This window comes from Anomalospiza imberbis, chromosome 4 (assembly GCF_031753505.1).
Source record: "Anomalospiza imberbis isolate Cuckoo-Finch-1a 21T00152 chromosome 4, ASM3175350v1, whole genome shotgun sequence".
Taxonomy (NCBI): domain Eukaryota; kingdom Metazoa; phylum Chordata; class Aves; order Passeriformes; family Viduidae; genus Anomalospiza; species Anomalospiza imberbis.
In genome coordinates this window covers 37,194,585-37,771,300 of record NC_089684.1, presented here as the reverse complement: position 1 = coordinate 37,771,300, position 576,716 = coordinate 37,194,585, and the positions used below count along the sequence as shown (strand labels likewise).

Below are 576,716 nucleotides of genomic sequence, written 5' to 3'. Positions count from 1 at the left end.
CCACTGAGCACCTGAATCACAGCTAACACCCAAGTTTCTAAAATGTCTGTACACCATGTAGACTAGAGGGGAATACTGTCAGTGTTTGGGCATATTTCATCCTGATTTGACAAAAGGCAGCAGCCTAAAATTTGGTTTTTGGGTTTTTTTTCCCCATGAAGAAACAAGAAAACACCCATCTTTCTGATTCAGAGTGGCCCAATACACTGCAGGCAACTGCTGCTTGGTTTTCATAACTGGATAATCTTTATCCCTTATTGTGATAGGAAAGTTTTAATGAAAAAGTTTTCATTGTGTGTCAGGTCAGTGACAGAACCAATCTATATTATTGTCACAGCCTCAAAAACAGGGCATATGGAAACAGAACTTACCACCGCACATCTGATGTGTTTGTTATCCAAAACCACAAAATCTACACAAGCAAATTTCAGTTTATTGGATTCAATCCAGAAATCCACAGGCAGACTAACTGCCCATTGATTCCACTTATGAGGAGATGCAGCTTTAGGTAGGACTGCTCCTCTTGATTAGTCAGACAGATTTAAGAGTTTAATTACTTGTGATTAATCAAGCACTGGAGTCTGGCTGCGGCTAATAAATCCTAATTAACAAGGATTATCTCCAAATATCTATTAAAGACTAACCTATCTTTCGGCCACAGAAGCTAATTTGTCAGTAAAAGCAGTTTTAAATAATAAGATCAGGAACTACTTGTAGGCAACATTTTTTAAGAAAATCTTCTTTAAAAATTAACTCTTTCACCTTCAATATCCACCAGGCACATGGTCCAACACTGTCTAAAAAACACTTGAAGATTCTAAACAAATTACTCATTACAGAAATATTGAACTGTCAAGCCTGCCACCAGTTTCAGTGAGACTAGGTTTAACAAGCATCTATGTGTCTTTTTAAAACTGCTGTCAAAAATATTTAAGAACTCAGAGCAGGTGAAAACCCTCAAGGTATATATTTTTAATTTATCATATATATTTTATATATGCATATATAAGAAGTATAAATTACTGGAATATTAATTTTATCTACACATTTATATACAATTATTCCATTCACAGTATCAGAGTGAGATATTTAGCTTAGCACAAAAGACTCCCATGTGTTTGTTCCCTTACATTTTCCATGCTAACAATTAAACTGCAGAGCTTTCTTCCATCTAGAAAAGAATGAACCTTCCTCTCTTGAAAACAGAAACATCTGTTTTCACAAGACATCTGCTAAAGAAGCAAGAGCAGGATGTAAACTGCTTAGTCAAATAGTTTAAAGATAATGAAGAAATAATTAATTACAAGGAAAAAAAACTCCAAGATTAAGATCTGCTTGTAATTAGCTGTACTCAAAAAGCCAAAACACTATGCTCAGAGAAATATAATTAATGAGTTCTTGAGAGCTCCTGATGATTCTCACCAATGCAGTGAGAAGAGGGTGCTGCAATCTGCTCCAAATGTTTACTGGGCAGGACCTGTGGAGCTGGGCTCCCTTCTAGCAGCCAGGCATATGCTGGAACAGTATGTTTTCATGCTGTGCCCAAGTCCCATTAGACTTGGCAGAGCTATAACCTATGGATTATGAGCCTTGCACGCAGCCAAAGGCAGCTTTACCAGCACAGCTTTACTTGGTCCAAGCACAACAGCATGAAAATATATTATGCTTTGGGGCACTTGTGGAGGTTTCATTGATGAAGGATACATTGGATCTGATCCTTCACAAGCCAGTAATTTATTATAAGGCTATGGAAGTCAAAGAAACATGCAATTTACATTTATTTAACAAAAAAGGGGAGAGTTTATGTCCAATTACTGTTCTTCCAGTGCTGGATGGTCTTAAACACAAATGGCCCAAACTTGAAAAATAAGATAAACTCAAAATACAAACATGTTTTTTTCTGAAAGATTTAATGGTAATCAAACTACTTCTATTCTTTCACTTTGCATTCCTATCGGTGATGGAGCTAAAAGTTTATTTTAACCTGTTGGTTTTAAAAATAGTCTCTTCTTCCCACCTTCATTTCTTCTAAGCTTAGAAATAAAAGCTTTTTTCTGTCTTATTAACTTTTACCTTCCAGCAGGAGAACAAAAGAGAGATCCATGCAGCACCACTAGTAGGATTAGGAAGCTACTGGATGGCTCAGTGTTTTTTATGGTGGGGCCAGTTCCAAGGCATCTCCATGAGCTAACAGCAGAAACGTGTATTTCCCAGCCCAGTCACACAACAGGACAGCACAAGGCAGGACTGAACTGCCACCTGCCCACTGTTAAACTGCCTGACTGGACACCAGGGAAAACACTCTACCCTAGGGCCAAAGAACTCTAAAAGGCAGAATTTTCCCTCCCCAGCAGCACTGGCTTTTTGCTGCATGCCACAAAGTTGTAGGGAACAGAAAATGGCACCAGGAACCATTTCCCCATTTCACACAGAAAACCATGCCAAGACCAATGCTCTACACAGCAGCTGGTGATCTGGGTGAGCAAGGAACTCAGTCTCCTTTTTCCACTCTTCCTCTTTTATCTCTTTTCCTACTGCAACATATCCTTCTACACCAGATGAGGGCAAGGAAGGCACTCACTCCAGTTACCTACCTTGGCAGCTTATTCAAAAGAAATCAGCCTGCGGGCAGCACTAGGCTTACAGCCTGCCAATTGGACCGTTCAGATACAGGCTATTTTACTCCATATTTAGAGGGCACTGTCAGGTGAGGTCATAAAATTCCTCAGTTTCCCTTCAATGTTTCTTTTCCATTAACTATAGTCAGAAATTCTAGATTTTTTAATTCCAATACAAAAATGGTGATATGTAGAAATAAACCTCTACAAGAACTGATACTGTCAAAAATCTTTCAATGAAAGCCAGATCCAAGCAACTAGCCAGCCCACCCACAGGCAAGCTCCCAAGGGGGCAGTCTTCTTGGCAGACATCCTGAGCTCAGTTTTGCAAAGCAAAATTAGTTGGAAACACTAAAATTCCACAGTGTGGATGTTCCAGTTCCCACACAGCTTCCATGTTACTTGGCTGGGTGAAAAAAAAAAAAAAAAAAAAAAACCAAACAAAAAAAAAAACACCAGAAAGAACTAAGTCCTTAAATTGTAGGCTCATCCTCTCAGGAAATCAAAACCAACAGTCAATAGCGGTCATCACCATTTATCAGGACACATTGTGCCATCAGCTAAATTAAATGCAGGAGGAAAGACTCCACCACCACAATCACAAAGAAAGAGCAGTAGAGAAGTGCTGATTCTTCAAGAGATGGGAGGGAAAAGGCTCATATCCACTCTTATCAGAGAGGAGAGACACTGCATGTAGTTTACGTGGTTCTCCTTCCTTTGAGCTCAAGACTTAAAGGGAGAAAGCTTTACAGCACCAGCTTACCCACCTCAACACACAAAATCAAAATTGTTAGAATTGCTTAATATTGGCATAAATCCTCTAGGCATGAATTATTCTCCCTGCAGTTTTCATACAGCCATTCTGAACACAATTGTTAAAACAGTCTCCCTTCAGCTAGCAGTGAAAACAAATACAACCTAGAAGAAAAGATCAAAGATTATTACTATATTCAAACAACAGCTGGCATAATGCAGGTATAAGCCACCCTTCTCTTTAAATTAAAAGCTGAAATGTTCATCTAATTAAACTTTGTGAGAGAATTTAGAATTTTTTTTCACACTGAGTAACACAGGATAGGGATGCTTCCAAACTCATAACAATTAAGCAAGTCCACTCCTGCTAACTCACCAAACTAGGTAAGAAAATTGAATTATTTTGTAACCTTTCCCCAAAAATCTGCTTAATGAAAGACCAAGACTGAGAATGCTGCTCACTACATTTCACTTTCTGCACTGGCAGTTACCACACATATCACATCCATATGTACATACAAGGTCCTGACATACACATATGCTTATCTCCCCTGGCAGCTGCAGAAGTGTTCATCTTGGCTAGGCAAGCCCCCTCCAGAGATCTGAGCACTGCTCTCCAGCCCAAAGAGATGAGATCCAAAACTAAGGGCATGCTGCTTTCAGGCAGAATAGTCATTAGGTGCTCCGACTAGCCATGTTGAGTATATTAATTTCAACCACCCCAGGATTTCCAGCTGAAAGCCTTTGACAAGGATTTGGCCAAGAGGAAGGAGAGAAGGTTGTTCCTCCATAGGAAGCTGGCTGGACTAAAAAGAGAAGTGAGGCAGGATAAGTCAGGAAGGCAGTTCTTTGAGAGGTAACACAGTAATGGGACCTGCTCATTTTTGATTCAAAGGTTAGTGACATTTTTTGTTCTTATTGGACTCTTTTGTTTTCCTTCTGTTTATTCAGACTACCCCCCTAGGATGACTTTTGTTTGCCCAATCTTGAAAGTCAAGACCTCGCTGCAGAGAGATTTTTAAATTTCCATCCCTCCTCAGTTTGGCCACAGACAATATAAATGTCTGTGCCTTCAAGATCCAGGTGAAACCTTAAGACCTACTCAAACCTACATGAGACAATAAAAGAAAATAAAGAGTTTTCTTAAATAGTAACAGCAGACAAATTAGTACAATTCTTTGATTTCTATACATTTTATGACTAGGACAAAATAGTCTCATAGTACAAATGTCACAGCATTCTGTCACTTGAAGACAAATCTGGGCTTGACAGGGTCTGAGCATACACTGCTTTTTAGGAGTTACCAAATTAAGAAATTCCAGCACTGAGGAAGAGACAGAAACCTCAGAAGTTTTCTTCTGAGATATTTAGTTATTGTAACAGTTTAATTTCTCTCTAATAATCTGGTGATCCAAAAAAGATTCATTCCACAATACATTACATGGTTCAGGACTGCCTTATGTATCTCCAGTGCATGTACATTTTCAAGTAGAAAACATTTGTGGAAGACAAAGAATATCAATCTTTTGTACTGTTTATTGAGCAAAGGCCAAAAGCACTTTTGTCATCCTAATAACAGCTTGAGGGATTTTTTTTTTAATTGTGTTTGTGATTTTCAGGATTTTGGTTTTGCTTTGGGTTTTTTTGGTTTTGTTATTGGTTGGTTTAGTGGGGTTTTCAAGGAAAAAAAACAACTGTTTCCTCTTAGTCAGCTCTTCAAAGTCAAGCCTCTGCACTTCCACACCCCTTAGTAAACATTTTTAATTGAGCAACTTGTTATGTGCTGACAGGTATAAGGCTCCAGAACAGGAATTTAATACTTTCTGATACTAACTTAATACTTTCTGGAATAAATATTTCTGATTATATGTGAATACAATGGCAGAGAGAAAGAGTGAGGATGGCCAAGAAAAAGACCTGACCAGAATTTGACTGAAGCATCTTGGCTACAGCCAGCATAATAAACAGCCATACTGCAAAATACACATTACCAAGCTTCTTGTTCCCCTATGCCTCATGACACTCACCCTTGCCAGAATCATTTTACTCCTCTAGCCTCCAAAACCACTCTAAACCTACATACTCTGCGTATTTGTAGCACCTCTGGATAATACCCCTAGTCTGCTGCCTCTGATTTGGCATCCAAAGAGCTCAATTTGTCTACATATACAAACCCAGAACTATTTGTTTCAAATGCTGCTCATGCTAAAGATAGTAAGTTACACAAAGAAAAACCCATTTTGTCAGCACTGTCACTTTCCAAAGCCATATGACAGCGTGTTGCCATCTTCTTCAAAGTAGGGAAATATTTTTTCCGCCATCAAGTGAGTGTTATTTGATGAAAGAAAAGCTTTACTAGCTCACAGATAATGAAGCATTTTTAGCAATGCCTCTCATCTACAGCCAAATGGAGGACAAGCAGAAGCAAATTGCTTCTTCAGCTTACAAAAAAAAAAAAAAAAAGAATCATTTATTTTCATATGTTCCACTTCTATTACCATCCCTGGTGTTTTCCACTCTCATGACAATGCGAGCAGATATAATATTGTAGCTTACCTGCCCTTACACAAAATCATTCCAGAAAAAAAAGTATCTTTTTCACTTTACATTAGTCCAAGAACCATCTGAATTTTTGGGCTCTGACAAAATAACACATCGGTCCCTCTGTACCACAACACTTCTCAAGTACTAACATCAATGGCTTTGGTGAAACAGCTTGACAGTTCTAATACTACTGCTTTTGATGAAAGTTGGGATGAAGTCTGCTACTAAACCCAAGACAGCAAGACTGAGCAAACATGACCTTTGAAACCATACCAAACTTTCCACCACTTCAAATATGAATTATACTGATCCAGCAGAGTGGGAGTTTCCTGTTCCAAACCTGTACCATACAAGATCAGGCAAGAAGTCAAGGACATTGATCTTCAGTAATAGATCAGAGAAACATTATGACTTACAGGCTTCTGACTTCTATATTATATTTATGGAAACTGTAATAAAGAGGAAAACAATTATGAAGAAATGTGATATATTCTGGGATATTTAAAATAAGATCTAGAGTTTTTCCAAGAACACTTGAATATATATGCAAGGATCACACAGATATATTTTTTAATTTCCAGAGTGGTTTTTTGGTTTGATTTATTTAACAAACATTACACCAAAGACAATTGAACAAGATAGAATCTACTCTTCCAGAATGGTTCTTGATAAAACACTGAGAATAAACAATAGGTATAAGTGGTCGGATTTCATAGCAAGTAAATTGTACAGCATCCTTGTGGGAGCAATTGGGATTTTAATTCATCAATATGGTAAGAACAAAGAGGAAAACAGTAAGGTTTGCATTATTAATATGCTTGTCTGTAATATGCAAAGTACTTTCTAGAACTAAAGCTAACTGAGAAGACTGACAAGAAAACCACAATCCTGAGTTGCATGGTAGAGAAGTACAAATTAATGCACATACCCTTAATAAAAGGCTCTAATTAAGCCATTCCTAACCACCAAGTAGAGTCTGGAGTCACTTTGGTTACTTCCTCTAGTCCAGAAAGCACAGAAAATTGTAGCCTCATGAATCAGAGATATGAAACATCTTTTCCAGTCAGAGGAGAGGCTATAAAAGGTAAGGACTCAATATGGAATACAGACAGCTCTTTACTGGATCATGTCACTAGTCTGTAAAAATCGTGTAGAGAAATTCAGAGAATGCAAATAACTCAATTTCTCCTCGTTAAATGAGAACTGGGGGGCATTTATGCAATTATCACATACCTGGTTCAAAGCAAAAAGAAGAAAACACTTTTCAGACAACATAAACTGTGGAACTCACTGCCACGGGATGGTGGGAAAAGCCAAATACATAAATAGATTCAAAGGGGAGACAAAAAAATCACAGAAAGTTGGTCTGTTTGTAGCTATGAAGTACAAAGAACCAGACAGGGTCTCTAAGTCATTAAACAGTTGCTAAGCAAAAATTGGTGGAAGCCAGGCAGGTGGGGACAGAAATGATTTTGTCATTCCTCAATTGCACAGAAAAGCCAGTCAGGAGCAGCACAGTAGATGGGTGAAGCCCTGGTCTGACCCTGTATCATCAGTCCCAAGCTGAGAGCCACCACCACTGAATTAGCAGAGCCAAGAGAGCTGTGCTCTGTTTCCACCACTGCCACAGGTAACAGATACTGTCTTAATTTGTGTCACTGTCTACAAGTCAGATGAAGTCCCGTAAAAATTTCAACTTGCTTTTAAGTTTACTAATTGGCTATAGAGACAAAATAGAAACTGCAGAAACACAGGTCTCACTTGCACACTATTCCCCTCTGGAGCTTAAAGATTGAGTCAATCTGCATGTTCCACAATCCAGACACTGACCCTGGGCTATTAATGGTTATGTAGGGGCATTACATAAATGAGAATAGATGTAACATGCAAGGAAGCAGAGGAATAATTTCTAGGTGTATGAAAGCAGGGCTGGCTCTTAGGACTCTCTCTTTTAATAGATTTATTTCAGGGTAACACTACCAGATCAGCATTAAAGCTACTAGACACAAGAGAAAAATCCATTTATAATAGACTATAGACATCCAAGAAGAGGCTACAGTCACAGCACTTTGACTAGAAGTGTTTAACATGCTGTGTCTTTAACTTTGTGTCTTGGGACTGTTTTAAGTCATTGAACTTGGCCAATTATTTCCCCTCTGTCTTACTTAAATAACATATAAGGAAAACCAAAGAATTGATATCATCAGTCAATTTCATTCAGGAATCCAATCTGTGTATTTTTCTTAATACTTCTTCATGACTAAAACAGAAATCTGAGGGTTATTCTCATCCAACTTTTTTTCTGACCAGTGTTCAAAAAAAAAAACAAAATCAGAAAAAAGACCTGGAATAAAATCACAGAATCACTAGGTTGTAAGAGACCTTCAAGATCATAGAGTCCAATCCATGCCTTAACCCCTCAGCTAAACTATGGCACCGAGTGCCACATCCAATCTTTTTCTAAACACAGAGGCATAAAACAGAGTGTACAAAGTTCATTCTGAAAAGCCTTTTATCAAAATACCCTTGGTCACCTGATGCTATAAACACAATTGTGTAGAAACCAGTGTCACAGCATACCAATTGTCACCACTATTTTGACATAATCAAAACACCTACTGTGTTCCATAGTGACTGTTTTTCAAACCAAATATGGCAATATGGCCAAGGCTCACAGTCCAAAAGCATGAGCCATATGGAAGCAGGACTATATGTAAGGAGCAAGGAAACAAGCCTGGCTCCTCCAGCACGGGGTGGGTGACTGCTTCTGCCACCAGACAGATTCTGTCAGACAGGACAGCACTTTCCATCTGCCACGAGGAGGAATTTCACCCTCGTTTCATCTGTATTGCTGTTTGAAAGGGCATCTGGAAAACAATCCACAATACTGGAATTGCTATATAGCCTTTAATCAGTTTCTGCTGCAACAACCAATTTCCTCTCACACAGCACCTCAAGACATCCTTCTTCATTGCTGTTTACTTTTTTTTTTAATACTGGTGGTGTCCTACACTGTTGCTAATAGTTTCTTTTCCTCCTCCTTCACCATGGAGTTTTGTTTGGCCAAGGCTATCTTATTTTTCATGGAAGTCCTAGTGGGAGGCAGGAATGGCAGAGCCACAGCAATTAATGATAAACAGACTCTATTTACAGACTAGTCTGAGTATTCCACTGATAGAAGAAAACACAGCTCCTTCTCAACCTCTGTAAAATCCAGCAATATCTTTCCAACTCTTCCATGATTCCTCTGCTAGCATCTAGTGTAGAGAAAGTGTTTTGGTTTTGTTGGTTGAGGTTTTTTTAAGTTTCCTTTTGTACACAAGAAATTTGAAAATCTGTGCCAGGTTTCTCTATTCCCTCACATTGATAAAATTCTCTTTTTGCTGTAAACATCTGAGAAATTTAAGGCTCTTTCTGCCTATTATAACATAGAAGAACTTATACCCATTTAGCCTCAAAACCACAGGGGAGATGAGAAAACTTCCTGCATTCTCAGGGGTTTTTTATCTTGTGATTTGAGAGACAAAACAAATCAAGTCTTTTTTTTAATCTACTGTGGCTGTACCAACAGCAGCAAGCAATCATCCCCACAAGATATAAAAGCGAGAAAGCAAATAGGACACTTCTTTACACCTGTGAAACACAGTGCACAGATAAAAAGTATATCAATTCAGAACAGAAGCATTTTACACAATTTTGAATGACAAAATTTTGAGTGCCCAGTGAAAGGCAAGAAGGGGCAAGGCCTACAGAGGAATCATGGTTTGCCCGAGGTTACACATCAAGTCAGTAGCAGAAGTGAGATGAGTTCCCTGCTCCTGACCTTACACAAACTGGCAGACCATGCTCCCTTGTGGCTTCCCCCTTCCAGAGCCTTCCTGAAGCTTTTCCCCTGCACAAATGAAAAGGGGAAAAAAAAAAAGGTAAGAAATCTGCTCTAAGAAACAGATGGAGGTATTTTTGTGATCATCAGCCCAGTACCTGGAGCCTTGTTTACACTGTAACTTTTCACTCCTCAATCAGAGGAAACAAAACAAGCATTTGTGTCCTTAGAAATACCTATTCACTTCCCGGTACATATGTTACACAGCACAGAAACTGAGAAACGCTTTTGATCATAACCTTGGGAGCTGCAAAGCAGAAAGTAGTGTAAGGCTTATGCTCCTGAGATTTGTTTCCTAACACAACAGCTACAAGAATTCAGCATGTACTCATTGGGAAAGCCATGAAGGATGTAAAGTGCATAAGCATATGATCCCTGTAACTTTTATTCCATGCATATACAGTGTCTAGTTTTCACTTAGCAGACGGTGCAACTAGAGAGAAAACTCATTTTCTAAATATCCCACCGTGAAAAGGTATTATACTTACAATTCAAAGACTTCAGTTAATCTAGGATAAAAGATCAAGTTAACAAGCATAACAGCCACTCCACAGTCTAGATACAAACCTTCCTAATCTGGTTATTTGTATTCCTAAACTGCTTAAAGATACAGGCAGAAACTTTTAAGAAGGGGCTGTTCTCAGTTTATTCATACCTCTCCTGTGCCATCTACTGCTCACAAGCTGTTACTGACACTGTAATACTTGAAAAATACTGATTATCTGGCTTCCCTGCTCATGACAAGATGGACAAGAGAAGATAAACTTTCAAATTCAAACTTCAGTGAGGTAAGGACTAAAACCAAGTAAAAACATACACAAATATATGGAAAATAAAATTTTAAAAAGTTTACATCCCAGTGTGGAAATCCAGCACATGGTTGTGGAAACACAATGCTAGAAAAAACCAACACTGTCTCCTAGCAGTCAGTGTAATTGGAGTACAAGTAGCACACAAATTCCTGTCACTGCAACTGGGTAGGGAAAGACAGGGGAGTCAAGCCAAATAATTTTTTCATACATAACTCTTCACATCTGCCCACTTTCTGGTCTGGCCCCTGTACAGTATCTTGTCAGAAGAGCCACTAATAACACAGCCTGCAGCAGCTACTTCCCACTTTTCCCAGCAGTTTCAATCTTTTTCCTGCTGTAGACTCCTCATCTTCTGAGCTGAAAGCACAGACTCTACACCTGGACAGTGCTCCCCTTCATCAGGGCAGATGTGGCTTTAGGCTTGATGCTGCAGAGATGGATGCTGCCAGTTTTGTGGTTGAAAGGGCTGAACCCAAAAAATGGACCTACAGCTGTGTCCTACATGCCAGACCTGCTGGCAAATCAAGCTCCTCTTTCTGGCAGGACTGGCATTGTTCAAGTACACCACAAAACCATTTGTCTGCAGGGTGATGAAAGGGGACTAGAAGGTTTTTTCAAAAAACTATAGAAGTGGGGAGGAAATACTTGGGAAGCTAACTGCCTCCTGAATAAAATCCAAAAACTTATTAATGTTCGAAAGCTATGGGTGAATTCTGGAAGAGAAAAGGAAGAATTCACCAGCTGGGAACAGAAACACAGGTCAAATCCTCAGTGTCCCTGTAAAAAGGGCACAGTTTGAATTCGCACTTGAGGGGAACTCTGTTTTGCCCTGGATAAGAAAACTGTAGTTGAAGGACTCCATGCCTGTATTCTTCTCTGTGGGCCCTAAACTTGAAGACAGAAATGGTGGATGCAGATTCCAAACTACAGCCCCACAAAGACATTGAATTTATGTACCAAATCAGGCAAACCAATAAATTTTTATTGGTTCAAACTCAATAGTTTCCTCTAATTCAAGTCTTAGCCCAAGAAAAAAATATTTATTTTCCAACTAGAAGTCCAAGGGGAAAATAAACCAACTTTTTAATAGAAAACTTTTAACTTTAAGGAATGTTTTTTTTTTTAACAAAGTAAATCTGTCTCATCCCTATAACTGGATTTATGTGCAAAAGTGTGCCATTTGAAAAGTTTTAAGGACAAATATGAAAGATAAGTCAGCAAAATAGATAGCATACAGGATTGGATCAAAATTTCTGTTGTACAGAACAACACAAAAGAACAGAAAATTTGTAAGAGAAGTAACAAAAAAGGAGTCACATGTCAAGATCACCTATGCCTATGATGGTGAGTATGTCAACAACTAGCAATCATTATGGCTCCAAATCGCCCAGCTCTGTCAGACTGGACTCAGAAACACAGAGGACATCAAGAAAATGGGAGGTAACAGCAGAATTACTACAAAAAACATTCACTAGATGATCCATTTTAGCCTATATAAGGAAGAAGTTATTTCTTTCAATATCCTACTGTCCTATTATAAGGGACTTCACACCTCTATTACATAGCCAACCCAGCTTTGCCCTTCGTGGTTGTGAAGGTCTTAAGTGAAACATCTCAAGAACATGAGAAATTTCATGAACCAATCATAGTGGCAGCAGCCCATTTTCCAAAGGTGTTTCTGAGATTAGCTACTGCTGAGCGACAAGCAAACCACAAAATGATCCAATGGTGGAACTCTCACCAGAGCAAAGCTCCTCAAGTTCAATTTGAACCATGGTTGTTGTCATCTTAGCTAGAGAACACACTTTTTCACAATGGAAATGCTAGACTTCCATGGCAGAAGTAATATTTCTAATAAAATCTGTGACTGTATTTCTCCAGTTTCCCAAAATGTAGAGGGTATTGGTGGGGGTTTTGCTTCAGGATACCCACACCCAACTCCAAACTGTTTCCCTCTGCCAACACCCTACAGAAACATGCCAATCTTCCCAAGAGAAAATGAGCTGTCTCACTTGGGCCAGTGTCCACTAAAATTCCCACTGACTGAGAACTGACCAAGAACTCTGTTTTGGGAAGTGGCATCACATTCATTCTACACTTGCCCCAGCATCTTCCAACCTATCAGAGAGGTCTAAAAAAAATATAAGTGACGAGATTCAAGGAAGAGCCAGAAGAAACACCTGTTCCAAATATATAGGGTACTGAACATATCCAGATCCAAACAACATTTAAATAATGGAGTATTTTCCTATGCATTAGGCAAGGAGAAATAGCATTGCCGACATCTTTACTGGGAGCAAGGGTTCCATGAAGAGTCTTGATCATACTACTGTTTTTCATAAAACATTGCTTAACAAATCTCACAGCAGAAACAAGAAAACCACAATCAAAAACTAACCAGCCCAAAAACCAACCAGTCTAGAATAATGTTATTTAAAACAAATACCAAATCAAACCAAGATATACATAAAAAAAATATTTCTCCCTCCAAAAAAAAAAGAAAATAAAAAGGAAGAATATAATCAGAGTTCAGTGTTAGGAACAAATAGAATGGGCTGATGTGAAATCAGCAATGCCAGTCACCTCACCACATAATTTTTTAAGTGAAGCCTGGCAAGTCAAGGAAAGATCAAGTTCAAATGTTTTAGCAGCTCTCTGAAACTCTACCAAAGGGATTAAAATGTGCATTCTGGAAAGCTTAAAAAAAATTTAAAAAACCTCTGCAAATCTTTCTTGGCAATAGAAGGGAAGCTTGGCTTTACCACAAGTAAAACACTACCCAAGCACCTCAGATGCACCTCACTGTAATTCCCAAAACATTCAAGTAGCCCATCTAGCCTGAGTGTTGTCTGTTTAGCTTCAATTCTATGGGGTTTTCTACATTAAGGTCAATGGGGAATACAGTGTGAAGAGATAATCTCCAGGGAGATATGTACAAAGCAAATTTCTCAAAATATATGGATTTAATTAAATAAAAATGTCACTTACTGAGATCCATCAATTATCTAGCAAAGGTCCAAGGCTGTCTCTCTTTTGTTTTGCTGAAATTACAACTCTCAAGCCAACACCAACCAGTAATATGATCCTGGTTTAAGTTTACCTGATTCCACTTCTGAGATAATTTTGTTTTCCCTAAGTGAATAGTATTGCTCCTATAAACTAAGATAGGATTAACCAAGCTGTTTTGGAAAAGATGATGTAATTTATTTACTGTACAAAATTCCCAGACAAGTTTTCCTTGATGCAAATGCCTCATGAAAGCAACCATTAACATAATTGCTATCCACACAAATATGTCAGCAGGATTAGACTACTTGCACTACAATTAGGCCTTAAAATGGGGTTTAGCTCTTCAGCTATAGACAACAAACCTTGGAATTTGTAAAAAAAGTTAACTTTTATCTGAGATCATTAACTTGTATCTCTAGGACTTAACAAAAGGTCCAATTTGTTTAAATTCACAGGTTGTGATGTTCAGAATTCCAGGTAGAAAGAGAAAAAGGCTGCATTGCCTCAGATTCTGGGTGAGAAGTTAAAAGCAGAAAAGATCAATCATTGCTCTGAGGATCTTACAGAAAAGATTTAAGACAAATGACAACATGCTGGAAGGTGCATGAAGGAGTGCAAGAGAACTAGATCAGCACAGCCAACATTATCTGGCAAAAGTTAAGACAATGAAGTATCCAAACACAGCAGAGTTATCACAGTTCTGGGACAGCAAAGAGCTGCCAGGGTTTCAGGTGAAATGCTGATTTGAGCCTCTTCACCAATTCACTGCCATTTTTTCCTTTTGCCTCCTCTTTAGTTCCGCTTTTCTTTCTACCCTTCTGTTAGGACCAGCTGCACAAAAGAACAGAGAGACAGTTTCCAATAATCTCAAGAAAAGTATTGCATTTAAATATGTTCACAGATCTAGGTCTTCTGACCAAAATGTGAGCCTTTCATTTGAGTGATGCCATAGCTATAACAATTCCTTGCCATTTGTAGTGGTTATACCAAGTTCCCCACCAAAAATTCTCAGTAGAGCAAACTACCACCTACCAAAAAAGTAATTAGAAATTAAGTTTTTTACTCAAACTAGCTAAATAAACAGCATTACTTCTCTATGTAAGTACTCAATCCTCAAGAGTGGAAAAATCAGTTGGGTAAGAGCAACCCTCAGCATCATGGCTGTAGCAACAATAATAAAAGACAGGAGGGAATCTCTTTTGCAAGAATGAATCATCTAATAATTCTCTGTCCAACTGTTTAAATATATTCTATGTGCCAGTATTACAATACATACAGCTTTAAATGTCCTATGTTCCACTTATGAGATAATGGTCAATTTTCTTCTGTAAGAAAAATTCATGCATCTTACATGCCCATTTTGCAATCTTTCAAACGATCAAATTACATAAATTGAAAATTGCGATGATGGCAGTATTCTCTCAATATGAGAATAAGGTTTTTACCAATAACCAATATTGGTAATAATTTGTAATGTGTATATATATACACAGAGAGCAGTAACTTTTGAACAGGCATGCACATGTCCTTCCATTCCCCATAAAAAGGATTTCCTTCCTTCTTCTGGTTTTCCCAATTCCCCCCTGCTAATTCAAACCAGAAGACTGTAACCTGTGCTTCCTCAGCAAGTTCCTATTTCCTCTTCCTTTTTAAAAGTATAGTTTTTTTTATAACTCTAAGAGCTAAGCAGACACACAGATACAAAAGTCTGCTGAGGATACGAAGGCTGACATCTAGTTATGTGTACAACATCAGCATAATACCACACATAGCACTTTTGTTCAAAAACATTTCAGCAACGGAAGCATGTGACATATTATGACAACATCTGGCACTTTCCTAAAAATAAAGGAGTTCATTTTCTTATTCCCTAAGCAGACTTGATGAAATGTAGCACTTCCTGGAGTATCAGTAACACACACGTTCCTAACCATAGTATCTCCAGTTCCTTCAGTACTGAGTATTTCCAAACCAACGGCCACACTCTCATGTGGCTCACACCGGAAGCATCCAAAATAAAAAAATCAATGGGATTCAACTGGGTGCAAGGCAAAGCAAATTAAGCCCAAAGGTTTTGACACGGAAAAATTATGTCAGGCTTCCAAGACTCACAGAAGCTTATTTTTCATGGCTTGCTCCCCTGCCCCTGTGGATACCTATCGTATTCTTTGGCTGGAAAAGATCTGAAAGTCTCGGGTCCTGTTTTGTTCCACTAAAACCACAAAAGTTTGGAGAATCACACATAAACAGACACATGAGAGCCTCTGGTAAAACTGCAGACAACAGTCCTAATTTTTTGTTACATTGAAAAAATAAGCTCCTCTTGTTTTCCTAACTGTTTCTTCTTCTCTTATAAACTCAGCCACCAAAGGTCTTTAAAAACAGGAGGGAGATTAATAGTTTAAAGCACGGGAATATATTTTGCCTATAGGGATGCTAGAGGGGAGCTCACAAACATTTGCCTGATGATAGAATTGTATCCCTGGGAACAGAATCTCTGAAGTCACTCCCAATATATTCCTCAGATTCTTTTTCTAAAGATTCATCAAGTTAAGATTGATGTTTAGTTAAGCTAATTACAACTTTCCCTAATGAATTCAGAAAGTGCTCTTCTGCATCACCATTACAAAAGCCAGCATCTTTCTTCTACAGAGATGTCATTTGAATTGTCATTATAACACAGCTAACATGATGATATACCCATGCAACAAGTACACAGAAAACCACAACTGAATTTATGGGAGGAAAAAAAAAACACATGTATTTTGGCATAATAAGATTAAAGGATTTAGGCTTTAAGCTCAGCAAGTGTTAATCCATTTATTTTCACTCTGGTACATAGCAGCAGTCTCTGATCCTCAAATTGCAGTAAATGACAAATGTTGCTTTTGCAGACAGTGCGCTTCATACTCACATGCTAGTCAGAAAACCTCTTACTAATTCTAGCGGAAATAAAATTTAGCTTCTGGGAAGTACAATCAAGCCATTCATTTTATTTTAATGAACAGAAAACTCTTCTGATAAGTAGACCTCTCTTGTTCTGCTCAGTTTCTTGGTGTTCTTACTTCATTTCTCCTTCTGCATATTTATTATCTTTTAGCTTCACTTAGTGAGATTAAAAAAGAAAACAAGCTGGAGAAAACCAGCATCCCATATGCTAAAAAACAAGCCAGATTATTTGTCTAAAGCTCTGGACACACCTAACTTAGACTGTGCACATTTCCCAGTCAGTACCAGGATTTCATACTGCAACAATCAGCAAAGTATGGATGAAGGGGAGTTACAAGCACACATTAATTCCTCTCCTCTCATTCCATATTCCCAGTTATCTTCCCACCTTTAGTCAGCTCCATGTCAGTGTCCATCCAGTGAGAATAACAACAAGCCTACCCAGCACAATGTACATAGAAAAACTTTATGGACTAAAACTTTTTCAAGAAGAGAGCATTTCCTGGTTTCTCCTGCAACTCTGTCCTCTTCCCACTTTATATTCCTCAGAGACTGTGATCCTCAACTTTTCCTAAGACTCTCCTAAAATTTCCTAGAACTCTCATACCTTTTTGACATTTCTCTATTCTTTTAGCCCTATTTTATTACCCCATTTTTCATCTACTTGAGCTTCTTCGCTATTCCCTGATGAGCTCCTTTTGAACTCAGCCAAACAGCACCATGCACAGACATGTGCAGCAGACAGGAGATCTCAGCTGCAAGACCACTCAGTTATTTAGGTGGGAGATTCCTGACCTCCAGTGTGCAGCTACATGTTTGCCTTGAAATGAAGTTATTTGAGGTATAAATCTTATCAGATAAAGTGTGGCTGCTAAAAACTTACACTTTAAAGTTAAATAAATCAAAGAAGGGGAAAAAAGTGAGTGGTTCTGAGCATTTGACTGTACCTTCTATCAACATATAGCTCAATTTTTCCATTTTTTCTGCCAACATGTTGACTATTCATTTTTTAACTCCATCCCACAAAACTGAACTGAAGTTTTCTTTACTTATCTAGATTTTTATATTCAAGAAAATACTGGTCACAAATGGACCTCGTAACAGGCTTTAAATCACCTAGGTACTCTTTATCTGGTAATTCCTTCCTTTCATCAAAGTATCTGAACATCTTCCAACAATTCTCTACACAGCATGGCAAGTACCTGCTACATTAAATTCCCTCCCTTTGATCAAAAACAATCCTTTTTGATCCTAACACATTGCTTTGTTTGTCTTAGGGCAAAGACCTAATCTAAGAGATGGATCAGCTGGAGAACTTCACAGGTCTCGCCCTGCCCCAGAGAAAGGGCTCTCTTTTTCTTGTGTTAAAAGCCTCTGCCCTTGTGTAATACAATTCCATTAAACTAAAGAAGTGGAGGTGAGAATACATGCAGTATCATGGTCATCATTAATTAATTCTGGATTAAATAAGACTAGATCTAACACCATAAAAATGCATAACCCTACATAGAAAAAAATATCACAACATTCCATACCACTCACTGGCCATAACTGTTAATGGATTTCATTTAGAGTGTAGTCTTATGCTCAGTAAATGTGAGCAAAATGCTGCAAAGAAAACAATATTGCAAGTTAGGATTTCATTTTCAAAGTGATGAGTGGAAAATCGGGACATAAATCTATAGCATTTGCTCCTGAAACTTCACAGCAGATTTTAAAATATACACCCTCTAGGTAAGTGATAAAGATTAAATAATTTAAAGTCCTTTCAGAAGCTCTGAAAGTTCAAACCAAACCCAATTTTGCTCAACCCCAACAAACCTTCTTTGTTAAAGTAGGTTTCAGAGACCACACACTGGAAGGACAAGAATTTATAGAGGACAGAGCTATCCAAGATGAAAGGACACGGCACTGGAAGGAACACTCTGCTCCCTGGGAGGTGCTGCTGGATCACAGGTGGTCTCCAGGCTTGACACTAAACAGTTTGGGCTTCCCAAACCAAAAGACCCACAAGGCAGGCAAGCACTCTGGCTCCTGACAGTCTTCTGTGGAAGAGTACCACCCCAGAGAACCTGGGGCTCTTGAGGGACAGCTTGTTGAAGACATTTAAAAAAAATAAATCTATCCCATATTTTATTTACTAAAGATGACTTACCAAAACCTAGCCTGGCACCATTTCACATCCTTCCCTGAAACTTTAGCCTGAAATAACAGCAAAGCATCTTCCCACACGCTTCCCTTTTAAGGCAAGGGCTGCTGAAGTGCAGTTGGTCACTCCACATGACGGATTAAGCAAACCTGATTTTTGTAGTGGGGCTTGGACTACAATAATTATTGCATGATGCACTGTGTATTGACAATGTCAAGCTGGCTTCAGTGCATATCTTTCTTTTCCACTGAAGGGAAGCAGCAACTCAGTTTACACAGTTCTCAGTATACCAATCTTGTTAGTGGTATGTGTGTCTAATGGGGGCTTGGACAGTAAAACAGTCTTGTTAATAGATGGTGATTTATTCCATTATCCACCATTTCCTTTAGGCTTTTTTATTTGAGAAAAAAATAGGTATTTTAGAGTCAAGTTGTATTTTCCTAGGCTCTCCACCAACATTAGTAGACTATACCTAGCCATCTTCAGTGACAACTGTAAATTATATAAGCAGTGGAAAAATCTGATGAGCCACACAAATCAAAATAATATTTGAGTGATGTAAGATAAACAAAATTTAAATAACAGCAAGAACAGGGTAGACAAGAAAAACCTAAATTTCTCAAGTGAGGATGGAAGTATTTATACAGGATGGTTCTTAATACAGCCAGTTCCACTTCCAACATCCCAGTTCCACACCCCATGCCACCTATTTTAAAGACTGTTTCTGTGCAGTTCGGATGTCAATTTTGTTACTTGTTCCAGAGAAGCTTATGAACCTTTCAGGGTTTTTTTGGTTTGGCTTGTTTTTTCCTTTCTTTGCAATCCATTTTTCCTCTCCTTCCATCCTCTTCATCCCCAAGGTCTGTTTCTTCCATCGCTCCCAAAATATCTGCCAAATCTCACCTTTCATTTCCTTTTTGTATTTTACTTTTTTATTCCTTTCTGATTCTTTATTACTTACCCCTACTCACACACACCTTGAACCATCAATCAAAATCTTCCCAGCTAAAGTATTCTCATCCTCTTAAGTTTAAAGCAATGGAGTCACTGGATCATCTTTAAAGGCACACTTTTTTACTGTAGCTCAGCTCCAATTTTATTAATGATTTTTTTTTTTCTGTATAAAGAAAATATTTTTTAGGGCAAAGAGAACTGCAGAAGTTCTATAGCAAAAACACCACTCTGGGCCCAATCCTTCCCAGCCTCAAGTGTGGGCAGCCTGCCTGCCTTGTGGAGAGCACATTCCAGCTCCCTGGCACTGCTGGGAATTTATAATAGCAAAAGCAGGACTAATCTCATATATCACTGTGTCACCCACCCACAAGATACAATCTCAGAGCTCCATTCTTTCTTCTTTTTTTTAATTTTTCTGCTCCAAAGGAAGTAACTGATTTCTAGAAAATAATTTGGAGCTTTTAACTGGGACTTCACATGGGTGAGGCGCACTGCCTGCTCCATTACATGGAACACAATTAGGACCTATGACTTCAAGCTCCTATATTTCAATTTTGAGCTGACTTTTTGCTATGTAAGGCTGGTAACAGACCTAGAAATTAAAAGCCCAGAGACTCTCACCTTCCTTTTACCCCCACACAGCAAATAGCTGTTTCAGCTTCCCACTACTGCAGCATTTTTGGGCATTTTTCTTCCTTCAACAGGTAATGGATGGACCAAGCTACTGGAGCTGCTGTTAGCTGACAACAGTGGTAATTATTTAATGGTATTTAAAACAATCCCTTAAAAATTAGTAGAAAATGGAAAAAAAAAATCTATTAATGCTTTTATAATTGACTGGGAAAATATTCTTATATAAGCTTGTCACATTTCATTATCTCTGGTTTTAAAACATAGTAATTTAAACCTGTAAATCTTTCAATCATCCTCATATTTTACAAATCCACAGAATTCAGAGTGAAAAACACATGCAGGAAATACCCTTCCCCAGATACAAGCAGAAAAGATGGAATATCACAAGATTTACTTGTATTTTTCTTGGTGTAAATGTTTGATTCTTGCACAGCAGAAAACTACCAGTGCAGTGGATAATTTTAAGAAAAATGCTGGAAGCTGTACAGACAGGCAGTTTCTATGACTCCTACACAACACACTCAAAAAACACAAAAGAGCTCTTGACACTAAATCTCCCCTCAAAACCACCTCTCTATTCCCTTTTATCACCAGCTAATTATTCCTTCTGCTCCACCAAGGTGGATTAAGGGATCTCACCTGTGTTGTCATCTCCCAGGTGACTGCAACTGAGCCCTGCCTCCTTCTAATCATTCAACCCCTCCTCCTCAGTGCAGCCTGCTGCTTCCACAGAACAACTTCCTCACTAAAGCCTGAAACCAAAGGGACTGAAAGTTTGAGTACTCCAAATAACATCACATTTTACAGGCCTTTTCCTTGACCCACCCCCCCCCCCCCCACCCCCATCCCCCCGAAATTTTGGTATTTTGCCCAGCACCAGCACAGTGATGGTAAGAGTACAACAGCAAATGATGACAGATGCATTGACTGGTTTTGAAACAGTTAACAGAGAACCTCTAGAAGAGCCTGATCTGAATTGCATTTTCCTGCTTATAATTGCTTCTAAACAGAGGTAATATTAAACAACTGCTCTTCTGCATGGCAAGCTCTCAGGATGCTGTCCAGGGCTGTAATACTATAATCTCCTCCTATCCTTGTTGCACACAAAGTTAGGGGGGAGCATGATGAACAAGGCAGGCAAAGCTGCTTGCTGCTATGAAGAAGACATTTAATTCCGCATTTGTGTTCAAATCTACATTAACACACACATACATATATACATCTTTATTTCCATAGTCCCAGAAAAACACTCAACTCTGGCCTCATCTACATCCTGAGTAGGAGCACAGCCCAGAAAGCAGATTATAGTATGAGATGCCCTCTGAGCCTCTCTCTGCATTCCCAGTCTTGAATTCCTGTTTGGATCCTAGAGGAGTTTGAGCTGGAGCACAAGCATGATATTATTCCTAGAACAAAGTGTAAACACAACCAGGTCTCTGTGATGACTTGATTTGGTGGCTTTTTTCAGTTCCAGGGCTGAATAAGAGGGGTAGGAAGCGAGTAGGAACATTCCCGCCCCAATCAAAACCAAAACTTCATCAGCAATTGCAGCCTGCTGCAAATGGCATTTGTGCACTTAAACAAAAGGAATCAGAGTACAGAAAGTTACGGAAAACAACAAAGAACTGGAAGTCATGACATGAAGATTACTCTTTTAAGAGGAACCATCCAAACAGCAAATATTTACATGGTGAGGCCACAGCTACTTCTTTTGAAGTCCACCTCATTAAGTACACTAGGAAATTTTTCCACATAAGGACAAACCACCATGAAGGCTTATTTCAGCCTTGCCATCAAGGAAGTGAAATACTTGTGAGTGATACAGGTGATTTGTCTCTATCCAAGTCATAACTTCTGTTCTGTATTTCCCCCTCACTGAATCTTTCCTGTGTACCAAAAGCTTCCTTTGGCTCATGGAAACCTGCATTTACATAATTCCTTAAATGTCTGAAAATCATGAAGACCTAGTGAAAGTTCTTCCTCTAAATTTTTTCAGGTTTTTGTTTTGTTTGGGTTTTTTCACTACTAAGTTTTCTTAAATGCTTTTTTCCTCAGGTAAACTTGTAAACATAATTCATACACGTCTTTTCTGTTTTCCTATAGTCAGAGAAGTCCTAATGCTCGTTATGTGTACATGTGCTTGGAAAATCAGGTTAAAGCCTTTTCTAAGAACTCTTTTCTGTTAGGAGTCCAACAGTAGAGTTGAGGGCACATCCTTGTTCTAATGTTAAGGCAGAAGAACTACATGAAGAAGGATCTGAGTAAAGACCAGTAAAGTATCAGGTTGGGGATAACCTGCCCTTTGAGATAACATTTTCTTCAAAATTATACTGTACCAGCTCAGATCTTCTCCCATGAACTAAAAGTTATCAAAGCAAAAAAGCTTTCCCTGTGCTCTCTGTAGACACTCTCGTACAGTTTCCAAGTGTGAGGAAGACAGGTTTTCTTTCCTTTATTTCTTAATGCAGTAAAAACACTCAACAGCTACTGGTAAGTTTTATATTGCACCAAGTTCTTTAGAATTACTTATCCAAAGATACAACTGGGTGGCATTCAGTTTCTTTTGATAAACTGCAAAAGTCAAAATTGGTTGGTGTTAATATTATCACTGACAAAATTCAGAGTAGAGACAAGTGAACATGCATTGAAATGAATAAAACTAAATTAGGACTAACATATCAAAGCGTTTAGGCATTACTGAATTCTTCAAGGAAAACATCTACTCAGCAGCAAAGCAGCTGTCAGAAAAATTAAAATTGACAATTAATACATAAATTAGCATAAGCCCATGCATGTATTGTTGATTCTAGCTTTGGTCTAATTAAAACTCAAAAGTTGGGGGGGTGACTGAGAGAAGTGCATGTAAATAAATTTGGGAAGGTGTAAAAACAGTCTGGAGAAAGATTCCTGAACTTACACAAAATACCACACAAAAAGTATTTTATAACTGAATTAACAGAAACAGCAGTTAATAAAAGTATTGTGCTATCATATAATTTAAAATGGTATTTTAACACAAAAAAAGGGCCAGGTTCACAAGTTTTCAATTTACTTCACATTGCAATCAAGCCTGAAAGGTGTTTCAGCAAGTTTTGGGGAATATTTTTATGATAAATTGTAAGAAATCATCCCTATTTACAAGAAATTCCACAGAGTAAGAACCCTAAAGAAACATCTACAGCAAATATAAGGTTATTCCTCATTGTACCCAAAACCATTTGTGCTTCAAAAAGGTTTTGGTCTCTGCCTCCATATATGGCTTGCACTGGAACTTCAGTTTTATCTCTGAAATTATATTTCATCACTAAACCTGGGATGTACACTGGACATGATCACCAACACAGGACATGAAAGGGCTCCTGTGGCTAATGGGGGCTACCAACCCTAAGACAGAAAAACACTTAGAAAATTTTGCTTCCAAAGAACCTTCCAAGATCACTTCCCACCTATCAAATTCTCAGTTACTCTCCCCCACCCACACACTGAGGATTGTGCTTTCCAAGTGGTTCTTCTCCCCAATAAAACCACTGTTCTTTTCCTTCATAAACCACTGTGCCACCTGAAAATTTCTTTTATGCTTGGAATTAGGAGTGGGTGACATTTTTCCAGATATCATGCATTAAAACATTTGTTCCTAGGCAGTGACTGTGTACACAAAGGATCAGCGCAAAACATTGTCAGAAGTTACACAAATAAAAGTCCCCAACAGTGGAAAAGATGAGAAAAATCAAGCTTTGTTTTGAATTTATTTCACTCCCTTGAGAAAGTAGGCTAATTTTCATTAACATGCAAGTGGTTCATATCCCTCTGCTTTCCAAGATCAAGCACTTGAGAAGGGGAAAAAAAAAAGGAAGAAAATTAGGAAATCGCATAAGGACCTGCCCATCTTAGGTCTCAATGATTAATGAAATGGAAATGTTCATGCAGCTCAGAAGTGGCCATATCACATGGAAGTTCAGAAAATAACTATCAAGTTGTTTCCAGAAAACTGTACCCATTAATAATCTCAAACCTCAGTTGGAACACAAGAGGCATAAGGGAAATATGTTGACCCTGATGGTATTGATTAAACTATGCTATTGAAAGTTTCACACACCAACCACAATCCATCTAGGAAAACCACCAAGAGCTGAATTCCAGTAAGGACAAAATAATTTTTAAATGGACATGTAATTTCTGCAAGGGTTCTAGCCAAAGTCAGTGTAGATAAAATGAAATCACAAGCTTTTCAGCTCCTCACACCATAAAAGATTTCTTCAACATCTGTACAATCTTTTTTGCTTGACATTCTTTGCATCTCAAGATTCCTCAAGTCTTATTAGTACTAATTCTTGTTCCTGGTATTTGTTGGGTTTATTCTGTACAACACAGTTCCCTTTATTATAGACTGCTGTATCAAAAGTATATTAAAACATTATATTGATAAAATATTTAATTATTCAAACTTATTCAATATATTTTCTGAGGCAATAGGAGGGTAAACTGAGATTGTAACAGTAATTATCTAAATTTCTGTTAGTGGAATATAGCACAAAATCTGCTGCTAAAGGCAAAATTGTCTCACAAACAGAAATAATACAGAATATGATAATCAGTGCTTAGTTCCCCACTGACCTGTACGGGAGATAAAATGTTATTAATGGTTAATTGTAATCTTTTATTTTTCCAAGTCATTTGCAAAGCACTGAGCAGCTCTCTGGGTGTGTGTGTCAGGGCTGGAGGGAGAACAGGGGAAGAAGGCTACTAGAGAGGCAAAGTCGGATCCAGATCCAGGATGCTCACACTCCATATGTGTTCCACCAATCATAACTGCTTTATTCAGTAAATTAGTGTAAGATTGCCTGCAAGACAGTAAATCAGAGAAACCATGTTTACATGGTTTTGTTTTCTTTGGCAGTTGTTGAAGGATAAAAACTTTATGACTTCATCCCAAGTTTGCTATCAGAAATTGTTTTTGTATAGCTACCTCAGAAGAGAACCTTAGGAGAAATTATTTTCTTCACAGGGATTTCACAAAACCACAAAACTTGCTTTCTATCTAAAGAAAAGCATGTAATAACTTGATTCATATGCTTATTGCAGGCTGCTTTCTGAATTCAACAGAGGGTGTACAAGCTATCCAGCTACAGGTCAATGCAAGAAAATCAAATGGAACAGAGAGTGTGTCTGGGAAGGATACCTATCCTCTTTGCTCCTGGGCAACACAGAGGGATATTCCATGGAAAAAGGTATTCAGATGATATCATTAGCCAGTAACAGAACACCCAAAGATGAATATTAGGAGACTGTAGCAGACACACCATGGGGATGATGGAATTATTTTCCTTGGGGTTGTCTTCTCCTTCATATTTCTTGGATGCTTTTACATCTGCCATAATTGTAAATGAGAATCAGAGCTTTGACATTAAAAATGCAAGCCCAGCAGTCAGACTATCACTGCGGTGTACTTGGATAAACTGATTTGAATACCAGGAAGAATTTTTTTTAATTGAAAACTGAGAGATAATTTAATTGAAAACTAAGATGGATATTTTTAGTTTGAAATGTATATTTCTCTTCTTTCTGGCATGCCTAAAATGCACTAGATTAATTTCAATCACAATTCTAGCTATGTACAGTTCAAATCCAGAGAAATGAACATGAAACTTTACACTTGCACAAAGCTGGATGTTTACATATTTAAATATTCAACAGCAAGTATAAGTTAAGGAAGGATGCTCTGTACTGAGATTCAGAAAAGTATCTACAAGGTGTGGGAGCTGATGAGAACTTCAGAGTCAAAACCTGAGGTGCAAAAGCAGCAGCTCTGTTGAATGGCAACAAGGCTGTACGAGGCAGGTATTTGTATTTAGCTGCATTTCCTTTTATTTAGAAAAAAGAAAAAGTACTGCATTAATCTTTTCCTTGCAGAAGACAAGTGTATTAATATGCCTCATTTGTGTTCTGATCTCAGCTGAGTTCCTGATTAGCTCATTTTTATTATCAGATTTCAACAAGCAGAAGGGGGTGCTTGTGTAAGAAATAAGAAATGCATGACAGCACTAGAAGTAGCTTTGCAAGTAATGAATCCAAGTTAGTTTATGCATTTGTCATCGCACTGTGTAGCCACAGTGGTGGCATTGCCACAAGTCAGAGGAACAACACAGAAGCAGGATTTGTGTGGAGATAACATCTTTGGTTAGACAAAACTGCAAGTAATAAGGAAGGCTGACAAGTTTTCTTGTTCCGAGATTTTCTTCAATTATATTAGTTGATTTAACATGATCCACTACCTTTCCCTTCACATACATGTGGTACTTCACACCCTGCACTATCAACTCCTCACTATTCCAGTCACAAACTCTGGGAGCAGACAATATTTCCATTTTACCCAAGGAAAGAAACAGTAGGAATATGTGAGGTTTTGTTGCCTCTGTTTCTGGATGGGCATGTTCACAAAAATTTCTTTTTTTTTCCTTACCTTTTAAAGTGTCTTCAAGTGAGAGACAAGTTAAAAGAGCTGGTATCAGTTGAATGATTCACACATGAACTACAGCAATGCTCAATAAAGCAAGCAAGTTACAGTTTCAGATGTAAAATAGTCTGTAGCATTATATGAACAAGCCAGGCCCCTTTGGAGCTGTTCTTTTATCATGCAACACATCAAAAGACACAACATCACTGTAATTATTCTCATAATTAAAATTAATAGAAAATACAGCCAATTACTGATTGATTTGAGACGCAGCAGACTCCAGGTACACACAAAGTTCTTCCCTAGGAAGGGCATAGATTTATTGTGTAACCATGTGGTTGAGGACACACCTCAAATGCTTTGTCCAGCTCTGGGCCCCTCAGTTCAGGAAAGACATTGAGGTGCTGGAGTGAGTCCAGAGAAGGACAACAAGGCTGGGAAGGGTCTGGAACACAAGTCCTGTGAGAAGCAGCTGAGGGAGCTGGGGGTGTTCAGCCTGAAGTAAAGGAGGCTCGGGGGGACCCCATCACTCTCTGCAGCTCCCTGAAATGAGGCTGTAGCCAGGTGGGGGCTGGTCTCTTCTCTAAAGTAACAAGAGGAAATGGTCTCAAGTTGCACCAGGAGAGGTTTAAATCAGGTATTGGGAAAGTTTTATTCACTGAAAGGGTTGTCAAACATTGGAATTACTGACCAAGGAGGTGGTGGAGTCACCAACCCTAAAGTTATTTCAAAGACATGCAGATATGGCACTTAGGGACATGGTTTAGTGACAGACTTGTGCTGGGTTAATTGCTGGACTCAGCAATCTTAAAGATCTTTCCCAAAATAAATTATTCTGTGAGTTCAGTGAGGATAACAGACAGATAATTCTGACCTATCTAGTAATAATGCATTTTCTTCCACTCTACACACTAAATATTAGGCGAATGAACTATAAAGGACTACATCAAGTTAATCTAACTAAAAAAAGACCATTCCCTTAAGGTAGCAAGTTCTTTTTCAAGGCCTTGTCTCCAGGAATACTAAAGTAATCACTCTAATTGAAACTTGTAAACATAAAGCAAATTGTTCCATGTTTTCTCCTCTCAGTCTGCAAATATCCCTTCTCTTCACTCGGATTCTACTCTATGGTAATAAAACCACAAGTAACCTTATGCTAGCAACCACAAGTTAAGAACAGCCTTTTCTGCTAGGTCTGGAGAATGAAGTAGCAAATACATGCATTTAGCTCTAGAATTATTTTGCACAAAGTACAAATGCTTGAGGAGTGTTATTTGGTAGGGTACTATAATGTTCTCGGTAGATCAAATTCCCCAAGACTGAAAATGTACCAAACTGATGCTAAGGAAATATTTAATGAGGGCAAAGGTCACTAATTTCTCTATTTTCAGAACACAAATCTGTCACTTCAGGTTCTTTCAGAAAATTAATGAGGCATCAATCTCTCAAAGAAGTCAGAAAAAACACTGAACCTTTTAAGCCTTTGTATTATACACTTGGTTTCATACACTGAAATTGTGTTTCATATTATTTGGCTACTATCTTTTCATTTGTCAAATTACAATGTGTTTTGCTGTGACAGAATCTGACCTAGGCGTATGACAGCACATCACTACAAGTTTTACTCAGAGGTTGCAATTTATCCAGACCTGCTGAAAGTAAGCAATACATGACACTGTATGATACTGGTACCATATAACTCAAAAACTCTGCTATTTTATCTCCTTCCTCCACCCAGAAACTGTAATATGTCACCAAGAAGGGATATGCTACACTAAAATAAGCAGAAATACACACTTAAGCTAGTCAGTAAAACAGAATATTCTAGGTCAGCATTAGAAGTGAAAGCTACCAGTGTTCACATTACTTTATATTCTGTTTCTGAATATGAAAATCATGGCTGTCAGATCAAACATCCTCAGAGGTAACTCAAAGAAATCTCCAGCAAGTCCTTCTAAGACAGGCAAGGTCAGAAATCTGCAGCTCAGAGGACTGGCATCTTCACAAGGACCACACTGCCCTGCAGATCTGACACTGAGACCCCTTAATATTTGACATTTCTCTCAGGGTAATTAAAGAAAAAATAGGGTCTTCTGTGCAATATTTTCTCATTCTTCAACTGACAAGATTCCTGTGAGTACTGACTGTCAACTGGGAATTAAAAATTATTTCCCTAAAGAGAAGTATTAGGAAGCAGCATTCTCAAGTCACACTGCATTGGTCAGTCTGTCAGGACAGCTGGTTTCAGGAAAATCAGCTCATTTCATCAAAATCAGCTCACTTTTTTTTTCCCTTAAATGCTGTGGCTCTCAAATCACTAACAGACATAATTTGAGTCTCTGCTTTCTTGTGTTACTCTGTTTTTTAGCCCTGTACACACAGGTGGTGGATTCACACTGTTTTCTACCTAAGGTAGAACATCCACTTTGACAGATCTCCAGGTACCCTGTGTATTGTGTTAATGAGCAGCAGGAGTTACACATCAAGGCATCAAAAGGACAATTATCTCAGAATATTATCCTGAAAGGTGTCTCAAAAGCAGCTTTCCCTCTGGGTTTCAATGATCTCAACTAAACAACATTTCTACAGTTTAGCTTGGTACAGAAGAAACATTGCTATTTTGGACAAGCCTTTCAGATAAAACCTCACACAACTCCAGACAAGGACTTTCCACTGACCAAGAGCTCTGTTCCATCACATCCAGTTTCCACAATCCTATCTAGAAAGATTTAGGGGGCATCCATGCCTTGGCTGTGACTTAACCCTCGAGTCTGACTCAGAAGCCAAGAATTTTTCTTCCCCATTTCCTGCTTAATTTTGGCAGACCAGTGTGGAGCCCCTATAGAGCAAGGCCCACATATATCATGTGCTTCCATCCTGACCACTTAAAACTTTTCCTTCAGGGGGTCTACTGCCCTCCCTTCAGAGTAAATTCTGTTCAAAAAAATATATCGTTCATGTAGAGAGAGTTTTTTAAAAAATGAAAAGCAGTTCTGGGCAAAGAGTAATTTCATACAGCTATGATCAGAGAGAGCTAGGAAGTCTTACAGAAAATTCTGGGGTTCACAAGCTGCACGGGCTGGTTCTTAGCAGTATAACCACTCAACAGCTGACTGCTCAGGGGAAAAAAAACTATATATAGTTACTCAATCATCTCAGAACAAAGATAAAACTTCCTCAACTTTGTGCCTATGCCTTTCTACATTTTAGCTTGGGACAGGAGAAACATTGCTATTTTGGACAAGCCTTTCAGGTAGCAATGGTGCACAACTTCTATCCCAAATTATGCCCAGAGAACGGGCATAGGAGCCTGGGATACTATTTTTACTTTACCCCAACTATTTTGCTTAAACAGACAAGTGTGTTCTTTCCTAATGTAAACTTGTGGTATCTCAAATGTTTGGGATTTTTTCATGTCAGCCTGTTCCTAGCCCTATGTACAGTTCACAAAGAGTCTTGGTTTAAGGTGAGAACTACAAACAGCTCTGTTTCTAATAAAACTTATTTTGCTGGGAGTGTTTTAATGCTGGGAACTCAAAGGGCTTTAACACTGGGTATTTTTTAAGTGTATAGGAAGTTTCCTAAAGTTTCTAATCCTGGTTCCCACAGGAGTTACTGAGACCAAACACATTATGAGGAGTATGAGGAGGTTTTTTATAAACAACCAAAAAAAAAGGCAAATTGTTTTGTAAACAGCAAAAAATTACTTCTTAATAATTTTTTCACTACTTCATTTGACTTTTCCATTCTAACAGCAAAGCCTGCTGATAGACTCTTGATTCAAATAGCACTGGATGAGGCCATGAGCATTACAAATGTGGCTCAAATCACTGAAAATCATATCTAACAAAGGTCAAACACACTTCAGTTATCTAGGTCTGCATCCTCCTTAATTTTCTGCCCTTCCAATGACTAAATATGCCTAGGCCACTACATAACTCTTCTAAACTAGGCATTCCCATTCTATCTCGCAACATTCCCAAACATACACATCTTCTGCAGGCTCTTCTTCTGAGTATGAATATCAGATGAAATTATTTTCTCTGTTTTCTGGGGGCAAAGGTGGTCACAGAGTAGTTGCTCAAGTTTTTTGCTTCATGTCTACAGCAACACTTGGTAATAAAAGACCTGACTTGCCAATCTCCCACTCACTGAATGACAACAGAAATAACCAGGAAATAATAGCAAGCTAAAGACTTAAGAATTATTTATTTCATCTGCTGACTTAGGGCATGATTGTTCTCCAATATAAACTAATGGTAAAGTCCCTTTGAATTTCAACAAGAGCAAGACTAAATCCCTGGTTTCTTGCCTCCCTATTGAAGCTGACAAATCACAAAAGTTAAATGACTATTTTTTATTTAGGAATAATGGTGAAAAAAATGCACACAACCGTTATTCCATATTTCCTCTCAAATTCTTACCAGACTCCTGATTTTTACTTTGAAAACTTAACAGAATAAACACACATACCCAAATACCAAAAAAAAAAAAAAAAAAAAAAAAAAAAAAAAAAAAAACCAAAAAAAACCTCACTCAAGATACAGTAATGGGCTGACCAATACAAAGTTTGTCTTTACAAAACAGACACATTTGCATTCATTTAGGATACTTTTAAAAATCACATTAACTGAATTGCAAACCATTCACCCCCCTCCACTGCCACTTCCCTCACCTCTCTTTGTCACATGCACATACTGTGGGGACTGCCAAGACAGAACATCCCACTGACCTTGGCAACTGGCAGCTGTGATCAATCACTTCATAAAATCCTATGTGTCAGCTAGAAACCACTTGTATTTCTTAAGCAAGTCAATCTGCTAAACAGCTTAAGTCAAGAAATCCATTCAAAAGGCTAGGAAGACAAACTCATTTGGATGAAATGTTTCTTTATGCCTGATTTTCTTTTTATTTTTTTTTTTTCTTAATGGTTAATATTAGAGTAGAAATTCCTCTGTCCCTGAAGTTGCTTGCACAGTCCAGTGGAGGTGCACTAGTTAATGGAGGGGATCTCATCACTTACTGGTGAAGCTCACTACAGGTATCCCTAGCCATGACAAAACTTCCCAACATTTTTCAGACAATTAATCTGATCTAATTATGAAGTGAGTTACCAAACAAAAGGAAAGCAAACATCTCTCCATAGAAACAGAGCATCAGACAGAATTGTTATTATCAAACACAAAAACACTAAACAAATGAGACAGTTTTTAACCCTAGGCTGAACTTTGGTGGAATGAGATCAGCATGGAAAGTCACTCTTTCCATAATTATTTTCTCTTTAAAAACAACATTTCAATGGATTTCTTTGGACAATTTGCTCATTATTGAGACTGTATATTCTGCTCTCTGCCCCTAGACAGTCCTATGAGCATAATGAAAGTGATTTGTTGACTGTTTGCATACTTCATCTGTCCCACAAAAATAACAGTTTTTCCACTCAACCCTTTGGATAAATCAAAACAAAAAATCTTAAAATATGCAGATCAAACATAAAACTTAAAGGAAAAAAGTAAGGGGAAGGATTAAGAAGTGAAGACAGTACACTGAAAAGACAAAGAAATAAAGAAGCCAACTGTGAAAAAGTGAAGATAACAAAGACATTACTCATTGGACTCATGAGTCTTGAATGAGTAAAGAGGCCTGTGCAGCTAATCTACAGTTAAACCTGATCACAAAAGGAATTTTACTACCTTGACTGCATTGTGATACCTCTTAGAAGTAGAATAATAAAGCAGAAGCTTGCCCCTTCAAACACCATTTACTCCTACAGCCATCCATGGGAATGAATAGCTCATTCTCCAAGAACATAACCATTACAAAGCACAGTAATAAAACATGTTTCCATTCACAACCTGAGGGAAAAAGTATATGGTGTTTTGCACATTTTTACTGTAAAATGAGAATACTGTGAAAGCTACCTTCTTAGGGTACAATGACACATTTCCTTTCTCACCTAGACCAATAAAAGCATGCAATGCAAGCAGGGTGTCACACCTCACAGGTGTCTGTCCACTTGAAAGTTACTCTGAGGCAGCATCAATTACACATATTACAATCAATTATAATTTGTCATTTGTCTTTACTAGATGGTGCATTCTGTTGGGCTTCTAAATTTGTCATCTAATTAGCATCTGCTCAAAGGTTTCTTTTTTGTTTTTTTTTTTTTTTCAGATTGGGCTTTGGCAAGGAAAGGATTTTAAATGCCAGATTCATTCCCAACTTACACCTGACAGAGAAATTTTGAGTTCTCCCGATATGAACATGAGAAAAAGGAACTGGCAATAGCTAAACACTAGTTTCAACAGCAAGGATGGGAACATCACTGTTTTCTCAGTGTATTCCTAAAGCAGAAGGCATCAGGTTCAGAATTGTTGTGGCTTGATGGCATTTCTTCACTTTGATAGTCTTTGAGGAAAATTTCCGAGCAAAAGCTTGAAATTCATCACCACTTAAACAAGACAGTTTCTCTTTCCCCTCATCACACTTTTTGCTATACTTTGGGATGGCTGCTTATCACTGATACATGAAAACTGCTTCTGGAAGGTGAAAATAATAGTTTTGAAATGCAACTAGGTCACAGATTTTCTTGATTGTTTTCATATATTTGTGTTAGGTTATAGGAGTTTGTCTCTGGTTTGTACAAGAAATCTGTGACAAAGCAGAAGGCAACAGAGGTTAAGATTTCTCACCTGCGCAATGCAAGTAACAGTCAATACAGTCTTCTCATAACTGGATGCTGAAATCAGTTTTAAATATCACAAATTCAAAAGCTGGGGGTGGGAGGCAGCTGCCTTGCTAAGAACTGCAGCTATTGCCTCCTTAAATGTTGTCACATCAGCTCAGGGCTGAAGCTCAAAGGTGACCTCAGCTCCAGAGGACATGAACAATGTACCTGAACACTGTTCACTACCTGATTCCAGTCTCACGTGCCTCAGACTCTGAAGTCTGCTTTAGACTTCTAATTGGAACTTGCCATCAATTAATTGGTGTACATTGTGTTCAGGCATTTGACTGGGGACAGGGGAATGAGAGGGGAAAACGAACAAACAAAGACATTGATTTTAATTCTAGTAGATTACCGAGTGAGCCATCAGCTCTAGCAGGAGAGCTCCTTGGAGCTTAGATGATTTACTACAATGACAAGTTAATTCCTACATCGGTAAGAAAGCCTGCCTTAAGGCACCTAGAATTCAGACGGTTTGCCTGTAAGACAGAAGTACAAGATTTTTTAATATATGTAAATGAGATCACTTTCAGATCATATACAGAATCCTGGAGGTACTGAATATACTTAACATTTTTACCTCAGTTAGGCTTTTACTGGACATTTCACTGCCCACTCCATTTCTGCATCTAATCATGACTCTGAAAACTGCTTCAAAAATTTATGCAACTGAATTCAGCTGAAAGAGGGTGAGTCTCACAGATTTGGGGTATAGCTACACCAATAAGGTGCTGTGTAACCTGCTCGGTGAAAACTGACCATAAGCATGTTCCTACCCTATGGAAAATGCAGAGTTATTTAAAGGAGCAAGTCTTTAAACTAAAACTTACACAGTTCACAGTCTAAAACAGCTCATGTTGCAGCTAACCAGACAGTAACTTGCTCACAGAGTTATTCCCTGAATTTAAACAGGATTCATCCAGCAGGTGAGATGCTAGGTAATAGTACCACAAGCACAGGCAGCATTTGTCAAGACAAAGATGCTAAGCCTCTACCAGAAAATCCAGCAATCTACATGCAAAGGCTGTAAGATCCTGCTCAAACAAAACATATGCTTTGAAATACATTCCAAAGGGTGTCTATTTTGACACTCTCCTGTGTGTAATTCACTGCTTACTGAAATCTGCACTTCATAGCTTGAAACCTTCTGGAAGTTAAGTATTGAGACTTCCACAGTGCACTGAATCACACACAGCACCAATCTCACATTCTGTTTAAAAAAGCTGAGAGAAGAAAGCTTCCCTGGTTCAAGGTCAAGCATAGTGAGCCACTAGCTACTTTTACTACAGAGCAGGGAGAAGCCCTCTCCACCAACAGGACCTGTGAAGCAACATCCAGGAAATATCTATGGAAAGTTTCACAGAACCACAGAAACCCCAAAGGTAAAGAAAATAAGTTATTTTTCTAAGTACACATGTTGATGTTAGTTCTATGTATCTAATAACCCACATAGCGCATGAGTGCATTATCCTAATTATATTCATCCAGCAATCACATTACATTACTCAGGTCATTATTTATGCTGTCTGTGGGTAATGAAATATACTTGTTCCAGAAAATGTTTTCTCAAGATAAAAGTTAGCCCTTAAAGGTAGTTGGAAAGGTAGAATTTTAGTACACTGATGCATTGTATCATGTGGCTTTTAAAAACAAAAATAAACAAGAAAACCTACACAAAGAAGATTGTCCTAGAAAGAAACTGACCATCTTGTGGAAGTGCAGCCTTCCAGACAGATCCTGGATTTCCAACTCAATTTCACTGATTCCACTGACAAACTCAAACAAGGCTCACTTCGGAGAAATCAAAACAGACTGATTTGACTGGCAGTCTCTGATGATAAGTACAGATATGAAGTTAATTTTTTTTTTAAAGCCTTTCTATGTCCACATAAGTTTAGCATCTAAGTCCAAGCTAAGCTTGACCATGTAAATTGAATTAGAAATTCCAGAGAAAACACACATCTCCCTGTTCTTTGCTTATCTTAGTGAAACAGAGGTTACTAACACTGTATAAAACCAAGAACACCAGAGGTCAAATCCAAGACAGACTGAAAATCTGAAATAAAGTGTTATTCATGTCATCTTGTGAGGAATGCTTTACAAATACCATGAACTGGCAGGAAGAATGACAAGACATGCACTCCTGGTTGTCTAGACTGAGTTTGAGACTAACCAGCCGCACAGAGTGTAAGAACAAAATTTCCCAAAAGAATTGGAAAAACACACTTAAATTAAACAAACTGATAATAAAAGCAAATAGGCTTCTTCCAAACTTTACTAGAGCTTAGAAGAACAGAACAATAATACAAATCCCCATGGTAGCTGGAGATGAGAAGACAGTGGGGACTGAGGGTCCTCTTCATTCTCTCCAGAGTCTTCAAGGCTACTAGGTCATAATATCACAGAATGAGTAGCTCAGAAACTCTTTGAAGTTCCTGTCCAATTTATAATCCGAAACTTTAGAAAAAATTCTGGGAAATAAAGTATACTTGCTTCAAACTCTCAAACTGCAACGGCATGAAGGTTTCACTTGCAAAAGACCAGAGTACCTTCTGTCTCAAAAGCCCTTCTGTGACAAAATTTACATTAGAGACCTGGCCCCCACCAGCTTGTTTCCATGATAGAAGAGAAAAAATAAAAGCAGAGTTTGGTTGATTCTTTTTGTGGGCATCAGCAACAGAGACCTAAAGAACAAACAAAACTATAAAGGCGAAAACTCACATTAGGTCCAAAGCAACACATCCAATTTATCTGCAGAATGATCATGAAAATGCCATGTTTACAGATTTGGAGTGGAGGGTTATTGCAAGGAAAATCAAATCTTTTTGGTTTTTTTCCTTTTAATAAAATTTGAATGGATGGATCCTTTTTCCAGAGGATTTTTGTCTTAGTCCCAGAATAAAATTTCCACATCTCTCAGCAACACAAAGGAAACATATCAGTATTTTTAAGGTATGCTGAAGTGATTGAGTTCAGACTCTTTAGTTACTTAATTCTACATTAAAATCAACAGAATTGTTTAATCAGATCCCCAAACCAAATTTACAGGCTCATTTACATTAATCATTAACACTGCCAAGAAGAAAGCTGCCATCAATCTGGCTTCATGAATGCCCATATGCCATAACCATCAATAAAACCCAGCCATTGATCACACACCTCCATCTAACATTTCCCAGGCTTCTCTTCTTTGGGAAAAATTATTTGATAGTGTCTTGGGCCTTTGCTGCCAAGTATAGGTAACAGCAATGCAGAAATGCTATCAGGAATCCCTTTTGATGGCTAAATCAGGGCTGGATTACTGAAATACACTGGCATGATGTTCTGTAAATCCCCTCTCCAGCCAGAGCTTTATTTTCTGCCATATAAAGCAATTCCCTGCACTTGCCATTGCACTTTTCTGTCCCGCTGCCACCGAGCCTATTGTGGAGTTTTATTCCTGAAGCCAAAAGAGCTTCATCGGGAGTTATAGGCTTGAAGCATATATATACACAAGATAGCAATCATCTACATTATTTTGTTGCTGATTAATTTGCCTTACTCCATATAAAATAAATACTACACATGACTTTTTTTCACTTGCTTCTGTATACATATCTACCTCAAATGACCATTTAAAGCTCTCTCTACTATGCACCGAGATCCTTCCTTGCTTTTCTCCCACATATGAATGAGGTGATCTTTATCTCCATTTTCCTTCTGAAGCAGCTCATGAAGGAACTCTCTCCCTTTTCCCCTTCCCACTTCAAATAACTACATGCAAGAGATTTTTCCAGCAGTCACAAGTACTCTCACCACTAAGGTGGTAGATCATGACCAGGCTTAAAATGTAAAGAGTTAAAAGTCAAAAATGTTAGGTCTCTATATTTGCCTGGAGAGCTCATGTGGAATGGAAAGCAGTAACAGTAGCAACTATTAGTATAGAAAAAAAAAAAGTATTAAGTTGCAATCCAAAAGGAAGATCCTATACCCTGTTCTAAAAAGGTAGCCCAAATGTAGTTAGGTACAAACCTCTGCTTCAAGGGTATTGCTCCCACACCCACAAAATCATAACTTGGCTCCAGCAGCATTTTCACCATGACAGAAATCAGCATCGCCATGAATGAAAGGAGTCCAATGTAATTTAGCCTGATTATTTTAAAACTGAAATTAGTTCTCTTCAGAAAGGCTAGCAATCACGTTCTTTAGAGAGGGGTGTGTATTGTACATGACCACTTAAACTCTGTGAATCTGGCAAGCTTTTCAGCTGTAGATAAAGTCTCTGACCTCTCGCACTTGGCTGCTTTTTCAAGTTTTTTCTAGTTTTATCACCCTGGCTATTACCTCCTCCTGCAAATTTGGCTTCTAGGTATACTTTACACATTTGTACACTGATAAATAACCAGGATTACATAAATTTTTCATGCAGCATTCTTTATCAATCTCTTTAATAAAACTTAAATCTTACAGTGAATATTTACACACATGCTTCAAGTAATATATATTTTGTGGAAATCAGTCTAATCACAGGTAGAAAACTAAGATGCAGAATGAGGCCTAAAAGGGTCAGGTGAATACACCTAAAAACAACAAAAACCTAGAAGAAACATCTTAAGAATTTGAGTACTGTAATATATCATATATTAAAAAAAAAAAAAAAACACTTTCCAGCTCATATAGAGCCCAAATCACAGGGAAAACTGGCACAGAATTTATTAAAATTTCTTATACAGAGCTGATTTGTGCACTGTACCAAAAATTTATTTGAACTGTTACAATGATGCTTTTGTTTCAAGTTTCAGCTGTTGCATTTCAGATTCGCATCTTTGGTTTTCCTTTAAGCCATCCCCGTATTCTTTACCAGAGATAATTTTATTAGCTAAAAAACAGAATTGCAATTTGAAAGCTTGATAGCAAATGCACCATTTCCTGGAATTGGAGGCATAGCTTAACCATGTCAAAATAATGTAAAAATAACTAAATCATGGGAATTTTGCACCATGAAAACAATAGCTCTCCTATTGGCTCCTCAGTTGCTTAACAACCTTCTTGTCAAATAAGTGCTGTTCAATTTGTTGAAATTAATTGTTCCCCAAAATGCAGTGACACTAAATATTTTACCTCACTGCTGGTGAGCACTGATGTTTAAATCTCAAATCAAATGCTACAGCAGACCTAGAAAGTTTATTGCCCCTACAAAATGGACAATACCTTGTCCAAACACCCGCAGTTAGATTATATTCACTATCTAACAGCCAAAACCTGCATGCAGTCCCACCACACCTTGTTTCCTTCTAGTGCTGATGGTACAGATTTGTTTTTAGTTCACATTTCCCAGAAACAGACACTGAGGTAAATATGAAGTCAAGATTTCTCAAGAGTACTGCAATTCTTTGCAGGATTTGAACAATCCCTGTACTGCCTGGAATCCTGTGCTCAGCAAACTGGGTAAGGACTGAGATGCTGAATAAAAATCAAGCAGCACAACCAGTGCCACCCTCAGCTAGCCATGGGTGCTGCTACAGAGGGAATTTTAGGAACAGTTACAGCAAAGTTGGTAACCCATTGCAAGTATTAGTGCATTATGAGCTAGCAGCCTATAAATCCCTTCCCAGTGGCACATCCCTATGGGAAAGGGCATGCAGGCTTCCATATGGTGGTGATATATCATGTGATTTTTTTAAAGGCATACTGTTGCTCAGACTTATTTACTGTTCTCTCTCCTCATATCTGTAAACAAGAGAAAGCTTAAAAGGTTACATGCCTTCCTACTCCTCTCTATGTTATTTAAACCAAACAGAGTTTAGCCATAGAAACATCTGTCATCTGAACTTAATTCTTGGTTCTTTTTTCTTCTTCAGAAAATAAAATAGGTATTCTGACTACATAAAAAGGAGCTGAACCATCTCATTTTTCTGCATAAGTATAAGAAATAATGATAGGTAAAAAATAAGGGGAAATTTTTAAAAAACACCAAAATAATTACAAACAATTAAGCATGCTGAACATCAACCATATCCTGAATAGTCTCCTTCTATCTGCCTCCACACATAACAAAGTACAAAATAAACTCAGATACCATTTACTTGTAGTTTAATTCATAAAAGAATTCAAACTACAACATCCAACTGGTGCAAATTGAACCTAGGAAAATGCATCAGAGCACATGGGAAGAAACAAAATTAAAACTTTCACATTTTCTTTTTAATTTTTCCCATACCTCTGTACTACACTCATGAAGATTCCATTAATAAGATAATCAAATAATAGGACATAATCTCTGCTTCTTGCCACTTGCTTTTTTTCAGAGTAAACCATTTGATTTTCATTTATTCTCTCCTAATTCAATATGGCGAGGTAAATTTAGCAGTCTCAGAATAACAGGAGACACAAGAACCACAGGAAAATTCAGGCTGGAAGGTACCTCAGGGGCGCTGTGATCCAACCTCCTGTTCAAAGCAGGGTCAGCTCTAAGTTACACCAGGATGATCCAGCCAATTTCTGAACACTCCCAAGGATGAAGACTGAACAGCCTCTCTGAGCAGCCGGTTCTGCTGCCTGCCCTCAGGATTAAAAAGTTGTTCCTTATACCTACTTTGAACCTTACGTCTCTTAAGTGGTATTTCTATACATTTTAACTTGTCATAGTTCTAATTGTATTAACCAAAACAGCTACATACCTCCTTTCATTTGCAACCAAGTTGTTCCAGAATAAACCTGGCATATATAAATATGTAGACGCAGGTCACTCGGTTCTTTTTCACTCTAATGCATTCCAAGGGATCTGTTAACTTCAGCTCAGGTGTGGATTCTAACACCAACCTGAAGCACAGCCTGGCCAGAGGGGTGCAAGGCTCCTCACAGGCACTGGACAGGGAGCAATCAAGTACCCATAGCTCAGCTTAAATAATAAAAAAGGGGGGAATAAAAGCAATGCAATTTTTTTATATTTAATGCATTATCACTGCTATGGGGTTGATTTGACTAAAGAGGGAAACAGAGCAGCAAAGGAGTGCTTTGATTTGGTGTCCATGCAGTGCCACCTCTGGAGAACCGTGGAACTCTAGAATGAATAGGGTTGGAAGGGACCTTAAAGACCATCTAGCTCCATCCCATCTCTGACAACTGGGGGATGGTGATAACAGGGAATATGAGGGGAAGACAGGAATGTAACAATGGTCCTTAATTAGGTGCAGATGAAGAACTTGCTTGGTTTTCACTTCCACCTCTGGAGGTACACAGCAGAAGACTTTAGCCAATAAAAATAAATTTATTTTTCCTGTGCTCAGGTAGGGTGGTTTGAGATGAGAATGGACTTTTTTACTTAGTGGTCTTGGACCATGAGATTGTGCAAGGAATGCTAATTTTGAAGAGGCTATAGAATTAATTTTTGGAAGAATGAAAGGGAAGCCAAGGACCCTGACTCTCATGCTCTGGCAGCTCATGGAGGAGAGGGAGGAGGATGCACAATTACCTAGTCCTTGACTTTGCCAGAGGCTGCAATCCCCACCACAGAAGCAGTAGAACAGGTGGTATATCTACTGCTCAGCTGAGGCAGCTCAGGCTGTCACATTAATGGAGTTGCCATCAGCTCCAGTTTACATTACTATGTGAGACTGAACTACAGCAGCAGAGAGCTCTGATTCCCATTCCCTGCTGGAGTTAAAGGGCTGAAGAGATGGCCTCCCCCACATCTCCTCAGCCAATGCAGCTTCATCTCGCAGGGATCATGAATCAGAGTCTGGCAGCAGGGAATAGATTCGCAAAAAGAAGTAAGACAGGAAATAGGGAAGAAGAGAGTAAAGGAGTGAGTGCAAGAAAGGAAAAAGTGTTAGCAGAAAGAAAAAGGATTATTAGTATGTTAAAGGGGGGAGAAAGGATAGGAATTTGTTAGGGTGTTTCTCAAGAGCCTAAATTTAGAGGAAGTAAGGAGACAAGGCACCTCACATCTATTAATACTACTGAGTTATTGACTACCTTCGGGCTTGATCTCAAAAAGAGCCAGTAACAAGTTGTTTGAATCAATTACAAATATTGTAGTCTATAAAATATGGTCATCAAATTAAGTGAAAAAGCTTCTGTCTGGGATTTGGATACTCTAAGCTCTAGGATGCATCAGGGAGCAGAGTTACACCTTAAAGAGTTAATAACATCAGTATGGAAAAGATTTTTACCTGGCTGGGCAATTAAGAAGTGTCCAAGTGATGTACAAGAGGAATTGGCACCTCCAAAGCATAAGGCAGTAAGCAATGGCTTGTTAGGAAGAAAGGCAAAAGCCTTCTTTCTTGAGCTAATGAATGATAAATTAGCAGGTATGGGGAAAATCTTTCCACTGAAGTGATTCAAAAGGTGTACAGGGACCAAACACGGAAAAGGAATCCGCCTGCTGCAGGCTCCACTCATGGAGTGTAACCTGAAGACTTAAAGACCTAGTGAAAACAGAGGCCTCAGTTATAAATGCTGCCAGGCATTTGCCAACTTGTCAGTTGAGTCATATGGAGTAAAGGAAACCACTGAATCAGAATTAAATGCTGCTTAGAGAATATGATGGGGTTTTCTCCATTCCCTTCTGTTCATACAAGTAGTGTGTGAGCCATCTGTTTAGGATTTGTAAACAAATACTTACTGACTTGTAGCCTAATTTTTGTTAGGAGTTATTCCAAGGAGGGTTGAGCCCTAAGGCACCATGGGAATAGCCACCTTGAAAATTTGTGCCTTAGATATTTGCAAGGTGACCACCAAGCCCTAGGTGTTCCCATATAGGCACAGTATTCTCTGTCTCTGCATGTGACAGACTCTGCTTGAGTCTTCTGACAAAAGGAGATTACAGGGAAAATGTGTTTTGGGGTGAACACTGGAGGCCAGGAGAGTTCTTGGGCATCAGGAAAGGCATCAACTCCATATTTCAAGGGTCCCATGGGACATAAAACACCAATAAAGATTGAAACAAAGTGGTTTAAAAGGAGAGAGACTCATTACACATGCTGCAGGATATAGTAAAACACTGTCCATGTCCTTGGTGGTGCCAGAAGTTGGTCTCAAAATGAAGTAGTCCAAATAAATTGAATTAGCCTGTTACCACAGATGAAATTAAAGGCCAGAAATGAGAAAATAAGAGGCAGCTAAAAATGAGGATAATAAAAAGGCCAAACTGGCATGACAAAAATCAGAACACAGGAGGTGAATGGGACTGACAACCACAGTCAGTTGGCTAAGATGAAAGAACATAACCAGCAGAACAGAAGCAACCTTCCAAGTCACACAGCCTGTAATTCACACAGCACAGGCAGATCCTTCTGACAGTTTGTGCAGCATCCACAAAGCAGCTAAAGACTCTCGGGTATCTGTTTTATGCTTCTAGCTGTCAGGACAAAACTTCATCCTTTGTCAAGAGTGTACACTAGGCAGTGTATCAAGTTACACTGTGGTCAAACATATTTTACTAAGATATTTTTTAATTATTCCAGCAATAGACAGCCAACAATTGACAGGGCTTCAAAGAGCAGAACGGTTTAAGTCTTCTACAGAAACATTTGCTACATGCCATACCTGTGCCAAGAGAATTGGGAACTTATGTGGTGGGAAATGAGGCAATTATTATTCTCATTAAATTACTTTAGGCCAAGGCATTTCAAATCCTCGGGAAACAGTTCATTTAAATGTGGGGATGATGACATGTTCACCACTAATCTCTCAGGAAGAGCATATGAGAAACCTCAGCATCAGCAGATGGGCAAGTGAGGGAGCAGTGAAATCAATCCCACATTCAGTCCCATCCCCAATCTCTCCATAGGAAATATCCACAGTAGTACCTTGCAGCAGTAACTCAGAATACAGCAAGAACATAAAATCACTGTGCCACACGTCCAGTTAGCAGAGCTTGTGCAGGGCAGGCAATGGGCTGCTGTGACCAGAGGTGAGAGGATAGCAAGGACTGTGTGGTATCAAGGGGTTGGGGAAATCAAATCCTGACTGTAAGAACAGTTCCACAGCTGGGAAGGTGAAGGCCGTAAGGGGCTGGTAAAGAATCGATGATATTTCCATGAAAAGAAAAGGAAAAGCCAAACAGAAAGAAGTCAGAGTAACATCTATGAATGTGGAACTAATACAGACTGGAGAATGGAGTCAGTGTGAACCAGTATATGGTTCCTAGCTTAGCAGGACCTAGAAAATCTGTCCTTGAAATATATTCCCTTTTTCCCAGCAATCCTAGCATGCTCATGCTCTCACAACAGCCACACTGGCTCTACTCAGTTGCTTCCAGGTGACCCCTGCAGTCATTGTCATTATCACTCTCCTTAAGCTAACCTGCCAGCCCCTCACTTTTGTGCCTCTGAGTCTTTCATGCAGTTTATCCACAAGATGGATAAGTCATCACCAAGAGCCAGCTGTAGCAAGAACTGAATGCTCACCTACCACCTCATGCATACATCTTTGGAGTATGAATGTTGGCAGGAAGTAGCTATTCTCTGTATTATACTATTCAGCAACTAACAGAAGAAAGTCTTGTTTCCCTTCCAGAAAGCATCCTTTGTTCTGACAGTGAATTTATATAGACCAAGCAGTGACACTTTTGTACAGGGGAGTCTTAACATTTGGGTAGCATGGCTGGGAAAATAAAATTTCTGCTCAGCAAGCATTAGCCTTTTTCCACATCTTTCCTTCCTAAAATTTACAGTTGCTTCTATCCACCTTTCATCTGCTCAAAGGAAAAAACAAAATCAGGAAAGAGCCTTTTCTTATGTTCTTCACTTAAACAAAACCAGGCTTTCACATCCAAAGAGATTCATACCCTACTACCAAGATAATAGGTGAGATGCAAGTCCAAAATACCCCTGCTGTGTGCTGAGCATTCATGGGTGGTCAAAGCTGTAACTGAGCTGCCTCACCATGGTGCAGCAAGAATTCAGATTTATTTTATGCAACTGGCATTCCATTAATACTTGTTGGTCCAATGTATCTCAGAGAGCATTAGAGAGCATTTAACCACAATATGTTGTACCTACAGCACAGTTCCACCAGAGTCATTTAGTACATGAAAGGGGACAGAAGGGGAGGAGATGGGAGGAAAAGAGGGGGGTTGATTTTGGAAAACTCAATTCATACTGTCTGGTAGTTAACCCTTGCTTTCTAATTCCCAAGTTGCTTACCCATGGCATAAATTCTGCACAAGTCTCACATTCTCATAACTGCCTAAATGCTTCATAACAGATGTCTCTTAATTTTAAACTGTGGCAACCAGGCCTGTCCAGTGAACAAACACACAGCCTTGGTACATAAAGAACTGTCCTCTCTTCCTTGATAACACCAAGTTAAAGGATTTTTAAAATATCCATGTTTGCTCCCTGTGCAATTTGTCTTAATATTTTGGTCTGTAACCTAAATTGCAGCTCTCCAGAGTAGGTAAAGCTTTCCTATCTATGCCTTCTGGCATGCCAAGTACATTGCCAGTACTTGACAAATAATTGCTGCCTCCACACATTATTCTTCCTAGCCAAGAGCAGAGCCCCAGGAATTCAGCCCAGCAACTCATGAGCAAAGTCCAGAAAAAGCAAATAAGCATTTTGAGGAAAGCTCATCTTTATCTCAGCTGGAACCAGAAGCAAAGACAAAAACAAAGGGAAACAAATCACAGTTAAAAAACTTGAACCAGCTTGAAACCTTCATTCCATCCATTCCTCATCCTGGCAAGTTACAAGTGCAGTACTTTGGCCTCCCTTCCAGTGAGCTTGGCCTCACTTCCTACCCATGGGTGTGGGCTCAAGGGTGAAGAAATATATAGGCTGGAAACCTGCAGTGGTGGTTTATTTAGCCCTGATGTGCTTCCATCAGGGCACTTCAGCTTTTCTCCCTTTTTTCCTATAGGACTTTTTCATTTCATAGTACCAAGCATAATGGCAAATGAAAGGTTTTTTGTGCCTGATCAGCCAATTAAAATCAAAGTCAGGAGAAAAAAAAAAAAAAAACAAGTATGAGAGTATGATTCCCATATAAGAGATCTAAGATCAAGAAACCAAGTCCATTTTTACTAATCACTTGATACACACATGCTTTTACAAGTGCAGAGAAAATTTCATTTATATATATGGGTATATTCCTCTTGCAGGGGAAAGATTTGTGCTTGCAGCACAGAAGAATAGTGTGCTGCCTTCTTTGTTTTGTGGCCTCTTAAGATTATTTTGAAAATATAAGGTTGCTCAGCCCACCTACTGTTTGGCCACACCATGGGCAGCTCAAATACATGTCATTAATGTCAAGAACACTGCAAATGTTGTTTCTCTCTTGCTTTCTTTTCTGCTTGACTTGATTGCTACTTAGAGCATGCAGCAACAGATTGAAGGAGAACCTCCTTACTGTCTATTCTCCATCACAATTGTGATCACCATTATTGTACTTGCGTTACCCACAAAGAAAAAGAAGTTTAGAAGTGTTTCTTGTTTACAAGGAGATGATCCCAATTCAGAAGAACCCTGATTTGGTTACTAACGCCAAGAAGGAGATGGCTATGGACTTAAAGGCACCAACTAGAAGTATCCCAAGTAAACCTAAGTTTACACCCCTCACCATAATTTCATCTTGTTTATCCCAAAGAGAAAATTCTATTATTTCTATCACAAAACCAGAGTTGGAAGGAACCCACAAAGACGAAAATCCAACTCCTGGCCCTGCACAGGACAATGCCACGTGCTTGAGAACACTATCCAAATACCTTTATCCCACCTTCATTTCATTGTCTAATAAACAGGAACTGATGCACTGACTACAAGCAGGAAAGAAGCAGCATGCAATATTTCACATGCAACGAAGCTTGAAAAGTTTTGTTTGGTGGAGATTGTTCCATACCCTGTGTGGCTGAATTTTCCAAACAGTAACAAATAGCCAGCAAAATGAGTTTGCATTCAGATACACTTGGCTCAGCAGGCTGTGGTTTAGCCCCATAGGTAAGCTCAGATTTGACATGGGTTAAAATAAAATAGTCCTTGGCGACCAGTCATGGTAACTGAAATCTTACTTTTGGTGGACTGGCTAAGAGCGTCCAGATCCAATTCTTCCACAGTCACTGCAGCTGGAACAGAGCTGGTCTGTCAGTGCCCAGCTCCATTAATCCTGCATGTCTGATCTGAGTTTCACTAAGAAAATAAAGCAAGGGAGCCCTGAGACGCGCAGACATAAATGAAAAAATACATTCCTGTTTCCAACTGTCCGCACGTTCTCAGGAAAGTTGCACCTCTGCTCCATTACTCAGCATGTGGTTCCAATTGTGACAACAATGCACGTTTGTTCAGCCGCGCACTGGCTGCAAACGGCAGTATTTAAATACCGCGAGCAGGGTTTAAATCCAGCCTGGCCTGGGACTGCCTCACAGGGTCAAGTGTCTGGCATCAGCCTGCAGGGTTCTGGTTGGTATAATCTTATAGATGGCCCAAGCAGCAGAACCAGACTCTATCAAAGAGGCAAGCTTATGAATGATATGCATACACTGAGTATTTTTAACAAGGGCAAAGAAAAAAGGATACAGGGGAGAAAAAAGCAAGGAAGGAAAAAAAGTATCTAGGTCTGTCCATTTCCTCTGCATTAGATTTGCTAAATTAAGTAAATAAGGATTCTACACTACTCTCTTAAAACAGAATTTAAGGGTTTTTTTTATTCATTTTTACAAACAACAGCTCATGAAAATTGCCTTGCCCTGCAGAACTTTTTGCACTGATTTTCACTTACTATGAGCAAGGAAGTTATTCAGAATGACTTTCTGTGGCCCAGTTTTCAGGGAAAAAAAGAAACCATTAACATTGGCGGTTTCCATTTTTTGGGTTCTCATGGATTTAGGATATTGTCAACATTTTCACTAATAGCTGCTGGGGAGTTAGAGTAGAAGTCAAGACACCTCTCTGAAAGGCATACCCAATGTACAAATTCAGTGTAGAATTTAGCAAGACAGGATGACTACATCACCAACCAGGCAGCAAAAGAGTTTAGCCCATGTTTTCCAGGTGTGCTCTACTCCTATCTAACACCTTTTCTAAGCTAGGTAATGCTTTCTCTTGAAGTTCCTTTAAATGCTCCATTGTAAACACCCACTTAATCTACACTGATTTTTTTGCAGTTTGTGTTTTAAATGAAATCTCACGGCAAGGCATTTAGCTCCAAAAATCTCTCAACCTCACATTTTGGAACAGGGACCTGAAATTAAACAATAAGATGACCAACATATGTGACAGTATAATTAAAAACAGCACTATAATGGTTGTGCAGAAACAAAAAAAATTAAATCTCTGCCATCTCTCAACTATGACACTTACTAATGTTTAAATACTCAAAATTGTTATGAGGTTATAATTTTATAATGTAAAAACCACATAATTTGACAGGGACAGGGAGGAAAGGGTTATTTACAAAGTAAAACAGTGGGAACTAGCAATTCAGGATATTTTTAACCCTTTCAGTCCCAAAAATAACTTCTGAATGTATCCTTCTCTGCTACATAATAAGTCAGCATGGAAAATGCTCCTAAAGCAATTAGAATTTCAATGAATGAAGCCATTAAGAGATTTTTAGTAAGGAAGAAAACAAGAACCAAAACCGAAGCTTATTTTAAAATATGTATGCTCATCTCTAGTCTAAAATATTCCATGCTGTTCTTTCTACCCCGCAGGCTTTCAAGTTTTGTGTGGCTGCCAAAACTTCACCACCACAGCCCTGGCTCTCCTGGTGCCAGTTAAGGAGCTGCACAGAGATGGTCACACCAGTGATGATATTTAGACTCAATGTTTCCAGTGAAAGCCCCACAGAAAGAGGATAGGTTTCAAGGTTTGCTTCTGAAGAATGTTCTCTTTGTTTAAAAAAAAAAAAAAAAAAAAAAAAAAGTTTGGGTTTTTTTCCAAGATCCTTGAATATAGAGGCCAAATAGAAGACGAGACCTTATTTTGCTAACACTCCTATACTCTTGAGATCTAAGAGTATAATCTTGAATCATGCTGAAGTGTAAACTGCACCAACATGAGATTTAAAAACCCCAAACAACAAAAACACACAGCAGGATTTCCTTACAGCTAGATTTCTGTCAGTTTTACTTCAGTTTTCTTTTCTACCTCAACCGATCACCTAGCAAGAACCCTTTCAGTCTCTGAAAGATTACAGATCTCCTGAAGGGTGGAGGGGTAGGAGAGGACAGGAAGAGAAAGTTCAAGATGAACTATCATTACTAATGCAAACATATCCACGGGTTGGGATTACACATTAGATAAATCCTCCCAGCAAAGGACAGTTTGCACCAGATATGATGGGTGTTGACATCTCAGATACTGAGGACACTTGGGTTACTCTTTCACTGGGTGAGGTGGCTGGTGCCAGGGTTAACATCCAGCCACAGTGAAAAGTTAATGTCTGGTGATCATACAAATCTAACTTAATCTGTTATTCCTATTGCTTTAACAGATGAGAAGAGTAGATATAAATTAAGAGGTCTTGGCATATCCAGCAATATTGTTGCTCAGCCAAGCAAAGAGTTTTAAATAACCCAAAGCTGTTTCGGTGGCTTTTTTCTTTCTAGGTGGCTTGCTACACACCAGAGCCAGGCCCTGCTGCATCTGAGTTTAAACAGGCACTGTAGCACACTCAGCATTTTTTGAAAGTCAGACTTAAGCATCCAAAATAGGAATTTAAGAGCTTTAGTTTGAGACTCTGTGTTTTCTGATCCTGACTTAAAAGAAGGAGGTCAGATAAGGGCTTCAGAGACTGTGAGATTACTCCTTTGGACAGCAGAATATTTTTTAGCTTGGTGTAAAAGCTGACCTTACCTTTAGAGGACTGAATTTCAGTTGGCAAAATTGAGGGAGCACATACTACAGAAAGACAGAAATTAGGTAACAGGGGCAGGGACTCTGAAAGAAGCTCAGTGAATTTTTAGTGGGGAGTCCCAGCCTCACAGAGGAAGCCCCGCTTATGGGGACAGGCACTGATGACAAATAATAACTGATGTTGGCTAATCTCAGAGGATCACACTGTTTGGGCCATCCAGCCAAGAGAGCTTTGATAGCACTTTGAAGAGCAGCCATGAGGACTCAGCAAGAGTGAGTCACAACCTCTGGAAGTAGCACTAACTGCACCTTCATGTCATGCAATCATCACAGTCCAGCCGGCAGGCAAAGAGATTCAGAAGAAGAGAAAGAAAAAGAGACACTGAGGGGAATAATAAAGATTAATAATAGAGGTATTATTAATAACCATACTAGAGAGATTATTAATAGTCATACTAGAGAGATTATCTCTGTAGCAGAGATTAATGATAGACCAGGTTAACACAAGCACATTTGTGTGGGTCTAGTTGTTGGCAGGGCCAATCCAAAGTCTGTTAAACTGGCAAAATTTTCCCCACTATAAGGGCTTTATATCCTCTTGCAAATCTAGCACTTTTGAAAATAAAACATTGTAACTGGCTTATTTACTACTGTGCTAGTCTGTGGGTGCTTCTTTTCTTGTGCATATCAGCACCACTAATAAAAAGTTTTTTTACCTCTTCAGTAGCAAAAACTGACCAGAAGAATCAAGGCCAGTGTGATGTGGCAAGAGCATACACAGTGACTCAGAGAGAGACAGGCTATGCAGGACTAGCAAGAGAACCTTTCACTTCTTCACTATACAGTGCAATTCCAGAAAATTTTATAGACAGATTTATCCCCTCCTAGGACCTCAACAACAAATTGACACCACAGTCAGCTGTGTCCATCTCAATGTAAATCCAAGACAGCCTAAGGAACAAGCAATAGCTCTTTATAACGCATACTTGTGTCCAAACTATAAAACCTTATTATACTTTTTTCACTTTACAATACATTATCTAAGCTGCTCCTGATAGAATTGGTTGATTAAGCTTGAACTGGGGTTTGTTATTCAACACGTTGAGTAATAGCTCTACATTTCATTGTCTAGGCAGTTACAGAGGTTTGTGTGGGTCTGGGTTTTGGCTTTTCACGTCCTGAGTAGTAAATTAAGAGTAATCATTTTCAACAGAAAGTATATGAAAATTAAATGTCTGCTTCTAACAAAATAAGAAATAGGAGAATGGATCCAACAGAATATTTTGTTTGCTAAAGAGCACCTATACCTAGCACTGGCACCTCTACAGTAAACTGTGATTCCGTTTGAATTGCCCTTCATTTCTGTTAGTGCAGTGTCTTCCTTTGACAAGAAAGAAAGAAAGAAAAATCTTCTCACTTTTAGGATGCCTGCTATTGAATCACAACTATTAAAATACCATTGCTAATTTAGAAATCACAAAGCAGGTTCACGATCTGCCTGTTCAGCATCTCCATTTCCCATCAGTAAATTAAGAATCATACCCTCACAAGAGGATTTGCAAAACACAAATTTAATTTTTACTGTGACCTTCACAGCAATATCCAACAATAGCCTTCCCTGCCCTTGGCATGTAAGCCTCTAGATTAGATCAAGAGCATTCTTGTTAATTTAATTATCTAAGTTACCTCTACCCTGATGGTGGACCACAACTATCCCTGTAACCCCTCACTGCTGTGACATCCATTTTATTTCATTAAAATAATCTGAATTAGCCCAGACATTTATTCACAGATCTGATAAACACAAAAAAAAAAAAAAAACCAAAACCAATATAACCAAAAGTTATATTTTTCATTAATGATCATTTGAAGCACAATTGATTTTACTCCTTGAAAAATAACAAGATGACAATTTCCTCTTAGTTTCTGAGAAAAAAATACTGCAATTTCAGAGTGTTTTAAGCTGAAAACCTACCAGAAGAGTTAGTAACTAATCACAGAATATCTGAGCATCCTTCCTCTGAAAGGAAATTATGACCATTTGTGAGAGAAAAAGTATTTTCTTTGAATGAAACTTATCACAGGTAATAAAACTTGCCATAACCTGCAATCTCAAAGAGAATGCCCAGTCAGGTTAAATACTGATGCATGTTCAGAGATGAAATTTGTTAGATTCCAGGCTAACCATGTAAAAAAACATCAACAGGCAATGCAATTGCTTGACATTAAACTGGCATTCTAGTAGGAGTATTTTCACTGACACGGGTTCAGTATACTTTTTAACTACTTTTAAGACTTATAATCTAATCCTTTAACCAGGATCAAACAGCTGTAGGGGAGAGTGACTTTGTGGAAGTGCTCTAATTCTACATGTCTCCATGTCTCTAAAAAGTTAGAAATAGTCACAAAATATGCATTGTTGCTCAGTCTTTTAGACAAATAAATAAAAGCCAGCATCATCTTATCATCAGTAGGAACAGGAAATTTTGGAGAATCATGGAATAGCCTGGGTTTGAAGGGACCTTAAAGATCATCTAGTTATGCCCTCCCTGCCATGGGCAGGGACACCTTCCACTAGACAGGTTACTCAAAGCTCAATACAACCCAGCCTTGAACACTGCCAGGGATGGGCCATCCCATCCCACAGCTTCTCTGGGAAACCTGTGGCAAGGCCTCACCACCCTCATAGTAAAGACCTTCTTTCTTTATCTAATCTAAACCTACCCTCTTCCAGCTGGGAGCCATTCCCTCTTGCCCTGTCACTAAAGTTTACATGTTGCTTTATAGTATCCTAGGTACATCACTGGAAGTTGACATTTTCCAGAGTTCCAATTCCTAAGTTTTGCATTATGACATTTTTAAGCACCTGCACATGAAGCTGCCTCATCTGCACAACCGAGAATCTTCTTATGCTCACAGACACAAGTTCTCAAAATAGACACATATCAACCAGGTTTTTTGAGGCAATATAGCAGAACAGATTATGAACTTCTCAAAAAGGATGTAGCGCCCAGGCAGTCTCTAGTGTACCATAAAATAGCAAGAAAGAGACAAGCTAGTTGGCCTTTGCAATGTATGGAAAATATAATGCTGACAAAACTGTTACTAGCAAAAATCTTTTTCTCCTTCAGCAGAAGTTATGGGTGGTCTTTGCAAGCATAAAAAGAAATTATTAGGAGAATCTTGGCTGCAGCTCACTCACTGGGAAAAGCAAAACCAAATATCTGGCATCAGGTGTGAAAGTAGTGAGGCACCCCAACCTCACGGTCATTAGAACCTTGCAAGATTTCCAACTCAAGTAAGATTTCCCAGCTCACACCTCCTTCATCAGCCCTCATCACGCTGGCTGAAATGATCTTGGCAGCATGAATAATTCTTCATCAGCTACAATAAGTGTTACAGATGTATCTGAATCAAATACAGCGCCCTGCCGGATACCCGGCTTCAAGAACTCCCACTGCGCCTGTTGAAAACTCTCCTCTGGGGACTGGGAACTGAGCCTGGAATCAGCAAAAGCCCAGCAAGAAAACCCCTTCCCCATGTTTATCTTGAACAAGGATGCTCACTGCAGCCAAGAGAGTGACTGTCAGGTTGAATTACCTCCTGATAACATAGCAAGGTGGCCTCATGCAAGTACTTCATTTAAACTCTTCATTTTCCTAAAAATAATCCAAACCACAGATCCATAAGGAGCACCTCATCAGTCCCCACCCAGAAGGTATGAGTTGGTCTCCAGATCCTATGTAACAATTTTTTTGCTTGTCCAGCAGGGCTTTTTCATTCCTGCTTGTATCAAATGTCACCTCAGCCCACCCCCTAGGTCCCTGTCCTTCATACAGATCGCACATTACTGGGAAATGTTTACTTTGCCAGGTGCTACCACCATCCTGGGATGAAGTGTCAAATTCCAGGCTTTCATCTGGTTATAATTTATTCATTATATCACTACTTCATATTAAATGAAAAAAGCACCAGTGTGAAAGTATGAACAAAAAAAAAAAAAACCTTTTTGGCAATTCAACAACCTGAAAAGTATTCAGGTTAAAAGCTCTTGAGTCAGACAGAGCAGAATCATATTATTAGAATAATATGTTAATGTTTCAGTCGTGCAATCTCTGTGGGTCCTTTGAAACACCTGTGGAAATAAGTTTTAAGCTATTACAATGCTAACAAAGACATCAGGCTAACTCAGTTTAATTGCTCAAATTATCCATATGACTGAATTTTATGAGATAATAAAACACATCCCGATATAATAAATACTTTGTATAACATACTACACTGAGTATACATTCAACAACTTCTTCCTAATTTCTTTGTCTCCTCTGTTTTCCAGTTCCTACGACTGCTTTCAGTACAGCTGCTACTCAGCAGACCCCTGAGCTGCTTGTGGTGGGATGGAAAGTGAGACCCCATCACCTACTCTACAATGGAGAGTCGATCTTTAAAAACAACAGATACTGCAGAATAGATTTAAGTCTTTCCAAGGAAACCACGTCAATGACTCCATCTCCCTCAGTCAGCACAAAGGAAGAGGCACCATTTCTTGCTATCTCCCTTTCCCTTTGTTAGGCCAGATCCATATTCTCAAATGTCATCACACCTCAACTTCACCTACTGGCTCTCTGCTTTTACTGCCTTCTCTGAGTGTTTTGTCATTGATAACAGAGTCTGGGAAACCATTTTCCTTACTAGCATTAAACACCTGCTTTTGCATTCATGATTGTGTCATAGAAGTAAGCGCATGACAGTAAAAGTTTCATGATATCTAAAGATGGGCCTGAGTGGCAAAACGTGCACATTAAGTGAAAATTTTCCCAACTTAGGAGGTGTAGGGTTTCAAGCTCAGCACAACTTGTTCTCTTTTCTAAATGATTACATGTTCTGCTGTTTTCTTTAAGAGGAAAGATTTTTGAATACAGGAAGGCATTTTCACTTTCAGTTTATGATCACAGTAAAGAAGCATAGCCATTAGAAGTAAGAATATTAAGATGCAATAGTTTAAACATTTGGTTCAGGAACATAAATGCTGGAAAACGGGTCAGTACATTATTGAATTCATTATTTATTTTTCATTTTTACTGAAGTAATTTTGAAAGCTGGTGGTCCACATCAGTAAAGGATAGCTAATTACCAAACAGAAGTGTATGAATTAAAATCATGCAGTATTCCTGAGACTGAAGAATTTATTACCAAATGGGTGACTGAGTAGATCTAAATGATGACAGGAGATAAGTCATTAAAAATAATATGTAAATAACAGCCTAATTTAATAACAAGCTCAGAAAGGATTTATGACACTCACAATATTTTAAAAACTATTTCCTTCACAACCTTAAAATCAAATTTACAGCTATATAAATCTTTGACTGTTGAAGTAGAAAAGTAGCATATATATGCAATATAAGTACCTGAAAAATATTTTTATTTTGTTTTCTCAAAATATAATCACACAGCCTCTTTAGCCTTTTGATTCTGTGTATTTCAACAATTCCACATTACCAAAGCCATTCAGAAACTACCTGCCCCCTACTCTGAGGCATTGAAATAGCCAAATCACCAGCTGATTATTTTATAAAATGAGGTACAAAGCAAAATTGGAGCATCCCAAATGAAGCTGTCCTACAAACTTTCTTGTCCTTGACATGAGGAGCTCCAGCCATTTGGCCCAACTCTCTGCCAGACATGACCACACCCACAGAAGAAAGAGCAGAACAGGACCATTCCTCAGCTACAGTAGCTCACAGCCAAAATTTGAGCTTCAAACTGCCAAGGAAAGTCGTGGCACATGACTGCCCCATTAGGTCTCCCCTGGTTGCGAGGAGCAGCAGCTGACAGTTCCCACTCCATGCAGGTAGGCACCTTGCAGCAGAGAAATGCAGCAGACACCTGGAGAGGGCCCTGGTTTAAAGCACTGCAGCTATCAGAGGTCCCCTGTCTGAGGGCTTAAAGTAGTAAAAAAATGGCAGCTTTTTACTGCTAACAACAATGCAAAATAAAATAATCACTTGATAAGGAACCTGAGCTATCTTCCTAAAGTTACAAATGCAGTATAAGACACCAAGAAAAAGCAATAAAATGAAGAGGGAAAAAAAACCCACAGCAGTATTGATTATATGATGGTCATGAATCTGAAAAACTGGCAAGCCTAGATTACAGGAAAAACATTTTCTGCTAAAAAACATAGTTCAACAACTAACATACCTATAGCTTTATGGTTATGCAGAAAAGTATAAACTAAGCTTTTAAACTGCTTTGCCTGCAGCTTAAACTCAGCCAGAAGTTAGAAAAAAGGGGAGGTACTTGTCCTAAAAAATCTGTTTTAAATTGTCACAATAGAATTTAAAGATAATCCTAAGAGAATTTAGACCTCACTGAGAAAGAAGCATTGTCAACACTGCACCTGAGTGCCCTCTGTTCCCTTTGGTGGTTGGTCAGTGCACCTGGGCACTCATTACCTTCAGTACTAGTCACCTGCTTCTCACAGCTGTGGCCAATTAAGGATAAGGCTCAGCTGCAGCCCCACTCCCAATTACCACAAACTGTGTGCCTACACTAAACAAACAATTTGGACAACCTTGGAAATTACGTAATTCCAATGAATTGCTGACCAGCATTTTTGAAGCCAGACAACTTTCACCTCTTTTAATGTGTTTTTACAATAATAAATCCTTGTGCAAATCATACCTGTGGTGACAATAACATTAGATCTCTTGAGCTCTGAATCATTTTCCACTCCTATTAAATCATTTTATTCCTCCTCCTTTGTTTACCTCATAGAAACTCGTAAGGACCTATGATCAACAAATCATGTTAATTAACATTATTATTATTATTACTACTATTATTATTACTAGTAGTATAAATAACTGGATCAAGATATACATATAGAGAGAGATATAAGGGGCATATATTTGTATATACAGATGCAAACAGATATGACGAAACTACTTCTGAGAGCTTCTTTTCCTGGTAAGGAAACCAGGCTACCCATACAGCAGACTCAGGAATAATGTTTATTGAAGAACACTATAAAATGGAAGTGATCTCACTTTGAAAATCTCCCTCCCCCTAACGCCACTATACTGTCTAATTAACAATTATATTCTTTTGAGCATCCTAAAACCATTAGAAAATTCAGCCACTTCTGCAGGAGGTTTAAATACAAACATGTCATCGATTTAACAGAAATTCCGCGCATTGGGATTTAAAGTGGCATTCTTTTTCCTGCCTTACACACACATGTTAAAATAATCATGTCAAAGGATTCTCAAACTGTGTCTTCAAGCCTTTCAGAGGGTGATTCACCCTATTCATTTTCACAAGGCACAGTGTTGCTTTACTTTAACTGAACATACCTTTTCTATATTTCATGTGGATCCAGACCAATCTGCAGAGACTGACTGACTCTTTGCTAACAATGTCAACAGACTGAAACAAAATACACGTGTAGGAAAGAAAGGATGGCTAAGAGGGAAGTGTTTGGCAGAAAGAAAGAAACTTTTGGTGATATGGTGGTATGTGAAAGAAACTGGGCAGCTTCCCACTGGATTACATCTTTCCACATGCCCTGTCCCCACTCATCAATGTATTGGGCCCATACACGCCTCTCTCGGGTAAATCCTTTGGAGAGCAGAAGGAAAAATGCAGTAGCTCAACAAGGACAACTGAAGGATTAGGGAGCAGCAAACTGGCTTGCCAAACTGATGCCATCTATAGAGAGAATACCTATATATATATATATATACATATATATATGCATATATATATATAGGAGGGATCTGCCTCACCAATGAGCAAATCTCTGCAAATAGGGCAGGATTTAAGCAGAACCTGCAGCAAGCTACCCCTAAGTATGACATGAAGGTGCAGTGACAAGGTTGGTGGAGGTACAGGTGAGTTATTCATTTAAAGCATACAAAACTGTCAGCTGCCAGCTCATATTTTTATAGCCTTTTCAAACATCAGCTTCCTGTTCCATGAAAATCATCCGATTGTTAATAGCACCCTATGCTAGTATCACTACAGCTGTATCAGAAATAATATTTCTTTTCATATAAAAACAACTTGGGGGGAAGGGGGAAAGGACAAATAAAAGCTAGACTAGTAGTGAGACAGACAATGATGGAATTGCCTCAGATCTCTGGATCTGAGTGCCTGGGGAGTGAGAACAAACCTCACTCCCCAGGTACACACTTTCTGTGGTCTGTAACCAGCCTAGCCCAGCCCTTGGCCATGGAATATAAGGAAGAGGGATTTGTTGTAGTGTGGTTTTTGCTTTAAGTTTGTAATTGCCCACTATTCTCCTCCCTAATCTCCTCCCATCCCTAGTTTGCAATCTCCCCAAGCCCTTCCCTAACTTCCTCCCTCCCAAGCTGTCAATCCTCCCTATTCCTACCCCTTTTTCCAGAGTGTTCCTTGTCTATCTTGTAGTATTCGATATCCCATTTGTTTCTTTGTATTATCCCCCTCCCCTGCTCTCCCTGATAGGTTTATAGAATGTTAGTCCTGCCCTAGACTCTTCCCCTGTCATGCCCTCATTGGTTGGTTGCCCTATACCACTCCCCCTGTAAAAACCTCTGCAGACCCCCTAAGTCTTGTCTTGGAGTTCAGGAATAAATCTATCCAGTTCTACTCCAAGTCCCGTGTTGTCATTGTCTGTTCCTGTGCCAGATCATGCGATAACTGGGAATAGCAGAGCTCACAGGGGGAAGGTCGCGCCCCTGCTGTTGCTGCCCAGCACACCACGACAACGCACTGCAACAGGTCCTCAGCTGGAGAGCTTCTTGTCAGTAAGGGTCCACATAACATTTTGGACTAAAGATCAAATTCAATGTGTTACAAAATCCTTTCTAGAAAACTCTCCTTCATAACCGGTGCTCTCATTAAAAATCTCACATCTAGAGAAACTCAGGGAGAGAAAGAGAGAATCTCTTCTGCTGAAGGTAAAATCTTACCTTTGCTTCTTTTATTTTCTAACAGTGAGACTCCAGGCACTGTTAAAGACTATAAAACAGAAAATGTATTTGCATAGTTATCTCTGTGGTCACAGCTAAGGAATCAAGGAGAGACTGGTTTGTCTCAGAAAGATGAAAGTATTTTCCTTTACTTTGTAGGATATACAAACAAACTGAATCTGGAAACAGAGAGAAAAGGAGGACCTTTGCTTCTGCTAGGTATGAAGTCAGAGACATCATGGATGAGAATGTCTCCAATTGCTCACTGATTTATTTTTGCAGGCTCTCCAAAGTGTCTTGACACCTTTATTTGGCATCCAGATATTTATATAACACTCTGGAATTTAGCAAAGACCAGTCTGAAATATTGTCACATGGCAGCCAAACTGTCTCAAGATGCCTCACTAGAATTCAAACATACACACTGCACAGGAACTTCTTCTAGCAAGCTTTACAGAAGGGACTGGATAAAGCTGCCAAAGAAAATGAAATTTAACAGCCAAAAGTATGTGAAAATAACCCCTAGAATTGAGCACTTTATCTCTATTGGGGAAGCATTTTCTTTTCCTTTCCTTCCTAATTCAATTTACATTTATTTCCATTGTACTTTGGAAAGTTATTTTGCACCACATCATTATTATTTCTATCAAGCTTTAGACAGACTTATTTTTATATCATTAAATCATGCAACTAAAGCACTAACTTTAATCAAGGGACCGTAACCATTTCATCTCTTGTACATACAAGCCAGTGTCTCAGCCCATATAAAACATTCCAGCATCTCTTGGTTTGCAGCTTTCTGACAGTTCTGTGATCACAGATGCAGTTAATACCATGAAGACCATGCAAGTACTAATGGACTCACAGTATTCTTTACCTGCAAGTACTTGCTTGTACGTTTTTTCCAGCATTTTCTATGAGCACCCATTGGAAGAACAAGATTGAATGAATAATTAGGGAAATCAAACACAATGGAAATAGGAATGCCACTGAAGGCACAGTGTTCTTTTTATGACTTGAGAAGAAAGCATGCAGCAAAGTTTCTGTGCTCCCCAGAATCTAATTATTTGTACAGGGCAAGTTTGGAGACAGGTATTTATAGCTGTGGTTACTGTTGTTGCTTCTATTCAACAGTAACAATTAGGAAATCCTAAATGCTATTCCACCTTTTCTTGTCTCCTCACTGAGCCTATACTAGGAATTACAACTGACAGCCACAAAGAGAATAATTGCCAGGCATGAATCCTCTATCCTCTCCTGCCATATAATTTTCACTCTGGTGTAGGAGGAATCTACTCTGTCTGCCATTTCAACAAAGAACAAGTCCAGTATCTCTCTTTACCTCCTCAGATTTGCATCAGTCATTCACCATATACACACTGTGGTATCATAATAGTTTTTGTGGTCAATCTCAGGTGACTAATAATCCTGAACTAGACTGTTCAAAGAACCTAAATATTTTCTGTGGTTAATTGTTTTCTTCTATTAGTGGTTAGCCTCTTAGCTGGAGTGCTAAAGGCTTTTGTACCTTTAGCACCTGGGGTTCTGAAGTATCCCCTCTTTGGCTACTAATACTTGCAAGATAAGCATTAAAATATAAGCATTAAAACCCCCCTTCATTTCAGTGGGGCTGTACTAAGTGCCTAGAGGACTTTTCAAAATCCCTCAGTACTTCAGACAACCATCTGTGCTTGTCACTGGCACTTAGGAACATTGTCCTTGAGGAGCTCCCAGGGCCCATGACAGAAGAGTCAAGCACTGGCTTGCTGATGCGCAGTCCTGACTCACCTCCTCTAATCAGTTCTCAGAGACATTATCAGAATTTATAGTGGAAATCACTGCACCAACCAGAGAGCCAAAGCTCTCTGGCAGCATTTTAAAAAGCCCCCCAAATGGCTGCCTCTGGCTCCTGATAATTAGCCACAGCTGTTGCTAAAAACAAGTGCAATTCCACAGGAAACCTGCAGAACTGGCAACTTTAAAACAGTAACAAGCTTCCCCAAGCAACTTTTAATCCTGAGCCCCCAAGAAGTGCAGAGCCAAAGCCGATGCATCATCCATTCTCTGAGCAAACTCTCTGCTGTCCTCTTCCACAGTGACTCCCTTGCAGGTCTCTCCAGCATGCAATAGTCAAAAAAGGAGTCACCAATACTTTCCAACGTGATTTTCAAGAAAAACACATTTTAATATATTTCAGGTACATGTGCCATGAACAAATGTACAGCAGCTTATACATAGTCACCACTTTCCCAGAAACTCAGGGCCAAATTCTGAAGTAATTGGAACCTTATGCAACTGTTGACTCTAGTGAGAGCAAACAGGTGTTATGTCAATTATCACAGATTATCTCGGTGGAATAGCCCCAATTTGGGGTTACATTATGACAATTTTGTAACTGCTTGACATAAAAGGTCTTACAGTCAATATAACCAGGCACAAGAGGCTCATCAGTGTTTTAGGGTGGAGTAGTGTACAATCAAAGAAAAGTACAAGTGGCCAAAGTTTCCTTCAATCCAGAAAATCCCAATGACTTCTTATCTCCAAGGAGTCTTTAACAACTTGCACAAGTTAGCACAGCATAAGACTGCTCTGACATAGGCCAAGTGAAGGGCTCAGTGCATGGCTATGATAAAAATTGCCTACTAAAACCTTTGCTATCCAAGATGTTTTTTTATTTTAGGAGAATTTGCTCATTCTTTGCAAAAATACCTCGTTGCTTCATGCCCACAAAAGCAAGTGAAACTACCTGCACTCTACAAAATTAGAGTGTGCCTTCCATTCAGCACTGAACAGGATTTCTGTCTAAATTCTACTCACCCACTCCATTTTCACAAGGAAAAAATTACCTGCAACAGCTGTTGCATTGTGCTTGGCCTTCAAGTAATGAAAATTCCTATTTTTTCAATAAGGAAAAAAATAGGAATTTTATCCCTTTGGTAGTTAAAAAAAAAAAAAAATTAAAAAAAAAAAAAAAAAAAAAGAAAAAAAGAAAAAACCAAGAAAACAGCTGAATTCATGTTTCTTTGTCCTGACTACAAAAGAAGGATCAAGGAATTACGGATTTTCTAAAATTTTAATGGTATTGTCTCTCAGTCGATTACTATTTGGGCTCTTAAAAAGAAGTTCAGGGATCATGACTGATGATATTTAAACTTCACCAGTTGTTTTGATTAAAGATGACGGAGCATAACAAGTAAAACTGTGGGACAGTATAGGTAAAAAATTTAATTTACATTCCTTGTGTGAGTTTAAGAGTGATTTCTACACCCTTTAGCTTTATAACATGAATCTTCAAAGGGCAGTGGTGGTGGGAATTCATCTTGATAGCCTGTTTCCTGAGCACATATAAAGATAAATCTGTAATATTGTTTTGCCCATTTATCAGCTTGCTGAAGACATTTTTAAAGCATTTCATTTACCCATAATTCAGAAAGAAAACCTCCCTATTTACAACTGAAACCACACCAAATTTGAAAATATTGAGGGAAATTTTCACAAGGGCAGCAATTCTGACATCAACTAGTTCTTATGGCCTCCAAAGCCCACAGGAGTTTAGCAAATGTAAAAATATCATGGCAGCACCTGTCTTGGCATTTAACAAATATGTGACTAGCCATGTCACACGGCTAGGTACGTGGATATCTGGCAAAAGATTCAGCACTGGTAGCTGCTCCATGTGCTTATAGTCACAGCAGTATAGATAGATACATATGACATAATCATTGTCTGGGACAATGTCTAAAACACAATTGTTACTTGTTCTTAAAACCAGCTGCTATAATATACAGCTATATTTGGAACCTTTGGATGCTGGCACATGTGCTGGATGGACTTCCTGCAAGCAGATGAGTGCTGGAAATCTTGCCTCATTAAGAGGAACTTTTCCCATAAGCTCTGGGACTATTTGGAATTCCAGTGCTCCAGAGATTACCTCATTGTTAGGCATCACCTAATTTGAAACACAATCATACCCAACAGCTTTCCATTATCATGTTAGGAAAGTTTGCCAGCTCTTTCTGGGATTAATAGACAATAAGGAGATAGCTGCATCATGCCTCCCAAAGCCAGAAATACTAATCCAGGAGTAGAAATCTCTGATGTCTTATACAGTGCTTGAGGTACTTGTGCAAATATTCTTTCATGGATGGACAGATGTATTTTGGAGCAAATTGTTAGCTACAAAGCTTGCAATCTTGGGTTTCTTTGTATTTAAAAACAAAGAATATTTAGTTTTATTTTTTTAAATGTATTTTTTTCACAACTCTCTTATTCTTTAAAGGTTTCAACTCAATATAAAATTCCCCAAAACCTGAAAATAAGATAAAGACCAAAAAACATCTCTCGTGTAACTACATTAAGCAGCCTGAAGAATAGCAGCCAGTTAAGCTCATTGAGTCAGGTTGGGAAGAAAAAAGCAAATTTAATTAATGTTTATATTGGGTAAGTGCATTTGAAGAATCAAAATCTACCCTTGCATCTTTTAAAAAATAGGAACAAATTCATCCTTCAAACAATACTGTTTAATGAAAAGGAACACTGCGTGAATGATATTCGTCCTCTGTTTTTACCAGGAGCTCCTAACTTTACAATTTATGTGGTTATGCAGTCATCCGCAGAACTTTTTCCAGGTAGCTTAAAATAAGTTGGGCTCGAATACAGCACATCAGATGTGACAATGAAGTCCGTTCCTTTGGGATTTCATCCATGAAATTCCTTCCATACAAGATGTTTATGATAAAAAGGAGGTACAAGGGAAAGAGTTACAGCACATTAAAACACTTCTTTGTAACCTTATGCTCTGCAGAGCGCCTAGACCAGCCAGGCCTTCTCCTGCCTCCTGCAGTTTGACATGCTGCTGATGCTGGCCCGTCCCTTTGACCCTTGCAGCAGTCCTGGGGAGGACATGGGAACCTTGGCTCTGCTACCCACTCTGCCATTCTGCCCCTTCCACCGAGATTCCTGTGTTTGGCCTTGCAGGAGAAGCGCCAGAGCCCCTCGGCCTGTGCAGGGCCATGCTGCTGCTGGGCAGATGGGCAAGGACAAGAGAGAGCAGATGCCAACAAGGCTTTCAAGCTGTGCCAAGGGACATTTGGGTTGGACATTAGGAAGAACTTTTGCCCAGAAAGGGGCATTAGATACTGGAATGGGCTGCCCAGGGAGCTGGTGGAGTGACCAGTGTAAGTGACCACTGTCAAGGCAAACCTGCATGTGGCACTCAGGGCTCTGTTCTGCTTGCCGTGGTGGCCATGGGTCACAGGTTGGACTTGATCTTGCAGGGCTCTTCCAAGCCAGTGCATTCTGTTATTCTGTGACATCACAGCCTCTGGGGACAGCAAGGTGGCTGGCAGCTGTCCCCAGCCATCATTGTGCCCAGAGCCCGGGCAGACCTCGGTGTGGAGTGACATCCAGAGCCTGTGTGGTGGTGGCAGCTCCTCATGCAGAGCACCATGGCCAGCCAGGGCTTCTCCTGCCTTCTGCAGTTTTACATGCTGCTGCTCCTGATCCACCCCCTCAACCCTGAGAGGGACATGGGCACCCCGGGTCTACTTCCCAAGGAGCTGGAGATGCAGGACATGGACCCTGAGCCAACCCCATGGGTGGGCGTGGTGCCAGCTTTGTGGACATGCTTGCTCATGGTGCTCCTGATCATGGGCATTGTCCTGGGATGCTGCCTTGGCAGAAGGCTCCGGAGATGCTGGAGAGAGATGAGGGAGGGGGTCGGGAGGGCAGGACAGTGCTGGGAGCTGAGACTCGCTGAGGCCTTGGGACAACGTGGTGTAAGGCGAGGTCCGAGAGCCCCCATGGAGGAGCAAGGCTGAGCAGGCCCCGAGGCTGCTGGGCCTCTCTGGCAGTCATTGGGCCAAGACCCCATGGCTGAGGGGGGCTGAGCTCCTGGGTGGGAATCAGGCCCAAGGCTGAGCCCAGGGACAGCACCAGGCAGAGGCGGCCGGAGCTCTGCTTGCTGCAGCCCCTGCCCGGGGCAGCCCAGCCAGGCCCAAGTTTCATGTGCAGAGGCCAAAGGCAGCCCCAGAGGCCTCAGCCCCACTCTGCCCCTCTGCCCCTTCCATCAGGATCCCTGTGCTTTGCCTTACAGAAGTGCCAGAGCCCCTTGGCCCATGCAGGGCCATGCTGCTGCCGGGGATGTGGCTGCCCCAGGAAGCTGATCCAGCTGCTGCGGCACAACCGTGCCATGCTGCGGCTGTGCCTGTGCCACTGCTTTCAGCAAAGGCACAGAGCCAAGAGAGCAGCACCAGGGGCCATCTGGAAGAGGAGGACACTCCAAGTCTCCCCTCAGTGCTGACTCTCCAGCTCCAGCATGGCACTCTGCATGCAGAGCACTGGGGGGATGTGTGACCACTGCCCAGCCTGGGCACTGCAACATCCCACATCTTAGGAGTTAGACACACCCCTATTCTTAGTCATAGGATTCCCTGCCACCCTTTCCAAGAAGGTCAAGTTCCCCTTAGTGTTCCAGTTCCAAAAGTTCAAGTTTTTTAGGCATAAGGTTCTCAACCTGTAGTCTTCTAGTTACCCTCTAGCTGTAGATTTTGAGAGCAGTCAAGTTAATAACATTCACATTTTCTACATTGCTATGTTGTGTTCTTGATATTCCATCTGAGAGGGGACACAGCAATTGATGGGTTTGCACGGGAGATCCGGATCCCCCAGAATGGACAGCCTGAGTGTACCCACAGGATTTGCAGGAATATGGAGGGCAGCTGGAAAGAAGATGGTGGGCAATATTCATCTGCCTCCACCTCCCAAGGAAGCTCACATTCAATCCCTGTCTGCACTGTGCCAGGGATCATCAAAGGCCTCAAGCCTTTGGATTGAGGCAGCCTCCAGCCCTCAAGCAGGGCTGCCCTGAATTGCGCACCATTCCTGCCTGTGGGCCAGGACTGTACTCCAACTCCCAAGATCCTTGCAAGTTGGGCCTCTTGGGTGCACTCCTGTATCAAGAATTCCTCGCCAGAGCCTACAGAGATTTTAGTCCATTCTGTGAGCTTCTGTCACTTACCTGACACAGTTCCTGTCTCAATTGACTGCCTGTGCTCCTTCTCTCTCTTCTCTTGTGCCACGCATCCAATCTTAGCCTTCCAAGTGAGACAAGTTCTGTCCCTTTGGAGTTCCATTCCCCTCTGCTAGGAGGGCTATGGCACTGGAGGGGGCCTGGAGATGCTCCTGCTGCCCCAGCAGCCCCAGCACAGAACTGCCTTTGTAATGCTGCTCCAACTCCATCTTAAAACTCAAGGCGCTGCTGATGGAAAACCTCTTCCTGAATCCTGTACATCAGACAGGAATCCTACCGGCACATAAACTGAATATGACTGGACCCTAAATTATGAGTCAGGACAATGCTCACCAAAATTTTCTCTTACATGCTAAATATTTCCACATTACTACCAACCTGACCCAATAAAAATATCAGACAAAGCAGACTTTGGTTTTTTAACAGCGTTGCGTCTGATCCATCACTCACAACTTCTGATACTCCTATCAAGAGATTAATAACAGTTCCATGTATACATGTATCAAAGACACAGACATCTACTGAAATGCTGGTTACATAAAACCAGATTTTTTTTTTACTGAATCTTAATGCAACAATAAAAATCCCACTTCTGAAGGAGGTTTAGAAACTGATCCACACACAGTAAAACAAAACAAGAGTCTTTCTATTCCTCTCAGTAGTCTTTGGATCAGGCCCTAATTTATTTATCAGCATCTATTTATGAAGATTCTTAGGGTGCCAACTTGTTAAATTAAATGTAGAACAACAAAAAATATCCTTGTGATTCTTATTTCCTCCATGTTGAGAAACAGATTACTTTGAGCAATGTAATTCTTTGGTGAGTATAACTATTGATTTCAGAAGAATAATGTCTGTTTTTGAACTTTTTTCTGCATCTCCTGCCAAGCTCCATGGAGATATTTTATATGAGATATTATTCAAAAACTGTAAGTCTGCTAAATTAAACAGGGGGCTCTGGGGTCTTTGAAAATTAAGTGTGGTGAAATCAGAGACTTTTACCTACACAACTTAGTGAAAATAAGCAGCTACAAAGCACACTGCACTTCATTGTTTTGAGTTCTTCAGCCCATTACTAAATTTAAATCCAGCATTTGAGTTTATTACTACTTTCCACAGATTTCACATTTCTCATCTTATTTTTGATGCTGGTCAGAACTGGAACCTCTTTCTGTCCTTTTTTTTAGATGAAGGCTAAGAATAGATTTCCTTCTGGCATGTTATTAGTACTCCTGCTTTGGTCCACGATAGTCTCTGTTTTTCTATGTCATTCTGAACTTAAGTTCTGTTCATTATTTTATGACAGTCACTTTGTTCTTCTGCTTTCACCTTGAAGAAAAAAGTGTTCAAGATAATGGTATTTAGGGGAATCATTTGTTCACTGTACTTGTGAGGTTTTAATACACACAGAGACTTCTGTGTTTGATTTGTTCAGATCATAGTTCAGTGGGGCAGTCCACTCTTCTTACTTCTGGAATAAGTTCAGCCAGGCTCTATCCTGATTTCATAGCAAGTATCTCAGTCACCCCATACCCAACTAGCTATATATTATATTACAATTTTTCTTGGAAGTTTTCTCTGGCTAAACTATTACATTTACTAATAGAGGTACTTTACAATCGTTATAAAAAGATATCAGCAGAGGGCATCTTCATTTTGACCTTTTCAAAGACATGGTATCCTCTGGGCATTTATAATAATTATAACACAATGCTTGTTTTGCTTTCTTCTTGTGCAGGAAATAGGAAAAAACCAAAAACCTTCCCTTCACTTCTCTAACATATTAGTTCAAGGATCAGACAACACTAAAATCCCACTTAAGACCTCAGGTCAAGGTAAATTTCACCCTTGAAGAACTACACAGAGGGAACCAGTTTCTTTTGTTCCCATTTTGGAAAAAGTCTGTCTGCTTTGTTGTATATCTGGACTTTTTCCTCAAATGTGGTCTTTAGAACACAGGTGTCCCCACATTATCTTTGGTTGAGAAGACATGGACTCAGCTATAAAATGATGCAAAAGAAAAGCTGAACCAAACAAAACCCAAACCAAACAAATTTAAGATTTATTAACTGAAGGAAAGAGTATTTGTTGGTACTTAGAATGTGATTCTGTGACACATGGGCTGCAAGCTTACCTTTACAGCAGTATTCTTTGGGATCATATTTATCATATCTTTTTTGTCTATCATAATTGTTACAAGCGTCTGTGAGTACTAATAGTTTTGGTCCAGGAAATGCTGCTTCTCTAGCCCCTGTCTCACCAGAGGGATTTCCATTTCACTGTATCCATGTCTGAAAGACAAAAATGAGTGTTTCAATATTGCTTTTTCTGGAAAAAGGAACAAGATAGATTTTTTTCATGCTCATATTTCACATAGATGAGGAAATTACAAATTCTGTCACTCACAGAACATTCAATGCCCTCTATTTTGCTGTTTTCGTGATTACTTTTTCCACTGGATGAATGCAAATCCAAACCATTATACATTTCCTAGGAAGAAGAGGAATCAAGAAGAACAAGGTTTTGAGCTTGTCTCTAAAAAGCTAATAAAATTATTTTACAGAGAAATTTTACAACATAAGTCATCACCTGTCCTCCAGTAATCTCCAGGGATCTTCATGTTACTCTCTGAATCTTGTAACTGGCATTGAATTGCTCAGTTAAATGAGAGAACTCAGGCTGCTGTGACACCCTTTCACTCCTTCTTGAAGAATGATGTCACAAATCTTACAACAAAGGGAAGTGTTGTTGTAATTCTTAATTTTCTTCTTACTTTAATTTTCTTCTAAATTTGCATTGAACAGTTACTTGAATTCCTTCTTATATATCAATAATACAAGAAGTGTTCATAATTAAAAGCTACTACTACTAATAACAATACTTCTATTATATACATCAGATAAAATCCTAAGTATTCATGTTCTGACAAGAACATACCTACCAGTGTCATGACAAGAAAAATACCTACCAGTGTAGCATAAGCTTATCCCAAAGTAAACAGACACAATTCCATTTAGATGGCTAGAGCCTACGAATCACCAGAAAAGGGGAGGCTAAAACATTAAGGACTGAACACCAATTGTTTAAAAAGCAAGCATTTAGACTAATGAAAAATGTTTCCCATTATTAGACTGCCTCATAAATACTTATTGGGCAACATCAACAGCAGCAGTAAAAGAGCTATGTGTAATATAACATATGCCATATATCATGCATTTGCCTCTGCTTAGATTAAGAATGTGTATGTTATTTATGAACAGTAAAGTTGTAAGTTTAAAGAGACATTCTGGGGAACAAAGTTAAATCAGGCACACACAGTGTAGGCCACATTGTTTGTCACTGAGTCTCATAACTTAGAATTAAAGGACAGTGACTCTTGTCACACACAGCCACATTTCAGCACTGTTTACTGCACTCTGTGGCCTCTCCTTGTCAAAGGTGAGCAACCTGGTACCAGATTTACATGGGCTTTCAACCAGCTTTCAGGCTCACATTTCAAAACACATGGGACTAATTCTGGAGCCAAAACCAACCTTTAAGTCAAGTGACAAGAAGAAATGGATCATTTTAAACAAGATATTTAACCATCACAACAGGAGAAGCCATCAAACAACCCAAGTTCAGTTACTGGAGTGCAGGTTAGGTGCATGGTGGCCAATAAAACCTGAAGTAACTTTAGTGGCAATTAAATATATCCTGGTTAAACATGTGATTTATTTAATTTCACTGACTTTTTTTTTCACTTATCCCTCCCCACACACAGACTCACCTCACTGAATTATGAGAAATAATATCTTGCAAATACCTGACTCAAGTAATCATAGAATCATGGAGTGGTTTGGGTTGAACAGGACCTTAAAGAGCCCCTCTTTTCAACCTTCCCTGGGCAGGGACACTTTCCACCAGACCCAATTGCTCAGGATGCACTCAGTCCCTCCCATTTACATCATTAATGAAGATACTAAAAGCATCCTGATTTGCACAAGGCTTACAGCAATGAAGACTCAGAAGATACATATATTCAAAATGCTCAGAGGTATAATACAATTGGTATCAAAAAGCAAGCTACTAAAATCCATTTAAGTACTGAAATGCTCCATTAGATGAAACCCTCAGACACCTAGAACTCCTGCTCCAGAGCTACTTACCACAAACAGAACATGCTACATTAATACATGCAAATTAATATATTGCAGGACACATGAACTGAAGGTTTCATTCTGCACACATCTTCAAACCTGCTTTATAGTGGCTAGATCAGGTAGCGCCACCTCAGAGCTAATTTATTCTGAGCTAGAGAGTCAACATAATAAAAAATAAAATAGATAATCTATTCAAGGAATTATAAGCAAAATGTGGTCACATTGTCAAAGCACATCACCAAAATGTGATAAATAAGAATTCTAAATATTTGTATTTTATTTATTCTATAGTAGGTTGGAGGGGTTTTTTGTATACGGGATGCAGAAACTTTATTAATGAGATGTAGCTAACAGCAATTTCTATAATTTTAGTTTGAACCATTAAGGATGAAAGTAAAAAAATACTAAAATCAACTCAATATATCAGCCTTTTAAAGAGTGTGTGTTAAAAAGTCAGTAAAAATAGACAGGAAATACTGTTGTAATGGCACTTCCCTTACTGTCTCCTTTTTTTCTCCTTAAAATTTTAAGGCTATGCTAATTCCACCACCTCTTCCCCATTTCATCTATAGCAGTTGCTCAGCAGCCAACCATCTTCATATGGAAAGTAATAGAAGGATAGGTTAATGGACTGTCATCATCCAGAACAAGTAGGGAAGAAAAACTGCAACAAGCAGGTGACTTCAAATAAGAAAATAGGAAAACAATTCTTTAAAACGTCAGGAAGGAAAAGGACAAAAGAAACAGGAAAACTGTGTGGTTTGACCATCAGTGCAGTGATTGCCTGTAGAATTTTTCATTTAAGAACTGTGTTGATATTAGTCTGGATTGAAACATGCCAGAACATGCATGTTCAAAGAACATTTTAAACAGATGCATAAAGTAAAAAGCAGAACCTTCATCACACTGAAGGATCATGATAAAATTTCACTCTTTCTAAATTCTGGTCTCTATAGGACAAAGCTTCTTCCATCATGCTGCACTACTGTGTAGGGCTCATTAGGGATATCTTCTTTTCCAAGCCATTCTCTGGCATAGATATACTGCAGAAACAGCTTTCATAAGTGAGAGCAGGGCTTAGTTTTATCCCAAATGCAGTTTTATCCCTAAAAACCTCTTACCAGAAATTAAATAAAGCCACATCCAAGCCATCCCTAGAAGAGCCAGCCACCAGCTAGTGCCTGCCTTTTGCCCCACAACATATTTTTTTCTCCTATGTGATATCTCTATTGATTACAAACCATCCTTTTCTGAATTATTAATTTTGTAGATATTCAGTAATGAGTTTTACAGTTTATGCACACGCTTCAAGTTACTTAGTGAAGCTGCAGATACTTGTTAACCATACTGGTCATTTTTTGCATGATAAACTGTATTAATTTTGTATTGCATCAAAAATGATGTCACTTTTTCATAGAATGACAGAATGGGTCAGGTTGGAGGGGACCACATCTGATCACATCTGGTCATCTGATCCAACCTCCCTGCTCAGTCAGGGTCATCCTAGAGCACATGGCACAGGATTGTGTCCAGACAGTTCTGGGATATCTCCAGTGAGGGACACTCCGCACCCTCTCTGGACAATCTGTTCCAGCACTCAGTCACTCGCATAAGAAAGTTCTTCCTGGTGTTCAGGTGGAATTTCTTGTGCATCAGTTTCTGCCCCTTGCCTCTTGTCCTATTGCCTGGCACCACCGAGCAGAGCCTGGTCCATCCCCTTGGCACCTCCCTGCAGATACTGACAGACATTGGTGAGGTTCCCTCTTGGTCATCTCTTCCCAAGGCTGAACAGCCCCAGTTTACTCAGCCCTTCCTCCTAAAAGAGATGCTCCAGTCCCTTCATCATCTTCTTTGCACTCCACTGGACCTGCTCTAGGAGCTCAATGTCTCTGCTGTACTAGGGAGCCCAGAATGGACACAGCATTCCAGATATGTGGCCTCACCAGGACTGAGCAGAGGGGCAGGATCACCTCCCTCTCCCTGCTAACAGTGCTCTTCCTAATACACCCCAGGAAAGAAGAAACACAGCTCAACTTTACCATAAGCAGGTGAACAGCAGGTTCAAGGAAACCAAATGTCAGAAGGATATTAAGAAACGTATCTTATACATCTACTGTAACTCTAAGTTATCAGGATACACTGAAGAAGTGACAAACTGTAAAAAATACTCTTCTCTATTAATTTATATATGCACAGGGCATTCCTGAAGTATCAGGAGGAATACATTAGGTAAGTGGGATCCTGCTTTGTGCAAATAATGCAAAATAAATCATTATTATGTTTTTTATCCTATGTATTGTTTTCACAGATAAATACAATGTTTATTGCAGGGAAATGGCCAAATGGCAGAGCTCTTGGGAAGCAAATCTGCATGCTCTTTACCAATCATTTCAAGTAAATTATAATTATTTTCTTTGGCACCTTGGGAAACATGACTGACTGTATATGAGAGTTGGTGTCCTCAGGATTGGTGCTGTCATGCCCTGCTCTTATAAAAAACACCCTCTGCCAAGACAAACAATGGCCTAGAATTTGGTGAATTTTTCTGAGCACAGATAATGAGGTGCAGTTGACTCCCATCAAGCTCAACTGAGCAAGTGCAACTGGGTTATTCCAGAGGCAGTTGAAAAGGGCTGGCTGGAAACCAAAACCCACTTTATTTGCTAAAGAGGGGGAAAGTTTTCTAAAAAAAGAGCCCTGAGAGATGTCGGAATGCCCTTTCCAGCCGGGAGTAAAGCAGAGAAGTCAGCAGCAACTCGCGAGTTTATGAACTGTCATGGTCTTCCAGAAGTCTTTTGGATCCCACTCATCCTTCTGCAAGCTCTCGGAGCGAACCACTGTTGATGCTGACATTTCTCATCGAGCTACCTGAATGCTCACAGAGGAAGTCTGGCACTTGAAAATCAATCTAATTTGATTGCCAGACATCTTCTTTTTTTCTTTCTTCCTTACTTCTCTAACCTGAAAACTTCTCCCTTTGCTGTTGATACCATGCTAGGTTTCTTATCCTCTTAGTGAAGACTCAAGCAAAACTTCATTAATTCTTCAGCCATCTTGGTGGCATCTATTTTTAGCTTCTCTTCTGTGAGCAGTGGACCAGCTCTGTCCTCCTCATAATGTGTTTGCAGAATGACTTCAATTGCGTAGCTTCTTTCTATATTTTATCATCCTTTCTAATTTTTGATTGCATTCTTACATGTTCATATGATCTCCTGTTAGACTCTTTCTGCTTTCTACTTCCATACTACTATTTTGACTGCCACCTCATTTCTGCTCTGCGGATAAAGGACTTTGGTGTCCTATTTGCTGATTCAGGTAACTTCATAAGGAAATTAGATCTGATATTCTGCAAAAAGAAGAGATTCCTTGCTCTTCATTACAACATCTTCTTTATTCCCACAATTGACAATATTAATACAAGGCTGTTGCTGTATCTTGATGTTTGCCTTTTATATGAGATATCCAACATGTACAGAAGTATTTCTAATATGGTCCACAATTTAGGAAGAGAAAAAGTTTGTACTCAGCAATCACTAAGTATGTTATATGGACTGGAAATAAAAGCAACTGAACTTTAACTTTGAGGGCTGTGTTCAGTTCCTTAGAGGAATATGAAATGTATCTTTGCACTGACGGTATTTTGTCTGCAGTCTGTCGTTTTGAATCAGCAGTAACAGATAATCTGTCTGTCCTCCTCCATTCAAAGTCCATATTCATTTAGCAAATGTTTTGGCAAACAAATGAATGATGCAAGCAAAAATTATGGAAAATTATGAATGAGAAAATAGCAATAATACATCGTTCATGTGACTATATTTATAAAAATACAATTCTAATTCGTAGTTTTGGAAAGTTTTTTTCAGGGCAGTTCCCTTTGGTCTGAGTCTGGAGAGATCTTTGCCAAGTATGACAAAACAGGATTCTGAAATCTTGTAAGTTACTAGATCACAATATAGTTTATAATGCTTTCTTTTCACCCAGGTAAAAAATTATGTCTGGGATTTTTTAAACCTCAGACTTGGCAGGTGACACTGTTTTCAATAAAAAACAAATTCATATTTAAAATCAGTTATTTGCACAATGTTGCCATTGACATTGAAACCCTAGCAGAAAGAATAAGGTCAAAATGGCTGCCAAATATTATATCAAAGAAGTCATGCACTTTTTGACTTTTACAAAAGTTTCTTTATGTAAGCGACAAGAATATTTCTTTTGCTCTTCAACTGCACATACAATTGTTAAGCACTGGAATTAACATGGTAACATAAGTGTGGAACTAAAAAATATATATTTGTACATATGAGATTGTTTACATCATTCAGAGGTCTTGCTTTTGCTTTTTTTTTTTTTTTTCAGGGTCAATATATTTGCCTGGGTTATCCATCTGGAAACAAAAAAGTACAGTTTACCTTAAGATGCAAAATACAAGCATATACATCATTTCGCTGTATTCTTCTCTAAATAATTGTTTCCATATTTTTGGCTTCCTTTGGAAGTTGTGTCAAAATGTTTTGATTATTAGCTGATGAAAATGAGGAGACTCTCTTTCCGTTACACTGCCATGCACATCTCACCTAATTCAAATTATTTCCTTTCATATCATGACTCACAAGTGCTGTTTAGCCACTTCATTCAAGAAATATATGTTGTTTCCTTCCTTTATTCTCTAGGTTCTCGGGGCTATAAAGGGCCTCAGAACTTCCAGACACGGCACTCAGATGTGCATCCAGAATCTTGCAGGCAGAGAAGCATGAAATTGTCTCAAGAGTCGGAAACATAAAGCAGCCGATACCCCTCAAGCTTCAGATCTTTTCAAATCTTTAGCTAAGTGTCTGTTCTATTCAGGGAACAACCATAGTAGATCACCTCCCTTCCCAGAAGCTGAGATGTCCCTCAGTTCATGTTTTTCTTTGGGTTTTGTCTAGGCAACTGGATCAAAGCTGTCACAAAGTTTTATAGCTTACTTATTATAATTTACGGGTTTTCTGACAAGAAAATTGAGCACAACAAACTTGCACACTACCGGCTTGCACTATGGAATTGCACACTTTCAATTCCTCCTGACCTCAAATACTTCACATTTATTGGATTGATTTTTGGTAAGCAAAGTGTGGACACCGGCTATGTAAGACTTGACTTCAAGAGCTGGATTACCTGAAGAAATTATTTGAGAGGTGATGAGATACAGAAAGGGTTTTTTCTCCATTTGGCACATCCATGTCCCAGTAAATGATTTGGAAAAAAATTTGGGTATTCAGATAGATCAGGCATAAAGTTTTAAGACAAGAGTGTTTTAAGATGAGTGTAAGAAAAGTTGTGCAACTACATACTCCTAAACTTCTAATTTTTGCAGGCTGAATGATTCAGAATGTAAGTGAAAATCCAAATGGCAAAGATTTAGAAGTATTTCAATCGCTGCTTGTAGTGAACTGTTAATTATCCAAATTTACAAAATTTTTCAATGCTAGAATCCAGCATATATACACATAATAAAGCATTAGATCCAGTTTTTCTCAGGCTCAAGTGTGAGCTGCATATACAGTGGCTTCCGTATAAAAATATCTATAGTTGACAACACACATTTGTTGTGCCAGTGGAAAGCAAATGGAGCTTGGACTGCAATTTCACTGGAGCACAGACAGAACCTGGCTCACAGGTACAACCTGATACTCAGCTTGGGAGATCAAACTTGAGAAGGACTGAGTTGAGGAGACTGTCTTGTCAACCAGCCCTTAGGAGTTGGAGTGAATCCCTGATTTAGACTGGTTCGACTGATAGTTGTCCAACAGGAACTTCTGTAGTGATTTCCTCCAATGTACAGATTTATGTGGATTCTTCTACAGCTGAGAAACAAATCCACATGTCAACTTGGGCAGATGAACTCAGAATCACCACCTCTAACTATTTTGGTCTCCTTTAGTGGTTTTGTAATCCACAAAACACCATAATAGCTCATACAAATCATTTCAAGAGACACATGGTTTACGGAGAGATCTACAGCCAAATCGAGGAGATGTTATTTTCATTTCATTATTCATTTTTCCTTCTCACATGTCGGCTAGAGTGGTTCAGATTCTGTCTTCCATTGACGTCAATTGGAGTTAGACACATTATACTCAAGAACAGAATTTATGATCCAGCAATATTACCTCTGATTTTAAAAGGCTATATACACTACAGTTAGGCCATGGTATGAATCAAGGAACATATGTTTAACCTGCTACTTCTAAGGTATTACATGCAATTTTCTTTATGAATTCTTCCAAGTTTATTTCTGTATCTAAGCAGGAAAAAGACTACCAAATTTCCAGCATTCTTCAAACTTGTCATCCAAAATTTTCTGCATTTAGGAGAAGCTAAAGTTGCAATTAAAACAGAAATTACAAACTATGAGCCATGAACACAAAAGATACAGCTCTGCTTTCTCTGATCCATGCCAGTCCATGACCTAGTCCCTTGGGGATTTCAGAATGTACCAAAAGAACATCCATAGCTGACTGCCATTAAATAAAGTATAATATAGCCTCCCAATCTGATTAGGACAATGCCATTTGGTTTCATGTAGTGTTCAAAGCAGTAACAGACTCCAGGCTTTGCCTGCTGTTTTTCCCTTTAGAAGATTTCTAATCTTCAGATTTGGCAACACTAAACCCCAGCCAATTCGAAGGCTTTTGACAAGAGAGAGAAGCAGACCAGTCATATTTTTCTGGCCAAACATACAAGACAGAGCTGCTATGTGAAAAACCTAACACAGGATTTTCTCTCCTGTACTGTTTTTACCTGCAAAAAGTCTGCCTTGCTGACTGACAAATGAGATCCATCCTACTGATACTATGAACAAATTTACCAGCAGCAGAATACTACAACTGGAGCCTATTTGGTTGCTGATGATTTCTTAGCAACTTCTTAAATTTCTTACCTGGACAATAGGATATTTTCATCACCAAAATAACCCATTCACCAGACTATATGGCTATGGGAGCTCCTTCAAATACTTCGGTTGGAACAAAAATGGAAAAAAGTACATTATTTCTGATTGATCTAGCCACAAAAGAGAATGATTTAAGGAGTCTTGAAAGAGTAAAGGAAACATCTAAAAAGGAAGCCCAGAGAGGCTTTTTACTTTCATCTTCAATTTTGGTAGCTTTTCCTCTCCCCAGTGCAACCCTTAGATCAGTTGAATCCCTTTGTATTTCCATAGGCTTCAGTGGTCTGACAGGAGGAATGAGTTTTGCCTTTTCATCTCTGTGTAAATGTTTATGTCTAAATAGATACACAGGCCCAAATTCTGGGCTCTGTTCCAGTGATTTCCTTCTGCAGAAATGAGATGGATGTCCCTAGTGGAAAATTAATTCCTTCATTGGGGTGGAAGCCCAGATGACAGAAGCTTAGCAGAATGCTTATAGTCTTCCCTCAGGTTTCTCTGGGGATGGTGAGGGAAGACTTTGATGAGGGTAAGACTTTTATGAGGGTATGATGAGTTCTATTTGATTCCACTGTCTGTTCAGTTGTCCCTAATACCACTGTAATGGTCACTGTCTTTGGTCACTTACTTTTGGAAATGGTCACTTACTTTAAGGAAAGTAAGTTCCCAAACAGTCATGCAGATGTTTGGAAAGGGGATAGCACAGAAAAAAATATTTGACGGATGCCCACTAAGAACTAGTATTGATTAAATACTAGTTTTAAATGGAAAATCGAAGGGTTTTTACTGTTTTCACATTTGATCCCTCTTTTTTGACACCTAAATTCTTGTCCGTTTCAGTGAGTTATCAAGCACTGAAACAGGCTTTCCAAGAAAGTGGTTGAGTCACCACCTCTCTAGATAGTTAAAACTGGAACTGGCAAGACAGATAGATGTGAAGAAGGACTGAAAATCTATATCATGTGCAACTGAAGAGTTAAGACTACCACCAGTCTCTGGAAACAGGCTACTACAAACCATTACCTACAGAGCAGGGTTAGTCCACTTCTCACTCTCTCTTCCCTCCCAGCACTCGTGCTGCTTGAAGAGATCAGGGATCACAAGCATTTCTCATAAAGGGCAAAGTCCTGAAAATTCACAGAAGAAGGAAAGGCTAAGGTATCATTGGCCATTCTAGGAAAACAGTGCATACTCAAAATGACAAATTTCAAATTCCTCTAAAAAACACAGCAGTTCAGTAAGACTGAAGAGAGGCCTTCTTGTGGAGTCCTTAAAAAAATCACCAAATCCCCCACTTCAGCACAGCCAAAGCACCAGGTTTGGAACTTGCTTTCAGCTCCAGAGCATCCCACCAAATATAGAAATTTGAAACAATAGACCATTATATGCTGAGAACTCAAAGAACTCCTTTCTAATCCCTCCATGTTTTAGCAGGAAACCTGGGAAGTGTCTGTGAGCTCAGAGGTTAACTGTCAGACTTGCAGCCACTATTCACAACAGCTTCTGCATTGTTTACATATTAAAAATGTTTTTAAGAAAAATAATGTGTTTCATATTTTCTCTTTATTGTGTTTTATAGCTTTTCCTTTTGTTTGTGTCTAAAACTGCCTTCAGTTCAGGGGAGGTAACTAAACTGTGCAATTTAACCTCCACAAAGAAAGCATTGACCTGGGTTGATTTTGAAGGAAGGGGAAAAGGGAGGTTGTGCTCCATCCAGAGGCTCTAAGCCAAATAGATCTGAAATGGAGAAGTGCCCAAATTTCTTACAGCATGCATTCACTAAACCATAGTAACTCTCTGTGTACTGCAATTCCCTGCAATTTATCATATGCCTGGAAAATGGTGGTGTCAGATTTTGAAGCCCTGTAACCCCCATATTCACAACCCTGGGCTGCAGAACAGGGGGTCAGTGTTCCCATGTCTGCACAGGTCAGATGAGCTGCCCTTGGTGCAGCTCCTGATCATCTGATTTACAGATACTTTTGATATGGTTTCATCAAAAACACAAACTAAGCTCACAGAAATACTTGGAGTCATTCCAAAGGCCCATCACAGGTTGCTCTGCATAAAATAAACTTTAAACTGATTAAAGAAACAGCTCTGTCATGGATCTGTTTGACTGATGAAGGTACAAAAGTGCCCTATGAGTTGACTTTCTTACCATTCCTGTATATGGGAATTTCACCATGCATGCCACGTGTCTTTTCTATTTCTGGTATTTCCTGCACTTCTGAACAGGACCTTCTGTCACTAAGCCAGCAATGAATAGATTCTTTATGGCTTGTTGCAAAATATTTGGAGGAGAAGAATCATATATTCATATATTCACACAGCATTATCCCACAGTTATCCCACAACCATATGGCAGATGTTCATATGATGAGCAGGCACCAGGCAAAACATATACCCTGCGTGGATTAATTCAAAATCAGTTCTTGATTTCAAATCTCAAATAATGTTGCCACCATACCAGAGAAGGTCTGTGATAACTTGTGTACATGGGGTTCAACATCCACAGTCTTTGATGCACTCCAGAATCTTCTGCTCTTAAAAAAAACCCTTAGAGGAACTTTTTCTACTCTGTAAAACCAGCCATTTTCTTGATGGACAGAATACTGCTATCTCTTTTACAAGGTCATTGGGGGAATTAATTAATGTGCAAAGTATTTTGATTGTGTGAAATAATGATACATAATAGCAATTTAACTACTAAACTAACATTGTTGTTTTAGCTATTAGTCAAATGAAGTAATGCTACCCAAGGTTTCAGTAACAGCACATTAATTAAGTCCAGTGCTATATTACAAGCAATTTTAACCAGTTGAGTATTTTAGAATAAAATCTAAAAAGAGGAATGCTAGTGTCTTTCTTCTAAATTTCCTGGCTTTATTTCACAAATATTCTCCTCTTTGGCATTGTCTCTAGCTTTTAATTTATATTTCATCAATATTAGAAGCAAATAATTAAATGATGTGCACATTGGCTATTCTCTGTTGTGGTGATGAATTAATCAATAAGGGGCAGGAAGATCATTTATCTTGGCATTCCAAACCATGTTTGACAGCTTATCTCATAGTATGAAGATAAACTGCCATAGAAAAAAACAGAGATACAGAAGAAACCTTTACCAAGAAAGGAAACTGTGTGATATAAAGGGAGAGAGGAGAAAAAAAAACCAAGAGAACATAGATGTTTTGTCATTGTCTGTTTTATAAAGCATTTCAGAGTTTTAATTTCACATTTAATTCCCTTTTGGAAATAAGCACACAAAGTCCTAAAAAACTTCACACGCCTACCTGTAAAACCTATAATGATTTTCCTCTGAGAACTAGAATCTGACATCCAAAAAATTAGGTAGATTTAACTTTTTAATGTCTTGGTAATCTTTGCATGGTGCCTCATTCTCTCTCTTCTTCTATTTCCTTACCAGACTTCAAGTTGTTCAGTAGCTAAAAATCCCCAAAGCACAAATTCCCTGTATTTTTTGAGGGACAAAAGCATTGGAGTGCTCAGACTTTAGTTATTAAATACTGTACAAATATTCCTGTGAAACTTGCAATCAAAATTTAGTGTTTTGCACATAGTCCTTTCTTCTGGAACTGAGAGCTTACATCAAAATCTTTCAGGATTTTTAAACTGACTTTTCAGACCTTGAAAAGCTTAAAAAATACTTAGAACTTCAGAAATCAGAAAGCCTTTAACATACAAAATTATTTTTCCTAGTTAGCAAATGAAATTACTCTGGAACTTTACTAATTTTTTTAAGTGTTAAAGAAGGGATAAATTACATAATAACCAGTGTCAGCTCTACAGCGGCAAGAGCACAATTGGGAAGTAGAATGTAGCACATGGAGTAGAATGTAAAAAAAAAAAGACTTAAACCACAAAGAAAACAGTTAGGTGAAAAAAAAAAATCAGACCCAAACTATGATTTTGAAAAGCTATTCATGTTTTTAGGAGTTCTAGTGTCCCTATTTTTTTTTCCCATGGTTTGGATTCCCCAGACAGCTCAGATCTCTCATCACACATTGCAGTCTGGGACACTCAGAATGAATTTATGTTGAGCAACGCAGATTTCCGATGATGTTACAGTTGTACAATAGTTATACAATTTCTGTCCTGCTAAAAACAAAACCTATATTAAGCAATAGTTGGAGAGGATGCATAATGTCAGGGGAACTGAGAAACAGTTACTTAAACACAACTGTTTGTGATACAGATAGCCATGGAAATGGGAGATTATCGTAGCCCACTCCTTTTGAGTGCCCAAACTCCTCTTTCTGTAAGTCTCTTCTTTCTTCAGGGCTCCCTATTTCCTGGCTCTCAAGCTTCTTTCCTTGTTCTTGTTTCACTGCTGCAAAGAGAGATTCCACATAATATTACATTTCCATAAGGCACTGTGCTGTCGTTTCTGCTCTGCACTGACTTCCCAACAACACAATTGCAGTCATATCCCACTATGTCCTGAGGTTTTCAACAAGAAAATGAATTATTGTAGCAGATTCAGGTAAACAACAGAATGATTTAGAACTATAAACATACCTAATTTCAAACTTGAAAAAGCCTGAAGGAATGTATACCAGGAACTGACAGAGACAAGACTGTCAGGAAGATGCAGCACTGGGTAATATTGTGGCCTCTATCAAGCAGAATTTTTCAGCAAAGTCTTAGAAGAAGAGAAGAAGGAATAATGATCAGGACATTTTAAAAATACTTGTTGAGAAACCCAGCAGTTTGCAGGACAATGGGAAGAGTTAAACTCACCAGATCAGTGAGTTTTTAAACTCCACTGTGACAACACTAACAGAGAAGTCTGGGAATTAGAAGACTCGGAACATCTAAAGAGGTTTCACTATGCAGAGTTTTGGGAATGGGAACCTTTCACAGGAGCTGAGGGATGAGAGGGAATTCCAGGGCATTCCTTCAGGAGTAAGAGCCACTAACCAGGCTGTGATGGCAGCGAGACAGTTTGGTCAGTGTCCCACCTAGACTAGCATGAATAGCTGATGGTCTGTGCTAAGCCAGCTTAATTTTCCACTAGCACCTCTCTTTTTCAACAGTAGGTTTAAAAATTAGGAAAACTTAACATTTTGTGAAGTCATTTAATAAAAATCCTAATTTATTAAACAGTGGCCCATTTAAAGTGTCAAAACTTGCTTTAAAGAAAAATAAGTATGAGCAGGGGTGAGAACCATGGGAGCCTTCCACTTGCTTAAGTGAATAAAAATTTTAAAAAAATTTAGTTCCAACAATTAAAAAGAGGTCTTATTTTTCTTAAAAGTGATTAATGCTCAGAGAATAACTCAGAGGCCTGAAAAGAAACTGTTCATGGACTTGGCTACTGGAAAACTTATGTTTTATAACTGACCCTCAGAACTGTTAAGCAGCTGGGAAATCAGCTACTTTTATATATTTTATTTCAAATACCATGGAACTTCCTTTTAAAAAACATGTATTTTACTTCTAAAACTAAAAAATGGTTTTGTTGTTTGAGGGGAAAATATAAATGCAAATATATAGAGGTTATTTTAATTTTCTTTCATAAGAAAAGTTCAAAGGCCACATAATATCCATAAGCTGATGTCCAGCATTAAAGTCAAGGTGGGAAGCATCCCAGGAAGTGTCCACTAGGTTAAGATTCATATACAACATCAGGCATCAGTTTGTAGCAGTATAACAAATAAAAAGTGAGACTAAAACCTGAAATATTCTTAAAGATAAATAATTTTCAGAGATTGTTATAAGTCTGAGACATCACTTTTCTATTAAGATTCAACTTAGAAAATAATTATGGAGTTCTAAAACAAATATTAAGATTTTAGATCCTGGTTCTGTTTTGCTCTCATAGGATGAGAAGTCTTTTAAAAGCAATTCCTTTGCTAATGCCAGAACCAGACAAGTACTGGCTTCAGAAAACCTCCACTGTTTTTGTAATACAGGCTCCCATTTAGTAAGAAATACATGTTTTTAAATTAAATTTCCTATGAAAAACAGTGGTTTAAATTGAGGGAAGCTGTGCCTCACAAAAACTCAGCAATATTATTGAAACCAAGATCTTATTTGAGAAGACAGGATTTTTCACAAAAATCCTAAACACACTCATTTTTCTTTTTCTGAAGGTAAACAAACCCTTCACTAATTCCTCCTCAGGTTTACCCATTTGAGTTTCTCTGGGTGAAGAGAACAAACAGTGCTTGGTAGCACCGGGGCACCCTGGAGAGGTGGCAGGGCTGGTCTGCTTGTCCATATTCCCAATCCCGCATGCCTCCCCCAGCCACTCAGACAGAGCCCAGGTTCTCTGTACCTCCTTCCTGTCCTGGGAAGCCAGACAGGAGGTGAGGAGAAGGGGATGCAATTCCCTATCTCATCCTAATCTGGAGAGAGGATTTGACCTGGCTGAGTACCTGCAGCCAGGAACTGTGGAGTTCTCACAGACCAACCTGGTCAAAGTTCAGGAAAAGCCAAAGAGAAGAGCAGCAGAGGAAAATGCTCCCTGCTCCACAGAGAGAACCACTGCATTTTATACCACAGTCTGTGCACTTTGGTAATGTCCTGCCATGAGCCCCAGGACAAGCACAGGCACCAAATCTCTAAGCATTGGCTTTGGAATTCCAGCTGTCCACAACTGTTCAGAGCAAATGTGTCCAGTGATGTCTCTGTCAGGAGAAAACAACTGCATCTGCCTCCAGCAGAAAACAATTGCTGTGTCTAACTCCTCACATTTCCTCCATACAGCTCCCCAAGTAGCTCACAAACCCACACCTTTACCTTCTCACTCACAGGAGCACAACCTCACTCATTCACATACAAACAGCAGTTCTATGTACTTCACTCCTTTTTAGTCAATAAATGCCTTTTTCTTTTAATTAGCATGTTCCAAATGCATTGGATGCCATGTCTTGAATAGGCAGTGTTGTTACCAATGATGAACAATCAATTTCCAAATTTCCTGCAGCAAAATTGGTACCTTAAATCAGCACAGGACCTCTATAATGTCTTAAACTATTTTGCTCATTTTGTTGCCCCTCAGCTCTGTACCCAATGTCTTTTATTTCTTATGGAAGCATGTCATACAGAAACACAGTGAACCTGAAGGCCTACAAAGCATTTTAAACCATCATAAATTGGACCTGACATGGAAGGCCACTTTGTCACCTCCTGCACTGCTCCATCCCTCAGGCCACCACAAGCCTTTGGGCTGCAGCTCAATTATTTGGATTAATCTCATTCTCTACCTGTGATCCAGGTTAAACATGTACAGCTTTTTGCTGGGTTAGGCTTAACCCAGATCATAATTACACCAGATCAAAGTTGGAGTAAAACTGCTGGGGTAAAGTGAAAGTCATCTGTTGACATGAAATCCAGATGTCCTTTGGTCTCTCAGCCATCACCATCTAAAAAGCAGCACAGACATCTTGGCAAGAGAGTGGATAGGTGTTGCAGCCCTAACTACCTTCTCAGGTTACCAGAGCTAGTAGAGTTCCAAGTTAATTCGGCTAATATTCTTCTAAATACAGGCATCTTCCTCCCCATTTTTGGGGATATTAGTTTTTAATGTGGACCTCTGCTGCATAAGACAAATATTTGTAGAGGGTTCAAAAGACAAGCATTAAGTTCTGAACACTGTTAGAACTTTTTATGCAAAATGAGGGGAAGATCTGTTTGTTTTCCAATTTGCTTTCTTTAATTTACACTGAGTTCTTTAAGTTATGATATCAACTTCAGAATCCACGTTTGGAAGTGCAGGGTGAGGAAATCAGGCTAACTACAGCAGGAAAATGCTTCTTGTTTCATTAGCCTCAATCCAGGAAAACCAACACAGAGCAGCAAGACCAAAACTGCCAACTCGTGTTCCAGAATAGTTAATGGTAAATCATCAGATATGGGAATGGTGAGGGTGGAAAGAGAAAAGAAGGGAATTGTTTACTCCCTTGTGGCTTTAATTGAATAACACACACACATACACCAAAAAAAAAAAAAATCCAGTTATAGCAAGACAAGAAAAAATCTTGGCTTATGTCTGCAGCAGCCCTAGGTTTTGGACAGAAGCAATGTTATAATGTATAATTATATAACTTGCTTGAACAGTTGCTTTCCATATGGGAAGTAACAGATTTGCCCAGCTGCATTTTGGCAAAGCCTGAATCTACCATTATTCAGGGTATAACAATTTTGCTGAAATTTGGAAGTCTTACAAAGATATCTACACTTTTCACTGATGGTCTTTGACAATACTTCTCTTCCTAAGAATAATATATGGCTTCAACCCATTTTCCAGAGGTCCTCAGCCATATTTATCTCCCAGGTTTGTCAGCCTAATTGTTTTCTGACTACAGATGACTCAGTCAGCACTCCTTTCCTCCCATGATGAAAGAAAGGATGGAGCTTCAGGACACATGGAAAAGGTACCTTTGAAAGTCTCATTTAAAGATTTGGATTTTGGATAATCCTCTAAAATACACAGATTTGGCTCAGCTGCTTTGTGATCTTCATCTCAGGTTATTTTGTGTCTCCCATATCAGTCAGGAACCGAAGCAGGGAAAAATCTTCAGTAGCCTCAAAGCAGCAGCCATATTTGCTGCTTATTTCAGAAGCTTAGCTATAACCCCAAAGTTGATTATACTTCTTAAAATTCTGCAGAATACCAGACTTTCAATATCTATGAACCTGAACTATGAGTGGCTAGGACTATTTTTTTGTCAAGAGTTCTCCAATAGTTAGAACACTAATTGATCTCACCAGGTTCTCAGCCACCCATTCTAATGTCAAGAACTGGGAGATTTTCAAAATAGCACAAAGGAAAGTAATAAGTGCAGATGTTTGGCATGTATAAGCAGGATATAAGTTGTTGAGTGTGAAACTCAGCAGAGAAGCCACAAAAACTGTCACAGTTTCACAAGACTGATGCCAAAGTGACCTAGTTACCAGAACATCTGAGTTCTCAAGTGTGAGTCAAATACATATCAATTGGAACTTCCCTCACAGCCAGCCTTTCAAATACTTGACAGGACATTACTCCTCCAAAAAAGTATTTTACAGGCTTATTTCACTTAGTGTTGGAGGAAAAAAGCAAAGGTGTCCAACTTCAAAAAAGAGAATGCAATGTGAATTAAGAGAGCACCAAGAAGTGGTTCCACAAGTGCCACTGCAGTCTCCTGGGGAGCACAGCAAGCCACATAGCCTGTAACATTTTCAGTATCCCAAAGGGAAATTACCTCAGATTTCCTGTGTTCTAGTTTGTCTGACACGTGTTTTTGTTATTTTATATCTTTAAGTATTTTATACTCCATGAAATCACTCCAAAAAGCAATTTATCACATTATATTACTTTCTGCTATCTTTATGTATCATCAACATTTTGAGAACTAAAACTACTGTGGTTTGGAGACTCTGTGGAAGGCATCTGGTACAATTAGCAGAACTAAAAAGAGAGTGTTTTTGTTGCCAGATGGTCCTCTGTATTTTGCACTAAACAGTTGTTGAATAATAGGCAGGAACAGGCCTGGGACATGGAAAAGAACTAAGGCATGTGGGTGAGAAGTTTGAATCCTCACAGGCAGACAAAGGAACTGCAGAAGTCTCCATACATCCTGGCCAGGTGCCACAAACCAGAAATGTACCAAGTCTCACCCCAAAGGCAGCAGTCCTGAGTGAAGGTCTCGAGTGGGTGGAAAACCTCCTTGAACCATATGACAGTCTAAATGTAGCATTCGCCATCTTTCTCTCTCCCCCATGCCAGTGGTGGGCAGCTCTGTGCTCAGACAGTAGCTACTTTGGATCTCCATGTCTTGCTCGGCGCTTTGGACACCAGTTTGGATACCAGCTACTACGTTGGGTCTGATCTTCAATTTGCAGCTGAGTTTTCAATCCAACCCTTGACCATGACTCCTGGCTGCCAGTGAATACTAGGGAGGGGAGGAAATTAGAGATGGAGGCAAGATTTCTCCCAAATGGTAAAGACAGTGAATTGTCCTGTGAAATAACAACCTTCCCCACAGTGTGTATGGCTCGGCCGTGACAATAAAGAGAAGCAGCTCAGGACACAGACACTTCCGTAAGGAAGAACCAGAAAGTGAGGAAGTGCACCACAATTCATGCTTCAAGGAGTACCATTAAAGCAACTAAACAGCTGAACACATTGTCTTATTGAGACGCAAAATACTTCCTCTGTAGGAGTCCTGCTGTACAATCATTTTCTGAAGTGCAGAATTTTGCTGACTTTACATTCCAGCTAGTGATCTGGAGTAGCTTACAAATGTTGCCATATTTATGCAGAGGGAATAACTTCAAACTGCCAGCCCTCCACAGGCCATGAAAACAAACCTTCCCCTCAACCCCACAGTTCCTACTCAGTGTTTTGTGAACTTGAGGCACTGACAATGTATTTTAACCAGTTCTTCAACAACTTCTATTCTAACTTTCTGACACTGTAAAAAATTGGGATCCTCTGTGTTTTCAAACCAGTTTAAGAAAACTTTCTGTAATTTAGCCATGTTGCTTCGATACATATGAAGACAGAGAGGCACACACTCCTAATCAGAAGGTTTGAAAGAAAATAAAGCAAGACGATAGAATATGCAAACCATCCTCTGGCCAGGGATGGGTTAATGCAGTGCTCTGGGCTCTGCCCCCCCTGTGCTAGTAATAGGAATCAGGCTTGTAGGGAAGGATTTCTTGGTGAGTGGCCAGGAAGAGAGCCTATAATTTGCAAAAGATGGGGTCTGGGGTTGAGTCAGGAACTGCCTGAGAGCCTTCTGCCTGTCAGAGCCTTGCTAAGAGCAGCTAAGTCTGCGTGCAACAACCAGGGGTTCTCACCGAGCCCATCCTTCGTCATGGAGGCAACGCTGTGCTGAAAGCCAGGAACAGCCAAACAAAACGTGCAATGCCCTACAGCCCTGCGACTTTTGGGGTTGAGACTGTGGAGATTGTTACAGCAATTGCTTCTGAAGTGACTGGGCAAAGGCACACTAAGTGGGGACGTTTTTGTATTGTTTGGTTAACTCCAAGCAAATGGCTGCCTTCGCTAAAATGACCGAGCGGCGCTGGAAACACAAAACGGTGAAAGAGAGTCAGAAGTTTTGTTACTGGGGAGTCTGGTGAGGTGTAACTCAAAGAAGGAAAGCATTTCGAACAGACTCTCTTCAGAAGGGTCCATACCAAGCCTAAAAACAGATGAAAGAATCTGGCGGAGTGAGAAGGGCTACAAAAGGTTCATTATCACCATATCCTTTCCACTAGGAGAAACTGTGATCAGTGTTCAGCAGCTCACTAGCTGAGTCAAAAATCACTCCCATTGACACAGAGGTAGAAAACCCCCAGCATGAGGATTTTGTGTGTTCATTTCAGATCTCTCAACTAGTACACTACTTCTGTTAAAATCATAATGGCCAAGTACACACAGAGGCAAATACTGAACTTCATTCAGGTAATCATGAGTGCTTGCCGGTAGATGTCTTAAAACAAAACAAAACCAAAACAAACAAACAAACAAACAAACAAAAAACCACCCCAACCTGTTGTTTCTGTATATTTTACTCAGGAGAATTATCAGACTGATAGTGTCAAGAAAAATACATAAACTGGAAAAATTCTTTTTCAAATCCAAAAAGTAATTGTCAGGAAAGATCCATGGTGCATCTTCCTATTTTACACATTTTACAAATGCATTCCAAAACCAGGGCTATCATCTTTGTGCACAATTAATACCAAGATTGTTGATAAGCTAGAAAATATATACCTGTTTGTAATTTCTTCTGTAAGAAATAAATCAGCATTTTTCTTCTGAAGGTTTTATTCTCTTTTGCAATCCTCAGTGGTAAAAATTTAGTAAGAAGCACTCAAAGAGCCAGAGTGCCCTCTCGTGGTCCTTTGTCGTCCCTGTGACTTCATTTTAGGAACAAAACAAAACAAAAAGTTATTAAAAAAAAAAAAGGCTGGGTTGTGACTATTCCACACAGAAATCTTACAGCCATCAAGCCAACATTCCTAAATATTCTCTTAACAAATATAATTTTAAGAGTTAGACAATTAAGTATTCAGATCCAGACTGCCAGATGTCAGCCATGTAAAATGAAGTCCAGAAAATAAAGTCCGTGCTTTATCTCCACCAATTCCAGACATCACAACAAACTGAAATGCAAACCACAGCTTAGATAAAGTTCTCAGTGGCTAACGTGGTTTGATAATATAAACACTACATTGGCATGACACAGAAGCTAAGAGAAGTAAAGACAGAAGTAAGGAAAGTGAAGAGAGACTTCCAAAATTAATTCTGCTGTAGCCAAGACAGAGGACTAATTCCTTCCAGGAGCTCCTGCTCCTGGAGTGCTACCTGCTGGGGGCTAGGTATGAGGCTGTGTTGTGCACAGACTTTCAGTCATTGTCACATATTTTGGGCCCCTATCGCTGTCACCTCAGCTGCCCCACAGCTAATACAGTCTGGGATGAGTCAGTTTCCAGGGTATTTTTGCCCTGTGTTGCAAGGAGAAGGAAAGGATTTAGTCCTTCAGTTTGTCCATCCCTCATCTGTTTCGTGGGTCTTCACAAGCAAACTGCAGTTTTCACTCAAGAGTGGCAGCTTCCTTACAGCAGCAAATGGAAAATTCAAAACTAAAAATGAGAGACTATTCCCCAGTTCAGAGGAAGAATATCCTACAAGCAATCAAAAGCAGATAGGTATTTTAATGCCTGGCTCCAGCAAGCTGCCAGTCATGGCTGGACCAACAGCTGCATTGGAAGTGATGCCACTGTGGGCAGAACAGTAAAATATTCTGATAAAGGATACAAGCTGAGCTGCAGAACACATGCTGCTAGGTCACCACTGGCACACTGCTGGTAAAAAAGAAAATCTAAACTTGCAGAACTTATTCAAGGATAAACAGATATCACCAACATCAAAGGCAACTAATTCAATATCTGCTCCCATGGACAGCCCAGCAGAAATGCTCACTGAGAACATGTCAGATTGCTTTCCATGCATCTCAAACTTTTCATACTAGAGGTCCAATAAACACTCCATTTTGTTTTTTCTAATGTGTCCAAAAGTAACAAAACTAACACTCATTCTTCAATGAGACTAATAAACTAGTTGTAAAGCAAAGCAGAACTGGAATTAAAAATACATATTTTCTAAATATCAGATCTTTCAGTTCCAATACAGTTTTACCCTTGGCCTATAAATCAATGATTTAATATACTACTGCCGAAGTTACCCAAAGAGAGGAAAAATACCCTCTCTGGGCAATCTGTGTGCAAATGGAACAGCTTATTAATGCTTACTTAATTGAGAACAAGTAAACAAGGGTCTTAGCCACATTGAACCAATTTCTTGAGGCAAACTTCATGGTCTGAGTTTCCAGAAACGCACTGGAAAATTAGCAAAAGGGAATGTCTTTCACTGCTTTGTTTAAAGCCACAGAAAACAATGTCAGGCCACACTCACAAAAAGGTCCATTTTACTCCCTCTGGCTGTAAGAATTGCCACAGCTTTCAGAGGAAAAAAAAAAAGAAAAAAAGAAAAGAAAAAAAAAAAAAAAAGGAAAAACAAAAAGGATCAGGTAACAAATCTCTGTTTAGCACATATTCCAGACCGTTATATGTCACAGAGAGATGTCAATACCATTTTGTATCCTGAAAGCCTCATGGTGGTTTCTACATTCTTTGCTGTTGTTGCCGATTATCAGCATCATAATTATCCAAAATTTCCTGTTCCTAGCTGAAAATCATCACCTTAATAGTGATTGACTAGCACAGCTTTGCCAATTAACCTGTCCCCATTTGCCAATGTCAGCTGAAGCAAAAAACATGCATTACTAACACAAATGGACAAGAAGAAATGTGTAGTTCCTCTCTGAAAGGTGGTTTTGTAAAATAAATAAATAATAATTATTTCTTGATTTGTACAAACTGATTTCTGCTGCTGAACTTGGATCTGCTCACACTACCAATATCAACACCTTTACTGCTAGAACAGATGCTATGATCTGGAAAATGGATGGGATGAGGTGCAGACAAAGTAACAATATGTCAGTTCTTGCTAATTTCAAAATATTCATTTTGGATTGTTAGGTCAATGGGGCATTAGGTATTGTATTCATAACTTTTATTTATCATGCCTCAAGGAAGGCCTTTTCTGATGGTACCACAAAGCAAAGTTTAGCACACTGCATCTAATTAAGCAAGTTTTGCAAAGGAATATTGAAAATTTAAAGGAATCGTCCAGTACTCTAAAAATGCCACATGCCAGGGAAGGGAAACCTCTCTTTAAATCTGAAGAATCACTGGAGAAAATATCAAGAGGTCATCCTGGTCGTTTATTGTAACAAAAATAGGTGTAAAACACCTTTTCTATGACATGAATGCCCTTGAGGTCTCCTAGCACTTTCACTGTACGAAATGGGTGGCTGATTTACAGAGAAATGTAGAAGAATGAAGGGAAATGGGTCCACCCCTAGAAAAGTCTTGTGTCATGACAGAAAACTATTAGCAGAAAATATTTTTTCTGTAATTGCTAATGCTTACTCAAAAGATCTTATTTTTCATTGGTTCCACTTAAATTGTTGCTGTTTGAGATCAGAAAAAAATTGAAGATTTTAATTATCATAACATGAAAACCACAGGCTGAAGTAGCCTTTGGATTAATTTTCTTATCAGTAAAAATAGGGACATCAAAGAGATTGATTCAGTTAGGAGAGCTACTTGGGTAAGTGGAGCTTTAAGTCTACTCTAAGTTGGCAATAGATCATTTCCTGAGTAAACAAGGATATAATTTTTCAGGTTTTTTTTCTGCCCACATACATCCTCTTTTCCCAAGGGTGAGCATTCTTAAAACTTCAATCTAAAACAAACACATGAAAGTGACTGAGTAAGATATTCTCTAGGACACAGAAGAATTTAGAAATGTATCTGCTCTAGAAGGTAGTATTTACCAATAAATCCAACACATACGTGTAAATCAAACCCAAATAACTCCTGTGTTTGGGGGTTAGGCACATGGCTATTCATTAGCACATGGCAGTGTCACAAAACTCAGTAGCAATGAAGATTCCTTTCCTTGCAGCAATTATGCTTCTAATCACAAAGGTGAATTTAGTTGGCAAAGCAACCTCACCAGTCTTCACCTCCTGCTGGCAAGAGCTGAGGTATACAATACAAACCCTTGTTTTTTACATTTCAGGGACAGTAAGGTTCCTTTTCAGTTCACAATTTCTGTTGACAATTACTGAACTATTGGAAAAATGCTCTGGTCAGCTATGATTTACAGAAGTTGTTCCAAAACTACTTCGCCTTGTGGAATCTTCCAGTGCAGTTTTGACTGGTTCACTGAATTTTCAAACTTGATGCATTTCTGGGCAATAGAGCTCTCCCGTTCAAATTTATGGAGCTGAACATCCTGGTGTGGCTGCACAGAACAGGAAATTCATCCCAGGTTTTTTTTCCAAATTTTTAGATTCATGGAACAACACCTTTAGAGAAATCTGCTCTTTTGAATGCACTGAAGAACAATGATGTCCAGATATGCACATTGTGGGGAGAGGGGGGATGACCCCTCCTACATAAGTGAAACTCGAGCCAACAGCCTTAAAAAGTTTTTAGTCCTTCCATAGTTGGGTCCAAAATAATCTGACTTCTCTTCTAACACAAAGTCTAATTCTTTTATGTTGATTTCTAAGTGCCAGTTAAAGTTTGTATTTTCACCAACAGGTGGAGCATCAGTTCTGAAGTCCTTATCTGTTTGCGATCTAAAACAACCTAAATATTTACTAAACAGTAAAATAAAGTGTGTTTCACATCTCTGCTGCTGTGAAAGTAAGAAAAGCTGCACAGAGTGAAAAGGACCAACTATTGAGCCAAGACAGGAAGAGTAAATAGGAAAGTGTGCCAAATAGAAATATAGTGTTCCAGTATCATCATGAAAATATAGGCTCTTCTTACTCTGAGCTGTACTAAAAGTATTTTCCCTTTTTAACTGATTTTCTGGAGCAAAAGTTTCTACAGCCAGTAAGAGCAACTTCTAAATATGGCTAAATTATGAAGTTTGATTACAGAGAAGGTAAACAAGATAGACATGTCTCAGAAGTTTACACACATGGATCACACTGGAAGAAGAATTTATTTTTACTCAAAAACATCACTATAATTTCTAAATTTTGGACAAATTGTTAAATTTCAGGGCTGAATTATACTTCTGCTTAAGTGCAACTTCCATCAACTTCTTAAAATAACCATTCCCCAAAAGTTACCAAAAATAACATTCCCAAGGAACTTCATATTCATCAGGCTGTTATTTTGGGTCTACTTAATAGCAAATTTTCTGTCTGCTTAAGTATCAAATTAAGATTTTCATAGTAGAATACATTAAGTTTTTACACACAAATAAGCGGAAACCATTTGCTTACTGAGGTTTTGGCTTTACTTCTGTTTATAAACTGTGTAAAGCAACAACCCTCTAGGCAACATTTGAGGGAGAAATATGAATAATTACTCCTTGCAGCACTGCATAGATAAAAATACTATCAGACCATTTACAGTGCCTAGAGGAGAAAAATACTGAAGTTTTTTCCCTTGGTGCAAACTAAGATGTGTAGGCACTGCAGTTTACAGCAAAAAGAGCTTTGTTGGGCAGGGAGCAAAAGAAGAAAGGAGAATTTGAGCAAGTATAGGAACTTAGGTAGTAGCTCAAAGGAGAGGGACATATCCTCAGCTTAAGTAAATCAGCATAAATTCATTGATACTCAGTTGATGTTGGACTGAGAATTTAGGAGGCACACACAGGCTGTGTTCTGGTAAACCAATCAATCAATCAAATTTACCTTCTTCAATAAATTCCAGCCTCAATAATGGCTAAATAAAATCTCTAATCTAATATTACAACTGCCTAGTCCTACAATTTCTCTAGTAAAATCACAGGACCTTTATTCATTCAAATATGTCTTAATCTTACCAACTATCCCTATTTTCTTCAATGCAAATAATTTCATGAGTGAGGACTGAAGGATCAGAACAGGGTGTTTTTTCACCCTGGAAATCTCTTTACATTAACTTTTCATAAACATTTTGGGCCATGTGCCTTTTCCTACTGTAAAGAATCCTTTGTCTGTAGAGTCTGAAGAATTGACTGAGCTACTGATACATCCACACAGAAACAAAAAGCACAGACCCTGTACAATCTGTATCTGTATAATACAGAATAATTTATATATAATAATATATATATATGTAAATGTATAAGTTATTACAGTATATATTATAAAGTCATAAAATCATAGAATAGTTTGGGATGGAGGGGACTTTAAAGTCATTCCAACCCCTTTGCCATGGGCAGGGACACCCTCTGCTATCCCAGGCTGCTTAAAGCTCCATCCAACCCTGCCTTGAACACTTCCAGGGCTGGGGCATCCACAGCTTCTCTGGGCAGCTTGTGCCTGGGCCTCACCACCCTCAAAGAAAAGAATTTTTTCTTAATATCCAATCTAAACCTACTATCTTTCAGTTTGAAGCCATTCCCTCTTGTCCTGTCACTAAACACTTTTATATATCTTATTATTTCTAAGAGGCTTCTAAATTTTAGATATTTTTAACAGCTTTCATACACAACAAAAAAGTTAAAAGTCTCCTTCAACTGCAAGAGATTTCAAAGAGTGACAACACCCTTCCTGCAGAGGACTGTGGTATCTTCTTATGATATTTTTTTTATTTAACACAAATTTTATTATACACTTACCTACTCTGTGGAAATAATAACAATTTTTAAAAATAAACTATTTTTGCTTGGTATTGCCATGTGATGGTACAGTCATGACAGGACTGGGTAGCTCACAGTCAAAATAAGAATTTGTTTGGTGAGATAACATTTTTAAAAGCACTTTGGGAGGTCAAAAACATTTAAAATAAGAGGGAGTATGAGGATACAGGCAGGGTACAACTTATCACATCATTTGTGTCAAAAGTAGATGAATGGAATGTTTACAAAATAAATTGAACAGTAGAAATATGTTACCAAATCTACTTCCCAGGTAATAAAGCAAAAGTCAAATCCTTTTGATGATCTATGTGACTTAAAGGATGGGGACATTTTAACAGTCCATTTTCTTCAATCAAATTCAATCATTTTGAAAAATGGCATCCATGAGAGTTTCTTATATCGTCTTGGGAGTTAAAAATCCCACCCTGGGAAAAAAAAAAATCCAAATACAGCATAAGCACTTTTGCAGCCAGTGACATGAGAGCAAAGGTTTTCCTGAATATGCTATTGTTGAGGTCTATGTTCTTAGCTAAAAGATGCCAGAAAAAACAGAATTTAATAAATTAGCTGAGACGACAAAGTTAAATTTAAGTGAGGAAATGAATTGGCAAAACCTTTTACTGACATATTAATCTGAACATAATATAATTTAATTTTACTTTGTTAATTACTCCAATGTATTTAACTTGCTATTTTATATGCCTCTTTTATACATTATGTATTTCTGAAGAGAAATTTTTTATAAAACATATTTGAAATTCATTTATCTTGATTAGAAGCCCCATTTCAATCCCAGTGATATAATACTCATTAAGTTTCAGGGGGAAAATGAATGCAAAATAAAATCTGTTGCATGATATGCAAAGAAAAGGGAAAGGAATTTTTGAAGGTCACATTTATGAAAGCTTGAGAGGAGATTAAAGTCATGCTGCTGATCTTCTGTTGGTTCTTAAACAGAGCCCTCTACAAATATTTAATTACTAATACTTTTACCATGCTGAGAAAATGCTGCATAGATTACTATGGAAAATTGTTATTTAAAACAGGAGATTTGAAATCAAAGAGGAAATCCAGATATTCCCTCCAGGGTTATCATGTTTGAAATTCCAGACACCATCTTCAGTGCTACACAGGCAGATCCACTTTAATTCTCCTAAATTCAACAGATAGTAAGAGCTACAATACAAATTAATGTTAATCTGATTAATTACAGTGTTAATGTGTGATAAATATACAAATGCTGTATCAATTTTCACTATGTTACCCAACGCAAAATGACCAGCCTATATAAATTAGAGTTCTGGTTCCCATGGGCAAATTGAATTTAAAAGCATATCCACAGATGTATCTAGCAGCTAGGCATTATTTTGCTGAATAATCCTCAGAATTTTGCTGACAGAATTTTGCTGAGCTGTAATCATATTCAGTAAATTCTTCTGTCTCTTGGTTTGTAGCTTCATTTTATCAGTTGCTTCCAAAGACATTTTTTCTGCCTTTTGAGCTGAATACTAAAAATAATCCCTCATCAAGATCTGGCAGGTCACAAGTGCTGGAGACAAATTCCTCTCATAGACCCTTGACCAAAGCAGAGTTTTTATAGGTGTGCTGTAATGTAATTTTGCCTAACTTTTAATCTTCTGATTTGCATTCTGTGGCTCACATTACCAGGAAAGAGAGGCTGTAACATAGCAGCAGTCTCCTGAGTGTTGCAGAAGTTGCAAATGGTTACTGGAGTAGAGTTACGGCTTGTGCCATGTTCTCTGCTGCCTGACTAGAAACTGTTTTATTGCTGGATTCATGTGCGCTCTGGGATATTTTTTTCATGGCAAACATTTCACTGGCTTCTAGTTCACCAACAGAAAAGTGTGACTGTCTGTTGACAAACTATTTTGTGTAACACAAAAAGAACAAGAAACTTTCAGGAGTATTTCTTAATTTTTTTCTTTAAACTGATATGAAATATTGTGATATAAGAAAGCTACAGGAGTAAACAGAAGTACTGAGTTTCAAAGCATTTCATTCAATTCATTACCTACTGAAGATGACTGCCTGCCACATAACCAGCTTAAGAGGCAAAATACTATTTCTTAAAAGTCAAGAGAATGTCTTATTTTATTCAGTCAGTTCTTTGTGTTTCCTATTCATTTTGTGCAAGTCAAGTGGTCCAAAGTGCAGAAGGACTCAGAACTTCCAGGAAGGGACTTGTCTGGTAGATGAGAATCTTAAAGAGTTCCTACTCCTAATTTCACAACAGTTAAAACATTTATTAAAGAGAAACAGAGACTCTTTGACTTTGGGAAAAAAATCCAACTGGAGCACAAGTGTACATAAGGATTTTTGTAATTGACAGCAACCATTTAAACCATGTTGAAAAGAGGCAGGAAGGCAAGGATAACTATACATAAATAAAAGGAGAGCATGCTGCTTTCCACTGTCAGCTTAAATTATTTTTCAAAAGTAATCCAATGCTACAGCAATTCCCTGATGGTTCACACAGCCTGGGATTTCTTTACTTCTTTCTCTAAGTAGAACACACTGATAAGCAAAAAGCAGCAGCCTACACTGACATTTACATTTCCACTTCAGCATGTTATCTATTTTTCTACAGAAATGTAATTTATTTTCTATTTCCCTGTAGAAATACTTACATGTAAGTAAGTTTTATGTAAAAGAAATTGTCACCCTTGCATCTCAAGCAATAGTAGTTTTAGGTTTCCTGTTATTTTTATTGTTTGGTGAATTTTCATTTTTGGGAATGAATAGATACATTGATGAAAAAAACCCAGAAAAATCCCAGCTAATAGTAAGGTCAAAAGATACCTTGAACTGTTATATGCAAAACAAAGAAATGTCTATTAAAATGTGTTTCTGCAACAATGAAATCAAAAATTCTTATTGCCTTCCCAGTATTATATTTAGGATATGCACTGCATCTACATTGAGAGATGTATCTTGAAGGAGTCTAAGCACAGACCAAAAAATCCTCACAATTTTTAATATCCTAATTCTCATAAATGTGTGCAAACTACTCAAACAGTTAAAGACAAGTACTTATATAATTTGCAGGTAAAAGAGCAAGCAGCAAAAGTAACCCAAATGTTATTAGCATTAGCCTCCTAGAATTAAATTTTTTCTATTGATGTAAATTCCATAGTAATTCCAAAGCCAGGTTATCCTTCCTTGACATATCTCTGTATTAAGGGATAAATGGGTTTCTAATTCGTGATCTCATCAACCTGCAAGTGCACAAGATGTTACTCCACTGAATTCACTGATACAAAGCAACAAAGTCTCAGGTTCACCAACACACTTCAGTAAATCAATTGTTTTAATTAACTCCTTGATGGAATCATTCCTGTAAGAGCTACATGCCACACAATAACAGTCTCTCAAGGCAAACAGGTATTGGTTCTTCTTTATTCCATAGTGCCCTACTTTTAAAAGTTTTTCCTCCTTCTGACTGAATCAAAACCGATGACAAAGATTCCCCCCCCCCCCCCCCCAGAAAAATGGTCCTTTGTGCCAGTATTTTTTCAGTTCTCATGGGTAACGCTGTTGATGAAGGTGAAGGCTGCAGCCCTCTTCCTCATTTGGTGTGCATCAGAGCCATAGGAAAAGAGTTAATGCTATGGATACCATAATATGAGGGAACTATTTCCTATGGGACAGCAATTACTACACTGAGGGGTAGTAGCAAGAGCTGATTACCCCTCTTGCCCCCCTTCTTCAATTAGCAGAAGCAACAGTGGCTCTCTGGCCTTCCCTCATTCTCACAGGCACGCATAACTCTACAGAGAAGGAGGAATGAAGCATAGTGGAGAAAAGGGAGTTCTGGTGATTAAAACAGATAAAAAGAGCACGGATGCAAGGGCCAGGGAAAGCAACATAATTTCATGAAGTCAGGAGAGAGGAAAAAAGCAATTACACAACTTTCTCAATCCCTTAAAACACTGCTGGTACCTTTCCCATGCAAATTCTTTACCAGTTACCCCTCTGTGTATCTCTTTCTCTTTCTCTGACTCCTCAACACTTTCCTCTTTGCTTCTCAACTTCCCTGTTTTCTTCAGCACTCTTCTCATTTGAACCCTCCTCATCTGCTCCAGGTTTTTCAGTGAGACTATCCAACTGCTTTTCACCCAACAGCTTTTCACCACCTCTGCCAGAATCACATCTCTATAAAACTGAACTTTGCTTGCATTGTTGAGAAGCTCTAACCCAGTTTTGCCTTCACTGTCAAGGATCTTTGATCCAGTTTTCAGTCTCCCAAATTTGGAAATGTTTATCTGGTCTCCAGTTCTGCAAAATCTAGAGCAGAATCACTCTGCTGTGTACAAAAGCATTTCTGCCCAAACAGAAGTCTAAAGCCAGGCATTAGGATAGAAGATTCACCCTAACAGAAAGCAGGTGATGTTATAGATACCAGCTGGCTCTGTAAGTCCTGCGTTCCTTTCTCCATCCTGTGTTTTTTAAATTTGTCTTTGACCCTTTTGCATTTCTTTCTTACATGGACACATAATCAGTCAAACAACTTAATGTTTTACTTGGTTAATTAAACAGAGATAAATATATAGCTTTTAATCTAAACAAAATGCAGAAAGTTGACACAGCATCTCTTTTTACCAGGTTTCAGACCACATGTGAAATTATGCACCTTCCCCTCTCCTCCTATAATACTGAAGAAGAAACTTAAATTGCTTTATTGTTTTCATAAATGTGTCTGTAGATATTTAGACATTGATCGAACCTAGTGCTGTTCAACAGATGTTATGAAGAATGAAAGCCAAAGCACTGAAACTGCTGCATTCCTAATGAGCAAACTGTTCCCTTTTTTATTGTCTTAGTAGTGGTGCATTGCTGGAATCAGGCCGCCATGATCCATGGAATGATACAGAGATAGTCAAACACTGTGCAGGTGTGCCTCGTTAATGTCAGATATGGAAAGATGGCTCCTCTGAGACTGGAGATTTATAGAGCTGAATGCTTTCCATACTCTGTGCTGCAACAAGATAGGTGACACATGTCTAGGCCAAAGCAAAGCCAAAGTTCACAGCTAGACTCTACAACACAACTAGCAATCAGCCATCTGAAAATGGAAAGCAGAACTCCTACTTGCAAAGTACCATGGAACATAAACTCACATTTACTTCCAAGTTCCACTGCAGCTTGAGTCAGAATTTCTTTTCTTTTTTTCTTTTTTTTTTGTCAAGTTTCTCACAGGAAAGAGTAAAAATATTATTGCAAGAAGAAAAAAATCCTGTTTGTTTTTTTTTTTTTTTTCCTCAGAGGAGAACATACCATGCAGTCCTGGGATTAAGTTGATCACCAGTTTTTTGGAAGAGGGCAATGGAAGTTTTAGCTTGTTGTCAGTGCTAACTGGTGTAGCCTGCAATTCCTCATCATATGGCACAGTCATGGCCCTGTGGCTTCCTCAGGATTCTGTGATCCTTTCGATTAAAATGGTAAAAATAAAATCAGAACATGTTGGGCTTTTAAACTCAGGTGTTATGACCCTTCTTCCCACCATGGACTAGAATTTGCTGCTCTTATTCCTGAATTTTCCCATGTACCCCCAATAGAATGATTCATGTAAAAAGTGAATAGATCTGATAGTGTTTTAATAAAATTAGTTCAAAGCCACAGATTAGCTCAATAGCTATGTCACACAGCAGAGTTTTGATTTTAAAATTCTTTCACCTTTTCAAATTAAAAAATCTGTAGCCTATTTCAGTTTTAAAAACCCCAAAAACTTTCATTTAGTACAGGCAATTCAGCTGGAGTTTTGAAATTTAAAATATTCCTGACTCATTTTTACTTCCAATTTTTTTGCTTCCTGTCATACTTTTCTTTTTGAGCTGATAGGTTAAGTGCCACTGAAAGTGGCACACTAAGAATTTCCATGGGCTGTCAGTACACAAAAATATCAACAGACATCTACATATTCTCCACAGAAGCAAGTGGGACACAGAAGAAAGGGAATGTGAGAATGTTTTTCGTACCCCTAATGTGCCACTGAGTGCCAAGGAACCTGTGCAAAGGTGGTGGTGTTCATCTGGAGGTACTGCTTGTCTAATAGGAGAGGGAATCCAGGATCCTTTAGCACTTCTGTGCAATACTCCCCTTTCCCTATCATAGGATATGACTTTTGACATCATCTGTTGGTATGAATTGAATTATTATGGCTTATGTTTAATGCAAACATCTGTAAGTACTCCTGTAAATATTAGAAATTTCACTGCACACATGTTCTAAGGTCTGACCTCTTCAAGGAGGGAGAAAGGGAGGTTAGCTTCCAAATATAGAGGTGTTTATCTTATAAATTTTTATTAGGAAAGGCTGCAGTTGTGAAAAATATGCAGTTTTTCACTTGAATGCATATGCATACATTATGGGTATTTCCAGGTTTACAGCAATGTGAATCACATCTCCAACTTCAGGAGGGGACTGCAAGACTGAAATGTTATGGGTAATACAAAAAGACTTTTCCACCTAAAAAGCAAAGTCCAGCAATTCTGCTGAATTGTCTCTACATACATGACAGAAGTTAGGCTTGTCCAAAGTCAAACAATTTAGGAAAGAAGCCAGAGATTCATAGAAATCTGAATTCACTGCTTAAGAAAATAATTCCTATGACAATGTTCCTGGTCTGCTCTGACTTCAGAGAAGTGACAGGTTCAAAGGAGTCTGCGACAGTGGATGTGATGCTTTAGGTCCACTTTAAATGGCAGATGTTCAGTGAGAGCTACAGATTGGTACATGGCTCCTTGAAAGGTGCTGGCGTGGATGGATCTGTTTTGTCCATGCTTAGTGCACGCTCTGTTACTTTGAAAGGCTGAGCAGTGGGGAGAAAAGCTCCCTGTTCCCATTGTACTGCTGCTGTTTTCTGGGCTGAGACAGGAGAGTCACCCCCTCAGAGAAGGTAAATTTGCTCAGCACAGAAAAGGTGCATTTTGTAGTTCAGTGCTCTTCTCATATTTGAGGGAAGAGTTTCAGAACAGGGAAAATGGATCACAAAGGCACCTTTAAATTATGGGTGCACTGGAGTCCTGCCCCAAATTGTCCTCCTCTGCTTTGCTGTGGTTTCGTGAGCTGCCAATAAAGAAATAAAACTTTGTACAAGAGTGCTGGCTCTTAGGCAACCTGAGAAATTAAAATATAGCATTATTTTCTCTTCCCACCAAGACCAGCAACATTTCAAGAGTGTTGCTATCAGCAAATCTTTGGCCTGTCAGAAAGCATGCAGCTTTGAAGTGATAAGAAAATGTTTTAGCTTGGTATGCCATTAAAGAAAGAAAACAATAGAGGGAAATTAATTCATCTGTCAACACCCTTCAGAACAAAGAATAGCAACCAGCATCCCACAGAATAATGCAGGTCATCCCTGCTGGCACCAACATCCAGTACTGGATGCAAAAACCACAGGGCATTAATACATTCAATGATGTGGATCCATAAATGAAATTAATCTGATAAATAAAATAGAATGAAACTTTCAAAATAGTTTATTTTATCTCAAGGCCAGATAACTCCAGTGGGCATTTTGCACCTTGTGTTCAGGGGAAATAAGACAGACACCGAGATTTTCTGACCACAAATAGGGCTCAACTTGCAGTGCAATTGCAGTCATGTAAACCACCCACTCACTCACTCACTCAAGGCAGCTGAGTGACCTCAGATCAGATCCTCACAGCTTTGACTACAGCCAGCATACTGGGTTCTTTGGATAATAGACTCCATAACAGACTGGGGATTTGGGAAGCTCTCTGATCCACCCCATTGCCAGGAGGCAGCATTAAGCAGACATAAAGCATCTCTCATACCTGTTTTTATAACCTGTTCTTAAATATGTACAACAAGTTCTCTCTGAGACCTGCTCTGTGTTTATCTGTCTTAGCTACAGAATACCAATAATTCAATATTTGATCTCATAAAAACACACTCTCTGATTATTCCTACCTCAGTGCAATGGGATTTTACATTCCATGAGTGAATTGTACTTTTAAATACTTCAAAATTGCTGCAATTGAGCAAGATATTTTAAAATTCTAAGATTACCTGTTAATTCTAGTATGAAATTATTAAATCTAAGATTATTTTCTCCACAGGAACTTCAATAAAATATTCTATTCCACCTCTCAAGCTATTAATGAAACTATGAACAATAATCAACAACGGAGAGACTCCTGAAGAACTCCACTTGGTATACTTTTCCATTCGCTTGGAATCTTTTATGTAGAGAATATTACTTTCCAGCAAAATCTGGATTCACATGGGAGTAATTTAATCTACACCAAATTGTACTCATTTGTTTAGCTGAATGTCATCTGAGACAACCTCAAAAGCTTTTTTAAGGTGCATGTGACATGCTGTTTCTAATCTACACAAGGAATCCTGCCAGAGATGAAAATTAGACTGCTTTAATATGATTTATCCTAAAAGTTCCATGTTTGTTCTTTCTAGTCATTTAATTACCTGCTGGGAAAATGCAAATAGATCAGCTGATTATTTCTTTGCCTATTTTCCTGACAGTTTTAACTTGGGATGATTCATATATAATTTTCTTTTAATAATTTCATTGTAAAGACAGAGGGGATTACCTCCAATGAATCTCACCTCTTTTTTATGAGTCCTCAAATAACTTAATATTTGATTTATATTGTATTGCTAAACCAATTTTATCTTCAGAAAGAAACCTTAAGGAACTAAGGTAGATCTACATTGATAAGCAAAGACGTGTCATTTCTTAGCATAAAAATTTGAACGGTGCATATTAGAACTTTAATGAACCCCTTTAAAATGCTCACTTTTATCTTTCAGAAGATCTTTCAAGACAGGATAGTTATTTTTATGACAAGGGCAGATGAGTTTGCACATTTTTAATCCTTAAGTGTTATACACTGAAAGAGTCATGTATGTAATGATGCTGCCGAGTAATGTTTTACTTAAGTATTACAGAATGACTGACAAGTCAAAAGAGTTAAAAAGAAGTTTTAATCTCCCTTGCAGGCCAGACTATAGCTATTAGCCAAGTAACACAGCCCCTTAATAAAATGTGGAAAACAATGTTGCAGGTAAACACCTTTCCACATCCCTAAAGTCTTACTCTATTTCTAAACCAAATTCCAAATGAAAGCACTTTAGCTCAAACTGGTGGGCTGTAGCCATTTGCCAGGTTTCCATGCAGAAGAAAATTCAGCCATCCTTACCTACAGAACACTTGCTACAGCAATGGTGAGCACAAGATTGCCTTCTGTTTCTCCATGCCTTTTTATATTTTGTACTACACAAACAATTTCTCTAAAGTTCAATGAAATGGTTTTCCTGTCCTTTGGCTTGTAGATCAAACTCTCGAACTGCATCTTTCTCAATTTCAATTAAACAAACAACATGACCGCAAAAATACTGCCAGTATTCCACACAAGATTATCTGTCACAGCCTTTTGTGGGAGCACAACAAGAGTGTGGCTATCCTCTCAGTGCAATAACTGCAACCCAGAAGGTAAATAAATTATATTTTAACTGCAAAACCCTGTGTGTTTTATAACCTATTTTTGAATAAAGGGTGGGGACATGGAAAGTGAGGTTGAGTGCTACAAACAAACTTAGCCTGTCTCAAAATGGGAGTGTGGAAAGCCTGGCAAAACTGCACTTGCTTTTAGGTTTCACAACTAGGGAAAAGCCATTCCACCAAAAAGGACTATCAAAGAGTTGAAAGATAAACCATTAGAGCAGCAATTTCAAACTAAACTGAACAGCAGATTTCAGCTATTATAACACCCAAGGCCATCACAAGAAGGCATCAGGAATATGTGACAGTCTTTTTCACATGCCAATATCACAGGCATGACAGAGTTGCTGCTGGCTCCCACGCAAAGGAGAGGGCACCAGAAAATGCAGACAAAAGGCAAAAGGAAATATGTGGACGATACTGCCAAAGAGGTTGAAGTGGTTACTGAAAGAAGGGATAGTAAATCACTTTATCAGTTGAATAAAGTTACAGTAAGCCAGTTTACACTATCTGGAAATGTCAATAATAAATGGAAAAAAAACTTTAACATCAAGAAAAAACTCAAAAAGTGTTACTTTTCAAATATTAACTCAGCAAGCATCACAGGACACTTCACCAATGAGATTACATTCCTAGAGCTAAACATTAAACATGTCTCATCACAAAGTGATAATTAGAAGACCTAAAAACAGCTGAAGTTTGTGAAAGTGAAGAATGTAGGGGAATGATATGGGACCAAGAAAAACCTTTGGTATAACAGCATTGAAATTGAGATACCAGAAGAAGTATTTCACATGAGTTTGACTTTGTGTAACAGTGATTGAGATGAGCAAAACTATGTGCATAGTCCTTTTAAGCATCTTTCTTCCTTATTATTTCTTTTAGAACTGAATTCAAGCAAGAACAAGCTGCAAGGACAAGCTGCATCTCATGTGTTGGACAGATTTTTACCCTCAGTATAAACATCAAAGAAAGCATCAAATACTCTTTTTACCACTCAGCATAAACTTCATAGATTTCCCCAGCACATGGAGAGTTTCTATCACAAACCAGTACAGAACATCTTGAATTGTTATTATGTTCCAACAAAAATTATTGCCATTATTAAAGTGGGGCTTGCATAGATCAACATAGGCTTGAAGGAATGGTTAATCATATAGATTGATATTAAATAATGATGTTGTCATGTTTGATATTGCCACTGACTTTAATATTAGAAATATAGAGATATTATATAGATTTTGAAGATCTAGATTTTGTTGATGAGATAGCTTTAACTACTAGCTCAACAAAAGGGAAAAGACAAAAGCAGTCTCATATTGCCACCCAAAAATAATTTTCTATTATGAGACAAAAACCAAAATGTAATTAAAACCAAAAGAAACTACAGCTCAATCACTTCATTAAAAAGACAAAGTGACTACAATAGGAATCAGTCAATTTCCATGCACTGGCAGTAATGAAAAATATACAGAATTTTCAGAAGGAACTCATTAATAAATGGGCAAGGTGACAGGTGCATTTACCCACTTAACCAAGATTTTATCACAAAAACCTCTAACTTCAAGACCGATCTGTGAATTCGTAACACACATTATTTCCATCATACCATGGATCTGAGAGTCAGACATTGACCAGAGGTACAGATATATATATCCTATCTTTAAACTTATCCATAAAGAAAATGAAAATATTCAGGACATGTTAAAAGAGTGTCAATCAAACTGATCAAAATTACTTTTTCATAAATCTCTGGGGAAGAGATGGTGTATGGGAACTAGGACTCTCATCCCATTTTCATAGAATCATAGAATGGTTTAGGTTGGAAGGGACCTTAAAAAGCACCTAATTCCAGCCCCTGCCATGGGCAGGGACACCTTCCGCTAGATCGTTTTGCTCAGAGCTTCATTCAGCCTGGCCTTGAATACCCCCATGGATAGGACATCCACAATTTCTCTGGGCAACCTGTTCCAGTGCCTCACATCCTTCACAGCAAAGAATTTCCTCCTAATATCTAATCTAAACCTTCTCTTTCAATTTAAAAATCTTGTCCTGTCACCCCAGGCTCTTGTAAAAAGTCTCTCTCCATCTTTCTTGCGGGCTCCCTTCAAGTATTGGAAGGCACCAATTAGGTCACCCCAAAGCCTTCTCTTTTCCAGACTGAACAATCCCAATTCTCTAAGCCTTTCCTCACAGGAGATGTGCTCCACCCCTCTGATCATCTTGACACCCCTCTGCACTCGATCCAACAGTTTGTCTTGTGCTGAGGACCCCAAAGCCGGAGGCAGCACTGCAGGTGGGGCCTCACCAGAGCAGGGTAGAGGGGCAGAATCCCCTCCCTTGACCTGCTGCCCACAGGGCTTTGAATGCAGCGCGGGATATGATCGGGACATGGCCCAGAGCCACTTTGAGACACAGTGGTGAAGCCCTATTAAATCCAAACAAAACTCTGATACCACAGAAAGAATTCAGACTTCAAATAATTTATTAAAGGTATAAACCAGGCATATTTTAAAAATATTTACTTGGATTACATCCTATTTATAGTTCTTGTAATTGGAATCACTTGCTAAGAATTCAATGTAATAAGAAAGAAGTACAACATACTTGATCATTAGCTATAAAAGAACAGGATTCCATCTGGAAACAATGTAACAGATATTAAAACACTATTTATAAATGGAACTTTATTTTAGAGTGTTTCTAAGATTTGATCCTAAAAAAGTTTTCAATTTATTTCAATTGGGCCAAGTCAGCTTTATAGCATGTATGAGAATATGTAGAACTGCTTCAAGTTATTGATCAGATGTGCTGCCAAGGCCATACTCTGTATTTCGGATTAAACTTTCCATTATAGTAGGAAGCTCTCCTAACAGAAAAATCCTCATCTCCAGCCCTTTTTTACAGATGCTTATTAGCCAGCAGTGCCAGCAAGAGCCACTGGAAAAATCAATGTGCTTGAAGAGTGGCAACCACTGTTACGTTGGATATCCTAGGGCATCCAGGAGTTTTGCCTGCCTGGGTGTGACAAATGGCAGAGCTGGGCTGGAAGAGCTGTCCTTCCTTATCAGCAGATGGAAACCAGCTGGGATACACCAAAGCACCTAAAATAACACTAGATACCTACACCTCAGATATCTGATTCATCCTCGTGTTTATATTCTTGTCTATCTTATTAATGTACCAGAAAAGGAATCACAGTCTGATTAAAATGTGTACAGTATGAGGTACAATTTATAGCCATAATTTAATAACTTATGGGCTAAGACCATGCATACACATCAAATAAAGAGATGTAGGGAGATAGTTTGATTTTCATGTTGCTGCTGTTAATCAGTGTATCTGAATTATATTAGTTTATCTGCACTCATGGCACATATCACTGTTTAGATAAAAATATTTCATTTGGAGGCATAGGTCTTTGAATCATTTTATCCAGATGTTGGACAGAAGCTTCCAAAATAAAAGAGTTTATAAGTGCCAGATCTTATGCCCCTTATTTATTATCACAGCTGGGAAGCAGGATGTTGTCACCCAAATATCCAGTGTAGGACCACCTTGTTTGACACAGAGAGATGTGGAAATAACTAGTCCTGTTATTGAAGAAGAACGCTAAAATGGGATTCAAGGCCCAGCTCATGTTGTAGCCAAGATATTATTAGACAAAAATGATTATGGGCAGAGAATGACAACAAAAGCAAAGCAAACGATCACATCCCTTCCTCTGACTGCTCTGTTAATAATTACAGTTAACCCATTCACTCTTCAAGAACCTGTTACCCATGCAAAAAAGTCCAAGCTGTATTTCAGCCAACAACCAACACAAAAGGCTTCACAAAACTACCGCAAAATGCCTGACTGCTAGCTTTGAAACAAACTAAACAAGATGCCAGTAGAAAACAGTGCTAATCTCTTCCCATTTCCAGTATTTTTAGCCAAGTACTGCAATGACTCTCACTGACAGTTTTGTACCAGTAGGGTAATCTATTTTTAGCCCATGGAATTTCCTGTATCACTTTACTCTGTCAAACAGAAAATGCTCTCAATGAATCTAAGCAATGACATACAAGCAAGGACAGAAGTTACAGAACATTACTTTTTCCCATCCAAGCCTTTTCTCTCCTGCCAAACCTACTAATTTTTTATAGAACTACTGCCTTTCCAGTTTTGTGCCATTTTATGCAACAACCTCATAAGGCTTAGCCTCATACTGTAAAATCCTCAGCAAACATTTAGAGACACAAATAATTGTAACCAATTATTAAGAAAATCATAATGAACATCCAATCAGAATAATGTGCAGGGCTTATTGTTCTTTAAACATGGTTGCAGGTTTGGGCATACATGAACAGGGCTTGAGCTGCTTTTCTATTTTCAGAAAAGACTCTCTTACCATATTATATAAGGGTACAAAAACTCTTGTACATGAGGAGTATGTGCAAGAGCAAGGCAGTCCCTTAAGGCAGTACAGACTATCATGTCCCATTACAGTTTTAATAGTAGGTATTCTTTTTATGAGTTCCACTGATACAGCTTTGAAGATATTGGATAGCAAAAGTATAACCTAATATACTATTCCCAAATAAATGGAGAAAATTTAATTATTCTGCACCTTTCTATTCCTATTCCTCTCAAATTCTTCTATGGATAGACATTCCCTAAATTTTTGAAGCCACAAAGGCAGACTTTCTTGCTGAAGTGACTTCATTCCTGTCCTGTCAGGTGACGGGTGATGTTTCCTCAGAGATGTCAATATGTAAAATCTAAGAGTATTTCCAGCATTATTTTTACTTGATGTAGTATATATTTTACTTGATATACCCAAATCACTGATGTCATCACAGAAATCTTAACTGAAATATTAATTTCCACCTTCCAAATGAAAACTCTGCATCAAAATCACCTCTAGATAAGAAACTGTGAATCTTCCCCATTACTTTCATAGTTTCACTGTAGGCATCACTAACAAAAACTAAAAAACCCCACATTTCCTCAAAAGCTGAAATTCAAGGAAAACAGCCTTTGTCAATGAAAAACATACATAGTCCTATAAAATGGCCAACTAAAACTATGATACTGTTTTTTCACCTATCAAAATCTTTGGAATTCATGTTTTGCTTAGCACTTTCTTTTACTTATTCCTATGTATGTAATAGAGCTATATTTAATTCTTACTACAAGTGTAGCTAGCTCAACTTCTGTTGCAATACAACTAGATACAGGAGCAATTAAAACTTTTTACAGGAGACTGGTTCAAAAAAATTAAGATGCTGCATGATACCAGACACGTGAAAGAGATAGTCATACATATATGCATTAAATCCCCAGAAATGTTTGTGCTCTGAGATTTTTTCCTTATTGCCTTAATGAGAAAACACCATCTTCCCCCTCTCGATTACAAACAGCCTCAGGAAAGTCACTGATGTTAAAAAGGAAAGCATTTGACCCACCCTATTGACAGAAACAATTAGCAAGGTTGTTGTAAGAGCAAATGGACTAGATTGAGGTTAGGGAAGTGGGAAAGAGAAAAGATTTGGAGCTCTGGAATCAGTAGAGTGGGAGGCAGAGAGTGAGGTGAGCCAGCTGTGCTCTTACACGTGAAGAGCTGCATATGGGTTTAAAAACAACAGGTGCCCTTTGTCACCTTCAGAATCACTCCAGACACACAGCTGAGGGTGAGTTTTAAGATGAATTATTGAGATATGACACAAATATGTATGCAAAGAAGGCAAATTCTAATGGAAACTTGTTGCATGTGTTTTTTTTAAATAATTATTTCATGTAAATTTATAATGCTTTTCCTCCAAAAAAGAGAAGTGAAGGTTGTTTTTCTTATATTCCATGCATTTCAAACAAAACCTACAAAAAGTAGCATGGTTACTGACTTTTCTGTGTGTGCAAGGATGATGCAAATTGGCCTGTATGTAAAGAGACTCACTTCTGCTTCACTGTTATCTTTGAAATTAATTTCTTCAACAATGACATTCAAAGAAAGAAGCCTGGGTTTTTTCCTCTGTTGTTGCAATTCAAATAGGAATAAAACCTAATAAAGATAATGCTTTGGAGTCCCTTATTTTGTTCTCTGAAACAGGATTGCTGATTTTTAAATAGTTGCTTTTCAGCTGCTTGTTCAGAATCCCTTATACAATTGACTATGCCAGCTTGCCTGTTACTGATGTGCCTGAGGCAGGTTGCTATGTTTTCAGAACAAACAAATATTAAAATACATGTAGAATTCAGCTGAATGTTAAAAACAAGGCAGTGAAGTCTGTTCACAGCTCTCAGCAATGGTTTCATAACAATTGAGACATTTTATTTTATTAAACCAATTTAAAGCTCTGTTTATCACAGAATTTCTACTGATATTTTCTCTCTGGATGGTCTATTTAAATCATCATTAAGTGATACAATGAGGCTGGTTTAAGTCCTACTTTAGCACTCTCTTCTCCAGATTTTATCAATCTGATGTTTCTGGACCATGAAGGGAGGTGTAACACCTTTTGCAAGGAGAATTTTGACACAGCAAAGCTGTGACTCCAATGGTTATATCCTGTGTATACAAATACAACCCTAACTAGTCAAGAATTGTGTCATTTTGAGAACTGGAACATGTAATGTTAGGTAATTATTTTTTCTGCCCTGCACTTGTGCTCTTGCATGCTAACCATTCTCAAATTTTATTTTTCAAAAACAGTCAAAATCCTGAATTAATACACATATTAATACACATATTAATACATACAGAACACATATAATAATTTTCTGGCTGAGACTTAATGGGCTTTTTGGTGCAACAATGATTGTAGAGAAATAATAGAAGTCATGTTGAAATTAATATTGAATGGCTCTCTCTTCATTGATCAATGGTCACAGCTTGCTGACACTTCCTATGAAATTGACTATTTATCAAAAGAAACTTTTACTTGCTGAATTTGTCCAGTGCCTATTTTTGCCTCAACAACTCACCTGGAGGCAAACAAAATGAAGAAGGCTGTGGTGGCCCCTAAAACACAATGAATCCCAGTTGCTGTTTCTGAGATGTTCTAGATCTCCTTTGCCTCCTGTGGAAACAGTTAACTGTCCCAAATATGTTTTAAAGAATCATTGGAACAGGACCTGGTTTGCTGATAAACTAAGAGTTATTGTCACCAAGTCAGAGAAAACTGTTCTGTCTCAGTCCTTCTGAGTCAGGACACATTTCAGTATCTTACAGAAAATTACACAGCTTCTGCAGCAGTACCTTTACAGAGGTACAAGACAGCCCTACTCCAGTATTGTCATGATCCTGGGAGACAGATTTTACAGGGTCAAATATAGAAATGTCTCCCATTTTTATTTGTAGACTCCATTTGCTTTATTTGTAAGCTCCCCAGCCACAGGACTACTACAATATACAACAGAATTCCCTCATCTGCAATACTTATGGGAATTTGAGTTGAAGGTTATGTGTTGTATTGTATCGGGAACACTTAGTGACAACTTAAGAGAGAGACTCTTCAGAAAATTTTCTATTCCCATCCCTTTCACTTCAACCCCTGCTCAATGAAATGTAACCAGGTCATAGTAAACAAATGAATGTGCTGGTACCTTTATTGTTCTCCTAAAATAGGCAGCTCTGCAAGGGTCAGCTGACCCTTGTGAAGCACAGTAAATGATCTCCACAATGTCAGATCAGGCCAAGCTAAACTGTAGCTGAACTGTCCTTTTGCTCTCAAAGTCTGCAGGCATGTTTATGAAACACAGGAAGAAGTTAGAAGTTTGTGTCTGAAGGAACAAGCTTTAAAAGGACTAATAAAAGCATAATTAGATCCCAAATTTTGTCCCTTCTCAGCTAGTCATCCTGACCTTTAATTTTTTTTTAATTAACTGCATAACTACTATAAGTTTTCTTTATTTACATAAATGTTATTTACATAAATGTAAACAGTGCCTTAGGGTACAGGATGTAGCAAATACTACATTTGGTAACTGGTTACACTTATCTTGCTCTTTCCATCTAAGAACTACCTTGTACAATCTGGGACATGTTTTACTCCAGTCTTGCTGTATCTGAGCAGGACTTCAGTATGCATTAGTCATAAACACAATAGCCTGATAGGGCTTAATTGAGAAAGCTGCTGGTTCTTTGCAACAATATCAAGATGTAGTTTGTTAATTCAAAGTTCTCAAATATCTAAGACAAGCTGCTTTGCCTTAAACTTCCTTTTTGACCTTTTCACTGGCATATCCTTTCGCCTTACACTCTTTTCCAAATAATCTCAGCTTTTTCTTGACTCAAATCCAAAATGTTCTGTTTGAACTCTCTCAGCAACAATTCCTCCTCTACACAATTTGGTGTTATCTGCTCAGTTTTTCTTGTTTTCTTTGACATTCAGCAATCAGCAGGCCTGGCCTGTGATCAAATAAGTGCTAGAGCTGAGTCCCCCTGAGCACATGCAGTGGCTGCTGACATCACAGGGTCAACTGCAGGATACACTTTCCTGGAGCTTTTGCTATAGGGTATCAAATGGGCTGTTAATGGCTCTTGTCCTGAGACCTTATACCCATTCTTGTCCTAGTAAACTCTCATGCCATCCAGAAAAATTCTACAGGCTGAAATTGCTGGAACAAGAAAATATGTAGCAGTGAAAGATTTTCTAAGTATTTATTTGGAAAAATATTATACCATTGCCAAAGATTTTCATTCACTGGTTCTTCATAGCGAGGATTTTAGTTCTGTCTGTTGATAGCAAACCAGACTCCAAGTAGTTTTTATGCAGTGCAGGGTCTCAATGCTTTATCCTGCACACCTGCAAACACCTGTGCATAGGATTCACCATGGAAACCTCTTGCTCACATTTCCTCTTAAGACTATCTTGTCCCAGTCCAATTTTAAGCATTCAAGAATCAGGAAGTATGATCAGTTCCAGTTAGGAACAACTTGAATCTTTAAGTTATTTAAGGTCTTGCTCCTCTATATATATAAATCTAATAGCACTCTGTGGTCAATTTAGGAATGTTCAGGGAACCATCCAACCCAAACAGTCTGAGAGCTTAAAAACTTGTGAGCTAATGTTTTTCGCCTTTGTTTATCAGGAAATTAGGCTTATTTATATAATTTAAATTCAGGCATGATCAGCCTAGATACATAAAGAATTAGATCTGATATCCTAGTGGAACCAAAAGAAATTACATACATTTGGGAAAATGAATTCATGGCCATTACATTTCCCAAATCATACCACTAAAACTAGTTTTTTCCTTTACATACACAACTACCATACCTGTTGGAGTTGCTTCCATGACTGCTCTATCATAAAAAATGAGCTCTTAGAAAAGACAAGATGACAAATTAGAGCAGCAAATACTGAGTGTTAGAACAACAAGGAAGATGTGTCAGTATAGGACAGAAAGGGAATAGAATGGAGGGAGATGAACTGTTAAAACCTCTGCAAGGGAAGTGAGGGAAAAAAATAGAATCAATACCAAGCCTGAAAGGAGAGTCAAAAGAGAAGGGAAAAAAAAAAAAAAAAAAACCAAAAAAAAAAGGAAGGTGGCTTATTTTTGTTGTACAAAGAAATATGCTCAAGGTTTGGGGAGGAAGGTATAATCAAGGATAGAAAGCTATAAAATTATGAGTTATTGCCTGGAATTTCATCTGAGGCTTTGTGACTTCAGTTTCACTGTTAATAATTTAAGTTAATAGACCCACCCACTCTTCTGATAGAAAAATGGCCCCTTGGTTTATACTGGACTGTTTATTCTATATTTAATACTCCCTGTAGGTGATGGAACACTTGAGACTGCCGACTCTCACCACAGCCATCTGACATTCAGTATTAACGAGTCAATAAATATGCCCCCTTTGTTATGTACAAAGGCCTAAGATGTTCTTCTGTCTTTGATTTTTCCTATTCATTAAAAATACACAGCCTTTCAAAGCATTCCCTGTCAAACAGAGATAATGCAGATTTCATTGGCCATTGCCTTGTACATGCTGATATATCCTCTAAACAAAAGTGTCGGAATGTTGACACAGGAGGAATCTGGCCAGCTGGAGGGCTTTAGCAAATAATAAAATAAAAAAATTAAAGCATTTGTAACTGTTGTGTCTAATATAAAAAATCTGCAAAAGTTAATGACTGGATGGGTAATTTAAAACAAAAGCCCCAGCAGGCAGAGAAATATAACTACAAGCTAGCAAGGGAAATTCTTGATCCAGCTCTCTGGAGAGCATAGTTGGAACATGGCATGTATTTTTGCAATACAAAGCAATTACAGGCATCTCCAAACAATAAAAATCCATAAAATGTTCTGGTGTTCTGATTATTTTTTTTCATTAGATAAGGTTGAGAAGTTACAGGATCCCATTTCATGCTGACAGCTCTCCACATCTGATAGTAACACTAGGAGATAAAAATGCTGAAATAATCAAATGCTGTGCATATTTTTAAATGCACCCAATATGTTTAGTACAGCATCATGAAAATAAATATGTGAACTTGTAAAAATTGAGAGCTGTATTTGTCCCTTAAAAAAATCAAATTCAGTGCCTGTCAACATGCTGAAAAAACCCAAAGTACAGCCAGTACAAGATGAGAAACATCACAACATCAAATCTAGCCTGTAATAAGTCATCGAAATTGACTTTTGCAACCTCCTGTTGATGGTGACCATATCACCCACTGTGGGAAAATTATTCATCTTGTCTCTGCAATCTGATGGAAACTTTCAATAGTCAGAAGTAAAAGGGATTTTCAGTTATTTTGAAAACTAGGATGTCCTGCTTCCAGATTCACTCTATAGAGACAAATCAATATCAAACATGGTTGTGTAAAGTTTCTTCCCATTCCAGTTAATCAAGATGGGTTAAGCTGTTCCTAATAAGAAATTTTAAGCATAAATGAAAAAAATATATCGGGCTCATTTAATAAAAACTTCACGTTGTAAAGAAGAGTAAAATAAAGAAGCTTTCCTTGCTTTATATTGGGCTTTGGACCACATTATAAACTGAATGGCAGTATGTGTAGATTTTTTAATTATATCTGAAAAAAAATTATTCTTTAAAATCGCACATTAACTAGCTTGAAAAAATCTGTTTATATATCTCAAAGTGTATATCCATTAGAAATCTTAATTCAATAAAGCTGCATCTGATAGGATTTTTGTGCTATTAGGACTAAGTTTGCTGGTATTTAATATTTTGATCAATGATCTGGAAGTAGATATAAACTTGCAGTTGATAAAATGTGTGGAATCCATTAAGAGTGCCAGACTGGAAGTCTGGAGGATAAGCTGGAGAAGGTAATGCCACAGACATGAAGGCACATTCTGCTCTCCTTGCATCACCTTAGATTGAGAGAATGTACATTGGTCAGCCTATTTATTAAAAAAAAAAAAAAAAAAAAAGAACCAAAACCCAAAAACTGAAGAGTTGTCATCTTCAGAAAAATAAAAAAGACAAATTCTGTTTAACAAGAACAATGTGGACAACGGCTGTAGCTGAAGGAAGAAAAATTTAAACTGGAGATAGAGCACAGATTTTTAACTGCATTCACCATTAAAGGAATAGATGCCTCAATTATAAAACATACTTCAAAATATTAATGAGTTTATTATTCTTCACTATATTAGGATAGGAAGGCAACAAATATTGTCCCATTTGAGTTCTTAAACTGCCTTTTTATGTTAGAATGTTGGCCAGCAATTAAAGAGATAGCAAAGTCGGGAAGGAAATCTTTCAAAATGCTTCTTGTTTTCCATTATACCTACAAGGTTGTTAAGTACCTTTGCCCAAAGGAAGTCTTCCATGACTCAGCAAACATGAGAACAACTGTGAGTTGAAAATGTCCAGGATTTTGAAAGTTCATGTGCATTAATTGTATCAGATAAGACAAAAGAGATAATGACCTGTGATGCAGAAAAATGTTATCAGGAACTTCTTACTGACATACAAAGTGTAAAGTAATTCCAGGCAATTCTGGTCAAATAACAATATAAAAAGTAATTTGCAATCAGCTGTTTCCTGGCCTGTCTCCTCAGCTCAGTATTCAAGAAAAGTTCCCATGATTTGTGGGGAAGCAGCTAGCTGGGACTGTTTTCAGTCTTATCTGCAGATTAAGAAGAATTTGCTTCTTTAAATCCTGTACTTGAGAAAACTCTTCATTATTGAGCATAAAGTATGAGCTGGAATGTTTATATCTGAGGAAACAAAAAAGTTTTCAAATATAGAAATATTATTTAAAGGTATATAGTAGAAGTTGTTAGGTATCATGACTTACAAACTTAAAAATAATTTCTTACAATTGATGAAATAGGTACTGGTTTTAAATCTTTGTTTTAAAATATTTTAAATTTGCACAATATAGTCTTCTGTGAAATCATATTGTCTGCATTTTCCAGCCTTTAATCAGTAACACCCTGCTGTTACTGTTGGCCTCTTTTGTGGAGGAGATCAAACTGGGATTCTCTCCAGAAATGTAACTCCTTAACCTTTACAGAATTCCTTAACTGGCTAGAGGGCAATTTGTCCTGTTCTCCCTTTACAGAGCTGAAAGAGCTGCCTCTGCTGCCCTGCAGAATGATGAGAGCAACCAGGCCACATCTAGCCTCAAAAGAATTCTGGAAAGTAACTTGTTAGTAACTTTATGTTCTGGTTTAGGGGTGCAAAAGAGCATCCTGGACTCACTCTCTCAATGCATTCCTCAATATTTAGCATGAAATCATAGAGATTCTTCTTGACAGCTCTATCTCCTAGTCAGATGCTGAACTACCCTTTAAAAATCTGTATACACTCCAAAATTTTATTTATTATGGAACTGATGCAATATAAATGACAAAGTTTTATTTCTTTTTTCATGAAAGGCCTTAAAGCTGAGAATCCAAATCTCCAAGTAAAATAATGTGGTTTTAGTTACTTGATCAGCTGCTGTTTTCAGAGCTCTATAACTATTCCTCTCTGTTCTGAACATCCATTTTCAGTGACATGAAGAAGAAAACTGGATGCTTTAACCAGTAAATATCCAAAGATTTGCACAGCACAACTATGAGGTACTTATCAAAAAAGGCACCAGAGCTACTAAGATCCATGAGCTTTGAAGTGTTTGTGTATTAAATTATTTTTTTTAATGTTTTTAAAATAATGTCTACATGTAATACATGCAGAAATATTCTAAATATTTCAAATAACAGATAACAGTTCAGGAAACAAAAAGAGGAGTATTTTAGAGTTCACTATGAGAGGGAAACTAGTGCATAATCTAAACAATATGATTGCACCTTGCCCTTCCAGCAATCTCCAGTAAATCTATAGCCTGACCTCATCAGTTACCAATCAGAAAACTTAAAGCTAAGCTACAATGTGATTTTATGGCATACCCTGTCACTGATTTATGACAACAATGAAGGTCTGTTATGCACCTTGACATAACTGGGCATTAATAAAAGCAGACTTGCATTAGCTCTGCCTTTATAGATGTTTCTGGAATGTATCGGTATTATTTTGGCATGCTGGTTTAAGTTGAAGAGATGTGCTCTGCTGTACTGCTGTTGAATTTTTTCTTCCTATAAACCACTAATGCTTAAGAGAGCTCCAACTAAACATAAGTTGCAGTGCCTTGTGCAGCAGGTACCAGATTACAAAGAGTTTTAAGCTAGTCTGTGTTCCAAATTAACAGAATATTTCCTTTTTCCCTGTATATATAATGGTAGTCTCCTTCAACATGGCCTGGAGTTTTCATATTTCTTTCCTGATTGGCAATAGGCTGATCTGGTTTCTCTTCTTAATAATCTTCCTGATGAATCCCAGTCTTCTTTCTCAATCAACTACTGAATATTAACAGGCAGTCACACAGTTGTTCTATGCACATTAAAGATGTACACATAATTTACAGATTAAAGCACCTGAGATTCTCCCGAGAAGGAAATAAGGCTTTATTTTCCTAATTTAAAAATGTAATTACATCTGCATAAAGTACACCATGACTGTTCAACTCAATGCACATGTTTTCCTGTTGAAGTCAAAGGTGTTGTAATCAGGTTAGACAGCAGCAAGAGTCAATAAAAAGTCCTTTAATGCATTTTGGCCAAGTTCTGGTTGTGCATCTGACTCTTCCACCTGGCTACAAACACTTGTCCCATGTTTCACCTGGTCTGTGCCAGGAATATGATGGAAACCCTGCCACAGTGTATGCTAGGGAGAGTAGACAGTAGATATTAAAGTTTATGTTGTTTGGAACCTGAAAGCTGCAAAGCTGAAGATCAATGCATGGATTGCTGTGGCACGTTCACCACTAAAGAAGCAAAAATAATTTTCTGAGTAGCCACAGCTAGAAAAAAAGGATTCTATGATTGGCCACTACTTGGAATGGATGACAAGTAAGCACAATGAACTGCCCAAGTTCTTAACTACAGCTGATTATGAACAGAAGAAATATTTGAGAGGTAAAGAAAACTAGATTTAAAGATAAATATAATGACAAAACACAAGGTATTTTTGGTGCAGAAGGTGCAGATACTGTGCATGAGTTCCTGAAGATCTCTCATTTAGTAACTTCCACCTCATCAGAGATGGGCTTTAGCTGACCTTCCAGCACCTAAATTCTGTGTCATAACAGCTGCTACCAAACAGCAGAACCCATGGGATCTGACACTGAGCAGAAACATTTTCAAATCTTAAAGTGCAATATTTCCAGTGAAACCTAGAGCTAGTGGCCACTGCAGCAGTTTTTCATAACAAGAAAGAGAAAGCAATTCACAGAAGCCTGAACTGTCAAACATGAATCTGATGCTGCTCTGCTAGAAAACACTACAGGAATTCTGGTCCTCATTTTGTAAGCTTCCACTGCAGATTTTCTGTGATTTCCAAACATTTCTGTGTGACTTCAAGCCTCACAGATTTTTATTGACAACTTGTGAAGAATGCAATAAGATGTCTGTTATTTTTGTAGGCCCCAGGGCTTATGACAGGTAGAGAGAGCTCATTTGATGTTCTCTCTTGATGAAAGTTGTTCTTTATTCCTATATACTATAACCTTGTCACAAGTGTTCTCAGAGCTGATCACATTTCTCTTCTTGTTTATCATGAATTACTAGATATTTTGAAAGTGAACTCGAAACACTAATACAGAGATGAAAAAAATTCATTTCCCTTTCTTTTTCCCTACAAAACATACTTTTTTGAAATTGTATACAATGTTGTATATTGTAGGCAAAGTACAAAATTCAGGTCCTCAAATAATATATTTTCTATTTGTGAAAGCATTACTTTAGTCACCATTACTTTTATCTGCAAGTCATATGCTACATTCTACACTGGATTGTGCACAAAAGCTTTAATCAAAAGAGAAGTGTTGTCTGCTTGTTTTCCTATTGCACAACTTCCTAGGATTCCTCCCTAGGAAGGAATTTGATTCTCATTCTCTTCGTTCTCTAATGGGAATATGCCTTTGCTGAGACTGGTCTAAAGTCACGGGAGACAAATTTCATTGGAGTTGGCTTTCTGATTTTCTGATATTCCTGATAATGGCATCTGTGTCTGTATGTATGCTAGTTCTCCATTTCCTGTGATTTTTCCAAAATAGAAAACTCAGTTAGAATGTATTTTTCTTGATATGAAATCTACAACTTTCCTGAGAACAGTGCAGTTGTGACAGACACTGTTAAACAGCTACAAGGTCTGGGTAAGCTACCAATATGCAAAATGACTAAGGAAAAACATCCAGGCTTTTTCATTTTTGGTTAAACACTAAAGCCTGTGACAGTGTACAGCTCTGTGCAGGTTTGCCAAGCTGTCAGGAATCAGGGAAGCAGGAGGAGGCTGCCTTTCCTTGCATCTCTTTGCAGCACTCCTTCACCTCCGACACTGTGGCACCATTTGCACTTTCCAAAAAACCAACCAAACAGAAACAAAACAAACAAAAACCACAAAAAAAAAAAAAAGCAAAACAAAACAAACACACACAAACCTCTTTGAAATCTGACACATGCAGACATAAAAACAGATTAAGAGATAAGGGAGGGTAAGCAACTTGTCTCCTTAAAAGAAGAAATTCCTCTGTGCATCCCATATGAGCAATTCTGTCTCAAGAACTCTGTGCATCCTTGGAATTCTTCCTGCACTGTTATTTCCGGGAAGAACAATCAGTGACATTTTACAGGGGACAGAAGCTTCTGAAAAGCCTGAATTTTTGGCAGCAGGATCAAAGAACCGTCTTGCAAATTCTACTCCCGTCACTGACTTCCAATCTACTCCTAAACCCCCCCCCTTCTGTATATACATTCTGTCTGTACTTTTCTTCTCTCTTTATAAAAACACACACAGTGTGTTGAACTCACTTAAAACTGCCCCTCCTGAAATTATCAGCATTTTTTTTTTCCATTTTGAACAGAACTTGTACAATGCATATGGGGAAAAAATATTCTACTTTTCAGACCAGAGATGGCTTGGAATATATAACCCTACCAGCTGCCAGTCACAAGTGACACAATTCTATTTGCAGAAATGGATGTCCTTAACATAGTTTTGCTTCCATTTTCAGAGAAATCCATGTGCAGCTTCACATTATATTGATTTAGATGGTGTGTGCAGCTTGTGCTGGCTGACCAAAGCAAACACTGTATTTGTCATTTAAGTGCCAGAAGTTTTTCTGCAGTCTGCAAATGGTCTTCACAGCTTTTCCCATCATATTAGCAAGCTTTTATTAGTTAATCTGAGTTATTTATTAGTTAACTGACAAGATTGCTATTACAGAAGAGCACTGGGGAGTTACTACACGGATGAGCACAGAACTTGCAATGCCCTCTAGTGTTTCTTGCCCGGAAATTAAAATTGAGAGTGAAATTTTGTTAGCAACCTTGGTTAGTTGCGCTTCTAAGTCCCTCGGTGGATATCGAAAACAAACCCATTGTAAATACAGCCACACCATGAAACTTAGATCCTCCATAAGATGGAAAGCAAACAAATAGCTGAGATTTCAGAGACCAGAAGAAATTAACGTTGCACTATAGTTTGATTAGAATTGCATTATCTCAGAGACAGGGAGAGCACCCTATCCTAAACCACCACTCCATTACTGCCTGGAATTTTATGTGTGTACACACTAAGAAACACTCCTGATGCTCGAAGACAACAGTCAAGCCAAGACATGACACAATGTATTTACAAAGTTCTCTCCCAAAACAGCAGAAATCATAAAAGCTACATGAACATCAGGATTTTGTCATCTAGCTAGCAACTGTCTAAGAAATAACAATTATTTTTGGAGCAGTGGCTGCTTTGATTTTACAGGCAGCACAGCAGCAGCAATGTATCACTACAGCACTGTGCCCAAGCTAAACAGCTTTGATCCTGCTTTTATGTTCAAGCAACTCTCTCACAAAATATCACCCTTGTTCTGCAAGGTTCTGGCTTGGTAGCTGAAATCTCCCCACCCTCCTGCTGTGTGCACTCAGATAGTGTCCCTAGTATCTCTTAGATTCCTAGTCAGCAATTTCTTAGTTCTGCTTCATTAATCTGAAGAAAATTCTATTTTTAGTTGGTTTTCATACTTCAAACACATCAAAATAGAACAAAAAAAAGCTTCCAAAACAATGTTGTAGCAAACTCCCAAGATATTCCCTACTCATTTGTGAGAGTTTACCTAGTTGTTGGTTTGTTTATTTTATTAATGTAATGATGTTTATTCCAGGAATGTGTCGACTTTATAATTTTTTTTACTTCACAAGAAATGATACGCACTTCAGTTTTTAAAAGTAACATAAGCAAAACAGTGACACACAAAGTACTGTTTGACAAAGTGACCATAATATTAAATCAGTCACTGAGAAGGAATGAATAGGAAACTTTTTTCAGAAATAAGTATATAATGCCTAGAAATTGAATTCTTAGGGATTCATCCTCAGGCACTTAACTGCCTGTTGATTTCGACAGGTTTTAGACCGCTGAAGTCCTATCAGGATATAGGGATTGACCTCAATTATGCTTTTATTTCTGAACACTACAAGGAAGCCCAGGAATAATTAGAAACAAAGAAAAAGAGTAGTGAAGTTCACTTTTATCTGGAGTCTCTCATCATCCTCAAATCTAAACCAGCTGAAGAAAAGCCTAGAAATCATATTTTAATCAATAACTCCTTACACATATCCAGAATGAGCCAGAAGAACTTTTCCAATAAGTCCCTAAAAACTGGTAAATAATGGATAAAGGCTTAGAGAGAAGAAAGGTCTACAAGAAAAAGGAGCCAAAGCATTAAGAATAAAATTAGTGATAAGGTTATTTATTTATATGACCTCAAACTGATATTGTGAAAGCCACTGATTCATCTGTACAGCAGTAATCTCAAACTGAGAGACTGGAACTGATCGCAAAAACTTTGATCAGCACCAGGTGGTGCTATTTTGCTTTTTTAAAATTTTGTAGCTTCGTAAAATATTTACATTTTTAAATAATAACCTCTGATGAAAACTAAATGAGTGAGAAGAGTATCTATTTTCTCATGATGTAAATTAGTTGTGGCTGCTTTTGGTGTTATGCATTTATATATTTATTCCCAACACACCTGATAGGAAAATTTTAAAAGTCTTTAGCCTTTAAAATAATCCCACTTCTCTCACGATTAAACTAGTTTTATAAACTGTTTAATCCATAGAAATTCTACATATGCTTCTCTCAGATTATCACACCAGAAAAAAAGAAAATTCATGTTAATCCAAATGTGCTGTTTTGTGAGGTGGCACATTTAAAGTACATGTATTTGCTCTTAAATTTTTAAATTACAGACAGGCTGTTCCAAAGCAATGCACCAAAGTCTGTGCCTCCAGAAATTCAGATAAGTCCAGAAACTGGGGATAAGAGGGAAAGAGAGATTTAAAATCAATCCTAAAAATAAATCTGGGGTCAAAATTCAATTTTTTTATTTTTTTATTTAGCATGTTTGCCACATATACTTTGCCCAGATGTTCATATAAAACATAAGTCACCCCTTTTTATGGTTCTGGTCTGTTTCTCACAAGAGCACATGGCCACAAACTGTACTTATAGACAAGTTCACAAGAACTTTATCAGCTTCAGTTTAACAAAGTCTAATCATGTTTTATCAGTCTTTGCAATATATCAGTCATGTAATAATTTTTAGGGTGGCTTTTGCAATTAGGTTTAGGTTTCTCGTTGGTACAAAAACTGTCTTAGAGGAAGTAATAAGAATCCAGCAAGTTATTTTAAAGGCCATGAAGTAACCACGTGTCCAACCTATCCCCACTGTTCTGCAAGCTGAAGATTCTTTGCAGAAGTGGAAGATTGATATAAAATGAGCGACATCATCTTATGCTGCTGTTCAGCTTATCACTTACTCCTTGGATTAATGGTTTCCCTACGGACTATAAATTTGTATTTCCAGGGGTTCCTGTACTGCTGACTTCACCAGTTTGCCAAAAGCATTGCCTTTGTGGCTGCTTTTGAAGAGAGCCCAGAACTGTAGGAGATTTGTTTGACAAATAAATTAGTTTTCTTTCTTGCTGCTGCAAGGCTGGTCTGAAGGCAGAGCCTGGAATGCACAGAATGTTTTGTGCCCCTGCAGTCTGAGAAGAAGAGATGGTTAAACTCAGTGTAGCAGAGCTGTTCCTTCTGTTCTCTGCAGTGCAGCGCTGATGTAACACAAGGCAGGTAACAGGACAGCTTGGTGAACCCAGATGTCTCCACACAGACACAAAACAAGGAGCTATTCTTTAAGTGATGCAGTAACACCAAAATCTCTCTGTGTTTGGGTTTTTTTCACATGCCACTAGCGTCAATGAGAGTAAAAGCAAATCTAGAGGTGGATGTCCATTTCTGATTGTGACAGAAGTGAAAATTAGTGTGTTGCCTCTGCCTTTTAGAATATTTACAATTGTTTGTAGACAAGAGGCACAGCCAGGAAACATCCCCTTGGAAAAATACCTTACCAATCCAACTCCTCAGTCTTTCAAACATGACAGCAGACAGGCAGTAGCAGCCTGAGGATGCATGTTCTGGTGAGGGAGAACCTACCCTGTTGTCCAAGAACAACAATGCCCACACCACAGAACTTCCAACAGTATCCACTGTTAATCAGCAGAAGATCAAATCATACAGACTTTCCTAATTCCTGTAGATTTAAGGAATGTTTCTAGACAGAATGGCAGAACGGGAAAGTAACCTTGTACCCTAACAAATATTTGCCATGGTCCTTAATTTGGGAATTGAATACAGTAAAGGTACAGTGTCCCTTACTCACAGGTATGACCAAATAGAAAAAAAATAGGAACTTTCTCCCTTAATTGAAGGAATGAAGTCTCTCCCAAAACATTTCAACTCTCCTCATCATGTGCTAACATCTCATGAGTCATGATATAAATGACACATCATACATATGAAGTAATAAGCTGATTTCTACCTTGTGCAGCCCATGAATGCTGGTTAATCTTTGATCCCTGGGCACACTAAAACTCACCAGACAAGTCAAGGAGATTAAAAGTGTTTGAATACTGCAAAAGTAGCTTTACCACCTCTTTTAGTCTTTTCCAGAAGGGGATTATGACTCAAAAACTTCTGACCTAGTCAGCATTGGAAATAGTTGCATAATCTGCTAGAGCCTAACATCAGCTGGAGAAAAAACACAGTATAATTTCAGAAAGAGGAGTATGTAATAAGCACAGTATCAGAGTATTTTGCTATTTCTTTTTTTCTTTTACATCATCAGCACTAGAATTGTTCTGTAACAAAGCAGAAGGATTTTCACAAGGCAATTCAGCTGGCAGAAAAAGTATCACAATAGAAGGGGAGCCCAAGTAGGCTATTGTTACTTTGTAGGCAGGGTGTCTCTTAAAATTCCCTATTGTCATTTCTGTGCATTTAAACTGGTTGATTTTCCTCCTTCCCCAATCCCTATTGGCTTGGTTTTCTCTGCATTGCAGAATTTTATAATCTTTCTCCAACTGCACATATTTTATTGGATTCAGGAAAATATGCTGTAGTGCCATGGTCTCATTCATGTACAAATACAAGAGCTGACAAACTTCAAATGGAATTGTGACCTTCCTCTAAGGTGGCCTAAAATACAGAAAATACAATGCAATTACAGAAAATACAATGCAATTGCACTTTGCATTTTACTGAAACTGTAATCTACAAAAGTCAATAAAGTAAATGTCAAAGGCTGGAGTATCTGCAGGATTCATGCTAGCTCAGACCCCTGTCTTTTAACTTGAAAAACTTATGTGCAACTAAGGTAATGTAAATATATTCAGGGAAAAATATAGGGCTCTGAAAGTATCCACTGTATCACTTTTGACTCTCTGCTCCTCTTTCATTTTCCAGTTGTGTCACACATAAATATTGAGTCTAGGCATACTAAATGTGGTAAAAGTTGCAATTCACACCGGGAAAAACATTCTATTTGATTTTAAAATTAGTAATTTGGCCTGTTTGTCAGCAGTGTGGTGCTTTGTGATCTTCCATTTCATAAGCTACACGAAACCTAAGCCAGTTTCTCTCATTTTGGCACATTTTGGGGGTCTCTATACTTGTGTTTACATGTTCTAGTTTTGCAGAGTTGTAAGCCATTTTAGTAAAGATCTCCACAACCAATTTTAAACCCATGTAAAAGTAAAATACTAGTAGCAGATGATACTACCATTAAATTCAGTATTAGCTCAGTAGTTTAAGAAACACCAAAAAAAAAAAAAAAAAAGGTCTCCCAGTGAGAAGGAGCTCTGGAAAAACAAAAAGCTGACAAGGATCTTGAGAAGGCCTGCTGGACACACAGGGTGATTCCAATGGTAATGTTTGGGAGTTTTGTTGTTTTCTACCATCAAATTCTAGATCCAGATGTGGGGTTGGTGTTTTCCTAAGTGAATGGGGAAAACACACCCCTGATGTGTACAAATTAAACATCTCTGCTCCCTCAGGGCATAAAAAAAGTAAAAAGGCTGAATTATGCATGGTGCCTAAGTGTTTTTCTAAGGCAATGGTGACACAACCACCACAAATTTTCCATCAGCTTTCTGAAATCAAGATGTGGGTAATGCAAGTTCTTTGCTCAGTGCCCACTCTGGAAGCATTATGCTGATCTTGATACTGTACATGCCAGACTCCTTCAGTCACTGCTACTTAGACACAAAACCCTGGTGTACATTCAGCTTCCCTGGCACCCTGGTGCCAAAGATTTTTATTTATTTTAGTCCTGCTGCCGTCACTCACCTCAATGGAGGGTGGTGGTTCCGCATCCTTGACAGGAGTGGGATTCAGAGGGGATTGTGCTTCTCTTAAATTTTCATGCTGGTATCAAAGAAAAAAAGAAAACAAAATTTTAAGAAAAGGAAAAAAATATTAAGAGGCATAAATATTCAAGTCACACTACTTGGTGAGAATCCCACCCACAGACTCATGGTAATTCTGCATTCACCCTCTCCAAACTGAGTTTGCCTACTCAAGCCAAAGTCTGCAAAAAACTGAAGCTTTTGCTCCACGCGGTAGCCAGCATCGCACAGAGTGCGGTGCTAAAATATTCAGTGGTTTTCACTTTGCTGTTGTCTATCATGCCAGTGGTCCTCCTCTTAATGGTCTTTCTGGGAAACTACTGCATTGCTGTGCTTCTATAATTACTTCAGGCACAAGGTCTGAGAGAAACTAAAATTCATGGCTTTTTTAACAGATTGCAAGACTTTATTACTTCTTGATCTTATGTCAGCTATCAGAGAAAACCTGGAGGAGATGACCACATTTTGAAAAATTAGAGAAAATTGATCCCATAAAAGGGAGCAGAGAAAATAAATTATGGCAATTCACAAGAAAGAATAAAAACAGTGAAGATAGGGGTTTTATACATTCATATCCCTGTTCATTCAATATACTGCATCAGAATTTTACAGATGGAAACCCAGTAAGGAGTCCCGTCATCATCTGAAACCACTTGTATCTAATATTTTGTGAAAGAGGGAATCAAAGACCGGATTGGATTTTGTGCTATTGCTAATTATTCATATTGTGACTTAAGGAAAGAGGATCAACCGGGCAATTCACTACTTTGACCAGCAGGAAAATACATGGGGAAAAACTATTTGCTCACATAGCTGGAGCTGGGAATGAAGCTCTGGGTGAGGGGGGAAGTGGAAATCTACGGCTGCAGCGAGGAATTGCCTTCCTTAATTTACTTGAAATTCGGGTTTTCACGGTTGGCAAGTTCCTGACAGAAACGACACCGTGCCACAGCGCAGTGGTGCAGCAGGCGCGACCTCCCGGCTGCGCAGGACGCGCTTCCCCCGCGCCCCGCGGCGCGGCGCCGCTGGGTCCCGGGCGCGGGCGGGCGGCGCGGCGGGGACGGGCGGGCTGCGGGGCTTAAGGGCTCTCGCCACCTGGCCGCAGTCCCGGTGCCGCGGGCCGGGGGATGCGGGGGTGGCTGCCGCCCGCCCGCCCGCGATGTTCGGAGCGGGCAGGTACAGCATCCCGCGGCCCGTCACCAGGAACCTGGAGGACCTGGACTCGGTGCAGAGCGTCCTGCTGCACAGGTCAGTGCCCGGGACGGGGAGCGGGGGGCGGCTGCCCGAGATCGCTTCCCGACCTCGGGAGGCTCCGGCATCCCTTCCCCTCCGCAGGGCAGCACCCGCCAGGCGGAGGGACAGTGGAGCCACCGGCGCCCCGGCGAGCTCCCCTTTTGTCGTGGCGGCGGGTGGGGCGATGAGCCGTGTCCTGCTGCCGGGAGCCGGGGCTGCCCCTCTGTGCACGGCAAGGGAAGGGAAGGGGTGGCTGCCGGCGGGGAGCCGAGGTGCTCTTGGGCTTCCCTCCCTCCTTCCTGGAGAACAGGAAGATGTGCAGGTGAGGGGAGCTACGGAGCTACGACCGGGACTCTTACACGTGCAGAGAAACGTGCTGATAAGTCTTTGATATAGATTGATGCTGTTGCATCCATGCCATAAGCGTTTTGAACCCTTCTCTAAGGGCAGGGGATAATGTTTTCTAACTCGCACACAAATCCAAGAGGGATGGGAAAGAAATCCTTAAGTGGATGTACAGGAGGCGGCACACTGTATGAGAAGCAGCTGCTTTTCCTCCTGCACTGCCCATCCCTAACGTGCGATTTTCCACGGTATCCCCCACAAAGACGTCTCGACAATAGGATCTTGCCCACCAGGCCCGTGCAGAGACCCGTGCTTAGCTGAGACCCGCAGAAACTTTACAAAGAAAAACGCATCCCATTCAGCAGAATCCAAGAGCTCATCTGCAGTTCTGCTAAGTGTCCGTTTCCTGTTTCTGAGCCACGCTGGTTTATTTCCAGCTGCACAGAAAAAGCACACGGGCACTTCCAGTGCCAGCTCCAAGCAGCTCTTGCTATGGAAACTAACAAGTGGTTTTTAACTCCAGCTCAAGGCGTCAGACGTGTGAAATCCATTCCGGTGAGCACTGGGGATGCAAACACACAGCACAGCAAGGAGGGCACGCTGCAATCAGCCTGCTCCAGCACGGCACTCTGAGGCTGCTTTATGCTCAATAAATGTGCTCGAGTGCAAACAGAACCCCATGGACTTTTCAGTGACTTAACAGAAAATGTTCTCTTTCAGAGCCGGATTAAAAACACGCTGCCCCGTGGTATTGCTTACGTTAATATACTCTAAGTGGAATAAGGCTACTCATGCTTGAAACATTTGCATGTTGACTGACTGCAGATAATGGTTTTCTTTCATGCCTGACATACCTGCTATGCATAGCAGGTGATCCTAAAAAAAAAGCATTTAAAACATTAAAGGTGAAGTAAAAGCAGTAGGGGAAAAATTAAAATTACAGCTGCTTTTCATTCTGGGGAAAACTCTTAACACTGTTTTTCAAAAGAATGAGATGAGTTGTACTATGCTTCCCAGATTTTTCATGGCTGTCTTCCTGTTGATTTTGTGTTCTTCTGAAATACCTTCTGTGATCAGAGCTGATACAGACAGCTTAAGAAGTCAGAATATTCTCTTTCATTTATTGGGCACTAGAGTGTTTGCTCACAAGATTTCTGTTCCTCTGGTCCCAGAGATAGCTTTCATTCAGTTTATATGTAAATATCCCGATTAAAATGACAGTGTCACTCTTCAATTCATGCCACTTTGCTGTGGATGGTCTCTACACAGTCCTGTCAGAGGAGCTGTGAAGAGAAAATTTTTTAATCACAGTTTTACACGGTTTTATGGGAACCTGATAATAAAAAAAAATCTTCATTATTGAGGAATCCTTGTGAAATATGTATTTTCATACATATGAAACACTTGTATTTTCATACTTTAAGAAACACTTGGGCAGGGGAGGGGAAAGTTGTCTTGTTGTCATTAATCTTTAAAAAAGAGTGAATTATTCTGATATATTTTGCTCATGCTGTGCTCTGAAGGAATAAAAAAAACCTGGAATCAATAGCTGAAATACAATGTCACTCATATTTTTGGTTAGTTTTTCTTTCAGTAAACAGGTGTTAGCAAGAAACACAACTGAAAAACAGAGATGAAACTACTTCCCTCTTAGTTTTATCTGCTTGTAACATATCATGTTTTATCTACAGTGTATCACTTGTGTCTGTCCAGTTGTTGGTAGAGCCTTCCTGGAAATATTAAGTGATCTGAAATCAAGAAAGGAAAAAAAGAAACATTACCAAGTCACTTAGGGCCTTCTTATCTCATTAGCACAAATGAAGAGCTGTAATTTGAAGCATGGAACCAGTGTGTCCTATGCCCTGTCTTCTTTTAACTTCAGTCTCCTGAATATAGGCATGGATCAAGGCAGGCTGTTATTTTTAAAGCACAACAGCTTCTGAAACAGGTTAAGCCAAAAAAAAAAAAAGTAACAAGAAACTCTTGCTCAGGAAATAAATATCCACACGTGGATTTAGTTCTTTGCAGGAACAGCTAATCAGAACAACCTTCAGGCTTTAATTATCCACTCCTAAGTGCTCATTACCCAGTTGTCTAGTGAAAGTGAGCAGTGCTATTGATGCCAGTGATACCCTCTGGCAGATTTTTACCATCTGCATGTTAAAAACAGCAACTTGGCATTGAAGGCTCATAGATTCTTTAGTGAGGAGCATCAGCCCCAGCTACTCGGATTAAGTGTAAAGTGTCTGCCAGAGGACAAATTATTTCAAGTTTCATCCTAATATTTATGCCCAAGAAATGAGAGGCTTTCCTCTCAAGAGGGATTGTGTAGGAAAATCTATGTCTTCACTAAAATGAGATCCTGCTGTGCGAGATATATCCTGCAATCTTTATTTGTTCCCACAGCAGCAGAAATTCCACATTCGTTTCAGCCAAATCTTTAGGTGGCTCCCAGCTACTCCTCTCAGAGGACCAAAGCCTTCCATCATCCTTCCATTCATAATATGCTTATTCCTATAAAATAGCAAGTGGTGTAAAACCACTGCCTCCTTGAGAGAGCGCCTGTAGTGAGTGCTCTCACTTAGTGAGCAAACAACTGGAACCAATTAATCAGCTCTTGAACTCAGTGAAATTTAACTAACACAGCACCATCTGGCATTGACTATCACTTCTCGACAGAAATGCTTCAGTGTGCTGCTCGGTGTATTAGAAGTGCTTGCAAAAGTAAGCATAATTTGGGAGGGTGGGACAGTATATCTCACCTTCTAAATGAAACCATAGTAGCACAAGTGTTTTCTTTAGGAAATGCTTATGTCTCCCCCTCTGGATAAATTCGTAGTCTTAATAACCGTGCAACAGTAATTTATCTGTAAAATCAGGTCTTATCTAGGGACTTCAGAATCGCCCTTCAGTATTTAATGTAGGTATTTTTACTCCAGTTGAAGCCTTAATCACGTGGATGTCAGTCCAAAATATTTCTGTCTGCTAATTCACTTGAAATCACACTTACTAATATATGCTTCCCTACAGCAATTTCAAGTACAGCAATTTCATACCAGGATTCTGTCACTCCTCTGTAGTGTTCCAGCGCTATAAAACCTCACTGCTGAAGCTGTGCAAATATCCCACCGAGCAGAGATTAAATCCAGCACATGAAACATGTTCCAACAATTTCTCTCCATCCCTTTCCCTACTCATCATGTGTGTCCTGATGGGTTTACTGGCACAGCTACACAGCAAGTTGTCTGCAGGGCTGCCATGGGTCTTGTTTTTCATGGATGTGAATAATTTAAGTCCTGAAATACGAGTAGGGTTTGGGGTTTTTTTGTGTGTGTGTGTCTCTCTCGACTGTGCATGATTTTACACGTGCAGACTGCATGGGCTATTTTAAGGTACTTGCTAAGGTCTGTCACATCCTTGTTTCTCCTGAACCGCGCTGCTCTCCTGACAAACCTAAGGAGAACCTACCTTTATTTCTCACAGCTCGTTAAATTGATACTATAGCACATAAAATAAAGCACAGAGGCATCCCATTGCTTACCAGCTGACCCCAGAAGCACTTTTTACCTCGTGTTTCCCCCTCCTGATCAGTGTTTGGTTACAATGCTCTGAGCCTCACTCTAGGACTCCCGAGTTTCACTAACGGTATCTTTTATGGGACGGGTGCTGGCACTAAATAAACTAAGTAAAGTCTCGTTCTCCACGACGCGTTCCTTTTGAGCCAGGGAAAGGCATTCGAGGGCCGGGGGAGGCTGGGCACACGGGAATTCCCATGGAGATGCAGGCTTTACGCCCCGCGCCGAGGGACGGCGCCTCACGGCCAGGCGCTCGCGCGTCCCTCCGTCTCCATGGCGAGCGGGGCGCCGGCCAATGGGAGGGCGCGGCGCGCGTCACGTGCCCCTCCCGGCGCGCGGCTGTCATGGCGTCCGGGGCGCCCGTCGGGAGCGCCGCCGCCGAGGGGATGGAGGCGGCGGGGGGAGAAGGCGCTGAGCCTGCGGCCACCGGCAGCCAGAGCGGCTCCTCCGGCTCCTCGCTGGCTGCGAGCTCCGAGTAAGGGCGGGGCCGGGAAGGGCGAGCCGCGGGGGCTTGACTGGGGTCGCGCCGCCCGTGCGCAGCGGAGCCCGGCTGCGGGCGGTGCTGGGCCGGGCCGGGCCGGGCCGGGCTGGGCCGGGCTGGGCTGGCTCTAGGAGCAGAGAGCCGTGCGAGGTTTGCGACGGTGTGTCCCTGCAGAGCCTTGACGGTAACGCGGCCGGGGCTCAGCTGCGGGCAGTCCTTGCGCTGAGTCCTGCATCCCCGCTGGGAAGCCGAGGGGACGGAGGAACTTGGCACACGCTTTAGCAGGAAAGCTGTCGTCTTTCATTTTAGTGTCTTAAGTCAGACGGCAGTTCTGTAATAATGCTTATTTTACAGTTCTAAATGCAACCTCCGGGGTTTTAGTTTATTTGTGTATTTTGTAATTCGGATGAACTTAAACTTACAACATTCACTTGGTTCCCTGCGTTAAAGCATCTGTGCTTTATACTTCCAATGTGTATTTCACACATCTTCTGTCTAAGTTATAATACATATTTTTAAGTTACAAATGCAGCCTTCTGGGTTTTAGTTTATTTGTATTTTTTTTTTTTTTAATTCGGATGAAGTTCAGTTTACAACAACTTGGTTGTTTACAACTTACAACATTGATTTGGTTCCCTGTGTTAGAGCAGCTGTGCTTGACACTTCAAATGTGTATTTCAGGGTCTAATCAATAGCATTTCATTCAGCATGTTAGTTTCATCATGCTGTGCAGTGGAGGGGGGAAAAAAGTAAGTTACAATTAAGTAAGTAAAAAGTAAGTTAGAAGTTAGAATTGTGTTCAAGCTTAGTTTAATTTGCAGTTGCCCTGTACCTCTGGCTCAGACACAAAGCTGTTGTATGTACACCTACCTTACTTTATTTCTGTATTTATAAGCCAGAAGTCAAATGTAACATTTCAGCTTGAAGTGATTTTTTTAATATATTTTGTGTGTTTGGGTTTTTTCTTTTCTCAATTCTTTCATCTAAAATGACTTTTTACTGTCATTCTTAATATGTTTAGGGGATAAAGCTGTTCTACAGATTTCAGCACATAACACATGCCTACTACTCATAATAATATGTATAATACTTTTAAAAATTCATCTATATAACAATTTATCCAGCAGAACTTGGGTCCTTTCTAGTTTATCTTTCTTCCAAAAATGGACAATTTCCATCAGCACAGTTTTTCAGACATTTATCCCAAAGAGAAAATACCTGTGTGGGATCAATGAAACTACTCTTAGGGAAATGCAGGCCTTCAAGTTTTTTAGCTCCTTTGACTGAAGCTTCCAGTCCTAGAGGCAAGTTGAGGTTATTGTGTAAGCACTTATTTTGACACAAGAGAAAAAAGATCAATTTTTTTTTTTTTTTCATTTTTTCTTGCCTTGCTTGGTTTAAATTTATTGTGATACTACAGCATTAGGGGGAAAATCTCTCATCCTAGGTGCAGACTTCTTGTTTCAGATTTGCTTTTCCAGGTGTCTGTGTGGATCTCTGTTGGGAAAGTGAGAGTTTTTTTACAGTACAGTTCCTTCTTGACTTCCCTCTGGAGTGGTTCTGTTTGGGCAAACCCAGAGTAAACACCAGAATGCCCACACCTTTTTTTTTTTTTTTTTTTTTTTTTTTTTTTTTTTTTTTTTTTTTTGCCAATGGTCCATATTGTTCTAATCAAAATAGAGAACATGAGTGTATGAACTTGTGTCCAGGCTGAAATTTTGACATCTACCCCAAAGAAGAAACAGCTTCTCCAAAGATCAGAGTCTTTTTAAAAGAGGGAATAAAAATGCTATCATACGTGACAGGAGTTCTTGCTAGTCCAGATGTTATTTCTTTGTAAATTTCTAGTGTTTCCTTTTTTTTTTTTTTGTTTGGGTTTTTGTGTTGGGGGGGTGGGGGAGTTGATTGGTTGGTTTGGGGATTTTGGTTTTTGTTTGTTTTTGCTTCATTTTGCTTACATATGCCAGAATGTGGGAGTACTCCTTAAGAAATAAACCAAGGAAAAACTCATGTTATTTCTTGCCTACCACCTTCTGAGAGATGTTGGATGAGAAAGAATGTGCCCTTGACAGCCTTTAGGTTTTGTTAGCATTCTGATGCTTTCTTGAATAAGAACTCAGGATTATGAATACAGCTCAGCAGAAATTGCAAACTTGGATTTATCCCTCAGGTAGAGCCAAATTATCAGAAGTGGTGGCTCTTCTTTTAAACTAGCTATTTGGGAAAAAAAGCTAATAAATGCAGAGGAGATAGATGATGTTTCTTCTTGTCTGCAAGATCCATAGACTTTTCTCAATAACTGGGACTGCAGAAGGAGACTAATGCCAATGTTTTTTGTATTGTTAGTCCACTCAGATCCTCTTGTTGAGCCCGTAAAGGTGCTCTGGTGCAATGTCTGTGTAATGTTCTCTATTCAGCTAAACTTGATCATTTATTTGTGTTTTCAAATTAATGCTCTATATCAATATTTATTGCTAGCTTTAAACCAGATTCACACTCTTTATTCAGTAAAAGTAGTTCTAGTGCAAAATGTATGAATGTGTATTGACTTTAAACTACTATATTAATTATGATGTAAGTCTCCAGTCTCATTTTTCATTACATGATTTTTATGAAACAAAGAGACCTTTTCTCATCTGGTTAGGAACAATTAACTGGTCTTGTCTGTTTCGGAAAATCATCTTCCATGCAGAACATCCCAGATAATTAAACCTCTGAGTACTCTTCTTACTTTGGCCATTATGGCTTCTCATCTATCTGGAGTAACACTCCATGGTTCTCCTCAAGGTTCATTTGGTCTGTTGCCCCTCAACAGGCAGTTTTTGGTTGGTTTTTTTTTTGTTGTTTTTGTTTTTTTTTTTTTTTTCTTTTTCCTCAGCCAAGGCGGTATTATTTCCTTCAGTCTCCTTCCCTTTAAATGTGATTATAGGCTACATAGCATTTGTCTCTTTGCTCTGGGTATGTTCCAGTTATTACATCTTTCTTAAAACCTACTATCCAAAACTGGACATGGTTGACACATCACCATTGCCAAATTAGGACGAAAATTTTTTTGCACTATGCTGGTGATGTTTCTGTTATATCCTAGAGCTGCTTTGCTTTTGCTTTGCAGAAGTGTCTTGCTCTTGACTTTGGGTGATCCACACCAGCTGCCAGATCTGTTTCTGTAGCAGTGCTGCCTCTTTGCATTTTTAGTGTGTATTTTTGCAGATGCTATTTGGAACTTGGGTTTTAAAAATTGTTACCTAGATTTCATCTTAAATTGTTTTGGGGATTTTTTTTTTTTTATGTTAAAGCTAAGTGATTTTTAAAATGTTTATCTTCTCTTTCCAAAGGGCTGGCAATCTGTGTTCCCATAGCATTACAGAATATCCTGAGTTAGAAGGAGCCCACAAGGATAAACAAGTCCTTCTTCAGGCTCTGCACAGGACCACCTCAAAAATCATGCCATGATTATATTACAAATGCATAAAGGAAAAAAATAATGGGAGAGAACAAATAGAATGGAATTTTTTCTCTTAAGAGAAAATCCCATCATGCACATGAATGTAATTCCTAATTAAAACTTGCATGTCAAAGAAATGTTTGTTTTCTGAAAAGAGAATACTGCTTTTTGCAATGGCTGTTTTCCTCTAAGGTATTTGAAAAAACTATTTTACTGGTGAGTGGGATGTTTTTCCTTGCCATATCCATCATTTATCTAAAACAAGCTCTAACCCTCCTGGCAGACTTAAAGCAGTTGAGCTGACAATATTCAGGGGACAACTATTTTTTTCCTACTTTTTATTCAACTCTTGCACTCTCTCTTTCCCCTCCCTACTTAAAATAATCAGATCTCACTTGCACAGTGATCTTCTTTATCAGAACTCATTGATCATTCCTCTTTCTTTTCCAGTGACCTTGAGCCTGAGTGGTTGGATAGTGTGCAGAAAAATGGGGAATTATTTTATTTAGAATTAAGTGAAAGTGAAGAAGAAGTTCTGCTTCAGAACAGCTGTCCAGAAATGCCAGCAGTGAATCATGTCCGGTTTAGTGAAAACGAAGCTGAAATTATTCAAGAGGGATCACGAAAGGAAAGAAAGTATGAACTGAAGAAATGGACCAAAATGCTAAAAAAGAGGAGTCTTTTACCAAAGAGTTCTGCTAAGAAAGGCAGTGGAAGCTGCAGTGTGCATCCCTCTGGTCCTACTTCCATATTGAAACACCGGTCTGCTCAGAAAATGGGTGTCACTGTTCAGCAGAAGTACAAAGATGTATCTGTTTATGTAAATCCCAGAAAACTCTACAGTGCTGGGGAAGAAGAGCAGCAGAGGCTGCTGGAAGCCTTAGTAGGTATTGTCCATCAGTCTTCATGGAGCAGCAGAAGAGTGGAAAAACAAGGCAGGAGGGATAAAGATAGCAGAGGAGTCAGTGAAGAGAAGCTTGTGGTACATGGCTTGGTGCCAGGTAGTTCTGCAATAAAAACAGGTCAAATTCTGATTGGTAAGTAACTGAAGGAATAGCTAACTTCTGCACTCTTCCTTTAATATGAAGATTTATGCGTTTTTTGCCGTTAGAGGCAGTTGACTTGAATATTCTTGAGATGTAAGCAATTACATCATTTCTGGAGGGGTTATTTTAAATCAGTGTCATTGCATCTGATGGTTTGGTACTTAGTCAGTTTTACTGTGTTACTGATTTTTATAACAAGTGGCATAACCTGAAATGTGTTAATACAGTAAGGAGATGACCATCCCTTAGTGTTCAGAGACTGAGCAGCTTGGAGCAAGAAATACCCCATCACCACCTCTCACTTAGGATTTTAGCTGAGAATTTGATCAGTACATAAGTGGGACTGGAGCAAACCCATAGTCTGTCAAATACTGTGTTTAGATTTCATTCTTCTCCACAGCATCCCCCTTAGATAAAAAGCTTTACTTATATATGCTTTAAATGGATTTTGTGTCATAAAAATGAGGGGGAAAATACTGAGTAAGAAACACTCTTACATTACAAACTTTCTCCACCAGCCTTGTTTGCTTATTTTTCTCTTGAGCAAGTCCAACAGCAGCTTCCTCAGCAGTTGTGACTTTGGGAGGCTCCAAATCCATGGCAGGGCTGCAGTTTGGGGAGGCAGTGAGCCAGTACAGCCTTTGTGGTGGTTAGGCTGCTTAGGCATTTCCATGAGCTGATGAAATAACCTGGCAGGAAACTAACCCAGAAGAGAAATTGGCTGTCTAGTATTTTGCTGGTGCAGTAAGTTAAACTTGGGTTGCAGAAGGTCTGACAGGCACGCAAATGTGAATGATGAAGGGGAGTGAACTGCTGTGAGGGGTAATGGGGGAGCATAAATGCTTCCACTCCCAGCACTGAGGCCACTCAAAAACTTGGCACTCTCAGGACATCCACGTCAGAGACAGTAAATGTGAGACAACCAGGCCACATCTGTAAAGGGTGAAAGGTTATTTAATTACCCTTGAAGCTGGTTGCTTACAGAGTGGGAGAGTGAAGATGTGATGTTGGTTAGAAGATCATTAAAAATCTTAATGCTACAAGTAGCACAAATCCCACAAAGTCAGCATGGGTGCTTTTGAAATTCCAGTGTTGTGTGTGTACTGAGTGCTTTTGAAATTCCAGTGTTGTGTGTGTAAAAAGGCACATGGTGCTTCAACTGGCTGATTGCTCCAGCACGAGTTTTTGGTAGAGATGCTAAAGAATACTCCAGAGGGAAAATTGGATAACTTTCAAATTTTACCAGCAAGAACTGATTAGTCAAGAAGTGGGGGATGTGGGCTCAGGGGGAGGAGAGAGCGAGTTTCAACTTGATCTGCTTAAGGGTGTGTAATATAATTAGTGTGAGAGTAGGTGTTTGTAATCTGTAAGTTAATTTTGGGACACAGATTTGTATATAACATTTTTGTGAGGGCAGGTGTGAAGTCAGAACAGTGTAGGCAAGTGCCAGATCCAGGAGATCAAGCTGACCTAACCAGAGATAGTATTTCATCTGCTGCACTTAATGCTTCCCAGAGCTAGTGAGGACAAAAGCTGTAGGGGTTTTTTTGTTTGTTTCAAATAGAAGACCATTTAACTTCATCTAAGAAGAGTCTTGCAGATTTATTATGTCCCAGGCTATCATCAACCCTTGCCTTGTGTTTTTTGCACATTGGAAATGAAATTGTTTTAAGCATACTGGGGTTATTCAGCTCTTAACTGAGAAAATGAGCTGTGTTCAGTGCCAACAGTGGAAAATATATAATTTTCATATAAAATATTTTCAAATTATATATCTATAGTGAAGCTGAGTACTCTGGAATTTTTATGTGGCGTCTAGAAATAGGGATGCTTTGCATAAATTAGATGCTCAGATTTCAGTCTTGTCTGCATGAAGAATATACAGTTAAAAAAATGCTGTTCTTGTCAAAAATCTGTTGGCTTTACTGCTTCTGTACTGCACATCACAGGATGGGATAGCTGTGGTGTACACCTAAAGCCTGATTTAGAAGCAGCTAGAGTTCAATAGCTGGCTCCTCAGATCATCACAGAAGTTGAAGTTGGACAGAAAGCTCAAGAACAATAACAGCAGGACCTTGCCTTTCAGTTGTTCTTGATCAAAGTCGGTTTTAGGAGTTGTGTGGAGAATTGTGGGAACAGCCAGTAAAGGATGTTTTTGTGATCAGTCTGAAACTGAAGAATTAGCACAAAGGTGAGCAGCTTCTTAGGCCATCACAGAGGAGGAATACCTGATCAGCACAACACAATGCCTACTGGCTGCTCTGGTTATAACTTTATTCATCTCCATTGACCTGTATGTGTATAAACATTAACCTGTTCTTGTTCAGTGTTATAATAATTCAGTGGTCCAGACCAGCTTGGCAGTAGTCTTTTGTGAGGCAAATCCAAATTATATTTTCCTTTAAAAATACATGCTTTTAAATGGCATCTGGTTGTCTTCCTGGTCACCAGTTTGCAGCAATTATTTTGACTCACAAAGTGGTTTATGCTTCAGCATTTTTTGTGGAAGTACCTTCTTTTTCCATCCTTAATAATCACTTTCCTCAGGTGCCTTCTCCTATTTGTTTTCAAATGTATGTCCTTTATGGCTTTGAACACTTCAAACATCTGTTTATTATTTGCACAATACACTTTAATTTTTGGTTTTAAGATTGCATATGGAAGTCGTAAGTCTTGTTGCTGTACTTTATTAACCAAGTGGAATGCAGGCACTGACCATATGAAAGTAAGCACAACAGTTCTGCAAGCTAAACCTTTAAAAAGATGGCACTCTATCCATCTGTTGTTTATCACTTAATTTCTTTTTTTTTTTTACATTTAGCAGGCCAGCATCCATCTTAAATTTTCAAATCAGAAAAGCCATTATTTATTTTTAAATTTGTTGTCACTTTCATTTTGGTTAAGATGAAATGCAGTTGCTTCTATCTTGTGCTTTTTAAGTGTATTTTGTATTTTTGCAAAACATTTTCCTTGTTTCAGGTAATTTGCAACATTATGCAAAGCTTGGTCTGCTGTGGAAAACTTTGAGCATATCTTCAAAGAGGAAAAACTTCTCAAAATACTCACATTCAGATCCTGACAAAAAGGGGTTGTGATAGGTAATGCCATTATAATTTGGTTCCGACCCCTCTTCAGTTTGAAACCTGTTGGATCCACGCTGGGGAAAAGTTCTTGTAAATGCTGTTGAGCATCATCTTTACCATAGTAAAATAAAAAATGAATTTCAATGACACTGAAAATATAGCAAAACTCTTTTCACTAGCAAAGCATACTGTTGTTATCCTCTTTGAAAGTATCTTATTGCTCTCATAACCAAATAGCTCAGCATGAGTCTTCTCACTTTATCAGTATGTACAATTGTCAAAAAATTGTGAAAATTCCCCACTGACAAGAATTAATTGTGTTTGATAGTAAAGATGGGCTATAATACTCCAGTTTTGAACATGTATGCAAAAGCTACAGCTGCTATTGCAAATTTCACTCGAAAGGACTATATCCTTAGAGTCCTGTCAGAAAAACCTTGAAAGGACCAAAATACTGTGAGAGTTTGTGATTTCTACGTGGAATTACCATACATGGTGTATCTCTACTCTCCAGAGTAGAGATGTTAGGCTCACAAGATGGAAACAGAGTTTGTGTAAGCTTTGCTGTGTTCTCACTGTGGCATTTGAGATGTGGCTTTTGTTCCTTTAATCTCCTCTTGAAGCACAGCAGCACTGGTTTGGATGAAAGCATCCTGTTAACATAAAAAACAAATAATTGATCTGCCTTTCTTCAGTAGGAATGCATTCCATAGTTTGCCTTTTTTGGAAAGGCATATGGGAACTTTTATAAGTGCTCCCACCAAGTTATTACCAAGAACGGAGAAAACTAAATATCAGGATTCCGTGACAAAAGTGTCCTCTATCCTCTCCCATGGGAAGAACTTGATTCTCTTGATTTCAGAAAAAAAAAAAAAGTGCCCTTCCCCTCAAAGTATGGAAGTGGTGGTCACTTGCCAGTCTGTGTCCCTGGACTTAATCTAATGGGGATCTGCTTTTAGAAATGGTGCTTGCAGGTTTACCTCTAGGGAAGGAATGGTTAACAGAAGTCATTGCCTTGTGCCTCAAGTGGCAAAGAGATAGGCAGCTCTGAAATAAACATTTTAGGGATGTCAGCAGTTCCAAAGACTTTCCTAAACTTTGTCATTAAAGAGGCAGTAATAATTCCATCAACTGTGTGCAGACTGGGTGTTTGATATCAACACACACTGGTCTTAGTTGCTGATGACTGGATGGGAGAAGTGTCTTCTGATGAGAGCAAATAAAATAGAGAGAATTCTGTTTCATCACTCAAGTAAAGTTCAGTCCTGCGTAACATTGTGCACAGAACACATATGGATGTCTCACAGTTTCTTTGTCAACTGAGAATCTTTCCACAGTAAGTGATAGCACTCAAAAGCTTTATCCTTCATTATTATGAGATTTAAGTAAAGCTTACTTCATTCCTTAAAAAGAGTCAGAGAATAGTTTGAGTTGGAAGAGTCTTTACACACATCCAGCCTGGCCTTGTACACTTCCAGGGATGGAGCAGCCACAGCTCTACTGGGCAACCTGTGCCAGGGCCTCACCAGCCTCAGGGGAAAGAATCTCTTCCTAATACGTAATCTAAACTACTTTCTTCCAGAAGAACATGTCTTTTTTCTAGATATAAATTTGTTGACTTAAGCAATGATATCCTTGAGCTGCCTGAAGAAAATTCCTCTCCTCTGTTGCAGTGGCTCACTGCATCTCTTAAAATAGAACTGAGTGATACTTTGTTCTGATGTTTCTCCCTATATCTGTAATTCAGTGATGTTTTAGATTGGGATGGTTTGACTTAATTCTGCAGACCATTGAGTTAGACCAACTGAATTGCAAAAACTATTTATTCTGTATATATTCTATATACAGTTTTATTTCATTTAAATTGAATTGTTTAAGCATTAGGTAAGTGAAATGATATTAATACAATTGCATTAATTTTTTGACATATTTAATGTCTGAAGACCTGAATCAGTCTGTCTTTCTGTAAGTTTTTCACACTGCTAAAGGGCAAGAAACAATTCTCAAATAAAATGTAGATATCAAGCTCTTACATAGTACAACTTGCATGTATTAACTCTTTCACTGCAGTTAATTATCACTCTGAGTAGCTCTTGTGGTCATGTCCTGCTTTAAGACTACTCTGGTAATTTTACACAGCTCTTACTTTGCCCAGTGGTGTTATTTATTCTGCTACTTCACAGTCTCTATTCCTTGAGTGCTGTTGTATGTGGCAAAAAGAATAGTAGCAAAAAATACAAACACCTACCCTCACTGCCTCCACCCCCAATTCTGGAAAATTCATACTAATCAGTAAAGATTTTCTGTTGTGCATTGAGTTGCTCTTCTTTGACAGTGATACAGCATTTCCTGTAAGGCAGCCAGCCTTACAGGACTGCTTGGGCTGTGTGCTCTGGAAAGCTGTTCCGTATATGGTCCATGATTGCATTTTTGCCAATTGGATGGAATAAATATTTACTGCTGCAATGAAAGTTTTACATGTGTACATTAGGTGTTGAATAAATAAAACACTTGGAGTATGTAACATGTAAATACTGATGGCTCTTCTCCTTTCCAAGTGTCTTTGTCTGTTCCATCCTGGTGGTTCCAAAATATTCCCTCAAGTGCTGAGGTGTGGATGTCTTCACAAAGTGTGTGCAGCTCCTCTGAATGGCTTTACAACAGAATTTCTAAGGATCCAGTCAAACAAACAGAACACAAACAACTTTTGTTTAAGATGAGTACAAGAGCAGTTTATGCTTTCTCTTGTAGTTGTGTATTATGATCTGTAATACAGTGTTCTTAACAAAGAACATAGTAATCCTGTTTATAATTCTTGTTATATTGGAGTAGCCTGAGTGCTCTGCTTTTCATTACTAATTTTCATGTCCTGTGGCTCTGGCATGGACTTACTGAGTTCTTTTTAAATGCTGCTTGACTTTCAGCTTTTCTGTCTTTGAATTACTGTTGTGTTGAAGATTTGACAGGCTAAAACTTACCTGCATCAAGAAACACAGAGGTTAGGGAGAGAGCTATTTTTTGAAAAAGAAAAACTTTAAACATTTTTATGTGTAGAATAAAACGTAGCCTTTTCTTGGTTTTGCATTTGCAGAAGGAGTAGGAATAAATTTCCCTTTAATGTAAAAGAAGAGTGAGCAATTGGTTATTGCCTGGTGTATTAAAGAGAAATATTGCTTGCATTTTGGAGGTATCCAGGGTTTCCTTACTGATGGTTAGTTATGTCTCTTGTTGGCCTTGATTGTGTGTTGCACTGATTTTGAGCAAGCGACCTTGTACCTGGGAAGAATCCCAGTTGCAGTTTGAAGGTATTTAAAAAACATAGAAATAATGGTAACTGTCAGTCTTCTCCTGAACTTGAGCATTCTGTGGCCTTGAATAGATTCTCAGGGAATGGAGAGACCTTAGAGACTCAGGCTGTGCTTTTCCATAGTGTGCTATGTCATTAGCATTGTGTCAGTTTGAGTTGAGCAAGTCTTCTCCCTGGAAAATTGAAATACCCACTGAACCTTACAGTGCTCCAGTGCTTTATTTCTGCACTTGATGACATCTTTGTTGCCAAGTCAAGGCTTAAAATATAACTATGCTAAACATGCCCTTTTGCTGCAAATCCATATCCTTTTTTTAATCTCTTTCCACTGCCTGACTGATGAACATCATGTTAATAATCTTGGAGAGGATGTGGAGGTACTTTCTAGGGGAGTCTTTGTGCAGCTCAAGCAAAATGAAGCTTGGTTTTCAATTAGTTCGTTCAGAGGAGCTCTTGATCTTTTTAGTTCACACATAAGAATCTGGTAACTTTCAGTGTTAAATAAGAAGCTATTTTCTTTATTTCCCTATCTACAGAAGATACAAGCTAGAAACTAATTAAGTTTTTCATGAGAGAAAGCAGAGACAACTGAAAGTGCCACCAAAGAAAATCGAGTAGAAAATAAGGCTATTTTGTTACTCTAAAGTTGAATATTTGCCTCTGTGAAGGGACTAATGAACCATCAAATCCTGGTGCCACTGGCAGTCGCTTCTTGCAGTTCTTGTCATAGATTTATGTTGTCTCATCCTGGGTAGTTTTCTCCAAGTACCTTTATTGGAAAGTTTTGTAGAAATTCTCTGGTTAGGGTCTGCAGAACCTTTTGATTTCCACTCTAGCTGCTTTCTCACTTAGGCCCTGCTCACCTTGTCTTTAACCAAGAGATTCTTAATTTCCTATGGTTGCTGCAGTATTACTTCTGTCTATCTGACCTCATTTGATTTCTTTTTTCTTGAGCACAGGTGAATAGGACTGTCAGGAGTACTTGGGATGGAATCACTCACCTACATTCCAAGGAAAGGCCAAACAATGAATGGTCAAAAATCCTTTTATTTTTACTTCCCAGTTTCTATTCTTTTTGACAGGTCTATGTACTTTTATCTCTTGGATGTTATTTTACTTTTACGTTTTCTAGTTTCACAAGTTGGTCTTCTTTTCCACAGGTCTCATATCCCTCTTGCACACTCCATGCTTTAACATGCATTTTTTTGAGGGGGATGAGGCATAGGTTATCAATTAATTACCACTGGGATACTTCTTGAGAATATTTTCCTTCTCTTCATATAGAAATCCCAGTTTGATTTTTGTGCTTTAAACTGGAATGTGGATGTTAAGTTTGTAAGCTATAATTTGGTTCTGTTTGCTTTTGTAGGTGGTACCTTTAATTTTTCAAAACTTTTTCTCTTGCAGTTAATGACTTTGGGACCCTAAGAGTTTTTTTCCCCATTTCCAGTGATGGTAAGAGTGTCAGATGTAGAAAACACAAGATGCTGTTAGGCAGGAAAAACTGGCAGATAAAAACTGGCCCACAGCAGGGGCAAGGAATGGAAGAGAAAGGACTAAAATGAGAAATATGCTTCTGGTCAGGTAACAAGGGTGATGCAAGCCTAGATGGAGGGGAGAGGCTTGGAGAGTTGTTACACATGCGGGCCACCAAGATGGTCAGAGGGATGGAACACTTCTCCTAAGGAAGGGCTGAGAGAATTGGGATTGTTCAGCCTGGAGAAGAGAAGCTTCACAGTTACCTAATTGTGGCCTTGAAGTACCTGAAGGGAGCGTACAGGAAGGATGGGGAGACACTTTTTACAGTTACCTGTAGTGACAGGACAAGGGGGAATGTCTTTAAACTGACAGTAGATTTAGATTGGATATGGAAAAAAAATAATTCTTGACTGTGAGGATGGTGGGACACTGGAAAGGACTGCCTGGAGAAGCTGGGAGTGCCCCATCCTTGGAAGTGTTCCAGGCCAGGTTGGATGGGATTTGGAGCAGCCTGATCTAGTGGAAGGTGTCCCTGCCTGTGGCAAGGGGTTGGAACTAGATGGTCTTCAAGGTTCCTTCCAACGCAAACCACTCTATATTTCTATAATTTTTGTCAAATGATGTGAGTGTGGCCATAAGGCCTTAGGAGCACTGAGGTAATAGACTAAAAGCGGTAAATGTTGCATGTAACAAACATCTACTTAAATATAATAAATGGACATTTATGACAGCTTGAATGGCATTTTTTAAGACACTTTTGCTCTGTATTGTGATGCAGTGGCAACTGAATTTCTCATTTCTTGTCTGTTCCACCTCCAGGGGATGTTCTTGTTGCTGTAAATGATGTCGATGTGAATTCTGAAAACATAGAGAGGGTTTTGTCTTGCATTCCAGGTCCTATGCAGGTACAGTATACAGGACAGTTGAACATTTATTCCAAAAATCCTCTGTAAGAGTTAATACTGCTTCTAGCCTTTCTTTCCTGAGGAAACAAAGTTTAGGTGGCCTTTTTCTTAAAACTTACTCTATTATCTTTTGAATGCATTGCTTGACTTCAGTCAGAGTAGAAATTTCAGAGTTTAATTCTGATAAAAATCAGAATCAGAAGAATCCTATTAAATAGGTAGGTGCTGATGTCTAGCTTAAAAACAAACATGTCAGCAGGATAGTAGTGGATTTTTTTGCCAATTACTGTATTTTAAATTGTAATAATTGCTCTGAAAATACTTAAATAAAATAATTATATCTTCATCAATATAAACAAGACTCACAAACCACAAGAGAGTAAAAACAAGCCTGAATTAACAAGGAGTCCTATTAAAAATATTTAAGAGCATTTTAGTGGTGAAATTGATACTGGTTTAATATTTAAATACAAAAATTAATTCTTGGGGTTCGAAGAGATGTTAGATTGAATACTTTCAAGATCTTTCAAAACTCAACAGTGATGAAACTGATAGAAGTTGTTAGTAATAAAAATTAGTACCCAAAAAAAATCAAAAAAATCTGATTAATTATGTTTCTTTCTCCAAAACTTATTGCATATATCTTTTCTTCTAGCTGAATCATTTTGGAGCTCTAATGAAGAACTAAATAAGTCATGAAGAATTAGATAGCTACTTCAGAGCAAAGCCAGGAGAGTGTTACTTACCTAGGATGTTACTAGCATAAAATGGAATATTTTGAGTTACTCTGCTGAAATTCACTTGCTGATGGACAGGAAAACAAGATAAAAGTTGAAACTTTAATGTGTATGAGGTATGAGCAGGGACAGGTTAAAAATTAAAGTGTTTCTTGGTAGTTTTTCTTGGTAGAATGTTCAAGGTAATGGTAATAATAGAAATATTTTTACAGTCCAGAGATTTTTCAAAGTGGAAATTTTGTGTTTTCTTGAACACGAAGTTCTATATGCAAGCTCCCGTGGAAATATATCTTCAGTTGCAGTGAGATTGAGTACTGGAGATGTTAATTCAGGAAGCTTTCCAAGATATCTGACAGCCTGAATTTAGCCTGAGCTACTGGAGTTGTGGTCAGGTACTGGCAGAGCTCCATGGGAGAAAAATCTTCTCGTCTACCTTTGACCAAATACGGAGTTGCTGTGACTGTTATTAAATACAGAATGATTAAAAAGGCAGAGATGATCCAGTTTGTGTAATTGCATCCTCTCTAGATGAGGGTGTAGGTATTACTTGTTGTTCAAATGCAGTGCAGCCCTTGACAGAGCAGTTCCTGGTGATGCAGTGTCAGTGTTCGCTCTGTCAAGCAGGCAGCCATTACTTGAAATATTTGTCATGGTGGCTTTCCAAATCCTTTCATTAAAGTGCAATTATTCCTTTTCCACTGTGCAGTTTGAGTCAAGCCAGACAAGTGGTGGCTAGAATAGGCCAGTGGAGATGTAAATACAGACTTCTGGGTTTTTTTGCAGTGCAGTACACTGCAATCATGCTGCTGAAGGAACACAGTGTTGTTGTAGCTGACATTTTGTAATATAAGCAAAATTGTTACCATGTTCTCAGTCATCTTACCTTGCAGAATATCAAACAATATGCAGTTTAAACCTTTTTACTTACATATAAGTTATTTCTTTAAGTGAAGTCCCTGCTCTTCTGGATTCATGTTAAAAATTGCTGGACTTAATTTCAAAAACTTCACTACTTAGACTCAACTGCACTATGTGACATATCATATCTCACTATTGTATTTCCAGAATTTTGTTTTTCTTACTTCAGTTTAGACAACTAGATCTAGGCTTGAAAGGGCTAGTTTAGTGCATTTATTGAGTAATAGAAGTCCAACTGCTACATTAGTCCTTTGTTTTACATTTCTGTAATCAAAATAGTTGCTAGTTGTTGCTAGTTGTTTCCTAGCACCATGAGGAAGAGAAGACAGATTAGGAAGGGCAAGATATGCTAAAGGAATATACTCTTCTTTAATACTCAGAAATTGCTTAACCATTTCACTCAAAACTTTGTAAAAATATCCAGCCTGAGGCAGACATCTAGAATCAGCAATTTCAGCCTGAAATTTTAAGTTTCAGTTGTGCAGACCATAAGCACATGGCAAACAGTTACTGAAAACAGGAAGCAGCAGGCAGTCTTTAAAAGGCAGGCAATGCCCTCAGCTCTGTCTGTAATGAAATCCATCTTCCAAGCCATGCAGCTTTCTTGCAGATGAAATGCCTTTCTGGGGCAGACCAGTGGTACAGCAGCTACATTTTCTACACTGAGAAATGTATAATAGTATTAAGAAGCAGATTAAATACAGAGTGACCTTCCGATCATTACTTTCCATCTTCCAGCAGTTAATAATAAAGGACTTGTAGAATCATTTAAGGATTTCTATGTTCTCCTTTGTTTCTTAAAATTCCTTTGACCTCCAGAGCATCCTGGAGCAGTGATTTATGTAACTGATTTGTATTATGTTAATCATCAGTGGCTTTCAAATTTCCACCTAACCAAGTGCATGTCATACCCCCACGTTCCTGGGTTATAAGAAAAAGTTAACTGTTCATTTCTTACCCTGCCATGGCTGTGGAGAGCTCTGTCATGTTCCACTTTGCCCCCTTTCCTAAGTAGAAGTTGATGATCCATGTCCCTCACAGTTAGCTGTTCCTGCCACCTTCTTGCCATTTGATTAAATTCTTCTTGAGAAATGTTCTAAGTATTGAGAACATGAGCATGATATATAGAGAGGAATATTAATGCTTTTCTCATTCTTCATGTAGTTTTCTGTTTTCTGTTGTGCCTTGAACTGGTTTTCTTCAGGAGAAACAGAATCGAAGCTGTGGAAGGTTTCACAGTCAGTACTTATAAAAGGGGACTTGAGTAGACATATTTAATCAGATCCTATGCACTGCTCAGGATGAAGATTTGTTTCTTCTCCACAAAAAAAAAAAAAATATATATTTTTTTAGGATATGTCAAAATGCAGTCTCTTGGTCCATTTCTATTACAGTGGTGTGGGAGGCAGCATGGATGACTCCAGCTTGAGAAAGAGTTAAAGTTCTGTTCAGTCCAGTTTGTTTTGAGCTGTTCTCTGGAGGATCATATGGTTGTGTCTCTTAAGACAAGACAGACTAAGTTTGTTTTTATTAAAATTGAGCAACTAAAAGATAGACTGCAGCAAGAATGACATCTGTGTGTCATTAACATCGAGACTGTAGCCTAAGTGTCATGACTTAATGTCCAGAGACAAGTTGCAGTAGAAGTTGAGAGAAATAACTATTGAGCCTTAAGGAAATCTGTAAGAAGTTAGACAGAGTATGAGGAAAATATTCTGAAATATATGCAGATGGCATGACAGAGAAACAGAATGGAGTCTCAGAATGCTGGAGAAGAAAACACACACTTCTGAAACTGTCAACTATCACGTTACTGGGGCTTAGAAAGCAGCTGCTTCTCAGCAGGGTGTTCCTGCTCCTTGAGCCCTGTTCATGTACAGTGCCAGGAATCAAAACTGGACTGGTGAGGAGAGGGCAAGGGATGAGTTGCTGTCAGAAAAGAAAGAGGTAGTACAGGACAGGAGAGTAGGACTGACTGCAGTGCTGTGCCAGGGAAGAGGAGGAGAAAAAAGACTGATGGCAGCCCAAATAGGAGAGGAGAAAATGAATGGAAAGTGTTGGGAAGGGAGTAAAATGGAAGATGACAACCAGTGACAAATGTAGCTGTAAGAGCTGACGATGGCACTTCTCTCCAAGCTAGTTTGACAGGCAGTGGGTGTTTTAAAGGATCATTATTTCTTGCTGGCACTCCTCTCTTGAAGTTTGCTTACACACATACACAATTACCAAAATGATCTGGTTTTAAATTTATAAATTATCTGCTTGGGCTTCTCAAAATTTATCGCAGTTGGGAAAACGAAAATGGATTTTGTTGCATCAGTCCTCAGGCTAAAGTGCCACTGATTTTAACAAAGAAGCAGGATTTGGTGTGATGTGTTGTGTTCAGAACTTCCCATGTTACAGTATTTCAAGGCAGACAGTCTTGAGTAAAAACATGTGAGAGAGGAAACTAAGAGCATGCCTACTTAGGCCAAATATATCTTCAGTCACTTTGATAAACAGTAAGGTCTCATCCAAGAACATAAATTAATTTCTTCTCCTTGGAACTAGCATTTTTATGCTCAGTCAAGAGACAGGTGTTTCTCACATTTCCTCCTTTCATAATTAGGCTAATGTGTTCATTCACAAAAAAAGAAAAAAATCACTTTCATCACTGCTGAGACAACTAACATAATTTTTGTAAGTCAGGGCTTAAAAGAGTATGTCTGTAAAGCAAATTTTGAAACATGTTTCTTCATCAGGTTTGGATATGTTGTTTGTGTGTAAGGAAATACTCATTTATTCTAAAACTCCTGGATTTAAACTTATTTGGGAGATAAGGGACAGTAACTATCATATTTTTTTGCGAAATCAGCTTGATCATCTAAACTTTTAAGGTTTTGTTTAAGAGAGGATGTTCTGTTGTGTTCTGATCTTTTTTCTTCTGAAGACAGCACAGTAAGGGATGTAAGCAGTTTTTAGGCTACTTGGTAGTTGTGTAAATTGTTAAATGCAACAACAAAACTCTTATTTTCTGATTTTACAGTTAAAAAAAGGAAAGCTAACATACTGAAAATGAAAGAATTGCTACCATTACAATTTAACAGATTTTTGCAGTCCAGTGTAAATTTAAATGGATTTCCCTGTGCAAATGTGTCAGTGCACTCAAAATGGCAAAGAAATGCTCAAGAAAAAGCCTTCAAGATATGTATTTAGGAAACTGCTGACATTTTGAAAGAAGTCAAATAGTGTGTGTGTTTCAAAGGCACAGTAATGGGTTTTTTGTGCTCAGACAAAGCCAGAGCAGTAAGTATATTTTTCCATTCTCAAAACCATAAGAATTATGTATGAAAACATAGCAAACCACATGCTTACTCACATGGTTCATAGACCATGTAATAGCTGGCTTGTCCTTTGTAATAGATGGTTATGTAATGCTGAACGTATAATTGGTTTTCTTGAAACAGCAGGAATTTTGTTTGCTTACATCTTCATCGGTAAATCTGGGGCTGAGAAAACCTGAACTCTTAAAGGGCTCAAACTCCATCTGTTTAATCTGATACTGGAAAGTAATTGTAAGTACAGCCTCATTCTGTAATTAACTACCTTAATAGGTTAAAATGACATTTGAAACCTCAGTATTTGAGCCTGAAGGAACTTCTGAGCAAAGGAGCAAACAGACACAGTCAAGTATGAGCAACCTGGTTCGGCTCCTGTGGGGAGAGGACACCTTGGACCTTCAGCAGGCTGTGCAGGATGTACCTCACATTGTCATGTTCCTCACGCTGAAACTGGACTCAGAGACATCCAAGGATGAGGTATGTGCCTGACTGAATAAACCTGAGCTCCAAGGTACCCACTGACCTAGCAGCTCCTAGGACATTTGATGTAAAAGGATAAATAAAAAATCCTCCTCATGGTTTGGAGTTGGGAATCATCCATGAAATACCCATTTTGGCAGAAATAAAGCATGAAGTTCCAGGGGTAAGAACCAGCATCACTGCTGACAAACTCCTGACTGGCCTTGAACTCAGCAGAGAGCAGGTGAGGAGCAACCAGGTGGTGACTCCACAGCCAAGGTGCATTCCCCAGTCCTGAGCTGTCTCTGGGATGCTGACCTGGAGGTTTATAAGCCAGGATCTGCCTAGTCAAAAAAATATGCCCCAGCAGGAGCTATTGGCAGTCCACATCCATAATCTGTCTGGCTCCTCCTGTTTTGAAATGCTAATGTGCCTTTTCTTAGAGGGCTCTGGCATGTCTGCTGTTAGTAGCCAGCTGCTGATTCTTGCTTGGGCAGCGTTTTTAGAGCCAGTGAAGTACTTTTCCTTTGTCCTGTAAAGCTTCCTTTCACTCTCTGTCTTTATTGTGTTCTTCGGAAAAATGTTACCAGTGTGCATGTACGGCATTGTAAGTTTCTGTAGTTGCTCAGGATGTAGCCATAGCTACAAATATTCCTCTCAGTGCAGAGCTGAGCTTGGCCTCTTTCCCAGTCTGGAAATGACAGGTGGACAAAGTGGACTTTTTGGGAACAGACATTTGGGAAAAGAGTCTTCTGCCTTTGTGTGATTCTCAAATTTAGCATTGTGTCCCAGTGATCATGTATTATCTATGCTTAGGAGACATCAAACAAAGCACAGGTTTTTCCAGTCCCCAGGGACTAAGATGGCCGGACAGGAGTGGGGAGCAGAAAGAAAACATGTTGCTTTCTCTCCCTTGGAATTTATCCTTAGATTGAGATACCTTTACTTTTTTTTTAATAATATTTTTCAGCTGCTACAAGTCTACTTTCTGCTGGTGATGTGTAATAGAGAAAAAGTGTTACAGCTACACATAACAGGGTTTAATTTTATTTTCTAGAGACAGGGATGGGAAGGAGAACCCTAGAAAATGACATTATACCATAACATGTACTAGTCCAAGACCAGTGTTTTCTTGACCACATAAACTTAATGAAATATTAAAAAAAATAATTTCAGGGCCTCTGGCTCCTCTCTTGCACATGTAAATGCCTGATTGCAATTCTGCACTTCACAGTAAATTGAGTACTGGTTTCTTGCCCCATTGTTCCTTTGCATTCTCCCAAGAAACGGATTAATCCTGAACACTGAGCAGAGGTAAAAGAGGGATTGTAATGCCCTTGTTGTCCCTTCACAACATGGAATAATTGTTTTCTGAGAAGTCTTGGCAATTATGCAGCCCCAAATATGTTGAGAGATGCTTTGCTGATATAATGAAGCTCTTTATAACATTTCTTTGCAAAAGAATGCCACCTTCTTTAAGGCATTTGTCTTTAAATTTCATTTTCTGAACTTCAGGCAAGTTCTATCCTGTAGATGTCCTGTCCCAGATGTAGTTTAAGCAGTACTTTAAATGAAGTTATGGTGCACCAAAGCCATCCTGCACAACAGAAATATAATAATCCTTTAAGAAGCTGCTTTACCCATATCCAGAGGAGGTACAGTATGCAGATCACATCCGTGTAAACTGTGGCAACAGGAATGTGGAACTTGTAAATAAGTATTCCACTTGTGAGCTTTTGGCACCTAAAATAGAATAAATTAGCTTTAAGACTTGTAAGCTCTGTCTGCTCAGCTCTGCAGGGAAGTAGTATTGGGAATAATTTGGGATGTGTGTATGCCTGTGGGGGGGTGTCCCTATGGTAACAGTTTCTCAGTGAGTAAGGTCAACCCTGCCTTTTTTTATATTTTAGTTTAAGGTGGGTATTACAATTATACGTTATTTGTAGCCATGTGCAACACTCACATCTTTGACCTGATTTTGGCAATAGCATATCTTAAAAGGAATAATGTTAATGTTCCTTCTACTGTTACTAGAAGATTCTGTCCGGGTTTGGGGGTTAGGTTGAGGGAGGATTTACACTTTAAGAAGTGAGGTACTTGTATTTATTAATCCCATTGTCATTGACCTGTGACTTTTGGGCTTGCTTTGGGGACAGCTGATCTGGTGGCATGTACTGGCCCTCGCTAAATCCATACATGATAACAGTTCTGCCTGTTTGTTATAGTTGGCTTTTCTTTCCCTGGGAATGTGTTCAGATCATTTTCAAACAAATTTTGTGTGAAGGCCCCAGTTAATAGTGAAGAGGAGGGGAAAAGGCTCCTTCTAGCCATTTGCAGTTCTGCAATTAGAAAACAGCAGTTGAGCGACTGATTCCAGAAAAGAAGATCCTTGTCACTAATGAGTATTTATAAATAGAGTTAATTAAATTGGATATGAATGAAGAGTTTGTCAGGTCCTTCTGTAACAAAATTTTGCATTCTTTTAGTCTTGATGAAGGAAAATTTTCTAATGGGTGTTGGCACTGGCTGAATGTGATTAGTGGCATAAACAGGGAAGTTAATCATGCCTGTGTCTCATTTGTTTGTGGAGAAAGATAATTTACTATAATCTTTGCAGTGGATATGTTTAATATTACATGCATTATTTTTGGCTCATCATGATTTGGCAAAAAGGAATAAATGAGGGGGAATCATGTTTGCTTATTACTATATTTTTATAGTTACTGAAATAATACAAAATTTTTGAAAATGCTTGAATAAAAGAATGATTTTTTTTTAATGGTTAGAAAAAGAAAGCTATCTCACAGATATTTATCTCTATAGAGCTTTAGTTTCAAATTACTTGTGTATCTGGTCAGATGTTTCATGAGAAATCTTAATGGTGTGTTTTAAAATTTGAGCATATTCATCAGTTATGTTTTATGCCACCCATGTAAAGCAGCCAAGTAGGGTTATACAGAGAGACTTGAGTTTTCATATTCTGTGTTAGTTTTGAAGAGCTGTATGTCTGATGATGGTTTAAGTCAGAATTCAGATATTGAAAGAACTGTACAAATACTTTAATTGGAGAATGACAGAATTGGAAGGGATGTTAAAGATCATCTGTAGCAAGATCGGGTCTCCAGGACGGTTTGGATGGATGAGAGATCTCTGAAGTCAGGTCTTAGAAAATGTGGTTTATTAAAAGGGGGAAAGGCCCTGCTTGGAGTTGCCAGGCGCAACTCGTGGCAGGCCCAGGGCGAGAGGAAGAAGGAGACAGAGGGAGGGTTCCAGGTGAGGGTCCCAGGAGAAGATCCAAGACAGCGTCCGGTCCCTCGGGCACACCTTATCAGGGGGCTTCAAGGTGGGCTGGAACAGGACTTGGGCCAATGGGGTCACAGATACCAGATACTTCAGGGGAGGGTCACAGGTGTGGGATGAGCCATACACTGGGGGTGAGACAGAGCATTCCATTTGACCTTTGGACCTATCTGCAGGTAAAGGGCATTGTTTAATCAGAAGGGAAGATCGCTTTCAACCTGGCTATACTATTGTTTTCTAGTTATTCAGTAGTCAAGGTTTGTTATTTCAAATCTAGTTCTCATCTCAATGTCTGTATTTTCCAAATCTTTTGCCAGGCAATCATATTTATAAGGTTTTCCTATTTCATCTTCCCCAACAATCATCCAGTTCCAACCCTACAGCCATGGGCAGAGACACCTTCCACTGGACCAGACTGTTACAAGCCCCATCCAGCTTGGCCTTGGACACTGTGGATGGGGCATCCACAGCTTCTCTGGGCAGCCTGTGCCAGGGCCTCAGCACCCTCACAACAAAGAATTTCTTCCTCTCTCTTGGCATCAGATGTGTTAACAGTGTACTTAAAGCTGTAAGATGCAGCAGCCACACCGATTGTCGCTTTACATTTCTCCATGTAATAATTAATCTAAATAAGTCATGCTTTTATATAAAATAGAGAATTTAAAACTGTCAGAAACATTCATGTGCCTTTTAGAACTTTCCAGTATGCCCATGCAGTGCACTGTTTGTTTCAATGTCATATGAAAGGATATGAAAAAAGATTTCATGTTAAAAAAAAAACCCCAGTTGTTACCACAATAAAAAAATCATTATTTTGTTTTCTGTGGGGATTTTTTGGAGGGGTTTTGGTTTTGGTTTACTTCACTAACAGCTAACTTTCTTCACAGCAAGAAATTATTTATCAGTATCCCATATCTGAAGCATCCCAAAAACTGAAAAGTGTGAGAGGGATATTTCTCACACTGTCTGACATACTGGAAAGTGTTACTGGTACCGAGATCATCAGGTAAAAGTGTTTGAAATGTAATTACTGTTTTTGTTACTTTATACATACGTGTACAGCAAACATGGGTCATGCATCAAGTTCTAGACAAACCAGAGCAACTCAACCTGTTAGGCAGTAACTTTTTTTTAACTGCAACAGCATGCCTGAGGTTGGAGTGCTCAGCCTGGATGTAAATGGATTTAGGGGAATTTCCTTGTAGTGGGTAGTAGTGACTAGGATTTTTACTTCAGTGAAATGATTTTCAGCTCCCTTATAACTCTATAGTGTTAACAGAAATACTTCTGGTTTCATTTTTCTAGTTCCTCCCTGTTCTTATGTGAAAAACTTGTTCAAGTTGTTTACTGGAAAGAATCTGATAAGTTGCTCGTAATTGGCCTTCCTGAAGAAAAGTGAGTTTCAAAGGAAAAGTTTTGTTTTCCTTTAAATTTTGTGTCCTCAAATTTATTTTGTGTACTCTTCTAAAAAAAAGGCAAGAAAGGGGTTAAAATGTACTCTTTTTGCTGTAATTAGTTTTTATGTCTGTGACCCCACTATTTTAATTGACTTTATTTACATCTTTCTTATAGCCATTGTTGTAATTTCTTTTTCTTTTCCTCTGAAGAGAATAAGATCCCAGAAATATTTGTAAGTTAGAAAAGAGTAATATTCTAGGATTTGGTAAACTCAAGTTCTTTGAAGAGACTGCTGAATAACATCAGTAATATTACATATTTACATGTTCTAGGAGGGCTGATTATTCATCATAAAGATATTCTAACCATAGCCATACGTTTTAATTTTTATTTGTTAGTGTGCCACTTTATCAGCTGAGGAATATGATTGAAAATGTTGTCAGGACCTTGACATTCATGTACAGTTCCTTGGACAGGTGAGTTCTTTCAGAAGTATTTTCTTTTTAGTCACTCATTTTTCATTGGTGCTCACTGAAAAAGACAAGCATTAGGATTAATTTTAATGTTTCCAAGGAGTTTCTTGGCATGATCCTTTACACTTATATAAAAACAAAAATTCTGTTGTTCTTGCCTTTTGGTTTCAGTCTTAACACTAGTAAGACACTGTTTCAGCAGGCTTTGTCACTTCAGAAAGTTTTGTCCTTGATCAGGTTAAATCATTCCCATAATCCAAGTCACTGTGGATGTCAGCAGCAGTCTGCAAACATTATCCTCTGTGTCTGTAAAACATATATGTGTATCAGTGTTACATTTTTAACCGAGTAAACACTCTGGACTTCTCCAGAGTGAGTATCTAGAGTGCCAAACTCCATTTGGCAGAGTGAGTGTCTTTCTCTGCATTTGGAAATAACCCAGGAGACTTTCAGTTTGACTGTTACTTAAATAAAATTGCCCAGGTGGATTACTCATGTTCTTGCATTTAATTCAGGGTTAATGTATGTATGCCATAGTGAACAAAAAAAAACAAATCTCAGTTTCCAAAAGGATGAGATTGATGTTTCACTCACCTTAAGCTGCTCTATGGTAATACCATACTGGTTTAGTTTGTTCTTTGTTTGTAGGTACTGCCTGGATATCAGCCTTGTGTTTTTTTCCATGTTAAAAAAACATCCAAATGTAGCACAGTGCTGTAAAGAGGCTTGTGTATCACTGAGGGTTATATAAACAAGCTGCACATTTCTCAGTGTTATTCTAACTTGGAGTTCATGTTTGTCCAGTGCTTTTTGCCAGGTGGAAAATGTTTCTCGCCTGGATCATTTTTTCAACCTGTTCTTCCAGCGTGCCCTCCGTCCCACGAGGCTCCAGCCCAGCAGCAGCCCTGGTGCCCAGCAGCAGGATCCCTGCAGTGCCCTGTTCCTGGGCGGCTTCCCCGGCTTGCGCTGGCTGACGCTGCCCCAGGAAGTCAAGGTCATGTCCTTTCCACATCTCTCCAGGAAAACCTACCCATGACAGGCCAGAAAGTCAGTGCAGGTGTCTTCTACTCTTCCTGTCTGATTTACCTAAGTGCTTTGCCCATCCCAGATGGTCCATTTTCCTGTAAAATTCAGGTTTGGAGCTACACCAACATTCCCACCGGATTGCTGTTGTGAGTGTAATTCGGTGACTTTAGTGTTATCTAGGAAGAGTAGAGAAAGCAGCCCCTGGTTATGTAGCTGTATGTTTGATTTTAACCACTGAAGTATTTTGGCAGGCAGGAAATACTATTCTAGAAGCCCACGTACTTCTCATAATTTAGGAGAGTTATAAATGGCTGTTGCAGAATCAAAATAAATACCCACATGTCATTTGTGGATGCCAGACAGGTACAGTTTTTCTGCACCATTCCACTGTGCCAGGTTACCTCCATATTTAGAAACTGAGCTGTGCTGTAAGCAGTAGTAAGACAAAAGGTAGATCACAGTAAATAACATTTAAATATAACATTAATAACATTTTAGCTGCCAGTTGTAAACCTCACTTTCATTACTTTAGTATCTGTGACTCCAGTATAAAATACATTAGTCTGTGCCATTGTTTCCAAACAGATTTCTTTTAGCTATTGTGGCCTTCTCCCTTTTCTCCTTTAAAGGAGAACTGTCTTCTCCTTTATCTTTAGTCACAGACTGATCATTATTTAGTTCTTTCCACCTTGCACTGTAGGTTTTTTACTGCTTTTTTACTGTTTTTTGATGGGGAGGTTTTCCATGCTTTTTTCTTAATTCTCAAGTTTCTGTAGAGGGGCTCTGTTGTGCTTTGGTCTCCAGTTTAGCTTGCAGGCTATTTTTTTCTTATAAAATAGTAAGTTTAAAAAGTACTTAGGAAACAGCATCAATACTTAAAATACAGACATTGCTTTCTAGAGTTCTTTGAGATGATTCTCATTTGCCAGAAAAATGTTGCTGTTGCAGAAGATGACATTTCCAGTTAGTGTTTTGGTGAAGAGCTGTTCTATTCTATAAGGAATATAAAATTTAAAATGTTAGTTCTTCAGGGAGAAAGCCATTTAAATTTTGACTGGGGAAAAGCTGAGTGGATGGTTAATTGTTGAGTGCCAGCTGACTTGATGACATTTCTCTGTTTGAAAACTGGCTGTATTTCAATTAGAGTCAGCCTGTTAACACAGCTCAAGAAGTTTGCAACCGTGTGATTTAGGTTCTTTTCATTAAGCGACACATTTATGTCATGAGTTTTCAGTGCCTAGGAACAACAAAAGTACTCATTGTTAAACTTGATTTAACCAACAGCTCTCGCAGTTACAGAAATAAGGAAGCTTAAAGTAGTTCCAGTAGAACAAAAATAATGTGTGAAAGAGTTTTGGCAACTTCCATAGAGACAAAAAACTTAAATCCGTTGGATAAAAGATTTTTCTGAAATCTCAGTTGGATGTAGTAGTGTTCCAGGTTTGTCTCTAGACCTCATGTTTTAAAGAACACTGAAAGTAAGAATGGCATCTCCTTTGTACCAACACTGGGCCCAGCAGGCACACAGGGAGAGAAATGGTACAGTTCAAAGAACAGGACAACAGACAGCAATTAGACAGGTTTTTTCTTCATTTTGGTATCCCCAGGTGTTCTTGATATTTGATGTTGCTAATAAAAAAATAGGTGCAGCTTTTTATCCAGTCACTTTGTACTTGTGAATCCCAATCTGAGACAAGCAAGACAGACCGAGGTGGGCTATTACTGGAAATTAATGTGTTGGAAATCTTTATTTTCAAAGTATTTTTTTTTTACTATTTCAGATGGAAATTGACACAGCACTGAGTGATCTGGAAGCAGCTGACTTTGCAGAGCTGGTAAAAATCTTATTTTTGTTTGCTTTGCACTGTATCTCCTTGCTTTGGCATCACATTCAGTGGTTTAAACAAAGACTATTTTCAAAATCCATCAATTTACTTTGATGAAGTGGGAATCAGAGCAGTTTATCCTGAATTACTCTCCATGCTTAATATTATAACATATTATAATCCTAATAGGATTGGTCACTGAAAATCCGTGATTTAATATAATTTAAATCTGTAGGATGTCTACAAAAATCACAGAGGTGATTGTTGTTACAGTTCTTCTTTGTGTAAATAACAGTCTCCTTCCCAAGAAATTGTGAACAAACTTGGAAACATCTATGGATCAGAATTTAATTTTCCAGTTTACAGAATTACAAATTCTGCTTAGTTTTAATATTGTTACAGAAGGTAATAGTAATATAATTTACTTCAGTAATTCTTAGCTGTGCAAGGTCTAAAAACATTGACATTTCAGCTTTACTTTGTAATGAAAGCTCTCTTGAGCTCATGTTCCAGAACAGTTACTCTAAAATTCTATTCAAAAGAATCCCTGCACTGAACAAGCTGAGTGATTACAGAAGTGAGTGTATATAAGTTAACAGTTTATTGCACAGAAATTGATTCCACCTACTTAACCTAAAATACAATATATCTATCTAAAAACAGTGCTGCTAATGGGAGAGCACTGGGCATTAAAAGATGAATGACTAGGAATATTTTGAGTAAAATGTCAGAGACTGGGAAAAAATGCTTTGACTTGAAAGTTTTACTCTATGAGGGCCCCTGGTGTCAGTAGTTGTAATAAAGCTATTTTGCTGTTAACTGTGACAATGGACATATCCTAACAAATATAGTTTATGAACACATAACAATGAAGTAGAAACTAGTTATTTTGAGCTGAAATTTTTAGAGAAGATTGTAATCACACAAAATTCAATAAGGGAGGCTAAAAATTTGGTATTTCCCTTAACTGCTCAGCATTAACTGCTGTACTGGTAATAAGACGTGGTCAGATATGAAAGTATTGAATACTAATTACAGTTTACCAGAATTAGTTCACTTGCATTTGGTAAATAAAATAAAAGTGCAGAATTAAAAATTATACAATGCTTTTTTTCCTCTCCAACAGTCTGAAGATTATTATGACATGAGAAGATTATATGTGATCCTGGGCTCTTGTCTCTTTTACAAGGTAGTATTAATGATTAAGACCTAAAGATTAGGAAAATGCATCTAGAAATCTAATTTAGTCTTTCAGAATCTCACAGATCTGAAGTGAATATGTGACTGAATTGAGCATGCATTTCTAGAGACAGACCTAAAGCTCAAACACCGTAACAGAAAAAATCAGTGTCAGGAAATGCTATGTACTGTATGAACAGCAAGAACAAAAATACTTCTTTAAGACTGGAATTTCTTGGTGTACAATCCAAGGATTGGAAAGAGAGAGTAATAAAGCAGTAAGAGTAAGTTCAAATGAAACTGTAGGATATTCTAATAGGAACTCTTGTTTATTCCCATGTTTTAATAGCAGGTGCTCTACCTTGAATCTGTCTTTAAATTCAAGACTTGAGAAATTGTATTGACAGCTTTTTTCACTTTGGCCTCATTTGTAACTTTATTTCTCTTTGGTAAATGTAGACAGCATAATCAACAGTATAAAGAAGAAAGTAACAGCCTTTGCTTTAAGAAAACTTGCATTTTAGGTATTTTATCAGGCAACTGCACAGTATCTACCAAGACAGCACTTCAGCTGTAAAGCCCTTAGTGCTGGAACCACTGTACTATGGAATTTTTTTGGAAATTTTATTAATTCCAGTGAAAGCTTACCATTTTTGGAGAGAGAATTAAATGAGAATTCGAGCACCTTAACACTGTAGCTGTTTTGCAAGCTGGGAAAGCCCAGCTCACCTTTGATAACTTGCATATATGCTGATAGTTGATTTACTTATATTTAGTTTTGATTACATATATATTATATATATAATTATATATATATATATATATAATATTATATTTTGATTACTTAGAAGTGGCCCAAAAGCTCAGTGTTGTACAACTATATATCAAAAAGACAGTCTGTGGCCAAAAACCTGACGATCTCAGTGCACGTGGAGCAGGGATATCTCTGTTTGAAAAGTACTCTGAAGTGCTGCGTGGTGGTGTTGTATTCTCACTGAACACACTTCCTTTTCTGTGTTTAATTAAGGGTTACTTGGTTGGTAATCACTTGCCAAAGGAAGACCTTGCTGATGTGGGTTTCTATTGCCAGCACTACTGTCTGTTAGCCCTGGCAGCAGAGCAGAGGATTGGGCAGTTAGTGATTTGGCGGGAAGTGTTCCCACAGCATCATCTCCAGCCATGTGAGGAGTCGAGTTTGACGGGATACAGGGAGCCTGAAGCAAGATACTTCTTACTGATAGTTGGCTTGGTGAGTTAATGCTGCAGCATGCCCATTCTCTGAGGCTCTCTTCTGCTGTTGTGAGTTGTCTGTTCACTAGATCAACTTACCATGCATTTTGTTGGGTAATTTTTCAAAATACTCAAATTGTAGCTGTTTCACAGGATAGAACTTCCCAGGGAGCAGCATTATTTATAAATTTACAAAGCTTGTGAAGTTTAATACAAATTCCCATTATTTTTATGCCTTTTCACTTCAGTTGAAAATGTTTCTACCTTCATAATCTTGTCTTTTCAGACAGCTCATATCAGAAATGTCTGGCTCTGGTTTTCTAAATGTGGACTTTCTTTCAAGCAAACAGCTGATGAGTTTGTAAGCAGTCTTCTCTGTTTGTATTTACAGAGACACTTTGTCCTGTGTGTCCTGCTGGAGGCAGGGGGCTGTGCATCCAGAGCTATTGGGAATCCAGGACCAGACTGCATCTATGTAGACCAGGTCAAAGCAACCATACTCCAGCTGGAAGGAATAGACGGCAGCATAGAGGAAAGGCTGGATTCTCCCTCCATCCCACCTTTAGCTTGTGCTGACTGGTTCCTTCCTGCAGCACGGGACAGACTGGAGAGCTTTAGCACCTCCCCAATGCTGAGCAAGCTCCAGAGCTCCTGCAAAGCTGGGAGCACTCCAGGGAGCAAGAGGAGCCTCTTTGGGGACACTTCCCACACCCCACGGAAGCAGAGCCCCCTGAGGAGCAGCAGGGCGGCCGAGCAGGGCTGCGAAGGGCCTGCGGGGGAGGAGAGCACCAATGCACAGCCTGTGCTGGAGCAGGTCAGAGAACATGGGCAGAGAGAATTGAAAAGGTTCTGGGGGCTTGGGGACAGGGCAGCTCATTCAAACTCAAGGTGGCTTTTATAAAAAGCGCATTATAAAAGAGTAAGTCCCTTGAATTCAGTAGAAAATAATTCTGTTGCCTTGGGGAGCTCTGAGTCAGCCCCAGAGCCATCACACTTGTTTATTTTATCATTGCTTGTAAATATGCCTGTAAAGACTTCACATGCCTGAAGTGGGCACAGCTGTGTTGAAAAAAGCAGATTTAATAGGAGAATATCCCCAAAATAATCTATCAAAACTAATGGTTGTGCAGTTGTACAACTGCTTCTAACCAGTTTAATCTAAAATAGACTATAAAATACATTTATATAAATTGATATATAACTGGGCCTTATTCAAAATGCTACATTGTCCTTTCTGTTGGCGTGGCTGGATTCTGTTCTTTCTTCATCTGTGTATTCTCTGTTATTTCATCTATCTGCTTGTTCTTCAGGCCACTAGGAAAAAACACACCCTGCCAAACCCATTTCATTCAGGAAGCCTGAAAAAGAACTCTTCAGAGAAAGATACAGAACTTCTTAATGCTATCAAGTAAGAAATTATTTTTATTGAGTATTTCATTTTTTAGGCCATGCTTGGATTGTTTTTTGAATATATACAGATCACAGAAGTTCCCTCATGATTTTATTCCAACAAAAGCTTTGCTGTGCAAAGATTATCAGAAGTGAATCTGTTAAACTGAGAGCTTAATTAAACATAAACATTTGAAATAATACAATAAAAGACAGCTGTTTCTGAATAATATGTCAGTATTGTGCACACCTGTCCCACATCTGTGTGACCTTGGAATTTCAAGCAGAAGTTTCTGGACCACGCAGGTACTTACTTTGTGCCTCCATGTTATCTCTAGGTAGGTGTACAGTGAACAAAGCTTTTATTTCACTTTCCTTTTTTGGGGACAACTTTTGAGAACAGAAATGCAATGCCTAGGTAGCAGCACATTTTTTAAATTTGTTGGTTTTTTAAATTGAGTATTAGATTCAAAATCAGCAGGATTTCCTTGGTGTAGAGATAGGAACCTTTTGAGGGCCTGTATCCATTTTGTACCCTACAGTAATTAGAAAAACAATTCTGCCTTAAGAAACAAAAGCTGCAAGTTATTTTAATTATTTTAATTAAATGAATTCTCCAATATTTTTAAGGTTGACATCTGGTCCTGAGAACACCCTCTTCCACTATCTCTCTTTGGAGACAATGCAAGGAATCTTTATTACTCCAACTCACAAGGAAGTAGCACAGCTCGGTGGCTCCATCCACCCTCAGTTAATTGAGAATTTCTACCAGTGCTGCCTTTCAATTCGTTCCATTTTCCAGCAGTCCATGAGGAAAGAGGTATGGAAATTTGGATTTCTCTTTGACCAGTCACATTCTCAATGCAGTATTTCAGGATTCTTTTCACTTCATTATTTCAGTGGTTCACGAGCAGCTGTATTTGCATGTCTGCAGACTCTAAACCAGAGTGGAATACCCTCAGTTGTATTTTTTAGATCTTAAAGTGAAAATTCAAGCGAGTTAAGTGAGAAGAGGGGAAATAAAAATGCAAATTGAATGAAGGCAAGTTTGCAAATAGCAGTATAGTTTTCCTTAATGTTTCTTTGATGTTCTAAAGAAGTAATTTCTAGCTAGACCCATATGCCTTGTAAATCTAGGAATTTTTAAGTATTAAAAATAGTGATAATTTGGTGGGCTGGCCATATGACACTGGGATTTGGCTGAATAGGACTTTGGCAACGAGCCATGTATTTTGGGCATTTCTATTGGGAGATGTAGAAACCTAAAAGCAAGCAGAGAGAGTAAATTAGCATTTCTTAGCATCAGATTGCCTTTGGCTACAGCCATTAAATAGATATTTTATAGTTCAAGCCATAAAAACTGAGAATCAGAAATAACTGATGGACGCGTCTCTTACAGAAAAATTTGCTGTAGTCTTTTGCAGATTGGCTCCAGCAATTAATGCTAAAATTGGCAGGCTGTATTATGGCACAAAGAGAATGTTAAAGAATAAATAGAAATTTACCTTGTTCACAGTACATGATAAAAAATCAAATACAGAAATGTACTATTATACTGTGTATTCTTTGTCATCTGCTAAATACTGTTATGGTTTAGGATCCAGAGAACTGCACCAGTAATGCAAAGTTACTGTAAGCTAATCAATAATTAATTTTGCCTCAATTTTTGAGAACTGAAAATTCACAATTTAACTTTTAAAATGTGTACAGGAATCTTGAATGAGTCTTAAATGGAGCAAAAATAAGCTCAGTAGTCTTAAACCCTAAAATAGGATGTTTTGACTGTGTTTTCTAGATCTGCAGCCCGTACATCTTCAGTATTGTAGGCAGATTTAACAATATGGTTTCTGCATCTGCATATGGCAGACAGAAGTTCCTTGAGTTGTTTTCCAAAAATACCTTTTCTTTCACCTTTGAAGCAACTGTGTTTCACTGGCAGATCCAGAGATGAAACAGAACTTTTGCAAGGTTTATTCAAAAGCTCTGCTCAAAACATAGCTCTAAAAGCTTGAGAAAACACAAAAATGTCTTTATTTTCTATGCTTTTATGCCCTCAAACTGAGTAAAAGTCAGAAAATGCTCTGAGCAAAGTGCTTCAGCTGTTTATTTACTAAAAGAAATTCCTGCCTGGCCAAGTTTATTCAATAGACTTTTACTATAACAGTTCTTAATTAGGGAGGGACACAGAGAAAGAAAGATGAGAGCTTTAGCTGTTGTAACACACTTTTTAAAGGTGCTGTAGTAACTCAGATGTCTTATTAGAAAAAGTGTTTAGCTAGAAGGAAAAAAAGTCAAAAAATGGAGCAGGTGTCTAATTCCAGCTTGTGTAACAATGGAAAAGCCTTTTGATGCCAAAGTAACAAAACTGTGGAGAAAAGAATCACATAAGCAAGTCAGTTATATCTTCTAAGCCTGGCTTTTGACAGCAGAGTCATCCACCAGAGAGTCCTGAACAAATCACATGGTTGTATTTGTTCGTGTTTATGTCAAAATGTCTCATTCTCTACTAACATTTCACCAACTGTTTTGTAGAAAAAGAAGAAGGCAGGCTGTGGGATTTCAGAATTCAGTAAGGCAGCTGAGGACCCAGGTCTGGTAAGAGAACATGGACTTCTGTTTGAGTGCTCTCCTGAAAACTGGACTGACCAGAAGAAACCACCACCAACAATGAACTACTGGGTTGTGGGGTAGGTTTAAAGACAAATTTAATCTCCAGTTTTTCATTTTGACTATGCCATTGTGTTCTTTAAAAATAAATTTAACTGTAGCACATCACAGAAATAATTGAGCTGACTGAGGTAGCTTTAATTTAAGGGGACTGGGAAGCTGCATTGATATGAATTTCCACCTTCAATAGCTGCTGAGTCAATGACATAAACAAATAAAGTGACAGTTATAATTACTGTTATATTATAAAATAAACTTTTTCATTGGGAAGAAAAATGCTTAAAGAGAAGGAAGAAAAATAATTGTTTCCCACCATGAATGTACATAACTGCAATTTGTGTGGAAAAATTTAAATATTTAAATAAAACATTTTAAAAAGTTTATGCTACTGTTGATACCTTTTAAAAAATAATTATAATGCACAGGTATTAACAGCTTCTCTATTTTAGGTCTCTCCATTGAAGAGTTTATTGGATTAATATGTGGGAGTGTAACTACCCAGATGTTATTACTTTTAAAAATCAGTAAATATGTGAATCCTGGGACTTGCTCCCAAGGACCTTGATTGCAGCTTGTAGCCCACAAACTTGGATTGCTGCAAACAGACACAGAAGATCCTGAAAACCTGAAGATTTTTTTCCCTACACAGCCTTAAAAAAACTGAGTAGAGAATAACTTGATTTAAAAATCCGATGTATTGAAAAAGGTAAAGTAACGCAGGACAGACACCAAAATTTGCCAACTGTCATACAAAGCAGCTTGTTTTAACTTCCTGCTGAAACCTCACAGTACAACCAGAATCTACCATTTGGGGAGGAAAAAAATAACACCTATGATGATTTTCTTATTTTTCTTCTTTCTTTTTTTTCCCCAGGAGACTCATTCTCCATCCCAAACCTCAGGAGTGTTACGTGTGTTTCCATGACTCGGTGACAGAAGCTGCTGTGGAGCTGGCCTTTAAACTGTCCTTTGGCTTAGCTGCATAGATGAGCTTCCTGCACACTCAGGCATCCTGCATGGTGGTGTTCATTCTTTAAAGCATCCCATATAAAGGGAAATGAACTCAATTTGGGTGTCACCCATGGGGCATCTTTGAAATGCTTTAAAAAAATCAAATACCTTGTGGTATGACGCAGTTAAGATTTCAGTGGTGCTTCTGATGAGCTCATCAATTGAATGCTTATTTTCAGAGAACCAAAGTTCTTATTTTTATATACTGTCACTTTTTTTTATCCTGGTCATAACTTTATTATATGAAGACACCACATCATTTGTACGTTCACTGCTGTTCAGTGTACAATATGCAATGTAAAATGGTAAGCTGATCCTCCAAGTATGAACATGGAAATTGGTGGTGGAGGAAAAAAAAAGTTCTCCAGTTACTTAAAATTTTGCATCTTTGAGGGCCTGAAAAATACTGAATGTTTTCAGTAGCATTGTATTAATCAAAACAGAGAGAAATCTTTTAGACAATTCCTGGCACTTGGCCTCACAAAACTAATCGTTTTCTATTTTTGCTCTCCTGCACACTCGAGGACTATAGTGCGGTGATGTTTTACTTGACTCCGTGAGTTTTAACTATAAATAATAATTAAATTTCTTAAAATGCAATTTTGAAGACATAAAGAAGGGGGGGCGGGCAGGGTGGTTTTAATATGTGCATGGACTTCACTTATTTTATATTCATAATTTCATAATAAAAATGTATATTTGTTAAGGAACAGTAAAGCATTATTTTTTTCTTCTTTTTGTTCAAGAAAGCAAATTCAGTTTCATGGGTTCTCATGGCCAAATCTTTAGATCTTGTTTTCACTAGTAAATGACACAGTTTGGGGTAGTCCTAAAACAGTCAATCAAATGCATGCAGTGCTCACAGGGTGATTCACAGTTTGTCTTCATCACTCAACAGTTGCTTTAGTTCCAAGCAGCAGTCTTAGGCCTGAAGTGCAAGCTGTGATTGAAGACTTTGCTAATCAGCTTTCCCCAGGATTTATGGTTCCTAGCAGATGAGCAGCAGTATTTGAGTCTGAGGCCTACAAATCACAGCAGTAGTGCATTAGCTGTGTTCCCTGTGTATAAATCAAGTAATGGGAGAGTTAGTCTGTTACGCCTCTCAAAAGTGTAAAATACCTGAGGTTTGGGTATTAGATTGCCTGGTAGATGGAAGAAGGAAGGTGGAGGAAAGCAAGCAGCCTTTGCTGCACTTTTAGCTGTTTATCTTCGTGTCCAGGAGAATCCTTTCTTTAATTTAAAAGAATAATGTAATTCTAAAAGTGTCACCGACTTTCTGATACCTGTATAAGCTGTCAGGCATTGCTTTAAGATGGAGTGTGAGCACCCTCTCTGTCAGCCAAAATGCACAGGGAGGCTGCTTCAGGAGAGCAATGTCTGCACAGCCTTGTCAATACTCTGCTGTCCTGCACTTTCCATTGCTATCCTTAGTCCTAGAAATGGGTCAAGTAAAGAAATTGAAAATCTAGGCTATTTCTCATATTACTGATGTTTCACTCATAGTTTGAGATTTTCTAGTGCTAACACCAAATTCATACGCTGTTGGTAAGTTTCAAAATAAATCCACATTTCCAAAAAGAACTGCTTGAAAAAGGAAGGAACTAGAAAGGAAGATTTTTGGCATTTGTTGCAGCTCATACCAAATAGAAGAGATATTTTATAATATCCTTGGTGTAGTACAAACTTTGGAAATTTTAGAATCTCTAGTTATTTTTAAAAATCCATTTCTTTCTCTGCACTGGTGGATTGGTGGATTGGTAAATGTGACACAGTATTTCCCAACACGGGCTCTAAAGGTTGCTTTTAAGGACAAATGCAAACATATCTTTATGTCCCAAGGGGTTAAAGGAAAACAGGTAAAAACAATCTTGTGCGTATTAATTTTAATAAACAAAATAGATCTGGTAAAGAGCTGTGCACTTCTTTCCCTCAGCATGGCTGGTAATTAATTAGTGGGGGTAGAAAGAGGCAGGTTTCCTGTATAGCCTGTTGTTGCAGCAGTAAAATCTGGGGTTTGATCTTAAATGATTAATGACTTTGTGAGGTGCCTGCAAATGTCCCTCCATTCAGATGGATTCTTGAAAGGCACACGGGCCAACGCCCGTGGAATTAATGTGACAAGAAATCCTGGTCTTGGAATATGAAATGTTGATACTGGCATTTGGCAAATTGCATAGAATTCATTCATATCTGCAGAATGGAAAAGAAATTCTTCATATCTGATTTGTTTAATGTGAAAATAGATGGAAAATCTGCTTCATTTGTCTCTGTCTTAAGTTATCTCTTTCAGGTTTTCTTTGATTAGGTTTTGATAATGTAAACAAAAATCCAGTGTTCTGTGCTTTCTCTTGTTGACAGTTCTTTACTACAGTGCCAGAAAGTTTCCTTGCCAAAGGCTTTTCTGGTAGTGCTGACCAGGAGGAATTCTGTTAGTCACTAAAGTTTGATTACTCTCCTGATATCACATGCAAATTCTTAAGCAGTCCTTTTTCAATTACAGTCATTTTGTATATACAGAGTTTAAGGTTGTTTTCTTTCTTTCCTTACAGTGGAAAAAAGTAAAACAGGCATTGTGTAATTAACACTGTTTACAGTTCTTAAAATCTCCCTTGCATCTCCTGGAAGTGCTTCCAGATGGCTCACATGTGTATGAGCTCGTGACTCAAATTTTAGAAACATTCCATGAATAACACTCAAGATTAATTTCCTTAGAAGAACAATATTTAGCCAAGTGACATATCCACTGCTGAAGCTCAGGGCCTTTGGATGCTGTCTTACATGTTCTGTTCAGGACAGGAAATGGGATACTACAGCTGCAGAGTTGTTCCCAAACTGGCAAGTAAAAAGTGATTTTGTGTTCAACCACGTGGTCTGCATTTACTACACAAGATGTACCCCTGATGCAGTTAAGGCAGCACAGCTATGTCAGAGCTGTAAAAAGTTATGCAAAATGTTTCTTCTACTGTGATCAGCTTTTACCAGTGAAAAGATAAAAAAACCTCATTGTAGGAATTGCTCTGAAACTGCCATGTTTCATGATTATTTTGTAAATACAGTGTTTTGGATAGATCTTGTTCTTGGTGCTCTGAAGTTTCATTTAGTACAAAGGTCAGTATTCTAATATTGTAATGCTGTGTTTTCATAGCTGTATGCAGCAATCTTTGTGTTCCAGTTTTGGAAGGGCATTCTAGCAAACCTGGCTGCTGGCAAAGCAGCGGGAGCCAGATCCACTGAGCTCAGCTCAGTTGGTCAGAGCGTGGTGCTCGTAATGGGGGAGGCAGTGAAACCTCTGCAGTGGCAGTGCCAGGTTTACCTGATGTGCCTTAGGTGTCATATTTACTTCATTCTAGAGGCAGACCAATGCACAATAGTATCAGAATCCTTTTCTGTTACTTAAAAATTTACCAATGTGCAATTTACAGGCATAAAATTAATAAGAAATGCACAATCCTTAAAGAAGAGGATGAAGTAAAGTGAAAGAAAACTCTGGAAGCAGTGCTGGAGCACAGCTCTCAGTTTTGCATTTGTTTAGATTCCGTACGGAAAAGTTTTAACTGAATTTTGACAACTTCAGGTGCAGAAACCAGAGGAATTTGGATTTTCCTGACTTAAGGTGTTATGGGGTGTCATTTAAAGAATTAATGACCATCCTTGTTCCTGTATCAAGAATATCAACTGAAGATTTTCTCAATTGGAGATGATTTCTGGGTAGTTTAATGTCTCTAGATACATTTCATTCATTCAAGTAGGTAAAATCAATTTCCTGAAAAGCATGTCTGGAAGGCTTTGCAGTACAGAGAGAAATCTGCTGTCTCTGGGGCTGTTGGCTTTCTTGATTTGCCTGCAATGGACAACTTAACTCTGGTTCTCTATCCCAGGAACTGGCTGCTTTGGTTCACCTGTTGCTCCCTGTGCCTTGTACTTGGGCTGAATTAATAATTTTGTGATGCCTTTGGTGTAAGAAGGTGTACAGTTTGGAGTTCTTCCTTCAAAGGTTGGTTTCTTGCCTGCCATGTTTTCACCTGTAAAGAATCCCAAGAGCTGGAAAACAAATTTAAAATCTACACATATAATTTAAACTTTTTTAACTTTGTCACACAGATTTTTTAACTTTTGCTCCACTATAGGGAAAAGCTGAAACAAGTAATGCTTCTCATACATCTGAGCAAGAATGTGTGGGGAGGAAGTGAAAGCATGGCATTCCATAGAAAAAAATTCTTTATAGAAAAAGGGCAGGAGAATTTGATCCATAGGGATTCTGCTGGAGGACAGCAGCATTGGAATGGCAGCTGTTTAAGCTGGGAAGTGTTTCAGCAAATGAAAGTCACTACCTGTTTGATTACTCTGACTTCACCCCTCCAGGTCTCTATGCTTTGTTAGAAAGAGACAAAGCAATGATCTCCTCTGTTTAAATGTCTCGGCTATGCAGGCAGTCGGTGCTGAAAAGCAGGGTGTCTGCATGCATAACAATGTGCATAAATTTCTCTTCTGTTAGGTGCTGCTGAGCAACAGTTCCAGGAACGGGGGACTGGATTATTAAAATTACAAATACAGATGGACTTCCTGGCCTGTACAGGGATTGGGTAGTTCAGTACAGGGAATTGTTGTGCACTAGGCCTTCAGTTTTTGATGTTATGGACACCACTAAGGTAGTTTTTACAAACAGAAATGAACACCTTTTAAATCTTTATCATCACATGTATTATGAACTCATGAGGGTGTTAGTAACAGCTTTTCTATTTACAGTTATTTGTGCCTGACAGACTATTACTGAAGAGCCAAGCCATTCTACAGTAGGATTAACAGAACAGAAATTGATCAAAATTACATTTCTTACCTACTGGATTTGATGTGCATTTTACAGAACTTGTACAGGCTTCCACTTTTGTTTTATAGAATTATATTCAGTTCACAGCTTGGTGAAAGCTTTTGGTAGAAAACTCAGACTGGTTTTCCTTTTCCTACACAGAGCCAGGTATTTGGAGTAGGACAGGTTTATGGGTAGAATAATTTTACTTGGTTGTTCAGTAGCATTTGAAATACATTTAATAATACTAATTCTTGCTGTGAAGGTTATCTTCAAATAAATAATTATTTAAAAAAACACGAAAATGCTCTTGAGAAACCAGATCTTTGTTCCCTGCATCCCTGAGGAAGTTTTGCCACCCAATAACAGGAAGGAGTTGTTAGTTCCAAAGTGCTTTGTTTCAAGGATCTCCTCTCTTGGTATACCAGGAGGTCAAAATAAAATCTGAATAAATGTTGGCATAGAACTTGCTTAGGTCATTTCAGAAAATACCAGGGATACTTAAATTCCTACCTAATGCCCTGTGTACCTCTGGTAATCTGTCCTAAATATCACAAACCTTGAAGTTTACCCCATTAGCACTGCTGATGTCTTCCTTTCAGACTAAAAGTGATTTCACTGCTTTCACTGGTGTTCTGTGCTTTATGTGAGCAGCAGGCCTGCAGTTCATGCTGGTTTTATTTCAAAGTGCTGTGCCTCTTGAGGCTTTACCAAAGAATTGCCTCTGCTTCTGGTCATTAAGTTACCACTAGGATAGAGAAGAGTATCAAGATTACTAAAAACACCAGTTATAATAATTTAGAGTAAGGTAACGGGTTTACTAGCACAAAATGTGAGAATGAGAAGATTTGTACATGTTATGGGTGTATAAATGTTTGTGAGTGATCCTTCATATTGTTCTGAAGGTGCAAATGAAGCTGATTAGTATGATTTTAACAACTTCTCATCATGCTGCTTATTTTGATCCCAGTGGAGGCCTTTAATAAAATATATCACCTGTTATTTCTCCAGTTAAGACTGTGTTTTCCAGGTGGAAAAACTTTCTGAAACAACAAGTGTACTACAGTTGCTGCTTTCAGCAAAACTGGTTTCTGTCAGGTAAGCAGCAACAATTATTATCAAATAGCCTCTCATTTGCATATATCCATGTTGATCCAAAACAAAATATGCTAAATGCTTTTTAGCTATGTTAGGACACTTAGTTGTATTGATCATGTAAGCATATATTTCATATGTGTGTATCAGTGGCCTGAATTAGGCAAAATTGGCTTTCTGCCATTATGGAGGACCTAGAACCTTACTTGACATTGCAAGTTGATTTGATTTCAGATGTAGCTGGGTTAAATCTTCAATTTAAAAATTAAAAAAAAAGTATCTTCTCCCCAGTATAATTTGACATAATGAGAGGGATTTGGATTTGTGTCTCCCAAATAAAAAGTGTGCATGTTTTTTCCTAGTGGCAAAAAAAAAAAAAAAAAAAAAAAAAAAAAAACCCAGTGCTGGTTCCTAATACAGCCTTTAATATGTTTTAGAGGACTCTATTGATCACTAATGAACTGCAATCTACTTGGTATAAAGCTATCTCACTCATACTAAAGAAGGAAAAAAATGAGCTGTGCAAGTTTTAACAGCATTGAAAGAATTCAGAGCACCCTGAGGACGGGAGTGACCTCATTTAATTCCTAAGCCTTCTACTTGCCCAGCAGAGCTTAAAAAAAGCATCAGAAGAAGGATCACAGCTTTTCTAAATTTAGCCATCGGTACCAGCTAACAGAGTGTGACACCAGATAAATATTTAATGGTCAGAAGATCCTCCTTTGGAGTGATCCATTAGGAGAAAAGTTCCTTGGTATTCTTTACTACAGAAAGACCAACGAATCCAAGAAAATACTTACTTGCCTCTTGTTTGAAATTCTCAATGTTTCCATTTTGTTGATACAACATTGAAACAGGCTTTTACCTGGCAGGCAGCATTTTAAGCCAAAACACGGACCAAAAATATAAAGAGCCAAGCATATAGAGGCCTAGAACACTTAGTACAGTATTTCTTGAGAAAATTTTAAATGGCTCAGGATCCTTCTCAGTACTGAGGATAAATCTTAGCATGTACATAAATGAGAAAATTCTTATTTCTGAGGTAGTAATTTTCAAGAGGGAAAGACCAAACCTTGTGGAGTACTGGTAACTTAGGATCCAAAAGAAGTATTTGGGAGGCATTTAAATGTCTGGCTTCAAAGAAATTAAGCCCAGCAGTGTTCCTAAAATTTTACCCCAGCCATTAAGTTTGATATGAAACTCTTGGCTTGTGGGATTTGTACAGTTTTTTTTGTTTGTTTGTTTGTTTGTTTTTTTGGTTTGGTTTTTTTTTTTTTTTTTTTTGAGCTGCTGAAATACCAGATGTGATCCACGGGCCAAGAACTGGAAAGACTGGGGCAACCTTAGTCTCAAGATTGCTACAGGGGCAGTCCATGATGAGAAGGGGGCTGTGCTCAGGTAAGTCTGTGGCTTATCTGGCCGGAGTGAGTTTTGTTCATACTCACAGGCTGGGCATCAGCGTGACACTGAAGAACAGACAACTTTTAAGAAATGCCTCCAAGATTTTGGCTTACCCTGCTTGTACTCTCATCTCCAACTCTGGACAAAGCAAATAAAAAGTCCACTGGCACTTTCTGGTGGCCATCAGGAATGTTTGCACAAGTCTGCTCCCTAGAACAGCTTCAAACCAGCTGGCTTGGGTTGCACAACCACACAGGAGCATTTGCATTTAATCTCTTTGCCCGCCAGGTTTCTATTCAGTGGGGAGTCAGCCTCAAGTGGTGCTGCCAATACCTAGCAGGGGTGGAAAGAGCAGAGCAGGAATTGGAGTTGGGGGATCTGCCTCCCTGGCTACTGTAGATGGGACTGGACCTGATTTGCCTTTCTGATTCTCATCCTAGCAAGTAAAAATGAGATAATTAAGGCAGGTAGAGTAGTTGTGTTACAAATAATTCTGTGTATCAGGGGTTTCTCTTGCCTCTGAAGGTTTTAGAGGAAAAGAACATGTTTTAATTAGGAATATTCTGGTTGTTCTCACCATTGAGACCGTGACAAATGGGAGAGAGAATCCAGCCTCCTGACAGGGATGTTAAACTAGTTCAGTCGTTTTGTGCTTATTTTTAATCTCTCCAGGGGAACTCAACTGTTCAGTGCAGTGTCACATTGCTGTGTGTGAAACAGTGTCATTTTTAGAAGCAAATAAGTACTTGGGGAACTGTTCCAGCCTGTAGGTTTGTTTTGTGGAGTTTCAATCCACAAATACCCGATACCCATAAAACGCGGGTTAAGTAGAGATCCTTGGGGTTCGGGTTGACTTTTTTCCCCCAGGGAAAGAAAACAGACAAGGCTGTTTCTGGAAGTACACAGGGCCCAAGCCCAGCTGGGACGGCTCTTCCATACGTGTTGGCAACGGGCGGAAGGAAGGAGCCGAGGGCCCAAACTCTGCCAGCCCCTGGCACCGGGAGGCACCGAGAGCCATGCCCAGCTCTGTGTCTGGCGGCCTGGGCCTAACCGGGCTTCCACCGCAGGGCTCACCCTGCGCCTCGGCCCTCTGGGGCCCTCCCCGGTGCCATCCGCTCCAGGAGCGGGGGCTGCCCCTCCTCACGGCAGCTCCGTGGCGGCTCACTCCGAGCACGGCCGGGCCAGCGGCCCCGATGGCCGCTCTGCACTAATTGCTCCGGACTGTTATAATCTCATTAACTCGGCCCTTGTGGCACCGACAGCCCGGGGCAGCCGCGCTCCGCGGACCCTTTAAGGCGGCCGGGGCGGTCCCTGCGCAGCGCTGACGCTCTGTCGCTCTGGGCGGCGCCGCTCCCTCTCCGCTCGCCCGCATCCCTCCCGTTCCAGATCCTTCTGGAAGGGCAGCGCCGCCCGAGCCCTGCCGGAAAGAGCCGAGGCGGCGCCGGGGCCGGGCGGGCTCCCCGCCGGCGGCGCCTGCGCACGGCGGGCCCGCTGCCGGTTGGTGCCGGCGCTCCGCAGTGGGGGAGCGGCGGGCGCGGAGCCGCGGCCGGTCCCAGCCCCAGTGCCAGCCCCAGGCGCAGCCATGTCTGTGGTCGGCATTGACCTCGGCTTCCTCAACTGCTACATCGGCGTGGCGCGGAGCGGCGGCATCGAGACCATCGCCAACGAGTACAGCGACCGCTGCACCCCGTGAGTACCGGCGCGCCCGGGCCCCGCCCGCCGGGGGCTCCCCCGCGGCATCCCCCTACCGGCCCGGCCCCTGCGCGGCTGTGCCGGCCGAGCCGGGAGGCGGCGGAGTGCCCCTTTCCGGGAACGCGTGTGCCGGGAAGCACTCGTGTGTGCGGCTGTGCGTCCCGGCTCCCGGCTGTGCCGGCGTGTCCTTGAAATCCCGCGCTGTGCTGCCGGAGGAGCCGCGCGGCTGCACGGCTCGGGGCGGCGCGCTCCTCGCAGGGCTCTGCTTTCGGCTAGCAGGGATCCCCTGGAGTGCGTGTGTCTGCCCGACTCCGGAGCGGCTGCCAGGGCTGGGAGCGTTTCTATTAACAATTACGCGAGTGCTGGCGAGACTGGCGAGGAGGAGGAGGAGGAGTAGGTTGATTCAGCAGGGGAGCGGCGCGATGAGTTCCCTTTCTTTAAACCTGCTCCTGCTTGCAGCGCATCTGCTGGTCCTGGAATACCGAGGTCTGGCGAGGGAGGGGGGGCACTGGGCAACGTCCGTGATGATGGGAGACGCAAGAGTAGGTGGAGATATTGCTCCTCTGTTTCTATGGGATACGTCTCGGATTTTTAAAGTTCCATCTGTGCATAATTTTGAAGGAGGATTCAGGAATTCGTGTAATACTCGAAAAAATCGGGGGTTGGATGGTGCTTCTCTTTTTACAAAGGGACTTGTAGCCAACAGAGAAAGATGTTTCTGTTGTGCGAGACTGTAGTAACTTCAGCACTGCAGCCCTGGTCTCGGAGAAATGTGGGTTTGCTTTCTAAAAAGTTGTTTTTTAAAAGTGCAGAAAAGGTGATTGCTGAAGAGCATGTCGTCTGGTTTAATGGGAATACACTTGAAAAATCTTTTTATTGTTAGAAAAATATGCTTCTCAACTCTCAGGAAGTAATTCTCCTTGTGCACTAGATATGCAGTGAGAACTGAAATTCTCTGGCCTTTCAAATGCAAAGTATCCCATGAAATTGTTGCCCAGAGAATCCTCAGGCAGCTGCAGTTTCTTTCCCCTTTGTGATGAAGAGCATTTCCAATTTTTAGTTATTTTTGGAGTGTATTGTTTGCAGGTAGGCTTACCTGCGTTTGCTATTTTTCACACTAATGTCTGATTACTTTCAAGATACTTGCAAAGTGATTATGAAAGAGGTTCGGGTTAGCAATTACAGCATCTGGAGTGCACATACACTTAAAGACAGTACCTGTCACACTTGAAGTGACATTTTCATTGACCTTTTCTGTCTCAAAATGTGGCAATACAGGAGACGTTGAGGAAAATCTTTTCTAGTGTTACTGTCTTTGGAGAAATCAAACAAAGGTAAATAGAAATGTAACTGGCTCATTACTGTTATGTAAGTTTCTCATAGTAGCTAAATCTTTACTTCAAGTGGGATTTGAGTGATACAGACATATCTAAGTCTTCAATCATCAGAACTTTCCTCATTGCACATAGCAACACAGTAAATTAGCATGTTCCTATGAAGGTGCTCACATCGTGCAGGTACTTGACCTAGCTATTAGTTAATACATTCTGTAATCCAGTGCTTGGGATTGTCAGTGTTAGTACAGCCATGTATCATCCTAGAAGCTTTAGCACAAACACTTTACAAAGAAGGGAAAAAGATCCTGTCAATAAGCCATGCATTTCAGTAGAACTTGGATATTTCCTGTCTCTTGGCCCTGCATCTCTTTGAAAACTGACCCTTGACTTTTCCTGAACTGGGAACTTCAGCAGGGCTGTTGAACACATTTCTAGTGCTTCTGGCACGTTAAACTCATGGCAAATGGCCCTTTCAGGTGCTCTGCCTCACCAGTGTGTTTTTTTTGGGAAAACAAGACAGTTGCTGATAGCTCTTGACTTACTTCACACCAGGTGTGATTAATGTGATCACATGCTGTAATTAAGATGATGTAATAAGGAATCTTGGACACGACTGAATTTTTTGAAGCCAAGGAGGGCACATTTATTTTCTTGGCATCTCTGCTTGCCAGCAGCAGGAGGGAAAAAACATCCATCCCCCTTGTGCTGGAAGTAACTGAAATAACCGATGGCAGGACCTGTGCTGGCTCTGAGCTGATTCTGCCTGGGATAATGTGCAGGTTGGGCTGTCTGTGAGCAGAGGCAGATTCCTGCACTGAAAAGGTGTGATGTAATAGCATTCTTTTGTAAATCATTTGCTTGCCATGGAAATTGCTCGTTTATCTGACTTCCCTTAATTATCACAAGGCGTAATTGGGGAACTGTAGCGTTGTGAAGTTAAAAATTGGAAAAGTTGTTCGTGAAAGCTGAACTGCCTATTTGAAAATGTAGGGAAATGCCTCGTGTGTTTGCAGCAGTTAAATCTGGAGAAGGTTTTGGATGTCACAGAGAAGAGGTTGGTAGAAAATACTGCCAAATTACAGTGCCCTCAGTGATGGAGAGGAAGCAGGAGTCAGTCTGCTCGAGTGACCTTTATGCATGCATTAAACAATTACATTTGAGCTGTGTGAAATCTCGGCTTCTCTGTTACTCCTGAATGGTCGCGGCCAGATCGGTTGCCTTTTGGGGCAGAGTTGTATTTCGGGTCTGTGATGCAAAGGTGCGGTGTTAGTAACTTCCAGGATAGAAAAGAACATTTCCAAAGGCAGTGCTCGGAGGCCAGATGGTGGCTGGGGCCTGAGGCAGCCTTTGCTGATCCAAGGGGGTGTTCTTGGTAGCCAAGAAGCTGCAGGGAGCTGTGGATTACAGCAGAGCTTCCCGAGCCCTGCGTGCCTGGGAGCTGTCCCCAGGTCTCTCCCTTTGTGCCTGTTTGCAGCATGGACCTGGGAGTCCTCGTTGTGGAAGCACTTCAGAACTCGTTCAGCTCCCGTGGTTTGTGGGCGTTTTAATTGTTGTTTTAGGATTGTTGCTAAGGGCTCTTGGAGTGTGAATGTGGCCCTGTGAGACTCAAGGGTTGCTGAGTCGAGAGAACCTGGCTGGTAAAGTTCAGCGGTTTGAATGAAATCTCACAGGCTTCTTAGGTTTTAACCTGTGACCCAGAAGTAACTATCCGTGCCTTTCCTTCATGATAAGATCTGTGGAACGTTGCAGCTTTTACAGAATTCCTTACATGCAAGTAAAATGGCAACAGTTGCAGTTGCTTGCTGTTTCTAAATTAATTTACAATGAACAAAATAACTAGAATTCCACTTCAGGTTCTGGTGCTTCGTGCAGTAATGCTGTTATTTAACACATCCATGTTCTGTTGCTTGAATTTTTGTGTGTGTTCTAAAGTACCACAAAAATATTAAATTATGTTTTATTTTAAAGCTGAATATTTTTTTTTTTTTTTTTTTTTTTTTTTTTTTTTTTTTTTTTTTTACTTAGAGCATGTATATCTTTAGGATCCAAGACCCGAGCCATCGGGAATGCAGCAAAGAGCCAGGTAAATGGATCAAAACCTTTTTTGACTGATAAACAAGTTCATCTTGTAGAAGATTGTCCTGCAGTAGTTTCTTTTGATAGCTTAAATATTGTGTTCACTGGGGTTTGTTTGTTTTGGTTTTTTCTTTGGTTAAAAGCCTGTCCTGAAACTAGCTAGGTTGAAACACTGATGAGAGAATAGGTGTGGGGAGGCTTTACATCTGGATGGGATGTGAATTAGAGGAGAACTTTAAAGGAAGGGGGAAATGTGTTAATTTGTTGAAGGTTCATTTAAAGTTAATGTAGGTAATAACTTTATTAGTTCCTGCAGACAGCCACTGCAACAATATAGGATCTTAAATAATTCATGCTGTATCAGAAAGTTCTTCTAAAATAAAAGGTACAGTGAAAATTGATGGCAGCAAGTTAAATAGATATTAAGAGAGAGCTACATATGAATTTTTCTATTAGGGGCCATAGATTAAAAAGTAGATGAGTCTTTCACTCGCCTCACACTTTGCTTTTCAATGAATGTGTGGGGCTTGACACAGTTCAGTGTGCATTAAGCCCAACATGAAAAATTCCTTTCTGCACAGTCCTCTGTGTCAGAATGTTATGGGTAATGAAAATATCTTTGCCACAGATCGTTACAAACGTAAAAAATGCAGTACATGGCTTCAAAAAACTGCATGGAAGAGCGTTTGAAGATCCTTACATCCAAGCTGAGAGGGCCAAACTTCCCTATGAACTTCAGAAGATGCCAAATGGCTCCGTAGGAGTAAAGGTGAGAGCTTTGGGTGGAATCTTTCTGGTGGTAGAGATGAGCACTTGCCCTTGTCACTTAACTTCCTCTGTGGTCACTTAGGTTTTCCTTTAGAAAACTAAATACATTCCTGTGTCTCTGAATAAGTCTGTATTTCCTCCAAAATGTCCATTGAGGTTTCTCATCAATCATATTAGTTTTCCATAGTCACATTAGCTTTTCACTTGGCCTTACTAGATTTATCTTCAAATCTGTATAATTACAGTGTGAGATTATTAGTTCCCATCAGACATGCAGAAGTCAAGTGCCAGGAAAACAACATAATGCTCTGAATATGAAATTTGAACAAGTTATCTTTAATTTGCTTCCAAACTAAATTGCAGGAGTACTTGGGATTGCTGGAGAGATGATAGATTGTTAGGAATTCAGGACACAGAACCTCCCATGGAGGCTGAGGATTCAACCACATTTCCTGAGCAGGGCAGGACTGTTGGAATTGCCTGGTTTACACCTTCCCTGCCTCCTGTGCTTGAGTGACTGTTGCAGGAAGCAAATGTTCCTTGGGCTTGCTCCAAAACTTGTATTTTTAGCCTGTGTTATAGCACAATGTGATCCTACATATATTATGCTCTTTTTTTGCTGGTTTTTTTTTTTTATTTAAAATACATGAGCAGCAGAAATACTGTATCATTATGAATAGTCCCTTGAGATAACTGAGGTGTTAAGCTTCCCACAAAAAAAAAAAAAAAAAGAAACCCAAAAAAACAAAAAAACAAACCACACCTAAACTGTTGAAGATTTGTGTAGGGAGCACAGATCAATAGACAGGGTGTCTAGACTTGTGTCTAGAGCCCGGTGTTCAGTGGGTCTCAATGCTCAACATCGCAAATAATGCCCAAGCTGCAAATCTTGAGAGCAAAGTTGAGATGATTGATCACAGAATTCCAATTCTCTGTTCCAGGTGAGGTACCTGGATGAAGAGAGACTGTTTGCAGTGGAACAGATCACAGGCATGCTGCTGGCCAAGCTGAAGGAGACTTCGGAAAGTGCTTTGAAGAAACCAGTGGCCGACTGTGTGATTTCAGTAAGTTGTGATATATTTATTGCAATCCATAGGCAGCTTTATGCAAGCTAGGACCATTTTATACCATGGTGCAGTAAGAGGTAGAAGTAGTAGATAGAAATCATGTTCCCAAAAATGGGCCTTTGTTGCAGGTTTTCCAGATGAGACTGACTTCTTAAAGCATGTGTGAAGAGATGAAAAGGGTTGTTAAATCAAGAGTGTATTTTCAGAAAGGACACAGTGCTTAAGCTGATGCAGTCTGTCTCCAATGGCTACAGACAGTATTTCTGATTACTGTAGTTCTTGTTACAAATGGGAGCTGTCCTAGGCGTAAGCATATTCTCCTTGCTTCCAAAGAGCCTTCTTAAATTCTCGTTAAGTTTCTTTCTTTCTGTGTGGGTGCAGTTGACAGTTGCCTGAACTTAGGGATCTGTGGGTCATGCTGATAATTTGACACACCCAAACCACTTGGCTTTATTTGAAAACGTAATTTTATTTTGTTGGCTACGAAGTCCTGTGTCTGCTTTTAACATGGTCTTTGTTTACTGGCCGTGGTGGGAAGTTTGGGCATGAAGGATTGCAGTTATCCCTTCTCTGTCAGGTAGAGCCATGGAAAGCTGTGTACTTGAGCTGTTAGAAATCTGCTTTGATCTTTTTTCTTTGCTTCCTTACGCTGGGAGAATACCTCCCACACACCCAGGGATCCTTGGCAATGGCCCACGGTGGTAGCCAGCAAAGCGCACAACAAAATGGAGCTCTGCGTCTGCTGAAGAGGTGCCAGCTGATTGCAGCCAGATCCTAAATGGGCTCTGATGGTGCTGTGGCTATTTTTGGTGGCACTGAACCTTGTAGCACACTTTAAGCTGGCACTGTGGTGGCAGTGATAGCTGGAAAAGGGATACAGGTTCGAGCTGGATTCCAGCATCGCTGCAGTGCTTCTGCCATTGACTTACTGTGGGGCTGTGTGTGAATATTTGTTGGCTTGACTTTGTCCTGCACAAATGTTTCCAGGAACTGGTACTGATTTTAAGATTAAAGACTCATTCAAACAAGCTGAGAAAGCATTTTCAGGATTTTTTTGTGTGTTAAAATCTGCTTTATTTAAAACAACCCTGCATGCAACTTCGTTTTTGTCATATTTTGCATTTTTAATTAAAATATGCACTAAAATGAATTGGCTAGCTGATTTATTCAGACAGCCTTATTAATTTGAGGTTAGTTTATAACAGTTTCTTGTGGTAATGAGATTTATAGGATAGCTTGATGGACAAGTCTGACCACTCTAAATTAAAAAATTCGTATCTTATAATATCTAATGTCATTATTTTTGGAAACAGGTCCCTGGTTTCTTCACTGATGCTGAAAGAAGGTCTGTAATGGCAGCTGCACAGATTGCAGGATTAAATTGTCTGAAGCTGATGAATGAAACTACAGCAGGTAAAGGGCTGGGACTTTTTTTGTCCTTTGAGGCCGTTCAGGCTGTTGAATGTGAGGGTGATGACACCCTGCTCTTACACAATTGGGAGCCTGGGAGAGAGCTGTCCAGGCTAGTACTGCCCATTCCAGTTTGGGAACTGGAAACACAGCACTGGGGTGGTGTGCAGCACTTGAGAGGCAGCATGAGAGCTGGGGTTTGCTAACCTGAGCACAGTCACACTTGGGAATGGCTTTGGAAATAAACCTGGGATCTCTAAAGTTGTGGCAGTCCTGTCAGCTGTAGGAATGGCACAACTGTTTCTATAAAGTAATTTACTCCCCTCTTCTGGTTTTCGTGAATTCTAAGGTAGAGCAGAGAAATATGGAACACTTCATGGGGGCTACAGTTGGAGCTGCTTAAATCGGTAGTTTTTATTCTCTTTGCTTTTAGAAAGTCTGAAAAAGCTTTCCAAATGAGTGCTGGTAGTGAAAGCTTAGATTTATGTAAACCAGTCTTCCAAAACATTTCCTTTATTTCTTGGGCAAGCTTGAATTATTCAAAGCTAAGGCATTTCAAGGGAGAGGTGTAGGCATGAGTCTTAATCTGTGCAGTTTCATGAATTGCAGTGTTAATTTGGCTACAAGCAGAGAGTCTTTATTAGTGCTAAACCTTCATTTGACATCTTTCTCTCTTGTTAGTGAAAAATGTGTTTTCAACATGATTTTGATTTTTAATAAGAGTTATGAATATCTTTAGAAAGGGTGAGCATGGGCAGTGTCTGTCTCTTGGTGGTGCTTTTAATGCGTGGTCTGCAGCTGTGTGTGCATTCCCCTTACCTTCCATGGGTTGGTGTTTTCCAGTTGCATTAGCCTATGGAATATACAAGCAAGATCTGCCAGCCTTGGAAGAGAAGCCAAGAAATGTGGTCTTTGTAGATATGGGGCATTCTGCATATCAGGTTTCCATCTGTGCTTTTAACAAGGGAAAACTGAAGGTAATCTTTTAAGTTGTTCATTAAAAGCCTGAAGTATTTAAAGCTCAAAATACTGCTCTGTGGAAAGATTAGTTTTTTAAAAAAATAAACATCTATAGAAAGTATTTTTTAAATGTGGAATACAAAACCTGTCTGTTACATTTTGGCTGTTTTTGTTACATCAAGTCAGTTTTTGTAAAATGTAGAAGTGTAGCATCCTAAAGTGCGTTTTGGAACACACTTGATAATTAAGGACACTGCACAGTTTTTGTGTCATATCCCTGAAATATTTACATATTCAGGGAGCCTCTTAAATGTTGTAGTTGTGCAAGTGACTCACTCATGGGAGATTCTTGAGCTGTCTTGAGATCCTCTGAAATGTTGGGGTTTTTTTTGGTGCCATCCATGACAGCTCAAAGTCTAAATCCAGTGGGATGTGAAGCAAAGCTGAACAGTCTTTGCTTCCTGGTTTGGAGACTTCTTAGTCTGTGACCTGCTAAAGGCTGCATGCTTTTGTGGGCCTGTGTCTGGTAGCCAAATGTCATCTGAAGCCATGTGGAAGGCGATGATGGCACTTGTTGCTGTGTTGAGTAAATGACACAGCACAAACCTTGTCTAATAACTTCTGATCTTGTTCTTTGACTTCCACCAGGTCTTGGCCACTACCTTTGACCCTTTCGTAGGTGGCAGGAATTTTGATGAGGCTTTGGTAGATTACTTCTCTGAAGAATTTAGGACAAAATACAAACTGAATGTAAAAGAGAATCCCCGAGCACTGCTGCGATTGTATCAGGAATGTGAGAAGCTCAAGAAGCTGATGAGTGCGAATGCGTCTGACCTTCCCCTCAATATCGAGTGCTTCATGAATGACCTGGATGTCTCCAGCAAGATGAACAGGTACTGGGGGTTGTTCCCACTGAGGGGCAGGGGGTTGTGTCTCTGAGCAGCCTGGTAACACCAAGCACTCTCCCTGCCCTGCAGAGCTCAGTTCGAGCAGCTGTGTGCTGCCCTTCTGGCCAGAGTGGAGCCTCCTCTAAGAGCAGCCATGGATCAAGCCAGTAAGTAGAAGTTACTTGAGGTACTGCTAGTAATTCAGTCATTCCTGATCTCCTTAATGATTATCTTTTCAATGTATTTTTGTATTTATTAGAATTGCAAAGCTAAATACTGAAAAGTTAAATGTAAGTTCCATTCATATGCTTGCCATGAATGCATGATCCCATTCCCGCCTCATTTAGTGCACATGCTACTCTGCAACCTTGGTTATTGACCCTCATTCACCCTGTGTCATGGAAAAGGTTGGCACTCTGAATTTATTAAAAAAACACCAAACAACCAAACCAGAATGATGATGGTAAAATATATTGTTCATAACTGCAACCTTCTGGCCAGCCTGTTCCATGTGGTACTTACGTGTCCTCACTGACCTGGTAATTTGGCAGTATATTCTTAAATTGAATTACCTAAAGCATGTGCCAATAACAAAGTTTTTTTGGTTTTTTTTTTTTTGTTTTTTTTTTGCCTAATGTAGCGTAAAGGAGAAAATTAGACTTTAACAGGAAAGGTTTTGCCCCCAATTCCAGCACCTTCAACTAAAAGGGAAGAATTCTGCTGATTTTGTGACTTGGCTTGATAGCAAATACAGGAATTAAAAACCTGAGTAACTGCTGAGCAGAGCTGTTCAAGGACTGACGGTTGTTTGAGATGGCTTCATACACATATCCTGATTCCAGAATGAAAAAGTTAACCTTCAAGCACAATGTGCTATTTTGTAGATCTATTGGCTTGAAAAGTTTTCTTTTCTCTTTTGGCAAGCAAAATTAAGCCAGACATAAAATGAGATCTATTTGGGTTTCATTTTGTTGGTTTTGTCTGGGAGAGGTGAGATATAGTCCAGTAGTGCAGAGGACCCATTTTCACCTTTCTGAGTCAATGCACAGCAGAAGGGGGATGCACATGGACAACACACTTTAAAGAACAGCTGTTCTCATTGATGCTTGGCTTCTGCATTTCCCAGGTTTATGCAACTAGAAAACTTTGTAGCCTACAGGAGGGACAGAGAGTTTTAAAGATCTTGTCAGCCATGAATACATTAAGTGCTTGTTCCAGTGTCTAGATAATAGAACTTTTATTGCTTTTTTTTCTTCCTTTTTTGTCTAAAGATAGCTTTCTGATACCTTGATGATAACTTTAAGAGCATGCACTCTCTTTTCTAGAACTTCAGCGTGAAGATATCTACAGTATAGAAATAGTAGGTGGGGCTACTAGAATTCCAGCAGTGAAGGAACAGATCTCTAACTTTTTCTGTAAAGAGATAAGCACCACGCTAAATGCTGATGAAGCTGTTGCAAGAGGCTGTGCCCTGCAGGTATAGTTCCTGAAATAAAACTTTAGTATTGCTTCTTTAACATAATGTACTAATGAAATACATCTAATCAAAAGCAAAAGGTACTGCAGCTGAAACAAGATGCAGAGTCTTACTTGTTCTTGCACTAATTGGTGGCAGTGACCATGTCAGAAATTAATCTGTTACATTCATTAATTTGCTGCGGTGTCATGTGAGAAGGATGGGCTTATTAAAAAGACCTGTTAAATTCAGCTGTTCCACTTCTGTGTAGTCAGTTTGAGTCTTTGCTGGGTATCTTTACTGAAAATCACTGAGGAAATAACATCTCTTACTTTAGGTATGTCTTTCAGTTCAATTAACTCTAGGAAGTTTCTGTTTAAAAAAAATGTCTGTGATAAGCAGGACCTCCATATAACCTATATGATGAGTATTAATTCTTGTACTTGCTATTTATTTGACTACACGGATATAATAATTTTTTGGTCTTTTTTTTCTTTCCTAGTGTGCAATTCTTTCTCCAGCTTTTAAAGTGCGTGAGTTTTCCATCACAGATGTTGTTCCTTATTCTATAACATTGAGATGGAAATCATCCTATGAAGAAGGAACAGGGTAAGTTGTACAGTGCCTACAAAACAGTGTGTGATTGGATATAAAGAAAAATGCTGACATTTTAATTTTCTTTTTTAGCATTTTACCTTTTGGCTTCCAGTTACTGCTTAACAATTGGAAATCCAATTAATTAAAATGTTGGGGTGAAGTTGCTGAATTTTTAATGAGTGTGACATAAGGTACAGAGTCTGGCTTTGAGACCTAGAGGCCTTCAAACTCCAGATCTTGTTAAAAACTGTCTTAGACTACTCAGTTGCTGGGTCAGCAGGGCTGCTGATTGTTAATATACCTTGACTTTGATTATCCATGAAGTTATGTTCTGAGGTTTAATGTTATCTAATGTTTATTGCTTTAGAGAGTGTGAAGTCTTCAGTAAGAACCACGCTGCTCCATTCTCCAAAGTAATTACCTTCCACAAGAAAGAGCCTTTTGACTTGGAAGCTTATTATACCCATCCACATGAAGTGCCTTATCCTGATTCCAGAATAGGTAAGGACATGGTAATAAAACCCCCATCCCAAACTCCTATTGATACAGGAAAAAGGGGTTCTCATCTCCTTTCTTGTGAGATACATTATTTCCATATTTTCTAGTTACAGAAAAGCTTAGGTTCTTTAGAAAGGCTCAGCACAGGCTTTTTGATTTAAGTGTAGTGACCAAACCATATTGACATCTCTGTCTGACATGCCTAAAAAAATGCTGCATTTTTCCTTCTATCTTAACAGTTTCTGAATGCTTCAAAAGAAGTAGGCACAAAGAGTTTAGTGCTCTGTTGTCTGGTTCTTTTACTCTCTGTAAAATTGATTAGGATCTTATGTACCTGCCAGCCTGGATTTTTCAAAGAAATTGGATCAAAGGACCTGCTGCCTGCCTGGACAGATAACTTGTCTCATGCTATCTGTCATGTCTCATTCTGTTAATCTGAGAATATAAAATATAGGGGTTTCCTCAGTTTAAGCATCTTTAGTAGAGTCTAACAAATTAGACGGCATAAATAAGTTTCCTGTTAGCTAGTGCTACCCTACTTGCAGTTATTAGTACACTCCTCAAGGTCTTTAATTCATTTTATTCGCTGATTTATGAATCAGGTACAAAGTTGCTGCTATCTGTTTGGCTGTCTATGCAAGAAGTCTGTGGTCCTGAGGAAGAAACATTCTCCTTTACCATATGGACATCATCTACACTTAAATTTTCAGCAAGTTGCAAAATAAAGTATCAACCCCACTGCTTTCAGAAACCTTGCTAAGCACTGTTCATTTTCCAAAAAGTGTAGTGCAGCCATGTTATCAAATTTAAGCAGAATATTTTCTCTCTGCTAACGTTTTATTTTTCAGTGTGAAGTTTGAGTTACCTGGACAAAATAAACCATTTGAGATGAATCAGAGTAGCTTCTCTAGTGTGGTGGTTACAGAAGGCAACAGAGAAGCAGAACACCTAGTAAAGTATTGTCTTTTTTTATGAAATGCCGATAAAGGAAAAACATCTTATTAATTATCAGTGAGCTGATAATACTGGCGGAACCAGCTTTTAGTTTATCTACCTGCAGTTTACATTGTAGGATTGTCAGCTAAGTAGAAAGTTTCCAAATAATTTCAGTTACAAGATGAAGTTGCTGTTTAGATTAATACCCTTAAAGGAATGTGTTTGGGTTTTTTTTTCCCCTCTTTCTCTGCATTTTGGGACAACAATTAAAGCCACCTCTGTTGTTTCCAAGGGCGTTTCACTATTCAGAACGTTGGTCCCCAGCATGACGGCGACAACTCCAAGGTGAAGGTGAAAGTGCGCGTCAACATCCACGGGCTTTTCAGTGTGGCCAGCGCGTCCATCATAGAGAAGCAGAGCGTTGAGGGGGATCACAACGACACCCCCATGGACACCGAGTCCGCAAGTAAGAACCAAGGCAGAGATGAGGAGCTGGTATGTAAAGCTTGTAAACATCTTCACAGCCATTGTGGCAACAGAGCCGATAATTGCAGGGTAAATGGCCATGTTTGGCTTCTGACAGTTATGCTTCTCCACCCTTAAATTACTTTGGTTATATAACACATTTCTTTTTGTCTGTTGCTTAAGTGTAGCACTAAGAACGAAGAATGGAAAAATGGATTCTAAAAAAACAGCTTTTTCATTGTTTTTATCATCTCTCTACTAGTCTTAGCATTATCTAGCATCAATAGCAAAAGGCAGAGTATTGAATGAGATCTGTTGACAAATTAAATCTAAAGGTATTTATTTCCTCACAAAGTATGTTTTCAATTAGTAAAATATATATGGTATTTCTTTATAAATGGAAAACTGCACTGCCTCCTGAACGTGGCTCCCAGTGAGGTGCAGCTGTGCCCCCTTGCAGTGCAGAGTTGAGGACTGGGTGCCAGGGAAGGCTTTGGAGCTGGAAGCAAGCAACACCAGCGCTGACCCCAGCGGCCTTTCTCCTAGGATTTGGCCTTAGCTTCTCCCACCTTAGCTGGATGTTCTACAGGAATTAGAGCAAATGGTTACACAACTAGCATAACATAATTGGTATAAGCAACTTCTTAAACACTACGCTGCTTTCCAGGAATGTGGTCATATTTGAAATGCTGAACATGGTGCAGTTCCTTGTGGACAAGTGCTCCATATACGATGTTGGTAATCAAGTGAGCAAAGGTTGGAAGTGCTGGAGATGGCATTTAATGTAAGAGGCATGTGGAGCTTACTGGGAGTGTGCTGAATTCAGTGTGAGAGTAGCTGCTTCCATGCTCAAGCTTTCCATTTGTAGCACTTCATTCATCTAACACATCTTCTGTTTTATGACGGTGCTTGTCAGCAATTACCTTTCAGTATTGAGGACGATCCCCTCGACTCTGAGGAGGAGGTTTGTCTTGTCTGTGTCCCCGTTTATCCCCTCTCTAGCTATTTCCTGTAGGCAAAGCAGTTCCTTCCAGTTGTTGGCTTTTCTGTGTGAACAGTAAGAACAGCAAGTGAGGATTTAGATATTACTTTTTTTCTACTCTCATGTGACAAAACTTTAACGAAGTAGTCTTCTTGTTTTCCACTTTAAACTGCAACATAGGCACTTGTGCTAGAGTTTGAAATCCTTAAACAATTGTTCTTATTATTTTGCAGAACTAGTAGTAAATTATTCTACGTGCATATGTAGTTTGTGAATCCAGAAATACAAATTCTTTGTAATGGAGGCAATCTAGGACCTTTCAGACCTTAGCTACAGCTTGTTGGTTATTAATGCTCTGGATCTCTGAGTATTAGAATCATCCTGAAAATATCAGGCTTATCCATTACTGTGTCATTAAAAGTGTTTTTGAGTGATGACATGGAGCTGTATTATTTAAACCAAGTGATCTACACTAGTAATTTACAATCAGATTGTTAAATTTATAATAAAGCATAAGTGATAAACTTACTGAAAAATTTAAGTGAGGCTCTCTTTATTTTGGGTGGCAAGGAGGGAAGATAGTTGCTCATGTACTCCCAAGAGGCTACCACTACAGAAGCTAATTTTTATTGATTTCACAGTCTTGTGAGACAGATGCAGGTAATAATTGCAGTGATTAAATGACTTCTTCTTTGGGTTGCAAACTTTAAAGTTTAGGTCAAAAATGATAGGAGGTCAAAGTTCTGGCTGTTCCATAGAGAATCCATTGTTGTTTCCTGTGTTGGTGGTGTGTTGCTAGGATGTTCTTTGATTTAATTTTATATGTATTTGTTTCTAGTTTAAAGGGAGTATTTACAAGGATTAGTTTAATTATGTAATGGGGACAGACAGCAACATCAAGCAGCAGAGTAAAACTTTCATTTAATTTGAAAGATACAAATACTACATCAAAATGCCTGTTTAAACATGGTAAAGCATAAATTTTTAAGATTGATTGTGAAGTTCATATGTTGTCTGTGATTCACTGTAATTGATATCAGTCCTAAATCTTACAGCAAACCTTTGCATTCAGTTATGTATCTCTCTCTGCAGGATAAAATGCAGGTTGATCAAGAAGAAGGTGTGCAGAAAAGTCAAGCTGAACAACAGAACCAAGCAGATGAGGAAACTGAAAATGCTGGAACTGAAACAAAGGTTTGTATTCAGTATTGATAGGATATGTTTTGCCCAGTATTCTTACACTTAACTGTTTTGCTAATTGGAAAACATGGGACTGTGTTTAGAGGACAGCTATATTGAAATGGATAAATCAGGAATCCTACCATAGCACTTTAATTTTCAACATAGCATGATTAAGACTTTGAAGTAGGTTTCTGCTGTTTAACCTGGTTTTTGGTTCCAAACTAAGGTAATAGTGATTTTGAATACAGAGAAATAATTAGGTGCTTTATTTACATAAGATTAATTTGTTGCTGTCTTAACTAGTTTCATGTGTCTCTCTTTTTTGAGCATAATCGTAGTAATACTCTGATTCCTGGAAGTTTCTTAGTAGTGTCACTCTTTTCATAGGCTGCTTCTGGAGAAAAGCAAGATCATCCCTCCCAGCCAAAGGCTAAAACAAAAGTGAAGAGTATTGATCTCCCTATACAGGCAAGCCTCTGTAGGCAGCTGGGACAAGATCTGATCAATTCCTATATAGAAAATGAGGTAAGCAGCATAAAGAGGTGACTACTCAAATTAATGTTTCTGGAAATAAGAGATAAATAAATAATTCTAATTTAGAATTCTTTAGGAAGTTGCCCAGAATTGTAATGGGTTTTGTTGTGGTTTGGGTTTTTGGTGAAATGACTCCGTTTCTCTGGACTAAACTTAGACCATTCTGGTTGTGCTTGTAGTGATGGCTTACACAGAGGTAAACATTTTTATCAGTAACTGTGAATTATCAGGCCTTTGCCAGGTCCTCTGGTACAGTTTCAAGAGTAGTCACTATGCTTAACACTTAAAAATGCTTTCAGTTTTCAGTGTGCCTTTCTTCACCCTAGGGGAAGATGATGATGCAAGACAAACTTGAGAAGGAGCGAAATGATGCTAAGAATGCTGTTGAAGAATATGTGTATGAATTCAGAGACAAGCTGTGTGGAGCCTTTGAGAAATTTATCACTGAAGAAGTAAGACTTGTTTATGTTTCAACTGTTGGGAAAAGTTCCTTTGAATTTAAAAATTTTGAGTGTGAGTTCTGTGGAGGCTGCAGGGGTCTCTTGTTCTAGTTTTGGAATAGGAGATGGCTTGACTTCCCAGCAGTGAAGCTCAAGTTAATGCTTACACCTGGCATTTGACTCGCAGAGTTCTTTACTGCCTGAGAAGCTCCTCAGTGGCAAGGAAGGAGTGGGGATGCAGGCAGAAAGTTAAAAACCCTATGGTCAGCATAGGAAAGTAGGACAGCTCACCATGAGCTTCTGAATGGCATGAGTGGGTAGGAACAAAAAGGAAATGAACAGATAATATGGAACAATTTTGAGAGGTGCGTGGACTGTCTTAAATAGCCTCAGGGCTGATTTTATAACTCTAGTAAACTTCACCTGCAAATCACATGAGTAGAGTTGTCCTGCCTCTCTCATCTCTGTAAAATCGTGGCTTTGAAGTCTGTTAATTACTGTTTTCCTTCACTCTCACTTTGAATATTTTAAGCTGATGAAGAACTTTTTTGAGTTGGGTGCATTTGTGCCAGGGAGAGAAGTCTTATTTGATGTGTTCCCTTCTGACTTGGGAGTGTCCGTAATTTGCTTTGTAGGACTCAAACAAGTTGACCTTGATGTTGGAGGACACAGAAAACTGGCTTTATGAGGACGGAGAGGACCAGCCAAAACAAGTATACATGGATAAGCTTCAGGAATTAAAGGTAAGGTTTTAAGTTGTTTTCTAGAAAACTCACTCATATTCAGAACTAGAAGTACATTTTTATGTGAGTTGTGTTCCTAATTTGAAAATGGTTGAAATGAAGCAGACTTGTCACTAATGACAGTAGATTTAATTGCTATGGGAATTTTTTGTCAGATTTCTTACAGTCTGAAAGAGGCTTTTGAGTAGTTTGACTGCACTCCTGGGTAATGATAATTACATTCCAGAATATATATTCTTTTTTCCCTGTTCTCAGTGATCTTCTTCAGATGTATAGTAAGACCAATTTTTTGGGTCTAATATCCAACAATAAAGGCTCTGGAGTGCTTTAATAGTAGCTTCCATTGTATAATTTGATTATTAATGACAGACACCCCCTAAATACTTCAGATTTTAAGGATGTAATGGGGAAAACGTGAGTTCTGATGAATAACTACTTACTTTGTTGTAAGCTGAAGTATGTGCCTAGCCCTTGGGTTCTAGCTATTTACTCTCCAGTCACATTTCCTCAAGGGGAGGAATAACTGATGGAAACAGCAGTGTAGATCCAGGCAACTGCCTGGATACCAGTATTCAAGAGAAGGAAAAAGCAAACAGTGGATAGAATAAGAAGTTTTCAGATTACTACTTGAAAATTAAAGCATTTGATACAGCCTGACTAGTTTCTGTTCCAAACGCTCTTGCAGAAAACAGCAAAATATCAAGCATAGAAAGGACAGTCATTATTCCTGTGTTTAAACTGCAGCTTTTTTTTGTTGTTGGACTAAAGCAATATGCAAAGACTTGGCTCTTTGAAAGGGTGAGAAAAGGAGTTAAAGGTGGCCTTCCTACCCATGCTGCATTGTATTCTTAGAGCAGACTAAAGGATATACGTGTTTTGTAAAGATCTTTGTGCTTTTTATTCCAGAAATTTGGACAGCCTATCCAGGAAAGATGCATGGAACATGAAGAGAGGCCAAAAGTTCTAAATGAACTGGGGAAGAAGATTCAGCTTCTTATGAAAGCAGTAGAAGCATACAAAAATAAGGTAAAGCCAAATGATTTAGCTGTTCAATGATTGTAGGTGTTTTGATTTTGGCCGTAGAGTGTTCTGTGTTTAAACAGATCCTGTAAAGTTACCTCTTACACTGTTTTAGAAGGGCGGTTGTACTTCTGCTCCTGAGAACTTTAAACTTGTTCAGCATTGCTAGCAGAAAGAGCTTCTTCTTGAGAACATAAATCAGAGATTTATGTGTTTTTATGGTGGCTGGTACCACCTGAAATGGATCTCTGAACTTAGAGCTGTTACCAGCTATAATTTCTATAACTTTGAAGATTAACTGGGTGAGCAACATATTTATTTGGTGATACAAATACCTCTCTCTCTCTCCTTAGGATGAAAAATATGACCACCTAGATCCTGCTGAGATGGAGAAAGTTGAAAAATACATTAATGAGGCTATGAATTGGTTGAACAGCAAAATGAATGCCCAGAACAAACTCAGTCTAACTCAGGATCCAGTTGTCAAAGTGGCAGAAATACTAGCAAAATCTAAGGTAAAAACAAATCATTGTACTTGTTGCATTCTCAATCAGTTTTTCCTGAACCAGATTTTAGCCTAGATCTGAGCTAGAATTATACATCTGCAGACATTTCAAAGCTATTAAAAGGTCTATACAGAGGGGGCAGCAGTTACAGCACTCTTCAGTGCTGCCTCTCGATTTACAGTAGTACCTCTGCACAAGCCTTTTAAAAATACCCTGAGTTACAGCACCAGGTTTCTACTGAATGGGTTGTCATATACAGGTTTGTAGCAAATCAGAAGCTTCTCAGGTAGTGAGAGGCTTTTTTGAAGTTTCTAGACTACAGAATAGAGAAGTCTGGTCCTTGACAATTAAATTTCAGGCCATTAGGGACCAGAAACAAATTAGAGACATTGTAGTTGAGTGCAGTTGCTGTGCCACCAAATGACCTTGCTGTCTCACTTGTGTCACAATTAGGAATTGGATAGCTTCTGTAATCCCATTCTGTCCAAGCCCAAGCCGAAGATAGAACCTCCCAGTGACGGACAGGCCAAAGCTAACGGGGAGCACAACGGGCCAGTGAACGGACAGAGTGCTGCTGAAACAAAACCCGAACCAGCCAAGGACAACCCTCAGCAGACCAAACCCTCCGGAGAAATGGAAGTGGACTAAATCTTGCATTTCTTTTACTTCATTAAAATAGTGCAAGTAACCACAGGGTCCATTCTTTTTGTCTGGTACACACCTCAGATGTTCAGTTATTCTTAGGCAAACTTCTGTCATTTGTTGCTGAGTAGTTTTGAAAGTGTATTAAGTACACCTCTGATGTTCATTTCCACTGATGCTGCTTATGTGGAGCTTTAGCCAAATGTAGATTGTATAAGTCAGTTGAAGCTTTCCCAATATATTTTATATCAAACATACAGAATTGATATATAAATGGCAACAACCTACCTTATTTAAAGCTTTTATTGTGGATAAACCTCAGCTCCTTTATTCAGGAAAGGATACTGTATTGCACTACTGATGCTCAAGTGTAGATCTAATCGCATCTTTATTTTGGAAAAATATTGGAATCGAAGTGGCAAAACCTGTCACTTGAAGCACTGACCTTTTCTAGTTATTGTATTGTTATAATTTAAATATTAAAATAGAGGTTAGTTGGCATACCAGTCCATCTTGTTGATGTACCATGAGAATTGTACGGTCTTTTTCATAGGAACTGAATACGAGCTTAAGCATTTTTTGGGTTCCCATACCACTGCCAGTCTTCATTGCAAACTGCTCCAGCACTGTGGCTCTGCTGTGTGCTGGAATCCCTGATCTCTGCACATTGCTGTACATACCCTACTGAGCTTAGGACAGGGTGATGCTGGTGAGAACAGGATGAAAGGGGAGAATGTTCAAGGCCTGCTGCCTGGCTTTCCCTTGAAAATGTTTTATTGCACATGGAACTATTTCCACTTCTTTTGTTTTGAATTCAATTTACATCTGATCGCATCTCATCCTGGGGAGGAGAAACAACAGAAACAGTGCTGTGCAAACTGGGTATCACCACCTTGATTTTGTGGTGGCTTAAATGCTGTTTGGTGCAAACTTGAAAGAAATGTTCAGAGCTTATTTAAGCCTTGATGCTCAGCACATAAATTTTTTGGTCAAAGACCAAAACAAAAGAACTTAAAAACTGGATATTATTACCCCAGAGGTGGAATCTACCTGATGAACTTGCATAGCTTACACTTAGCTTTGGTCATTTAGCTGTCTAATGAAAGTGTACAATGTATTACGCAGTAGAATCACTGTTTTATTTGATAAGTCTTAAATGTTGTCAAGGTCCAGTCTGTGTCCCAAAAATATTCTAAATGCTTCTGTCAGTCACTGAGGTCCTGCAGCACTTGCTAAAGCCAGTCACTATTGACTTCAAACAACTCATCTGTTACGAGAGTGGGAATGAGCTACTCTAACTATGAAAAGTAGTTTCTTTACCTAGCATAAGAAACTAAAATAAGTTGCAGTGTAATGCTTCAGTGACTTGAACTCTGTCCCAGAAACAAATTCAGATGTTAACCAGGCACTCCTACAGTTCTCCCATAGGAGGTGTTGCTGTTGTAAACAAGTGAAGAACCACAATCTTGTTTGTGCCTTTGGCAACCATTTTATCTTCAGCTCTGCCCTTCGTCTTCTACCACCGTTCATGCTACAGAAGGTAACTCACGACCCCTGGGAGAGGTGAATTCAACTCTTCCATATTTTCACAGAAAAAGGAAGCGTCATTGATGGTTGTACATAAATCTGCCAGACTAGTTCAAGTGCTGGAATTGTATCTTCTTGACTGCCATCAAGTGACTGAGATGAATGTACTTTGCTCTCGTTCCTGTTCCTCTTCCATGCAGTCAGTGTGGATGGTCTGACACTAAGTTTACATGTCTAATGCCCTTGAACAAAAACTGAGTGACTTTGAGGAGAGCTGTTCTGCAGCTCCTCTGCAACCTCAGTCTTGAGTTCTACCATGGTAGTCACATCTCTGGTGCTGAGGGGTGACTGTACTGCAGCATCAGCTGTCCTTTCAGTCAGGCTGGGCTGGCTTTGGTCTTGTAGGCTTTAACACAATTTATATCCTAATGGCTTTTACCACAGCAGTGTAATGAGCAACATTCTCAAGTATTGGCTTCCTAAAATCCAGCTACACAATAATTTGTCTAGGTAGACTTCTTGGTACCTGTAGCAGAAGAGCACAAAACTGCAGAAATCTCCAGTGTCAGCTCTCCAGTAGCTAAAAGGGTCACGTGCAAGAAAAGAGTGTCCTCTGCTCATGGCCATCAGATGCTTAATACCACATCCAAAATGTTTGAGGCAATGCTTAGGATAAAGGCTAGATTAATTCTGCATGCTTAAAAGCAGATACGGTTCAGACAAAGAGTTGTAGTCAAATTTTCTTATTAAAATAGGGGGGGTTTTTTTGCTGTGTATCTGGTCTGTCTCTAGATCCCTGCTGATGACGAGTGCTGCCCACAGACTGCCCACAGAAGCTGGATCTGAGGTCCATGTTAGGAATCCCATTTGGGATGGCAGAGTTGATCTTTCCACAGTGATGTTCACATTAATATATGATTTGCTCCTATGTAATCTGTTTCCTGTTTCAAAGAGGAGATTTTACCAGGACAGATTTAAGTACTTACACACTATGCACAACTTGAGGTTTTGTGTGTCAGACTCAACAAGCAAGTTCCCTCTGCCTCCCTTGATGGCACCAGAGTGAGTGTCTTCGCAACATAAAGTTTTGGTAGGGAACCAGCAGCAGTCTGCTGCTCTGCATCTTGCATATTGTAACAGCAGGTATTTGTTGATAATGTCTTGAAACTTTATGCTGATGGCAAGATACATTTCTAGTATTTGAAAATGTTCCCTCTCCCACAAAAAGAAAAAATAAGGAAGCAACACTAGCCTTGTAAAGGCAGTAGAGTTTGTTAAAAATGTTTTGTAAATCAGGTTCTGAAGTGATATGTAAAGATCTAGTTACAAACCAGCATAGATACATTGGTTCATTTTACCTGTAAGAGTTTCCTTCTTTCCTTTAAAGAGGACTCATTGTCTCCTGTCTGAAGCATTAATGGACTTGCTCAAGAAAGGACTTCAAAATGAATTTGTTTTCATTTTCTTTGCTAAATTAAGTCTAGTTTAGAACTGATTTGTTCCTTTCCACTTTTTTTATTACGGTACTTTAGACTCCAAGGAATTTTTTTTGAACTTCAGATGTAACATAAACAGATTTGTAACACTCAAGTTAGGGTTTTATTATCTTCTTCCTTGAAGCTGCTGCTTCATGACAAAATACCCCTTGCTTTTGAATGAAGGATTTGATTTTGTATGTCTGAATTTGAATGAAGACTCCTCTCCCTTGTTGGCTTCTGGCAGTGTCCTTGCACTGCTTAAATACTGCCTTTAGGGCATGCTTGCAGAACAGTGAGCAACTGGTCCTGAATGCTCAGAGGCAGCTGGGAAACACCAAACCTGTGTTCCACCACCTGCATTCCCTCCCAAGGCCCCAGGGTAGAGCGAGGGGGAAGGTGCCTTGTCTGGCACGGCAGCACAGGAGGAGCAGTGCAGTGTCTGCGATGCAGCTCCAGCGTTCTGGACACCTTGGGCCGTGTGGGATGGAGGTTTTGCTTCCTCCACCTACAAATGGAAGCTGTTAAGGTGAAGCATCCAATCTGTGTGTTGATGAGATTTCTTTGTATCTTCAACATTGGAAATTCCTTCATATTTTACAACATCTCCGTGTGTTGAACTCCAGTCTCTCCTAGAGATTACTAATAACAGTTCTCAAATACTCCATATTTAAGTGGGGATTTTCCTGTAAGGATTATGTGAATGTAGTTTCAGGAAACAAGCAAGGAGCTGGCAGAAGGGTTTCCTTCCCAATTATTTTTTGACACCAGTGTGAAAAATTAACAGCCTCAACAAAACTTGAAAACTACACTTGTCAGAGCTCTGGTTTTCCATGCCTGTCAGTTAATCCAAAACATGAAGCCATGTTGCAAACACGCTGCGTTTGCTGGTTCAGAGCACCTGCCCAGCTGCTGTAGGAAAAGCAGCTAAATTCAATTCCCATGGATCAGTGCCATCATGAACCTCATTCCTCAAAATAGGACTTTTCACTGCTGTGTAATCACTCTGTAATACTTCCACTCTTCTGACAGCCCTTCTCAAGTGAAGCTCAGATGCCCAAACTTGAGTTGTGGCTTGGTATAAGGTCTGCCTGCTCTAAGGATGCTTATATTAATTGCCACTAGCTGTGAGTTTATTAACTGGATGGAGGAATATTTTGTTGCCTCTTACACTTCTGCTACTCTTAAGTTTTCTCATCTTTCAGGCACCAGGAGACAGAAACTCAAAAGAGGTGGTAAAAAACATGCTGCTTAACAAAAGGTGTTAATTCCTCATAAATTATAATTTCAGCTCCCAAGATAGCAGTTGGAGTATCAACACAAGCTCTTAGCAGCTGCAGAAAGTGTGTGGTGGTTGACTCCTAGCTGAATTCTTAATTTTCTGCAGTTGAAATTTGAAGACTTCAACCATTTACTACACATGTAAATAACAGTGAATACAACTAAATATGACTGTTGGCACTGCAGAATACTAAACCAGGAATGTGCTTGATGTGACTTACTTGATACAGCTGTTAAACCTTGGTTTCCTTCTTTCCTGGTCAGAGGGAAATGTGTCAAGCAATGAAAACCAGGAATCACTGCAATGAAATCTATCAAGAATAATTTTAAACAAAAATACAATTAAGAGCTATACCCACCAGCCACCTCTACCAAGGGTTGAAATAGTTTAATTAAGTTGATAAAAAAGGGGGTAGTCCCTGAATGTTGCAGTGGTTGGAAAAGTTTCTTTCCATAGTCGATAACCATAACTCCAGGGGATGAGGGGGGAGGAGATGGGAATGACAGAATTTAAGTGGTGTTTAAGTATGGAAAATGTTTACCATGTCTGTAAATGGGGTCCTTAGTAGTGACAGATCATGTGCAAATTGACAAGACTTGGATTTATTTTTGAATGGCAATACAGATTGTCAAGGTTGTGTATAATTATAATAAATATATAAACCGCTCCTTGAACCAGAAATGTCCACCCAAGACATCGTTTTTACATTAGTGTTTTTAAAAGCAGCTTTGTGTGATGTTGTGGGTTAATACAATGTGAGTTTGTCCAAGAGGCCACAGGTAAGATAAAGGCATTTTTGGTGCCTCACCTGTCCTGCTGTGGTTTTTCTCACCTTCTCTGGCCCAGGCTGCTGCAGCTCTAACATAGCACTGCTTTGCCTCTGGGGAGTTGCAGTTATTTTCACAGCTGCCATCACATCTCTGCACTTGGATGAACACAAATTCCCAAGTTCCCAGTAATTCATCTTTCATGAATGACTTACTGCAACATACAAGTTTCAGGTAGTTTTCCTGTGCCTTGAACTGCTGGGGGAAATTGATGGCTTTGGGCACAGTTGATTCTCTGAGCAGATGCAGAGCAGCAACCTGTGGCATTCCTCCAGGAATTTTTCTACATGCTAGCAGTGTAACAGGCATCCCTGTGTCCTCCACCAGGATACAATAACAGTAGAATTCTGCATAGCCAACACAAAAGCACCAAAACAACATGATTCAACATTTTTATAGCCATCTTCCTTGGAACACTTTAAAATCTCCTCAAAGTCTGCATTTCATCCAGGCTTTGCAGTCTTAGATCTCAATAAATAATAAAATATTTCAGCTATATTAATTTCACAGGTAAGGTTTGGAATTTTGGGGTGGGGAAAGGTCCTTCCTGTTGAAAAAACTGTATCTATTTACATGTATATACATGCACATATATCGTGCAAGTGTAAAAATGTACACTAGAACTCAACTTCCCCTTATCAGTGCAGGGCAAAATACTGCCCTTAACCTACTCTGCTGTCTCAGCATCTCAGATCACTCAACCACACTCACACTTCACACTCCAGTATCTACCAGCTGTACAAGGATGTTCACCACCAGGAAAAGTATCCCATTGTCACACTGCAAAAGGACTGTTCTAGCAAAATAAGGTGAATGTTGAAAAGAATCACAGAATATCCTGAGTTGAAAGGGACCCACAAGGATCACCCAAGTGCAACTCCTGGCCCTGAACAGGACACCCCAGCATTCCCACCATCTACCCTAGAGCATTGTCCAAATGCTTCTTGAACTCTGTCAGGCTTTGTGGTGTGGCCACTTCCATAGGGAGCTTATTCAGTGTCCAGACACTCTCTGGGTGAAGAACATTTTCCTATTATCCAACCTAACCCTCCCCTGACACAGCTTCAAGCCATTCCCTCTGGTCCTGTCAGCTGAAGGCAGCCAGCTAAAACTCTGAAGGAATTAAAAACAGTCACAATGTAAGGCTAATAGTATTTCCATCCAAATACTGAAATACATTGTGAGGCCCTAGATTTCAAATTTGCCTGACAACCAGCTTCTCTGAACTGCCTGTAATATCCTAACACTGCCTCAAGGGGTTGGCTGGGTGCAGTTTCAGGGAGAAATGAGCTGCTTGCAGAATAAAAACAATTTATTCATGGGGACTGTGTTTGTCACAGAGCTTCTGAAACAAGAGTGTCCCCGTGATCATTATCATGGCTGCAACTAAATATTATCCTTTACTTTCTCAGCTTAACTCTGTCCTACATTCTTCATTTTCCCTACAAATATCAGTGTGCTTTTCCTTATATAAGGTTAATTAGATTTTCAGTGGTGCTGAAGCATTTACAATTACAAAGAAGAAAATGACACATTCCACAGCAAACACAAAGTTTAAAAACTACTGGTCAAGAGCACTTCACTTGCAATTTTTTTTCAGAAAATAGCCTTCTCCTACATGAAGAACACTCCAGGAATAAAACTGAGCATTTTATAAGCACTGAACAGACAAAAGTAAATGTGACTTACTAATTATGCCTCTGAAGGACAGTGAAATTAAGTAATTCATTCAAGTCACAAAATATCTAGTGCAGGAAAAAAATATGCTACATTCCCAGAAAAGAAGCCAACACCACCAGGAAGGCAACACACCAGCAAAAAAATCCTAGCCAGACCTTTGAGTTCCTCCTGTGGAGCATGGCAGCAATCAGCAGAACTACTAGAAAATAAAATGACAAAACAAAACAGGAAACATTTGTCGTGACAATACTATAGGAAGATGTGGCCCAAGAAGTTTCCTTTCTCAACCAAAAATAACCTTTCCCATTTTACTTACTCTTCACATCTTCCAAATGCTCCTGTTGCAATAAATATTCCCCACCTTCTCCATCATCTACCTGTACTGCATTGTCTACAATATCAATTCAGGACAAATATTCTTATGTGGTGATTTTAGCATAGAGAGTGGAGATGGAAAATGTGCAGACTGTGTGATGGATTTAATGATAATTCTTAATAAACAGGTCAAATACTGAGACCACCCTTTTTCATGGAATTTATTTTGACTTGCAAAAGTTTTCTCTATTAGAAACTATCACTTAGTGCTCACAAGCGCAGTACAATCAAAAGAATCACAGAAAAGGCATCTGGAAAATCCTGCAGAGTGGTTCATGTCCTGCTGAGGAACAGGGCAAAATCTGGGGCTGTGTTCCATACAGCAACAAATACAGACACCTACAACAGAGGCATCAGCCAAATTAGCAAATCATTCCCACGACCTCATTGTTTCCATAACACAGGCATGATGTCAGCCTGGCTGTAGTGCTAAATCACTGACTAAGCTCACCCTTGGTATCCACAGAGACAGGCTCGACTATACCACACAGTTACAAATTCTCTAACTCACTAAGATGGACAAAAGATCTGAGGGGGGAAAAGCTTATGCTGGCATAAATGGTAAAGTACCACTGGGCTACCAAATGCTGCCATCATAGTCCAACACAACCAGTAAAAACAAAATACCCATCTGTCTTTGACAGCACTAATACAAGCAACACAAGATCCCTGTAGCATAAGCTTAAGGCCACTGCTTTAGGGCCAGTAACTTCATAGGCAGGTTCAAAGTTGGAATGTCCATAAAAATGTGTTAGTCAGTGCAATAAAGCCTTCTGCCACACCAAGGATTTTACTCAAAACAGATTATATTTAATAGCCAGCTTCTCAGAAACAATCATTCTTTCAACAAACTATTTTTTTCTTCACTTATATTACAAATTACTTTCCTTCAGCCAAAGATGAAACATGTTGTCAGTTTTACAGATGAGTAAACTAAATCACATGGCTAACAAGTTTGACTTGTTTCTTAAAGATATAGATTTAAATAAAAAATTCCTTCTCTGAAATAAATTGAATTTCGCTACCAAAGAAGTAGGGGAGGTGAGGAAACAATTTTTTTCCACATCTTTTTTCTTGATCAGCACAGCAGTGGCACAGTCAGTTCCAGGATGAAGAAGTTCTTAGTTATTTTTTTCTGTCTGAAACATGTTCCTTCTGGAGAACTTGCCATCATACATACAGATGAGAGCTGCAGCCCTTTCCTGTGTGAGGCAAAGCATTCCATGTCTCAAGATACTTGTTCAGCTCCCAGCCTGTCTCAACATAAAGCTTCTGCCATCTGAATTCACGTTTCCTCTGAGCATGCTGAAGAGAGAAATGTCATTCTCTTGAGCAGCCACATAAGGAATCTGAAGTGGAGAAAGTTTAAAAAACACAAGCAAAACCTGGGCTACCGAACGTGAAAACAGAGACTGTACTGCACTGTAGCTATGCTACTGTTAGTCAGACTTAAGCAATAAATATGCCATGGAAAGTTCTCAAGGAAACCAGTCCGGTCTCCCTGGCAGGAGAGAATATCAGGGAGGAGAACTAAGAGCTCAATTATTGAAGCTGAGCATAGGCTTTTGGTTAAGAAAGGAGTTTCAAAGCTAAGCTTTGAACACGCTGTATCTCCAAACTTCAGGCACATTGCAAATATACCCCTGGCAGTTTGCAACTGCCTTTGGGTCCTGGTGCAGTCACATCAGCACAAAGCTCAGCACAGGCTACTTAATCCTCAAACACAGGCCCAGCCTCAGGCTCCAGAAAAACCAGGCACCTGTGGTTGTAATGGAAGTGACACAGACGTGAAGCAATTAACTCAAAATACTTCTGAGAATGGAGCATGCAAAAAAAAAAAAAAAAACAAAAACAAAACAACAAAACCAAACCAAAAAAAAACCCCACAACCACAAAAAAAAAAACAAAAAAAAAAAAAAAAAAAAAAACCAACCAAAAAAAAAACCACGTGATTTTCACTGGGGAAAAAAAAATCCCATTATTCTGATTTTACCTTCTATTCAACCTATTCAATATGAGCAAGGCAGTTCACTACTGAGCTGCAAATGTCACAGAAGAAATGTAAGATCCACGCTTTTGAAAAATGCAAATCCCTGCCTAGGAATCAAATTGGACCTTTGTACAAAGATAAACAACTTCTCTAATTTCAATGGAACTACAGCTGCGTATGCTTAGAGCTGAAAATAGTCCACTACAGTTTCTGTCCTTGGAAAGTGCTGTCCTATGATTGCTTCAGAGGAGTTGCATGGTCTAAGCAGGCACTTCAAATTTATTTTCAGCCAAGATTATGGGAAATAACCACATTCATTTAGTTAGTGATTGGTTCTATTGCTAAAACTGGCAGAAATCTTAATCTCTTTTCCTAAGCTCCTCTTATTTTAGAAGCTGAGGGTGTTATGGCCCAGCAGCAACATGAATGTCACAGGTTGTCTGGGATCCCAGGAATACAGCAACGGTCACTTCAGCTTATTCATTGCCACAACAAAGCTTCTATGCTTCGTGTGATACAAGGTAATGACCGATGGCTGAGTGAATAATCCTATATATTCACAGTATACCTCGTACTGTGCTGCGTGTGACAGGTACGTAGGATTCCTCCTTTGCTGCTTGTGTGAAGCAGAAAGACAGAGTAAATCCATTTGTTCTCTTCTGACAGAAGAATGAATAAACAGTTCTACCAAGGCAGATTAACTCAATCTTTTTACCCCGGATGTCTTAAAAGAAGATCTGTACTCAATAAGATGTGGGCTTTTTAACTCTAAAAGACTGTTGAGATATGAATGCTCCATTTATTTAATATAAAAACTGTTTCTTGCTGTATATTCCTGCATGGAGGCAATAAAGTGCCATTCAAAATCCAGTTGTTTTTTATTCAGAGGTATTTTTGCATTCTGTGGAATACAGACAAAACTTCAAGTACTTGCAGTAAGCTCAGTGTACAGGGAAGTGCTAATCCCTGAGTTCAGAAAACATATATAAGAACAAATGCTAATTAGAAAAAGGATTAAAATACAAGACAGTAATTACTCTCACGACTGTTGCATAGTCCGATATGGCTCGGAAACACCATTAACAAAGGAATTATGCCTAAGGAAGCAGTCCACCTTTGGAGTAAGACTAGGTGTCAATACTGGCAGCTACACCCACTGCTGGCAATTGAATATTCATCAAGGGAGACCGAGGAAAACTCCAGCCAACACCTAAATAAACTCTTAGGAAGGTGGAAACAATGCTGACATTGGGCAAGGATAAAAACAACAGACCAGCGAATCCTCAGACACCAAACCACACTGAGTGCACACTTCACCCAATGCCTATCTGCAGGGCTGCACTTCCAGTGACCGTGGCACTCAGCTGCCAAGAGAAAAGGCAAAGAAACAAAGCTGAAAAGGTTTACAGAGCAGGAGACAAACAGGTAAAATTCCACCTGAGGATAAACTAGAGACGAGTGTCACCTCTGGATATTGTGATGCTCAAGACGGAAAGAGAGAGAAATAGTAGACTGAAGCTTTAACGTGAATAAAATGCATTGGCAATAAACTGATGCTGCAGTCTTCTCATTTTTCCAGGCTGAATTCAGCTCAGATTAAGTCTGAGGTGGAATGTGCCTTGCATAAGCCAAAACCTAAGCATTTTATTGTTTGATTTGGGTTTTTTTCCCATGTTCTCTTCTGAGTCATAGAAGAACACTAAATTACTTGGCTAGATTGTAACTTAGAGCACAAAATAAATTTACAGACAGTGAAGATGTGGATAATACCCATAAAGAATAGGTCATATGCTCCTAATGGAGCACAGTCAGAGCCAAAACTTTTAGTGAGTTTTACTCCAAGCTTCAGCATAATCAAGACACAGAGGTTTTGTTCTCACAAATTTTGGCCCGGTGCCTTTACAGTATGTGAGTGGAAACCCCTTTTTCTGCTCATCTGTAAGATGTGCTTATTGCAATTGTGACATTACTACATTTAACTTAAGAAGCAGGGTATGAAGACTGCAGACCGCTGTAAACAGCAAACATCCAGCAAGTATGTTCCAAAATTCCTGACCAAACTGCTGAAATACCAGACTGAAACAAGTGCCTGGAAATGTATTGTTACTGACAGAAATTTTGCTTTTCACCACTAAAGTTTTTATCAGACAGGTGATTCTAAATTACAAGAGTAGTGTTTCTCATCTCTGAAAGCAAAGCTGAAAGGTGAGCTCCAAGAGCATTTGTGTGAATGGGCACAAAATCAAAGCAAATTCTCATTTGATAAAATTTTATATTCTTTGTAGAAACACAGAATTCAATTTAGTGAAAAAGAGACAGAAGCAGCCAAGTCTCTATGATCATGTACTTTCCCTTGAATAAAGTAAATTAACAAAAAATACCCAACAAACCCACCACAAACATAACCTGGATTTGATTCAATTTTGGTTTGGGTAAATCACTCCTTCCCTGACTAAGTCTTCTAGCATTACAATCCAGAATGACGAATATGGAAGAAAATAATCTATAACAGCACCTGGAACAGGGTCCTCTTTCACAGGGCAGTCATGATAAATAGGAAAACAAAACATGCATTTCAGTGGTGTTAAGCATGAAAACACCCCACTGAAGTTTTGTGACTGTTAACTATAGAGTTCAGTTTTTAAAAATAAATTGCTCTCGACGTGAGGAGTTGGCAGCAATTGCACTGAGTCTCTCGCTTTGCTGACACACCCCGGCAGGCTCAGAGGACTGCTGGGTGCTTGTCCTGCTGTGCTGCCCCAGCCCCAGCCCCAGTGCCAGTGAAACACACGCCCTGTCACAGCCATCTCTTGAGCAGATGCTGGGGAAGGCAAGGCACCATTTCTTTGAATATTCAGAAGAGAAAGTTAACATATCAACACAAATATGTTTGATATATTAACTTTTTTTTAAAGTCCTAGTGGTCAAACAGAAGCCAGGAATGATGGATCATTACACGCTCACAATTCATCATCTACTTAAGGACATACCAGCGATGCTTCCAAGATTCAACTTCTGTTGTCTAGACTGGCACTACCAGATACATCTAAGAAAGCTCCCCTGTGTCTGTGAAAAGTAGCAATAAGAAAGAAATATACCTATGGGAAATAAGTGAAACTACCAGTGTCATGAACCTTGTGGCCAAGACACAAGTGAAGCTGCAGAGCAACCAACGACGATGTATTACAATTTGTAAAATGTAACTTTATGCTGCCTTTCGCTTTTTATCATCCTTCCTACTCAGTTCCTTTTTACTTTTCTTGCCAGTCAGACTTCTCCACTTGATGAAGTATGTCCTAAATCTTTACATTTTGGTCATGCAATAAAGATGAAGGAAGGCCTGCCTGCTTATTTTAAGAGAGTCCTTTTACTCTCTTAAAACTCTTTGAAGAAGACTTTATGATAGCATTTCTTTCAATGCTTAAACCTTGAGAACAAGATTAGGTATCTGTGCTCTCTGATAAAAAGGTTAGCAAAGGATTTGTTGCATCGTTGGTTCGTCTCACAAGCTCTGCTCGCAGCAGATGCTGACCCCTGCAGTCATAAATGCAATCCAGCATCAGAAGAGTGATTCGAGTTCCTTTTTAGTGAGACGGAGGAAAGCATCATTTCACTGCATGTTGCAAGCTGGACAATCAGTAGAGGTGCACCTTCATCGCTCTTCAGGTAAATAATCTAGCCTTGAAGTTAAATGAAAAGTATCTTTTTTACTAATCTACCACCCTAGTTACACAAGCCAGTGATGACTGTTAATGTTCCGCAGCTCCACAAACTGGGTCTATTTGATCACTCACACGGCTCCTGGTTTATGTGTAAGGACTCTCAGCGACTGACACAAACACTTAACCCACAATCCATTTTACGCCCATTAAGGAGTGCATGAAGGAGCAAGTGCAGCTTGATTACAAGCCACCTCTGTATTTTATTTCAACAATGAAACGTGGCAGGTCGTGGGGCAACTGCTTGAGTTTACAGCCACAAGCGGGCAAACACTGGAGACGCTGAAGTGCTAAATCACTCCACCTCCTTCTCGCATCCTGGACGTCAGCCGTAGCGAAAAAAACTTCGGGAGCGTTCCCCTGGTACAGAAGGAGCCAGCAAGAGGCTTATGAAGGGGATAATTCAGAGGGCAGGCCAAACAAATAGAAACCAATAAAAATAAAAATCCTTTCCCCAGCCCAAACCAATTCCGATTTCAAGCCAGGTGGGGTAACTTGACCTAGGGGGTGTGTCGCTGCCCCCGGCAGCGTGGGTCAGACCAGACGATCTCCAGACTAACGCCCCAACATTCCAGGACTCCCCAGCCTGGGACACCCCGGCCTGAGGGGCCACGCGCGCCCCTCACAGCGCATGCGCCCTACCGGCTGTCCGCACGCGCGGCGGCTCCTCCTCCTGGCCCGGCAGCGAGGGCCGCGCGCGCGCGCCACTGCGTGACGCGCTTGCGTCAGACGCAGACTCGTCCCGGGGCGGGGCCGGGGGGTAACGGCGCGACTTTTCAAAATGTCGGCGGGGGGGGCGCGGAGCGGCGGCCCCCGGGCCCGGGAGCGAGTGGCGCTGTGCCGGGGCGGGCGGCCCGGGGCGCCCTAATGGGCAGCCGCGCCCCAGGCTCTCGGCGTGACCGGTAGCGGGACCCGAGGCCCGAGGAGAACGGCCGGCGCCATGGCGACCTGCATCGGCGAGAGGATAGAGGTGCGGCGCGCAGCCCCTCCCGCGGCCGCGGGGCGCGGAGGGGCCGGGCGCGGGCTCGTCCCGCTCCCGGCGGGTGTTCGTGGGAGCGCGATTCCTCCCGCGCCTTCGCCCCGTCCCCACGTGTTTGCGGAAGGCGGCGGCTCCGCGGCCGCTGCCATGGCAGCTGGGGCGGGTGTATCCCGCGTCCCGGGAGCCGCGGCGGGAGATGCGGCGGGAAGGCGGTCCGGCCGCGCCGCCCCGAGCAGCGCCAGCGCCACTGCGGTGCCGGCTGGAGGATGCGGCGGGGGTGGCTGTGCGGCCCTGCCGGGCCCCGCCGCCGGGCCCCGGAGAGCTCCGTCCAGGTACCCCCGGGCCGCTTCGGGGTTTGCCCGGATCTCGGGGGTGCGTGGGCTCCCCGCCGCTGGTGGGAGGGTCCGCATCGGGAGAGGCGCTGCGAAGCCTGACTGACAAAGCTCCAGGCTAACGAGGCTGGTTTGTTCATCTTGCAGGATTTCAAGGTGGGGAACCTCCTGGGGAAGGGCTCCTTCGCAGGGGTCTACAGAGCAGTATCCCTGAAAACCGGCCTAGAAGTGGCCATCAAAATGGTAAGGCAGCCGGCCAAGGAACTATCCGTTTCCCTAGAGACCAAATACAAAGTTGCAACAGGTTGGGGTTATGCAGTTGGGCACTGATGTTTGCGTTGAATGTTTGTAAATACGGACGTTAAGATTGCAACTCGATCCTGAAAGATGCACCACGACCAAACAGACTTAGTAACTACTAGAAATGCTTTTTAGTGTTAACTATATTTAGCCTATCGGCGTAGCAAAATGAGATTTAGGTTTCTCTGCTTAAGTATTTCAGAAAAAATATTAGGAAGTGTTAGTATTGATAATGTTAATGCTCGACTGCTTTCAGTTGTGCTGTTCCTCCAATTATCTATTTCACTTGTTCATTAAAAGAGTATATTAAGTTAAACTATGTGAAAACTTGCTTGTGATTAAAAATTGTCAGGCAAACATGCGCTGAACATCTAAGTTATGCTGTGATCCACTTACAGATAGACAAAAAAGCCATGCACAAAGTTGGAATGGTACAGAGGGTTCAGAATGAGGTGAAAATACATTGTCAGCTAAAGCATCCATCTATACTTGAGGTAAGAATCGTGAGGTTTGTAGAGAGGGCTGTACCTGTGACCTGCTGCATAGTCTACAAAATGGAATTTCATTTTTTCCTTTTTTTTTCAGCTTTATAACTATTTTGAAGATAGCAACTACGTGTACTTAATACTTGAGATATGTCACAATGGCGAAATGAGCAGATACATAAAGAACAGAAAGAAACCCTTTTCAGAAGATGAAGGTGAGATTTTTTTTGGTCTGTGGAGCCATTCTGCATTTTTTGGTTTGTGGAGCCCTCTGTTTTGGTTCACTCAATAAATATTGAATTCTAGAGGAAGAGTGTTTAAAACTTGCCATCACAGTTTCTATACCTTAAAATCTTGTGGTAAGTGATAATCTAGAGATTGATTATTATTGTGCATATATTCACTTGCATTTCTATATAGATTTGTTTCTGTTTGTGCTATTTGGAGTATAAAAAGATGGTGATCTTAGAAGGCAGAGACAGATAGAAAGTAGAGCTTACCTTTGTACTTAAAATTCTGTTGAAATGTGTGGGTCAAGACTGGGAAGAGGAAAGAAGAACAGGAAAATTGTCAATTTCTGCCTTTACTGCTTCCAGACTCACCTCACTGCTCACCTCTTGCTCAGTTCTTCCAGTTTGCCTGCTTCTCTATCAGTTTCTAATGTAATTCCATGATACTGCTATAGATAGGGATTTTTTGGGACCCAGGCCACAGGACTGGATTCATGGGGTATTGTTACAAAGGCATCATTAGTTTAACTTGTATCTGTTTCCAAAAGTGATGAGCAGCTTAGCTTTAATTCTTAAAAACCTAATTTTAGAAAGTTTGGGCCAATTGAAAATATTTCCAGTCCTGTTTCCTGTGTTACATAAGTTTTCATGAATTTAGAACAAAGTTGTGCCATTTTGCTTAAAGCAGAGAGCAGAAACTTAATTTGAGTTTCACTATTCTGACACCTAAACAGCCTTGTAAGAAAAAAGAAGCAAGACAAGTAGCAGACTTAAAGGTGAGTTATCTTCAGAGTTATGATTTCAAATATAAGATGCAACATCTGGTTTTGTTTCGACAGCACGACACTTCTTGCACCAGATTATCACGGGTATGCTGTACCTCCATTCCCATGGAATATTGCACCGGGACCTCACCCTCTCCAATATCTTACTCACCAGTAACATGAATGTCAAGATTGCTGATTTTGGGTTGGCGACTCAGCTGAAGATGCCTCATGAGAAGCATTACACCATGTGTGGGACTCCGAATTACATTTCTCCGGAGATAGCCACGAGGAGCCCGCACGGGCTGGAGTCCGACGTGTGGTCTCTGGGCTGTATGTTTTACACTCTTCTCATTGGCAAGCCGCCTTTTGACACGGACACGGTCAGGAACACGCTGAATAAAGTGGTGCTGGCAGACTATGAAATGCCAGCCTTCTTGTCGAGAGAGGCGCAGGACCTCATTCACAGGTTACTGCGCAAAAACCCCGCAGATCGCTTGAGTCTTTCCTCAGTCTTGGATCATCCTTTTATGTCCAGGAGTTCTACACGGAGCAGGGACCTGGGAACCTCAGAAGATTCCATGGACAGTGGAAATGCCACAATCTCTACAACCTTCATGGGCTCTTCCAGCATCAGTACCAGTGGTAGCTTGAAGGAAAAGAAGAAGCTGTTAGTTGGACAGCCACTCCCAAATAAAATTACTTTTTTTCCTACGAACAAGAATTTCAGTAATAATTCATTGGGAGAGGGAAGTGGTTCTTTCCGACAGTGGGGAATGCAGGGAAAGGAAATTGGAGTAAATGGCAGGGGAAGAACCACACAGCCTACTGAGGAGAGGCCACATTCCCGCTACCTCCGAAGAGCCCACTCCTCAGACAGGTCTGGCACATCCCACAGCCAGACTCAAGGCATATCCAACAGCATGGATCGATGTCACTCTTTGGAAGTGCTTTCCAAGCCTAAAATAGGAACACGGGAGAACACAGAATACTTTTCACCTGCCAACAGCTATACTGATATAGGAGAAATATTTAAGAAGACTTCTAGTACTTCTGGCTCTTTTGAAGAGCAGATATCTCCACCTGTAAAAGATCAACCACAGTAAGAATCAGTTTTTTATTCGGATGAAATTTAGAGCTCCTTTATTGTCTTCTTTCTACTTCAGAAAGTTGATTATTTCTTTCCCCACAGTAATTGTAGTAGAGACCCTTGCTAATTGTTCTTTGTAGAAGAGACTGATGGGGGGAGAAGGCATTCAAAGTGCAATTATCAACATTTCTACTTGCTGATCTCTTGAGGTGATTTTTTCTTATGCTTAGAGAGGATAAAACAAAAATTTAGTAAAGATTAGGAAATAGATTATAAAGATGGTGTACCAGAAGGAAAGTACCATAGATAATTATCTGAAATTGAGTCCTGTACTTATCTGTAACTTCTTTGTGAAAATCCTGGCTTCTTTCTATAGATTTTCCATGAGGAGATTATCAAAAGAATAATTTTCTGATTTAATATAAGGACTTCCATATCTTAGTTCCTGCCTTTCTCGCCACATTAAGAACTGGCATAATTTCCTGTTTTCTCTTTGCAAATCAGTTCAAGGAAAAGACAAACAAGCACTTTTCCCTGTAAAAAAAGTAAATGGAGTAAGAAGTTTTTCTTGGCTGTTCTCAGGTGTTTGACATAAGCAAAGTTCAGTGGGCATGTGCATTCTTTCTAGTTTGAGAAATGTTTGATAAATCAAAAATTTATACAAATGTTACTGTAATGCTTACTTTTGTTCCCTATGACTTCACAAAGCCATGCTGAATGTAAACGTGAGAGAATATTACTGTGATTGACTGGGAATTAACTTAACGGTTACAACTTTTTAAATATAATTGATTATAGGAAAGCCTCTTACACCTGTAGTTAGCTTGCACAGCAATCTTAAATGCAAGCCCTAAGACTTGAATTAGATGATTTATATTCTTTGGTTTTGGTGATACGTGAGCCCTTGCCGATGGTGAAATAGTCATCATCACTACAAGGAAGTGCAGATAGGTTTAGGCTATGGAGATAATAAACCTCACAGGAGCTTAGTGTGAATTTACAACAGATCAGTGACTGCAGTAACTGGTTTTGTGTGTATTCTTTATCCTTCAACACATGGATTATATCTTGAGTTCACTTATGGCTGTATATATATGTTATAATCTAAAAAGCTGGTAAAAAATCTTATTAATTTTTGGGTTTGACTGTATTTTATACAAATTGAAATTATTTTGGGTTGTAGGATTGGCATCTTTCAGCTGCATGTTTTTTATGTTGCGTGAGAAACACGGGGGTCAAGGGTCACATGTCATCACTAGGTCTTCTCCAAGGCTCTGAATTAAGAGCTGGTAGCATTATCGTAACTTTTCATTCAATTTGGAAACTATTTCATTTTCTTATTCTTTACCCCATGAAACAGAAGCATGTTCTAGAGCTACAAAATGCCACCTGCATTTCCTAAATGTTCTAAATGTTGTGGTTTCTGCAGCTGTAGCATTCTAACTTTTGTTGTGCAAGTGTCTTTGATGCAATCTTGATAACGTGTGTAACTTTTATTTTGTAGCTCAAATTATCTGTGCCCAGTGAAGCCCCAGGTTGGTTTGTTAGAGCAGAAGTCCCAGGCTGAGACAATGCAGCAGTGGCTTGGAAGCATGCCAACAAATGGTGTGTTACTCATCACTTCTGTATTTTTGCAGTCAAGTTAGAGACTTGTAATAGTTTCAGTGGGATTTTCTATTCTTCTTTTATTTCTTTGTACATTGAATTTGATTACATAGTTTCCTAAAACAAGCTTGTTATTTTCTAGTACTATTTTAGCAAAACCCCAAAACAGAGAGGAAACCAGAATTTTAGACCCTGATGTAATTACTCAGTTGTGTAAATATGTCAGAGTAAATATATGACAAAATATTAGCAGGTGACTTGAAAGCCCTGTTAATTTAGTTGTGTAATTACAACTAAATAAGAGAAGATGGGACCTCAATGAATGAGAAAGATAATAAGGCTGCAGAAGGATGGGTGGAGGAAAGGACAAAGACACAGAAGGGAAGGAGGTGTTCTCTGTTGTGCATCATATGACATCATTTGCAAATAAAGTAATTTAATCATAAGAATAAACCATAAATCCATTCTGGCCTTTTTTGGCTTGATATTACTGGACTCTTTCCCTTCCTGTCTACAGGGAATTGGAATCAGAGAACATATGGTGTGAATAATCCTGTTTAATTTTTGGTCCCTTCTCAACTGTTCAGCTACACAGCAGAAGGAGCACAATAGTGATGTGGGTGAGGTGAAAGTTGATCAAGGACTTAAATATCAAAACTAGAGAAGGTGTTATTGGAAGGTTAAATACAAAAACAGGTGTTTAAAATAAATAAATACAAGGATTTTAAAAAGAAAACAAGGGATTCAGAGTATGCATTTAACATTTTGAGTACTAAAACCTCTGGTAGATGGTAAAACACTAGTTAGGTAAACTGGAACTTTTACGAAATTTGCTGCTAGTGGTTATCTGAATGGTAAACAAGCTGTTTTTCAACAGATTAAACTAATTATTGTGTAAGAATCTATTTGAAGTCTTAGTATTTTGTTTATAAATTATTCTTAAAAATTATGTGATGTATGAAAACTGAAGACCATCATAACTGAAATGTAGGAACAGCTTATTTTAAGTAGCACTGGAATTTTGCTAGCATTGGTATTGATGGTTCTAAGGATTAAAGAAATCCCATTCTTCCCTTAAATAAGCCTTCTAAGACAATCCCTTGAAAAGCTTTTAAAGCTATACTAGAATTTTTTCCTTCTGGCTGTGACTCTTTGAATCTGCAATGTCCCTTTGTGGTGCTTTCAGATCCTCTGGGACCACCTGCAGACCTGACTGGCAAGAGTAAATCACAGGGGGGGTTTCGGTACCATCTGCATGTGCAGCAGGATGCACCAAGGAATGCATGGAACACCTTAAAAGATATAAGGAATCACGGTGCATCTGGTGACTGTCCACGTTCTTTAAATCAGAGAAACCCAAAGCAATGCATCCCTGGAGTTCTCTGCAAAAATGAGAAAATTCAGCCTGGCCTCTGTCTGAACTCCAGAATGACATGTGGCCTTTGGTCAACTCCAGAGCAAAACCAAACTTGTGGCCAAGAACCATCAGCACACCAGAAACCTACACTGCGAAGTGTTGTGTCACCTATCACTGCTTACAGGCTGAAACCCATCAGGCAAAAAACCAAAAATGCAGTGGTAAGTGTATCAGTTCTAAAAATGGGAACAATGGAAGTGCTTAATATGGTGACTGTCTCTTAAAAATCACTTCATAAAATAGAAATATATGTTTTTAGGAAACTTATTCTAGAATAATTTAATTTAAAATCATAGTAGTAAGATGCATCTTAGCTTTTGTATAGAGAATACTTAAAGCATAATAAAGCAGACGTGTCTGTGTTTGTCACTTAAGAAGCCTCAACCTTAGTTACCAGGCTGATACCCTTCAGTCATCTTGAAGTGCTCTGCTTTAAATAAATAGCACTAATAACAAAAGTTACTGCAAGAAGCAGTTATCAGTTTGAAGTGCATTTATTAAAGCATTTGTGGAAAAAAAAGTGTATCTTACCTTTTGCAGAAAGTAAAGGTCATTTGTTTAACTTCATATTTAATATATTTTAGGTGAGCATTCTAGATACTGGGGAAGTGTGTATGGAGTTTCTGAAAGAACACCGCTCACAGGAACTTGTGAAAGAAGTTCTCAGAATATCTTGTGATGGAAATCTGGTGAGTATATTTTTTATTTCTTCACTGTTTTGTGAAGTGCTTGGAGTTCATTCAGAGCTGTTTTTTTCTTTTTAAGTGATTACTTCTTTTGAAATCCACTGTTTATATATGCCCAGCTGTAAACTTTGCCCCTCCATAATAAAGCCATATAAATATAGGGAGTGAGCAATTATTTCAGAGAAAAAATTGGACTTGACTTTTGGAATAGGTGAAGTATTGGTGAAAGCATGCTGCTGTTAAATAACTGCTTAGAGGAATAGAGCTTTCCTGGTAAATCGTAGTAATTAATTAAAATGTGAGTTATTTCTATACCTGTTAAAAGTGCAGAGTGCTGTAGTAAGTTGCAACTACATACAATTTTTGTTCCCTTTTTGTAGATTGCAGTTTATCATCCAAATGAAGGAAGGGGTTTCCTTCTTGATGACAGACCTCCTCCTCCTCCTGAAGGCATCTGCACATATAATTTTGACAACTTGCCAGGTAATCTGAAATTTACTTAAAAATTACAATGATTAATGTGATATTTTAAGTGAATCTTGCAACTTTATAGCTTTGATCTATTACTTTGCAGATAACTCTGAAGCAAAACGCCTTTCAGAATTAGATTCAAACTAAAGTTTAACTGGAAAAGGTTTTGAAATTTCACAAGGAAGTGTAACCCATGGGTTTTGATTCCTTTTATATGGAAGCTTTAAGGAGTCTCCCCTTTACAATGTAGTGTGCTAAAATTAAAACTCTTGTAATCTTTTCCTCATTCATACCGGGAGCTGCTGGTGGAAATAAGTCAGTTTCTCTAAAGATGCTTATCATGTAGTTAAATACTACTCACAACTTTCAGCTATCAAATACATAATTTAAATTACTTCTCTTCAAGCTGGTGCACATTGTTTAATCTGCTAAATTCAAATTTTTTTAAAATGTTCTTTTTTAGAAAAGTACTGGAAAAAATACCAGTATGCAGCTAAGTTTGTGCAGTTGGTGAGAACAAAAACCCCCAAAGTGACCTTTTATACAAGATATGCCAAGTGCATGTTGATGGAAAATTCACCCCCTGCAGATGTTGAAATTTGTTTCTATGATGGTATGTATTCATTTTTGCAGTTATTCAAATAGTTATTCAAATCATTATTTTAGGGCTGCACTAAAATATTACCTAACACTAAACAACTACCACTCCAGTTGGAAGAAAATAGTGCACTATAAGCAGTTTTTTTGATACCGTGCCTTTATTTCAGCACTTGTAGATTAGTAGATTCTTTAATTCCTTACTGATATTTTCTTCAGGAAGTACATGTTGCAAAAGTGTTTTTTGAATTATACTTTGGTTTTATTCATGAGCTCTTCTTTACATCTACCTTTAATAGTTAACCTGCTTACTAAGAGGCATGTCCCTGCTCCAAGCCTTCCATGGTTTCAATGTTATCTTATACAGCTCACACTGAAAGTGTTCACATTTTCTTGTAGGAGCAAAGATCCATAAGACAGCTGGTATAACTCGTGTTATTGAAAAATCAGGGAAATCCTTCACTTTGAAAGGAGAAAGCGAAGCAGGGTTGAAGAAGGAAATCCAGGCTTATATGGATCATGCAAATGAGGTAAGGTGTTTTACACAGAACTTTTCCAAGCAACTTCCTGAAAATTCAGCTTTCCTTTCACAAATATGTTTCCCGTGTTGCTTCCCACATCTTTCATTACATTATTAAGGAGGGAGGATGGTGTTTTCTGGAAGAGCAAATATCAGAGTAGAGGTAATGGTTACAACCCCTCACAAGCAAGACTGAGGGGAAATTCTTACCAGTGTGTAAAGCAGGTTTGCCTGTCTGGTGGAAGTATTAAACACAACAGACGAAGCTGCTTTATACAACTTGAAAAATTCAGTACTGTTGCAATTTCCTTGGGTGGGCTTACTTGCCACACTAAATGTGTATGTAATAGTTATGCAACTCTCAATTGAAAACTTTAATAAACTCCTCATTTCAGGGACATCGTATATGCCTTGCACTGGAATGTGCTGTTTTGGAAGAAGAGAAAAGGAGTGGAAGTGCTCCATTTTTTCCAATAATTGTTGGAAGGTAATATCTTTCAGTTCAAAACACTGGTGCATTTGAATATTTATGTACTTATTGAATATTTATTGAATGCTTATGTATTTGAACTGAAAAACAGTTCTGCAGAAAACTCCTGCCATCAGGTGGTTTGGACAGTCCATGGTAAAATGAAGGAAGAGTTATGTTTCCTCACTTGTTTCTTTAATCCCTTCTGGACAGACCTTTTCCCCATTATTTTTCCAGAAAACCTGGTAATATTGAATCACCACAGGATGTAGCATCTCCACTGTTGGACAAGACAAACTATTCAAAAGATGTTGTGACATTGGATAGAAATCAAGCTGCCAGTTCTACTCTAGTTCAGACTCCAAACTGTGCTCCTGTAAGTACAGAAGGAAGTACCATGGAGAGCAGTCTCCCATATTGCTGTTTTACTTGAATTAATGGAATTACATCTGTATGGGCATAGGCTTTTATTAGCCATTTGTGAGCATACTGACTAGAAATGTTAGCTTTGATTTCAACTAACTTTTGATATCTGGATTTAAGAGCATCTGAAAAACCAGAACACTCCAAAACTTCAGCACAAATGCCTTCTGGAAGCAGAGTTTGAAAATTGCTTACTTTTGTTAGACAGCACAGTCTTTAGTTTGAGAGCTCTGATGTACCCTCAGTGCTGTATAACAAATGGTGTCACAAAGGGTATTGGCACTTGTTGTTGTTGTTGTTCTGAAATAATCAAGTGTTAGTGTGTAAATAAAAAAAGGGTAAGTGAGAATATATGTGTAGCCAATAAGGCTTTGTGAGCAATTTAATCTGGTTTGTTTAAAAAGCCCACCAAGCTTTGGTTCCTCATAAAACTTCCTTAGCTGATTGAATTATACTGGGGTCTTGGCACACTGAGTTTGTATTGTGAGCTTTGTTGAATACACATCAATCTACATTTGTAGGATCTGCATCTGTTTGATTGTCTAGTTTGTGTCCCTAGTACAGAATCTGGCCATTTCCACCTGACTGAGGTGAACTGACAACAAAAAGTTGTGTCCCTGTGGGGCTTTTATACTGTAATGCTGTTAAATGAAGCATAGAGGCTAAATCTGTTTGTATACATGAACAGGTGGCAACTGCCCACTACAGCTCATCAGGGGGATTAATGCCAAGGCAGTTAATTCTGTGCATCTCTGGGTTTTAGGTGGTGCCCTGTGAAAAGCCTGCGTTTCTGACTAACACTGTTGAAAAGACCTGCTCCTCTGTTCATCAAACGGAATGCAGTCCAAATTCAGCCCAACTTGTCAAATCTGTTTTTGTGAAAAATGTTGGTTGGGCTTCTCAGGTGAGAAATTTAATAAAGGAGGCATGTCTATTCTTTTTCCTACTAATTCGAGATATGTATTTTTAAGTCATTAATTTTAAACTTGATTTGTGAGGAATCATTTGGTTGTGCATTACAGCTTAAGTCTAAAATTTGTATGCGGAAAGATACTTTTAATAAAGTATCTTAGATAGAAACCATGGTGAACTTCATAAGTAGAAGAAACCAAAATAATAGTTCATTATCTCAGTTACCACAGTTTTCCTGTGGCTGTTATTGCCAATTTCAGTGTCTTTTGTTATTTAAATTTGACTCTAGTGAAAAACTGAAACTGTTTAACTTCTCTGTTCACTAATGCAAAGGTGTCATGACAAAGTTTTTAATAGCTACATACCAGATTTGTACAAGAGAAATGTGTCTTCCTCTACAGCAGGAAAAGCTGTTTTCTTGCAGAGCCATCTTCCCTCTGCTTTTCTGCTGGATAAGCTTTAGGTTTAAAACATTGTTCTTGGCTATCCAGATAAAGTAAGCTTCCTCTCCTAACAGAAAAAGTTCTCTTGATATATCTAAAGTTTAAATTGTGTATAGCTGTGAACTCTCACAAATGGGCCTCTTTTTAGAGTTTGGCCCTTCATAAGATTTCTTTAGGAGTGGTTAAGCTAAAGGTAATTATTTATCTGACACTGACAAGGATAACTAAAGCCAAGCATCTGAAACCTGAGGAAGTCAGCATGACACTACTTCCTCTAAAGTAATATCCATGCAATCTTTATCTTTAAAAGACTGACCAAAATACCCAAGTCCCTTCAGCAATTTTGAAAAGCTTTCAGCTTCCATTATTAGAAAAGATCTACGTTTGTAATTTTGTATTTTTATATGCTCAAACCACAATATAACTTCTCTCATCAGCTGACCAGTGGAGCAGTATGGGTTCAGTTCAATGATGGGTCCCAGCTGGTAGCCCAAGCAGGTGTCTCTTCCATCACGTACACTTCTCCAGATGGCCAGACAACCAGGTGAGTCTGTTCCTGCCATAGAAACATCCAGGTAACTCAGTACAAGGCTGTTGTACATCAGGTAACTTCATAGCTGCTACTGACTTTGGTTTGTAAATTTTAAACCTTAGCATTGCCATCACTTCACATTTGGTTAGCTTATGTAAGCTTATCTAATAAAGAGAAGCACCCATAGCCGACTGATAACAAATAAATATTAATTTGTTATCTGGATAAAACATGACTAAAACAAGCTGGGAATGCATCTACTTGGTCTCCAGAGTACAGCCACTATTCATGTGTATTAAAAACAGGGAGGTTGAGGAAAGTAGTGCTTTGAAATAAATATATTGTAATGGAATAAAACAAATTATTTAAGCATCTCAATTTTTCTTTGCTGCTTTGCCGCTCTAGGTATGGAGAAGATGATAAGTTGCCAGAATACATCAAAGAGAAGCTGCACTGTCTGTCTTCTATTCTTGTAATGTTTACCAATCCAGCTGGTCCTCACTGATTAAAGAAAACCGGGTGTCATGGCACAAGAGCTTAATAAACTCACTCACTGACTTCCCAGTAAAGTAACTCATCTTACTCAGCTTACACAGAGATTCTTCCAAAACCTGGTAAAAAGTTAGGAAGGGGAGGGTTACTCTCTTTATGTGTAGCAAATGGTGTGTGAAATATCATACAAAACATACTTTTCATTAAAGTGACGGATAAACTTGCTCAAGCAAAACTTTGAAGAACTTAGTTCTTGACTGTGTTAAGTCTTTGGAAATAATCTGAATCTGTTGTATTTTTTTTCTTACTCCACTGCTTATTCAGTGCCAACAATCAAGGAAAATGCATCTGTGCTGTTCAAGTATTTGTATTTGTAAATAACTTATATTTTTATGTCTTACAAGTAATATATGTAAATATGTATATGTTTTATAAGTCTGTTTTTATTTTTTGTAGCAGCTGCTTAAAACTTCCCTGCACAAGCATGTTATACAAAAAAAAAATAAATGCAGTGGTAATTGTCTGGATCTATTTATTTGTTTCATGGCCAAGTAGTGGTTAAAGGAGAAGAGTTGATAACTTCACATGGTTTTACCTTGTTTTACACACTGAGTAATACTTACAGCAACCAAAGTAGCATTAACAGTAGCTTTTCTCCTAAGCATTTGGCTTCAAGTGTGCTAACACTCCTGATGGTGCTTGTATTTGAACTTAAATACTCTATGACTTCCTGATTAGGCAGGAAAAGATCTTAAATGGAGTGGGATCCAAAATTATGTTGGAGTGGGGAGGATGAAGAGTTTCAGAGGAGCTGGTGCTGGCTGTGTGCAAGCACAGCTCAGCTGAACTGATTGAAGCCAGTTCTCCTTGTTCAGTTGCTGTTTAAAAGACTTAACTTTGGTTGCTTTATCATGTCCAAATCAAGGAAAGTGCTTGCAAATAAAGAATTTAGCACTAGAAACATCAAGAACAATATACATGTAGCACTCACTATGAAATTAGCTTCTAAAAGTGAAGTCCACAACATTTTGTGATTCTTTAGCAGGAAAGCCCATGAGAATAATACTTCTGTATCCCCTTCAGTCAGTATTGAAAACATCATCTTTTAATTCAGTAGTCAATTAGTGTTTGAACAACTGAGTACATAGGAATAATAATTACATTTATTAAATTCAAATAGTAGAGACATTAGACAGCAGCCACAACTCTCACACTGGAGTTACTCCAGAGGTTTTTTTTCCCCCAGTAGCATTAAAACAGGTAAACAAACCCGTACAGATGAGCTTAGGCCCCTTTATGAAGGAAAATTAGAGTCTCACTTTTAAAAATAAAGCCTGAATGACTAAAACAGTGTAAATTTCTGTTTCTTGTACCCTAATATCAGAAAAAAACAAAGTCTGCAAATAACAGTGAACACCCAGGAGCCAGTTTTCTCCTTCCATTTAATTAACCACCACTGCTCAGCACAGTGCATTCATTCTCACCAAGCACAAAAGTGTAAACTATTGTGCTTAGACTTTTTTTCTTGTAGTTAAGAAAAGCTGCAGGTTATCCTTGCTACAAAAAGGCATTCAGCAAAACAGTAGAAGAAAAATTGCACATTTGGTTCACCACAGTTCAAGTAACAGCTGCTGAAACTGATTTTCAATGGCTCTTGATCAATTAAAGACCGAAATCCCACATCAACTACCTGTGTGGAGGGCACCTACCTTCCTCTATGTTTCTGTCACCTGTCATTTGGAATCCTGGAGGAGATGTAACAGGTTCCAGAAAGAGATGTCTGTACTAACCAGTGCTTACAAGCCAACAAACCCAGCATCAGAAGGTTTGCTGAAGTAGTGGTGTCTCCATACAAAGTGCATGCAGCTCAACTAATCTTGTAGTTACAAAAGAGTACTAATCCTGATTCACAGAATCAAGATAATATGTCTTTTACTTCTTTCTGGAAAGGATGCACATAACCTGTGGCCTTCACAGCTGCACTCAGTGCATATGTACATCATATAAACTGTACACACTTCAAATGTGCCATGGTATCGCTCTGACCCATCACATTCCTTCCTCTGCTGCCAGAAAAGCAGGACACAGAAGCCAGCTGCAGAAGGGGTAACCAGCTATTGGGGTATGACCAAGTTAAATGTTCTGTCAACGTGTAAGTGCGGGTGTACAGTTGTTAGCACACAGCCAACAAGGTCAGTGGTTAGGTACTCCTCATTCAAAAGCAGTAATAAACTTAAGTATTACTTCTGCTTGGTTTTACTGTTTGGGTGTTGTTTTTTTTTTTTAAATACATATTTAACAATTCTCTTCCTGCATCCTCCCATATCTGACAGAAAATGCAATTAGTCTCTTGTATACTATCTCCAAGAGTAAGAGAGAGACTACAACTACTCCACAGATCAAGCTGAATGCCCAGCGTGGCCCCAGGTGAGTGTAGATTTGGCTCACAAAAACAGGCCCAAGGATCCGTGCTCCACTTCCAGAGGCAGTCAACCATCCCATGTAGACACCCTACAGCAGATCAAAAGTTTATGTAAGTGATACAGGCATTATTTAGCTTGCCATTAATTCCAATCCATTAGCCCAACTAGAAAATTTAGAAGTATTTAAACAACCACTTATCTTTCTTAACTCATTAAAGCACTGATTACTTTGTTTCCAAGAGTACTGCTCAGCCTCTCCAAGCTTTAATTCCAAGGCTCCACTCATAGGTACTCTACTGCTTTCTAACAAAACGTGTTCTGGCTCAAAGCATTAAGTCTCTTTCACCAAAATATAACAGGAAAAAAATGGGCAAAAGGGGAATAAAATTGTTTGTTAAGCAATAATGTAAGTTTGCTATAGTGTTTCACTACTAAAAATTGCCCATACTGAGGGTCTAGTAGCATTTGTAGTCTTCGTATATTAAACTTAGTAGGAGACATTATTCCATGCTCATATTCCAAATATGTAATTGGTAGTTACAAAAAGAACTCTGCCAGAACAGTCATGGAATTTTCATGTTGTAAGATTTACATAAGTAGCACAAGCCTTGCTTTCTAATTCCCCTAGAGACTTGCCTTGGATTTTGAAAAAGACTGGGGCTCCTGCAAAGTTCTGCCCTGCTTAAAACACGCTATTATTTGGCTGATGACAAAAGGAATTTTAACTAGACCCCTCATTCTAATAAAGAGTGTGAGTCTTGCAGAGCAAATGAAATAAACCATTTAGGGATGGAATACTCACCTGAGGCTTTGGTCCCAGGACTTTTGAGTATAAAGTGTAGGACATGACATTACAAACGGGATAGCCCAAGCCTATGAGCACATCAGAACTGATGTACTGGGCCAGGTAGATCATGGGAGTGTTCAGGCACCAGGACTGTGTGACAGGGCAGCCCACGGGTTCTGCTGTGTGGTTTGATGGCAGCTGCAGCTCTGGCAAACTCCAGAAAGGCGCTAACATTTCACTGGGGGCTGTTCTGGGAATGGAGTTGTTCTTTATTTCTATAAAAATAAGTTATTCATATCATTTAGAACAAAAGTGCAATGAAAGGCTTTCAAGAACACTACAAAGGTGGTCTAGTAAAGATGTGAACTATACCTTGCCACTGGATATTTGGTAGTTTCTTCCCCCAAGGCAGTAAGATAAAGAATCCAACCAAGACAATCAGTAAGCCTGCATGGAGTACGGCACGCTCACCAGTCCTACCAAACAATGAAATTGCAGTTATAGGTATCATTTAATTAATGTAAAATTTAGGTAGCTGCTAATGATATAGCCCATTAGTTTGTGGAAATGATAGCTGACCAAAACACCGGCAAGAAAAGTTACAAAATCACAGTAACTTAAAACCAGCTTTTCTTGTGATTCAAGGGTAAAAGACAGTCAAATAAGAGGGGGCCATTTTAACAGAATAAAGAACAACCACAACATCAAGGCTGTGCCAAAACTGGAAGTATTTAATTGTCACAGTAAACCCAGACTCATTACTAAGAAAAAGACTTGAGTAAGAGATTTGGCCTTGCCATAAAGCTTTTCAAATTTAGCCAACATAAGAAACAAAATCCCAAAAACTTACTTTTTTGATAGTGTTTTAACCACCATGAAAACAATAACTGATTCAATGCCAATCATGCTAAGGATTATTCCATTATAAAAAACAGCTTCTTTCCTGGTCCAGGAGTACATATCCATTGTCAGTGGAGTAGCTATACTGAAATGACAGAACAAAAATACACTAATCATAAAAAGCTTCTTCCATACATTAGTGTCCATACATATATCATCCCAAACATCAATGCCAGCCATACTCTGAAGCATCATTAATCTATTTCTGATAGTTCTGACAGAAGAGATGATGGAGTGAAAAGCAGCCCAAGTTAAGCTTTTTTTTTTTTTGAATACTTAAGAAGTTGAGGATATGGATTTGCCTCCATTCAAAAGCTTTTGCATTAATATTTTCTATACCACAAACTGTACATATCTTTAGTTATTGCTGACCTTTAATTCATTACCTTAGTTATTACTGACCTTTGATACATTATCAGTACACATCAGCTTGATTGCCTATGGTTTTGGACTTCTACTTAGGAAGTTAGGAAAATGAGTGGAACAGAAAAGCCTTTACATACACCCCCACTCTAATTACTCTACATGTCTGAGTATTTTGAGAGAAAATAGACAAACTTACGTTTCAAAGACAGCAAACACAAACAGGATGACAAAGAAGAGAACGTTGAGTGCTACCACAGCAATGTGGTCAATGCTTCCTTCTGTGTTCTGATCCAGAACATCACTTCCTGCAGCAACACAAAAGAATTACCTGAACTGCACACTGAGCTTTTTCTTACACCATCATGAATTACAAACAGCAATGATTGCTTTAGTCTTCCAAGTATTTAGCATGCAATTTGGTGGGCAGCGAGGCAATTATACTTTGACACTCAAATTATAAAGTTTTTACATCAAAATGGAGTTGTTGAAATTTAAATTCTGCTGTCAATTAGAGAAAATTATTTCCAAACTGGTAACACGGTCTGTGTTCCCAATGAGCCCTGAGTGACAGCAAAATAAGCAAACTTCTTGAAACATCTGAACAATGGAAACCAAAACATTCTCTTCAAAGGTCAAAATTAAACAGCAGAATTCTCAGGGTGAAAATATGGAGGGATCCATACAATTTTTTTTTCCTTCTTTGCTACCAGACAGCACTATGGGCACAACATGACAAATGAAGCAATTTCTGGACCAGCTAGGGAGAGATGTAGCCTATTTTCCACATCAACTACCCAGTGCATCAAACTTTAGAATACTTCTAAATGCTCCTATGTAATAAGAAAGTATTTCAAAATTATAATCACACAGTAAGTTTTCAAGGAAACACTGGTACCTTCTCCATAAGAATTGATACTTTTGTACTGCCGTCCCATGTCATCCACTCGATGCTCCCTAGAAATTTAGAACTATTTGCATTAATACACATATTTATTTGATCTACTTTTGAGTCAAGTTTCTATTAAAATAATTGTAAATGGTATAATCTATAGGATAATTATATGCAGCTCCATTAAATATCATCTACAAAGCTGACACCTGACTGCAGTGAACTAATTTCCTTTCAAGAAAGGAAATATTCTAGTGGGAGAATATCATATATACATATGCATCTGCACCAGTGGGATAATGAATAAAAATGTCCCCTGAGAATCTTAAAGGAAAGGCACAGACAATGAGATCCCTACAGACAAGTCAACCTTATTTCTCCTTAGAGAAAAAACATGGGCAGCAACTACCAACTCTAAAACTGTATCAAGCCTAATAGTCTAATATATCTTTAACTTTTTAAATCACTTTACATTCTAAGCATAACACCACCAAGATTCATTTATGAGTATCAGAAAAACACAGATATTAAAGAAGGTAGAAACACTCAAAAAATTAATAACAACTTATAGTTTTAGCAGGTTTATTATTTAGCAGCATATTATTTGCTACAAGTCACCCACAAAAACAAGGTAAGGTATTTATAAGGGTTTTTTTTTTACTTGATTACCTGAATATGGCAAAGATGAGAATAATATTAATAACTCCTAAGACAGCTCCAAATAAAACTGGTGCTGTGTACATGTTCAGCTGAAGACAAAGGAATTTCCACGTTACTCCTTCTTCTCCAATAAGTGTAAAACATGTCTGAAAAACTTAAAAACATCAATGTACTGTGAAAATCTTGAGAATCATTAAGAAAACATTAGAACACATAAGAAAAGTTGTTCTAACTGCCAAGGAAAATTTAAGTATTACACATGTCCAACCTTTTATATTTTGAGAATCCTATTCTAAATAAACAAAATGGACACCAGTGGGATCTCAGCTAGCCAGGAAAGTACATGATTACACAAAATAAACAGTATAAACAGCATCATGACACTTATAGAATTGTATTCTGAGTGTACCAATGGTTAATTTTCTTAGCAGACAGACAATTTACTCTTTTTATCTCTTGCTCCTAGTGGAAAATCTTGGTGCTGGGACTAGATTATCCCTCATGCTAAGGGTAAACTGGAGAGAAAAGATGCAGTAGGGGGAGGTTTAAATTAAATTTTAAATTGGTGCAAAGCAATTGGACAAGAATGTTTCATTTATATTGACATACTGAAGTACAGATTAGTGGATCCCATCTATTCAATGTGATATCACTGACAAACTATGCCTTAAAATTCCCTGCATACAGCTGCTGAGAATTCCTACTTCCAATGCCCAGTTTCAATCTAAGAAGAGAAGTGAGAAAAGAAGATTTGCTTTACCTGGGCCTAATATGAAGCCAACTGCTTGGCAGGCACTGGTATTGGCCATGGCACTCGTTCTTTCTGTCAGAGAAGTGGCACCCGCAATATATGATCGAACTACAGCCACATTTCCTTTAAAAAAAACCAAAACCAACATTTATTCATGTAAATATCAAGTTCATATTGTTAAACTGTTGAGTGACATTTATTTTAGGGGTTTGTTTCTTATTCTGCAAGATAATAAAAGCCAGCACTCCCTCCAGTATTTTTACACAATTGCACAATTTTGTTACAAACCACTATGGGCTAACCTAACCTTTTGTTTTGTTAAGTATTAAGTTCTCATTCACATAATGGTAAATCTGGTATTAAAAGTTAACATTAACAATCTTACATGAGACACAGAATGAATTTCCAGAAATGTAAGTCCTGCTGTGTTTACCTGCTCCAAACCCCACGAGAGCACGGGCAGTCAGCATGTAGTACTTGTTGTGGGAATGGGGCACGTGGACGTAGGCATAGAGACAATTAGCAGCTACTGAAATAGCAGTGGAAATGACCAGAGGTTCTCTCCTGGGCCTGTAGTTGGACCATAGGCCAAAGAGGGGAGAGGCAACCATTTGGCCAATGCTGTATGAAGCTATAATCCAGCCCAAGAAACTCGCATCTGCTGTCGGATCAATCTGCAGGAACACATGAGTCAGATCTGGGGGTAAAGCACTGGAGTGTTTTATATTATCAGCAACACCCTTTTAGAATTAGTACCTGGGACACCAAGGACTCTGTACTGTCACGCTTTCTCTGACATGGGTAATAAACCCTGGCTCACTCTCTCCAGCAATGCACCAAACCAATAACATCTGCTTTGCTTCCAAGCCTGGGAATGGCTCACTTGCAGCAAACTCCAGGACTTTTTGTACAGCACTGCTGATGTTCTGGGCTAGAGACAGAACTTAGCAGCATGGCAGGCATCTTCCTTGCCTCTGCACATGCCTGAATCTGTCCTGATTTACAAGGCTGGCAATGCATTTTCTTGTCTTCTGCAAGAGTTCAGCATCAGCCTCACTTTCAATGACACCTCTAGGTCCCTGCCCAGGTTATTCGCTTCCAAATTTGCATTTGAAACTGCCTTCTATGGTTCCAGGGAAACTAAAATCCTAGCACAGGTTAAACCGAGGTTTTAGGGACTTTTGTGCTGCTTTTAAGATCTAAGAGGTGAAAAACCCCCAATTAAACTAAAATCACTATGCAGGAACAATGGCTGTCCCCTGTTAGGAATACCAAGATCTATGTGCAACAATGTGACATTTACAAAGCAACGTCTACCTTCAGTTTCCTCTTTTTTTTTATCCTTTTTTTTTTTTTGTTCGAAACACAGACAAGTCTTGTCTACTGCGTTTTAATAACAAGACTTCTATTGATTTCCTGTCTAGGAAATCATGATATTGGAAAACCAAACATTTTAGGATTATGATGTACCTTTATCAACTCAGGAAGAAAAAACTGACAGATTTTGCAAGAAATAATAAAAGCTGTCTAAGTGGATGGCAGAATAAAAGTCTCTTAAAGCCACACACCTCCATCTACTTTTTCTTTTCCTAAATAAAATGCCAGGTTTTGTATTACCTACTTTCTGAGCAGGAGTCTTCTGTTCTTAATAATTTAAAAAACACCCCATATTTACAAACCTTTTGGAGATACGGCCACACAGACATAATTACAATTGAGAATCCTGTAACACAGTAAAAATGAAATTATTCTATTTGCCATTTTTGTCAGTAATTTTCTTTCCTGAAACAGTTATTACAAGTTCATTCTTCTGCTTCTAAATGTATTATAGTATAAACCTGTGCATTTCTTGCTTTTTTTAAGGAGTGGTAATTCCTTCTATCAGGAAGAACTATTTTCAAAAGACCATTTTGCAGGTGCATACAAACTAAACAAAAAAACTCCTATGTTATCCTCCCAATAGAAAGAAAACAAGGTCCCCAAAGTAAAAAGAATTTCTTGATATACTGACATATCTGTATTGATTAATCAAAGAGATTTTAATTAATCGAAGAAAAAAAAAAGTTACTGATGTATCCTATCAAATTCAAGATAATTTCCAGGCCCACAAAAAATCATCACAGGTCAAAAATCAACAGCATTCTTGTTTCTGGGGCAAGTTATTTAGGAATAAAAATTCAATTTGTCCTGCAATGGAGATGCAAAGTCCAGTAGGCTAAAACAAGTTTTGATACATGTTTTAAAATAGACAGCATACATTCCCATAAAGATCTTACCTCTTAAGAACTCCACGTTACTTCTGTTTTCATCCCCTAGATGTTACACTCCAGATGATAAAAGTGCAACGTTTGTTTTGTTCAATACCCTTACTTTGCCACTACCAAAGTATTAGGGAGTCATAACACCCAGACTTACGTAATCCATTACTCTGTGTAAAACCAGTTTTATTACTTATCTCACCAGATGTAACTTTCTGCTTGATTTGCTAGATTCATACATTCTCTTTTGAGAAATCAAACAATGCACCTTTTTTGAGGTTAGAACAGTAGCATTAAAGAAGCTCTGTAGTTGGAATTCAGAAAGCCTTGTCATTCTCAAACCAAAGTATATTAATTAAATAAGGAACATTGAATTCCACATATATTTACTCACCTACACTACTGAGAAACATTGTCAGGTACATGATCCAGATGGATCGCCACCTGCTCTTATAATGCTCCTGTGATTCCACAACATCCCTGGTTTTAAAACAAAAAGCAAGAGGGAGAAAGAAATTATTATCAGATCCTCTTCTAGTTGCTCCCACATGACACTGAAAACATTTTTTCACCAACCTCTCAATACAATTGTGTAACTTGCTAAGCAGGAGTGGATTTCTGCTCAGCAAAGACTATAAAGAATTTATTTTTCACTGGAAAAATACTAGATTGGCCAATCAAACAAAATAACAGAAATGCTAACACACACCAAATGTCCCACAGAGATCTTGATCTAGGGAGGTCTTAAATTCTGCAAACTCTTTGTACAGACACTTTGGTGCATCACAGATCATATAAAAACTTTAAAAAGTGTGTGGGAAACCCCTCACAGCTGTAACCTTAAAAGAACCTCAAGCCTGAACAACTCTTGATTTGACTAAAAACTACAGCCAGTCTGTTTTTATGATGAGAAAAATAACAACATACAACATAAAAGTTGTGTGTAAAAGATACTGCTGTAGTTTGCAAGGGCTGAAAAAAAAAATTAAAATAGAAGTTACCAACTAATTACAAAGTAATATCTATTCAGATGATGCAGACTCAGATGCCTAAACATAGTTTACAAACGCTGTTTATGCACGCCGTACCTAGACTTAGGCATATCTGCGATTTTAAGTTCAAAACACTTGTTTCGCTGTCAGAAGGGGGAAAAAGGCCTCAAGCGACGAACAGCTGCCCACACATGAAGGCTGCTGTTAAACACCCAGACTTCTGCCCCACATTAATCCTATCTGGCGTTTTTTGGGAACTTCCCAAGCGAGTGAGTGTGTGTTTTCCTGCAGAGGGAAGCAGCCCCCGGCCCGCTCCAGAAGCCGAGCCTGGGCCGGTCCGAGACACGGGCTCCGGGCTCCGGGGCGCTGCGGAGAGCGGCTCGGGCGGGACCCCCGGCCGGGCAGCGCCGCCAGGCTCGGGCTCCCCGTGAGGGGCGGGGAAGGACCCGGCACCCACGGGCGGCTCCTGGGCTCACCCGCGGCGGCGGCGCCCCACCTCCTGGCACCGCCTCACCGCGGAACCAGCCTCTACCTGCTCTCCTCGTCCTCGTCCTCATCCGCCGCGGCCCCTGCGGACCCCAGCAGGGGCTCCCGCCCTTCGGGACGCGCCTCCGGAGCGGAGCCCGCGGCCGCCATGGCCCCGCAGCGCCGGGCCCCGCCCGCGCCCGCCTCACGCAGGCCGGCAGGCGGCGCCCGACGGCGCGCGCTACTGCCTGCCCGCCGCGGGGGGGCGCTGCTGGCCGGGGCGGCCGAGCGGCGCGCGAGCTGCGGGGGGCGGGGCGGGGCGCAGCCGGCCGCCTCCCGCGCGCGCTTCCCCGCGCCCGAGTGCCCCGCGCGCGCACGCGCGCTCGCCAAGCCCGCGCGCTTGAGCCGCGTCCCGTCCGTCCCGTCCCGTCCCGCCCTTCGCCCTCCCCTCCTCCTCCTCCTCCTCTTCTTCCTCCGCTTCCCGCTCCCGCCCTCCCTTGTGGTGCCTCTGCACCGGCAGCGCTTCGGGTGAGCAGCGGGTGACCTTCGCGAGCCGGGCCGGACCGGGCTGGGGGAGCGGCGGGGGCGGTGCCCGAGCGGCTCCCCCTCACGGAGTTGCCCGGGGCCGGGGGGGAGCCGAGGCGGGCGCTGGGCTCGCGGTGGCCGTGTCCTGCCTCCCGCCGCCCCTTCCCGCGGGTCCCGCCCGGGCAGGCTTGGGGGCTATCGGCAGAGGTTTGGGATCGGGGGTCGCACCTGCCCCCTTCGAGTGCTCGGGTCAGGCTTGCAGCGAGCTGCTCGCAACCCTGCTTTAGGCCCCGTTGTTTATCCTCCGGCTCCTGCGTGTCCATCCCGTTTTGTGGAGTTGTTGTGGGGCTTGTGTCTGCCTTGGCGTGACTTCTGTGTGATCTCTTTGATTTCTAAGCAGTAATTTCTTCTATAAGGAAAGGGCCTAGCGTTAATTGTAAGAGAGGTTTCTCAAAATAGAGAGGGAGGGTAGGGAAATTGACGACTCCGCCTTCTCAAAGAGCCTCAGTGTTTTTTTCAGGTTGGCTGCTGGGAGGGAGCATTTTCACATCCATGTATAGAACAGAAACTACACTGTGGGCCTTGAGTCAAGTCAACGTGTACTTTCCATGGCTGAGTTTCTTGTAACTGAAGCTGTTTGCACGGATAGAAAGCAATAGCTGACCTTTCATGTGTTGGGTTTTGGATGAATTTATGTGTCTATTTCTATGTTTCTTCTTAGCATGCTTTTGTATCTGCTGCAGTTTCCATTCACAGATCATGTTATGTAAAGCTTTCTGTGTTAACAATACATTCATTCAAGATGCATAACACAGATCCTGTCTCTTGGGCCGCACAGCTCCACAGCATCGTGATCAGGTCGCTGCTTCCAGCTGACCTGTGTCACAGTGGGATTGGGATGTGGCATGTGTGCTGTTTCAGAATGAAAGAGCCTTTCCTGATTCTCTCATTCGTTTCAAATCCTCACTGCTGAAATACTCCTGTTAATGTGAAATTATAAAACTTCAGCCTCCAGCAGCTGGATTTGCCTTTCCTGGCAATAAAAGTGTTTGTAATTGTCTTGCCATGTAGGCATGGATGGGCAGTGACTGGAGCATGTCCTGCCATTTTGTTACAGTGATACAGTAGGGGCCATCCTCCCAAACTTTTTATCTCAGTGATATTTCTGAAAAGTTGTATGCAGCATACTTCACATACTAGGAGTATTTTTAAAATTTGTTTTAGTGCTTCCTGTACTCTTTCCAGTAGTGCTTTTATCTTGATTCTGATTAATTGAAATATCTCAAGTTACTTCAGAGTCTCCATTCCATCAATGAAGCAGAAGAGAGAATGAGACAATGCTTTTGCCTCAATCAATATTACATTTAAATATAATGTACTTGCCTAGAAAGTTGTTTTGGCAGTCCCTTAGTGCAGCAGAGAGCTTGTCAGGCCAGACTTCGGACTCAAAGCAAAATCTACATCTTCATGTTTTTAAAACCAAGTGTCCCCCCTATGACTTTTTGCTCATTTCATGTATTTATTTTTACCCTGTAGTTATTGAACCATCCATAGAGCAATTGTGGCTTTCTAGCATTCTTGTTCTAAAATTCCAGTGCCTATAACTTCTCTTTCGATAGTAATTTATTCTAGGTGTTCTCTAGAAAGAGAGTTCTCCTTTTATTCCTGTATAGGGATTCTTAAATGTTGGCTTTCTGGAAGTGCAGAGGAATGTTTTTGTTAATCTGACCTCAGTTTTGACTTGTTATAGTCAAACACATTTTAAAAATTAAAGTAACCATATTGGAGTGTGGCAGAATACGTGCTTTTGGATTAAAATAAAATTTCAAAGACCCCATAAATTAAATTACACTGTTTTGGAGTGTGATGAGATTATTGAGTACATTTAGTATGGAGGGCTCTGGAAATACTAGAAAATGCCTGAAGTGAACTCACTAACCAAGTGTTTGATTATTAAATCTGTTGTTTTCTTAGGTGTACACAGATCCTGGACTTTAATTGAGTAACCTGTATCTTGCTGACCAAGAAACCAGATTTAAATTCTTCTTTTTAGTAGTGTTTTTTTTTCTTCCTCATTGGAAGAGCTCAGCAGTGGCTCCCTGTTCACTTCAGTAAGTATTGCTTTGAAAATAATACTCAGCTTGCCTAAAATCTCATTAGATTTAGCTCTGTTTGAGCTGGTGTGTTTGATTTGTTGAACGAGAAATGATCCTGGCAAGGATTTTGAGGTTGTGATTTCTTCCCATAAAGGAATGGGAGGAGCATCAGTTTGAAAACCGTAAGAAAAATCAAAATTGGAAAGGAACAGATAAAATAAGGATTAGGATATATGTTTACCACACCAAGGAAGGCAAGATTACAAAAATGAGCTTTCCCAGCAGCAGTGACTGGAATGACTTTCTTTCCCTCCTTCCTCCTCCTCTCTCTCTCTCTCTCTCTCTCTCTCTCTCTCTCTATCTCTCCTTCTTTCCACTAAGAAGATGAAGAGATGAAGTCTTCTAGTGGTTTAAACCCAAACATTGTTTCAAGCTCGCATTCTGAGATGTGTTTATGACAGCCCACATTGGCTGAAGAGTTTGGCCATTGTAGCTCTACTGAGAGGACAGAGATCAGTGCTACTCTTTGTTTAATCAGTTCAAGTGCAGTACAGTTAGGACTGGTTGACGATCTAGTTTTAAGATGTAGTTTTAATGTAGTCCTAATGTGCCTCTTCAGCTGGCTTGTCATCAGTGGTGTATTCATATTCATATTCATATATCTGCTTATGAATATCAGATATTCATATATCTGGTTTTAATCAACATTTTAAATTCCTACATGTTGTATCAACTGCCTTTATATTTTGTTCAAAATTAAAAGAGTTGACCTGAATATCAAGGTTAACTTTCTTGGAATACATTAGATGGCTTTTCCTAAATGCAGAAACCAGAATAAGAAACCACTTTGTGTTACAATGAACTTGCCACTCATGTAGACTTTAACTGCCTTGTTTTTACCTCTGCTTTTTCCTGTAGATGACAGTGTGCTGCTAATGGGTGTAAGTAAATTAGATGTCTTGTACCGAAAGCTTCTCCTCACTAAACTTTTCATCAGAGGATGGGGAAAGCCAGAGGATCTGAAAAGGTGACTTGTTAAAAAGTAACAGCATAAATGATATGTTACATTACAAGAAAATAACCTTGAAGTACCCTTGAAGTAGCAACAGTAATTGCTATCCTGTATTTAAAATACCAAAAGTATTTAATTTGGTTCAGATTCAGAAATCAGGTGTTTCTATACCAAGGGAGTAACTGGATTTAAAAGAAGCCTTAAAAGGATTTGCAATTTTTTTCCTGTTTAAACAGACTCTTCTTGAGAGAATGTCTATGGGTACAACTATATTTTTACTTATGTTTATCTAATGACATACTTGAAACAGCATCTCTGGAAGTGTTTTCTAAAAACAAAACTTGATGAATTTCTGCAGAAGACTTGTTTCTGTTTAATGTTAAAGTTCTTGCTATCTTTCTGTAACTTCCTAATTAGTTTTAAAACTGTATCTTACACTTAATCTGAAGTTTCTCTCACAGCCCAAAGTTGTAAACTCTTTCTTTTTAGTTGTCTGTAAAATAAGAAAAAAATGGAAGTACCTCTTAATTTTAAAGCATCTGATTATTTTTGTTAATTACTATTGAGATAAACACCTTGAAGTTGAGCACTTGTATTTCTTAAGTATAAAAATTAAGTGACAATATATATACAGTCTGCATTGTGCAGTATTTAAATAGGAAATTATAAACCTGCATTTAATAAGCTCACACTTATGTATATGAAAATCAATAAAGAAACATTTGAAAGCTACTGAAATAAAATTTTGTGCACTGGATAGCAATGGAGTTTTATGGGAGCTTGTTTTTTTTTTCAGTCCACATGCAAGATCTGATCTGGAAATGGCTCTTGGATTGCTTTGTGTGTCTGTCTTCAGTTGATATTTCTCTTAAGTAGCAGACTTTTCTGCAAAATGGGAATGTTGGCTTTAGTTGGAATAACCAAAACCCATGGGGTTTGTTTTGACTGCAGCATTTCTGTATTCTATTCCATGTGTATATCTAAAATGGGATACTTTTTTGTTATCAAAACCCTCTCCTTTAAAGACCTTTGGGTTATTGGTGAGACATAGGGAAGTTTCAGTGCCCCATCTCCATCTCCCTTTAGTCCAAGTGGTGTCTCTGTACAGGAAGCCTCTGACTGATGCTGCTGCTCTCCAGTGCAAGGCTTGCCTGGGCTCTGGAGGGTGATCACATGCACACCAAATGGCAATTTGCTGGTGGTAACACTGATATCAGCTACAGTTCCTCCTTCTTCATTCAGGGGAAAAACCCTCTCCCAGCAGATCAAAAGTGGGAGGGGGGAAGCAGGAAAACAAGCTTGCTGGTCTACAGAGGGGAAGAAAGTTCTGTTCTATGTGTTGCCCCTGACTGGGATGAAGATGAGCTCTTCCCTAGCAGCCTGGCTTGACCTGGATGAAGAAGGAAGAGTGCTACCTCCTCCTGACTTCTCACGCTGCCTTGTGGGAGGAGGGTTTTTTTTATTTTTCTTGTTAACTCATCACTGTGATGATGACTGATCATTAGTCATTCTTAGATAAGATTGAATGACACGCTGCCTAATCTGAAATTTTGTGTGCATACCCTTGATGTGATGAATGGTAATATCCTAACTCTTTGTCCTCAACTCATTAGCAAGGGTTGAAATTCCTCAGTAGAGGCAAGATTTAGCCTTCGGTATGCACCTAACTCTAGAAAAAAGACATAAATGCAGTATTTTTAGAAGTTTTATTGTCAAACAAAACATCTCTAGCTTACCCTTCACATGCACATCTCACATCTTTACCCCTTGCTTCCTCAGAAATACTTAATGCACTTGCTGTTTTCTATAAGAAAAGCAAATGTTATAAAGTAGAGCTGTTTTCTGTGTGCTTATAAACTGGATTTTCTATCCATTCTTTGGTTTTCCTGTGGTGTTGGGGAGGTGAACAGGTCATTCCTCTGTACTTTTCACTCAAAACTGTTCTAGCTTGTCAGGTAAAGTGTGTATTTATGAGCACAGCAATGAGCAAGTTATAGAGTATTTAAGGCTGAAGGAGCCAATGTGAGGGCATCAAGTCAAGATCCCTGTTCAAAACAAAGCTTACTTCTTTCTTCAAGTCACTTGGCAGTTCATTCATCTAACAGGCACTTCATCCCTTGAGGATGAAGATCATTTATAGTTTCCCTGGGCTATTTTTTCATGTGCTTTACTGTGAAAGCAATCTTTCACTTTGCTCCAGGAGGGATTTCTTACACTGCAGCACACAACCATTGCCTCTTCAATGTTCATGTCCTTCAGTAATCTTGTCCTCTCACTGTATGCCTTTGAGAAGAGTTTTGTTTCATTTACTCTGTGTGGCTCTGCAGCCCATTTAAGTAGCAGAAGAAAGCAACCAAATTTGTCCCTTAGTTTTCTGTTTCCTAGCAAGGTACCTGAGACATTTTTTTTTAAACTTAAAAGCATCCTATGGTAGCTACCTACCCTATGGTGGCCTGAATAATCTGTAAATGCAGTGTTGGCTTCATAACTTTATTTGTTTTTGGCTTACTTTAGCTCTTGAAATGTTACTTAAATATGTCTCTTCTTTTTTTTAGATTAAAAGTTGAATCTTCTCTACTTGTTTCCTTTCAACAGAATATTTGAATTCAGAAAGATTATTGGAAACAGGGAAAAATGCCAGAAGCTGGTTTCAAAAGATTACCCAGTGTTCATTGACAAGGTACTTAAAAGCAAGAGATTATGTGATTTAACTACATTTTTTTTCCTAAGGGTATATAAAGGTGAAATAACTTGGTACTTAACACCAGACTACTTTTATAGGCTACTAGAAGAGAACGGAAGGAAATAGAGACTAAAGCAGTGCCTGTACACATACTGCTTTTTTTCTTTTTTTCCCAGTAGTACAATAGTTGAGCAGTAAGATATCAAATGTTAAAACTCAAAAAGTGTTCAAAAGTTAGTTTGTGTTATTGAATGTATTTAAAATGGGACAGCATTACACCTTTGTTTGGTTCCTGTAAAAGATTATTTAATGAAAGCAAAGTTGAAAAAAAGTGTTTTGACCCTGTTTATAACACGTATCCCTATTTTTAGGAGTAGGCCTCAGCTTTGGGGTTTTTTTAAGCAATTTTTTTATGCTATAACAAATTCTACTTTAAGAGGTTTGCTTTCAAAGCAAGTTAAAGGCTGACATAATATTTATTGCTATTTTCCCATTCTTTCTGTAGGTTGAGGGACAATCAGACTGTAAAATCCTTGAGGGGCACTTCATTTCCCCCTTGGCTCATTGTGTCCCAGGTATCCTGCCAGTCGAATCTCTTGTAGCAAGGTAAGAGAAACCAAGAGGTAATAGTCTGTAAGTAGTTCTGTTGTGCAACTAATTAATTGTAATGCAAACAATCTGAAATCTTATTCACGTGATAGTTCAATCTATCAAACTAAGCAAAGTATTACTTTTTTGTCTTGGTGGTTGGTTTGTTTGTGTTTTTTTTAGTGTCGAAATCATATTGCACAAAGCTGTGGAATACCCTGAGTTTTTTGAATTATTGGTTTGGTTTTTTGCAAATGAGAGGGATACTGCAAATGAAGAACAGTAGTTATTGCTCTATATGTAGCAGGAGAAGCTGTTCATATCAAAGCATATTATGTTGTATTTGAAGAAGCCATTCCAGCTTTCCATTTCCATTGAATACAAAAATTTTGTATGTGTGATAAAGTAGCAAGCTTATTTTATTGTAGGCAGAGAATCTGGTTCCTTTCTTATTTGGCAAACAAGGAAAGATTACAAAAAAGCATTCTTAAAGGAAGCTGAAGGCTCCCTAACAGTGCTGGTTTCACACTAACACTTCTTTGCAGATGAGGAGTGGGTTTGCAAATGGAGCATAACTTCTGTTTGCTTTTAATTTGGAGCTGAACTGTTATGATGAATTTTTTTCAGGCTTTGTTTGTTTAATAACATAAACATAAAAGTTTAAACATAAACATCGGGTTGATACTGACATTGTAAATTTTGTCAGTAATACTGGTTGGTGGTTTTATATGTGTGCATAAGCATGTAATGTTAAGGAATGTAAGAAAAAGTTTAATTCAAGAAATCAGTTCTGTTCTACCTTTACTGGTTAGAGAAAAAAAACCTGTTAACATTATCAGACTAATTAGTGCCATACTGGACAATGCAATATGCTCTCTGTTCTCTTGTGCTTTGTAGCCAAGTTATGATAATTGTTATTTTGGCCAGTATTGTGACAGTTTGAAAAGCTGTACAAATTTCCCTCAAGATGGTATGAATGTATTTCCTGAGGTGTAACACTCTTGTAGGTAACAGTGCTCCATCTTGTGGGGAAAATAGTGGTGCCTCAGAAGGGATTTTTTTCCAGTAGTTTAAACTGTAGCAGCAGAAGACATTAATTGATTGATGTTAAGTGTATAGAATAATTTCATGGTTTGTATGCTGGGGTTTTGATAATTTTTTTTATTCATTACTCATCTTAATCTTCAATTTCAGCTGTTGTGCCATCAGGAGAAAAATAGCAATGATGCCTAGGAGAACTGGACATGCTTGTTTAGGCTGTTCTTTATCTGAAGTTGCATTTCTCCACTCTGCAAAGTTTAAATTGTGATGATGAGGTAGTAGTCTTTTTTAGGAACATGATCTTTCATCTTGGCTCCTTTTCTTGTTTGGCCTTCCTTCTGTCCTACTTTCAGATTCCTTTGTTTGCTGAATGTGTTCATGAAAAATGATGTTGCTGAATTGCTGGCAGTTTGCCTGCATGGGTTACAAATACTTACGTTGTTTTGGTTTTGCTTTTTAATTAATTTCTCTTGATGCAGCTTGTTAATAGATATTCTCACTCTGCTAAAATAGATGTTTTTTCTCACAGATTTCAGTTCATCATACCCAGAAGATGGAATGGCAAGCACAGACCTGTGTGCATTCATTTAGCAGGCACTGGAGACCATGTGAGTGTGTAAAATGTAAAATTGATTGTTACTGAGAAATTTGATCATAAATTTTGCCTTATCTATGTTGTTTGTACATCTTGCCTTTAGCACTTCTGGAGGAGACGCACATTAATGGCACGGCCAATGATTAAAGAAGCCTGTATGGCTTCCCTGTTGCTAGAAAATCCTTACTATATCCTTTTGTGGAAAACATAGTAGTTATTCCTAATGTCCTCTCTGGAAGCTAGAGGAGTTACCACACTCGTAAATACTGACTTTTTGGTACCCAGTGGGTAGAAGCAAAGAAAGTATGACCATTATGTGAAGCACAAGTCTGTGGTACCTCAGGTTAACTTCTGAGAAACTTGCTGTTACCTCTTCAGATATGGGTGGGTTTTTTTTAAAAACAGTGAAGTTTTGTTCTGTCATCTTGTATAACAGTATTATTCTGTTTCATTTAGTTACACTTTTTTCCTACCCATATATGTGACAGTAAAATGTTGCAAACTACATCATTGAAATAGATTGAATTTAATGTAGTGACAGTTAAACAGTGGGAGTTTGAATTCCAAATTTCAATTAATTCTTGCTATTTATGCATATTATTTATTTTATCTACTTTTTTTTAATTACCAATTTTGATAAAGCCTTTCTTACTTTCTTTAACTGGAGTCTTTTACATGGCTGTAGAAAACCTAAGGATCAAGTGTAAGTATTCCTGCTACATTTATGGATACCGTGTTTTTAAAATACCACTTTTCTTCTCTTTTGAGCCAAAAGTTGCTTAAACTTTGATAGCTTATTAAGAAAAAAAAAATTCCAAAACCACTTGTGACCTGCCAATGTGAAATTGTTTGCTGTTTGCTAAACTGCTTTGGGTGTTGTGTTAGGAGATCTCAGGGATCAGGGAAGTTTGCACAAGATGAACTTGCAGTATGAGTGAGATGCAAACATCTTGTGTGAGTACAAGCCAGGGCCATTTTATTTCCTGACTCACAACTGCAGTACAAGTGCTGCTGTTATATTTCAGTCAGCTCTGAATAATCTTTGCTCAGAAAGCATATTTCCATTATATTTTATATAATAAATTATAATTGCTAGGATTTTGCTTTTCCAAGATGTTTTAGTGATTTACAGGCATATGAATAAATCTGGTGTTGATCGGTTGTTAGTCAGGACCCTATGCAATATTCAGTATTTTACAGGCTTTGTTTTTTCAGACAGTTTCTTAAATTGGAATTTGGAAGCCTAATTAGGCAGTCTTGGTTTTTTTACATTTTCCAAACCACAGACCTTTTATCAGAATTCAACAGGATATGTGTCTGAGGCAAAGCTTTGTCTCCCAATATTTCTGAAAGTCCAGATATGAGTTGGTGTTTTAATCCTTTTTAATCCTAACTCAGACATTTAACATGACTAGAAGACACAGAGAAGGTGTTTTTTGTAAGATTATAGGAAAATGACAGGAGAAAGCATGTGCTGGAATACATCCATTGGTAGGTTAATTTCCAGTTATGGGGAATCTGAAGCAGAAGAATAAAATAAATGTGTTCTCTGTTGTCCAGTGTATCAGTGTTTCAAGGGGGGTGGTGCTCAGTGTAATGCCCCAATAGGTGATTGTCACTCTCCAATGCAGGGTTACACAGCACCAGTGTAACAGGTGACAGTGTTCAATAAATGCAGCAGCTGCAGAGGGCTGAGGAATCTCACTAAGCTGTAGGAAAGAATTGCATTAGGCTGTTAATGCTGCTGTGCAGCAGCTATGTTCATTTCTGTGTGACTTCACAGTGAGCTTTGTCCTTGTGCTTCAGTGTGTCGCAAATGTGACGCTGGCATGCTGGCAGGAGAGGCCAGGAGCCCTTTGTAACCTGGCTGTGGTACTGAAAATAGTCAGCCCCCTTCCCCAAGTTAGAGGTCTGTTATTTTTAGAGTCCCTCTGATGGCTTAGCCAAATGGATTTCTACTTGTTTTATGTCTTCTGTGTTTTCGTGCTTTGCAGTACACTGCCTGAATTTCTCAATACTGTGACAAACTTCCCACTTTACAGTTTCAGTCTTGCAGTGACACTGATGAGTGTTTCCAAAGTTGACATACTGATTGCTCTTCAAATGTTGTGTGCAATTTTTCAATGATGTAAAACAGGTAAATAAGAAAAAAAAAAAAACACAAAACTTGTTTCTGCAAATGAGATAGTGTATGCCTAGGACTGTATCACTTTGATTCTATTTCTAAAATATCTGTTACAACTTTACAGGACAGAATATTGCTACTAATGAGATGCTAATGTTGGTAATTGTTTCCAAAAGACCAAGCTGTCAGTGATACTACATTAAAAGCATAGGCAGGTGCCTATTTCTAGTCCTCATTTGGACAAAAAATTACTAGTGCCAGAAAATCTGGGCTTGCTTTTTCCTCCTGTTGAATTAACAGGAGTTCAGCTCCAAAATTCTCTGGGATTGTGCTGAAGCTGTGTATGAAAGTACGTGTAGAATGATAAGAACTGTCAGAGTCTAATCTTAGGAAATAAACCCTCTATTTTCCTTTTCTGGGGAGAAAAGACGGTCATGTTTAAAAAATGTCTCGGACCTGTTTGTGATGGGAGGAGCTCTAATTCTAGAATCGGCAGCTCTTTTGCACTGGCTAGAGAGAGAAGGCTATGGACCACTAGGGATGACTGGAATATCCATGGGAGGACATGTAAGCTTTTATATCTCCTGTTCAGTAATTTTTGTTTTAACTTCTCATTTGATCATGTAGCATATGGAAAAATTTTTTTACAGTGTTGATCTCAGAAGTGCTTTAAAATAAACTCTTAGAGTCATGAGAAACTAATTGTTGGCAATTCTCCTGTTCTGTGGTGCTGAATTAGTATAATCCTTAATATGTACTGACAAATCATAGAGCCCTTTGTCAGCCATCTCCCAGCAGGCTTAATAAGAATATAAACTTCTCACATAATTGTTTTTCTTTTTCCACAAGGGTGGGGGGCAGAAATGTTTGCTGAAAGAAAGTCTGCACTGATTGATTGCTAATTCTCCCTCTATTCCTTCTTTCTTCTTGCTTAAACCTTTGTGTTTTAATGCACTGTGTGAAATACTCCCTCTTTATAGGCATGTTGTAACTGAGGTGACTTTTGGTGTCAGTGATCATTGGTACTGATCAGAGATTCTGTGGTGAGGAGGATAACATTTTCTGTGTGACACTGTGCATGCTCAAATTAAACTAGCAGTGTATCACTAAGGTGCTTGAAAGACTAATACACAGTGAAAATGTTACTGCTTGTGTCTGTGCAGATTATCACAGCTCTGTGAGACACAGGTGCAAAGCTTATATAAACAACATACCTTTGTTTTTTTGTTAGAAGCTCAGTAAATAATGTTGGTAATGGCAATGTTTCCCAAAAGTAAAATATTCCCCTAAAGCACAGTTTTATAACTGTAAATGTCATAAATGTACAGAGCACCTTTGGTTTTCATCAATAGCACCCTGCTGAATCAGAAACTTCTGTGAAATAAATGATATTTGGTGTTGATCCTCTGTAGAGTGTGTTTTATGGAAGGTTGTAAGCATTGATTCAGTTCTGCTAAAGGGGAGAGACTTCTACTGCTGGAGAGAATCAGAACATAGATGTGTAGTGTTCTTGTAACTTTTAATTAATAAAAATAATTAGAATAGAATTATAGTTCAGTTGCATAAATCCACTTTTTGGAACATCTAGAACAGACACGAGGTGTTTCATATTAATAAAATAAAATTTGTCAAGAACATATCATATGGGGAACTTCTGTACATTGAACTTACTTGCTCTGTCTTTTTCTGGGATAAACAGAATAGTCACAAAAATATGTTCTGAGAACTAATGCAAAAGTAATATTTCAAACCTAAAGGACAGAAAAAGAGTATGCTTAACATGTTGAATTACTTCAAATTTTGTTTCCTGTATACAAATTTTGAAAGTATAGAATTTTTAATAGTCCTTCTCATAGATTGCCTTTGTTTTGCCTTGAAATAACCTTGCAGGAGCTTGGTGGAAAGCTTTATAGAAGTTTTTTATGGTTTTGAACAACTAATAGCTTGTATTAGTTTTTATAATTATAATGATAATTAATGAATTACAAATATAATTAATTGAATTTTAATTGTAATAAATGGAATATTTAGTAAATATTCCATTGGGAATTCTTATAACCAAATCACATTCAGCCTTGAAATGAGTCCTTTCCAGAGCAATGTTTATATTTTAAAATATCACTGGAGACTAGATAGTAACTTCTAAATAGGTGAAAGTATATCCAGCTGCCACAGTCCTTAACTTTTTGGCACCATGTGTTTCATAAATACCATGTAAACAAATAAATTGAAGATGAGAAAGGTCTTTTTACCATATAGTGAATTCAGTATTAAAATGTGTAATAAATGTGCCTTTGATTTTAGATGGCTTCACTGGCCGTGACAAACTGGCCTAAACCATTGCCATTGATTCCATGTCTTTCCTGGTCAACAGCCTCTGCAGTCTTCACTACGGTAATTAACAAAATATAAGATACATTTTTTATTAATATGTTAGATTATGATCAGAAATGTTCATTAAAATATTTGGACTGGCCACAAGGGAAGTGAGATTCCAAGTCCTGTGTTAAAATATGTGCTTGTGCCTTGATTGCAATAATTCTGAGGGCTGTCTGGGAACAGAATTCCACTTAGAAAAATCAGGACAGGAACAGGTCCATTTCCTGCATGTATCGTTATTTTAAAATGACCTCTGGGTTTTACTTGTGTACTGAATGCTTTTGTTAAATCATCTCAGGGTGTGCTGAGTAAGGCAGTGAACTGGAGAGAGCTGGAGAAACAGTATTTTACACAAACTGTGTATGAAGAAGAAATCATTCAAATGCTTGAATATTGTGGAGTAAGTATGTTTTATTTTACCTAGCTCCTAATATTTACATGTGCAAGTCTAGCAAATAATGCAACTTCTTTTTATTTCCTCTCAAAGTAGACAATTGTTAGCTAGAACATACTGGCATGTTGTTTCTTTATGCTTTGATAAATTTAGTCTTTGAAGGAAAAAACTGAGAAACAAAACTAATATTTAGGCTGTATAATGAGTTTAAAGTGTAGCCCTTGCTACAAGTTTTTCCTTTGATCACACTTAGTGTAATCTACAACATAAAATATATTCTATCAAAATTCTGATAAATGCTTTTTTTTTCCCCTAAGATTCTTTCTTTTGTCGTAGTTCTTTTTTTAATACCTCACAGCAGGAGAAGAGGAGCTGGGGTGCAGATAGTTGTTACTTGGGCACTCGCCATTACACTCCAGTTACACTGATGGAGAAGACAAAATGAAAAGAAGAAAGATTTTTTAAGATGTTCAGCTTGTATCTCCCTAGTATTTCGATACTGTCAATTTTTCAGTCTTAAACATAACATTAGACCTGGTTGCATATGTTAATTTTTCTATTATTATTATTATTAGGTAATGTAAGCTTAAATGATTGTAATTACAAATTCAGAGTTTAATATAGAAAGAAAAACAATTGTTTATATTACAAGCTTCTGTATATGTAAGTACCTCCTGCATTTTTTAAACTGACAGAAGCGTAGAATGATTTATTATGATCAGGATTTAATTGAATGACCTACAGGCTGAAAATAGGAGTGATAAGTGCTGGTAGTGTCTTTTTTAAATTTTTTAAACTTTTTTCAAATTATGAGTTCATCTTAAAAATAAAATTAACCAACTGGTTGAAGGGAGAAAGCCTTAATTGTTGTCTTTGTTTAGACGGATTCTTTCAAGATGGGACAAGACTTTGTGAAGAACTTCCCTGACAGTGTGGACAGTCTGGCGGACATGGACATGGCTTCCAGAATATTCAGCTTTGAGTCCTTGAATGACACTGTATCTAAGGAATCTGTTCACAGCTTTGCCACAAACAGAAGTGCTCTAAGTGCCTCTTCAGAAAGACTCTTAATGCAAGATGCTCCTAAAATGCAGTGCATAAATCAAACCTTTTCCACCAGTAGCACTAGCAATAAAAACTTAAGCAGCCCACAAGGACACAGGATAAATAGAAGGAGTGATACTTTGCAGAGAGAATCCTTAATGTTCATGAAGGGAGTAATGGATGAATGTACCCATGTAGCTAACTTCCCAGGTATGTGTCTCTTTGTTTCAATGTGCAATTTGTTTCGATGTTTCAGTGTTGGAAAGTTGAATAAAATACAGTGGGGGGGAAAGGTATTTTCTTCATTCTCCAAGTGTAAACCTGTTGGCACCTTTGCTGAAATATGGAAATACTGTGACCATTATTCTGTAGTGTCTATTTCCTACTCCATTTCCTAGTTGTTTTTCTGTTTCTTCTTGATGACCAACTAATGAGAAAGTTAATTAAAAATTTTCCTCTCGGTATCTTTGCGCATTTTTCTCCTCTTCCTTGCAGTGGCTTTTTTCAGATATGAGTTAGTGCAAATTTGTATTATCTAAAGGAAGAAAACACCTGTGTGATGTGAGTAATACCTAGGTGTAATTAATCTTAATTAATCTGCTAATAAGGTTTTTCAAGCAGAAATCTCATACTGACTTCAGATAGAAAGTAGCCTGCATAGCTGAGCCCCAAGCTTGAATGATATTGCCAGTAAAAACATTCTGGGGGTCCTGGGCTGGTGCAGGCTGTCCCAGGACAGGCATAGCATATAGGGGGAGCTGTAGTCCAGCATTCCTTGGCGTTCAGAACAAGCCCTTTCCAGCAATGCAAACAAGTGATTGCTTCCTATAGCTGCCTTAAAAGGTTCTGCTGGAGTGGGGGCTCGGAATTCCTTTTGTGGCAGTTCATGGTTTGGCTGTGCATGAACCTGCTGAAGGCATCTCCTACAACGTGCTTTGACTTCAGACAGAGTTGTCTTATAGTGTCAAAGCTTTCTTGGTACTGAGCTCCTGTGCCACCTCATTTCTTAATCCTGGCATTCTGTACTCCATTGGTACAAGCGTTTAGCTTTAAATAAATATTAAAAATAAATAAAAGGAAACACACAATATAAGGAACCTACACTAGTGTAGATTCACTGCTAGCCAGAGATGTTTTGTGATGTATACCAGTGAAGTGTTTTCCTTAAAGCTTTTAAAGTTACTTCAGTAGACAGAAAAAGCCTTGTAAGTTTTATTCCATGTACAGACTTGCTTGTTTATCTAGACTTACCCAGGTATAGCTTAGCTAAGCACTGACCTTTCTTGGAACTTAAGAGGATCTGTGACCCTGATGCACTTGTCAAAGAGATGGAGTCCATTGTGTCAATAGTCTCCCAGGTTTTGTCATTCTTTGGGAGACTTTGCATCCCCTGCAAGGGTATCCTTGGAGTGAGGCCAGACAAGAGCTTCAGAAAATCTGCCTAATGCTCAGATTTCATGGAAAATTGAATGGAAGACTTGAATTTATCTTAGCATTGCATGTTCTTTATATGTGATTTAGTATGAACAAAGGAAAGATTTAAATTCTTTGTGACACCCCACTGCCAGAAATCTTGGCTGGTCACCATTTATCATACCACATATTTTCTTTTTGAAGGGAGAAATGTTCTCTGTTCAACATAATTTTGGTGTTATTTTTCTCAGCATCATACTGGTGTTATTCCTGCTAGTAATCTGATTGGTGCAGTTCTGCTTATGAGTAATTAATATATATAACAATATGTTGGGATTTTTATGTTGCAAATAAACCATGTAGGAAACAGAAAAGAAAATGAATATAGGCTGTACTTTCTGACCTCTTGTATGAACAGCTGTCTTTTTTCCCCCCTGAAGGGAAAAAAATATATGAAACTTCTACTCTGTTGAATTTAATAGTTCTTTCTGCCAATAAAATGGAATCTCAAGGAACTGACATGTATGATTTGTTGATAAGAGGAAAGAGAATTCTCCTGTCAACTTCACAAGTCTTTGAGGAATTTCTGCTCTAGGGGTGGGAAGGGTAAGGGCTAGTTTGTTTTTCCACTGATGGCCACACCCCTGTAACATCAAAAATCAGATAAATTTTGCTGGAGACTTTAGAACATGTGATTTTATTAAAGTTTCGAATAATTTAATTTTTTGTGAAAATAGCATTTTGACAACAGAAATCTCAGCTGTCGTGTTTCTGTTTCTTACCACAGATGAATTCAGTTGTGCTTTGTTTTCCTTTAGTTCCAGTTGACCCAAGTTTAATCATAGTAGTACAAGCCAAGGAGGATGCATACATTCCTCGCACCGGCGTGCGCAGCCTCCAGGAGATCTGGCCAGGGTGTGAAATCAGGTATCTGGATGGCGGTCATGTCAGTGCCTACCTCTTTAAACAAGGACTCTTCAGGTAAGATGAACAGAAAGGATTAAAATTAAATTTTAGATTTAATCAAAATTAAATAAGTAGTACTTGCATGAATTTGTGCCTTAATAATATCAGATGTTGATTTTTCTAAAGACAGTTATGTAAATCAGTTTTATGAGTGCAGTTCTGTAGTTTTCAAAAAGTTAAATAATTGTGCTGGTAATTTTAAAATGCAAGGAATTAGGAAGACTATACACATCATTTAGGAAGTCTAAGCAACAACAAAAAAGAATAGCACTATATCAGGTCAATGTATGCTAACCAGTAGTTTATTGCTATTTAAAACTTCAGCCTTACTTTTGTGATAGTTGCTCAAAAATTTCAAGCTATGCATGTCTCTGATGTGTTTGAGTAGCAAACTCCTAATCTGTCTACATTTCCACTTGCATTAAAGTTGGAAAATAGTCCCACTCATTCCTGAAACACAAATATATTACTAGATTGAAGTGAGGGATCCCAGAAATAAAGGAAGGAGAAAATACCACCTGATACCACATTTTTATTGAACACTGTTTTGAAATTGTGATGATAGCTTTGTAGTTATACTTGTAAATATATGGGAAAATGCCACTTATATCTGCCATTTCCCAAATAATACAAATTCTTTTCTCTTTTCCTTGTTTCAGACAAGCAATTTATGATGCGTTTGACCGCTTCCTCCAGAAATACACCATGTGATCTTTCTAATGCATTCAGACTGATCTCATTTGTAATTCAGCTTACTGGAACTCATGTTTGGAAAACAAGCATCTTGTAGTGTTGAGCAGATGGTCACTGACTGTTGTCAGTAACAATTACCAGAAGTGGTAAAGTACCAGCATTGCTTTCATTTCAACCCAGTGCCATTCTGATACAGCTGCTTCAGCGTTACCTGTGAAAAAAAAACAGCAGCTTTGCATGAATGGTTCATGTACTTCATGTCTAATCAGACGGTGTGTTCCTTCAGTTCTGAATAAATTCTGAATCACTTGTCAGTAGAAAACAGACCATTCAAGTATTGGAAGAATGTAAAATGTGCTGTGGGGCTAAGCTGTTCTCTTGTGTTTGTTGTAGTTTTGGTTTGTTCCAGATACCTCGATTACCTCTCGCTTCGTCATGGCCTTGCTGTTCCTACTGTGTTGTACCGTGGCTTTGCCAGCACTCAGCCTCTTGTGTTTGTCACTGCTTTTCTCTTCAGTTATGAATTGAAAATGAGCCTTAGCAGAAGGCTCAGCACCACATCTTGGAAAGAGAGACTTTGACGATGCAAGGAAAATGAGAGAGAGATGTTTTCATTCAATAAATCTGTGAAGTTTTCCTGCCACTGAATTAAACCATGCCATTACAGAAGGATCATGTAGCAATTCATCAATCAGGTTCACAAGACTGGAATAAGTGAAAATCAAGTGTTTGGTAATTAACTGTTTACATTAATTCAGTTGGATAACATAAGTTTCCAGATTTATTTTCATTTTTTGGATTGATAGATGAAATAGAAATATCATTTTACTTTCTAAGCACTGTCTGATTCTAAGCTGTTAAATTGACAGCAGATTATATGGTGCTGTAAAGACCTGTTGGAAATACTTCAACAGATGTCCTTTCTAAAGTGCACTCAGCGCTGATTTGCAAAATACACTTGCACTGTATAATCTAAAAGATACGTAAGACTAAAGGTTATTGAAACAGTTAGGTTTGCTCCTTATTTTTCAACACTTGTCTTTTTTAATTGGATGAAAATAAAGAAACTTGGATTTTGAACACATTTAAGAAAACCCAAAATCTGTTGTTTCCTCTTTTGGGATCAAAAATGCCAACAAATTACAGCAGAATAAAAGGTTGTCATGTACCAACTGTGTGGATATCTCTCCACTTTTTTTTGTTGTTGTTGTAATCTCCTATAACATTCTTTAAAACTCATCTGTAGAGAAGTTGAAAACTGAAACACTTCAGTATTTGGTACAGTCACAACCAGGATTGTTCTGAAACAAACAGAAACATCCAGCCATTTCTCAGGATGTGTGACTTCTGCACCTTTCCACTTCTGGTCTCCGTGGTTAGTGTAAAGGTTTTTAGTGGGCAGAGTATGGAGCAAACAAAGCTTAGTTGATATATTCTCTTGGATTTGTCAGGTAGACAGGACTAGTAACTGTGAAGAAATCATTGTTCATTTGAAAATCCCCTGTGTTCAGATAAAACTGAAGAGCAACAGTTTTGAATAACCCAAATGACGTAACATACAAGTTTACTGAAAATGCAGAAGAGGTTGTAGTCTGTTTTTCATAATTTCTTTGGAGAGTGTTGGTTTTATATATGGGGAGCAAGTGTGAAGTGGCTAGCACACTTAAACATTCGGAGGGTTTGAAATTAAATATTAGTAAGCTTACAAATTTAAAATTGAAGTCTTGACTAGTGTACTAAAAGATTCACAGGGTTTACAAGCATATTCATAACTCAGAGTGCTTTACCAGAGCACTGTCTGCTGTTCAGAAGCTTTTGTAGCTCTCACATTTTAAATGTAATTGTGTGCTTTGTGTCCTGCTTCTGTTACAGCTATGAGAAAGGGAGATAACTGGTGGCAAGGGAAAGGGCTTGAATAAATGCAAGAGAGAAAAGACAGATTTTGTAAAGGCCAGGAGTAAGCACAAAAAAATCAACTCTGCTACAAAGTATAACATGCCAAAGAAAATATTTTCAAAGCGCACAATACTGGGAATTACACAACTGATGGGAACTCTGCATCCTGAGGTTAGTGTCCTGATAGTATTACTAACAAGGTTTAACTTACCAAAAGGGCACAGAAGGAGGTTTAGGCTAATACCACTCCTGCTGTGAGAGTGTCTTTTGGGACAAATGCTACTCCTGGTTCTGAGAGTGTCTTTTGGGACAAGCAGTGAAAGCCTGGTTTCTGACAAGAATAAGGAACCGCGCACTTTGCTCTGTAACTGAAGTCGTGTTGCCAAATATGAAAGCCCAGTAAGCACTATTTAAGAAATTTCTCAGGTTAGCATAACAAATAAAGGAAAAATGAGCTCAGTGGTCTATTTCTGCCAGTTATCAGACTGGGAGATGGTCTGGGAAGGGGGGAATCTTGCTGTGTACGTGTTTTTAACCCTTGGAAAATCGACTTCTAAAATAATATTTTAAGGTTAAATCCTAAGAAAGTATAAATAATCCATTTTGATGTTAAATGAGAATGTGGTTTTAATCCAGGAGTTGCATGAAAGAAATAGTGTAATAAGGTTTCTTCTGTGTAGCAGGTAAGCCATTCTGTACGTCTTAAATTTATTGTAAAACTGGCCTTGGTAATTTTTTGGTTTTAAATTTTTTCAATAAAAGTCCTAAAAACATTTAGATGTGAGGGGGTTTTTGTTCTCTCTTGTTAACAGGTTTTCAAAATGCACCCTACTGTCATCCTGTAATCCTTTCTGTTCCTACTAGAGCTGTAGCACGAGGAGAGCAGGTAATCTACAGGACATGATAAAAGCTTCTCACAACAAACACTGGTGCTGCTTTGATGTTTTTCTACATGCCTAGAAACCTAGTAAAGTAAAGAAGCTTGTATCAGCTAATTAAGATACCATTGTGATTCCAGTTTTACACTTGACAGTGCAGGACACATCTAATAATTGTCAGATGGAGCATTTTCTAATTTTTTTGCCCAAGGACAATAAAACCCCCTCAACAACTCAAAAGGAACCACTCAGGAATTTTTTTTCCTTTTATTTTTAGCAAGGATAGGTCACTTAAATTTTATTACTCCAGAAAGTCTGCAGAAAGGAAACACTATAAGAAGGAAGGGAGTCTTGCTGCTCTTTCTTACTTCTTACTGGAATGTCAAATGCCTGTAATTGAGATACTTTCTAAGCAGTACAAAAGTGAAAATCCTTGGATCCTCGGAATACTATTTCTGCTTGATAGCTGCTAACAATTTGAGGCAGGTGGTTTTTTTTTTTTTTTCTCTTAATTGTTTCTGTCTAGTGTTGGTTTTTTTTAAAAATGTTGATCTGAATTGCTGTTGGTTGGGCAGGGAAGTTTCTTTATCTCAGACTGTCAGGTTCTCTGCCAGCTTGGCAGTAATGATAAGTTACACGGTATGGAAAGGAGTTTTGGGGTGGTCTGTAACCCTGTCATTCCTCCTGAGTATTTTCCCTATACAAGTAGAATGCTGCTGCTCCATGCAATCCTGGAATTTGCAGTGTTCCTTGGTAGGCTTGGATGCTTATACACAAGATAAAACATGAGCATTAAAACATCAATAAGAATTGTTATTCTCCTGGTTCCATTTGGTGTCAATCAGCTCCTTTTCCAAACGGGAGCATTTTAAGTACCATGTTCCGGAAGGAGAGTTTAGCCAGAAAAGTCTGACTCGCACTGCTAGAAAGTAAGAAGGAGGATGACACAAGTGGACAAAATGTGAAGGATGAGTCCTAGCAACTGTACCAGCTTTTTATATCCTCTACAGTCCCAGTCCATCCAACAAAGTCTGCAGGAAGCTCCATCCTACAGAGTTAGAGCAAGTATGGTCAAAAACTTCTCAAGTACCACGTAACTGATCAACTTTAATGCTTTTTTACCCCCACGTAATTGGCCCTTAATTAGTTTCCTGCTTTTTTCCTGCTGTGTTTAGGTTTCTGAGCTGTAGAATTCCTGAAGTTCCAGCTGGCCTGGGACTGATCTGCTACTACTGGTTCCAGAATAATCCTAAAAATATTCAGCGCATGAAGGATCAGCTGTGGTGGGAATTGGTTGATTTGTGCTGGATTTTTTTTTTTTCTGATGAAGAGATAAAACTCCACACAATCTCATTAGAGCGGAAAACAGCATTACCCCAAACAGAATATATTTTACTGCTGCAAAACCCAGGAAATTTTTTTTTTTTTTTTTTTTTTTTTTTGTCACTACCTCAAAAATATTTGACTAGCTTTACAGAAACCTGTTTGGGAATTTGCTTAGTTCACTACAGAAGTGTTGGTGTTATTTTTTGGAAGACTTTTTGTAAGAAAGGGAGTAAAACACGGCTGAGAGATGAAGAAATGGAAGAGGAGCAGGTTTCTTAAGGTGGAATCAAGGAGAATTGTGGGAGCATTAGGAGCTGGCGAAGAGGGAAAGGACTGATTCATGTCGTGCTGTGGTGGCTTTCTTCATCCTGTGACCGTAGTGGCAGGAGTGTGGGTATAACCAGTGAGCCTGGAATGAGTGCACGTGTTACTGTGAGATGATTTTCTGGGGGATTTTTGGCAAAAGTAGAAACGTAGAGGAGAGATGGTGTGATGGCAGAGGTACCTGTTTGTTGGAGTGCTTAAATGATACGGGATTCCCTCGCTGCTGGGACCTCAAGTACGTTCTCCTGTGCCTGTCGAGCGCGTTCTCGAGGCTGTGCCCCGGAGAGACCCCTTCGCACCAACGAGACGCGCTCATCCTCCTGCCCACCGTATCCAGACCCTCCTCGCTCCGTGCAGGTGCGGGCGAGGCCTGCGGAGCCGAAATGTCCGAAAGGGCCTGTAAAGCCTCCCGGCCGCGTGAGGTCACGGCGCACGGGAGAGCCCCGGGTCCCTCCCCCGCGCGGGCGGGGCGGGGCGGCCGAGGCAGCGCGCCCGGAGCGCCGCCCGTCCCTCCGCAGGCGGCGGCGGCCCCGGCGGGTCGCGGTCGCTGTCTCTCGTTCCGCGCGTCGTCCCCCGCGGCAGCGAGCGGCCGCAGGGCAGCAGGGAGCCGGCGGCGCTCGGCCCGGCCGGGGGGCGCTGGCAGCGGCTCCGGGGCGGGGCGCCGAGGAGAGGAGGCGGGTTCCCCTTCCCCCGCCGCGGGCTCCTCGCCTCGGCCGCCCCGGCTGCGGCCCCTCCGGCGGGCGCACGGCCGGGCATGTCCACGGCGCAGGTGTCGGAGCGGCGGGGCTGGGGGGCGGCCCAGGAGCCCCGGCAGCCCAAGCCCGGCTCGCCCCGCGTGGAGGAGGTGGCGGAGGAGGGCGGCCGGAGCAGGGAAGCCCCGGCGCCCAAGGAGAACGCGTGGACGCGGCGCAGAGCCCGGCGGGACAGCCCTTCCCCGCCCGCGGGGCCGGACGGGCGGCTCGGACCGCAGGACCCAGGTGCGGGGCCGGGAGCGTGTGCGCGGCGCCTTGATGGCACCGGGGTGGTTTTGGTTTTGGTTTTTTGGGTGTTTTTAGGAAGGAAAAGCGCGTGCTTGTCGGCGGCCGCGGAGCCGGGCCCGTGCGCAGCGCAGCGCGGCTGGAGCCGGGCCGGGCGCGCTGGGTTTGACATACATGGGCACGGGAGGCAGCGCTCGGGGCGGGGGACACGGCCGGGGACGGGAGCGCCGGGCTGGCTGCAGGTCCCGGGGCTTGCGAGTGGCCACCCCGGCCCGGCGGTGACCTCCGGCCTGCCCCTGGCGCTCGCAGAGTGGGCTGCTCGCTCGCTCGTCTCGGTTAGCCTCCTTTAGAAATGCCGCTTTGCCGCAGCTCTTTTTTGGCGAATTGTGTAGCAAGGCCCTGGGAACGATCCGTTAGCTGCGTTTGGTTTCCAGAATGGGCTTGCGGAGGCTCTAAGCACTGACCAAAGCAGACAGTTCGCTCGCTGTTGGGATTTGGTGTGTTTACATAGGGATACTATCCATGGGATAATTTCCTGGCCTGAAATCACTGCACGTAAGATAAAGCTGCTTTATGGGCACCGCACTGACTGAACGGGTATATGGCTTTACAAAGCTGGTCGTCAAGGACCTAACTTGAAATTGCCAGGCTTTATGCTTAGGCTAGCAAAGAGTTCCTAGAAGTTTGTAGCTTCTTGGAGTATTGTTCTTGGCTTTAAGTAAACTGCTGACCTCAAAATACTGCAACCAGTGCTTCCCGAGAACTTCAATCTCAGCACTTGCTCCCGAGGGCACCTGACAAACCTTTTTTGTGATCTCACAGTCACTTTTATCCTTGAATTAAACACGTACTTCCTTGACAAAGAGAAATATGTAATTTACAGTTTCAAGTGTACAGGTCATACAAACGGAGACCACATTCCAGACCACAAAATCTCTACTTAACTGAAGAGCAGAACTTTTGGCAACATATATATACCCATCTTTATTATCTGTACTCTTTTGTTTACATGTACTGACGCGCTCCTAAGTACCTGTTTGTGCCCAGCTTCCAAAATCCAGCTGGCCGGGCAGAAGCTTGTGGTCTGCTTCATGCATGAAAGGGGGCTTGTCACTCGTTTGCCTTGCTGTGGCAGCAATAGCAACAGTGCTACATCAGAAGCAGTGGGAAAGCTGCTTTTTTTGTGTTAGAACCTTTAGTGCTTCACCTCTGTAAAGTTTGCTTTGCCAGCAAAGATAAAGCACACAAACAGCTGTTGAAGGAAGGAGGAGGCAGCAAGCCGTGCATTCATACTTCATTTTGTGATTTTGGAGAGCCTTACATTTTTTTTCTCCTGCAAGAAGTTGTACCTGCCATTTATGGAATTAATAGTTAAGCTGAGGAGTTGTACTAGAACATAATTTTCAGTGGCCAGGTGTGTAACTGAGCAAATAAGGGAGTCAGTGTTGCTGGCAGTGGCACTGGTGAAGAACACACACCAGGGTGTGTGTTTTGGTTTGGCCACCACCAGAAGCACCGTGAGGAAGCCACCATTCTTACCCTTGTAAAAGGCAAAGCAGCTGATCCTTCCTGGCTGTTTGAAGGAAGAAATTGCCATGTGCCTCCACCCGCAACAAGGGGTGTGTTTTGAAGAAACTAATTGCACGTTGGCAAAGTTACACTAGGCCCTTATGAATGTTGTAGTATGGAAATTAGTCATGTGAAATAATAAGTGGATGTGCAGAAATACTACTGGGATGGAATGTAGAACTATCCGTAAAGAGAATAATAAAATGGAAAAGGATCTCACATCAAAGCAGTGACTGGATCCTGCTAGACTTGTTGATCCTGGTGTAATTTGTTAAACGTTTCCTGAGATGTGCACCTATGGTATGTTCAGTGATAGTTGCAGACTTGAGAAAATTGGCTCCAGCCTGTCATCTTTGGACTTTCAATTTATCATGGGATTGGTTTGTGATAGAGGCAAACCTGGTTCTCGTTACTGAAACAAACTGTTAATGTCACCTGATACTACCAGGAAAATGTAACATTTTGGCAGAAAAATTCAGCCCAAGCCTTGTTATTACAACTGATTATATTTTTGTCTCAGATACCTTAGTGGGTTTTAGTCATTGCAGTAAACCAAACACCCAGTGCAAACATATCTGAACTTTTCATGGTGTTTGTTACCACAGTTCAGTGTTTCTGACCAAGCCTTTCATTAAACTTCGCCTTTAAGCAGAGTAATTTCAGAATAACTTCAGAAGCTACTTTTACATCCTCATCTGCTTTTAACTTGTGGGGAAAGACTTGTATCAGGTATAAAATTGCTCATGAAATTAATAGGCTTCTCTCTAGTTCAGGAAGAATTGTTTCCCTGGCAGAGTGGTTCAGCTTTGAAACACTGCCCAGGGAGGTGTGGAGTGTCAGTCCCTGGAGGGGTTCAAGAAATCACTCAGTGCCAGGGTTTAGTTGACAAGGTGGCATTTGGTTAAAGGTTGGACTTGATGATCTTGGAAGTCTTTTCCAACCTTGGTGATTCCATGATTCTAATCCTGGTGATCATGATCGGATGGAGTGAGCTTTTACAGAGGCTGCCAAGTGATGAAAGGTGCTTCTGAGATGTGCCTCCCTCCCCAGTGTATTGCACTAAGTCCTCACTTTAGGTTGAAACTGTGAGTTTGCCATCCTCCACATAAAAAAAATCACCCAGGGTCTAGTGGTTGAAATAATTTTATTTCAAAAGTTCTCCCACCTCTTCATCTGATGAAATCTTCAGCACTGCCCTTGTTGTGAGGTTGCAGAAAAGTAATCTGAATGACAGGTTCTCAAGTCTTCGTGTGGTTTGTATAGCTGATGTGGGTCTCTAGTGACTTATTAGATGATTATTCAAAAGTCGTTCATGAAATTCATTAAAATATTCAGTGAAGCAAAATACTTGTGCTGCTGAAGTGGTTGAAGCAGGTTTGCGTATTAGCATGTGCTTGAATGACGTAGTTAATTAAAATAAGTGCACGCTTCATTCTTTTATTTTGTGCTTATTGTGTTTATTTCGGGGTATCAAAGAGTACATTTCATCTCTTTGATATTTTGGTAGCAGAACCATTTCACTGTAGTGCTATTGTATAAATGAATTTGCTTTAGCCTGATAGCAAAACAGGTTGTAAAGGTACAGTTTAGTGAAGATACACTGTGTAGCTGGGAATAGCAAACCTTAGATGAGTAAATTCATAAATGATCTGATTATCAAATCATTTGGGTGTATTGAAGTCAGGTGTTCTCATTAGTTCTTACAAATTCATGGAGTGTTTTAATAGTAGCATCTAAAACTTATTCAAAGCATTATCAGAAGTTTCAGCACTGACAATTTTCCCAACCCTAAAGGGATTAAAAACGTTATCCATACAAAGCTGCTGCCTGTATTTTAGTTGTACATAACAGCGTGTGTAATTTAGTGTGGCTGTTTTTTGTCTGGGGTTTTTGTTCCAAACTGGAGACCTGTTATGAAACAGAAACCCACCTCCCTGTGCTTCATTTAACCATGAAAACTTTAGTAGAAATTGAGTCACAGGTTGCAGTTTTCTATGAAGAAGCTAAGAAAAAAAACGAATGGAGAAATTAAATCTAAGGAAAATAAATAGCATAATGGTGAATCAGTCATGTATTGTGGATTTCCCCGCCCCCTGTTGCTTGCTGTATTGAAAAATGGATGGGTTTTGAACATAAATAGGTGGAAGGGTGCAGGTGTCATATCTTGCTGCCTTGATTAATTGTTCAGATATTGTGGAGTTTGACAGTCTAATGTAGTTTTTGCTATGAAATTCTAGAACTCCTGTAGGGCAGAATGTTAGGATAGTAATTCGGATCTTTTTTATTGTTTTGCAGAATTTCTTCTCTAATCCATGCTCTGGGTTTTAATTAATTATATTCTCCAAGGGATATTTTTTTTGTTACTTTTGCAATACTTCATGTGTTAAAACAATAGATATAAGTATAGCTTACCTTGTTTAAAAATAGAATATATACCGTCTAGTTTCAAACTGAGCATTGAAAGAAAAATATTGTACTAGTTCAACACACAGGCTCCAATTAAGTTTTGAAGAGCTGAGTGATTTTATCTGCTCCCTGAAGCACTTCTGGTATTTATGTGGTGCTGTTCCTTCACAAAAGGGAACACACGTGCAGTCCAAGTAAAAATAAAACCTTAGTATTGTCTAGAAAGCCTCACAGCATAAACAGTGTTTGTATCAAAAATTAGAATGCATTACACCTATATTAATAGACTTTGCTTTCAGAAAAAAATTGACAGTATCATTTTCCCTTTCCATCAGAAAAAAATTACTTGCTGACTATTTATTTGCAGAACTTCAAACCATCCTTTTTGAAGTCCTATTACTTGTGATCCTATTGTCTTGTGACCCTATTGTGATCAGGGGTCGTTTGGCGAGAGATCTTATGTACAAACTTTGCTCCTCAGCCATCCAGGCTGCTTTTCCTTCTCTGTTGCTGTTGTCCCAGAGGATTGCTACAGTTTTGGTGGTTCCAAAATTCATCTTTCATTTTTCAGACTTGTTGTTCCATTTATCTTGACATGCTGCTCATGGCATGTTTGTACAGCCTTGTCTTTCTGCAGGAAGTACCTCCTGTTAGGATGTGGTCTGTTAGGAAACTTGGAAGAACCATAATAATAATGGCTTTGGAGGCTGATTTCTGTTTTCATATGAATACCATCTCTACAGGATGGAGTTCAGTGATTGAAAGATGATCATTGGCAATTAAACTGCCTTGTCCTTGGGGCAGTTTAAATTCATACTTTATTTGTTTCTCCCACATTCTCAAAACTCTGAAACCCAGCGAGTAAAATCATTGAAGATCAGTGAATTCCTTCATCGACACAGCACGCCACTTATTAACAGGTTCCTCGTAGCATAGCACAGAATAAACCATTTTTAATGCAGTTGTGTTGGAATTAACAAGTGAAATAGTTTATTTGGACTAAAGATGCCGTTTCTAGGTACCCAACGTTGTTATGGGATGTTAAAACCAAACCCTGGAGTGATGTTAAGGAGAGGGCTGTTATCTGAACATGTGTTTTGCCTGTGTTCAGATGCTTTTTCAGGTATTTTGTGGCTCTAGGCCTCTTTATGACAACAGACCAGATGTGACCTGGGTAAAACCTTTCAGTGATCTCATGTTATGTTCTTTTACTCTCCCACCCTCCTTGTTGTTTTTCCTTCCCCTTTATCTTCCCTTTCATGCTTCACACTGAAGTCCAGCTCCCACATGATAAGCCCCAGAAAGCCAGCCAGGAAGGACCTGTTGGTAAATTTGGTTGTAAATTTGGTTTTGAGTATGGCTCTTTTGGGAGGACAAGGAACTTTGTGGAGGTGGTGAAGTACAGAGTGAGATGAGATCTCCAGCCCTTTGAGTTCCAAAAGGGCATCACCCACCAGGCAGTGCGTTGCCTAATATTTTCTTTTTGTTTAGCTTGCAAATGCATCTTCCAAGTCTTGGATTACTCCATTCAGATAAGAGAGATTCTTTCAAACGAGTTGGGTCTCATTCTGCTCCATTCAGATAGCCTTTCCTTCCACCTGGAATAAATTATATCCCATGACCTAAGACAGTGCAGCAACAATGAGTCTTGCACTTCTGGGTGCCTCGCTACGCCCTTCTGACACACAGAGCAGCAGTTCTGGCAGAACAGTCCTTCAGCAGCAATTTAAGTAAAAGTGCTGTCAGGTGGAAAAAGGGCTTCAGTCAGGTAATTGGACAGAGATGTGTGTTTACAGACACGCCGTGGCCACTCAGTGTACCTGCGTGGCTAATTGGCAGTTCTCTTGGAGAGAATTACAAATTTGTTTGCTGCTCCACCCCTGCAGTTGTTTGTCTTGTTTTGTAAAAGGGCAATTAGTTTACTACTGAGTGGCAGGTGAAAATTAGGGTTACACGGTCACTGTGTGTTTCTTAAAGCTCTCAGTCTGAAGTTAATTGAGATGTGTGTTTTGTCTTTATTTTAAAAAGCAGATCTGTAGGAGAGGCAAAAACCTGCTGGCTAATGGTGGTCAGGATTCACTGGATTCATGTCTGGTGAGATGTCCAAGTTGTATGAAGCATATACATGACACTCATCATTTATATGGTTATAAATGATATTAAAATTTAGGCTGGAATGTGGAGTAAGCATTAGTTTGTGCTTGTAACGTTTTCTGTGTATTCCAGGAAGCAGAGAGAGAGGCTTTCCAGAGTCACTGGGGCACAAGGGTGGGGTTCCCAGTGTGGAGCCCTGATAAGGGAGATTAGTCACTGGATGTGAAAGAGATAAGGGCTGAGGAGGTGATGTTATCCCTGTATAAAATAATCCACTTGTGATTTCAGACACGTTCAGTGTTTCAAGCTTGTCATGCAATAAAACACCAAATGGGAGGTTTCAAGGAATGGTTGTGACTCTTGTCTCTATGGGAAGACATGCACTGGGAGAACCAGGGCTTAACAGAAGAAATTAAGAGATGGTTTCCTCTTGCTCAGGAGATCAGATGGGATCATTATTATAATGTTTAGGCTTTAACTAAGTAGTATTTTTCTTTTTGCATATTTTTCCTTTGTTGTTTGTTTGTTTTTGTTTTACTTTGGCTTGATTTTGAGCTATACGGCTAAACTATTTGGCATCTGAGTAATTACTTATAAAAGAAAATTACTAGGCATTTGGGAATATATAATTGTTTTTATGGTTTTTTCCCCCTTGCTTGCATAATTACGTATTTCATAAATTCTGCCTGATAAGTATAGCTTTTAATAGGGAGGACTTATTAAATGTGTATCAGGGGTTTTCTTTGCCACTTGTTAGGTTAAAATACCAGCATTTTGACATAGCCTTGACCTTCTTTGTTGAAAAAAATGCTTAAATATGGAGTAAGGCAGCATCTTGTACACTTGGTTTGCAAGAGGATTTGCCCTTATTATGAATGTGAGTTTTCAGTGTCATGTACTCTTAGTGACTTTATTCACTAAAAAAAAAGTTCATTGACTTTGATATCAAGCCCTCAGAAACACTTTGGTGTAGTATGATAGAGTAAGGCAGAATTGTTAATGCACACCTGCATTAGTCATTTAAAGTGCAGCCTAATTTTTCACCTGAAAATGTTTTTCTTCCTTTTCAGAACTACAAAATTCCACTAAAGTGATAAAAGCAGGAAAACCCAGGACAAGAAAAAGCAGCAAGGTTTGTATTTTTGCCTGTAAATATTCAGGATGATAAATAGCTGATACTGCTCTAATTAAAAGATGGTTATTTTGGAGCTCCAACCAGAAGTGCTATGTTATGCCTTGGTAATAGACAATTTTGAACACAGAGACAAAAAAAAAAAAGGGAAATTAAAATTAGGAGAGTTGCTAAATTGGCATATGGACAAGGGATAAAGAAAGGCATTATTGTTTAAAAAATCAGTGGGATTGCATAAAAATATGAAGGGGCTGCAAAGAAACAGCATCGCTTGAGCACAAGTGATGCTAGATTGGTTTTGGAAATCCTCTTTGCATCTTATGTGCAGAGTGTCCTTTATGTGCATAAAGTTACCATTACAGCAGGAGACACCGAATCCTTTCATTGAAACATTAAGTTCATAAAATTTTGTACAGGCACCCCTTTTAGGTTGGTTAATAGCTGTCAAGGTTTTCCAAAAACTGAAAGCCTTGAGCAGTAGACACCTTTTAATCACATATGTGTAGGACAGCATTTAATCTGACAATTGTCTGATGTGAGCTCAAAACTCTTTCAAAAGTTGTGTGTTTGGTTTCTGTAGTATTTCTTGTTTTTTAAAAATTGCTACTTTTGACAGCTCTGCTCTGGGGGTAGTTTGGCTCTCTGAGCCATGACTGACATCTTTCCTGTGTTAAAAAGGGCTAAGTCAAGGAAGGAATATAAACTGTTTGTCACCTTTGCAGGCCGATGATTTGGGCGATATTGCAAGCTGGCCGACCCCGAGCGAAATAGCAAACAATGAAGTAAGTGTCCTTTATAATCCTCAGGATTATTTATTTTTTTAAACCATCCTGGCTTATCTGTTTCATACTGTTCCCCCCAGAATGTGCTTTGGGTGTTGTAGGGTTTCAGTAGAAGTTTTGTCAGTAATTCATGCTTAATTTTCTGCACTGGTACTGGAATTTGTTAGTGGTGTGCCACGGACATGTGCATTAAATAGTGCCTTATTTTTTAACTCCACCGTTTAAAAAGTTACATTTACCTTTTCTGCTGTTTTCAGCTGTTTATGCACAGATGAGAAGGCCTTTGGAGTTGTGAACGTGCTGCCCTCTCTTGTGGCTCAGAGTGCTTTGTGCCTATTGTCTGAACACAATTTAGTTATTCTTAGTTATCTTATTCCTCTGATATATTTTTCCCCTTCTGGGTTTTAAGCTAACATCTATTCTGTCAAATTATCCTAATTTCTCTTTATCTCAAGTGATAAGTGCATAGTGTATTTTAGACCTCTCTGATGCTATTTAAAACAAGAAGAGAGCACAGATTATTGCAAATGCTGAGGTGCCTTTTCACGTTGCTGTAGCTCTGCAGGAGCATCCCTGTGGTGCTTTTACCATGTTCTCAGTCTGGGAAACCACAACATTTGGGTTAAACAATATGCATTTTATAGCTGAAAGTGTCCAAATTCATGTAGTGTCTGTAAAACAAAATAACATTCGTACTTAAACTTAGTTTATTCATCTAGGGGAAGGCTTTGTGTCCAAATTCATTATAACACAGTACTGCAGTATCTACTATATATTCCAGCAGGTTCAAAGCTGTCTCCACAACATAGGAAAATTCTTTCTCTATAGCAGAAATGTCTGCAAAACTTCCCGTGTTGCAGGTAAAAATTATATCTAATCATAGAATGATTTGGGTTGGAAGAGACCTTTAAAGGTCTTCTAGTCCAGCCTCCCCAACCCAAGTGGAAGGGACATCTTCCACTTGATCAAGTGAACTTCATCCAGCATGGCCTTGAATGTTTCCCAGAATGTCTCAGGGACATCCAGCCACCTCTCTGGGCAGCCTGTGCCACTGTTTCACCATTCTCATCATGACAAATTTCTTACTATACCTTGTCTGAAACTCTTTTATTTTAAAGCCATTTCCCCTTGTCCTATTGCTACAGGCCCTGCTAAAAGGTCTGTCCCCATTTTGTAATCCCCCTTTAAGCATTGAAAGGCCATGGAAAGGTCTCCCTGAAGCCTTCCTTTCTCCAGGCTGAACAATCCTAGCTCTCAGCTTGTGTTCATGGGAGAGGAGCTTCAGCTCTCTCACCATCCTTGGCCTCCCCTGGGCTCCCTGCAGCAGGTCCATATTTTCATGCTGGGGACCCCAGAGCTGGAGGCAGCACTGCAGGTGAGGTCTCACCAGAGTGGGGCAGAGGGGCAGAATCCCCTCCCTCCCTCCCAGTATTCTGTGGGCCCAGCTTTTTAAATAAGTCTGAACAGTAGATACTTGTGAGAATCCCCTTTTTTATGCTCTTGCCATGTTAGCAGAACATACAACTATTTATAAAGGGACTTCACAAAACAAGACAATTTTTAAAGTTCACCCTGCTGAAGTGGCTGAGAACAGGTAATAAAAAAGGAATTTTAATAGCTGAAGGAAATGTGCACCTCCTGGTATCAGCAGCTGTACTACCAGAAATAATTACCTGCGTCTCTTACAGTGTAAGACTGTAAGTCATAGCAAGAAGCCAACAAACAGAAGAGATAAGGAGGAGAAATCTGATCAAAAAAGCAACAATGGAATCAAGGACAATTCGGAGGCAAAGCCAGATGGTCCAGCAGATAACACTAGTGAAGATGAAGCTCAAACTAATATCCAGAGGAAAAAAGGTGAGTTTAGGTACTCAGCATATAATGCAGTAAGTCACTGTTGATACAGCTGCATCGATTCCAGTTGAGTGGCTCAATAAAACTTCTCATGATGTGCATTTGCTGGGTGAATACAGAATATATGGGTGTCTGCCTGGAAGCCTCAGCCAGGCTGCCTCCCTCAGGGTTTGGAGCCTTCTGTTCAGTCATGTAGGAATTCTGGGGGAAAAGCAGCTTATGCCCTGTTGATTGGTCCTTGGAGCTCTGAGGATTTCTGTAAGATTTTATTATGGCTGTACAAGCCATTTCTATCTCTGATATCTTTCTTTCCCTCAATAGGTAGCACTGTGTTAATTTAACTTAATATATATGTGTGTGTGTCTGTGTTACTGCATATACACCAGCACTTCCATTTTCATGCTCTGCTATTAGCTTGTACATTGAAGTGATCATTTGAGGACTAAACCAGGTTATTTGCTTCCTTTTGATCCAATCTGTTACACTCAAAATGGGAAGCAAACCTCATTTGGTCAGGAGATTGGAATAGGCTGGAGAAACAGCAAAAAGATTTTCAAGATCAGCTGCTATTTTTGTCTGGTTTCCCTGCTGGTGTTTTTCCAGACCCTAAAGACCTTTGCTGTTCAGATTTATTAATCTTCCTGTATACATAGATATACTAAAAAACCCATAGTGCTTTTAATCTTTTCAGTCTAAGTGGAAATCTAAAGCAAAGCATTCCACAGGTAAAACATGTTTTTCTTCCCCCCACCCCGCAGTACAGAGAAAACATTTTATGTGCATGTTTACATTTCCTAGCCATAAAAGAATACCAATACAATACCAATGAATATTCTAGTTAAATAACTTGTTGGTGGATAATTAGGTCAGCCTGAAAATAAAACAAAATAAAGCTTTGCTAGTATAGTAATTTTTGATGCATGTGAATGAACTTTGAATATCTTGAGGTGAAAGTACGGTACCACAGTTAAATTCTCAGGAAAATTTGTATGATTTGTGATTGAAATCTTTATTGTGGTGGTTATTTTATATGTTTTTTTTTTTTTTTTAATCTCAATGTTTCATATACAAGTTGTGAAATTATATAGCAAGGAATTTACTGTCTGTATTTAACACTGACATAGCTGTAAATTCCTGATTATGGAGCATCTGAAAAGCCATTAAATAAAATGTTTGCCTTTATTTCTTAAATTTGAAGCTTAGGTGAGGTTATAGTTCAGTTTCAGAAATTCTTGTTTACTGCATTAATCATTTAGTCATTTGTAATATCTTAAAATTTCAATGTTAAGCTTCTCCCACTTTTTAAAATCTGAAATTAACTGTTGCTAGTTTTACAAGGAAAATTCTATGGAGTCTTTTCAGGAGCTTAAACCTCAAGTATTAGTATAATAAAGAGTAATATATTAACCTTTCAAGGTAACAAGCAGAAATGGGTGCCGCTTTACTTGGACGATGTGAGGTCAGACAGTCAAGACAGAGCAGGCTCTCGAATGAGCTCCAGATTTGTGCTGGAAACAAACAAGTTAATACCTCATAACAACAGAAGGAATGAGGCAAGAAGTAAGTAGTTCTCACTTTCTGGGTCTTGCTATTGGTGGCAAATAAAGTGTACTGTCACATGAGCTGGCAGTTTGTGTTGAAACTTAGTAGGTAAAACCTGGTGTTTATATTTGCCAGTGACCAGCAGGAATATAATCATTATATTATATTCCTCTTCACGGCACCCTCCACCATCTTGTCCCACAATTTTACAATGAAGAAAGTTCGGGAAAAGCCTCAGAAGGTGTCTACTCTGTCCTGCTCTGCTGCTATTCCTACAGCTTGTTGCTACCAGAGCAGCTGCTTGTGGAGCTACACTTTGAACCCTGCTCTGGCAGTTCTGCTGATGTTGTTTTTTCCTTCATGCTGGACTGATTCCCTCAGCTCCCTGACCTATTTCTCAGCACAGCTATGCAAAAAGCTGCACTAACACCACAACTGATGCTGCTTCTGGTCCTCAGGTGTTGTGAGCACAGCTGGTGAGGTGGCAGAAATCTTAGGCTGAGTGGACGTTTGTTGGTTTAAGTTTTAAAATTGCAATATACATTCCCAATTTGAATGTTTGCTCATTATAAGAAGTACTGGATGCTACTGATATGGAATTTATGAAGTCATTTTAGGAACGTAGATGAGAGTTTGATCTGCATGTCTGATGGATGGATAGGGGTGGGGGGAGGATTTTGACCAGTTATCACTTCCTTCAGCAATTTTTTCTTAGAATGGCCAAATGACTGAAAACCACACACATACAGATTATATTCTCTGTAAATTCAGAGTCTAATATGACAGGACTTGAGTGTATGAACATACATGTGTAGAGTTCACTAAGAATCGTTGCTAAAGCAAGATTTTTAATACAATTTTTAATACATATCTTTAGTCAGTCCTTTGTTAAATTTAGCCACTCTCAGTTTGATCCAGTAGGGTTACCCAGAAAAGCGGTGGTTGCCCCATCCCTGGAAGTGTTCAAGGGCAGGCTGAGTGAAGCTCTGAGCAACCTGGTCTAGTGGAAGGTGTCCCTGCCCATGGCAGGGGGGGTTGGAACCAGATGGTCTTTAAGAGTCCTTCCAACCCAAGCCATTTTGCAATTCTGTGATTCCCCTCTCATTCCAGTAGTGGTGGGAGTTGTCCACAGGAGGAGACTGAACTGTTGTGATCATTCCTCCCTGCCCTGAGCTGATCATGGGTACTGTGACCTCTGAGCTGGCACCAGGGTGTCCACTTGCTTCAGAAGCATTTGGGATTGGCTGCCAGTCCATCCATTACCTCCTTGCTGCTGACTCCTCCTGCCTGGCACACCCTCTGGCAGGGCTGGCACACCTTTCCTGCTCCTCTCCTGCAACTTCAGCTGTGACCACCTCAGCATGGCTGAGGCTGTGGGTTGCTAGGGCTCAGGCTGAGAACTCTGGTGATATGAGGGACTTAGGGGCACCAGAATGTTTGTGATTGCAGATATTTTGTGTTTTCTTTTTCTCTTCAAGATTGGCGTCGTGATAGAGACAAGAGAGACGACCATGATGAGGTGTGCAGCGTGAGGAGCGAGGGCGGCAGCGTCCGAGGGTTCTCCAGAGGCAGAGGAAGGGGGAGAAGCAGAGGAAGAGGACGAGGCAGAGGAAACCCCAGCAGTATGCTAATCCAACAGATAACTTGGCAAAAAGTTTGACGACTATGGTTATAATGTTGTTGTTTCCATTTTCTGATGTTGTTATTTTATGTTCTCTTTTATGTTGAAGTGAACTTTGATTATTCAGTTGGTTATCAAGAACTGTATGGTGAAGGAATTGACCAAGTATTTCAGCCTGAGCTTAACCCTGGTGTGATTTATTACTATGGTGACGGAACAGGAGTGCAGATGTATTCTGTGGATGAAGCACTTCTCAAGGAATATATAAAACACCAAATGTAAGTAGATTGCTTAATGTATAAGTATTTTCAGAGGTCTAGTTAAGATAAAATAACTCATTTCAAACAGTGTTGAATCCTTATTATCCATGTCAAGTTGGAGATTAAGGCACTGCAGCTCAACATTTTGAGTTAACTTTGACCATTACGAGTGTCAGCTTTAATTTATTCACTGGTGGGTGGAAAAACTTGAGTAATGGGGAGGAGTTTTAAGGAAGCTGTTTCTACATCTTGTGCTGTAGCCTGGCTCTAACTTTCATAACTGCTTTATTTATGGTACACAGCCCTCTCTATGTTGTCATGTAATTGAGATATGGATGTCTCTGAGCTTGTGCTTTTGAGTACTGTTGGTCTGTTTGCCTGTAAAGCTCTTCTTGGGTGATGTCTTCCCCTATTTGCTCTCAATTTCACTTTGAGAAGTCTCGTTAGTTTGATGTTTTCAGTGTGTTTCACCTGAAACATGTAACTGAGAGAGAGAGAGAGAGTAGTTTTGCAATGATACTTGATTTTTCAATGATCTGAAATGTTTACTTTCTTGTGTATACCATTAGGCATTGAGAAACCATCTGGAAGACTGATTATCACCAGGAGACAAGTCAAAAAGGGCCTGGAAAGCACTAGTTCATTTTAATGAGACAGTTTCCACCACTGGCAGATATTTCATCCTCTGTACTTGCATTTCTCTGCGATGCCTCTGTGGTGGTTTTTGATTGCCCTCGTGTTCCGTACAGCAACTTGCTTATTTTATTCTCGCTTCTTTTGTTACAGTTGACGCAAAAAGGAAGAGAAAAGCCTCTTTAAAGGGCAGAAAGTATCTGACATGTGGCTATCAACTTCAAAACTTCTATTGCAGTCTTTTTTTGCTCTTGCTGCCAGGCCCCTATGAGACCTGACAGTGGACATGTACCCCCATGTCAGGATAATCGGCCTTCACTGTCCTCAGACAAGTGGGGGAGGATCACAGCCACTCCACTGTTGGCCAGATTTCTGGGCATGCAGTGTAGAATCCAGACCTGCTAAGGTAGGACATGGTGATGTCCCCTCTGCTGAGAAAAATGTCAGTTACAGCGCTGGTCACATCTGACTTCTGGGTATATTTGTATTCCCTTTTGCCACCGAGAGGTTGGCAGGTGTTGGTAGAAGACTTGGCATGGCTGGATAACCATGGCTGTTGGTTGCTTGCCTGGTGTGAGCTCCTAAGGCTTTTGGTTATGGAGTTTGCTTTCCAAGAGAGGGAGATTTCTGAGCAGATTTAGAACAGAACTTCACTAGTTTTATTCTCCCTAGACAAAAAAAAAAGTAGTTTTTATTTATTCCCTTCTTTTATCACATTAATAATGATGAGAAACAGACTTTATTCTTCAGTTACCTTTTATTAGCTTCTAAATTGGGGTGGTTTTGTCTGCCTTTCATAATGTAGCTATAAAATATTAAAGTGACTATGCCAAAGAAGGAAGTATATACAGAATAAAGGTACACAAAATCATTATATCTCAGAGTTCCTATTGGAGTCCAAGAAAAATCAGGATATATTAAAGAAGTGAGACTGAATCCTAGTGGATGAATAAATTTTAAAAGCTTACCTGTTTAATAGAGAAAAATATTAGACACTGTCCAGCTGAGTTGATCTGTAATTACAGGAAGAAACACATTGCTATCAAGCAATTTATGCTTGTCCCAAGAACCAGCTCGATGTACAAAAGAATAATATTTGGATTGCGTACAAAAATATCTTCAATGTTTTTAACCACAGGTTGAAGTCGTCAGCCTGAAAAGTTTCAGTGCTTAGCAGCTCCTCATTCTGCAATGTGCAGCAGAACTCTATTTAAAAAGTCCTCTTGCTTTAGAAAATCCAAGTGTTAATTCAAGAATAAGGAAAGAGACTCTGAGGAAAAGGAAGAAGAGAAAAGCTGGATGGGGTGTGTGTGTTTAGGTGTGTCCCTCTACTTGGAGCAAACTTGTGCATTGTCTTCATTTATCATTAATGGTTTTTCACATTCCTTTTTCTAGAGTGATGGACATCAAGTGAGGCAGTTTGAGTCAAGTTCAGTCATTGTCCATTTCTGCTTGTGGAATTTTTAACTAGGCGAGTCGTTACAGGATTTTACCTTTACTGTATGATTGTAAAGGTAACAGTAGTTAAATGTTGGTTTATGGCATTTGTGCTTGCTTATCTTCTGGGAGGGAAAAAGGAACATAGCAGCTCAGGAACAGTAGACAGGATATTCTTGAAATAAACTATCTCTTTGTGCCCAGATGCTTCACTGATCATACTTGGCTCTGAGTAAGAGCTTAATTCTCCAAAAGCCTTGTTCTCTTCTCTGTTTGCTTTGATTTAATAGCAGTGTTTCCATTTGTCCTGTCTTGTCCAGCGTTGAGACTTTAAATTCATTGTCTTGGAGTTGGGTGTTGGTCAGAGGACGGTGCTGATACTGCCAAGGTCTCAGGGTTGATCCCTGCATGGGCCGTTCACTTGGGAGTTGGACTCGAGGATCCTTGTGGGTCCTTCCAGCTCAGAATATTCTGTGTGTGATCTGTGTGTTTTTCATAGAACCATCTTTTCCTTCAAATTTCTTCAGCTACAAAATTTAGAGAAAGAAATGGTATCAAGGTGCTGCTTGGGTCAGTGGTGGCATCAGGGTGCCCTGCTCTTGGAGACTTTGGCCTTGATCTCAGCTTCAGTGGAGAGACTTGTTTTTTTATTCTTTTTTGAAAGTAGAATGATCTTTATTTACATTTGCATGTGCAGCTTTTTTCCTCAACATTTTAATATCCTCTCATTTTCTTTTTGCGCTACCTCTATTTTTGTCATACAATTTTAACTGCTTTCCATTAAGTCTTTCGCTATCTGTGTTTTTCTTAATGTGATGAGGAGTTAGTATTCCTTGGATGTACTGTGCAAAATCATGCTATGATGTGTAAGCTCTATGAAAGGCCTAGATTTCAGTTGTCATGTAAATTGAGGGGGTTTTTAATTCTTTTCCATAGGACCTTTTCTCATTCCCTTGCTCTGTGTGACAGATCATGATTTGAATTCCTTACTTTTTGTCTTCACTAAGTATAAAACATCTTGACACCTGGATTATTTCCTAGAGCAGCTTCATTGTTGAAAATTTGTCTTTCTGCTGTTTGTCCCTCATCTCTGTGGTATTACCAGATTCCTGAAATGTCCTTGTCCTTCAACATCATCCGTTCTTTAAGGCTTTTTTCCGCCATCAACTGTTGTGCCTTTTTGGTACAGTTTCATGCCAAATACAATATGACTGGTTTTGTTTTCTCATCTTCCCACAAGCATGCTTGATGGTTCAGGGTATCTATTTGTGCCTCAGCACTGAGATAGGATACTTAAGCCTTCCAGTGCACTGGAAACTGGGACAATAAAAGATGCAGGTCAGGATGAACTGGTACTGCTGTGTGGGACACAACTTATGCCCTGACTGTAAGCAGTACTTGTCCTTCATCTCTATGGAGGCCAAGACAATGTTGTTCCCTTCTGTCCATGTAAGTAATGAGGGAATGGGTGGGTGAAGGAAAACAGGAGCGTAGTTTTTGGTTGTGCAAATGTAACAAGGCTTTGATTTTTACCCCTCTGTGCTGTACTGAGTCATAAGTCTGTCTTAACCTGTCAAGCATGCTTGCTGCTCTCTGGGTCTTCTGCTGAAGAATGGTTTTGTTGATGTCAAAATACTCAGTATTTTTAATGGAAGCCTTTAACAAGGAATCTAGGTTGCTGCTTTAGGATTTTCTTTAACCATAGAATAAGCTCAGATTTGTATGTTTTGTTCTGCAGTGAGTATTATTTCAGCACAGAAAATTTGGAGAGAGACTTCTTCCTGAGGAGGAAGATGGACCAACAAGGATTTTTGCCTGTGTCACTGATCGCCAGTTTCCGTCGGATGCAAGCTCTGACTACAAATGCTGCACTCATTTTGGAGGTAAAATCATTCAGAAGAATGTATTTGAAAAGTTGCTTGATTCATTCTATACTTTCATAACTTCAGAGCTATGAAGTTAAGAAAAAATTCTGTTTGTAATGACAAGTATTCTATAGAAAGGCTATAAGTGGCCAAGTTGTTGGTGTGTGGGTTTTTTTTCCTGTTTTGATAGTTTTTAATGTTATTATATGCTTGTCACACAGGCCCTAAAGGACAGTACAGAAGTTGAAACTGTGGATCAGAAACTAAGAAAAAGGGTTGATCCAGAAAAGTGGCCAATTCCAGGTCCTCCTCCATGCAACCTGCCTCCAACTGACTTTTCTCAGCTCATCAATTGTCCAGAATTCATACCAGGCCAAACTTTTGGCTCTCATACTGGTAAAGGATTTATTTTACAGAAACATAAGTTTAGGGTTGTCTGTCTAGCTTAGGAAATTTGCCTCATGATAGTGATTTCATAATAGAAGTTGTACTTTTGGTAATGGTTTATTCAGCTGCTCTGCCTGCCAGCCTTGCACTTGCCAAGTCACATGGCTGATGTGAAGTAGATAAAAATGTTTATTGTGTGTTATGGCTGTGACCATTCTCCAGACTATAGAATGGTGGGCTACAGTCCTGTGGAATTAGTAACAGTAATATTAAACTTGTCCTAAACTCTGCTTCATTTTTGTGGCAGCTGGAATTCACTCTTTATTTGGGGGATCCTTGTTTGGATGGGAAACTCATTCACATTTTTAATAGGGAGATGCATTTGTTTGCTGACAACCCTTGGCAAGGGAATCTTTTCCTAAAACATTGGCTGAAATTAAATGGGAAGAATGAAGATGGAGTTAGGCACCCATCCACAGAGCTAGAGAATGACACGGAGAAAACACGATCCTAATGATGCTGCTCTTTTTTTTCTCCTCAACACCACGTAATGTCTCACAGGCTATGAAAGAAAGTTTCCGTGAAGAAACTTTCCATGGAAAGAAATTCTTAGAATTGATTTTATTCTGAAATGTTGAGTAGACTTTGAAAAGCTGTCTCTTAAAAATGAAGAATTCTTTGATCAGCGTTATGTTTATCCAGAGAGGTAGAAAAATGGTAGCTGTGGTTAAAAGAAAGACCAGTGAAACATTTGAAAAACAAACAAAATAGAACCAAAGCAATCCACAACAGAAACTGAACTATTGTTTTCTACTGCTAGAGTCTGCACCAAGTTCTCCAAGAGTGGGGAGCCCGCTGAGTCCAAAGGAAAATGCTGAATCAAGTAATTTTCAGACAATGTCTAAAGGACTGTCCACAAGTTTGCCAGATTTGGACTCTGAAGCTTGGATAGAAGTGAAGAAGAGGCATCGTGTATCCACTGTCAAGCTAAAGGTAAAATCAAAAACCTTTATGTTATGTTTAAATAAAGAATGCAAAACCCACTTTGAGGTTACACTGTAAACCAAGGTTTAAGCATCTTAACATATGTGATGCTTGAGAATGCAGTGAAGTTTGGAAAACCATTATCCAATTCAAATATAAAACCTTTTCCAACTTAGGAGACTGTTCCTGTATCTGATCAAACACCAGATCAACACCAGCCACCCCCACCTCAGGAGGAACAAGAACAGGAAGAACTTGAATTTTTGTTTGATGAAGAGATGGAACAAAATCAGTGTCGGAAAAATAAATTTACTGATTGGTCAGATAGCGATTCTGATTATGAAATTGATGATCAGGATGTAAACAAGATTTTAATTGTAACACAGACACCACCATATGTGAAAAAGCATCCTTGTGGAGACCGCACTGGCAACCGTGTGTGCCGAGCAAAAATAACATCAGAACTTGCTAAAGTCATCAATGATGGCTTGTACTACTACGAACAGGATTTGTGGATGGATCAGAGTGAAAATGATGCCCTGATGAAGGTAATTATCTTTAATTTTTGACTACAAAACCATGCCTGTCCAAACAGTTTCCAAATTAACTTCAGCCTTCTGCTATGTAGTTGTAAAATGCTACAGGAAAGTGACAGTAATTTGTAGGTCTGCTGAATTGTCTTTACAGCTGAAAGCAAGCCCAAGTTTTTCATGTCACATACTTGACCAAAAACACTGAATGAATATTTTTTGTAACATTTTGGAGATGGTTAAAGTTTCAAATGTTTTCTTGTTCTGTGAGTAGTTTGTTTCCCTACAAACCCTTACCCAGAGGGGAAGGGGGTACCTGTCAGAGATGAGATGATGAGAGGGAAGTAATACAGTCATTTTAAAGTAGTTTTATGTAAAGGTTCTGTTGGCCTTGTAGTTTGTTAGAACAGTAGTTAAAATGAAGTTACCTAAACATTGAGTGGTGAGGGAAAGGGGCTTCATCTGTGCACAAAGAGGGGGAAGTAGCTGCATGGACAAATGGAGCATGTCTGCACAAAAGCAAGATGACTAAGGTGGAAATGGTTGTTCAGAATAAGAGCAAGAAATAAAGGTAGAATTTAGAATACAGATTAGAATGGACCAAGGAAACCAGCAAACATCAAGAGGGCAGTGAGAAATAGCAAATTGCAAGAGAGAATATTTCCTTTTTTGTTGTTGTTACAGACTTGACAATGATTTGATGAGATTTTTCATACCCAGCATGCACATGTCCCACCTGAGACAGATATGTGGGTACTTGTGTGTCAGTTGTAGCTTATTTTCTCTTCACGAAATGCATCTGTCTCCCAGGATGGTATCTATTACCCTGCTTTGCATTTACAATTTGCTTTCTCTAATTCAGCAAGAGATTGAGAACTTTAAGAAGCTGAACCTCATTAATAAGGATGAATTTGTTAGTCTTGCACCAGAAACAGCTGATCCAACCCAGGAAGTTCCTCCAAGACCTCCAGGGTTACAGAAAGGTATGTATGAAAGCATTTGTTTTTTAGAATCGCTGTAATAAAGAACAACTCTGTAGGTGTTTTGACTCTTTCTGCCTGTGCAGTATTTTAATTTTGGTTCAGTCAGCAGTCTGAGGGGGCTTTTTCTTTGCTAATTTTTCAAATTGCCAACTGTTCATGGGTAGTGTGGTTTCAGTTGAATGACAAGAAGCTGGCACTTGTTCTGCTTTGTTGTCACTCTCCACCAGCACCAGGTGCTCTTTGTTTGACTTGGAATTTACAATGTGTAAAGTTAAACTGAAGCTGTGAAACATTTTATAGAAACCAGCATTTTTTATGGGATACAGGGATAGAAGGAAATGAGATTACAAGAATTTACTACTTGTATCATACCATTACTGAGGAGCCACAACATGCGACTCTTATCTCTTGTGGTATTTCTGATACAGTGGTACTATTAACATTTACTGGGTTACATGCTAATAGCATCTGTAAAGTAGCTCAGTAAAACCACCTCACTTTCTCCTACCTGCCTTCATATTTAGCAGAGGAGCTGGCCTGTAATTTCCTAAGTGCTGAAGTACTTCCAACAGCAGGAATGGCTCGATCACTGCCAACAGCAGTCCCAGATTCCCCCCGTTTCCACCCTGGCTTCATTCCACGAACACCTCGCACCCCAAGGCTCCAGGATCCCAACAAAACACCCAGGTTCTACCCTGTTGTTAAAGAAGCACGATCCTTTGATGTAAAGGTAAATGGAAAAACATATTAAAAAAAAACAGCAAAAGCCTACAAAATTATTGTTTGTGCGTACAGTTTAACAAGAATTAAATGGCAAAAAATTAAATGCTTCTACTCCTGTTGCTTAACTCCAAAATATTTACCATATTCTCTTTTTTATTTCTATTAAATGCTTTTTGAGTCATCTTCCTTGAAAGTCCTTGCTGAAAGAACTGTAGTGCTTAAGATTTTTGATTAGTTACGTAAGACTAGTCTTCAGGTTATGTAACTGTGGTCTTGTGTCTTTATAACTTGTTAGATAACAGAATAGAAAACTTTTAGATCTCAGTTTTAAATGGGTGAGAATGAGTGAAGTCAAATTAGGGAAATAAATCCTTCATTTACTTTCTTAGGCTCCAAGAAAAAGAAAAACACGCCACAGTACAAATCCTCCCTTGGAATGCCATGTTGGTTGGGTGATGGATTCCAGAGACCACAGGCCAAGAACTTCCTCTGTGAGGTAAATGCTGTTGCTGTTATTCAAAATTTATTTGCAGGTAGTTCTCATTACTAATGGAGAAGAAAGCTATAAAAGGCAATTTATAAATACAATGGAAACAAGAAAAGAGTGATCAAGAATGACAAAAATATGGAATGCAGAGCTGTTTGGAAACAAGCTAGGCTGATTGGTGTTCCCAGTCTTGTCTGATCCATGATACAGCAACAGTACTGTTACTTGAGGCTCTGATGTTCACTTCAGTGGTCATTTAAAATCAAGCAGGACAGTAATGATTAATGATGATTGTCCAAAGCTGTTTTATTATTGACATATTGGCACAAAATTTGGTTTTCTTGAGGTGCACCCAAACCCAGGTGCACTGCAGCAGTCCCCAGGTGACTGTACGTCAGCTCTGGCATGGGTCAGGGTGGGTGAAAACTGATTCTGCAAAAAAGCTCTGTTTACAGGGCAGAAATATGTTGGGTTTTTTCTCCAGCAGTTCCAATGCCTCACCTTCAGAAGGAGCCCCACTGGCAGGTTATGGCTGTACTCCAAATTCTCTTCCCAAATTCCAGCACCCATCTCATGAACTGTTAAAGGAAAATGGCTTTACTCAGCAGGTGTACCATAAATACCGGCGAAGGTGTTTAACAGGTAAGCTGCTCCATGCACTTCCTAAAATTTTTAGAAGTTTCCAGATGTTGTCTGATACCAGTTTTCTTCCCATTGTTCCTCATCCTTAATTTTTCTTGGGAAAGGCAAGCAAAATTTATTTGGTGCCTCTGTTTTAGGAACCCTGCTTTCCATTTAACTTTACATTCCCTGACCAAAAAAATCACCCTCAAATTTGAACTGAAGTTACCAGAAAATCTGGTGTGTTTTTTTACTAAAGACAAGGCACTTTAAAATATTCTGTTGAAAAATAAAAATAGTGGTTTTGTTCGTCCCTTTCTTTTTTTCTTCCAGAGAGGAAACGGTTGGGAATTGGCCAGTCCCAAGAAATGAACACACTTTTTCGCTTCTGGTCCTTTTTTCTGAGAGATCACTTCAACAAGAAAATGTATGAAGAATTCAAACAGCTTGCTCTAGAGGATGCAAAAGAACACTACAGGTATTTTTTCCTGAGGCCTTACCATTCCTTTCAATGACTGTGAAATTTACATACATCTGCAGTGAACATTTTTAGTACTGCCTCTGACTTTTTGTAAATCTTTAAAATAGCAATGTGTATAAGTTACTTTAATAGCAAAAATCAGTATGTAATTGTGTTTTGCAGATGATTAGCTGACTGTGCAGCATTTCCTTATCTGTATTCAGTTCTGAATTCTACAAAATCCTGTAACTTGTTGACCATGACGAGTCAGTTCTGTACTAACACTCCTCAGATCCTTCCTTCTGTAGGTGATGACATTCTTAACCTCATTTTATTCGTTCAAACTGGTTCTTGCCTTACAAAAATACCAGAAAAATGACCACAGAGGAAATTGTCACTGCCATTTAGTTCTTGGATATAATTCCCTTCCTTCCACACAGTTCCCCCACCTCTATTTCTCTGAGCCAAAGAGACGAGACGGATTTTTGTACCTCTCTGTTCTGTTCCAGGTATGGCTTGGAATGCTTGTTCAGATTTTACAGCTATGGCCTGGAAAAGAAATTCAGGAAAGAAATATTTGAGGATTTCCAACAAGAAACAAAGAGGGACTATGAAGCTGGTAATTATCACAGGCCTGTCACTGCTCACACTGTGGTAACATTAGTTGAAGATAATCCCAGTTCCTTGGCACTGACTCATTAACTAACCAAGAACAGCTTTTATTCATATTCTTTTTATCTTCAGTTCTCTTAAAAATATAGTTACCAGTGAATAATTAAGTTTATAATTAAATTTGATCTTGTAAAGCGGTAAAATTATCTTTTTCTGTTACTAGGTCAGTTGTATGGACTGGAAAAATTTTGGGCTTACCTAAAATACTCTCAGCACAAGACTCCAGCTGTTGACCCCAAACTGCAAGAATACCTGAGTAAATTTAAGAGACTGGAGGACTTCAGGGTGGAAGTAAGTTTCAATGCCTATTTTAAATCATATTTGGAGTACTAATATTTTCACTGCAAGGTAATCTGAGAGCCGTTCTTGATTTCATGAAATGGCAGCCTGATAAATTCAAAGAGCCTAATCCTTTCAGTCCTACAAGTCTGTGGAGAGGCAAAAAATACCTGGCTTTACAACAAGACTCCTAACAGGTCCCCCATGTTTCTTTTCAGCCTCCTATTGGTGAAGAATCTGGCAGGAGGAGACCAGGTGAGGATTCAGGGCATCGCAGACATCAGCCCAACTCTTCTAAAACCCTTCCCACCACCAAACCCGCCGCTGTCTGTCAGTCCCAGACACTGGGAAGTGTATCCTGTGGGAATACTGTGCAAGCCACAAAATCTACAGAAAGTGATGCACCAGAAAAATAGACTTTGGATGAGCTCGTGCCCTTGAGAATCAACTTTGGCATCACTCCCCTAATCTGGAGATCTTCAAGGCGAGGCAGTCTCTACTATGTGATTAAAAATGTATGGAAAGACAAAGGATGGGATGCTCTTTTTCACGGGATATAGCTCCAAAACACTTGCCCTAGGAGAGTTGCTCTTGGTTATGGGATCATTGGAAGGATGCTAGGGAAGATTCTTTGGCTTCAGTATTGCTTTCCTCAAGCTTTTGTTTACAAAGAACTGCATTCCTTGCATATGCAAAAAATACTTCGAGGGATGCCTTACATTTCAGCTCAGATTTCTTACAAAAAGGTATGATGCATACCCATGTTATTTACTGTGCTTTCCTTACCCATATTTCCCTGTTACTTGTATTTTACCAAAGCAAAAAAGATTACACTATATGTAGAATATTAAATGGAAAGGAAGGATCTACGTGACAGGTTTGCTTTCAAGGCTATCAGGAAGTACGTTTTTCTGCAAAAGCACATTCAAGAACATGCAGCTATATATGAAACTGCATTTCTGTATTCTATTTAAAGATAGAGTTTCTATTTTTTTCAGGGTCTCCATAATTAGTATTTAATTAAGTATGGAGTTTGAGTGGACATAACTGGGATAGTTTTGCAGGTATTTCCTTCAGTGCTGGTTCTTTAATAACTCAAGCAACAGAAAACTACAGGGGGAAATTGAGCTTTTGATTTCGTAGTGTCTTAAATTAACATTCAGTATTTACAGTTTGTGCAGATTGTTAAAATAGCCAACTCTTCATACTCTGGGCTTGAGAGGTGTCTTCATTTGAATTTTCTTATGATTATGAAGTCTAGCAGGAGAGGCATAATTTTGAATTTTTTTTCTCCATATTTCAAATAATAATTAGTTTGAAGGGAAACAAAGTATTCCTTGTAAATTTTAATTTCCTTTGTTTTGCAATATCTGAATGAAGTTCTGCTTAAATTGTGCTCGCTAAGCCTAGATGATTTCAAACAGGTCTAAAGACAATTTCACTGAATGTAAGTTACTCAAATACAAATCCATTTTTGTAGCTGAAAGAGGGGGATGTTTATTACCTGTCATGTCTTGTTAACTTCACTACTTTGTTTTTAAAGACTCAAGAAGAACCAAGTGAAAAACTTCTCTTCTGGGGTAGGTGAAAGGAATTCCAGCTTTTGGTTAGTTAACTGCAGAATTACTTTAGTTAACATTTTAAAAAAGTTATAAAGTGATGTCTAGCACATTTGCCTTAAACTGACAGCACAGCCATAGATGGAGCTTTAAACTAACAGCTCTCAGAGGTTATAATGAATATGTTAATTTTTCAGTCATTGTGCTGTGAATCTCACTGAAACAAATGATGGATGTTTGCATTGAAAGGAGTGGATGGTAGCAGTGACTTTCCCCACAGTTTATAGCATTTCAGCACAAAATCCAGCCTTTTGTCAGTGGCCTGTTCTAAATAAATGAACACGTACCAAGATTTGAAGTAAATATCCTATAAATATGCTGAAGTGAAACATCTGAATCTTGTGTTTGATCCATGCCTTTTGCTACCCATGAAAATGCGAATGTAAATTTGGATTGAAATTGTATATACGAGTAATAAATTTAAGATATTTCAATTTTTCATTGGAAAATGTGCAGATTAAGCTTTTAGTGTGTGTAATTTTGTGATATCTTGAAAAATTTTATAAAAACAACAAAAAACCCTAACAGTGTTGTATATCAACTTTTTTCCCCCAAAAAAGTGTGAAGAAAAACAACTTGAAAGAGTAGAAGGCTGTAGATATGTATGGGAATTTCTGCTGCACTGAGGTGTTGGGTAAACCCAGCCTGGTAAAGGCAGAAATGCTTCTTGGAATGCAAGCCAGCTTTCTTCAGAAGAATCCAGAGAAGAATACTGATTTATTTTTGTCATATGATTGGGTATTTGTCAAAAATACGACAGGCGAATGATAAACCTGGGACAAGGCAAGGAGAGTGAGTACCTCACCTGCTGGCCTCTAGAGCTGCTCGGTGTCCCTTTAGTGAGCTGGACAAAAACACCACCCAAGTCCATCTACAGCTTTGGCTGCCTCTCAGGAATGCCCCTTTCACTTCCCACAGGCTTGAATCTTCCCTCTCTTCCCTTGCAGACAGTGGAAAAAACAATCCTTGCCTTGCCAGGAATTGATGGGCCTTGGTGCAGGGCATAGTTGTATATCCAACATCCCTTCCCATGCCTTTTAGGTCCATCTATTCCAACCTTAACTATGTCTTAAGATTGGTTGTGTTCTAACAGTGATCTATGACTGACCACTTTGCAAGTCTTAGACATCTAAAAATTCTCCCGTGTGCTTGCTGAAGAGTTTTTAGATTTGTCTTTATTTCTGCTGTTAACAAATAACCCTACAAACACTTCAAAACATTACCCTGCCTAAACCCAGATTCTTGTCATGCTCAAAATACTGGATTCTCACAGCTTTTTAAAATGGGAGATTCAAGCTGGCTCTTGTTCCTGTTGGAGAGCAGATAATGTTCTCCTACACTGAGCAGCAGTAGCCTGTCTGTGTTTTAACAGGGATTTGGATTTCTATGGGAGATAAAGCATTAGAATGGATGGAAAACACTTTGTATTCATGGCAGCCTCCACACTGCAGCCTTTGCTTCAGGCACTGCTGAGGTGACAAAGGACACTCCCTGGGAGAGGACACTTCAGAGTAGCCGAGGATCTCCTCCTGACAAATCCCACAGCTACACCAGGCTCGATCTGTCACCTCAAGAGCTTTCTTCTCTGCTGTCTTCAGCCTCTGTGCTTTTGGGATTTCAGGTAAACAACCCTTCACCTGGCACACAGGTTCTGTCTAAGCAAGCTTAAACACAAGCTGTGAGCACCTTTTAAGAAACATTCTTCTTTAACCATAAATTAAAAGCCAGGTGAAAGATTTCCTTTCCATCTGTAAGCAAGTCTGCAAGGCCAGAGTTACATTATTGCTCATGTTTAGGGTGAAAGGAATAAATAGCCAAATCTTTTGTCCTATTCCATACACAGGAATAGTACCTCTTCCTAGAGGAAATAAAACCCCACAAAGTCTTACTGTGTAGTCAAACAGAATGTTGTCCAAGAGACTCAAACAAAGCCTATGAAAGGTTTAACTGCTCCCTGCCCTTTACAGCAAAGACAGTAAAATCAAACTGATTCTGCAGGAAGAAAAAAAAAGCTTGAAAATTGCTCAGCTCTGAGACATTTAAAGTGAAACAACATCCATAGCAGAGTGCCAAACTGATTTTATATGCTGCGTCCAGCTCTGGATGATAGAAAATTTAAGCCTTAGTCAAGGAAAAGTACATCTAGCTCAATAAAAATATGCAAACAAGTACAAGCATGTGAGATAATTCTGTAGTCCTTACTTTGAAATTCAAAATGTTCAGATCAAGTAACAACATGGTACCTTTTTCTTCTCTTTAAACCAAGGAGGTTTGAAAATACATCTACTGCCAAAATTAAGCATTTTTGGGAAGTGGTGTACAAAATGAGGCAGAAGTGTCAAAACAAATGATGACTAAAACTAATTTAACACCAAGTCTAGCCTAGGAAAACAAGTCATATATTAAACTGGAAATGTATCTTGTTTCTGACGATAAGACATTCTTCCATCAAGACCCTCATGTTGCGTAAACAAAATTTAACACAGTATCAATGTGTCATGTACCCAACAGTGAATTTTGACCAAGTGATTGACACAAATGTTCCAAGGTTGAACACCTCCATCAAATTTTTATAATTGCACTGAAGTTTGGATGGATCTGATGTTATGCTAAATTATGCTGTGTGTCAACTTTTATAAATATGAAAGCTAGTGTGCTTTAAAGCACTTCTTTTAGGTTGTCAGCTTTAGATCACTAGTGACTTTGTATGTAGGATGGATGAGGTTAATTTAAATCCACTAGGTATGAAGTCTATGCAGTGTTCTGCTGCCATGGGACAAGTTCTGTGTTTTTCACAGTTACTATAAAGGTGCTCCAAAGCAAAACTCACCCTTTACCCATCTTGTAGTTCAGCTAATCCTGAAAGTTAAATTTGAAGTACTGTCCTCCTGAAGCAATTTTAAAACCCCAGCAACAGAACTATAAGTGATTTCACTGTAATTAAGCTTCACTGCCTTTCTGATAGCAAGGGAAAGGAAAAGACTGCACTTGGGCTGGTAAGTCACAGCAGACACAAAACTATACTCCCTTTAAAAGTTACCTTTCTTGCACCAGTAGGAAATCAGTCCATCAAGTAGATACAAGCATGAGGAGCAGCTAATGCTACAGCTGTGCCAGATGCAGCAATACCAACAGCTGCACTGAGTGAAGAGCACAGAAACTCACAGCAAGTGTCAAGAACTTCCAGCTATGACTCTGTACAGTAGAAGCTGTGACATATACATGTATTTTCATGTGGAAGCCTGGAGACAAACACTTATCTGATTGTCCTAAGGGATGGTTGGGCAAGCTGCCTTTTCTTGTTCCACAGCTAGACAAGCTGAGTGCCATGAGGTGCATCAGCTTTGCAATAGCTAAAAGTTAAAGGCATACTGTAAATGTACTGTAAAACCTTCTACAGTGAGACTTGCCTAAAAGAAAAAACTTCCCTAGTGAAGCATCCAGATATAGAACTGGTGTGTAATTACTCCCAGCCCTTGTCATGTGCAAGGAAGCTTTTATCTATCCTGTTGGTTCCCACTGCTCCATCTAAACCACATATTTCTGTGGTTAGTTACAGCAGCATGCCCAGCATTTCAGCAGAGTTAGATGATTAGCAGACACTCAACCCAAGCCTGGACACTGCACCACAGCTCAGCTTATAAGGATGTGACTCCAGCAGACACCAGTGCCTACTGAATTCACACCTCCCAGGAGTGTCCAGCCTCTACAGGAGCCTGCAAACACAACTTCTATGGAGAAACAGCTCAATTTCTGTTACTTCCAGGCCAAAACAATTCTGTTTCAAGGCTGGAGATGAAAGAAAGAGCTCACCCTGCCTTCTAGGACATGTGAGTTAGACACGATTCCACAGAGGAGGTTTTGTTTATTTGTTTCATTTACATCAATATGAATCTCTTTCAGTCAAATAGGAATAAAAAAAGTAGTCAACCCTGGCATTTCAGAGTTTACAGTTCAACAGAATGTATATATAAACTGTTACTGTAGACTTAACACAGGTGAAATCTGCAACCAGGTACAAACATAAGCCATGAGGCTGCTGTTCTTGTCCCGTTAATGCCATGTGACATATTCCTTATACTCTATGTTGCACTCAGTTACTACAATGCTTTATTTGTACCACTTTTTTCCACCCCACCATAAATTCACTGGCATAGGTTTAGTCTCTTAAATACAGCTTACCTGAGTAAGTCTTCAGGATTTCTCAACAGCTGGGACTTGAAAGGGAGAATAACTCCACCAGAACAAAGAACAATATTAACAGCAGTGGCCACTTCATCTGTCCAAGACTTCTCCTCCTTTTTATAGCATGATATTCCAGCTCTGCTCACCAGCTTCTACACAAAGTCTGACAGCACATGTGGTATTGTACATGCTTTATTAAAATGGTACTCGTATTTACAATATCTGCAGAAACAATCCTTCCCAAGTCTTGCATTCAGACAGACACACACACAGACACACGCGCGCAACGCCCCTTCACTCTACGGGGGTGTGAAGGCTACGCTCCCAAAAGTTAGGCAGCTTCTGGAAGAGGAGGAAGGGAGACTCTTTTTCTGTGTTTGTAATTCCTTAAAAAGAAGCATGGGAGTATGCATTTGGCCATCACAATGCTAATTAAAGTATATGTAGTATTAACATATGGCAGTAACACTGAGTGCTCCTCTTTTACATTCTATACACAGAATGACATCAAGGTTTTCCAGTCAACAGAACATTCCAATTCAGTCTCACTGCTGCTTGTAGTGACTATGAAACCGCAATTTGGGGGCTGTCCCTAAAAACAATTCAAGTCTATGTAAGCGAAATAAGGCACAATTAATATTTGATTTGATTTAGAGGATGGGAAAAAGGGGGAGAGGCAGGCTTCAGATAATGGTTGTTGTAGAAGAAACTTTTTTTACCCAATCCTTTTGAGAAAAGGATGAATTTTCTCCCCATCCTAATCTATATGGACTTATCTTAGAGAACTGAAGTATTCTGCTGGGCTACTAACACCCACGTACAAGACAAAACTGGAAATTCACATTTTTAACACCGCCTTCAGTAGTCTCACCTACTGATGCTGATGTGGATGAGTACATCTTTCTTTTAATGCTGAAGGAGAAGACACACACGAACAAGATTCAAACCTTCCTCTGAGCTTGAAGACTCACGTCTTTTAGAGAGCTTTTAAGGTACACTAGTTGAAGGCTTCAGCTTACTGATAAAAAGGAATAGCATTTTTGCCTTTAAATCCCTGGCCCCTCTTCATTAACGAAGCCTAACCAGACATTACAAATAAACTGCAACAAAAAATTCGGCAGCACAAAGAATGTCTAGTATTCAAATCTTCATTTGTGAGTATATTATTTTCCTTGTACAAAACCTGTTGAATGTTTTTTCGCAGCAGATGAACTGTACCCAAAGATGCAGGACATTCTGTGATGGGCAATAAGAGGTTGCAGTTCCGAAGGCCCCTGACTTTGGTTGTTTACAAAGTTCATTCCTGTTTAGTGTGATCCTTGGTATCTTCCTCATCTGTGTATTCTGATGGTTCTTCCCCTGGTTTTAGGAGTCTACCTACGTAGTCATATTTTTCTGAAAGAGATTTATGATTCCATTACAAATAAATACAGCTGCATTTGCTTGCTAGCCCATACTACTGCAAATTCACTTTTTCTCCTACACACTACAGTTCTAAATCTCAATCACTAAACTGATGGGAATTTAGAAGCAAGCTCAGCCTCCTAAAGCAATCTTTCTACCATTACTTTCTCTAACTGTGAGTACTTTGTTTCCATTCTCCTCCAGCTGATCAGGCAAGATTTATCATTCAAGGGCTAAAACCCAATGCTCTTCAATCCTTCAGCCTGTTTTGATTTCAATTAGTATGAAAAATGATTCCCCCTCCCTCCAGAGGCATAATTCCTTATTTGTCAGAAATTATTTCAAGATAAACTCATTCAACCCTTTATGTTAAAACAACTCTTTGTCCTAATGATAATTCCATGGCATCCAAAGCCAACAACCTTGAGCAGGAGTTCCACCAGCTAAGCAGATGAGATTTGGCAGTGAAATTCTGTGCCAAATAGCTAACAGAACAGTTTTATTGTACAAACATAAAAGTTTATAAAAGCTATAGTGACATATAGTGAAAACCTCTGTGGAAGAAAGGCCTGAAATCCCTGGTCTGGTATTAACAGTGAAGTTACACTGCACACACGTTAGGGGGGACCTCGCTGCAGTCTACTTCTCCCTTATGAGGGGACAAAGAGGGGCAGACACTTTGTTGTGGTGACCAGTGACACAACCCCCAGGCTGTGTCAGGGGACAGTTAGGTTGGGTATTAGAGAAAGGTTCTTCACTCAGAGGGTGGTTGGGCACTGGCATAGGCTCCCCAGAGTCATAGCACCAGCCTGACAGATTTCAAGCAGTGTGAAATCTGGGCAATGCTCTCAGGCACAGGATGGGCTTTTTGGGGATGGTCCTGTGCAGAACTAAGAGTTGAATTGATGATCCTTGGGGGTCTCTTCCTACTCAGCATATCCTGTGATAATATTACTGTCAACACCTCTTCAAAAGCTTCCCCAGGCCCAAATCAGTCATTTTTATTAAAAGCATTTCCTTAAGCTGATAATTTCAGAATTTACCTTTAAATTGCATTTCCCACTCTCTTACACTTTCCATCTGTACAGCATTTAAGTCCGATAGGTCATCATATTCATCTCTGAGTGCATCTTTATCTAGACAGAAAGTTGCTAGTCCCCTGGAGGCATCTCTGCCAGCAAATATTCCATATGGACCCTCTGAAAACAAAAAGACAAAATTGATACCTTCATGTCTTTGTTTATGGTGACCAAATCTCAGTTCTTTATGTAGTCTACCAAAGCCATACATTAAATTTCTGCAGTTGATGGCAAGAGCAGCAGTTTCAATGCCATGGCTGTTTGACATTCAACAGCACTGCAATTCAATCTTTAATATCACTAGGAGATAAAGTCTGCTGAGAGAAGCAGAACCAGGAAAATAACTTTGAAGGGATATCTGGAAAAATCCCTGACAGTTGATGCAAGCCAGTTGATGCAAATTCCAAAGGGACCAGAGGCTGGAATTCAAAAGAAATACACTTCTATTTAGCAACACATTGAATATTTATAAGCCAGGTATGAACAGAAGCAAATTGCATAGACATCTTAATTAGAAATCCATTATCATAAATAAATAGAACTTAAGAGGGCTAATTAATGATTTCACTTCACTTACAGAATCACAAGAACTTTCTATGTCTTTTGTGACATTTCTTACTTCTGAGGAAATCATCTCACTTATTTTGGGCAGCAGATCCCTTATACCATTAGCCTGTAATGCTCTTGAAACCAGCACAAATTGTCACATTAAGAATATAAAGCAACTGCATCCTCTGTGCTTTTTGACCAATGCAAAGCAACACAAATATCCCAATAAAATTCTGAGCTATGACTCTGAAATAAATATTACTGAGAGAAATGGATGGTTTGTAAACTAACAATTTGTAGGGTAAGATTGGTAACTGGCTTTCCCAAATTTTAATTAACTGAAAGAACTTTAGGCATAGTGTTATCTTAGATTTTCTTGACCTAAAACCAAATACCTTAAATTCAGATCAATTAAAAAACCCGACACCAATACAAAAAAAAAAACAAAACAAAACAACACACTTTAAAATTTTCTGCACTAAATGCAGCAGCCCAGCACCACAGAGATACCCAAGGCTTGCTACAGAATGGTCCCTATGTGGTGGTAAACAGGCCAGAACCCTTCTCTGGCTTACCTCTCAACAGGGCCATCAGACTGAAGAAAAGGCAGCACCCATGGGCAAGAATGAACACAAGGAAGTGGCAACACACTGTCCTTCACCCCTCTAGTGGCTGCTGGAGCACCTCAGACCTCTTGAACCATGGGGAATCATTCCAAAAGGCTGGCTCCTCCCAGGCTGCTGGCTGCAGCCACCACACCTATCTGCTCCTGCTAGGCATTGACTCCAGGGCTGGGACACGGGCTGAGTGCAGCAGGGATGACTCCTGAAGCAGGGAACCTGAGCACCACATGGAGCAGAAGAAACTATGTCCTCACCAGAACTGGTGTTGTCTCTCCACCACAGAGCACCTGGCATTGTAAGCTGCTTACAGTCAAACCTGATAACAGAAGGTTGTTCTGTGTGCCAAAGACAATTCCCTCCTCTCTCTGGAAATAAACCAACTGATTTCAAACCACAGTTTCAAGAGAAGTAGGTATTAGAGAACAAACTATCAGCTGGAAGTTTGCACTGTACCAGTCTGACCATAATGATGAACAGCATCTCTGTGCTCATCCTTTCAGGTATTTAAATCCAAGAACAGCATCCATGAGAACTACCTCAGGAATCAGGGTACAGGTACAGTACTTCAGGGAAACAAAGCCAAGAGGGCTATCTTTCCTATTTGCATCCTGAATTAGGTATTTATTTGACAAGCAGGATTTAGAGACTGAAATCAATCCTATACCAATGCACTCTGCATGCTCAGTCACTTCCACAGGACAGGCTAAGAGACAGTAATGACCATCATCTGAAACACAACACAGAGTTTCTCCAAACAAAAAGTCCTGCTTCAAGCTACACAGGAATCACTCAAGTGATCTCATTTTTGATGTTCTGAATGAAGAACATGGGAGCTATAAACTGCTCTTACAAACACCACAATTAGTAAGTCCTTAAAAGCAATTAGAAATTGTTACATAGTGACCCTACCAACAGTATTGTGTCCACATTTTTTCCTTTCTCTGAAATGTTTCAAGCAAATATGTCCATAAATCCTACTACTTGCACAAGGTGTTTTTCAAACTCCAGCTAATCAGAGAGCAGCATCCTACTGCCCTTCCCATCTACCCTGCATTTAGTGGTTTATGGAATTTCACAGCACCTGCTGAGATGCCACCTTCTGGTCCACCAGCTTGATTCCAATTATTTATATTAAAAAGAGAATGATATTATATGTATCTGTATCAAGCACTGAACATTCTTAAAGCTCAATAACACACTTAATTGAAAGCATGAAAACTTTTAGAATACATCTGTTTGCATTAAGATTAATGGATGCGAAATTTCTGCAAGTATCTCGTAATCTCAGATGCTATTACACCAATATCTTTTTTCTTTCCTAAAACTGAATTTGAACTTTAACATTCCAGAATGCTTAGCACAGAAGTATTCCGAAGTCACAGAGGACTCATCAAGCCATGTCCAAGCACTCAGTGGAATGCTAACTTGTAAAAACCAACCTTTGGACTCGGCAGACAGCATTTTAAATTCCAGTTCTGCAAATGTAACTTAGAAATGTGTACTTTTCTTTAATCCTGTACTAAAAGGTAAATATTGAATTGTGATTATTAGTAAATGGTGCAAGCTTGGCTTCACCTTGGCTCCTAAAGCAGAAGTTCGGCAATCTCAGTATGATCAAGATCTACTTCAAGACTTAGAGCTTCCATTTAGGTGCTTCTACAGAGTTTAACTACAGTATTTTATATTAATACAAAACATACAGGTCTGGGGTTCTGCTCTAAGCCCTAGGCTATTACTCACTTTTATATAAAAAACTGGTGCAACTGTCTGAAAAAGCTATTTTGCATATCAGATTTCACTGCACTTGGAGGAGTGTCCAGGAAGGTGCCAGCACAAAAAATCCCAGGGAGAAAATACCTTTCAGGAACATGACTGAGGTGGAGACACCAGTGCAATCCTAGACACACTCCCACAGAGTTCTTTCATGGCCTGATGCAATTTACTCTGCAAGCCCTACCCACAGTCCTTACCTTTCCTTTTGTCTGCCCACCTATTTAGCCTGGCTCCTGCTGTAAATAATTGATTGCAGCATGACATGACAGACACGCTGAAGAGAGGGCAGAACAGCGGCCTGTAGCACAGGTATGTAAACCAAAGCAAGTTTTTGAGACCATATCACAATTTTTTTTTTTGTTGTATCCCCAAATTAGCCATTTCACAATCATATATGTCTTCAAAAAATTCTCCTCCCACTCCTATCTGGGATAGTACAACAACAAGAGTCAGGGAAGTGTTAAAACCAATTAAAACACATCTGCTACATGTTACTTGGTTATATGGAGGTACAAGTCTTCCATAAAGGAAAGCTGTTCCTTGAAGAATGCTTTTATTCCCACCATGGCTCTCACATTTAAAGACCTCTGTTCCAGAGCCTTTGTTTATTTTAGCCCTGAGACCAGTTATCAAGCCCACATATTTGCCTGCCTATCTCCATATCTGTACCTCCATGTTGATACACTGCATTTCCCCTGTATAAAGTCCTCATCTACCTTACAACTCCACCTTGTATAAAGTATGCCCTTCTCTAAACTATAACACATGCAAAACATTGCTACCCACCACCTGCAGAGCTTCACTTCCTTTCACAATCCAGTTAAGAATTTAGCAGCCTTGATGAATTTGACACCCTGTTCAGCCTGACATTTGTCTTTATTCACAATAAACTGGGTACCTGGAGAATTGGTAAAGTCAAGGTCTCTTCAGATCATAAAAATGCATTCACAATTTCTGCATCTCCTAACACTGTTTTGGTTCTCTAATGAAGATTTAATTTCTCTTTGCAGACAAGGAAAAATCTATTCAACCTAAAGCAACATATTACAAATTTTGAACCACTAAATTTTTATTTGGAAGCACTGCTTCTTGTCATTTCCTCCAAAACAGGGTAAACAGGGTCTTGGAACAGCACGCATTTCATTTTTCAGCCAGTTTGGCCAATAGCTCCCCCAGCAAAACCTATGCTGGATCTAACTTCAGAGTAAATCCCTGGTTGCCAAAGAGGCTCCCTGCCCATTTCAGTTTGGTAGCAGCTTTGTGGAACATCCCAGACTATTGCTCCAACAGCAGTAACGCTGTACACTGAACTTTGGATGGCTCCAAGGGGCAGCACAGGGAATACACCACATGTGGACTTTATAGCTAATGAAGTGATAGGCGAGCTAAGAATTGTGCTCGCTTTCACAAGGTCCATGTGATTTCTCTCAAGAAGTCACACAGGTTAACAAGGTTCAGTTTTAAACCAGCAGCTTTGGTTTCTTCAAGTAGTCCAAAAGCACTTAAAAGCAATCACCAGATGTGCATCTGTGGGCTCCATAGAGCTACTGGAAATAAACCCCAGTTTTGTCTGAAGTTTAGATACTCATGAACAACACTTGTTAATCTGCAGACAAGAAAAAGGACTAATGTCCCCTTTAATGAGAGTTAGGGCAAAGGGAGACAGGCTACAAAATTATTAACAACTGCATTATCCCATTGCTTTGCCTACTTTTTCCACTCCAAACTGAAGTGAAACCTTCACGGGCTGTTTCAAATGTTCTGTCTGAATCCTGACACGTGTTTGCTCAGTGTTGCATCTTTCATGAGACAATGAAAAGCTGAAAGTTAGACTAAGCCATTTGGAGATGTAGCTTGAAAGCAGAAGGTTTCTGATAACATTTATCACTGGGAATTCAAGGTGACATAATTTTAACTTTACTGCTCCAGATTTGCATGAAAGGGAAGATGTGGGTCAATTTTAAGTTATAACTTGCATGGAAAGTATGTGTTCTTAGGAGACCAATCCACATGCTAAATGGGAACTCTGCAGATGTGAAGTCTGCAAGCTAAGATGGGAACTGCCCAGAAACAGGGGTCTAAACCTAACTCCTCAGGCACAAGGCGAGAGAGTCTCACTCTCTCTTTTGCTTACTTGCTTTTTAACTCTGTGGAAAAAAAAAAAGTGCAAGAATCAATGACCCATTTGCTACTAAAGGGGCAGACAACAAGCACTGGTAAGAGAGCCCATAGGCCAGCAGTCAGGAGCTTTCTAGAAGATAGCTGCATTCTTGAGAAGGACCTAGATTCAACATCTTGGTTTAGTGAGAAATGCTCTGACCACTAGTTTATTTCGTAATAAGACAAGCCAAAAAAGGCTTTTTTATTCAATGAGAGTGAAGCTGCTGTGTATTGGACTTGACATTTACATGTTAGTAACAATTCATGTGATGACACTGTCTCATTTAATATTATCTTGCTTTGAGCACACCTGCTTGATCAGGCCCCTCAAATGTCAGGTGACTCAATGCAGAGGTTTTTTCCAGCCTAATCAATTCTGTGACTGGAACATGACTGGTTTAAATAGGAACTAGGAATTTGTACAGACGTCTTATGAAACACATAGTTGTTCAAGTTTTAAGGAATATACTGAGGTTGTGGAAAAGGGAAAAAGAAATTTAAAAAACAAGAAAGAGAGAGATGACAGACACACAGAGCAGAAGCAGAGGAGAAGACAGAGTGCTGATCTTGCGGCACAAAACCACTTTATTGCTCTCCGTGAACATGGCCTGGAGGTTCAGAATAACCTCAGCCTGGTAGCAAAGGCACTACTCCCTTTAACCAGAAGTATGGAAACAATCTCTCACCAATATGCGTGTATACACCTTTTAGTTTTACTGCTCCTGGCTGGAACTCCACTTCTTTGTCCAGAAATGCTATTTCTCTGAAAAGCTGAATCCCAGGGCGAGTGACACTTCCACTACACAGACTACCAAAGAGGTGACAAACATCAGAACCACTGAGAAGACCTTTCACACTTTACAGAAAACATTTCTTTCCCCCAGTCTTATCCTCTGTACTTATCTGTAACCCCTCAGCCTGTTGTGTTCCTAGATAAGGCCACCCTTAACAGTATTCTCCAAATACAACATATGTAGAGTCTCCCCTGCAACATTTTACTCTAACCATACCGTTGGAAAGGATGTATGGAAAAGCACCATTGCCACGTGGTCAACAGAGACAAAGTGAAATTTATGGCACTGTATTCCAAAGAAGGTCTAACAGCATCAGATTATTTTTATGGAAATTATTGGGAAAAATCATGGCTGTTGACCACAATGAAATAAAGGCAGTTTTCCCTTCATGGAAACTGAACTCTGATGGAATATTTTTTGTGGAAGGAACTACTACTATCTAAGCTATTCTTCCTGGAAAATCAGAGATCTTCACAACATCGTGAAAGACAAGTGGGATGAGAAATGAGGTGACAGTGACAACATACTGCAGTGAAGGGAAGTCAGGAAATTGATTTTTTTAAGATCATGAAACATTAAGAACCAAGAAGTGACGTGAACAGTTGCATATTCAGGGTTGCACATAATCTTGTTTTGTCATGCTCAAAGATGTGTATTTTTCATAAATGCACAAAGTATTTACTAAGCTAATCAAAACCTGTTTATGGCATTACCTTGGCATGTAAATTTAACTGCTAAATATTAAGATTTGCTGACATAAAGTATACTAACTCTTACAGTGCTCTTCTACCAACAAATACACAACCAGAAATCTTGATGCAAACAAACACACAAAGTTCAATGTTACAATAAATGAAAAGTAAAAAACTGTCTCTCATTTTAAGATACAAAACCAACACAGCACACACAGAAGGTATTAATGACTAGACTCTAAGTCATGAGATGTGACTGCAGATGGGAAATCATCCCAACAGAGGTTCTGTGAAAGTCTGGTTATGTGACATTTTTAATAGTGAACCACTAATTGTTTACTTTATCTCTTTTGGAGCTTGTGGATGGCAAAGGGAAAGGCAATTAATTAGATTTAATAATCAGTCAAAGCATTCTAGGTCACTTACTCATCTGGACACAAGCAGAAGTGGAATTTAATACACCTAAGTGAAGTCTTGAAACAAATGGTGTATTTGCAGGACAGAGCAGCATTTTGGAAAAGAACTTGGCAAGTGAAGTTTGAAATTCAGAGTTCAATGTGACCAAAGTGGTTTTTGGAGGCACAGACTGTTATATGTGCAGTGTAGCCTTTCTCTACTCTTAGCTAAAATACATTAAGAGAGACCGGAGACTAATAGGATACCAATGAGATAAACTGTGGAAGGCTTAAAGAAGACAGCATGACAAAAACAAAAAAATAAAAATTGGGAAGCATTTGGATTAAATGTTCAAGAAAATGAAGTTTTCAGTCACAGCTGTTTGAAAGGATGGCTTCAACACTCTACCATTATTTAAAAATACCTTTACTGTAGGTATGTAAAGGGCTCTTCAATGAAATGGACCAAAGTATAACAGGATTCACCGGATGGAAACTTAAAACAGAGAACTCTGAATAAAATCAGAAGTTTGGTGGGAGTTTTAATGGAATCTCAATTGTTGGGCAAAAATGTAGACTAGGTGACAATTTTGTGCATTTTAAACTTTCTGCTATAAATAGAAAAAAAAGGAACACCTTGGCATCCAAACTACACTGGAGGAGGAAAAACAGACCTTACTATGAAGACATGAGGCGCCACCTGAGGCAGCCACGTTATTCAACATTAACCCAGGCCTCCAGACTTGCTGAAGACTGACAGTGAGCCCTCAGCCACTGCTTTCCACTGCCTTCAAAGCTGAAGCTCTCTCTCTTCACATCAGTACCTCAACAATCTACTAAAGGCTCACAGTCAGAGCCAGAAATATCACCAAACCCAGTGTCCTCAGTTCTTTCTTCTGTTAAAATTTAGCCACGTTTTGTTGGTATGCTTTGCACTTCCCCTGCCACACTCCAGATATAAGAAACAAAATTTCCATGAGAACTGCTGTGGACATCTGGCTACTCTGACTGAAGCCTTTCTGAAAAGATCTCAACCAGCTGTAGAAGACTTTTCCACTTGAACTCTTCTCAGGCTTTTAAGACCTGCAAAATACCTACTAGTGTTTTTCTTTTCGGCCACAAAACAGTTGAAGGAAAAAATTCCCTGATACGTATCCAAAGAGGGAAACCATATCAGCACCATTCCAAAATCATCATGTTTGGCAGAGAACACACAACTGATGATGCACTGGCTGAGCTTTACATGCAACATTCCAAGTTACAGATCTGATAGATGAAAACGATGTCACTCCTGTTAGAAAAAGGCAATCTTTCACTACAGGGAAGAAAAAAAAAAAGCCTTTGTCCCTCTTGATGAAAAGCTAGAAGCACTGCTTTTAAGGAAAACCAGCTGCTACCAGTTATCAAAAAGCAGATCCATGTCCTAGAACATTAAGTTTTAGCTTCCTCAGAATAACAGGCCTCCAAAGGTTGACAGTGTGAACCACTGATGGTATCTGGAGAGGAGAGCCTAACGTTTAACTGAAGTTTGAGACACAAAAGGGAGGAAGTCAATGTTTAGATCACAGTTCAGTATTATTTCACAGAGCACTCTGTCAGATTGCTGGTGTTTTAAGTTTCATGCAGCATATTCATTACCTGCATTTTATGTCAGCACACAGGTCTCAGTTTAAAAACCCCTAAATAAGAGAGACAAAAGAACTAGCCTGATTAAGTGTCATGAAAGCTGCAGCTCACCAGGCTGCACTTTCTCTCAGCTTTACTAGTTAATAAACAACATAAACCATGGCAAGGTATTTCGGATTCCACTGTGAACTTTTACAGTACCCAGCCAAAAAAGCATTTCAATTCAATTACAGCAGGTTCACTTTCTGCAACTGGTATCACAAACTTTGAGCATAAAGTAGTAACAAAAATCTAGCCCAGTTCAACCACAGAACTGCTTGTCCCTACCCTGCCATGAACCAAAGGCTTGTAACATGCCAGCTTTCTATTTTTCTTTTTGTAACCCCAATTATTAAATAATAATAAATGATTACTTAACTTGAACTATTTCCTGGGGGAGTGGGAAATATCCTCTCTCCCCTCCACCCCTCTCATAAGGAAGATTGCCATGGTTATTATGAAAACTCCTGCATAGTTTGATTAGAGCAAGTTTTCTAAACCACCATTGTTTAAAGAAGAAAATTATCAGCAGTCATAAGCCTCATTTCCTTTGGCATCAGTTGTGAACACAGTGCTCACCAGTAAGTTTACCCACCTCATTAAGAATGCTGTTTATCACAAGAAAGTGTGCTGCAGTTTCACAGTATACAAGGTGAATACAAAACCAGAACATTTCTCTGAAGCCTGCTTTTCTGAACCTTCGAAATACACATTTCCTCTCCGAAGAGGAGTGCTGTCTGTCTGATTAAGAGATTGGCTGGATTTCTGCACTCTTCCCAACAGCAGCAACATACTAGTCCCAGAGCTCTCCTTGCCTATCTTTATCCTGACTAGAAGTCACACTCAATATGGCATTTACACCTAAATAAATAACCAGCGGGTTGGGTTCCTCTCCTGAGCCGTCAGCGCTAGAACGAAGAAAGCACTGCTCAGCTGCACTTGGGAAACCTACTAGAAGAGAGAGAAGGAAAAAAAATAGAATTAACCATGGCACATCCAAATCAAGGCATCTGGGAAAATGACGGCTGCCTGAGGAGAGCCCAGACCCGCTGAGCATCACCAGTGTAACACCGCCGGTGGGTCCCAGGCCGGGACTCCCCCATCCCCCCGCCGTCTCACCGGGCCCGTAGAACTTGCTGCCTCTGGTCACGTCGAAGACTTTGCCGTTAACAGCCAGGAGGATGCGAGGATTGCGAGCGCCGTCGAACTCGCGCAGCTGCTCCAGGGAGAAATCCCGGCGCTTCATGCGCGGCAGCGCGGCGGCCTCGCCCTGCCGGGCCGCGCCCCCCGGCCCGTTCCGCGTTCCCCAGCGCAGGTAGAGCCGGTAGGCCGCCAGCAGCGCCAGGGCCAGCAGCCCCACGCTCAGCAGCATCTCGCCGCCCGCCACGGCCGCGCCGCCCGCCCGGCCCTCCTCAGTCCCGAGCTGCCCCTGCCCATCGTCCGCCATCGCTGCCCGGACAGCGCGCGCCCGCCCGGGACACGCCCGGCCACGGCCACGCCCCCGCCCACCGCCCCTCCCGCTTCCCATTGGCCGCCGGCCCGAGCCGGCCCCGCCCCCGCCCGCCTCGAGCCCCGCCGACGAATCGGGACGCGGGCACGCCCCGCGCCGAACGCAACGGCGCGCGCGCGCCGCTCGCGCGAGAGGCGCCGCGGCCCCCAGCGCGCGTGCGCGCGCAGCGCCCCCGCCCCCCATTCGCCTCACACCCCCCCCATCGCCGCCCCCCGCCCCCGCTGCCGCGCGCCCAGGTGGCGTTGGCGGGGGGGCGGGGGCGGCGCGCGGGGGGTCGCTCGCGCCGCCGCCTCACGGCAGAGGGCGGGAAGCGCCGCGAGCCGCGGGAGGGTCCGGGGGCGCCGCCTTAGAGCCGCGGGGTGCTGGGGAGGAGTGATCGCAGGAGGCGCCTGTCCCCCCCACCGGGCGCAGGGTCGATGGCCGGCGGTGTTCGGCCACCGCGGTGCGGCCGCGTCGTGCGGGGCCCGCTCGGCAGCTGCTGAGTGAGCGACATCTGCCTGCGCAGGGCTCTGAGGCGGCGGCGCTGCCCGCTCGGGTGTCACTGGGCCGGTCTGTGGGGTGGAGGCGGTTCACGGGGCTGCTTGGTGCACTTCGCTGCTTAGGGTGAATGCACTCTTCCATTTCTGGCTATCAGAAAACGGGGTGCTTGCTGACATAGGGCTGATGCAGTAGGATCACCTCCCGTGCTGTGAAATGTATCACTGGCAGCACATAGATGGCTCTCGTATACCTCGTTACGTACTTACTACCCGTGCTCCACGGGAGTGAGGTTGTGCAGTTACGTGAGGAGAAAGAATTCTTAAAGGTTTTGTTATTTCCAAGGGGAGACATGGTGCGTGTAGCTCGTCTCAGGAGGAGGACACCTGCAGGGAAATCAAAGACCTGGAAGCAGAATGAAGCCCTTCTGCACCTCTCACTTTGTGAGCGTGTTCCCAAGCAGCGCGGACTATCTCATCGGGTAATACAGAAGAGCCACTCTATGGATGTGTAACAGGGCTCAGGCAATGTAAGCCTGGCTCAGCGACTCTCCCTGCGGCTGGAATGTGGCGCAGGGAGTACTTCGGACTTGAGAAACGCTGTTACTCCACGTAACGCTGGGGTGCTGAGGCATCCCTGCCTAATACCAGCTTTGAGAGTAATTCACAATCATGTAACTCGCTTGGAAAACTCAAATGTTTTCACAAAGCTGGGAAAGACAGCATGAGGGACTAAACCCAGTGGGAAATAACATTGAGGATACTTGGCATTTTCATGAAGCCCCGAGTTATCAACACTCTGTGTAATGGTTAGGTGTTTAATCTTCTGCACTCTGAGCCAGTTCGGTAATGACTACCTCTGTGAGGAAACAGGATAAAGTTCTTGCTAGTTAAAGACCTGCAATTAAAATACTTATCACTATTCTCCTTAACCTGGCTAGCTCTATATATTACATGTCTAAGTAAACACTATTAAGAAAGTCCTTTTATCTGAACATGTCACAGCTTGATTGTGGTTAACAACAGTTTTTGTTACAGAATTATAACATGTTTAAATTGTCTGGGCACAGCTATGGTGAAGATCAGAAAAAGACAGTTGCAGTCTTATCACTGAATTTCTTTCCCTCATATGTTTAATACAGATTTTTCCACATCATCTTAAAGTGTTCTCTTTACTTTGTATTTCAGAGATAGGTTCAGAAAACAAAAACAAGTGGTAAGAGAGGTGAAGTACTTTTACCCATCTTCCTAGAAAGATCTTGCCTCTAAAGTCATCCAGAGTGGCTCAATCATTCTACATGTTTCTTTGAAAACCTGTGGTTTCCCACTGCATGAATGTGGTGGTGTGGTAAATCCTGGCAGGAATACTTTAAAAAATTGGCATGGCAACTCCAACCGTTCCTTTTAATCTTCCTTTCTCCTGTTCTGGATGCCTTCTTAAGAGATTATATTGCTACCTGGGCTTGGCTGGGACACCTTGGCTTAGTTCTGTGAGACGTGGTGGCTATTTTTGATCCCCAGATAAGAGCTGAAAACCATAAGGAGTTTCAGGAAGCCGCCCTAAGGACATGAAATAATTCAAAAGACCACATTTAGAATAGTTGTACTTGAAAGAAATTAAATGCTAGAAAATAGACAAACACTAAATAAATCTGGATTAGACCATTTTCAAACCTCTCAAATGTTGTTACAGTGCTGTTAGCTTGACCTGCCAAAGAAATGGCAGAAAACACAGTTTCTCCACTATGACTTTTCCCAGCATTTGTTCCTTGCCTGACTGGTTTGCCGAGACAAGAAGTCTCTCCCTGTACAGTGTAAGAGTTACACAACTGATAAATGGTCTCCAAAAATCTCTCAGCATTGCTGTGCTGCTTCTACTATTCTTGACCTGTGCTTCTCAGTGGTTATTTAGGTGTGAACAAATTTTATTTTGATCTAATTGTCAGACAGCTGTCATAGATCCTGATCCATGATTGGGAAGCCCAGGTATAGCTAATGTATATAATTGTAGGTGTTAGGGGTGTAATTGCAGCAATATGACTAAAGGAGTGTAAGTTGGTCACTGTGGGTTATCTGTGGGGAAAAGACCCTCAATATTTCAAAATCTGAAATCCACGCACAGCTAGTTCATTCACATGGATTTGATCTGAAGAGCAAACAAAATAGTAAAAATATTTACATATGACAGTTTCCCATAAAGTGCTTAGTAAGCCCTGAAAAAAAATATATGAAAGAAGTTTCTAATTATAAATGTTATAGCTTTGGTTGTTCTTGAGTAATTGCTTGATTTTATAGTATTTTTTTTTTCCTGAGAAAATTCAAAGTACACCTAGAAAGTGAATAAATCATCACTGTATTCACACGTGGTCTCACCTTGCTCTGCTTCCTCATCTTCTGGTTAGCTTACCCATTAGGAGGTGAATGCCTTGACTCAGAGTGATGCTGTTCACTTTTGCTTTTCAAACACTGCTTATTACAGCCTCTGGAAAGAAGACAAGTCAGGGAAGAGCACAAGGAGAGCCCATCTTTAAGGACAGAAATTGAACTCTGATGCCAGCCACTCTCATGGCTGAGGCCTATTTTCCATTACTTTTGAAGCTGAAGAGACATCTCTTACCGTGCAAGGACAGGTTACTCTCAGGATGGATTAGGAGGTGGACTCTGTGTGAAGGAATGTAGGGATTTCTGAGTAAATTTGGAGTCACAGGACAATCAATCAGCTCCATTGATCTGGGGTATTTTTAAACCTGGCTTAATGTATGGGATGCACTGACAATTTTGTTTTAAGCTGATACAGCTTGGAAACACCGATGAGGTCAATGCAATGCTTGATGTCTTATTTTAAAATACTACCTGGATTCCTTTGCACATATTTATTTCATATTTATTTCAAGTTCTACATGTAGACCTATGAAAAATCATTTATTTTCATGTCTTATAATGAAGGACTGCTGAATTGTTCAGGAATTTCATTAAAAAATTTGAAAATGCAGTATGAACAAAATTCATATTGGCCCACTATGCAGTTTGGGCTAGGAGAGTGTTAATGTTCTTCAGATTTATTGGTCTGGGGCTCAGTTTTTCACTGGTTAAAAATCAACTGTTATTTCTTAGTCTTTGCAAATTGTGCTTTTCATTTTAACTCTCTCTTGGGGTTATCCTTGTAAAATGCTGTTGTGTTTACATGTGCATACTGTTTCATAGGGTCAAAGTGAAGGAACCCGTGTCTCAAGCCAACATCCATTTTTTTAGCCCTATCTGTTACAGTGTTGGTTTTTCCTGGAGAGATTGGCTTCTGTAAAGGGCAAAAGCCGTTTGATCTTACACAGAAGTTTATGGCCTCTCTTCCATCTCAAAGTCCTCCTCATTATCGAGGCAGGAGAATGGTAAATACACAGCCAAGTCTAAATGTGTCATAGTAGTGACCTATATATTTTAAATAGGCACCATTCATACAGTTAGGTGCCTTTGCTTTTGTGTGGTGTCATAATCTAGAACTGCATCATTCACACATAATGGCAAATAGATTGAGATAGAGTTGTCATGATAATTAGACCTCTTAATTGGACAAAGCATGTCCGGGTTCAAAGTCACCAAAAGTCAGTCTGTCTTTGTCTTTTTTTATTTTTCTTCTTCTCCTTTTGGGAGGGGTGTGTGTGAAAACTGCACACGTGCACTCCTGTTCTTTGGCAAGCAGTCCTGGCAAGGAGTAAATTGCTGAAGTCCTCTGTGGCAAAGTCGGTGTTTGATTCAGGGTTTGCCCTTTGTATTTTTCTGTTTTTGTTGAAGAAAGGTGAGGGAGTTGAGGAATAGAGTCAGGTATTGTGTATCAGGTAGGATCATTCACATCAGCAACTCATCAGTAGCCTTTGCCACTTTCAAATAAATACCACATGCGAAATTACTGCAGAGAATTTTGATTGGTTTGATTAATAAGGTGAATTTTTCTGGGTAATTTCTGTTATTAAGACTCACATTCACTGGTACATGGTCCTGTCACCAGAGTCTACAAAACCTTTTCACTGGCCGAGGACATTCCTGTACTGGAACACAACACCTTTTCATTTCTTAGCACAGCCTTTGTGTTACAATTTGTAAACTGGGGCCTTTATCAGGGAGAAGCCTGACAACATTTTCCTTTGAAATCTCAGATCAACAAATCCTCTTTCTCCAGTTTTGCAGGTACTCAGAAAATGGAAGGGCCAGTTAAGAGGCTGAGCAAAGCCACTGCTACAGGTTGCAAGGAACTGTATCTCATTCCCAGTGACATTGCTGTGGAGATGCCCAAGAGGAACACCAAATTCCAGACTTGCAGCAGGTACTACAGGAACAAAGGATAAGAAACTCTGACAATGGCATGAGGAAAAATGAGGGAAGAAGGCACTTTCCAGAAAGGCAACAAAGAGTTTCCAGCATCTAAATTTTATGTGCAGATACAAATTCTATAAAGACTAATTACCAGGTCCCCGAGCAATAACCTGTGTAGCACATAAAAGTTATGACAGTGCATTTATAGAGTTTATTTTCACAGATTTCACTTTAGCTTTGGTCTGCCAAACTCCACTAGGTAGTTAAAACCAGGGTTTTGTCAGCTGACAGGAGGTTTGATGGCCTTGCTCTTAAACATTTCATTTTAAATGTTTTTAATATTAATGAAGTTGTTTGTTTAGACATTTTTGTTTATTTAATCATAAAGAAATCATGCCATCACGCCATTTTCAGAATTTTTGAAGATGACTAAAGCAACTAACCTGTAAGATTGTCTATAGCATCCTGTGCTCACAGGAAGGCACATGCCAAGATTTGTGTTTAATTTGACATGTCATCTAAAAAAGCAATCAATCCTATGGAAACCTTACAATGATTCTGGCACGATAAAGCTGAAATTTATGGCCAGCTAACCTAAAGCCTGTTAAAGAATAAGCACCACAGGCTTCTAAAAGCCTCATAACATACAGGCGTGGTGGTTCCAAACCATTTTTCTAGCATCAAACCACCCTATCTATCAGCCATAAACTGCTCCCTAAAATGGCCTCATCTGAATACACATAGTCATTCTAATTTTAGTCTTCCTGATTTCTTTTCAAAAGCATGGATGCTTCCCAAAAGTGTGAGTCAGCTCAAACCAACTCCTAGCAAAAAGTTGATGAGATCCAAACCTTGTCAGAGTCCTCACTTTCAGTTTCTCAAGTGAAGGTGCAAAGTGAAGTAGTATACAAACGAGTGTAAACTGTCGATAGCATAAAAGGATGTGTTGTCCCACCTGCCAAACCCGTGTTCTGTTTCAGCAGTGGCTGAGAACAATAGCTGATTTTTCTCTGCAGGTCTCATTGTCTGGGACTTGCATCTAAAATAATGTCAGGAGAAGGTAGATGGGGTTGACCCAATATGTTAACAACTGCTAATTCACTGCCAGCAATGCCGCTGGTTCTGAACAAGGCTCCGGTTTGTCCTTTCAGTGCTTGACACTGCAAAATAGTGGTGTTGACATAGATGTCACCAAATTCCTCAAGACATTCAGAACTGGGCTTATATTTCTTTTGGTGTTAAGACTTCTGGAAGGAAAAATGAAGCCCAGCTTTTTTTATGGGGGAGTACTTCCTATGGTAATTAATGTAGACAAGCCTTATTTGAGAAGAGACAACCATATCCTTTTGGGACCAATCTAGATCCTGTGATGAGAGGAGTGTAATTATGTGCATATAATAAATACATTAAGTATTTAAAGATTTGAAGGAGAACTGGAAAGAAGAAGAAGAACATAATTTTTGTGTTTTGTTATGTTTTCTTGACTGTACTCTTAAGTCTGAGAATATCCGAGGCTAGATTCAGAGTTTCTAATTCACAAGTGAGGTACACTAGATACCTTGCAAATCATTATTAAAACCTTTTTGCAAGTAAGTAAATAATACTAAGAAATTAAAATAGGAGCCCTTGTCCTGTGTTCTGCACTCACCTAGCAGGCCTGTGTGTGACTGATGAAAATACAAGACACTGGAAAAGCAGGCTTAGTGTGTATATATCCATCTGTTATCTCTGTACCCCTATGTCTTCCTTTTGATTTTGAGTAATGACCAGGACTAGGCTGAAACTGAGTGAGAAATCCATGTTCCATAGAGGTAATGCAATATTATAATTTAACAATCAGATTGTTAGAATTGGAAGCTGGACAGGCATTAGACAGAAACAGCCTGGAGAGAGTCAGAGAGTTGTCTTTAACACAGGTAAGGATTTGGGAACTTTGCTGTTAAAATCTATGTTTGATGCAGGCTTGAAGAAGTAATCTCAAATCCTAAACTTTTCCTCCAATGATAACAGTAACCATGTACTTGTAGTAATTTGTGCTGAAAAGGGATTCAAGTATGCAGAGGTACATAGGAGAGCTTGGACACCGCATAAAGCCTGTGCAGGACGTTGAGCTGTAGGAAGTCAGAGTAACCTGTTTCCTCTATTCCAGTGCTGTTCATGGCTGCAAAATTGTGAAAAGTAGCCCAAAAGAGCACATGAGTTGGTCTTCAGTGGAGCAGATACACTGCCAGTCCAACGTCTTTATTGCAGAGGAAGGTTATAGCCTGCTTTGCTGTGTGTGAGTTAATTTCTGTACAGACCATAAAGGTACAAAATCATGTACACCAGTGTTACGAAAGGGACATTAGTACTCTCTGGAGATCATGTTTTTCCCTACTTGAAGAACCGTTATGCTATAGTAGACTCATTCCACAAAGTATTTGTCAGGGAGATTTCAAATATCTGTATTCTTTATTTGTGACCATTGTAAAGTAATAAAAACTCAATTAATATGTAGAAGAAAACAAAGCAATGTAAGGCTGTGATTCTGCAGTAAGTCATATAAAATTTGTGAATGTGGGATTTCCTGGCAGTTGAAATTTGATCTGTATTGGTGTGAGCACACGACTGCATTTTTACCAAATGAGCCAGAGCATATGTTACATTGTTTATTCAGGGTTTATGCCAGCTTTCTGTCAGTTGAGCTGGATAAATTATGCCTGATCCAGCACAAAGTTAGAGTGGTCCAAACAGACAGTATCTCATCTGATAGGACCTCTCCTGGGACAAAATTATTTCTTCAAGCTATTTACAATTACAAAGAATGATAGCCTACCACCCTAATATCCTATAAACCCTACATAGACCTTAGAAAAATCTGTTTCAAGTCAAAGCGTCTATAGCTGATTAGCTGTAAATAGACTGACAATTTCTTTCCTCAGAGGGAAAGAAGGGGAAAGTCACAAATTCACATTGTATTTTACACCTTAGGCAAGTACAGAAATGTTCCAGAATATGATTTGTATAGAAATTTTGAGTGCACTCATGTGTAAATGTAAATAATGAGGTGGGAAAAAAATGAGTCACAATGATAGTTAGAAACATAATTCTTGAAATTATTTGGTTAGGTTTGGGCTAATGTTGTGAAAGAAAAAGGATTTGCTTATATGTGTCCCACCATGTTTCATCTTTTAAATGCATAGGTTCCATGTCCTGTTATGAATCCTTGGCATTTCATTCTGAAGCTGAATTGTCATGACAATAGTTGTGGGAAATAAAAATAGCAAACAAGAACATTATAGTTTGAACCCAATGATTTTTGAGATCGCCTAAGCTGGAGGGCTGAATCCATCAGTAAGCTAATGCAGGTTTTACCAATTTGGATATAAAATTGGCTGAGGTCCTGTAAGACTTTTGTTGGGATGTTGTTAATTTTCATTTAAATTTCATTAGAACTTATTTTTGTCACTGCATCACTGTCAGTCTTGTGACTGACACAGTGCAACATTCAATGACAGCACTGCTCAGCATTGTTCAGACCACCCTGGCTATCTTTTTCTGCCTGCACCCTGTACTGCAGCCTTTAATGGGCTGGAACAGCAGGTTTTTAGGTGCTTGGGGCAGCTGGCACTGCCACTGATTTTTTTTTTCCTTCAAACTACACAGTCTATGAAAACAAATGGATCTGGGAACTTAGAGCAGACACGGCAAAAAGGGTTTGATGGCAGTGAGGAATAAAGTGCAAGGATTATTATCCCTGCCAGACTTGAGGTAAGAGCATACCTGTACCTCCTTCCCAGTAGGAAAAGATATCCTGGAGTAGATTCACTCAGATGGATACAAGAACACTTGAAAAGTCCAGCATGCACTGGAGGCTTTATGTCAGATTTGTTCTGATATGACTACATCTATACAGTGGTGCTAGTATAACAGTGTTAATAAAAATGTCCTCTTAACTGAGAAAGTGATGCTAATAAAACTTTTACAGGTACAAGACCCCTAGAAATTGGAATCAGTAACCAATAAATGACTTATCCATCTAATGTAAACATTGCACATCCCAGTTAAACAAGATTTCCTATTGTGCAGGTCTGAGTTTGTAGAGCTGCTATTCTACTAAGCACTGGGGGAGAATGCAGAAGTTGCTTTTTAGAAGTTGAAGAGCCATTTTACCTCCCTGTGTACATTTTGGTGAACTTTCCAAAATCAGTCTTGGCACAACTGAAGCATCTTTAGCATTCTTCCATTACTACTATTTCTACCACTATTACCTCTTAAGAGCTTTTGTTTGTTCTCCAAATGGGACAAGATTGTACTGAGAGATTGGTATTTTTAACCCAGTTTCCTATGCAGGAATAACCTGGCAGCACACCACAATTCATCTCCTACAAAGCACTCCCATCTCTCACTCCAGACAGACACAGGCTTGGACTCCAGACCATTCCGATGTAATCTGCACCAGCAGTGCCATTTTAGCTACAATCACTTTACATTATATGCAAGTACTAAAGATATACAAGAATTTTAAACATCCTTTAGGGTTAAATTTTGCAGAAAGCTCAGCAACAGAAAACACTTCCAGGCGGTAGTTGATGAAATGTACCAAGTTAAGCGCTGATGATACATAGCAGTTTGCTGCATATGAGGATACTTAACCCAAAAAGTGATTTCTATATTTGACTTCTACCTGCAAGAGAAACACCTGCTGTGCTGTTTGTGATTCCAGTGCACTTGGGATGAAATGGATCCAGCTGCTGAGCAGCAGGCCTTATAGGGGCACTCTCTTAGACAGGCTGCTGTGGTTGCTCTGAGTCTCAGGACTGACCACAAATCCTCAAGGAACTGCTGAAGATTGTTGAGTATGGCTGGCCCAGATACTCCAAGAGATCCAATCTCCTTGAATGATAGGGCCTGTTAATTTGGGGTAAACCAGGTGGGAATCAGAATAGTGAAAAAAACCTCTCCATGCATGTGATTTCTCCTGGTGCATTTTCTTGTAAAATAATGGCAAATTTGTGTAACATCACACTCTAGGAGTCACAGTTTTCCTCTGCCTCTTTGGTGCCCATCCCATAAATGCTGAACTCCTAAGTGTTCTTGCTCTTTGCATATAAAAGGCAAAAGTACAGGGAGGACTAGAATTCAAACTTTTTGAGGCCACTTGGGAATTGAGCTTGGTCACAGGCCCTGGTGCAACATTGCATTAGAGCAAAAGATGTGAAGATATCCAAAAGCAAAACTCACACATGCTGGGCCTTTACCAGAATTCAAAATATACAGTATATTTTAAAAATACAGTGACAGTTTACTCTTCCATTTTGGACATGGACAATATGGGAGAGAGTAGTGGGATGTGATTGAGGAGTATACCAAGGGATTTTTGGTATGCTCTTAACATATCATGTGTACAGGTTTTGTATAGGTCTAATTAGCCTTTTTTAGATAGAAAAACCACATAGCTCTCACATTGCACTAGTGAGGCAAAATGCACAGAAACATTTTACACAATTTATAATTGTACACAATTATTATAATTGCTATTCTGTTAACTCCCAGTGTGCTTAGATCTCTTTACACAGTAGTGATAATGACACACCTAACTTAGGCTTTGCCCACAGATGATAGAAAAGGAATTCCCCCAAACAAAAAGTGCTTGGAAAGGCTCTAATGCAGAGCAAAACCATGTTCTGATTTCCTGGGTAGGTCTCTTGAAGTCTTCCAGCCTTACAGAAAATAATAATATTGTTCTTATAAAGAAGTATTTATTTTACTTCTTTTTTTGTAGGCACACAGTTTATGTTAATTGGGAGTGGGTCTGCAGCAGAGCCTCATCTCCAGTGGGCGCAGCTGTGAGAAGCAGGTGAGCAGCATTGACAGCAATGAGCCATGGAGTGCCCAGGTGCACTGACCAACCTCCAAAGGGAACAGAGGGCACACAGGTGCAGTGCATCAACATCAGGGCATAAAAGGCTGGGCTGAAGGACAAGAAGGGCAGATGCTTGCAGCCTTCTGGAGTGACTGGATGTTGCTCTGGGTGGGCAGATGCCTGAAGACCTCTGATGAGGTATGGGGTTACTCTGTATGGGCAAGTGCTTAAAGCTGTCTGAAACTGTAGGATGATACTCTGTGTACGGTGGCCATCTCAACTGCAACATTGTTTTGTTTTGGAAAGATAAGTTAAGGCCTTTTACATATCCTTATCCTTCTCAATGTTTCCTGAATTGCATTTAAGCTTCACTAGTGTCAAGGTTTCCTATAAGCTCTCTACTCTTCTAAGAGGTACTAAGAAAGAGTGAGAGCATTTCCTGGGCTACAAACAAGCTGCTGTTTCCCTTACTGCTCTGATGCAACTACTAGTAGTGTCAGAGCTATGGGTGTTTCCTTAATTTTGAAAGCATTTGAAATGAGAGGTGGGAAAAGACATATGATCTCCAGGAGTGGGAAAGATGATAAAAACCTTTGCTACTATCAAAACTGAAATTAAACAGAACTCTTCACCTTTCTGGTGCTGCTTCTAAATACTGAGCTTCTTTAAACCACCTGTGTTATCAAGTGCTTACCTATCATAGTTTAGTGGGGAAATAAGTTAAAATACAAGTTGGTGGGTTTTTTTTTTTTGGTGGCCTTAAGAGCTTGAGGAAATGGATAAGTGATAAAAACAATAGACTGAGGCTTTGCTTTTTTTGAACAATTGTTGGAGTTGTCCCTGAACTATTACTTTGTGGAAATACTTAGAGCCTCATCAGTCATGCACATAGCACTCCTTGGTGACAGACTTGCAGAAAAACTTAATTTGAAGGGATTGTGGAGGTCTCTTGGTCAGTCTCAGACCAAAGCAGGGCCATTTGATATCAGATTAATTGGGGCTTTATCCTGCAGAGTTCGGAAGGCTGGAGAGTCAAGAGACACCTTTGGACACCCTGCTCCACTGTTGGACTATCTCTTTTTTGGTGGTTGTTGTTGTTTGTGTTTTTTTTCCCCACAGTAACTGTTCTGTCTGTCCTACTATCAAATCTATGACCAAGACTGTTTTAGGAATAATTTTATCCCTTCAGAATCTGCTGCACTTGTCTGTTCTTCAGGTCTTAGCATCTGATGTTCATGGAGCACAATTGGCAGGAAATCTTGAGTCAGGATACCACAGAGTTTTCTTGGGAATCCTTCTGGATTTTAAAACCAGAGAGGATTTTGTGCAGTGCTTTGGACGAGGTTTTAGTATAACTCTCACTGAACAGCTGAGCTGAGGATCATCTCTTGCTAAGGGTAGTCCGGAGGGTTAAGGTTTGCACTTTGGTGGACCCCAATTTTGATTTGTCTTACTTTTGTTATCCTTTAGGCCAATGATTTGCAGTCAGATGCTAAGAGCACTGCCGTTTCTCCAATCCCTGCTCTGCTCCCAGAAAAGCAGGCAAATTCCCTCACAAACACTGGTAAAGGATCACTGCTGCCTCAACTTATTGCAGTACTTAAAGCTGTGGACTATAGCCCTGTAACTGGCCAGTGCACATGCAGGTAAGCAATGCCAAGATGGACAGCAGTGAATGTATTGTTCCATGCACACTTTTGCCAGCAGCAGCCTGTTTCCAGCCATTGCCAGGACCCATCTCAACTGCCAGCTGCTTGTTTCTGAAACCCTTTCAGCTGTGCCAACACAGCTGTATGTGTTTGTTTGGAGACTGAATTATGAGGCTGATTCAGGTTGAACTGACTAACAATGCTTTTTTAAATGTATTTTTCTCTAATACCTGTTAAATTCCCCGGGCCTGATCCACAGGGCAGCCTTACAGATAGTTGTGTTGATAAGTTACATAGCCCTTGAGAGAGCAGGACAGGCAGCAAGGAAGAAAAAATTTATTGGAAGTACCTTAAGTCAATCCTGCTGACAAAGGCAATGTCTCTCCAAACTTACAGCCTTGTGATGCTGCTGCTGACAGCTGAGCTATTGCTGTTGTGTCCATCTTGCAGTCAGCCTCTGCAATGCTGCCACATCCATATACTCATAACAATTTGCTCATCAACAGTGGCAAGCTAAAGGTTAAATTTAAAGAATGTAGTGGAAAGGGATGCCTCATAAATTTGTGAAGTTTTTTGACAGGAATTCCTGGCTCTTTAGCACAGCACTGCTGAATTTGCAGACCAATGCTCTTTGCAGTTGTGGAATAGAATCTGCATTAGCAGTGTATTTAAAACTGAGGTCCTCATTTAAATTTTTATGTTAATTTTAGTCTTCCACTGATGTCACACAAGTGTACAGCAGGAATATTTTTACTGAAATCAGACATTGCTATGTCCCATGTGAAGTAATTTCTACCTGTGTAAAATGCATATGAAATGTTACTAAATCAAGTCAGCATTTTTTATTGTCTTGACACCCATATTGCAGTGATGTAAATTGTTGCAATATGAGGCATCAGTGAATAAAACTGCATTAGAATAAAAGTCTCATGTCAGAATTTGATCCCATATAAGTGTTTAGTACTGTTGTTTTAATGGAACATTGCAAAATTGAAAAATCATTAGTAGTCCTGCCAATGCTTTAGCATTTAAAAGGTTCTATTTTCTATTTCCCTGTAGTCCCTTTATGCCACTCCATTAGTTTAAAAAGGCTATAAAGAGAGCACATTTAGCCACTTGGGAATATTTTCATTTCTGTGTTACTCTTGCCTTTGGCATAGTAGATATGTTAGGTTGTGGCTGAGGAGAAAGGGTCACGGCTGGCCCGCCCCCTTGTTCCAGCTATTCTTGGCTGCTGGAACAGCTCCTGGGGGCCCCGGGCTGCCAATTGTACTAAAATTCCTGGTAGCCTTAAGACTATTCAAGGAGCAATTAGCTACCAAATGTGGGTAATTGTGACAGAGTCTAGCTAATACTGCTTTTGTCTAACGGAGTAATTAAAGGCTGCACATGTGAGAAGAGGGAAAAACGCTCTTAAGGAAAGGAATTATTAAGAAAGAAAACTTGATCTAGTATTAAAAAAAAATCTGTTTCTTCTTGCAGGATCCTAGAAGTTTTTGATATAATTGATCTTAGAAAGTGAAGAACAAGTAGAGTTCTTAAATTAAATGCTTCCTTTTGGCACCCTTTCATACACTTCTTTGATGTCCTTAAAAAATACGTATTTTTTGTAAAAGCATTGTTCAGTGCAAGAACACTTAAAAATTATTCTTGCCTATGAAAAATCAGAAGTTCTAATTGTGCTATCAGACATAGTTTGAATTTAAAGAAGCCCAGCTGGAGATATGTTATTGTGGGTACCTATGGTCTGTTTTTCCCTCTGTACAAAATGGGAAGGGGAATAATCACCTGCTGGCCTGGCAAGAGTACAGCCCTCCATGCATCAGTAGAGCTATGTTTGCTGTAATTTGTACCTGTGCTCCTCCCCTCTGCTGCTCCTGCAATCAGCTCTGAGTAGTTCCATTCCAGCCCATTTATGTAGGGTGTATCTTCAGTGGCACTTCAATTAATGCAATCATAAAATCTCACATCTCAGCTAAATTTTCTATGCCTTTAGCTGTACTGCAGGCAATAGCAGGTTTCTGAACTGCAGGAGTCCTATATATAGCTGATTATATTTACCCTTTCTCTAATCTGAAGTAGATCACAGTTAAAAGTGAACAAGCAGAATGAGATCCTTGCAAGAGCAGCAGACTGAAAATCAAACAGTTCCCTTTCTTTCCTCCTGACCAGCTAAAACAGATTATTTTAGAAAACACTTCCTTGTGTTGTGAGATGCTGCAGTTTTATGGGCCTTCTGACATCTTTCTACAGACATCACACACAGAGCTTTCATCCTGAGCCCTCTCAGCCAGCACTAATGCCTTCTCAGCCAGCACTTCCCGGCCACCCTGAACATTCTATTTCTTTCTCTTTGACCTGTAATGCATTTCTCAGATACAACAAACAATTTGCAGTGTCCTGCCTTGTGAACTGACCCACATATGCATACATTCTGCGAAGTTCAATCCAGACTGAATTCCAGACATTTTACAGGTAGGCATACAAGTGTTATTTCATTTCATAGCCAGCTTCAAAGACCAGCTGATACAGTCTTCCTTTTCAAATACTTTCCTACCCCATGTCCTGCAAGTGGATTAGAAATACTACATTGCGTGTTGCAACTGCTCTTCATGATCCAGAAAAAAGAAAACAAACCTCTCTGACTTACTGCTGACCTCCAACTAGAATGGGCAGTTAATGATTGCCTTGCTGGGGATCAGCAGAGTTTGTGGCTAATGCTTGCTCTTTCCTTCTGTATCCTCTCTATTGATTTGCACTTGGGAGTTCATCTAAGTGAGATGTTCTGCCTTAGTGTGAGAGTTCCTGTGGGTATGGGAGGACATGGCAGCTCTTTGAGCTGAAAATTCAGGTGACTGAATGTCAACTCATGAGAAAGCTCTTTGGTAAAGAGCAGCAGCGATACTGGTTTAACAGGACAGTCCAGTCGAAGTCTTCAGGTGGCTTTTGAGGCTCAGGATGAAAGCTCTTTGTGTGATGTCTGTAGAAAGATGTCAGAAAGCCCATAAAACAGGGTTTCAAGAAGTCTCCTTGTTTACAGTCTTTTTAACAGCAATTCTCTTTCCCTTGGTATTAACAATTGTGGAAGCATCTTGAGAATGAAAGGCAATAATTGCAGCCCAAAGGAAGGGCAAAAAAGTAGAAATTGCTCTGTAGCTTAATCACTCTTTTGTACAATTCAGGGAAGAGGAATCCAAAAATAGGAACGGCAATTTCTGTACCTTTTCAAAACATCTGACAGCTGATTGTTGCAAAATGTGGGATATAGAAAATTTTCTTTAAAAGAGGGTGTTCTTATGTGTTTGATCTTGTTATACTGTCAAGCCTAAACAGCAAGAAAGGAGATTTAATTTTTGAAGCAGGTAGCACCTAGCAAGATCTAAGTGATGTCCAGGAGTTAGAAAGACAAATTACCTGTTGTAGAATTGCTTTGTTAAGGTTTAGGGCTGGATGTGCTTCAATGATCTCAGACTTAGGGAGAGGTTAACCAAACATGGGAAGAGGGATGTACCACTCATAGAGGACACAAAGAATGCAGAGTTTAGGGGCTTTGAGGATGTTTAGCAGAGCCCCCACGATAAGGAAGAAACTAATAAAGCCAAGTGAACAATTGTGCTGTAGTCAGCTCCAAGTGGGTGAAAGTTAATTCTGGCTGGGGGAGATCTCTGGCCACCAATCCAAGAAACACACTGACCCAAAAGAAGAGAAATACTGAGCATGTAGACTAATTAACATTAGAAGTGAGAGAACTGTTAACCAATAGAAGATAGAATACTAACTAATAAGAGAACTATGTAACTTGCAGCCAATGAACACTAATCCCCTTGTTTGCTGAAATGTGTGAATAGTAAAAAAGTCTTGGTAGTTGCTGTGCTTCATTTGTGGAATGCCAGTGAGCACCCAGGCTTGTGCAACTCTGAAATAAATAATATCTCTATTGAATGTGTAATTGTTGGCTTGTTGCACATTGGTTAAAGAATCCAATTTGTGTGGACAACAATACAAGCTACATTTTAGAAATACCTGTCATTGTTCACATAACTTTGCACAGTTGGAAATTGGGGCTTCTGTGTGAGTGCTACCTTGCAGTATGAACTGCAGAGTTGATAAAGTAAATGAATGTGAAGTAAATTAAATTAATAATATAATACTTGATAGAACAAATTAAATAAAATAATAAACATGCAGGTTGCACCTGGATGTATGAAAAAACTCCAGATTTTTAAAGTTTTAGAGGACAAATCTGTGGTTTGAGTTGGGGTTTTTGTTTTGATTTTAATTGACAGTAATTAGCAGCTCACAAGTGAGAGCTCTTTTTTTTTTTTTTGCCCTTGTTCATTTGTAGAGCTGTGTTTCCCATACCTACAGTTGGTCATCATGACGTGAGGCTGAATTCCTTCTTTGTTTCTTTTTACATAAAAGGATTAGTGTTGTGCTTTCTGTCTTGCCCACTGAGCTTGGAATTCTGTTTTCCCTTCAAGTAGCATAACTTCAAGTACTACCAGAGCTTGACCATTCCCTTTCCTTCAGCCCTCATCCAAGAGCAAAATGCTAGCCTGATGATCAGAGCACACCTCAGAGGTTTGTGTTTAACTGCATTTGGACAAGGAAGAAATTAGGCCAAATTTCCTGCCTCTGACCAAGGCTTAATAACATTTTGCAAATTGGAGCGTTATCACCATAAGCAGATCCTTCCAAACAGGGATGGAGGACAGGACAGCTGCTTCCCATGACTGTGTAAACAGATTGCCTTGTGAGACCACAGGTACAGGCTCCAGGTATTTTGAGGGAGAAGTGTTTCTCTATTTTTGGATGAAATAGCATTACCACTCCAGTTTATCTAAGTAGTCTGGCTACAGAATGCTGCTATATTTAGAAGTCACTTAATGCAAGAACAGCATCTTGCAAAAAAAGGTCACAGTACACTTCTCTGTTCTCTTATTACTGAGTTTTATAATTTATGCTAAACCACTCTATTCCTCTAATTACCGTACACATGAATGTACATTTTCCCTATGTAATTGTGACTTCCATTTCTGTCAATATTTGTCTCAAATGTACCTATAAAGACCATTCCACTGATTTTTCTGTTGTCATTAGCTCTGAGCTCATCCAGAGGCTCTGAATGGCAGAAAAGGAAACGCATCCATGAAATTAGAATACATATTGGTACATACCAATGCATATTGGTGCATGAAATTAGTACCCTGCATTGTCCTTCCCACTCTTTTCAAGGAATCCATTCCCTTATTAGGGTTGAATTGGCTGGCTAATGAGGGTGGATTTATGGCATGCAGTCTGCACATCAGACTTGCATTTCTGAGGGGGAATATACTGTGTAACATACTTCTACACATGATTTTCATGAGTTTAGATAAAGAAACAGTTAATAAAAAGACATGCCTCATTTTAAAGCAGTGAGGCTCAAAGCCAGGCATGGATAGGAGGGCATAGGACAAGGAGTTGCTGAAGAACAGCAAAATAAGGGTAGTGCTACCCTCGATCAGGACCTGCTTCATTGTGCCTATGAGCTAAATTGATCAGCTCTGGATACACATTAGCTTGTGGGGAGACAAATCTGTTCTAACCAACTTCTGGCTTTGGAATTTGATTATGCATAAATAAAAGGAGCTGTACTCCAGGATAGAAGGCTTATCAAATTTTTAATATGTTTTTCAGGAGTTGCAAATGATTGTTTTTCCTTTCAAATTTCTTCTTTTTCCTTCACGTTTGCATGGGAATTTGCTTTCAATGAGAAAAACCTATGTGTGTGTGATATGAGAAATTAAAGTCTGAACTGTGTAGAAATGTGTTACAGAATGCATGGAACCATGTTCTGGTAGTCTTTATACCTTTAAAAAGCTAATCTGAAATGTTAGGAGATAAGAAACACCTATCAGCATGAGTGTATGTAAGCACTTTGGGTTTTCAAAAAATGGTTTGGCATGAGCTGTAAACATTTCAAATGTTGGGGTTGAGCACTGTAAATGCTATTATCTTGTTACTTCCTCAGAATAGCATGTACAAATGGCCAAAGAGAAATCAAAGCCAAATCTCTAAATTTTAAGAATATGCTACTAATTTTTTTGTGTCAAAGAAAGCACACAATGTTAATTGAGGGGAATTCATATTGAATATCATATGTCGTCCACACTTGCAGTGTTCCAAGCTGTGCTTAGCCTGTGCTGTGACTTAATATACACAGTGGCATTGCACAAAACAGGTGGGAATCCACAGGCCTCAACACAGAAAAACCAGGCAGCCTTGGCAACAGTTCTCCTGATATTTGTCATTTGGCTGTAACAGGACAGATTTGCTATTACACTTTCAGGTGTACAATAACAGGAACTGATTGGTTACTAATTTGAACGATTTTAGTGGTGCATCCAAGGCAAATAAACCAATTTACCAGACAATCTGTTAGTAGAAAGATTCTGAGTTTTGCATCAGTTTTGTCATTGGTGAATCTAACAGTTAATTGCCTGACAGAACTCTACATAAAAGCAGCATTATAGGTGTAGATACTTTCTTCATATTTCCTAACTAGATTGAAATAATTGTTATAGCAGTAGAATCATGAAATTATTCTGCAATTCTTTGGTTTTAGAATTTTGGACAAATATTTTCTTCATAGGAATAAGCAGTTCGGTATTCAGTGGTTCACGCAGAATAAGAAATTGCCGAGATTTTCTGTCTGAAGGAGGACCGCTCCCAAACTGAGCTCGTGTCTCTAAGCAACTTGAATTGTAACATGTAATTTAGAAGCACTTTAAAAATCTAATTCATGTGAGCCAATCCCCCATTATATACCCAGTATCATGTGTGTGCCAGAGGCTTGATAGACCAGTAAGGCAGATGATTCACTTGATTTGCTTATGTAGGTGGTTAGATTAGTGATACCACTAATTCCATAGGCTCTGTCTACATCTCCCTGTGTTATATTTGAATGCTGCCCCACCCATTTTACTGTCCTTGCTTGAAGCTGGCAGCTCCTGGTGCCACCTACCCTGGAAGGAAGTCTGACCTAATCTCTGTGTGGTGGAAGATTACCAGTGCAGTAGCTTAGTAAAGGCTTTCCAAATCACCACTGGTATGGGAAGATTGTTGCTTGGTTGGTCTGGTGTGGTTAAAAGTGGACCAGCACCTAGTTCCACGACAAGGTCAAGAAATTAAAGTTGGTCAGAACAAGCCAAGAATAGCAAGTTTTGTTCAGGGACTTTGCAGGGGAAAGCATTCCTGGCTGAGCTATGAAGTTTCCTGGGAAGATTTTAGCAGGAAAGTACACACCTGTGACATGACATGACACTGTGTGTAGCATGGAGAACAGGGAAGGGATCTCATTGCCTAGTGCATGGTACAGAAGAACCTGATTTGTCACAATTTTGCTTTTGGGCAATGATATATGTCAGGCATCTCTGGAGTTTCCAGCCCCATTCCTAGTCTCTGACTCAGGCATTCAATATTCCTGCAGCCTGACTTCATTCCTGCAAGATTGCTGTTTCTGTAATTGTCAGGAGGGGTAGGGTGAGAAGTGAGGTGGGAGAGAGAGGAGCCTGCAGTCTGCGGTGCTGAGTGTGGGGCTTTTATGCCAGATGGTATTCCCCCGTCTGAGGTCAGGATAGCATGTGGCATTCAGGAGTCCTGGCATGCCAGGGATACACTGCATGCATTTTGTGTCCAGTGATGGGCACCACGATTATTGTTAGTGTAAGAAGTGTCATTCCATCCTGTTCCATGATTTGTGTGATCATTGTAGGCAATTAATTCATGGATATCAGCTCCTGACTTAGAACGGTGTTAAAGTGCATGCGTAACTTTAAATGTGGCTGCTCAGTTTCTTTGTGTTCTTTGGGCCCTTTTAGCAGCTTTCTTTGCTTTTCTGAAAAATAACAGGAATTGAAAGAATATGGTAAAAAGCATATTCCAGAAAGATTTTTCTGCAGGTGTTTTATTATCCACAGAGTTGCTGCTACACACAGTGAAGAAGTGAATTAGGCTAGGAAGGGGTTGTTAGTTGACAAATGTCTGCAGTCTCCTTTCATGCCTTGTTCCAGAAGAGGACTGAAAGCAATAGACAGCAGCACTGAACCTGACCCAGCCTTCCTTGGCTGTGCTTTTTTTCTCACTGTCTCTCATTCATGCTGGCTATAATAGGTACCCAGTAAGACTATCCCATGCAATTAAAGAGTCAGAGGACATTCACTCACTACACAGACTCTGCATATGACCTTCACAACACAAAGACTGAAGAAATCCAGGCATGCGGAGTTAGGTTTGGTGCCATTCTGAATTATTCAGGACAGAATAGGGTGAGGGCAGACAGACAAGATGACAAAGCCTCATGATCGATCCCCTTTTAGATCCTGTAACTGAGTGTGTCTGCAGAGGAGGGGTTGAAGGGGCTGTGCTTGTCATTGTCCCTGCCCACGGATTGAGAACTGCAGGTATTGGGGGGATTTATGCAACAGCTCTTTGTCTCCTGAGCTCATACATGTATACTTTCATTCCCCAGCTCAATTTAGTTCTCCCCACAGTAACCCTATTTGCTTCCTTGGAGGTGCATTTACTGAGTTTTCCTGCTGCAGCTGATACCTACTACTACTCTTACCTGCACAACAGAAAAACACAATGAATGGAATTAGATTTGTGTTTTATCACTGTTGTATATGCTGAAATGGTAACTGGTCTAGAAACATGCATTAAATTAATTGTAATCAAAATAGAATAGATTATATTAATAATACAAGTGAAATATACAGAAAATACTCAGGAGTAATTTTTACACCCGCAATAAAAAAGGAAATAAAGTTTTTATATTCATGGATGGCCATACTCTTGATGCAGGGCTTGTTTTACACTTACTATGCAGAGTAGTAGGTTCCTATTCCAGAAAATGGTAAGACAGCTTAAGCAAATACTGCATTCTTAAAGAACATGAGCATCTTAAAGTAGCATAAATTTTAGAAAATTAAGCAGTATTTTAAATAACTATGATCTGCTTCTGTTTGCAACCTGAGGTATCAAAAAAAAAAAAAAAAAACACCCTAGCTTCTTTTCAGTGCAATTTTTAGTGCTTTTACCCTAAAACTTTAATGCCAAATAATCACATTTGGAACTGACCTGTATGTTCTACAAACCAGTTTTCTTATCACTCTGGTTCATTTCAACAGCTTAATTGTTCTAAAACTAAATGTATTGGAAAACAACTACTTGATTGAAAATGAGAAGGTAAAATTTCTGTTTGTACCTCACTTTTTTAGGCTCAAACCCTCTTTTAAAAAAAGCTTCTCCTGGCCAGAAGGGAAATCTCTTGCCAGTTGCTCAATTAATGTGCATCTTGTCCACAGTCAAAGGTTTCACTGGTTCCATAAGTCCATCCAGTGGTTGCATATGGGAATTGCATATTTTCAAGGGTAAATGCCAATTTTGTGAAATTTAGTTTATTAAGAAGTGTAGTTAATGCTATTACTGGAAATAAACATGAACTGAAATGTAGAATTGGAATACTCCCAGCCTTTGCTCATAAGTAGATATGCATCTGTAAAGTACCCTTTGAATAATACTGGGAGTTGATTTATTATTCCAGCAGCAGGAAAAAGATAAAAGTTTATGATTATTTATTAATATTTAAATTAATTATCTACTAGAATGAGGAACAGAAACCTGCTGAGTGAAAAGTTTTAGCTTATTTTCATTGTGAACCTGAGACAGCTGAGGACATTGTGAATACTAGCTCTTGTGAGTTGTCCTCTTAGATCTCATGCTAAAGCAAACCTCCATGAAGTTACAGCTTTTGATTGTTAAATATGTTTTTGCCAAATAGCATAAGGTACTACAAAAAGTAATTAAAAATCTGAATGTAAAGAGCAGTGTATTCCAGAAGTCATATTAAGAATTTATACATGAACTATTTCCAGAAAATCCTGCTTAACTTCAGTATCCAGTCTTGATGGGTCATCAGACTAAATCAGGCCAGCTGATTGTTTGAGAATCTGTGATTAGTTACAGCATTTCCCCTTGATGATGGCAGCAATTTGAGCCTCAGTGCCTTGAACCCTAATTCTAACATCACTTCCATTATTGCTACCACTGTTGGGGTTGTAAATGTGGAGAATATCAATGGAATACTTTTACCAATTAGAAAAAGTCCATTTGCTAAAAGCCTTTTAATTCCCTGTTCTTAGCAAACTCAGGCTTCTAAAATGTTCACCATCATTACTGGCTTTTTTCTTCCCATGAAAGTAAATGTATCTTTAATTTTGCCTTCTAGAGTGAATGCATTATGATACAGTGTACAATTATGTGATAGCCTATAATTTGCCTAGGGGTGCCCTGCTTCAGTTAGTGCATAGGCTGGGGAGGTATAAATAGAGAATGACTCTTGTAACACCAGCCTAAATCTAAATTTAAAAAAAAAGGATGCTTTATTTTTTCTATCTATATTAATAAATTTTACCCTAGAAAGTTTCAGAAGTGTGACTAAAAGATACTTTGTGCATGGTGAAATAACCATATAATAACTACTGCATGCTGTGGTACAACTGTTGCCTTTATAATCCTTTCCAGGGTTTTGCACATTTTAGATTTTCATTATTTTCAGTCTAAAATTGCCACTGCTGAGGTTGCTGTGGTTGTAAACTCTAGTAGCTTCTCTTCAACAAAAGGTCTGCTTTTAGTAATAGAGTTTAAAGTTAGAATATCATAATTCTTTCCTGCTGCAGTGATTATTACAGAAATAGAGAATGTCCATGTTTTGAGGATATAGTGCAACTCAATCTTTTCTGCTACAGAAACTCTGCTTTCAGGCTTGGATTTATTTTTTGTTTGCTTGTTATCTAGGGCCACCATAAATTTATACCTTATTTGATAACCTAAGTACTTCCCGGACCTGAGAACAGAGTACTATATTTAGGCTCCATGGGACTTTAAGTTAAAATAAGGTGTTTGTAGAAGATGAATGCAGAAAGCATTCAGCTCATCAATGGACCCCACTCTAGCAAATTTTGCATGTTTCCTACTTTACATAGTTGGCTGATATCTCAGGGATTTGCCTTGCTCTGTAAGGGGAAAGAGTTGAGTAACACAGAACAACTGAATGAGCTCCTCCTTTTCCTTTCTCTATAACCTGTGACTCTCAGCATATTTCCAGCTGGAGCATAACATAGGTTTCCTTGGAGCTGGGTGTTTATTTTAATGCTGTGTGCTTGATCAGGCCTCAAAAAGCTGTAGTTATAATACTGCCTTTGTCCTATCCTTTCTTACAACTGGAGTATCAGTTGGTTATTTTATTTTATTTGCATTTGCTGCTGTTGGGTTTTTATTGTTCAGTTGTAAATTATAACTATCTCATTTACCAGATCCAAAAAGACTGTTTCTTAGTACATTACATTACAACAGCTACAAATCTTTCCAGAGGTGTCCAGTATATAGTTTTGGTTGTATTTGTTCCATTAAATATATAGGGGACTATTTTCCTCTAGAAGACAAAGAATAAACCCGATATATTTCTAATTTGTTCTGAGCTCTTTACTGGAGATGGGAAGAGAACTTAAAAGGTATTACAGCTTTTCTTGAGGCTGTAGCAAAGCCCACTTTTGTACTCTGACAACTTCCATTCTTTCTGTCTGAGGAATATTAATTCTCTGCAGTATTCTTCTCTTTATGCAGTGCCTGCATTTTATCATGTTCTATGATGTGGCTGATCAATAAACCCCTTCAGTGGGGAGGTTGCAAGTAAAACTGTGGAATTCACAAATTTAGAAAATTTTCAAATCATCCATAGTTTTATAGCTAAACAAAACAATGTTAATAAGCACCTGCATACCAAACTCTTCCTATGAGAGTTCACAAAATTCACTAAGTCCATGGGTTTTTCTTACAGTTTAGTGGGTTTTTTAGTACACCCTTAATCCTGACCTCAGATGATAGATGACAGGTTCTTATGGAGACATCAGTGTGGAAAAATCTGTGCTGTTCTATTGTCGCTTTCAAAGGTCTCCAGCAGTTTTAGAAGTCATGAGATCCATTGCCTACCTAAATTTTGCCCTTTTACAACAACTGCAAACAAGGAGAAGCAGTTTTCTTGGGTTTGTAGGAAACCTTTTATAGAGTGAGCACAAAATAATTATTAAAATTTCCACTTTTGGCATACTTCTCATTAATATGAGAATGGAAAGACTTCGCTATTGAAGTGTATTTACTTCAAAGTGGAAAAATACAGAAGAATAAAAAAATTAGAAGTTTTTCAGAGAAAATAATGGTCACAGAATTGAGTTTACAGGTCAGCACAAAACTTACAGGCTTATGTTAGTGTGTCGTAATTATGATTGCCCATTTGTTCTTGCCTTATGGATAAAAATAAAATGACATTTATATTTCTGAGGCCAGATTTTCTTTCATCTTTTTCTAAACCAAGCAGTCCTAATCTTTTAAATCTTCTCCTGTGCACAATAGGGGCCAATTTAGTAAGGATTAAGTGTCATTGCAAAACTGGGTTTTTCAAATTCTAAAATAATTTTTAAAAAGTCTATTCAGGTTTATGATATGTTCCATATTCCTCACACATAATCCAGAGATCTGTTTCAATTATATTTTCACAGAAGTTTGTCCAGTTGCTATTTGGTTATGCAGTTAGAAGTTAGTATTGAAAAATTTGTTTCATGAATATTTACAGTCCATCTATTTATGAATGAAGCACAGACTGAAGAGACAGCATAACACAGAGTCAGAAACTGGTCCTAATTATTTCAATTTGCAGGCTTGCTCCTGTATGGTCCTGCAGCTGCTGGCTCCTGGCCTTCCCTTGAATTAATCTCTTAACAAAGCTGAAGGACTATTGGGTACCCTTTAATAGTCTTTTTTTGTGGGCAACTTTGTGTCAAAGAGGGTACAAGCAGAAACCAAAGGAACTAAACCAGCTTTGAAGCAGAAGGGCTGACTGCAGTGATATGGGAGTGGGATTATTTTAACTAAAGAGTGTTTTTAATATAGTGAACAATCTAAAAAATGTTTTTCCCAACAGAGTACAAAAAAGGTCCAGTGGCATTTGATTTATTTCTGCTCTAAGGCCTAGCTTACTTCTGAACAAGTGTTAAGAGAAGCTGTTGTGCCAAACCCATTTAAAAACAAGATTTTATTCAACATGAATAATAATAGATTCTTCTATGGATAAGATTAAAAATTATTCTGTTTTTACCGAAGTGAGGGAAATAAATTGATTAAGAAAACCAGCAGTGTTTATGCAAACCCCAATTGTTCTTCTCATCTTTGAACTCATGTCTTGTCAGGCTCACTTTCCAATAGTTTTGTTTTTATGGATAGTATTTAGAAGGCAGCTCCTCTCATTTTTGCTCCAAGGTAAATATTTTGTCCAGGACATTTTCAAGCCTGATTGGAGTATGGGTACTAACATCAGGCAGCTCGCAGTCAGCATGTAAGGGATGTGCATTGGCTGCTGAGCATGCATTTGGTAGGTCACCCATGTAGAGAGTAAATGCAAAGGAACTGTAAATGACAGGGTTATAAATACATGAAGAGTCTCTTGTGCAAAGATTGAGCGGTTTCTGATGTCAGCAGAGCTCTGAGATGAATTTAGTGTCCTGCTTGGGTTTGCTGTTTTCCCATACCCTGCGAAGCAAGGCTCCTTTATAAAGAGCAAAAGAAAGCCAATGGTATTTATTAGAGAACTTAGACACTAAAGTGATCACTAAAAATTTACAGGATGTCTTGTTCTGTTGTGGCCACAAACACATGCATACAATGGTATTTTTTTGCATGTAGCTCAAACAGGAATTCTGAATCTATTAAATATAAAGTACTTCACTTCCTGGCTCTAAGGCTCTTGTACTTGGATATTACAAAGAACAACCTTTAAAATACTGTTAGTATAGAAACTGAAGTATGAAAACAGAACAAACGGTAGTATACTACAGATTTAAGCAGATAAATTAGGAAAATAATGTTATTAAAGATAATATTATATACAAAAGAATATCAATATAATCATAGCAATGCAACAGAAAATAATTTTAAGACAAAAAATTTAAGATTTATGTAAAATCAGTAGTAACTAAGGAGGAATAATCTCAATTAGTGACAATAAAAAAAAAAAAACCCAAACTAAGTTGTTCTTGAAGAATTATTCATGGGCTTTAGGAATAAAAAAATTGTATATTTTGCAAATTGCACTGCAGATTACTCTGAAACCTGAAGGCAGAATCAGTGTGACAATGACCAACTGTATTTGCTTCTGAGTCAGAACAGGAAGCATTGTCTGAATGAAAAAGACAAATTAACAGCATGTCCTGTCTATGAGCCAAAGCCATCAGGCTTAAATTCACTCACAGCAAATAACTTTATTTCTATAGAACTACCTATTTTTTACATTGTGCCACATAGTAATCCCAAGAAATCAGTTGTGATTGCACTGAAGAATGTTGCATATTTCCTGTAATTGGTCTGAAGGAGTTTTAAGCATGTGAACAGCATCATTTGTTTCAGAGGTTGAAGGTCTAGACCAAAACCAAATGTCTGCTTGGATCAAAAGCCAAGATATCTGACATTTCAGTGTGGGGGGAATTTATGAAACAGTGAAGACCCCCCCAGGCAGAATTTGTGACACAGCTAAATTGTCTTATCTGCCAATACTTATTTGAAGTAACACAATAATCTATCAAAATCACATAATGTGTTATCTCAAATCTGAAAAATTAGCTAAGAAGAACTGTCATTGTGAGGACGTGATTATTCTGTGCCCCCATCTTTTTCTATCCTTCGTAAAGTTCTATAAAACTAGAAAATATTTTCTAATATTGTTGCTAAAATACATTGCCCTGGCAAACTCTGGGTCCTATGACTCAGTTGTGGTTTTCAGGTGAGCATGGAAGTAAGTTAGAGGTTGTGGGATTACAATTTGAGATGCTTTCTTCATGTCAGAACCTCTGTGGTGGTAACAAAAATGCTCACTAGATTTCAGGCTAAAATGTGGAATAAGCCTAAGAGTAATGACTTCTGTGTGACTGCACAGCTCCTTCTTCTGACAGTAAATTTGTCTCAGGCTTGAAGGTAGTCTACAGGCATTGAGAATTATATTTCACTTATTCCATATGTGCAAAAGTGAAACAAATTTAAAATACATTAATTTCAGTCACAGATGGGATATAACTATTAATATTTCCACTTGCACCCTGGACAATATCTCACAGCTCTGTAAAATTCTTTAAATGCAGGTGTTTTCTTAGAGCAACCCTGTAGAGAGAAATACCACTCCTCTCCCCTTGGAAATCTAGAATAGTAACTCACGGAGTAGAACAATAAATTAGTTATATCCGGGTAATGTTACTGGTTGAAAAAGGAAAAAAAGCCTACAAAGTACAGGTTTGATATTGCTTTCCAGATAATGCAAAACTTTGATGTAGCACGCAACTGCATTGCTATACCATGTTTGAAATTGGCAGTCCCACATGGCATTGAATACAGTCCTTTCACTGGGTCTGGCCTGATGAGAAGAGAGCCCTCAATAACTTTCCCTCCTCTGTTGTAAAATCTTTCTCCAATTGGACTTTTCCCCCCCCTCTACTAGGTTGCTTTTAAAACCCACTATAATAGTTACGTTAATATTTTTGGAATTAGGTGCATTTCAGAGAAATGCACTGTACTGAGCAGTAATGCCCAGAAATGTATCTGTGTAAAGTATTTCATCATATGTAATGGGATGATATTTAAAAATATAGGTCTTAATGGAATTTTGCTGCAGTAATACAGGAATAAACATACAACAGGAAATGTCTAAAAACTTCAGAGTAGACCAACTTCTTACATGTGTATTATCTAAAGATAAAGGATATTCATTATAACAATAGAAGGTACAGTAGTAGATGAACCTATCTAATTTCTTTCCTCTTTCACTTCAACATATTTGGGAAGACCTGTGATGGAACATGCCTTCCACTTTCCCTCTTAGTGGAAGCTGACAATGTTTTTGGCAGGATCAGTTACTTTAAGGTGTGATTTCCTGCTGAAATAAGATCTGGAGGCCAAAGGGGAGGCGAGGACTTTATTAATCTTAGCTGGAAGTAGGCGCAAGAGATCACATCATAAAACATTCTGTCAGTGTCAGCTATATGTTCCAAGAGCGAATTAGCATTTTAAAATCTTTGAGTCTGACAAGCAAGTCTTTCCATTCTTGAAAAAAAAAGAGAAAACAACCTTCTCAAGTCTGTACTTTTGTCAGCAATTAAATAATTTATTTATAATGAACGTCCACAAATCCAGCTTGAAATTGTCATACTCATAGATTAAGGAATACTGGAAATAATACATGGGTGGGGGTTTTTGTATTTTGCTTGCATGGTGGTTTATTTTTTTGTTTGTTTTTTTTTTTTATGGCGACTAGGTCTAGATCCATCAATACAAAAGAGCAATATGAACAGTATGTGTCAAGTTTTTTGATGTGTCTCCCCAGAACACACTAGTCAGGGCTTTTACCTGGAGTTGAGGCTCTGAATCTCTTGTTTTCTATATTTGGAGCCAAAGGGAGAGGAGAAAACATTGATGGTGTATCCAGAGAATCAGGTAACTCACATCAACTATGGAAGAGCAAACTCAAGGCTTCAATTCATCCAGAGTAGGAATTCAAACAAACCCTTAGCCCTACAAAAGCAAAGCAAGGTTAAAAACAGTGTGGATTTTCTGTCTTTGGTGGCTGCTTTATTTTTTTGTTTGTTTTTGTGTGGGTTTTTTTTTTTTTGTTTTGTTGGTTTCTTTAGGTTTTTTTTTTTGTGTTTTGTTTTTTTAATGGGGAGAGGGAGCCGATGTAACATAGCTGTTCTAGAGGAGAGCCAGTAGCTAAGAATCCTGAATAAGGGTAAGCCCCTTACTGGTGCTGGGGGGCATATATTCTTTTTTTTTTTTTTTTTTTTTTTTTGGGGAGCTAAGAAGGTACCCTAGGTGTTAGTCTGTTACACTTGCTGATTTGAATGCCTGAATTTCCTGAATTTTATGGGGACTGTAGGCACTTCTCAAGAAAGTGAATTTTATTGTGACACATGCATCAGTGGTGGAAGTAAGCCAAGGTAATTTTTTTCTACTCTGAAAACAACTGAGTTTGTTCCACAAAAAGTGCCAGTTTTTGTGCTCATTGAGCATCAGGCAGGAAGCAAACCCAAGGCTTTTAAAAAATTCAGGTGTGAGAAGTTGTGCAGAGCTCTGCTACAATGTGTAAGGAAAGGAATGTGAAAAGTTTTAAGCCCTTGTGTCATCTAATATGACAGACCACAGTATTGCAGTGTTTGCTGCCAAATCCTCATCTAATCAAGGCAGATATATTTCCTTTTGCAAAAGAGTTTCAAGTCATGTCAGAAACAAAAAAATAAGCAAGCAGTGAAGTAAGTTGTGACCTACCTCAGAACACAAGGTAGTTCTTAATCTGGATAATATTTTATTACTCTATTGTAAAAGGTTAGCTTCAGATTGGATATTGTTTTAGTTTAGTTACTGATGAATGATGCATTTATTTTGGGAAGTATAGTAATTAAAAGCTTGTTGTACTGACAAAATAATGCCTGTGCGCAGCCAGAGTGGGAATTCAGAAACATGTCAGATTACTTTTCCAATGAAAGTCTGAATTTAAATAATTATAAATCAAAATTGTTTCACTTCCCATTGGAACGGAATAGGGTAATTTGGACATCTCTTCATCAGAAACAAACTAATGATATATTGTCTTTCTCAGGCCACCAAATTTGTGAAAGAAAAAAAAATACAAGGTTTTTCTGGTAACTAGTTTACATAGATGTTTTGTGGGTAAACTAATTATTTGTAACTACATTAAATATGAACAATTAATTACATTAAATATGAACAATAGTAAGAGATTGTAGTAATTATGTGGAAGGACTATAGTCACCTCTTAGATCTTTTTTTATTTTAGAAGAGTTTCTTTTTACTGCCTTTGTTTAGATTTACTCATGATTATACTTCAGGTTTTGGGCCTTCTCTTCATATGTTTTATGTCTGAGCTTTCTGTAGTGGTCACACCCCAATTTCACATCTGTGTTGCTTGAAAATACCAGGAAGGCACTCCAGAATAAATGTAGGTTGCTTTGAATGCTGTGCTACATCAGGAGCAGAGCAGATGGAAATGAGGTTTGGTTTTGGTTTCTTTCCTGAGACCCCAGTTCTGTCTTCATCTTCCTTTCCAGCTTCCATGTCTCCTCTGCTTTCAGCCAGGAGCTTCTGTAGCCCACGAGATGGCACTACCCTATAGCAGGTTGTCAGGACACCAGCCCTACAGCTTCAAGCTTAAACATGAATAGATTCCTTTTTAAATTTTAAAGAGATTTGTTCAAAGTGTAGTGTTCTTATGCCATAAATATCCTGCCTTCCAGATTGTCATCAGCTGGGAATTGCAGGTGATTCCTGCTAGGAGACACTGGGGAATTCCAGTGTAGAAAGGGATCACGTTACTAAGGAGTTTGGGAAATATGCTTACCCTCCATGGAAGGCACCTGTTTGGTGAAGGTTCCTCTTAGGAACCAACAGGAGTGTCTCTGAGAAATGCAGTCAGTTAAACAAGACTTTAAAATATTCAATTAATATGTTATTGGCCTATCTTCAGACTCTTATCTGTAAGGCAGAAGCTATTTTTTGAATAAATAAAGAAAGGTTATATCATTTAGAAGGTGTGGCCTTTGAATAACTTTTATCCAGACCAGCACAGGGAGAGGAAATGCCTTATCAAGCCCCAGCCACCTGAGACCCACTAGGCTATTTAGGCCAAGTTATTTGGTTCTGGACAGGGTGATACCAGCAAGGCCAGCACCCCTCCCTCCCCAGAATGAGACAGAACAAAATCCTTCCTGTCCTGGAGTTGCTGTGCAGCTTTGCAGGGAGGAGAGCTCTTTCCTTCTGGAAGAGGAAGGAACTTTTGCAGCTGTGAAACCTGAGAGAACAATGGAGGTTGTGTAGACCAGCAGTTACAGGGGGCTGCTCTCAGGGCTTGATGCCAGAGATGTCCCACAGCAGTAGACTTTTCTTTGTAATAAATTCTAAACTTCTCTTGACCTTATTGCTGTGTTCTGGGCTGAAATTCATCTGAACAACTGATGGGAGGTACCCCATACCTTAAAATTTGTGGGTGCATACTGAATGTCAGCAGAACTGTCCTGGACAAAATGAAAATGTAACTGAAAACAATTTCCTCTTGTTTCCAGGCTGAATTTGAACTCAGCTTTTTATTCCTGCCTTAGCCATGCACTGGAAGAACATGTCATACCTCTCCGTGCATCTTGCTGTTGTGAATTAAGTTGCTTTTAGAAGTGATTCATGTGTGTAGTCATTACAGATCGTTCAAGTCAAGAGACTTGATTATAAAACTACTTCATTCCATGAATATACTAAGGCCATAGTTCTTCCAATTTTATGAATATGCCTAAAATCTATTAATGTGAACATTCCCATTGTTTTTTTAATATGCTCAACAGGCATGTGCAAAAATTGGAACTGAATTAATACTTTGTCCTCGGAGGATTAAAACCTTTAGCAATGTTTGTTTCTTGCCAAATGAGATGTAAGATCCTGATTTACACCATCAGTTTCCTATAAATTGCCAGACAAATGTATTTAAACAATAATGTTATAAAATAATAAAATAAACAGTATAATATTGTAAATAATATTATTTCCTCTAACATAATGGTGGACTCTTATAGTAACTGGCCCACAGCTGCTGGATTAATATATGTAAGGATTTTTAATTTATGCTTTAAATTATATAGTCCAGGATGGGCTGTGCATTTTTTATACATATGTATCTGTGTATGAAGTCCTTGATTGCAGTCAAGACTACATAAAAATATTGCCTATGTGGAAACTCTGAATGGCCTCCTACAGTCATCACCATGCAGGCATTTTTCCTTGTTTAATATCTGCTACCCTTCAATGCTGTTTCCTTTGGGTAACTATTTCTGGCTCACATCACACTCAAAAATATTCCCTCCACAGCCTGTCATCTACTTGGATTCATTTAAAATAAGGTAGTCACTATCCTTATCTAAAGAAAGATATAGTTCTTTGACTAGTACAGTTTAAAAATTAGGAGGATTTATAGTTCAGCTGTCTGAGCATAATACAAGATTTTTGACGGCGAAATAAGCATTTGAAATTCAAATTTTATAAATGGGTTCTTTGAAACTATTTGATGTCAAATCACACTGAAGAACTTTATTACACAAGTGGCTGTAAGACTTTTGAATGCTGTCTGTATTTATACCACACCAACGCAAGAGAAATTATCTTTACTTACCAAAGAAATAAGCTCTGTTCTTTCTAGCTGGATTATATTTAAATAAAAAAAAAAATTTACAAAATTTGAAGATGAAAGCGAAGGTCAGTGAAAGATTTAGTCCTGAAATAGTTGAAATGTAGTTTGTGGGATAAATGCTTTTTATATTGACTGCATGTTGGCTCTGTATTAGATGTGAGCATGACTATAACTGATAAAACAACTACCACAATTTCCCTTCTTTTATAAAAAACAGATATTGCTGTTTGACCCATGCAAGGGTGGTGTTATTTAGCAACATGGGTGCTTCTCATACAGCCTCATTCAAGGGATGTGCCTGTGTTGGTTGATTAGCCTTGCTAGAAAACTCCAAAATTGTTGGGAGGAAGAGATTTCTACCACCTAGAGGGCAATTCAGAAGAAGGGTTCACCACAGGGAACAGAATTACTCTCCTAATGAGTCTCTCACCCTGCTGATGCACAGAATACCAACAGCATCCAACTTCCTACTTGATTGTAGAAAGAGAAAGGATGACAAAATCAGGAATAAAAACCCCGTCAAGATGAGTAGCTTGTAGTATGGCACATGCAAAATAAGGGCACTTAAGGCCAAAATTAGAAACCTGAAAATGCTGGCTTATGTGGTACCAATTTCTAGGCTTCCTCAAAGTGTGCCAGGAGCCTGGAGATACATCATGCTTGAGAAGTGGTAGTGCTGGATAGGCAGTGTATGTTGTGTCTCAATGTAATCCACCTGTAGAAACTAGATGTTCTCTCCATTATAAGACAAATTCTTTATTTTCCTCTATTTTCATGTCAAGACCATAATTAATGATTTTAGTGGTTAAAACCATGGTTAAAATGCCCATTCTCATTTAAAAGTTAGTAACACAGACATAGAAAATTTCTAAGCATTTACAGTTTGAAATCACCACTGTGATTGCAGTAGATGCTGCCCAGTATCAGATGGATAAAACTATTTCTCACCTGAAGCAATTGTATAATGTAATAAGGTACAAAACCTGTTTTAGTTTAGAACAGCAGGAAAATTTTAATCAGACTCAAGGAACTGGGGAATTGGCAATGTCAGTGCCGTATTTATTCCATCACTACAGCACAGGCTTGAAGTTTCTAGTGGACCTAAATAATAAAAAATATTATGATCCTAATTATTTTCATTCTTTATTCCTAAGAGACATTAAAAAAAGGGAAAAGCCAAGGAATAGTGGTTAGCCGAGTCAAGACAAATTGTATTTATCATTGGCAGTGGAAGAGGTAGGTTGTAATTGATGTCTTGTCATTTCTTTTATTTAATGATATCCAACTACTAAAGAAATCCAGACAAGCCTGAATGAGTGTTTAGAGATAGGGCATCAGAAAATGCATATACAACAGTACTGCTGAATGACTGGCCAATAATCAGAGCCTACAATAATTCCAGAAAGTACACACAAATGATATTCCTTGGCTCTATTCTCAAAGCTGCATTTGGAAAGTTATGCACACTAATCCTGTGACAATAACAGGATTTGTGTTGCCAACACAAGCATAGCTTTGAAAAGGTAACCATAAGGGTCCAATGCAGCAGTCAAAGTAATCTCTGGCCTTTTACCCTCTGAGAAAAAAGAACAATTTTGCAAACATTTTGCAAACATTTTTATCACTCAACTAAAAATATATCCTGTACCCTGGGGAATCCTCACATTCTCCTTCTGGCTGGAGGGATGTAAGATCATTAGGGAAATGGAGAAGAAAGAGCAGTTATTGAAGGAACCCACATCTGCTTCTTAACCTGTCTGAAAATCCCCAATTTCCCCACCTTTCCACAAAAGCATTATTTTAGAATGGTTTGGTTTGTAAGGGACCTTCAAAGTTCATCTAGTCCAACAGCAGGGACATCTTCCACTGGGTCAGGTTGCTCAGAGCTCCATCCAACCTGGCCTTGAATGCCTCCAGGGATAGGGCATCCACCACCTCTCTGGAAAGCCTGTGCTGTTGTTTCATCATGATCACTGGGAAAAATTTCTTCCATATATCTAGTCTGAATCTACCCTCTTTTAGTGCAAAATCATTAATTAACCCTTGAGCTATTGCAACAGGTCCTACTAAGAAGGTTGTGACCCGAAAGAAGAGGAGTGGTGACTTTGAGTGTTGTGTGATTTAAACTGATACAGATTATGAGTTATAAAAGTAAATATGCTAGTTTTCTCTCCTGTTACCTGACAGGGCAGGGTGTTGTCTGTTCTCCTTCAATTCCTATTGCCAGAGGGTAGGACACTTGGAAATTTTCACAACTGGCATTTTTCCTTTTCTCCCTAGAACATGAGTGGTGTGTAAATCTTATGTGTGAATAGGAAATTAAGTGCAATTCAATAATTCACACAGAGAAGTAGCAAATGTGTTCTGAATAGTTTCAACCTGGGACTTTTCATTCAGAATTCCTGTTGACTTTAGAAAAATGCAAGGTATCTTTTTCTCAGGGGAAAATCCCCTGTGTTAAATATCTGTTGGACTGAATGGATGTTGGTGGCTTTTTGTTTCATGCTGAAAGCTGTTGATTCCTGAGGATATTGGTTTCCAGTCTTATGGTTCAGAGCAGGGTTATTGGTTGTTATTATTGATTATGACACCTATTTTAAAGAAGGGCATATTTAATATCTCTCCAGGATAGCAATATCTAAATATTGCAGACACAAATATCAGTGTTGTTGCAAGTGTGACTAAAACAGCAATAAAGGTTTTATTTCAAATTAATCAAGCACAAAGTCTTCTTAGCATTGTTAAAAAAGAAAATGGCTTAATAATCATATACAACAAAAGATATTAAATATCCAATATCCAGATACCACTAAGTTAAAGGAAGGGAGAGAGAATTTCCAAGACAGAAGGATTTTATGGAAAAAGAAACAATGTTATGCACTAATGAGGCTTTAAAAAATGGGGATAAGGATTTTTTGGAGGAAATGGCCAAGAGGTGGCAGCACACCCTGCACTGCTGAGTGGCTGGAGCCCTCGGAGCTATACAGTGCTCATTCTCAAGGGCTCAACAGCCACTTTGCTTCAAATACACCCAATAAGATGATGTCCTTAGAAAATAAATCCTTTTGTGGCTACATTTGGGTTTTCTAGAATTACACAAGACCACATAAAGTTAAATATTTTAATAGGTCTGAAAAATACTTGTTTGATACTCTGGCATTCTAGGCTGCTGATTCTTGCTGTAGTCTCACACAGCATGTTGCTGTACCACAAAAGTCAGACATATATGCTTATGGCTTAATTGGCATCAGTCTGGATCCATAAAAAAATTTAACCAGATTAAGACTTGCTTGTTCCTTCTGCTTAAGAAAACCCCAGGATACAGCTCATGTAAAATCATCTTGTATTTAGAAACTTATCTGCAGGGCATCATTCAAGCAGGTTGGCTCTTTGTGCCCAGAGGAGTCACACAATAATGGAAGCAAACCATGCAGGTGTTAAGATGGGAACAGCTGTGGTTCTTTCCTATGGTCATTATCCTCCCACAATCTTTAGACAGAGCCCAGACAATTCTGGACCCCTTTCTCATGCCTGAAAACAGTATCTGAAGGATCCTTGCTATTAGCAGTGGGTGGTTTCAGCATATGGTGAGACATGGTAAAAGTTCAGTTCTAAATGTACACGATACAGTTGCTGGTTCCTGCTGTGCCAGGATTGTGTCTGTGGCACTCGATTTTGTTGTGCTCTGTCACAGCCTGGCTCTGAGCATAACTGTGCCCCTATTGCCCTTTCCCTGTTTCCTTTCCCTTTGGCCTCTTCACAGGGTCCTCGTTACCCCTGTGGTTGTCTTTCTCTAATGGAAATATTCACCCTCTCTACCCCGTGGCCAAGAGTGGTGCTGTTTTTCCCAAGGAGAGCATGGGAAGAGCACTGAGCCACCACACATTTGGTGGGGATGGAGGTTTGTGTGTCCTAGAAGGCACTTCAGGTGATAAGGAGTTCAGTGAGGGGGCAGTGGGGCAGGGAGAGGAACTCCTTCATCTGAGGAAATCCTCTGTAGTGATCTTAGCCCAAAAAGCACATCCTTAGCTGTATCTCCTCATCGATTGCTATCAGGGTCACAAAGGACACCAGTGATATTCTCTGCTGCTGCCTATCGTGCTGCAGATTATTGCTTTCATTGCCAAGAAGATGGGCTTATTTTACTGAGAACTGCAGTTCTTTTCACTTACACCCTTTATACCCAGAAAATAAATAACATGACAAGAGTTTCTCTGAAAAACTGTTAAATTTATCTGCTTGGGCATTGCAACCAATGAAATGCAAGAAAACCAACTTAGGAAACTCTGTCTCCTTCCCTCAGTGGCTTGTTTCCATGTGTCCTGTGTTTAAATTGCCTGCCTTCTCAGATCTGCCAATATAGTATTATTTAGGAAGCACAGTAAACTGGGTCACTGAAATGACCTGGCTTGAAGATCCTTCTTGCTGGATCTCCACATGCTTGAAGATCCTTCTGTGGCTGGTATAAAGGCAGGGAAGAAGTGTGGGATCTTAACCTTTGGGTTGTACTATGTTCTCATATTGACTCAGGCCAAGCCAAGTATTTTCACCTTTATGTGCATCTCAAAATGTTTCATTGATGAAATAGAACCTGATACATTAATAGCTGTACTAAACCTAGAGGACTACAATGCTATTTTCCCATCCTTTTTCCTGTTTTATACATGTTGTGCATTAACACAGTGTTTTGATACACAACTGTGTATTTATTTATCTATTTATTTGCAGTATTATGAAGTGTTCTGAACTCTGTTACTGGTACTCTCAGGCAGCAGCCATACTCTTTTTACAAAAAGTACCTACTCCAGTGTCAGTTTGCAGGCACGTGTCTGCAACCTAAATACAGAGAGGCAGCAGTTGCCACCAGCCATTGTTTTTGACCAGACAGTATGACAATACCTCTTTCATTTCTGGCTCTCTACTTTGGAAAATCCCAGAAATTTTTAATCTCTAAACATATGTATTGATGTGTCAAGGAAAATGCTTTTGTGATGAGCAGAAGACCCAAGGTAGTTAATCATCTGAGTGAATCTCTGAAGTAGATTGAGGTGATGCAAATGAAGAAATTGTTTGCTGATCAGCCAGAGCTGATTTCCCTTGCTGAGACCAGCAATTTCCTGCTCCTAATGCTTGAGATAATTATTAACTCAATTGATCTTTCCTTTTTGTATGAGGGAACATTTTGATATCTCCCATTGTCTACATGTATTCCTGTACTTACCCTTAATACAACTTTACTCCTGTTTCTTTCTTCTTTCCTTTCCCTCCGACATATTTTTAGTTTTTCTTATGTCATTTAAACATAAAACTTGTCCTTGAATTCCCACTATGAGAAAGGGAGATAAGTCACCTTTCCTAAGTCTTAGAGAGCCTAAAAGTGGGATTCTTAAACCTATTGCTGAACCCCAGTAGGCATGAATCCTTCTGATAGTTAAACAAAAAAATTAAATTAGAAATAGGAAGAAATATGGCTCTTACTCAGTTGTCATAACTGTAGATGCTTGATAACTGCATGTTAGATTATGTAAGAATTTGATGCTGATATACCTTTAAAATTAGGTATCTCTAAAGGCATTTTGAAATTATTACAAGTTAAATAAGATTAGCTTCATCTAATCAACACATTAAGAACACATTTGAATATATTATTTCTACATTAATACTCTGTTTTGAAGTGTTACAGCTATGCCTTTTTCTTAAAAGTCTGCCATCCTCTGACTATCAACATTGAGCAGTCAGGACTATTATCAAATATTTAAAAAAACATGGAGAAATGTAGGATGCAAAGTCTATATTGAGAACAGTGATTAATACTGATGATGGCCCCAATTTGATCTTCTTATGCATGACAATGTAGAATTTGCAATATTGTCCTGAACAAACAGACAGAATTGCTTTCCTGAATTATTTTAGGGAAGCATTTTAAAAGGTGTGCTGTGATATTAAAGGCCATTTTTTTATGCATGGTAGAGTTTTCCCTTGCCTGTGCTTGAAGACACATAGGTAGTTGGAAAATCACTCTGTGATAATTCTTCTGAATTATGTGTAGCCCAAATCAGATGCAGAGCAGATGAAAGAGTACAGGATGTGTTAGCAGTCCTGCTTCAAGCTATGCTTATAAGTAAATAATATTAATCCCTTCAGAGCAATGTACTACCAAATTATTAAAGTGAGTTCCTGAGGAAACTTAGGCTATAGTGCTTAATAAAAATGTCATATTCCTTGAGTTATTAGTTCCTCCCACACTACTGAGAATAGTTTTGAGCTCTTCTACTCTATCCAAGAATTTGTATCTTGTTAGGAAAATGAAGCCACAGTACTATCCAGACGTTAGCTGTTACTTCAGATGTGCTGTGACAGCAGAGCTTGTAGAAAACCCTTGGGAATATGAAGGGGATTTCTGAATGCCTCAGGTGAAAGGGGATTCTATGTTAAAGAAATAGTCCAAAGTTAACTCCAGAATCTGAGTTTTCATGCCTGATTTGACAGTTCAGCTTAAAACCCCAACTATGTTATAATGTTAATAATTTCTCTAAAAAGTCTCATGTCTGCATTTTCAAATTACCTCCATGTGGTCGTTGAAACAAAACAAAACTAACAAGGCTAGCTGCTCAGCTGGCAAAATACTGCTTTAATTGAGATTGGTGAACTATCCCAATTTGTATCCGTGGAGAAATTAGCCTACAGGTGTTAACAAGTACAATGAAATCAATGTAATCATAAATTTTCCATGGTCATTTTCTGGTTTTCTGTGTAGCTAATATGGGGAGTGCAAAGATAATAATTAAATTATATTTGTAGATAAACATATACCATTTTTAGGTGAAAATTACACCTGTTATTCAAAGGTAATTAAGAAACAGTAAATATGCAAATTCAGTGAAATGCTTCAGACAGATTATTTCTACTGATTTCCATTTTAATGGTGCTTTCTGCAATAATTACCAAATTGTTTATGCAGGTCATTTTTGTGTGTGATTGCTCAGCAATTCCTATTAGGTAATTTTGCTTTCATTAATGCATACTCTTTGAGTCACTAAATCTTGACATTCTCCCTGCAGATGAATATTTCATTATTTTTAATTGAAAGGTGACAACTTTTCTGATATTTTCTACCTATAATTATAACACATGTGCTTTTCTCATGAAACATCTTGTACATCATTAATATTTTATGGTAGTCAGAAGAAATTAGTTTAGAATAGAGCTTGACAGGACAGTGTTTCATGTATCTGTCATAGTAGGGGAAAATACCTATCCATGTGTGTGTCTATCTGTCAACTTATCTAAGCATAATCCATATATAGAAAAGTATAAAAAATCTGCTCAGATAAAGTTCATACCAGTGATATGCTGAAATAAAAATCATCCTCAATAAGCAAAAATATCTAGGCCTGTATTCAACCATGCATAAAGGCACTCACCTAAATGTAAGTGCATCTATAAATTTATTCCACTGTGCAAAACTCATATTTGATTTTGAGCATGTATTTCAGGGCTTTGGGGGATTAGAACTTTGGCATTGTGTATTCCCATGGAAATCTCACCACTGAATTTCATCCTAACTTTGAGAAACACTACAGATACATCTCAGATATAATGTCAGAATCTGTCTGCTTGCCGGTGTGTAAGACTTGTAAATGATGAGAATAAAACAGGACTTATTCCAAACACTAAGGGCATGATTTTGCCACTAGTATAAGTAGTTTCAATTTGCAGGTGTCATGGCTTATTTCAATAAAAATGCCAGATATCAATTTCTAAGGGATAAAATTTCATATACTTCATCACAGCTAATTTTACCCCACTTTTACAACAACTCTTGGTGCTTTCTCTGTTACCAACAAATATAAAACAGCTTAAAATGGAGTTAGTTTCCTTACCATGCCAACAAAAAAACACATCTCAATGACTGGAGATAGAGAGTCCACTGCTGATGGCCCTGGTCTCTAGAGCAAGGCTTCCACATTCTACACAAATCTCAGAGCACCCAGAAATAGCACTGAATTTAGAACTAGCTTCTTGTGTGGAAATCTTGCTGTCTCTGCCATACAGTTTGTGAGAAAATCATCATTGGGTTTTGTGAGCGCTTCCCCTGTTTCCTCTCCTCACTCTTGGAGTATTACTGTGTTTGTGGTTATTTGCATCTAAGTGTCAACATTTTTGGGTCGGATACTTGGAACTCTGTGTTGCTGGAGTTAATTTGTTCATATCACAGTAGATATTGACTGAATCATGTCCTCAAACCCTTATTTCAACTCAGAAGGAGCTTGAGTACCTCCAGACCATGCTCTTCATGAGGACTAGAATGTTTATTCAAAGTGTACAATGAATATTTTGATTTGCTGAATTTGCAAGGTCTCAAAAGCTCATGGTTCAAGGGCAAGCTCATAACCCAGCTCAAACCTTCCACCAGGGAGTACATTTGCTCATCCCACCCCATCTGCTGAACCTCTATCCCACCCTTTGGAGAAATCGTCCCCTTCCAATCTAATTAGTGTAGTAGCTGGCTTTGTTTAATGTTTTAAAGAGGATAGGCTTGGTCTCCCATTATTTTTTCTGATTACATTATCTACTTAATTGGATCTCTAAGGGATGGGTTACAGACATGAGAGTCTTCCCTAAAAGAGTTAAAAGTCAGTGTAGGACATTTTAATGCAAAATGGTGCTATGTGAGGTCTTTTTTTTCCCTTCAGATAATGGCAAATTATTTTATGTGTCAAAGTAAAATTGTTTTTTGTAAGAAAGCAACACGTTACAAGATTGGCCTCTTTAGAAAGGAGAGCTAAGGTAGTATTTATACCTAGCTATTCTTGTGCTTCTTGGTAGATCTCAATATGGTTACACTGAGGGTGAAATGTAGGCAAAATGACCAAAATTATTTTCCAGAATATTTAGTTTGTAGGTGTATTACCAAACAGTTGTTCTCTAATGGCTTGAATCCATAGAAGATAGAAGGTGGATTTTGATGCTATTAACACATGCTTTGTAAAGCTGTTCAGAAGTCTCTACTGAAGGAGGTTTCAATTTTGCATATAAATGTTCAACTATTTTATTGTAATATTTTTCTTCTACATGGAACATAGTCTTCTTAAATTTACAGTACTTTTATGTCACATTTTTCTTAATTTTCAACTAAGCAAGCTTTATTATTAAAAAATACTTAAGAATATGGTCATTTTAGCTTTCTTTTCAAATGACTTTGATATTGAGGAATCTTCAAAATTCCTTTGTATTTAAAATTCAAAATATAAAACTTAAATAGTTGCCTTTAAATTATTTTAGAGGTTACTGACTATTTTGTTCTACTATTTTTCATATGTAAAACCAGCTTCTTCAATGATACTGACTATTGATCAAGCTGTATGAGCCCTGGGAGAAAACTGGCCTCCCTGGGCATCTCTTTTCTGCTTCTTCTCTGTGCGTATGGCTTTCTACAAATTTTCCTCTAAGTACTAGAGAAAATATCACTATATAGTCTACTCAAAAAGCAGCACAGTTGACATTGTAACAGCAAGCTACTTGTTGGGGAGCAATTAGAGAGGCTGAAATCCAAAGCAGGGTTAAAGTTACTGAGTTTCAAATAATTTTAAAGGAATATATTCATTGGAACTTGGCTTGTATGTTAGTAACAAGAGTATTGTATGCAATCTGGAAGAGTATAAATCTTCTGGACTCCAGTTTTGGCATAATTTAATTCTGAGTTGTGTTTTCTAACATAACAGCTACTAAAATTCCATGTGCTATTTAGTTGAGTGACAAGAGACGCAAGGATTGCTACCTACAAATAAATTGTAGGGATGTTTACTATATTCACTGGATCAAGTTTAATTATACACTGATTTATAAAAAGAAATGGATTGTTTTTTCTCATATGTAGTTAGAAGTTCTGGTCTGTTTATAAGGTAATTCCAGAATCATCTTTTAACTTCTAGATGTGAATGAATTCTGGAAAATGAAGATAGTTGGACAGGTTAAAGAAGGCCAATGCTCTTGTACTTGTCTACCTCACACAATGAAGAATGGAGAGTATTGTATTAAACTGTGATAGATGGGACAAATAAAGAGACAGACTGTGATGTTCTATAAAAGCTCAGTGACAAAGCCTAAAGATTTGTCATGAAATTTCCATTTATTTGTTTAGCCTAGCAAACCTGCAACTAATACTGTTGAGGTGCTAATGAAACTGATGGGAAGGAACCCTTTAAAAATAAGTTCGATGAAACAAAAAACCCCTTTCATTTGCAATAAATGAATTGCTTAGTGCTTGAAAATAAAATATGTTTCTCTTAATTTAGAATCAGGTTTTTTCCTCTTTTAAAAAAGATTTCAGTTGTAACCTTCTGTGACAACTGCCCATAATGTAATAACAGAAGGATTGACTGATGATTGCATCTGTACTTGCAGTGTCATTCTCCCTTATTGATTTGTAATCTAAAATATCTAATCCAGAATCTGCTGTTGGTAGTGTGCTTTGAGGACTCTCCTCAGCTTCCAGGGTTGGATTCAGATGTAGAAGAATTTTTGTTTCCTGTCTTTTATAGGGATGCAAAGTCCAGATGTGGACCCAACTGCCACTAAGGTCCTGAAAGGATGACTTTTTTTTCTTTAAAATTAAACTGAGAATTGGAAGTGTTGTTGGAAGTCATTTGACAATTCACATATGGAGTTGTCTAAGTGATGATTGCCTTTTACATTGGTGTCTTGTAAGGAAGATAGCTCTTGGGTTTTAGGTAAAAGGCAGTTTGGAGATAGGCAACTGGAAGAAAAAAGCCAATGAAAGATAGCTGAGAGTGCTGGGTAGCATAATCATTGTGAAGTATAAGCCTGCAATAATTTATTTCAAGTGTTTCTATTAATGAAACCCTGGGAAAATCACCTTAATCTTGTCATCCAGCATTGCTTTCACTCTGCATGGTATTTTCTGTTCTTTTAAAGACTGTGTATATTTCATATGCTAGTGATAACATAATAAGGCCACATGGAAGTCCTATAAAGACTGGAGAGGAAAAAACCTCTCATGAGAGGCAAAACAGATGCAAAGCTATAACCTTGCACCTGGAAGTCTTTCAAATGGCAGTTGTGTGCATTTCCAACCACTCCATAAGGACAGAAACAACACAAGCAGCTGATAATATGATTGTGAGGAATGTGTTGACCATAGTGATGACAGGGTGATTACATTTACCCTCAAGATGCACGAGTGCACCTGTGAAATATTAGACTGTGCTTTTTTGCTAGATCAGTTTAGAAATATCTAGGAGTAAGCTACAAGATGGAAGGAGAGGGCAGTTAGAAGAGGCTGGGAAGAGACATTTGGGAAAAGCAGAGTGTGCTTTCAGAACAGCTTATCACAGAGCTTTGGAAGCTTTTTCCAGTCTCATTAAGAATAGATCCTATGGAAGCAAATGTCTATCAATGCAGCTAAGTAAATACACTAGAATTAGTAAACAAGGAGAGAAAATTCCTAGTTTATATTAAAAGTACAAAAATTAACATGCAATTAGTGATGTGTATTTGAGAAAGTGAAAGGGAATGTTTCAGAAAGCTGATTTGATTGCACTGACTGTATTTCTAATTTATGTTTGATGTTAACACACCAAATGGTACCGAAAACATTACATGCAAGGCGAGCATCAAAACTAAAATTACTGTTGGTTTGGTATCCTCTGGGTTTCCTGAATTCTTGGAACTTTTTTTCTTCCATACTCATAAATAAATAATGCTTGTGATTATAGTTAAAGAAAACTCTGCATGCTGGTATTGCTATTTCCAAATTATCCTTTTACGTTTTGGAGTTCTCCTGTGGGAAGAAAGAAAGAAGGTGTACTTGTGGCTTGGTTTGTTCTTTAGGGTTTTGGGTTTGGTGTTTTATTTTTTTTTGTTACTTTTTTTGTTTGTTTTCTTTTTTTTTTAATACTGTCTTATGAAAAACTTAGCAAACCTTAAGCTGGCTTGTAAGGGATACTTGTGGATCAAGATATTTTGAAGGGAAGATTCTTCCCAGCTAGGTGCTGTTGTGTCTGGGAGATGCTGAAATACATCAGTCACTTTACCTACTTCAGTGTTTTGTTGAAGCTGGATGAAAATGTGCTATCTTATACAAAGGCTGATAAAAAGATTGCAATGCCATCTGTAGAAAATAGGGAGTGTGCCTTATGCAGGCTTGTGAACAGATGCTAGCTGACATGTTTTAGCCAAAAACTATAGAATTAATGATAAGATTTCCTGAGAAAAATATACTTCTGTGAGTATTTGAGGAAAGCAGTTTTGAGCTTAAAATGTCCTCACAGTCAGTTGGATGAGGACTGATTTGGCCTGCCTCTGAGGAGAAGTAGATTCTTCACTGGCAACACCTGAAAGGAAAGGCAAATGCTGAATGCAGAGTTTAATGCTGAAGAAAATAGCTGTCAGGAACTCTGAGCCCAGCTTTCTAGTGTGAGGAAAAGAATACCAGGAGGCAGAAACAGTAGGACACCTGGATGTAGAGTGCATTCTTGGAGATGATAGATTTAGAAAATTTAATCTAACTGTTGGAATCAACCTTAGGAAGAAAAAAATGCCTGGAAAATGAATTAATATTTTGGCACTCCATCCAACATTACTTTGCTTGAGAAGAGGAGGAATCAATACTAAATATTTTTAGGAGTACATTATGCTGAGTTATGCTGACCTCATTAAATATATCACTAACAAATGGCTACAGTACAGTCAGTAGCAGGACAAAATTGGAATCCTAGTCTGCTGAAGCTTCCTTTAATGTCAAAGACATACAGTAACTCCTTCAGGACAGGGCTCAGTAAAGTTTAGCAGAGATTCTGAAGCTGGTTAGCCAGATCAGCTGCTGTCAGCTGAAGAAAGGGAAATAAACTAATTGAAATCTCAGCTCAGCAGAAGCTTAGTAAATGTCAGACTTCCCAAGCAGTCCTCGTAAATGTGCTAAAATGGGTCTGATCACACCCTTCAAAATAATGGAGGAGAAACTTGGTGAAAATACTCTCTGGGACTCACTAGTCTTGTGCTTTGGGGTATGGGATGGGATGATCTGGAATAAAATCTCCCCTAGAATGACAGCCAAGTTGTAATCTGTGAGGTTTCTGTGAGCTGATGGGGAAACTGCAAGGATTTTCAGGACAGTTATTCTGCAGTGTCTTGAGCAGTGTTATTGAGGGGAATTAAACCCCTCAACAGTTCACTGTTTTTTCTAATTATGGCCTGGAAAGGTACATCAAGCTATTAGGTCATACTCATTTGATAAGGTTCTCAGTTTCTCCTAACAAAAGTAAAATGTGAAAAATGTTGCAGTATGACTTTATATTGATCTAAGCTGTTTGAAAGGTGCGTATATGGTAATAAACTAAACATTGTAAGCCTAGTTTCTTTAGGAAATGAGACTAAGAATGTAATTTCTTGTTGCTTGTCCCTCCCCGAATAACTTTTGAAGCCATTCTTTCATTGTGTTATTTCATTTCTTTCACTCAATTTCAACCAAAGCTGATGATGGAGATCAGTCTTTAAGCCACTTGATTTCTATGAGCTTCATGAAAATACAATCCATCTCTTCTTCCCAGCTATCTATCAGTGCTCTCATTAGGAAAATGTGAGTGTCAGCTCAGCCCTTATCTGTTACCAGATAATCTGTAGGTGGCAGCAATGGTATGAATTGCCCTGATTGATTCTGTCAGTTTTCCTGTCAGCTTTTGTGGGCATGGGAGAATCCAGTGTGAGAGCTAAAGCTGTAGGAAGTCAGTTCTTTCTAATTCTGCTGTTCATATTTCAAATCAGTTTCACTTCAGGCACCAGTAAGAAGAAGCCATAAAGGTGATTAATATTTTTTAATGAAGCTATTGGCACCTAATAAGATATTCACTTCTGTAGATTCCTTACTAAAAATATTGAAGAACTTGAAGGTAAATGTGACATTCAGTTTTGAATACATGCATTTGGATGCTAGGTCCTTTGTCTAAATGAATTAATTACTATTGATTGATCAATTGCCTTCCAAAGAGATAATCAAGGAGTAATTTTGTTAAAGACAAACAGACTACTTAGTATGACTCAAAATGTCAAAGGGCCAAATCTCCGTGTGAGAGTGGAGAATAACCTTGTGATTTACATTGGGACTGCTAAAATGAGAAAGGCAAGAGGGACTCATTCCAAAAAGGAAGTGAGTTTTTTCCTAGATCTCTAAATCAGAGGAGCCTGCAGCAGGCTGATCCAGCAGCTTGGCTTTAAGACACAGTACAGAATGGAGAGACTGTGCAGATAGGGGAGAGAATTAGGCCCGTTTTGGTATTGTGCAACAAGAAGAGAAAAGGTCACTTGAGCTAAAGCTTATAATTGATTCCTGATGTTAGTTTTTAAAACGAAAATGTTGTAAAATGTTTTGGCAAATGTAGGAATTAACTATATGGATAATTCCTAATAATGATTATGAATCAACTTTGAGAAGGGTATTGCAAACTTTAATGTGTTTGACTATTTTGTAATGGTCAGCTAAAAGTTTGATATTAAGATGCAAACAGCATTTGGAAAATGTGCTGTTTGATATTATATTGACACTATTAAAAATCCCCTAGATCTGACTACCAGCTGTGTGTTTATTCATTTCTTTTCTGGGTTATCCTAATTTCCGTTTAAAGTACCAGATACAAAAGATGGTCTTTGTAAGCATTGGACTCCAGATCTTCAAAGACTTTTTTTTTTTGAATGTCACAATTTCTACTGCTATAAATAGTAATAAACATTCTTAATATCTCATTTATTGATTTACTTAAACTTCAGACAGTAATTATAGCTATGTTCAATCTTACAGAAGACAGTGGAAAGAATGCTTTGTGACACATCAGTACTCTTCGTTCTCTTTAAAATACTCTTCCAATCCCTAGAGTTCCATGGTACCATTCTTTAAAGGAATATTTTGAACAGTGCTCTGAAACCTACTGGACTTGGTGTATGACCAACTGCTAAGGAGATTAAACTCTAGAATAGGAAACTCCTGGATCCTGGGAGCCTTTGGCCTTGGCAATAAGAGTGACCTGGAACCTCTCTGTGAATAAAAAGGACTGCAAGGTATCTTTTCAGTCCTCCTGAGATGCTGCCTTCCGCAGACTCTTTGCTTATAGCTTGCTTGGTGTTTTCTTCTCTTGCTGACTTTGTTGAGGGTAGAATATAGTCAAGGACTCATATATTAAACATCAATTGTTGAGTGCCCAGGACTTAATTATCTACAAAATTTAAAATCTATTCCAGAACTAGAACAATAGAATAAATAGTTTTTCAGTGTGCATACAGGGGCAGCTGAAGCTGGCTAAGTTTCTTTCTTACTCCTAACTTCTGTTTGTGCTTTGCTTAGTAATATTTACTGGTGCCAGACGGATCCATTTTATAGGGACAGGATGCAAACAGTTCTGCTAAAACAAAAATCTCTACCAAATGGTTAAAAAAAAGTCTTTTAGGATGTCCTTTGAGTTATAGAAACCTAGGGTGTACTTTATTGTACTGACTTGTATTTTTTTGGTGTCATTGATGAAAAATATAAAAATTATAATTTCTGCATTTATCTAGGTTTCATGTTTATTGAAATCTGGTCTGTGGCTTAAGGGTTGATAATTTTGTATTTTTGAAGAAACATCTATGACAAACCAGCTGGAGATTATGGATTCATTCTTCAGTAACTCATCCTGCATATGTTCTGATGCTACAGTTAATCTCCTCTTCACCCTGATATTCCAAGCTTTGTTTTTAAGCCCAAGCACTGATCTGCAAGGATTTCTAAGCAATAAGGCAGACTGAAACACCTTGCATTTAAAGTTATTTGTAATATACATGCACATGTGTCATGGTTTAGGAATGGTATTCTCCAATTTACTATTTCCACTAAAAACCACATGCTGTTCCCCTCCACCCTCCAGTTGGAGGTATAAAAGGCAAAGATCATGGGCTGAGATAAGAATAATTTACTGGAAACAGCAATGAGATAAGAAATGCACAGTAACTACAACAATCATAATAAAAAAAGGTATAAGAAAAGAAACATTTCACATGGGGACACCTCCCTGATAACAGAAATACTGGATGGCTCCCTCTGACACATTTTCTCAGCTGAATGGAGCCCCTTCTTCCTGAATAAACTCTTTTTCCCCTGTTCCCAGCAATGATATGAGGTGGTACATAATGTCTTCTGTTCTGGACATGCCCTCTCCTGGCTACTGCAAAAATTAGCCCCGTCCTGGCTAAAATTATGGCACCATGAAAAACGTGTGGCATGACATAAAAGTATTGCAAAGCTTAAAAAAACGCCAAATGTCTTTTGGAATATACAGATGAAGGTTTGGTGGTTTTTTTGGTGGTGGTTGCTGGTTGGTTGGGTTTTCTTTTTTGTTTTGTTTTGTTTGTTTATTTGTTTTGGTTTTTTGTGACCTGCTCTTTATTGAAATTTCCATTTCTATGATCCAGTGCCTACATTTGAAGTTGTCACCTTTCAGAAACGTGTATACAAACTTTACCCAGGAATGCAGAATGCGGTATTCCACCTGCTTCATTTCCAAACCTCTGTGTCATGCAGAGGAAGCTCAGGATTGCATGTCTGTCATATGCTGGTACTTGAAACATCAACATTTCTGTGGCTGAGGAATTGGTCTGAGCATGCACATTTCATACAGATCACAGCTTTTGTTACTGTTGTGCCAGGGACTGGCATAATGAGATTAAGCTTTCCACTTTGACATGAGCAGTGAGCACCAAGTCTCTACTCAAGCAAGGGGTTGTGTATAAACACTGCAGAAGTTCAGGCTCTGGCTCAGATCTGTATTTCAAACACAAGTTAATGCATGTGAAGTGGTCCCTTTCTTGTGGCATTGATGCTCAGGGCTCCCTAAAGATCAAACTTTTGTTCTTTATGTCTTGATAAATATTTAGGACATACACAGCAACAGGCAGTGGCTTGACTTCAGATCTTGGGCCAAGAAAGGTTTTGGACTTATATGAACATCTAAGTTACTGAGTTATTGAGCATGTTTCTTCCCAGGAATTCCAAGGTGTAAGGATAGCTTCATTTTTCAACCTTAAAGACTTATTTGCAAAATCTTTGTGAACTGTCTTTTGTTTGTGATATGTGTGTGTTTGTTTGTTTAGGTTTTTTTGTCCTTCTGAATGTGTAAGTGAACATTACGTTGTTCAGCAAATGACTCTTTCATGATGTGCATACCCTTGTTCCAGGTGTTTAGGCTTTGGGATATCTGTGCAGTTGGTGTTGGCTGTCAGCTGGAGGTACAAGGACTGATCCTGAATTTATAAGGTTGGCTTTAAGTGGTGGTTTTGAGGGGATGGTCTAGGCTATATTAGCTGTGTCCTCCAGGATAGCATCCCTCTGGTCTAAAATACATCTCCTGAATGTGTTTTTGTGAGCTGAATGATGATTTGCACAGAATGATCAGAGAATGTAGCTTTCGGGTTTCTCATGTGGCCAGTTTCTACCCATGTGTTTTTGTTCCTTCTTCCTGTTAAGACAATTTATACTTTCTGAATTTTAGGTAAGTGGCTCTAACATGGGATGTTAGATGCCAAAACATACTGAAAAGTTGGTCAGTGATTCTTGTTATTTATTTGGTGGGGATGAACTTGAAAGGTTTGGCTTTGTGGGATCAGATAAATCTGCAAAGAAATGTTAATTATGTCTGGTGATGAATCTTTATTTTTCTTCTATTACTGGTTGTAAGTGATTGTACTTGGCCCCCACCTTAGTGACCAAGGGTATGGTATTGAGCAAAATAGAATGAGATGGCTTTGATTTGTCTCCAAATGCAAATAAAGTGTTTGCTTGTTTATGGGCACAGCCTGATTAATCAGTGAATTGACTGGGATTCAAAGAATGCAAGTTTTATTAGTGACTTTACCAGCATCAAGTACAATGGCCTTGGCAGGTGAATTGACTTTCTTTTGTAGATTGAAAAACTGAGACTTGAAGAAGCAAGTGACAATTACATCCTTTCTGTAAGTTATGAAAGTAAATCTGAGCTACATAAATATTTATAAAATAAGTGAAAATGACTGTTGGTATTACCATAGCAATTCCACCTTAAATTGTTCCAGAGAGTTTGTAATGCAAAGATTTAAAACAGTTTTATTCCAGAGCTGCTTCTTGTGCTTTGTGGTGGTAGAGATCCCTTTCTTTCCATCCTCTATCTGTGTCTTAAATACTACCCCTCAAACGCCTCCAAAAAAATTAGGTTTGAGGTGGCTTTTAGTTCTGATCCTTCCAGTGGATATATCAGCTTTTTTCACCTGTTGCCAGGGTGCTTTTGTTTGTGTGTGTGTTTTTTGGATCAGCAGTCTTTTCTTCTGAAGTGAGCTCTGCTGTGAGTGAGATTTATGGCAACTTGTCCATTCCTTATGTATCAGTGTTACTCTGTTAGCTCCCAGCTTCTCTGTCAGAGGAGGAGCAGCTTCTCAGAGCAAGCCCACAGCATTATCTTTGAACATATGTTCTCTATTAAGTGAGATGAGGAAGTCACTTAGTTTTCCTTCCATGCGGAGGTTAAAATGGAGGGCTTGTCTAAAAACAGATTGTACTAAATTGGGGGTTTATTTGAACAGTATGTCAACATTATTAACTTGAAAATATATACTAAATTGATAGGTTTCCTTCAATTACCTCATCTTGAAAGCTGTTCTCAAAAAACAAGCAAGCAGTTCCAAAGTGATTTAATCTGCCTGAAAATGAGAAAGTCAGATGAAAGCACATAACACTTTTGTTATAATGAGTGCTAGATAAACTATGCCATGTCTTTGGCCCATTTTACTTCTCCCTGTTCAGAAGTAATAACACATTTTGAAAATGGTAGGTATCCAGGTTCTAGGGTTAACCTGCAGACATGCTAACATTTTCCTGAACTTTGGGCACAGACAACACACCAGGTTGCAGAGGGAACAGCTTTTAGCTCTGACCATTTTGCAACTGGTTATGTGACTGGGATCCTGGATCTCACACTGTCACCTGGCTGCACTGACAGATGTGTAAGGTGGCAGTGTGAAAGCTTCATATGTGGAATGCATTACACAAATATCTCTAAGACTTCCTTGCTTTTAGGCATTATTTGGAACACTTTAATGATGTGGTATATGCCAGGAAAGCCCACTTTCTTTAGCATTCAACACAATCATAGACAATTTGGCAGCATTCACTCAGCACGATTTATGTATGTGCCACCCTTTCAGACTCAAGAGCTAAAATTAGGGGCTTTCTAGATTACCCTATTGCAAAGGAGAATCTGGGAATTTCTAGGGAAACTGAGCTGCTTTAGCACAGTTAATGAGAAACATGTGCCAAGCCTGACTTTCTTCAACACAGCACATAAACTGAGACAGTTTCACCATTTGGAACTTTAAAACTCTTTCAGTAAATAACCCATTTTAAGAATCCACTTGTTCATAAAACAAAGGGAGAGCTCTGCTGTTGAGTTCTGGTGTGGACATGAGTCTCTACCTAGAGTTCTACCTGGAAGGAAACAGCTCCTTGACTGACCCATTCTGGACAAGAACAAGTGCTGCCATAGTAGGTATTGATGATCTTCCTGACCTAGTTCACCATTTCAGCTCTTGATAGAATGTGAAAGAAATATGACATTTTTACATCTTCCAAACTACTCATTTTCACCCTCTCCAGTGACTATACCCAGAAACATCAGCATCCAGAAGTGGTGCTTTCTGACAAAATGAATATAGGATGTCACAGTTCTAGGCAAGTGCTAGCTGTCTGGTGAAGGAACAATGCAAATGTACCAGTTTTTGTCCTTTTACTTCAAAAGACAAAAATAGCAGGTCTTAACCCACATGACTATTGTGATTCGAGTAGCTTCTGCAGATGTTGATTAATCAGTTTTCTGTTATTTTAAATACTACATCTTGTTTGTAATTGAATCTGCACCCTACTGTTAAAAAGACAGCTTTATTGTTGGATAAATTAATTAGAGTATAGCAGTGAATCTAGCTGAGATTCCTAAGCATTTAGGCAAAGAAATCTAGTGATGGTGCCTCATCTAATCCTGATTTGTCATGTAAGGCACAGACACCTTCTCAAGTGGAAGACACTGCAGGACATTTCCTTCATAATTTGTTACTGTGCAGAGCACAGAGTGTGAGTAACCTTCTTAACTGCAGCTAAAGCATGTGGTGGTTCTGAGGTGTAAAACTGTGATTGGCATGGGAGATAGTGGTTTGCATAGACAGGAATTTGGGACACCATTATAAAACGTGGCAATTTGGTTTTTAATTTTATTTTTTGGGCAAAAATAGCTTGGTCAGTGAAAGGCTTGCAGTGGGCTCATCTAATATCATTGGCAGTGTAACTGGCCTGATAATGTGCAGAGCACATCTAGGGTGCTTAAACTGCTGAACAGGGACTTGTTTAGAGGTTATAGTTGGATGAACAAAAGGAAATTCTTCAAAGTGCCTCTGGATTTTGGTAGTACTGTATTCAACAAAAATGAATATGCTTAGAAATCCTGAGAACCTGTGATCTGAATGTCAATGGAAAAGAGTTCACTGAAGTCAGAGTATCTTCTTTACTAGAAACTGCTTTGGGATCTAGAAGGTGCAGAATTTGGACTTGAAGGACCAGTTAAACAACATGTGACATGTCACAGAGTGTTTTCTAGACCTGCTTACCAGGGTGTTATGTTTCCAATAGGAAGCTGTAAACCCAGACAGTTGTACTCACATCTCCTTCCCTTATGCACAGTACGTGGGGATATCTTTTCATCTTGCCAATTATTTCCTTACACTTGGCGTTGGGCTACTCATCTTCAGCACCTCCTCGTTAGTCTGTATGATTCATCAGTTTGCATTGTCCTGTTTTATGTGGCAGCTTGTCATTAAAGATCCCAGTGATTGTCACTTGGCTCCAGCCCACCAGCCTCTGCTCTATGTCCAAATTGCAGCTGAGCAGTCACAGCCTCCTTCACTCTGAAGTGTGAAGGAACTGGGCGGCATCAAGCTTTTCTTCTTACTTGTTCTGTCATTGCTTTGTAGTAGTTATGTCTTCCTCAAATGTTGCCACTCTGTATCCAGTGATTCTCTCTTTGCTAAAAGTGTACAGGAAAACTGAGATGGAATCAAATACTATGTTTACTTATTTTCCTGTCTTAGGATTTATTGTTGGTAGCTTCGTGCTATATAACACATGAAAATAAAGACAGGTTTGTATCTCAAAGAGCTTATTATGCTCCTTCTGCAGAAATTATTCCCTGGGAAATCCTTTTGGTGTCTGCCTTTCTCTGTGTTCTGGAAGTTGGTATGTAAATTTAAACACAGAAATGTGAGAAAGAAAGTACCATTGCAAGCAGGACTGAAATGATGAAAGTCTTTGGAACTTTATATGCATATAGCTGTGATGAATGTAAACTTATTTTGTTGCAAAATGAAGGCTCATCTTATGGCACATGCTGTATTATGCCTTTATAAAAAACATTCATGCATGTGTTTGCTTCCCAAGCAGCAGGGCTGTAGCTAAGGCCACCTGATTAAAAGCCTTCATCCTGTAATTCCCAGTATTATAAATCACAGAGCATTGTTTATATGACTCCTTGTGTTTCCTGCCATGTGTCCTCACATGCAGATGTTTTTTATCATTTATTGCTAATAGTGTGTATGTCTTAAAGTTTTCTATACTTTTTTTGGCACTTGGTATGTTTAAACTTTGCCAGCGTAGAATGGGAATCATTATGTACCTTGAGAGAAATGAAACATCCGTGGGATAATTTTTGGTTTGTTTTCTCTGCTTATGCAACAGCGTTTTGCTGTTCTAGAAAAAGTTAGAAACCTTTCACTGGATAAAATTTCTGCCTTGCATTTCTGTATTAATAATGCAAGCAGAAGATACATGCCAAGTGTATTGGGACTGTGTGACAAAGCCCTAAAAAGGACCTGTGGAAAGCTCCTGGAGGCTTCCCCCATGTCCAACAGCCAATGCCAGCCAAGGTGGACCTGAGGCCGAGCTCATTGGTGACTGTGGTAGTGCCTCTGGGGTAACAGATTTCAGAAAGAGAAAAAAGAAACCCTGTGAAACAGCAGCTGCAGCTGGACAGAGGAGGTGGAATGTGGGAAAGGAACAACCAAGGTCAGAGCAGAAGGAGGGGCAGGAGATACCATGGGCAGCAGAGCTGAGATTCCCCCTTCAAGTCATATGAAGAGTAGCAACATGAGAGAAAGCACTGACACTGAGCTGGTTTGCTTAAGAACCAAGACAAAAGGGAAGATATTCAGCTGGAACTCCATCCTTCAAGTCCTTTGTGTATTGAAAAGGGTTCCTTATCAAGAACTTTAAAGGTAAAGGCACAGGGAGTCAGATTTTTCAACTGTTTTAAGTGACTATAGGTACAGTAGTGGTGAATGGATGAATAACTAACTGCATGTGGTTAACTGCTCTGAGTCATTTGAAGAGCTGGTTGAGAAGATCTTTTTGAATGAGTATTAGGGGAAGGATAAGGAAGATAGTTTTGAAAGAGTATACAAAATTCTGATTTTTCCTCAGTCTTCCTCTTATTTGGAAAATAACTGTAGGCAACTGGTAAGAAGTCCTAGCTGAAAAGCTTGATTTAAGAGAGGATTTTCAGAGTTCATTCCCTTCAAAATAGAAAGCTAACCAAAACAACTTTTAACTGTTCTTACAGAAGGGGGAAAGGCTGATGCCAAATTAATGTTTTTCTTCAGCAGTTGCTCATATTAGCAAGAAGAAAAATCAGTCTTCTTCAGGCTAATGGAAAGTCAAAATGAATGCTCAAAACTCCTATAAGTGTCCCTTAAAGTGTACCCTTTCTGCTTTCTCTCTTCTCTCCTAAGTAGTCTTGGAAAAAAAGACTCGATTTTGTACAATAGTTTTACTTTTCTTTATCTTTTGGCAGAAAATGGCTTTGTTGAGGTGGTGGTGTGTGTGTATGTGGGGTGATGGTGTTCCATTTTGTTTTCCCTACCACCATCCAAGTCTAGTAGGAACTGTTTTTGACTTTGGCCAAGAACTTCACAGCTGCTACTCTTCTTCCTAGTGTGTTCAAAATAAGTTGGGAAGACTTTTAATGTCATAAAATGATAAAAGGCCCCTGAAAGCTAGTGAACATATCCAAACCTTCTCTTACCAATCAGTCTGAATGGGTGAATGAACACATACTTGTGCTCCTTGTTGAAATTAATCTTAAAGCCCTAAAAAAGGCACAATTAACATGTGTTCAAATTCCTGACTTCCAAAGAGATACTTGAGTGTTTTATAAATAAGGTTTTGTTATGAAACAGCTGGACTGTTCTTGTGAGCTGTTTCTGGCATCCTTGAGAATTTAATTCCAAATTGCAAGCTTTCTTTTCTCTGGAGCTTGAAAAAGAAACAAAAAGTCATATGGGTAAACCAACAGCACATCTAGGATGGATCCATAGAGATTAGTAGGCTCGGAGTTAATGGTCTGCAGTTCTTCCAAATAAATAGTACTCCCAAATGTGGACCATATTTAAAAAGCACCATCTGATTTTAGTAAATGCTGGAGCACGGTGTGTAGCAGGAAAGGTTGTATTGTGCTGAGGGATTAGAATTTAGGATTCTCCTGGATTTTGATGTTTTCAAAGCTACTCAATTGCCTTCATTAGTGCTTTCCTTTTCCAATTGCTTCCGCAGCAGCAGGAGCATGCCAGGGCCTCTCTTGTTTTTGCTGGTGCAAGTAGTAACCTGATTCTGTCCTTACTCACCAGGGTGCTTTATTGTTGCAGTTCATGTGTTTTAATAAAAATCCCTTATAATAAGCAATAAACTATCTAAGCTTCTGACTTATTTTCTTATCAGCCCCTTCCTGGGCACAGGGAGGAGGTTGAGGAAGAAGGGTTTAAGGATACTTGCAGTCATGCAGCAGCAGCATGTAAAATGCTGCCAGCTGCAACAGATGTGCTTTACACCTGCTAAGCCCTTGCTAGCAAGCTGGCCTGGCACCCTCTGGTTGTGTAGCAGGCAGGAGTACAGTTTGATCACACTCTAATTTCAGTTTTAGACAATCTCAGTTTTTTATGGATGTTTATGAAGTGAATGTCCTGATCAAACTGAGCATCCCGCTGTCTTTCCAGAGCAAAGTTCTCCAGTATCCAGACTCGTGACTTGAAAGACAAAAAAACATTTTCAGTGTAAAGGCTTCACATACTCTAAAATTGGAAACTAAGTGGATTCTATATGTCCTCCTTCATACATCTGTACATATATGTCCAACTTTCTTTTCCCAGAAGAGTAAGGGGAGAATTGTTCTGCTCCATTACATTTTTTTCTTGTTAGGCTTCAGAGTGTTTGAAAATTAGTGGTAAAATTCAAATAGGAAACACCATGTAAAACTGTAGAATTTTCATCAGTAAATCACTTACTTGCTGCTAGGACAGAGGAAAATGGGTGAGATAAAATATGGGTAGATCTGAGAGAATAACATGGATAGGTGGAGGGAAGCACTTGCATGTGAAATGATCAGTCTGAACATCTTTGGATCATCTCATTTTTAAGGAAAACATCTGTCACACAGTTTCACACTTATGACATTTTCTTCTATCTTTCAAACTGTTCTTAATTCCTCACTGCAAAAGGAAAGTTTCTTATTAGATGGAGTGAATTTAATTAATGCTTGTCTTTGATGAGAGCAGCCTGAGGTAGTGCAAAAACAGAGCAGATTCATTGGATTCAGCAGACCTACCGTGTGACCAGCTGCCAGAAGTTGGACTAGGGAGTCAAAGGGAAAGGCTTGTAATCAATTTAGAAAATCATATAGCTGGGCAGGGAGAGAGGTATTTCATTTTTAATTTCTACATGGTGATTTGAAGGACACAGAGATGATTCACATGAAGGGAATTGATTTTTGTCCCCCTCCCCTCTTCTAAACCTAAGTAAGCTGAGTTTAAAACTGTTGAAGGATTTTCTGTGAGATGTTCACGCAGCTCTGGTGGTGACAGTATCTTGGCTTCAGTTCTGAATTTTGTTCTAAATTTAGGATTCCTCTTTGCCTCTCTCTTGGAAATATAGTTGTTCCCTTCCCTGCTTGGTATCAATAACAGTCTGCCTCCCTTTTAGCATAATTTCTGAACTCAATAGTTGCACAGCGTGTGAATCTCTTTATATTTTCTGTGACTATCACCATGTTGTGGACATACATTCTTTTTGCTTTCACAGAAGCAATTAACAATACATGAATTTTTGTTGACACTTCTGGGCAGGCAGAGAAAAGAATATCATAACGGTCTCAGCTCTGAATCAAAGAAATGTTGTCCTTACCACCTCCTACCACATTTTGGAAACTGTTTTGTTCGAGTTATCAGTGTTTCCTATATTTTCATGGCCAAAAGTAAACAAAAATCAGGAAACCTGTCAGGAGGTCCTGTCTGAAGGACAGATTGTTATTATTTTTTAATTTCTCTAGTCATCGGGTCCCTTATTAACATGTTGCTACAGATTTATATGTAGCTGCATCAGCACCACCAGCATTCCTGTTGTGTGAAATGCCTTGTCTGCCTTCAGAAATTATGAAGAGACAGCAGGCAGAAAGACAATAGATCAACCAGAATGACTACAGATGTTTTTAATCTGATCCTGTTATTTACACAGTGTCATAGGTATGCATGTTGTTTTATAGATATATAAAACCATGAGAGTTTCCTATCCTGAGGGGCTTACAATATGCAAGATTGTAAATTAAATCCTGCAAGATTTCTGGTCATCCTGTTCGCTGCCCAGTGTGTATAGCTTATAGCAAATGCAATATGGAACATCCCTACTTCTCACTGACTGCATGTGGAAGGGCAAGAAACACATGAGAGAACTAGTAATGGATCTTCAGGATCTCTAACAGAGAATTCCAGTGTATGAACAGTTAGGGTTTGCTTTTGTCCTGTTACTTGCTGTGGAGGAGCTCAAAAACATGCCCAATGTTTATTTCAGCTGTGTGTGTCTTCATGTGGAGCATTGCAGGATGAATTTAAGAACCGTGGAGAGGAGAGACAGCTAAATAATTTCCTTACTAATGAAATGAGATGACCATTTCAGAAGCCTGTTCATAAGTGTGTTTTAAGGTCACAAAGTTATAAACCAATTACATGCTTTTTACTAGCATTTTACAGCTACTGGTCTGGTAGAATCCATACCTTTGGAATATGTCTGATGGAGATTTGTGCACTTTGCACTTCAGTCTTCCTTCTTTGTGCCATGAAACGTTGACTGGAAAAATTGACTGTGAAATTTATTCTTCCATTAATGTAAGTTCTATGTTAGGAGTGCAATCTGAGAAGCGATTTTATGGCCTCTACTACGTGGTTAGGAAAATTTTGACTCCTGATAGATAAGGATAATTTTTCTAGTCCTGAATTCTGACCCTAGGAAGGGGCAGTATTGACCTAATTACCTTGTTTCAGGCACAATTCCCATTTTTCCACACTACACTGGGAGTGATTTATGTTCTTCAGAATGTCTCCATAGGAAAAAGACCTTGAATTTTTTTCAGTTATTTTTTGATTTGTGGAGGTCATAAAAATAATTGCCTGATATCTTTGTCTATATAAATAACTCTCCTTCCTACCTTCAATTTTATTTTCCTTCTCCCATGATATTCCTCATTTTCAAGATTTGAAAAACAACTGTAGGACAGAGGGAAATGGGAAAAAATCTGGAAGTTGGAAGCTCAGAAAAGAGTTAAGTGGGGGTTTTCCTTGCTATAAAATGATTGGGCAGAAGCCAGGTGCATGAGAGCTAGAGAAGAGGAATTGCAGAAGTTGTTTCTCCGTGTGTTGTAGTCTGGAGGAGGAAAAATGAGTGGAGCTAAAACAGGGCATGACTCCAGGGAAGCGACCCTTTTATGACAGTTTTCTGGGAGAGTGGAAACTAGGAGAAAAGATGGCCAGAAGAATGTGCATGAAACATGTTTGTTTTACTTAGCTCAGACTGCTTCTTAAAAAATTTAAGTTAAGTTAATTAGCATTTGCAAAATGCTGCTCGAAGTTGCTGAACTGCTTCCTGTCTTTGGGCTAGTTCATTTAGAATTAGCCAGTTCCAGGCTGAGATTGCCAAGTTTCTAACTCTGACTGAAAAAAACCTCAACCTGAGTTAATGGGCTCATACCCATCTAAAACACCTCTGTGCCTCCCCTCTGAAACTCAGAGCACTTCTGATATTCCCTTCCTCATTTCACACTACAGAAGGCACAGGGGCAGGGATACTCAGAGATGGGGAATGGCTCCCACACAAACCCCAGCTGCTTAATGGGGCCTCCTTAGGGCTGGGGAAAACAAGGCTGTGAAGAGGACAGTACAGAAGACTGTGAAATCCTGAGTGGCATTGAAAAGGTGCAAATAACCACATTTTCTCATAACCCAAGGACTTGGAGGAGCATCAAGTGACAGTGAGGCAGTAGCAGGCTGGAAACATGATGATCCTGGGACACTTGTTGCCATGTGGTAGTGCAAATGCTTTTAGGTAGGCTTGGGCTCAGAAGTGATGAGGCAAATGGAATCTCATGAGGTTGTTTTGAAGGTGAAAATGTCCTCTCTATTGCAGAAGGTGCCCGAAGAACTGAGGGAAGTGTTAGTGTAGTATCACTTTGTGCTCACCCTCCTCTTGTGCTCTTTATCCAGATATTTGCTGCTGGCTGTGGCCACAGAGAGTCTGGCTCAGTGTGGCCATTCACATAGAACAGCAGGTCATAGGCGGGAAATAAAATATGAAATAATCACTTTGGGACAGTACAGATTTGCTTTTGGGTTCTCTTAATAGGGTGTAAATACTTTGGATGCTATTTGAATACAGTTGAATAGCAAAGTGGTTTTGCCTTTTAGAGCTTTCCTTCTTTTAAGCTGAAAGAGAGTAATTGCTAAAATCTAAGGCTATTCAGGCAAAATTTCTTTGCTGAAAAGAAGGTTATGCATGCAAATCTGCATGGTACACATGTTTGATTTGATGTCTAAGTAAGTTTCAAATGATGTGAAGATGCTGGCAGAGATTCAACCAGGCTAATATCAAACTTCAGCTGTTGCTTCAACACACTGGATATGTATTTTGCCTAATTTATGTTTAGTTCTAACAGTGGCAAGCTGTGTTGCCCTAACTGTAGTTTCTGAGAAAGCTGTATTGTTTTATTTTTTTCTGCTTCTGTTGTTTTGTTGTTCCGGAACAGTGAAGTTACTGTGAAGGTTCTGGTCTCTGTAGAAGGTTAAATTTCTTTTAAAAATCTTTTTCTTTGGCTTTAGATTTATAAGCTTTGACCATAAAATAGGGCCATTGAGTATGTTCACCTCTGGATCTGATTTTTGTGTTGACATAGCCAGTCTACTATACACTGAAGTACTTGACAACCAAAATAGGTTTGTATTTTAAGATAGGGCTCAGACAAATAGACTTCTGCAAATGTAAATCATGATGGTCACATCACATAACTTTAATCACTTCATTTCAGGGGTTGCCTTTTGCTTTAGGCTAGTGGAGAGAAGGATTTCTGTAGGAATCCTGTGAAACGTCTCTGAGAGAAGATTGAAATGGGTCTATCCTCTCAGAAGTGTCTCCTCTTACTATGTGTATATAAGCACTTCTGCAGGAATATCACAAAATCCTTCTTTCCTTTTAAAAATAAAATTCAAAGTCCCACTCAGTAGGAAACTAGGTAGCAATTGGATGCTTTTAGTGAAAATCTTAGTACCATATAACTAAATTGTGCACCATTGTAGCAGATTGCAGTTCTGCACCATAGTTCAGCTAACATTTGCATGAAGTGCACAGAATTGGAAATATGTGTAAAGTAAGAGTTTCTTCTTTTTCTTAATGGGAAGCAAGGAGGAAGACATCCTAAAATTTTTCTTCTCGAGTGCAGTAATCTTAAATAATCTGAATCTAAAATTAAAATCTGTCCTGGTTCTGTCCAGGGAGTATTAAATTGGAGAAGACCATTCCTAAACCATGACAAAATCCTACAAGTCAGTGGGAAGGAAGAGAGATTATGAAATACACAGAACATAATCTGAAGCACTAGGAAATCAGAATAGTGAAAATTGAATGTCTCTGTGGTGTATAAATCTTTGCAGATTTGTCTCCATTCCTGGAACTGCAGAGAATGCCTTGACTGAAGACATTAAGAGAAATGTAGCTTCAGAAGGCATGTGCTTCACCACCTCCCTCAGGAAAGCTTAATATCAGTAAAGAAAAAAAAATATTTCAATTGTGTTTTGGAATAGGACATTCTGTTCTGTGATACAGTGCTGTGAAATCATGGTATCATGATAATCTGGGCTGCTATTTAGTCTGCACTTTGCTAAGGACTCCTTTCTGTGTAAGAGAGAATTCAAAACAAGTAGCTCCTATAATTTTGTGTGTTTAAAGAAAACAAGCAACACTTGTGTTGTGGTTCATGGCTGTAAAGTAAGGAAAAAGAGAATGAATCCCTGGAAACCCAGGGTTATCAAAATGTCTTCCATGTTAAATATTCTTGTCCATGATCTTAATGCCCAGGCCATTAGTAGCCATGGGAATTTCAGGTAGATACTCCAGAGTAACATATGTTGTTTAGTTGCTTGTCTGCCTTTAAATGGCAAAATTGCAGAACATGAAGGATTCCAAAGTCAGGAAAACATAAATCTGTTACATAGGACAAGTTGTGGGTCAGATCCATGTGTGTTCTGAGGGTGACCACCAGTGATCTGAGGAATGGAGTTTAAAATCCAGTACATCTGTGAGAACTGGGTTTTCTGGGGAACAGGAGAGCGGGAAAAAGTGAAGAAGCAATGAGAAGGAACCTCTGAGAAATGTGTGTCATTATATACACGTATCACAGTATCAAGGTGCTGTGGGCACAGCTTCATTTTAATAGGATTTGATACAGGAATGGCATCAGGGCTTGTGGCAGGTACACTTCCATATGTTTTCCATATGCTTTTTAGAGTCAGTAGAGATTGTAGGTGTTTCCTGCAATTCAATTAAAATTGTTTAGTTTCTTTCTCATTGCATATAGTCAGGGTAATGCTGAGGTACCTTCTCCCTGCAATTGCTTAGCCTGGCACAAAGGAAATGCAATAGTAGTATGAAGAAAAAGAGAAGAAAAGATTTAATCAATTTACTGGGTAAATGCTGTCTTCCATTAGTTGAAACACTTACTAGAGCAATTAAATGCCCACATGTCCATGGCCGGTGTAGAGTCTTGTCTGTATTTCCAGTTCTTCCCTTTGGGATTCCCAAATTTATGCTGGGCTTTGTCAATTATTATCTTTGTAGTGAGCATGACAATTGCAATTGTTATTTCAGGAGAGAATGTCTCATTGCTATGCATTGTTAATTCTCTTGTCCCACATGATCTCCCAAAGGGAACATGAAGTTACAGGTGCACACCCATGACTGGAGAACACTTTAGTATGTTAACGTTAATAAAATGAAAGAAAGGCATGAGAAATCCAAATGACATGGCATTCACGTGCCTTATTGAGGTAACTTTTTTTCCCAAAGTCTTCACAAAACCTTTGATATTATTCAATATGTCTGCTAGCACAGACAGGCTTGCAAAATTAAGTGCTTGAAAGTTAAAAAGTGACCAGATGACCTTAACCTGTCATCAGCATTTGTGTTCTTTTCCCAGATTTTGATAAATTGTACTTCTGAACTTTGCCTACAAGTGTTGTATGCTTCAGGTATATTTCGAGCGGATCTGGGATCCACACCTTTTCCGGGTTAAGTGACGGTGGCCCGTCCTATAAAGGAATGCTTCCTACTTGCCAAATCTGCTAGGGTGGTTTTCATCCATGGCCTAATTCTAGGATAAACTTTCTCAAAGACCCACAGAAATAAATATAAGGAAAAACCACAAAGAGTGGACTTCTTCTATAGCTGTAATTAAGTAGTAAATCACAGGAAAATATTTCTGGTGTTTGATAGAAGAAGTTACATTTAGCAGACTGATTTTTACTGCTGTTTGCTAATAATACTATGTTCAATTTTTAGTTCAACAAAGCTGGATAAGAGACTGTGGTGTTAATTTGAGTTGAGTATTGAATAATCAAAGCTGTTCTAAAACCAAATGAAGCTTAACAAATGGCTTAGTCTTGCTTGTATATGGAGCAGGGAGGAGTGAGAGAAAACCTCTCCACCTTATTTTGAATTCATTGTTGTCCTCTTGCACAACTGCACATCAGGATGGAAAGCTTTAATTAATTTGCTAAACTGTCCTCTCAGTTATGGGGGAAAACAAGCTGCATGCAGTTCCCCAAAGCAGTATGAAGCATGAATTATTCACCCAAAGAATAACTCTGGTTCTGCATTCTGCACACTGGCAAAACCAGTGCTGGGTATTGCTGCTTGTGGAATCACATTGCCTTTTGTGTGGCAACATGTGGGATTTTTCTCCAGCTGTACTGTTAAACCTAGTTATCAAGCAAAACAATACCACAACCACATGAACAGACCAAGCAACTCTGTGACCAGCAGGTTCATAGCTAATAAAACAAATATTTAGACCAAATTTGTTTCCAACCTGCTCTGGTTAGACCTCTTGCTATCTCAGCCCTTTGGGCCCTGCATTGGGCACCAAATAAGGCGGTTGTGGTTTAGGAATGGTATGCTCCAATTTAGTGTTCCCACTGAAATGCTTCTAACCACATGCCCCTCACTCACTCCCTGTCTCTCTCCCTCTGAGGTGGAATGGAGAGGACAATTGGAGGCGGGAAAAGCAAAGATCGCTGGTTGAGATAAGAACAATGTACTGAAAACAGCGATGAAATGAGAAACAAGCAGTAACAGTAGCAATTTTTATAACAAAGTGTACAGAGGGTGAGCAATTCACATGTGAGTGCTCACCACAGCTTCTCTGGTTGCCAAAACTAGAACACTTTGGTTCACAAGAAGATACTTTGACTAATGCAGATTTTTATTTCCATTTTTAAAATATTTCACTTTAGTTTAGTTTTACCAACAATAGTATTGAAATAACAGACCAAGGGAGAAATGACTGTGATGTAATTGTAAGGGTTTTGCATACATTTTCCCACTCAGATCTCCTCAGATGTGAAATATCTGGTTGAAGATAAGCTGAAGGGGACACCTATGTCACCTTATGCACTCTATCATAATTGTCATATGCTTAAATTACACAGTATTATTTTTTTCATAAACTTTCATGTTGTGATTCATGGATAGTTTTGAGAATGTTTTCCACAGGAGGAGTTTGTTCATCTCAAGTTGTCTTGCAGATGTGATGAATGCTGCCTGTGTCTTCCAAGAGGAATAAAAGCAAGTTAGATTAACTGTATCAGATGACTGGATCATCTACTCAGCTATGTAAGTTAATTGCACTGCCTTTATAAAAACTGTGAAAGCAGTTCTCAATCAAGTCACTCCACCAGCAGCAGGACAAACAGACCCTTGTTTCTTACAGATATGCCTGAGAAGCCAGAGTTTTTGGTGTCTGGGAAGATGTGAGATCCAGCTGATGCCTTTTTGCAAATAAGATGACTTCAACCCTGCTGCTGTGTGGGCATTTTTGCCTGTCTAGTAAGGCAGGAACAAAAGTTACAGCCTTTCTCCCTGTTGAATTGTTGAGACTCTCTCTTCTCAGCTTAACTACCAGATATCATAATGCTTGATGAAAATCACTGTCTTTGAGGAAATTAGTTTATTGATTCAGAAATTATTGGTGAGAGAGAGATAAGGGTAATTTATTTGGGAAGCCTTGTTATAAAAAAATTTAAGGTAGTGAAGATCAGAGATAACTATTTTTAATGCAGGCTTACAAAAGAATTCTGTTTTTCTTCATTCCTTTATAATATAGGGAAGTTCAAAATATTTACGCCTCTTTTGGGCATGTTTTTGTTTGGTGTTTTGTTTTGGTTTTTTGTGTTTTTGGTTTTTTTTCCATGTTTTGGTTCTGGTCTTTTTTAAAATTGTAGATCACCTTTAAAATACATTGCTTTGCATACACTGGAAGCTATAACATCCATCAGGATATGCTTCTGATGTGAAAATTGTGTGCTTTCATTCTTATCATAAGGTGAAGGAAAATGGCTTTTTCTGAGAGTGAAACAGGCATTTCTCCTTGCCTATTGCTTTGGAAAGCTTCTTCTTGTCTTGAGCATTTTCCACTTTTTTTTTAGTAAATACTCAAAGGATTTTAATTGAACTGTGCTACTGAGTCAGTCCCAAATCACAAAAAAACACCCTTCTTTAACTCTAAGCCCTTCAAAATGTTTCCCAAAGCATGTAGCTCTGAATTAAAATCAGTGCAAGGAAATGTACAATAGGGGGAGGGAGAGCCAGGGAAATAACACCTCTCAATTTGTGTAAAGTAAATTAATTAGTGTAATATGTAAGATAAGAGGGAAAGGCAAGTTCTTCCCTTTGACACGGGGAACCTCAGGATAGAAACATCCTGAGGAGGAACTTGGTCTCCATTCATGCTGATAATTAATGCTCACATTTTGCTCTTTCTTAGAAACTTATCTCCCCCTGTCTTGCATTAATCTTTCACTGAAATTTTGCTTCAATATGATTTTTTAAGAATAAAGAGGGAGTAGAAAACATTTCCTTTTCTTTTTTGTAGTTATGGTGTATCTGAAATAGCAACAATTATGCTACAGAAAACCCAATCTCAGTAATATGAATAACTGAATGAAGGCATTCTTAACACTGCTGAACTTAATTGTCATGTAGGAGCATAATGTTAGCCAATTCCAATTTCTTCATCCAGCAAAAAGGATATATGCAGCTTTGTGTGGGAAGAGAATATAGAAACAGCCTAATTTATCTTGCAGTAGGAAACCCAACTAGAAGTTGATTATGTCAGTCAATGCTAATGTTTCTGTTTCTGAAGACTAACTATGAACAAAAAATGATAGTGCAGAACTGTGGATATTCTCAGTTCAGTCAGAGAGAAAAAGAGAAGGTTTTCAAACCAGGCGAGAGCCTGGGAGACAATTGGGAAAGAATGTAAATAATTATCTAATCTATCTTGTTGTTCATATTGTTTATAGATATGTTCTGCCACTGTGTGTCATTCAGTGCACACCAATGGTGTGAGATGTTTTTACTCCAAGACCAATGAAATTAGTCCACATGATGTTCTCTATAAATAGAGCGGTGCATTTGAAATAAATCAGAGTTCATTCTCTAGCCTTTGATTTGGAGTCATTCTCGTTACCGTCCTGCTCTACAGTGATACAGAACCTTATTTGAAATCCAGTTCCCCCTTCATTTGTAGAAAGGGATGCTGTGCTGTTGACCTGCACTAAGTTTACTTCAACAGTTGGATGCAGTGAGTCACATTAGATGGAGAGATGACAGGCTCCAGGATATTTCATCCATTCATGATCCATAGGATTATATCCATTCTGGCTTCTTGATGGCATGTGACTTTTAGGGAGCACTCCTGTGAAATCCTTTTTACAATTGCTGGGGAGTAGTATGAGCTGCTGCTTCCAGCCAATGCCATCTCTTGGCTGTCAGTTCTCCATTCCTTTCATCTCTAAACCCAAATGTTCCCAGCTTCTCTTAAGTGGTGAGTGCCTCCAAAAAGCACTTTTTCTCAGTAAGAATTCTAGTGATAATTTGTAGTGACTTGTCTTGACTGAAAGGAGTTGAGGGAAATAACAGTAGTACCATTTTCTTCACTATTTCAAATATTAGCAGGGGAATTATAAGGATGGTGTGCACTGGATTAGTACTTTATGCAGACCTAAGCCACGTGCTGTTTGGTGCACATTAATATCATTACATAAGGTGTAACATGTTGCCATCACATAGATAATGGGGCTATAAATGAGTAGGAGAATCAAAACTATAATTATACACATGAGGGTTTTCTTCAGGCCCAGTCAAAAACACGAGAGCCTGTACCAATTCAGTTCCTGCTGTGTGTCTATTCTGTGTCTATGTGCTCTTCATTCCTTGGCCTCCAGATCTATCAGTTTATTTCTTTTCATGAAATTGACTCTGAATTTTTTGATAGACAGTTAGCAAATATTCAAGTCTGTGAAATTACACATTACAGATGAATGCAGATGGCTTTTTAGGTTTCTTTTTATCCAAGATTCATATATTGAAACAGTTGATGTCCCTGCCATTGCTTATCATCATGAATAGTCTGCAAATGACATTGTACAATACTTCAACATCACAAAACCTTATGCATCAGTTTTCATATTTTCTGCTTGGTATCAGAAAGTATTTCTTCTGTTGCTGTGTTTTCTACATATTTTCCATCTTGGCATAATTCTATTAATCCCATGATACAGATGTGAGCATCTTGGATCAATATAAACTGTTTTTTTTTTTTCTTTCATCTCAAGCTATGCAAAATGAAAATCAAGAGACTGAAAATAGAAGCAGTGGGGAGCTGTTGACAGACAAATAAAAGAAAGCATTTTTAGGTGATCCAGGTTATACCAAAAGAGGCCAAGACTTGGTGTGCAATTACAAGCAATCATCTGAATTTTTTCCCAACTAAAGAGAGAGCTTGCTCTAAAAGATTACAGACTCATGCCACACAATTAAAAGAAAATAATTTACTTTCATCCTTAGATAATTTTGTCTTGGTTGCCAGTCATATTTCTAATGTAATTGGTACACCCTTCAGTCTTGTCAACTTTCAAAACCTTTTATTACTGTAGAAAAGCAGCTGACTGTTTCTGGAATTAGATAACTGAGTATTTGACCTATATTATCTTTACTGTACTCTTTGCATTAAAAAAAGCTGAATCTCATTTAGTTGCTGAGGAATTCCAGATGCAGAGCTTTAACATGGTGAATGGCTTTAAAGAAAGAATGTCTCTAAATTCAGGGTTTGGTTCTTTACTTCCACCTACCAAAACAGACAGGTCTTTCTTGCAGATCCTCATATAATTGTTTTTCAGATATGCATTGACAAGTAAGAAATGCTGAGGAAATTCTTCATTGAAACTACTTTTTCATAAAGGAATGAAAAATGGAGAATTTCTCTAAAGGGAATTCAAAATAGAGGTTTTCATTTTAAGCAAAACTCATAGTCTTGTGTATAATCATGGGAGGAAACAAGAAAATTTGTCAAACTCACTTACCTGAAGCTATGCACTGTGACAACTGTTTTCCCTCAGTCTTGGGATATGTGTAAAGCAAACCAATGACATAGAATGTTGTTCAGCTTGTAGAGTTCAAAGCTGTCACAGGTGTACGCTTCAGTGTGACCTTAAGAACACAAAGAACAGCAGGGGATCTCCTCCTAGGCTTTTTATTTCTCCCACAACACCTGCTGCAAACACCATCAAGTTCATTCCAGAATAAATTGTTGTGGAAGAGGCACTCTTTTGTGTGTTTTTAGCAGGATCCCAGGAGCTCAGGCTGTCTTGGCAACAAGAATAATCTGGATATAGGTGAGATGGCTCAAGAATAAGGTGGTTGGATATCTAGGAGCTATGCTGTGAGTTTGGAGGAGTTTGCAATACCAAATGGGAAGAAAATGAGGGTTGAAATCCTTGTTTAAAAATGATGTGTGATTTTTAAACATTCTTTCAAATATGTTTGAGTCTCATATTTCCCGACAGATATGGGGATCTTATGGCATATTTATATATAGACTTGCAGTTCTGGTTTTGTGTTACCACCAGAGACGAGGTTGCTGCAAACAGTGTTGGCAGAGAACTGGGATGTAAAACAGAAAAGGCTCCTTTTCAGAAATTTAACCAAATTGAAGTAAAGCTGAGCAATTCTAATGAAGAGAACTTGTGAAAAGACTTGTAAAAATTTTATATTTCTTGGAATAGTGCTAACATGAAGGCTCTTAGATTGTTCTAGAGCTTTCTCTGGCTTCCTCTGTCTTCTGTGCAACTCGTTACTAAAGCTCTATTAAAGGAGTTATTTGAAATTATTTCTCATTCAAGGAACAGACAAAGCTCATACCCTTTTAAAAATGTTTAATATTTGACAAGCCATGTTGAGTGTATACCTTATTTTTGGATTATGACTTGTAATTTGTTTTTGTACATGGTATACAAAGTTTTTAGGAATTCATCACCAGTGAAGATATACATCATTGCACATTTAAGTCCAGTGGCTGGTGGTGCTGCTTTGTTTTAGAGATCCTGATGCTCACTCCACAGTAAAAAAAAAAAGAAAAAAAAAAAAAAAGAAATCTGTGTTTTGTCAGCACTGGATATGTAAAGGTATCTTTGTTGGATTGTGGAAAATCAACATTTTTATAGCTTAGTTTATCTCTGTCTTTGGTTTGTAATGCTATGAAACCCAGCATGCCTAGTGGGGGGCACACATACATTTGTCTGTATGTATTCTTTTTTCAGGGGTTTATATTCAGGTACACAGTGCTGTTGTTGTCTCAGTCACACCTTTGCTCCTTTTGGGCTAACTATGCAAATAATTGTAAGAATGGGGCTTACAGTTGATGTGAAGTGTGTTCTTCCGGGTTAATTGTTAAAAAGAATTCAGGATGAGCAACACAAAATCCAGCATAATTCTGAATGAGAGTATCTACATGAGGATTTAGTGATTTAAGTATTTTATTAGATTAATTTGGATTTCTGAGTGTACTTAGGTAATTGAGCTTTCTGGCATATGTTATGAAATAATTTCCTGCCAAATTCAGTACTGTGGAGCTTTGTAACTTGAAGATGTTTATATTTTTTTTTATTTCTTTTGCCTCTTAACCACACTACCAAGTAAATTTTGATACTTCTTGTTGCTTCTCAACTCACTCCCATGTGATACCTCTTAGTCACTATATTTTAGGTGGCCAGAGATATTAATAAGCTCCAACAATTTTGGTCACTTCCAAGCTTGTCTTGATGCTGCAAATTTCTCTGAAGTTGTGTTACTTTATCAGAATGCCCTAAGTTTGCCACTGCAACAACTCAGCTGGGGTGTAAATGCTTTGACTGCACTGAAAAGTTGCTTTCATAAAGTTTCTCTTCACATGCTGTTAGCTAATGGGTAGCACCTAGGACTGTTGTTGAACAGATATGCTCACTGATCTGTGGTGACTGTTTTCAGTTGGTGTTGACACAGCACAAAGGCTGATGAGACATTAAAAATAAGGTGTTTCTTGGTGCTTTTTTGCTTTTGGATGCCTGTGCCCAAGGTAATGATTGGTAGGTTTCTGGAGGTTCAGCCAATTGTTTGGCTGTGAATCAAGGACCTCGATGTGTTTTGGAAACACATTTCTATAGCAGGCATGTGCTAAAAACAATCTCTTTCCCAGTGCTGGTGTAGGGAAAGGAAACAAGCCACAGTGATTCTACGTGATCTCTTTACACGTAAGTTCTACTGTGCTTCTTCATATACAGGACTGTTCACAAAGACAGCTTTTGGCTTCTTTTTTAAAAATCCCAAAGTTTTTGGTTTCCCAAAGAATAGGGCTGTTTTGTTTATTTGTGCTCTGTATAAGCTTATGAGGAAACCAAGCGACACGCACTATTTCCTGATGGCCAGGGCAAGTTGTCTCCACAGAGACAAACAACTGAGCTAAAGACTGTAGCTGACATGGGAGAGTCTCTGATGTGACAGCACTGTGGCTGTTAATGACAGGTTTGCTGCTATTCTTGCTGCCCTGAAGGATTTTTTGCTGAAGGTGGGAATACAGTGCAGGCAGTGAGAATTAGAGGGCTGCTGGTTCAGATTGCTGGCTCTGCTTGTAATATTGCTTGGCATAGCTTGTAAGGAGATCTTTTGTATAACCTGAAGTTTGTCTCTGTCAGCTCAGCTGCAACTCCCTTGTCTCTGGCTGCAATTCTTTATTTGGTATATGAAGAGCAGAGATTTGAATTATGGGAAGAAGGGGGAGGGAGGGATGTGGGGTCTATGGCAGGTGGAGAGAACTTCACTGTGCTGGCAACAAGGAATTATTATCCAGGGTTAATAATCTGAAACATTAGAGAAATGGTCACTGCATCAGGTTCCAGAGAAAGGAAAAAAGGGTTGGCTTGAGACATTTTTGAGCCACCAGACATATATTCAAAGTGCCGTTAAAACATTGACTCCAATTCTCATTTTCTCCATTTAAAATGTGGCTGTGGATGGGAGCACTGGTTTGATTCGTAGAAGCAAAGGTTTATCTGTAAGCAGTGCTTGTTTTTGGTGAGCTATAATATTCAAAAAGTAATCCTTGAGGGACTGCTGGTGGAGAATTTGTTCAAAAGCCTTGGAGCAAAAGCTTTAAATGAACTGCAAAAAGAAGGAAGCCTTTTGATGTTTAAAGAAGTTTGTCAACATGCTCTCAGTGTGTCAGGATGTGTGTCTCTTCCTCTCATCCTGCCTCTTGTTGAATGTCCTGTTGCTTGATTTTGTGAAATAAAGCTGGGCTGTACTTAGGACTGGGAATAAAGTTGGTTTTTCTGGGAGAAAAGAAATTTGTTTTTGTAAAAAGGTATATTCACATAAGAACAAAAAGTCCTATGATAGCAGCTTTTGTGATGAAAAGTGGTTAAAGTAATAACCAAGAACAAACTCTTTTTGTTGAGCCTGTTAAGAGGTGCCAAAAGGAAGCTAAAGATGAAAGGAGGAATATGAATAAAACTTATGTTACATTTCTGTCGAGTTAAACCACCTATGACACTGAATGCAACTTGTCATTTTGAACATTGTAACAGAGCAAACAGCAAAGCTGTGCTTGGAGAGGCAATATTCTAAATGGCATTTGCAAGGACAGTTCCTTAAGCTCACAAGTTTTACACACATGCACACAGCTATCCAAGCATGTCACTGTGGGCTGCTTGCTCATGAGAAACCATGAAGTTGCTTTTCATGTTCTTTTATTCCCTGTTCTGCTGGTGATGCCACCTGAGAACGCCTCTAGTCCTGAGTGGCCTCTTCTTTGGACAGCCTTTGGCCATGGCATGGTACAAGTGCTTCCATTAAATTGAGCCAGACCCTTTGATTTCACACACAGGATCTAGGTCCTGCTGCTTTTGGTGGAGGCAGTCCCTACTCGTATTAGTCCTTGGGCTCCTCTGAGCTGTGGCATCCAGGTTTGCCATACACTGGGGTTTATTCCCTAGTTCTCCTTCTTTTTCCCTATAAAAACTGCAGGTTATTCCATAACCTGAAGGAGACTGCATGGACACTCACCTACACGTTCTGCTTTGCACACAAGTCCTATTTTGTTGGTGCAGACTACTCCCTTAGCCCTCTTTCTCATCACCTGCAGCTTCTCAAAATGTCCATGAGCTACATGTTCCAGGGTGTTATGGACTGAAAAAGTTAAAAACTACTGTTATCAGAAAATTAATATTTTATAAAAGAATTAAAGACAGTTGGATGCCCAAAACATTTGAATTTCAATTGGAAATATTCAGTCTTGTTAACTGAATGTAATATTTTGCCAGATTTCTTTTAAATGACATAATGATAAAAAAACTCAACCTGTTTTCAAATGGCTGCATAATAATAGCTTCAAGCAGGTGCTCTGGAAATCAAGGGAGTCTGTGAAATTTCAGAATGCCCCCTCTTCCCATTGAAAGCTTATTTCTAAAAAGTGCACATGTCTTTAGTCTCATGTAGCAAATGTGTGAGACTATGATCTGTTTGTACTTCTGCTGTATTTGAGATTGCTATTTTTGTATGGATTCATCTTGCATTTGTCTCAAGTGGAAATTCTACAAAAGCTTAGTCAAAGGACCTCTAAAACATACCATTTTAGGGTCCCCAAAGAGCAAAACCAGTTAGCGTAAAGCTTCCAGGAAGAAAAACACCAAATAACAAGAAAAGGCTCTAAACTCTCTGAAATGTCTTTTGTCACCTGACCTGCAATTGCTCCAAAAAGCTGGCACAGAAAACTACAAAACTGCATTTTATCTGCAGTTACAGACTGATAGATATTCTTTGTGGCTGACAGTAGGCAGTGAGGCATAATTTTTTTTTCCTATGGCTGTTTAGCACAGTAAGTAAATTTAGGTCAGACTCTCAGTCATTTGATCATATGCCTGGAGATGTAATACATTTTGTCTAATTGCCAGGGGAAACAGTCATTTAACCAAGTAAGTGTTTCATTTCTTGAAGTGACTAATTTGATGGTCAAGGCCCAGTTCACAGGAAAACAATAGATCCTACAATGGGATGTTCTTAGCCTGACCTTCCTGCCCTGCTGGATACCAGTGGGGTCTGTCAGCATGGAGATGTTTGCCAGCTTGAGGGAAGGGTTTCAGCATCATATCTGTGATAGTTACATCACGTAGTGCATTGCATCATCTGTCTACTACAGATAATTTGCCTTCCTCTTTTTCTGCCACAAGGCATCTGAAGTGGGGTACAAAGGGAGAACATTTAGTTAAAAGAAAAGCAAACAGTTTTCTTTACCTTCAGTTTCAGAAGAGCAGGGGCTTGTGTATTTTTCACCCTTCTTGATGCTGAAGACTGAATTCAGCACTTTATTGCACAGCTAAAACAGCAGGTGGATTTAAAATGAAGGGACAGCTGTATGGATGAGCTGCTGTATAAGCAGATTATAAAATATTCAGTTTGTAGAGGTGGAACTTATCTACCCTCAGTAAGGAACTCTCTGCTGGTTGTTATTTGACAAGTTTAGCCATCATCTCTTGAAGATAAATGTTGGTATTGCCATTGTAGCTCTGATTAATTCCACATTGGCCTCTTTATCATCATGGTTTTGTCTCTTTGGAAAGGTTTAGTTTATAATGGAAATATATTTTGCTGGTCTACTTTAATCATTGTAAACCACCTATACTTGTAGTTTAGCGCTGTCAACTGAGCATTTCTAATTATTCAGTACATCATTGTGGATTCATCATACTCTTCTCCAGTGGCACACTTCCTTTCCATTTGATGATGACCCAGGAGAGAGAATCTTCATTTATAACTAAAGCAAAACCCACCAGAATTATTGCTGAATTGTATACTTTTATATTCAGATTTAACTGAAAAAAGTCTTTCCACTGCAATTTTTAATTTAAATAAGGCTGCACAGCTAGCTTTGCAAACTGTCGTAGATATTTGTTCAGGCAGAACAAGCATTCTTGCTGTTGTAGTACCACACCTTTTATACCAGGCTTTTATTGATCTGTCACCTTGAGGGAAGGTCTCTACTGTACCTTGATCTGGGATGAAAGTTTGTGGCAATTATCTTTTATTCTTCTCTTTCTTTAGAGGATAGTATGTGCAGGATTTTGTCAAGTACCTAGCAGCAAATAAGCATATTTAAAATTATTAGTCCCAAGGACTGGAAAAAAATGTAATGTATACAATTCAGTTTCCAAAAATCTTTGTTAATCATATTCCTTTCTTTCACTGCACTTTCACTTCACACAGGTTCTTAATGCTGTTGCTTTAAAATAATTATTTTATGCTGCTTTTTTTTTTCATGAAGATGTCATGATCCTATGTGTTAATTTGCCCATGGTTCCAAGTTGTGTGTTAGTCTGCCTGTTTTATCTTCCTGCCTTTTTGGTCAAATCCAAGAAGTTGAGCAAATGGGATGTTCTGTACAAGTGACTGCTGGGCGAGTGTGATTTCTGTGTGCATGCACTTCTGAAAATAAGGGACTTTTTGTTTTTTTAGGCACCAGAATGGATCCCCCTCTCTTTCTCCCCCTCTCTTTCTCCCCCTCTCTTTCTCCCCCTCTCTTTCTCCCCCTCTCTTTCTCCCCCTCTCTTTCTCCCCCTCTCTTTCTCCCCCTCTCTTTCTCCCCCTCTCTTTCTCCCCCTCTCTTTCTCCCCCTCTCTTTCTCCCCCTCTCTTTCTCCCCCTCTCTTTCTCCCCCTCTCTTTCTCCCCCTCTCTTTCTCCCCCTCTCTTTCTCCCCCTCTCTTTCTCCCCCTCTCTTTCTCCCCCTCTCTTTCTCCCCCTCTCTTTCTCCCCCTCTCTTTCTCCCCCTCTCTTTCTCCCCCTCTCTTTCTCCCCCTCTCTTTCTCCCTCTCTTGTCCAGCTCTGATACGGTTTGGGAATAGTTTCTGATATACTTTGGAATAATTTTAGACACAGGCTTCTCTGGAGAGTCTTCTCCCTCAGTTTGCCTATTATTAACATCCAAATCACTGCTCTTGGAAGTGAGAATGGAGTCAATTTTATGATCTCTCACCAGGGTCCTCTTAGTCTTCTCCCAGCTAGGGAGAACAAATGGGCCTTTTAGTGTGCCCTAAAGTCAAAAGACTAGAAGTAGTTTGTAGGGGGTAGGGGGGACAAGTCCCCAAATCTGGGGGAGGGTGGGGTGTGACAGCAGAGAGGGCACATCTGCCTCTTAGTGGCATTCCTGCCATAGTGCTCAGCTGCTCACAGTTTGGTACAAAGAAGTTGTTGTTTGGTTTGGATTTTGTAGATGCATGCTTTTCCCAAATATTTTAAAAGCAAATTTCTGAAATACTTTACTAATTTAATTGGCAAAAATAAGTGCCTTAAATGCCATAGCCCAAAGAGGTTGAAAAAAGGATCAAAAATATATTTGAAAATAAATGGGATGCTGATGGTACCTCACTTTGTCGGTGGTTTTTGAATTGGGCATATAGTTCACCTGCAAAGGAGAAATTGTAGCTGAGAGCTGCAGGATGTAACCTCTGCCAACCCAATGGCAGAGAAAAACACTGATTAGATTGTAGCTGTTACCATATTTCTGGTCTGGAGCAGAAATCCATTGTCTCCTTATTTTCTATCTTGTAGATGCAAGTTTAAAATTCAATACAATATCACAGTTTTCCCCCATTTTGTAATTTATTAGGTTTCTGTGTACAGAGTTGTGAGAGTTAAAGAGAAAAGGAAATGTACAAAAATTTATTACATGCATGTTACTGGAAGAAAAAAGAAAAGGGAATTGTTCAGATTTTTGAGTGTGAAAGTAAAGCAATATTCCTCTATCCTTAAAGGATGTGAAAGAGAGAGAAAAGTAGTAAAGTAGCTTAACAATAAAGACCATGTCTAAAGCAAATGTGTTTACTCTTAACAACTGAGATCGATTAGGCAAGAGTAAATTACTTTGTTGCTTTACAAGCAAACAGTGATAAGAGCACACATCTGCTTCAGAATGGCATGATTACAGTTGTGGTGTGAGACAAATTTCCTCTGAGCTCCAGGAGTTATCAGATCAGGCCTTGAGGAGGCTGCTGAGAGCACAAGAACACGTCAGGGCAGGGCAGGACGGGACAGGCTTGTCAGAGGCAAACAGATGTCAACTGGCTCTGTAAAGCAAGGCTGATCCATTTTGTGTCTGGCCAATAGTACCACAAGGGTTCTGCCAAACTTCTGGGGTGAATAGTTCTGAAGTGAGGCGTGATTTGGGCTTTGTTTTTCTTTTGAAAGAAATTTCCTTCTATGCTTGGTTCCTAATAATGTCAGAAGTGATAAATTTACAAGTTCTGGGGTTTAAGAACTCTTTCATTTCCTTTAAGTGTGAGTAACAGGGATGTTACACCTATTCCACATACACAAAAGATATTTGCATCATATTATGGTAACATAAAATATTAGATGTCTCTTGAGAGTAAAGACAAAAGGCCTTGGTTGTATGACTCATTTTTATATCAAAGTACATCTACATTGAGATATCCTTTTCCTTCTACATAGGGTCTATATTTTCTCCAGAAAATTCTTGAGAAATTACAAGTTCTCAAGTACTGGGGTTTACATTTGCAGAACAAAAGGATTTCCATAGAGGAAAACCCATTTCTCCCAGCAGCAATAATGTGTTTTCAGGCACTGCCTACCTGTGATAGATGAACCACCTACTGTGAAATCCCAAGGGAGGCAGGCAGGCTGTTGCTGTGAGGCATTTAAGGACAGGGTTCACTGTGCTAATTTGTTCATGACTGACTATCTGGTTTGTTTAGTGATAAGACTAAGACTCTCTGTAGAATGGAAACTGTCTCTACTAGTGAATAAACAAAAGAAACCCATTTCTGGCAGTCAAGACAGAGCCATAATGTTCCAGATGGCTCACAGTATTTGAAATCACTCTAATATTAAATTGATGTAGTGTTTCAAAAACTACAAGTAGTTTTAAAAACTACAAGCGCCTTGTAGGGCTTTTTATTCCCTTATCTCTTCTTTTTATTATTTTTTAAAAATTTTAATTTCAGGATTATTTGACAGAGACCATTGCTAGGGAAAAATGGTAAAAATATGTGGCTTTTGACACCCAAAGTTTAGGAGGCTGCAGAATAAACCAGATTTTGTGGTAGTTTTATCACTGGAAGAAATGACACAATTTTGATGTGATGTTTGTAAATGATACAGGCTTGTCTTTGTGTTTGTGTGCTTCTCTTACAGGCCCATACCTTTTCCTGTGTGGTGTTCTAAATGTTTTTTCAGAAGGAGGTTAGTAGAAATGCAGCATCTTAAGACAAAAAACTGCATTTTGCCAGATAGAATCTTCCTAAGTATGAACTGCAAATCTGAATTTTCCCTTTTACAGTAATTCAGCAAGAAAGACAAACAATTAGGAACATGATGCAGATGACTGGGCAAGTTACAATAATAGCAGTAAAGTCCCAAGCAGTGCTGGAAGCAATGTATTTGCAAAAAAATGTACAGGTTGAGTGGGTAAGCAAATGGGAGAGTGCAGGAGGGCCAAAAGGTTAATTTGACTGATTCCTTAATTTTCCTTCACATTCCTGGGACTCGCTTAGGTCAATGGAGAAGGTGTATTATTTAAAGGGAGCTGTTGGGAAAAGGTATTAGAACTGTGGTCAATCTCTCCTTGGCTTGCAACAAAGCTTGGAAAATACTGGTTTGAATCTAGAAGTAGATTCTATCAAAAATTAACTTACTGAATTTGAGTGAACATGAGTCTAAATTTTGGACAAAATAATTAGGCAAGGCTCCCTTAGCTTGTATTTTGGCCTGTACTGTGCTGGTTATGTCAATTTCATTAGACCCCCATATGATGATGAGATGGGAATACGAGGCCACCGCAAGTTCTAGCTGATTGCATGAATCCGATGATTTATTGACATGAAAAGTAGGAATGAGTCCAGCTCAGTGAACAGCAGTTTAAAAACTCCCTGTGGGACCAACATCAGCTTGAACAGACCTTGGGTGCAGTTACAGTATCTCAAGGACACTGGAATTTATGTGAGCTTTTCAGCTTTATTAAGAGAATGATTTTTGTGTGTGTTCTTATTAGCTGCTGAATTGCAACTTGCTGTTTTCATTTTCCAGAGGCACCTAAATCTACAAAAAGATCAGTAGTGCTTTGCAAGTAAAGGTTTTCTCAGGTGTGCTGTGCACAAGAGCTATAGCCAATAATGTAGTTTTGGGAAGATTTATCCTTGGCAGGTATGTTCTATGGGGATGGACCTTCTTTGCTCTTTTACCAGAACCCTGTGCCCTTGAAAAGCTTTGGAGCATTTCTCTATGCATATGTGGTGTGACTATGTAGGTCAAACAGTGCACATGACCCTTCCTAGTTCAATCCCACCAAACTGAGAATATACCTTAGACTTCACAGTCCTGAGGATTTACAGGGATTGATTTTAATTTTTTTATAAGGAAACATCAAGGGGTTTTTTTCCCCTACAAGAAGGTGAAATAATCTTAATTAATATCTAAAGTATGTATAGCACAGGCAATGATTTTACAGGTTTGCTTACACTGCCTAATACATTCTCTTCAACCCTGACTCCAAGAACAACGTGAAAAACTAGCTTGTTCCATCCCCCCCCCCCCCAAACAATTGCAGGCATTTTTTTTATTCTGAAAGCATGGGAACTCCAATAAATAGATACCCTATTTATCCAATTACCGGTTCAAAGGGAGTGGAATCCTTAATTTTAGGCTTTAGCTGTTTTCAACAGAAACCGTTGTTTTAACATCAGATTCTGCATCTATTTAATCCTTAGACTACGAGGTTAAATAAGCATTTAGACACCAGTGGTGATGGGGAGGAGGGAAGTTTCCTGGCTAGGCAATGGGTATATTTCATTTAGTGGTGGATAAAAACATTTGTAAATATCAAATACTGGGTTCTCCAGTACAAAAATTTAATTAACTATTAGTAATTAAAGACAGAAGAGAGAAAATACCTGGCCAGGGTTTAGAACAGTAGTGGGAAGATTACAACTGTGTCTATATTAGCAGCTGGATTTTAAATAAGAGTTGTTTTAAAGTGAAGCACTTGATTGTTCAAATTTTCTGCATATGTATTCAGTGCTCAGAGGACTCTAGAAACAACTAGATTCCTCTAGGAGAGATCTGACCAGGAGGTTCAGGTCCAAATATGCTCCAGTGTTGGAGTTTGTTAGGCTTTATCCTTCAGGTTGGGGTTTGCTACTATGAGGTTATCTTGGAAGACTAAATATAGAAGGGTCAAGATGAGGATCTCAAGTGCTCTCACAGCATCCTGAGGAAGCCTCCCTCATTAATCTGTATCTATTTGGAATTGAAATCCTTTTCCTTCTGTGAAAGCATTCCATCTTTCTCTTTCTGTCTTGCCTTGCTGAATTCCTATTTCTCTTTTTTTCCACTTTGTATAATGCTTTCTCTACTTTGTTCACCACCCTCTGCCAAGTCTGTGGCTGCCTGTTCTACCTCATGCAATTCAGAAACCTGCAACTTTTGGGCCCCCAAAGATCTGACAGTCTTTGAACTGTGCAAGAATTAGGATTTTATTACCATCAAATATATCTGCTGTCGACCTGGAAGTCATTAATCTCATGATGGCTCTTGAAACAGGATACTGGCAAGCAATGAGGAATTCAACCAGCTAAAAAATGAAGGTAGAGCCATGAAAGGGCTCAAGAACAACATCTGACAGAGGCATCATGTAGAAGAGTCCAGAGAGTGGCTATTCTGGAGTTTGCTCCAGGATCCCAGTTCCACATAGAAGGCTTCTGCAAGGACAGGTCAAGAAATGCCTCCTTCCATGTTTCCAGGCAGTCCTGGAGTCAGTGACCCTTTGTGCCAGTGCCCTGGATCTCAGCCCCACAAAGTGGGCTACTTTATGTTGCTCTAGGAACAGCAGGAAGTCGGTGCCTGACCTTTCTGGTAGGCTTACAGCTTTGGGTTCAGAACCACAAAGAAGCTGTGGGCTGCTGGTCTGATACCTTTAAAACATCTCCTTCAGAACTATCAGCTGTGGAAAAATTCCTGCATGGAACAACTATCTCAGAAATTTCTTCTCCGGTCCTTACTCTGAGTGAGGGGAGTGTTCCCAATGTTGGGGAGCTGTGTTTAATGCATGCTACATAACCACAGCTCTCTGAGGTTCCTGTGCTGAGAGCTTCCAATGCAGCCCCTTTCTTGTACTCACTGCATGCTCACAGGGCAGTAACTTTGTGGAGCTTGTCCCTGACCCACAAACACGAGATTAAGTACCACTTTTCTGACATTCAAAGCAGTTATTGGCTGAGGCGCTGGTGGATTGCAGTAACCCTTCCCTCATCTGCGTGTCTCAACATCAGGAGTTGTTGTGTCACCCATCCTGTGTCAGCCCCCTGAAGAGGAACCACAAGGACGTGACCATCTGTAATTGTGACAGTCCTTCTGCAGAAATGCTGTGCAGGACAGAGTCATCCCCCTTGTTTCAGGAGGCTGGGAGCTGTGTTGATTCCTAGTTTCAGCCAAGAGCTCACAGACAGGATAAATTATAAGTCTCTTAGGGTGGGGAAGAGAGAAAGGGCTCTTGGCTGTTGTGTGCTGTCAGGCCATTACTCCAAACGAGGTTTTGGGTTCATGCAGTACCACAGCATTACCAGTTTGGGATGCAGATGTAGGCAGACTTGTGCATGAGAAGGAATGCTAGAGTGGGCAGCCTACATGGTTCTTTGGATCTCCCTAGTCTGCAGGGATTGAGCAAGTTCCTGGCAAAGAGGCTGCTGCTGTGCTGAGATCACTTATCAATTATTCTTGGGAAATAGGGAAATCACTTATCAATTTTTCTTGGGAAATATTTTCTACCTCCTTCCTCTACGGCACAGGCTAAACAAAGTCTGTGTGTGACTATTTCTGTGTGGAGGGGCTGATGTTGAACAGCACAGAAGTTCATGTCTCAATAAAAGTGGTAAAGAGAAGGGATTTTCTACTGAGAGGTTATTATCCTTCCCACCCAAGATGGCTGCTGCTCCCTGTTACTGATTTTTCCCTCTGCTGTGCTAAGGTTTCTGCTTTAACAGCTCTTGTCAAGCTTTCCTTCACCTCTCCTTTCTTGTAGCTTGAGGATTAAAGGCTTTATGACTGTTGTGGGTTGACTTCAGCCAGAAGCTGAGCATAGCAGCTCACTTGGTTCCTCCCTCAGTAGGATGAGGGAGAGATTAGGAATACCAAAAGCAAAAAAAAAAAAAAAAAGAAAAAAAAAAAAGAAATCATGGAACAAGCTGAAGACAGTCTCATAAGTTAACTCCATCCCACACATACCCAGTACAAGAATCCAGTGTCACAGGGGTCTGTAGCACATCCTATGGTACCTATGGGCACCCAAATGCTGCAAATGATCCTCTCTTTCTTGTGTCTCACTGCATTCGTAAGTGAGGTTAATGTGGTGCTGAAGTATTTGTAAGAGGTGAGAAGACAGAGGGTGCTTGGGGAGACCCTTAGTTTAGGTTGTGAAGGATAACTGCCCTACAGAAAGCTTTGAGCAGTTTTGTGAAGATGCTTTGGCCTTAGGCCAGGCTGTGATCCCACATGACCCTCATAAACCAAGTACAAAGGAAATATGAGGTGCTTCAGCACCAACCTCACAGAGCTGCTGAACAGCTCATTTTAGGCTGAGAAATAACTTAAAAGCCACGATTCTGTTTTTTGAGCCATTTAATCTTCTTCCTTCAGCTTGTGTTTTGGTGGTTTTTGGTTTTTTTTTTTTTTTGTTTTTTTTTTTTTTGCAAAGAGCATCACCCCGTTTCTGTATCTAAATTAAATACTCAGGAATGGATCTGTTATGACTTGTTAAAAATCATTCCAGTTCTAATTGAAAATCTCTATCCTGCATCATGACTGTTCTGTTAATGAAGCAGCTGCACAGATGTTGGGATCCCATTTATGTTGACAGACTTTACTGAAGGGTGAGGGCCACTCAGTTTCTATTCTCAGGTTTGGTGTGGCAAGTGTTGCTGTAGTGTGTTACATCCATCTTGAATTCCCTGATTCGGTACTAGCCATCAGCTGTGCTTCTCAAGGTTGTGATCCTGTCAATGTTTTTAAGGTAACAGGATTTGAGCAGAGTCACTGTTTGCACGGAAAATGCCCTTGGAAAAACCAAAAGTGCTGAAGGGAGGTGGTCTGAATTGCTAGACAGTGGTTTCTCCTTGCCACTCAGTACTGCATCCATGGCAGAGTTGGGATGAGATTTCCAAGCTTGTATCTTTTAAATGTCAGACTTTTTTAAACTTGATGTGGTAATGTGATACCATGGTGACATTTACCACCAGCAAGGAGTGTCAGTGTGGGCATCCTAGCCTTCTCCAGCAGGCAAGAGGTGAACTTTGAAAGCTTGCCTCTTCAGGAGATGCCAGTGACAACACACACGCTGACACTCCCCTTGCAGCACTGATCTGTGCTAGGATAACATGAGCAAGCAGTAGCTTTTAAAGCTTTTGTTTGTTCTGTAGTCACATAAGCAAATTTAAACCCCAAATCCAGAGCTGACAAAATATTGAAAGTTAGAAACAATGCCAGTAAATCCAACTGTCTTTCCATGTGGTACTGTAGCTTCTTAGACAGCTCTGTTGGAGTGTGTCTGTCTCACCCTGCTGGGTTTGGAGGTGTGTGTGGGAAAGAGGGAGGATGTTGCAGCTGAAAGGAAAAAAGGAGTAGGGCTGGCTGTGTTATCAGCCTTCAGAAATAAAACTGTGGGCATAGCAGAGGATCCAGAACTGTGCAGAGAAATCTAGGTAGAACTAGTAACTCTCCAAAACCTGAAGGGAGGAAGTACGTCTCCATGGGCTGAAACTGAACTATCTTGAGAGGTGCTTAAGAGAAACTTAACTTGATTTAAAGAGAACTGACTTCCAAAAAAACCAAATTTATTTAAGCCATATGCAGGTGCTCAGAATTCCTAGATATAATGAAATAGCAAGACTGTTCCATATTTCTCCTCTGTCTAAATATCAAGGATCACTTATTAACAAATGACCCCTGCATCTGTGATTTTTGCACACACTTGCTGAACCTTGAAATGCAAGATTTTGCACATTTAATATGCTTTTTCTTCAACATTTTGCTCCAGGAAGCACAGCAGAAGTGGGCAAGCTCCATAACAAATAATACAACCTGTAACCTACATACCAGAGCTTCACATGGCTCTTTAGCCAGTATGTAAACATCCACAGGAATTGATGCCTCTTAATATGCCTAGTTATTGATTGATATTGATGGGTATAAAAGTAAATTGGTGTCAGATTCATAGGTATTGATACTTATCAGTTGGTATTAATGTCCATTGATGACTGCCATAACAAGAAGTATCTCATTCAAAAAGCATCATATTGATAGTTATCAATTCTTATCAAAATCACTGTATCAATACCTACCTATCAGTAGGTATAAAAATTATAAATATTAACTACTCTTGCTTTTGAAACGTATCAATATCAATAGGTATTGATGCCTACTGGTATCAAAATCAGCATGAAAATCATTAGGTATAGGTGACTATTGAAATGAGTAGCTCTTGAAATTGGTAGATTTTTATGCCTAGCAATGTCTGTTGATGCCTATTGATTTCAAAATCACCAAAGAAATGGATAGGTATTAATTCCTATCTTTTGATACCTATTGATGTCAGTAAATATTGATGCCTAATGATATAAAAATCAACATTGAAATTGATAGCTATGGGTGCCTACCAATATTGAGATTAGTTCTGACAGACATTGATATTAAGGGTATTAATTCCTTTAAATAGGCACCTTAATCTTTGAATGCCAATTGGTATTAAAATTCATATTCATTGAAATAGTTGTTGATGCATTCTAATATTGAAATTTGGTTTCAAAATTAGGAGGTACTGATAACTTTACCTATCAATGCATCAAGATAGATATTGAAATTGGCATTAAAAACCAAAAATATTGGTGCCTGTTGATATCAAATGGTAATGATGTGTACAAATATCAATATCACAATTTTGAAATTAATAGGCATCAATGGGTAGTGATGCCAATGGATATTGACATCAAAAAGTAGCAATGCCTATTGGTATCAAAATTTATAGTATTTATATCTTTACTATGCCTAGATCCGTGGACCTGGGTTCAGTTTAGAGAGACAACGTGGCTCAGTATGTCAGAATTCCTGTTTTATTACACTGATTCCTTATATCCCTTAAGTTTAGGGAAAACAAATATTGAATGGTCAGACTTACTGGGAGACATAATGTAGTTAGTAGTAATGATGAATGAATTACAACTTGGAGAAGTTCTTGATGCTTTAGTGATGGTGCTCTCCTGAAATGGAAAACAGAATCTACTTCTCATTCTTCTTGAGACAACCTAGACCTGTATACAGATATGAAGTTCACTTAGTGCTCAGCATCAGTATTTATTTCTGTATTTGAAAATATCTGTGTGCTACTGCTACAGAAAACTTCTTTTTTTTTTCAAAGAAAAAAATGTCTGAGAAATGCAACATTTTATTCTAACTTTACTTTTTTTACCTCTGTCCCATTTAAATTTCCTTAAAGTGTTTTAATACTAAATGGACATTTTGGCTTTTTTTTTTCCTCTTCCTAAATGGTTACTCCACAGTTAGCAGGCTTTGTAATATTCCTGAAAAGCTTCTAGGTTATCAAATCAAGGAGAGCTTTTGGGGATAGAACCCTCATGGAAAACATGCTGTTTCTCTATTCTTCCCTAGTACTCTTCCATGGTTTTCTTAAATGGTTTCTCCCTCAAGTATTTCTGCTGATCATCACAGGGTGAATATGTGTTAATGTGCTAGTTCTGAGAGGGGATGCCCTGTGACAGGAATCTTTTTATTCACCTTCCCTGTATTTTTTGGTTTGTGTTGTCAAACTGTCTTGGAGAGCACAAACTGAGCTCCTCTTAGATTAAATTAAAACAAAAGGCAGGTTACAGGACCATATATTTATAGTGCTTTAACTGCTAATGGTCATTCAGTGCAGGGCAGAGGCAAATATAAAGCATTTCTCCTTCCCTCCAGTAACAGCTGTAAGCATGGGATTTTAATTTACAGCTACACCTGTTTTGCTATTCAGACTTGCTCTGCATGTGCTGCACAACTTGCTAATGAAACTATAGCCTCAATTATGTTGAATTCCCATCCACCTAAAAGAAAAATATTAAAAGTGTGGTGTGAGTCCTAAAAATAGTCTTAAATATCTGCATTTTGGTGCTGTTTTCAACAGAATAACACTTCCTACTGAAAAATGCAGGTCTTCAGTACAGCAGTTTGCTATCTTAGTCTTTAAAGCATCTGTTTAATCCTGGTGTTTTCAGATGTACATGACAGAATTTTAGTAGGAAATTCTGTTGATGGTTGCCAGAGTGAAATAGAATTCAGTTCTTTCACAGATATTCTTTGGTGAATTAAAAGAGCAGTGTATCTTATTTTCACCACTAAAATAACCTCAAGGGACTCTTATCTGTATAGAAGGAACACATTTCTGAAGTGCTGGAGGACTGTCTCTTAATGCTGATGACTTTAATGGAACTGTATTTGCAGACCTGGATTTCACTCACTGGCATCATAGAACTCCAGAGAGTTTTTCCAGAGAAAATCCTTCCTGTTTATTTGAGCTGTTTGCTTATATGTGGTGGTTGTTTTTTTTTTTGGTTTTTTTTTTTTTTTTTTTTTGTTTTGTTTTGTTTTGTTTTGTTTTGTGGGTTTTTTTTTGTTCTAAACAGCAAGAATATGGATAGCGTGACACTGCCACAGCTCAAACCATGGCATGGACGCTTTCAAAAAATGTACCATTATGGTTTTCCTCTGAATGTCAAAAAACCCCAAATTGATTCTTGCTGCTTTCTGTCTGTTTCTGCAGATGGCTTTTACAAGGAGGTAGTCCCAAAGTACAAATAAACATCAATATTTACCGATAAATTAACAAACTTGATTTACTTTGTGAATTCTCTTTAATTCTCACTAAGTGTAAAATAACTGAGAAAATGCACTCCAAGAAATGCCAGCTTTGGGATGCAAAGGATAAATTTGCTTCAGCATTACTTCTAAGAGTTCCACAAGTCTAATGTGATTTATGGCAGAAGTAGTGATCAAACCAAAACCCTAACCATTCTGCCAGGTGAACAGGTAATGGCTCAGCTGGCAGGTAAAGGAATTGAAAGGCTTTGATGAGTATTACTATGAAAAAAATCTGGATTTACAGATCTTTTGTCAGTTGCATTTGGGATGGTGAAAACGAGTGCAGTGAGAAGTGAGGAAAAGTTAATGCTTGGAGAGCCTCCTGTTTCAGAAGGCAGCTCTCTGTAGACTCTGTAGCTCTCAGAAGACTTTAATCTTAGTCTTTTAGACTCTTCAGAGAAACAGGTTGGTGCGCACGTGAATTTATTTTGAGTTTAAGAGTCTTTTAAAAGCTAAATCTGCAAACTGCTTGTGGCTACTAAAGTGGACATTTACAAGTGATATGTTGCACACAGACTTAAGGATCAGTTTGCTTCAGTAACCATGTGCTTCCTGAAAAAAATGAGCAGGAAATTGGAGTGTCTTGAGGCACAGACGTAGAAAACAGCCCATTTTGGGGAAAGTTAGGGTTGGTTGATTTGGAACAGCAATTGGGTTATGGTAAATTGCATGAAAAAGTGACTGATGGGGAGCTAGTCAGTGCTCCGGACATGTACCAAAGATGCCAAAGAGAGAGAGAATTCTTGAGCCTGTTCCATCCAAGCAAGCCCAAAATGCCTAGATTGTGATGATTTTGAGTGGACAACAGAATCCAAGTTCCAGGGCAGTTGCTGGGAGGAACAAATGCCAGGAATGGAAACCAGATAAAGGATATCCAAGAGGAACAGGAGAAGAGGAAAGAAGTATCAAAATGGAAGAAAAGGCTCAAGACAGGTTCTCAATTCATAGAAGAATTTCGAAGGGGAAACTTTGTATTGACTGCAGCAGAGTAACCTTTAAGGGAATATAAAGGCTGTTCTGGCAGACAGAGCTAGCCTGTGATTTCTGGTGCAAAGATACTTTGAAAAGTGCCATCTACTTTGGCCATGTAGATTATAAATATTTTGGTGATATTCTATTATGCTTTAATTACCTATTCCTAGGAAGGGATGGCTCATCAGATTTTGGGTTTAAGCTTGTACACTTTCCAGAAATTCTTTATAGCCATCTCCTGCTTTGAAGTAAGAAAACAAATAGCAGATTGTTTTCTTAGATGGTTGGAGCTTGGTATATCTTACAAGCAATTTTCTTCTGAAAATGTTACTGCTGTGGTCTGTATCAATGGAATTCTTTAGTTTACTGCCTTTATCAGAGGACTTACTGTTTATCAGAGGAATTTCTGTTCATTCAAGAAAGGCTTACTGTAATTATGGCATAGATTTGGACCTTAAAGTAAAACCACTATAAGGGTCTAGAGGATATGGAGTGAAAGAGTTCTTTTAGTTGTGTAGGATTTGTTTGATTTGTTTGACCTTTAATTCAAAGTACAAATGATGGTATCAATAAGTGGAGAGGGGCTTTGACCTTGTTTCACGGGGCACATTTAAGATTTCACAGAGTGTTCCAAGAAGATTCTAAAAATTATGTCTCAAAATTGGCATTAAAAAAAAAAAAAAAAGATGGGTAAGGCATTTTATGTCTGCTTTCTTTCAGAACTGCTACTGTACTGAACAGAAGAATTTTTAATTTCTAACTCTGGCACTTAAAACACTAAAGAGTAAGTTTTCTTCTCCCTATCAAATGTGGCAGTCAGCGGTTCTTCCACAGATTAAAAAAAAAAAAATGTCAGGAAATGAGGACATTCCAAACTCTGGATCACACATTCTGCACACTCACTAAGGGACATATTGTGGTTTATCATTTACCACCAAATAGCTATGGAATTGTCCTTATGTATGTTTCCTTCTGATTTGGGTACGTTTTGGGTTGGTTTGTTGAAGTTTTTTTTTTTCCTGTATGTGAAGATAGAAGACATGTCCTGTACTCTTGTACTACAGGAAAAAAGAATGCCAACAGTGTTTTTTTTTAAATCTAAGTAGAGCTCTACAAGTATTAGAAATTATTTTGATTTTGAATGATTTTGAATCACCATGAAAAATCAGTATCTTTTTAAAATTAACAAAAATATGTGTACATTTAAAATAAATGACTTTAGTGATATTTCACTCATTGTTTCTGTTGTCTGTGTGACACAAAATATACATATACACAATAGGCACAACATTAACAAAAATATGTGTACATTTAAAATAAATGACTGTAGTGATATTTCACTCATTGCTTCTGTTGTCTGTGTGACACAAAATATACATATACACGATAGGCACAACATGGTTCAAGGACTGAACATGTGTTCATTCCTGCACATGTTTATAAAGTTCTTCTCTTTGAGTTATTTCACTAATTTCAGTGCAATAGAAGCCTCTTGATTTCTGCTGTACTAGTGAGATTCCTGCTTTCATCCTTTTATGATTGTCTTTGCCACTAAAAGAAAATTGTGTGTGAATGTAAAAGCAGCAAATTGCTGGTGACACAGCCATTGGTTGCCCTGGGAGTACTTGCTGCATCCTTCAGTTTAATTTGCTTAATATATGTAATTAATTAGGCAACTGCAAAATGATAGAAATGTATTTGTGGATTCAGCCTCTGTAAATTAGTGGTAAACAATTTGATACTGCAGGACGTTAGGGCTTTCTCTGTGGGACTAATAATGTCTAATGCCTCAGCAGTCATTTGTGGAGCTCATCTTGTTTACCTATTAAAATGAAGTCATTACATATTTCTGTAGAAATCTTAGAATGCTTTTGGTATTATCTGCTGTGAATTTGGCTGATTCCAGGTGGACAGGACCCTGTCCACTAAAATAAGTGTTTTCCACAAAGGCAAAAAGAGGTCTCCTGAAGGGTGGAGAGAATTTTAAATGCTTGGACTGAGTAGTTGGAATGTGTCTACTTGTCTGCAGAGAGCTTTAGTGCAGCAGGTGCTGTGCCCACATTTTGCAGCTGGGCAGCTACACTTGCAGCTCCTGAGCCTGCCTGCAGAAATGATATATCTTTCATATGTGAAAAGCCATAGAAAAAAAAATTGGAGGCTCAACTGAAAAATTTTCAAAATTAAGCTCAAGACTGAGCCGTCCTAATTTCCTGTACAGAACTCTTGTTGTTTTTCTTCCCTCAGACTATTTAGGGGAAAGAGATAATTTAGCTGGGGTCCAGGCACATGGTTATGAATGTCATCTGTACCCAAGAGATAAGTGATGTAACCTTAGTGCAAAAAAAAAAAAAAAATTGCAACTTCACTTGTTTTCAAAAGTGTTTTTTTTATCTTGGGGGAATTCTTGTGGCTTTTTGGCACTGTCAAGCAGCATAAGAAACTTTAGGAACTTAATCATAGAATCAGTAGGGTTGGAAAAGACCTTTAAGATCATCGAGTCCAATCAGGATGGCAATTAGATGGGACTCTGCTGGGATGAGCCTTTTGGAGCTTAGTCTTGAGTGTCTCTGTCCCTTGTTTTAACTTGTTCCACCTACCAAATCTATTAGAAAATTGATTTATTTGTTTATTTTTGCAAGCTGCAGCCTAAATATGCAGGAGATTTTCCTGTATATGAAACAAAATGCTTTCTCAATAGAGAATTGTAAGATGAACATAGTGGAATTATTAATACAGTACAAAAAAGTAAAGATATTTTAACTGGTGTCCTATGTATGTGGTATGTGAACAAAAGTGTTATTTTTCACAGGGTTGAAAGTGTCTATTTTTCTGCTGTGAAGTGTGAAAAGGGTTAGGATCAGCAAACACCTTGTTAGGTAGGTTTTCATTTGGTGCTTATGTTGGAAATGAGATACAGCTTTTAAACCCTTTGTCAACTTGTTCCTTACTGGATTTTGAGGTTGAGATGGTGGTTTTCAGTCAGAGCACAATGTGTTGTGTGTGATACATCAGTTTATTAAGAAGTATCATAGTGTTTGAATGGCAGTGGCTATATAGTATTCTCTGTAATTATAAAACATAGGCCTGGGGAAAAGCCTAACTCCACAAATGTTAGTGGCATAAACACCCATTCACAAAGAAAAGAGACTTCCAACTCATGATTTTGGTTTCAATGGTTGCTTACAAACTAAGTATATGGAAATAATTTTTAAAGTAAAATAATAGCAGTATCTTCTTTCCTTAGCTGGGCTTGGAGACCTCCAGGCTTTGAGATACTTGTAAAAACAAAGCATGTGTGTACACAGTACAAAGGATTTTGTGTGTATTTTGTAGCTTGATTTTCTGGACTGATATTTTTTTCATGAAAAAAAATAGAGAATTCAGGATATTAGAGGATCTTTGGCAACTTTAAGGGGATTTAAGACATTTAACCAGGTGATGTTAATTGCATTCAGAAGGACATGCATCATGCATCATCTGAAGGACAACCAGCTTAGTTGGTCAATGAGGCTTTCTCACTGGGGCCAGTATTTTCTATACTTATCCATTCCCTTCACCTGAACTGCCAGGGCTCACACAACCAGTCATCTTGGGCTCTCTCTGCTTTGTCCAAGGTGGGGGACTTTTTTGCTATCCCTGATTTCCTTCACTGAGGTCAAACTCCTGTCAACAAGTGATCTAGGATCTCTAAACCTTGTGTGAGGCACTGCTGGCTGCACCATACTCACAGCATTTTATTAAGGAAGGCGTGTAGGATGCTTGATTTCTTTAAAAAGAGAGAGACCCCAAAGAACCCACAGGAGCAGCTCTTGCAGAAGATAAACATGTAAAGAAAAGACAAATTGAGGCTCTGGGCTCCACTGTCAACATGCTAAGAGAGCAAAAACCCCTTTGCTGTCTCTGTGGGCCTGTCCAGCCTGTCAGTCAATATGTGCTTTATTACACATGTTAGCGATCCTAAGCACCACACCAGAGTGCCAGTACACTTTGTACTCTGGCACGGCATGGGGCTGGCACTCTTTCAGGCTTTCCTGAACTTATCTTCTGTAAACTCTGTCTGCTGTGGCCCGAGACTCTACCTTAAGTAGCCCTTTCCTAGAAGAGATCTGAGGCACTGTGGGCTCACCTTTAGCAGAGATGCTGCTGTGGCTGGATGAATACTTGAGGAGTTGAGTAGGCTGGGACTGGGGTTTTGGCAGCTACATAAGGATTTGTGTGCTCACTATAGGATGTCCCTTTAGGGAACCAGATTAAAGGCAGTTGGCACATTTACTTTGTCCCAGCTCTTACTCTTCCACGTGAAGATAAAACCTGCCTCAGATTGTCAGAGACATAAATGTGTAATGGTTTAAAAGCGTGTCCTCGATGAAAGACAGAATCTTTTCTGACTTGTGCAATTTGAGGAGCAAACATGGGTGTTTACCCTGTGCCAAAATCTGCCCACATAAGCAGATCAGACTTTTTTTTCTTTTTTAATGTTGTTCTGGAAGGTCAGAGACTATTTTTTGCCTTTTTTTTTTTTTAGCTTAGTAAAGCAAAGTTCACAGAAACTGGAGTGATGATCTGATTTCCAATTTTTCTTCCCGGTGTACTTAGTTAAAAATAACTGTGGCAGTCTTGCCTTTGAGCAAAGATGCTGTAACTTCTAAATAAGCAATAAACTCCTTTGTCCATTAAAAAATAAGTAACCTCAAAATTACTAGTATAAATGGTATGAAATCACTCGAGGCCTGTTTACATCCTGAGCCCTGAAAATTTAGCATGCAAGTGTTGGAGGTTCTGCCTCTGGACATCTTCATGCTCAAAAACTCTGCCACCTCCTGTACCCTCGCTGCTCTTGTGGAGTCTGGAGCAGAAATTAGAGATTAGACACATTCAGTGTGCAAATGCAGTGTTAAGGGTAGCTTCCCCCTCGTGCTGTGTGTGTTTCAAACAGCACTGAAGGATTAGTCTGCTGTAACATGTCAGGGCTGAATCATGAATTCAAGTCTCTTTGCTTTGCCAGAGGCAGTTTTTATTTGTATCTCTTTACAATTATGGTTCACTATCCTATTTGCAAAAGAGATAATAATTCTCTCCCTGATAAGGGTACTGTGGCTTTCCTTGTGTTGGGGGATTTTTTATTGGGTGTGCATTTCTGATAAGCTCTTAGCAAAGTGGAAGTGTAACAGTGAGAACTGTGTTGGTTTGGGTATGTGTTAATGACACGGTAAGCTCGGGCCAGTTTCTGAAAGGTTCTTCAGGGTTATTTCTGCCCATGGATATATGGCATAAACTGCCCTTGTTATCCTAATAGCTCCCTACTTCTTTGAGGGGGTGTGAGAGATGGAGGAGGGTTAGAGAAGGGCTCAGCTTTCCCCTATTCTGGAAACATTCTTTTGTGCTGAATATTCCAAACCTCTTGTTCCAAGTCTTGTTGGATACTGTCGAACCTCTGAACATAAACAGTAGTGAAATCTAAGTCCATGAGGTAACTTTTATAACATTGATGTTGATTAAAACATCCCAAACTGGTTTTTGTGCTTATTTACACAGTAGAGAAGCTCAGCAATCAGTATTGCCACAAGAAAAAGATATTTCGTTTCATTTTCTCAATATTTTTTTCCTACTTGTTAAACACTGAATAACTTAATTTCTAAAACATATAATGGGTAAAGTAAAATAGCTGAAATAAACAACACTTGTCTATTTGACTAGATTTCCTTTATCTAGTAGTGATCACTTCTTTACACCCTTTTATTTTGTCTACTACTGAGCTACATTACTTAATAGTTAAAGTAGGTTTCAGGACAACTGCATCTGAAATAAGTGGACCTCTGACTATTTAAGGAGAAAATTTGCCATTTGTTGAAATCATGATTGCCTCATCCCCTAAGAGGGATTTCAAGCATGGAAACTGAGGAGAGGGGCTTATTTATGCCTATTGAGGACAAACAGAATACCTCCTATTTCATGGCTAATTGTCTTAGGTTTGCTTTTTGCCATGGGGGGTGTAGGATTTCTTGGCCCTTGTGGCAGACCTCAGTTTCATGGCCTGCAAACAGCTTTAAATTCAATGAACTGTGAGTCATTGCATTTGGAAGAAGTTGTCCCAGGAGGCACCACAAATAGAAGTGGCTCTATGGTGATTCCATCAAGTACCAAAGGGAACCCAAAAGGACCATGTGGGAAGTTACTTCCAGGATTTCTGCTCTTTGTAGCCATGTTATCTCAAAGTGCTCATAGCAATTGGAACACCTGATCTTTCTTTTTTGAGTTAATATTTATCTGATGCCTAAAGATCCAGAGTTGCAAATTTTTTTTCAAAGTAATTTTGGCACTAAGTTGTTACTGAAAAAAAATTGATTTTTTGTACTTCTGTGATAAATTGGTACCGTTGCTCCACTTCTAGCAACCAGTTATCAGGTTGCACTCTGCAATCAGAAAATCTGTAATCAGATTCTTTTGAACTCTTCCACAAGTCTTGTCACAGCACCTTTCTTTCACTACGTGATTTCTGCCTGCACAAACACAATTTAATGTTGAAGTTCATTTAGATTAGCTGTTGTAATGTTGTCTGATGAGCTGCCAGATAGGCACGTGTAGATACTTCAGCTGAGATTTCATCTGTTGCTGCTAAATTCTCACTTGCCTGAGGTTTTCATAATCCTTAGGGCATTACCTCGGCTGCTAATTACTTCTCTCATCATGTACAAAATTGTGTTATTTCCCTTAAAGGTGATGCATCATCTTCATCCAGCGTAACTTGCAGACCTGCAAGTCTGTTTCCAGTGTTCCATTGAGCTTCTTGTTCTACTGGTTTCCTGTCAGCTTCTACTTTTCAATTACAACAATTGGGAAACACGTGATTTCAGTACCTATACTTTTAGATTTTGGAATGTAGTTAATTTTACCTATTGGGCATACCTGTCCCTGCTTCCTTTTCAGATGAATGAATACTGTCAGCAGTTGCATATCCATGCAATGATTGTGTCTGACTTGCAGAAACATTTTATGATATCTATGTGCAAAATGTCATGGAGGTATACTTTGTACTGTGCTCTGTGCTGTGGAGCAGGCCAAAGGGGAGGATATGGTTTAATCATTAGAAACCTTGGACTGAGAGGCATTACTTCAGGTTTCTATTCTTGGTTTTAATGCTGACTTAACATGTGACTTGTGTGAGCGATATAACCTTTACAGGCCCCTGTCTACCCACAGATAAAATTAATGTTACAATCTCTACTTCTCAAGTTTTGTCATTAAAAAGAGTACACAGGTCTGTGCAAGTTCACTAAACAAAAAGTTCAGCTCTGAGGATTAATTTTCATCCCTTTCCATCCTAATCCTTCACTGGCACAGCTTCTCCTTCCTGGGGTTCTGGTCCATACACTGAATTAGAGATCTCTCATGACTTTATCTCAATAAGCCAAAGGAGCTATAAACCAGAAGAATGAGGGTTGTGAGCACAGGAGAAATCACATCTTTGGTGTATGGCTTATGAATAAACTAATCACTCTCACAAGCAATCCTGGTAGCTGTAAACCTCACCTTCAGAGTCAAAGGCAATCATTTACTACCTGAGTTCAGCCTTTTTGACCTACCTAATCCAGACACACCAAATTTTGGTGGTTGTAGATAATGAGAGGGATGAAAAAGCCAGACCACCAATTAGTGGGGGGTTCTGTGCATAATTTTATGAAGCAGTTAGGTGCCACCCTGCTATAAATGATGTATTTGGGTTGGACAAAACTGTGACAACTATGTTCCTCTATGGCCCATACAGGAGCTATGTTGAGTAAGTTTTATTTCTGCAGGAGTTAAAAATATTGCACTTATGCAACTTGTAAGTGGTATAGATTTACATATGCATGAGTAAAAATCTTTTTTTCCCTCGCTTGTGTGATTAGACCAGCTAGAGATAAAATGGACCTCAAAATGAATTGGCCCAACTGTGCATCCATTGTATGGCTCTGCTCTATAAAATACCTGTCACAGGAGATATGAAAACTCTCTGGAAAATCCCACTCTTTAAGTACAATCTAGTGTTGACAGTGCTGATTTGGATCTGTACTGTCCTTCTCGTCAAGTTTCTAATCTTCAAAATAAAAAAGAGAAAATGGAAGTTCCTGAAAGTTGGAGCCAAAAGAGCAAAAGAACAGTTTTGAATTTTAAGTGATACTTTTGGACTAAATTTAACAGTGAGGAGAAACTCAGCTTTGTTAGCTCCACCTTCACGTGTGAAGACTGTATTAATTAGCAGAAAAGATTTCAATTGTAAAAGGAGAATATTCAAAATAAAAAATAAAAAAAGGAGAAAGGAAGGGAAGGAAGGAAAGAAATTAATTTTATTAGCCACTGCTACAGCAACAGATTTCCACAAAAGGGTGCTGAAAAGCCACATAGTCTTTCCTTGGATTTGTGCATCTGCTAAAAAATTACCAATCCAAGAGGGAAACAATAAGAAACTAATCAAACAATAAAAAATTAAAATAAAGTTTAATATATGAGTGAGTGTTTCTGATGAAACAACTTGGAGAAGAGACCAGAAGTTCTGTGTGCTAGCACAAAGCCTAACTCTAAGCTGGATAAATGTTCTTGGAGTGTTTCTGGAATAAATGGTAACACTGATAGAAAGATAAGTGAGAGAGGCACAGAGCCTTTTAAAAATATTTTTTATTTTATTGTTATTATTTATTATAACAAAGTGCCTGCATTGCTGAGAGGGTAAATATCTATTAGAGACAAAGGATGATGTCAAAACTTCTACTGACTCTACTTACAGAAGAATTTTCCTCATCACCTTGATGTTTAGTCGATGCAGGTAGCAGAAGACTACTCTCTCTTGTTTGACAATAGCTATGCTGGTATACAGCTTTATACGTGTAGTGCTGAAGCAGTAGCCTTTCCTCTTTGTTTTCCAATCACTTCCAAATTATTCTTCCAGCTCCTAGCCCTTTGAATTTTTTTAATATTTCCTTTTAAAACATAGTGGTGTATTATTCCAGAGGAGTCTCTGTGGATGCACTGTACTCAGAGACAAAAAAGCATCTTTGTTCCAGTTATGTTACCTTTTTGTAAAGACTGGGCTACTGCTTGTGGAGCACAGAGGATTAATATTTGGGGAGTTTTCTACAATAATGGAGATAGTTGGTACTTTTTAAAAACACAGCCCATCATTCATGGTACCATGAAAACATTAATGTTAAATGTGAAAACAATCTTATTATCTTAAATGTACGGCCTCACGTGGCTTCCAAGAGAAATGTTTCCTAAAATACAATGTGTAATATAAACTTGGCTACATATGCAAAGGAAAACGAATTACAGGGAAACAAAAATGCTGCCTCAAATCCAAGGAGCTTGAGACAGGAAAGTTTCTGTCATTCCTCTTGAGAAATTAGAGCCCATTCACATTTAAGCTCTTCTCAGAAGCTTGTTCTGAACTTCTTGGAAAGAATTCAGGAAAGTGGAATAAATAGCATTTATTGTGATTCTTCAGTCTTTTACAAGACAAGATAATTTATTTTAAATTATTTAGAAGAAACATCATCATAGTAATCCAGTAGAAGTGCATGCCTGTGTATAATAATTGCCAATTGACAGTAGCTTTGCTAACTGTGATTACTTTTTTATGAACTTATGAGAGGTGGTCCCTGAGCTCCTGAGGGGCCTGCAGACCACTCAGGGGAAAATATCTGCCCTATTCTATTCTGGGGTTTATACCATGGCACAGCAACAGGTTTAGGAAATACAGAACAACTAAGTCTCCAGTCAGTATGAAAATTAACAGCCCTGGAAATTCAGGGGTAAGGTGGCAGGGGTGTGTCAGTAAGTTTATTATAACTATCAGGTACTATGATGGGGTGTGTTGCATGGATCATCATGGATGTTCCTAATTAAGCTGCTGATGTACAGAAAGCTATGCCAACAGGTATCTTTACAGGTCTGGATGCCAAGGCAAGTGCAGGAAAAAAGTAGGGAATGCACGCCTTTTTGTATTTTCATGTAGTAGAAAACAAGGGAATCAAAGTTAGACTCAAAAATCTGAAGGTGCTTCAGGGTGTTCTGTGAATAAAACCACGACTGTCTGATTTTCACAGCAAAAGAATATCTCCGGGGGGAGGATGTTTTTGTAGTAAAGTACAACTTTTTAGGATGTGCAGATTCAATATAAGTACTGTTTCATTATTGGGTGGGTGGGTGGCTGAGCCGGCAGAAGAAATGACTCGGTTTGCACGGATGAGTAACGACCCAATTCCTCTGCTGAACTAAGGTGTGATTCTTTGGCAGACTGATGTTGCTGTGGAGGCTGCATTAATTTGTATTTGCATACTATGGGGATTACTTTACACAGATCGCCTTAATTCTGTGTCTGAGCTTATGTTGAATCTTCTCTATGGTGTTTATTACCTCAGACTATATCTGCTCAGGAATTCTGCTCAAAAGGGGGAGTTCTTCACTTAGGGAGCACAGGTGTATGGCATGAGGTAAAGCGATTTATGTGGAAAAATAAGGAAATCTGCATTCAAACATGCTTTTTAGGTAATGGGAAGTTTAGTATGTCATTTGGTGCCAATTTAAGATAATTTCCTCTCCTGCTAGAGAGATGTGAACTGAACCGCAGATTGTATTGGCTCTTTCTAGTCTTTGAGAAGTATCAAAGTTAACGAGCCAGAGGGATAACGCTGGGGGCTGAGAATAGGGAGCGTGCAGTTTTATTCTTGCCCCGGCAATTATGCGCTACGCATGTGGCCACAGCGTTTAACTCTTGGTACCCTCAGTTTCTCTGCTTGACAAATAGTGACTCACGCGTTCTGCACGGGGAGCCAGTGCAGCGTTAGAATTCCTGCTTGCGAAATCGGCTTAAATCTTTTGGAGAGAAGCGTTAATGGTTGCAGGGTAAGGCCAGCAGTGCCGCGGGCGGGATGCGGGTGCAGACACGTATCATTTCCCGGCTGCCCAGCCGCACGGCGTTGCCTGCCATCTGCATTTTCCAGCCCGCTGGAACACGAGCGGGAGGAGGCAGGAGCCGGGCGGCCGCGCTCCCCCGGGGCTCCGGTGGCGAGGGGCAGCGGGAGCCCCGCGCGGTGCGGCCGGGCCCGCCAAGAGTTAACGGCGGCTCCCCCGGGGCCGCGCCGCCGCCTCCCCACCCCGGCGCTGCATTATTATTATTATTTCTCCCCCCTTCCCTCGCCTTCCAGTTTTGGCAGGGGATTAAAGCAGCTCCCCCCTGTGGCAGCAGTGACCCAGAAACGAGTTTGATTCACGGAGTCCTTCCTCCATAACAAGTACAAACGTCAGTCAGAGGGAATCTGTGTGTGTGTGTGTGTGTGTGTGTGTGTGTGGCGCAGGGAGCCGCTCTCCGTGCCCGCTGCCCGGCGCCGCGCCGAACTCATGCGGCGGCCCCGAGCCCTCCGCGCAGGGGGAGCCCGGCCGCGCCGCCCGCCCTCGCCGCCGCCGCGCCGCCGCCAGCAGGTAACCGTGCCCGCCGCAGCGCCAGCCGCGGAGCCGCCAGCACAGCCATATTTGATGGGGTTTTTTTGTCGCTCCGGAGGCGGCGGGAGAGCAGTTTCGTGCCGAAGGTCGCTGCCTAGTGGAAATAAGATAGTACGTCATTAACATGGCGCCAAGAGCCGCGCCGCTCGGTACGGGGCGAGGGGAGGCGGCCGAGTTGCGGCTCCGCTATCCCACAAGCAACTTGTGCGGGGCTGTGACGGGCGGAGGCGGGAGGGGAGGCAGCGCTGCCGCCCGGCGCGACCGGCCGCTGCCGGCTCCCTTTTTGTTCCGCTGTGGGCGAGCGGGCAGCCCGCAGCTGCCCAGGTGCAGCGGCCAAGTGAGCCGCCGGTGTTCCGTGCCGTGCCGTTCTGCGCCGTGCCTCGCCTCGCCGTGCCGCCGGCCCTGCGCCCCAGGCGTCGCTGCAGGCTGCGCCGCGGGGGTAGCGCCGGGTATCGCCCGCCGCGGAAAGTAGGAAGCGTTGGAGCAACTTGGTAGCCAGATGGCAATGGCAGAGCGCAAGTCTTGCTCGGATACTGATGTGTAGGAAGGGGGTGGGGGAGAGTCATGGCCACTGTGTGTCACCGTGTTACCCAGATGCCCACGAGACCCGTCGCCTCTCGCCGCGGGCGGGGAGAGATGTGCGTGGGAGAGGTGTTCGGTGTGCAGGAGCAGCTTTGTTTCCCCCCCCCTTTACCCCCCAACTCGCACTTGGATTTGGCTTGTGGGGGGAAAAAAAGCTTAAAAAACTGCTCATCGGTGAAATTCAACAGAAGTTGCCTTTCGGAGCGGAAGAGCCGCAGCCGGTCTGCCTCCCGCTTGATGGGCGCCGGTGGGCGCTCCGCTGGAGGCACGGAGCGCCGGGCTGTCAGAGCTGGCCCTGTCCCCCCAGACGGGTGCGCGGTGCTTCCTGCTGGAGAACAACTTGCCCGAGTCCCGAAGTGCACGTGTTTGAGAGTGGGAAAAGGCGGGGAAATGCGTGCGACGCTGCCCGGCCCCGTCGGGGCGCGGGGCGGCATCGGGGCAGCGGCCGGCAGGTGCACGGCGACCCTGCCGCGCCCGGCCCCCGCCCCGTCTGCGGGGGGTGGAGCGGCAGCGGGCCAGGGGGCGCGCAGCGAACTTGGGCAGGACGCGGGGGGGACCCGGCCCCCTCCCGCTACTGGTGCCCGGTGCAGGCCGAGGGGTGAATCCGCGTGGCCGGGCCGGAGTTTGTGGGCGAGGGAGCGGAAAGGCGGCCGGCGGTGTTGGGACGCGAACGTAACATCCCGGGGGGAGCGCCGGCGAACGCCCCAACTTGCTCGGGCGGCGGTCTGGGCAGCTCCGCGGTTTGGCTCTTGCCCGGTTGCCTGGCGAGCGGGACGGAGCGGGGCTGCGGCATTTCTGTGTAACGGGCCGCTCTCCCTGGGGAGGTGAGTGCGGCTCCAGCCATCATTCCACTTGTTCCTCTTAGACAAAGCCACCCTGCCCGGCCCTGGGCTCGCGTAGTCGCCTGCTCCCAGGAGAATTTTGGTGGTGTTTGGGTGGTTTTTTTGGGGGGGGGGAGGGGATGGGAGGCGGGGGGATGTTTTGTTGTTTTGGTTTTATTTGTGGAAATTTTTAAAATTTGCTTTTCCTTCCCGTTCGCGCCCGCCCGTTCGTTCCCGATAGGATGATTTTGGGAAGGGTGGAGGCAAAGGGTGTTTGTTTGCACCGCCTGCTGGTTGGTTTCCTGTGACAAGAGGTGATAACACAGTTTCCAGAACTGTCTGGGAGTGGGAGGAGAGACGGACAGAGAAAATGAGCTCGTCTCCGAGCTGCCGCTCGATCCGCCGTCCCGTCCACTCCCTCCGTGGCAGCGTGGTCATGGGGGCGGGCGGGGAAGGTGCCGTGGCCGTTTTCGGCAGTGACAACGCTTTGAGCGAGAGGCGGCGGAGCCGGGGACACCAAGTTTGATTTGCAGCCGTGGCCGAGCGGATTGGTGCGGCCGGCGGCGGGGAGGAGCGGGAGCCGGGAGGGAGGAGAAGGTGGGGGCGAGCCGGGCTGTTTCTCATGGAAGCCGGCGGCCGTGCAGCTGGCCGGGAAGGTGCCACCCCCGCGGGGGAGGTGTAGCCCGGCGGCACCCGGCCAGGAGGCTGCTCCGTGACCTCAGCCCGCCGTGCCCTGGCGGCTCCGGGGTCGGCGCCGCTGCCGCGAACCCTGGGCGGGCGCGGTGCGGGTCCGGAGCCGAGATGGGAGATGGGATCACTGCGGGAGGACAGCCGCCCTGAGCGGCACCCGGCCGGGCTGGAGCCGGCGGTCGGCGTGAGTGCCTCTTTGGAAGTGACTCCCGAAGTCTCGGCTCCTCTCAGCCTGCGGGGAGGTGGCTCCGATCCCGCAGCCGTGGGCGCAGCGAGGCGGCCGGGGCTCAGCGCACCTGCGAGCAGCACCTGCCGCCGGCCGACTTCTCCTGCCGGCTCTCTCCGGCTGGCTCCTCAGCTGATCGCCTTATTCTGAGAAAGTTTATTAGGTTCACCGGCACGTGAGAGCCGGGGCATCCTGAGATCTGTCAGCTCTCGCCCTCCCCGCCCCTTCCCAGTAAAACAGGCTGTGAAAGTATTAGAAATTCCAGTAGAATTTAGCAACACATCTTAGCTGACATTTTAATGTCAAAGGCTGAAGATGCTTATATGCCAGCCCCATTTTTTTGAGAAAGATTTAGCTGTTATTTGGAATAAGTTCCTTTTTAAGCAGGTGCTGTCTTTTAACTAAGTCAGAAGCTGCCCACACTTGCAAACCTAAAACCTTCATTAAAGTTATGCCAAAATATGCTTGTTATGATTCTATTTCTAGAGGTTTCTCACACTCAGTGGGATATTGTTAAAACAGCAAGGATTGTATGTTTTAGTGGCAGGATTTTCCCTCTGGCTTCAGATACCACTTGCTCCCTGCTTTTGAGCTATGTTTAATACATATGTTTAAAATAAAATAATAATAATAAACTCTCCTTTCCTCTCACAGCTGCAGATTTCCCTTCCAGTTTCTCTGGTTTCATTCCCAATTCACTGAACCTAGTAAAAAAACCCCTCAAACTTCCAGTGTTTCCTCAAATGATTTCTCCAGGTGTTTTGTACTGCTGCTTCATGCTCCTGTTTTCAGCTGGAGATGACCAAGCTGGTACCATTTCCTAGGTGGAAGAGATGAATTGCAGTGGGTACAGGTTGGGTTGCATTAATTCTTGGAACCCAGTTTATGCATTGCTAGAGATTTTGGATGGTCAGTTTCACTCACTCCCGCAGTTTGGGAATAATTTGCTGCCACTGCTCAGGTATTAAGTTAATATTATGAGCTGGCTTGCGCAGGTGCATAAATGAGCATGTGGATTCCTGAGAAGTGTTGGGTTGATATGGCCAAATTGTGCTTTTCTCTTGTATTGATAAATTTTGAATAGGTATGCTGAATTCAGTAGAAATACTCCCCGTGGAGAACGCTGTTGGCCTTGTTTGCCAAGTACTACTTTATTTCATGAGACTCTGAGGATTTTTTTCCTCCAGATTTAAGGTCTGTGACTCTTTGCACTGTGGATGGTGCTCCATAATGGAATTGTAAAGTTTTAGGTGGATTTTACTAATAGCTTATTTCTGATGTGCTTCCTTTTTGTGGTGTTTTTTTTTTTTTTTGTTTGGTTTTTTTGTGGTTTTTTTTTTTTTTTTTAGGTCTAGGGTAGAAGCAAAAAAGCTTCTTGTGATGTCAGGTGTCAGTGAAGAAGGGGTGGTGTTATAAATAAGCTATTTAAAAAGATCCCAAATAATAGAAGCCAAATGTCTCCATCTTCTATCCATTTTATTAAGCTGTGTCACACTTCACTTCCATTTGTACAATAGGTATTCTGAAGCAATTTCTTGTGTACTAGAGATAATTAGGTCTTTGTTTCATTGCAGTTAGTGGGTTACTTTCAGGAAAAGCCAGTTTTTCAGTTTGTCTTCAGGGTGTACATCTGTCATAACTCTGCTTTCTTCCCATTCTGTTTCTGCAGCTGTTCAGTGCAGTTTGTTACAGTGACACCCGTTAACATGGTTACAGTTAATTGTCTGTCAGAGTTTGAATTATACACTCTTTTACCCAGGGGTTTATGCAGCCCTTGAAAATACTTCAGTAAGAATTGTGCTGTGGAAAACCTTTGACCTGAGGATGTAGATTTTCCCATGTATAATTGTTTTTTACAATCTGGTCTGTTTAGGTATTTGCATAAAAAGGACTGACACACTTTACATCTTTCTCTTTGATTGCCTCTCTTCTTGAGGTCAAACTGAGTGAAGAACTATGTGGGGTTCTTAACTGTACATGTGGTATGTGGCACATGGGGGTGTGTGTGCACGCTGTTGTCCCAGTTTCTTGGGGTAGTGTCTGGATTTCTGCTCTTTGCATTTTTTACACTCTTATCAGTGCAACTCCTGGGACTCCAGTGTGGGAGAAAAAAGGAAAGGTCTTGACATCAATGTCCAGTGAGGTCTTTGAGTTTTGTTAGTTATTTATCTCTTGGAGAGGTAAGGATGGAGTGGCATGGTAATGAACACTGCTAAAAATAGTGAATTTGCTGTGCTGTGTCAGGTTGCTGAGTCTAACCCATTGCACTGCATCTGTCATCCAGTACTGGGAAGTGGACAACAAATTCTGTATGCCTACCTGCATCTAGTTGTTTGTGTAGATTTAGATGTATGTTGCTCAGCTCTACAAGGATATGTAAATTCAAAATGCTGTTGTGTGGACTGACATTGATTATATTGGATTATTGTCTAGTCATTTTATTTGCACAGCACTTACAAGTGTTTTGAAAAAGGCGTCCCAAGCTCTCCAAAATACAGAAGTCAGTTTCAGGTGGTGTAATTTTGCCTTCAAAAACAATTTGAGCAAAGGCACCATCAAAGTCCAGAGTTGCATTCTTATGTTTAAAGTTTCTATCTAATCATTGAGTAAAACCCAGAGCTTAACTTCCAGAGCAAGCACGATTAAAAAGGATGGAAAAGCAACTAGTGACATGTTTCTGTAAAACAGAGCAGCACCTTCAGCCGCTGGAGCAGCACAGTAGGGCATGTTGTAAGCTGTGCTTGGCCTCACCAGTGCTGCCCTGGTGTGGCCAGCTCATCTGAAGGTGACTGAGGACTAAAAAGGCATGGTCTGTGTCCCATTGGTGCCATTTATCATGGTGGTGTGGCTTTTGGATGCTTTGCTGCCCATGGAATTAGAGTATCACTGCCAGCAGAATCGTGGCTGTTTCTTGAAAGCTGTGTTTGGCTGAAGACTGGCATTAGCCTGTGCTCAGTTTGGTTCCTCCCCGATGAATTGGTAAATGTTATACTGGAGTTTCAGGAGAAAACATGATCAGCATGCTGTGTGTTGGTCTGACTGATTTGTGTAAGGATGATTTTAACAAAAAGAAACAATTGTCTTTCAAGGAAATGAAACTGAAAGTTTATATGTAAAAGTTGCTGAGTTACTAAGAATTCACAGGAGTCACCGATAGAAAACTGATAGTGTGGCTAGGTGATGCAGCCTTTGTCAGCTTAGGATTGTTGGACTCTGCAGCAGCCTTTGAAGTGCTGGGCTTTCTCTTCAGGTGAACAGTGTGTTGGGCAAACACCCTTTGGGGGCTGGTGTAAGAATTTGGGAAAAACAGGTGTAGAAATGTTTGATAGAAGATCCAGGGTTCACCCACAAGTGCTGCTTGGCTGACTGTGTCCTCGCTTCAGAGCACTGTTTGTTCTGCAAAGGGGTTTGGGAGCTCATTCTGTGGTGTGGGTGGGTGCAGTGGATTTTTGTGGGAACTTCTGGGCTGGACAGCAATTATGTGATTGCAGGCACTTAGGAATTGAGCTCAGTCATCTGGGTGTCTCTTCCTGCCCTGCAAGTGTTGCAGGCTGGGATGCATAGCTTTTACTTCTAGTATTAAAGCTGGCCTTGAATGTTTTACTGTTTTTGTGCTTACATGGGAATTCTCTTTGCTTACAGCCATAGTGATCATAGTGTATGCCTGCTGGAACAGGGCAAAAACTTGCAGTATCAGTCTGCATCTAAACCTCACTATCCCTAACCCATGTTTGTTTTTTAATGTGCACTTTTTAGCATGTTTCTTGTGTGACTTTGAGTCACCCACCACCTGACAGAAACCAGTAGCATTTCAATCTGCATGATTCTAAGTCTCACTAGCTATTCCAGTGTTATCTCTAGAACATGTGTTCTGGTCTATGCATATGAGCATCTGGTGGCAGCAGTTTAAAATTATTTTGGAAGCTGAAAAAAGCACTTCTAATGACAAAAGTTCCAGGGGGTTAATCTAATGAGGTTTGAGTCTTGCTCTAAGAAGCCAAATGCTGTTTTTTCATCTGTGATTTAGCTCCCTGTAAACTCAGGTTAGGTTCAAAGATGGGAAAATGAGATCTCTGAGTTTTAATTTTTTTCCCCTCCACATGGATCTATAAAACAATCTCCCAGGAGCTTCATCACATGGGATATTTCTTTTAATGTTACTATTGAGAACACAGGCTTTTCAGTGTGGCCAACTTCAGATGCCTGACTAGAGTGGACAAGGAAATTAACTATCTTATCTAATACTCTGTGCTCAGGAAAGTGGCTTCTGCTCTGGCTTATTTCCTGAAAAACTCTGGAGAGTGCTTAAACTGGGAGGTGTGATTAGCACTCTTTTCTTTAAACAACATCCAAAAAGGAGATGTTCGGTTTGTTTTTTAAAGACACGTGGTAGGAGCAAGAAGGTTCCATCTCTTTCCTAATTTTTTTGAATTTGCAGAAAGTATGTTAGGAGAAGAGCTAGTCAAAATGCACTTGTCCAGAAAGATGTGAAGGAGCAGAACTCCAAATTTTCTTGTTTTTGTTGCAAGTTCACAGGTGTGTCTTAGTGTACATAAACTCTGTTGCTTTGCTTAACAGTGTATTGTGCTTTTCAGACCGTGTGGGAAATAAACCAAGAAGTGAACCAGAAATATACAAATTACACTTCTGAGACAGGACAATTTTCCTGTATTTTCTTTCAAATTTTCTTTATTTTGTTTGTGTGAATATCTTCTTTTACATTGCTGTCGTTAATATGTGAACTAATAGAAAAAGTACCTTATAGATAGATATTCATCCCCCTAGTTTTGGCCTTGTAAGAACTAATTGATTTTTCAGTTCTGTCTTAGCCTGTTTTGGATCTGAATATTGGCTTTCTGTCTTTCTAAGTGACTATATAGGAACTTGGCTCTGGATCTCTTAAATTCATACCAGGTCTATATTCAGTGGGTTTTGGTGGTCCTCACTGGTATGGGTATTTATCCACTGGCAGCATTTCCATCTCCCATACACACAAAGTTCTGGCCTGCTTCAAAGCAATTTTTGGAGAGAATTCTTCTAACCCTGTAAGAGGCTCCCATTGATGATTCTTTATTCTCTGGCATCAGACACTGTCTGTGAGCTTTTACTCTATGAAATGGTGACAAAAGGTCTTGGTGAGGTGAATCATTCAGCTTCTCTTTAGTGAACAAAGTTTGCAGTTCAAAACTGTTGCACGTTTCAATGACAGATGTATTAAATCCCACTCTGAAAAGTCACTCTGTGTGAGAGAGGCTTCCCCCAACTCTGTTTGCACATATAATATGAAAAAGGGGCAATCCTGCAATGCTCATGCTCTTAGAACTTTTTTTAAAGTTCTCTGCAAGTATACAATAGAGTCTCAGGTTCAGTTGCTTGTTACTTGCTAGTGGTGACAAAATGAATTCCCTCAAAAATAAAATTCTTTTTATATGAACCGCTTCTGGAAGAGCAGATATTTTTGTGCTCTACTGTAAATAGTGTCAGGCTTTGTTAGGCTTTTTGGGTTTCCTTATTTTGGGAATCAGTCTTAGAAAAATTGAAGGCATTATTGAATTTCTTAAAATGAGCTGTGTTCTCAGTGAACAAAGTTGAAGCAGTTAATTCTTACACTGAAGGACCAATGGAAAGAGTTTTGTAGAGAGGGTTTGAGGAAGTCTGAACTCACATGGAAATAAGGTTAAATTTTCTGCACTTAGCTAGAAGCAAAGGAATATTTTAGTATCTGATCTCCAAATCTGTGTGCAGAGGTAGGTATGAGGGATTTGCTGCCAGCAGAGTGCCCAGACCTTGTTGATACCATGACTGATATGTGGTAAGCGAAGACTCGGGGGTTTTGATGTGCATCTAGAGTTCTTGTCAGTTTAACTTATGGTGGATATGCCTTTCTGGACTTGACTTGTCATGTTTTTGTCTGCTTTTCAACTTGCACTTTTTAATAGCTTTCTACATGTAAATACTGACTTACAGCTTCCTTGTTTTTACCGAATTTGGCTTTGTTCCACAGGGAATACACGTGAAAATGTCAGCGCCCTGAGAACAGCATTTAAAAGGATTTGAAATTTTTGGCCTTTTTAGCACAGAAAAAGGCCAAAATGATTCTTTTATCACATGGGCATGTGCCCATGAATTTGGTATTGGTAGAAATCTGGCAATTTGGAGGAACCTCTGAATAATCATCTGAATAATCTTACTCCCAAAGAACAGTTAGTGTTAGGCATGGCTCTAGAAATGTGCCTGCAGGAGGAAGTAACTCTCTCATCTTAGAGGGTGGTGCTTTCCAGGGCATAGATGATGCATGCTGAGTTAATCTGGGAAAACTGGGCTTGCTACTGCTGATGTTTTGTTTTTTATTTGTAAGTGGATGACTTTAATCTCCGATTTCATAAATCTGGCACTTAAAACAGGAATAAAATTGCTCCAAAAATATATTAGCCAAAGTAATTATTTACACAAGCAGTAAAAACGTTATTGTATTGCGAATCTAGTGTCAGAATAGGCAGGGGAAGTTAAGCACATTGGCTGCGAAGATTTAGTGATTTTAACACTGCTCAGGACAAAATACAGTTTTTTGGTGGGGGGAAAGCATTGGTAGGATTCTCATTGCCACTCTCCAGCGTTGTTCACCTGCTCATACGATAACAGCCTAATTAAGCACCCTTGAGAGGTTCACTGTTCCATCTTTGAGCTGCTGTTGGAGTTGTTTGTTTTCCTTTGTGTGCTGTAAATGCTCGCATGCCATCAGAAGCACGAGTTGATGAGTGTGTGTTATTACCTGGGGTTAAGTGCTGTCTCATTGCTTCCCAGGCTGCCTGCTGTTTCCCGGGGAGATCATGAAACGACATCGGCTTCCTAGCAGCAGTGAGGACTCTGACGACAATGGCAGTAAGTGCTCCTTTGGTGTAGAGTGCAGGAGGTTACGAGTTGGAAAACGTGTTCTAATGCAGTGCTGCATGTGCCAGAGGCTTTCTGCATATTGGTTGAACTGGTAGCAATGTGTGTTGTAAGGATCTAGTTTTGAACTCAGTCATTCTGAGCACAGGTGGACAGTAGATCCAGGATCCCCCCTGTTGAACTGACATGTGGTTTTAGTGAATAAGATAAAACAAGAGCTTTTACCAAATAAAATATTAAACAGTTAATCTTGGAATTGAAGTTCTGAAATAGATACAATTGACTGACGTGTTGCTGATTACAGCGCTTGTTTGCAATGTCATTTGAGATACAAATACATACTATATAAACCCTCTATCAAACTTTAAAAATTCTCTACAGATTCATGTCCCACAAAAAGTCAGTGGTCATCTTTGAAATCTTGGCAAGCAGCATAATGCAATCATTAAAAGGACAGAGTGAGCATGGAGACATCTGCTGACATTGCCCATATAAGTTTACATAAGAATTTAAAATTTGCTTCAGTCTTCTCACACCCTCTTACACAGTGGGAAAGTCTAGTGCTTCAAGCTTAAGCAGAAAAGATTAACAGAGCATAAAAGTTGTTCTTTACTGCATTTGAAGATTTTCTTTGAGGAACTACTTACAAGAATTTGAATTCAGCAAACCACTAATTTGGATACAGAATGTATTGATGGTTTTTAACTGTTTCTGTACTGCTGTAATTAGCACACATTGTGGTATCTCTCTCTGTCTTGTGTTTGGATTCCAGTGACTGATAATCTTTCTTTTAAGCAGAATCTTAATCTTTCATTTAGGCAGATAAAACAAGGGGTGGGGGGGAGAGACAAAATACCAGTTTGGGGAATGTGCCAAGGTGTCTTATTTACCCAAATGAGCAAGTAGATTGCACTTGACAATACTGCAGCTTAGCCAGTTGTCAGAGAAGTTTTTGTGGTTTTGATTTGATGCACATCTTCAAACCTGGGTTTTTTTGTAAAATTTCAGTCTGAAAATGATTGGGGTGGTTTCCTAGGTGCTTTTGAATGCTTCACTCTGAGAACTTATCCCTGTGGTACACTGTGGCCCCAGGTAGGTGACTGCTTCACCTGCATGCATTTCTTAGGTGTGTTTGTGCTGCCTGGGATCTGCTCAGGTATGGCCAAAGCTGCCTCTTTAAACAGCCCTGGGCAAAATGCTGCTGAAATGAAGTAGTAAAGGTGAAAGGATTAGAGAAGGTAAGAACTAGCAGGCTGACTAGGAGTTAATCCAAATAAAGATTGAGCAAAATCTGTTACAAGTGAGGAATTTGGCTTGGTTTTGGAGAGCTACCTGCTGTTGGGGCATTTTGGAAGAAGAAACCCCAAACAAATCAGACATGTTTTTATTGGTTAGAAGTTAAGTTGAGGTTATTAAAACTGAGGTCAGTGTACTTCCTTAAAGTTGATGTGTACTTCCCAGAAACAAAGCTGTGTTTTTATTTGTAAGATAAACAAGTAGCAGCAAACATTATATCTTCCATTAGAATTTAGCTTCACCCTTTTTTCATTCTCTAGCAGCTTTATAAAATAGTGTTTCGTATTCATAATGGTCTTTATTTTCGCTCTCTTAGCTGTTTTTTAAAGCCTTTCATGTGCCTTGTGTAACAGCTTTTACCAAATAAAATACGAAGCAGTTAATCTTGGAATTGAAGTTCTGAAATAGATACAATTGACTGACCTGTTGCTGATTACAGTGCTTGTTTGTAATGTCATTTGATGTATGACTATTTAGAATAGTGTTATCAACTTAGTGAATTATATTTTCCACAATATCTGTTCCATAGGTCATGATATAAGAAAATGAGTTTGGAAGAGAAAAGGAAACCTCTTGCACTTTTATAATCTGTCTATTTTAAAGCCAGGTTATTGCAAATAACTTCACTGAACAAATTGCATGGCAAAGGTAGTGAGCTTTTAAAGCATTTTCAATAATTATTTGAAATATATACCACTTCCTTTGCATTACACTTGTTCTTTCCTTGATTATGTTTTTTTTTTTTTTTGCCTCTTGTTACTGGTTGAATTCAGATACAGGTTCCTGCATATTCATTCTATTACTATATACATATTTAGAATGGTCAAGGGTTATTAATCAGAGCCCCAGATAATGTTTAATGTGGGGTCAGCACTTCCAAGGCTTTTTGTCATTCAGACTTCCCTGAAAAGAATGACTGACTTAGCTTTCTTCTTTTCCTGTTACAGGAGATACCAGTGGTTCCTTGCAACTATGTTTGAATGTCAAGGGTGTCCCCTTACAGGTTTCACCTTCACAGGATCTCTCTTGCCTTTGGTAGAATTACTGATTACTCTTCACTGTGTTTGTTTCTGTATTCTTACTTTGCCAGTAGTATCTCTGATCCACTGTACTTACAGTAATCTTAGAAGGGTAAGCAAGTTTCCCCCCCCCAAAAAAAAAAAAAAAAAATTATATTGATTTTTTATGGTCTGTATTGAAGGCTTCAAGTTTTTCACTAGCTGTTCTTCCTTCTCACAGTTTCCAGAGGCTGACAACAATTACATTTGACTATTCTGGGCATTTCAAACAGACATCATCTAATTGAAAAATTGAAATTTTAATCAAAACTGAGTTGGAATCCTGTTGGCAAACATCTGCTTCCCTTTCTGTCAATGGTGCCTCTTGACCCTCCAGTGGACTTGTTGCATCATTATGAGCTCTATAGTCTTTAAGCCTAGGGCTCAGCCTTCCTTGCTCTCCCTCATCCTAAATGAGGACTGTGCCTCCAGCTGCTGCAGTTCTGCAGCTGATTTTGCATACCATGCTTTACTAGACTGTAATCAGGCATCTCAGTTCATCATGAGGGTCACTGAGTAAATGTAACCTGAATGATGGTGGTTTTTTGGATTAGGCTCCAGCATGTAGGCTTGTGCAAAAAAATTGGAAAAAATTTTGGCATGAAAAAATGTTTATTTTATTCTCTTGAGCTCAGGATCCTGAATATTTGGAATGTAACAGTAATGATACCACTAATAATTGAAGTTATTTAAAAAAAAAAAGTTGTTTTTCATTGGATCACTGAACTGAATCAGTTTTGTTGGTAGTCACAAGGAAACAAAGCTCATACCCAAGTGCTAAAAATACATTATTTTGGAGATACAGTAGTTCTTCAGAGGGAGAAAAAGGTGCTCTCATTTTGTGAGATGAAAGAAGGGAGAATGGCTTTCATTTAGGGGCGAAATACAGCAGAGAAGAAAGCTTAACAACATGGCTGCAGTCCTAGAGCGTGTACATGTATTTACTGACTCATGTAAGATATTTTGGTGTGGGTGTTTATGTGTTTTTTGCAATATTTTAGAGCCTTGCAGCTTAAAGTCAGCACCCTTGCTTTCCTCATCACTTCTTTGCCCTCAGACTTGATTCTTTTCCTAAAGCTAAGCTCCCAAAACTATTTATTTCACATACTTCAACCTAACTACTAAGCTGTGTCCCTTTAGAATCAAAATTCTAAATCCTCATTTCAACACAAAGCCAAAATAGCATATTGGAAGCACTGGGCAGGAGGTGTCAGTGCCAGTTTTGCCTGGCAGTTCTGAAGTTAGTCCCTAGATATCAGAGTGTGTTCTCAGGGATTTCATTTTCTGAAATTAGAGGTCACTTTTGAACATCTTACCTGTGAAATATAATTGAATGAAAAATGACTGCAGGCATTGCTCTGGATTTTGAACTTTTGTCTAAATACAGAGGAATGGTGTTGAGAGAGGAGGCTTGGGGAAGTGCCTGAGAGTTTTTGCTCCTGAAAGCTTTTCTTCTTTGGTCACCTGGCAGGGCTTGTTTGTTTCTGTGGCCCTCCAGACAGAGTAGTAGAGCAACTATAATGAGCATTCATATTAGCTAGGTCCATCATAAAAGCCTTGTGATGTGCATACTGCATTCTCCAAAGCCTGTAGAAAGGAAATCAGTAATGTTTACCTCAAATCCATTACCCTTCTGTTTTCTGGTGGCTGGCTTTGACAGTTTTTAAGCAAATTTTGTTTCACTGCATTTCAGCTTGCTCCTCTGTTGCTAAACCTTCTCTTTATGATTTGGGGGTCTCACTCTAATTAAATGTTAGATTATGAAGCTGTTTTAGCTTTTCTGCTCAGTGTTTTCTGCTCAGCTTTTTAGCCTCGTTGGTCTGTAAATCTGCAAAGGTGGTTTGTGCTGAATATTCCATATGCTGTTTCCTGGTGCGATCAAGGTGTGCAGTGGGGGGAGTTCCCATTTATAGCTTCAAGGCATTCCTTTTTGCATAAATTGGTTTGACATGTGGACAGCTTGTTTTTGAGAAAGGTCTGAAACGTGTGGACGTTTGTATAAGGGATATTGTGTGAAATCCAGGCACTCCTTGGTGTCAAAGTGATTTTGTGCACTGTTTTCCATGAGCAAGGAATTCAAAGCATGATTTTATTCAGACTTTCTCCCGTGATGCTTTTTCATTTATTCTTGGAGGGGTTATCAATTTATCATACTCCTGCATGCAGAGTGTCCGAGAGAAGAACTGAATACACTTGCAGATGAAAAATACCTCAAAGATTTACAGAGATTCACGTGAGTTCTGAGAAATGAAGGATTTAATACCTATGGATTATGGAATAGAGTTCTGTAATTTAGGCAGACCCTTATTCTATCATTGCTAAACAAATGTTATTTTAAAGTTAAATGAATTTTGCCAATATCCATTGCACTGACTGAAAGACAAGGATCTTAGATTTAGAAAGGGCTTTGAATCCCAGTGGATTCCCGTAGTGTTTGAGATGGATCCCAGGGTGCCTTCACAAAGGTTACTGAGTACATAACCTTGGGGGTGTGTGTCATTTACTGTGGAATTGCAGCCGCTGCTGGCCTGAAAAGTGGTGATTGCTTGTGCAGAGCTTTGTGAAAAGGAAGCGAAGGTTTTTTTGTTTTTCATTTGAACCTGCCAGGAGGTAAGGGATGGTGACTGAACAACAGAATGTAATGTAGCTACAGTGCTCAGAATTTGGGCAAAGCAGCAAGTGTAGTGGTCACTATGTGCCTTTGGAAAAGGGTTGGTGAGTGATGACAGATGGTAAGAATGAGCATCTTACCTGAAGGTTAATCTCAGAGTGGGGCAGAGTGGCTTGTGGTGAAGTTGCTGGGGCGATCTGGAAGTGTGATTTGAAAGGCTTATCTTGGCTGATAGGATATCACGTTTGAGGAAGGGACTTCCCATAATGATCACCATCATTTGACAACAAAAAGAATTGACAGGAGGAAAAGTGCCAGGAAAACCACAGCTCTGGACACAAGGGGAGCAGGCCACAAAGCTGCTCAAGGAATTAGTAAGTAAAGTCCCCATGGAAAATGTTTTTGCAGGTGCTGGGGTCCATCAGTGCTTGTCAATTTTTAAACACTGCCTCCTAAGGGCACGGGAGCAGGCAATTCCTAAACATTACAAGTCAAGCAGGCAAGGCAGAAGGCTGGCTGGGCTGAACAGGGATGTCCCCTTGGATGTAAGGTGAAAAAGGAAAGTGCATTCTGAGGACAACGAGGTCAAGTGACATGGGAAGAATACAGAGATGCTGCTTGCCCCCTATAGGGAGAAATTAGTATGGCCTTCAACTCACTTAGAGTTGAAGGTGGCCAGAAATGTGGGGGACAATAAAGAGTTTTATTAAATGCATTAATGGCAAGAGGCAGTATTGAAATAGCATCAGCCTGTTACAGGATGAGGATGGTCACCTCACAAACAGGGACATGGACATGGACAAGGCAGAGGTGTTTAATGCATTCTTTTCCCCTGTCTTCAATGCTGATGATGGACCAAGGGGGTCTCAGTGCCCTGAGTTGGAGGATCACGACAGTGAGAATCATCAACTCCCAGTTGACTCTGAACTTGTGTGGGATCTGTTGCTGCAGATGGATCCCTACAAATCCATAGGGCCTGATGAGATTCATCACAGAATCCTCAGGGAGCTAGCTGATGTCACTGAAAAACATTTCTTGATGATTTTTGAATGGTTTCAGGAATCCTGAGACATCCCAGCTGAGTGGAAGCTGGCAAATGTCACAATTTTCAAGAAGTGCAAGAAGGAGGATCCCAGAGATTACAATCAGTGTCACTTCAGTGCATAGTCATGGAAAAGATTAATTTAATCATGGTAAAATCATGGAAAAGGTTATTTGGGGAGGTATTGAAAAACAGCTGTAGGATAATGCAACTAGTGTTGGTCACAGCCAGCACAGCTTTGTGAGGGGAAAGTCCTGCTTGTTGAATTGAATCCTTCTACAACAGGGTGACCTACTTACTTGATCTAGGAAAGCCAGTAAATGCAATCTTTTTGGACTTGAACAAAGCTTTGGATACTGATCCTTCTGGGCAAGATGTCCAACACACAACTGGATAACTGTGTTACGTGATGGGTGAGCCACTGGCTCATGGGTCAGGCACAAAGGATTATAGGGAATGGGGTGACATCAACTGGTGTCCGGGCTCTCCAGGGCTCCATCCTCACCCTGTGCTCTTCAATGCCTTCCTAAATGATCTGGACATGGAACTGGAAGGAATACTAAATGAATGTGCCGAGGACACTTCATTTGGAGGCGCTGTCAACTCCCTTGAGAGCAAAGAGACCCTGCAAGACCTCAGCAAATAAGAGATGAGCAATCACCAACCATACGAAGGACAGTAAGGACAAGTGCTGGATTCTGCACCTGGGATGGGGCAACCCTGGATGTACAGACAGACTGGGGAATGAGAGGCTGGAAAGCAGTGATGTGGAAAGGGCCCTGGGAGTGCTGGTAGAGGGAAAGTTGAATGAGAGTCAGCAGTGCCCTGGCAGCCAGGAGGGCAACCCTGTCCTGAGGGGCATCAGGCCCAGCATGGCCAGCTGGGCAAGGGAGGGGATTGTCCTGCTCTGCTCTGCACTGGGGAAGCCTCACCTTGAGTGCTGGGGGCAGTTTGAGGTGCCACAATATAAAAAAGACATTAAGCCATGAGAAGCCATCCAAAGAAGGGCCACAAGGATGGTGGAGGGCCTGGAAGATAAGCCATATGAGGAGTGGCTGAGGGCACTTGGTCTGTTCAGCCTGAAGAAGAGGAGACTGAGGAGAGACATTGTGGTCTTCAACATCCTTGCAAGGGGAAGCAGAGGGGCAGGTACAGATCTCTTCACTCTCATGACCAGGGACAGGACTCAAGGAAACGGCATGAAGTGAACCAGGGAGGTTTAAGTTGGATATCAGGAGAAGGTTCTTCTCCCAGAGGGTGACTGGGCACTGGAACAGGCTCCCCAGGGCAGTGTCACAGCACCAACCTGACAGAGTTCACAAAGCATTTGAACAATGCTCTCAGGCTTATGGTGTGACTCCTGGGACTGGTCCTGTGCAGGGCCAGGAGTTGGACTCCATGATCCTGATGGTTCCCTTCCAGCTCAGCACATTCTGTGATACCATGACTCATTTTTGGAGAGGCACATTAATTTTTCTTTACAAGACTGCTAGATTGAGTACACCTAAGTCCACTGGACTTTCAAGCCCTGACAACATCATGTAATCAGCCTGTGAATGGGAGGTGCTCAAATTGACTTTGATAACCTGTGGTAAACTTGAGTTAAAACTGTTATGGTAAAACATGGCTACCATGGGAGTTGGTCTGGGGCTCGAGTGGCACTTGGGTCTTTTGCTGGAAAACAGGATGAGGTCTAGGAACTCCTTACTGTTATAAGAGTGCTGTGTGCCTGTGCGTGGTTATGTGCCTGTTCTGTGAGATGATAAAACTCAAATACGTGCTACTGAAGAAAGGGATGACAGGTGGCAACTTGTGTTAAAGTGCTGTGGCAGGGAGCTGCAGGATGGTTCATTATGTGTGTCAGAGACTGAGCACTTGTGCTGTGGTGTTGTAAAGCACTGCAGAGATCGTGTGGATCGACACATTGTTCAGCAGCTGCAACTGGGGAGTCGTCAACTGATAGTAAATTTCAAGGAGCATTGCTGTTGACAACAGATAAAAGGCTATTGCTTCTTCTGTTTTGATCTTGAATGAGATTATTGTATTATAATATGCTATAAAGATAAGGAAGATAGATGGGCAAGCCCTCCAGCAACAGGAAAGTGAGAAAGGAAATTTGGCTTTGCGAAATGGTGTCTTAGGTTGTGTTTGCTTGCATGCTGCTTTCTCTGTGATAAGGCCTGGAGACTTCTGACCAGCCAGCTCTTTCTGTACCTGATGCAGTGGAAACTGCCCACAGAATAGTTTGCTTCTGTTTATTTTGTGATGGAATTTGAGTCCAAGTGTGGAGATATTTCTGAGTGGCTTGGAGATCCTGCTGTAAGGAGTTGTGGGCCAGGCACTAAATGGAGAGATCGAGCACCTCTGTTTTCTCCTCGGGCTGTAGATCTTTGTGACAGCGTTGGCAGCGGCACCTCGTTGGTCTCAGAGTGAGCTGCAGAGCAGCACAGGCATCTGGAAAGGCTGGTGCTAAGCAGAAGTGACAGGCAGACGTGGATCTGTGTCAGGCTGCTTTGCTGTGTTGTGCTGCCTGCTGTAGCGGGGTAGAGGCAGTGTATTTACCGTGGGAGAAGTGCTCGCAGCGATCCGAGGCTTTGAAGTGTTCAGAGGCTGTAGCAGCAGGTAGTTCTCCAGGGACACAGCTGGGTGCCTTAAACAGGTGGCTTTACACCAGCCTTGTGCATGATACCTAATAGCTGAGACTTCTCTACTCATGCTGAGCAGTGTATTAGCTGTGGGGTAGAATTCCCTGAGGGTTTGAATTGTTTTATTGGTTCCAAGCAATTTTCTGTTTTGATTGGATTTTTTTTTTCAGGATGAAAATGTATTCTTGACAGATCATTTAATAAAATGATGCAGTTAAAATTGATTAAGTTTTTCCTTTTGGGAAGCGTGTGTTCTTCACAAGCGGGGAAAAAGAATGCACACTCCTTGATTGCTTTCTTTTATTATCAGGAGGTGTGTGTGCTACATACACCCTGTGGCGGTATTATAAGAACACTGTATTTACAGCGTGAGTGTTCATAGCAGCCTTGGGGAACAGAAAAAATTCCTATTTGAGTCTGAGAAGTCCTTTGCAGCACCAATGGTGTGTTAGAACTCTGCCTCCCTTGCTGAGGATTACATCTTTTTCGTGGTTTGGGATTCCTTTTTGCTTTTTGTCTTTACGTAGATAACTGCAAAAGGAAAACTAAGAGCAGGTAATAGGAGTATGATCCCACTCCCGTTGTTCTCAGTGATGAAATCCTTTTAAAACACACAAATACCTCGGTCATCTGAGAGAATCTGAACTGTAAAAGAATCCAAATGATCTTGGTCTCTCTCCCAGAGTGATGATGCTCAGTAGGCTACTACATTCATCCTAGACTTGCCGTGATCATGTAACACTTAATAAGATACCTTTTATCTCTGATGTCTTAACAATGATGGAAATGCATGTTTTGGATGTTATATTTGGCTTCATGCCTTGGAGTTGTGTATTTTTCATATTTACTGTTTCTCACATGGCTTATGATAGCATGGGCTCTCTTAACATCTCACTGTTTTTCCATCTGCTGTGAAACTCATTCTTCCCATGAGGTATATAATGGTATCTTACAGAACTTTTATATCATCCAAATCCCAGTGATTCAGACTTGCCTTATGATATTTTTTAAAAAAATTACTTTTATTTTACCATAACAAAGTTTAACTCTTGTCTTGATCTTTAGTTGTTTTTCTAGTCTTGGTGATTCTAATCCAGTTTGGGACTAGGGATAGTACTCATAAAACTTGAGGAACGCAGTGATTTTGGATACTTAATGAAAGAGAATGATTTTGGCAAAGTGTCTGGAATCTTCCTGAAACAACTAAACTAGGTTCATGTGCTTATTATAGTACAGAATAGCTGTTTTGAATCCTGTGTTTTGTTTTGACCAGAGTAGATTCTGCCTTCTGTATAGTTCAGGCATGGTTCTTCATGTACTCAGATGTACAAATCAGATCATTAACCACTGAAGTAGATGTAATGGGCTGTGAATTTCTGCTTTCAGTGAGGTCCCTATTCTGGATTAAGTGTGAAAATATGGAAAGGCTGTTTAATAGACAAATAACATCCTTAATTTTCCTCCTGCACTTTTATTGGTGTAGGCAGAGTGGGTGGATGGTTTATTAATGAGGGCTTTGGGAAATTCAGTGGCTTGGGCAGGCACTGGTGAAGACAGTGATGTTTTGCCATTAGCTTTGATGGAAGCAGAATTGAAACTCTTGTTTGGGATTTCAAAAGTAGCTAGATTCGATACTGTTATGGGCTGGATATTTTGCTGTCATTTGGCTGGCTCTTTCAATTTCTTACTTCCTTGTCTAAGCAGTGGTGCTTGGTTTGAATCTGAATTCAAGGCTTATGGTCTGGCTTTGTTTATTCAGTGAGTAAATGTTTCCCTATTGATGTGAAGCCCTTGCCAAAGGTCATCTGCTAGCTGCAGTGTGTGGTAAAACCTCAGTCCCATGAGGAGTTCTTCCACTGTTTTCTCCTAGTATTATGTAGCAGTTTACACTGCTCAGAAAAACCCAACAGCCTCTTCAGTAACAGTGTTTCCACTGTGAGTTCACCAGCCTTGTGTGCAAGGAAGAGGCTGTTACAAAACTGAGAAACTTTCTTTCCTTATTCAGTGTAGCAAGGTGGTTGGCTTGGAAAAAAAAAAAAAAAAACCCGAGGAAGGCTGTCTGTGTTTGACTTGTGTCTTAGGCATGGAAATTTTATGTAGTGTGCTTTCATATAGCACTTAAAAAATCATTTAAAGTGAAGCTCCTGTAGCTCCTTAGTTTTGATGATGTTACCCTTTTGTGAAACATGGAACAGTTAATTAATCCAGTGACCAAACCCTTGTGTACATGGACATAGAAGTGTGCATTTAAGACACTTGTTCTGATGTGTAAGATGACACAGTGAGGCAATGGAGATGGGTGATATGGCAGGGATTGTCTTACTCCTCACCTTTGTAGCGTCTTTGTGGCATGAGAGGGACCTGGGAAAAGCTGCTCATACCCTTTTTAAAATCAGTTTATGATAAGTTGTCATCAGAGCTGGGTTAAAGGACACTGGTAAAGACCCAGAAGTACATCACACTGCCACTACACTAATTTTGCCAGATGCTTGGCTTACTTGGGAACAGCTGTGTTAAAGCCTCCAGACTCACGAGCTCATCTCTCACAGAAACTTGAATCAAACACACCTTGCCAATACAGCTTGTTCTTAATTCTTTCTCTTGTGAGCAGGCTCTCTCTCCTAGGTCCAAAAGTGTAAAAAACCACTCAGATCCACAAAAGAATTGGAAATTTCCAGGTGCTGACTTGCTGGTGCAATGGTTTAACTTGCTGAACACCTCAGTGGCAGCTAGTTGGTCAGATATTAATGTCTTGCCAATGGAAAATATCAGAACCCATGAGAACTGAATAGTAATCTGTGTGGGTATGTATGTGGTCTGTGTCTTCTAGGGAGGTTGTTGATTAAAGAAATCACATCTGTCTGAGTGTTGAAATGTTAATATTTACATTGCTCCATTACAGGAAATAAATGTGGATTTTTTTTGTCATGCATTTTAGCTGTATATGTCACAGTTTTTGTGAGGGATTTTACTTATTCCCTTCTGACTTTAAGTAGAGTTTGGGGATGGTCTGATAGGATCCTCACAAGAAGTTTGTACTCCTGCTTCTGTTTCTTCTTCAGTTTTCAAGAGAACAATTAAATGGAATGGTAGTTAAATGATCCTGGGAGTCTGGCTTTTCTCACAGATTAATAAATGGCAGTCAGTCACTATTTTCCTTCCTTCTTTCTATGAAGGGAAAGAAGAAGAAAGAGTGCTGATAACTTCACCATGTTTTATATTAAAACACTAACATTTACTTAAAATGAACCTCTCTATAGTCTTACCTCAAGAGATAAGGGATAGGAGACAAGATTTTTAGCTATTTGCTGGGAACATTGCTTCAGTTTTGAGCATTATGCATATTCTGTGTAATGTCTACTATTCATTGCTGTGTTCCAGAGAGGTTTTACTGGGGCAGATTTCTTAATGGATCACTAACTGAAAAGAGAAGACAAACAGATAACTAAAACCTAATGAATTCAGTCAAATCTTTCCAGTGAAAGCCTTGGACAGTTGTTTCACTTTTAAAATTATTTTTTATTTTTAATAGAGAACTTATCCTATCCTGTGCTTTTGAACAGGGTTTTCTTGAGAGGATCCCTGAGAGTTTTCTGTGGGCTGGTGTGAGGTGGTGCTTTTCTTACAGACTGTAGCCTTACCCTTTTTACTCCTACCATGTTTGTGCACAGAGAGTGAAGGAATGAGCAGTGTGGGAAGGCCTTTGCATCAGTTTGCTTCAATTAACATCTAGTTCTGCAAATTGTGAGTTAATGACATAGGTCTTAGTTTCCCTGTCAGATAGACCTAGTACAAGTCCTTCATCTCTGCAACCCAGAACGATTTATTGGCTTTTTTTTTTTCATTGCTGCTGTGTAGTTGACAGTGGAAAATACCTGCTGTACCTGTAAATCTTAACTGTGTTGAAATCAGTTGATTTGCACAGGTGTAATGTATTCTGTTGTCAAAGCACTATCTTGTCAAAGGAGTGCAGATTCTTTTTCTTTTTCCTTTCGTCCTGTTACAATATTTCTGAAAGCTGACACAGACTCTGTCAAACAGTTTCAAGGCAAAAAGGTATAATTTGTTTGGAATGTAGTGAGTAATTATGCAGACAAAAATCATACAGCCACACTGGGAGATTTGCTTGGGAGAAGAAACAACAGCTTGTTCTGTGGGCTCTGCTCTGTGTGTGTAGCAGAGTGCTTCGTTGTGCAGAAGGTTGTGCCAGCAGAAATCAGGTAACCAGTGTAGGTATCTAGGACATTAGCTTCAAAGAGTACATCCCAAGCTATTGGCAGAGCTCCTGGTCAGTTATTAATCTGCAGGAAGTCATTTTTCAATGCTCAGGGCGAAGGATGTTATGAAGTGGCTTTTTTGGAATGCTGGGTGGAAGGCAGGTAAGTGCAGTGCAGCCAGCACAGGCACACCTCAGTTGGGAAATGAGAAACAAAACAGACCCTGGAGAGTGATCACAGAAATTTAGGACTGAGTAGCTTTTATTTTCTGGTTCATTTTGAAAGAGTTTCCTGGGGGTTTGTCACAGAAGCCTGCAAATTATTGTTTCTGTATCCTAGGTCTGTCTACCTGGTCCCAGCATTCCAGATCTCAACGTCGCAGGACCTCATGTTCCAGAGATGAGGACCGGAAACCTTCTGAGGTATTTCTGGAATTTGACTTGCATTTTGTTGCATCTCTCAAAGTACCTGTACACACAATATATACATACATGTTTTCTGGTAATGGATCAATTTTTTCTGATTTACTTTTTTTTTTTTTTTTAATTTTTCCCCTACATTTTGGCTGGCACATACCTCCCCTGCCTCACCCCTTATTCCCCTCTCCCCCTTCCCCTGAAGATTAGAGAGTTCAGCTGTTGGCACAGCTACTGCCAGCACCAGTTTCTATCTATGAATTTTGTTGTAGTCTGACACCCAACAGCATAGCTGCAGAGTCTTTCTTGAGCTATTTTAGGCATTGGGGTTTATTTGCAGCTTGATTTGTGAACAGTGGAAATTTACATTAGGTGCATTTATTTCTTAGTTTGTACTGGGGCTCAGTGTGTGTGATCTTTGCTAAAGTGCTTGTCAAACTAGAAATCTGCTTCCTGACAGTTCTGTCTCATCTAGTGCTTTGAAGAAATGCTGTCAGGGGAGATAAAAATCTTTGAACTTTCCAGGTTGGATCAGCTGTTAGTAACATACAAAATGTGATCCGTTTTTTTGGAAATCTGAATCTTCCTGTCTTCAGGCAAAATAGTACACTGCAGACTTTGTAGAAGCTGCAAAGAAAGGATTAGCTCTGGGAGATGGAATTTCTCACTTATTGTACTTGCCCAGGACATGTATTCCTTCCTCATTAGTGAGTGGTGTTGAGGAAAACTACTTTATGAATCTCCCTAATGACAGTGTACCTAAGTCTGAGAGAAGAGTTTTCACAAGGAGAATGCTATTCATTGTTTAATGTGAACTATGCCTAGTACTGGTGGTTTCCAAACTCCTTTGATTGTTGGCTATTAAAGACCTTTTTTTTTTTTTTTGCCAATGTGGATATCCCTGGTGAATTTATTCTTGTTAGCAATGAGCTTGTTTTCCTTTGTTACCTTTTGTGCATCCCTTAGAAGTAGCCCCTTATACCTGCTTTTGAGAACCACCTCCTGAAAGGCTATCAAGAAATCATCTGAGATAATTAGGAGTCTTGCTGTTGTTTTTTTTGTGTGCTTCTGTTTTCTTCTCTCCCTTACCTTGCTTTTGCTGTCAGAATCTTTGCAGTTTTGCGCTGTTCTCTCATGTTTTCTCAGTCTGGATAAACTTCTCTTGTGCTTCCCTTTAGCTCTGCTCCACAGCCTTTCCCCCGCTGCATTGTCCCTGCTCGCCACAGCAGAAGCGCGCTGGCAGGAAAGCGACACTCGGAAACTCCCCGGGTGAAATCCTGGGCTCAGTGAACTTGGTGGCAAAATTCCCACTGACTTCAGCGTGGCCAGGGTTTCACCCTTTAGCTTTGAAGTGTTCAGTGCTTCTGAGAGCCAGCACTTCTGTAAGCTCTGCTTTCCTCCAGGCACTCTGATTGCATCAGCAGCTAGAGCAGAAAGAATGGTGTCATGGGGCCACTGGCCTGGGAGGGAGTTTCTTGGCTGTCAGGTGCTGCATTAGCTTTGCTTCTGAGGGAGTTTTGTGACAGATTTATCCAAGAGACTGAGTTATTTTGGCTCTGAGATTGAGCAAGGTTCATGTCCCATTTTATATTTTTAGTATTCTTTTAATTTGACTTTTGATTGCTTTAAGTCAAATCACTTAAAAGTGTAGAATCCCCTGGCCAGCTGTGCTTGTTTGTTTTGTGAGCCCATTTACTTTGTGGCTTACTTTTCATTTCTTGATTGAAGCCTCACAGGACTTGTAATTTAATTGTTTTAAACATTTCATTATATTTCATTACCAGCATTCACCCTGTTCTTCATATGGCAATTGTTTCTTTACTTTTTAATGTTGGCAATTTTTTCTGAACACGTGAAGACAAGTGTTAAGAAAAATGTCGTGATTTTATGCTATTTTAATGACAAAAACAGTAGAAACAGAAACATATGTAGACAGAAGTGGGACAGTACATGTGTGTTGGGAGATAGGAGGGGTTTTGAGATGTGCAGTGTGGCAAGGAAAATCACACTTGAAAATATTCTCAGAAGTGTAATTGGCCATCAGATACACTAAAATACTTCCCAAAAGTCCAGGCTTTCCAGGTGTGTGGGTAGTGGATGATGGAAGTGGCTGCCTGGGTAGCTCTCTGTGCACATCTGGTTCTGCCTCAGCCACATGCAGCAGCAGGCTGGGCCTGAGGTGACAGCATGGCCATTGGTTTGGGGCTGGAGGATGGGTCACTTTGCCCCCTTAGCAGCCTCATAAGGGAGTCTAGGAGCACTGCCCTGAAAATCCAGAGTTTTTTCTGATGTAGCTGCAGTGTGGGGCTCTGTGAATGTTGGTTCTGACCACCACTGACGGAGAAGTCTGCAGGGAGCTCTACCTGTTGTCTTCTTGTCCTTGTGGTGCTAATCTGCCACCTGGTTGCTTTTTAACGCTTTCCTTTGAATGAGGCATGGAGTAGTTAGAAATTAGTGTTCTGGAGGTGAAGAGGGCCTTGCCTTTTGGAGAGAGGAGGGGGTGGGAAGGGCTGGAACTTGTGTCAGCAAGTGCAGGCTTGTAGTTGGGATGCCTGTGATAGCAGCACTCAGCTTTCTGTAATGCCAACAGGCTGAAGCTGCCGCAGCAGGCCTGCCACACGAGTGAATCCCTTTTTATTTCATTCTGTGGCTTGTTGAAGACAGCATGGCTACTTGTTCAGGGCAGCTAGCCCACAGGTTGCCAAACATCCTTCTGGCTTTAGAGCTGAATGCCTTTGCAAAGGCAAAGGAAAATTACAACTGTGACACAGAGGTGTCTGTAGCTGATTGAATAAATACCTGTTCCGAATGGGGAGCTGCCACCAGAATTCCAGTTTGGGCCTTATTTTTTTATCTTCTGGGTTATTTTTTATAAGTACTTGCAAAGAGTCACCTTCATAGAATTTCCTCTTGCTGCTGGTCATGGTGGAGTCACGCCTTGACTTCTACCACAGGGAATTTCTAGAATGTCTTGGTATGAGTCAGAGCTCCAGTAATTAAAAAAAAAAAATCCAAAAAGCCTGGGGAGCAAAAATTAATCTTCCTTGTGCTGCTGTTTTACAACTCGGAGCTCCTGCAGCTTTTATTGCGGCCAGTATGGAGGTGATAGTGGGTAACACCTTTTAGAGCAAGTCTCCAGTGCAGGAGAGCTCCAGGACCTGTAGTGCATTTAGGTGGAAGGCATCCTGTCAGTATTTGTGCCTTCAGCCTCCCCTTTCCCTGCCACGAAGCTAATCCCTGTTCTGCAGTGGGCTGGGCTAGTGCACTGGTGGTACAGTGACCTTGTTCCCCACTGTGCTCCATGGTTACCCTGAAGCTGTGAATGGTAGAGTGTCGATATCAAATGTCAGTGTCTCTGTTTTTCTCTCTTGGTCACTCTCTTTGCAGGTGTTCAGAACGGACCTGATCACTGCCATGAAGTTACATGACTCCTTCCAGCTGAACCCTGATGAATACTATGTGCTGGCAGATCCCTGGAGGCAGGAGTGGGAAAAGGGAGTTCAGGTGCCAGTTAGCCCAGGGACCATCCCAGAACCAGTAGCCAGGTATAATTTGGAGGAATGGGAACAAATACACACATGTTTGTGCTAGCAGCTTATGTCTACATTGCCTTGGCTTCCTGAGCTTTATTGCACAGTGCCCAGCTAGGAAGGTCTCAGTTCTCAGAGATGAAGAACAGCCTGTCTCGCCTTTTGGAATGGTCAGAGAGGTCAAGAGTCAGGCTTGTTCTGCCCACGTCAAACACAAATGTCAGAGAACTGTTTTTGGCATAGGAGTGTGATAACAGAACCTTTAAAATAGCTTCTATTTTTAAGGCAGACTTGAGCTCACTTATCATTGCTGGAAGAGCCCTTCTCTGGTGTTCCCTCTGCTTATTTCCAAGCCAAAGGTTCTTTTTAAGGAACAGTTGGACAAACCAGGCTTAAGGGCTAGAGAATTTTTTTGTTTTCATAGGGTTTTTATTTGTGATGTCTTTTATTAACCTAAGAAATTGATTGTACAACATTTCAACTGTTTTAAGAACCTTCCAGATGTACATGTAACTAAATAATGTGAGATTTTCTAGCTCTTATCCAAAAATCCCTTATTTTCCTTGCCATGTTTGTTACACATAGATACTATTTCCTGTTTCAAATTAAACACTGCAGTTCTAAGGGCAGCAGTGTGCTGCAGCCCATTTTATGCTTAGTAGGGGTTGGAGAAAATAAGAGCAAGGATTTTTGCCATTTAATCATTCTAGATCTCTTTGAGTCAGTCCAGGCTGGCTCATAAGGCATTACCAAAGGACCCACCAGTGCTGGCGGGACCACAGCAGCTCAATCCTTGATACACCACAAAAATTTTATGATGATAGAACACTGACTGCTTCTTGTAAGGTCTGTATCTGTCAGCTTTAGCCTTGGATTAAGGGGGCCTCAGGAAGGTTTATTAGTGTTGTTTTTGTTCTGTGCAGCTACCTGCAGAGTGCCCCACTAGGAGGGGCTAACCTGCACATCAGGGAAATTCTGTCCATTCTTCTAAAGGATGGGACCTCGAGCTCCAAGGACAACCTGGCATTTTGCTCTCTGCTCTGCGGTATAGGAGATGGGGACATACCCTTTCCCTGTTCCACACTGACCTCTCCCAGTCCCTGCAGAGGCACACACATACCCAGTACATGTGCACTCACATTGCCTGCTCCTCACTGATTCCTCTGTGCAGCATCCCCAAGGCTGTGGGAGGGCCACACACCTGGGGACTTGGGCAGAGGAAAAACCTCCCAGGGGATCCTTGCCCTGTGTCTGTCAGGGAGGTGCTTTGGTGGCTATAGCAGGTCCAGGTACTCACTTAGGAGAGAGCTGTTCTCTGCCAAAGGCCAACAGAGAAGTTGCTCCAAATTTAAGACAGGGAAAGAAGGCATCACAGCTGGAGGTATTGGCACGGCAGGCACCACTCCTTGTTTTCTGCTGAGCTATCTTGTGTAGTCCTACTGAGGACCTGCTGGTCAGAGGAGCCCATTGATGCCTGATTATTGCTCTCTTTGCTCCCTCACAAAACCCTTGGAGAGCCCTGCCCTGGTGCTGCTGGAGTGCAGGAACTGCTCTGAGCCTGGCTTTGGGAGGGAAGGGGAATAAGCAATAGACAGATCATAGCTGGTGTAGGATAGGAGCCAAGGCTGTACAAGGAGCTGGTGCTAGTAAGGAACATAACAGTGAATAACAGGTAGTGACTGGTGAGGGCAGAGGAGCATGAGACAGGAGTGAGGCTGTGTGGAGATTCACTGTAAATATGTGGTCAGAATGACAATTCAGCTGAATGGCTTTCAGTGTGTAGTAGGGGTTGTCTTTTTTTAACTTCTTTCTAGCCCAGAAATAAAGCCAGAAAAGGGAGTTGTTTTGAGGTCAGAGTCACTGTGCTTGTTTCTTCTGTGCCACTACTGTGGCAGGGTGCTGCCCAGAGGTCATGATTTCCACAGAGTGGTACTCCGGGAGGAATTTATGATAAAGAAGATTTGGAGAGAAGTGCCCATTTTAAAGTACATTCTCTGTGAAGATGCAGTAGTCTTTGCAATATGACCAGAAACAGTTTGGGTAGTGCAGTTAGGCTGGCAAGGTCATTCACATTTGTATTTTTTGCAGCACCTCAGAAGCTCCAAATTCAGCATTTGGCTCTTGTTCACCATTTCTCGTTGTCCGAAATAAGCTAGAAGAAGGGAAGCTTGAGGGATGTGCAAGACTGAGACAGAGGATTTACAGAGATCTGTTTGTGCAAATACAGCAGCAGCAGATCAGGGTTTCTGCTAGGAGTTAACACGTTGGACCTCGGATGGGGGCAGAATAGAGTGGGGTGTGGAGGCTGTCCTGCTCCTTGTGGGGCTTAGGCTGTTCCCAGCAGAGAGTTATGGCAACACAGGTGGTGCATCTCCTCCCTTGTGGCACTAGCACCCCAAAAAATTACCTCCAGTGGTAGTGCAGGAGGCAGGCATTTGGCACTGTGGCCTGTTGCTCCTGGAGGGACCGGGGTTGTGTTGTGAAGCAGGTTTCATCCAAGCTCAGTTTCATTGTGTGCTGTTGACTAAGAGAAAGGGCAATGTCCTCTACCGAGACAGCCAGAAATACTTCTTTTTTTCTTGAATGTTCTTGTGGTCAGTATTTTAGTTAAACTGATTTAAAAAAAGTCCTAAAACATAGTTTAACATGTGTATATATGGCAGCCACTATGTAAATAGAGCGTCCCTGCTTTGGCTTTAAACAAGTGTGAATTTCAGGTAAGAGAAAGCACAGCTCTGTCCTCTAATATTTAATTTTATTTAGAATTCTGGCAATGAATTGGATTTCTAGACAACTTCAGTTAAGTTCTTAACTCTAGTCAAGTTATTACAATACCACCAATCAGTTCTGGAAGTGCATGGAACTGTTTTCCCACCTCAGTGGTGCCAGGTGGTTGCTGGGATGGTTAGGTGGCTGCTGCTGGTGGTTGTTAGTCACTTAGAGCAAAGCATTTTGAATTCTCTAGAGCTGAGCCTCTCAGCACTCCTCATGCCTGCCTGCCTGCCTGTCTGTTTCAGAGTGGTGTCCGAGACAAAAGCCGTCACCTTCACACGGCCCAGGAAATTCATCGTGTCCTCGGGTGCGGAGCCGCCGGAGCTGGGCTACGTGGACATCCGAACCCTGGCAGACAGCATGTGCCGCTACGACCTCAACGATGTGGACGTAGCATGGCTGCAACTTGCCAATGAAGAATTCAAAGAAATGGGTAAGCAATGAGGGATTTGTTGCCTTTTTTTTTTTTTCTTTTTAAAGCTGGCAATCTTAAGAATAATTTCAGGGAGAGCAGCAGTGGGAAGAAGTAGTAGAGGTATGAGGAGATAATAATCATATGAGCAGAGCTGATGTGATTAAGCCCTAAGATAGATGCCTTCATAACTCCTGTGCTGTATCTGCTTAGACCTGGTCAGAATCTGGCCACATGTTTTGTTGTTTTCTCTGCTGCTTTCCATCTCACAAAGTTCCCAGTTTGCCATCTTGGTTCTCAAAGGGAACGTCAGAGGTAGTTTCTCCAGGTAGTCCTATTTATTTAGTTTTGTCTTCAGCACAAATCTGTCATTTTAGCTCGTGGTGTTCAGCTGAGTGGCACAGGGAATGGGACAGGAAGGAATTCCTGCACTGATTGGGGGGAGCTCTCAAGCCTCACTGTGACTGTGTGCTGTAGTTCCAAATCAGGAGGAAGAGCTGTCACAAGGGGAGCTTTTCTGCAGAATGGGTTGTGTGAGGGAAAGGACAGGGGAGAGGGGCAAACTGGAACATTTTCTTGGTAAGGTGAGTGCTTCAGGGGAGGGTCTCAGTGGAACTGAATTGGATGTAAGTCAGCACAGAACTTCTGCCACATTGTTTGGCTGAGGGAAAATGCTGTGCCAGATGGAAGGGGTTTGGACATGTTGGTGAACACCTTTGGTTTTTGTTTTGGCACTGTGGCAGTTCCCTGCTTTGGGCTGCAGTTTAGTCAAACATGTTTTACCTGGCTGTAGCCCATAGGTGGCATGACTGAAGAACTGGTGAACCACAAAATGACCATTTATAACTCTTTTTCTCCTTTTTAAACCAACACATGAAAGAAACAAGTGATGTCTTGGCCTGATCTCTTATCCAGGCCTTTTTTCCAGCAAGTTCACTTGGCTTTCCTTAAGGGAAAAATGTACTTCTTATTGTTTGTTTGATATCCTTCTATCCAGTCTATCTGGATAGGAACCACACGAGGGCTCCTGTAGTGGCTTGTGAGCAGCACAAGAGGGGCAGATTTGTTCCTCTGCAGGGAGCCCCATTCTGCTACACCAGCATAACCTTTAAAAGTACATGCTGCACATGGCACAGTGAACAGCTAGAATTTGTTGGATCTTATGTTTTGGTATAGTTTCTTGTAGTTTGTTTGCTCTAAATCGTTACCCACTCAGTTTTGCTGCATGCAGAGGGAAGGAAATTCTCCTGTCAGTACCAGGCAGTGTGTTGGGGGTCTTGAAACATGTACATGGGTGCTTGGTCAGACACTGCACACTACAGGTACTACAAAGGGGCATTTGAAAAGTGAGCTACTTCCTGATCTGCACCTGAAGCACTTCCTTACGGTGTCCCTGGGGCCATGAGTTCCCTGTTTTTTCTTTGATCCCTGTAGGAGTGCTTCAGGTACTGAGAACATGCAGTGGTTCTGTAAAAGAATGATTGTGAACATCTGAACAGGAGCTGCAGCCCCTGCTCCCCTTTCTGTGACCCTTGCAAACACACAGTCAGTCACATCTCTAAGGGCCACTTAAAAAGTGAGAGCAGATAGAATTCACTTGCAAGCTGGTGTAAAACCTGTCATCATCTGCTTTGCTGGTGCAGCAGTTCTGAGTTGCAGGGCAAAATAACCATCAGTAGGATTTTGGATGTTCCCTCTTGCTGCTTTTCAGCTGTTCAATTTGGGTTGCATGGAATGCATTGATCCCTGCTGCAAGGATTGACCTGTCAGTAAGGGAAGCTGGAAGTGCTTTTGTGGACTGTTTCTCTTCTGATCTGGAGGAGCTAGAGAGGTTTTTTTATTCTTTGTTTTGTGGAATTTTTGGCTCAGTTTTTCACAGAAGAGCTGAGAGTTTTCTTGTTAGAACACCCATCCTGAGATGGCCATTTCCTCTTGGTTCTGGGTTTCACCTAGGATACCTAGGTGAAACCTAATTTCTTCTCAGTAGCTATTACAAGTGCTGTGGTTTGGATTTGTAATGAGAATGGTGTTGATAACACACTGATATTTTGAAGTCTGTGGTTATCCTAAGTCGGGGGCTTCTTTTTCCTTATTCTTTCCTTTTTTGTTTCATGCTCTGTCAGGGAGGAAGTGAGCAAAAGAAACTGGGAAGGAGTATAGCCAGGACAGGTGACCCAAACTCACCAAAGGGATATTCTACATGATAGAAGGTCATGCCCAGGATATAAACTGGGGGAGTTACTTGAGAAAGGAGGCCTTTCAATTTCAAAACAAATCTGAATTATATACCACAAGACAGTGGGTCTGTAGCTGTGTCATGAATAATTTTCTGATGGATGCTGTTGGAAAACAGCAAATTTGACATTAGATATTGCATTTAGTTATTGTCTCAGATTTGATGTTGCATTTATTACAGTTTTTCACTTTTTAAAACAAATTAATTTATTGTTGTAGGGTCTGATGAAGACCTCAGTTGGGATTGCATCCTGTTGGGCTGGAACTTATGATAAACCAACAACTGTTGTTAGAAATTGCAGATTCCCTCCAAGTATCATAGCAGATTTTGTCACTGATTTTCTCCCCCTGCTCCATCACTTTTGGTTCAAAATACTTTCAAATCTTTCATCAAAGAATCAGCATCTTTGAGTGGCAAAATTAGAGCAAAAGCCATAGATGGTGCTGTCCTAGAAGGAAAAATGAGAACAAGACCAGGAAGCCAGAATCAGTCTTGGAAAGTTTTTTCTAGAATTTGAAAGATTTGGACACTCCACTTTTGTTAGTTTAATACACTTATAACACAGTTTTGCCTTTTTTTTTACAGTTTCCCTGGCTTATGCTGGAACAGGCATGATTGTCTAGGAATGAAATGTGTCTCTGTGGGGATTGGCTGTGTCTACTCAGCTGTTAAGAAAGAAGGGGGAGCTGTTTGTGGTGATGGTTATCACTCTTTCCTTCAACTATGTGAACAACTCCTGTTTTGCAGGGATGCTGGAGCTGGATGAGTATACCATGGAAAGGGTGATGGAGGAGTTTGAGCAGCGCTGCTACGATAACATGAACCATGCCATCGAGACGGAGGAAGGGCTGGGGATTGAATACGATGAGGATGTTGTCTGTGACGTCTGTCAGTCTCCAGACGGAGAGGATGGCAATGAAATGGTGTTCTGTGACAAATGCAATATTTGTGTGCACCAGGTATGGCAGCAGCAGGGTGCTAGGTGGTAACAGAAACTTTTCCAAAAGGGCAGTCAGTAGGGACTCAGGTGGGGTTTATTCCAGAGAGCTGTGCTAAGGAAGCACTACTGCGTGACACCTTTCTGTGGTAGTTCAGAAGTTTTCTTAACATAAAAGAAGAGATATAGTTTTAGCCTGTTTCCATGGATGCTTCCTTCTCTGGCAGGTGCCTTCCCATCAGCCTGTCCTTCCTTCCCAGCTTTAACAAGTTTCTCTTGTCATTCAGTGTTTGGAAAAACTTCTCTGGTGAGCAGGAAACACATTTTCTGGCATGTGTTACTTAACTGCTTTTGTACTAATGATAAAGGACTAGGCCTGTGACAGCTCTAAGTACAAATGACTATCCCACAAGATACACAGAGCAAAGCTGGTATTTTCAGACCTGTGGGTTTCTCTGACAGCATCAAACCTGCACTTAAGTGCATTAAAGCTGACAGTAATTGGGATAGAGGGCTCCGTAAAGATGCAATCTTCTGAAAAATGTGCTCTTAATTATTTGCCATCCTGCACTTTTCCCTCTGAGTAAAAATAACTTGGAGAGTTGTGCGAGGCTGTGTGTAATCAAAGAAACACCGTGGTGTTTGCTCTGCTCTCTTTGCCCCCGCTGCCTGTGGGGATGCAGGCGTGCTACGGGATCCTGAAGGTGCCCGAGGGCAGCTGGCTGTGCCGGACCTGCGCGCTGGGAGTCCGGCCCAAGTGCCTGCTGTGCCCCAAGAAGGGCGGTGCCATGAAGCCCACCCGGAGCGGCACCAAGTGGGTGCACGTCAGCTGTGCTCTCTGGATTCCAGAGGTGGGTGCTGCTTGCTGCTTGGAACCCTGGCTGCTGAGAATTGTAGACTTTCTGTGCTGACCCCTAAGAGAGCACTGCATTTGACCTGAGGCCGTGGAGAAGGCTTCCAGAATGGAATGATAGAACTGGGATTATGAGTGTGGAGTTTGAATGGAAGTGTGTAATATCACATGGTGGAAAACTTAGAGTTTAAGGTTTTAGAATATAGTAATATATATGGGGCAAGATGGAGGTTTAAGGGCAGAGGCCGATCCTTCTTCTTCACCTTCTTCTTCATGGGTTTGGGTGGTATTGTGTAATTGGACAGAAAAGTCCACATCACGGACTTCGAGTGATTAGTTACTGGGTTAAAAGTAAAAAAAATTTAGGTGTCATTTCTTAATTAGATAGTTTAGCCTTAAAGGCCTTGTAGAGAGAGATATATGGCTCCATTTTTAGTTTGTTAGAGTGAAGTGCTGGAACTCACTGTTTGTGAGACTGTAATATAGATAAAAACTAATAAACATCTGAGTCTGAACAAGAAATACCATCTCACACATTCAATCCCAGCCCTGGCAAAAAAGAAGCAAAGACTCCACAGATGCTGGTCCTGAGATTCTGGGAGAGAAAAAAACTCCTTAAAGCATTGTTCAGCTTTGAAATGAAGTATAGAAGTGTCTTGGTTAGGTAAAAAGTCTGGCAAGGGATGATGCTTCACCTGTAAAGAAACTAATTAAATCCCCTTTGTCAATCAGAATTAGGCCTTGGAAAATGAGGCCTTTGCTGCTGGCAAAGCTCATTTAACAAGGACACCAGATACCATTTCACTTTGTAAACAGAACATTAAAGGTGAATCAGGAAAGTTTGAATCTGACAGAATTCCTGTGGGTTCTCAAAGTGTTCATCCTGTATAATAATCTTTAATTGGTGGGCTTCACCTTGAAACTGGTTGGTTTGTTCACAAAGTGAGAAACTGTTTCTTTTTTAAAAAAGAATTTTAGATCCTGATAAACGGAGGAATTTGGGACACACTAAATTACATAAACATGCAAGGAATTTGACTTCTTTAATAAAATTGTTTTCTGTTTTAGTTAACAGTGTCATAGTCACTCCAGTTTTTTGCCCATTTTTCTCTTAGGTGAGCATTGGAAGCCCCGAAAAAATGGAGCCCATCACAAAAGTTTCCCACATTCCCAGCAGTAGGTGGGCACTGGTGTGCAGCCTTTGTAATGAAAAAGTTGGAGCTTCTATACAGGTAATTAAACACAAATAACCACAGGTGTTTTCTTTTGTCAGTTTTTAGTAGATAGGAAAACGTGTTGCTCGTTGTTACTATGGACATAACTGACCTGATCCGCAGTGAGCATTTTACACTGGGCAGTGTTGTTTCACGTGCTTATTTATTTTGGGTTGTTAGCTGGAAGCACCTGTAGATTCTTTACTGTGGAAAACCATTCAGAAATGTTAGAAAATCTTTCTAAGAAAAAATTAAAAATCTATAAAGACTGAGAAAGATTTTTGAAAGAGGAGACACTGGAACAGCAGACAAGATGTTGATCTCCTTTACTTGAGAATAAATGATGGAGTGTAAGGACAGGTGACCCATTTGGGGCAGTGTTGTGCTTGTGTAGAAAAAGACAGTAAGATGTAGCTTAGCATTGTGGTGATGCTCCTCATTGTCAGAGCACTTTCAGCAGCAAAACAATCCTCAGGAAGCTCCCCGAGACAGAGAGGGATGATACTACAGTCTTATAAGGGGGCTGAGGTAGAGCTCTTTCTTCTGGGGCTAGCGTGGTGTTACAGGATCCATGGTGGTCAGACCAGCATTAAGACACAAAAATGGCTCAAGTCCTACTCTACTTTGAAATGAGTTTATATCCATTTCCATTTTTTCCTCTGCCCCAAGTTATTTGATTGAGGCTGCCAGGAAGAGCTGTAAATCAGCAACACAGCAGTAGTTCCAGTGAAACCTATCACAGTCCACTTCCATGTGAGGAATGTATGAAATAGTAAGTGTTAACTAGAGAAAATAAATCTGTCCACAGCATATAAATTTGCAACTGTAATCCCTCCTTGCAGAGCCATCCGCTTCCTCTTGGCTGCTGTTACGTAGCTGAAGCTGTTTTTGTCTGTTCTCCAGGCCACATTCTGATATGTGCGCAACAATTAGGGAAAGTGGCAGCTGGAAGTGTGTGTCAGGCTGGTCAGGGAGCAGCTGCAATAAGCTGGGAAAAGCAAGACTGCATAGTCCCCCAGGTTCAGCAGATTTCCTCCCGGTGAGACAGGCTTTCCCCTCTTCTCCCAACAAAACATGAGCCGCAGTAAGAGCTAATTATGGCTAAAGCACTTTTCTGTACTGCCCAGTGTTCCAGTTGGGATGCTCCTGGCCTGTTTGTTAGTAGGAAAGGGCAAAAGATGCTTTGGTATTTTTTAATCCCTTTTATATGTTGCTTTTATTAAAGACTGCTCATTTGACACCTGTGCAGTTTAAACCCTGCCATACCTTTATAAGCCATTTGGCTGCTGAGTCAACCTGAGCAGGAAAACCCAGAGGGGAGAAAGATTTGGCTTCTTTACAAAGCACTGTATAAACATCCCAGTGCACTGTGTTACTCTTTCAGGGTCAGTGGCTTGGGTTAAACATAGTTTTGTTTCCTAGTTAGGAGCACTAATGCTCATTTCCACTTCAAATCCTGTTCGCCAGAGGTGTGAGTGGGTCCAAACACATATGTATGTGTATTTGTATATATATACATATTTATATGTATTTAAATCTTTCAGCTGGTGGCTGGTGGTGTGTATGATAGCATTTTGCAAAAGGAAATTAGATATAATGGAAATGAAGTGCTAAATCAGCTGAACTAGTGCCCATCACTCTGTGATGGCTGGGTTCACTAAGTAGGAAGAAAAATGACAGCATTTGAATTTCCTGTTCTCCTCCTCTCCAAGGTGAAGTGAAGGCTGTGAAATGAAGTAATGGTTGACAGTGATTTAATATTTGACATTATAAAATTGGGATAAAGGGGGAAAAAATTCCCTTTGGTTGAGGCCTTTTGGATTGCATGGGTCCAGGTGCTGGGAAAGACTTTTAATTAAAAGTCTCAGACTGGCCTGGAGCCACCACAATGTTTATTTTTTCCCCCCACTGTGCTGGCACATTCCAAAAGGGAACACTTCGGTAATGGTGCTGTACACAAGTGGCTCTGGTGTCAGTGGGAGTGTTCTTCTTGTGTTTTTTTTTTGCGTGGAATAGTGTGGTGGGGCTAGAAGCGGGGTTAAACACTCCTGTCCCTCTGGGCCACTTGATCCTTGCCTGGCCTGGAAGCACTAAGTCATAATCCTAATTAAAGAGAGCAAGGAAGTACGTGCAGCTTAGAAGCAGAGCACGGTGACATGGTTCTTCTTCCAAAGGAGCCCCGAATTCTCCAACAGTTTTAGACAGTGTGTGTTGTAGATGTCGGTGAACCCAATGGGAAGAATGATGATGTCTGACTTATTTCAGAAGGCTGAATGAATTCTCTATTATAATTATGCTATGATACATTAATATACTATATACAAGAGGATACTAAAAACTACATGCTACTCTCTCTAACTATCCTAACTCTCTCTAACTATCACAACTCATGACCCTGTTCGCCAGAATCCAGACACAGATGGACACAGAATCCAGACACAGGTGGATCTCATTGGCCATCAGGCCCAAACAAGCCACTGTGATCCAACCAGGCATTCGCTCTAGGTAAAAAATTCTCCAAACACATTCCACAAGAGAAAAACAAGGAGCAGAAATAGAAATTGTTTTCTCTTTCACTTCTCTCTGTGCACCTCTATAAAAATCCTGAGAGAGAGAGAAATGTGCTTGCCACAAGTGTGGATTCTTAACTTTTATATTTATTTGGTTAATTGTAATTTATTTTCTCTAGTGCTCAGTGAAAAACTGCAGAACAGCCTTTCACGTCACCTGCGCGTTTGACCGCGGCTTGGAGATGAAGACCATCTTGGCAGAGAACGATGAGGTGAAGTTCAAGTCCTACTGTCCCAAGCACAGCTCCACCAAGAAAGCGGACGCTGAGACTTTGAGTGAAAGCCCAGGTCAGGAGAACAGGAATGGGATTCAGGACACCTCCCTTCCTGCCCACATGGACCCTTTCCACACCATGGATCAAAACCAGGAGGAGGCCCACAGGGTCAGCCTCCGCAAGCAGAAGCTCCAGCAGCTGGAGGATGAGTTCTACACATTTGTTGAGTCTTTGGAAGTGGCCAAAGTGCTGCGGCTGCCTGAGGAATCGGTGGAATTCCTTTACCAGTACTGGAAACTGAAGAGGAAATCCAATTTCAATAAGCCTTTGATTACCCCAAAGAAGGATGAGGAGGACAATCTGGCTAAACGGGAGCAGGATGTTCTGTTCAGGAGGCTGCAGCTCTTCACACACCTCCGGCAGGACCTGGAGCGGGTAAGCCCCGGCACTGCCTGTGCTGGCCACAGTTAGCAGAGTTTCCAAACTGTGCTCACCCTGAGCTGCAGCTCAGCTCACAGCTGTGCTGTCAGGCAAGGCCATTAACACTAAATTTCTGCAGAGCACAGCAATTGCCCTCTGCACACAGAGGTCAGTCACGGGGCCAGCAGGTCTTGGCATGTAGCATTCAATCACCTGCAACTGGACTGTCGTGTTTTTGCTTGTGCCTTTTTACTGATTAACTCTGATGGCTGTGGACTGTACTGCAGCCTCCAGTTGAAGGCTTTTCAGCTTTTAAGGGCTTTCCATGCTCCTTTCACCCAGTGAAAAGGATGATGAAACTTAGCTTGTTTTGCAGCAGATCTGTTTTTCATTGGCATAGCAGAGTAGGATGATGTTGCCCTGGACTTTCTGTGTAGGTTTGGGAGGTATGAAGAACAGTTCTGTAGGATCAGTTTGGTGTTTCAATAAGTACATCTGATCCTGAATTATTTTCTTTTTGGGTTAATTTAAGAGCTCTTAGAGCCAGAAAGAACACTGAAATTAGTTCTTCATGTCCCTACAGCACGTGGCTCATGTAGGCCATGGATGAAAGCTGGCTCAGGAGGTCCTACCTCAGTAACCTGTAGGTGAACCAGAGCCTTTCTTTCAAAATACTGTCTAACTTTTAAATCAGGACAGCAAGTTCTCATGGATGTACTACATCCTTTGTAAAGGATCCTGATGCCTAATTACTCTTACAATGAATTGCTGTAGTTTTTCTTTTGATTTTTCTCCTAGTTTCAACTCCAGCCCATGGCTCTTCTATAGCTGTTCAGATGGCCCAGATCCTAGCTGTTACCTGGGATCTTCTGTTCCTGCTCCACATGCTCAAGCTTTCTTGCCATCTTCTCTTTGATGAGCTAAATAATTAGAGTTTGTAACTATGTTCCCTAGATCTTAAATTTTTCTGTGTGTATCTTTTCTGTATCTAAATGCAATGTCAAACATGATATGTGATTTTAGTAATATTTTTAATATTTTACTACTCTGTTCCCATTGATTGTACATTCAAGATAATTTGAATTTTAAAAAAGGAACCTTTGCAAAAACAAGCACAGATCAGGCCACAAGGCTGTAATTCATAGGGCACCACCCTGTACTGAGAGAGGAGCCTTAGAATCATCCACCTGTACTTCTCAATCATTCCCTCATCTGGGAAGTATTTAATACTGAGTACATTCAAGGATTTCCAACATTTCCCTAGATTTTGTGTGTCTATGACTCAAGTGTTTGTAGAAGTTACTTCTGTGCTGTAGTTCTCCAAATCTGATGGAATAAACTGTCAATTAAATTGCCTGTCAATTCAACAGGTAATTTGTCAGTTAAATAGACTGTTCTCTAAGAATTGTGTTGAAGGTGGTTAAACTTAAATAGTTTAAATTTGAATGGTTTAAATTTTAACTGAACACCATTTGTTTAAATGGGGTATAGTACTCCAGCTACATTAATTCAAAGCACATGTAGGGCAATATCCTGGGAATACAATTCCTGTAAAACCCATCCCCTTGCTGTCTTCCAGGTGCGTAACCTCACTTACATGGTGACGCGGAGAGAAAAAATCAAGAGATCTGTTTGCAAAGTTCAGGAACAGATATTCAACAGCTACACAAAGCAGTTGGAACAAGAAAGAGTTTCAGGTATGCCTCAGTATTCCCTTCCTCATGTTAGAGCACAGGGACAAGGTTTGCTTAGAGGCTGTGAAGGACTAACAGGGCCTCATTTGTTCTCATTTCATTTTTCAGAAAGATGAATACCTTCAAAATTACTGCAGTGGCCAGATTATCCTTGAACTATTGAGTAACTAATAAACCACATTTTAGATGGCATCAGTGAGATTGGCTTGCTGGTTGCTTTTTGCCTCTGTCTCTGAGGAGTGTCTTTGTCTTAGTGGACAGAGGAGTGCTAGGACTTGTGTTTACTACAAGTGTAATTAGGCACAGGTAGAGGAAGATAAAACCAAACCAGCAGGATGTTGTGAAACCATGACATAGCCACAGAGTTGTGACCTAAAAGTGCAGGACAGGCAGCCAAATACCCATTTCTGATGTGAACACGTCAGGCATAAGGAGCAGAGTTAAAACAGGTACATTGAAAAACTGGTATTGATCTATACAGCTATGGGATTGCTTGGCTTGAACTTTGTTTGCTTCCATGCAGGTGTGCCTTCCTCATTCTCCTCCATGGAAAACACGGTGCTGTTCAACAGCCCGTCGCTGGGCCCCAACGCCCCCAAGATCGAGGATCTGAAGTGGCATTCTGCGTTCTTCAGGAAGCAGATGGGCACATCTCTGGCCCACTCCTTGAAAAAACCCCACAAGAGAGACAGGGTAAGAGACAGGTCTGGGAACGACAGCAAATCCCTGCTGAGGCAGTCCAGCCCGAGGGAAGGAGGTGCAGCTCCAGGCAGCTTTTTAAATTTTGACAAGCCCTTTGCTGAGACGCGGATTATATCGGCGCAGCAGAAAAACGGCGCCATTCTACCAGAGCACAGGAAGAGAAGAGACAATCGCCTGCAGTGCGAGGTGGCGAAGGCAGAGCTGAAGGAAAAGACTTCTAAACACAACCACAAACCGTTGAGACCCACGGAACTCTCTCAGAGGCAACTGGAAAACAAAAGGGCTGTGAACCACTCCGGTGGTAGGTCGGCGCCTGGCACTCGGAGGGATATAGTGCCTAAATGTAATGGGGGTCTGGGCAAAGTAAACTCTAATCAGACAGTAGTTAAAGTGCCTACCACGCCCACGAGCCCGGGGAAAAACTGGGGTGGATTCCGAATTCCAAAGAAAGGGGAGAGGCAGCAGCAGGGGGAGAGCCTGGAGGAGGCCTGCCGCCAGAACTCTGGCTACCCCTACCTGGGCGTGGGCAGAATTCCAGCCAAGGAGAGGACGAAAAGCAAGTTAAAGCCTGACAGTGAGAATGATGGCTACGACCCCGACGCCGAAATGAGCGACTCGGAGACGGAAGTGGCTGAGAAGAAGTGCAGGCAACAGAGGCTCAGTCCCAGCAGCAGCATCGGCAGGAGGACAGACATTATTCGGAGGAGCATCCTGGCGACCTGACTGGACACAGGGATGGGGGCACTAGAGTCACTGCCTACAAGCCAACTCCACCGTGGTCTGAGAGAAGAGCATTCTTGGAACTACAGACTGACAAACTGAAAGCCCATTTTTTCTGCGTTGTATAAGTATGTTTACATGCACTTAAAGCTGTTTTAAGCTCTTTGGTTTTGTTTTTTTTCCTTTGCCCCATCCACACCCCCTCACCCTCCCCATTTCTGTGAGAAGTTTGAATCTCCCTTATTTGCAACTTTCTTGAGTAAGCAAAAAAGTGACATCACTACTAAAACAGAAGTTGGGATGCACACAACTCACAAAAATCTTTTAAAAGGGGCTGGGGAGGATAGGAGTAATCAGGCTGTATTCATCCCTTCTAGCTAAAAGGCACTGAAACTTTTACTCCTTTCCCCTGACTTCTGGAAAAGCACAAGCTCTTAATTTAACTTGTGTGTATTGAATGGAAGGTGGTTGTTAGACCATACTGCACTGCACTGGTAAGTGCCATTAGAAATGCTCCCCATCCCTGGGCAGGGACAGCTCTTTCTCCTCTCTTTGCAGAATGTGTTCTGTTGTGTTGAGTTTGAGCACAGGTGGCAGCTCAAACCCCTCCCTATGCTCCAGAGTTTACATGTAAATGATGACCGGGCACAGCCAGGATGTTGCACTGGAAGAGGAGGAAGGGACAGGGCAGGGCTTGAAAGAGTGGGACTGACACAAAGGATGTTCCCAAATGCTCATTTCTGAGCAAAGGACAGGTCTGGGGGTTCCAGCACTCCATGGAATAACCTGTCACTCATAGTCAGGCACCTGCCTTCGGGAGTGTGATGACAATTCCAGACAGAAGTTTTCTGTGGCACTAGGCAGGAGGATTTCCCAAAGGCCACCACAGATGCACTAATGATATGTACTGGGAGAGTCAGGCTTATGACACTAAAAGGTTGCTTTAAATGGACACGAATATATATTTTTAAGTAGGGTAAAACACAAAGGCAATACATTGTGATTAGCTCTTTACAGTCAAGCAAAGAAAAAACTATTTCGTTCTATTATGAATTAGATTTGATGGAAAAGGGAACTTGTATTCTGACTGTGTACTTTTTTAATAATTGCAAGTGGCAATAATGAGTAAGCTGTGAGCAATAATATGAACAGGTTGTGAGGATACTTTTTTGTACGGAGTAGAGTGCACACATCGCAGTGGAGCATTAGGAGCCTGTACATTTTGGAATTTTTCATAGATGTAGGAGAGGTATGTACTGGTGAAGAGGTCGTAGCAGTGATATGTTAACAGAGAGACAGGCATAAAGAACCTCCTTCTCCTCCCCTTTCCCACTTCCAGCCTACTGTTATGGCATCCACTCACCTTGGAATGCCTGACCCTTGCCTCCCGAGGAGGGAACACTGACAACACAGAATTCCTCTGCCTAGGACTGAGGATTCAATCAGAAAAATAAAAAAGGCTTAACACCCTATCTTGCTATGCAAGTTAACATTATCAATTAAATATTTCACCAGAATGCATCCCTGTTTTAAAACTCAGAAGTCTTAACCTTTTGAGGAAGGGGAATTTTATGTAAGATAATACAATACAATTTCAAAATCCTGTTGATGGTCCCAAGAAGTCCCAAGAATAATACATGACTTACAGAGGTGATAGTCAGGTAGGGCACTGGTGACTGAGGTTACACAGTCACTCCTGGGATGTCTTCAAAGTATAATCAGAAGACAGAGAAAAGGCCAGTAAGTTCTACTCAACATCCAGCAACATTCTCCAGACAGGCACTGGTATTTTCTGTAAGAAAGAAGCTCATGACCACACAGGAATTGTCAAGCCATAGATGGAATACCCTAAATTTGGATTCTGAGTAAACCTTTAACCTCACACCCCTTGGACAGAGGTACCTTGTTAATTTGCACTATATCATGAACACTTATGTTGTGCAGAGTTAATGCCTTAGCTGCTTTGTCCCCTGGCACTGAGGGCAGAAAGCTTTGTGAGGTTTCCAGTGGAGCTGACCCCAAACCAAAAAAGGCTGTGGTACGACCAGCTCTGTAGGTTAGTTTTGTCCCTGTGCTTAGCCCTCAGCAGGAGGTGTTGCAGGTACTGCTGTGACAAACCCACCCCGTGTTTTACTGGGATTTGCTGGATTTCTGTTTCCAAGCGTGACCTTTCCTTGTGCTGACTGACCAAGAGATCTTTGATATGATCCGTGTGTTCTGTCCAACTGTAGGCTAGCTGAACGTCTGTAGAGTTTCCTGGAATGCCATTTGTTAGGTTATAAACTCACACAGATCTAAATGAAGGGTTCATGTTGTGTACAAATCTTGATTTCAGAAGTTTGAGACAATTGTGATGACATTTGTAAAACTTGTACAGATTTTTCACTATGTGCCTAGCTTTGGTGTCCATTCAGCTGAAATTAATTAATTAAAAAAAAGGTGCATGAAGAGAAACAGAAATAAAAAAGTATATGTAGAGATGACTATTTTATATTACATGGCCCAATCCTGTATTTATTTTCTCCCTTTTTTGAAGTATTTCTAAATACCTAGTTGAAACAGCTGTATTTTTTGTTAAAATATTCCGTAGAATTGTGCCTTTTGTCTGTATGTGAATAAATGCTGTACATTTTTGCAGTATGCTTGCCAGCAGTGGTTTAGACCTCCCTGTATTTGTATTTGGTTTCTTACAAAAACACTTCACTGCAATGGTCTGAACAGCTTTCATGGTTTAGTACAGGTATCACCATTCACACTGCAGCTGCAACATTTTGTAAATTTTTAAGGTTTTTTTCAGGACTGCGTATTACTGACAGCTGTGCCCATCCCATCAACAGCACACTGTGTGGTTTTGCCCTTGGCATCCTCACAGAGATGTTGCTTACCTCAAATAATTTACATTTGCAGACAGAGGATATCCTTGCAAAAAATCTCTGTATGTGTTCCACTGGAAAAGGAACATGAGGTTTGAACCCGTGGATCTTTGGGATAATCAGGCTGAAAGTTCATTCACACTCTGAACTGGCTGGGGTCATGCATTACTGAGAGAGCATTTTCTTGTATAGCAGGATTTCCAGGAGATGAGGATTCCTCTAAACTCCAGATGCAGAAATACAAAATGGACTTGGTGCTGAGCAAGAAAAAGCAAGGCAAGGCTGTGAAAGGACACCCTGAGCAATCCATCTTGGAAAAAAGACCTCCCAATTTGGGAGCAACATGGGAGCAGCCTCCTCTAGCCACCTCAGGGAAATGAAAGGAGGTGGTGGGTGTGTGATGACCTCCATGTCACCACATTGCTGTTCATGGTGCTACAAGGCCGACCAGGAAGAAACCTTTTCCTTTCCTGTGTCATCTGCTGGAGTTGCTCTCCTGCCTCTTCCCTTCACCATGAGGTGCTTGTGTCAATCCGTGCAGCTCCTGTTCTGGCAAAGAGCCACCACATAGCAGTTGCACCCCAAGGTGAAATGAATGTACTCATAATTAACAGGGAAGCATGCAGGTGCCCTGTGCTTCCAGGAACAAATACCCAAATCCTAAGAAGTGCCTGCCCCTTCCAGCCAGGTTTCACTTCACAGCCAGAGCCTGCCTTTGAAGAGTGAAGGGGATTAATGGCTCACACAAAATCTTCCAGGTGGCCTGTCATCATCTCAGCTGTGCATTATGCAAATGGAAACAAGATGCCTGGTACTTGCCTGCCTCTGTATCACTCTCCTGATTGGTGAAAATCTCACCCAAACAGCTACTTGGAGCTTCTGAAAAATGTATCCATGTTGTTTTGGAGAATCTTCAACATCTTTTAACCAAAACTGAGATTTAGAGATTGCAGTGAATACAGGCATCTATCAAAAAGAAAAAGCAACCACTGTAGGAACTAGTGGCTTTCACTGCAGGAAGCAGGAATTGTTTATAAGGGTGTATCCATCTTGCAGGCTCTACCTAAACAGCCAAGATTTCAGGAGGCAGCACAAAGTCTTGCTTCCACAGGGGGATCAGCCCAGCTCCATCCTCTAAAATGCAAATATGGTGAAGATTGACTGCCATGGACACACAAGTTTATGAATCCAAATGAGACACTTCCATCAAGCACTGGGCAAGCACTACCCAGCAGCTGAATGAGAGGTTAGAAACCTGAATTGCACTCTTCACATTTAAGTGGAAGGACAAGCAATTATGTCAATTAAGGCCAAGATGTGAGCACTTCAAAAATCAGTTAAACACCTATTGAATGCCTGTAATATATGCTAAAAGAGAAAATGGAGTTTGGCTGTAATTGTACAATGATAGCTATGACATGTCTCAACTACCAAAAAAAACCCATGTACATGAGGATTCCCACATCTTGGCATCTGTACAACTGAGACCCACTATTTCAAAAGGTAAAAAGGCTGGATGACTTCACTTTTGTGCAAACTGAAGTAAGAGAATGGAAGTTCCCAGATACGTCCAAACCAAAGAAGCAGACCAACAGAAAAGCAAGGAATTGTAAAATAATTAAGAAATTATTTTATTAAGAAGTATATTAAGAAAAAGAAGCACAAGTGCAGGAAGATTACAGCACTTAGGAATGAGCTGAGTAACCACAGCAGCATTTTCATTATTACCTGCACCTTAGGGGCATCAAACCAAACCAAACTGAATTCTTCATGCTGGAAGGCAACGGAGGCATTGTGCAGCTCAAACACTGACCATCAAAAGAGCAACCCTTTGGCACTCATGCTGTAATGAGTCTAATTATAATTCACAAAGGATCTTCAAATTGTTCCAAAGTTACCTGCACTATAAAGAAAAATTAAAGATACTGCACATGAGCACAGCCAAGATGAATTTCAAGTGTTACCGACTCCTTGTACACAATCTCATCACAGTTGGAGCTACTGGATTTTAGACCAAAAAAAATGAACGTTCCACAGCACTGTGTCAGATTTTTTCATTTGCTACATTAAAGGACTTGAATGACAACATTTTGCAGTCTTCTTCCAATCTTTATTGTGCATCCAGAGACAGGATCTTCATCCACTCCCTTTCTTACCAGAATTTAAGTTTTACAAGCCTTGCTGTGCTTTTGACTGTAGTGCTCCGATATGAAGTTTCTCCAGCAATGCTCTTAACTCCCAACATGGTGAATGATTAAAACACGTGTTTAAATATTTTCCAGATCCTTCAGGGAAGCGGCTTTTTTATTCTGTGTAGTTATCAGGCTGAGCTGTAATGAAACACAAGCAGATGATAGCTTTGTTAATAATTCTTTGCAGGATCAAAGTAACAGTAGAACTTCCATACTGAATGTGTGATGAAGGAGAGGGAACAAGCACAGGCAGTGTGACTTTCGGATGAACAGCAGGATTTACAATGTACTCTGTAGATGACTACTGCTTTTGTCTTAATTCAGATCCCAGAGAATACAAGATGATAGGTAGCAGGAATACAATAAAAGACACCTACAGGACAGATGTTTTAAACTTGTGCAAACATTATCTTGTATTTTTTATACTTCCTACTGATCACTATTATTTCAGAATACGCTAAGATTTACAGTCATTGAACTGCCCACAATAAAAGTGTAATTTCTAGGCTCCCTACTAGTCCAGCTCTAGTCTATATTTGATACAATTTTACAGTGAAGGTGGATAATGCAGTGAGAACACACAAGCCAGAAAGCAGCCCTCAGCCTATAAGTTAGGAATAGAGAGAATCATCACTGAGTCTGATGGAATTCGCATGGGAACATTCAGCCTTCTGGGGCCTAGTAGAGAATAAAGACCCAGACTGAAAAGAGAGGACATTCTTGCAGCACTACTGGAGACCTTTAGCAGGGACCCTGCCAGTATTTGTTTTTTTGGGGTGGAGAGAAAAAGGAAGGGGCTTGGCACAGCAGTTCTGAAGTCACTACGGAGCAGCCAGGCCTCTGTAGTAACCTCTGCCATGAGGGCAAGGCAGTTCTGAAGTCTGGCAACAGCACTTGGGCTGCACAACATCAGATGTCTTTGTTACCTTCCAGAGAAAGCCTGGCGAGGAACAGCTAATTGCCAGCGTTTTCAGGAACAGCAAGACCTCTTCCTTTATGTGCAGCAAGGCCATGAGTTTATTCCCTTGAAATGTGACATAAGGATGTTTGGGTTTTTATGGGAAGACAACATCTTAGAAGCGAGCATTAGAGCTAAGCAGATCCACATAATAAACAGGAGGTTAAAAAAATTAATTCCTCTTTCAGAGCAAATCTTCAGCAGCTGACTAGACCTTGTCATGACAGAGAGCATTTAGAGCCAGGAACCACAGCTTATGTTATGACAGCTTGGCAGCTTTGCCCATTTTATTCACTGCTGTTGGGAAAAAAATGCCAGTTGTCCTAACTGAGCAATTTAGTTCAGCAAAACATCTCCTCTCTGCAGTTCACATGGGGTCACCTGCATTAACAAGCTGTAATTTGCAAATGGTTTTCCTAAATCACTGTAAAAAAAGCAGGAGGCAGAAAGACCATCTTTACTTAATAGGAGGCCAACTTGAGTAATGAATTTCCTTGGCAAAAAAAAAAGAACTCAGTGTATAAACCCCCATGGGATTTGCTTCAAGTTGTACAGCTTAAACACTATGGAAAAGCTGAATACCAAGAGGGATACACTCACTCTCCTTTACCTCTCCAATGGCCTGGAAAGAAACAAGCATTTCCTACTCTGCACAATTTTTACCACTGCAGGAGCTGCTGCAGCTGTAACACACAGCCAATGGTAACTGAAGTGGGTGCACTCCAGACCAGCAAACAGGAGCTATAGTTATTTAAGAGTTTGTTTTGTCTTTGCTAACTTGCCATTTCTAAAGCTAGAAAGGCCTGTACACCTTCATTCACACATTCTGAACCATGCAGGTTTAATTCACATGAAACTGGTTTTCACACATAAACCTAAGCTGTCAAATAAACATCCTGTCAGAAGGTGACATGTCCAAAATCCAAGCTTGTTAAAATCCTGTTGGTAATAATGCTCATCAGTGATCACCTCTGCCTCAGGAATGATGTAAAGTGAGTACTTCTGCATATTCCATGTGCTTGGATAACACTTTTTGTGATCTGGGTACCTGTTGGGATGCTGTGGCTGCTCTTTGTTCTGCCTGGCTCAGCCGCCTCTGAAGCCTGTCAATGTATTCCCGATACTCCATCATCAATGTCTCATCCTGTGGAAACAGAATCTCTCATCACAATGCCAAGTTCTTTTTTAATGAATCCACTCATTCTGTAGCAAAAAAACCTTAACACAAGAGGAACATCAGAAATGGAACTGTTTTCCCCTTACAATAAAAGCCTGAGAACAAACTGCTGACACATCATAAGAGAATTTCCAGCTCAAATGTGACATCATCTGACTTCTCCAATTAATCTATCTGCAGAGGAAGTTTTACTCATTTCACCACCTTGAAGCAAGATGGATTAAGGCTGACATTTTAATTCAGGTTATTTAATCCATGCAACCTTACAACATAAATGTTTTAGCTATTTAGCTCAGAAGAAAGAGGAATACAGTAGATAATACAAATGGGATGATAAAACTGCTACAGATCTCCTCTGTTCCCTTCAAAGGGTCTCTAAAAAACCTTTCTTAACCAGCCTTTACTCACTTCTCATATAATTTTTGTCCTCTAAATAACACAGCACTACAAAAAAAAAACAAGACAGAAGGACTTATCCTGGATAGAACTGGATGTTATCACAGATTTTATAAGGCTGACAGGAAAGCCCTTTCCTAAAGTGGCCATTCATTATTCAACAATGCACATTCCCTGCCCTTAATCTTTAATGGATATTGCTTTTAGCTATATTCATATACGGACACAGAATGTAAATTCTGCATACACACAGCACGTGGAGAACTTGGTGTCTGTATGTGCCCCATTATCCATAATCCCAGTGTGCCTGCTCCTGTTTTGGGGCTTGCAGGGATTCACAGGCAGAAGTAAGTTCAGAAACATTTCCTGAAATTTGTCCAGAATTGCTAGATTAGTCACTTAGAAAGATAGAAAGATGATTTCCCCTTTCACTTTTGTAATTTGAGAGTAAAGTTCATTTGTCTTCCTGCCATTGGAACATGTCAGTCAGCAAGAAACAGTGAGGCTTCCCAATTGTTACTATCTCTGTCAAAAATGCTTAATTTTCTCTAAACCAGCAACATAACTCACCTAAATAGGTTTCTGCTAAGACTTTAAGTGTATGCAATTCAGGTTGTAACTGAAAGTAGCTGTCACATCAGGCATTATCTTACCTCCGTTACCTTCTCATTTGCTATTTCCAGCTGGGAAATGAGCTCCTGGCTACGAAGTTTTTCTTGACGCAGCTCACTTCTGGGAATCAGAAGAAAAGATGCTGATTGGCAAACAGTAGTACTTCAGTTATTGGAATGTAATTCTGTAGATAGTTCCATGAATTGTGGAGGCTTATGGTGGGTTTTAATTACAGGGTTACTCTTAAAACACCCATTTCAAAAGCACCACACAGCACTTCTTCATGCTGTGCATTCAAAACAGTAATGGCAGAGGAACAAGATGTATTTGTTGGAATCAGCAAGACTTTGTCAAGAGCAATTGACATTTTACAGGGTTTTTTTTCCTGTTTATTGAATCTTATTTTGGAGGCATGCTATCTAGTATGCAATAAATATAAGCTGCGTTTTGCACAGGAAGTTCAATATTGAGATTAACATTCTAATTAGTGTTCCATAACCAGACCTCAATATAGGCATTTTTAAAGGTGCTTTGAAGTACCTAAAAATAAATCATTCTATATTTGTGAGACAGACAACAATGTGACACTTTGTGAGGAAAATGAAAACACCACCTACTTCAAAGCAGTCTTTCCACTTTTATACTGAATGGGTTTTAGTGATCCTCAATTTACACAGTATTGAAGACAAAAAACATCTAGGTTATGACAGACAATCTCTGAGCTAGTGCCTAAAGGAAACAGTTATTGCCTTTTATCAGCACAAGAAGGATGACTAAAGACACAACTCCAGTAATTTTGGCCAGGGAAAGATGCAAACCTAAGTGAGCTGCTGTGACCACTGACCAGTCTCTACCACCTCATCTTAAATGCTCTACCTGCTGCTGAGACTGCATGCACTGCAAGGGAAGCTAAAGCCTTTATTTTTGAGGAATGGAGGTAAGGTAGCAGATACTTTAACCTCAGATCTTCGCCTTAAACTCTGCTATTTTAATGATGACACTTAGTTCTCAACAATAATTTGCTTTTATAAACTTTTAAACTTAGTACTTCATAAAAGTTTCAAAACTGAGATATGGCACTTGAAATACAAGGTGGCAATGCATGTGTAACATCAGGTCACCACTACGTCTGGTGAGGAGTTTCCACTCCCCTGTTCTCAACCCACCTTTTTAACCTTTCACCAGCCCCAGGCAGATATCACAAAAAACAGTTCAACAACTTTGAACTTTCATAGAAATGAGAGTACATCGGCAGATATTTCAATGCTGTTAAACAGTTAAAAATCACATCCAGGTTATACCTGTTATTACATGTGAACACTCTTATATAAAGTACGAATTAAGATGGCAGGATCAAGACAGTATGTTAGTATGCAACACTATTTTTGTAATTTTCCCTCTGTATTTTAGTACTAAGCAACAAATGAGGCATTTTCAATATAGGAGACCAATTTTTAGTCGCCCTAAAAATTCCCAGTTACTGAAAGGAGCCTGTCTCTTGTGCTTGTGCTGAGGTATGGAATTAGCATGCTTAGCAGTACAGACCATAAACAGATTTTACAGGCTCATACACAGCTGTGATCAAGAAATTATTTTTATAATGAGATCACACTGAACACATATTTAAAAGGAAACAGTTTAACCTTGTAAGCATAAGGAAATGTGATGGCTATTAAGCTAGACAATTGATTCAATCTGAGTGTTAACCCTCCCCCAAATACAACTTATGAGATCTCTATATTAGAACTGAACAATAACCCCAACTGCTAGATAATTACATCAGCCCCCACTGCACACTGTCTTTGCTAAGTGAGTAGGAAACAAAAGGTGAGCTTCCAGCATTTCAGCAGACGGGCGATAAATCCGCCAGCTGCAGCAAGTACTTTCTGCAAAGCTCTCATGACAAATATAGCATGTGCCAGCTGTTTTTTTGGTTGAATTATACTATAACATGCTTCGGTTACTCTTAGTAATTGTGAATTTTCTATACTGCCAGTACCTGCAGCTGTCTCTCATCCTGGTTTTTTTCTTTAATCAACATCTTAAAATAAGCAGCTATGGCTGCCAAACATTGCACAAGTGCAGCCAAGAATAATGTTTCAGAAAAAGAGGCAACTTCTTCATCTCAAGATGCCATGCAATTCACTCCATGTACTCTTCAGGATGCAGGGAAAAGGAGAAAGCATTCATGGCCAACACTTCATATATTGCCACCAAAAAAGGTCATTCCTCAGAGGAAAAGTATTTTAAATCACAGAAAAAACAGAGAACTCCAAACCCCACACATGCCTACCGATGAGTCAGGGACTCTAACTATGACAAAGAAATGTGTCAGAGGCAAGAACTGGAACAAAGACACCCAAAATAGCTGCAGTCAGATGGCTTAAGCTAAGCAAAGTCTTTAAATATAAAAACAATATGGCAAGGATTCCCTTTTGTTAAGTACTGACAATTATAATACAAGAGACTATTAAGGAAATTAAGCCATTCTGTATAGTTATTCAAATAAATGGGTTTGTGCTGCAAATGTTTTTTTTTATTTTTCCCCTCCCAAAAGTTTTATCTTGTTACTAGACAATAATGACAGATGAATAGTATTATTAACTTATTAGTTTGTTCACACTGTGTATTATTACTGCATTTTATTACTTCTGTAATTAAAGAGTTCAGATTTTAAAGCTCCTCAAATGCAATGTTTCATGGAAACAAACTTGTCCCCCTTTATAGTTTAAGCCAATGTTTATAAATTGCTTCATGCACTGTTTTGTAAAAGAACAGACCTGTGTACACCTATTTCTACCACAATTCAAGCTAAACTGTACCTAAACTGAGCAATCATCCATGTGTCTGACACGCCAAAGCAATATCCATGGCAAAGCTGAGAGAACTGTCAATTTTCTGTCAGGTTTTCAAGTTAGAGGATTGACCTTTTTCCCTGTCTGCAGTTGTCCAGATCTAGTCCACTGAAGGGCATTCTGCGATGATTCAGTCTTTTGATTCAATAGAAAACCTAGTTTATCCATGTGAATCTTATTCTGTTCCCTGCTCCAACCAGAATCACATTCAACAAAAATAAGCCCTTGGTGTTGGCCACTGGTGCGAAGACTGGCAAGGGATTGCTTACCTGCAAAATTCTCTATTTACCCCAACTTTTCATTCTCAGGGTAAGGACATGAATATCTACAAAAAATACTAATATGCCAGTGAGATGGTATTAACCATCTTTTGTATTTGTGCATTTATCTACAGACCTGTAAAGGTGGGCTTTACAGAACAAAGCAATCATCTGCCCTTTATTTTAAAAACTTGCATACAGTCTGTCACCTCATTTTATTTGAGCAGATGTTGGTAGACTGAGTTACCCTGGTTTTGCCTGATTTCTGCTGTCAGAACTGTTTCTTTCAACCCTTCCCATTCTACCTTCTGTTCTGTTGTTACTGAAGTTTATTTCCTTCCAATTTACAAATTTCCTAAACAATCCTTTGGTATTGCTGTTTCCACTTCCTATGTGCTGTCATTTATTCTTCTCAGCTGAAGTCTGAAGAACTACAGAGCTTTACAGTGATGCTATAAGGTAACAAGAGCAGTCTCTGCCAGTCTCTTGCCCCAAATGTGGCCAGAGGAACAATTCTTCTAGACTATAGTGCTTCAATGAAAGCAGGAACCTTTAAAAACTTGTGCATGCTTTCCTCACCTCTTTCAAAAGTAAATTATTTCAAATGAAGACAAGAAAAGTAAAAAGCACTTGACATTGTTTTTTTTTTTTTTTTTTTTTAACCAGAGCTGTCAAAGGCAGATGACCTTAAATTTTTGGGACATTCAAACTGAAAGCCTAAAGCTTTACAATTGGAAGCTCTACACCCTGCAGATCAGCAACAACAGCAACATAGATTGCTTCTAGTTCTTATCAAATTCAACACTCATTTGTGGAGAAGTGACACTGGAGATCAAAACAGCTTTTTCAACATTAAGTCTGATTTGGTTATTTAGATTACTTGGACAACATTCCACATAAACAGGAGGAGGGGGAAACAATCAATTAGTAACTGAAGAATCAGTTAGACTAATGAACATGAAATACGTAAATTATTCACCAAGACTTTAAAGCTCTTTTTGTGTTATGAAAGAAGTTTGGCAGTTTTATAAAATTTCTATACTTCCTTTTTCAAATTAAACCCCTATAAAGAATATGAAAGATCACTTTTACAACTTTTTACAGTGATCACTCACTTTATACTATTTTACTATTATTTTATAATAGTAAACATTTGCTGTCTAAGTTCACTTCAGTACATTACCATTAGAACTCAAAGTACATTTAACATGGATGCAATCAGGGGTCAGAGCAGTTTGGTTTCTGACTCTGCCAGAGCAGACAATGTGGGAACAAAGAGAATAAACTTGGCAGTGAGTTTTTGGCCATGCTGCCAAGAGCAAAGTTTGTATTTGGAATGATGACCCGTGTCACAAGGAGCACTGACCTCCTTAGTTACCTTCAGAGTTGACTGGCACAAGGGGAGTGAAGCAAAACTGGCTCCCTGCCCTTCTGCAAGGTGAAGATGAGGTCTGTTACCAATAAATTCTCCTTAAGATGCATGCAGCATCTTAAGATGCTCACAGGGAAGAAAGCTTTTCTCATAAATGAAGACAGTAATGCATTTGTATGAAGAAAATGTAAATGTAATTTAGTCTGCAAGTATTCAATGCACTGCCTATTGTTTCAGCACTAGTTCTGAATTCCAAGTTCAGTTTTATCAGCAACAGTTACATGGTTATCTTGAATGAGATCCAAAGGTGCAGAAAAGCACAGAATAATTTTCAATGAAGCTTGGAATTATCAATTTACTTATCAACACTTCTACCTGCAAGTTTTTCACTGATCTACTACATTCTTATGTTTCTTACATTATATGCTCTACCATTACAGTTTGCAAAATTTACTTAACTTTTTTTCAGATCAAAAACCCCCTAACATTCCCTGATGTTGCTTCATTCCTTAGAATTATTTAATGCTTCCTTTGTGCATATAGGTTACACCTCACCAACAAAACCCTGAAGACTTAGAACATGACAGATAAGCAACATGGAATGTGGAAAAGTTAGCAGCTGCTGCTGGTAAGTTTAATAAAGAAGCCAAAATGCTTCAGACACCTTCACATGGAAAATGAAAGCAATGAGGACAGAACTGGAAAACCAACATGACTTTCAGGCAAAGGAATGGGAAACACCTACACTAACAAATGGGATACTGAGTCGGTGTTTATGGGAGCTGCACTAACAGAAACCTGCTGGTGGAATGCAATCTAAAACACTTCCCTTCCCCCACACACATGGATACGATTTGTTTAGGAAGTTTATAACTTCCTAAAAAAACACTCAGCTATAAAACACATTAGCATGCTGCAAGAGTAATGATTCTTGTTAAAAACTGTATTTTTGTTAAAAAATTAAATTCTGCTACATGGCACCAACACATCCTCTGCATTTGCACACGTATTTACATGGATCCTCTGTTCTCTTGGACCCTGCCACGATGCTTGGTGAGAACATTTCCTGCCTCAGGAACATTACAGGTGAGAACATTAGCTTCAAGAGACCTTCCAAACACAGCATTTAATTAACAATAGATGAATTAATCCATTACCAGTATCAGTCATATTTTGTGTTCTTAATGAAATTTCCCTGATAAATGCATTTGCTGCGAAATTATTCTGCTTTTTAAATGATCAGCAACTTGATTTTAGTTCCCAACACAGTAAAAAGGTATTTGCTGCTCTGTACTTGCACTCAAAATTTTATTGTGACAGATGAAAAGAAATATGATAATTATACATTTATAGTATAAGCAAGGACTTTTGTGCTGAATAACTACTACAATGGAAATGCTGGAGCTAATTTTCATACCAATTGCATTCTGCACTACATTGCTGAGTGTCTGGCAATGCATAGAAGGTGAAAAATAAGATGGCTTTAAAATTTCCAGATAATACAGATAAGGTTCAGTTAGACTACTTGTCACCGTGATATCAGAGCATCACTGCACAGATTTAACACCAAATTCCTGATGTCAGTCTAAATGACAACCTTCCCGTTTCTAATGCCAGCTTCCTTGCCAGGTAGAGCAAATGCCTGATAAAGACTTCTATTTCTAGCTTATACAGTATGAAAAGGCATAACACACAAAACCATATCATAAAGTAACTGATTAGCTTTTAGGCTTGCACCAAAATGTCTACTGAAGTCACATAAATAGGGACATTTTCAAGATTTATTATCCACTTTCATCCAGGTTCACAAAGCAGACTTCCTTGTATTTTCTATGTCAGCATTTTTCTGCAGATAAATAAGGTCTAAATCTTTTGGTTTGCTGTAACAACTTTTTAACACTGAACAGTAAAGCTTTTAGAGGGGAAACAGCTGTATCACATATAACTTTAATTATTTTGGAAGTCTGCAAATTTCCCCTTTTAACTGGAACCTGCTGAACCACATCCAGGATCTAGTGATGAACCAAGACGCTCAGCTGTGAAGTTTTGTATTTTCATTTACAGAAAATAAACTACAAGTTTAAGATTTAAAATTTACCTTAGCATGAAAGACTGCAAAATAATTTTCTTCTCCAGTTACTGCATTTACAAAAGATGCTAAAAAAGTATCAGTAAGAGCCAGCTAATTACATACAGTGAAGCTACACCACTAAAACTGTCAGTGAATCAGCACAGCTCCCAGTGTCTCACAAACAGCCTCAATACTCTTCTGAAAGAGACTTTTCCCTTTACTAAAGAACTGTTTAATGATAACCTTTGCAAAATGCAGGATGCTTTAAAGGAAACTAAAGCCAGCCTGTATCTGAACAGATGAGGTAAAAAGCCCCCTGGTAACTGTTTGCTTAGGGAAGGTAAAGATGAGCATATCCTTCACTGCAAAGATGGATATCCAGGTTAACAGTAGTGGCAAGGTAGATTTTCCTGGCTTGTGTTTAGAGAGCTGGGTTCTAATTCCACTCACACCACTGGAATTCTGACAGCCAAGCTATGCTTCAGAAACTGTAACTACAGAAACTGCATGGGATACTGGAAACAGGATTGAAGCTGAGAATATGTAAAGCATTACATTAATAAAAAAACATGAAAAAACCCCAAGACTACCCCAAAGGAAATGAAAGGCAGGATTCACTGGTTCCCAATTTTAATAGGGAAAAGCTCTGATTCCATGTTAACATGATAGTAAAGCAATTTCTAAAATCAGTCTGAGCAAAGAACCACATGAGTGCATCACTTAAAGTGACTAAAGGGCTGCTTCAAATGTATCAAGTTAACAGAGCTGCATAACCTGAATTTTTGTTCTCAAGCCCACTGAAAGGTAATGCAACGTTATATTCATTTCTAACCACTTTAATTTTAAAGAAATTAGACTTAAGAAATAAGGCTTCCTATTTTAGCAGTTATTGGGGACCAGTGTGTCAACCTCCTCCAATTTTTAACCAGTTTTGAAGAAGAGGAGATCTTGAGGACATAAACTACTCTACAGTTCTATAAAAATACCAGGCTAATTTAACCTCAAATTAATAGCCTACTTGAGCTAACTGACAGCATTTCCTGAGCCTAGAAATGAAATGAAGCATAGGGGAAACTTGCAAAACTAAAAATATTCTTATATTCTACACTGCAAAATAGAAGCATAAGCTTAGAAATATGGATGAATTAAGAGAAAATTAAAGTTTATACCGTATTTTTTTCTTAGAAGAATCACACAACCCATTTTTATCTTCATTTATAACAGCAACTGCTCAGAAGAGCACATGAGATGTACATTCCAAGAGGCTTTTGTCCAGTTTATTTTAGTAGTCTGGAGATTCCCTCCATAACTGATGTTATAGCTTTTCTGAAGAGGTACAGAAGTTCTCATAATCCAAAGTTAAAATTGTCTAAATTGAGTGTGCTGTATCTTGAAAGAGAAAAATCAGAAGTAATATATTCTATTTACTTTCTGTCATTATAAAACCTCCCACATTATCTACAAGATAATGAAACAGTGACAGCTTTACTTCAGTGCTAACTTCACAGACAGCATCACAGGTTCTGTTTATATCACTCTTTGTTTTGCTGCAAGCACATCTTTGAGTCTGGATGGTTTGCTCTTCATGGTTTTTCACGACAGGTCTACTGCCATACCCCAAACAGTATCTGAACCACACTTTGCAGAAGGAGAACAAAACTGTACTTACTTCAGCTTGCTGATCCTGGCTTCTGTAGTTTCAGTGAGGTTTTTTGTTTCTTCCTTCCACCTGTTTGTTGCTTTTTGCTGAGCTACCAAGAGACGTCTGAGCTCAGTAGTGGACTTGTGACTGGCGTCCTCCATCTCCCTGAGTCGAGCTTCATACCCATGCTCTTTCACTGCAAGCTCATGCTCCATTGTGCTTATCTAAAAAAACCCCACAAATCCTGCACAATCAAATCTCTCGCTCTTTACTTTTTTTCCATTTGTTTTACAACGCCTGAGTTAAATTTATAAACATTTGTTGAAAGTGTGTAACATACAATAATTAAACTTCTAATTATATACTCAGCGATATGTGTTCCCAAAGCCAATTTAAGCAAATAGGACAACTGACAATAAAGGATAATGAGCTGTGTATGCTTATTTTTGTAAGTAATCTTTATTCTTCTCCCTTGTGTTTCCTCCATAGAAAAAAGTTGGTTCTTTTTCATCTAGCTAAATGTGTTAGGAGTTTCATAACTGCATCTGCAATCCTTTGTACATCAGAGGGAAATGAAATCAAGCAGTGAATCTTATCTGTGACTATAATGGAAGCCTGCCTGATTAAAAATGAGACAGACAAAGATTTAGTATATGCTTTCTGTGCTTCATATCCACCACCTCTCTGTTACAAGATTTTCATCCTTTGTTTAAGCAAAGGGTTCTGGACTTGTACAAGAGTCCCTGTTCAATTTCACAGCTTTCTTTATCTTGTAGTGCAAAATGGAAGCCAGATTTGAGCTGGTCCCCACTCACACCTTGTAAAACTGCTTACTGGGGTTGTCTTCATTGCTCCAGATCCTCAGATCCCTTTCTTTGGTATCTTTACACTGCAGAGGGGAAAGTACCGGCTTTGCAAGTTCAGAAAGCACATCAAGGATGAAAGCTGTTCCTCCCTCCAGAAGCCACAGGTATCCTGAATTTATTGAGGTTACTACTGATTCCTTATCCCATCTGCAGCCTGCTCAGGGGCATTTAATGGAACGTGTTCAAAAAGAACAAACCAGGTTGCAGCTAATACTCTTGTTTGCAGCTAAGCATGGAGAACAATTTCCTCTGTCCAGAAAATAAGAGCCAATGCTGACAGCCACACTGTTAAATTATTTGTTATACATTGCCCTGACAACATGGTGGACACACAAGGAGAGGAACACTCTGGGCAGAAAGACAGACGAAGATTTCCGACACATTAGACACAATAAATAAATGAAGATTGGGAATTGCATTATTTAATCTATTCATCTTATTTAAAGCAAAGAACATTTGGGGTCTTCTGATCAAGGATAATTTAATACATATTGAAATACAATTTAATTAGCAGAGACTGAGCTCCCCCATGGATTCTGAGAACACACAATGCAATAATAAAACTACTTTTAAGCAGCAACCAGGAAGCATCACTGAAACTCTCAATCTTAGTTTAAACATTTTATGTTTTTTTTCTTAGAACTGCTGCCTTACTAAGCAAATATTAGCCTTATATTACAAAATAAACCAAAAACATACCTTTATTTTAGCTTTTTGTTGGGCCTCTACTGCCAGTTTTCTCAAACCCTCCATTTCGTTTTGCAATTGTTCATTCTCCTGCTGAAGTTTTAGTCTTTGTTCACTGACAAAGGAACTCTTTTCTCTTTCTGAATCCAGAGTGTTTTGCAATTTACAGATAACTTCCTGCCAACGAGATTTCTCTTCCTCAGAGCTAAAAGAGAAGGAAAGTTTGGCTGCAACTGAAGAACTCCTGAACCAGAGAATGAAAGATATAGACTGGGAGCTATCCACAAATCAGCAAAGAACTTTATCATGAAGATGGAATTGATAAAATCAATCTTAGTTTCACAATTATGGTATCTTGATACTATGTCTGCTACTGAATAAAAGGATTTGACAAAGCCCTAACAACACACATTGAACAGTTTAAATAGTCTGAAGTAGTTACCATTGCTTTCTCTTCCTCCTTCTGCAAACATCTGTAGCATCACTTACTTCATTTCCAGTTGTTTCAGTTTCTTTTGTGTCATCTGTAGACTCCGCTGAAGGTCATCCTTGGCAGCTTCTGCAAGTAAATACTTCTGATGCAGCTGCTCGAGCTTTCTACTGTCAGATTCATACTCTCTGTGCTCCCTGTAAATCTGAAGAGCAAACTTACATATGAGCTTACTTCTCATTGCATCCTATTTTCCCATGATTTAAAATTAAACTGTATTTCTAACATTGTTGCTTCCACTTGAAAAAGAGAAAAGTTTCCAAAGATCTGATCAGACATTTATTTTGTTTTCTGCCTATTGATCTGAACTGGAATATGTATCAGCATTCTTTTGGTTATGCTAAACATCTCTCTTTTACTTTTTACACTTTTCAAAGAACGTTCTTTTTCAGTTTGGTGCTGCGGCTTTAAAAGATCTTCTGATTAAAAAAAAAGAATGCAAACAACCTTAAAGTAAATATATGAAAATCAGCAATTAAGAAAATCTACTCAAAAATAAAATAAGAAATTAAGGGCAAAATAAATGAAAAATGGGAAAAAACTCTATGTATTTTTCCTTCTGTAAAGAGATCTTAAATGTGATGTAAAAAATACATACAATTGCCTTACCTTTTCAAGTTCTTCTTCCACTGCTCTCTTTTCTCTAATGGCTCGTTCAATTTGACTTTGTTTTTCTCCACATTCCTTTTCATAAAAGTAATTTTTAAATAAGATTTAATAAATCAAAATAAAAATTCAGGAAGTGCTGAAGCCAACCCCCCCCCAGTGTAAATGCAGTTCTTGCTACTGCCAGGGATGCATTTGATTATATTTACCTTCTCATTATTTTCTCTACAGGATCATTCAATATACAGACCAAGTCATATCAAATGAAACCTTTTTAAAATAAATTTAATGCATAAATAGGTGCATAAGCACAGAATTCTTTTGGTCACCTGCGTAATTTATTACAAGTTTCTGGTTCATTCAGAAATATGCTGTCTCTGATCCAGACTTTCTCTTAGGATACTTTCTCAGCTTTCATATCAGCTTTCCTTTGTACACACACAACTACAGATAAACATGGAAGGCTGAGTTTGGTGTGTCTCTGAAAGAAACAGGGATACTTAAGAAGTGCCATCACATGGGAAGTATTTTCTAGAGCCCAGATCTCACTTTCAAAATGCCTGTGAACTCACCTTTGGAGACATGCAGGATGTAATGTGCTATACAGTAATAGAGGACTGTCCTACACAATTACTCATTAATCACATGTTGATTGACCTAAAATACTAAATTCTAGTGGAAGTATTTAATCAGCAAAAGTCTAAGTTAAAGTCTTAGAAGTCTTGAACGTTTTGCTACTGAAAATATTTTTATCCATCAATTCCATACCATCTGAAGAGCTGAAACTTCTTCTGTCAGCCGAGAAACCTGCATGTTACATTGCTTCTTTGCAGTGTCTACCTGTGACCAAAACAAAACTACAAAATTAGGCCCACAAACTATTTTTCCATCTTGCTTTTTGACACATATATGTAGTATACAGGTGGTGCATGTACTTAAGGCAAGAAAATACCTAGGACTGCAATAACTGACAGCTCTTATGAGATAAAGGTTAGAAGAATTATTATTATCAATCCATACTACTTTAACTGAGGGTGTTTAGAACACCACAAGTGCCATTCACATCTTCACAGTGCAGCCTTCTCCATGCCAGTGTCTGCAGAGACATCAACAATTTTGCTTCTTGTTTAGAACACATGTCTGGACAATAAATGCTTAAGAGGATGGTGCTATCAGCATGCTGCCTTGCCAGTTATCCAAACCCTTGTGAGAAAACTGCTCGTGATGACCATACACCAGCAGTAGATTTTCACTCTGAGGAAAGCCAAAAACATCTTCCCATTCTTTCTAAACATGTTACACCATAACTTACTTCCTTTCTAATTCTTGCAGCAGTATTTTCTGCAAGTTGAGACATTTCATCCTGCAATTTTTTGATCTCTTCTTCCTTTTGTTTCTCCCCAAAGAGTGCCTAGAAGAAAAATAACAAAATGAAATATGACTGATGTGTCAGTGTGATACTAAGAGCACCAAGACAAAAACACACACTGCTCAAAAGACACCTTTTCCTTTTTAGTTTGGAGTAGCTGACCCTGAGACTCAGTAACACTGACACTGAAAACATGTGACACTAAATGCACATTCATGTAAATCAGAACCACACAAAGAGTTAGTGTCAGTAGATGCCTTTTTCTATTGGGACTTGGAGATTCTGGCTGAATATGGAATTATACAGGAGAAAGCACAGGAATCCAGAGCAAAATTTCCACCTTCATCTCTTACAGAGCAAGGAGAAAACAATTTGAAACACAAAGTGTTAACAGATATGTATATTAATGTGCATGTGTTTTATTCTGTTCATTAACCGAACACTATTTTTTTTTATGTTCATTGAATTTTCTTCCCAGTTTGAAAAATTCAGGATGTTTAAGCTAGAGCAGTAAATTAAGAATTGTCTGCTTTTTTTGGCTCCTTGAGCCATGTTTTCATATCAATAATTTTGGCATAAAAGTTATTCTATGATAGTTCAATCACACATTGTATGTAAAAGTTTCTGTTAAGGCCCTCCACATGCCTAGGTTTCTTTGTTTTCTATGCCTTGTCTTTAACAGTTATAAATTTGTAACAGAACCTTCCTCTTTTTTCCTGACACCAGTATTTGGTAAGCAACTCTGAACTCTTATCAAAAACTTTGGAAGATTTGTGTTTAGGTATAGTGTCATCGCTTAGATGACCTTTATCCAGGCACTCAACATATGCTTTGAAGTTCATACTGTATGACAAATCTGAGTGATGAATGGTCACATCCCAGCTTGCTCTCTATGCATGACTAATTTTAGCACAACAGACATAAAAGTTAGCTTGTGTATCCTAAATATCCTCATTTCTAGGAAACACATTCATCCAGCGACTTACCTGACTTTTTTGTAAGTTAGCTTCTTCCAAGAGCTGTATGCAATCTTGGACTTTTGCAACAGCATCATATGTCTCACTTTCTAGACTGGCAGACTTGGCCTGAAGCTCTCTGATCTGTTCCTCCAGGGCTACTTTTTCTGCTCTCAGCTGTTCAGCATCTTGAACAGTCACACACAATCTATGAGACAGTAGAAATTTGACAATGTGATGGTCAATTAGGACACTGATTCATTCAGACTGAGCTATTAGTAAGTATCTATTCATAAATTGCCCAAATTGCATTGTTTTCTGCTTGTTTTTGGACAGAGTGTTTTGAGTTTGATGATCAATCAAGTCCTAGAAAGAAACAGAATTATAGGAGTTAACTCAGATATCTAATCTCAGAAGATCCTTAGAAGAATCCCAGTGATATCCTGGGATACATCACTGAAAATGTTCTATATTAAACCAGAACAGAACAGCCCCAGAAGAAATAAAGTTTTCCTCTGTGGAGGAAACGGAATAATTGGATGTGGGCAATGAAGTTGCAGCTATAGTTTTAGAGAAAGAAAACCACTGGTAACTTCACAACAGCTCAGGAATTCTTATTGTTTGATTATGATTGTCAGTATTGGCAGACATGAGAAAGGACAAGAGAGCCTTGGAGGGATCATCCAAAACATCTCTTTGTCACTTCCTAACGTGTTTGCCACAAAACATGCAAAGACAGACAACCCCTCTATTTTATCAGAGCCAGGGTATACATTTTGCCTGTATCCTGTTAGTAACACACAGTGAGTTCTCTTTACCTTATTTCTAACTGTTTTATATTAGACTGCATTTGCTGCAAGCGTTTGTCAGATGCTGTTTCTCTCTCCTGGGCAGACATCCTGTCTTCTTCCTGGAAAGAATATAAGTATTATCCAGATCTGAACAAAATAAACATATAGTCACATAAAACAAGCAAGATAACTTTCAGTTCATTTAATGTCAGCATTCAGAAAATGACTGCCCACTTCGTTGCAACAGAAATGATTCATTTCTCTAGGATACCTTTCTCTCCAATTGGCTCTGAAGCTTCTCTTTCAATGCCATCATTTCTTCAAGCTTAGCATTTGCTGCCTGCCCATCTATTTTGGCTTGCCTGTAAATTAAAAAAAACAGTTATTATTGGGGGAGGGGGGGGAACAGCTCAATTAAAACTTTGTCACAATAGCTGTGAAGAGCAGAAAAAATCCACAATACTATTTTCACAGGGCAGAAGAGGATTCCTCCTTCTCCTTATGTGGCACAGAGAGAGAGGAATACTAAATTCCACAAGTCCTATGGAAATTACTTTATAGATTATAAGGAAGGTGTATGCATTGATTAAAGAAGGATTAGGAAATCAAAAACTTCAATGATTCAGTAACTTAGTCACAGATACATAATAGAGAAGTCTTTTGCAGAATTAGATTTCACTTTTTAAAGCAATAGGACTAGGAATTAAAACAATCATTATACACTTCTAAAGAACTTAGCTATGTGCTTTGTAATCTGAATTGTTTTTGTGGGCTGAAGGAGAAGAGGAAAAAAAAAAGTTAGTGAATCATGTTAATGACTAGTGGCTCTTCATCCTCAGTAGGAAAGTCTGTTGAAAAAAAGCAACCCTCTGACTCCTCTGACTTGGGAACAGAAAGACACAGAGAGCCTTCACCTGGGGTGTAACCCAATTATTCAGGCTGCATATGAGGCTAAATTTAAAAACCAATGACTGACTATCATAAAGGTAAAAGAAAGCAAACACAGATTAGCTCATGCAAACTGCAACACCAGTAGTCATGAGAGAAGCTGGAAAATATTTCATACTTCTAACAATCAACTTCAAGCAAATATTTCTTCTAGAAATACTGATTTTGAATTAAGGGCATACAAGTCAAGCATACTGTATCTACATTAAAACCTAAGCAAAATCTACATAATCCAAGCAATTTTAGAGCAAATACTTTATTTCAGCCCAGTTAATTGGAAAAGTTGATTCGGTTACAATTTCTTTAAGATGCAAAAACTACAACAAAAACATTATTCCTAAACATAGTCTTCAGTGTGGGCCCAAAACTTTGACCTTCGTCCATCTGAAACATTGCACCTTTCTCCTACAAGAAGTACTATAAATTCAGAAGGACATTAAATTGCCTCCTGCAAAATATTTTAGAAGTGTTGTAAAACAAAATAAAAACTCAAAAGGCAGCATAAGAAGGGAAAAAGCAGAAAAATGGCCATAAAAATCAGAACACCTTAAGTATTAACAATGCATTTTAACAACCAGGTTCAGATTCAGATCAAATTCAGAGGTCTGCATTTTACAGGCAACAAATTGATTCTAAAGATACAGCTTTTATTCTTTACTGTAAAATATATATTTAACCTAATCTTGACAAGTTATCTCTGTTTAAGAGCTTTAAGATTCTGAAATGCAGACTCATGCCCTTGCTATGCCAAGCTTCTTAGTTTGTGTGTTTTATCCAGGTCATACAAACATAATTTAAACCTCAATTCTCTAATACACAAGTTTTTTTTTTTTTTTTTTTTAATCTACTTTTGCGTTCCTGACTTAGTGCTCTATTACCATAAATCATGTAAAACTATGGAAAACATCCCAAAGGATTAGAATTGTCTGCACCATATGCTATATAATCCATGCAGACTACATCTTTATGTTACAGAAGCAACTCATGAAAATATTCCAGACTTCTTGGAGAAACACAGCAGCACCTTTTGGGGCCAAACAGAGCTGCTGCCATTAACATTGGGAGTAAACCACTGTTTTTAGAGGTGCAAGGATTCTAGGGTGATCTGAGAGGAAGGTGAACATAATCAGTGTCTGTAACTAAAGATGGATAATGACTGAATTTCTTATTTTACTCTCAGTTCATAAATCCACTGTTGAATGAAATAAAATTTTAATTTTAGATCAACCATCACTAGTTAAAAGAAAGAAGAGACACAGTAAACTGGCACTGAATAGACTTCAGCTGTGAACACAAATAATCATGAAATTGTGTTACAGGTATTATTTCTCCTTTCCCTTGATATACTTCAGCAATGTATTAACACTTTCTTTTACCTTCAACTTCCACAGAACCTATGGTTTAGAGCTCTTTATTGATAAGGGGTAAAAGCAAATTTTATTAAAAAAATAAGTCTTGGAAGCTTGTTTGAACATTCAAATTTCAGAACTGTAATCAGTAACCATGCAACTGGCTTTTAAGCAAACTGTATTATAATGAAAGCCTATCTTCAGAATCAATTGTGATGCGATACTGACAATTTTTCTTCTTTTAAAGCACAGGTCAAATGTTGACTATTTCAGGGAAAAGCTGAACCAAACAACACTAACTGGAAATACGTTACCGTAACACTGATGATGTTTAAAAAACTTCAGAGACAGTTACTGAAACCATTGTAACTATGAGGATGAAATTAGCTTGCAGTACAAACAAGGCCCATGACACAGCAGCAGTTTAGGAAAAGCTATAGAAAGGATGTTAATTATTTTTTTTAATCTGCCTGGTTTATACCTCAGTTGTTTTCGTAGCTGCTCTAGTTCCACATCTTGTTCTGTCACAGTTTTCAGAAACTGCTGATTAGTCTGTGAAATAAAGAGGTATCTGTAATATGTTCATTATAGTATTGAAAAGGTTAAACATGTTACACATGCCTTACACTGAGATAGTAAAGATGACCACAATGGTAGGCAGCATTTAAAATGCACAATATTCTCCTTTTCTCCCCTCTCTCCTATTAATTGCTAATGTTCTTCTTGTTTCTTTGACCATTACTAAGAATTGTTTTCAGGCACTTCCTGCTTATCTGTTCTGAGTGCTAACAGTTTATTTCAAGACCAGCAGAGAGTACTCAAAGTAAAAACCCCATCTTGCTCAGATCTATTATTTTGGTTTCATTAATAACAACAAATATCAGATGAAATGAACTTAGATAATCAATTAGATCTTTCTGCAAATTTCTGCAGTTTACTTCAGTTTTTACTACCCTAAATATTTTAACATCAGCAGTGAACATCCTGCCTCAATACTGAATCTCATTTCCAGAGCATGCATAAATATGCTGAACAATTCCAACCTATGCACATCTAGGAAACACAGCTGTTTTACCACAATAAAAAACATGGCTAATTAATCTGTCTCCTCACTTCCTATTTTTTAGTTTGTTAGTTCAAAAAAGGCTTGATGCTTTATCCCATGACACCTTTATGCCTTTGGTAACAGATGGTGCCAAATGTCTTTTGGATAATGCAAACAAATTGATTATCTTGATCTTAAATATTGTCTTAACTCTTTTCTCTAATGTGTGTGAGGAAAAAATATTTCAGTGATAAAAAAAAGAGTAGGCTGTTAGAGTCTTTTTGCACTGACAGTATTCAAAACCAACACTCAAAAAAAATCATACAGGAATCAAAAACAAGTTGCCCAGTCAAAAACCTTACCCCATCTTTCACCTCAATTTTTCAACAAAAAACTACTTGACACTTTCTGTGACATTCACATTCTCTGGACAGAGAGACATAATTCTGTCTCTCAGGAGAAGCAGAGAGAGAAGTGAAAACAATCTTTATCTCTGCTCCTTTGTTTTCCCCATGTGGAATGTGGTATGGAGATTGTTCACCTGAAGTGATTGCTGGGTAGGATTCTGGTGAAGGTTGTTTGGGTTCAGCGACCAATCTGATCCAGCTGTGTCTTGGACTCTCAGCAGAGAGTCATGGGTTTGTTAGTTAGTTAGGTAAGTAAGAAGTATGTAGAATAGTATAGTATCTCTTTAAACAGTATATTAATGAAATAGAGTATAGTTATAATAAAGCTATCCTTCAGTCTTCTGATCTGGAGCCAGACATCATAATTTCTTCCCCGAGTCGAGGTCTGCCGTGTTTTTTTTCCGATACACTTTCTACTAAAACTGCTTGTCAATTTTGGAAGGCTGAGGCTAAAGCTTATTAACTAAGAAGTCTCACAGTCTAAGGATGTGAATAAAGCACTGGAAGGTTACTAGAGCTCAGCAAAATGTGCATCAAGGTGACAAAGACACTGAAGACAGCAGTACCAAAACAGCAATGGATAAAAATATGCCAGAGCTAGCATATGCAAGAGGGCATAATTTAAAAAACAAGTTTCCTTTGTGAAGACATGTGTGATGTACACTAGCCACCTACTGCAATTCTGAGTGTAAGCTTTCCCCTGACGTGTAAAAGAAAAAGCTCACATAAAATTAAAAGCTGACCTCTCAACCGCATTGACTTGGTGTTTGGAGTTCAGGAATAAAGCCATCACTGCTTCCTGGTTGCTGGAGAAGGTTGCAAATTTGAGTGACACCAGGTATGTGTAAAGGCCTTTTTGCTTTGGTTTTGTACTTTGAGGGTCTATTAGGAAAAGAAATAAATTACTAGTTCACTGCTCAGAAGGTTTCACTCACCATGTGCAGTTGGCGAGTCAGCTGCTGAATGCTAGTCAGTTGATCCTAAAAAGAGAATTCAGAGCTTCTTATAATAATTATAGTCAGAAAGAGTGAATAATTAGAAAGCTTCATAGTCAACTGAAAATATTTTAAAACTATACATGCAGCAGGAAATTCAGTGTGTCTTCATAGATTTCAGCTAGATTGTTTTTAGCTGTTGACCTCATACCCCATAAAATTAGATTTACTACTGAACAATTTATCTAATTTTCCCTAGGCCACAAACTGCCTCCTTCCAAAATTCACATGCACTTACTATGAAAACATGAAAGTACACATGTGCTTTTAAAGCATATACTTTTTAAAGTACACAGTGCTTTTAAAGAGTCACACAGACTGTGATGCTACTATAAGCATTTTTGCTAAGCAAAGTAACAGACATGCACCTGTTAATTAAAAATTGCCTGTTATGGACATTTTAATTTGTTCTTTGCCATACAGGATGTCTTGTGTCCCTAAAAAAAAAAAGCTCAGTTAAGTTCTTGAGCCCCTGAATGTGAACTCTTCTCCTTCTAGGAGAACTAGCATAACTCAGAAAAACCATCTGCAGCATGCCAGGTGCCTTCAGAGCAGAGAGAGAACTGAAGTCCCCGAGCTGAAGTATCTTCTAAATGTACTATCTATCAGTCTCAAGGCCAAGGATATGCTAGAAACCTAGTCCTGCCTCTCCCTTACCTTCTACATCCAGTCCTTAATGATGTCCCCTCTCCTCCTTGCCTTCTGTCAATTCTAATTCTACTTGATCTGCCTTTTTCTATTTACTTCTGACAGCTGTTTGCTGCTCCTTCATTGAAAGCTAAACCTGAAATAAAAGTTTATTTAACCGGAGAGCTGTTTTCTCTGGGAGACAAGTAGCATTTAAGAATAAAAGGCTGTTCAGCCTTGTTCTTGTCATGGTGGCATTAAAATTTAGTTACTAATAAGAAATGGAATCTGGAAGCCCTACAACAGCTACCAATGGCTCTCTATACTCTACTGTGTGAGTATGTTATTAGTAACTGACAATACAAAAAATAATCTAATATTAGAAACAGGAGCAGAAAGCTGGAACCACACAAAGACCAGAGTCCTCTTAACTATTCCTTGAAATAATTATGAAATTTGACAGAGTACAACAGCTGCACAGACACTTAACTATTTCTCAGAAAAGATCACCCCGCCAAAGGTGAACTCAATACCACAAAAAAAACCCAAAAATCAGTAAAAAAATATTTGAGGTGAGCTGCAGCTGTGCCCACAAATCAAGTGTGTTTGAAAATAGAGAGGAAATATTAAAATAATTTGTAGGTTCTGTCCTAGAAATACATGTAACAAAGTACATAAATGCATCAAGTTTCTATTAGTTCTTCACACACTGAGCATCTTGCCATAGCTCATCAGAGGAGTACAACTTTTCTAAGCATTTCCTGAAAGGCCTTCCCCAGATTCAGCAGAAGAAAAACAGGCTGCTAAATGCAAACTAGCATTAGACAAAGACTAGTGAATTTGATTTTTTTCACCAGTTTACTTCTTTACTGAATAACAGCAGAAAATGGTGACTACTTTTCCAGCTATTCAAACACAGGAAGACAGATAAAGAAAGACTTTCACCTCAGAATTCAGAAATCTTAAGCAACTTTTTCAGATGTTCTACTGTCCTGAAGATTTCCGACCATGTAATTCAAACACAGGATTATTTATATGCACATGCATATTTTGTGTATGTGTGTGTATATATATATATATATAGAGGTATATGAAAACAAAAAAAGAACAAAAAGAAATGAAAATTACATTCTGCTTTTTCCTTTCAGCTATGAGAACGTGTGTTTTAGTCAGGCGCTCCTGGTACTGCTGCTGAAGTCGGTCATGCTCCTGTGACAACGTCTGCCAGCGCTCAACTGCTTGGTCTTTTTCCTAATTTATAGAACAATAATCTATTACAGCACATTTGTCTTCATCTGTCATTGTCTAAATTGACAGGTCTTAACTTCTATTTTGAAGAAATGCCATTACCTATATTTTTCTATGCATGTATTTTTTTAAAATTTAAATTCAAGTGCCAAAAAACAGGCACTTGGAAGTTCAAATTCCACTTCCAGTTTTTTGCCCTTTTTTTTTTTTGAAGAGCTCAAACTGTCACAGGTCTTTAAGGTAGGCCTGCAGTATAGATACTATTCAAGTACCAAAATTCAATTGATATGTTGTAACAAACTGAACAAAATTCGCTTGTGTTTTTACATTTAGATACTATTTTCTACATCCCACACTTCCCTCCTCATATCAAATTACAATAGTTTTGATTAAAATGACAAGCTACTACAAAACCTTGAATTGAACGAAATATTTCATGGAGTTGCTGATCATGAATTCGACATACAGATCAAGTCAACTTGATATAATTACTGACAAAAATTAATATTAAAAACTTATTTTATTAATCTAGGAAAGATGTTTCTTCAATCTTTGAGTTCAAGAGGGGCTCAGACAGCCTCAAGGAACTCTGAGCAAATGATTTCTGAATCAAGAAATAAAACAGCCTCCCCCAATCTGCCAAGGCACAATAAGAGAAATAAAACAATAGAAATGTTTTATCTCACACACTTGCTTTGCCAGCCGTAGTTCCTCTTGAAGGGTTCTCACTGTGCCTTCATCTGCAGGAATATCAGTTTCCAGATGCACAAAAGGAAGAGCCTCCAGTTGCTTCTCAAGAGGCTCTTTCAACTCTGCATGCAGCCTGAAATTCAAAGAACTAAGTTCAGCAAGGTATTTCTTTAAACAACAGAAATATACTCTGCCTTCCACCTGTACATACTACTTCCTTCCAAGTCAAATTTAAATCTATTAAATTGTGATCTGTAAACAAAATGGACAGTTTGAAATAGTTTCACATCTAGTTAGTGACATGGTAAAATCTCCTACACCTGGTGTTGTAATCTTTATCAAGTACTTCAAGACTCTAACATTAGGATCCTGAATTTACTTAGTAGAAGGTTTCAAAGATTTCAAGATCCTAGGAAAAAAAAGCTTTTTAATGTTTAGAAATTATTTGAAACAGTAGTAGCAACATGGCAGTGCAATTATTTACCGTTCATTTTCCTTGGTGACTTCTTCCAGTTTTAGCTTCATCTCACCCATTTGTGCCTGACACAAAGACATTCAAGAGTAAGCACTCATTTAAATTACACAAACTCTGTTAACACTGTCATCCTGTATTTCTGTCTGAAACTGTAAAAGATGGACAATTTAATCCAACACAATACAGTAAATGAAAGTCAATTGCATTTTTAAGGCAAGTCACAGCATGCCACTCGAATTTAATGGCTGCCAAGTCCTGTTACACCTCAGCATTTGGAAGTTATTATGGACATTACACTTAACCTTTTGAAATTCTTATGGCTCTTACAGATTGATTTTTAATTAACTGAAGTTTTTAGGGGTAGAGTGGATAACTTATCTTTTATGCTGCAATTATTTGATGTAAGCTTAGGAATTAAATTAGGAGAAGCTCAAGTTATATGAGCCAAACTGGCTGTTTTGTTTACTAGTGCAAGGAAGCCATAGTGCTTCAGTTGCCTCCTGAAATTGATCAGCCTGCAAGACTATTTGCAAAATCCTTATGATGGACAGATCAAATTAATTAAGTGCATTAAACCAAAAGCAGTGTGTAACTTCTGCATGAAGATCACAAGGAAAAATTGCTTTCTTTTTTAATATCACTTATGTTTTCAGTCATATGAAAGCAAGACGGATCCCTTCCACCTCAACCCCCAGGATTACACTGCTGCAATTTGGACAATCTCCCAACCTTTTCACAGAAGCTCTCCATTCATCCCTTTGAGACAGCCTGCAGTCCAGCAGCTTTGTGAAGCGTGACAAAACTAGTGCCCAACATATTCACACCCCTAAAAGAAGGTACAGTCTGAAACGTAGGGAATGCCCATACCTGATAAAGTTGCAGCTGTTCTCTCATTTCCTCCACGTGCTTTCCATACTCTGTGATTAGAGCTGAAAAGCTAGTAAGTTGAAAAACACGATCAGAATGAGCTTTGGAAATGCTGAAATGCTCTGATAATTAACTAGTTTTAAAGAATTCTTAATCTAGAGGCCAGAATAGAGCAGTCACTTTTCTTGAGTTCCAGGCTTGACATTCCCCAGAATCAAATGAACAAATTTAATCACTACTTTTAAATAATGATCATTAACAGCAAGGGTCCTATATAACAGAAATAAAACATATAATGGAACATAATAAATGACTATTAATACAATATTAATATTTTTAATCGATTCACACAGAATCCCAAATACTAAAAGACTAGACTTCATTGCTGCTTTCACATACAATAGTAAAGTGGCCTATAAGACAATGCAGAACACTGTACTTCAACATTTTCTCCCTCCTAATATCTTCATAACTGACAGCAATTCTCTGAAGATCCTGTATTAAAAGCTAACAAGAAAAGCTAGATTATTTTTGTAAAAGGAAATTACAGTGACCATGAAACCATTTACTGATAGACAACTCTTAATGAAGAGTGTCAAAAAAACATTTTTAAAAACATCCTCCAATCTCAACAGGCAGCAGTTACCTGTGTTACCTAGATCAGTGTAATCTTACCAGAACTTTTGTTTATTCTCTTGAAACTTTGATTAGAAATTCCTTCATTCATCTCTCATCCTTTATTTTACAGCTTGTGGAAGCAAAGTCAGTAATTTAATTTACTGAATAAACACAATACCACCTAAAAACAACTATTACAGTAACATTTCTACAGACACATGTATACAAGACCCAGTGCGCCTGGATATTTACACTCCTATGAGCACATGACACTTTCTTTCAAATACACTGCAGTATTCCCACTTATCACTTGGAATCAGCTACCTTTGGTCCGTCATCCTGGATCCTGATGTGCCATCACCACCAAGGGTATGTTCCTATAATGGAATAGTGATTTACTCATTAGTAATTGCACATAAACATATGTGGTTTTAAACTTTCATATGAAACCCAAAACTGTCTGTACTGTAATCTGTACACAACATGCCACAGAATCACTTTCAGGTTTATGTTCAAAACCCCTCAAATGTTAGCCCAATATGAAAAAATAATGATTTTTTTTTTCCTGGACATGCTCTGATCTAAAGCATAATTACATCTAAGGGAAAATCAACCCAATCTTAAAAGAACAAGCATGGGTTTGTCTAAGTGCTTGGCTCATTTCCATGCATCTCAGCATCAGGAAAGCACTGAAGCCCTAGCTTCTGCACAAGCTTTCAGACAGGCTTATGGTACCCAGCACAAAAAGGTACCTCAACAGGACACCAATCTCTTAGGAAAGGGAAGGCTATAAAAGTGAAAAAGTGTACTGAATTAGAAATCAAGTGCTCTTTCAGGGATAAAACTTTCAGAAATTCACTAAAAATACCCTAATTCAGTGTTAGGGCAGGTTTTTTCTGCTGTTGCTACTTTGTATGATGGACCCAAAACAGGACCAGACAACACTGAAGTGAGCTGTGCTCCATATTTGGAAAGTTGTTTATCACAAAACATAATCAAGAAAACTCTTGCTACTTCCATCCCCAAGTTCACATACCTGCTCAGCAGAAATTTGCAGAACCTCATTTGTTTCACAGTGTCCAACTGCCATTTTTAGCCTCTGATCTGAAAAACACCGTGTTTGAGAATCATGGCTATAACAGGCATCTATCTACATAAATGGGACTGGCAGTCAGAAATATATTTAAGAATATAAGGCTTTGAGGGCAAAAAAAAGCTTCTAAAATTCGTCTATTTAGCACAACTGTTTAAAAAAATCCAGGACTTGAAAAAACCTACAGGAACTGTAATAATAATATCAATGAGTTCCATTCCTGTCGCATTCCGTTTTCTTAAAGAATTATTTTTGTTTTGTAAGAATCTGAGTAACACTTTTGTAACTGCAATGGGTAACAAAGAGGAAAAAAGAAGTGGGGAATACAATGGCTATATTTTGATTTAAACAACTTCTTGTCTATTTTTCTTTACATACATCCCATTGTCTTTTACTAGTTCTCAACTTCTACAGGAGGATATAGGAAAGACAGTGGGGATAGAAAGGAGGTAATAGCAAAGGAATGCCAGGAAACAGGAAAGCTGCTGCACTTACAAGCCGAAGGATGTAAATGCGAGATGCCAAAGGTGCAAAAAGGGACAGATTTTAAACATCGCTGATAGAAGCTCACTTGCAACAGTAAAGCATTAAATACATTCTGAAACAAGTTCAGCATGTATCACAAAAGTATGTAATGGAATGGAGGATTATTATTTGTAGGTCCGGCTACAAATATTTCAAAAAGAATTCAGGTAAAACTCAACCTTCTTTACAGCTACATATTTAACACAACAAACACTCTACAACATTCTCTACTGATCGGAAAGAGAATCTCTTTTCAGATGTACTATACATATTCAGTGTTTTAGAACTTTATTTCATATTCATGAAGCAAGAGAAACATTAATCCATGTACCAGGCTCAGAGTAGGCCTAAAACAACTTAGGGCTCACCTGGCATAGAAGCCAACTTCAAATCTTGTCCTGTGAAAATATATAATTTTTTTTTTTTTTTAAGGATTAAACTATTTGATAGGAAAGGGATTTCACCATTTCACAGTGATTTTAATCTGAGTTCTACTTAGATTCTCAAGATTTACAAAATAAGCTACAGCCAAAAAAATACATATGAAAGGGCAACATTCCAGTATTTGAAAAAACCTAATTTTTTCACATCACAGAATAATAAATACTCTTGCAAAGCACAAGAAACATACAAATTTTTGAACCAGAATGACCGTGTTATCTCAGACAGAAACTTTTCTGCTACTGAAATCCTTGCAATCAAAAGCTGGTCTTTCACCTTTGCCACCACACGGAACTTGGTGCCCAGTGAAATTCTGAGGTTTGAGCGATGGAGCTGCAAACGCTGCATGCACCGTGTCCTGCTCCTGCTGCCGAGTTCTCCTGCAGCACTAATTAGGGACAGTGACATTCCCAGGGACAAAGCGCCTACCCCATCTCCAACTTCCAGGAAAAGAAACTCAGCAGAAGCAAATTTGTTTGGCCAGTTATTTTGCTGGTGAGTAACTGAGATGTACTCTGATTAGGCCATGTTAAGTCATATTAAACCCAGCAAGTAACACATAATTAAAAATACCGATTTTAGTCCGTAAAGCAAATTTCATTAGTAACTGGAAAGAGAGCTTTCAAGTGAAGCTAAAGCGTTAAGGAACGCCGTGGTTTCATAACTAAAGAACCATTCATACAAAAACGCATGTGTTTTTGGCCATCAGCCTCATTAGCAGCTTTTAATTGCTCGTGTTTAGCTAACTAAAAGCACTACCCATGCTGCTCCTCACTGGGAAGGCTACGGAACACAAACCCTCACTGCCAACACTCACCTGGCCGTGCCTCGTTCCCGGCTTTCCCCAAGCAAACGCCACGAAGCCGCGGGGGGGAAAGCGGCTTGTCCGGCTGGAGGGGAGGGGAGGGAAGGAAAGCCGGACAGACCCGTGCCGGAGGAGCGCAGGCGGCAGGAGCTCGCCGGGGCGGGACGCGCTCCCCTCACCCGCCGGTGCCCCGGGGCGGGGGCAGCGGGGAGAGCCGCCCCTCCGCTCCCTGCCCAGAGCCCGGTGCCAGCCCCGCGGCTCGGCCAGGACGCAGCCCCGGTGCCGGCACAGCCACGGCCGGGCCAGGGCCCCGCGGAGTCCACTCGCAAGCGCCGAGGGCCGGGGCGGGCCCGGCCGCTCCCTCCGGGCCGCCCGCAGCGCCGCCCCCGTGACGTGGGGAGCGGACATGGCGCGGCGCTGAGGCGGGGCCGGGAGAAGCGCCTCGTTAAACTTTCCTTGCGGGGCTGTGCGTTAAGGAGAGGCGCTTAAGCTTCCCTGCGGGGAAACAGTCAGGTTGTGGCCGCAGTAGCAGAGCGGGGAAGCGGGAGCGGTGCGGAGCCCTGTGGGAGGTGCTGCCTGTCGGAGGCTGTAGGCGGCGGGCATCGGCCACTTCTCCCGGGGAGCCAGCGACGAGAGGAGAGGACACAGCCCGCGGCTGCGTCTGCGGAGGGCCAGGCTGGACTGCAGGAATAATTTCTGTATAGAAGGGGTGATTCGACTTTGGAACACCGTCCCTGGAGGTGTTTAAGGAAAGGCCGATTAGCGGTGACTGCAAATGAAAGCTCTAGCTAGTTGCTTCATTTCCTTGTGTCTCAAACATTAAAAGTTTTCCCCAGTCTGTTTTTCTGATGTTACCAAATCCTCTAAATTCATGTAGTGGAGATTGTTTTGTTTATCTGTCCTCTTGATAAATGTTTCTGGTGGTTTTGGAAGGTATTTATGTAGATTTATGTTTGAAAAGCCTTAAGCTTCATAAGACTTCAGAGTAATTTGTAGCCCTGCGGGTATAAACACTATGAGAAACAGCATTTATGTAACTGTTTATTTAGTTTTTTTACAAAGCTAGTTTGTTTCAGTTCTGATGTCTATAAACATGATTTGGTAATTGAGTTTGTACCAAAGTGTGTTTTTTTGTATTTTGTGTTTTTCCTGGCCAACCAAACGGCAGTTCGTGCGCCGATGGAATCTGAGATCTTCTTTGGCAGAACTTTCCTTTCTCAGTTGTGCAGTGTCTGAAGATGGAATTTCGAATTAAACACACGTGGAATGGTTTGCCCGTGAGCCATGAGCCGGTTACGATTGGGCTGAGGCCGGATAGCGCAGGACTGCTGATGGAAGTTCATGCTCCTTTCTTTAATGACCCTCCAGCACCACCCGGAGAGCCAGGGAAACCTTTTGGTGGACTGTGGGACTATGAGGGTAAGTGTAACTCTTCTCCTACAAATGTATCTGATTTCTCTAGACACTGATGTTGCTCTGTATTTGAAATGCCTGGTTTTTTTTTTTTTTTTTTTTTTTTTTTTTTTTTTAAGAGGCTTTTTAATCTGTGATAGTTGTTTTTTTCAGAAAACCCCCAAAACTAGAGTTCAGTGATCTGGGTTGATTTCAATAATTTTGAAGTTGACTTCCTGATCCTGTCAATAGTATATGCACTCAAACTTAGTTTTTGGGTTACTGATACAGCTTGTGAAGTATCAGAGGCGTGACGTATTTGAACATCAAAATAATTTTGTGGCATATATATTTAAATGCCCTTGCAGAAGGAGAAGTGAGATCTTTAAAGACAGATTCTACTTTTACTTTAAGAAGTTAAGTGTTTTAATCATTTTTCCAAAGTGCCTTTAAGGAAGAGGAAGGTGTGAAACACAGAAATTATGCCTCATGAAGCGCAATTCAAAATTGTAGCCAAATGAAATGGGGAAAACTCTCATAGTAGTGCTGGGTATTTTCTCCTTTCCTGTCATTTTTACCTATTGCTTTGAGTAATGCAAGAATTGAATATTTCTAGCAGTTCCTTACTTCCTGATTATTGAGCTATTCTGATTCAAGCTCTAGTAAAATACTATTAACACCTCTTTGGCGTTACAGTAAATATGCTTAAGTAAAATTAAATAAAAGTATCAGTCGTATCATAATTCTAACTAAAGTTTTCTACTAATGTTGCTGTGAGAAGCACCGTTATAATTTTACATGAGAAACACCATTGTAGTTCTACCTTGTGTTCCTGAAATGTGATTCAAATGTCATAGGCAGCTTTCAAGTACACCTGGGACTGTAATCCCCTGTCCAAAATATCCCTCTACAGGGAAAAACCATTGAAGAGCTAAATGCTTTCTTATGATTTCTGAGATTTAACAGTTTTAGTTATGGGGTATATGCCCTGCTCTGAATATATGATCCTCTTATTTTCCTGCTGCCTCAAAGTGAGTGTTTTCAAAACTGAAATTGGTAAAGCTAATAAAGTCAGTACAGTACTTTACAAAGCTCTTTGTGATCACAGCAATTAAAATAAGAGCTCCTGAAGCTGGAATTGTGACACAATATTTTGAATATTTGGGTTATAGTTACTGTGTATGTGTCAGTAGCAAGTCAGGCTCTGGCATGGCACAGGTCAAAACCCATGAAAATTGAGTTGTATTAATGGGATATGAAAATCTCAGGATATTACAGAATAGTTAAAATAAAATACTGACAGCTTGGGGTTTTTTTTTGTTTGTTTTTTTTTTGTTTGTTTGTTTGTTTTTGTTTTTTTCAGTGGTAGAAGCATTCTTTCTGAGTGACAGAACTGAGCGGTATTTAGAAGTTGAGCTTTGTCCGTAAGTACAGCACTGAAAAGGACCCAAATGTTAATTTACACTTGCAGTTGTAATGCTTGTGAGACACATGTATGAGAGGGACTAGACACAGAAATTGTGTCAGTATGGGGAATGTACATATTTGTGGTGGTATAATGCACTAACAACTGGACATAATTTTAGGAAAACTGTGTTCTGATTCTTTGACAGCCATGGACATTACTTACTGCTGCTGCTTGCTGGCAGAAGAAAAGCATGGAAAGTAAGTGGTCAAGTACATTCATAATGACTTTTATTTACCTACTTTCTGATCAGAAGATGGCCAATACCTTTTTTTTTTTTTTTTTTTTTTCTCCCTCCTTTAGCAGGAAGACCTTCCTTTGGAGTTTGAAGTGACCAGAATGAAAACCAAATGGGAGGGTAAAGCTCTTCTTCCTTGGAGTTATTTTCCACCATGCACTGACAAGTTCAATGCATTTGCAATTCATGGCTCAGGAGAAAAGAGAAAATATGAAGCACTTTATCCCGTGCCTCCACACCAACTGCAGGAAGGACAAGAACCAGATTTGTAAGCATAAAATGAGCTCTTGAGTGAAATGGTTGTGCTGTTGTTGGAATGCTTAAAAAAGCTGATCTGGTTTTTGGATTGAGTGCCCCTAGTATTTTTATTGTAGTACTTAGCTCTGGGTCCACTGGTGCTGTAATTGTATAAAGCATTGTAATTGGTGCTTGGTTTGCATGCTAGGTGCATAGAAAATTATACATTCTGTACCATTAGTATCTGCTTTTATCACCTTCCTCATCTAAATCATGGGTAGGTTGTTCTACTTTCCCTTCTTGACTTCACATCTTCTTGAATTACCATTTAGTGGTAATTTCACCAGATACATTTCCTGTAAATCTCTTCTGCTCCTCCCCTACTGTCCTAAAAGCTTTCACCTCTACAGATGGTTCCATGCTATAGAAAAAAATTGAAAAGGCAGACTAAACTAAAAAAAAAAAAAACATTAAAGGATACCCAGTATCAATAGCAAAAACAGACAATTCGGATTTTTAAATTGTGCTTTGGGCCTGTTTATTTTCTTTTCCTGTGAGGCAGAGATGATCTGGTAAAACCTGTTACTCCTGGGCATTTTGTATAAATGAACCAGCTCTAGAAGACACACTATAGCTCTTAAAAAACTTGTCACACAACATACAGTCATGGTGAGATAGGGTAAATTTTAGATAAATTGCCCTTTATTCACTTTATTTAAGAAAAAATTAGCTTCTGCAACTGTATATTTTAAAAAAATGAGCTATTGCTAATAAAACACATCAGTGTTCTGTGACAAATGGATGTTTTTATTTCTCAGTATTGAACTGGAGAATGGCTGTAATACCTTTTAAGAAGGAATTCTTCCTATAGTAAGAAATAATTACTTTCAAAATAAACGCCTTGTCTTTTTTCAGATGTTGGTAGCAGATGAAATGATGTGGAGAGACTTGCTGATTTCATTACTCTCAGTTTGTCTTTGCTCTTACAGGTAACTACAAAAGTTAGGACTTTGTTTATTTCTCTTTTGTTTGCAGTCACCGTTTGGAATTTTTCAAAGACTTGAACCTGAAAGAACTAACAGGAGAAGACTGGAAGCAGCCTGAATCAGATATATGGAAATCTCTCACTAAGTGAATGGATTGAGGCATAAATTTTTATAATATTGAAGTTGGCTGAAGCTGTGTGGAAACAACTTCCTCATTCTGAGCAGAGGTTGTAAGATACCAAATTAGCAAGGTTTTCCTTGTCACCAAAATCATGAATCAGTCTGAAAATCAACTGCAAAATGCAAACTGCATGTGGATCTGTTGATTCTAAATGTATGAATGGCTTGGAGTTTTTCATCTGTGCAAGAGATGAATCTGCTGCTACCAGTGAAGGAAGAAAAATGTGCTGAAATTGCAGCTGTGCTTTTGTGAGAGCTCTGAAGTCTGACAAGGCCAATACCTGGATTGAATCTGTTGGCTTTCTATAGTTGCTGCATTTCTGCTGTATTTTCACTGCTGCTTGTTTCTTTGTTGACTACTGCATGAGATCCATATGTGCCTAGATTTTTTGCTTACAATTAGGAGGAATAATGTAGCTATCATGGATTTTGGAAGCTCAGTACTTGCCCTGCAAGAGGCATAACACTGCCCTTTCCTGTATGTTCCTGTGCCTGAAGTTTTCCCTTGCTTAATGCTGAAGGGGGAAGTTACCCTGTCTCACAGACCTCTCTGTGGAGTTCCTAATGGTGTTTAGGTGCAGAGGATAGATTTACAAAAGGTTTTATGTATTTCAGGTGAAGTTTCTGGGACAAATCATGTTTAGTAAAATCTTTTGGTATAGTTGTGTGCCAACAGGTTTTTTCTAAGACTTGTCACATCACTTTAAGAATTCATCTCACATGTCTAAGTATTTTTTTTTCATGCCACTGAGGGCTGGAGATACTCTAGGTGTATATTTTCTGTGGTTGAGCATGAGTCATTTTAACAACAGTGACTATTCTTAGGTGGCAACATCCAATCTGTAAACCCTCACAAGATTTACAAATCATATGTTCCTTTTTTTTTTTTTTTTGTCTAGTTTAGAAGTTGTTGCTTGATTGTGGCTGCTGATTTAATCTTGTATAAATTAGCTTAAAAAATGTGAAGCTTGCCCACTAACGAGATCCTTGCTAGTATGCAGTAATAAACACATTCTGATGGTCCTATTTGCTTTGTTGTCTTTCAGTTTAACTCTAGCTGTAAGTTCTGCCTGAGAAGCAAAGAAGGTGGGAATATCCCATCTTTGTGAAGAACATCTCGGCATGGTTCATATCTGAGGTAGCATGTTCACAGTTTTTGTTTAGCATTAGCTTTGTTTAGCCCTTTGTGCTTCCAGTTTTATAGAACCGTGCTTTCAAATTTGAAGATATTAGGCTTTTTCTGTGGCAGACTTTGGCATGTCAGTGCACTCTGCCATCCAATTGCTTTTGCTCTGTTTCAATTAGACAATATAGGTTCCTTGCTGTAAAGTGCCATCTGTTGAAAACTCTAAGTATTGTACATTCAGTTGTTTGGCTTCTTTTCTACCTTCTATCCATGTACAGTTTTCTAAAAAATGACATCAGTCTGAAATATTGAGTAATTCAATAGATGTTGAATAAAGAATCCTCTAGACATTGACATCTCAAAGCTGCTTTGAAAATTATAGTTAAAACAAAAATGCTATTTTGCAAAATTTCTAGGCTTTTTTTTTAAATAGTTTGTCAAAAAACTGTGTGCAAAGATTCAAAACAGGCTTACTGCTTTTCTCACAAAGGTTATTTTCATATGAGGAATGATATTTTTTATGTAAAGGACAGTAAATAAAATTTTTTATTCATATCTTGTTCTTATATACATTTCTTTCTACTTCAAACTGATTGCTTCAGATTTGGCTCTGGATGCAAATTATGAACTTGGAGGGAAATAGATGATTTTCCCCAAATAAGTAATTTAAAGTAAAACCATTGTCTTTGCGGTACGAAATGCAAATGCTAGGTGCTCCAGAAAATGGAAATTACGTTTGCACTCCCAAAGACCTTGTTTTTTATGCTTCTTGCCACTAGGTGGGAGGAGAAGGTTGTCTAAACTGTGCCTTGGTGCTGCTAGCCTAGTTATCCATAACCAGGTCTATTCCTTCTGGCTGTATCCTTGATTTTAGAAAAAGGATATTTCAGTAAAGCTTATTTTATTTATTTGAGACATCTTGGTTTTAAGAAACCCTTGTCATGCTGTGCAGTTACAGTTCTAATGTTTGCTTTCCTGCAAAATAATTTTGAGATAAAACCAACAGAAGATAAATTCCACAAGGTGTCAGTCAATCTGTAGTATAAAAACAGTTTTGCGATGTCCAAATGATTTAAATGCTATTCTGGATTAAATTTTTTTTGCAAATGATTTGGATAGTCTCTGGCTAACTTTCCCAAAAGGCTGTTTTGAATTCTGAAGGAATTTATTTCGCTTAATGCAGCCTGATTTGTGAGAGGTGGTACACCCCTTCAAGGGTGAGACTTCAGTGGTTTGAACAACCTGCAGTGAAACAACATGAAAACTGTGGCTTAAGAGGGACAGAAAATTATTTTTCTTCAATACAAAAATGCAAAAAAAAAAAAAAAAAGTTTATGTAAAGAAAACTTGAATGGTAATGCTTGTTAATGGTAGATGTGATTTGTACCTTAAATACAAAGCTGGAGCAACTTAGGCTGTCAGGTAACATCTAATATTTCTTGTAATGATCCTGCACGTTTTTGGGGCTTTTTTCGATGCAAAGCTCTTAACAGGAGTAAAATTTTGCTCATGTGTTTGTGTACTTTTAAATATTTTTTTTGGCATGCCAGGTCAGATATTAGAGCTAGGAAACTCTACTCTGATTCAGGACTACATACATTTTGATTGCTATGGCTGATACAGCTACTGCATTATCTGCTCTAGTTATTAGGTACATGAGTGAGTTAATATTTGTACTGCCCAGCACCATGATGATAAGTTACTGCTGAATGTGATGTTGAGTACTATGTTGCTTGCAGTTCCTTTTTTCAAGGCTGTTTTGTGCCTCTGAAAGGCACAGAACAGAATGTTTTGTTGTGTTTTAAATTCTGACCATGTAAAAATCCTTTTGGAATGTTAATGGCACAGTGCATAATTTGCTGCACGTAAAATTTAAAAGTATTCTTCCCTGGTACCAGGGCAATCTCTAAAGTGGAATTCATTGCATTTAATTATGGTACATTTAGAACAATGGTGCTGAAATTTGATAGTTAACCTGCATTTATTTAGTTGGTGATTCCTTTATTTTTTCTTTTGATGAGTGCTTTAGTTTGCTGCAGTGTCTCTGAGCAGTGCTTCAGCAAAAGTACAGGGAAGTGCGTTAAGCCTGATTCATTTGCACAGGTTGGATAAACAGCTGTGTATAAACATATAAACAGCCTCAGTGAGATCAATACAACACTTACCATAAACTGTGTTTCAGTTAGGCCTTTTTTCATCTACTTGTCTGTTGAAATTAGTATTGTCAGGAGAATTCTGTACTATCCAAGCTTGTTTTCAAGGTGCTGCTTCTTTTCATTCTGTTTCTAAAGAAGAAAAAGCCTTGGCTGCAGGGGGTCTGTGGGAGGCTTTCCAGTGATGGATCAGGAGGCACTGTTTCTATCTGCACTGGCTATGAACATACCAAAATATGTTCCTGTTTCATTTTCAGGAATTATGGACTATCACAAAGTATGTGTGTAAATACTCTCTGCCAGTTATGTAGTGTATTTGCAAATACAAATGTATTTTTAAATGTGGTAGACCAGAACTGACTAAATAGTGTTAAAGTAGCTGAAGTAAACATTACTGAAGTAAAATTAAATTACCATGTCCTTGCTGCTGTTTTAAAACCAGCCCAGCCAGACTAGTCCAGTGGCTTTCTTGGAATATGGAACAGATTCTTGGGGGGGGGGAAAGGAATTTTCAGATATCACCTTTTTATAATACAGAAATTCCCTCTGTAGCGCACATTTGTTGCCAATTTAATCTTGCTTTTCATTTCATGAGTTATTTCTCTTGAACTCAGTGTCTGCAGGTAATGAAATTTATATCTTGGTGCCACTAGTAGCTGTCATAAAATTATTCATCTCTAATTCTAGGCAATGTAATTGGTTCACTTCTTGATGCTGAGTTTGCTTCCTTCAGCAAATGAAACTGTTTGGAAACTGGTACTTTCTCAGTGCTTTATAGCTTATACAAGCCATGGCATTTATATTTAATCATGTCTGGCATTTTAAAGAACTGGTTCTTGTTTTGAAATTGCATATTAGTTTCCTTAATGTTAACAGGTTGGGCTGTAACCTCTTATGCCAAGTATCTGCTTTAAACCTTTTTAATTTCAGCAAAATATTTAATGGTTTCAGAGGAAGGGTAGTTCATGATGTCAGAAGACAGAACTGTGATCTTGTACCTCCTTAAATTCCTATGACTTCTAGAATGAAATGTTGAGACTTGTTGAGAGGTCCATATTGCTAGGAGTCTTTTTGTAATTTCTGTGAAACAGCTTTTCAGAAGCTTCAGAAGAGCGCAGCTTGAGAGATGAATTCTCTGCAGAAATCTGCTGGGAGCAGGAATCCACCCCTGGCAGGTAGAATTGCCAGGGTTTGACTTTTTCAGTGGGAAGTGTTCTTTCTGCCTGGCAGGGGCAGGTTATGTGATGGGGAATGCCCTTTGATTGTGAGCACCTGCTGTTCAGGCTGGGGCTGTCTTCAGCCATGCTGGGAGCAGAGGAAGGTGATATTTCCCGTAACACTGTGTGCTTGAGAAGGTTCTGTGGACTCAGTGGGAGACTGACTGGAAAAGGTACACGGCAGAAAGATGAAGTGATGGGTTTAAAGCATATAAAATCATATTAAAGACATGGTCTCAGCATAAAATAATTTGAGTTTGGGAGTGTGACAGGATAAGCATGTGTTCTCTTTCTTACTTTTTTTTAGTTATCTACCTATGTAGAAAGGTCACTGTGCTGGATGGATTGTTGGCTGGAAGCACTGCAGCTATTATTGTAGCTGAAAAACCAGCTGAAGGAATTGTTTTGTGATTCCCTGCAGTGGTTCCTCATTACTTACAGGCTATACTAGAACTGTGTGCTAATAGCTGGGGGCAAAGCAGAGCTTCTTGCTGATGTTCTCAAAAATCTCTTGCTGAGCAAAGGTAGTGAGAAGTGGAAGAGGAAAGCTGCCAGAATTCAGGGAATTGGGAAGCTCAGACTTTGCTGTTGTGGGCTAAGTGCAAACCATAGATGAAGAGGGAATGGGAAATCTCCACATGTCTTGCTGGTAACAGATTGATTCTCTTCATGCTCTCTATAGGGTGAAATGAGAGTACAGCATAAATCATTGAATTGTTAAGGTTGGAAAAGACCTCTGAGACTGAGTCCAGCTGTTAACCTAACACTGCTGTGCTCACCACCAACCCATGTCCCCAGGTGCCACAATCACACATTTTTTGAACACTTTAGGGACTGCAGTGATACCACCACCTTCCTGGACAGCCTGTTCCAGTTTCTTGAACTGGGCAGGCAGTTCTGGTTCCTGTCTGAGCACCCTCTTAGTGAAGTTCACACGATACATGTTGTTCAGTGGAGTGTAGGATCATATAGTCATAGGCTAGAAATTAAATATAAAATGTACAAGGCTGCAGAGCACTTGATCACCCCTGAACTCTTGAGTAATTGATGCAGCAATGACTTTCTGTGCTCCTTTATATTCTTGGATATATTCTTCTTCAGTCACCTCTGCAGGCTCTTTTGTGCTGAAGACAATAGGTGAAGCCTTTATATCACGAATCACTGTTCAAACTAACACCCATCATATTTCCTTATATTCTTAGATAGGTTTGACTCTCTTATTTGTATTTTTAAATTGTTGATAAAATCTGTGTACAAAGCAAGAGTCAAGTCTTCCTTGAAGGAATCTCATACATCAAGCTCTGTCAGATTATTGTTAATATTGTTCTTTGAGTAGGAAGTGGGGACTATATTTTGTCTGTTCAGATATTGTTGATGAGATGGTCATTAGCAAAGTCTTTGGCATGACAAATGGTTTTGGATTTTAAGTGCAGGCTGCTGCCTAAAAGGAGACATCTTTATCTTGCCAGTGCTTTTGGCTTGACATGTCTTTTTGTGCTCACAGTAGAATTTTTAAGTCACAAAGTGAGTTGTTACAGACAAGGGGAATTTTCTTTGTATACTGGAATATGCTTCAGACTTGAGTCCATTTCCACATGCTGCACCTCTGAAGTGTCAAGACTTATTGAGATTTAACATTTAGGATTGGAAAAGAATGTCTGAGCTTATGAGAAGTGGATTTTTTTTTCATTTTATTTCTGCACCTGTTTAGGTATAATAGAGAAGTAAATGGACTGCTTTCCATATCAGTTAGTCTGTGTATTTGATGCTTGTGTGAGGCCCTCCAGATTAATTAGCAGGTTTAGTAAATGATACAGGAAAGACTAAGCACATTCTGCATGTGTTAGCTTCAGAGTGCCAAGTCTTTGCTTTCATCCTCCTGAGTCTACAATGCCCGAAATGCTTCAAATCCTGATGGCCTTGCTTGTAAGATGTGCAATTTATCTGGTAAAATGAGGGCTATTGCACAGATTCTGTATCACCTGCACTGATGGACTGCTTTGTGTTCACTGTAATGCGATATGATTTGTAAATAACCATTTTGGTTATTGACACCTTCTCCCTCTGTGAGTCATAGATGTATTCTGAAAATCCTCTGTAGCTTTCAACAATGTCTGGGATTTTTTTTTCTGATGAAATCTATTTTTTTCCTGATTAGCAAGACTACAAAAACCTAAGTGGAGAAGACCTTTGTCTGGAGATCTGTGCAACTTTTCTTCTTTCTGTCTTTAGCTTGTGTATCAACATTTACATCTCAAAATATTGGTTTAGCCAAAACAGCCCTTAAAAATTGCATTTTAGTCAGAAGAATTCTCTACTCCATATAAACTTAATGAAACATCTGGTTTCTATATATTTTTTTTTTTGCTCCTCTTGTGGAAAGATCATTTAATTAAAAATTGATAGTGCTAATTGACAAATGTGATGATTCCTTTAAACTGTTAAATATACTGCTATTAAAATCAGTCATTTCTAAGCACAAGTTAATGGCTAGTTTATTAGAACTACTAATTGCCTGGTTTTTCAGCAGATGTAATGAATCTAATTATGGTCATAAGGACTGGATTGTTTAAAAATAAATTGCAGGTATTATGCAAAATTAGTTTTTTGGTTTTCAGTAGGCCACACAGTGGGAGAAATTTTAGTGAACAAGTACAAAGTAAGGTATGTTTTCCCATTGCCTCTTTGAAGATTCAGGTTTGAAAGTTAGTATTCAACTGTCTGTGTCTTTTCTGACTTAGCTGTTCCTTTAGATGTTCCCTAAGCCATATCAAGAATAGAATTAATTGTGGGTGATTGTGTCTCTTCAGCATCTAATTAGAACATCCTAATTAAAAGCTGTTTTGTGAAGCCTGCTTTCCATTGGATTTGTGTTCCATGTTCCCTGAGCCCTTCAACTGCATTAGAAATCACCTAAGAATCTTAGGTCTGGTTAGAAGAGTTTGTAATTTCTGTCAGACTCTGATTTTGCTGAGTATCCATCACCAGCTTCACACAAGTGGACAACAGGAGTATGTTGAGTTTTTTTTTTTTTTAAGGATAACTTTCTTTGCTTGTGTGCCTATTGTCACCTTTTAGTATGCTCTACATGGTTGCATTTGATATCTTAGTAAGTTTTCTGAAGCAGTCTGAAGCCTTTCACATTTGCTTAAGCTCCATTAGCACTGGTATCAAAGGCTGTTTCCATATCTCCTGGTGAAAGGTTGGCAGAGTGTCAAGTGATGTGTGGATCTGAAAGGCTGGGTGTTAAAAGCCATTGCACACAGGAAGAGCTCTAATTTTGAGGAAACAAATGATGCCACCTGTTACCCAGTCTGGAATGCTGATACTTGTGATTGGCTGTGTCAGGCCCTAAGTTGCAGCGAGCCCCCCCCTGTACAGCACTGGCCTTTGAATCAAGTTGAATTGGAAAACTGAATCCAGGGAAGTCACACTAAATTTTGCAAGGAGCACAGGAGGGAATCTGTAGTAGATGATGAGACTGTAATTTCAAATGTCCATTCTGGCTTTGTTAAATCAGCTCTGTTGTTCCCAGAAAACTCTGTTAGATTTACCTTGCTATAATGATTTGCATATTGGTTGGATTTTAATTCTACAAGCATTTAGACTGAATCAAGTTTGGGCCAAATTCTGAGACTTGCTGGGCATCACCTAGATCATCTTGTGATCAGTAAAAAGTGAAATCTGGTGTTCTAATAATTGTGGATTTTTTAATTATGTAAAAATAGATGAGAACCATAATGGTAAAATTAATTTCTCTTGTATCTCTTCTTTTAATGTTTTCCCTAGTTTTTCCATGTACAGAGAGGTTTTCCAATTGACCATTGTTGTTCTTTTCACTATCGTCTCCTCTGTGATCTTTATTTCCTTCTGGTCTCTAAAACTTGTAAATTTCATTTAATTTGTTTTACTGTGCTAAAAGCAAGCACAGAAATGATACCCTTTGAGTAATAACGGGATACATCTGTACCCTTTGTAAGTTGGCTCAGGCTATCCAGTGAACCAGAAAACTGTTCTGAGAGTATCTCTTCATATTCAAGTTTACACTTAAGCTTTATGAAATACAGAGCTGATTTTCCCCTATTAATTGTCAGAAAGTCCAACCTCACTGTGGCACATTGTGCAGAATGCAAACATGTTTTTTCAGTAGCTCAAACTTACAGCTAACTGCACACTTAAGTGAGTAATAGAATGTCTTTTCCAACAAAGTACTTGATCTCATCTAAAGGGTTTTTTTTTATAAGCACATAAATATTTATCATCCACCACTTTCTGTCCTAATGGGTAGCACTTAGGTTGTTACAGGTATTGTAACACTTAACCATGCAGTAACCAAGGCTAAAGAGAGTAATTTTCCTGATTTATCTTAATGTTTTATATTTGTCTGTCATTAGAGAACATGTTTGGACAACTTCATGATTGTTCTTTGTTTTTAATGAGACTTTGAGAGAGCTGTAGAAGAAAAAAGGTAGTACTTTTATGAGCACTGTCCACAGTAAGAGTGAATTAAACATTTAAAAGGAGTCATCTTCCTGGGTGGTAGTGGCTTAGACATGGCTGTCTTGACCCAAAAGGTCCACACACACTATTTTGTAAGTTTAAAACACAGAAACTAATTTGTACCCTTGCATCAGTGTTTGATTGAAAAATCAGTGGTTTTCACTCTGAAAAGTTCAAATGGAAATTAAAAGTAGAAAAACTGATGATACCACTTAGTGCTTTGATAGAAGGCCTGCACTTCTCAGTATATCTACACACTGGGCAGATTTAGATTAAAAGGAAGGAAGAAATTCTTCACTGAGAAGTGGTTAGGCATTGGAATAGGTTGCCCAGAGAAGTTCTGGGTGCCTGACCCCTGGGAGTGTTCAAGGCTGTGGGGGATTGGGCTTTGAGCAATCTGTCTGTGACAGAGGTATTGGAATGAGATGGTCTTTAAGATCCCTCACAACCCAGATTATTCTGTGATTCTCTTTTCATTTATTCATTGAAAGCTTTTGCCACCTAAGAAGAATGAATTCTACACTATTGAATGGGAATGGAAGAATATATAACCATTTTATCCAATACCTAAAGAAGAGATGAAACTGATTCATGGACCTGATTTGTGAGTAGGAACAGTTTCTTTTTGTCAAGAAAGCAAGATTGGGCTTTACGGCCAACGTAAGTTTTTTTTTTTTCTTTTTGACTTGAATGTGTTTGGGGTTAAATTAAGAATGGAATGTCATCTGCAATAGGACCTTTTATCTAATGAGAATACAGAGCATCCTTTGTAAGCTAATTATTTGCATACAATTCCAAGGAATAAATGTTTTAGAGGAAATACTGAAGGTTTATACAAACAGGCAGAGAATATATATATATTTAGCTGTTTATATATTTACATGGGGGAACCCATTGACTTCAAAGATCCAGGTCTGATTTATAGTGTGCATTGGCCCTGATTTCAGAACTTGAGCAGAATGCTGTTGGAGACAAAACTACTGTTGGAGGTTTTCCTTCATTTTAGGCTTGGTGGTTCCATAGAACCTCAGAATTTTCTGGCTCCCTCCAGGACCCTAGGTGGTCTCTGGTTAACTCTATTAGAACACCGTTTTCTGCTCAGTCCCAGTCAAAAAATCATTTATGCTGCTTAAAAAAAAAAAAAGTATTTCGATGTGTAGCTACCTGATTGATGGGAATATAATAGCATTTACATTTGTAATGTTACACAATATTACTATACAATTGTTATTATACAATTCTGGTTTGGTTAATGCCAACAAACTCCTTATAATTACCTGCTAACTTAAAACCTCATTGTATTTAAAACAAAATTGAATTTTGCTGCCCTGAAATGTGTGTCCAATACACAGCAGTATTTGGCAACATACATATGAGGCCTGGAGTACTGTGGTAGACGTCCAAGTGACTTCATATGAAAGCCAGAGACTAAATTCTGGTTTCATCACACCTAACAGAATTTAATTTTTAAGTGGAAATTGTTAGTGGGAACTCTTAGCATTTACTTGCAGAGTGTTTTCCTATTCCTTGTTTTCATCACTAGTTACCATTTGGTGTATTTGAAAATGTTAAGTCAAAGAAGAAATCTGGGAGAGATCTGGGAGCCAACTGCCTTACTTTTGTGGATATGGATAAATCTGTTCCTACTGTCAAGTAATGACTAAAACTACATGAAAATAAACATATGATCCAGCTTGTTAAACTGTGTTGCCTCATGCTGAAAATCACAGTCAGGCAAATATTCAAGTTCTAAGGGGCTACACTTGAATACTTCTTGTGTTTTGCATTGATATAAATTCTGACTGCAGAGAGATAAGCGGGGCTTTAAACTTCTCTGCTTGGGCACAAAAAACTTTCCTGAAACAGTCCCTTAATGGAAAATACTTGAAATTATTTTCCCCAATCTTCTAAGTCGTGATGGTATTTGTAGTAAAAAGCTATAGCTTAATCTCTCAAATTCAGAGATGTGGTGGTTCATGTTCTGTTACTACAGTCTCTAAAACCATGATTTTTGTATCTATTTTGAACATTCCTAACTGCTGCCAGCTTACCCTTTCTTTAAATATGGAGTAAAATAATTTTCCAGAACATTAGTTCATTTTGCCAAACACAATTTTTATTTTTCGCTAGTCAAAAAAAAAAAAAAGAAAAAAGCTGCTACAACTTCTCCCCTTGTAAGAAAGGACTCAGACCTTTGTAAGAGCTACAGTTTAACTATAGCCACAATGTAGCTGTTCCTTTTTGATACAGATTTTGACTTTGCAGATTTTCATGCAGTGTGTTTCAGGGTGGCTCTTGGGAGTGATCTTGTGACTCTGCTAAAATTGGATTATTTCCGGTGGCCACAATGGTATTCCCTCTAATGACATTTTCAGAATCGTGGAGAGACTGCATGGATTCCTCACTGTTTGTAACATGCAGGTAGGAATAAAATGGAAAATAGGATGACAGTGTTTCTTCTGGACAGTCCATACTTAGGGTTCATGGTAATAAGTTAACTTTTCTTAGATCCATATGGACTTTACAGGATTATATGTATTCTGGAGTGTTTCAACTTTGCTCTAAATAGAACCTTTAGGATGAAAATCAGTAAAGGATAAACTGAGTCATAAACCATAAAATGCTACTCCCTGTTGTGGTTTAGGAGTACTACTCCACAATTTAATGCTCCCTCTGAGACTCTCCAGATCACAAGCCACTCACTTCTCACTCCTATCATGTTTTTAGTAACTTGGTTTTAAGGAATGATTTTTGTAGGTGGCTGAAAAGAGTGGTTAATAGTTGGGCTTCTTTCAATTAGAACCAAAAAACCCGTTTAATATTGAGCTTATTTTTGCTGGATGTTACTCTATCAAAAAATCAGACATTGGTATCATTACAGGTAATGACCCAACTGATGGTCATCTATTTTGCTGCAGTTAGTTTAGTAACACCTTTTCACTGTGTTTTTGATCTGTCTCTGTACTTGAGAACCCTGTCCTGGTAATGGAGCTCCTGCAATGTTGTAGGTCAGTTCCAAGAAAACACCAAAATGGTAACATTTGGACATGTTACTGCATTGTCTTGTACACTGTGGTTTGGGCCAAACCTTGGTGTGGGTTCAGCGCACCTGTTTTCAAGTCAGCTGTGTGACTGAGGGCATCTTGAAGTCTTTGAAAACATTTTCTGGAATTCTGTATAGTGCCACTTTAAATGTAAGTTGAGGAACTTTAAATCAGTGTGTTAAGTTTTCTTTGCAGAGTGTTAATTAACTAGAGGGATTCTGGATTAATTTAGCAGCCAGGTCTGTTCTTTCAGCCATAAGCCATGCTGTCAGGGAAACTTAATTACACTTTAAGTGGGATGCAAATGAGTTGTGACACTACATCATTTCACATGAAAGGTTCATTACTTACATTAACTGCACAATACTCTCTCCTAAGCATAGGGCTCATTGCAATTTCTCTATTTTTTAGCATGGCTACATATGAATATGGCTTTTAGTTTTAATGTGTCTTTTCCTACTATGTGTCCTTACTTAAATCCTTTAAGCTTTAAGCTGTTGAATTTATTAAATGACTTGAACCTGAGTAGCATAGAAGATACTACAATAAGACCTTTAAAGTCTTCCAAAACTTTCACTTTGAAATTATTTGTCTTTTCCTGCTTTTTCATCTGTAGCATATACCTTGATATGACACATGCCCTTTAGCAGGGATGCACGTATCTTCCTTCTTTCCCAGAAAAATTAGAAGAAAATAGATGCCATTATTCTTAGCAGTTCACCATATTTGTCAAGTCACAGTAAATAATGATGATGGAATAAAATGTCTTTCTAATGACTCAAAATTATGGAACTTTGATTCATGGCTGGTCATTCTCAAGTGAGAAAATAAGATATGGTGATATGTCTTAAACTCCTAGACCAGCTCCATAGCTCCTTGGCAGGTTTCTACCATCTGCCAATTGTTCCTATACTGGTGAAAAAGGTCAACAGGACAGCAGGTGGAAGGAGTCTTGAGTGGTCTTGGGGCTTATTCTATTATCAATAAATTTATTTTGTTTGCAAGTTCACACTAAGCTAGATTCTCGTTAAACCCTTTATTGCTGCTTAGAGAGGGTCTTGAAGGCAAGACTCTCAGGTACTATCAACACTCCACTGCTAATTTCATAATTGCCAATTCTTTTAGTAAACTCCATTCCATTTCACTGAATTTAGTGCTTGTGAAAAATGCTCAACATAATACCCTTGGAAAGACGTGGCAAGCATGTTTATTGCTAACTCCAGTGGGCTCCTGAGGAGCATTCTGTATCTCTGGCTGGGAGGGTGAACCAATGATAGTGTATCAGGTTCAGCCTGTATTAAACAGGCTGTTGTCAAAAGCAGAGCTTTATCTAAGCCTTTGGTAGCATCTCTGAAGCAGTGGGGTCACTGTGGAATGGAGTGTGACTCTTCCTTGGAATCAATGGGCCTTCCCTCAGTCGTAGTTGCATTATGACATTGGGAAAAGTGATACCTGAACAAGTTCTAATGAAAGATTTATTAGGTCTGCAGTCTACCTCAGTCCTAATTTTATGCACCTCTGAAGTATGGCTCATTAATTGCACTGCTGCAATTTTAAGAAGGGTATCCAAGTTCACAAATGCTGTTTGGCATGCTGCTGTGGCCCCAGCAACAAAATAACTTGCTTTTCCTTAGGGAGACTTTGGGTATCATCATGCATCTCTTAATTTCATCTCTTTCCCTTCTGTTAAATTAGAACAGAAGGGAGCTCTTATTACCTTCCCACTGTGTTTGAAACTATGTGGTTTTGTGAAACTTGTGAGAATGATTACCCAAATCTCATTGTTTTAAAGTAAAAATGCAACCATGAGTAATTTCTGGCCTAAAAACCGTTTCATATATAACTATGACCATACCATTAACACATTTTGGTCTTGCTGCTTTTTGAAAATTTGTCATTCTGTGAATATCCCTTTAGTTTTAAAAGGTAGAATGCATTATAAAATGGAAACAGAATTTTTCTGAGGTATTTACTCTCTCTGGTTAGGTTATGTTTGTGGATGTACATATTCCCACACCTAGCAAGAGGACAGGCTTAGCAGTTATTAACAGCCCTTAAGAGCTGAAATAGTCTGAAATACCAAAATTTGCATTTAGAAGCTTTCCAGAGATTACCTGTTTTTTGTTTTTTTTTTTTTTTTTTTTTTTTTTTTTTTTTCAGTGAAAAGGGAATTGTGCTTGATGGTTATTTAATTCTTGGTGTTATCTAGCATCTTCTTATCTTTAAATAATGATCAATGAGTTTGAAACCAGAATCCTGTTTACTGTGCATTCCCATTTCTGGGAGCAACCTGGCCTGAGTGGTTGGACTGAAAAAAAGGGGTTTGTGCAAAGTCTGTTGTTTGCCCCTGAAGTAGAAAGGAAAAGAACAGAAAAGAATTAGAAGGCAGAGGCATAAGGAATAACTAAGAAAACCCGGGACTTTAAGGGAACATTTTTACTTCCCCTTCCTCTCCCTTCCCATTAAAGCAGTTCACTTCTTGCATTCTATTTTGTAATAAATTTAGATTTTTAAAAAAAATTACATATCAGATCATTATTTAATTGTGGTTGAGGTAGTGAAAATGCCTTTCCAGTATCTGTGAGAACAGAGCTATTCCAGACAGTGCAACTTGCCCAGTGCATTAACAATACTTGGATGCAAAGCATCTGCCCAGTATCAATTGTTTCTGTGCAAATGATTAGAATTTCTGGACTACCATGGGATGATAATTGCTAAGAAGTTTTGAAAAAAATGCTGATAGTTTAAAAAATGTCTAGGAATGAATGGGAAATATGTTGCAATAATCTGAAATAATCTTGAATAATCTTGAATCTCTAAACTTGTTTACTTATATTCAGCTAGATAGTGTCCTAGAGGCCATCTGAAATGTTTTTGCCTGTTTTATATGCTAAACCACACAATATTGATGGAGAGGTATTCCAGTCTACTTAGATTGTGTGTAATCTTGAAGGGAGAGCAAGACACAAGTAGAACATCCACTATGAAAAATGAAATTCAAGACTTGAAGAGCAGTTGTAAAAATATTCCTAAGGAAGCACATATTGGGGAGAAAATGGACTGTTCTAATATAACACTAACAAAAAAGGATACCTAGCCCTACTGTTCAAACATAGAATTGCACAGAATTAGAAACTCAGTACAGTTGTGAACACCTAAACAAGTTCTGGGGAATAAAAAGCATACCAGTAAATCATTTGTCCTTGTAAATAATGGAATACTGCATAATTTTCTCTCAGCTAAAGTATAGGTTCTACAAAAACTGCTTTCTCAAACAGTGGGATCTTACTGGAATATTTGGCATTGACTTCCATGGGTGCTGAGGACCAGAATTCCAGGGAGTAAGGGAACTTCAGGGCACTCTCCTATGTGATTCTTTTTCTCAGCTACCTGTTCCTGCTGTCTCGTGTCCATTGCTTTTGCTGGGTGAGGTGAGTTGGGAGAAGTGGGAAATAACACTTAAAATTTAGCTTTTGCTGTGCTGGCCTTTCTAACTCATACTGGGTAGGGTGGCCGTGAGTAAGGGGTGGCAAATGGGAAGAACCTGTTACTGATAGAGGTCTTGAGGCAAAAATATAGCAAGGAAATTATTACAATTATTTCAGGCACAGCAGTTATGAATTGGCCAATTTACTGTTTACAATGTGCTTTTGAGGTTGAAATATTTTCCCTTTTCCTTCAGTTATAATTTCTGAAAAAGATGCCATAGTATTTAGTAGCAATAATGATAAGAACATTTGAAAGACAATAAATTTGGAACTAATGGAAAAAAATTACTTTCCTTGAAAAAAATAAAATGTTGACTGTAAATATTATTCAAAGTGTTCTACTGCAAATATTATTCAAAGTGTTCTGAATAAAGGAAGTGTGGTAAATGAGTAGCTTGTCTTGCTTTGAATAGTAAGCAGTTAAAATCACAAATATTTACATTTCAATAGAAGCACTAGGGTACCTACACGTCGTTGCAACTAATTGTCTGTAACTGGAAATGCTATTTTAAAGTAGCCTTTATAACTATTATTTTTTCTGCCGCGAAGTTGCACAGAAGGTGGGGAACGTTACAGATTAAAAGTAAATCGCAGGAGACAGTTGAGACTAGATATTGCCACCATTGTATTGAGTGGTGTTTTATGCCAAATTAGTTTAAATAGGACTGTCTTGGGACTCTCATCTCAATGAGATTTAGCCTGAAATAGGAGTTGCACTATGCCCACAGTGGTCACTAATTTAATTTTTTCCTTTGTGGCTTATCTTGATGTGGATTTTTTCCCTGTATTCTTTAATATCATGAATTTTATGCCTGTGTTCAGAGAATTTAGAGATTCTGACCACCTTTTGCTGCAGTGGTGTGAAATGATAAATTATACCCCCTTGGGTTTTTTTGAGTTGCTGTACTCTTATGAACATTATTTATAGAGCAAAGCTAAGGAAGGATTAACTCCTCCTTTCAGCACAAAGCAATACTGTTTCTACTCAACCTCATGTGATGAGGACAAGGTTTAAATGTGTCAGAAACTGGGATTAATACTCCATACAGGAGACTGGAACTCTTTCTCTTATCTGCAATAGCAGTGTAATTAGCAGTCCTGTCACAACAGCAGTGTAAACATTAAAAAAAGTTGCATTTTTGTATTTTGACAAATGAGACAAGGCTTACCTGAAAAAGAGGACATTGATGATACTACATGGTAATGGAGTGTATAAACTCTGTTAGGGCCATAAATTCCAGAAAATTAATTAATTAATTAATCAGGATGGCAAAAGCATCTTGGTATGCTTAGAGAATGTAATTGCCTTTTTCTCTTCCAGCCATGGACACTCATCTCATGGTTCTGAGCAGTTCATTGCATCTGTGTTGAGAGGTCTCTGACAATATCATCTCTCTCCTAGAGAGAGAGATGCACAAGGAATCAGAGAAGCTGACAAATAAACAGCATGTGGCTGATGCCTGACCTGTCAGTCAGAGTGGGCAGGTCACATCGATAGCTTCTGGTGAAGAGTATTGACAGCAGGAGTGAGTCTGTCTCTGATGAACATCTAGTTGGAATTATGTTTATGTAGGAAACTCTAGCAGGTTTACAGTAGTGAGAGAAAAAGTGATTCAGCTTGCTGCTGTGAAAAAAAAAGATAAAGTATTGTAACAGAAATGGATTTAATAATGTATTGTAGAAATGTGTTTTAACAGGCTATATGAGCCATTTATTTCTGTTCTATATAGGAAAAAGAAGATGTGAATAACAGAAAATTGGGAAGTCTCAGTTAATTTACTATTTTCATTTTATTTTCTACCTTTTCTCTATTTACAGGGGTTTTTTTTGGGTATAAATTCTAACATTTACAGAGCATGTAAAAGGCAAACAAAAAAACCCAAAAAAAACCCCAAAAGGAAAACAATCTCAAAAATCCTTTTTACTTCATGGTTTGTATTTCTTTTAGCAGACAGACTCTTCTCCCAGTGTGCCATGTTGATGAGGTGCTGATATGCTGTGAATTAGCACAGGTTTTCCTTTTGAGTTAAATAAATAAATGTTAAATTTTACTATCTTCCAAGTGTCAGTCTTTTTAAAGGGATTTTCAGGAAATGATCCTATTACTCCAAGGTCCCAGAGCAGTATTTCAATATGGATTGATCTTCCAGGCAACTGAGTCTTTACTCTGAGTGCAGTTATTTTCTTGTGTTATAATTTCTGTAGTAGTTCTGAAATATTCTGAAATATTGGCATATAATGGACTGTTTTCTGGATTGAGGGTCAAATTTCATCAGGTTATATACAAATATTCCACTGAATTTTTTATCTTTTCTTTCTCTCACACTGCTCTCCTGTACTATAAAGGAATATTACATTTACTGTGTACAAATTAATAGCTACTTCAAATTCTGGTCACATTGGAAAGTAAGTGAATTCTGTCTAAAGTAGAGGAAAAGTAATTGGGCCTTTTGACTTCCAAAAGGTAAGTGTAGTTCAGCATTGTTGTAAAGCCAGAGAGAGCCTATTGTATGCATTTTTATGGCTCCGATAAATTTGTAATCATTGGTACAGGAAATCGATGGAAATCATATTAAATACTTTTTTTCTGGCAGGATTATTGCAAAGCAATTTTAGAAGAACCCAGTGAACACATGCCTCATTTTAAGCAACAGAAGGCTTCATTTAATAAATGTAAGAATAAAATAAAAATGGAGACAGCTTACCCTAAATGCATAATTTTTAATGGTGCTTGGCAAAGTGCTTGAGCTGCACTCTGGAAAGATGTTTGTGTTTGTGTGGCAGCTTCCATCTCCACAGGCTTTGTCAAAAGCCAGGCAAAACATGGTTTGTGCTAGTAAGGTAAATTCTGCAAAAGTCGAATGAATTATAGACCCTGTGTTATGGTTTGATACTGGCGCCATGCCAGCGCCCTCATGAAAATACACTTTTTTAAATAATTGCTGTGAGATGTGATCAGGAGCAGAGTAGAGCAGGCTTAAGCTTGATAACAAAGAGGAAAACTTTATTAAACTACTACTACTATAGAAACTACAAACACTAAATCTTGGATGAAGACTTTCTAAAACACCCCTCCTCACCTAATTTCTAAACAAACTTAACAGTGAGACATCACTCAGGATCCTGATTAAGTTGCCACCTTTCAGATAATCAAATACTCAGTCCTTTAAGGGAGACAGGAGTCTCTCCTGTGCCACAGACCCCCCAGGAAACACAACTGCCACCCTTGTGTTTCCATGTCACACATGGCAACCGCCCGGAGAAAATCTGCCATGGTGACACTCTTCTTTCCATGTCACAGTGCTCTCACCACCGTGCATGGACAGACTGCTCATAGGGCTCCTTTAAGGATGCTTTGCTATGGACTAAAAGAGACAACAGTTCAGCATCGCATCTCAGGACTACAGTCTTCCCTATTTTCTCCTGGGGCCGAGGGTCTAAGAACAGAGATCTTCTCCTCTTCTTATTCTTTGACGACAGAGGGCCTCTCCACACCTTCTTCAACTCTCCTCTGTTCTCTTCACTCCTCTCTTGGTAATCACTGAAACAGGTCTCTTGGCTCACCAATGCATCCCCCTAAGTGCAGCCTCTGTCAGGAGAATTTGGTTCAGTTTATGGCTAACAAGAAAAGTCCAGCCATAAGCCACTCCATCATCTTCTTCCAACTCAAAAATTTCCTCTTCCATCATCTTGGATCCCAGACTGTCTCTCTTCTACTTAAATCAAGGAGGAGTAATATTTTACAAAGCCTTCATTTCTCAGGAAAGGGTTAAAAGTTCAGACTCCCTGGACGGCTGAAATCTCTGCCCAGCAGCTGATTCCCAAGGCCAAGGCTGGGCGCCTTCCCCCCACCTCTTTCTCCTCCGCGCTGGCAAAGTTACAGGTGCCAGCCGGACTCTCTGTCTCTTCCCTCTTGGGGGGGAACGACAAAGGCATCTCTGCGTCTCTCCACCCTTCCGTCCACAGGAGCTGGCTCGGTTCCAGTCCTTCTACCCCTCGGCTCACCTCGACCAGGCCACATGGCTTCCCCTCCCCCACCCAGCCCCATGGCTGAGCAGAAGAAATCTGCACAACACTCTAACCAGAACCAAAAAAAACCAAACTCTTAAAAGTTCCTACTTTTAACCCACTGTATTCTCAAAAGCGTGTCCATACCTTCAGTAATCACCCCAAGTACCAATATCTAAACTTAACCACTAATTAGTTTAACCCAACTTCCTTAAAAATCACTTCCATGTCAAACCACAACACCCTGCTTAAATGTCACTAAACTTGTTTTGTAAATTCCATGGTGTACAGTACCTGTGCTGATCTTCTCTGCAGAGAAAGAATGTGGCAATGCCTAATCCAGTGAGTGGCACAGCCTATTTCTGCCAAGGTGTGTGATATGTTCATTTTCCCCTTGCTGTCTTAAATCAGGCACAGAAAAACCTGGAATATCAGTGTTAGACAATGAAATTCATCCTATACTTTCGAGATAGAAAGGTTCTTAATAATAATGAAAGCCCTAGTAGGGTATGACCTAGCTTTCACTGAATCTTATTTTTATATAGAAATTAATTCATCACTTTGGTGAGCTTTCATTCAGGATTGTAAATGATTACTTCAAAATCTTATGTTTTTGAAGATACCAAAAGATAAAGTAATAAAATAATAAAGATATTATTTCTGGAACCAGTCCATACCATTAGACTTAGCAACTTCTGAATCTTTTTGCATTGTTTATATATTTGCAGATATTACTAATTGTATAGCATCTTAAAAGGATTTCCTGTAGTCTAATGCTAGTCTTAATTTTAGGACAAATTTTCCATAGTCCATTGTGTACAGCTCTGCACTGTGACACCTCATTATAGCTTTTGGAAGAAAGAATTTCTTAATGATGCCTCATACTCCATCCACTTGAACCTGATCCTCTCATTAATAAAAGAGGAGAAAGATAGGGCTACTACCTTCTCATTGTAGAGGATTTGGAACCTTTTTAAAATTGCAATTGCTTACTTCTGAGGGTGTAGGAGTGTGCCTTGAATGACCTAACACCACTTTAAATGAGAAAAAAAAATCCTAACGTCATAAAATAATTCCAGCTAAGAACTATTTGTTTCCTTTTTCTTGTCCTGGAGTTAGGGACAATAATAATCACAAAAGACTCTGCAATGAGTGTATGCCATAATTTTTTGTTAGTAGAGTTTCCTCTGTAATTTAGCATAATGCTAAATAGGTTATTATTTTAAAGCACCATTTTATTTTTCTAAGGAAGAAGCATCTGTAAGCTATCCTGACACCCATGCTTGTGACTGGTGTCTGCAAACAGAGTTTTGGGGGTTTCCTTTTTCAAGGAAACCAAAACCATACTTACAGTTTGAATTACTGCACCTCAGAGCAAAATAACTTCTGGTTGGTGAAAAGGTTTTTTAAACTTCGAGGCTAAAATCCGGTGTATCCTGGAGGTGGCAGCAAAGTACACGCGAGGGAAGTAAGGAGACCACTAATGCATAAACAAGTGAGAGATTAATGTTGCTCTGCAGTGCTGCTGATGACTTTGACTAACTGCATCAGCCTCTGCTAGCTTCAAATGACAGTGCAGGTAAATAGAGGGTTGATGTATTTATCTATTATTTTTTGAAATTATCTTGGGTTTAGTCCAAGTGCACTGAATTCCCACTTCAGCACATCCATTTTTAGCAGAAGATGGAAGTTTGCGTATTTTTCCCTTTTTTTTCCAGTATCATTTCAAGCAACTAAGACAAAAAGCCCTTTTGATTAAAATTTTTCACTTTTGCATGCCAATCTGGCACTGTTCAAAAACCTATATTCACTAGTCTGCCTGCAATTTTTTTTAAAGAGCTTTCCTTAATCTGGAAATATAGGTATTTCAATCCCTCTTGGGTTTTTTATGCCTTCAGCATTCATAATGGTGTGATTAACTGGCAAGGTGATTCATACTCTAATAATGGATTGCAAAGGACATCATATTAGACGTCCTGTGAGGCCTCTTTACTCCAAAGCATACACACAAAAACACCCCAGAGACATGAGTTATGGCTGCTGCAGCTGGAATAACAAGAGCTGTGAGTGCCGGGCAGAAACATTATTAAAATGAAAGGCAGAAAACCCGTGGCTGCCAAATTGCAGCTGTTGGTTTCAATGTTCAACTTGTTTGTCAAAATACTCTTTTGTGGAATTGATAAAAGCTGTGGCCAGAATGTTCTACAGGGTAGCAGCCCAAAGCAGGAAAGTTCATTTTAGATCTGTCTAAATGTTTAGGTGTTTTTTTTTTTTTTCCTTTTTCTTTTTTTCTTTTTTTTTGGTAAAGAAAATAGTGTAAATTTTTGCAAATGCACAGCTGGCTTGCTTTTTGGCAGCATAGAGTAATTTATTAGTTTTATTCATAGACACGATATAGGCAGAGATGGAGGCACTTCTCAGTTCCCACTCCACCTGTATGTCTAAATCCCTTGTGTGAAAGGCTTCTGGGGATCAGAAGATGTCACATTCAATAGAAAACTGATGTTTGGTCTCTGTGAAACAATAAGCATGCTAAAACTTTGTATTAAGTGCTTACTGGGAGAGGGAAAGAGGGATCTGCCTAACATGAAAAAACAAGCTTTGAGGTCTTGCTTTTCTCCTTTAATTTCAGTGATGAGAATGCTGGAATAACAATTCCATGGGAGCAGGGAGAGTGGAGCTAGCGCAGGTGTTTGTGACAGGGAAAGGGGGTGTGCCTACAACTGTGACCTCTCTGCTGAAGCTTCTATGAAAACTGGTAAGGAAGCCTGAAAGCAGAGCCTGTTCCCTGCAATGTAGGGGTTCAGTGGCATTTCCCAGTGTCCATTTTAACACATTCAAAGGTATTCCTAACACTTGTTTGAAGAGGAAGGAAGCAGGAAACCTGGCAGCTTTGTATGGTTAGTAGGAATGTGTAATGGAAAGGCTGAGCAGTTTTTGCCAGGCAGTGTTTCTTTCCTGCTGAGTTAAAGAAAGTGCAGCAAAGTTGAATTGTATCTCTACTCCATCTCCTTGCTCAGTGTGTGTGGCAGCAGCAATGAGAGTGTGATTCTAAACTGTCCCTTTTGTGGCAGATGGGACTGAAGTAGCATCTCTCTGCTACTCTTTCCCCATAAACAGCTTCTTGCACTATTTCCTGTTTTATCCACCCACTGTTTCATCCAAAAATGGCTTTTTGTGAAATAGAGGAATCACAAACGTTATTAATACTGTTTTACATATAATGGAATAATAATAGAAAAAATACCATAATATAACATGTAAAAACATTGTAGCAAGTGTTCATGAGCAGAAAGAAATCCCTGTATTTTAAAATACCAAGGTAAAGCCTTTGTAAAAGTATTTTAGGTCTCCTTAGAAGATTTAAATTTTTATTGTTTAGGTGATGTCATGGGTGGAGTGGTAGCTTCAGACAAGGTTTATTAAAGAAATCCTTCCTGCTGCTGAATCATGAGGTGCTGAGAAGTCCCCCTTGCTTAAGGGGTTTATGGCTGCCTAGGTTTAAGTTTTCAGCTTTGTCCCTCAAATTTTAGTGGCGGCAAGTCAGACATATTTATAAAAGATGAATTACTTATTATGGCAAGTGAACAGACAGAAGATCTTAATCAGAATTACTTACTACACAGCATGAAAGCTAAAGCCACTATAATATAAAATGGCAGAGGGCACTTTATTAAAGCAATAACCTTAAAGCAAGAATATATTAAAGCTAGCAAAAGAAACACTGAGAAGAAGTTTTAATGTATCTCACCACACTCTATTTCATGGAATACATCTTGATTATGCTACTTTCTTCATAATAAACTGTTAATCTGTGTTTAAAAAGCCCAAACCAACTATTTTTCCTGAAATATGTACTTCAACTAAATTGTTCATCTCAGGGAGACCTGTCCTGAAGCCCTTAAAAGTGTTACTTATAATTACCATTTAGTTTAGCATATGTGATGCTTAAGATCATCTAGAGCTTTTATATTAAATGGTTCACATCACTTTTGCTAAATCCACTTGGAAGCAAGATTCAAATTAATCCCAGGCAATAATTTACTGAAGATTAGGAGGTATTTCCTGTCCAGTCTTGAAAAGAAGAAATTACCAAATTTGTCTCAGAGGAAAAGTCATGCTGTTTAATATTATTAATAAACAGAACTGAGAAATGTGTTCAACAAAGTAGAAATTTTTGTGTGGGATTTCTCTTTTTTACTGGAGATCAATTTTGTCTTCAGGGTTTTTTTTCCCATTTGTTTAAAGGTGAGTTTAATGGTAGATTTCAGCTTCAAATGCTTTCAAATCCACTGAGTTAACTCACACCTCTTAATATTTGAGGAATACAGCTTTCATGTTTTCTCCCTTTTGAAACTTTTGCTGGCACCAGTATGTGTGAGAATTATCTTAACAATTTCCATGCTGGGATTTGAGATGCTGCCCATGAAGTTTTTCTGTTAGACATACATCTGCATCTTGTGAAGATCGTGTGACACTGTTCCTTGCTCACACATCTCATCTTTATCTTGAATTCCATCAGATTCAGTTCTGCTTTAATTTCTCTGCAATGCAAGTTGCTTCACTGTAGTTTTATTGCTCATTCTGTTGATAAGTCATGCCACCAAGGAGGATCAAGGAATATTGAGATGATATGTTGCAGAGCAAATGAGATGCAGAAGGAATTCAGATGGCTGCAGCAAATCTCCTTCATTGTGCCAATCACTGGTATTTGTACCATATTTCTAAGCAACGTGGCATGTGGCAAAAATATGTCTCAGTGATAGTTTGGAACATGTTATCTACCCAGCTTTACTTCAAGGAAATTCAACTCACTCAAAAAATTTCATCCTCCAGTTTCTATGACAGAGACTATCTATCAAAGTCACTGCCTCTTGATTATCTCTATAGAGGAATATCTGAATAGATGAATTTTTAATTACTATTAAATTGATGGACAGAGGGGCAAAAAATCAGTCAAGGTGCAGTTCTGGTGTTGACACTGAACTGTAATCAGAGGACACTTGAGAAAAGTAAATGAAATAAAATAAAATCAGATAGTTAGAAAAGCAGAGGTAGGAAAGAGGATTTCAGAGGAGAGCAGAGGTCTCCTCTACTTTACGGTCCTGTGTGCAAGCTCCTTTCCACTTTGTGGTCTAATATCCTTGCCTATAATCATAGTGTTGGTGTGTTGGGAAGGAGACCTACTAAAAAAGTGGGTTTTAGATTACTTTATTTTGGATCCTTTTGGTTACAAATGAACACACTTCTCAGATTCTGCTTTTCATCAATGTTCTTTGCCCTCTTGTCTTTTCAGGTTGAACTACGCTGGGTTGCCTAGTAGGACCAGATTGAGGCAAAAGCTTGGTTTCAACAGAAATAAAATTTTTTTTTCTTGTGGTTTTGTTTTGCTTTGTGGGGTTTTTTGTTTGTCTGTTTTCAGACCATTTATTTGTCTAAATAAGAAATTACAGAAGTGTTTAGAAATGAGGACAACAGGTCAAATTTTTATTTAAGGTTCTTACAGCTAAAATACCTTTGCTACAGCTTTTACCCTTTGAATTGGGTCCTGCAATGCATCCCTACTCTGTAACAGAGTTGGATTTTAATCTCCTGTTTGAGAGAAGTTGATTTCCATCATTTACCTCCTTTGCTGCCATGAGGTAAACTTATGGGATACATAGATATGGATTCTGGAGATGTGTGACATTTCAGCCACAGTTGTACTTCACATGCGAGATTTAGGAATTTTTACTTCTTGTTTTCTGTGTCACTTTTGCGTGTCTAAACATTTAACTCAAATTGGATGGTTAGACGCTCAACTGCATTGGAAAAACAAATACTGAATGAAATTATAGGAAAAACAGCAAAAATGGACAACAGATGTTTACTGAAATCAAAAATACATTATTTCCCCATTCAGAGAGTGCTGCTGAGGTAGCTATGGAATGCTGCAATTCACTAAGTTATACTTCTTGTTTAGAAAGAGATATTAAACATAATTGAAAAATAACTGAGAGGCATTTGAGACTTTGCTCTTTTGCAGTTTGGAGCGAAATCAGATTTTGAGTTGCAAAAGAAGTCCATAAGCATAACTCAGTGATCTGAGAGGGTGATAAAAGATCTTTTGCTTTCTTTTTTGTAGGATAAATAGCACTCAAATGTACAGGAATGTCCTTTTCTAGTTTGAGAGTAAATGGATTTGTATAATAAACATTTCTGTAACATTCAGCTACTTTAGCCCAGACAGCTCAATTAGGGCTGTGCAGTAAAATACAGCTTCTGTGCACTTTGTGAGCACTTAATGTGACTGAAAGCCTGTTAGCAAATAAATCTCATACAAAATAGGTCCTGTCAAGTGTTTAAGGAAATTGAATTGCCATATATTTAACTCATAGATCTGGAAAGCAAGAGATTTCTGGATGCTTAGTAATTTAATTATTTTGTCATATTTGACTTCTCCCATTAGAGCCTCCTTTATTCATTATTTTTAATATATTAAAAGCCATGCAAAAGGGGATGGAAGTTACTCATGCAAGCTGACAAAGTTAGAAAATATAAAATTAGGCTTGACAAAATTTTTTTCCTTTCATAGTCATCCATAAAACCTAGTCTCTCAGGTAAGTGATGGGCTAATGCTTTTCAGCCAAGGGTTTCAGCCAAGCTTTTGAAAAAAAACATATTTTCCTTCATAAAGCTTTGAAAAGAGTATTCTGATCATAGAGAAAAAAAATACTGTTACATTTGTATAGCATTTTATCTGTAGCAGAACGTAAATATCTGTAGCATAGTTATACTTAATTGTAATATATTCTTTATTTTTCTCTAAAACACTCTAACTGTTGATATACAATTAGGCCAGGAATTACTGTTTTGCTGTAGCCACCATTCCACAAATGCATGTTGAGGTCTGCTTTCATTGATGTATTGCATGGTTTGCTTTGGTCAGAGACACTCTCTGCGATGACTTCCTTATCTTTAGTTATCTGATAAAAAGCATCTATTTCATTTATTCAGTGGTGAGCAGACAGGTGACTGCAATTCTGTATTGTGACAATTGTTGTGGAATGGGATGGAGTGCCCGCTGGAGATGGATGGTTCTCAATACTGGCTCCAAGGACTGCCTAGAATTCTTGCTTAGCCACGTGGTCTAACTTCTGGCAATCAAAGTGAGAAAAAATCAGCCCTGTCTTTTCACTTTTCATTATGAAAAACTCAAGGTTTAATGGGGAAAAATACAGATAATGCTGAAGAGATGCTTTCAGGCATAACCAAGGATTTGCCCCCTCATTTATAGAGTATTTCAGAATAAGAGTCAGATTGAACCTTTAAAAGAAAATTAACTATATCATACTACCTATGCACCAATCCTAGGAAGAGTGCATTGCCTAGTTCAGTTATTTCCCCGGTTGAGATGAAGATGAGATTCATAATTTGGTACCAGTTGCATGCCTGACAGGTTGGGGGCAGAAAATTAGGTGATTTTTTGTGTCACCTGCTTGAATTAAATATATATTTAATTCTGAAGAAAGGTTCGGGTAGGCAGGTTATCGTTACTATTTAAATGAGATTTCTTCCAAGGACTTTGAATGATAAAAATGGAGTGATATTTTGCAGTATCCTTATCATGGTGTAGGGTGATGATTAACATGATGTCCCAGGTTTTAACTTTTATATTTTTCAGACTCTGTACTGCTTTAGTGTGTCGGTCTGGGCTTCATATGAGAGAATGGTAAGCTCTCTTCACAGAGTAGGGAGACAAGACAATTCCTTCTCTAGCTGGGGACCAAGGACAGATGATCCAAATCTCAGTCCCAAGAGCATAAACAACATGGACTGAAGAGAGAAAAAGAAGAAGGATGGGATTTCTTGTAACCTAAAGCTATAATTGGATAATTAGCTCCAATATGCTATTGGACCAGAAGTTATAAAAGTGAGAGACCCCGTGACCGGTCGTGCATTTTGTGACCATTTTGGTTCATCTTGGGTGTGGCCCTGGCTGGGCTCTTGTGCTGCCCAAGGTGTATCCATTGAGACCTCCTAATAAATCCCTACTTTAGTCTTTAACTCCATCTAGCCTCTGTTCTATGTCAGCCTTCATGAGGCATCAAAGGGACCACATGGTTAAAGAGATAAGATACCTGTTATCTGTCTTACATGGGTTTTATACCAGTGAAAGTAAGAAACAAGAGGACTCATTTTTGTTATGAATCCAAGAGCCACTTGCAGGCAGCCCCTGTTACTCTTAGGATTGCCATTGCAGCATAAACGTGCTAGGAACTGTGGCTAACATGGGATTGATGCTCAGCAAGTGCTGATGATAGTTCATGCTGCTATATTTTGAGTACTCCAGATCTGTCTTGTCACAGTGAGAAATTGCTGTTGGCTCTAGGACAGAAGACAGATAGAAAAATCAAAGTTTGAGACACTGTTTGAGACCAGTAGCTCTTCCAAATGTGTTTGCAATTTACATTTTCTATTTCACAAACAATGGGAATACGGAAAATATTTTGGCAGATATAATTTTTTAGAAGGAAGGTCAAGTGATTATGAATGCACTTATAATTTTTCTCTTTTCCTGCGCAGCAGGGAAACCATCAGCAATTCTTAGTGCAAGTAAATATTGAAATGCTGCAATTTGCTTTTGAAGAACCAGTCAAATATTAACTGTTGTATATAGCTCTCAGTTTTCCATTACTTGCTTCATTTATTGAATGCCTCAATTATACATTGAGGAAGGTGATTTTGTGTTACAGTTATCAGTTTAAACCTTGTACTGCTGGAAATTGTAGTTGAAGTTTTAAAGAAAGTGAATTTCAAACAGGATCAAATAAGCTAGTGTGCTGCTCTGAGACACTAATGGTGCTGTTTTGCTAATATTGAAGCTTGGTTGATTTACAATAATCACTCTGTTTCCTTACAAGGGAGTGGACACACCACCACTTTTTCTTCTTGATGGGTCCGCTTCAGTATGAACATTAAGTGGCATTAATGATTGTAATGGTTTTATTACAATGAACTACATTTGATTTTTGTCAGCACATTCCTGAATAAACACCTGGGCAAAGTAATTTCTCCTTTTACGTGCCATGGGCAATGGTTTTAAGGGAAACCTGGGCCTTTATATCCAGATGTAGGTATTTAAATGAAGTTAGGAACAATAGTATAATATAACAATTGTATAACTCTTTTGATGAGCTCTGCAAAGGGGATGGGAGCTCAAAATGGGGTTAGGATAAACAGTTGTTGGCTGTTGTACAGGTCATAGGTCTTTTACATGCAAATGGTGTCAATTAGCTGGGTAAGGTTCTTATATTTGATCCCCAGATATGTTTGATGCTGAGAGAGAAATGTTATTTTTATCTCCTGGAGCAGTATTTGATAGTTAGGAAGAGCTTGGACCTTCCTGCTACTGAAGTTTCAGCGCTATGCTGATATGGCAACAGGAGAATGTTGTTTTGTCAGCACCTCTCTGTAGTCACTCAGAGGAGGTGAGCACACTCCAAAAGTCATTCATTCCTTTGAAAACCTGAATTGCTTTCTGCCAGTGATCTCTGAGGATTAGGGAGGGAGCTTATGGTTACTGCACACCTACCTTTGCCACCTTGGTTGAGCGTGATTAATCTCAACCTCAACACTGTAGGATTTTTACAGAATGATAGTCTTCTCCCTAAATGTAATATGAGAATCCCTGGAAATGCCTAATATTTCCCAGAGCTTGATGAAGATGCTAGCAGAATTTGCAAAGTAGCTTTAATTTGAGACTTAATTTTGCAGTTAATCTAGTAAAGACTCTATACCTGAAGCATTTCCAGGAATCCATTATGGATCTTGCAGTTGAGACAGTGTACATTCCTTGAAGAAGCTATTGAAGGAATTGGCTTCTTAGAATCTCAGAATGTAATAGAGGCATTGCTTCTTTTATTCAGACATTTATGAATGTAAACTGATGTACAGGTCACTGAAAAGGAAAGAATCCCCTAATATCTCTAATAGGATTCAGCTTGTGGAGAGCTGGTACCAGAATGAGAGTAATGAAGAAATAAATTTTACAACTGAAGCAGATAATAATGTGGTAATAGAAAGACAGATAATTTCTTGAGGAGGAAAGTAAAGTTACACAGACACAAATTTGGTCCATTATTAAAGGAATGAGAGGAATATTCAGTGCAGATATCCCTTTTCTGTGTTTACAGTGTATTTCTTAAGGTATTCTAAATGTTTAACAAAGTTCACATTTCAATAAAGCTTAAACCTCAAGCTCCAAGCATTGTGCCTTCCTAACAACATTCCCTGTTGACCCTGCAGATTTCTTGGCAGGAAGCTAATGGAGAACTAAAGCTGCTTTTGGAAAAGCCCTGACTGCCCTCACTTGCCCTCCTTTCCTGGAAAACCATGCCAGTGGGGGCTGAGAGATGGAGAGCAGTGGGAGAGTGACATGCTTCTGTGGCAACTCCTTTGTGCCACTAGGGCAGAGTTCCTGTTCATAATTCAAGCCCTGCTAAGGTGGCTGCTGGAGCATAAACCCTTCTGTAGCTTTCACAGAATTTAGTCACAATGATTTTGCATAGAACTGATTTCTCTGATGTTTTTCAAAAGGCAGTGTTCAAGTAAACATACTCATTCTGTGGAAGCAAGTAGAACAGCCAGGGAGAGAGGGTTTTCTGTAAATATATATGAAGATGGTGCTGCTGAACAAAGCCCTTCAGAAATTAGATGAGCAACTGCTTCATCATATCAGGAAATATTGCTGAAGTATGAGTGGTAAAGGAGGCTGTGGTTTGAAAGAGAATGTTCTATTAGGCCATGTATGTAGATGCATTTGAAACCAAACTGTCCAGATGGAGCTGTGTCACTCACAATAGTGAGTGTGTTAAAAACATTGATTTTGAAAGCAAACTGCTCTGTTTAAATTAACAACCTTTCCTTAAATATAGTTGTTGAGAAGGAGTGCTTGAGATTGCTTAAAGAATGACTGGCAAGGGTCTCAGCAAAAGAAGGGATTTAATATTAAGCGACAGCACGAAAAGGCTTGTTGGCAGTGTTCACTCTGCTACTTACTACAGGGTTAAGGCACACTGAGGGAAAAAGCAAGAAATAAAATCCAGTCAGTCAATCCAAGCAGCAATAAACAGAAAACTATCTCTGTGTGTGTGTGTGTGTTTGGGTGCATGTGACAAAGGGAGCAAAAGGGCAAGGATAAAAGGAATATGGCCTGACAGCAGGTTTAACAGCACTCAACAGTACTTCAGTTGTAACTTAACAATTTAATGAAGGAGCAACACTTAACAGCATTTAGCTCAGCTTATGACTTAAATTAAACTTACTTACAGGCCTAACTTCCTTAGATAGCTAAAGAACTGAAACATCTGAGAGAGCAGCATTTCTTCCATGTTTGCCACAGCAAATGCACAGGTGTGTGCACACAGACACAAAGAGTCACTGCAAGGTGTCTGTGATGCACCACCACAATAATATATTTGCTTTACAAAGCTTTGGAATTCATAGTGTCTTAAAGTGCTTTAAGTGTCTTTGTGAAGTTATGTTAATGGAAAATAAATCTTCCAGATTTCAGACATGAAAATATCTCATGTGGAAGTCACCTCCAGGATTTTTAAAAAAATTTTCATTTTTCTTTAGAAGGGCTACTGGCATGTGTAAGTGCATGTGTTTCCAAGGCTTTAGCATCTCAGAACACAGATTGGAAAGGACCTCAAAGCAAGTCTGTCTCAAGCATGTTCCTCCCTTCCTAAGTGAGAGCTGGATTCAAGGTAATGTTTTTCTGACTGTTGATGTTATGCAGATTATTTATGGCAATATGTAATTTATAGTTCTTATGAACTATACATACTATACATACTATACTAACATGAATTTCATGTTTTTTAGTTACGGAGGAACACTTAAAATCATATAGAAGCTACGATTTTTTTTCCAAAAGCATTTATTTCTTTTCTGAACTGGATGAGCCAATTCTCTTGACATCACTCAACCTGACTTGAAATAGAATACTGAAAACAAAACCTCCAGGATTCCATGTGCTCGGATTAAAGGCAAAACAAATAATGCATAGTGCAATCAATATTAGAAGGAAGTGTTTCTCTTGAGATTAGGCCAACAGCAGACAGATAGAGTTCAATGTACAGAAATGTAAGCTTATTAAAAGTAGAAGAAACAAAATAATCTGGAGAATACCTGCTAAGTGAAACAATCATCCAGCACACTGATCAAGAAAAAGGCTAAGGGATTATTCTGGAAAAAAATGTTGAAAACATGATCTTAATAAACTCAGTTTCACTAAAACAAGCAAATTATATAGCATATATTAGGCTGTATATTGGGCTGTATTAGGAAAATGAGAAGGCAGAAGATCAAGGAAGGTTACTGTGACCACTTTATATAAGCTACCAATCTTGCTGAACACTTTTATTATAAAACTTCCTTGTGACAGTGAAATATATTTAATAAGGTGGCTGAGCAGGTTGTTGAAATCTCCTTTGATTAGTCTGTCAGTTTAATTTGTTTTGTCATCCAAGCTGGGATTTGTTCTTCCAGTGATTTGTGCTGCAGGAAAGTACATTAGGCTTGTTGCTGTTTTCCACCCATAGCTGTATGAATAAGGATTTCAATGATGTTGTTGATTTTGATTTTTAATTATTAAATTATTCTGCATTTTAATGCGGATACCAAATTAGGTGTACCCTGAAAGTGTTAATTTGGTGTTTTATCATGAATGTGTCTGATTAATTGGTCCTACCTGGTCACTTGTGCTTCATTCCACTTCTGGAAAATCTCTGCAGGATGATAGCTGCAGAGGAGATGAATGTTCCAAACTGCATTCCTCCTCTGTAAGTCTGTAGTAGATAAGAGACAGAGAAAACCACCTAATTCTAATTCTCTGTTATGCAGTTACATTAGATATTTGAAAAATCCATGCATGGTACATTTCTTCTTTCAGGCTGGCAGCTCTTACTATATTAGATGTCAAGCACCCTCTGTTTTTAACTTGTCTCTATTACAACTTTATTTGAAATTCTGGGATATGGCTCTAGAAGCATTCAGAAATGAATAAATGAATATATGATTATTATTTTGATACTGATAAAATCAGTCTTAAAGAAAGGGGAAGCAAGTCAGAACAATTTACAAATTGGCAAGGAAAACAAGAAAACAAAAAACAATACAAAAGCTCCATGAAGTTCCTAAATACAGTGGCTGGGCTGCCCCCCAGAAGAGGATGCTCAGCAAGACCTTGCATTCCATCCACATTTAATTGCTGTTGCCAGTGTCAGTCTGCAGAGCAAAGCTGGCTTTTGAACCATTGCAAAAGATCACAAATGGGTTTCTGACTCAGGGAGTTTTGTGCAGATGTCGCCAGAGGATGTTCTGTGAAGGAAATTAATTACAGGTGTTTAATTTCCCATCTTTCTCTTTCATGAACAGCTTTGCATTATGGCCTTTGCATTATTGTCATATGGCAAACTCAGTGCTTTCCTGTGGCTTTGGAACAGCACCTGCTTCTGTATCAGTCATTAGCAAATGTGAAACTCAGCAGACAGGAGGGGTAAGGTATTTTAGCTTTGTAGCATGTTTTTGTATCTTTGATGGAGATGACAATAATGTCATCTCTCTGTCTCTTTCACCTATCCAGGCAAGATGTGGCCTGAGTGAGGGAAAAAAAAAAAAAGGAAAAATAGACATTGAGGGAGCAGTGATTACTGTAGTATTTATGCATGGAAGAAACTTTTTATCTGTAAATCTTATACCCAGGAAATTTTGAACTATGCAAGAGAAACTTCAGCTGTGGGAGCATTGCCTTAGCCCAGATTGAATCCAGAGCTTTCTGAAATGATATTATGGGCGATGCAGGCCAATATCAAATACGGTTAAATTTCACTCTGTCACTTCCATCCTCAAAAAAATAACATTTTTTTGAGGGGCTGATTCTATTCTAGGCAAATAGTGGCAAACTAATGCAATCAGGACATTACTGTTGTTTTTGTAACACCAGGAATTGTATTACCCCTTATAAACAAAGGAGGAAAAATGGTAATGTTCCTTCCTTGAGGGGTTGATTATTGATAAATATGAAGCAGAATACAAGTTACTGAAAGAGGATAAAATGTTGAAGTTTTATGTGCAGAGACTGGTGGGCAGCCTGGGATGAAGAGATGGAAAGAAAGATGGTATTCCTAAGGGCTCCAAGGGATGACTGGAATCAGAGTCACCCAGAGCTTTCTTGCTTTTTTTGACCTGACCATGGGGCTGAGGGCAGAGCTAAGAATGGGACAGCATTTACCAGACCACCCTGTGCCTGTCCATCCTAATACAGGGGCAGCCTTTTGCCATTTTGAAAGCCTGGTGTTAGTTTTTTTGGAATAAAATCTGTGCTCCTCTTTCAGAGCTCCTGGCACTTCAAGTCTCAAGAAGAGTAGCCCACACTTGCCCCAGCTCCCTGACCCTGACCACATCTGCCTCTTGCCACTGTGCAGGGCATCCCGCTGCCTCCTTTCAATGGCACAGTCCTCAATTCCTCAATATTCCCTTCTGCACAACTTGGAGCCCTGCAGGGACAGTGTCTCAACAAGCAGCAGGTAAAAAAAGGCATGTTAAGAAATAATGTTTAAATTCCAAACAACAAGGCAGGAAATTCCTAAGGAGGAATAGGGACTGGAAATGTAAGAAATAGGGAATGCTAAAGGGATGGTGCAGAGACATGTTTTATCCTGAGGTAGAGATTAAGTATATACTTTTAATAGACACAGCCTGTGACTGCACCCTTATTTACTTGTGATGTTTTATTCAAAGTCATGTTTTCAGGACTTGCCCTGTTGAATCCCAGTGACTGTGTTTGGGGTGAAGACAGAGCTTCTGTATTTCCCATATTTCACAAGGGAAATTTCACTGTCTTTTTAGATATTGTTTATAAGATTTGAAAAACTGCAGAGGCTGGGGGAGCATGGAAATAAAGAAGATGGGCTTTGCCCTTTTAAAGTGTATTCAATGCCATTTTTTTTTATATTGAGTCTCATAGAAAAAATGGAAATCTCATACTCCATATACCTCCCACTGCTACTAGAATCTGTTTTTTACTGGGCTACATGAGAATGGGGTCATGCCATACTGTGTTTAACAAACTAGGATGCTATTTTGAGAAAATTCTTCCTGACTCCCTCCTAGCATTTGTTTTATGTAGTGATAGATTGAATTGACACATCCCTATAAATACTATCTCTTACTGAGACACAAAAAAATCTGGTAATACTCAAAATTTATTTTCCTTTAGCTCTGAGTTCTACTGGTTATTCCTGAAACTTCAGTTTTACTTCCAATGTCCAGTGTGGATTCACTTAAATTTATATGATGTTTTTCCCTTGGATGGTTTCCATTCATACATCTTAACCAACACTCCTAATGTCTGCAGTGAATGGCAAGTATGTGCTTCTTGCAGCAGAATTAGAAGTTATCCTTCAGCATAAAATATCCATTAGCCCAAGGCAATTGTATATAATGCTCTTTTGGTACCAAGTTATAGCAGGCCCTTGACACTTATTAGTTGTTAATGTGATTTAGAAGAGTAGTACTATCCATTTTCAAAATCATTCCTTATTTTTTAATTTTTTTACTATGGTAATTCACTTTTTGAAAAATCCTTGAGTGTCTGGTTGCATATGTTTGGAGCTCCATTTGTGTGTGTCAAGAGTTTTAGTTTCTATAGAAGAGCATGGAATGAATAAAAAAAGCAGTGACTTGTTATGTATTATTATATTATATGCAGAGGTTTAGAAACTATCCTCAACATTATTTAAAACCATATAATAATGTCATTGCAATGTTTGGTGCTATCAAAGAACTTAGTACAGGAGCAGATTTCCCCTGGCTTTTATTGGAAGAGGAAAATGGAGAGAGAGGGACTTCAGTAAGATTTAGCTCTTAAATTTCTGATTCTTCATCTTCTGAAAATGATGAGGTAACCAACCTTGCATTGGATTTTATGATGTCATTGGCTCTTGTCATGTTTGTATGATTTTTTGCTTGAGATAACTCATATACTATTTACAACTCATTAACAGAAGCCGAGGTATGTGCCCTTTTTTAGTTGAAAAAAAAAATTGCAAGTAGGGCTTGGGACCGACTTCAATATAAATTATTCTTTTTTCTGCTTCTAATTGTATGTTCACGTGTTGTGTTTCCTCTAGAATGTATTTTTTTTTCCTTTGTAGATTCAGCTTGTAGTGGAAATGATCTCCCTTCCTATAGGTGCTTGGTGTTAGGTCTGATTCTGTAGGATTTCTGCAAGATGTGATATGTTGGTAGTGCAGCCAATAACACATGAACACCACGTGTTATAATAATCACATTCTTGTCCATGAATTTTCTATTTTTTCAGGAAACTGGAGCCTCTGGTACTAATTTGTAATCAGCTTTGTGAACAGTTGTAATTAGACATTTAGAAAATGCAGCATTTTTCTTTCCCCTCAAAAGAACAGGTGACTGTAGAAACAACCTTGCAATGGCTCTGAGTTACATTTAAGAGTTACTTTCCTGCTTAATTTTTCTTCATCTGGTCTTACTACTTTTATTAGAAGTATTTTTGTATGCTTACTTGGGTTTGGTTGGAAGGATTTTATTATGTTGGCATGTCTGATTCTTCTGGCTTCAAATCACAGTTAATTTATAAACCCCTACATTTTCAGTGCAGTCGTGTAAACACACATGCCATGTAAGCCCATATTCGTTTCCTTTCCATGCATGTGGAGCTGAAATGGATTTGGTATCTTTAACTTGTGCCCCTGACTGCTTTACTTGCCTTTTAATCTCTCTCTCCAGGATTTACAGCAGCTTTTCAGTTTCATGATGCATTGTGAATAACTGCCATTAAAAAAAAGAGGAAAAAACCAAATCAGAAGAAACTCCCTTTAATGGTCCTCTTTTTGCCCACGTGGAGCTCCACTTCAGCCCTGACAGAGAGCTTCTTATTTTGCCAGACATACTCCATGGCTGGAGAAGTCTGTGCTGCAGTGCACTGAATACCTAGGTTAGGGAATGTGTAATGGCTGTTTCAGCAGTGCCCAATGGAGAAATCTTCCTGTAAATTTCTGTCCGGAAGTACAAAAGTATAGAATTCACGATACCAGCAATGATATGTGACATTAAAACATGCTTTTCTGAAGTTTACAAAACTTATCTGTTCCTTTTTATCAAGTTTTCTCCACAAATCCAGCCTTTGTAGTGCAAAAGTAGTGCACATTTAGTGTGTGTAGTGCACATTTATTGCATGACAATAACTCTTTTCTCTCAAAAGGAGTGATTTGCAGGAAGAGCTGAGAAAATGAAGGTGTTCGGATATTAATGGTATGATAATTTCAGCCCACATCACTGCAGTTGTCTGGGAGATTTTACTTAGAAAATCCACATTTTTAGTTTTAGTTTCTACCTTTTTGAACAAACTATTCATATTTAAAAGGCATAGGTTAAAGTCCAGGATATGAAGACCACTTCAACTGCAGAGTAGATGTGACTAAGATTAAAATAATAGCATTTCTGTATGGATGCAGCAGCACAAGACCTTAACACTGTGCTGCTTCCTGTAACATAATTGGACCATGAGAATTTTGGTGGGAAGAAATTCTTATTAGAAAATCTAAGATAAATCCATGCATTTAAAATACTGAAAGTTTTTCCCCCTTTTATTCTCAAAAACTTTCATGTATGGACTTCAGTTGTGGTTCTGGGCTTAACTTTCCTCCATGCACTAGAAGAAATTTGGGTTTATTTAATCCCAGATAATTTTGGCATCTATCACAAAGGTAAATGAAGAGTTTTTAGTGTTGCATGCTGTCTGCATAGTGTGCAACTGGAAAATGACAGTGCCTATTAGAAGTAAGTTAAAATTGTCAAAACTAAACAAATTAACATTGTCTCTGACATCTTAAATGTGCATTTGGTATACATTAAAATATAGAACTAAAAATATATAATTGAATTTGTTTTAAAATTAAAAAATACATTGAAAATATTAGGAAAAGGTCTTTTATTCTAATATTGAAAATATATTCACAGAATTGCATCCTATTTTCTTGCTCCTGGGAGAATTTTAACTTTTAAAATAATGCTACCAAAGGATCATTGATAAGCTTTCATCTATTGATAGTATTGTTAAAAGCAGTCACTGAGATAGGGATTTGGATAATTTTAGAGATGAATGACATGAAGTTCTAAAAAATGCAAATTCTTCCCATGTTAATAATAACTCAAGAGTAGGATAAAAACCTTAAGTCTTCTGTACTGCATGTCTGTAACAAAAATTATAATTTGGCTTTTTTTTTTGGTTGTACAAAACTGAATTTACACTTGAGAGTGTAAGAAGCTGTCCTTGTAACATCAGCAGACAGTGCACATGTTGCAGCTGTCCTTAGACTGGATATAGGCCTGTAATGAATTTCAGGGCCTTTTCTCATATCTCATGCACACAGAGCTTTTATTGACTTCTGAGGAGCAGCAGATTGCAAAGGGTTAATCCAGTTTGATTGACTCTCAAGGGCTGCTTCTAAAAATGAAGATATTGAAGCTGAAATGAAACAATACCAAAATTTCTAAATCAAAAAAGTTTTAACTCTCTTTGTAGTGGAGCAGGATTATTTATATGCAATAGTTCTCATTTTGGGGTAATTTAAATATCTGTGCCTTTTCATTTGACTTACATGTATTCAGTGATTGGTTTGCAAAAAAAAAAAAATAGAATGAAAAGCAAAAGTTGGTGTGACCAGGCTACAGACAACCTTACTGACTCAAAATTCAAATGTAGGATCTACTTTTTCCCAGATATTTTGTGTATAGCTTTCAAAAGGGTTTTTCTTTGTCTCAGTGTTTTTCTTAATAACCCAATAAAATGTCTTTCTCAAGATATGCTGTGTGAATTACTGGATGAAATCTTCTGTAGAACTCCATTTTCTCCTTATAGTTGGACTGTATCTTACAGAATGCATGGAATAAGTACTTTCTTTTTCACCTCCTGCTGGAGTGCCTGTAAAAAAGCTGTTATCAAAAGCAAAAATTTAAAAGCAGAACATGCTCTGGTGAGAATACAGGGAGGAGCATCACTCTGAGGCAGAGCTAGGGGTGCAGTCACTCCTGAAGTCTCATTTCAGTCCCCAGAGTGGCTCCCAGGAAAGTGGCTGCTAGAAACAGATTTGCCTGGGGGCAGTTTTTCAAAGCCTGAGAAGGGAAGGGTAAAGAGCTGTTCTGTTTTCTTTACTTGTCTGTTTTCATACATAACTGCTGCAAAAAAAAAATCTGTCAGTCAGTTGTGAATCACACCTCCAAGGATGCTGTGTGTACAACAATGTGTGCAGTGGGATCCCAGTGAGCTGCAGAAAGTTGACTCCTTCAAGGAGCTGAATCCACAGAAATTACACAGCTTGTCCCCTTGCCTCCTGCCCTCAAATCAGCTTAGAGTGGTTAAAAAAGTTTCTCAGGGAAATGCAATAAGTGATCTGATTTAATAGAAGAAAATCAGCTGAATATGAGAAGTTGATATTCTTTTTTTATTCCTATGTAATATCAGATAATAGTGAGAAAGTGATCACATTTTAACTAAAGGAATTAAACAAAGCTCTAAAAACAAATTAGAATTTAACTATGCCATTAAATCCCAATTTAATTAGCAAGCTGTCATTACTAGATAGTAAAGACCTAATACAAAATGCACAATAATTTCTTGTATACACAGGAAAAAAAAAAAGCAAGCAGGAAATTTCATTGAGCAGATGACTTTCTGTTACATTAGTAGACGAAAAAAATGCTGAATACATGTTTTAGTATATAATGAGGATGAGGAATTAATAAAACAGTTGGACAGCCCAATTTTAGCCATAAATGATTTTACAGTTAAGGAAGAGCTAGGGAATACCAGATGAATAATACCAGAAGAAAATGTATGCACTTGATTTTCTTGGCATGAAGTTCTTTTGGGCCAAAATAGCCAGTGAATTTATAGTATCCTTAAGTTCACATGCCTGAGAATTTATTTTTAATTTCAGAAGAAAACAGTGAGTTGAAGGCTTCACCAACTTATGTGGAGATGCATGTCATAAAAATACCCAGCATGAGTGCTGGTTATCCTGAGAGAAAAATACTCTTCAGGCTGATTAATACATTTTTGTTCTGCTGTATTTGTGTGCTAGCTGGGTAGAACCTGCCTCAGGTTTTGCAGATGCCAGCTGACATTTGGTCTGCAGTTTGCTTCTGCTTTTGGTTTTCTGTCAGAACTGTCTGTTTTCTGTCCCTGCTATGTTGGCAGTAGATGTCAGGAAGGATCAGGGTTTTTGTACTTCTTGATGCCTTTGAATATCGCTGTAGGCAGAACTTGCCTTGGTGCTGCAGCCCAGAGAGGGTTTTATGGCATGGTACCACCAAGAGCCAAGTCCTGCAGGAACCACCAAAAATACATTTACTTTCTTGTCGTTTCCTTATCGCTGAGATAATGCTGGTGCCAGTAGATGGCAGTCGGGTACTTTGCTTCTACCGGCAGTCAAATGACAAAATTTTCCTTTTAATTTGGATGCAATGAATACTGTAGCTAAAAGAAATGCTTTTAGCTTGATAATTCCCACGGTTTTGCTTCCTTCTGTGCCCTCATTATCAAGGTGCTGGCAGGAAGTCCACCCCTCTGCTTTCTCCTCTGCCTGGTGCCAAGATTCCAACTTTTACCTTCCAACCACGTCTGTGTGGAACTGACAGCAGGTGTATGAAAGTTGCTGTGTAGCCTGTCCCCGTGGCACTGGCAAGACTAGATAATTTATAAGCTTCATATTTTAAAACTCATTCCATCTGAGTAATTTTAATCACCCCACCTGCAATTCTCCCTGTAGTATCACGAGGTCAGGTACTCTCCTGCCTGAGTGGCTGTGTTGTGTTGATGGCTGGGGATGAAACAGTTCCATGCTCAACCACAGAAGCATAAGGAATGTAATTTGTTCTTCAGGTCCAGCTCTTACAAGCTGTTAGGCACATGCACAACTTCAGGCAAGTGAGTTGGAGATACTCATGGATTCATTTGGGTCTTTGAGCAGGGTTGGGGCATTGTTTGTAAATTGGTCTGTAGAACCCCTCAGTGTACTTCAATTGCTGTGGATACACAGCGTTATTGTATTAGCACATATGATTGCATTTGGGGGAAGAATATATTGATATCTTAAATATTTTTCTAATACTGCTTCCCATTCTGTCTAGCTGGGACTTTAGACTGGAGGCAAAGAGGGTGATGTATATTATACACTCTGAATGAAATTCTATTTACACATAACTGCTGCTTCTCAAACCAGATGGTCAACACCAGAGAGCAGCGAATAAACTTACCTAATCAAGGTCCAGGTTTGCCTGCTTTTTGGCTTTACCTCTCCCTTAGCTGCTTTAACATTGTAACTTTAGTTGGCATTAAACTACCACTTCTGTATTTTCTGAAAGGTTAAGAAAAAGCTAAATATGGGCTTAAAACAGACACTGACAGGTCACAGTATATCCACAGAATGATGCTTAGAGAGTAGGCTTCATAACACCAGTAAATTCTCTGTTTAATGTTGGGGTGGATGAGAATGTGCATCAATGTACTCTGCCATACCATTCCTTCACTGTTGCTGTGAAAGCATCTTAATCTGAAAAAGCAATAAGATCAGCTGCCCCTGAATTATATAATATCTAACCCTGTAATTAGTGGCTTGCAAACCAAATGATGGACTTCAGAGTGCAGAAAACATGGGCATGTTTTATCTCAGAATTAAGGTATTGTGCAACATATTCTCACTGGGTAAGGTAAGATGCCTTTGCTGCTGCAATTGGAGGAAATATTTGTACTATTTGTGTGGCTGCAAGTGCTGTTGCAGAATCTGTCACTGGATTGTTGTAGCGTGTCAGGCCTGGGTAGCTGATATCATGCACAATGGTAACACCAACTATAATCACCATTTTTGTGATTACAAAACGGGTGACCACCCATAATGCTAATGGGCTCTTGCCACACAAAAGAAATACCAGTTAAGACTCTTATGAATTATTTACACATTATTGCTCCCCCCCACCATTAGATTCTAAATTGAGGGTTAGCTTTAGATCAGAGTTCTATGTGGAGATCTGTAACCCTTCTGAGCTGCAGATGCATTCATTAGCTGCATGCACATTTGCACATGGGCTGGATTTCTCTCCTATAGCTGCCAGTCTATTAAAAAAAGACCAGGTTCCATCCTCAAAGCCCTGCTGCTGTGTTTCTTCCTACAGGAATGTGCATTTTAATGTTTCTAAAAGCTGTCTCAGCCCACAGATTCTTTCTCAGGTTTGAGGAAATGACCAGCTGTCAAATTAACAGCAGTGAGGGGTGCTTTTTATTTTACTTTGATTTCAGGCAATTAGTATTCAGCCTCTAGCAGTAGTCTTATTATCCACAAAATTTTAAAGAAATTTGCAATACTCCACGTGTGTGTGTGCTGCCAAGATCTTGTGGCTGTGTGAAAGAAATGAGCAGCCTTTTTGGCCAAGTTTCACTGTTTCTTTCTGTCAGGTGATGCTGAAGACATTACAAAGGCATTGTAGACTTTGGGATCAGTTTGACTGTAATGGCTCGTGAATAAAACCCTAAACCAGAACAAACCATTACTAATAATATTTAGCCATTAAATGGAAAGTTCTCATAGAGTATTTGTGGTCCAAACGAGCTTTACATTGTTTGAAGTAAAAACAGGACCTGCCTTTGTGTGAAAAGTGTGTGCATGTGACCTGGAAATCATTGGAGAAAAAAATGCTCTGCTTTTCCCTGAAATAAGTAAAGAGCAGAGCAAAGCCTTTATTAGCTCTTTCTTCCCCAAATATTTCCATGTTTGGTACTTTACTGAGGTCTTTTATTTGTTAATATTTTTTTTGGTTTCTGTTAAAAGTCAGTTTAGTTGCACCGTTGAGATTTCAAGATGTGATTGTGTCTGCTGCCTCTTCCAGTGGGAGAGGCATGTATCAGAGAGGAAATGTGTTCTGTGGGTACTCTGACTGCTGCTATTGGTTTGACAGGCAGAGAAATGTTAGTTCTCTTTTTCTTAGTGAATTCTGGGAGGTCCTTTTTTCCTTTTTAACCTTTCTGAATTGGATGAAGGAGGGGAAAACTGGGGAGGCAGACAGGCTACAATGGAAAGTTAATTAGAAATCAATCTCGTGACAGTTATAACTATACTACTGATGAGTAAAATATTAAAAAATACCGGATTCTCACTATTACTGGCATGGCACAGAAAGTTTGGGGTTGAAGTGCTGTTACCAGTGCTTGGAAGCTCTCTGTAGTAAAAAACGTTGCTGATATAATCCTGACAGCTCTGGGATTTTGCAATCCTTAGTAAATCCTGGCTCAGATGTCAGGGTTTGGATTTTATTTTTCCCTTTTCCTCTTAACAGTATGTTTACAGGATTCACAACAATATCTCGGGATTTGTTCTTCTTGTAAAGCCAGTGAGAATGATGTGGTTAATCTCCTTCACTGCGTTCCAAATGTACACCCTGTTCCTCAGACTGCCTAAGTAAGTATTTGGTATTAACCAATATACATCTTGTTGTCTTCTTTGCATCCTACTTTCCCAACTCTCATTTTTGTAATCACAGTGATACATGTATTATGAATGTCACTTTTATAGTACCTAATCTAGTGTGGTATTAGCATAATCTCCTTTAATTTTTATGTTTTTAAATATTTTTTTCTTCCCTCTTTTTTAATACAAAAAAGACCCAATTGGACAAAAGTTGAAGAAATTCACATATTCTACTACTGTCTAATAGCTAGTGTCTTACCATACAGCAGCAACTGCTGAAAAAAAAAAAGTGCTGGCAGGAAGGCAGCTTTTTTTTAGAGAAACCTGAGTTTACTGCACACAGTTCTCTCCATTGAAATGCTAAAAAGCTAAATGTCCATTGAAAATAGAGTTCCCTTTTCCTGTTATTTTATCCACAGATTCTGTATCTTACCTTTTTTCAAATTGAATTTCGTAAGCCACTTATCTGCCCATGATTTTAGCTTAGCCAAATCCATAAGAATTTTATTGCTTCCCTATAGTGCATTTGTTGACTCACCCATTCCGTACAATCAGCACATTTCATCGCTTTACTGCATTTTCCCCCTCTTGTGTTGATAAAGTCAACAAAATCAATACTAATATTAAAGTACTCCACAAGTCAGCTTCTTCCACTTGGGTCTGCCTCTAGTCAATAAGTACATTCTGGCTCTCATGTGCTCGCTGGTTTTTATGCTCCCAAGCACCTCATCTCTTATGTCTCACATATTAAAGTGAATACAGGGCAGTAATTTGCAACAATCATGAGAAGTTGGATGCTGCTTAGAGTCAGGTCTCCAAAAGGCTGAACAAAAGGTTGTGGCAGCTCTTTAAAAAGCAGAGAAATTTAGAGGGGTTATCCCTAGAGTTTACTTGTAAAGAACAGAAGAGCATAACTGTTCCCTGTTAATTTATTCCTGTCTCCATATTACGAGGCTCTTCTGTATAGCATATATATATCTATATATCATAGGACTTAATTATATTGGCTATTCCTGAGTATGATGGTTTGATTTTAATATCCATTGTCATGGTTACATGCCTCCAGGATGATATTCTGTCAAGATCAAGCTCGAGATACTCTATACTAAGAAGGCAGGTTCCGGACGTTTGTGTGAGAATGGCAACTTTTAACTTCAAGTAAGTTATAGACTTGTGGTTAGTCTTTGCATTGATCACTGAAGAAATCAGGCAAACAACATCAAACTGCAGATTTTGCTTTCTACAGATCAGACCCAGCGTATTCTTCAAAATATTTAAAATCCGTACAGAAATAAACGTCTTACAAATCACAAAATGTTACTTTGCAGCAATGTAGTTGTGTTTTACCTAGCATTTAATATGAAGCCTACCTAATTCAAGCTCCAGCTCAAATAAGAATTCTTAATCAATGAATCTATGAGAAAAGAGCCTTGTGAAAGAAGAAGAAAGATTTATGTAATGCCTTTATTTTTGCTGAAATGAATGAAAATATCTAGCATGAATGAATATGTTCTAGGAATTTCATTTTGAGCAAGGACTGAACCCTGACATGACAGTTACCTTTAAGGAGGGTGCTTGGTCTTATTGTACCAGACATTAAAAAAAAAAAAAAAAGTGGGGCAGAGTCTACCCTTAGAAATAAAGAGTTTCAGTAAAAAAGAAGAGAAAGTCTGGAAGCCAGGGGAAGGAAGCATCAAGATGTGACATAAGCTGATTACAGTCACACTGTAAAGGAGATTTATTTATGTCCCTTGAAATATAATATTTTAAGACAGCCTTCAGAAAAGACTGAGAGATCCATATCTTCATGAAGCCTATCCTACTATATCCAGTTGCAAAGTACAAACCAGAAATTCTACAATGCCCTTTGAACTCCACAATAAATTCTAGACACAGAAGAGATGCTATCTTTTAATTTTCACAATATGGATGTTCTCTTCCCATCTATAACAAACTAATGTACTTTTTGTCTGATAGCAACAAGCCTGTCTATTGTAAATAATACCTAAAAGAACTTCTAGTGTGAAATATACTGGATGAGGTGCTGGCTTTCATGTTGCAAGCATTATGGGCTGAATTTTTTTGCCTCTAATAAAAGAAGAAAGTGAAGAAACCCTGTACTTATGCTTCACCAGAAGCAGTTCTCTGACTAAAACTCTCTTGTTTTTGATGTTTATCTGATTCAGTTTTAAAGCATTATTGCTATAGGGTGAGCCGTTATTCTTTGTCATTATTTCAGGACTGTCTTCAAGGTCTCTCTCTGGACAAGATAAGAAACAGGGTAACAGCAAAAAGCCCAGTCTAGCCTTGTGTAAGTGCACTTTCACAGTTACTATTCTTATGGCTATCATTCTCCCCTTGAACTGCACAGCTTAATTGTATTTGTCAGCAAAAAAGAAAAAATTGTTTTTTAAAGGTGTATTTGGGTTTTTCCTCAGGACAAGCCACTTGGCTGTGCTCACTGGCAGAAATGCCTCCTGCATTTTGCATCACATTTGTACTGGGAGATCCATCCAGTCAGGCTCTTATTCAGTATTCTGTGCTCTGTTTCCTAATATTTGATTGAAGTGTTGGATTCCCTCTCTTCATAAATCCATCATTCACAACTACTGTGTTCTTCCATCCAGGAATCATCAGTGTCAGCATTGATAGTAACAAGAAGACTGACAGTCACCTCACTGAAAGCAGTTCTTGCCTTAGCAAACCTAACTATTCAGTGTATTTCAGTGAAAATGAATCTAATTTCCTTGATAAACCTGTTTTGAGGTGTTGTATTCAGTCAGGAAGTAAGATTAAAAATAATTCAGATACTCTCATAATTGCATAACGTATCACGTTTAACATATATTCAACCAAAGTTTAGCTACAATTATAATTTTCTGTGCACTATTAAGTCATTACTTCTGCCAAAGTGGGCAATCACAGAGAACCTAACCAGCTAGCTAAAGGAGATAGCCACAAACTAATTTACTACTTTGTGTATCTTAAGATATTTCAGTCCAATAGAATTTCACAAATGAAGCAAACTCAAACTACGCTGTGATATGAGAAATATCCTGGCTGCCTTTTTAGCAGTGGCAGAGTAGCAGTCCTCAAACAGGTCTTGGTTTTGAAACTTTTGGAGTCAGCAGACAGACGATTGCTGTTAAAAGCCCCACACTGCTCTTTGATCAGAAGGTAAATCCATAAGTGATGGAGACCAAGAGCACTACAAGTCACTCCTGAGTGTTTTTGTGACACAGCAGTAATGAACCCTCCATTTTGAGGTTCATTAACGACACAGTTGAATTAGTTGCTGCTTGTACCTTACAATAAAAATAATTCCTTTTGTTCCAGATGCACTTAGCCAGGTCCTGTCAGCTGCTTTGAGATTGTAATTGGCTTAGCTGCTCCCAGTGAGGGACACTTCTCCAGTTTTTATGAGCTGACCTGTGTCATACATTGAATGGAGGTCTGTGGCTTTTTGGTGAGAGACACAGTAAATTAAATCAGTCAGATTAAAGTAGACTCTTACTAGTAACATGTTCTGTGGGTGCCTCCTGATCTCATATAAAACATGAAGAAAATAAAATTTTATATACTTGAAGCAGTAAAAAAATCTTACTCTGTATAGCACATTCTTTCTTTCTCTCTTACTGACAAGCAATGTCATAAAGGCAGCTGCCAAGGACATAACATGTCCTTTAAAATGTAAATAGTTTAGGAATGAAGCACCTTTCTACAAAGATACTTAGCTCTTCAAAGCAGCTTCTTTGAAACTGTGCAGATACTGTACATCATTTCAGGGGAGCTTATAAGTGAGCCTTTACAGCTTGCTACCATGATTTCCATAGAATTCATGGTAGATTATATTCCAGCATATGCTCTTTTTGTGTAGATTACTAAAAATTGGTTAAAAAATTAATAGATACAGTGAACCTGAGTGGAGTTCCTACCTCCCCCAACAACAGAATGGAAATATTTTGACTAGCAACCTCTCTTTCAGAAAAATGGCTGGTGCAGATTCTCTCTAGATGGCAGTGGAGCTCTGTAAATAACGGTTCTGCTTCCTTCCCCCACCCTCTTTCCATTTCTTCTGGAGACTCATTTTCAGCTGTATTGCTCTATGATTTAACAGGGCTTTGATGCTGTGAGATGTTGGCGGGCACAAATCAGACTTTCTTTTTTAAAAGGATAATATACTGCTTTTTCAAAGTCAATTAACACTTAGGGCAAATGAAATGGGGAGAGCTAAAGGTCAATTACTAAAGGATGGCCACAAAAATTTTTCTGGTTTACACAGCATTCATCCAGGGATTGCAGATCAGTGGGAAAAGAAAGGAAATAGTAATTAGCTCATTTGATTTCTTGATGGTTACCAACAAGATAGTTAAATACAGCTTATCTCTTTTATTATTATCAAGAGTGACTGGTGCTAATAATCATTCTGACCAGCTCCAGACCGTGTTTTTTTCAAGGCATTGTACCTCCATCACAGTAGCTGCAAGGTTGTTGTGGCAATTTGTGCACCAGGCAAAGGTTAGCAGAGAGAATAGCTTTAATACTTCAGGTTTGGAGTGGAGTTAGTAAGCTTTGTGTGTAAAAGAAATATTGTAGCTGGGCAGTCCAGCTATTAAACAAAGAAGGGCATTAAAGGAAGGGAGACTGAATGCCTTTTTCACTGTCATTCATCATCCTGGTTAAAACAAGCAGGTGAGTTAAAACTTGGCCTTTGGGGGTCTGTGGTGCACTTTCATTGGCTAACCACCAGCTTGGTTTTCATGTCATGACTGTGATGCTGTTTTACAGGTGAACCACTATGGATTTAAAGATTTAATCAGACAAGACTCCAGCAGCTTAGATTTATCTGTCTTCATGTTGCTCATCCGAGTCACTCTGGCATAAGTGATGCAACTGAGTAGTGTCAACCACAAACATCTAAATCATTTTGAGATGTATGCCTTGTTTAAAACAGGGTGGTTCGTGTCAAGAGAACACACAGCTTAAAGGATCCCTCCTTAGAAGTAACAATAACCCCAAATTCAAAGGACCGTTCATAACGAAGTGAGGTAGCAAATTACTCTCTTGTCAGCTTAATGGTGACTGCACATGAAAATGACCAGCCTTGAATCTGTGCTCCCTGCTTGCCTTTTGTGTGTCAAACAGCTTTCCAGGCAACACTCACACTTAAGATTGCAGTCAAAGTTCATTTCTATCTTTTTTAGAATAACTCTGCTAAGTTTAATAACCTCATCCTTTGTGAATAAGGAGTTTCTGTTTGCAGTTACATGAAAAGAAAAAAAGGCCAGTGTTACAGGCAGCAGGAGATTATTTCAGGCCTGACTATTCAGAGGGCTTTGCAAGACCATGAGGGCCAGGCAAAGCACATAATGAGCAAATTCTTTTGAGGTAAATTGTTATTTCGGATTCTGAATGGGTCTTTAACTTGTGTGGGAAAATACACTGTGTGTTGCAGTTGACTTGCATGCAGGTAGTGACTTACCTGCCAGCTGTCAGCAGTGGTCATTTCAGTGTCTGAGACAGCAGGAGAAGTAATACAAAGTGCTGCACCTAGAAGTCGTGCTCCCTTGTTTTCTGGTGTGTCAAAGAGGCAAACCTCTCCCCAGCGATGAGTGGTGTGTGTAGTGCACTGTCTGCCCTCCCCACCTGCAGCCACCAGGCTGGATCCTTTTGTTTTCAAAGCTCAGCAGCTCTGCTCTCCAGCCACAGGCACAGCACCAAATTTGCTTCCTGGAGTTTACCAAGAGAGGATCAAATGGGGATCTCTCTTCTTCCTACGGCTACAAACTCTATCCCACTTTTGAAGGACATATGGAAAGTTTTGTCATATCAGTGGCTGCTGTTTTGTTGATGCCTAAGCTAGCTAGAGAGCACAGAAGGCTGCATGTTAGTTTGCCTTGCCCAGTTCAAAGAAAGACATTTTCCTGGCAAACATGCATCCTGCTGCCTGGGTGCAGTGTTTTCCCTGGATAGACGTACTGTTGGAAGGTAAGAACTGTATCTGTGGAACTCTAGGGCTATTTTGGCAATGTGTTTGCACATAGCAGACATGTGACCAGATTTCAGGGCAGGTTTTACAGCACATGTAATCTAAGTGCTTCTGTGGTACATCTTACTCTGAATTCATGTTTCTCTTGTCATAGCTACTTGTCTTGCAAAAGGTTTATTTGGGGCAGACACCATGATATTTTTTGACTGCTGAGCACACAGGAAACAAGGGCAGGTTCATTGAGCACATTCAAGTCAGTTGTACTATATCTACAACTGATCTGCAAATGCAACACAACACAGTGCAAGGGACACACATTGTGAAGAAATCACATTTGTCTTATTGTCCTGGAGAAATGCCAGCTTTGCTGAGGTGGCCTCAGGGTTGTCACTGTAATGGCCCTAGAACAATTTTGAGGAGCAGTCTTCCATGTGTGAACCATGTTACCGCACTATCAGTTCTATTGGGGAGCAAGAAATTCCAGATATACTTACAGGGAGATACTTTTTTCCACAGTTCATAGAATTGTGAGACTGACTCCCCTTCCTCCCTTTTATGAACTTCTGTTCTCCATTGAATGAGAGCATCTATCCTACACTCTTAAAGAAAAAGGAAATTTGGATGCAACTTTTGTATTTGCAGCTTTGAATTGGTAAGCTTGTGAGAACAGCTGTTCTTTACTTCAGCAAAAACAGGAAACGCAGAGACAAGCAACAATAAAAATAAACAAAAAACCCCAACCAGAACCAAACCCTTGGTGATCAAAACCAGTCCCTAAAGCTTTGCGTATAATGTCTTTCCATCTGAGCCAGCATCCATTGAAATAAATGATAGCTCCTCTTCTCTATTGTCGACAGAAACAGCTACAGGCAAAATTGGCAAGGTATGTTAGACCGCATTTTACCGGTGTGTAATGTTTTAAGGAACTCACTCTCCCACCCAGCATATAGAGGGTGAAATCCACTGTTTTACATACAGAAATCAATAAACGACAAGCTTTTAAATGATTGCTATTGAGGTATAGCAAGGATTAAAACATGAAATCTTTCCTCTATGAGCTGATGCCATGATTCACTTTAGGCAATCTACCTTAACAGATGTGTAAAACCCAGGATAGTTTATGGCCATTACCATTTATGACTCTTCACGGTCCTTCTCGTGACCCACTCAGATCAGAATCTTTCTGAAAATGTGCATTATATTCTGGAACCCAAACAGTCATGTAGATATAGAAAAGGGATTTATGATTAAAAAAAAAAAGTCCACAAAAAGTCAGTAAGTAATGGATTTCCACTCCTTGTCTCCTTGATCCCTAGAAATAGGGAAATAGACCTGAGCTATAAATGTGTGTTCATGGGCTATTTCTTATATTTCAATCTTTACAGAGGACTGTAAGGAAAATGAATTTAAAATAATAAAATTAATATTTAATTTCTCTTAATTTCATAGAGGGGGATTTTTGAGTTTGACAAGGCTCACTAATTAATTTGTTCTTCCCGTTGGAAAATATTTCTTCCATTTTTATTCAGGCTATGAAAGAAAAAGCATTTTTGTTCCTTGGAATATGCTGCCTGGTGTCTCTTGCCTCTTATAAACAGGATTATTGGAAAAGGATACCAATGGATTATTGGAAATTATTGTCTGTGTGTTTTGGTGGATATTGGGCTATTGTGGTAAGGTCAATGGGAATCAAGAAAGCACAGAGGACTTACATCCTTGTTTTTGGCCATGTAGAAGGACCCTGAAGGGTGTTGGTTCTTTAAGAAGCTGTAACTGCAAGAGACAAAGCAGTGCAGCTTTGAGGATGGAGGTGGACAACATCAAGGACTGAACATGTTTATGGAAAAGGCTTTTGGTAAGTTTGGAAAAGTTTCTTTTCCTTTGACACATCTAAAAGACAGAAAGGAGAGACTTCTTTTTTTTCCATGTTGTTGTTGTTTTGCAGACAAGCCTGAAAAAGAGAAGGGAAGAAATTTCAGTGGGGAATTTAATGGAAATATTTTGTCATTCTCACATGATGCAACGACCAACAGACTGTTCTTTACTATAATGAATGTGAATGTAAAGGGGAACTGAAGACCCTTATCTGCTATGAAGTGAGATTTGAATACAAAATGAGCTTCATCTGTTATTCAAGTCAGCCCAAGAAATGGTTTTTAACCCATGTGGAAAAAACTTCTTGATGTATTTATGTGTCCTGTAGCCAAGAGAACATCAAATACTATTGGAATTTGGAGCAGTTCATTAATTACTCATAAAATTGAGTTCACTTTGAGCCACATATTTAATGATGCTAGATTCATCTTATGTAATTCATATTGGGTTTATATCACATTTCCTATAGAATGAGTATTAAGCAGGGGACTTAACCATACCTTCCTTGTCAAGCAGATACAAGTTAGTTTCAGAGGGTGAAATGTTGTATTCCCACATTGTTGCGGAAGAGATCAATGGCCTTCTTTCTTGAAAAACTTTAGAAAATCTGTGAGATAGTTAATTTGTGTTACTCTTAGCTGAGTGTTACATATTCCATCATGTGTTTGAAAACAAATTTTTAAAGGGAGGAGCTTTTTTCTTACCTTTTTTTTTTAATAATACCATAAAGAATGATATGCAAGAGAATATAGATTGTGTCAGAGTCCTTTCAGATTCAAAATTTCAATATTTTCTTCTGCTACAATGCTTTAATTTAGAGGAGTCTTCTTTTGGTAAGGGATTTGTATCTCTTTATTAATGAAACTGAAGAGCATGAAATGTGGTTTCCCTTCTTTTAAATGAGGCCAATTTTAGAGAAATAAAATGAGACACAAATAAATTGTTGAAGTCACAGTGCATGAAATTAAGAGAGCCCTTGACTATATTGGCAACAAGTTTTCTCTCAAGTGTTTTGATGACCATATAGCTAAGTGGTTATGAGCTAATTGTGAAGAAGTTTTTTTTTGTTTTGGTTTGGTTTGTTTCCTATGCCTTTGACAGATATATTGGCTTCAAGCTATTTTGCAGATTCTGTGGTCCTGATCCCACAGGTGTTTTGAGGCAGGTGGAGCCTCCTGGCTCCAGCCAGGTTTTTTGTGTATAGAAGCATGTGTTTTTTGATTTAAATATCCCTCCTTGCAGGCAGGTACATTGAAATCAGTGGGGCAAATCCCTGTGTCTTTTCCTGGACACAAAGAACTGCAGACTCAGAGCTATTTGTCAGGATTTTTGAAAATTTTCAATGCAAATGCAGTTGTGAGTTCCTGGTCCTCTAAGTGTGATCTAGTGCAATGTAATGGGGTGAGGTAACCTTGGCAAGCACCCACCCAGCCTCTCTCTCACTTCCTTTCCTCAGCAGTGCAGGAAGAAAGAAAAATAGGATGGAAAAGCTGATGGGTCAAGCTAAAGAGAGGGAGACCACTTAGGAGTTAGTATTGCAAGGATGAGAGACCTTAACAGATGCATTACTAAAATTTCTATTTTGTTGCCAATTTATATAGAGTCATTAGGAAAAAAAAGACAAATATTACTAAAATACCTCTCCTACCATATCTTCCAAGCTCATCTTTGCTTCTTTATTTTTCTACCCCCTGAACAAGGAGGTATATCAGGTTCTGAAAATTTTCCTTTCAGAATTATCTCCCAAGAAGAGCTCTGCTTTTTCTGAAGTAAATCACATAACACCCTCAATGTTCTCTAGCAAATTTTACACTCTTCCACATCTTCTGGAGATTCAAGAGTGACAAGAATTCTGCAGGAAAAGAAGAGAGCGAAATGAAAAGCATTTTTAATAAAAAGAGGCCTTTAAAAAGCGGGTGAATAAAATCAATCAAATTAAAATAAATTCAATAGGGTAAAAAGTGAGAAAGGGAAATTAAACATTCTAATAATTGAAAACAAAGATACAGTAAATTTCAAAATTCTACCTTTTTGGACTATTTTGGATATATTTTTTAAAACAGAAAAGAAGTCCTGATTTTCTGCCACCAAAAAAGAGGAAAAAAAAGCCAAGAGATGCTTTAATGAATAGAGCACTAATTTTGAATGAGTACTCATCAGAACACAAGAGAATTCTAGCACTTTTCGGAAACAGAACATTTCTGCTTTAAAGAACATTAACAGGTGTCAAGTTTTTTGAATTGTGACATTTCCTCATTCATTCAAAGTTGGGTGTGTGTCTGAGCTCTGTTTCAGAAAATTAAAAGAAAAGTTTCATAATCTTGGTCACAGCAAATGTGTGATTTAAGAATCCATTTTTATTAGCATTGTATTAGCAATATAGTACTGCTGTTTGAGCTTCACTTACAGACCCACTGACTTCAGTGGGATTGCAGAGCTGTGCTGGTTTGGGGTCTACATCACAATTTCCCTGAAAGCAAAGGGAATATATTGATTTAAACAACCAAATTTATGGCCTCACATGCACACAACCATACCCATTTAAATCAAAATTCAGTGTCTCTTGTGGAACTCTGATGGTTTTAGAGATACATCTCCAGCCATGGTTACATGGCCACACATTTGTCTTGGTGTTCAGCATAAAAAACCTTCAAACTTAAATTGGTCATAAACCTGTTCTATATTGTTTTAGTGGAGAGGATGGGAAAAGACTAACTTTTCTTGGTGAGGTGGAGTGGGAATCTGTGAGGTATGTAGAGAGTGAGGCAGAGAAGAATACAATTTGTTCCTCTAGCTTAAAGATCTATCAGTGTAAGCCTGACTGTAATGTGGTAACTAAATGGCAAATCAGAAACCCCTGTCAAAAATGCTCAGTCTTGGAAATTAAGTATCACTTCATGTAAGAGCAAAATGATGGTAGATCAGAAATACTGATGCATAAGAATGGAAATAATTGTGATTTCTATGAGAGGATTGCCAGTTTGCAGGGTTTAAATTGCATGCAAAACTGGATTTTACATCTCTAATTGAAGATGTGTTGCCTTAGAGGCTTGACTTGACATTGACAGACTTCAACAGAATACAAAGACAGCAAAATGGGCTTTTGTTTGCCTTGAAAGTGATTAACAAACTCATACTGTGATGTTCCTTTTATTCCTAGGAATGCCAGTGGGATGATAAGGTTACTTCTACGGGAGATTAAAGGTGCTAGTTACACAGCGGTGGTAAGAGGTATTGAAACACAAACAGGCCATGCAGAAAGACTCTGACTTCCCAGAGAAAAACCTCTTATTTTCTAAGATTATGACAAGTACAAAGGAGGATTTTGGAGTGATGATATTCATGAGGTTTTCCTTTTAATGAATAAAATTCATTCTAGAGAAGACATAAGATGTCTGATTGATTTTATTATTTAAAACTTTTTGCTAATTAGATTAGAAGTTTTGCATGCTTTTAGGAGAGCTTCATCCTGTACAGACATAATTTGGGAAACATATAATTTTTTGAGACCATATAGCAATGTTTATTGCTCATATTTATTAAAATACAGTATATATTGCTGATTAATGCAACTAATTTTCTGCTTTTTTTCTTTTTTCAAGGACCCTGTATATTTTCATTTCTCAAATTTGTGCATAATGCTGGGCTTTTTATTCAAGGGGCAGAATAGTTTTCTTCTACATCTGTCAGGATCACTTATTTTTTTTTCAAAGAAATCATTGCTAGGTAATAAAAGATTATCTAATTCTAGGGGATGAACATTTTGTTAATAAAAGTTAAGGCATGATATAAGAAGATAAAAAAGATAGTGTGAATTCTAAAACCAGGGTGCTGTTAGGTCTAGGACATTGTCCTTTAGATATAGATAAGCCAGTACTAAGTTGTCTTTCCTGAAGCTGGTTTTGAACACTCAAAATTTTTGTCTTTGTCTTTAGATGCACGTGAAAGAGTACCTTACTTATTTTTATTACTTTATTATATATTTGTTTTTATTGCAGAACTATCCGTTGGTATTATTTTGCTACTGCTCTATATAGATAAGCAAACTACAGAAACTTTTTCAAGAAAGGTGAATGCTCATGTTAAGAGAAGCATAGTCTCTCCTAGCCTGGGGGCTGGAGATGCAAGAATTCCTTTCTGTTCTAGGTCACACGTTCATTTTCTTCTGTAGGTTTGAGAAAGGCAGGAGATCAGCCAGAAATTGCAAGGTAACCCAGATTTTCAAGTGGTAGTTTTGAGAAATGAACAACAATAATGTGTTTTAATGACCATGGGATGATAACAGATCAGAGGGTTTTCTAAAACACTTTTTGTAAGAAAGATATGTTTCCTCACTCTGATCTTGAGATTTATATTAACAGTTTCATCACCTTGTCTTGTCTCCTGGACAGGGAGAGAAATATCTGTAGATAGAGCAGACCTGTAACAAAAAGTAATGCATGTCTAGTTGCTCAGCACATGAATTTTCATCTGATTGTAGTTCATCTGATTGTAGTTCATCTGTAGTTGATGAATGAGTGGGTTATTTGTGCCCTATCTAAAGTAAATTTGCATTTATGAAGTGGCAGAAGCAGACATATTCTCAGGGTGACTGTTCAGTTGTGGGGTACGCCAGCAAGGGCTTCAGCAACTGAGCTGTCCATGGATCTTGTTAAATCCTAGGGACTAAAAAGACTCAAAGAACCTTGTTATAGTTTTATGAAGATCATATTTTTGTCTTCTTTACCTGAACTGGTTTTCACTATACCCTGTGTGTAATCCTGTGATTTCTCAGTTTGCTGAGCCTCAAGTATGAGTAACCCTTAGGTTAAGCATACCTTATTATCATAGAATGAGCTCCACTGAAGTATTTCATTTAACTATAAATGATGAAGAAAAGAAGAAAAAATTCTGGAGCAGCACCCCTTTCTTTGTCGGGGCAGCACATTGTGTACATATCTATTACTGTTATTAAGCTAAATAAAAAATTCAGTGGAATAATGTGAGTTTAAAAAAAATTCCTGAGTGGTTCAATATGCATATAAGGAGTATGTGGTTGTATTATATTGTTTCATGCTGCCAGAACTTATAACAAGTACAAGCACCCCTCTAAAATGAAACACTATTAGAAAAGGCACTTGCTAGCTGCATAAAAAAAGTTATGTTAAAAAATAAGAATACAGATGCAAATAGACGGTCTGCCAGCCTCTCACAGAGGAAACCATGAATGTGACATGTCTCCATACTGTAAAAAAATCAAAACATAACAAAGTGCATTCCATCTCTTGAATGTTTTTTTTTTGGTTGCATTTATGCATGCTTTCAAAGTACAATAAAGGAAAACAAAATTTATTTTGGCCACGCACTTTTTTTTTTTTTCTTGTAATAGTTTTGATTTTCTGTGTTTCTTTTTCACCTAAAAAATTCATACAGGTGGTGAAAAAAATTTCATAATAGACAGAATAAAATGTTTTGGAAGGATGAACCTGTAGGTTCTTTATTAATAATTTTTGCTGTCATACTCGTCAAGGTATTCTTTGTCAAACGGAGCTCAGTATTGACCAAGGCATGACGCTCAGTTTTATATAAGAATTGCTTGGAATTTGTAATTGTTTCAAAACATCCTTTTAGAATGTAAATAACTCACTAACTGTGCTACCTAGAAGCTCTGCCTGCTTGAATGACTGTATAATGGCAAGGTAAGAAAGAAGAAATTTGTTGGGAAGAGAAGATGGCCAAAGCAATTATTGACTTTAGGGATCACGTTAAAAAGTCATACCAAATTTTATCTGGTTTGCCAAATAAGCCAATACCTAAATATTTTTTCAGAATGTTTTTACTAATACCTAAACTACACAAATGCATTTCTTGCAAAACAACTTGAGTAAATGTCTGGGATGTACCTAAAATTATAGTATATAGACACTCAAAAGGAAAGAAACATTCAGAAGAGAGTTGGAATTTATTTCTCATATATCAAGGCTATCAAAGAGGACACAAATTTATGAAAGGGTTTATTATACTTTCTTAAATAACTAAACTGTGTAAGCATAGAAGGATATAATTTAAGAAATTACTGTATATATTATTAGGTGATTTAACTTCTATATTAGATAACATAATGTCACTGAAAATTGTTCCTTAAGCCAAGCATTTAAGAATATGGCCATTTGGCTGTTGCTTATGCCAAGCTTGTTTAAACTATGTAACTTTTTTTGGGACTTTTTTCCATCATATTATATGAAGCACACCCTATTCATGGCTGGGGAATGTGAAAATGAGTAGTATATGACCAGAGGTACTACAGAAATCCATGACACTTCCTTGCAGCCAGCTACAATGGAGAAAATAAGCAAATGAAGTGGTTGCAGCAGGTTTGGAGGTAGAATGACAAACAAAGGAATAAGTGCTGTTTCCAAATTTTGATATTCTACTGTTTAGTAATTAGTAACACCATTCTTTGGTAATCACAATCTATCAAAATCAACTACAGAATTTATTACTTTATTTTCAGCCCAAAAAAGAAAGGACAAATTTCTAATCTTTCACCGCTCTCTTCACCTGTTCAGATTCTGTTAAATATTCTGGAAAGCTTGCATAAAAAAAAGCCAAGTTGCTTTTTCACCACCATAATTCAAGAACAATATATTCTGACTCAGTTGCTGTGAAAGCATATCTCTGAGAAATTCAGTATTGGAAATCTGGGTTCATGTTTTCACTAGAATAAACCACACTTTGTGCTTCAGCTTATAAGAAGAAAACCCAAGCATTTTCTTGAGGAGGCCCTGGTGCTTTTGAAATGTTTGCTGATTTGTAGTGGTGTGTCACCAGCTGGAACTACTTGAACTAGAGAGCACTTTTTATTTTTCCACTCTCCTTTGGTAATTGGTAAGTATATTTTCTGCTTGTAATCAATGACTTTTATATTCTGAGTAATATTTTTAAGTAAGGAGAAATATTATAGCAGCTAGAGAAGATATTGATTTTAAGTAGAAAATACCCTTTTCCAAATGCCACTCTAGATGACTGAAATAAAAAGAATACCTGTGACATCACTAATATGGCCAGTAGACCTGTCACTTGGTAAAATAATGAACATGAGTAAATGTGGTTCTTAATTTATCTTCTGTATGAACCACGGCACACAGACAAGGGTAGGATCAAAGGAGGCGTCACATACAAAGACCTATCTCCTGAGCTAGTGAGTGGAAAAACCCAACTGGATATTGCATAACAGAGCATCAGGAATTCTGTTTTGTTTTAGGAAGAAAAGTGGAATGGTAAATATAATTTTTAGTATCCTGAAGGCTAACAGGTAGTTAACAGCCCATGGATAAATAAATATATGTGTTGCTGTACAGTTCTAGTACATTACCTCAGGCTATCCACCATGGTTTTTCTGAGCACCATAATCTGCATTTCAAGTGATCCTTGTCAGGAATACATTCTTTTAGCTACTAATGGAAATACAAGATGGAGAGTAATGGGAACAAATTTCTTGGAGCTACTGTGTCCAGCTGAGAGCCTGCTCAGTTTTGTAGAGGTCAAGAGAAGAGCCAACTCTGTTCTGGTTACTATTTTTTTTTTGTCATAGTGCTATCTGTCTGTAATGTATCTTTGTTGTCGTCCAGAAGAACTAAAAAGAATTAATTTATGTTTATAAACTTTGCTTTGTGAAAGCTCTGGCAAAAGGCAGATGAATGAAAGATTTCAATAATTTTTTTTTCTTTATATATGGTAACTTTGGAAATATCTTTGCATTCTTGAGGAAAAAATTACTTTCTAAACTGATGGACCAGCAGTTTCTAGACTAATAAAGTGAACTTTTGCAGTGACAGTCTTATTGTTCTTACAAATCCAGCAATCTCAGAGGAAGTGGTTTTAAAATTATGAGAGCTCTCACTCCTTGAAAATGATGAAACTCAACACCTAGATTTTAAGTAGAAGCTTAAGCAGGCCTTGAAATCTGCTTACCAACAAAACCACCACAGTGATAGCTTAGCACCCTACCATGTCCACAGCCTGGTTGCTGCACTTTGAAGTATTTGAAACACAAATGTCTTACCTCCGATTTAATTCCCAAGAGTTGAACACCCTGTAGCTGAATCTAGAAACTATGAATGTAACAACATCATAGGAAGAGCTGGGGGTGAATGCACAGCCCCCCCAATTCTCTCTAAGAGATGTTTCTCTAAGATTTTAGGGTTTTCATAAAAGATTTTCTCTGTAGCCACAACTGTCTATTTAAAAATTGCTGCTGCCTAAATTTTATAGGAGGGAGATCCATGAGAACTGGCCTGGTTTCCTTCTCTGCAGGTGACTCTGTGCTCCTGTTGAATATTTTATGAATGACAAACAGGAAAAGAAATACACTAAGTATATACAGTGAAGGAACTGCTATATCAGCCTCTGTCTATTCAGGGGTACTTCTCTGAAAAAAATATAAAATATAAACTGCAGCCTACTGCCAGGCATTATTATAAATTTTAACCTGTGATGTGTAACCGAATTTCACAAAAAGAAATCTGTCACAATGTCAGTGATCTTCTGAGTGAACAGCAAAGGTGGAATTTCCAGTTAGCATTGTCTGCCCATCTGGAACCAGATGATTGACAAGGGAAGATGGAGCATGCATGACCAATGGTGTTGTTTTGTGATTTGTAAACATTAGTAAATCTCTTGTAACTACTGAGCAACTCCTCTGTTTGCTGTTGAGCAGCTTCTGTGTGCCTGCTCCTGTGCCTGGCAAAGATCTTGTCCTCTAATCACATGAACATTTCTGGTTTACTTCTATTTCTGTCCTTAATCTGAGGCTGGTTTCTAGGAAGCCATGACCTGCTGCAGATGAGGTGGGTATCTCGTTAGTAACTCTTTTTCACGTGAGTGGCTCTGTGCTCTAGGAAAACTACACAGGTGCTGCTTACCATGGAATGTGTTTAACCTTATTTTGAAGACTTTGTAAGTCTGGAATTTATGAAGTATATCAACAGAGGAAGACAGGACCCCAAATATTTAGGAGACTCAAAATATTAAGACATAAGGAAGAGAAATCTCCTGCCTTTCTTCTTGGGCTCTCAGTACTGAGGCCTTTGCAATGAAGTTAAGCTAACTCAGGAGAGTAAATCTGGCTTATGACATTTCTTTGTACTTTGTTTGAAGCAGAAGGCTGGTGAGCATTTGAATATGTGACCATCTTGGATATGTAAGTTTTAGAGCAAAGAATTAATGATGTTTTATAACCTCAGTGGAAAGAAGCTTCAGTAGCCTGTTGAAAAACCTTCTTTTGATATTTGAAAAATGGAACCGCCAAAGAAAGATTAAAAAAAAAAAGCTACAGGCTTCATCTTGCAAGCTTTCATAAAAAGGTGAAATGAAAGAGAGCAGATGGATTTATCTTTTTGCTTAGCAGCAAAACTACGAATCATATTCATATAAACAGATCTCTCAGCCAAATATAGCTTGACAGTAATTCTATAAGATTTATCAAGTCAAGCAAAGTGATTAGGTCTGATGTCAAATAATGTGAAAATAGGATATCTCATGTGATTTCAGTATTTCAGACTTGAGTCCATTAAATACAACTTTCTGATGAAAATGCTATCCTGTGTTGCAAAAATGTTCATCTTCATATATTTTTCACACTGCTGCGAAACTCTAATACCATTCAAATTCTCATTTTCAGTAATCTTTAATATTACTGAAGTAATTTTTGGAGCGCAGATAATATTGTGACTTTGAATTTTTATTTAATGGTCAAGGTGAATTTTAAGGTTTTGTGAAAGTTTATTTGGATATAAATCCAAAAAGGTCTGTTTTACACATAAAGGCTTTGTATACAGTATTATTGAAATGCAAAAGCTTCAGACAATGTGCATGGTGTAAGATATTAAATAAGATGCTTCACAGTCTTGCTTTTGACTTTCTGTAACACCCAAAAATAGGTCTGCAATACCATAAAAAAATGAGGCATTTCCTATTTCATCAAGGCTCTCAGATATAATTTATTCTAATGAAATATCTCTATGCCTCTAAAATGGCAAATTTCTATTTATTGTGTTCTACAAACCATCTGTTTAAATGAAGGTAGGTTCCCATGCACTGTGTCATACAAGCTTTTAACCCTTGTTGAGTCAAGTAGGACTCAGATGCTTTGGCAGATGCTTTTACAGAATTTTACTTCTTTTACTACACATAGAATTCAGGACTTACTCTTTACCTAAGTCCTGTTTTTATGAGTGATTTAAAGACAGCTTGAATGAAAAGACAATAATAAACATGCCTTCTCAAAATCACCTATGTACCTAAATTCTGTTGATTTTACTGCAAGCTGGGTAGGTAAATGACTTCTGGATTTGGTTAGTTTTAGATTTTTCATGTTAGTTGCCAGCACACATTAAATAAGGGATGTGTGGAAGAGTTTTATTGCTTTGTTTACTTGTATTATCTCCCATTACTATTGTATTATCTTTTGTACTATTTAAAGCACAGTGTACTTTCTGGAAACCTCTACATGGTTTGTGTATGTTATATGCCTCTGAAATGATTAATTGATAGCCCAAACCACAGCACCAGAAGAAGAGGTGCTTGCTGAGGAACCTGGAAAATCAGTGCACCCAGAGTGCAGTGCTAGGGGAGGTGTGCTGCAAAATCTCATTTACAAAAACATGGCAGGTGGGGACAGCTTGTGTAGAAGAAGAGTACTGGGCATGCCAGGGAAAAAACTGGCAGTAAAATCTATAGAAATCTACCTCAACTATTGTTGTTGAGGTGCACAAACTCTGCATACTGAGTGTCCAGTTGTAGGAGCTCTCACAAACTTTTTGACAGGTGGGGTTTTGCTGATATTACAATACCAAGTGATGTTTGTTCAGCTTGAATCTGCTGACTGTGATTTAGCAGGAAAGAAAAGGATACCAAATCAAGCAGGCTCTTTCTAATGACACTGATCTCAGGCAATCTCTTTCCTAGTTATACTGAAGAATAAAAATCAAGAATTTTTTATAATGAGTATGAAATCAGTGGGAACATGAATAGCATTAGTGATGCTAGGAGCATCTTTAGGGAGAGAATGATTAATTGCAATCCTTCTCAGTGACCTCTTTCCCCAGAGAAAAACGGTGTTATTAAGATTAGATTATTGTGGTCTAGGAATGGTATTCCCCAGTTTAGTGTTCCCACTGAAACCCTCCAAACCCTCCTGGCCAGAACCAGGATACAGACACAAGCAAATTCCTCTGAGCAGGTTTCCAAACCACACTCTCAGGCTCTCAGGGGGGATGCTATTGTTCAAAGCAGGTATGTCAAATTATGTTCCTAATCCTTAACCAGAGTTCTGAAGGAACCATATAGATATGCTTCAATTTAAATCTTACACAATTTCCCAAAAAAGTTTATTTCAGATGAAATATGGTGGACATGGGTGAGCTTTTGTTTTTCTGGGGCTTATTAAAGAATGCTTACTATTTGATATTATCTGAGAATTGTATGCTTGGCTGATACAGAGAAAAATAAGTGTGTGGTGGGGGAACTCCCTGAGAACTTGAACTACATAGATAATAAATGTTTTAATAATGTTATGATCTAGTTATTAAAATTCTTACAGTGATACCTCTGCCCAAATTAAGGTGCAAATGAGAAAAAATGGCAAAGTCAGTAGTGCAGATTTTTATTTAACAGAAAATTGTGTGATAAAGAGAGATAGAAGCAGTATATAAGGGAAGCAGATATAAGGGTACGAAGGGATATAGTCACCCCCTGTTGGATCCCACCACTTGATGCAATTTTGATGTCTGAAGGTCTGTGTCTCAATGCACCAGAGGTGAGGAAAGCCCACCAAAACACCAAATTTCCTTGATTTCTATTTGCTCGGGTTCAGGAGGGAACACCCAAGTACCTCTCCTGAGGTGGGGAGTTTCACACTGAGTCATGTAATGCTGGGAATCAGGAGACACTTCAGGAATATTTGATGGTCCCTGACACCTCCTAAGACACCACAGCTGCCTTTCATGTTAGGAGTTGAGTCAATTATGTCCCATCAGCAGATATGAATGACTCTAAATATCTCACAGGAAGCCTTAATGCTTTCTATGTTTTGTACCATCTACTTGAAGATACCTGGTTTTTGTTGGTTCATGACATCTTAGAAAGACTAGAATTAAATAATGATGTTAATTGTTAATGATGTCTTGAGTGAAGACAGAGCCTTTCAACCAAGACTGCGAATATTTGAACACAAATTTATCAAGTAACTCAGTGACACAATCTTCTTGCTTTGTAGTATATGTATAAAAGAACTTGAAAACCTAATGCTACTTTTTTTCTTAAGTACCTTCAATAGTACTTAGCAGTGTAGGAGATTTCTCACTTTCAGAAGCCTTGAAATGTAAATGAGTGACAAATGATCTTAGTAGAGTTTATAAAGAAATAATTAATGGTGCAATATGCTGAAATGAATATGCGTGTCAGGCTGCAAATGCATTCATGGAACTATCTTTTATCTTCAGGGATGTCTTTCATGGTATTCTGAATATGGATGATGAGTACTTTGATAAATTTATTTTGTTGAAATTTAAACTATGCTTTTGTTTTCTTTTTTTCTATTTTTTTTAATATGTGATATAATCACTAAATTAATTTCCCTTTTAAGAGAATTCTTACGAATCTCATTTTTACACATGCCATAATAATTTTCTGGAGATCAAAGACTGTGATCATTAGCTAAAAGTCTCTAAGGCTTTGTGAATTCCAGATCATGCAAACAATAAATGAGGATGTGTTGGTATTTGTTGGTAAATTCTTGGTGTTACAATGTATTGTCCTGGACTTAGATTGCTGTAGATGTCTCCTGAATTGTAAATTACCAATTTGATTCAATAATACCTAACAGCAGATGTCAAAGATAAACACCTGTGCTGATAGAAAACTACATATTAATCTCTTAGAAGTCCACATAACAAAACTGTAATAAATTTGTTTTTGTCTTCAATATAGAAACCAGATTTTGAGTATCTGTTTTGCAGCATGGAAACTTTGCAATACAAGCAAGTGGGTTACCTAGCTTTGCTTTTTTCCTTTTTTTTTTTTTTTTTTTTTTTTTTTTTTTTTTATTTATGCTCATGCTATTCTTTCCAGTTGTCATAGAAGAATGTGTTTCTCTTTTTACATCCCCTGCAGTAACCTGTTAATAACAAAACAAAAAAGTAGGCCTGCCATTGGTTTACTGTGTTGTGTGAGAGTAGCTGTTGACAGGATACACATCTGCTGCCTAAAATGACTTTTTCTTGGCAGTCTGACAGCTCTCTAATTCTTGTCTCCTTAAGCAGTACTAAGGTCCCCTGTGCACTACAGAAACATTACATATCAGCCAAGTTTTGAATACTTACAATATGGTTGTTTAACAAGCCCATGGTGTCATTTGTCAACTATTTAATGTTGGGATTTTAGTTTTAATTTGATTTTAATACTGCTTAAGAGCATTTTCAGAGCTCCTACTAGCAAAATCATTATCCAGAGCTTGGTTAACATTCATGTCTTGCCATGGAAGGTACCATCAAAAATATGATCTTTCAAGAATTTCGGGGGATAGTCAGAAACTAATTCATTTGACAGAGAAAATGTTCTGGTCTAGAAACGTGTTGGTCTGTCAAGATGGTTTTTGCTGTCAAGCTTTACTCAGAATAAATACATCTATAAATGCCCTTTCTATGAATATATAAATATATCTTCTATTTATATTTTCTAACAGAGGCTGAAAAGAAGCTAAAAATAAATGGGGAAAACAGCTATTTACTTGCTTCCCTTTATAGTTGTGCTCTTTAATTTGTATCTGTTCATGAAGCTTCACAGCTTCCCAATGTTTACTTGAGAGAGATCAATATATTGATCTATGGTATTTTGTAAAGCTACCTTTTCTACTATACTTTATTTTTGCTCTTTAAAAACTGTATGTTTGGGTCTCACCTTGACTCTAGGTGTGGTGAGAGGACATGGATTCAGCAGGGTAGAATGAAAGATATCTGTTAATTTCTGAGCGGATGCCATGTACTTAAGTTGTTGTCTTGTTCTTGCCTAAGTGCTTTTGTGTATTAGAAGGACAAAAATTTTGACAAAATGTATGTGAAGAGTTTTCACAGTAGTTATTAATATTAGGAAAATTAATCAAGTCTAGTTAACAGGTCTGTTTCTATAAGGTCACTTTCTGATTTTCATTGATTTATTATAACACATGCAGAAGAACGGGCAGAGGAAACATGTAATCGAATCTAATGTGGTAAGACCCTTTTGGAAGAGAGTGAAACTGATTTATTTAGCATAAAAAACCCTAGCTGTGTAGAGAGGAACAGGTCTAGTTTTGCTGCTACTTTGGCATCTCTCTTGAAGTATAAGCAGCTTAAAAAATAAAAAAACCCTGATTTTTGTCTCAGTGGAAATCAGTATGTTGAAAGTAGATGACAATGTAATCTGCAGACTGACAGATATTTTGACTCAGTGGAGATCTTTAGAGTGAGGAAGTGCAAGAACTTAAGAAGCCAGCATGTCTACCTCCCCACATGGCATTATGAAAGAAAGGAGGATAATTCTGGAGTGGCCCACAGTGGTAATTGCATGATATATCTCAACAGATTGAGATGTCATGTTGCAGCTCTGCTGAATTTAAACTGTCAGTATTGTGTGCAAGTTTTTTTTGCTTTTTCTTGGAGTATGAAGAGTGAAAATGAGATGGCTAGGCATCTAAATCACATAAATGACTGTTTTGTATGCCACTGTTGTAGATAAAAGTCAGTAACAGCAAATAAAAATAAATGACCTATAATACAATTTGAAATCAAATAACTTAATCTTTTTTTATCTCTATTGATGACAGTTTATTAAGAGCGCTAAAATAACAGTGTGCAGCTACTTACTGAAGCATGTTTTCACAGCAGCACAATAGAGAATGCCTTGCCTTTTTCCCTTTACTGCTACCAGAATTTTAAAACATTACCGTGCATCCTTTACTTTGGGAAATTTAGCCCACAGAGTCTTAAGCATTTGAGGAACTGAGGGATAGCTACAAACTAACCAGAGAAATGACAGCTGACAAAAGAAAGTGTCCAGCTGCAAGAATTTATCTTTTTTTTTCAAAAAAGGTCTTTCTGTGTTGCTGCTCAAAGAATTAGTTCTATTTCCCTTAAATAGGATTTCTTTGACGAAGTATTTTCTTGTCAGGTGTGCACTAGCCAGAGAAATTAAGCTGTATTCAGCCTTCTGACCTTTTATCTGCTGTTTAAAAGATGCAAGTTAAATGCAAAGTTTACACTTCTCGCAAAGTTTTAAAAACTTGGAGAAGTACCAAAGTGCAGGTATTTTATTTTCCATGCTTAGCATATCCACCTCTACTAATTGATACAGTGAATCAAATGCTTTCTAGTATCCTTTAGTGATGCAGGTCCAAAGTGTTTGCTCTTTATCACTGTTTTGATCCCTCCTTTCTCACATACTCTTCCTTTTAAGAGTACATTAAGACCTCACAGCTTAGAGAACTATTTGGGAGTTTTTTGACAGAATGCTCTCTATCACATTACAAATTTATGAAGCTTAGCTATGGAAATGCATTTTGTTAAGCACAAATTTTTGACATTTATGGCTGGAAGGAAAGGTCTGTTCTAGGAAACAGACCATCATTTTGTGTCTTATGTCTGCATATGGCAGCATGCCTTCTCTCAAGGAAAAGGCTCCTTATGAGGCTATAGTTTTAAATTCACATTACTTTGGCGTTTTGGCAATAGCTCTGAGTAGCTGTACCTTGAATTTGTGAGGCTGGTGTCTCTCTGTTTATTGTTTGGCACGAACATGTTTTGATGAAGAGTATAGTTTGACTTAAACTTTCATTAAAGACTATTTCAATTTTTGCTGAGTTGGTTGCTTGGCAAAATGTCAGCATGAAATCAGAAGTTTAGGCATATAAAATAGCCCATTTTAAGCCAGTGATGTACAAGGGGTCACATTTAGGAATGGCTTAGCTCTAATTGATTCCCTGGAAGTGCATTTAGGTTTAAGTTGGCTCATTATTTTAAGCTAAACCTGTGTTATTTGCATAGAGAGCATGGTTAGGGGTTGGGGGGCGTATAACCGCTGTATAACAGTTAATGAATGCTGTAGAATCAGGTTCACTTGCCAAGATTTTTTAGGTTTTTTCTTTTTCTAATTCTTCCCTTAGGGCATATTTGCTAACTGTGTTGGAGCTTTAAAGCCCAACTCTTTTATTTGAAAATCCTGGGCATCCCAATAATGTTCAGATTGTGTTTTATCAGTATTTCTTTAGTTTCAGGAGATGGCTTTGGTACAATACCTAAAATTTAACTATGATATGTGTGGGAAAACATATAGAGGGACATGTTTGGGAATCAATAGCACAAGGCCTGTGTTTTATGATTCTTCTCAAGTCATAAGGTGATTAAGAGCGTGGTTACTCTGTGACTGTTATCAGCATTACGTAAAGATATTTAATTTTAAATAAGTAGTATCATTATATAAAATGAGAAGGATTAAGTGTTTGTACCGCTACTGTGTTAAGTTTTTGGTGCTCATTTCCGTTATTACTAAGTAATCATCAATTGTTTTTATTTTAAATGACAATATATCTGGCTTTGTAGCTTTAAATGAGATATTCTTTGAAAAACTGTAATTTAAAGTATTGCTGATATTTTCGTCAGGACCATCAAAATCATGTTAGTGATAAGTAACACTTAAGATTTTTTTTTTGGTGGGCTTTAATAGTTTTTAAATTGGTCAGATTTTCATCAATAAATGAGTTTAGGTAACGTAAAAGTTCTGTACACTACTGTGGTGATGGGTGAGGAAATATAACTGCCTGTCACCTTGCAAGTATTCTGCTGCCTTCAGCTGGGACATTTCACATGCTGCTCTCTCTGTTGAAATAAATTATTTCTCTGCCTAATGGTCCTTGCCTTATGTGAGCAGAACCAAAAAAATAAAGAAACAATAATGATGTAAAGATGTTTAATAGCACTGCAAAGGTCTGAGAAGCCATTGCAAGTGTGCATGCTAACCAAGCATTTATCAGAAAGAGAGGAGTACCTATACACACTGCACAGAATTCTGGGGAATAATAGAAATACAAGTTTAATAGACTCCTAATTAACTTTGCTTGTGTGTAGTATTTATAGCTATTTGTCACTTTTGTATTTATGTGACTTGATATTATTGAAGCCACATTTTGTAAAAGATGATAGGTGACTTTTTTTTCTGGTAATTGCTCTTAATACTTTAATAAATAGAAAATGCAATAGGATAGCACCAGCCATTTCATTGATGTTTTTTGATTTAAGAGAGAAAATGTACCAAATGCACAGTTATGACAGCTGAAAAAAAACTGAATAAAAGAGTGAGATAAGCAATTTCCTTCCTGGAAATAATGGAAAAATGCCAGTGGAATTCCTGGGGCAAGATATATAACCTTAGGTGTACAGGTTATCTTTCAAAATTATGTCTTTTACAGATCTAGACCAGAAGCACAAAGCTGAATTTTTTGATATTTTCTCTGTGCAAGTTATGAGTGTATCTCTGTGCAAGGTATGAATTTATGCATCAGTTCATTTTTGAGAGTTTTGAATGAGAAGATTAATTTAAAATAATTTTAATTGTAAAAAATGTAATGTTCTATAGACCTAAGCTTCCTAGGGTATCTATTCTGTGTTCTGCAGCTGATATTCATGTGGCAAGGAGTATTTGGTGCCAGATATTATTATCTTGTTTTCATATTTCAGCCAGATTTTACTTATGTCTTCTGAACACATTGGCAGCTGGGGTAGCTACCTTTGCTTCCCTTTAAAAATCATGCAAAAAATGAACGAAAAAAGTATCTCCAGATAAGCTATATTTAACCAGAAAATTCCTTCTTTGTTCTCTTGTTCTCTTCCAGGCTTCCACTGCCCTTCCCTCCCTTCCCAAGACCTGATGTGTATATCAAGATATCCAAAACACTTCTCTGCATGTCTCAAGGAAAAAGAGAGCAGTTATGCAAAATAGGCTGGGAACCAGTAGGTTTCTCCTGCCTTTCTTTTTTCTTTGTTTCCTTACGATGCAAAGAGTTGAATTTTCTTTACAGTGACTAAAAAATTATTTCATAAATAATTCTTAAAGGCACCAGGTATTATCTTAGATAAATGGCCGGATAGACCTGAGAAAACTGTCTTACTTTGAGACAAGGCTTGTAACTAGTTAAAACTGGGAAGATCTTTGTCCTTTTTATTTTTTTTTTCCTCCTGAAACAGTTTCTGGGCTTTTAATGCTATTTTTGGGGGGCTGACTTATACTCTTGCCCTGTTATTTTGTGTAAAGATTCTTCTCTTCTCCAAATTGTGAGAATTGTTTTCTGTAGGCATTTCTCATGAATTAGAAGCTTCCTTGTGAATGACTTTCAAATTAAAATATGTCCCTTTTCTGTGCTGTTCTAAAATTACTGCACTTCTTAATATGTATTATGATAATGATGCTTTACACTCTTTCCAGTGTAACTGCTTCAGATAAGCTCCTTATAACTAAGAGTCAGGGTCTTAGTGTTTATTTTTCTTTTGCAGAGTTATCAGATGTAGTGTGGTTTTTTTTTTTCCTTTTTTTTTTTTTTTTTGAACAGAGCTTAGAAGAGCAGTGTTGCTAGGTTGCTAGGACAGTCATAATCTGGAAAGTGTATAAGCTGCCCAGCTCAGGTCTAAATTGTACAAATCTATTTCTTTCCAATTATGTCTTTGTTATTTGTCCATGGGGCTGTGATAATTGTGTAGTGTCCTCCAAGCCATCATGAAAATAAAACATTGGTGCAATTGGCATGAAAATTCATGAGACTGAAACTTTTTCAAACTCAGCAAATAATGCTCTTTCCATAACCAAACAATTCCTAGTCTTTGTGCAAGCCAGTCAAATTGCACTGGAGTTCAGAACTGGTGAGGAAAATAACAAATTACAATTCCATTGCAGTTGAAATGGAACACCCTGGGCCAGGGTGTCTACAGACTTGCTCAAGCTTTAGAGAACGAGTAAGAATCCTCTGTCTCTTGCAGTTTTCCTATAGAACAACTGAAAATTTCATAATGAAATATTCAATGATCAGAAACATTAACTAATGAGGTGAAGCCCAATGTATATGTTTAGGTTTTGGCCCTGTTGGGTTGACACAAATCATCCAAAACGTTGGTAACATCAACAAGTCCTGGCTTTTTGAAATTTCTATTTGAAGATATAGACTGAGGGAAGGAGAAGAGAAAATGTTTATCAGGTGTTCTGTGGATTCTGCTTATCAGGTTCAGTGCAATCATCTATTTCCTTTTTCTCCTGCGTCCTGTCATCTGAGCTCTTAGTTCTTAGCCAGCTCTTGAGTTAAACTATGTGCTTTTGATCTATGCTTTTTGTTGCAGCTTTCCCATGACGTGTAGAGTGGGAATTAAGCCCATAGGTGTTACCAAAACAAAACCAGATAACAAGGATACTGGAGGAGGAAAAAAATACCCTTCATATTTCATGCTGTATGCTTTGGATTTAACACATGAAAGAGAACTGCTCCCATAAGTTCTAAATGAATGACTGGCAAATGGTATTTAAAAAGTGAATTGAAGAAGCTTCAGGAAACCTACAAATCCTTGTAAGGAAAAAAGCAATACAAAAGCATTGAATGTTCTTTATGCCAGATAGTTTAGTGTCTAAGCATTTAAAGGTCAAAAAAGTAAGACAAATGGTATGAAGAAAGGGAAGTTATTTGTTTCAATCATGTTTGACTTTCAGAGTTCTCTAAATCCTTTATCCTACTCAAAATAAATCAAAAATCTTTTGTTTTCTAGCGTAGGGAACACATAAAATCATGAGACCTTGTTGTAATTTTCAATGATTTGCAGCTCATTTAGCTATAGTATAATTAAAAATGGTGTTTGAACTCTCTTATGCTCTCAGTAAGGACACGAATTTCAAGCAAAATTTGCGCAATAACATTTGCTTTTGTCAATGTTCGGAGCAGTAATATCATTAAAAAGGTGAAAGGCTTAAGATATGATGGTTCATAATGTACTTATTAAAACTCTGATTAAAATAAAATGTCTGGGAAAAAAGGATTAACCAGCTTTGGTGTTTCATTTTTGATTTTTCTCAGTCTGTGTACGGTAGCAGATGACTCAACAGTGCTGTAAGAGAAAAAGCACTACAATCTACTGCTGCTTGGGCAAACCTATTCAACTGGAGTTTTTAACAGCTGTTCCCAAGCTTCATTAAGACTCATTATAAGTTGTCATGTAGCAGAGAACTTATATTTTCAGATGATCTGTGCACAGCAGTGAAGATAAAAGTCTATCTTAGGGCTGCACTAAACAGAACAGAAGATGGTACATATTAAAAATAGATTACTGAAATTCCCTAATTAGCTAGCACAGCCCTATAAAAGCAAGGCACAATCAGTGAGTTTTAAAGAAGGATGGGGAGGAATGGCTCATCTATGGATGGACTCTCAGGCTGGAGTCTAATAAGCTCATTAATAAAAATGATTTACCAATTATCCTTTAATAATCTAAGCATCCTTAACCACACATCTGTGTGCTTTTATTTCCTCAAAATCTAATGCCTAGATGATCTGTTAAGAATTGTTGTCACATCTGTCTTATCTGACAGCAGAAAGGGCAGTCTAATTTTTGATTGAAACTGTACAAAATATCTGATTCTAAAGTGGTACATTCTATGAATTTAAGTTTAGAGTCTAAGCAGGGCTTCAAATATTAATACATCTGACTTTTGGAGAGGGCAGAGTGGGGAAGGACAGTGACAATAACACAGCTCTCCATTTTGCAGCATTACAAGTGGATTTCCATGTCTCATTTAGCCTCCTATAAATAACTAACAAACATTTGTCCCTCTGTATTTTGAATAGTGGGAGATGCAGATCTTTTGAAGACAGTGAGTATGTGCTCCACAAAAAAGCTAAGAGGGGGAATGTGGCAAGATCAACAAAATTACTCCTCTTGAAGAGAAATTATGTGGGAGGAGACTCAGTAATTCTCTAGTTGTTTTAACCTACCTCCCTTCCTTGATAATGCTCTGGAATATGAGGATAATGCTGGTCATTTGCTAAAGTGATGATTCAGTGTGAAATCCTGATTCTTTTCTGCATATGCTGTCAGGAAGTGAAAGGGCAGGGGGTGAATGACACAGGGAGTCACAGGATAAACTTCTCCCCAGTGGGTGTCCCTCATTCTGAGAAGATTGTGGAGGATCAGACAAAAACATACCTGTAAAGAGAATTTTTGCAAATGGTTCTGCAAGTCCAGCTGGAAATCTGATCCCTCAGTGTTTTGATATTTACCCAGAGATGCACTGTTTTTTTTTTAATCTGTTTTTTTAGTGTTAAAAAAAACTTCTGAGGAATATGTTTCTTCGTAAGAAGAATGTCTACATTTTAAAATGAATTTACAGTAAAAAAAAAGAAACATTCTGGATAAAATTAATCTGCTGCTGATGGTCTGTGACACAGGCATCATGTAGCAAGAGCCTAAAAAGAAATATTTCCAGTCCTGCTGTTATTCTGCCTGTAATGCAGCAATACTTATATTCAGAGTTGGGTTCTGATGGGAATAAAAGTCTGTTAATGTTCATCTTCATAAAATAACTCCTCCTCTTGTTGCTGTTTTGAATTTTGCAGGTATTTTCTAATCTCAGTACTCTCAGTGCCCTTAATCTGTAATGGATATTATACAATACGTAATTTCACTAGCTCTGTTCCTTTCATTAAACTGGTACATTACCTGGTATAATAAATAGGTTGTTCTAACTAAGGAGAGATCATCTAATAGGCAGAATGATGTCTTTCAAGGCAAGACTGAGATGCATCATAGTGCCTTCTGATAATAAAGGTTATTAGAAACCAGAGCTACCAGTGTCAGCTTCCTCTGCATAAAAATTTGCCCCAAATTGTAATATTCAGTGAGTCAAATGGGGGAAAAAAAAAAACCCTTGAAGTACTGTTTTCCTTCTGTGCAACTAAAGCTAGAGGCAAACAGGTTCCTTTCTTTTTGGAAATGATGCATGGTGGAAAGTCTCTCAATGAGAAGAATATCTGAAGCAGATAGAGGTGCTGAAACAGCAACCTGACAGCTGAGGAGAGCATAGGGATGCAAGGCACAAAAGCTGAAAGTGCTCCGTGGAGAGGGCCTGAAAAGGTCTGGAGGAGAGGAGAAGAAATTTCCAGCAGGAAAATAAAAGGACACAGAGAAAGACGCAAAAGACACCACCGAGTCAGAGGAAGGGCAATATATAAATACCATCAAGGAAACTTTTCTCAAGGATTACATGAGATGGGGAAGGCTGGAAGGGAGAAAATGTGAGAGAAGAGACAAAGACAAAACAAATATTTTGTTGTTCTTGAAAATCTGTTCAGACAGAAGTTGCTTCATTTATAAAGAATCTTCTCCAGGCAGTTAATTAGCTTTGTCAGTCAGCTGTCGTAAACCAGATTATTGAACTGTTTCATATTTGAAATTCTTTAAACTAACGTCTTGACATTGCCAGTAGGTGTGTTAATAATCTGAAGACATGAGAAGAATTTATTAGCTTTGGTGTGCCTGTCTGTGAAATGTAGTAGAGTGTTAACTTCATATTATCCAAACACAACTTGAGCTTTCTCCTGAAAGGTTCTAATTGCATTTTGAAAATGCTATTAGCTTACTTTGACGTGGCAAATAGCAGCTTCATGAGTGCCACATGGCCAAAGAGAAGTATGGAAAAGGGAAAGAGTTAGCATTATTATTTTCAGCTAGGAGATCCTAGCATTTTCTGACATGATCTGAGGGCATGATCTTAAGCTGTTTTGATTGCTGTCTAAATGCTGAATTGGGCTGAAAATCTTGTTTTAAATGTTCATATGGATTTATCTGCTTGGCATGGCAGTTTTGTTTCCTCCCAAAGTCTTTATTCACAATAGCCCTGTTGATTTCAGCAATATGTATATTTTACAGGAATATCTGCGTGTGTGTGTGCAGCATTATTTACTGTTTAGTATTATTTCCCCTAATTTTCATTTTCTCCAAACTAATCAGCATGTAACCATTATTTTTTATTTTTAACATTCTCATCAGCATTTACATTTCTAGTGGTAAGAAAAACCTATCATGTCTCACATGAAGTGTCTTTGCCATCCAAACTGAAGTTTGTTAGTTTTTTCATTATTTGGAAAGTAGTGTCACATCCCATCTCCCTTTCTGACTACTGACTTAGTCTTCTTGACACGCTGGTCCCTTTATCCTGTGCCTACTGCCAACTGCTTTGGCCTTTAATCTTTGCTAAATTAGTCCTTTAAAAAAAACCCAAATTATTCAATTTCCTGCATTTTATTCCATTCTGTTCACACACTCATGTGGTTAATGTTTAAGTCTTGTCTCATCTGTCTTTGGAATCTTAGTAATTCCTCTGTTCTGCGGATTTCTTCTTGAGAAAAGCCATCCCAAAGAGACCGCGTGGTCCAGAGGATGCAAAACACATGGAAACCCTGCTGCTTAGGTCCTGCACCTCCTGGAGCAAGCCTAGAATGGCCTTATTCTTCAGGGAATCTAACAGAATCCTCTCTTGTATTTCCAGTGAAATATTTTATCATACTCTAATCAGTTTTATAGTGTCTGATTCTTGAAGAATAATGATGTAAAAATGTTATGAAGTTTTCCTTTTATGATCTCTGATTTTGCCTGGCAGATGGTGGTATTGCCTGTAGATCATTCTTTACAGAGCAAGCAGTGCACAGCTCTGCCAGCTTTATCACACTGTACTTCATACTCATCCCTGGCCAGATTCCTACAGCCACTTATAATTAATAGTCTCAAAGTCTCTGTTGTGCATCTAACATTGCAGACTTTAATCTCTCTTATCATCCATCTTACCTCTACTTACCTTGCATGAGTAATAATTAACCTCTTATTTTCTCTTTCTCATCCCCTTTTGACAAAGCCACTTATCTTCTGTCTTTTGAGTTTTTCTTTTTTTTTTTCCTGTTTTGAGAATTTTTGTAAAAATTCCTTATCCTCCTACCAAATTGTTCTCTACACATATCTGTCTTATGTCTTGCCTGCACATCTCATTAGCTTTTGGACTTTGATCAAAGATCTGCTCAGTTCATAGTTGTCATTATAACTATCATTATAATTTTTACAGTGTTATCACTTATTTCATTTTCACCTGATCAAACTGTATAATTACCAAGTATGTCAGCCTTTAACATTAGAGATGCTGTGCATTGAAAAACATCAAACATTTTGAATATTTCATTTTGAGGGGAAAAATAGTAATAATAAAAATCTGTGCTGCAGAAAATGAGTCTTAGAATACATGTAAAAATATCTGGAAGAATCACACACTGATATTTTAGGAGACTTCCTTGCAAACTGAAGGTTTGTAATCATAGTGTTTGGGGAAAAGGACTGCTGATTGGAACTTGGTCCAATGAATTGTCATGCAGATTTTGTTATTTAAAGGGATTTTCAATATCTTTGCACCTCAGCCTGAATGATAAATGATAGTATTATTCTGCAGAAAAGGTACCCCTGAATTTTTTCCTCTGGCTAGATTTTTAAGGAAAGATTAAGATAAAACGAATTTTTAGGCTTCACTTTGCAAGGCTGCCTGGAGTTCTGATTGCCCAAGTTTAATGTTAATAATTTTGAAAAGCTTGGTCTCTCTTTTCTCTGATTTTGGGGTTACAGCAATACTGGCCAGTGTTACTACTGATTCATTTGTAGTTGCACCAGTCTTCTTGCTCCATCTGTTAGCAGACTGTGATGTTAATGCCACATGCTAAAGTAATGCTCAAAAAACCACCAAACAACAAACCATTGTGTTCCTTATAGACCAGGTATATTTGAATAGTGGGAGAATTGCATAGCATTGGAAAGCAAATTGAGGGTTCATGTCATTTGGTCTCTTTTCAGAAAATTTGCTTGCTAATAAGAAAGGAAGATGTGCTGCCTATCACTTGCAGGGTCTCATAGAAGAATCTGAAGAAAAGATGGGCATCCATTAAGAATAAACAGAGAATTCCCAAACCAAAAAGAACCTAAAAATGATGGTATTTATCTTTTTATGATCCTAAAGTGTGAAGTTTCTCTGATATTTAGTAGAGAGTTAGTGTTAATTATTTTAGGAATGAATAATTATCACTAGTAAACACTAATCCAGCAATGCATTAATTAATTACACGTTGTTGACTGATGTAAATTCTTTATGTGAATTAGTTTAATATGTATGAATTCTTGGCCTTCAACAGATAGCCTGGATTTCTGACCGGAAGAACCACTTAAAAATTAATTGGGCTTTTTTAATGATTTTGATAGTATGATCCCAAGTATAGTTTATCTATTATTGTAGTAGCCAGCATATACAATTATAGTCAAAATTGGTAAGCTTTGCCAATGTAGGCCAAGGTTCTCTATTTTCAAGTGGTAAATCCCAGCAGCTGAGTAACTAAAATATGAGTCTCTCATGTGAGAACTTCATCCTGCAAGTAAAAATCCAATGAATGTTAACCTGAACAGAAGAAAACAGAATGATTTGCCAGTAGTGATCTACAATAATCTTAACACCTTTCCAAAACCACTATGCTTTGACACTTGGATTCATCATTAGCAAGCTAGTCACGTTAGCATTATATACTAAATAGACAGAGGATTTGAAAAATTGTGGGGATTTCTGCTTAGATTCACAAAGTTATAGCTGCACTTGCTGTCAACCTAGGTTACACCAGTCGTGTTATCAGAGTCCTTCATTGGCAAGGGACTAGATTTACCCTACTAGTATAGTTTTAGCTGGGGAAAAGGATGTTTTGCTTCAGGACAAGTTTCTGTCCATATTGTATTTTTTAACTGTCTTGTTATAATATCTTTGCTACAAAAGTACCACCAAATAATTCTTATCCTGTAACATGGAGACATCATTCTTATGGATATGACTGCTAAAGGTTTGAGCATGCCAAATCTTTGCAGACCTATTGACACCTTAGAGGTTTGCTCGTTTTCTTATCTTGGAGATAAGATTAAGTCTTACCCTAAAAGCTGTGATGTTTTGCAATTTGCTTCAAAATAACCCTTTGAATTTACAAAAGAGATTGATATATCCAAGAATGAAGAAGCAAATACTGGAGTTGATTAGCATTTCTGGGAATATTTTTAAATCTTGTTCATACCTTATATTTTTATTCTTATTAAATAGGTTTTAATGTGATAGGAAACATTTGTTCCAGTGTTTCAATAGGCATTTTCTGTGCACTGATTTCTTTTTTCCTCCCCTCATTACTTTAGTTGAAGGACCCAATTTTGGTTTCAGGCCTTCAGCTTGCAATTAGAGCTCAGACTGTTTGAGAGCTGGAGTTGTTGAGGTCTCTTCAGAGTTGTGATTAATGTACTTTGCCTATTAAACTTGGCCTTAGAAACTTTAGCTTTCTTTCACAACGTGTGTGGAAATGTGAATAAGGAATGTGTTTGAAAGCAAATATGTTTTCAGCTGTCATATATACTACAGCATTATTAGAGATAATCATGTCAGTTTCAGGTAATTCCTTTTGGGGGGAGAATTTGGTGACAAAATGTGGTGCTTTTGATGTTCTTGATCAAAGTGGAGCTCAGCTGTTTGTTTGCATCCTGTCTTGTTTTGGTACTTCCAATTTGTTTTTGCACTGTGTTGTGAAGGGTAGTTCTGAGGTCCTTCAGTGCTTCGGAGAACCTGTGCCTCCCAGCATGTAAACCTGCCTGCTTTCTGGGAGCCACAACTCTCCATCAGCCTTTTGTACCCCTGTTGAGCCCACTGAATCAAAATGAATCAGGAAGTTATTTACATGCAATTTCCCCTACACTTTAAACACAAACATACCCATCTGCCTGAAAGAGTAATGCTGACAAAATTCAGTGTACTAGGACATAAAAAGAGAATACTGTAGTAGATCAAAATATATTCTCTGACTCAGCATGAAATTTGAAAACTGTAATTCATCATTCTGAGGACAAAACCAGCTGATGTAGGCACATAGTTGTGGGTTGTTTTGGTCTTCTTGTTTTGCTTTTTTAAGATGCTTTACTACATATACTGACTGATAACTCAGACAACCTTCATGTTTTAAGTTACACATGTTCCTTGAATAGAGTTAGGTATCAAAGGAAATACAAAGATGCTTTGGGGGCTGGCAAAATTATAGAACTGGTGTAAATTCAGAGCACTAGGTATTGAAGGGCAGTTGTAATAAATTAGGGTCTAAGTTTATGGATGGAATATAGTATAAGTATAGAATTTTTTAAATACACAGTTAAGGGTATAAGTAATAAATACATTAATTAATATTAGCTACTACATATAACTTCAAACTAATGTTTAAAATGCCATCCATACATATGTATGTACATATGCTAGAAAGATAAGCAAAAATTAAGAGTTTTTTATATATAGAGAAGGAGCCTACTAAGGAAGAAAATTAGAGATAGTTTATCTGTACTATATAGAAATTATTGATGTTGTCTTTATGTATAGAAAACAAAAAGAACAGAAAATACACAAAGAGAAAACAAGAGCCTACAGAGTTTGATAAATCACTATTTGTTTTGTTTTGACATTTGATGTAAGCAAAAACTGTTGGAACCACTCAAGTCCTTCAAAGATAGAAAGTGAAAGGCTAAAAGTTATTGATTCATAGTGAGCACAAACTGTAGGTCACTTATGAATCATGATGATCAATATTAAGTGTCAGATGACATTAATTAATTTTGTGCCTAAATTATTTAGTGACAGATTTCAGAAGTGGTTCATTCTTCAGTAGGACCAAATATGAAATCTCCCTGATTCCAACATTTTAGTATTTAGTTTAATTTAAAAGTTTTCTAGAGGTCTGAATTGGAGGAGCTCTTTGGAAGCTGAGGACATTAAAGGGAGCACAGGGATTTCCAGCAGCATTCAGCTGAGGAAAGATCCTACTTTGGGTTGAGACATTATAGCAAGTACAGTCTGCAGGAATGCACGATGTGACTGGCTTCACTGATTAGGTAGAAAAAGCTGGCCTGGCAACCTGGGCACTGACATGGATGTGGAGCGATCTGGCAAGGTTGTCTGGCTCAGATAAGGATCCATTTTTCCTTTTGAGACCTTGAACTTCCTTGCATACCTAAACAGGTAATGCTAGAAATCCAATGAGTTTGGATATGAAGTCCCTGGAATACCCTGGAAAATGTTTTTGACCATGAAGCACCCAGCAAGTCTATTATTTCTGGTGCTGAACAAAACCCTGAGGCACTTGGCTGTAATGAAGTTGAAGAAGCACCTTTTGACTCCAGCTTGAATTGCTGGAATGCAAAAGGAACTATTCTGAAATAAATCTGAGGCCAACCACAAGAAAGATATCCACCAAGTAATTTTTCCGTAGGAAGGACTCTATAAAATTGTACAAATAAACTAGTCATAGTATATTTTAATTTTTATAGAATTTAAGTGCAGGCAAGTTTTTTTCTTTTATTACGCTTGAAAGAAGGACAAAATAATTTTTTTTTTCATCCAAAAATCATAAAAGTGTTGAGGAAAGGGAAAATCCTTTTAACTTCCACGGTGTTGAGGAAAGGGGAAATCTTTTTTAATTGCCATAGTGCTAGGAAAATTGTCCATTACACATTTCTGTAGCTATGTAATAGCTTCTCATATGCATCCTGTGTGATTGGAGAACATCCTGTTTCAAACATCCAAACTCAAATATTTATGTTCACTGTTTACAAAGCTCTCAGTTGTCTATTTCTCTTAAATCCTGAATGTGTGTATATTTACTCTTGCCTAGACAAAACCAAACTAGGGGCTGGTTGCTGTGCTGGCTTACATCTAGGCAAATCTGTATTGTCTTGGCTTTTAAAATTCTCCAGCTATGAAATTCTCTAGAAAACTTTTCAGGTGTTTGAATACATCATTTGCAAGAACTCAGATGAAGAGGAACGTGTTTGGGAATAAGTTAACTCAGTTTTGAAACTTTTCTTCAATCAAAATTCTGTAAATAGATTTTTAAAATGGAAACAAAACTAAATCAGCTCAGAATCATGCAACATTATAACACGAGAATTTGAGAAAAGCATAGCATGCTGAGATACTGGGTTAGAAGTGTTAACAACCTGTATTTACGTGGGGTTTTTATGTTGAAGGGAGTACATTAGAGTAGTAACTATTGTAGGAATCTCACCAAACTAATCAAGGTACATGCTCAATTTCTGCCATACTTGAAATAAATACTATGAGCGTTTTAGTACTGGCATTAAGATCTCATTATGAAAATTTATAGAACGATCCCCATGTCTGAATTAAGATGCAAATGAGACCATATGCCAAAGTCAGTAGTATGGGTCTTATTTAACATGAAATGAGAGAGAGAGAGAGAGACAGAGAGTGAAAAATAAATAGAAATAGAGAATAGGTGGGGCGTGAAAAAGAGAGTGACAGAGACAGATTTAGTAGAAAACCTCACCACTCTGCAGATCCCAATGGCATCCCATGGATGCTCTCCATCTTGGTGCTGAGGGTCCCCCGCAAACATGGAGCTCAGTGGGTTGATACACACTTGGGCTGGGTGGGAATGCCCAGGTACCTGCCCTGGAGGGGGCAAGTTTGACACAGTCTGTTGTGGTTTAAATACAGCCTGATTTCTGAAATGAACAGGGCTAATGCCTTTATTAATGTTCAGCTCTTTATTAAAAAGATCAGCTGGGCAGGGGGCCCAACACAGAGCTCGCCCCTGCTGTTGTAGCTGGAAGGGAAGGTAGTGTGCAGAATCTGTCACTGAAGTCCAGAGCAGCAGCTGTCCCTTCTTTCCTCGTGGCACACCAGCAGTCAAAAGTGAGGAGACATTCAGAGTCTGTTGCTGTAGTCCAGAACAACAGCTGTCCCCTCTCCTTCCCTTGTGGCAGCACCAGGAAGGTCTGTTTTTCCATCTCCACTTGCCACAGACTAATCTAGTCTAGTCTTTTTTAGGTGATGATGATGGACAAAAGTTGATCAGGGGATGTGTTTCCCTCTTCCTCAGCTAGGGCATTTGTCTATCCCCCTCTACTGCATTTAGTTCTTTATTTAGGGGTGTCTTTATGCCCTAAAAATACTCCCATGATCCCAAGGGGTTTTCTTATTTGCATTTTAGTCCCATAATGTCAGAGTGGTGGGGGGAGGCAGGTTATCTCCAGGTAGTTTGGAGAAAACAAACAGAGCAATTAGCTAATTAATATTTCAATATTGGTACTCAGCTAGAGCCAGCAGCCATTCCAGTGTTGCCATGGGAACTAGAAAGGCCCTGCCATTGTCTCTGGGGAACACCTGGAAACTTTGTTCATTACAATTTCAGTTGAGGGAGGAGAGAGTGGTTTTCCGTGGGGACCAGCCGCAGCCGGTGAACGGGGTGGGGGTTTGGAAGGGGCAATCAGCTGACGCCCGGTTAGACCACTTGAAGGAGTCAAGCACGCCCCTGTGGAAAAGCACACTGAAAAACGAAGGAAGCCCGGGAAAACTCTCTCTTGGCTTCCAGCCTTTAAACAGGTCAAGCCGCGACCAGCGCCAGGCCTGAGCCGGGCTGCACCGGGCTCTGCTGCGGCGTTGGCTCCTTCCTGGGCAGCCCACAGGGCTCCATCTGGGCAGGGCTGGGCCGGGCCCCTTCCTGGCAGAGCCCATGGGCCCACTCCGGCCAGGGGTATATACTGGCGCCAGAAGAAATCGTGCGGTCAGGCCCAGCGCTGACAGTGGCCCCCCGCATCCAATACTGGGGATGCCCCAAGACCGGGAGCGGCCACGTGGCCAAGAGTGAGCGGTCGGGATCGGAGCAGCCATGCCACAGCTGTCTCAGCATGACTCGCAATGGGCTTTGTTTGCTCAGCCGCTTTTAGCTGGCTGTGCTGCGGACAGAAAGACAAAAGCAGCGGCAGCAGTTTTATTTCTTTTCTTGGTGCCCCGCATGAAGGAAAGGGACGGTGCTGGCGGGGGCCACGCGATCAGCAGCGAAATTCCTCGGTTGCGCACCCTGGACAAGATCAACCTTTCAACGATGCGAGACTCTGTAAAAACTGTTTCAATTGATAAAGCTTGAGAACAAACGAACCTATGAACACCAATTGTCTCTTCAATCAGAAAAAGGAAAGGTGAGGACACTTAGTGACAACAACATGGACCCTGATGTCAGTAAAATAGGAGTCAAATTCTAGATAGGGAGGACGATTGAGGAGATGCCTCAGTCTTGGGGCATCTCAAAATTCTTGGGGCATCAGTCTTGAAATTCTCTTGTAAGCCATAGTGATGGACTATGTTACTTCAGACTTTTGTTTCCCTCTAAGTTATAAAAATGCATTGGGTGGGGGAGGTGTTGCATTTTAACCACAGCCATAAACAGAGGCACCAGTGCTAAAGCAAGCACATATTGAAGTAATTTTGATTCAATGAGAATTTTGAACAGAGATGAGAAGCCTTGCCCCAGTAATAGTAATAGAAAACCCTCTAGTCCCAGAGATGGATGAAGAGAAGTTTTATGCTAGAACAGCTCATCCTTAAAACAGCACCCCATAAGTTGATATGGCCTGTGAAAGCAGCTGTGAGATCACTGCAAGGTGTGGGAGGGACTTTTCACACTGCGAGCAGATTTTCCTTTTCTAGGTGGCTGATTTCCTGTGACATTGAAGCCATGAGAGAACTGTATCTTGTGGAAAAGTCTTCATAGCATGACAAGAGACTCCTCTCCCTAAGTGGACTGAAGAAAGACTATTCTAGAGGTGATAAACTGACTGAAAGTCACAAGTTTTGTCTTACATTGTCAATGGGAAAGAAAAGAAGGTGTGGGGGGAGGAAAACTGTTTTGAAGGTTCCTTTTCCTCTTAATCCTATTAACAAAGTTTTCTTTATACCCTTTAAAATTTGTGCCTGTTTTGGCCTCCTTCTCCTAGTGCTTATTTCACAGCAGGAAATGAGTAAATACATTTTAGTAAGTGCACTGGGGCTTAGCCAGCACTAGACCTGCTACACAGTCTCTTGTAGCAGCCTCTGGATCTGTTGCATTCCTTTGTATCAGGAGCAGTTCTCTCAGTTCTCTGCTGAAGGCCTCAGCAATGAGTCTGGGGAGCGCTTTAGGGCTTGGGTGGTCTCAGCCTCTTTATTCAGTTTAGCCATAATGGGTAAAACTCTGTCCACAAAGAACCTGCCTCCTGTCAAACCTGCCAGTTACTGCTCTCCGTCTTCACAGAGCTCGCGGACGCTTCTCTCATCCCACTTGTCCTCCTCTTGCAGCAAGGGCTTGGCCCCGATGCTCTGTTCCAAGCTGTCCTGCGTGAGGTCTCGGTCACTGTCACTTGCCCAGCTGGACTCCACGGAGGGTCTTTTACCATTCCCTCTGGACACCTCCTGGCCAAAGGAATCTTCCTCTTGAGAAAACTCTTGGCCAATGGACTCTTCCCAATCTGACACTTCTTGGCAGCTGCTGACATCTCCCTGGGACAGCTCATGTTTGCTGTATTCTTCCAAGAATATTCTTTTACCAAGAAGAATATTTTTCTACCAAGAAGTTAGCTCCCAACATCACCATGGGACAGCTCTTCCTCAATGCATTCATCCCAGTTGGAGTGCTCGTGGTAGCTACTGGCTTCTTCTAGGGAGAGCTCTTGCTCATTGCAGGCTTCACCTTGGGACACAACCAGGTGGAGCCTGGATTCTGCTTGGGGGAGCTGTTGTTCTGTGCTGCCTTCCCCCTGGGACCCTTCCTGGTACGTATTGGCTTCTGCTTGGGAAAGCTCCTGCTCAGTGCATGCTTCCCCTTGGGACCCTTCCTGCTAGCTCCAGGATTCTACCTGGGGCACCTCTGGCTCAGTGCTGGCTTCCTCTTGGGACCCTCCCTGGTAGCTACTGGCATCTTCTAGGGATGGGTCCTGCTCACTCTAAGCTTCTCCTTGGGACCCTTTCTGGCACCTACCAGATTCTGCCTGGGGCAGTTCCTGCTCACTGTAGGCTTCCCTTTGGGACCCTTCCTGATAGCTACTGGCTTCTTCTAGGGAAAGCTCCTGCTCAGTACTGACTTCCCCTTGGGATCCTTCTTGGTATTTGTTGATTTCCCCTTGGGACAGCTCTGTGTGCTCCTCGTCTTTGCACTGAGAATGCTCAATCTCCCCAGCCAAGGCCCCCTCCTCGCTCTCCTCCTCTGCCAGGATTGACCCCTGTCTGCCTACTCCTGCTGCTCCCTGAGCGCCTGGGCCCCCAGTGGGCTGGGCAAGGGGCTGGGGGGGCAGCAGGGGCTGTGCGGGGCAGAGTTCAGGCTCTCTTCCCTTTGTCCTGGAGCTGCTACTTCCAGTTCTGCAGCCGTGCTTTGCTCCAGGTCCCCCTGTTCCTTTGGCTGCTGGCCAGATGCCTGGGCCTCAGGCACAGCCTTGAGCACCACCTCAGAGCTGATGTGCCCTGCTGAGTCCAGCAGAGCCAGGCTGCAGCCTGGGGGGCTGCGTGGGGCAGGGACTGGGCTCTCTGTCCCTGCCGATGGCAGCTCCTCACTGCGAGCAGGAGAACCTGGTGCCTTTTCCACCTCAGGAGCCAGAGACTCCAGGGGCTCCTCCAGCTCCTCAGCAGCACCAGCTAGAGCAGCAGCAGCTGCCAGCTTGTCCTCTGTGGAGGCTGGTGAGCCTACCAGGGCTATGCCCTGGAAGAGTACACCATAGGCTCTGGGCATTCCCACAAATTAGGGTGAGAAGAAAGGAATGATGGGAGCAGTTATGCAGATTAACTTATTCCATATAAGGGAATGTTATGAACCCTGCTTTCTGATTGGTTAGTCTTGTGTTCTATATAAGCTATGGTTTCTGTTTCTCTTTGTTCATTGGTTCCCTGCCCTCTATATAAGTTTCTGTTTGCCACATTTCAAGGTCTTCTGGAGTAGCTCCCTACAGTGTACAGCTTACATTTTTGTTGCACATTTATTGTTTGTTAGCGCACCTTTTGTTTTCCTTTATTAAACCTTGATTTTCGAGCACTCCAGTTGTACTCGTCTCTATTTTATTTACTGCCATGCTCCCAGCCGATCTGGTCCTGGGGTTACGCCCATCGTTGGCAACGAGGGTTCATCTGAAGCACGTGATGCAATAAGTGGCGCCTGAATAGGGACCGTCATACGAGGGGCCTGTCAGGATTGGATCAGTGGGAAAGCTGAGTGGTAGGCCATACCCCTTTCTGGAGAAAGCTGCCAGCATGGACTTGTGGCTGGCAGAAAAAACTGCGGGCAGCAAGGAGGGCTGCTGGCAGTGACTTCAGGATGCCTGCAGGAGGTGGGTAAGTGGAAAGGGGGTCAACTGTAGTAGAAGGATTTCTATGGATGGTTTTAGTTACTTTTCAGCCCAAGACCCTCGGACCCTGGGAGTGGGATACAGGAGAGAACCCATCTAACATGGATGAGCTACTGTCCTTTTGCCCTCCTGTGTCCTCCTCCTTCTCACCCCTTGGACTAACCTGAGGTAGGATACAAGATGGAACCTGCCATGAGGTGCAGATGAGCCACCGTCCTGTTAAAGTTTTATTTGCTCAACAATGATTATACCCAACTTTGTTTTCCTTAAAGGAATTATTAATATTAGTCTTATTAGTTTTGAGTTGTTTCCTGGAAGTTACTGTAAAAGACCTTGAGATCTCTGCATTTTTTAAGAGAAGCTAAAGTTTCTCAAAGTTGATAAGTCTGGGCATCCTTGTCCTTCTCTGAGTGTAAGGGTTTGTCCCAGCTCCTGTAAGTGAGGCCTTCTGCCCATTGAGACAGGCCCTGTGCTGCCGGCCCAGAAAGCCAGCCATGTGATGGGCTGCATGCAGAGGAGTGAAGAGCAGCAGGTCCAGGGAGGTGATTGTGCCCTCTAGTCCATTTTTGTGAGACTCCACCTGGAGTACTACATCTGTGTCTGGGGGCCCCAGCATAAGAATGAATTCAGCGGAGATTGGTGGATATTCTCAGAGGGTTGGTTCTTTTTATTATTCTTCTAATCCCTATACTTATTAATTGATTTAAAGAAAAATGTTTTTAAAAAAATATTTAATTTGTATTAAGTTTAAATCTAGGAAGAATTGACTTCAGGACAGTGAAGGAAATTTTTTGGTCAATATTATCTTTGATGTTGCAGAACGAAACATTTTTCTGTGGTGTAGATGAGTTGAGTTGAAAAAATAAAACTGAGGGTAAATTTGATCTCTTTCAGTTGAAACTAGCAGTCAGAGAGAAAGTGAATTCTTGTATTAAGGTGATAATAGCTGAATGGCAGTGAAGAATCACTTTAAAAGGGAGGAAATCCAGAAGCGGCTTAGTAACAGTTGCACTGAAGAGCTGGTCCTTCACCTGACTGATTAGTTGTGCTCCTCTTGTTGCTTTTGATATTTTACTTATGACTGGCAAGGGAAATTCCCCAGCCAAAACCTGTCTCTGAGCTGGCAGGTCAAGATGCACCTACCTGCTGATTTCTCAGGTTTATGCATGTTCCTGATCTGATTGAAAGCATTAACCTGTGTGTTGAAATCAAAATTTGTTTTGCTAGGTGACTAGGCAGCGATGTGCGTGTGGAAGAGCATGCTGCTTTTTAAGTCTGAACATTTTACAAAGATGCAGAAATACAGCTGTTCAGAGAAAAGGCTGGTGTTAAGCACTTGCTGAAATGCTTATCTAAACCAAGACATAGAGGAAACTCTTTAAGATATAGCTGGTACTGAAATTTTCCTGTCTGGTTAAAAATTTGGGTATAGGTCGATCAGAGATTGGAGATCTTTGTGAATGGCAATTTTTTGTTCTCTGTCTTCTCTTGGCCAGTCAGGAGACTAAGAGGTATCTACATTTTCCATCTAACTTAGGTAAATGTAAGACAGAAAGTGAGAGGAACTGCAAAGTGACCCTCCATTTGGAAATGCCAGATATGAAAATAAGGTTGTGATGTTTACTCAAAGGATCTTCTTCTTGCCATAAGATACTTATATATAGACGATTAGATGTCCCAGCAGCATATGATTAAAATTTGTGATGGCATTTGGATGTCCCTTCTAGACCTAAAAACCTTAATGTTGCCTCTGGCTTCTGTGTCATAAAATTTAAATTAGAATCTCTAATTCTTTCAGAGTGCCAGAAATATTTTGTAAACAGTATGTTGCAGTGAAAAGCCTGGGCTTTTGGGATTTTGAGAAGAGTTATTTTTAGACAATAGTCTATGTCTAAGTCAATCTTTGAGAAGGATATATATAAAAAGGAGGAAATATGAACTGCCTTCTTAACAAGTGAGCTCTGTCATATTAAATAAAATGTAGCGAAAGTGAGTAAGACCCAGTGCCATTAAACAGAGATCTCAGGCTCATGTTGCAAAGAGTAGAATTGTCTACTCTAAGTAAATATGAAACTGTGTGTTCAAATACATACTAGCCTTCAGTTTCAGTTTCATCAATTTGATGCATTTGACAGTAAAAGTAATTTTTCAATTGTGAAAAATGCCTAAAGTATTTTACTGCCTTTTGTAGAGGTTTTGGTTTGCTAATTGTTAGATTTACTGGCTAATGCACCAATTATGTAGTGGGTCTAGTGTTGCCTAAACACCAGTGCACTCACTGGAATATATTTACTCATTCTTCTGCTGTGCGATATGAATTAGAAGAAGGAAGGTAAAAGAGGCACAAACTTTAAAGAGTACAAAGAAAATTTTATTAACAGAAAAAAATGACAAGAAAAAAAAACTCAGAATAAACCTTCACAACACTTCTCCTTGTCCCACATCTTCTTTTCTTTTCCACTGACAATGTAAGAAGACAGAACTTGGGACTTTCAGTCAGTTTACCACTTCCTTCAGTCTACTTAGAGAGAGGAGTCCCTCTTGCTATACTATGGAGACATTTCCATAAGAAACAGTTTTCTCATAGCCTTAAATGTCACAGTGCATCAGCCACCCAGGAAAGGAAAATCTATTCGCAGTGTAAAAAGTCCTTCTCATGTTTTGCAGCTTTCCCACAGCTGCTTTCATGGGCCATGTCAACTTATTGGGGTGCTATTTTAAGGATGAGCTGTTCTAGCATAAAATAAAAAAGTTCTCTTCATCTATCTCTGGGCACAGAGACTATTTTATTACTATCCCTGGACCAAAGTTTCTCATCTCTCTCTGTTCAAGTTTCTCCCTGGATTAAAGCAACATCTACTTGCTTCATTACTGGTGCTTTACTTCACAGTTGGGTTAGAACTCAACATTCCCCCAAGGCATTTCTATGACTTACAACAGAAAAAAAGAGTCTCATATATCGATTATATCTTCTCTATAATCTTACAAAAAGAATTTCAGCCTAAGACTAAGGCAGCTCCTCAATCTCCTCCTATCTAGAATTTTTACTCCTTCTTCCCTGACCTTAGAGCCCCATGTTGTTGCCTCTACGTCTCTTCACCACTTCTTTTTCCTGATATGGGAGAGAAGTGGTCTTAAATTCATTTGTTCTCAAGCTTTATCAATTGAAACAGTTTTTATAGAGTTCTGTACTGTTTAATGGTTGAACTCATCCAGGCTCCACAATCGAGGAATTGCTGTCTTTTGCTGCTGACCATGTGGTCCTCACTGGCACTGCACAAGCTGCGCTGGCTGCTGGCACCACCCTGCGTTTTTCCTTCATGCAGGGTGCCAGGACAAAGAAAGAAAAAAACTGCTGCTGCTGCTTTTGTCCTTCAGTCCACAGCACAGCAAGATAAAAGCGGCTGAGCAGACAAACTCTATTAGTCATGCCGAGATAGCCGTGGCTGCGTGGTGCCACCCCGGCCGCTCCGATCCCAACCACCCGACCACGTGGCTGCTCCTGGTCTAGGACGGTGGTGGCCAGATGGCTACTCCAGGCCCTGGCCTCTTGTGGCTTTGGGGCCACTCCTGGCCCTGACCTCTCTCATCTTCGGGGCCGCTCCCAGAGCTGACTGCGGGGCCATTCCTGGTGCTGGTCCCTGGGCTCTGCAGGGAAGGGGCCCCTGCCCCTCTGAGAAGGAGCCCCAGCCACCTGCCGGGACGGGGCACAGCGGGCTCCCTGGTGAGGGGCTCTGAAGCCCACTCACCACCCCTCTAGGGGCTGAAAATCCCAGCTGGGCCGTGTGGGGGCTGCCCTGGCCTGTTCATAAAACCGGAAGTCATGAGGGCTTTTCCCAGCCTTTCTTCATTTTTAAATGTGCTTTTCCACAGGGGAGTGTTCGACTTTTTTTTCTTTTTTTTTCCAAGCGATTTAACCAGGTGTCAAATCTTTAAACTTAGCCAACTGATTGGCTCTTCTAAACTAGCCAGTTGATTGGCTTCAACAAGTCCCTACAGGGAACCACCCCCTCCGCCTCCCAACTGAAAACCAGGTTTAGTTAAACCACGACGCCTTGCCGTCTCACAAAACTACCTCATAGACTTATGGAGTGGCCTGGGTTGGAAGGGACCTTAAAGATTTTAGAATACTATTCTGATGAGCTCTGTTAGGAACCCCTCAAAATTAAACTAGACCAAAATCATAGCTTATGACTCTAGCTAGTTTAAAAACTGGTAGGATAAGTCCTGACTATTTCTAAAACCCTTTTTTTTTTCCTGCTTAAGAATGGAGTATTATTGTTTGTTAACACTAAAAGCAACTAAAATATCTGTTCACAGTCTTTTATCAGAATTTCAACAAAAACTTAAATTTAGTTAGGCTTATTTTGTTTCCTCTCACACTTCTTAGTAACTAAAATACCTTTGTTACTTTTGACATGAAGTAATATATTATATTAAGGTATATTTCTGCTTTAAAACCTCCTGCTCCATATTGTATGGCTTTATTTTATGTAGTTCATATAAAGTTCCTTATAGGCTGGACACTCTGTCTTCTCTGGTAAGTAGAAATAATTCCCAGTTGAAAAGGTAGACTAATTTCTTATGCCAACTAGGGGAAAAATTAGCTTCCTAAAGAAAAAAAAAGCAAATTAAAGGGAAAGGCAGATAATCACTTTCAACTGAAAAACCTGTTAAACTGGAAAAAAAAAGTTGGATAATTTGGCAATAGATTGTAATGAGATGAATGAAGCAATGCTCCTCTGAAGAGGAGAGGGAAGATGGGTTCAAAATTAAACACCAGATCAGGTGTAAATGAAGACTTTTCTTTAGTGAAAGTACTATCCATTCTCTCTTACTTTAAAAATTCAGCTTTGTTGCTGTGTTTTCTGGATTCAATTTTGCAGCAGAATGGCTTCTATCCAGGGATAGTTAAGTAAGTTTAGAGAGGCTTAAATACATTATCCTTGGGGGAAAAGAAACATGTGCAATAAAGGGTGTGTTTCTGGTACGAATGTTATAGAAAATCATCTTCTTTATATGCAGTGCTCACTGTAAAATTATAATTTTGTGGGGAAAAAAATGCTCTCTTGAGAGAAGACATCATGTTTCCACCCTAGGAAATTTAATAATGAAGGTAAGTCTGCAATCAATAAATCCAATGTGTGTGTATGTATGTATAGGTGTTAAAAAATGCTTGGGACAACAGTAAACCTAAAAATCTCCCTGGTCAGGTTTGGGCTTCTTAACTGAAACTTGAGTATTAAAATATGTTCCCTCCACATATGGCTTAAAAAGTGATGAAAGAGAAAAGCTAAAATGAAAGAGGAAAAGAGAGTTTCAAAAACATTCCTCCAAAAGACAGAAAGAAGAAGCTCTCTTCCCTAGACTCACAAGCTGACAAGGCTGACCTCACAAGTTACTGTTTGGCTACAGTTTGTCATTATTGCTAACTGATTACAAAAATTAACTTTAAGCATTTATGTATTCTGCAGTTGCTATTTAGGTCATAACCTGGTAGCAATGACTTTCACAGACTAATTGCTATACATAAGGGAAAAAGGGAAGATAAAGAGAAATTTTGAATTTTCTTTTTTTTTTTTTTAATTGTCTGACTGGGCCTCTTTTTCAAGAGAAGGTTTGTAGGAATAAAGCTATTTATATTTTAAGTCAGTTTATTATAATTCTATAAGAAGTTATTCCTTGCCCTGTCACTCAGATATAGAGACTAAGCACATCTGATCACATCTTTTGCTTGTCTCTGAAATAATCAGTTATCATATGTTCCTTCTGAAATGAAGACCCTTGAAGTGAACACAATATACCACTTGAATACGAATTTGATTCCTCTGATGACTTTATGCAGTCTTTCACTTTATTCTACTCGCTTTCTTATGTAGATTAGCAATGTATTGCTTTTTTAACTGTTACAGTATACATTGAACAGTATTACTATTCCTTCAGAAGTGTTTCATTTGGGATTCAGACATTTCCAGAGCTCCAAGTGTCTTTAATGTGTTAATGTTTCATGTGTAAATGCTCCTTCTCTGCAACTGGTTTTCTTTTATTTCTTCCAAGAAGTTGTTTCCAATAGTCTTTTCCAATAGTCTTGAGAATGTACGAAGTATCTCATACTCGCTTCATTTCATGTGGTAAACATAATTTCATGGACAGGATTTTTTCCTAGTCTAGTCAGAGTCCTCTGAGAAATCCTACAGGGCAGAATTTTTGGACTCGTGATATATGTGTGTGTTGCTTTAAAGTTGTTGTTGTGCAGAAATATACCTCCAACTAGTTATTTGGGGCGATGACCTTTTTCCATCTGAGCTGACACCAGGGAAGCAATTTTTGGCTTGATTAGGTGCTTACAAGACTTTCAAGTTCGTTCCTTGAGGATGACCTGTATTTAGGCTCCCCCTGCCTTCCAAATAATATTCTGGGCTCTTTACTGCTCATGGATGGCATCCTGAAGCAGCTCGCTATCATGGTGCAAGACCTTTTAGTTATTTCAGGTTCTAAAATCTCTTTCAGTAATCTTCCTATTTTGAGCAGATGAACCTTAGCCTGTTATTTGTAGATCTCTAATGGGATTGATGGGAGGCGTGAGCTTGGTCAGCCATGCCTTGGTAAGTCTGTGAGTGATGTGACACGTGGAGAAAAGAATTTTGAAAAGGGGAAAGTAAAAAATTCATCTGGGAGCTGATTTATACCTGCTGCTGGAGGAAACATTCTCCAGATCAGCCGCTGTCCTCCTGAAGCCAAGTACGGCAACATGTGGAACTGTTTTCCTTTGAGATTTTACCAAAGAAAGAGGATTCACTCATGACCTGATGTTGATTTCCTATGCCCTACAGATAGTTCTGAACAGGTGGGCTTGCTTGGGTTCAGCAGGAGGGCGAGACTGATAAATGAATTAGTGCGACTGGATAGCTGAAGGTTGCACGCCAGAATTCTGATTAATGTGACTCCACATTAAGTATGTAGTTGAAGCCTGAAAAGAAAAGCTCTTTAGTAAATCCACTGAGAATAGGGGAAGCAATGATAGAAGTAATCCATACAAGATTTTACACTTTTATCGTGTTCAAAATGATACTTTAGGAATTTGATGGAAGATTTTTTTTTTTATCTCCATAGATCAAGTACTAAACATTTTTTTCCTTGGTACTGGAATTTTTAACTTTTATATTTTGCTCATGGATATTGAGAGAGGTGGTTTATTAGGGATATTAAGTGGCCACTGCCATAATGTTGCATAAATCTGTGACAAGATACAGCATAATTTCTTTTGAGGCGTATACAATTTTTAAAAAGCCTTTTAAGGACAGAAGTCTACTGATTGCATTCCATAACTATGAAATGTCTTGCATAAAATATCATAAACATGGAAAGTTCTTGCATTAAAAGATGGTAATATATGCAGCTGCCTCTAGTAAAGGACATAGCTATGCCAATGGCATAAATACTACTTCAGTAGCTGTTAGAAGCGTACTTTGAAAAACATAGCTGACTAGCACTGTATTATTTTAACTAGTTTTTTGATGTAGGAAAACATTTATAGCAACTAAGTGTGAAATTTGAGGAGGAGGATGAAACTTCACTGTCTATTGAGGTCTTGACAAAAGTCAATAAAGAAAAATAAATTCTTGCTGCTTTAAATCAGAATGGGAATCTGGTTGGCATGATTGTATTAGGGGAACCTCCACCTTTCCTGTCTTCTGAGGGCTGACAGAGAACTACCTAGAGCACAGGCGATTCCTGTATATTCATTATTTTGGGTTTACTTGAGACCAGTGCAAAGTTCCATCTTCTGGTACAGTTCCCCCTCTTTTTTTCCCTCTTCCCTCCCTCCCCCAAACACCACTGGGAAACCAGCTCAGAAAAACCATCAGTCTTTAACCTATAAGCAGCTTCTTCCTAATGTTGCTTTCCTAAAGGTACTAAAGGCAGAATTATGCCTTGAGGGTGTTTGCAAGCACAGGAGTTGCTACAATGGTGTGTCCAGTGTAGCTCCTCATTCAGGACTGTCTGGTATGTTCTCAACATGTCTCCTTGGCCAGAGAGTGTAGCTGTATCTGTCATAGCTATAACTTCTACAATAATAATTCTTACAGTGGAGAAATATAGTGCCTGTGAATTGCTTGCCCTTCTTGGGATTATTACTCTCAGTAAAATATTTCTCTTGAACCTGTCTGTAGAGTGTCACCGTAATAATAAATATGCACACCTGACTTAAAATTGTGAACTGATTTTGTGCAAATTCAATTTAAATGTAAGGCATCAGGATCATTATTAATTCAAAAAGAAAAAGCAAGTTATGTGTTAGATTCTTTTAATATGACATTACTTTACAGAGTTAAGGAAATTGTGATAGTAGGGATTATTAATACCTAGGTTGTCTTCAGTGTAGCAATTAAAACATGATGCTTATGTACTGTGGGTAAGACTTTCAGCAAAGTAAATTATAATAAAAGTGCAGAATTTACTCTTTTAGGTAAAGAATGTCCCAAGATAGGAGAAGACTTGACTAAGTGCGAGGATGCTTATTTGCAAGTAGGAAGACCTGGGCTCCTGTCCTGCTTTCTAGATTTTCTGAGCTCTGGATAACATATGTTCACTCTAAAATACCTATGTTGCATTCCAAATCTGCATGTTCTTTTCTTTTTACACTAGAAGCCTAATGGTAGTTGTCCTTTATTCAGCTTATCATGGAGTTTGGAATGTCAGATATTCTTAAAGACTAAGGCTTGTAGTAGCAATTCCCAGGTGTTGTTGTGCACACTGTCTTTTAAGGGAACACTATTTTAAAGACCTTTATCAATTAGGTCTGATTAGGCCAAAAAGAGGGCTGTTGTTGTGGCTTTTGGCTTGGAGGCACACAGTACCAGCAAATCAGGCTGCTGGCTACAGAAATACTGTGGTTATATTTTCATTTAAATACAAGCAAAACTAAATGGCCATAACAGGAGAATTTATTTTTGTTTTCTGGATTTTTTTTCTGCCATAGGGAATGCCATTATTTTGGAAGGTTGCCTGAAGTTGTTCCAGATGCTTCTTACAAAAAAATACAAGTGCATCAAAAAAGGAAAATTCAGTGTGAAAACACACATGCTGTTTTGATTTCTGGATAAGTTGAATTTGGGGAAGGTAAAAAAAAATCTTCATATAAAAGAATATATATAAAAAAAGTGTTCAACAACTGCAGTGAAATAATCTGTTAAACATGACAGACTGAAATCATCATCACACTGATTAAAAAAGGAAAAAGGAAAAGAAGTACTGATCTCTCAAGGCTTCCATCAGCTTGGGCTAACTTTGAAGTACATCTAGAAAATAGGCCTTATCCTTCTTTGACTTTGAATTGAACCAAAAGTGTTACAGAAATAGCTTTGGATCATATAGTTGAGGAGCAAACTTAAACTTTAAGAGATTTATTGTTCGAAGTAAGATTGTGACTGTGTTCCATTTCTGGCAGTGTATCTTGATTATTTCTCCACTTATCATAGTTTCACTGTGTGAGTGCTGTCATTTTAAAAAGCCAAAATTATGCGAAGGAGTTGAGTGGGGAATTTTTCTGCTCTAAACTTTTTTGTGTCTTTGGGACAGAGCAGTTCATAGAAATTGGTGGTGGTATAGTAGATATTTAAAATATTGATAGCTGTACAAATAAATACTTTCTTGTCAGTTTGCTTTTTCACACAGAACCACAGAATATACTAAATTGGAAGGCACCCACAAGGGTCATCAAGTCCAACTCTTGAACTTTTTGTACATTTTCTGTACACTGCCCATTTTGTACAGTTTCTACACTTTGCATTGAGTAACCACTTGATCATTTAATGCCATCATTATGTTGATCTGTGTTATTTAGATATTAGAAGATAATGAATATAAAAAGTCATTGATGAAACTCATAAATTAATGTCATACTTCATATTATGATACAAGAGTTTTGAGATGAAAAGTACACATGTAAACAGAGAGCTGTGCGGCGTTTCCTCTTTTAGTAGACATCTATGTGTCTACCTGTTATTCTGATCTCTGTTTTAAGTTAAAGTTTCTATCAGACTGGATAACCTTTCTACTGCAGTTCATCAATGTATATTATTTATGCACTGTACTTCTTAGATTACACTGGAATGTATTCTTTCCATGGGAATATCAAGAGCTATGTAATTAAGGAATAGCATACAGGTGAACGACCTAGATATTTCACACTATGCTGCTGGGAATAAACAAATGGTTCTTATGTTTTGGTGCATTAGCAAACAGAGGAAATAAGCTTTCATGAGAATCTTTCATCTAAATCAGATGAATGGACACATACCAATATTTATTGCAATTGGATGCAGTGGTTTACACTTGACAGAGTACCATAACAATATTTAACTTAGAACAAATCTGTCTTGGCATTGTCAGGATATTTTGTTTTACTGCTCTGTGTGTCATCTTCTGAGATCACTGTCTCACATCAGGAACTGGTGGCCTGGAAATCCTGAAAGCAATGGCAATACATGACCTGCACCTGGAAAACAATCATCTAATAAGAGCACCAATAAAGTACATTATAAAGTTTTCTTTAAAAATGAAAAGGTAGAATGAAAAATGAAGGTGTATCAAACCTTATAACATATTTAGATAAATCTGATGGCATAAGGTTTATGTGAATAAGTAAGTAGGAAAAAAAAAAGACATTTTGATTTCCTGCTCCTCCTTCCCTGCGATTTCTATGAAGTCACGCAGTGTATTTCAAATAATGTTTTCCTTAATTTCTGCTAAGGAGGATTTTTGCCTTTTTTCTCAAGGATGAATGGTCAAACTTCAGTGGAAAGCTGCGTACTCCTAGGCTATGTTAGCCTTAAGAATAACTTTACAATTGATGAACTTTAACAGTTGTGCATGTTTAGAATGTATGGTAGTGCAGGTGCTAAGAAAAAATCTTATTTCTTATGTTAGAAATAAAAGAAATAAGAAAAAATCTTATTTCTTATGTTAGAAATAAAATCAACTTTTGATACAATTAAGTGGGGACAAAGTCTTCGAAGCAAAAGAAAATTTTTTTCTTAGGATGAGTCAGCAGTGCCCGGTGCCTGTCTCTCCTCCATGAGCTGAACACAGACACGCTACTACAAAATGGCAACTTTTTATAACCTTTCCCAGCTGGGGCGGTCCCTGTCACCTTTCCCATTGGATGGGTATCAGGAACTTACAGTCTCTCCTGCCTGCCTACTTTTGTGTTCCCTCCCCTCTCATCCTTCTTCCTTTTTGGTCCTATCTTCAACCCTGCCCCTCTGCCAGCTCACAGCGTCACCCAGCAGATCAACCAGAACACATCCAAATCATAGACAGCAGCAGATAGGGATCCAACAGCTTTCATTCTTTTACTCAATAATCCTTTTTTTGTCTGCAGCAAAGTGTTATTTCATCTCTCACTGTGTGAGGACTAGAAAATGAGTGGAATGCTGTAATTTAGCTGAACAAATTGTTTGCAAGCTAATGCGGTGCAGGATGGCAGACATAGAAAGGTATATTGGTGCATTATGTCCTTATGGGAAACCACACACACTCTCTTGACTATTAAGGGGGATTAACTTCCAAAATTAGGCATACTGTGCATTTAATATTGAAAAAGGGGCCAGTTTTGGTTTAAAGGAGTTATTCCCTTACTGTAGAGTGATTTTTTTATTTGTGTTGTTTTTTGGTTTTTGTGCAGGATTTTTGGTGGTTTTTTTTATTTTTTTTTTTGTTTCTTTGTTTTATTTTGATTTTTTTTCCTCCCAGAAGACTGACACAGCATAGGGACTGCAAGCAAAGATTCCTTTGATTCAAGTCTCATATGTGACCCAGAGGAAAAAGTAGTTAGAGAAGTTTACATGGCAATCTGAGGAGGGTCTTTCTTCCAAAACAAGGGGCAGTAGATTTGTATTTATCTATTTTGCAAGGTCCAGTTTAAATAACTTTGGATGGGTTCTTGTAGTGTGTTGTCTAATTTTATGACTGAACTTGTATTCTGCACATGCTCAGCTCTTTGTTAGGTTTTTATTCTTGCAGGAAGTAAAGGCCAGAATTCTCAGCATCAACTGTGGCACTTGGAAAGCTTCAAGGGCACAAAGTGAGGTATTGATGCACCATGGGGAATAATTTGAACAAGTATATCTTTCTCTTCAAAATACCTATTGCTGCTTTAATGTATGAACTGTATTAACTGTATGAACCTTCAAATCACTTTGAAGGTTCATACAGTTTGGATTGTTTAGAGAGGCTCTGTCATTGACAGATTCACAAATTTATGTTTTCCTTGCTTATCTCCAAATCCCACAAAGAGAACTTAAAGTAACTCTACAGTTAGCGATATCTGATGTACCTGCTGACTCTTCACACTCTGCATGCTTTTAGGAAGCTAGGCTTTGTTTGAACACCTGGTCCATCCAATTTCCTGCAGCTCCTGATTGCTTTTTCCTCTATTGGTTGATGTGGGTAAGCCTTTAAGGCTACATAATATAGGTCTGGCACAGATAAAGGTTTGGTGTTTTAATGTTTGGTTGAATTGTACAAAGGTGTGGTGCAACTCTGAGGGGGAAAGGAAGTGTGTCTGTTCTTAAGTGTTGTAGCAGTTAATCTGCTTCACTTGACCCTGTGAGCTTTTTTTTTTCTCTTCAAAAAGCATGGAAGGGATACTCTCCTGAGATTCCTCCACTCTGGTCAGGACCTGGGTAAGCCTTCATAGATGCACTAAGTCAGAGCATCAGTCCTATTGAAAATTGTGCTGTGAATCATGGCCAAGACACTTTCAGGTCACTTCTAAGTGACCTGGTAACCATCTTCACTTGCAGAATAATTTAGTGTGTTTAAAGTCCCTGGACAGGCCAATAAAAAGATGAAAGTGCAGTTGTATGGGTACTGAAGTCAGCCTAAAAAATGCAATGATGTGGTTCTGTTGCTTACTATGTTTTCCTTTTCTCTCCTCTTCCTCTTTTGCAGCTGTGTGTGTAGTGCTCCTTGATGGGTACACAGATTCATCACACAATTAAGGATAAACAAGGTTAGAATCCCTGCTGAACTAGTTAACTTTATTTTGAAGCTAGATATTTAATTCAGCTGAATGTCTTACTAAATACTCTGAAATGCTTTAGGTAGTGAAACTAGCCAAAGCTTGGCACAGTGTTTGTTATTTATTTTTCTTGATTTTGATCAATTGGCAAACAAACCTCTAACTTAATGGTTAAATTTAGCAAAATTCCATTTTATTACGATGGAGCAGAGTTTTTTTTTTGATCCTCTGAGCCTTTGATTTACTAGTCTTTGATTATTTTTCCTTAATTTCTTTTCCTCTGGTTAATGGATTGATTTCAATGGGTTTGTTAAGGGGCTGTGTTTGATTTGCATTTTTTTGTGTCAGTGGAAATTTTGATGCCCAAATCCTATATATTGGTTGCGTCTAACAGGAAAAAATGAATTATCTCTGTTTGAGATTTCGATTATTGGTGATGTTGGCCATCAATCTTAATAATATCATAATTCCAATTTTTGCACAATTTTAATAAAAGGAATACATTCAGTCTCTTGGAATGGTTGCAGAACCAATTACAGAAATGTCAGAATTTCCACAGGAAGGTAACCTTCCTCTTAGCAGTATCAAGTGAACAAAACAAACTGATAATGATTAAAGTGTCAGGATATAATTGCATTTTCTTTCAAATGAACCATCAACTCTCAATAAATAATTAAAACAAGTCATGTTCCTCAAGATGCTGCAGTTGAGTATCTTTTATTAAAAAGTGCTAGGAGCCATTATTAGATTTTTTAAACTGATAATTTTTTTCTTATCTTAATGTCAGATTTTATTACTTTGCTGTTCTTTGGGGAATATTTTCTTTTCCCCAGGTTTACTGGGAGAGCATAACTTGTGTCACAAGCTGTAATGAGATGTACTCTCCAAGATGGTTTTACAAGCAACATGTGAACGTAGACCTAGGAATGGTAAGTAAATTTTAAAATCAATGTCCCAAGAGCTATAAGTTATCTATGTAAAGCTTTGACATATACATTAAAGACTGTCTTTCTCCTTTTTTTTCAATATTTTCTCTAGCTAATTGCTTACTCCCTGCTGTCTTAATAAGACATTCAATTTTAATAAACAACATAAAACCCAGAGGGACAAGGGAGCCATGAGAGTGGACTGTGTCAGTCTGCTCACTGGTGATGATGAAATAGGAACTAGATAAAGATTATTGACTTGAAAGAATCCAGGGATATTTTGTGGGACTGACAGGCTGTGATATTCTTAAACTTCTGACTGCCTTATTAAACATAGTAAATAATGTACCAGAGTGTTGTTTTATTGTTTTTCAGGATAGAAGCAGAGATTTTAAAATGTGATAATTCATATTTTTCTCTTAAGCCTCCTGGGTTTTTTTGGGATAGTGCTTTGCTTTTTTTTTTTTTTTTTTTTTTTTTTTTTTTGGTCTGATCTAAGCTGGTTGCACAATCTTCTCTGTAAAGGCCAGAAAATGTTGAAAAGATAATTTTTTATCTCCAGAAACTGAAGTTTAAACATGAACCTTAATTTTTCATTCACCTAATTAAAATCTGTCATCCAATTAAATCTCCAAAACAAGTATAAGTTAAATGAAAACTGAGTGAAATATTCTGCAAGACAAATAATTGGCAAATCTTGTTGCTGGTATGAATAAGTACATAAGTTTCTTTGAGGATTCAAACTAACCAAAGTTTAGACTATGCTTGACAAAGTTCTCTGTAATACAAATTTTAAATGGGAGTTGATCTAATACTTGGATTTATAAAGGTGTGTAAGGAAAAAAGAACCAGAAGTTCTTCCAGCTTTTGGTATTTTTGTAAAGGTGTACATACGTAATTTACAGATTCTTAAGCCTGGGGTGCAGTGGTCTTGTATAAATGGAACAAGCATTTAAAAAAATAACAAATGGGGCAAATGTGTTCAAAAACCTCCCTGTGGATGAAGGCTGTTGCCTTCCTTTTCCAAACCACAACTTAATTTTGCATTCTCACACTAGTACTTTTTGTTTGCTTGTCTCTTTGTATCCAGTGGGATAAACTGGATGTTCTCCTTAGAAACTCTTCTACTTTGATTAAGTTTTAGGAAGGTGTAGTGGATGCTAGTGATCAATGCACAGCATGTGATACCAATGACTCTTCTACTTTTAAATCCCTTTTTTGATGTAGAGGAGTAGTAATACCTGCGGTTCTAAGCATGACAGATTTGTTCCTCTTGAGTATAAAGTTTTGCTGAACATTCATGGTTTACTAAAACTAGCAATGTTTTCATGTTAATAGCTAATGTTATCCTCATAAGTCACACCAAAGACTTGACTTCTTGGAGCTGATTTCATTGTTAAAAAAATAAAACAATTTGCTGATTTGTTGGACTCGACAACTTCACGTTTTAGTCTGTCTGTAGTTCTGTACTTTCATATGAAGCCTTATAAATGGCTTGAGCATTGCAGCAGTGAAGCTTGAAGCTTCAAGAAAATACCCTGTTCAGGACTACAGAGTTGTTTCAGCAGGATGAGTGTCTGTGATTCACTTGCACAAAACTGTTTTCCAGGTCTTCATTATCCCTGAAACAAATTACAGAAACAGACAGAATTCAATCCATCAGCAGCTGTTTTCCCAAGTACTGATCTCTCCTTGATCAAATCCCAGCTCTGTACAGCAGGCTGTGTAACTGGAAGTGCCTTGCAGTATGCCCTGCAGGTCTGGTAATGAAGTCTAATTCCCACTGTGGAACAGATGACAGTATCCTTCAGAACAGAAATATTCATCAGAAGATTTAATTTATCCTATATTGAAGCTTTAGGGAACTAGGCAAAGAGGAGCCAAAAGAAGGTCCTAAATAGTACAAGCATGTTCCTGATGGTTTTAATTCACTTTTGCTAAACCCAAGTAATCTTGAGTGTCACTACACCGGGATCCTATTGCAGTTGGCACACAACAGCATGTGCATTGCAGACCTCTTGCCACGTGTATATTCTTCCCATCTGCCCTCCTCTAGTAATGCTTCCTGCTGAGAGCTTTTCTTTTTCTACCTTTTCCGCTTTCATTTGTGCTCTTCCTACTGGATCCCACTTTTGTCTGCCTTTCCTCCTTTGACCCTATCTTCCACAGCCTCTTGCTTTTTCCTCCAGATTAACAGTTCTTGTTGCACCTTTAACCACCATAATTCTCTATCAATTTTAAGGAAACTTATCAGCATTATTATGAGACCTATGAAACCCCTTTTATTATGAACCCCCTTTTCTTTCTTTCTTTTCCCCAGAAAGCAACCTCATTTTTGGATTTTTAGAATATATATGTCCATCAAGATATTTGTCTTCAAATAAAGTGTCTCTAACAAGAAATAGGCTTATTAATTCAATTTAATGCTGTGAGGAACTAAGTATCTGCATAATGATATTGGGGAAAATACATCCTTTTGACTGCTTCTGTTTATTTCCTAGACTGTTTAGAGTTAGTAGATGTTATTGTAATGGACCGTTTTCCTGATCATGGCATACAAGAGCAGCTGTGGATACATCAAATACTGATTTATATTTTGAGCAGTTACGGCTGAAATGTGAAAAAAAAAAGTTTAAAATGTTGGAGTTTTCAGAAATTTTCCATTGATTGAACAAGTTCTCTGGATGACCTGTCTGATATGAACTTGTGATTAAAGTCGAAGAGAGATTTGAGCTCTTCTGGCTCTTGTCTGCAAGGAGGGGAAACTGTTGGAAGCTTTATGTTTCTGTTGGGAATAAGAGCTGGAGCTCTTTCGGTGAACTTGTTTTCCCTTGTAGCAGGAGAGAGCAGAGATTGATCAGCTCAGAGCCTAGTGAGATATCTAGTAGGAAACTCTCTTTCCATTTCCTTGGAAATGTCTTCAACCACCTGCCAGGGCAGAAACTTGAACTAGAGGTTCAGGCATAAACTGAAAGAGTATTTTTCAAATTTTATCATCTCAACAAGAAAAAAGATTAGATAACAGACACATGAAGTAAAAGATTTTTGTTATCTCTTTTTTTACTGTGATATAGTAGCTCTTACCTTTTCTAGAAATCTTTGGAGTTTGTCATTTTTTCCTGACATGAAGTAGTGTGACAATTCTTACTTGACTAGGCTAAATTTCTGAAGTGTTCTGGTTTTATTGGTGTTTCTAGGTGAATGGTTTTTTGGGTGCAAATGGGTGCTAATCCAAAAGATCTGTACTAAATTATAAACTGCCTAAATGTGAAATGTAAGAGTAAGATTTTAAAACCTTTGTTCTCTGGTAGGTTGGGTATTGAAATTGTTCTCTTCATGAGTAGGCTTTGAACCTATTAACTTTTTTTTTTTAAATTATTATTTTTTAAAGAATATAACACTAATTGTACCTCTAGTATTCTTTCATAAAGAAGCCAGCAGTGAGACTGTTTGGAAAGTTTACACTTTAGTTCATGATGTTTGAATTGCCTTCTGTCTCCAGGACTCTATGAGTGTCTCCTTATAGCAAAACAAATGCAGGGATCACAGGGTCAGTGAGAAAGCAAAATGGAGCAAGGCATTTGCCTCTGAACTGAGGAAAAACAAACCAACCCTAGCAAAACCCAAACAAATTAAAAGAAAGTGCCTCCAAGTAACTAACCAGAAAAAGCAAAACCCCTCACCTCACCAGATTTAAAATCAGCAAACAAAACAAATAGGAGATGGGCATCTGATTTTTCCTTTTTTCATAGCACCTATATTTTCATTTTGAACCAATTATGTTTGTCCTAACAGGTCATGTGTGTAACTAGGTTAACTGAAAAGATTAATAGAAGAGAAAACAAAAAAAGGCAACTCTTAACTCTTGGACTAGGCAATTATATACTTCATCATTTTTTGGACATTTTTTGAAATCCATGAATTTGGCAAACACCAAAAATCTAGTGGATGATCTTTTTATTTTTTATGCCTGCTTTTCATCATGTCAATCCTCTTTTCCTCTACCTGTTTTTTTATCGTCTGCATGTAATTTCACACACATACACAGGTTTCTGCTCCAACGTTCAGAGATTTTAGACTCTTTCTTAAGATGTGGCTGTACAGGAACTTTTCAGGCTTGCACCACATAAAAAGAGGTGCAGTCCCATTACTGATGCTGATTTTTTTTCTGAGTGACTTTTTTTTTGTACCAAATTGGCCCCTCTTCTTTCTGTGACTCTGCTATGTGAATTTTTACTTTTTAAACAATTTATCCCCTTCTAAACTTGTGTGAATGCCTAAAAGGTCTTTCAAAAACTTTCTTTCAAAATTTGCAGCCTTTCTCTCTGTATTTAGATTGTTTATTGTCAGTTTAAGGACACTTTCTAAACCAATGTGTGCTGTAGCATCACATACATGATCTGAAAGGAGGATCAAACTCTTTATCTGAGTGCACATCTCTAACTGAAGGGTTTTAAACTGAAAGGCTGAAATAAAATATTCGAAACCCCCTCCATGTAAATTTATAATGATTTTATGATTTACCAATCTCTGCCACAATAAATCGGTTCTTAATAAGTACTTAAATAATCTTGGCTCGGAGACAGTTTATCTACTCTTGAAAATTAGCTGACAAGCCTTCAAGGCATGTATTTGTCTTTGCCTAGGTCATCATTGGAACACATTTCTGCATCCAATCCTACATATTTTTATCAATCTAGCAGAATACCCAAGCTGTAATTTTTATCTGTGAACGCTCTCTCCTTTTCCCCTGCTCCATCTGACAATTATCACACCTACTGACATGTAATTGTACTGGCTTCATGGCTGTGATTAAAGTTACGATTTAAGAAGACTCCCACTGAAATTTCCTTACTCTTGACATCTGAGATGCAGTTTTTGTGGTTTGGTTCTTGTTCCCAATCAAGATGCTGCATGGCTGCTGGTGGTGGCTTGCAGTGGTCCAGG

General features: G+C 39.2%; 10 protein-coding genes and 3 long non-coding RNA genes across 41 annotated transcripts; 7 read left to right on the top strand and 6 right to left on the bottom strand.

Moving 5' to 3' along the window:
• Positions 1 to 55,948: 55,948 nt before the first annotated feature.
• LOC137472621 (uncharacterized) lies at positions 55,949 to 130,990 on the bottom strand. Of its 6 annotated transcripts, none has more exons than XR_010998311.1 (7): positions 129,182 to 130,723; positions 125,961 to 126,159; positions 125,756 to 125,833; positions 80,880 to 80,981; positions 67,383 to 67,539; positions 66,251 to 66,577; positions 55,949 to 56,055 (listed from the first exon to the last, which is right to left on the bottom strand). It is a non-coding gene; the product is annotated as an uncharacterized lncRNA (long non-coding RNA). The 6 variants fall into 6 exon arrangements; XR_010998309.1 differs by lacking the exon at positions 55,949 to 56,055 and adding an exon at positions 61,182 to 62,419 and having other exon boundaries at positions 66,245 to 66,577; XR_010998307.1 differs by lacking the exon at positions 55,949 to 56,055 and adding an exon at positions 130,934 to 130,990 and having other exon boundaries at positions 66,325 to 66,577; positions 129,182 to 130,688.
• On the top strand, positions 126,880 to 166,352 carry INTU (inturned planar cell polarity protein). 2 transcript variants are annotated; one of them, XM_068187922.1, is made up of 16 exons: positions 126,880 to 127,062; positions 135,344 to 135,930; positions 144,628 to 144,713; positions 149,962 to 150,165; positions 154,335 to 154,453; positions 154,753 to 154,842; positions 155,244 to 155,321; positions 156,123 to 156,312; positions 158,126 to 158,179; positions 159,297 to 159,359; positions 160,377 to 160,598; positions 160,971 to 161,393; positions 161,890 to 161,987; positions 162,599 to 162,788; positions 164,501 to 164,655; positions 165,510 to 166,352. In XM_068187922.1, exons 1-16 carry the CDS (start codon positions 126,974 to 126,976, stop codon positions 165,619 to 165,621), a joined length of 2,760 nt encoding a protein of 919 aa, XP_068044023.1. In that variant the 5' UTR covers positions 126,880 to 126,973; the 3' UTR covers positions 165,622 to 166,352. The 2 variants fall into 2 exon arrangements, with proteins under 2 accessions (XP_068044023.1, XP_068044022.1); XM_068187921.1 differs by lacking the exon at positions 126,880 to 127,062 and adding an exon at positions 131,311 to 131,442.
• An 8,017-nt stretch (positions 166,353 to 174,369) lies between these two features.
• On the top strand, positions 174,370 to 198,112 carry HSPA4L (heat shock protein family A (Hsp70) member 4 like). The gene is made up of 19 exons (XM_068187920.1): positions 174,370 to 174,638; positions 178,004 to 178,061; positions 178,683 to 178,823; positions 179,764 to 179,886; positions 181,203 to 181,302; positions 182,143 to 182,276; positions 182,908 to 183,152; positions 183,237 to 183,313; positions 184,472 to 184,623; positions 185,105 to 185,211; positions 185,567 to 185,700; positions 186,926 to 187,128; positions 189,173 to 189,274; positions 189,650 to 189,787; positions 190,123 to 190,248; positions 190,872 to 190,979; positions 191,886 to 192,005; positions 192,353 to 192,514; positions 192,959 to 198,112. Exons 1-19 carry the CDS (start codon positions 174,532 to 174,534, stop codon positions 193,151 to 193,153), a joined length of 2,532 nt encoding a protein of 843 aa, XP_068044021.1. The 5' UTR covers positions 174,370 to 174,531; the 3' UTR covers positions 193,154 to 198,112.
• On the bottom strand, positions 182,943 to 200,424 carry LOC137472618 (uncharacterized). 2 transcript variants are annotated; one of them, XR_010998306.1, is made up of 3 exons: positions 200,071 to 200,424; positions 198,414 to 198,605; positions 182,943 to 188,144 (listed from the first exon to the last, which is right to left on the bottom strand). It is a non-coding gene; the product is annotated as an uncharacterized lncRNA (long non-coding RNA). The 2 variants fall into 2 exon arrangements; XR_010998305.1 differs by lacking the exon at positions 200,071 to 200,424 and having other exon boundaries at positions 198,414 to 198,937.
• Positions 200,425 to 206,782: 6,358 nt separating this feature from the next.
• On the top strand, positions 206,783 to 218,838 carry PLK4 (polo like kinase 4). The gene is made up of 16 exons (XM_068187894.1): positions 206,783 to 206,992; positions 207,481 to 207,576; positions 208,032 to 208,127; positions 208,219 to 208,333; positions 209,188 to 210,214; positions 211,707 to 211,807; positions 212,994 to 213,385; positions 213,809 to 213,913; positions 214,291 to 214,393; positions 214,845 to 214,994; positions 215,378 to 215,508; positions 215,894 to 215,985; positions 216,205 to 216,343; positions 217,154 to 217,294; positions 218,183 to 218,289; positions 218,683 to 218,838. Exons 1-16 carry the CDS (start codon positions 206,963 to 206,965, stop codon positions 218,780 to 218,782), a joined length of 2,925 nt encoding a protein of 974 aa, XP_068043995.1. The 5' UTR covers positions 206,783 to 206,962; the 3' UTR covers positions 218,783 to 218,838.
• A 1,014-nt stretch (positions 218,839 to 219,852) lies between these two features.
• On the bottom strand, positions 219,853 to 556,683 carry MFSD8 (major facilitator superfamily domain containing 8). 3 transcript variants are annotated; one of them, XM_068187911.1, is made up of 12 exons: positions 556,678 to 556,683; positions 228,198 to 228,286; positions 227,225 to 227,268; positions 225,979 to 226,219; positions 225,555 to 225,668; positions 224,804 to 224,948; positions 224,141 to 224,199; positions 223,442 to 223,550; positions 222,830 to 222,964; positions 222,352 to 222,455; positions 221,995 to 222,254; positions 219,853 to 221,280 (listed from the first exon to the last, which is right to left on the bottom strand). In XM_068187911.1, exons 2-12 carry the CDS (start codon positions 228,226 to 228,228, stop codon positions 221,065 to 221,067), a joined length of 1,458 nt encoding a protein of 485 aa, XP_068044012.1. In that variant the 5' UTR covers positions 228,229 to 228,286; positions 556,678 to 556,683; the 3' UTR covers positions 219,853 to 221,064. The 3 variants fall into 3 exon arrangements, with proteins under 3 accessions (XP_068044012.1, XP_068044010.1, XP_068044013.1); XM_068187909.1 differs by lacking the exon at positions 556,678 to 556,683 and adding an exon at positions 229,328 to 229,453 and having other exon boundaries at positions 228,198 to 228,283; XM_068187912.1 differs by lacking the exon at positions 556,678 to 556,683 and adding an exon at positions 228,380 to 228,401 and having other exon boundaries at positions 228,198 to 228,283.
• ABHD18 (abhydrolase domain containing 18) lies at positions 229,696 to 249,483 on the top strand. 4 transcript variants are annotated; one of them, XM_068187913.1, is made up of 14 exons: positions 229,696 to 229,788; positions 231,760 to 231,896; positions 232,800 to 232,908; positions 235,489 to 235,573; positions 236,082 to 236,182; positions 237,735 to 237,813; positions 237,904 to 237,990; positions 238,478 to 238,503; positions 240,354 to 240,492; positions 242,230 to 242,319; positions 242,603 to 242,704; positions 243,580 to 243,952; positions 245,974 to 246,136; positions 246,781 to 249,483. In XM_068187913.1, the coding sequence occupies exons 3-14, from the start codon at positions 232,817 to 232,819 to the stop codon at positions 246,830 to 246,832; spliced, it is 1,389 nt and encodes a 462-aa protein (XP_068044014.1). In that variant the 5' UTR covers positions 229,696 to 229,788; positions 231,760 to 231,896; positions 232,800 to 232,816; the 3' UTR covers positions 246,833 to 249,483. The 4 variants fall into 4 exon arrangements, with proteins under 4 accessions (XP_068044014.1, XP_068044015.1, XP_068044017.1 ...); XM_068187914.1 differs by lacking the exons at positions 229,696 to 229,788; positions 231,760 to 231,896; positions 232,800 to 232,908; positions 235,489 to 235,573; positions 236,082 to 236,182 and adding an exon at positions 237,359 to 237,480; XM_068187916.1 differs by lacking the exons at positions 229,696 to 229,788; positions 231,760 to 231,896; positions 232,800 to 232,908; ... (3 more) ...; positions 237,904 to 237,990; positions 238,478 to 238,503 and adding exons at positions 239,376 to 239,709; positions 239,843 to 239,937.
• Positions 251,425 to 277,680, top strand: LARP1B (La ribonucleoprotein 1B). Of its 5 annotated transcripts, none has more exons than XM_068187891.1 (19): positions 251,425 to 251,473; positions 259,355 to 259,416; positions 260,139 to 260,198; positions 261,887 to 262,055; positions 263,469 to 263,612; positions 265,073 to 265,216; positions 265,325 to 265,493; positions 269,284 to 269,428; positions 269,632 to 269,806; positions 270,618 to 270,790; positions 270,958 to 271,329; positions 272,174 to 272,294; positions 272,819 to 273,024; positions 273,407 to 273,513; positions 273,989 to 274,146; positions 274,459 to 274,603; positions 275,095 to 275,204; positions 275,421 to 275,548; positions 275,755 to 277,680. In XM_068187891.1, the coding sequence occupies exons 1-19, from the start codon at positions 251,440 to 251,442 to the stop codon at positions 275,950 to 275,952; spliced, it is 2,820 nt and encodes a 939-aa protein (XP_068043992.1). In that variant the 5' UTR covers positions 251,425 to 251,439; the 3' UTR covers positions 275,953 to 277,680. The 5 variants fall into 5 exon arrangements, with proteins under 5 accessions (XP_068043992.1, XP_068043993.1, XP_068043990.1 ...); XM_068187892.1 differs by lacking the exon at positions 251,425 to 251,473 and adding an exon at positions 251,672 to 252,215; XM_068187889.1 differs by lacking the exon at positions 251,425 to 251,473 and adding an exon at positions 251,817 to 252,215 and having other exon boundaries at positions 273,992 to 274,146.
• Positions 281,517 to 293,968, bottom strand: PGRMC2 (progesterone receptor membrane component 2). The gene is made up of 3 exons (XM_068187918.1): positions 293,594 to 293,968; positions 283,788 to 283,943; positions 281,517 to 282,735 (listed from the first exon to the last, which is right to left on the bottom strand). The coding sequence occupies exons 1-3, from the start codon at positions 293,919 to 293,921 to the stop codon at positions 282,638 to 282,640; spliced, it is 582 nt and encodes a 193-aa protein (XP_068044019.1). The 5' UTR covers positions 293,922 to 293,968; the 3' UTR covers positions 281,517 to 282,637.
• On the bottom strand, positions 295,891 to 297,873 carry LOC137472603 (uncharacterized). The gene is made up of 3 exons (XR_010998296.1): positions 297,786 to 297,873; positions 296,834 to 297,119; positions 295,891 to 296,020 (listed from the first exon to the last, which is right to left on the bottom strand). It is a non-coding gene; the product is annotated as an uncharacterized lncRNA (long non-coding RNA).
• On the top strand, positions 364,792 to 436,414 carry JADE1 (jade family PHD finger 1). Of its 9 annotated transcripts, XM_068187897.1 has the most exons (12): positions 364,822 to 364,841; positions 372,683 to 372,799; positions 402,128 to 402,205; positions 415,423 to 415,505; positions 418,887 to 419,044; positions 422,047 to 422,234; positions 425,197 to 425,408; positions 426,070 to 426,237; positions 427,355 to 427,471; positions 430,143 to 430,673; positions 432,238 to 432,355; positions 432,876 to 436,414. In XM_068187897.1, the coding sequence occupies exons 3-12, from the start codon at positions 402,154 to 402,156 to the stop codon at positions 433,775 to 433,777; spliced, it is 2,529 nt and encodes an 842-aa protein (XP_068043998.1). In that variant the 5' UTR covers positions 364,822 to 364,841; positions 372,683 to 372,799; positions 402,128 to 402,153; the 3' UTR covers positions 433,778 to 436,414. The 9 variants fall into 9 exon arrangements, with proteins under 9 accessions (XP_068044001.1, XP_068043998.1, XP_068044005.1 ...); XM_068187900.1 differs by lacking the exon at positions 372,683 to 372,799 and having other exon boundaries at positions 364,792 to 364,841; XM_068187904.1 differs by lacking the exon at positions 402,128 to 402,205 and having other exon boundaries at positions 364,825 to 364,841.
• Positions 438,736 to 468,171, bottom strand: SCLT1 (sodium channel and clathrin linker 1). Of its 5 annotated transcripts, XM_068187906.1 has the most exons (21): positions 467,849 to 467,893; positions 466,253 to 466,320; positions 465,541 to 465,593; positions 464,599 to 464,668; positions 463,741 to 463,796; positions 463,257 to 463,389; positions 462,447 to 462,569; positions 460,632 to 460,676; positions 458,726 to 458,796; positions 456,219 to 456,309; positions 455,975 to 456,066; positions 455,187 to 455,364; positions 454,144 to 454,242; positions 453,600 to 453,671; positions 452,835 to 452,909; positions 452,225 to 452,370; positions 451,748 to 451,940; positions 450,210 to 450,406; positions 442,024 to 442,102; positions 440,846 to 440,941; positions 438,736 to 438,977 (listed from the first exon to the last, which is right to left on the bottom strand). In XM_068187906.1, exons 1-21 carry the CDS (start codon positions 467,874 to 467,876, stop codon positions 438,915 to 438,917), a joined length of 2,028 nt encoding a protein of 675 aa, XP_068044007.1. In that variant the 5' UTR covers positions 467,877 to 467,893; the 3' UTR covers positions 438,736 to 438,914. The 5 variants fall into 5 exon arrangements, 4 of the variants coding, with proteins under 4 accessions (XP_068044007.1, XP_068044009.1, XP_068044008.1 ...); XM_068187908.1 differs by lacking the exons at positions 438,736 to 438,977; positions 467,849 to 467,893 and adding an exon at positions 468,093 to 468,171 and having other exon boundaries at positions 439,298 to 440,941; XM_068187907.1 differs by lacking the exons at positions 438,736 to 438,977; positions 467,849 to 467,893 and adding an exon at positions 467,958 to 467,982 and having other exon boundaries at positions 439,298 to 440,941.
• C4H4orf33 (chromosome 4 C4orf33 homolog) lies at positions 468,827 to 474,041 on the top strand. The gene is made up of 5 exons (XM_068187917.1): positions 468,827 to 469,499; positions 470,836 to 470,896; positions 471,086 to 471,137; positions 471,244 to 471,443; positions 472,448 to 474,041. Exons 1-5 carry the CDS (start codon positions 469,319 to 469,321, stop codon positions 472,545 to 472,547), a joined length of 594 nt encoding a protein of 197 aa, XP_068044018.1. The 5' UTR covers positions 468,827 to 469,318; the 3' UTR covers positions 472,548 to 474,041.
• Positions 556,684 to 576,716: the final 20,033 nt, after the last annotated feature.

Excerpts from the sequence above, each read along its gene's own strand:
- LARP1B (XM_068187892.1), top strand. The coding sequence starts at position 251,993 with ATGTCCACGGCGCAGGTGTCGGAGCGGCGGGGCTGGGGGGCGGCCCAG. Across the intron at positions 252,216-259,354 it reads GCTCGGACCGCAGGACCCAG|AACTACAAAATTCCACTAAA; the intron begins GTGCGGGGCCGG and ends CTTCCTTTTCAG. Across the intron at positions 269,807-270,617 it reads AACTTTTGGCTCTCATACTG|AGTCTGCACCAAGTTCTCCA; the intron begins GTAAAGGATTTA and ends TTCTACTGCTAG.
- C4H4orf33 (XM_068187917.1), top strand. The coding sequence starts at position 469,319 with ATGGAATTTCGAATTAAACACACGTGGAATGGTTTGCCCGTGAGCCAT. Across the intron at positions 470,897-471,085 it reads TTAGAAGTTGAGCTTTGTCC|CCATGGACATTACTTACTGC; the intron begins GTAAGTACAGCA and ends ATTCTTTGACAG. Across the intron at positions 471,138-471,243 it reads GCAGAAGAAAAGCATGGAAA|GAAGACCTTCCTTTGGAGTT; the intron begins GTAAGTGGTCAA and ends CTCCTTTAGCAG.
- MFSD8 (XM_068187909.1), bottom strand. The coding sequence starts at position 229,431 with ATGGCGGCCGCGGGCTCCGCTCCGGAGGCGCGTCCCGAAGGGCGGGAG. Across the intron at positions 224,200-224,803 it reads CTCATCTTTGCCATATTCAG|GGAGCATCGAGTGGATGACA; the intron begins GTAATCAAGTAA and ends CTAAATTTCTAG. Across the intron at positions 222,965-223,441 it reads GTGTTTGCTGTCTTTGAAAC|TATAGCTACTCCACTGACAA; the intron begins GTAAGTTTGTCT and ends CTGTCATTTCAG.
- PGRMC2 (XM_068187918.1), bottom strand. The coding sequence starts at position 293,921 with ATGGCGGACGATGGGCAGGGGCAGCTCGGGACTGAGGAGGGCCGGGCG. Across the intron at positions 283,944-293,593 it reads CAGCAAGTTCTACGGGCCCG|AGGGTCCATATGGAATATTT; the intron begins GTGAGACGGCGG and ends TTTTGTTTTCAG. Across the intron at positions 282,736-283,787 it reads GTGGGAAATGCAATTTAAAG|AAAAATATGACTACGTAGGT; the intron begins GTAAATTCTGAA and ends AATCTCTTTCAG.
- PLK4 (XM_068187894.1), top strand. The coding sequence starts at position 206,963 with ATGGCGACCTGCATCGGCGAGAGGATAGAG. Across the intron at positions 211,808-212,993 it reads TGGAAGCATGCCAACAAATG|ATCCTCTGGGACCACCTGCA; the intron begins GTGTGTTACTCA and ends TGGTGCTTTCAG. Across the intron at positions 216,344-217,153 it reads AGACTCCAAACTGTGCTCCT|GTGGTGCCCTGTGAAAAGCC; the intron begins GTAAGTACAGAA and ends TCTGGGTTTTAG.
- JADE1 (XM_068187896.1), top strand. Across the intron at positions 430,674-432,237 it reads TCCGGCAGGACCTGGAGCGG|GTGCGTAACCTCACTTACAT; the intron begins GTAAGCCCCGGC and ends GCTGTCTTCCAG. Across the intron at positions 432,356-432,875 it reads GGAACAAGAAAGAGTTTCAG|GTGTGCCTTCCTCATTCTCC; the intron begins GTATGCCTCAGT and ends GCTTCCATGCAG.
- ABHD18 (XM_068187913.1), top strand. The coding sequence starts at position 232,817 with ATGGGTGTAAGTAAATTAGATGTCTTGTACCGAAAGCTTCTCCTCACT. Across the intron at positions 237,814-237,903 it reads TAGCAGGCACTGGAGACCAT|CACTTCTGGAGGAGACGCAC; the intron begins GTGAGTGTGTAA and ends TCTTGCCTTTAG. Across the intron at positions 237,991-238,477 it reads TGCTAGAAAATCCTTACTAT|GGCTGTAGAAAACCTAAGGA; the intron begins ATCCTTTTGTGG and ends AGTCTTTTACAT.
- HSPA4L (XM_068187920.1), top strand. The coding sequence starts at position 174,532 with ATGTCTGTGGTCGGCATTGACCTCGGCTTCCTCAACTGCTACATCGGC. Across the intron at positions 181,303-182,142 it reads GATGAATGAAACTACAGCAG|TTGCATTAGCCTATGGAATA; the intron begins GTAAAGGGCTGG and ends GGTGTTTTCCAG. Across the intron at positions 183,314-184,471 it reads AGCAGCCATGGATCAAGCCA|AACTTCAGCGTGAAGATATC; the intron begins GTAAGTAGAAGT and ends TCTCTTTTCTAG.
- INTU (XM_068187921.1), top strand. The coding sequence starts at position 131,312 with ATGGCGTCCGGGGCGCCCGTCGGGAGCGCCGCCGCCGAGGGGATGGAG. Across the intron at positions 144,714-149,961 it reads GCATTCCAGGTCCTATGCAG|GTTAAAATGACATTTGAAAC; the intron begins GTACAGTATACA and ends CTACCTTAATAG. Across the intron at positions 154,843-155,243 it reads ATTGGCCTTCCTGAAGAAAA|TGTGCCACTTTATCAGCTGA; the intron begins GTGAGTTTCAAA and ends TTTATTTGTTAG.
- SCLT1 (XM_068187905.1), bottom strand. The coding sequence starts at position 467,876 with ATGAAATTTGCTTTACGGACTAAAATCG. Across the intron at positions 458,797-460,631 it reads TGACTCGCCAACTGCACATG|ACTAATCAGCAGTTTCTGAA; the intron begins GTGAGTGAAACC and ends TTTATTTCACAG. Across the intron at positions 454,243-455,186 it reads CTAACTTACAAAAAAGTCAG|GCACTCTTTGGGGAGAAACA; the intron begins GTAAGTCGCTGG and ends TTTTTCTTCTAG.